This window comes from Strix aluco, chromosome 1 (genome assembly GCF_031877795.1).
Source record: "Strix aluco isolate bStrAlu1 chromosome 1, bStrAlu1.hap1, whole genome shotgun sequence".
In the NCBI taxonomy this organism is placed as follows: domain Eukaryota; kingdom Metazoa; phylum Chordata; class Aves; order Strigiformes; family Strigidae; genus Strix; species Strix aluco.
In genome coordinates, this window is record NC_133931.1 from 1963194 (window position 1) to 2450780 (window position 487587).

General features: G+C 44.1%; 2 protein-coding genes and 1 long non-coding RNA gene across 7 annotated transcripts; 2 read left to right on the top strand and 1 right to left on the bottom strand.

The window, feature by feature from the left end:
- The first annotated feature begins 14218 nt into the window (after positions 1-14218).
- On the top strand, positions 14219-16072 carry ARC (activity regulated cytoskeleton associated protein). The gene has a single exon (XM_074846357.1). The coding sequence runs from the start codon at positions 14797-14799 to the stop codon at positions 16009-16011; it is 1215 nt and encodes a 404-aa protein (XP_074702458.1). The 5' UTR covers positions 14219-14796; the 3' UTR covers positions 16012-16072.
- Positions 16073-17167: 1095 nt separating this feature from the next.
- Positions 17168-20506, top strand: LOC141932586 (uncharacterized). The gene is made up of 3 exons (XR_012625857.1): positions 17168-17581; positions 18159-18327; positions 18713-20506. It is a non-coding gene; the product is annotated as an uncharacterized LOC141932586 (long non-coding RNA).
- A 182182-nt stretch (positions 20507-202688) lies between these two features.
- Positions 202689-486642, bottom strand: ADGRB1 (adhesion G protein-coupled receptor B1). Of its 5 annotated transcripts, none has more exons than XM_074830046.1 (32): positions 485616-486642; positions 407292-408212; positions 364064-364222; positions 354857-354964; positions 348872-349036; positions 347165-347329; positions 343555-343719; positions 341001-341165; positions 337093-337194; positions 335470-335576; positions 334500-334694; positions 333388-333456; positions 329517-329625; positions 328472-328615; positions 325045-325120; positions 321033-321135; positions 319797-319840; positions 290701-290842; positions 270135-270238; positions 262375-262477; positions 258275-258425; positions 254000-254069; positions 246843-246909; positions 242181-242266; positions 236699-236797; positions 228740-228911; positions 227501-227596; positions 224789-224828; positions 220404-221083; positions 219210-219245; positions 217622-217726; positions 202689-205522 (listed from the first exon to the last, which is right to left on the bottom strand). In XM_074830046.1, exons 2-32 carry the CDS (start codon positions 408037-408039, stop codon positions 205325-205327), a joined length of 4773 nt encoding a protein of 1590 aa, XP_074686147.1. In that variant the 5' UTR covers positions 408040-408212; positions 485616-486642; the 3' UTR covers positions 202689-205324. The 5 variants fall into 5 exon arrangements, with proteins under 5 accessions (XP_074686147.1, XP_074686090.1, XP_074686308.1 ...); XM_074829989.1 differs by having other exon boundaries at positions 224774-224828; XM_074830207.1 differs by lacking the exon at positions 236699-236797.
- Positions 486643-487587: the final 945 nt, after the last annotated feature.

Here is a 487587-nt window from a genome sequence, read left to right on the forward strand (position 1 = left end):
CATAAGGTATTATAGATCCCCAAACTGTACAGACTTTCAAAAGATGACTGGACAGATTTATGGAAGAAAAGATCCATGCAGACCATTCAAACATGAAACTACCTGCTTTAGTTCATACAGTGTCTGAGCCACAAATACCTGGAGATTAGGAGAGTATCAGGTGATGTAACACTACTCTTCTACAGGCATTATCTCATGGAAAATGTTGCAGACTGGTATTTGAGCTAGATGTTCTTTTGTACATCTTCTCTGACACCTCCCCATACTCATGCCCTGGTTTCTTGAGACATCTGGAAAGTGTCAGCCTGTTAAACCACATTGGCATAATGGGTAGAGATGTGCTGGAGGTGTTATTTCATGCCTTCAACCAACTGTTTGATCTACCACGCCCACAGAGGTGTTGGAGGCTTTGACCATGTCAAATAGATGACAGGAGATCCCTCTGTCCCTACTTTCCCTCCTCCTATTCTTCCAGTTTTCTTATCACTCAAGGCTGATCTGCCTCTGCTTTTTAAAATATCCATCTGGCATCCGCCAGTTGAAGCTTTCAAAAATTATTGCATTACATCCATGCAGAAAGCTACCACTGAATGCTTATCCCAACAGCTGATGTGCCTGCCCATGTTGAGAGGCGTGAAGCTGGCCTTTGTAGGCCAGCATGGGTCCATCACCCCTTTCTGAGTGCACTCTTTTTTTTAATGGGGGTGAATGTATCAAGAAGATGTAGGTGCAGAGAGCTGACCTTTTCTGCCCAACTCAGCACATCAGATTTGTCATAGATCTTAGTTTTCATTGCAAACTTCCTGACACCAAACTATGCCACTGATGGGATTTTGTCCTATTTCTCCACTCTTAATCCAGTTATCTGCACCAGGGGAGTGACAGACAACTTCAGGGTCGAGATGCTATTGCTTTTCACATACTGACTTGACTCTGATGTGTCAAATAAAACACATTTTCCTCCTTTAGGTTTCTTGAAATTTTTCTGTCTCATTACACTGAGTGGGCTTCTGGTTTACTTGAAAAACATTTTTAGTGATTATCTCTATTTTGCTGTCGCTATTTTCTCTTCTCTCTCTTTTTCCAGACTTTTCTGAAAACGATCTCATTAAGAACATGGAACTCCTGTTTCTGAAAAAGGTTCCTTGAGGTTTGCAAAGGTCTCCCAGCAGGAAGGTTGCTTGTCTCCATTTTCCCTGCAGTTTAACAGACCCCCAAGTGAGCTCATTAGCAAAAATGGACTGCATGAAAAAAGTGCTACAAAATATGCAACAGCAGCAGCAATAGTTTGGAAATGTAAGGCTCCAGTAGGCAACAAACTATGTTTGCAAACCTCATCTTTGATGGCGGTTTAATATGTTAGGGAAAGAATGAGATAATGGCACAAGGGGGACTGTGGGTGCTTGCTACCTACTGCAATAGCTGTGAGGGGACGTACTAAAGGGGATGGAATATGGGGCTTGAGATAACCCAATTGTTATTCTGGAGAGATAAATGCATCTTCGAAAAATAGAGTTAATGAAGCCCAGCTGCCAAACTATGCCTGTTACATAGCCCTTTTCTTCTCCCTCCTTAAGTCTGATGTCAAAAAGATGTTGAGATTGTTAGCCCATCCTTTGCAGGGCGGGGGGGGGGGGGTCACTAGGAGTTCTTTAAAGTTTCCATTTAAGGTTTAGCTCTTAAGAATCCCGGCTATGAATAACAGCACTGTTGTCCTTATGTGCAGTAGCCCCGTGCTTGAAGCATGTGCCTTGGATGGAGTGATGCAGGCTGTAGTCCTGCTGCTGCCTAAGAGAAATTATCTGGATGCGGCTGAATATTTGCAATATCTGCCCTGTAGTGAAATACCCACATACTTACTGGGAGGGAGACACAGCAAATCCCAGACCTGGCATTTAAGTTCTCCCCAAGTCTGAATCACTCTTTTCTGAGAAAACAAAGTTTTAGTGTTTGCTCTAGTTGTATAGAGAGACCTGAGAGGTCTTGGATGTATTTCACTCAGAGTGATGGGACAATTTGGAAAAGCAGACATCTGTGTTCATCAAATTGTTGTTACCAATCAGGCAAAGGAAGGTATTTGAGACAGAACTTTCTGAGCTTTATGGGGGTACCTCAGCTGCTGTGCAGAAAAGAGAGGACAATGGCCATCTCCTTGGCTGTGTCCTGCATGGAACCAGGCTTATCACACATCAGGAGAACGCCCAGCCTGAAGGTTTTTTCTTGGAGCTAAGCACTGAGCTACTCAAGTCTTGACCTAAATTTGTTTTGTGCCTATTACTGAATATAGCAATCCAGCAGTTATGCTCAGCGTATGTCTGGTTGCTTTTCCCAGGCTTAATAACTTTGCAGATCCCTCTCTGCCTCCACAAAATCACAATGCACCGTGCTTTCTCCAGATCTTTCTTTCAAGATGGATCACCCACTGCCATTTCAACCCATCAAAACTTCATTTTCAGGAAGATAAACCAAATGCGTTCAGGAATTACTTTTTTGATAACTGTCAATAGACCCAAGCAATAAAATTGGTAATAAGAAGCAGAAAAACAGCACCAAGAAAACCCTTGTAAAAATAACAGGTGCATTAAAGTGTGTGGGGGTATGTAGGTATATTTGTAAGACAGTAATACACAAACCAGGTGGCATATTGCCTCATTAGCAATCCACTTGTTCTTGCCAAACAGGGTTTGGTGAGATTTCCTGAGAGGTTTCCCAGAAACTCATAAAATTAGTAGTAAACAACTCTTATTGGGGCTTGGGAAATATTTTCTGACTCTGCCTAGCAGCCCAGCCCCCTTCTAAAGTTTTTCTCTGTTTTATAAAACATCCAGAAGTTACTGGGAGGAAAATTAGGGAACAAAAGAGGAGGAATAAGATGAGTATAGGCAGAATTCACAGTAATCGGCTTCACATTGAAAAACATAAGAGTGATTGCTTGGACAGTGATGGTATCTTGATGTATAAATGGGTTTGTTACTTAACTCTGGTGATTCATGCTGTCAGGCACACGGATGAGGCAGCTGCCAAATTTGATGCTGGGAAGGAATTTTCTCTCCCAGAACAGACTGTCAGGGAATTTGCAAAACTGAGGGGTCAATAAAAAGGGCCAGATATTGTTATGATGAACATGTGGACAGGCAAAGGGAACATCCCGGAGCACAACAACACTGTCACGTTCCTGCCTCATGGTACCAAGCATGCCCCAAAGAAAAGTGCACAACCTTTTAACCCATTCTCCCACACCTCCAGTCGACCTGCAATCCACAAAGGGGTGATTTTGGTGGATGAGTAAGATTACTCTCTTGTTCCCTATGGATGAATACTGGAGCAATGGGTTTTCTCATATTTTCAACATCACCTATTTAATCCATGTTCTAAATAAAGCTTAACTGAAGCTACATGAATATTAGCTGTTGGGGTTTGGGGTAGGGTTTTTTTTCCTTTTGTTTTTAAAGAGTGTCTAAAGAATGTGTTCCAACTGCCTGGAAGGAAAAAGCCAGAAAGAAAAAGAGAACAAAGGAAAACACCGGAGATATAGTTAATTGAGATAATTTTAGCTGTTCTAAATGCCACAGGCAATCTGTACAAATATTTGGAGAGAGATGAGGAAGGAAGAAGGAAAATGTTCTGTGCTAGTTGTTCAGCCCCCAAATTAAGAAGAAGAGGTGTCCTTTCAGAGATTGAGCCAGACCACACTGCAAACTCATCCAGACCTAACAGGGCCTGATGGGAAACCCTGTGTTTATGGGGCTGAGCAAAGAACTAAGGCACTCTCAGGGTGGGTAAACAGGGGTGACCAGCCTGGATGATGTGAGTTCAGATCCCATCTTAGTCTGGACCCTCATGTCTTAGGTGAACACCTGCTGAGGCACTTCTGGACGAGACTTTGTCACTCCCTGTGAGATCCCTGTGCTTTGTGTGTGATTGAATACGCACAAGCTGGGCGGTGGTGTTGGCTTTCCTGTGAGATATGGGATGCACAGCCTGGGGTACGTATTCCAAGATTTAAGACGGGCAGGTTCTATACCTTGGTCTGGCCTGATGGATGTTTGATCAGTTATCCAAAATAGTAAAGCTTTTGCAGAAGATGGCTAGTTAGCTGCGTGGAAGTCAGAGCTCTTCAGTTGTCAAGAAATCACGATTCATGTTCTAGTTAAAAGAGATGTGCTCTGAATGTGTTTTTCCACAACTCCTGGGAAGGACACCGTATCCCATGACTATTCTGGACAACAACTTCCTTGTTAATAATGTAAGTAAGTGACAAACATGATTTTAAGACACACACATTCCCCCCAAACTAGAGATGTAGGTAGAGGTTGATGTTCAGTCAGCTTCCTGCACAACTGCTGGCAGAAACATGGGGGTACCCTGATTGCTTTGTCCTCACAAGACTTGACGTAGCAGACAAATGGGGCTTTTCACATACATCACATGTAAAACTTGGGGAGAGAGTTGGAGGGTTTTGGAAAGCAAGAAGTGGATGGGAAGGAGTGGTCTGTATGTGTTCATCGTGGGGGTCATAAAACTAAATTTTAGTGTTTCCCCCTCCTTTAAAACCTCCCTAAGCATCATTTCAGAGAGCCTTCCTGGCTCTGAACAAAGCAGCACTGCAGGGACTCTCTCCCTTTCCCCAATGCAGAGCCTGGGGAGGAGGAAAAATGTCTATAACCCCTCCCTGAGCAGGCATCACATTTGGGGAGCCATGCCCACAGCATCCCTATTTTAGAAATGCCCCGGGGGTGTTACCCTGGCCCATTTTCACCCCCTGCAAAGCTCACCCGGCAGATTGTCTCCCTTCCCTGTTTGCAGGCAGATGGGGGAAAGGCAGGAGCGTGCAGCAGATCCGATCTCCGGCACACACGCTACTCATCCCTTTTGTCTGCCCCTTTCCTTGTTCCCACTCATCCCTTCTCCCCCACACACCCACCCACCTCCGTGTCTCATTTAGGGACGGCTCAAGGCACTTCAGGTAGCCGCAGGGATGGATACGAACCTCTGCCAGGCTTCTCGTTAAGGAACCCATTAATAAGGAGCTGCTGCCTTTCCCTTCCCTTCCTCCCTGCAGCCAGACCCGACTGCTGAAAAACAGCAAATGGGGGTGTGAGGTGGGAAACCCAAGACGCCGTGTCCTCCCCCACAGCGTGGGCTGGGGTTTCTTTGAGAAGGTCGGTGGCGAGGCCACCATCTGTGTCAAGCGGGGAGAAACTGTGGCGATCGGCAAAGAAGCGTTGGCTAGGTTGGCTGGATGCCTCTGCATCTCCCCCCAGATCCTTCCCTCTCTCTGATGCAACATTCCTGCGAGGACCCACGGAGAGCTAAATCCTATTGTGCTGGGAGTGAGCTGCCACCACCTCCCCAGCATCCACTCAGCTGAAATCAGGAGCCCAGCAACAAGGCAGCGCTGCCTATCCCGTCCCTGTAATATTACAGCAGGATCATCTCTCCCCAGGTCGTGTCTGAGGGACATTAAAAAATTATTCTTCAACCCTTAGGGATCTTTCACTAAAATCAGGAATAAACAACCCTAGCTATGGTTGTAGCCACTGATTTTTCTTTTTTCCCTTTTTTCCTTTTTTCCCTTTCTTTTTTCCCTTTTTTCCTTTTTTGTTTTTTCCCTTTCTTTCTTTTTCTTTTTTCCCTTTTAAATTTTTTCATTTTTCCCTTTTTTCCTTTTTCCTTTTTCCCCTTTTTTATTTTTTTTTTTAATTTTTTTTTAAATATTTTTTATTTTTCCCCCAGTGTTGGCCTTGTTAAGTTTGAACAGATCTGTGGGGACAAATGTTCTCTTCTCCGCAGTCTTCTTTTCAGCTGGGATCAGACCTCCTGAGAGATAACCTCTACAAGTAGAAGGGAGATTGAGTAAATTCCCATGATCATGGAGGGAGACACTAGCAAGGAAAAGACTGGTGCAGGATCACTTCTATCCCAAACATATGCTTCTTAACCCTCTGTCCTTAAAGGGTGCCTCCTTCCCTGTCTTGTCCTCCTCATGCTGTCTCAGAGCAGACTGCACCTCACGTGGGACTCGCAGCACCTGTCCCATGGACATTCCAGGTCTTAAGCAGTAAATAGGCCCTCCACATCTACCTAACTGCCCTATTTGCTGCATGCTTCCAAACTCACACCTTTCTCAATGCAGAGATGTGAAGCCTCTTTGCTCCCATGGACCTGGTGATCTCCAGTCTGAGACCACCAAGCGGTTGTGTTCAGTGTGGGGGTAGTGATGTACTGGGGAGCTGTGGCACTGTGCTGAAGTTTTTCTGGGGGAAGTGAAAGCTCCTGGAGAGCTTTACACAGCAACTCACTCCCTAGCTCCTGCTAGCCCTGATCTAATATGTTTTTTAGTGATGTTTAGGGCCTCATACATTTGGAAAGAAGAAATTAGCACAGTCTGCTGCTTGCTTCTCACGTTCCTCTGTTTCCCCTGAGCTTCCCTGCTGTCCCTAATTATCCATCTCTCATTTACAGGGACTTAAATAATGGAAATGGAAAGCTGGTTGAATTAGGCTGGGATGAGGATGCGCTGAATGAAGCTCTCTTCTCTTCAGAAGTGACCTAATATTACCCTTCCTGTTATTAGTGATTCAGGCTCCCCATTACCACGTGAGGCAGCTGCTCTGTTGTTATCTTGCGCCAAGGGGACACAACTACACTGACTCAAGCTGTGGCTCCCCGTGACTAGGAGAGATTAGCAACGAAAAGCAAGGATGCTTAGGGGAAATCCTTTGTTAACAATGATGACTGGGGGAGATGAAAATAAGAAAAATAGCTTAGAAGATGGAGAAGCAAAAGGAAAAGTTGAAAAAAGGTAAATTGAATCACTACTGAGTGATAAAATTACTAAAAACAGGTGAGTGGTGACCTAGTTTATGACTTCATGGTGACGATGGCTGTGAGCCCAGCTAGCTGAGAACTGATAGACGTCAGCATACAGAGCTCTGGAGACACAGGTTTGGCTGGCAACAGCAGACTTGTGTCCCACTGCGACCATGGAAAAGCCCTGTGTCCCTTTGGTGCCCTTTGCAATGCATTAATGGAGCCAGACATTAATTGATACATTAAGGACACACCCGTAAAACAGCCAGACACACATTCCTATTAAGAGACATGTAGAGTATCCTGTACCCCACCATTAAGGGAGGATGTTTGTGGTCCATGGGTGAGGAAATCACTGTCCAAGCACTACAGGAAACAAGCACGTAAACAAACTGTCCACAAAATGAGTTATAATAAAACATTTAGTGTTTCCTTTACCTTTAGGGAAGTCCCATCACTGAGGAGTCCTGGACTGAAACCCTAGTAACAAATTAGGCAGAGAGTGGCCTGGGGTATTGTCCAAAGATGCTTATGAGGCCAAATCCTAGCCAGGCAGGGTTAGGCAGGTTTTAAAATGCTTTGGGATTTCAGTCTGAATGAGGGCAAATAAAGCATTTAGGTGGGATTTATGTTTGCCTGCAGAGGGAAAAACTACTTATCTCTTCAGTGAGGCAATAACTGGTTCATGGTTCAGGCAGAGAAGAGTACTTTTGGATGAACAGATGACTAAACTATAGACATTTGCAAATGAAGGGATCTGGATCTGAAAACTGAAAAAAATCCTGCTTAGCATGTCCCTATTATGAATCTGGAGTTCTCTAACTCAGGTTAAGGTCATCAGCCAGAACTTAATAGGGAATTTGAGAATGAGGTTAGTACAGAGGCGTTCAAACAAACATTGATTTTGTTGCTGTTGCACATCTCGGAGGATACCTACACTACCATGCCCAAAGAGGCTTCTGCATCCCCTCCAAACCTGGACCTTCTTTCTCTGAGCATTCCTTAGCTTCTTCTGACATTTGCCCTCAAGGGAACAGAGCTGTTGCCACTCACAGGAGGGGTAGGACTATGTAATCTGATGAGGAAAAACGGTTGTGGTGGATTCTCCCTGAAACTTGACTGGCTACTAACCACAACAAGGTAGTGATTTCTGTTATGGTTACAGGAATCTTCCACTGCTTCTTTCTCGCCACAGGCATAGCAGGAATTCTGCAGCTCAGGAATCTTCCCATGAGCCAGTCTAGCTTCACAGATGGAAAACCAGGCTCCAACCACCCCTAATGCCCTTCACACATGCCTTAGTCCAGCAGGAAAAATCCATGTACATGCTGAGAAAGTGAAGGAGAGGGAGGCTTAACACAGCCTCATCCATGGGAACAGCATGATGTCTCTGAGGAGAAGGAGCAAGTAAGCTATGGGGCAGTATGAGCCACTCTGTCTTAATTGTGTGAGGAGCTGGTACTTCCAGAGATGTGGCTGCACAGCTTCCTCTGGCTCACCACATGATCTAGGGCATGGTTTGACAGCCCATCAATCTGCCACCAAAAAGGACAGTGTCCCATTTTCCCTGTGTGGTTGTGATCTCCCAGTGCTCCTCTACCATCACCACTGGATGCCACCTCATTCTGCCATGGGGGTGTTAACATAAAACCCATGTAGAAATGGTAAAGCAGAGCCAGGGCTGCAGGGGAGGGTGGGACTGGCTCCATGGATGGCAGATAATCCTTAGATCAGCATGGCCACATCATTCTGGCAGTCGGTGAGGACCACAGCTCTCCTGGACCGGTGAGTCTCTGTCAGCCACACCAGGAGATGAACCAGGGCCATGCGCTTCACAGCCACCCCACCGCTTTTCCTTATTTAGCAGGCATGTGATTTTCAGTGTTTGCTGCTGAGGAGGAGTAAAAAAGCACTAAATTCAGAAACTTTTACTAGAACACTTAGAGGGGCATCCTAAAGGGGGGCAGGTGGGGGAAGAGACAGTGTGCAGCCAAACATGGGCCAGATTCAGCTCTCAGCCATGTGGCGTAAAGGCAGATGAAATTTCATAAACCAGGTATGAATCAGACGCTTCGACATGGGGCTTGTTTGTTTTGCTAGCAAAAAAATAAATATACCAGCTCATCAGTGATGTGCACGGGAGGGAAATGAAGTTTGTTTGGAGATGTCTTTCTATTTGTGTTGACCTCATGAGGGTCATAACAGCCAACACCAGAGTTGAGGTTCTTGCAGTGAAAAATACTGACACCTCCTCTGACTTTCTTGATTTAGCCTCAGGCAGGCTTGAGGAGGCAAATGAAGCACAAGGAGGCACTCATTAACATTTCCTTTGCCCAGTGAGGAAACAAAAATAACAAACATCCCATTAAATAAGGGGAGAAAAAACCTATAAAATACAGAAGATATTTTTAGTCTGGAAACAAAGCCCTCTATCTTCCCCACAAAGTAGGCCTTTTCAGATGAAAATTAAAAAGAGAGAGAACTTGCAGGCTCCTCTGTGCCAGAAGGAGTGGCACTAATAATAATAATAATTATTATGATTATTGTTAATATTGATAGCGGGCTGCCCTCAGTTTCTCACTTGCTTCCCCACCCTCCCAGCAAGTGACGTGTGGGCCCCAGCCGTGGAGGACAACGGGTGGCTAGGAACAATGCAGCCACTGACGCGAACCGTGTTCTGAATGCGAAACTCTGCGTTGTGAGTGCCAGCTTCAATGTAATAAAGTGTTCCGGTGCTGGAGATGGATGAATAGAGGCATATGGAGTAAATTAAATGTGCTATTCTTTTTCTTCTTCTTTTATATATATATATATATATATATTTATAAATTAAAAAGACTAACACCTTGGTTTCCTCTTAATTTCATTCCTTTCTTGAAGGTTTTGCTACCAAATAAATGACTGGCCAGCTTTGGTAACCTATAGGTGAATTGATAGGTATTGAAAGGGCATGGAGGCTGAGGGGAGGGGTTGTGGGGTTTTTTTGTTGTTTTGTTTTTCTTTTCTTTTTTTCTTGTAGAGGGAGGAAGCAATTCTGGAAAGAAAGGGAAAATTCTAGCGCAGCAGATATAGGATAACACAGAAAATTCCTTGTTCACCAGTAGGAAAAAATAGTTCCTGCAAGAGTATGGGATTAATTGCACACTGGCCTTCAGAATTTTAACTTTAGGCACTTTCTAGAGTCCTTGGTGAAAGACAGGGTCCTCCAGACAGTAATTCAGGGAAGGAACACAATGCAGATTGCAATGCATAATTGGGGAGGGACCCTGGCATCACAGTAGGGTAATACAGCATCTAGCAGAGCTCTTCTGAGCATAAGCCACTAAAAGACAGCAGAACTCGGCTGCACCATCAACTTTCCCAAGCCCTGGGATCTCCCCCTTCTCACTCACCCACCAGGTTCATCTGGCTCACAGCTCAGGCTCATCTCCAAGAAGTGGCATGACTTGCCATAAGGTAGATCTGAGAAAAACACTCATCCAGACGAGGTGGCAAAGGGATGTCGACTGGAAAAAAAAACCCTAAACCCCATCAAGTTTGCTCTAAAGAGAGGTGCAGCAAGAACCCACACCCTGAATGGCTGCAAGGGGTGAGTGTCACCAGGATCTGGATCCATCGTGTCCTTGGCAAAGCACTGTTGTGACAGCACTGGGGAAGGTGCCAGTGCTGGCTATGCCTCAGTGTCCCTTTCATCTGGTCCCCCTCCCTGCAGCGGGGTTTTCTGTTGCTGCTCACTGCCACATGCTTCTTTTGCCTGCCTGTAATTAGTCTGTTGGCTTTTCTCTTTCTCTTTCCTCATTTTTTTTTGGGTCTGATCCTAAATCCTGTGGTTTAAAACTGTTCAGGAAGCTCTAGGGAGACAACCCACATTGACACCATCCCTGCTGAGCTGTGAGATGTGGCTTTTACTGTTTTCTCTCCCTTCCTTGCTCCTGCTCAGCTGTTTTGGAGGAAAATACCCCTGCTCACTGATCACCCTTTTTCTTCCTCTTTCATACTGACTTCCCATCTCCCTTTCTGCTCTTCTTGCCTCACTCTTGTCTTGGACCTCCTGTGGCCATCCAGAGGACCACATGTCCTGCAGTCTCCTCCATCCATCCCATTGCCAGCTCCCCTGAGACCAAGCAGCTAATTTAAACAGAAATGTGGCTGTCTCTTTGTGAAGCCCTGGGATAAAGCTGCTGTAGCTAGAAAGCCTTCGCCCCAGCCTGCCCCAGTCCATGGCTCTTGTCCTTCCGTGCCTGTCTGTCTCTCTGTGCCCGGAAATTGTCTGTCTGCCTCAAATTCCCTCTCCCCGTCAGCTCACAGCACTGGAGCTCTCCCTCCTCCCTTTGCTTCCGGCTCCCCTCTCTCCTCCTCCTCTGCCCACGCACCTTACTTTAATTAGAAATAAAATGAAAACGCTTATCACTATGTCTTAATCAGCAAGTCATTCCCCAGCAGGTCCAGAAGGAAAACCCCCGTTCCTCCTCGCCTCTCCTGTCTCCCCCACCACCTCCACAGAAGAAGAGCACACAGATTAGGAGGAGAGCTCTGTGGAAAAGTTGCTGAATGAGGTGAACCTAGACACCTGGACAAGCTGGAGAAAAGGACCAACAGAAACCTTATGATATTCAACAAGGACAAATTTTGTGCCTGGGAACAAAAAGTCCCTGGCAGCAACTGATTGGCAGAAATGGACCTGGGAGGGCTGGGAGACAGCAGGCTGAGTATGATCCAGCAGTGTGTCCTGGCAGCAAAAAAAGTATCCTGGTCTGTGGAAGCATGAGTACAGCCAGGAGATCAATGGAAAGTGATTATCCCCTGCTACTCAGAACGTATTAGACTCTATCTAGCTGCTGAAACCAGGTTTAGTCCCCTTAGTATGAGACTTGATCAACTGGAATGAGTTCAGCACAGGCCATTGAGGTGGTCAGGGCTAGAGCACTTGCCTAGTGCCTGGTGTGGGACAAGGCTTGTTCAGCCTGGAGAAGCAATGGCTTTGGGGGCACCTAGCAGCACTCTCCTGTACCTTTGGGGAGGTTATCAAGGAGGTAGAGCCAGGCTCTTCACAGAGGTGACTGGTGAGAGGACAAGAGATATTGGATATAAATTGAAATGCGACACGCGGTCTGGTATAAGGAAAAAGGTTTTCCCACTGAGGACAGTCATGCAGTGGAGCGGGTTGCCCAAAGAGGGTTGTGCAATCCCCATCCCTGGGGTTTTCAATATCTGAAACCCGAATCACCTCATCTGACCCAGTAGCTGACAACTTAGAGTAGGAAGTTGGGCTAGAAACCTCCTGAGGTCCCTTCCAGCCTTAATAGTCCTGAGATCCGATGACCAGAACTAAGTGCCAAATGAGGCCATTCAGACTGATGAATCCCCACACACTGAAAACTGAGGGAGAAGGAAAGAGAGGTAGCAGAGGTTGGAAAGAGACAGATTCAGTGGAGTAGGTTTTATAGCCAGTTCATCCCAGACTGGCATCTGATGGGACAAGCTGAGGTTGAAACCAGGTCACCTTGCAAAGTTAAGTCCAGTCTGTAACCTGTCCCCATCCACTGGCAGTCTCCTAAGGGCCATTTCTGGGGATCCTGGGTGAAAAGCTTTCTGGAGGATATCTTCGCACTAATCCAGAGATACAGAGATTGCACAGTTTCTCCCAATTCATGTGATCTCTTAGTGGCAATGCAGGTTTAAGGCATGCTCTCTGGGGTATAGACACTACAGCATAAAAGGCTCCAGATCTATCCCAAACCCCCAGATGACTGACATTCGGTCCTTTCTAAACACAAACAGAGATGCAGAAAAATCTCATGCTTACAAAGCTGGGTGAAAGTGGAGAAGTAAGCAAGGCAGAGGGCATAGCTCTCTGCCAGTCATCCCACTATCGTGATATGTGTGTGGGGTAAAGTAGCTTTGGGAGGGTCTGCTGGATTAGGAATCCTGCATTTACACCCCCAGGCTTTTGTCTCCTTCTCCACTCACTGTCACTCCCCACCTTCAACCAAACCATACGGGTCTTCTCTGTCAGTTTGCTATTGCCTTAAATAACCCTCCTGTTTCCTGAGAGCCCTATGGCAGTAGTTTGTCCATGTGCCATCACCTGGTACAGGCACATACCTTCCTGCTGCACATGGATATGGGGGTGTGAAAGGGAGTCCTGACCCCTGTCCCTCACACCCCTCAGCTTAACCACCGCCAGTTTGTTCCAAGGGGACTCTGTTTTAACCAAATTCATGGGGTCACTGAGTTCTTCTTTCAGCAGGACTTCACTGAAAGACCATCCGTCTCCCCTGCATTTCATTCTTACCAGGCTGGCTGCAGTCCCACCAGGAAACACGTGGCCAGGAGCTGTGGGAGCGGGGACCTATCCTCAGCCTCCCTGGCACGCTGCCCACCACCCTGAGTGGAGGCAGGGCACCTCCCCGCTGCCAACAGGCTTGAAACGCTTTTTTAGGTGATATTCATGAATCAGCATCCCACTGCCTCCGGCCACTGTCACTGGCAGGAGACGAGTAGCCCCAGATGTCCTCAGCACCTCTCCGAGGGTGTTCCGGTGGGGAACTCTCTCAGATTAGGGAATCCTTTATCTCTGGCTTATATAAGACCCGGAGATTCCTTTTATGGTTGGCTTTTCCTGCTTTGTCAAGAGGGAAGAACAAATGTAGCTTCATCTGTGCTTGTGGGTTGGCTAACTGATTAAGCATCTGATTCAGGCTAAGTACGGAATAGGCTTTTAATGGGCGGATTTAATTTGGTGTAAGAACCAGGATGCCGTCCCCCTCCCTTACCGGATAATCCCAAGATAGCGGTTGGTCTGGTGCAATTAAGCAGTGGGGATGACTCCCACCTATCAATGCTTTAGAACGTCCAGAGTGCTCCAGTTTGTACTGAAGTGTCTCCTTTGAGTGTTTCCCCCTCTCTTTCCCCCCTCCTCTTTTTCTTTTCTTTTCTCTCTTTTTTTTTTTTTTTATTTTTTTTCCTGCTGATTTACCACCATTTCCAAGCATTTGCATTAGGAGTGAGCTCACACTGTGTGTGTGTGTGCATGCATGTGAGGGTGTGTGGGGGCCCGTGGGTGTCTGTCTTGGTGTGACACACTGCATTCCTCCTCATCTCCCCCTCTGCGAGTCCTGCCAGGGGAAGCATGCTAATGATGACCTTGCTGAGTAAATAGTTGTGGAATGAATAAGTGTTTTTCCTGCAATCTGAAAGGCGGAAGGTGCGATTACTCATCCATCTATCCAACTGTCTCCAGCACCTTTCAAGTGCTTCTCGCGTCGAGTCTGGGGGCGTGTGCGAGGGGGTGGGAAGCGAGGGGAGGCTGCCAAGATCTGGGTTGCCACAGACACCAGCCTCGTTTTTCCTCCAATGAACGCTGTGCTGAGAGTGCGAGAGGAGGCAGGGCACCACCCACATGTTGAGCTGTGTGGGGTATAAGTAGATGGAAGAGCCTGGACTAGTGCAGTTCAGACAGGGAAGAGAAGCAGCTCTTTGCATCTCTAGTGAAAGCGTTTTTGACTCACCAAGTTTACCAGAGGAGAAATCACCGGGATTTTTGCAGCAGCTTCCAGCTTCTCTGTGCATCTCTGTGTGTTTTTCTCCAGCGGGGACTCTCCACCATTCAAGATTCTCAGCTCCGGATGAGCAGGTAGCGGGCACGCGTGTGGGGCTGGACGTCTTAGCCAACTCCTCTCCTTGTTCCTGGAGGATCCTGACTCTCTCTGGGAGACCCTGAGCACGTGAGACCGGCGTTTCCAGCTGGGCACCAGGAGAAATTTGCCTACAACTCTCTCTGGGATCCTCAGGGACCGAACAACTCGCTCTGCGGTGATATCTGATTTGGTTGTGTTTGTGTCCAAAAGTCCTTTGAGGGGGGGTTTAAAAGTGTCTGTGTGTATTTTGGGAAGTGTTGTGGTGGGGTTTTTGAGAGCCAGGTCTAGCGCCAGGGCTTACAGCCCAGTTCTTTCTGTGTTTGACACTCGCACGGTCGGAGCCATGCAGCTGGATAATGTCACCAATGCGGGCATCCACTCCTTCCAGGGGCACCGTGGAGTTGCCAACAAGCCCAATGTGATCCTGCAGATAGGGAAATGCAGGGCAGAAATGTTGGAGCATGTCAGGAGGACCCACCGGCACCTCCTGTCTGAGGTCTCCAAGCAGGTGGAGCGCGAGCTGAAAGGCTTGCAGAAATCAGTGGGGAAGTTAGAGAATAACTTAGAGGACCATGTCCCAACTGATAACCAAAGATGGAAGAAGTCCATCAAGGCCTGCCTGGCCAGATGCCAGGAGACCATTGCCCATCTGGAGAGGTGGGTCAAGAGAGAGATGAATGTTTGGAAGGAGGTCTTCTTCCGTCTGGAGAAATGGGCTGACCGTCTGGAGTCCATGGGAGGCAAATATTGCCCTGGGGACCATGGCAAGCAGACTGTGTCCGTTGGGGTGGGAGGCCCAGAGATAAGGCCAAGCGAGGGGGAGATTTATGACTATGCCCTTGATATGAGCCAGATGTATGCGCTGACCCCTCCTCCTGGGGAGGTGCCCAGCATCCCCCAGGCCCACGATTCCTACCAGTGGGTCTCTGTGTCAGAGGATGCTCCAGCCTCCCCAGTGGAGACCCAGGTCTTTGAGGATCCCCGGGAGTTCTTGAGCCACTTGGAGGAATACTTAAAGCAGGTGGGTGGAACAGAGGAGTACTGGCTGTCTCAGATTCAAAACCACATGAACGGCCCAGCTAAAAAGTGGTGGGAATACAAGCAGGACTCTGTCAAGAACTGGGTCGAGTTCAAGAAGGAGTTCCTGCAGTACAGTGAGGGCACTCTGACTAGGGATGCTATCAAAAGGGAGCTGGATTTGCCCCAGAAAGAGGGGGAGCCCTTGGACCAGTTCCTTTGGCGCAAGAGAGACTTGTACCAGACCCTCTATGTTGATGCAGATGAGGAGGAAATTATCCAGTACGTGGTAGGCACCCTCCAGCCCAAACTGAAGCGCTTCTTGAGTTACCCCTTGCCCAAGACCTTAGAGCAGCTGATCCAAAGAGGGAAGGAAGTCCAAGGCAACATGGACCACTCTGAGGAGCCCAGCCCACAGAGGACCCCTGAGATGCAATCAGGAGATTCTGTGGAGAGCGTGCCTCCTTCAACCACTGCTAGTCCTGTGCCGAGCAATGGGACTCAACCTGAGCCCCCTAGCCCACCAGCTACTGTCATATGAGCTAGTCCAAGGGAGGCAGTAGTCTGGGTTACATGAAAGGGAGAAGGGGGCATATTTAGGAAGCTTCTCCTTGGAGAGAGGTTCTAGCTGAGACGAGACATGAGGTGTGCTCAGTCCAACAGCCCATAGCAGAGGAATTAACTTTGCTTGTGGGGGGAGGGAGGCAATGGGGGAGAGGCACCTTAGGTTGCGGTTGCCCACCTCACCTGAGCCATGCAATATGTGGTGCTGGAGATATTGCTTGCACCACTGTGGGGAACGGACAATTTTATGAGATCCCTGACAAGAAACTAGAGACAATTCCCAACTTCAGAGGCAGCTGCTTAACACTGGCGGCTTTCAAGGACTTCATATGAGTGCAGCAATTGGCTGAGGGTTCCTACCCATCTGGATCTCTCCTCCTTCTCTCCTCCCTCTTCTGAAGAGCTCTCCCTGTCCTGAGGAGACATCTTTCTTTTGACCCTTGCCCGTTTCTGATTTAACACTGGCTTCTGTTCACTTGGCAATCTCATGTATTTACTTGCTCCAAAGGATTAAATAATTTTTTTGATTTTTTTTAGAAAAAATCCTATGACTTCAGGAACTGAAAACTTTTAAGAACCTGGATTATTTTTAGTGTTTTTCATTTCACTGTACCTAATACCTGCTTTAATGTTTTTCCTCTCAAGAGGCTCTTACTGGTTTACTTATTGTGTTAGTTTCTGCTTACTCCAATCAAGGCCACTGCAGTGCAGAGGCAAATTTCACCCTTTCTCTGCACTTTATACTGTGCATTCAGCAGGAAACAGAGTTTCAAATTAAATTCTGAGCTCATTTATTGAAGGGGCAGTCTGCTTCCTTTCAGAGAAGAGAGGGTGTTAAGGTGAAGAGGGGAGGCACTAGAGTTATTTTGAGAGGGTGGGGGGAGGTAGGGGAAATAAATCCTTATATTTTGAATGAAACAAACAAACACATCCTAAATCCAGAGCAAAATATCCCCAGAGCAGCAAATTGAGTCCATGCTGATGTGTGGAGACGACAGGAGCTTTTGCCATGTAAAAGCAAAAAGAAGTGAAGAGAGGAGCTGTGTGTCCCAGCACAGTTTCAGCCTGTGCATCACAACAAAGAGTTTCTGCTCACACAGACAGACTCAAAACGCTCTTGGAAAGCCTGGCACCCCTGTCCTGGAGCACCTGAGGACAGAGTGTTGTCTGTTCACAAAGAACTTTCTACAACATCTTGCTGTGGATGGAGACAGACTTGGACTCTGTGACATTTTCCATGTTGAGACAGTAATGCTCATCATTCACCTTGCTTTGGCTAACATCTGATGATAGTCTCTTGCTTTGAGATGAAACTGCTGCAAGACATATTCAGGAAGTTTGGCTCTTCAAAGTTTCTTGAAGCTGGACACATCTTGAGCATCATCTGCATTCACCACCAGACCAAATAAGCAACACCTCCTCAAGAGATGCAGCGGGGATGCAGCAACAGGAGTGCCCCTGGAATGTTCCTGGCACTACAACAGCAGTGACATGTGGCATTGGTGGCTTGGAAGACCTTTGGTGTGCCTCCTTCCAAGAGACTGAAGGTAAGGCAACTCTCTGACACTGTCTTCTCTGCACTCCTCAGACCTAAATTAGCCATAGCCTATCCAGTAGGAACTTTGCACTGGGATTTAAAAAAATCTGAAATGGTACATGAAGCATTATAAGTGACAGATTAGGGTTGGGAGAAAGGGGAAGGGAGGGCCATCCAAAGGGAAATAAAGGACAGTGAGTGGGAAAAGTTTCTAAACAGGACAGTATCTTGCACTTTCTGATTAATATGGGGAGGAAATGGGAAGCTTCTTCATTAGCACAGCTCAGGGACATGCCCCATGGATCTCTGGACTTGAGTCCCCAACTGTGACAACACATCACATGCCCATTCACAGCTCAAAGGAGATGCATGTCCTCTCTGCACCCTTGCTAAAAGTGAGTTGGTCTCAGGAATGGTGGGGGCGCTCCTCTCACTTGTTCACAGTGAGTTAGTTTGGCAGCAGCTGTGTCTGCAGAGAGAAGGGAGCATTTCTCACTAATGACCTGGGATGAGTGGTGGGGGAGTGGGTGTCACTGCTGAGGATGAGCTGGCCGTGCACTGCAAGCATTATCTTCTCTTGGTTACAGTGACTCACTCAGATCCTCCTCTGAGAAGGAATCACTTCACAGTGCTCAGGATTTGGAAGGAAAGCCAGAGAGAAAAAGCTTCAAACCCAAGGTTTCAACATCAGACCTGCTATCAGGATCCCCAGCCACCGACTGCCAGATTCACTGTCTGAAGGAAAGACTGGCACAGGTAATTACCTCTCATCTTACCCTTGTGGGCCTTTCTTAACCTCCCCAGTACCCTGACCCGAGATATTGAATAGTCCAGGTGCAAATATCTGTCTTGAGACCTCAGCCCCGACGATTGCAAGAGACTGACACCACCAGATAGGTGGGATTTCAGCTGCTTGATGTAAGAACTCAAGTACCAGCCCCAGTGATTATTGCGCTGGGGACAGTGCACATCATACCTTTCTTTCTGCTGAACCACTGGCAAATGCTCAGTCACCAATACCTAGTGGGACCTCCAGGCCAGTGAGCACAGCTGAATTTAACCCCATCTCCTGAGAAATCCCCTGTACTCCACACTGTAGGTATCTAAACGGAGCTGCTACATTTTTTATTTTTTTTTACAGACATACCTGCTGCTGTTGCTGAGCTTCCTTCTCTGTGTCCAAGACTCCTGCTTTCCCAGGGGAGAAGCAAGTGCTGCAGGAAGACAGAGGGCAAATCATGCACCAAAGAACCTACCACGCACTGCAATGCTGTGTTCAAGGTGCTGAGAGCCAGAATGAAAGGGGGAAGCCACTTCCAACAGGACAAAGAAAAGCCTGAGCTGGTCCAGGTACTCCAAGCACAGAAGAAAGTGTTGAGAATGAAAAGAGAAACCAGGAGGCAGAACAGAAGAACCAAGTCTGGGCTTTGGGGACAGCAAGGATGCTAGGCTTGTACTGACTGTCTGTTGAGATGATACCATAACTCTGCAATCTGGGGCCACTGGGACTCACCTAAAGACATCTTCACTAGATTACCAGTTAAAAAAACTTTCCTGATTAACTTTGCCAAATGACTGACCCTACCTAGGCTACGAACCCTCCATGCTTTTAATGCTGTAACTCATTTTTCCTGAGTTGAGGGTAGCTTCATTTCATGCGGGTATCAGTTTCAAACCTCAAAGGGCTCTGGAGGTTCGGAGAAGCATCCTGCGGTCCAGATGCTTGTCTGAACTGCTTGAGCCTGCACAACTGGGCCAGCTGTCTTGCCAGAAAGGAGAGTCTTGTGAGACAGCAGGCGCTTCCTGGATCTGCATGGGCCAGAGTTACTGCAAGAACTGGGGTTCTTGTGCTGGCTTTGGCATGACTGTTTCCATCCAGACCCAGGGAGCGCAAAAGGTGTGCAAAAGACAAGAGCTGGAGTGAGTAGAACAAGACAGTTTTGGTTCACATCTCAGCTGAAGAGGTCCGGTTGGTTCCTCTCTCTTCCAGAGCCAACTGTCCCGGGTATGCGTGTGTGTGTGTGCGTGTCAGTGTGGGTGTATGTATGTTGAGCAATCAAATCCACTTAACTAAATTCTTTGGTGTTTTGTTGCATTTGAACTAAGCCAATGGGACCTAATGTGCATTCCAACAATGTTCAGCAAAAATGTCCAGGACTGGAAAATTATGTAAACCCATGTAAAGGCAGACTTCACAGGCATCATCTCAAGGTCAAAATGATGCTTCATTTTGAGGTGCTTAATTTCCACAGTCCCTTTTAAGGGACTTGACTGCCTCAATAGGCATTTTATTTTTCCATAGACTTTGCTGCCTTTTTAATGAATTAGCCTGTCTGTGTTTCTTGGTCATTTGGTCCTGAGATTTATACATTTTCAGCTGACTTTTTGGAGTGTACAGAACTGAATCTCCTGGACTGATTTTATTTCAATTATTGCTCCTAGCAGACTGGAGCTTTACTTGTAGCACCCTGGTTTATATTACCAGCCTCTCCAGGAAGGACTGGTAGTTTATTTTCCTGGGGCGGAATCATGTGAATGAAGAAGTGTGTATGTGTTGTGTCTGTGAAATTTTAGCAGATTTCAGCCACTGGATATTTTTTTTTCCTTAGGTAATTTTACATTTGACTCTGACAAAACTACTTTAGAGTTTTTATTTTTACTAGAGATATTATTAATTCAAACAACCTTGTACAAAAGGCAAAGACATTGAATCACTACAGGTTATAGGGTTTGAAGCCAAAAGGTCTTTGTAAGCCGACATCACTTGCCCTAGGTCTAACTGTATCAGGCAGTTTATTCTTTATGTGTCGTGTTGGAGCTACAAGATCACACCAAGCCACTAGAACCTGTCATAGAATTGTGCTACACTCTATTTGCTATTGTAGCAAAGCCTTTTGTAGATTTATACAATAAAACTTTGAAATATCTGCTTCAATTCCTTTGTGCCTTGCTTTCTGGTTTTTCTTTCTTGCTTCATGGGAGACTCAAGTATCTATTGCCCTCTGAAGATTTGGTCTCGTCAGCCATTTGGGCTTATTTGAGTCATGAAATCTTCCTTCTCAGCAAAATCAGATGATTGATTGACATAAAAATGAAATGTGTTGGGCCTTTGAAGAAAAGGGTTTGGATATAGAAAATATGGAGGTGTTTTAAGGGAGTTGTTTAGAATCTCAGAGTGAGTCAAATGTAACCCATGAGACTGGAAGAAATAGTTGCTTGTGGGACTGTGGATTGTACAGGGCTCTTGTTGGGTATAGCTAAGAGAAAGGCTATTGAAACGGAGGGCAATCACATTCCCACCCATGCTTGAGAGGTAATATGCATGGAAGAGTTAGGCAAGTCAGGGCAAGCTAAAGAAATGACTAAGCCTGGATCAGCTCTACTTGATATCCAAAGAGACTTCAGCAGTCAGCAGAGTCAGCACTCAGCAGGACAGAGACCCAGGAGCTGCTTTCAGGCTGGTGTTTTGCTACCTGATGCATTCCTCTGCATCAGGGTTATTCTCCATTCCTTGGGTTCATCATTACCTATGAAAGACCCCCGGGTCATCAGGGCTGGAGGAAGGGAACATAGCAGGGGATGTAGCTCAGAGCGTTATAAATGAAATGAGTATTTTTGCAATAGGCTGGGCTCGAAGTTCTGTCCCCAGAGACCTTCAGTCCATGGGGATAGAGGACTCTGCTCTGCCTCTGCAAATCCCTCCTCTTCTGAAAAGATTTTGCACTGAGGTGGATTTAGCCCCCATTCTCTGCTCATCCCTGGTCTTTCTCCAGGGAGGACGGTGTGTGATGCAACTGGTAATGTACACTTAGGTAGGTCAGTTGGAGAAACAAATGGACTCATTCCTTTCACAACAGGCACTAAATGTGCATTGCCAAATGAACCTCCCAGATATTCCTTTTGAGCTCAGGTTGGAAAGGCAGAACACGGTCTGATGGCCAAAGATGCCTAAAGAACCGTTGTTAACCCTTGTGTCTTCAGCTCTTTACAGCTCATTTAACCACAAACTCTTATGAAGAATGAGAAAGAAACTTTGAAGAGGCAATTTGGGTCCACAGCTGAAGTTTGCCTTTGTGTCCTTAACTATTGGCATCAGTGAAGAAGTGAAAAACAAGCATTGAGGGGACAAACCAGCAACAGGAGTGCAGCCAGTGTCAACCCATCCTGGGACAGTGTAGGAGAAACTGGGCAGGAGAACAGAGTTAGGCTTTGCATGGTCTATGGACATTGCCAAAGGGCTGGGTCCCCTGCAAGGACCAACCCGATGCCTTGCAGAGCAAAAAGCGAGCTGCTCAGCTGGAGGTGCTGAGCTCTTCCAGCAGAGGGGGGCAGAACTCCACTGTACACTGTGGGAATTAAAATTAAAAAAGGTTATAAAGAGAAAAATCTGTCCTCATCATCATCCATCCCCACACAGCCCACTCCCACAACTTCAGTGGTACAAGAGCAGTGGTTGCTTCAGCGGAGGAGGTCTGAGGGCAAGGAGAGAAGGAGCAGTGAGAGGTCGGTGTGGAGAGGTGAGGGGGACTGATGGCCAAGTCACGGTGGAGGAAGATGGACAGGATGGGGATGCCCTGCTGAGGGTGTTGGGAAAGGTAGCTGAGCTGGGAAATGCCTGACTGTGACTGATAAACTCGGAGGGTTTCCAATTTTATTCCAGAGCTTTCCAGATTTGAATCTAATAACTGTTATTTACTTTCTTTTGACAGTTCTGGATGAAAATCCCTAGGGAGTCACTGGGTCTGTACCTTCATTTAATGAAGAAATGCCTTATTACTGCTCCTGGCTCTATCAGTAGGGAGTCACCTGGAATAGATATAGCCCAGTGATGGATTAGCTGCCTCAAACTAGTTGAAAGCCCCTCTACAATCAAAATGGGAACCATCCCTGTGTTTTCTGGGGCATGATCCAAAATGTGGAGCTATTCACAAGCATCTTTCCACTGGTGGAGAAAGGCATGTTGGGTCAAACACTTAGATAATTGAGAAAAAAATCATTATTTCACACTTACTTGATATGGTTTTTTTCCTTCTCTCTTTATCATGGCTATACTGATGAGCTCCTTAATTTGCTTATTCAGGACAGTTTAAAGAAAGTGCTAAGATGGACCTTCTCAGAGTATTACATTCATATATGAAATATTTGTTTTCTTTTTTTTTATTTTTTTTTTTTCCCCTTCCTTCCTTCTACGTCCTTTTTTAATCAAAGTGATTGCACCGGTCAGTCATATTAATCATATTTATTGACTTTTCAGGCAGGCATGTGTTTGTGCACAGCTTAACTGCTCCCCTGGAGCCACTTTTTCCAGCAAAGCAATGTGTAATTAGGGAGGCTGTGAAAACTTTCGGTATTGACACAATCGGCTATAATGGGTCCACTTATCACGTCAATAAGATGCTCTGGTGAGCTGTGGGTGCTCATGCTGATCATGGAGTAGGATGTTATCTTAGACCTATTCCCACAGATATTAATTTGTGCTAAGTACAAATTGCAGGCAGGTGACATGTTTTTTACAGCTAATATCTAATCATTAAAAATTGAAAGGAGGATTGCTATGTGCAAAATCAGGCTCAATTCAGCAAACCAGTTTTAGGTGAAAAAAATGTAGGTGATAATTATCAAAGGGTCAACCACTTCCATTACTTCTTAGGCTACGTTTAGGAACTTTTAGGATCCCATTTCTGAAAGTTGAAGTGATCATGTCTGTTTTTCAATCTTACTGCCTTGCATGTTTATTAACTTTCAACCTGTTAATTTGTATCATGCAAAACTAGAGACTCCCAGAGTCACTAAAAGCCTACATATTCCTGATACAGAGTTGCTGAATAGAGTAGTTCCACTGCTCCCACATCAGTACAGACTGAATGTGCTCAGCCAATATTAGATAAAAGAATTGAAACACATGCCCTAAGTCCCTAGAAAATGAGATTTCACTTAGTCTTGAAGCTTACAGACCCACTTCCTGGCATAAAGTGTTTATTTCTTTTCTAAAGGAATAGAATATTGACATTTTCAAAATTAACCTTTTTGACTTTTTTGTTTCTAAAAAACATCACTTAAAACTGACTTCAACTTGAAAAACCACAGAAGAAAGGAGGAATAAAAAAAAAAAAAAAAAAAAGGAGAAAGGTTAGAAAACTCAAAAAAGAAATGGAATTAACTGGTTTGGGACTCAGAGGCATGTGCTGAGTTGGTGCAAGAAGAAATCTCTTTTTCCATCTTTGATTTAGTCTATTGAGATATTAGAAGAGTTTCTCTTCTGCTTTGACCTTGATTTATTTTGCCTTCTTCTGATTTGACTATTCAACTAAAAAAACCCTCCATTTCCCTTGTTGCAAAGCAAACACCCTCTGTGTTTGCTGCACATTTCAGTGATGCAGAATTTTCTGGGTGTCATTGGAATGGTGGGGATCCCTTCCTTAGCCAAAATGAAGTTATTTTTCCAACAGCATCAAGGAACAATCCCTCTTTGTAACAAGGATTATGAAGCCTATGTTACACACTTGAAAAGTTACAGATCCGCTCACCAGAGGGTCCAATTTTGACACCAGCAGAAGCCAAACTTAAGGCTGTTACCTTAAAGCCTGTCCTCAGTTTAGGGAGTGATATCAGGGCAGTACTTGAGGTAGTCTCGAGGATGCTCAGTTATAGCCTGCCCTGGAGTTCAGGGTCCGTTTGTGCTTGCTTCATCTCAAAGTAGAAACAAAGGGAACAAGAACAATGGAAATTGCCAAGAGGTTCAGGATGACAAAGCAGTGCGTGTTGTGCTGTGGAGGCAGATGTAGACTAAAGGTAATTGTGCTTTGTATTGTCATCTCCCACTGGCTCAGGATCTCAGCTCTGCCCTATCCACCCTGTGCACTCATCTAGTCCTCCCTCCAGCTGGCTGTGTTGTGTCCCTGCATCACAGCCATGGTTAAGAGGAAGATGCCAACAGTGTAAAAGAGCTCTCAGTGAAGGCAGGCACAGTAGGCACCAAGCAAAGCACTTCTTCCCTCCCTTGTCTTGCTGATCACCAGCATCTTGCCCATAAATTTTCTTTACAGACTCACAAGCATTATGGGGATTTTTTCATGCCATATGGAGTAATTGATCCTGGAAACCTGGTGAGGAGAGGGCAATACCAGAGCAGACTTTCTAGATAGTACAGGGGTTCCTTTAGCACTGTTCTCGTGAAGGAAGAATGGGAGGGTCTTTATGTACCAACCATATCCAGGGTAGGAGAGGAAGTCCTGTGGTCACTCTACCCCCATTCATGTAGCTAGCTGGATCCTGGGATTGTTACAATCCACAGCGGTCACACTTCTGCCCTGGTCCCCATAGCTTAGCTGACCTCTCAGCAACCTGACGGTACCCAAAACTGTGGAGAAAAACTGTCTCGTTTGCAGTCAGTGCCTCATCTGAAAACACACTTTCCAGACCCAGTCCTAACCTACCATGTTCACTAGGAAACCAGAGACAAATTCAACCCAAGATCTTCCCTGTGCTTAGGCAGCTTCTGGGGCTAGCATGGTTAGAGTACCCCTATAACAGTGGCCAAATGCACCCAAAGGACTTGATGGACACTAATACATCCATCTGACATGATAACTGGCTAAAGTTTCCAAGTAAATAAGCCTCTTCCTGGTTACAGAATAAGATCTGACTTTGATACAAGCCTGGAGCAAGACCTGATCACTGTATACCCGTGACTATTCTTCTTAAACATGCAGACAACATGCTCTTATGGTGATGTGAACAACTGCTGAGTTGCTGTGCATATTCAGGCTGAGCTTAAACACTGAGTGACTTCTCCAGCCAGTGAAAGGCCAACAGCTCTTTGTTACGATTTGCATGCCTTCCAGTCCTAGTGTTGCTGGGGACATCTGGGATGTGCTGTCCTGGTTTTCCCAGAGGAGGCAGGGGTTGGAGAGAGGGATTTACTAAGTGTCTGAGGCTGAAAACAAGAAGGAAAAGTGGCTGCAGACACCTCTGCTGCATGTAGGGCTCTTATTGACATATTGCTTCCACAGCACACGTCCACCTAACGTAGATCATTCTCATTTCATAAGTGTGGAAACTGAGGCACACAGTTGAATTATTTGCCACTGTTGGAAGGAGAGGAGAGTGTGGGGTTTCCCAGGATAGCACCTCCTCCATCACTGCTTGGTGCTTTCACTGCTCAGCTACCAGTTTCCTCTACAATCGTTATTACTTGTTTTTTATGGCCATTTAAGGCTCCTAAATCTTCTTACAATCAAGTAGAAATTAGACCCTAATTTACCCTGTTCCAAAGACCCTCATCTCTGAGGCCTCCTCTACACAGAATCTTTCAGAAAAGCCAATCTAAACTGAGGCAAGGCATGGTTGTAGACAAAATTACTTGGAAGACTTTAAGATCTGTATCTTTAATCTTCTTCAGAATTAAGGTGACCTTAATGCAGTGTAGCTCACTTCCCTTTGGCTTGATCAGATAGGCATGTCGGGAAGTGAATTAAGCTTGGCTGCATTAATGTCTCTTTTGATCCTCATTAGGTTTGTACACACCAAGCATTTAGGCCAGCCTATGCTATCTGCCATAAAAGTCAATGCCATAAGCTTTCCTGCACATCTCCGTATAGGCAAATCCTACAATGGGTCTGTCAGTTCTCTGCCTCTCAGAACCAATAGGTGGTCCTGGTTTCTGAGGCTGTTTGCATCCCATAGTCCTGCTGAGGCTGATAGACACCGTAGCAATTGCAGGCAGCTGCCTCCAACATCTTGGACTGGGCCATGGGTCTCAGTCACAGATAGTGTCATTCAGACCATCACAGAATCACAGAATCACAGAATTGTCTATGTTGGAAAAGACCTTGAAGATCATCCAGCCTAACCATCAACCCAACATTAACAGTTCCCAACTACACCATATCCCTCAGCACTAAGTCGACCCTACTCTTAAACCCCTCCAGGGATGGGGACTCCCCCCCTGCCCTGGGCAGCCCATTCCAACGCCCAACAACCCCTTCTGCAAAGAAATACTTCCTAAGAGCCAGTCTGACCCTGCCCTGGTGCAGCTTGAGGCCATTCCCTCTTGTCCTGACGCTGGTTCCTTGGCTCAAGAGACTCATCCCCCCTCTCTGCACCCTCCTTTCAGGCAGTTGCCGAGGGCCATGAGGTCTCCCCTCAGCCTCCTCTTCTCCACACTAAACCCCCCCAGTTCCCTCAGCCGCTCCCCATCACACCTGTGCTCCAGACACTGCACCAGCTCTGTTGCCCTTCTCTGGACACGCTCGAGTCATTCAATGTCCTTTTTGTAGTGAGGGGCCAAAAACTGAACCCAGTCATCGAGGTGTGGCCTCACCAGTGCCGAGCACAGGGGTAAGATCCCTTCCCTTTCCCTGCTGGTCACGCTATTTCTGATGCAAACCAGGATGCCATTGGCCTTCTTGGGCGTCTGGGCACACTGCTGGCTCATGTTCAGCCAGCTGTCAATCAACACCCCCAGGTCCCTCTCTCAATGACAGTCCATCCAGAAGTGATGGTCCCGTGGTGTGATGCAGACACCCCTAGACTATCCTAACAGGATATAAAATGGAAGCATTTAAACCTCCTTCTGTGGGACAGGACACAATAAAAGTCTCCTTCCTACCTAGATGATTTCTTCTTCCTTCTCTGACAAAGAGATTGCCAAGGGGACTGAAAGGCTGGAAATCTGCACAGAAACTGCTGTAAAAACAGGAACCCAAGCCCAGTCAACAGTTTTGCTAAAACCTACCACCAGAAAATTCTGCTCCCTGTCACAATGGACACTCTCCTGGGAACCACAGTATGGTACTAAGAGAATAGGCACCTTCCCTACCTCTTTTCCCTTGAAGGTCAAACCCATGGGTGCTTCTCCATGACAAGGTCACTCAAATCTTCCCAGGTTCTGCTTTGCACAGGGTATTGACTGCATCACGGTCATTACAAAGGAAATACAGGTTCAACCTTAGATCAGCAAGCACGCACAGATTGATGCAACATTACGTGATGTATGTACAACCCAAGCACTGGAATTGCAGACAAATGCCATGAAAACCCAAGAAACGTTGTTTTCTGTAGGCTTTTTGTACATGAGATCCGAACAGCTGGTAAATGTCATTTTTTTTAGAATATGTGATACAGAATCTATCAAAATCATGCAAAAATCCACATTTTTCCTGACAATTTTCACTATTTTTTGTTTCTTTTACCTTAAATCAGACTAGATAAAGAGACTAGGCCCTTTCAACATCCCTGCTAGACATTCCCACCCTGGACCAAGCTGGATGGCAGAACAGGAGACCATCAAGGGTGTCTGCAAAACAGGAGGACATTGGTACAGCTGATTTCTCCTGGAACCACCCACAAGAAATCTGGGATATTTGTCACCTGTATCAGCAGAAAACACTGTCTGTCAACCCTTCTCATAAGACAGGGGAGCTGTTCTGGCTAAAAACATACAGTGTGAAATAAGACCTAGAAGCAATAAAAAAACCCAGGAAGAGTCTGCCTGGTAATATCATTTTTTTACTCATTTTACCCAGTCAGCTCACCCGGAGATATCTCTTCAGGGACTGTACATATTTAATGCCTAATTTCCAAAACCAACATCACACGGGGCATGAGGCCAGACATCAGGCCCGTTCACCATCCAAGAAAGAAGTGGCTCCACTCAATGGGCCCAATTCACCCCAAACCATGCAATGTATTCAGGACAGAGAAAAAAAATCAAACTGTCTGGCCCTTTATACAGTGTCATGGCTTTAGATGTCCATCTTTTCCTGCTTTTGTGGAAGATCCTTCCAAGACTACCCACAGCTAATTCCCTCACAATTCTGATTATCGGAAGCAATCAAACACTTTTGTTTTTCCTTCCTATTCAGCCTTTTCTCTAGCAATCAGAATGCAAACTAGCCATTTTTCTGCAGTTTTACCTGGTTGCTGAAATCAAGATGTGATCACAGACTCCAGAGCTGTCAAGCCAACATCATTTCCATAGCATGAGAAAAGCTTGGGAAAATAAAAAAAAAAAAAAAATACTTTTTAAAATAAATAGAATAAGGAAACCCTGAAAAGCCCAGCCCCTGCCATGAAGGACTTTATTAAACATTCAGAGCTTGTTTCTATGACGCTGAGGCTCTACCTCTGAGAAGGTACAAAGTGTCAATCAGGATTTTCGCTGCTGGAAGCAGGGACCCAAGTCTCTATGGAAACGAGACGGAGGTGACGGTGCCTATGTAGAGGCTTTCTGCATAGATTCCCATCCTGACAGTTCACATTTGCTGAAGATATTAATACCACTGTGGTTCTGGAAAAGATAAAAAATGTTTTAGCTTCTCTGGACTGCAGACCCCGATGTTGTTGTCTTCACTCCCTCCTCTCCCCTCTAGCCTCAGTCAATGAACTCTACCCTTTGACTGGTTTTACTTATTTATCACCGTATTATAAATGAATAAATTATAGATGTAGGTGAAAAATCAATCTAATGAGTTTCCCTCCATAGAGGATGTCAAGATATAACAAGGATTTGCAGCCTCCCAGGAAGGCTGTGAACAGGGAGGTACAAGCAGAGGGGATGCTTTGGGAGTAGACAGGGTCCCTCAGTGAAGCATATGTAATTGTTGGGGAACATGATAAAGAAGACTCCTCCGTATAAAGAATATCACATCATGACTGCATCCAGCCCTGACTTCTCTGAAACAAAGCCCCAAAATTTTCCTGCCAGGCAAGTGATCTCTGGACCCTCCGGATTCTTATCTTGAGCATCCCCCAGAAGAACATCCCTCTCACGGTTCCTTTGCTGCTGTTTTGCTTTTCTTGCCCTAAGCCAGCCAGGAAGCAAAGCCATCAAAGCTGCTCTGTGGATGTGTGGGTGGTTTCCCTTTCTCTTTTGTTGCTCAATTGCTTGTTCTTGGGACAGAGAAAAAGAGAAATTGGTGAGTTATTCAACATCCTGACTGGATCTGAGGAGCTGAAGGGATGAATTCGCCACTGGAAGAAGCTCATTAGTTGTTCTGTGCCTGCCATTGTGGAGTCTGGGATCTGAAATGGAGTTTGGCCGTGCACAGGGTTGAAAGATTAGAGACAAGTCTTCAAATTAAAAAGCTCCCACGCAGTAAATATGTTGAGGGCAGGACTGTGGAGTGCCAAGGGAACACGAAAGGGAGACAGTGAAGGGCCAAGTGTCAGACTTAACAAGCTTGCTAGGTATAACAAGCAGTGTGACGTGGCTATGACTACCATGCAGTGAAGGTTGAGATGACTTTCCACTAGGACCTTGGCCCTACTCCTCACAGACTCAGTACGTCCCTGTCAAAACTGATTGCAAGTCAAACAGGAGCTGTCACTCCTGGGGTAGTGGTTTAATAAACGTCCCTGCAGGAGATGTTGAGAATGGTGTCGACTATGAATCCTGCTGCTCTTTGGTCCTGAAACACAATGAGTCATAACCTGTCTCCTGCTAAAACCTGGCGAAGGCTTCCCTGTAGCTCATCCCATGCTGTGAGAAGGGAAGTGGCCACCTACCTATTTGCTGTGTTATCTTCTACAAGAGTGCCAGATGTTCTGCGCGAGCATATTCTGTGGCATTGCAGAGGGAATTCTGGGAAACTCTGCTTCACTTGTTGGCGGATCATGCACCACAGAGTGTTGCAAGATCATATTGTCCACCTGCTTCTGGAGAGTTTTATTTGTTGCCATGCTGCAACTCACAGATCATGTGCTAAACCATTTTTAAAGCCCTTCTAGTGGTGAACACCTCACATTTTCTCCAACCAATTTAACAGAGGGCTTTTTTTACCAATGGCTAGAGAGAGCAAGACAGCCTCTTCCTGCTTGCAGAAGCCTTTTCTGTACTGAAAGGGTCTTACATGACACTGAGTGAGCTGGGGTTGTTCAACCTGGAGAAGAGAAGGCTCCAGGGACATCTTCTTGTGGCCTTTCAATACTTAAAGGGAGCTTATAAGAAAGATGGGGACAGACTTTTTAGTAGAGCCTATAGCAGTAAGACAAAGAGTAATGGTTTTAAACTAAAAGAGGGTACATTTAGACTAGAGTGCAGGGGGGTTGGGCTAGATGACCTTTAAAGTTCCCTTCCAACCCAAACCATTCTATGATTCTATGATTCTATGTCATCCCTCTGGGTATAGTTTTGGAATATAGGAAATGGGGTGGCAAAAACTGGTGTAAAAACTTCCCACATTCCCGCCTACAACTAACACTCTCTTTTTCACATCCAGGAGGCTCAGTTTGACTCCTTCCCTGTTCACTCATACAACTGTCCCTTTAACTAGGGTTGCTGCTGTGATCCAATCTGTTTTCTTCATATGGAATTTATTAATTCATCAAACATACTTTCTGCACCAGGGCTTTCTCATTGCACACCCCTTTCATGTCTAGTCTGTTCTCCCACTCATCAGGCTTATTTTACACTCAGTAATGTCCTTCTTTGAATTATATAAATCCCTCAACTCTACCACTGTTGTTCTAGGTCTCCTCCATAAGTCATTAGCCAGAGATAGCAGCTGCCATGGGACTGTAGCTGTCTGCCAGAATATCTGGCAGAATCAGCTATGATTTTGGAGAGTACTTGTCTGTACCCTACAAGTAAATCCCTCTGTTGTAATAGCTAACACCCCTCCTGCGGAAAAATGGACATCAGAGAGTAAGCTTCTCCCTTTCTGAGGCTGAATTTCACTGAGGGAATTATAACACTGCAGAGGACCACCACTGAAGAAAATTTCCCAGCTTCCACCTGTGTCTGTTCACTGCATAATTTAAGAATATACTTCTTTCCATATCTTCGCTGAGACTTTTTCTGAACACTGAAGCTAAGTTTTCAACAGGTGCATTTTCAAATGATGAAGCTGAAAGATTTCTGATGGGGTGAGCTCAAATGTTCATTAGGGAATTATCTATATGCCAGGACAAGTAAAATAATACAGAGGCCAACTTATCCTTCAGGCAGGACACTGCTAGGAGTTCAAGGGACATGAATGGGTTGAAGAGCTAATCAGATGTGAGTGCTTCCATGGCTGCTGTTGCTAAGGAGACTGCTTCAGTGGCATCTGCATGACGAGTACTCCCCTACCATTAACTTCTTTAGAAATTAGGCTCCCGGATACTAAGTGATGAGAAGAAAGAAAGACAGAACCAGAATTTTACAAGGGAAAATACCCTTTAGACTCCAATAAGCAAACAAACCTAAAGCTCTTTTCACATGCTTTTAATTAGGCAGGGGTTTCCAAACTGGTGATGTTGTCATGTGATGGAGTCTGTGAGTCAAAATGAAGAGTGAGAGTGATGAAGAGAGATGCTGAAAACTTTTTTCTGTGTGCAACAAATATATAGGTCAGTAGCTGAGCCCCTCTGCATTCAAGTGGGATTCATGCCTTTTCTACTCTTCCCAATGAGACATCTCAGCCCTGATCTACTCAGGAGGGTTGAAGGGGAGGAAAGGTCTCCACACATTTATCCTCCGCTCCAGAACCTTACCCACATCAATAGAAAGATTTACACTCTGTGAAACAGACTTTGGGTCAAGGCTCTGCTCCTTCATACTTTCAATGAAGAGGTGATTACACGCGTGCTATGGGTGCGGGACTGAATATACCAGCTCAGGACTCAGTAGAGATGTAGGACAGGTGTGGCTGTGTTGATTGTAGGAGGTGAAGTAACATGACAACAGAGAAGTTACTTAGAAATTCAGACCTGAAATTGCACCTCAGGGGGCTTTCAGACCTCAGAGAACCTATTTCTGTAAGAGGTCTTCCCAAAAGGATCCTGGTCCTGGAGTTCATGAGATTGTCTTTTCCTTCTCTATCACTGTTACTAGCCTTTAGGTCAGCTCAAGAGTCTTCTAGAAAAGCAGCTATCATGGTTAACAGTTTGTTCCCCAGATTTCTTCCACTTATCTAGAGTGACATGCTGAGCATTTTAAAATGTCTCTAACAAGTGAGTCCAAAGCCACTCTTGGAAGAGAGCATTTCGAACTCTCTAATGTCTGTATTTATCTTTTCTTTAGTTTTGAATTTTTCAAGGGAAAACAATGCATTGTTCTGCAGCTTCAGACTGCCTGGGTTCCCAGTTTTAATCGAACACATCCATTCTTTCATCCCTAATCATCAGCAATAGTGGCTTAATTTGCATTTTGCCCTTTTTCTGTAATGACACAGTAAAAGCATTTTCTCATTATTTCCCTGACTTTATCCCCTATCATTAATGCTGTCATGATGACTCAGTTCTAGACAAGGATTTTGTCTGAGAACCCCAGGTTTCCCACCAGGCCCTGAACCATTTGTCTGGCTGTTTGGTCTGATGTGAAATGCTGTTTTTTTGACCTGCTAACCACACACTTTTCCCAGTGTCGATCCACTGGATGGTTTTCAAACTGGGAAAATGATGTTGAGAAGACTCCTCACACACTGACCGCTCATGAACTATTCACAGAGATGTTGAAAACATTGTTTGTGTTCAAATCACAGACACCCAGGCTGGCAATCTGGTGTCTCCTTCAAACTCTTCTCACCCTCAACCTTCTCTTTTCTTAGAAAGTCAGGTGCTCTGGGATGGAAAAATACCCTAAAAGTGACTGGTTTATCCTTGGTAATCTTATCACAAGACTGAAATCAGCCTACTTGACTTTCACTGTAGTAGCAGCCAAAAGAAGTAAATAGTAGTCAAACAGGGGTGGCAGGATGGGTTAGGACTTTTCATTTGCTGGTTATGCTGATAATTTGCCTTGGCTGGATTTGCTCTGATTGCCTGTGGTTAATCAGGGCATATCCCTCTGAATGCAATTAACAGTAGCACACCTTTGTCCTGTGCATCACATTAGGATGTTTTTATCTCCTCAGATAAAACCATCTTCAGCAGCATAGGTGGGGTGTAGGTACCAGACAACAACTCCCTGTAGCTGAGATCCTTAATATACAGACCGAAAGCCTCTGGTGGAAGGCAGATATTCATGGATAGGTTATAGGTAGGAGATTGCAACAGTCCCAGCTGTAGGAAAGGAGTAAGGTGGGTAAGCTACTGGGTGCTATGTGGCTCTGCAAAGCTGTGCTCAGAACCTCTGGGTGGTTTGCTTCATCCCAAGGCTACGTGTTTATGTTATTCAGTAAGCCCATGTCAATGCAGCTCTGTTGTTAGTGCGGATACATAAAGCTAATACCTGTAGACTTGCATTGCAGCCCTACTTGAACAATTCATGTAGCCAGAGGACCATTGTTTTCTCCTTCCTCCACCTACATGGGGGGTAATCGAGAACTAGTAAAAAGAAGCTGCAATTTGTCTAGAAGTTAACCACCTGATGAAAATTAGATATCTTGGTGTTCTCTCTGGACAACAGAGGAAGAAAGGCATCTCCCAAGGACTTTTTGTTCCACCTCATGATTTTGCCTAAGAATGCAGTAACTTTTGAAAGTTATGAATTTCTCAGCTTTTCAGCAGCTAAACCTTGATGACAGAAATCCCATTCCTGACGTCAGTTCTTTTTGAAACAAACCCCTCTCTCTTCTTCTCCTATTTGGGTCTATTCAGACTGTGAGCTCATACATATATACATGTAGTCTAACATTTTATTATTTTCCTGTAACAAAAGATACCCTATTTAATATGCTTTCAATGGATACAGGGCCTAATTAGAGGACTGACTCCTCAGCCTTTGTCTGAGGTCAGGTCAACTCATGGCCTGTGGGCACACAGAACAGGAGAGAGTCCATGATGTTGCACCACAAGTACGTAATATCCAGTCCTGGCTATGTGGGACTGTGAAATGAAAGGTGACTACACGCATCTCACTCTTACTCTGTAAGATTGTTTCTCCAGTGTGAATGGAAGTGTTCCTCACCAGACAAAACCAATACATTTGAGTTTGCAACTTGATAAACACCTGGTTTTCGCAGGGGTTTAGAGTTGCCTAAGATAGTCTAAAACTCTCCTCCATGTCCCTTTAAAACAGACCAGCCCAACTCTCCTGCTTGGAATTTTACAGCCCACTAATAAAATCTTCCTGAATAGCATCGCAGGCTGTAGGCTTCCCATTTGTCTCTGAGGCATTCTTTGCTGCAGGGGGCTTTTATTTGTCTGTTCCTCTGAAGCTTACCGTCTGCTGCCTGTTCCCATCTCACTCTGCTCTTTCTGCCTGACATATGTGAAGCTTGAATACTTTCCCTCACAGATACTGCCTGCTTACTGCAGTCTTTAAAAATAAATCAAGCCAGGCAATAGTCATGATTAATGGCCTCATGCAAAGAAAGGGAGCCAGTCAGTAATCTATTACCCAGCTTGTCTGTACCAACACACTGTGACTGAGCCCCCCTTTACAGTTCTCTTTTCTTTTTGTGTGTGTGTGTGTGTGTGTGTTGCCTTTTTCTGGTTTTCTTTCTCAGATGGCTCCAGCAGCCCATCGTTATACTCTGAAACTCCTCCCTCCCTCCCTCCCTTTGGGACAGCTGGAGCTTAGCAAAATGATAAAGGAGAAAACAGGCAACATTAGTTCATCTTTGTTAATGATAAAGGATCTCTAGACATAATTGGGTATGTGCATGTGGAACAGGGCTGCCAGCAGAGAAAAGGGAAAAATAGACCAGGATGCTCTTTCCAGGGGGAGAAGAGGGGTCTTGTCCCCATCCTAGAAACTATAACTGCTGTGTCTGTTCTCTTCATAGATGTTCACCAAAGAGGACAGAGGCCAAAACCAAGCAGGAGAGACTCATGGATGCTCTCAAGTTGGACATCCCCTAGTAAAAACCCTCAGAGCAGCAACAACAGATGATAAATGATGTCATCTGACATCCTTGGACACCACCTGACCAAGGTCCAGACCCAACATTTCTTGTTTGTCTCCAATTTCTCCTTGTCCTCAACTGAGCAGGAAAAAGAGCAGTGTAGGAGCAGAAGAAGCTGCAGAAGGAAGAGGCAAATCTTCCCTGAGCATGAAGACACTCATATGGGTCACTGCAGCAGGAGCTGAATGGAGTGCCTGAAGGGGTTGTCTCCTTTGCTAGCTCTGCTTCCATGTTGCTCTGAAACTTTGGCCAAATTGCTTCATCTCCCAGGTCTCCGTTTCCTCCCTTTGTCTTGCTTACTTGGGTGGCTCTGTAGAGTGAAGAGGGTCTTTTCATTGCACATCACCTGATCCAACAAGCCTTTGTTTTATATTGGGCTATGGGATGGTCCTGCAAAACCAATATCATCAATGCTATCCCTGTCTGTAAGTGGAAGGACAGTCTCAGTCAGCAGAAGTGGTTAAATTGTGTGTTAAGAAAAACTACGTATTAGTTCTGGTGCTTCTCACCAACAAAACATACTGGTACGAAAAGGCAAAATGAAAAAAAAAAAACAACAAACCAAAAACCAACAAAAATAGACTTAGACTTTATTGGACATGTGTACAGATGTTACCTAGAAGCTGTAAAGTGACTTTCCAGTGAGTAGACAGCCTGTGAGCCAGCAGAAACCAAACAGAGCTCAGCGCGTAATACTTACAGAGCTCCTATTGTTTTTAAGGTGATTTTGGTGGGGAAAAGAAGAAAGTGAAGGAAAAGCTCCTATTTTGTCTCCCTGTTCTACTCAGTAGAAAAATAAAATTGCAACACAAATGTATGTCACAGCCTAGCTGTACCTGATTCTGACTGCAGATCTAGATTAAATCAGGAAGCGATATTTTTATATGTATACATGCTTGCATATATTTTTATATATATTTAACCTTGTTCAGCCAAGGTAGCCAGGCTCAGCTGGATATTGGTGTGGTTAGTATAACATCAAAGGAACCCTTTCTTTGCAAAAGGCATTTCAGTCTAATGGGTGGGAAAAAGGAAGGACATGGGAGCTGTGAAATGAAGCAGTGGCCAAGAGATGCCAACTCATCTGTTTGTTAGCCAGAATATTTTTTTTGGCCATATCCTAAATCACAATTGAGTTTAGTTGTTGTTGCTTTCTGAGTTTTTTTCTGAGTTTTACACAATATTATGTATATGATCTTTTCAGCTCCTTTCAGGAAAGTCATTCACAACACAGTGAAAAGGCACTTAACCTTGAATCAAAATGTTTTAAAAACAATTGATATCCATACTTATGAAATTGTTTCAGATTTTTGTAAATTGTGGGAAAATGTACCTAAGGGTAAGGTTTGTATTCAAGGAAAGAAAGAGTGATAATCTGGCCCTGGAATTCACCGTTGCATGTTTTTCTTGAGGAGGAAGGGCAGTCAACAACTTACGTGCACTAATGAGATAAATACGAACAGAAATAGTACACTGTGTTCCAGGCTGGATATAGACATTCTCAAGGAAAGAAAAATACATGTTGTGCTAGTAATTGTATGTCAGTACCAAACACACGCTTCCAGCTGGCATCTTATGCATATGGAGAGATAGGGATTGTTTGGTAGAAGGGAAGTTGGTAAAGCAAATTATTATTGTTGTAGCCTTCTTAAATTTGTCAGATCTCAGAAGAAAAATTAATAAAACAATGATCACTCTATTTCCAATTTGAACTTTAGATTTTCCTCCCTAAAAAATTGTTTATTTTTCTTTGATACATAATACTCCATCATTTTATGCCTGTTTTAACTAGTGAGCTTTCTAGAAAGTAGCTATAAAAATGGATTTGATTTTACATTAGGTGATGGTATGTCATTGTTACTAGCTCTTCACATATTTTTTACTCCAACCTGAGGAATGAATGTGAGCTCAGCTGGCAGTTACACAGAAAAGTCCCTGATTCATGGCTTTCCTTACGAAAAATATTCTGTGCTGACTCCAGACTGTCAATTCAGTTGCCACCCATAACCTGCTTGACTGGTAAATGCAGGGCAACACAATATCCTTGGTATTTTAACAACTGAATCAACTGTTTTTTCTCCACTGACTGTAACAGAACATTTATGAAAATATATAGCTAAAGCTCGCCTCAGCTGTAAAATTCAGTAAAGGTAAATTCCTCCTCTGCAGGCCTGAATCAGGGTGTTCGTGTAATATTATAACAAAAAAACCCCAACAAAACAAAAGCAAAAAGCAAAGAAGGAAAACAAAAGGAAAGGTAGATTTTACTTTCATTTTATGAACAAAGCGGTGGATTTGAATCATCTGCACAAACAGATGTCTTGGTAAAGTGCAGGGTCATTTTGAAGCCATTTATTCTAAGGACCATTATGGGCTTCTTGTATGAACTGTTTATATACAGCCCAAGGAAAGTGCAGAACTAGAAAAGACTTGCTGACTTCATAACAGCCTCTCCTAACTTTTATAAATTCTGGCCTGACCTACTTCATGATACAGGTTATCAAATCCTCACAACAATTCCTATATCTACTCAACAGACAGTGCTTTTGTAATAATTATCTTTTGAAATACTCCCAGCCGTTTCAGAAAGACCTAGCTGATAGAAGAGATACCACATTTTTAGTCTGCTTGTATCTACGCTTGACTTCCAGGCCCTGGATTTGGATCCAACTTCATGTAATAAATGAAAGATCCCCCACCCCACTGAGCTGTACTAGCTCCCTCATGGGACTTGTCTTAATTAAGTTCAGTTTAGCATTAAATTATTGACAGTAGTCCCACCTTCCAACACCTCCTAAGGCAAGTTAGAGTGAAAAGTTGCTGGGAAAACCTTCTGGTTATTTATAGGATTTAAATATCGTTGGAAGTATTTAGCAGGAGCTGTACTTGGTTAGAGTGGCCTTCAGTTTGTTCATCCTGTTTCTAATGGGGCAATGCAGGAGAGGAAAAAAGGGATGTCAGCCCTGAGCTGTATCCCTCTCACAATAAATGGGATGTGAAGGACGCTCTCCTGGATGCTTCACAGACCAAGCACTGCACGGCTTGACACTTCCTGAACTTTGCTTTTTAATTGCATTATGTGATCACTGTCAGCTCCGGGTATCCCAGGTGTGCTCAGCTGAAATGTAGCTCTTCCCCAGAGCTTCTTGCCTCTGTAATAGCCCTGCCACCTCTCATTACCACCTTCCCAAAGGTAATCCAAACAGACACGACCATCCTGGTGCAGCCCAACATGGATCATTTCCGTGGAACAGCAGAATTCATTATGAATGTGCGCTGGAGAAATCTGCAGCAGGCAGAAGATAGAGAAGTAAATGGGGAGAGACTTTAGAGCACACCTCATGCATCTATAATACAATTGCTTGCCAAAGGGAATGACAGTTTTGATGTGTTTTGTTTTTTTTTTTTCTTTTTTTCCCTTAGTACAATAGTCCCAGACTCTAAACACAGCATAGTACCTTCCATAGGCTCTGAAATGAAGATGACAGTAAACTGTAACTCAGTTGTGAGTTTACAAAGAGGTAGGACTCGGCAGCTGAGATGGCACCATGCTTTGACATTCCTCTGGACTTTCCAGATTGAAAACATATTTTCAAAAGGGCAGGAAGAGACACTGAGCCCATAGCTGCTTGTGGAGGAGGTCCTTCTCTTTCCAGTTATAGCCAAGTCTGAGTGCAAATTGCCTGCAATGTTTTTAAGAAGTGATAAGGAAAGACAAAATTATATATGTATATTATCTAAGAGAGTTTCAAGGAAACCTTTCCTGCTCTGGAGAGGCAAGGGTCCAAAACTAACTAGGCTAACCAGGTCAACTCAGTAAACACATGCCAGATTTTAAAGTTCTTCCTCCCTACTTCAGTAGGCTTACATCACATCACAGGGTCCTCAGACAAAGACTTATTCCCAAGCGACGTTCCTTTGCACTCCTGGAGATATATTTGTGATTGTTTTGCTATGTAATTGGCCTCTGTATTGCAATGATGTTAGACGTGGAGAGTGTGCAGCTTTGCTTTAGCATGCAGCTGGGATAGTGGATTTCTTCTTAGGCAGCAAGTGAGTGTCTGGGGATATTTTAAAGTGTCTGTGTGGCCTGAAAATGGACCCATTTACCAGGCAGCTCTGAAAGGGACTTATCAGGAAGGAACATCCCAAGCAATTAACACACCTACTTCTCATTAAAGTGTGTCACTTGATTGCAGTAAATGGGAACCTCAGCCCTTCCAGCAAGACAAGGAGATTGCCCAGATGTTAGCAGTACTTACCACCCACACCAAGCTCTTGCTCAAAGCTCCAGCAGCAGTTTTACAATTCTCCCTCCCAGTCATCCTGCCCAAGTCCAGTGCCTGTTTGTTATTCTTGATTTGCCCATTAGGAAACCAATGCTCAGAGCTGTTTCTCCATCTTTGCCTTCAAGGACACTACACCTACATTCCTGATCTCCAATAAATGACTCTCTCCTTTCAGAACAATATCTAACTGCATTGTTGACCCACCAGCAAGTCAGGATCTTGCAGGTTTTTAGATACCTGAGGTTGCAGAGAGACCCACACTTGCATTGTTGGCTGTTGCTAGTGCTAACACAGAGAAATGGACTCTAGAAAATGATAATTTCTGCCTGCTGTCTCCAAGCATGGACAGAGCCAGAATCTCCTTGTATGTCTGTGCCAAATGCTTACCCCAGAGGAACAGGGCATAATGTTTTCATGCTTGCAGACTGCTTTGAGTTGCCTGAGCGGAAAATATTTCCCGGGAATAAGAAAGGCAGCCTTGGATGAATTTAACACCTTGGGAAAAGGCAGCAAAACAGTCATCTGCCACTTACTCAGCGTATGGCCTATAGCAAATGCTGTTGCAACCAAGTTCAGCACCTGTGAAAAGAGAAAAATATGTGATTCAGCTCTAATACATGTAAAGAAACACGTTGTAGACCTCTACTGCTCAGCTAACCAACCCATGTAATAGAGGGAGAAAACCAGACATTTTAAAATGTGATTAGTCTCTCATTGTTTAGGGCTACTTTAGGACAAGAGGAATTACCCTCTGGAAGTGCCTGTTGATTGCAAAGGGAGTTCAGGGTGACTGTCACAGATGGCTCCATTTGTCTGACGAATCTCTCCTAAACTGCCTCATTACACATGTACGCAGAGCCCAGCACAACAGGGCCCCAGTCGGAGCTAAATGTTACTGTAATATCTATAATAAAGAGAATCTGCTGCTGGGTGCAAGCTGTGTGTTTGGCTTCCCTCTGTGGTAGACTGGTACCTCAGTGCTGTGGCTCTTCCTGTTTGCATTCCTCTTGTTTACCACGGAAGCAGCCTTCACAGAAAGCTTGGGAGAACGTGCAATGTGAGCAGCACACAAAATACGAGCATGGTTTAGAGCCTGCATTGGACAAGTTCATTAAGGCTTTACAGGATTTCTCCAGGGCAGGTGGGCACCTCCACGCTCTCTCTCCAAAGGTTTTTGTCATTGGAGACATCAGCAGACAAGATGTTTCTGCATACAAGGATCTTATCTATGGATAACGATTGTGGTTTAACCCCATATGGCAGCTCAATCCCACACAGCTGCTTGCTCACTCCCCTTCCCCCCTGGCGGGATGGGGGAGAAAATCAAAGAGTAAAAATGAGAAAACTCGTGAGTTGAGATAAAAACAGTTTAATAGGTAAAGCAAAAGCTGCGCATACCAGCAAAGCAAAACAAGGAATTCATTCGCCACTTCCCATTGGCAGGCAGGTGTGCAGCCATCTCCAGGAAAGACAAGCTCTATCACACATAACGGTGACTTGGGAAGACAAACGCCATAACTCTGAACATCCCCCTCTTCCTTCTTCTTCCTCTTCCAGATTTACATGCTGAGCATGACATCATATGGTATGGGATATCCCTTTGGTCAGCTGGGGTCAGCTGTCCCAGCTTTGTCCCCTCCCAACTCCTTGTGCACCGCCAGCCTCCTCACTGGTGGGGTGGGGTGAGAGGCAGAAAAGGCCTTGACTCTGTGTGAGCACTGCTCAGCAGTAACTAAAACATCCCCGGGTTATCAACACTGTTTTCAGCACAAATCCAAAATACAGCCCCATACCATCTACTATGAAGAAAATTAACTCTATCCCAGACAAAACCAGTGCAATAACAAATAGGATTCACTACTCACTGTTGCCAAAGACCCAAGTTTGTCTGAAGTGGGTGACTCTTTTCACCTTGATTTTGAGTGATTAAAGAACTCTTGATGGCTCTGCCTTAAGTTTTTGCATTGTCTCAGCGGAGTGCATCTGTTTGTGTGTCCTCATCTGCAGGATATCAGTGTAGAGAGCAGCCCTGAGCAAGCACTTGTGCCTAGGCTGTACCAACAACAGCTATTGCCAGATACCACTGTGTGAGCACAACTACTTCTCTGTGGGAGGTGAAGACATAGGCATTTGTTGCTGGCTTGTATCGGCTCCTTCCTTCCCGTGTGAGTGCGAGCCAAAACTGAGCCAAAAACCCCTCTCTTCTGTTTTCTCATGCCTTTGAAAGTCCTCCTTGAACTACTGTTTATTTACAAGGAACTGTGCTGTTTAAGTGCAGCACTGCCATTACCTCTCTGCTGTGCTCTGGGATTCGCTTGATGGCATGGACTGAACCATTCTTTTACTCCGTTGTTCTCTGTGCCAAGTTATCTCACTTTAGCTCTCCCTTTACTCCCCCATCATGATTCTTTCACTCGAGATCAGACCCACGCACTTGGGCTGGTGGGTGTGTGGTCTGGACTTTTTTGAATGAATCTCTCTGAACCTCTTATCACCGTTCCCAACACACTGCTTATGAATATGCATATGCTCAGCGACTGCTTACGAACTATAAAGAAAAACTACAGTGCCAGTCAGCAGCTGCTGCTGAGCCGGATTCTAGCCTTCATCTATAATTACACCCAGAGATGGGTTGTGTCAGAACAACCCTCATTCATGTATTATGACATTTCTGGTTTTTCACTCATAAAGAGGCATTTCACTTATCATCACCGGCAACAATATTTCAGGCTTAATATTACTCCCCTTACAAAGGTGATGAAAAGCAAGGTCCCTGTTGCATCCTGTGCATCACAGCAATAATACCCCAAAATATAAACACTGCAGCAAGGGATGGGGCAGCTGTCTGCAATGAAATGAAGTGATAAGCATTGAGCTGCAGTACTGTAGGGCTCAATCAACAATCAGTAGTTGTGCTATCGCCCTTAAACCACAAAAGATAAGATGTGAAAACAAATGAAAGCAATATTGACTCTACCTTTCATCTGTTATGATTAGAGGAGTCAAAACAAGGCCTATATCCCAGAGTACCTCTTCAAGATGTTATTAGTCACTGACTATGGGAAATAGCATGTTAGGAAAGGACACAGATACTGCTCCATCAGCTGCCTTGGATGTCACAGAGTTGCTATCCGAACAGCTATCCAACTGGGAATTAGCTTTGGATCCAAGGACAGGACAGTAGACCTTGCATTTCTAGACTGAGACAAACAGCAAAAGCTTCACTTTTGCTCTGTCATATCAACCAAATCACTTGCTTGTACACCAGCTTCTTTTATTTACTTTCTGTGAGAAAGGAGGAGAAGCTTCCCCTCTTGTGCTTTTTGTTCTGAATTCCAAAGCTCTAAGTCAGGCTTTAAGAAGAAATGGAAGATTTAGAAGACTTAAGTTTAAATAAAAAAGACAGAAAGATGAAACTTGTGGCATATGACACCCCTCTGTCCTGACAGCTCTCTTCTGGTCTCCCGCACAGATGATTGGTTATTACTTCTGGAATCATAATCAGGAGAATTTTGGACATCCAGAAACCTCCTCTATATTCAGAAACTGGAGTGATGAACAGCTGACTTTTGATTCAGGTGTTTCATTATTGAATTAATCAGACAATCTTCTTAAACACCTTCCTATAAAAAAGGATGTATGAGAAGCATTTTGGCTTCAATAAACCAATGTCTTTCAGTGAAACACAGTTTTGACAGCTGCAAAAGCTGATCAGGAGAGTGGCGGCAAACTTGAATCCTCCCTCTCAGTGGGGAACAATAAGAACTGGACTCAGGTAGTTTACGTGGAGTGCCTGCCTGTACTGACTGAATAGTGATCCAAGGTCTGGCCTCTCTCTTTAACAGACTCATTCATCAGTCTCAAACTTTACACACAGTAGTAGGCTCTTGCACACCTATTAGCCATTTGCAGTAAGTGGTCTGAGTATGGTCTTAAATAAATAGTACATTAAATTCTGGTGCGGAACACAAGATCAACATAGATGGATAGTAAAGCTGTGTATCTTGAAGCAGAATTTGCAACATGGATGGAAGAGCCGAGGTCAGACCTATTCTGGTTGGACAGTTTTAGCTCAGTGTCCGTTTCAGGTCCAGTTATGGATAATGATATGATTCATCTACAAGTGATTTACACCCCTTTACAAATGACTGAGCCAAAACCTCTGGCAATAGGCAAGAGCTGGAAATGGCTCACAGTAATGAGTGAAATAGCTCAGGTAATTTCATGCCCAGTTTGACACTGGGTCATCGGGTGTTCCATGCTGATCACTTCGCTACAGCCCAAATTTGACTGAGCCCAGGTACCCAACTCTATTTACTCTCTGAGTCAGACCCAGGTATATACTAAAATATAATAGTTTAAACCATCTTCAAGGTGTTTCAATTAAGATGAACCTCACAAAACCATCCATGCCATCCCATCTGACAAACAGCAATCAGCAATGCATTGGATGACTCACCCCTACTGTTGATTTTAATGGCTGAGAGGCGAAGGGTGCCATGTATTATTCCAAGGCACTTCTCTTGGTGTCCTGTTCTTTTATGGGTCCTTTTTCACTGAAATTCACCTTTGAGTATGCATTTCTGATATCATCATGTCAGTCTGGTACAGAGCTATTTAATTTTTCATTAGCTAGTAAACAAGCAGAGACAAGACTTTCAGACAATGCTGTCTGCCATCATTTCAGTGTTTCAGAACCTCTCTTGATCTCCTTGTCTTTTGCTCCTAAAGCTCTGATCTATGTTCCGTTTAATGTTTAACAAAGATTCACCCAGCTTCATGCTATCTACCGTCAGATGAAAGTCTGCTTGGTCCCACCAAGCACTCCAGCTTTACCTCACCATGATTTGCTGTTTCATCTATCCCTGACTGCTCTGACAGATTTCTTTACACTCAGTGCTGCAGTTCTATGTCTGAGGTGAAGGTCATTCCTTCACCTTAGAGCATGTCTGGGTGGTCCATTGTCCTTTTGAATTTTCCAGAGATTTCAGGTTGCTTACTGTTCATTTTATCTCACACGTTAGCAGCTGAGTTTTGCCAGTCAAATCTTCATCCAGTTTCTGATCAAAGTGTGCTGTTTCCCTGTGCACAGTGGTATTTCACTTTGTGAATGGGAGCGGAGGTGTAGGAGAATTTGAACAATTTTCCCTCTGTCCTTTTCTAGGAGGAAGCTAGAGATCAATATACCATTTAACACCATTTTGGTATTCTTCATAGACGAACAGCTCTGCTGCCAAGGACTTACAAGTCTGTATGTTCCTGGACCTGAACAACAAAAGTGTTTCCAGAGCTAAAACCTCATTTTCTTTTACGCTGAGCTACAAAACCCCATTGTGATTGACTTCTTAAAGCCTAGTATCTTCCAGGTCAGAACTGTAGTGGTCATGAGCAGATTGCACTGAGAGTTCACATATGGATAACGATGCATCACTCACTGTGTAAGGGCCTGTCCCTTGATCCCTGAAGAGTTGTCAGAGAGCCAAAGAGAACCCTTACTGGAGTGCTGCAAATAAGGAGCAGTTTTTCTGCATGTTCTTATGCACTGAAGAACATCTCTTGAAGAAACACGCTTCTCAGCTCATAACATTCACCTCCACAAGGCAGATGCCTGTTGCTGTCACAAGGACCCAGTGCAGAGGATGAAAACAAACCTGGCCATGAGGTCTCTGGGGTGAATCTGCCCCTCCAGGTACCACCAGTGTTAGAACATCCGGTCATCCCAGATGCTATCCCATCTGCTAAGCTCTGCTTTGTGTCCAGGCTGGAGGAGGACAGGTATGGATGAGGCTTATCATCGTGTCCTCCCACCACCACCACCCACGGGATGTACTCAGTGGGTCTATATGGAGATCTGAACCTCTGCTTCTGAGGGTTGTCTTTCCCAGAACAAATTGGATAGGGAAACATGGACAGTTTTGTCAGCTCCCCCACATGGAGCATTACACCAGCTTTAAAATGTTTACATGGCAGTCACAGCCATGAGGGAACACCATCAGGGCAGTGGAAACTTTCCTCCTCTTTCTGGGGCCACCATGATTGAATCAGAAGGAGTGAGGATTGATATTCCTCCCCTTGCAGTTCCCTGACTGTTCCTCAGTCCTTCACTTTTCAAGAAAAGGGACACGATCCCTGCTGGCTCCCTGGACCTGCAGCTAACGTCACCCTCTCTTCCTTGACCCATGCTCCACTTGCTGCTCATCTGCAGTTAGGGTCCTCATCCACCCTCCCACCCTCTGACCCTTGTTAGCCTAAACATTCACATCAGCACATTTCTTTGGGTTTCATCTCTTCTCCCAGCCTGCATCTTCAAAAAAATAAGAGACAGGGAAGAAAAAAATGGTTTTTCAAATGGGGATTGCTCATTATGTGGGCTGAGGTCTATTACTTCAAGCATCCAACATTAGTTTACTGCTTAATGAGGTGCCTAATGAAGAGTAGGTTCCTTTTTAATACTTTAAGTCTCTGATTTTTTTTCCTTTTTTTAATTTTGTTTTTTCTTGAACATAAATTCAGTAATGGATATATGAAATACAGTCAGAAAGGGCATTTGTGTGCAGTGCCTTTAGTTTGAGAAGAGTTAATGTTAGAATAAATACTACAAACTCCCTCTGCCATCCATGCAGAGAGACCACCAGCTCTCTCATCCTAAACTGGATTCCCATGACAGTGAGTTGAACTGCTCTCTCCCAGTACATCCCTCTCACCAAGGATGATGAAAAGACCATGGATGATTTCTGCAGAACAGACACTGAATTTATAAGTTAAAAAAAAAAACTTGTGGTAGTTAATAAGAAATTATAACAACTTGATCACACAAATATGGATGACTAGCTACATATTAAAATAATTTAAAAAAAATAAAACCATGAGACAGCATAGATATTCCTGTTGGTAACACCACATTTATAAATAGGCAATACCATCATACACAACAAGTATATTTTCTAGGCTTTCACACCATAAAGCAATCTGTAGCACCTAAGAAAACTTCCTCCAGCAGGATGTTACCCTTGATGGCTCAGGACAGCATTTCATCTTCCAGTGTACCTGTCACAGCCTCTGAAGAAGACAGATGACACCTCTAGCGTGTCATGGCAGCGCTTTTGGTCCTACATTTCTGACTTAGCCAGGAGCAATAACACAAGTCCTTGGCTGCATCCCACTGCAGCCATTATGCTGAGGGTGTGTGCTGTCCCCACAGCACATGATGACAGGCTCTTCTTGCCTTACGCCCATGCAAAAGCTCTCCGCCTCCTTCCCCTGCACTGGTAGAGGATGCAGCTTATGAAGCATCTCCCAGACCTGGCTTGTTCCCCCAATATTTACAGCCCCTTCCAGTCTTTACAGGGCTCCCCCAGAGCATCTCTCCTTTCTGGTTATAAAATAGCTGCTATGGGCTCTTTTGCCATGAAAACAAATTCAAACCCAGAGGGGTCTCTTGGCACCCAGTAGAAAGCATTGCTGTCAAAACCAACATTTCTAAATGCAAATTTAGACCCATTTATGTCTCTCCCTGCTCGGAAAAGCAGTCAGATCTCAGTTCTCCCCTTTGCTCCATTACAAAGCCCTGGGCATTTGTCACACCTCTTCAGTGGGAGTGAATGAGAGCTGGGAAGAGGGGATAGAGGTAAGATTTTCCCTGTCATGGTTTTATTTATGAACCGGCAATGCTTTCTTATCGGTGGAAAGATATGCAACTGGGAACAATGAGTGTCTTGGAGGGCTGAGTTGGATCATGTCTTTTCCCACCCTCGGTCTGCCCTTGTTGCATCTTTCTTCGCTCAGCTTCTCTCTCATTTGCTTGGGGTTGCACTTGGTCTTTCGCTGCTCCCTGCAGTGACACTGATAGAAAGCAGGAATGAGCTGCATGTTTTGCCTTCAGCTTTTTCTGGAAAGAGTATGAAGCTATGGAGTTTCAGCTCAGCACTAATGTCCAGACTTACCTTTCTTCCCCAGTGCATGTCTGCACCTTTACCCTGAAGGAAGGTTGGAGTCTCTAGACTATGCTCGACAGCAGAAGGTTTTTTCTCTGTGGATGAAGAACTACATAGAACAAAGATCTGAGCTTGGGACAAGCTTTCATGATCACACAAACTCTTAGAGAATGGATGAAATTAGGATTTTCCTCTCTGTGGACCCCAGAGCATTTTGGGAAGATCAAAGGATCCTTTTCCCTCCCTCCTCCTCTGAAGTGATGACCTTATTTATTCTCATTTAACTTGAGAGGAAACTGATGCACTGATTAGTTAAAGAACAAGATAAAAAATAACAGATATCTGTTTAAAGAGTCAAGTAAGCAGAATTTAGACATCCATATTCAATAATCTTTTTTTTATAAAGGCTTGCTTGACTTGCCTACGAGCTTGAAATGTCTTGGTACTTAGGTTTTGGTGTCTACAATTCATTATTCACCTAATCCTGAGCTAATGAGAACTGAAAGCACCAACCACATTAGATGGGACCCAGATGGAATGGTCTTATAGCTCAAATAAGTTTGAGTTTCATGAAGCATTTGAGTCTTCTGGGGGATGGCACTGAGGAACAGCAGTGACTGCACAATCATATCTCATGTGACCAGCTGATAAAAGACAAAAGTTAAATTACTTTCCTTTTTTTCTTTTCCCAAGACCTTTGTTTTCACAGAAATTGAACTGTCTGGTGGAAGAAAAAATCTCTTTCAGGATCATTTCTAGAAGATGGGAGTTCAAAACAACAAACTGAAGTCTCAAATTGGAATGCTTGCTTTATTTATTTTCGTTGCAAAGGACAAAATTAAAAGAAAATGTCACTTTGAGTGAAAGGCTTCTATTTCCTCTTGTGGCATTAAAAAATCATAACCTAACTCAGCCTTATGCTCAAAGCAACCAAAACAGCTTTGTAAAAATGCTTGCTTAATTAAAAAGGAAGGTTTCAAATGAGCTAGAGTCATGGGTTCATCTGTTTGGAGACAGAGTCCCAGTGTCCTGCTGCTGAGCAAGAAATCTTGGGGAGAGGTCTCTGCCTTGCTGCCCTGGGATGTGTTGGGGTGTCCGACACACACCAGTCTCTTGGCAGCTCTTCCCTTTCTCCATGTATTTTCAGTGGCCACTGCATAGTGACCTCCATGAAAAAGAGGTTGGCAGATAGGTGATCGTTAACTGTGGGAATTAGGTTTTATTATGCTGCAAACAAGGAGCCAGGAGGACTTGGAAGCTGGCTGATACACTTAGCGTATGTGGGTAACGTGGGACTTTGTGTCTCAGGTGAGACGATCATGTGACTCCATGTCCTGAGATCATCTCTTCTCACTGAAATAGTGCGTGCTGGCTAGTTGCAGATGTGTTAAAAGTGAAAGGAGTCACTAATGGCTGACAAACTAGTTGAAACAACAAACACCATCCTGAAAACATTCTGCAACTCCCACCAGAGTTTCTTAGTCTTCTTTTAAGTATAGACTTAACAAAGTGTTAAGAGTTTGTTAGTCCAAAACGTGGAGGCATATGCATACACATGTACAAACACAAAAAGGAAATATTTCTATAATGTATAGTTAGAAGTTAAAGTGAGAATGATACCGCACAAGGGGAAGTGTCCCAAAACAGTGCTACAGGAAGGAGTATCTCTTGGGAGAGTTATAGGGATTAATCCTTTCTATTGCTTCTCTGTTTTCAGATCATAATTTTATCATTGTATTGGGCTGGCTTCACAAAAAAAAGCTCTCAGTAAATTATATTGCCATCAACATGGCTCCATCTAACTGTGATCTCTGTGATATCCTAAGTGTGCCACAAATGGGACACAAATATTGTGCAAGTCCCCTGGGACGGGACAAGAAGTCATGAGCTACAACTGCAGTGAGGGAGACATGAGGGGAAACACCCTGCAAGACAGTCAGTCATTGCACAGATGGGGAAGGAGATGAGCTTCCATGAGTGGAGAATTTCAGGAAAAGGTTGGGCTATAAGCTCTCACGCTGGAGTGGGAAGAGATGACCATCTCTGAATTGCAAGGATGACCCTTCAGGTTTTGGTTTGGTTTTAAAACAAAAGACAAGCTTCGTAGTGAAATCAGGAATTGGTCTGTAAGACACTGACTTAATTTACTGTTAAGTAAATTAGTCTTAAGTATGGTGCCCATTTGTTTTTATTTCCCTCCACCTACGTATTTGCCTATTTGTGTGAATGCAGTGCGTGTGTGTGAGTGTGTGTGGCAGGGTGAGAGGACAAAGAGGTTTTTCTCTCCTGCAGTTGTTTTGCAGATCCCCTTCTGAACCTTACAGATCTGTTCAAGAAACAGTAGGTTAAGCCACTCCTCTGGGTTCTTCCTTGCCTTATTTCTGTAACTCGTAAGTTGAAAAGGAGAAGAAAAATAACCTGGATTTACAAAATAATCACAGGGCAGTTATGAAGCATAACCTTGTTGAAGGTGTGAAAAAGGTGAATGTGATGTTCTATTGCTGTATCAGGAGAGAATATTGTAGGGAGAGCAAAGCTTTCATATTTATGTAAGCTGAGAGCTTATTGGGAATGTCACAAACCAGCTCATTCACCTTCACTCAGTCAAGAGGGGTACAACACGAAATGCATGAGGAAAAGTGTGTAAGAACTGTCAGAGTTAAAAAGAGCTTCTTTTAATATAAAAGACTAGGAGAGCCTGGCCTGAACTGAAAGCTGAGTAGGAGTATGCCTGGGCTACAGACTCTTCCTCTAGACAAGCAGCAGGGAGGAGGAAGAATTATTTTAGCTGCAGGATGAAGCTGGCACCAGGACAAAGAGCTAAAAAATCTTAAATGAATGTTGGCTGAAAATGCAAACAGTTCTAAACATCAAAGCCAAAGAAGGTTTTGGAACAGCCTACCAAAGCACCCAGCAGGTTTGGGGTGGTGTGTGATCTGCTTGAGAGCAGGAGTATGAAAAAGCAATGGAGTTCAAGGTGCAGAAGAGTCTGTCTAGTTGTACATCTGTCTGAGACATCTAAGCCAAATTTCTCTGGAAATGCATTGGAGGAATCCTCAAGGATTTGGGAATTGTCTCTTGTATCACTCTGCTCTCTCTCTTTACATTTATCGTGGCTCCTGTCCCACGATGACATGAATCCTTCCCCAGACTTGTCTGCATTTCAGTGCTGGGTGGGTTTATGTGAAGGTTCAGAATTTCTTCGCAAAATGTCCTGGAGATGTGAAAATACAAATAGGGGTTTATTTTCAGTATATATACATTTGGAGTCCACAGTTTTCTCATTCACAAGCTTGCCTATGTTTACAGGAAACAAATATTGCAACAGTGTTTTCACCATTTCTTATTAGGATTTTCATAATGTTGCTTTTTCATCTTTTTTTTTTTTATATATAATGTAATCTAAAGTCCATTTATAAATTCTAAGAATGCTATTATCAATGACAGCAATAAAAACCTCTTATTTGTGCAAGGCCTGGGTAAACATTTTCCTGCTGTTCAGAAGCACAGCGGGTATGTCTCTTTGGGGAGCATTGAAATAAGTCTCAGCACAATCCCTAATCTAACTAGCAAACTTAAACAAATTTTGCAAACTGAACAGTTTTAAAGTTCCTTCAAGAAAGATAACAATAAAAGTGACTCTCATTTAAGGTGACTTATCTGCATGCTGGACCTACATCACCCCAGAGAACAAGAGTCCAATCTGGGGAAGGTGGAGATGGTTAATAGACTGGCCTGTTTCCATAAGGAAATTGGCTTTTCAATCACAGTGCTGTCAGAAGGACAAGAAGTCTTTTGCAATTCATCAGACTGGTCTGATGAACTTAGCTCTGCAAGAGCTAAAAAAGTAAAACCTGGACAGTTAAAAGATAGGGTGGAAGGAGCAAGAGTCACTCACTGTGTGAAAACCCTGAGTAATTTGGTTGTCATTGTTTTCTGTGCGAGGACTACATCCACAACTGTTATTCAAAAATATGTTTGCAGGGAGGGGAAGAAAATTTATATTCCTAAATCTGCTTGCTGTTTACTGAGGGGGGGGAAAAGTTATGGATAGGGTGTTTCATGGCCCAAAGCTTCTCATTCATCATTATGAAATAGGGGAAGGGAAAAGACAAAGAGATGCTTTGACTGTTCTTTCTATTTAGGGCGTAAACTTGAGGGGTGCATGAGTAATTCTAGCAATGTGGTATAAAATATCTAGTGCAATGAGGTCCTTTTATATCATAGATGCTGCAGGAAGTCATATTACATTCCTTGTTTGCAAACAAGAAATCACAACTTGACCAAACTCTCTAGAAAATGTCTTTGCTTTTACACAATACTGAGTAAGAGGGATCCTGCCTCACCTACAACTCCAAAGCACTGCTGCAAGAAATAAGAAACATTCAGGGATGGAAAATACTTTTTTTAATCAAATCAAAGTTTTCATGCAAACAGTTCATATCTGTCAGAACTCTTCAAGTTTTAATTAAAAATAGGAAAACCTGAGACCTGGATTTAAAAGATTTTGGAAACAGAATTTACAAGGTTAAAAGGTGAACAACTTTTTTTTTTTTTTTTTTTTTTTTTAGCAGCTGTATCCAAAAACCTTCTTTGTTTTTCCAACACCTGAAGACATTCTGGGTGAAATATGTAGGGAGTTATGGAATGAGGGGTTTTTGATGGAAAAACAGGAATTCTATGTAAAGAAATACTGAAGTACATTTGAGTTCCTTCCAAATAAAATTCATTCAGCTTTTATCTCTTTATTTTCTTTTAATTCTCAATCCTTTTGAGATGGGAAACCTCCAGAAATATAAGATGGGTTTACATATTCCTTCTTTTGTTTATTTGCAAAAATGAAATCTAGCCGACAAACATTAAAAGCAACAAATAAAGAAAATAAACCAATGTTCTTTCTACTCTCTATATAAATAAATCCCTAGGATATGGAATGGAAATCTGTGAAATCATTCGCTGTAAATATAAGTACAGGGCAGTGAACATAAAGGAAGACTTAGATATAATCCACCATATGTGCAATGACAGGTCTCCCTGGTAAGCCACCCATGCTAAGTAAAACCAGCCTTAACTGTAATTCACCATAAACGTGATGACACCCTAACATATGTTAAAATGCTCTGTAATATAATGCAGCACAAATATAGAGACATACTGAATTGCCATGACACCAGATTTTGCAAAATCCTCTTCTCTTAGCAGATTAATGTATTAATTCTGAAATGAGGAACACAGTAGCAATGAATAATGTTTCTATAAAGACGTTAGCACTGCTATGACATGCCAAATCATGACCTGCTCTGTGTTTCTCAAGTGTACCGATTGCTAATTCAACAGAATTTATGGGAGAAAGTTGAATTCAGAGGTCCCACCAGTTTTTAGAAAGATGTCTATCTTTGACAAGTTTGGAGTGTATAAATCACATGGAAGGTGAGCCTTACTGCATGGAGGCTTTAAATAATTAATGTGCCAACATGCAAACACACACTCAGGCACACAGGAGAGCTCACATGTACAAAACACAAGATTTCTAACCTTCCAAATTTAACTTTGGGGAGATTCCCAGATTCACACAGATTCAGCCACTCATCCCCATGCCCAGACATAAGCATACCTGGAGCCTCATGAAAGCACTGTGATCACAGATGTGCGCAAGCAAGGCCACATGCTTACGTGAAATCACAGGCAGGAGAACACATATGTGTGCCCACACACATACACACATGCTGACAGCTGTGCAGACCCCATGGATAGAGTCCAGTCCATGCTGCTTCAGGACCACCTTGATGTAAAAAATCCAAGGGCTGGCTCTTCTCTCAGTGGTACAAGTAAGGAGCAACACTGGAACAGCTGATGTTGCTACACACAGAACTGTTTTGCAAGCTGGAGTGGGGAACTGGGACCCTGATGGCCATATCATTAAAATTCCCTAGAACCAGCACCAGGAAAGAGTCATGTATTTTATGGTAACAAAGCCTACAGGAAAAAACAAGACTGCATGGAAAATGGTCTCAGTATTTCTTTATTTTTCTCATAGAACATTTCAGGGTTTCCTCAGAACTGGCACCCTTTTCAGATGAAATGTAAAAAATTGAGGGCTTTGGAAGAAGACTGAAAAATGTCAAGTGATGGTTTGGGATTGGAGTGAAGGGGAAGGAGGGCTGTTTGTTTTGTTTATTAAAAAAAACAAATCCCCTGAAAGGAGACATTTCTCACAGAAATATCACTTCTTCAAAAACAGCCAAAGAAGCCATTTTTTTCTGAGATAATTATTGAGATCAGCCTCAAACTGGGTTTGAACAGCAAATGAAAGATCTACCTGAGCCACTGGAGGTTCACCGACTCACCTACCACCCAGGAGAATCCATTTAACACCATAGGCTGATGTTATGCTTTGCTTAATGTGTTGGCTTTTGCACAGCTCACCCTGTCTCAGCGTCAGCTTCTCTGCAGCCCTGCCTGAACCTACCACATCTCTGCAGTCCAGTTGTGCAACCTGTCTCATGCGTCAGCCCCCATGTACCCCATCCAACTTCCCACTGGAAGAGAGGAGGCAGCAGGAATAGCCAGTTTCTGGATGGGCCAGCTATCCCCCTTGCCATATCGTGCCAACCTGATGCACAACGTCTCCTATTTATGGAGCAGGCTGCTCTTATGATTTTAAAAATAAGTATTATGGCTTCATACATGAAGCTTCACCCTGCTCCTGGAAATGGGGAAAAGATCTCTCCCTCCTAGGGATTGTCCCCTTCTCCTTATCTTCTGTGTCTCCATACTTCCTTCATGTTTAACTCCTTGCAGAGGATGGGAGGGCAAAAGTATGTGTCTAACACTGACCTGAAAAATGTCTGGTTTCCACCTCCAATTACTGGATATTGTACAGGCTTTGTGGTTAGACAGGCCACTTGCTAGTCAAACCCTGCTTCCTCCTCTGCATGCACCAATCGAGTCAGTTCTCAACCTTCTCCTCAGAGCAGAAATCAGCCTGAACTACCTCAAGATGTTTATTTGTAACACATGAGGCTGTGGTTAAGAGCACATGCAGCCTACTTATTTCTAATGTGACCAGTGTGGAGTTTACTCAGTTTTGTTGGCCTGGAACACTAAAAATTAACATTATCCCTTTTTCTCTTTTCATCACAGAAAAGATCCATTTTTCCAGATGGTTGCAATATCCTTCCTGAATTTCTCTGAACCTCTGGAAGCTTGCCAGAAGCCATCACAGCAACTGTGGTTGTGATCCCACCTGAACAACAGAAAGAAGTCAGAGCACAAAGCTTTGTCTTCCCATCCTTCCCTGAACCTGTCAGTGAGACAAGTGAGTCCACATTGTGCTTACAAATGAATAACACTTTCTAACACGGGGTTATCGGGACTGTCTGGTTAATCAGTTCAGCCAGGATACAAGGCAGTCTGGTAAGAGGAGATGCGGGTACATTATAATATAAAATATTGCCACAAAATATACTCCAGTCCAGTCCACAACAGTGTCAATCAGTGCACTACAACACAATTGCACACAATGCAGTTTGTTACAGGGCAATATGACATGGCATATTAATGTAAGATACAATACACAATATAATACACATTTCTGTTTAAGCCAGAGGAAAATAGTAGGTTTCCCAGTTCCAGCTCCTACCCTGTGTTGCTGGAGTTTCCACTTCTTGTATAAGAAGAAATAGCCAAGATGAAAAGTGCTTCAAGACCATGGAAAACAGCTCATAGGGACTGTAAAATGATGACATCACAAAATGAGGTCCAGTGTGCAGCTGTGAACATCACTGTCAACCAAGCATCACACCGATTCCTTGAGCTGTTATCAACACCTTTCACTTCTTGATATGGAAGATGATCTACATACCTCTGTGCCTCATAAATTCTGAATATGCAAAGGATTTCCAGAAAAGCTGATATGGTGCACTTATCTGGGATAAAATGGCAGAGGGAAAGGTATTTTAAAAATATAGCAGAAGTTGTGGGGGAAGGGAGGTCTTGAAAGGACTGGAATGGATTCCTCTTCTGGCTCCTAATTAGGATTTGAAAAATCTCAGTGTGCTAATGAAGAGCAGTCATGTTGAAATGTCGCTTATGAACATTGTGATTTAAGAGACTATCTTTCTGGTGAGAGTTATTATGGGATATTAATGTGAAGTGTCTGAAAATCACAATGGAAGAGAAATCCTCTCATTGAAACTGAAGAGCGAAAAGGAGTTTTCTGAATGGTGAAAGTATTAAAAATGTGTTGAATACCTAATTAGGTTATAAAGAGAAAAATTAAGGAAAAAGCAATTGGAAGTGTGTATGATTAACAGGTAGTATGAACCATCATCCCAGGAACCATCAGAGCACCCGGTTCACTAACAACACTGTCCTTTTCTTTAACGCTTTTTCTCCACAACATCTGCCCCTTCTACTTTCAGGTGGAAAAAGGATCAGTTGCTTGAACTTAGACTCTAGTGTTGCTGACTTTGACCCTTTAAGTGCCTCCCTCCATGTCCTGAAATTGTAGCTTCGCTGTCTGCAAGGATCTCCCTTCAAGGTGTTGCATTTAAGGCAGCATGTATATATCAGGCTTAGTGGGTCTGTAATTGGGAAGTGTCATTCTGAAATGCTCTGGGCTAATCAGAATCAGTGTTTTGGACCATGTCTCCAGTTTGACCACAGTTATTTTATCTGCTCCTGAGATAGGTTCCAAGACTCTAACAAGAGTCTGACAGAGATGTGGGGACTGATGGCCTAGACTTCATTTTATGTCACCAAAGGCTACCAAAATTCTGAATTCCTTTGAATGCCTGGCCCACGTTATCAAAAAGTTATCTAGAGGTGAGACAAAAAAACAAACTTCCAGGCTTGTAACAAGTGTACTGCAAGCTATGCTAACTGCTCACCCACCACCGTTTGCAGTTCAAAACCTCACAAAAACCCTAGCCAATAAATATGTAAAGGAAAGCACTCAGATGTGCCATCAGTGGTGAGGCTTAATAAAAGAAGGAGTTGATAAAACAATCTTCAGGCATGTAAAAGGCTTTTGCTGGGATAAAAGGAACAGTCCAGAGTTCAGGTCCATGGGGGATGGCACAGGAAATGAGAGACTTAACATTCAGGCACTGGAGATAAACTTGGAAATTATCAAAATCCTTTCATCAGGAAGGGTAATGAAGCACAGGGATTGATTGCTGGAAAGGATGGGAAGTACTTAGTTTGGGAAGTACTAAGCACACCAAGATCCTACACAAGTGGATCAGGGTGGATCTAGGTGGAACTGACCATGCCTCACAACAAAGCCTGGAATAATTGACCTTGGGAAGTCCTTTCCAGCTCTGTGAATTTTATTATCACATTCTAGGTTTGATTTCACCAGGGCTTTTATTACTCTCAGTCTTCCAAACTACTTTTCCATACTGTGTCCCTCTAAAAGTGGAGAGATTTAATTTTCTCCTTCGCAATGAAGAGCTGATAGGTGCTAAGGTTATACAGACACACTCAGCAAAGCCCATTTTCTTCACCAAAACTAGTGATGTAACTTTTTTTTTTTTTTTTTCTTTTTTTTTTTTAATCCAGAGGCTCTGGATTATGGATTTTTGCCTTGGGCTGTTGTTGTTCAGGCAGAGGAATGCAGTCCCAAGTCACTGTAAGCATGCACAGTGCATGTGAAAGCAGACCGATCACACAGAGCTAAAATGCTGCATATTTTTAGCTCTCCCAGACTAAGAAATCAATAATCCATATCTGGAAAATATTAAGATCATTTCCTTCCATTAACAAATGGTGAGTCTTGCATATATAATATTTTAGATTAGCTCGTCCACCATCAGCAAAATCTCTATTACCTGCTTTCTCTCACTCTCAAGGCTGTCAACATTTCCTAGTATCTGTACATACAGTTTTTGACACCAGGAGTTCACTGCCTTCAGATCACCATGAAATTCTCCTTTGGAAATAACTAAAAAAATTTTGAAGTTTTCAAACAACAATCACTTTGCATTTCTCATTTTCTTGAAATCTGGCAGTGGGTAAACAACACTCCCTCCATATCTCCCTCAAAGATGTTAATAATATTTTTTTTTTTTATGTTTTGGGGTTATTTTTGTATTAACAGTGGAAAAAAATACTTCAGGGAATGTGATTTCTTGTGTGCTGAGTTTATTCCAAAGAACAATTTCACCTGAGTTTCTCAGCTTGTAGGCACATCTATTCATATCCTTCTGTTCCACTTTGAACTCTACTGGGAGAAACCTGTGCCAATATTGATTGCATCACAACAATTTTCTACTTTGGGAATTCATTGAAATGACATATAATAATATAATAGAACGCAATACATTGTTCTTGTCCCACAAAACAAGAGAGACACCTGCAAGCAGGTGGGATTCCCTGTTTACTGTAGCGTTTATTAGCTGGCACATTTCCTAGACTGTCTATGTTTAATTCAAGCTGTTCTGCTTCAATTCACTGCCATAAAACAGACGACCATAAAGCATCAAGCCACTAAGAGGAATATAGAAGTTCATTTTCTGTAAGCAGTCACTGTTGTATGTGCATCTTTGGGTGCACTGCACACTGTGAAACCAACCAAATACATGTAGGGTGGGTAAACCAAGACATCTTGAGGTACAGCAGTTACCATGGTCGTATGTTTTATGCTGCTGTGCAGACAGCCAGAACTACCACTCAGTGATAGCACCCCAGCAGCGTTAATGACACACAAAGAAGAGGAAACAGAGTTAGGATCACTAAAAATAGCAATATCTCCTGTAAACGCCAGTTTTCTTTTCTTTGTAGAAAGGACACAGCAAGTCTCTGAAGGTATCATCCTTCTTAGCCTTTTGTGCAAGCAACCAGTTGGATATTTTTGTTTGTTTTTATAAACCAACAAAGGAGTAAAAAGAAATTGTGTTAAGAATGATGCTGCTTGTTTTGACAGAGGACATTGTTGGAGAGATGCAGCAATAAGAGCATAAGAAATAGATGCTTCTTTGGGCATGTTATATCCTGTCACCTGTTGTGTGAATTACTCTTGGTTGCCTACAGTCTTTGGCTGTCAAAATAAAGTACTGTTAGACTTCAAAAAACATGACCTTTCTTCCTTGTATTTAGAAATGCTACAATAAAGAACTTAGAGAAGGTAGTCCTCTGAACACTATTTGTACCCATTGAGGCCAGTCTAGCCTATGAACAGTTCCACAGATCATTTTGTGTGATTTCAATATAAGGAGGTGCACATAAGCACAAATGCTGGCTTGCGATGGTCCATCCTGTTATTCTGGGATGCTTTGGCATGTGCCAACTAGAGTTTGCCCAGAACAAACCCAAAGTATGGTTTGGGGAATGTCACAGGCTAAGGACTATGTCCAGTAGATGTTTTGGATATAGTCACCTTCTTTTGGGAGGAACAGTGTTTGGGAATACACATATGAGTTGAGCTGAGCAGTGCCCTTAGAGACTGAGAAAGAATCCTGGTAGATACAAGCTTGTGTGCAGAAGTACAGGTCATCTCCCCCTTTCCATATGTTTGTTCTCCCTATGTACAATTCTTCTGCAGGTGATTAATTTAAAACCAGTTAAAAATTTAGTTTTCAGCCATTCTTGTTTGCCTGTCGCAGGGATATCATCACCTGCACATCACAATGCACTAGTTTACAGGGAGAAGTCACCTTTACAGGAATGCAGGTCATGGATTATCTTAACTCTGTTATTAGCACTTCCTAAGACGGTGTAGTCCTTTTCAGTTCCCTTAACCCTGACACAGCTATAGGACTTTTGTTTGTTTTCTTGGGTTTTCTGTAGAGGGGATACTAAGGATTCAGTGGAGTCTTCTCCAAGCCAGCAATCAAGAGGCAGATTCTCAAAATGAAGAGATATAGTTCACTTATCTCCATGCTGTTATACTCAATTGCACTTCTGGATGATTTGATCTTGAAGTCCCATGCTCAGGCAGACGTTACTTTGGAGATTAAAAATGTATAAACACTGAATTGAGGGGTGAGAAGCAAGCTCAATTCCCATGAGTCAGATGGGGTTTACAGCTTACTTGAGTTCTCAAAAATCCCTGAGGGAGAGAGAGGGTGGGGGGAAGGGAAAAGAGGAAGAGGGGAAGAGGAGAGGCAGGAAAGAAAGAGGGAGGGAGGAGGGAAGGAATGAAGGGAGGAAGGAGAGAAGGAGAGAGGAAGGAAGGGGGAGAGAAAGAAGCACAGAAAGAAAGGCCAAGAAAGACAGAAAACCAGAAAAAGACAGAGAGAAAGAGAAAAAGAAAGAGAGAAAGAGAGAAAGAGAGAAAGAGAGAAAGAGAGAAAGAGAGAAAGAGAGAAAGAGAGAAAGAGAGAAAGAGAGAAAGAGAGAAAGAGAGAAAGAGAGAAAGAAAGAGAGAAAGAAAGAAAGAAAGAAAGAAAGAAAGAAAGAAAGAGAAAGAAAGAAAAGAAAGAAAGAATATTTAGAGATTAAATGGAAATGAAAGGCTATCTCTGTAATACTGCAGGCACCAAAACAATTACTCCAGTGAGTCACATTTTTGCATTAGACCAAAGGGCAGATTTCACATGCTGGTGTCTCACAGGGGATGGAGCATGTAACAGATGAGTCTCTACTACAACACAAAAGAAAAACCAAAGCTCACAAAATCTACCAGTTAAGAGTCAACACAAATGTATCAAGCTTTTCAAATTACTGGGGATCCATGGAGATATTTAAATAAATAAACTCAGAAATACATGCCATTTTATACAAACTCTTAGGCACAGTCTATCATCTGTATCAACCCTGTCACTGCAGGCTTTTCCAGCTATCCCTTGATCTTCCCTACTCCATTGCCACTTACTTAAAACCCCTGTACACTTCCTGCTTTGTCCCTGGACTCAAAGTTATAAAGAATAGCCTTGGCACCATTGACTTAAATAGTAATAGACAGATGCCACTCGTCCTGATAACATCTCAGAGCAAGAGAAGCAACCTGCTGACCATCTCCAAAATGTGGTGACAAGATGGCTGGAAGAACTCAGAGAGGCCCTTCAGTGATGATGTGACGGGGACTAGAGTCAGACAGAGTTTTGAAGTGAATCTTCCCAAAACTTGAATTAAAGTGAGAACAAAAAAAAGCATTAAGCTGTCTTTGCATCTCTAAAGGTATGTTTTCCTGAACTCAGGCTAGATAAATGTGTTGTTTAAAGAAAGATCTTTGAATCTGCTGGGGAAAAGGAAAAAAAAAAAAGGTTTGGAAACAAAGATGATCTTTGACCATTGTCTTAGAAAACAAGTCCTTTTTTCCTATTGTTAGTCAAGCAGTTTCCAGTATTTTCTAGATTGCAACAAAACTGCAGTTTTGGGTCCTTAGGGAGAAGCCTCTTTCCTTCCATATTTCATGAGGCCTGGTCACACATTTTCTGTGAGTTTCCTAGCTTCCACTCATTCTTGACTTTCCCACCTGGCCACGTCTCTCCTGTTTTATCTCTGTTTTCAATGCACAGATGGAAGCAGAAGGTTCCTTTGAAAGGGTATTCAGCAGATTAGTCAAACAAACTGGTTTTCTTCCAGCTCCTCTCCCTAAAACTTTCTAAGAAGCATAAGCACTTTGAACAAAGGAACACAAGATTTTTTCTTTCACACCAGGCACCCATAACATTTTTTAATATAATAGCCAGATAGTTTTTCAGAACAAATTTTGCAAAAAAAAGTTTGTTAGACACCTAAAAATGAGTCTCAGTTTTAACTATCCATGTACTGGTTTATATCCCCAGAGTTTTGACTTACTCACTGTCATGCAAAATGGTATATTATACTTTCTCATCATTGATCATAGAATAGAATCATAGAATGATTTGGGTTGGAAGAGACCTTAAAGGTCATCTAGTTTCAACAACCTGCCACAGACCGGGGACACTTTCCACTGGGTCAGGTTGCTCGAAACCCCATCTAAACTGGGCTTGAACCCTTCCAGGGAAGGGACAGCCACAACCTCCCTGGGCAACCTGTTCCAGTCTCTCACCACCCTCACAGTAAAGAATTTCTTCCTTGTATCTAATCTAAATCTGTCCTCTTTCAGTTTAAAACCATTACCCCTCTTCCTATCCCTACACTCCCTGATAAAGAGTCCCTCCCCCTTTTCCTGCAGCCCCTTTAAGTACTGGGAGGCCACTCTAAGGTCTCCCTGGAGCCTTCTCTTCTCCAGGCTGAACATTCCCAGCTCTCTTAGCCTGTCCTCACAGGGGAGGTGCTCCAGCCCCTGATCAGCTTCGTGACCTCCTCTGGACCTGCTCAAGCAGGTCCATGTCTTATGTTGGTGCCCCCAGAGCTGGACACAGCACTGCAGGGGGGATCTCATGAGAGTGGAGCAGAGGGAGACAATCCCCTCCCTCAACCTGCTAGTCACATTTCTCTTGATGCATCCCAGGATATGGTTGGCTCTCTGGGCTATGAGCACACATTGCTCACTCATATTCAGTTTTCTATCCGCCAGTACCCCCAACTCCTTCTCTGTGGGGATGCTCTCAATCCACTCATTGCCCAGCCTGTATTTGTGCTTGGGATTGCCCCAACCCATATGCAGGACCTTGTACTTGTCTTTGTTGAACTTCATGAGTTTTGCACAGGCCCACTTCTCAAGCCTGTCCAGGTCCCTCTTGATGGCACATCCCTTCCCTCCAGCGTGTCAGCTGCACCACACAGCTTGGTGTCGTCAACAAATTTCCTGAAAGTGCACTCGATCCCACTGCCATGGCCATGACAAAGATGTTAAACAGCACCAGTCCCAATACTGACCCCTGAGGAATGCCACTTGTTACTGCTCTCCACTTGGACATCGAGCTATTGACCGCAACTCTTCCAGCCAATTCCTTATCCATCGAGGGGTCCATCTGTCAAATCCATGTCTCTTCAATTTAGAGACAAGGATGTCATGTGGGATAGTGTCAAATGCTTTGCGCAAGTCCAGGTACATGATATCAGTTGCTCTTCCCTTATCCACCAATGCTGAACCCTATCATAGAAGGCCACCGAATTTGTCAGGCATGATTTGCTCTTAACGATGCCATGTTGGCTGTCACCAGTCACCTTCTTATTTTCAATGTGCCCTAGCATAGTTTCCAGAAGGATCCACTCCATGCTCTTTCTGGGTACAGAGGTAAGACTGACTGGCTTGTAGTTCCCTGGGTCTTCCTTTTTTCCCTTTTTAAAAATGGGGGTTATGTTTCCTCTTTTTCAGTTAGCAGGAACTTCACCAGACTGCCACAACTTCTCAGATATGATGGATAGTGGCTTAGCCACTGCATCTGCCAATTCCCTCAGGACCTGCAGATGCATCTCATCAGGTCCCCTGGACTTGTTCACCTTCAGGTTCCTTAGCTGGTCTCAAACCTGATCTTCTACTGTGGGCTGTTCATTCTCCCAGTCCCTGCCTTTTTCTTCTGTGACTTGGGCAGTGTGACTGGAGCACTTACTGGTGAAGACTGAGGCAAAAATTCATTTAGTATCTCATCCTTCTCCATATCCCAGGTAACCAGGTCTCCTGTTTCCTTCTGGAGAGGGCCCATATTTTCCCTAGTCTTCCTTTTATCACCAACATACCTATAAAAGCTTTTCTTGTTGCCCTTGATGTCCCTGGCCAGATTTAATTCTATCAGGGCTTTAACATTCTTAACCTGATCCCTGGCTGCTTGGACAGTTTCTCTGTATTCCTCCCAGACTCTCTGTCCTTGCTCCCACACTCTGTAGGCTTCCTTTTTTCTTTTGTTTGACCTTGTCCAGGAGCTCCCTTTTCATCCATGCAGGCCCCCTGGTGTTTTTGTCTGGCTTTCTCTTTGTTGGGATGCATTGCTCCTGAGCTTGGAGGAGGTGACCCTTGACTATTAACCAGCTTTCTTGGGCTCCTCTTCCCTCCAGGGCTTTATTCCATGTTACTCTGCCAAGCAGATCCTTGAAACGTCAATGCCTGCTCTCCTGAACTCCAGGATAGTGAGCTTGCTGAGTGCCCTCTTAACTTCTCTAAGGATCTTGAACCACCATTTCGTGGTCACTGCAGCCAAGGCTGCCCTTGAGTTTCACACTCCCCATCAGCCCCTCTTTGTTGGTGAGAACAAGGTCCAGCATAGCTCGTTGACTCCTCTATCAGTTGGAGAAGGAAGTTATGATCAACACATTCCAAGAACCTCCTGGACTGCTTGTGCCTTTCTGTGTTTTCCCTCCAACAGATATGGGTGTGGTTGAAGTCCCCCATGAGGACCAGGGCTTGTGAATGTGAGGCTGCTCATATCTGTCTGTAGAGAGCATCATCTGCTCAGTCTTCCTGGTGGGGTGGCTTGTAACAGACCCCTACTATAACACCATCTGTCCCCACCTTTCCTGTAGTCCTGACCCATAAGCTCTCAGTCAGCTCCTCAACCATCCCCTGGCAGAGCTCCGTGCACTCCAGCTGGTCATTTCCATAGAGAGTGACCCCCACTCCTTGTCCCCGCTGCCTGTTCTTCCTAAAGAGCCTGTATCCTTCCATTCCAACACTCCCATCATAGAAGCCATCCCACCACATCTCTGTGATGCCTAAACAAGCTCCTCTTGTTTATTCCCCATGCTACTCTACGTGTGTAGAGGCATTTAAGTTGGATTCCCAATGAAGCTGACTTACTGACTGGAATTCCTTTGTACTGCTCCTCAGGTTCTCTCCTACTGACCTGTGACCCCTCTCCAGGGTCTAGGCATCTGTTGGTATGATGGCATATATCATATGGCTGGCATATACCATATGTCACTGGCATCAAACTGGTAGGAGTGGGATGGATTGAGGTTCCCCTCCCCTTGCAAGATGGTGTTTCTTGCAATAATTTCCCAAGTACCCATTTCATATTTTTGCAGAATACTTAGTAGTTGACACACCACATGTTGGACAACACTGATCTACCAATCATCCAGACCTACAAACTATCTACTGTTACATTCATAAACATGTACTTCACCCTCAATGTGCAGTTATGTTTCTACCAGGAGTTCCAAAAGGAGACTAGAGACTTGTCTTTCATCTTAGGAACATGTGTAATGAAGAAAATATGTTTCTCAGTCCTTCACTGAATAGAACCAAGATTAATAGTCAGAGCTTTTTTCTCCTAGCCTTTGACTGGCAGAGTGTAAAATAGGATTTTGTATCCTTATTTGAAGAGGTAAATGATCTTTCTTACTCACCTTTTTGTGAGTCAGCAAAGAAAGCAAAACAGTGGTATCATGAATTTCAGAGTTAATGAAGCTTATTTCCCTGCAGACTTGTGTCTTGGTGATTTTGAAGCATGTAGAAAAACAACTTCTGAGAACCTTTGAAATCTCTGCTCACTTTCTAGATGGGTTTTAATTTAGACAATGAGTTCAAAAATTACAGAGAAAACACACAGAAAGGGCAACACACACACAGACACAGGACAGCCATGTCAAACCATAGGAAATCCAGATCAAAACCACTTTGGGATGATCAGATCCTTAACAATGGGTTTAAAGATCATCACTGGAGCAGGCTATGAGCAAAGATGACCTCCTGCTCTGCCTGCCTGTCTTCCACCAGGATATCTGAGCTGTGGTTGCAGGCCTTGCCAGAGCGTCCAGGACTGTTGTAATACAAGACTGGAGGGATTTGGATCCGGATCGAAACACCTATAATCTGATGTCAGCCACAGCTGCTGGAGATCTTGTCAGTACAGACAGAGATGTCTTAAGCTTTAGCTGGGGCTGTCCAAGATCCCTCTGTATTCATTATAAAAAGGGCCTTTCAAGTGGGTCATTCATCTTGTCTTAAATTCAGGTCTTCAAACATTTGGAGTCTGTAATCTGCTCAGCTTATTCTGATTTAGAATATATGTCATTATAGTTACAAAAGCATTGAGACTTGGAGCAAAACCCCACTGCAATAAGTACTGAACGAACAGATTGTTCCTGCACAAAGCAGTTTGCAAACAGCATTAAAAGACACAGACAAGCAGACAGCCATGTTAGCACAAAAAGCAGTGAACGCAGCACACCATCAGTTCCCCCTCTGGTACGGTTTTCTACAGGCATTAGCCATGATGACCATTAAGTTCCCTCACTGAAATTCAAATAATGTCAGGTCTTTAGCAAGAAGATGCAAACATTCTTGTGAATGGTAGATGTGGGGCACTACTTCAAATCTAAAATGCTGATATGAATCTGAAATAGATTTGTGACAAAGAAAGAGGTTTAATAGCATTTCCTAAAACCATGTTAGACTTGTTAATTTTAACTTGAGAAACATTGGTTGGTGGTAGCAGCATCTAGCAGGTCAAAGCTTTGGTGAGATCTTGGCCACAGATATCCTGTGGTGGGGAGATTCACAGCCTGGTTACTGAGCATGTGAAAGAGCAATTTTTTTTGTTATAACATTCTAAAATAGTAGGTGATCACCAAGATCATCTAACTCCACTCTTGCATATCCCCTTTACAGTTGAATCTTTTAATAGCTTTAACTGTTCTTGTGTTTATTTGATGGCGGGAGCAGGGGGGGAGACATGCAAAAGCTGCATGCTGCAATCTCCTAAAATGCTTCCACAAAGAGGAAGGTCATGTCTATTCTCCACCTCTATCATGGACATATCCTGAATTTAAATTCCAGCCAGTGAAATTTTGGTTCAATATTACAAAAACACTACTAACACAGAGGACTGTGACGTGCTAGAACTGTTGCTTGAACACTGGGCACAATCTCCATTGTTAGGGAGTTTTAGAAGCATGTTAGTAGAAAGTCTGTCAGGAAAGGAATAAGGAGACTTGACCCTGCTTTGGAGCAGAGCAGGGACTGGAGGAACTCCTGAATTTGCCCCATAGACCTATTCTCCATGGGATCATTGAATAATTCAGGTTCGAAGGGACCTCTGGATGCTACCAGGTCCAACCCCTTCCCACCTCCTGCCCCCCCAAGATACTTTGACATTGAATCAGGTAGCTCAAAGTTGCCCAAGTTCTTAATATCTCCAAGGAAGGAGCTTCAGCAACCTCTTTGGGTGATCTGTTTCAATGTTTGATCTGTACATTTTTTTTCCTTATATCCAGCTGGAGTGTTCCTTGATGTAACGTGTATGTTGCCTCTTGACCTTTTGATGTGCACCTACAGGAAGAGTTTGGCTCCATCTTCTCTATAGCCACCTGGAAGGTATTTATAGACAGAGAAGATCTCTCATTAACCTTTTTTTTTCCAGGATGAACAAAGCCTGTTCTCTCAGACTCTGTTACTAGATCATGTGCTCAGGCCCTCCAGCCATCTCAGTGGATTTGCTCAAATATGTTCATGGTCTTCCTAATAGTGGGGAGTCCAAAACTGGACAGAGAGCTCCAGATATACCCTCACATATGCAAGGCTTTTGACACTGTGTCCCATAACATCCCCATAGAGAAACTGATAAAGTATGAACTAGATACCTGGATAGAGGAAAAGTTCTTGCCCTTCCTTTCCAGGATCAGCTGCTCCATCTTCTTCCCAAGGACTGAGGTGAGAGTCACTGATGTGAGTTACCCTTCTTGTCCTTCCTGAACATAGAAGTGACATTTTCTTTTTTCTGCTCCTAGGAACCTCCCTTGATCACCATGACCCTTCGAAGATAAGTGAGAGTGACCTTGCAAAGGCATCAGTACCCATGGGTGTGTCCTGTCACGTCTCATGCATTTATGTACGTCTAGTTTATCTAAATGATCCTCCTCCACTGAGGGTAAGTCTTCCTTGCTCTGGTCTCAGGAGGTAGGGAATCCTGAAGGCCGATCTTATCAGTAAAGACTTAAGTGAAGAAGCCCTTGAGTACCTGGGCCTTTTTCATGCTCTTTGTCACCAGAGTCCCTGCCCTGTTCAGCAGCAGCCCCACATTTTCCCCAGTTTTCCTTTTGCTGCTGATATGCCTGTAGAAAATTTGTCCTTCATGTCCCTTACCAGATTCAACTCCACATGGGCTTTGATTTTCCCAACTTCATCCCTGTGTGCTCAACCAGTATGTCTATATTCCCCCCCCAGTCTATTACTTTTACTGCTTCTTCAGCCCTTTTTTATTGACTTCTTCCGCAGGCGGAGCTACATGGAGATCTTCAACACAGGAGAACACTGCTCCAGCACCAGAGCTCATATTTGATAGCCCAGTTCACCAGCTTTTTTACAGCTATGCCAGCTTACACCACATATGGAGTCTTCTTCCATGTGAAAACATGGAAATGTTTTGTTCAAATAGAGGCAGGAAACTTCACTGCATGGAGCTGGGAGGCAGACTTGTTTTTGATGTATCCCACCAAGAGGTCACAGACAAAGAAAAAAGACACAGGATAAGGGCTGAAATCGATTTTTTTACCATGGGATGGAATAATAAAAGTGGTTTGTTCTGTGTGAATGTTTATATAAAAGACCTGCTGGGTTTTATGCTATCTCATATATAACAAGAAAGATACCTGTTCCACCCTGCAACCCCAGAAATGGGGATCTCAGACAGAGGAAAAGTTGGGAAATTGAAAGGGCAGGGTATTTCCCTTGGTTTTCTTTTTAAATGTCTTGTTAAGGAGAAACTCCATAATTCACATTTTTTTGTGGGGAAAGATTCTTGTATCAGGACTTAATAATGTTTTGCTATTGTCCCAAATATTTTCCTGGCCAAAAGCCACGCCATAATTTAGCTTTCAGCTTTGTCATCTTGTCCTCTCACCTTCCACCATATTGCAACATTTTCCAGCATGACTCCTCACATCAATGTTCTGAGCCATCAGAATGTCAGCAAAGAGTGCTGGAGTGCAGAGGTCAAAGCTTGCCAGCCAAACCTGGAGCCTCAGGTTTACTTGGGCTTACTGGATCTATCATCTCTATCTCTATGGCCTCCAGGGCATCAGGCTTGTATTGGCAAGGGCACCTACATCTTAGCAAAGTGTTTAGGGTATTTAGGCACTGATTTGACAATACACTGTAATACCCAAGAGAGTCCCTGCAACTCTGCCCTTCTGGGTTTATTAAATAAAGTGTTTTATGCTACAAGATTCAGTCATGTGGAGCTTCTCAGAGTCCACTTGATGGGTTGGCCCTGGAAACCACTTTCCCTTCAGCAATGATCCCACTTGCAGGCTCCTTTCGTATATAATAATCATCAATTTTGAAGCACTGGCCTTTAGTCTTTCCAAGACCCAGTTCCCCAACTCCATGAGGAGGCAAAAGGGTCTTTCCTTTGCTTCTCCCATTTACACAGGTTGTAAATTTTCTGCTTTCTCAGGATATCTTTGCCCAGTAACTATACCTACATGACTTCTAACAAGGACTGTTAACACCTCTGGCTTAGAAAGTCCCTAAACTTAAGATTGCTGAACACTGGTCATATGTTACTCGTTTTTCCCCAGTGCTTATGTTTCTCCCTGGAAATCTGCAGTTGCTCACTGGATCCTGGAGACAGGATACTGTACCCAGATGGACTCTTATGTTCTGTAGTACCCAGACCTTGGACGACATGCTTGAGAGACACGTTAACTACAATAATAACAATGATACAAGGTGCATATATAATATTCACATACACACACAGAGGCACATTCGAGTTCAAGTCTGAGATATTTCCCAATGGACAGTAAAAGAGAACTCGGTTTCTCATGCTCTGATTTATTTTGATGCCTTATTCCTTTTCATCTCCATTCATCAAGGCTTGAATGGGATACCGGCTTTAATAGATGCTAATTAGCAATATAAACCATCCACCATGCAAATCAATAGCAGAATAATATTGAAAAAAGCCCTGTCATAATAACAGTTGGGTCCAATGATTGAAAGAGGGAAAAATGCAGTTGGATTCTTAATACTTGAGTGCAATTAAGAAAGAAAGGAGAAATGATTATTTTCCTCGTGTGAATTATATGCAATTAAGCAGGGTATATAATAAACCTTGGGACTGAAATCATATTGGCTTTCTTGTTTAAGCTCCTCTGCTCCACACTGTGTTTCAGGGGGCTGCATTAGCTGAAACACAGTTGGGTGTGTTTATTGTCAGCTCTTGTTTGATTATGTGCTTGAATGGGAAAACACAGCTCTGACTAGCACAGATTTACTAGAAGGAGAACTGGAAGAAGGAAACGCGTTCTGGATTCCGCTCATGGCCATCATTTCAGTGGGTGCAGATGTTTTGCTTTTGCTTGGAGGATTGATATGTGGTAGTTGGGCAAAGAACGGTAATTAGTCAGTATGTGTGGGAGGTGATTTGTCTGGATACCACCACAGAGAGTTAAAGGAAAATGTCCCATAAGGCAGAGAGGCTTGATCAGACCATAAGAACTCCCCTAATTGTCTGGACAACTGGTTCAAACAGCAATGTCTGCACTGTAAACACCTAAAATTTGTAGTGTTGTCTTCCCCCTGAAGTCCTTCCCGCTTGTGTGAATGGAGGTATTGCCACCCTTTTGAAGGCATTTTCTGGGGAAAAAAAAGGATGACTTCTGAACATACTATGAGATTATAAGTGCATACCAGGCCATATGATGGCATTGCACATATATAGCCTGTCCTGTGGCTGGATATACACACACAACATGAAGAAAACCGCTGCCTTTTGTTATGATGTGTCATATGTACGTTTTCCTGGCTGTGGGATGATGGGGTATGTCAGGTTGCTCTTACCACAGACTGATGAAAAGGGCGCTATAAATCTGGCCCAAATCTAAATCCCATCACATGGCTGGGGGAGACTATTGGGAAAGTGGCAGGTAGCATGCCGTGGCAGAGATTATTTTTTTCCTAGTTAGAATGGACTCACAGGGAAGAGGTTAGCAAAACTTGCCTCAGGACAGAGGACAGAGAAAACAGACATATCTGCTCTCCTGGGATTTAGAGTAGACTCAAGAGGAACAGAACTGAAGAGAGCCCCATTTAGGAGCCAGGTTCACCTTGTTATGTTTTCACAAGAACTGTGCTTGTGGATTGGAGCGATTACCTCCCTTTGGTATTACCTGTAGTTACCTGCTGGATGACCATTATATTGGAAGATTGCTATTAACATCTCCATGGTTCAAGGAGGTTTTCATATCATCAGGGGATCAGAAGTAGGTTCGTTGGCCACTACAGGGATCTGACTACCTGGAAAAGACGTTCTCAAGTATTATCTCCGTGCCCAATGTTTTAAGATGAACATGTTTATGCCATATGCTAAGTACATCATTTTAAATGAGAAAAACAGACCATTAGTTGAACTTCACTTGGACGCAAGGCTGTCCTGATGTCTTTTGGTCAAGGGGGGATACCTCTATCAGTATATTTTGACTTCAGTCGAAGTGTTGGCCATGCTGCAGGTATCAGCTGCTGAGACTATTCTGACTTCACGAAAACCACAAAATTCCTGTGAGTCCAAATGTTAAAGCTAATCAGAAAAGGAACAACTTTTTCTGTGAGTCATTTCAAGGTACTGTCCATTTAAAAGGTGTCGGAACAAGCATAGTCCATGTGTCTATCTCTCTCTCTCTGTCTATCTACCTACCTACCTAGCTAGCTATCTATATATGCAGCTATTTTTCCTCAAGAAATTCAGAAAGCCTTCCGGAACACTTTGAATTAGCTTGTGGGGAGGAACCTCACACCTTATACCATCAGAAAAGAAATATCCCTCCCCATCCAATCTCCTGCAACCCAGATTTGGCAAGTATGATACTAATTTCCTATAAAACTCCCTGTGAAAAGCACCAGTTCCTTATATATGTGTGTGTGCATATAAAAATATATGTATGTGCGTCTGTATATCTATATATACATACAGAGATATATATATAGTTTGCAAGGCATTGAATAAAATCTTTAGGCTTCTCCTGCAGTGAATGTTGCTCTGAGGAATTCAACCAATTTCCTTCTCTGCCATCAACTCCCCAGATTTTGTCCTTCATGGTCCTGTTTCTGAGGTGTCTCTAAAATGGACTCATTGTGTCCAGAGGACCTTTTAGAGTCCTCCTGCCTTTCCAGGAATCCAGGAATCATAGTGGGCTCCAGACAAAAACCTGTTACCATATAATCCTTTTTATTAAAAATAAGACTACAGATGGCGTTGTTTTCCAAGTCAGCAACTGAAAGCCAGAACTATTTTTTTATTGTTTCTATTTAAAAAAAAAAAAAAAGATCATGAATTATGATCAGATATTCTGCAAAAAAAAAATAGATATTTCTGGAAAAGGCCAGAGTTCTCCACAAAAAGATAAAGTGTTTAAAAAGACCATTATATAAGATGAATGTTTACAGCGGAATACATTAAACTCTTAAGTAATTCAGGCTATACTTTCTTTCACTTCCCACTGCTCCTAATAATACTCTTTGTTCCATTCTAAACCAATCTTTCTCATTCTTTGTTGTTTTTACATTCTGCAAGTGCTTGTAGACAGTTCTGGTCCCCTTAGTCATAGATTAGACAAATTGTGCATATTGTTTCCTTTTAATTTCATCTCCGTTCTGACTTTTTAAATACTTCTAGTTGTTCTACACCATCCTCTGCAGTTTACCAATACTTGCTTGATATTTTGATGTGCAGAACTAGCATGATTCCACAGTGGGAGTCAGATGTCACGGGTACATTCAGTATTTTCTGTTCAGCAGCAATTTTGGGAGAAGCATCTCATTGTTGGTTGCACCAGAGCATATGATTTTGAGAAAGTTGTTGCAAATAGATCTCTAATTAGAAAAAAGGCTTGGGGCATAGGTGATTCCTGGCAAAGGGCTGGTGTTAGAGTGAAGACGTCTACAAGGGGGGACCAATGGATTGACCTGGCCTCTCTGTTTGAAACAAGGTGGGTGCAGCATGTCTGGATGTGTCATCAGATAAGAAAGCAGGGACAACAACAGTATTCCATCGTAGCCTGACAATGACTTAAAGACAGCCTTCGCATTTTTGTATTCACAGTTGGACTTGGGCTCTTGCAAGCAGCCAAGAGTCTTTCCTTCCACAAAGTAATGTCTTTGGTTGAAAGAAAGACTTTTTTTTTTTTTTTTTTCCCAAAGCTTGAAATTCACCACTCTCCTGACATCAGCTCTGGACTTTTTTTTTTCTTACCCTCAGCAGAAAAGGTCCTTCAGTAATGCTAATTTATTAAGAAACTAAAGATGGGATGATTCATCTGGTCCAGTTTCTTTGCCTTTCAAAACAAACTGGTTTTCCTGCTCTTTTTATGCAGCAATGAGCACCTTTGTTTGATGGACTTCCTTCTTTGTCTGGGAGGTGCAGGAGTCTCAAGATCTAGCTACTAGTTTTCAAAATGAATGATGACAGAAATCCAGGACTTGGGATTTGATTGCAATGGTGGTAAGCTATGGACAAAAAGGAGTTTGTGACTCTGAGAACTATTTAAAAGTGGTTACTTCTCAGCTGGTTACCACCTTTCACACGAGACACCGTAGCTGGCTGGGTCAACATTGGTTGTCCTTTACATTGGAAAGAAAACCTTCAGTATGGTTTCAATTACCTACTTGTACTTCCCTTTTCAACAGACTGAGCACACATGTGGCCACTTTTGATGTCTCAGCTTATCCAGCTAAATAAGTATAATGTTTTCAACCACTCTAGCGTTACTCTGATTGTACCTAGACAAAGTGAACTGATGCAGCTCACTCACTTGGCAGAAGAACATTCGGTTGTTTTAATAATCTTTTTTTTCCTGGCAGTTGAGTGAGCTAAATCAGATCACCAAGGGGACTGGAGAGCAACACTGCTGGTTCAAAAGAGTCTGTAAGAGCAATGGGAGGAATCAGGGGGATGTGGAAGGTTGTAGGGCCTTTTTTGGAGACTGAGAGCTGATAAGTTGTCTCAGGTCATCTTATCCAGCTGAACCCAAAAGGAAATGAAGCTGTTGCAACTGATAACTACTGCTCTAAGATATGATAACATTTCCACTAACAGCAACACAATAACACTGCAGTGCTGTATAAAAGACTATCAATAAAAGACATAATCTCAAAGAATTTGCAGCATAAAAGTTATAAAGTCACAGATGCATTAGGAAAAAATAATTTAAAAAGATTGTTCTGAGTTTAATTGCTGCAGCTGCTGCATTTTTACCTTGTTGCCTCGTTTAGGTTTGAAGAGGACTTCTGTTCTTCATTCCTCTGCAGGTCACTGGGAACAACATGAGGCTAGCATGTTGTCTCCCACCGAGTGTGTCCTTCAAGTGTGTGGAGCATTTCTTTGGGCAGCCAGGGCTCCCCTCTTCAGTCCACCTGGTTAGCAAGGAACAGTCTGAACAGTTATGTGTTGGTTGTATGAACTCAGTGATAAAGTCAGTGGTGAGAACTTTGCAAGATAGGCATAAGGCTGGCAGTTCTCTGCTTACTCACCCATCAGTAAGTGACACAATAGATTAACAGTTAGGTTAGCATGGGCTTAATTAGTGTAATACCACAAACCAACAGAATGAAGGGGGGAAAAAAAAGAACCACTGCGGTCAGAATAAAGGAAGAGAGACAATAATTTCTGACATTTCCCCTTACCTCTGCCACCTCCTTTCTTTTTCTTTATTCTTTTTCCCCTGCATAAAGTGCTGGAATTTGTCCAACAGTCTTTGGATGAATCGACACTGACATATGCAGGAGCTGATGTCTGTGTGAAGCAACGTGGCTTTCATCTAAAGCTCAGTGCAGGAGGGAGCAACTCCCCAGAGATTTTCTGAGGAAGGTCATCTGTTGGCCTTGGGAGAGGCAGCACAGAACAGCAGGGCTTCGCTGGAACCAGCAAGGGGGCTGAGGAAATTCAGTTTCAGATGAAATGAGAAGAGGTTTTATTCCCATATAAAGTGAAACTGAGGTAAGCAATAAATCTTTGAGAGTAACAAGAGTGACTAACAAAATATATCTGAGAAAGAAAAAGCCATGCAAAATAAATTTTCCCCTTTATGCATTATATTTCAAGAGGATTCAGTGGTAAAAACCTATTGCATAGTCCTTGGCACTGGTGAGGGTCTTCACAGGCTGGTGCAAGGAGAGGTAATGTTTAGAGAAAGGAAATCAAGGCAGAGGGTAAGAGGGCTGATCGGTAAGTACGGCCACCCTGAAGATCTCAGCCCAAAAGAGAGGATATGAGAGACAGAGAAAGAAGACTTGATGTGCTAAGGAGTCGTAGGGGCATGGCTGAAGGTTTGGAGGTAGACCTGGGTCGTCTCTCATCCCTCACCTGATTAGTTTTATATACATGTATATATACACACCATTATAGAGGATTTATAGTTACACTGTTCTAAACATATCATTACAGAGGAAAATTTCAGCATCCTTAATAACTTTATTCTGCTAAAGAATTTCCAGAACTGGTAAGGAAATAGGTTCAGGATGTCTAAAATTATCAGTTGCTTCTGCCTACATTCCTGGCTGAAGAAAAACCCTTATGTGGCTGTGGTTCGTATGGTCCTGAGTCCTGGCTAATGGGCCATGTTGTGAGACAGAGGAGATTTGCTCAAGCTTGGCTCTGCAAGTGCACAGCCTCGTACTTTTGATGGATACAAAGCACTGTTTTGTCACTGTCCAGCCCAGGGAAATGGCCTTAATGACATGACCTGTTGCCATGGGAGACAGCAGTGCCAGAGAAGGGAATCAAACAGCAGGGAACTGAGTACCAATTTACCACCAAACCAATATTTCTCCTGCATTTTATTTGTTTAAAGACAGATATGGAGAAAAAGAGCAGGAGGGCAAGTCAGGGGCCCTAGATGTTGACTTGAAAGCTATGCTGGTCAACCCCTGCTCCTTGAGCTCTTTGAGGACTGGTGGCATCTGGATGTGGGTGGACACTGATGACTAAGAAAGGTGTTTTGCAGAGCTCCAGCTGGTGAGGAATGAGCTGCGTGAGGCTCAGAGTAGCAGGTACAAAGCCAAGGAGTTCCCATTGGGTAACCAGTCTACATTTAGATTGCTTTGTATGAGAATAAACAGCCAGCACAAAACAACCTGCCAACTCCCCATCAACACTGTGTCCTTTTAAAGCATTGCTTTTTTTTTTTTTTTTTTTTTTTTTTTTTTAACAGCCTCACACTCTCCCAGGCAGGATCGTGTAGCAGTTTTGAAATCAATGAGGCATTTGCCATTTCCCTCTCACCTTGCTGCCTTTGGATTGGCACAGCTCCACAGTTCAGGTTTTATGCCTATGGATCTCTCTTGCTTGATGACAAAAGCAAATGCCACTTTGGCTCATCCTGGATCGAGAAAGGAGAGGGGGCAGGGAAGTCTCTGAGGCCCATCCTGGCAGATGAGTCATGAGCTCAGAAAGAGATTTGAGAGGATAGGAGTAGCCACCACCTACTAAGAGCAAGGTCAGAGCCACAGTCCAGAGTCAGGTACCTTGGAAGAGAGCTTCTTCACAAAAGGGCCCTCATTCAGAGGGACATCTCCCGGGTCCTATGTATCACAGCAATTACAAAAATTAGAATATGTGCTAAATACTCATCTTCAGTAAGTGGGGTCTTAAAGGGGGAGAGAGGCCATTGCTCTCATCTCCCATGTGAGATCCATGCTGGCTGGAGCTGATCAGGAGGCAGAAGCTGCCTGGGGTTCTCTTTCAGTGACTGGGACTTTGCAAGTCTGAGGGTGTCAGACTGTTACTCTCAATCAGCTTGGGAAGGTCCAAGCAAGAGACTATCATTTTAGGTGAGGGTCTATTGAATCATATTTTTGTAGGAACCCCGAATGTTGTACTAATATCACACAGGTGCATGCTGATCCTCAAACTAATCTTGTTCAAAAATCTCCTGTTGCTACCAGGAGAGTATTTTCAGGCAAGCTGCTCAACTGCAAGTGGAAAGCCAATGGTGAATGAGCCAAAGGAAGCCAGTTTAGTGACGACAGACCCAAGGACAGTTTGTGAGCTGTGGCTCCTAGGGAAGTTTTTAGTCATATTCATAGAACCATAGAATTATAGAACAGCCCAGTTTGGAAGGGACTTCCAAACATCATCTGGTCCAACCTCTTATGGGGAAGAGAACCTTGATGAGATTGTCTAACACCCTGTCCAATTGCATCTTGATGGGGACTCCACCACATCTCTGGGGAGGTTGTTCCAGTGATTAATAGTTCTCACTGCAAAAAAAAATTCTTGTATCAAGATGAAACCTGTCCTGGTGCAACTTCTACCTGTTGCCCTTTGTTTTCTCCATGTGACTGCTTGTGAAGAGAGACCTTCCATCCTCTTTGTACCTACCTTTTAAGTACTGGCATATGATGATGAGGTCCCTTTGGACCTTCTCCAGGGATGACAGACCTAACTCCTTCAGTCTTTCTTTACAGGACAGGTTCTTCAGCCCTTTGATTACCTTCATGACCTTTCTTTGGACTCTCTCCAGACTGTCTGCAACTTTCTTGAACTGTGGGGACCACAACAGGAGGCAGTACACTAGATGCAGCCTGACAAGTGCTCAATAGAGTGGCGTGATCATATCTCCATCTCTGCTAACAAGGACCCTGAGGTTGTAGCCCAGGATCCAATTTGACTTTCTTGCTTCAGCAGCTCACTGCTCACTACTGGTCAGCTTGTGTCCACCAGGACTAGCGGGTCCTTTTCAGCAAGGCTGCTTAGAGCCACACAGATCCTAGTCCATACTGGGCTCTTTGGTTATGTCATCCCAGATATAGGACCTTGCACTTGTCTGTTAAACTTCATACAGTTCCAGCTTGCCCACTCTTCCTGTCTGTCCAGGTCTCTCTGTAAGATGGCTCTCCCTTCTGACATGTCCACATTCAACTCATCTTCCTACTGCTAGGCAGAGATATATAACTCTAATTAGTTAATATTTATTAAGAGAAAGACTTTATTTCAGAAGGCTCCCTTATTTTTTCATTCATTATTTGGGGGTGTGGGGAGCAGGGGGTTTATTTATTTAATTTTATAAGACATCGAAGGCTTTAATGGTTCATCAAGAGGTGTAATTAAGTCAAAACCACTTGCTTACAGATCTCCAGAGTCTTATCTGCTCCACCTGAGCTAGAAGTGCCAAAGGCATCTGCCTATACTGCTGCCCATCCGAACATGACCAGGGTGCTGGGATGCCGCTGCCAGACACCCAGAGAAGGAGCCTGCGAGAGCATCGGGACTGGCATGTCTGTCTATGAGCATTGCTGCCCTCTTCTGGCTTCAAAGCAGATAAAACCAGAGGAAATCGGCTCGGGAAGGACGAGGACGGCAGCAGGGTGTGCAGGGGTGCAGGGCAGATGGGAGATGCAGAGTTTGCTGCTGCTTGTCAGGGAAATGGACTCATCCACGCTGCCTTCAGATGCTCACCCAAAATCATCGCAGCCACTGGGTTCCTGCCGACCAGCTCTTGCTTCCCAGTCGTTTTGTCACTCTGCAGGGAGAGCAGGAACTCTCTGTAGAGGTCTCCAAGTCTCCTCTTAGATGGGGGAACAGGGGCTGCAGGTAGTTCTTCATGAAGATCAGACTGTCACCTTCCACAGGTGCTTGAGGTTTTGCACAGCTGTCAAGCAGTGCCTTCGTAATGACTTCACAAACATGCAGCAAGGAATTTAGAGGCTTTCTTCTGCCAGCAACGACTCTCTGTCCTAGAACATGTCTCTTCTCTTCTCTGGACTTCTCTTCCTCTGTTGCTGAACTTCTACAACTGCAGGCCAAGGTCTAGAAGACCAAATAAAATGAGCTGGCATCTCTTCTCAATCCCTGAATCAAAGCATCTTAACAGAGATTTGGTTTATATGTACAAACTCTCACCTTCCTTTTCACCCTCAAATCAGGGTATCACATCCCTATCACCTCCTGGGACTTTTCTCTGGCCTAAGCTAACTTAGAAACTAGGCCAGAACATCAACAGAGAGAGGTTGGCAGGGAAAAACCTTTGTAAAACATCCTGAAGTATTTGCTTCCAGTGATGGAAGAGGAAATGTAGAAGTCTTATTTGGGCCTGACAAGCTGTTGGCTCAGAAAAATCATGCATTTTCTGAACTGTTAACACGAGTCTCTGGGAAGATGTGCTTGCTCTCCAACTCACATGGCGTCATCTCTGGAAGAGGATCTTCCCAACCAAGTGGCCTTGCTCAAGGGAGCAAGGTTACCTGGTGTGCTGTGGTGCATCAATGCAGCATGAGGGAAGGGGGGGAAAGTGTCCTGCTGTGGTGACAGGTTATCCCTTGGCAGTCTGTCCCTGATGTTAATATGGTGATGTCCAAATCTTCACAAAGTTGGCTTCCACCTTAAAAAATCTTGCCTCTGTGGAAGGCAACTTGATTAACTCCATCTTGGCAACCCCTCTGATGAAAACCAAAGAGCTGAAATCCTTTCTTTCTCCTTTCCTTTGCCAGGAAAGAAATACCAACATTTGGTAATAAACAACCAGCTAGCCGAACGATCATTTTATCTTAAGTCAAGCAGCTAATGGAAAGTATCCTACACACACTTGAACCCCCAGGAATGAAGGCCAGTCAAAAGACAAGAGAGCTCTTAAAAAAGAAAAGAGGCAAGTGGATAAATGATAGCTAATCACATGAAGAATGAAAGAAAAATGAAAGAGCAGTTCTGAAAAATAAGGAAAGCATCCAAAACCTATTAAGGAATGTTTAAACTCTGAAGACCTTTGTATATGAAGCTGTATAGAGCTTGTGTCTCTTGATCTGAGTATGACTCATGTCCCTAGCCTGCAAACTTCACAGTTTTTCTCTCTGAGTCAGGTGTGCCTTTCCAGGAAGATTTCTTCACCAATCCCAAGTACAACTTCTTTTCTTCCAGCACACTTGTTTCTTCAAGCAGTTTGTAAATGAGGGGAGCAAATTTTTTCCCACATCAGATACAAAGACTTGTAAGGGATGCAGAACTGTCCACGCCTAATGGTGGGTCAGCTGAAACCAAACCTGTCTTTCTCTGAGTTTGCTCCTTTACCCACAGACACACAGAAAATGCCAAGTGCTTCTGTTCCTGGCAGCGCAGCCAACAATCGTGATTCCTCAGAGCTGAAAATAGGCCGATGCTGGCAGCAGCTGATGCTTTTGCTCACAGTTCCCAACTGAGTGGGCTACCTACAGAAAGCAGATGGCCAGGGAGGAACTCCAGCAATTTGCTATGAAACAGATAAAAGTCCGCTTCGCCCACTGCTCTGAGAGCTCATGATTTCATGACACCTAGTGGGCAACAGGCATGGTGACTTGTGCAGAAAGAAATCCTTCAAAACACACCGAATAAACTGAGCCCAGAGAAAGAGAGACATGGAATTAAATGAGAATTACCATATGGATCTCCAGGGGAAAAAAAAAAAAAAAAAAAAAAAAGGCAGCTTTTGCTCCCTTTGAAGGAGTTACAACCTCAGTAATCACTCCAGGCAGACACAGGGAAGGAGAGAAGTGTGGAGAGGGTAGGTGATTTGGGAAAGATCAGGTTAGCTTGAGAGACCCAACAATATTCAGCCTCAGCCCTTTTCAGCAGTTTGTCCTGCCTCCTGGTTGGAAGGAAAACTGAGCTCTCTGAACAGGGACATCACCCACAAGTGCCAAAGAAAGGAGAAAATTTCCTAAGAGACCTATGGACCTATTTTACATAGAAGGAGAAACCAGGAGTGTTACCTTACAGGCAAAGTGTGACACTGGAAAACATCATCAAAGTGTGCAATGTCCCTACATTGGGCATTAGACTGTAAAGATCTAAAATCACTTGCCCGCTCATAGGTTTGTAAACCATTTTAGATTCATCTGCCCTAGTTTAAATGATTTTCTTAGGATGAGGTGTCTCATTTCCTAAAAGTGTCTAATTCTCACCATTTCCTTAAAATAACCTACCTTTAGCCATTTATTTGGATGAATATGTCAACATCTCGACAGATGAAACCCATCTCAGTAAACCAGAGCATCCAGACCGACCTGCTTAAGATCTCTGCAAGCTTTAGCATAGGGTCATGCTGTCTTTTACTGAGCGGTTTACTGAACTCAGTAGATGGAAAAGAAAATGGCTGAATGCAAGGCTGATTTGCAGGTCTGTGGTCCTCCAGTGTTTTGCAGTGGCATGGAGGGGGAGAGCCTAACCCCGATGCTGACAGTTGAGGTTTATTCTTAGCAGAGTAAATCAGCAGTTCTGCAGAATTCTGAAGATGTGAAGGATGAAACCAGTGATAAGGTGAAGCGAGAGAGGTCCAGTTTCATTCTTCAAGGACCCCACTGTGTGGACATCACATCTTGGTCTTTCTTTTTTCTGTCTTATCTCTGTAACTCTAAATACCCTCTCTCCCTTTCCAGTGGCTTTAATATACATCAACCCTCTTTCCTTTCCCACTCCGAGAATTACTTACCCCATTCTTCATCCTCCTGTAAGGACTTAGGAGCAAAGAGAATTTATTCAAGTTGCAAAAGACAATTTCTTACCTCTACCTAAAGATTTTCCCCAAACCACCTAACTGAAAGAATCCCAAGAGCTCCTGTTTGCTTTCAGAGTTCACCTCACTGATTGCTGCTGTGTTGTCTTGCTTTGCTTTCTGAACCTGACTGTTCCTTCCCAGAGCTGCTTCTGTTCCAGGCTTTGTGAGTTGTAGAGGAAGAGAAAAAATTAAACAAAATAACTTTCTTCTTTGAGCCAAGCACAAATTAGGCAACTGAGCAGACAGAAGTGCTCGGTGGTCCAGGGGAGAGTGGATTCGTAATCTAAATGACTGTAGTATAAAAGCATCATCCTCACACTTCTCTAATTTAAACACTCTCTCCTGTTCTTCTTCCCTTTTTGTTTGACTAATTCAGTTGCCTTTGGTCTAAGGGCAAGGAAATCTCATTTGCATATTTTAGAGGACATTAATTACAAGTCCTTTCACTTCAAGCCCTGATACTCCTGCACCGACTGGGAGCTTCAGTCTGACTGCAGTCCTGGTTCCTTAGAGGGTCGTTAATTATTGAGTCTATTGAACTATACCTGAACATAATGAGCTCAGGAATGAGCGATGCCTCCCTGGGGGTACAGCTGGAAGGAGAGGAGGGGTAGTGGGAAAGGGAAGAGCCACACAGGAGCAATCCCAGTTTAGGAGAAGGTGTGACTGTGAGAGGGACAGAACAAGTGTGTTAGTGCATTATTAGGGTTTATGGAAGTGTTCTAATCCTGACCCAGATTACGTGTCCCACAAAGTTCAGAGTCACTAGATTTGGGACTCCAGCCAACATCACTTTTTGGCTTTGTGCACAATTGCTGTGGCAGAGGGCTGAGAAGACCCTAGCATAAAGTACTTTGAGCATCCCTTTTCTCACGCAGGCCTTCTGCTGCACTGGCAGGAGAAATGCAGGATGCTATTTGTCCCATAAATTGGCCCATGGTAAATATTTTGAGTCTTTGTAGTGCAGGCATGAAGTGTTATCAGTTACTGCATCTGTGGAGTTGGTGGCCTCATGCAATCTTTCAGCTGTGGTGTCCCACATTCCAGTGCTGGTGACTATTTCTTAGCTAATCTGTTTTATCATGTTATGTCAACAGTCACCTCTTGCGTGGTGTTATATCTGTCCAAAACTTCTGAAGAATTTGTCCACTGAAGAACAAACTGTCTTGCTTTTTTTACTGTGGAGCAGGTCAATCCTCTTAGGTTTGTAATTTCTGGGACCCACTGTAAGGTGAGGAATTGTCTTGAGAGCAGGTTTAAGCCTCACCATAATGTTTCCATTTTTCTCCCACGTATCTGGGGTTTCACCCTGTAGTTGCTCAGACTCAGAGGTTACATCTGGGCTGGTCTATCAAAAATTGCCATCTCTGTTCAGCAGCTCTAAGGACCACTGACATAGAACTGCCTTATGTTAAACCTCTTTTCCCAAAAAACAGGGTGATTGTGTACAAAGTTCCTTCACCTGTATCATACCCTGAAATTGTCTAGGAGAGTGTTAGCTCATCAAGGCAAAAATAAATAAATAAATAAATAAATTAATGGGCCTTTCCAACAATATAATATGGCAGAAGTTTGACTTCTACACTTTGGGAACATCACCTGACCTCTTCTTAGAAAGCATAACTTGAGATGAACTAGCCTGCAGAATGTTTGGCTCTGCTTTGTTGATCTAGACCATATGAATGAACTTGGGCTCATTTTGTGGTACTAGAAATTGTTCAAGCTCTCCCCTTTCTGGAGTGCTCCCCAGCTCTGGTTATTAAATACTCCAGTTAATGCTGGTGTAGAGTGGATGAGTCTGGACCTCAGTCTGGACCTGGACCCAGGCTGACTTGATATATGGATATAGATTTTGTGCTGTAGGTCATGAGATATTTCAGTTCTTTAGGAAACCACCCCTATCTGAAAAGTTTACTTTCAGAGCCTTGCTCAATGCCATTTGGAAGACAGACCAAGATAGATGGAAGGTGTCTTAAGATGTCATCTGGTGAATCCCCAAGTAAGATAGGATCTACTCTTCCTGTACTCTACTCTCCTCATTATTAGAAAGTTTTTCCTTGAGGTGCAGAGCTGAGTTTTGGTGTCAATGAGTTCTGCCAAGTCTCCTCCAGAAGACGGCAGGAGGCAGGACTTGCTCTGTAATGTATCTGTCCTTTGGCACTGACAGTAAGCTCTGGATGTTATTTACAGAGGTTAGTTGTGGCAGTGCAGGGAAGGTTGAGGAACATTTGTATGGTTGTCTGTGAATAGCAGTTAAATTTAAGGCTCTGCTGTGTTTTATTTATGGCGTGTTTCCAGATGCCATGCATAGAAATCATTTGTTTAATAAATAATACACATAAACAGACATCCAAGTGCCTCGTGCTAGAAGCCTAGACAGACACACACTGAGTGACAGCCTGCTGGCAAGCTGAAGGCTTTTGAGCAGTTTTGTTCTTGAGGTCTTCCTCAAGCCTTTATGTTAATGTGTGAATAAGGGATGGGCAATTCCTTTTTCAGAGGTACACCTGTCTTTTCAGAGACCCTTCAAGTATCACAAGGGACAGTGAATAGCACATTATGCCCAGTGCTAGAAGATACAGTTTCAGTCTCTTTTGGTACTGGAGTTAACCTTGGGAGACTTATTCACAGTATGAAAATCTGAGAGTTTTTAATATACATTTAAACCAACCTCCCAGGGCTCTCTATCATCATCGCAGAAGTGGTCTATTGAGTCAGTTAGTTGGCCTCATCATATGTTCCTGGCACTGTTTTAGGTGTCTCAAAGTGTCCTTCATGGCTCCTCTTGCGTGTCTGTCCTGTTGACCAGCAATATGTAGCTGTATTAGATACCCTTGGTTGCCTAAAGCTTCAGTAAATGCTGGTACCTGGGCAGCTGAGTCACACTCAATATACTGTAGAGGTTTATCTCATCCTAAACTAGACATGCACTTTGTCAGGTCATTCACACCCTAAACTCCATTCAGTTTGTTGATTGGGTTGCCTTTAACTATAATGAGAATGGAGTTAATTAGGCAAATGGAGACCACTAAGTTACAGACACTCAAAGTTGTATAGATGAATCCCACTCTTCATCTGTGCCTCAGTTTCTTAGCAGTAGGAAGACATTAATAGCACTCTTTTATCTTGTAAGGCTATAAAAACGTTGAGGTATTCAGTACTAGTGGAATGAGATCAACATGCGATAGCTTTCCTCTATCATGTCTTCATGGATTGAAACGACAGGTTGGGAGAACACCCCAGGTCTGGCTAAGATTAGGCAGATAGGAAGGTATTTCAGGCATTTCTTCCTCCTCACACACTCACCCTGGATGGAGTTTCAGAGCAGAATTTTTATTCCCTTCTGTTCCCTCAGAGACGATACTGTTTCTCCATCCATATGGATGAAGAAAGAGTCATCATGTCAGGAGCAGAGTGACAATAGTAAATGGACAATAAATGTTTTTACATGAACTGCGTCAGCTATTACTGTAGTGAAATCATTTCAGGAGACAGCAGTAGCAGCACAAACTAATTTGTAATCTTCATGAGTGAGTGCATGTTCTGGACCCCAAAACCAAAACACATGTTAACACTGGGACAGGAAGAGTTTAAACACTTCTGTGGAGTGGGGAAGGAGTGCAGGACAGAATAAGGAGAGAGAGATTGCTGAAAAATTCCTGAAAAAATGAAAGATAACAGAGAGAAGGTAGAGAGAATGGAGAAACAGAAAAATAGAGGATGGGATTTTTTCTTTAACATTTAGTGTCTACTGTGTAGCCTTTCTGTCTCTGAGCTAAACATCTAGTGTCCCAGAAAATGGAGGGAAGTTCAGTGCAACCAGTGGATTTTATGTCCCAAATTCAACATTCACTGGCTCTAAAGGAAGCTTTTGGTGTCTAGTTCAGATGGAGACCTCTACATAAAACCTCAGAACAATTTAGGTTGGATATCACCTTTTGAGGTATCTAGTCCAAAACCCTGTTCCAAACAGGGCCAAGCAGTTCAGTTCATCCAATGACTTTTCCAGTCAAATTTTTAATATCTCCAAAGATGGAGACTCTACAATCTCTCTGAAAAACCTGTTGCAGCGTTTGTCCATCCCCAGTATGAAGCGTTTTTTTCCCCTGCAGTTACCCAATCCCAATCTCCCTTGCCACAGCTTTGGTTGGATGCCTCTTGTTCTCATGTTGTGTGAAGGGGAGTCGGGATTCATCTTCTCTACATCCTCTCCTTAGGTAGTTTCAGACAGTAATAAGATATTCCTTCACCTTTTGTCTGAACAAGCCTCCCTCTCCCAACTTCCCTTTGTATCCTGTGGTTCAGCTCCCCCAACCATCCTGGTTGACCCACTCCAGTATGCTAGTCTTTTTTGAACTGGAGAGCCCCAAATAGGACGCATTAGCTGTCTTCCTCATTCGATCCACATGCAGCAGGTCAGTAGTGTGCCTGAGTCTTTTCAGGATTACTCATATCCACTGAGTAAGGACTGTGACAGTAGAATATATGACCAGTTCCTAGTATCTTCCCTTCCCTTCTGGCCCTTCTCTAATGCTTGGCAATGAATGGCAACTTCTGTTGATAGTGTCATCAGAAAGGCGAAATACCTTTTTAAATGTGTTTATGATAATTAATTTTATGGTCATATTGCTAGTCACTTTAATACACATTCGTTATCACTTGGCCCCTCTGATATAGGTTGAAATCTGAAGGAACTGAAATTAATGGATGGTCTAAGTACCATTCATCACTGATCAGCAGAAGCCACAGGATGTGACAGAAGTGGTTTCCTTCACACCATGAACGAGAGGGAAGAGAAAGTTCACACTGTAAACTTCCACTTCAATATACTTAAAAGCCAGATTAGAACGAAAGAAATAGGTGGTTTCTTTCTCAGCTTGAAACCTGAATGCAGAACAAAATAATTTGATTGCATATTTGAAGGTAGAGCCCACTGAATTATTCAGTAATCAGGAGACATTTGCTGGTTTTCCTTTACTTTCATGGATACATATAAGTAAGTATGTGCATATATATGCTGCCTTTAATATATCTAGTGATTAAAGAAGTTGTCAAAGCTTTGGCCATGCCCTGTTCCTGAACTACCATATCCAGGAGGTGATAGCCCGACTCCACTGACGTCAATCAATGCTTTTGCTGTGGCTTCAAAGAAGCAGGCATCTGCTCTAGCGTGCATTCAGGGAAGAAGAAATGCTTGTCTATTCCCCAGTGGGACAGAAGCAAGCACATTCATATTGCTCTTAACAACTGCTCTGAAGTATCCAGGCTGCTTGTTTACCCCAAGCTTGGCTAGCTCCCATCCGTGACAACTGGTCTGGGAAAACTTCGTGTTTTTCACACAACCCCTCTGCCAAACTCTCCTTTTCTGACCAGTGAAGGGTGAATGTCTTCTTCTCTGGGTGATTAAAAAGACAAAGTGAGACAAGAAGAAAAAAACAGTGACAAGATGAAAGCTCAAGATGATGGTAGAAATTCCTGCTGGTGAAATGTCTCTGTGATTAACTGTTTGCATGCTATAGACTTTTGTCTTGAGGGAAAAAAATAGTCAAGTCAACCCCTGGACTTGTCCTACTTTGATATAGGTATCAGAGCATCTCACCTCCTCCTAATTGCTCTGGCAGTGACCCCAGGGGTAAAGGAAAGATTACTTTCCCCAATTCAGAGCCACGATGTCCATGAGACCAGGGCACTTCAACAACTGCCCTTCTGCTAAGGCAGTAACTGCATGGCCAACGTCCATGCCCGCCTGCATCTACTCCTGACTCTATTTTAGGAAGACTGTAATTTAAGATCAGTATGACACAGGTCACAGATTATCTAGCTAAGCCTAAACAAGCTGATAAAATTACCTGGGGCTCTGAGAAATGTGTCTCGAGTGTGTCAGTGACATCAGGTCTGCTCCACCAACAAGATGTGCCAAGGTGAGAAGTCTGGTCACTTTGAATACAGCCCCAGTCTGACGGGACTGAGCAGCTTCGAGTGCCAGACTAGTAGCAAACATGGAGGTCTCTTCTCAGCACTGCATTGATGCTGTGGATACCCCATGTAGAACAAAACAGTGCATTTCCACTTCTTGGTGATGACCAAAGTATCTTCTGCCAGTGGTTTAAGGAATGCTTTAGGGAAACAGTCTCCAAGAGATGAGTTTTGAGTGAGAAACGCTATCTGAGAAGATGATGAAAGGTCCTGTGCACTGAGGACCTTTGCTCTGATGAAGTGGAAATAACTTTTATTTCTTGCTGCTGTCTGCATTGGCCACCAAGCAGAAAGGCTGGAAATACAGGCTGGAATTATTTGTGCTTATATAATCAAGCCACATCTATGCAAAATTGCTTCTTAATGACTCATCAAACTGCACTGTTTGTCTTCTCCTGCCGACCAGCTGACTGAGAGCAGTTGTTAGACCTCAGATTCCTCCCAGGCAGCCTCTATAAACCTTTTAGTTTTATTAGCTGTTTATAAATTATATCAAAATACATCAGGCACCCATGGTTGCAAAATAACGGCAACTGTTACATGTAATAAATAACAGAGCATGGGATGAAAACATATACATACATTTTAAAGTGCACCTGAGGCATATTATAGTCGTTGCATAATATGTTTTGACTTAATAAGAAGATGCACTTTGCGTAAAGATAGTGCTTAAACTAGCTTTCACTGACTGATTTATTAAATGTAAATGTTTATACATACAGTTTATATCCTGGGGCTAGTATGAATAAAGTCAAAACAACCTTATGGGGGGAATGCATTTCACTGGGTAAGGTAAAAATCCTCCTCTCATTTCCAGTGATATAAAGCTGCCACATTTGTCCTGACCATGCTAGAATTGCAATGAGTTATCTTTGATAACAGAATGGTGCTTGACCCAGGCAAAATAGATGCACGCAAGCTCAAAATGCGTATTTCTTTTCACTTTACAGACAAAATAATTAGATGTTTGAACAGCTTGCACAGGGAGATGACAGTTTCCCTATCATTTCATTTTATCAAGATGCAATGACCTAACCTCCCAAAAAATGAAAGAAAAAGAAATGCTTTGTGGCTGTAAAATCAGACATTATGGGCACGATTATGTACATACATTACACAGATACATATGTATGTGTATATAGAGAGAGAAAGACAGAGAGAGAATTCTCAGAGGATCAAAGGAGAGTAAACTAATCATTCTTGCTAACACTGAAATCTTTGACCATAGGCTGGACCAGGAACCTAACACTTTCCTACTTTCATGGAAAAGACTTGCTCTAGGTTTAGTTCTTCTGCAGACTTCTGAATGAATGGAGCCCAAAGCACTCTGGAGAGATTCCCACTGATTTTGGCAGGTTTTAGATTCAATTCAGTGTCGCAAAGTGGGAACCCAGAATAGGTTCACCTTGTTTTACTACTGTTCTTTCCAAAATTGTGTGCTTGTCTACATATTTTGGACACACTAGTACTTATACACTTATATGATGCCTTCCACTTCTGGATCTCAGATTAATTTACAGTTATGAGACTCCTCCGAGGTGCATACAGTGTCATTAGCCATGCAGCATTCCTCATTATGTGTAATCTTGGTACAAATCTTCTTTTCTCATGTAATTGACAAGATTTGAGGTTAGAGACATTCCGCTGGATGTTAATTAGAATCCATATGACCCAAAATTCATCAGCCCTTATCCCAACATTTTTATTTTTAATGATTTCTTTTAATAATTGGCTCACTCAATAATTATTTTAAATTGCTGAGACATTGTGATTATTAGTTGAACTATTAAAACAGACATCACCACAAAATTTTAAATTTCAAAATTGTTTGGGTTTTTTCTTGTTTTGGGGAGGATGGCAACATAATTCCATCATCCTCATTCTTTCTCTGAATGCTCAATTAATTTAAAATGCCCCACTTTGTTGCTTTTTTTTAAAAAGTTTTTAAGAAAGTTGCACTGTCAGAATTACCAGCTGCCTAAACATCCACTTACATACCCACTTCCCTCTGTGCATGAATAATATTCTTACCCTGCCCAGTGTAACGTATCTCATTGTGTTTTGCTATTATTCTACCTTTTTACTGATTTATAAAAATAAAACTCTGATTCCTCAGAAATGTGAGGGATATTCAGCTGAAACAGAGATAGCTGCTTTTAAGAAATGTCAGAAAAGATTCTAAACAGAATTAATTTCTTGCTGCGTAGGTCTCCACGGTCACAGCCCTGCCCTGAAGAAGAGACAGATGAGCACTGTTTGGAGCAACAGGCAAAATCATAGAATCACAGAATGGTTTGGGTTGGAAGGGACTTTAAAGATCATCTAGTCCCAATCCCCCAGCCACAGGCAGGGACACCTTCCACTAGCCCAGGTTGCTCAAAGCAACATCCAACCTGGCCTTGAACACTGCCAGGGAGGGTCAGACACAACTTCTCTGGGCAACCTGTACCAGTGTCTCACCACCCTCACAGTCAAAAATTTCGTCCTTATATTTAATCTAAATCTACTGTCTTTCAGTTTAAAACCATCACCCCTTGTCCTATCCCTACAGTCCCTGATCAAGACTCCCTCCCCCCTTTCCTGTAGCCCCCTTTAAGTACTGGGAGGCCGCTCTAAGGTCGCCCTGAAGCCTTCTCTTCTCCAGGCTGAACACCCCCAACTCTCTCAGCCCATCCTCATAAGCAAGCTGCTCCAGCTTCCTGATAATCTTTGTGGCCACCTCTGGATCCACTTGAGCAGGTCCATGTCCTTCTGATGTTGGACACCCCAGAGCTGGACACAGCACTGCAGGGGGGGTCTCACAAGAGCGGAGTAGAGGGGGAGAATCCCCTCCCTCGACCTGCTGGTCATGCTTCTCTTGATGCAGCCCAGGATATGGTTGGCTTTCTTGACTGCAAGCGCTTATATTCAGTTTTTCATCCACCAATACCCCCAAGTCCTTCTCCGCAGGGCTGCTTTCAATCCAGTCACCTCCCAACCTGTATTTATGCATGGGATTGCCTCGACCCATGTGCAGGACCTTGCACTTGGCCTTATTGGACTTCATGAGGTCTGCACGGTTCCACCTCTCAAGCCTGTCAAGGGCTCTCTGGATAGCATTCCTTCCCTCCAGCATGTCGACTGCACCACACAGCTCAGTGTCATCAATAAACTTGCTGCAAAACTGTCAGAATGCACAAAGATATCAGAGCTGGCTTAAAGCAGCCATGCAGCACAAAGCTAACGGTATCTGCAAAATCCCACAAGAAGGATAAATTAGCTCATGCTTCGTTCTATCCTGGCTCAGTTAATACTCTGATACTTGAGTTAATGAATTTAAAATAAACTTGAGTACATCTTGAATGCTGTGGGACTTGTAGACCTGGTTCCACTTTTTAGGTCTCTGAAAGACACTCTGTGTAACCAAGCACCTCTCTTTGTTTCAATTTTCCCTTTGTAAATGGGTATACTGGCACTTTATTCAATACAGCACTGTGAGAATAAACTGTACATTTCAGTGTGCTTGGGTACTCAGTAAAGAGCATATAATGACTCAAGATAAAGAGGAAAACAACTTTTTTCATAACTGAATCAGAGACGTTGATCAATCAAGTCATGGTGGAGAACTGGTGTTGTGATCAGAGTTGGCGGCCAGTTCACAAAATGGATATTTAATTGGTGTTCTTATGAGTTTTCTTAAACCTTCAGCAATGTCTAAATATTTTGAAAATATGTACAGACTCTGAAAATATAGTGACACACTGATGTACTCATCTTCTGCCCCTTCAGTGACTAGATGGGAAATAGAGGTCATGAATAGTGCTCCCAAGTACAGGTCATTAGATTGCAAGTATTTAAAAAGTTCAAGGTGAGACTTAATGGGAGAAGAGAGGTGACAAAAAAAACCCCAAAAAACAAGAAGCCCATTTTACTCATTTACACACAAATACATAAGCATCTTGTCTCTATAATGTGTCCAGCATGCAAGGCACAAAGATGTTTGCATCCAACTGCTCTGCCTATGACAACACAGAGGACAAGGCACATAAGTCTTAACACACAACTATCACCTCCTGGGTCCTTCTTAGGTAGATGACCACAAGTTGGGTTTAGATATGTCTTTTTGTCCCCTCCAGGATGTGAAGGGCATCAGGATCCAAGTCATCAGGATTTACTCACTCCTTTATCTTTTGACCTGGGTTTCCAGAGAAGCTACATGTTTAAGGCTAGGATCTAAATGAGCTGGAAGTCTAGGTGTCACCAACACTTCCCATTATTACAATGCTTCTCCTTCTTGCCACTTCTGTTGCCTCCACAATTGATGTTCCCAACCATTCTCTCTTCAGACCAGCCTTGGCATTCTATCACAGTTCTCTATGACAAGTCAGCAAGTCATTTTTCTTTTCCTGTTTTCTGGTTTGTCCTATCAGAGATGCAGGAGAGGAGGAAGAAAGAGGCACATGACTTCTCTTTCTAAGCTCTTTTTGGTCTTTTCTGAGGTGGGACATTAATCAGAAGTGACACAAGGACCCCATCTTCTCTGGGACTCAGAGTACCTTCTCCTTTCTCAAACGAACTCCTCCCTTCTGGGTTGAGAATGGATAACCTTGCTGAAAGATGTGTAACACTCTTTTAACCCCACCCCTTTATCCAAGACTAAATTGAACCTGCCCAACCATTGTTTGAAGATGGGTAAGAAAAGCAAAGGCGCAGCAGCCCAGTCTCTTGCATCACTGTGCTGCTGAAGAAGAGAGAAACCTGTGGCACTAGTAGTGGTTACAGACTCAGAGAATGGTTGAGGTTGTCCAGGACAATGTGCAGATGGCTGTTGAATATCCCCAGCACCAGAGTGCTGTACCCAGTCTTGGCCTGGGCAAGACTGCAAGAGAGAAAAGGAAAGGAAGAAAACACACGTAAAAGTTTTTCTAAATTACCCGTTTAACATCTTTGTCAGCAACATAGACAGCAAGTTTGGGTGGCCACTACTGTCACACATAGACAACCAGCCTTCACTGAGCTGAGGTCTGTGGCTTACTGCTGAAGCTCAGTCATTATCTTGCTCTCTCTCTCTTTCTCTCTCAGGCTTGAATAAGTTGTGACTGATTTGTTTTTCACCCACTTCTACTTGCTTATCTGTAAAGCTGTCTAGTGAAACTGTTCAAAGACAAAAATTTAGAGGTTTTATGCAAAGTGAATTGTGCTTCTTGAAGAAATGGAGCGATAAGGTAGTAGCAGGGAAAAGAAAATTCTTAACAGTTGGGGATTTTATGGTTTATAAGAGAAAAAATGCAAACTCAATTTTCTGTTATGCAGACTGTGTTGGACTATTCACATGCTGCCAGTGAACAATAAAGAGAGGAAACAGAGTGAGGTGGATTGGACCTGAAGACAATAATTTTCTGTAAGCTTCAGGGCTGATCAGGGACTGTGTGAGACCAGAATAGATTCCTGCCTACTGTGCAGAAAGCCACCAAACATTCCCTGATTTCTGCCCTCATGTAATCAACTGCAGACCAAGGTTAAGAAAAAGAGAGATGACCAGAGAATAAGATGGGAGGAGGGAGATGCTGGCAGGTTCAGGTGATGCTTCTGATCTTCTCACAATGGTGAAATGGAAGGAGGACAGCCTGGGGACAATTGTATCTGCCAGCAAAGTCGATTCTTGGCTGCCATTCCCGTTCAGAGACTCCTCCTTCCCTGTTCTCCTGGTAATTACCCCCTGCACAAGTATCCCACTGCCAGTGTGTTATTTGTTCATTTAACACTGCTTGCCTATCTCCTTTTGTTTTTCCTTCCCCAGTTTCCACTGTCTCTCTTCCCCTTGTTTGTCCTCAGCAGCTTTTGTTTGAATTAAATCTCTTTTATTTGCTCTCTGGGGGAGGGAGGCTGTTCAAGCTCCAGTTGCCTTACAACAGAGGCATAACAAGACGGGATGCGTTAGGCCAGTGGTATTTCATCCGTCAGCACTATTAATTTAGAAGCAGAGTCCTTTGATTTTCATTCTTTCCATGTTTCCTTCTCGTCATATATTTAATTCTTTGATTTTCCCTACATCCCTAACTAAATTTTTACATTGCCCCCCCTCCCACCAATATTATGCAGCCTCTATAAAAGATATTTATATTCTAATTATTACTGTGGCCCTAGTAAAACTTCTAAGAAGATTAAACATCAAAACTGTTTTACATAGTGCTGCTCCTGTGAACAACTGCTAACAAAGGTTTATAGGAAACTCACTAGGAGCTTTGTTTAATCCCAAATCATACAGCCTTTCACAGGGACTCAGATGCATGGACACACCTGCCAACACATCCACATGTTGGCATGCACGTGGATCCACAAGACACGTGCAGTCACAAAAGGGAACGTGGGCGTGCAACTCACCAGCACAAAAAGCCAAGACCTCTTTGTGAAGTTTTCTGGTGCAGCTTTGGAGGTGAGAAGTGGGAAGGAGCTGCAACATGCGCTGAAAAAGCTATTCAGGCAAATTCTATAAAATACAGTTTCTACCAGGATGTGAAACCTTTCCTCACACCAGCTGCATTTCCACTAGAGGGCTGGAAAAGCAAAGCTTGTGCAATGTGCAATGATCTACACATAGAAACCTCATTTATTCCTTGTGCTCTCACAGTTATGCAAACAGACTCTTCTAATTGAAAAAAAAGATTATTTTAAGTATTTCCTTACTTCATTTCTTAAAATGTCAGCCAGAAACCTTTGTTATGTGTGTCCAAGATGGCACTGCAGGCAAAATTTATATGACATAAAGCAGAGGCTGTGGTACACTGAAAAAAAAAATTGTGTGAGGTAGTGTCTCATGGACCAGAAACAAGTAACATCTTTCTTATTTTAGACATATTTCTCATTCTTGTCCATCCATGCAGCAATCCATGCATCTATCCATGTCCTCTAATGCTTTTATTCTATGAATTTACCTATTAATATTCCTAATTATTTAAACAAAATTTCTTCCTACCATCTGTTTGCCTGCCTGCTTGTTCCACTGGGATTTGACTCCAAAGCTGGTGTTGCTGTTGTTCTCCTACTGAGCTTTCTGCATAAAGAACAGCTTTCGGGTATACTTGAAGCTTTTTTTTTTTTTTTTTTTTAAGGAATGTTGCAGATAAACAAGTCTTCTTTCTGACTAGTCCTGACTACCTCTTTGAATGTAAATGGATTTGAAGCAATGCTTTGGCTTCAGGCAGGTGCTATGTCTAACGTTAAATTTGAGGACAAAGAAGGCTGTTTATCTCCTAGGGGCTGTGAGGAAGATATCACCAGGAGCTACTCAGAGACTGTATTTCTGAGAGGTCAAAGGGAGATGAGAGCAACAAGTGCTCTCATACCCTATTTCCTCATTTTTAGGGTTAAAGGAGCATCTTTATGATGGCTGCTCTCTGCACCATGAAACTGAGCTGTACAGAGAGAAACCCTGTTTACCAGCAAGAAATAAAGAAGTGTTGCTAATGAATTGCTGCTCTATGATTCCTATTCCCTTAAGCCTTGCAGTTAATGATGATATTAACAGTTACTGTTATATTATGCTGACATTTAGAGTACTCCAAAATTGGCACAGTGTGCAAAATGGGAGAATTAAACACAGAGAAGCTAACAAGTGATGCTTGGGCAAGGAGGGGGAATGACCCTTTGCTGACAAGAGAGACTGACTGAACTTTTTCTCTATTTGCCTGTGATGTACAGCTTGTCAGATCTGGTAGGTTTTAAGCAGAAATGCTACCATAGTGGAAGAAAAGGATAGAGAAGAAGGAGATGGCATTTACATAAAAGAAATAAATTCTAACTGAATAAATCTATGAGCAAGCACTAAATATTCCTGCTTAGGAATCACACAGCTCCAATTGATCTGTAAAAAATGATACTGTATTTTTTTTTCCCTTCAAAGCAATTAATTTGATGAACAGGAACAAAGTGGCAGAGAAAAAATTTAACCACAGCAAATAATAATAAAAAAACCTCCTGAAGCTTTTGAAACATTATGACATAGATTTCAATTTAGCTGCTTGCTTTCAAACTCACTGCTGGTGCAATGTGTCTGCAAATCCTGGAAGAGGTGTTTGGTTCTCACCTGATACTGGCAGATGGCAGGGAAACACGGTCTACCAATTTTGGATGTCAAGGTATTGTAATCACTCCTCTTTATTAGCTATGAGGCATGGTCTGTTGGGGAAAGTGGGTACTGTTCAGGTGATGGGAGTAGGAAGCAGCTGCAAACCCAACATCCATATCCATAATTTGCACAGCAGGTTTCCCTGTAACTGGTACCTTCTGCAATACCAGACAATTTTCTCCTGGCTGTTGGTGAGCAGAGCCATTTCTCCAGCTGGTGGGTAGAGGTTTCTACCATAGCTCAAAAGGTCCTGTGCTCAAATGCATGTTACAGCTTATAAATGGTCTTATGTTTGAGATGTCATAGAAGAATGTCTTTCCAGAGAGATTCACAAAAATAAATTACTTTTCCAAAGGAAGAGTTCAAAACTCCTGTTTCCTGAGACATGTAAAATTGACTTAGCAAAGGTGAGGGTATCATGTAAACAGTGATCAGTCTGGCAAGAGGTGGGTAGGAAATTATATCACTGCAAGAAAGCATGTATGTGTGCGTGTGTGGCTGTACCCTACCCTACCAGAAGGAAGATGGATATCTTTGTTGAAATAGGTGGTATTGGAAGACTAGCTAAGCCAAGGTAATTTATATATTAACTAAAATCATAAACAAATCAGTTAATTAGCTGGTATACAAAAGAAGGCCAATCAGCAGAAGATAGATCACCTGTCTAGCTGCTCTTTGAATTAAGGTTGGAAACTTCTCCACAGCTGCTGGAGGTAGGTTTCTCCAGAGGATTCAAAACCCTCTCCACTGCCAGTGCAGGGAGACCCAGCCTCAGAATGTAGACAGGTTAGCAGGAAGCTTGATGATACAGATGTTTCCCACATGCCATTGTCGCTGTTTCTAAGATAGGGAAATGGGTGAAGAAAGCAACACACAGAGTCTTGGGGGTTGAAAGGTAAAGCTGTACCTCTGCATCTGTCCTGCTTTTCTTGCCTCTTTCCCTCTTGGTTTTGCCCTTCTGTGTTCAGACAGACAGACATGAAGGAAGAAAGAAAGGAAGAAAGAAGTTCCATACATCCTTGCAAACCTCTCTGCCTGTCTCAACCTCCCCTAGGCTGCGAAGCATCAGGCTGACATGGATATCTACTGACATCTCCATCCTTGGTTTCCAGCTGCATTCATTCTGCTTTCAGTTGCTCTGCTTCTCCTGGTTGAGATGTCCCTAGAAGCTTGTGTCTAGTTTCTGTTCCAGAGACCATAATCCATGTTCCCACAGTGTTGCAGACAGGAACATGTCACATCCATGTATAACCTAGTGTCACCACAATAAACACAGATTTTAATTTGTTTCAAAAAGACAAGTTTTCCAGTGACTGTGTGTTCAGGATGATGTGACCTTAATGTGACAACATCTGTTTTGGGAAGGTGTATTGACGGATTTTTTCCTGCCAGCATAATGTCAGATAGGAGAAAGAAAGATCAGCAGGGATTGACTTGTTCATCAAATCCTACCCTCTGAAATTTGCAGTTAGGACCAATTCCAGAAAGTACTGGAAAGAGCTGGTATATAAATCATTTATATACCAGAGCTGGTATATAAATCAGCAAGTACAAAGTTTTAACACTGAGTTTGGACAGCCCTGAGTTCTCTTTACAGTTTTATTCCTAGCTCTGATGTGACCTTAAGTCTACTCATTTCCCTTAACCAGAGTTTCCCCATATGTAAAAAGAAGCCTTTATGTTTCCATCCTTTCCTTGACACTTCCCTCCTTCACATGTTGCAGATGAAAAGTGTGATTCATTCTCATTGCTTCCCAATATGGATGGTCCAAGCCTTGCAAGAGCATATCCTGTAGGGGGAGATACCTGTGAGAAGTCCATCTCATCTTCCATTCAGCTGTCTGGAGTCCAGACAAGGATAGTGCTTTTGTGCAGATGGTGTGAAAGCCTCCACCCACCATGAGATGTTCATCAGCCCTGCATGACTGCGTCCTGAAATGTCCACTGAGGAAATTCAGGTACCCTCAGACAGTGGATGGAGGTGGGTTGGGTCTACTGAAGACAGCCAGGGAAGTATTTAGGTGGGTTTAGTGCAATAATATGTGATACATATCTTTAATAAGTACCAGTAATTTTGTAGTGTTGCTGCCACCAGCTCTATTCCCTGTTGTCCAGTTGCTCCCAGCTTCCTACCTTCTCTGATGCCTTCTCTTCAGACTTTATTTCACTTTTCTTGCCTTCCTGTCCTTGCTTCAGTGGAAATGCAATTCACTGTCCCATTAAATTTAACAAAATTCAATGCAACTTAATTCAGGTCTGTTTTCACTGTTTTTTTTCATTCAACTTGCCCTAATTCAATCTATTTCGACTAACTGCAACACACTTAAATGCAATTCCAGGAATTTCATTAAAAATAATTTGCTGCAGAGGAAACAAATAGTATTCGCTCCCAAACAAGCAACAATCGATGTAATGTGATTTGGTTAAATGCAATTGCATTCAACAGAAGGAAATTAAATCAAAGCTATGCAGTGTATTGCAATTAAAATTCATCCCTGAAAATCAGGTCAAAGTTTAATTAGTGCCAGAGAGGTTTTATTTAGCTTTCTTGAATATATTTCTGTCTGGGAAAAATTAGTAGCCCTCAATATACTTCTCTATAACACCGTCATTGATGCATCATTTTCCTCCACATACTGCTGTTGAAAGAGTCATTTTACACATGTTGACCCACGAGGTTACTTCCAGCCCCACATTTTTATGTTTTATGATGCTTTCTGTCTTGACAGCCTATTGCTTGAAATAGTTTTCCTGAGCCACTGTGAACAGTGCAGGATGAAATCAGATGCAGCTGTGATTAGGGTTTGCCAAATCCAACCTGAATGTTCAGGTCTGTGAAGAGCACAGACACTGCCTGTTTAGTTGACCAAATATTCCGAGCTGCACTCCAACACCTCTCTCAGCTCCCTCCTCTTGAAGAACAGAGGCAAGGATAAAAGGAAAGCTATTTGAGCATTTTGAAAATTAATCTGGGTTGATATTAGTCCCCTGTCAGTAGAGCACCCCGCCTCAGAGATTTTCAGCTCGTTCACTGCTAACACAGAGAAATGTCTTTCCCGCTAGTTGTGCATGTGAATTCATTTTTAGAAAGCAACGCTCATGCCCCTGCTTGCTAGGGAAAATAACAGGTCTGATATGTGCTTGCACCATTTGAGGTCCCAGCTGGTGCAGCTCCAGAGATATTAGCCTGAAGTCTGTTCATCAGCAGATTTAGGAAAAGGACTCACCTCATTTGACTTACATGGAAGTTTCCTTGTGAATGATTTGTCATATCTTAAATCAGATACCGAAAATAACCCAATGTGAACTGTCTAGAAAAGCTTATTTCTCTCCACTGACTCACAGGACTAGTTGAGATATTAAAGTTGCACAAAATGAATTGCATTCTGGATGCCTATTTTTCTTTATGCTCCCATTTACTGTTGGTTGAAAGGTGAAGTTTCTATACTCTCCAAAAGTTATAAATAATATATATTATATATATAATTTTTATATATTTTATATATATTATTTTCTTCTCTAACTGGACCAGACTTTGAAAACTGAATTCAGAAACACATTAGTGGTTGAAAGAAACATTACAGCTCAATAATCTGTATATTATGATGTGATTAATATAATGTGATGTATAGTTAAAATGAAAAGGGAACATCTGAATGCACCAAAAGAAAAATAATTCCATCTGAAATTGTTTCTTTAAAAAATCACTAAAAATCATTGAAAAGAAAATAGTGCTGCAAAACACTTTAATATTAATGAAAAAACAATTTCAGATGGAGATTACTCAAATCAAGTTTTCTTCAAGTACCTCCACTTACAGTACTCTGGTGAAGCAACAGCACAAAAAGCATCTTTTCTAAGCATTGTGAGAAAGACTGTTCTTTTAGGGAAAAGATCTGCTGCACTTCATGCAACAGGGGAGAAAGGAATCAAGTGAGTGCTGATGGTACTCTACAGATGACTGCTCAATTTTCCAGATTTCAAAGGAGCCAAAAAGCAAAGAGCTCTACAGTGTTTGACTTGGACTTTTTCAGGCTCAGACGGAATAAAATAAAGGAGCAAAATATAGCACACAATTAGGAGTGGAATTGATGAGGTTGCCTTGCTCTCTGGTCTCTGTGATTCCTACAAGCCATTCTAACTCCCTCAGAACCACAGAATCGTCTAGGTTAGAAAAGACCTTGAAGATCATCTAGTCCAACCGTTAACCTAGCACTGACAGATCCCAACTACACCAGATCCCTCAGCACTAAGTCTTTTAAACACCTCCAGGGATGGGGACTCCACCACCTCCCTGGGCAGCCCATTCCACACCTAACAACCCGTTCTGTAAAGAAATGCTTCCTAATATCTAGTCTAAACCTTCCCTGGCGCAACTTGAGGCCATTCCCTCTTGTCTTATCGCTCATTACTTGGTTAAAGAGACTCATCCCCAGCTCTCTGCAACCTCCTTTCAGGTAGCTGTAGAGGGCGATGAGCTCTCCTCTCAGCCTCCTCTTCTCCAGACTAAACAACCCCAGTTCCCTCAGCCGCTCCTCCTAGGACATGTGCTCCCTCCCGCTAGCTCAAGAGATTATTAATTTGTGTTGAATAGTAGGAAGGAAAAGGGTGATGAAAGACAGCTACTCTGTGGTGTGAATTTCACAACCTTGCCCTTGAAATGCAAACAATAATTACAAGGGTTGACACTTCTGGGAAGTCAGCAGTGTTTTGCAGTCCTCCTCACTGCTGGGAGGAGGCTGTGCACAGTCAGATGATGCTGGATGTCAGACAAGACAATGATGACCCATAGGAAATATTCCTGCAAGAACAAAGCTGTTGTGATAGGAAGTTTTTTGAGCTGGTCATGAGAAAAGGTTCTGCAGAGGCAAACCAGCTTGACTGCCCCAGCAGCAGTGTGGTGCCCACCATTATGTTATTCTCCTTGAGGCACACATGACCTTGCTCCCTGAACTCCTGATATAAAAATGGGACAACGTTTGGAGTAGATAGCTTTAGGCAAAAACAAAGTGACCACTGGAAGTTGCACAAGGCTGGGCATCCCATACCCGCCCCCTTGCTCCTCAGCATTGCTTTCCAGTCAACTACTCCTATAGTAAGACACTGGGGAGATCAGGTGGGATCACACTGTGGGAAGGTGTGTATCAGCGGGAATAGGGATGGTCATAGAAGAAAGAGCAGAGTTTGAGGAGTATTTCTTCAGGAAGGTGTGGAGGGAGAGTTGTATGCACATGGCAGGGTCTGATTTCTGTAAAATTTGAAAAAGAAAACTAGCCAGGGAAACCCGTAGACAAAAGTGAATTCAACTCTGTTTCTGGTTAGGAAATGTGTTTTGAGATGACTTAGATGGAAAGAAAAATTGCAAGTTACGTCTGTAGTTTGTTTCCTTTAGTTTTATTTCCTTTGTGTGGTATATATAAGTTTTGTTTACTTTCTTCCTCTTTCTTCCCACTCTTGAATTAAAATTTACAAAGCTAGGACTTGGATTAAACTCCATAGTGTGTCTTTCAGAGAAAGGAGGAGTGGGAGAGAAAAAGGATTTCCTGAAGCATTTTTTACAAAGGCTTTGAAAACTTAGTTATGCTTTTGCAGAATTCTGGAATCCTTTTGCTTTACAGGTCTTTAATTGGGGTTTGAGCTCACCATATCCAAATCAAACACTGAAAAAAGAAAAATAAAGAGTCCCAACTTCCTAGACTTACTGGGTAAATTGACACTGTAAAAAACAACTCTGGGTCAGACTGTACTCATTAGTTTTGCAAATTAGTGAGCTCAGCATTACACCGTCCAAAATGAAATAAGGTTAAAATGTGCTGGTGTAATTAGATTCTCATGTGCTAAGAAAGTATTTTTCATACAGAGTATCAAAATGTTAATGACAATTAGATAGACTCGGATTTCCTCCAACCAAATTGGACAAATTAACAGGGTTTTGAAGGTCTCTGTGAAATCTTTTAGCTCTGTACTACATGTATGTTAAGGTGGGAGGAAATTTTCTCTACTGATCAAGACTCATCCACTTTATGGGATCAGATCAAGATTGTAAATCACGTTCATTCCTCCTCATGCCAGAATCTCACATTTCTTTCGGTTTGACACTCATTATCAATGTAACTCATTTTCTGTTAGAAAGCTATTAGCATTTGACTACTTATAATGAACTGTGCTGTACTAAGAGAGATGTGGTAGGTACAGAAATGATTAATATGTTAAAGAGACGGATTGGTAGTAATTATTTCTTACTAAGTGGCCTCAGGGCTACCTTGGACAAGATTCCTGTTGTGCAAAGTTCTGTACAAACATGGCAACAGAAGCGAGGTCCAACCATTCAGCACAAGCATGAGCTGAAAGAAAGATGGTTTCGGAAAACAACACTGAACATAGTCCCACGAATTGGAACCAGCCTGGTTGGGCAAGAGATACCCTTTGATTCAGGGTTTTGTGGGTTTTCCCTACTCATTCAGATCCAGTTCTTGTCCTGGGAGAGGCCAGGGTGGACACTTCTCCCCACTGTAGAGCAAGGTTGAACCCAAGATATTCAGAGCAGATAACTTATTTCCAAGGAGGGCTCCTGCAGGGCTGTGGTGGTGCACATCAGCAAGGCTGTTGTGTAGGACAAAGTCTAGTCCTCACCTTGTGTGTGACTGCATTTCCTCTGGTGTAGGGAGCAGGTCTCACCCTCGGGCAGTGTCCTTCGGAGCACATTTCTGTCCACTGCACGGACACCAGTGGAGAAAGGAGCTGGGTGTATGGGAGGTAGGTGGCTTAAAGCCCATTCTACATCACAGAGAGAAAAACTTTGGCTTTGAACAATCTAATCCCCTTTTCACAGCTGCTTCCACGTCCATCACAGTAGGCAGTCCTAAATCCTGTCACCATGTGCTTAGTGTGTGCGGAGGGGGTAGGCTATGTGCCAAAATGCAGGACTTCATGGATTCCTGATTTTATGAGGTTCCTCCTTTACTTAAGTGCAATGCAGTCCCATGGTGACTTTTCCAGGTAACTTGTCCAAAATCATCTACAAAGACATTGTGATAGTTCAGTATTTTCCTTTTAGCTTAGCCTCTATCATGTAGACTTACACAATAGCAAGTAACATGTGTTTCTTATTTTTTCTCCTCTTAGACTAGAACCAAAAGGCTCAGATCCACAGAATTATTTAATAGACAAAGGATTTCAAAGGGGATTTAGTGCCTTAAATAGGAATTAGGTGTACAAATGCTTTTCTGGATTTCTGAGACTAATGTACCTCAGTGCAAAGTGATTTATGAAGACAACAGAGGCTGGTTAATTGAGGAGACAGCTGGTCTTTTGCATTTTTGTGTATAACTTCCTGGCAGACATTCATCCACTTCCATTCATTCCTCCTCCTGCCCCAATCTTTTTTTCCCTAGCCTTGTTATTAAGATCTTTCCAGTATCCCATATATTGCTTCTTTTAAAAATCTACATGCTCGACTCAGCACATGGAATTCAGAGGGACACAGCTTCCTTTCACAGATCAACTTCACTGCTTGTTCTTTGCTCACCGTTTCAGTTACGAAATATAATTTTTTGGATAATTACTGAACATCCTTAATGCTCTAAGAACAGCATAGGCACTTCTAACACTGTCATGAATGTCAATGAAACATGAGCACCAGAGGAGAATAATGCGTTCATATACTTATTGCGTAGTGTTTCACCACCATTGGTTCTTGGAGATTGCCCAGTTTATTTTGCATGGTCTTCTACGCAAAACCAACCAGAAGTTACTATCTTTTGGGGGCTGAAGTTCACGATGAGTTCTAGGAAGTAAAACATTGAGGAGACCCTTCTGCAGCCAAGCTCCAGGTGCACATCATCCATGGAGCACATGCCTCATCCTTGTTCCAGGGGCTGGTGGTTGGCAGGTCCCAGAACATTTCTCTTTCAGTCCTCTTCTCCACTGGGTGTGTACATGGAGACTACCCTGAATCAGATTCATAACCTGGTGGCTTATGCACTGAATACTACTTGTAAAAGACAGTTGGATTTGGTTAGTCAATTCATCCAAACTACTCATGGTGAAGTATCGGGGCCTTAGGGGGATTGGGATGCAAGAGGGGCAGAGGTTTAGAGGACAGCTGCACAGTTAAAGTTCTCATTCACCCCTCACCATCTTCAACACAAAAAAAGGCTCTGTCAGGGACTTCACATCTCATCGAGAAGCTTGTAGCCTTGGGTGGGTGTAGACAGAGTGGAGAAGGCTGAAGTGTGCATCCTCAGGAGGAGAGGGCAATCACAGCTTTCTCTGTTCGCAACAAATTAAGGGCTACTGCTGAAGGCTGAATGTTGTTAAACAGGAATTTCCTTTCACGCACATGTGAGAGAGCAAACCAACCCAGATTTGGCTTCAAACTTAAAAAAAACCAACCTTCTGAGAAGCTTGTCTGACCTACATAGTTCAGAGTATGTAATTTTGCCTCAGCAATATCCAGAAGCTAGCCCAGTTATTTCTGATTAAATTACATAAAAAACTATTTTCTTTATTCCCTTTTTCTTTTTTCTGTTTTTGTTATTTTTTTTTCTTTTAATAGAGAAATAGATAATCTTGCCTGAAAGAGGGGAGAATTTAGCATGTCCACTGGTTGACTTTTCTGAAGGTTGATTTAACTTAGTGATTAAAGGTGTACAACTTTACTTCAGTTCTGATTTTGCTGACTTAAATTTCTAGCCACTGAAACTTGTTATGTCCCTTTTTTGCTTGACTTGTGAGCAAGTATCTGATAAGTAATTAAAACCTGTAATCTAGTCATCTGCTACGCTCCGTTTCACTTCACTAAAGAAATCATGCCCCTGATTGTCTCTCACTGAAGAACTTATCTTTCAACTTTGGATCAATCTCCCATCATATCTCTGAGCTATGCCCAACAGCTTCACTATTATTTTTGTTACATTTTGAAAAAAAAAAAAAGAAAAAGATAGCTATTTAGATCTTTTCTCTGGTCATGTTGTTTCTTTCACAAGCTGTCCTGAATTTTTTTTTTTTTTTTTTGAAAAGCAGGAAAAATCACACACCTTTGGTGAAGAAAAGGCAGAAGCAGGAAGGTGGAATAGTGCTAACTAATTGCAATCTTTGACCTAGAAAAAAAATACATAAGCACAATGTACTGAGAAATGAGAGGAGCTGGGATATGTCTGCTTAGCGTGAGGACATTTTTTCCCACTTTCCAGCTTTTTTCTGAGGAAAGGTTTATGCTGGTCTTTTTTGCTGACCTGATGAATAGCCCATAGAAAAGTGCCACTGTTCAGGTCCCTGAGAAATCTCTCATGTGGATGTGTAAATCACATGAATTTAACTAAATAATTTTTTCCCCACAGTAATCATATCCTAATCTCATAGTATAATGTCAGAATTCTTCAGCATTTATGCATGCACAAAAAACCAAGTGATTAGAGTTCAGTATTAAATTGCATCTGCATAATTGCTCTTTTCTTCTTTCTGTCTAGTTACGTGATGCACTGTACAATTTTCAATTTTCTTGCCCAAGAAGATATTGTAATAGTGCGTGTGAAACTGTGGATATCATGGAAAGAACTGAGGACAAACTCAGGCCCCTGAGAACACAACTTGCTTCAGGTTTGCAAGGTTCTTCCTCGGCCTGAATTGAGGTTGCCTGAAGATGTCATGGTGGCAGAAGAGTTTGGTGACTCCAGGGAATAGGATCTTGAGTTACATGCTAGGATCAGGATCTTCCTCTCTCATCAGCATCTTTCTGTTTACCAAAGAGATTTAGCCATTTACTGGACCAGGTTCTGACTGCTCAGTGGGGGAGATTCATGGGACCATACGTCCCACTAGATGCTCTAAAAACAGGTCAGCTGAGCCATGAGAATGGTTTTGTCACCACCAAGGGGTACCACGACTAGTGCTGTTACATTGCTCAAAGTAAGCTTTATCACCAGACAAGATTTAATGAAACCATTTTGGGATAATGGAAAATTTAGAGAAAACTAATGCAGTAAAACATCTTTAGGAAAATGTATTAATCTTTTGTGTTCAATTTTTGTGGATTATTTGATACCTCCAGTGTCTCAGCTGTTTCCTGAGGCTGGGTAATTAGCCTGTATAACCTATCAGCATGCCCTGAAGGTTTCTTAGGTCTTCATCTTCCTTTTCCCCTTACAAAAGATGATTCTGACACCAAACTGTGCTACTTTCTTAGGTCAAGGTGGCACGACTCCCTCTCACCTCACTCCTCTATTCACCTGACCCTTTTTCCTATCTGTCTGGTGGATTCAGGGACATCACACACTAACACATGGGGAAAGAGCTCTTTTACCTTCCCTTTACCTCCTTTTAATTAATATTTCTAACACATAATTTAATTTATACATTCTTTCCACTTGGTTGGCTTCTACCGTTACAACTCTCTGAAAACACTTGAAAAAACTTATCATGAGAAATATTAACTGGCACTTATAGTTTTGCAACAGTTCTCTTTCTTTGAGCATCAGATGCAGTCTAAAACTGATTTAAAACCACAGAATCACAGAATCACAGAATCATCTACGTTGGAAAGGACCTTGAAGATCATCTAGTCCAACCGTTAACCTAGCACTGACAGATCCCAACTACACCAGATCCCTAAGTGCTATGTCAACCCGACTCTTGAACACCTCCAGGGATGGGGACTCCACCACCTCCCTGGGCAGCCCATTCCAACACCTAACAACCCGTTCTGTAAAGAAATACTTCCTAATATCTAGTCTAAACCTTCCCTGACTCAACTTGAGGCCATTCCCTCTTGTTTTATCACTCATTACTTGGTTAAAGAGACTCATCCCCAGCTCTCTGCAACCTCCTTTCAGGTGGTTGTAGAGAGCAATGAGTTCTCCCCTCAGCCTCCTCTTCTCCAAACTAAACAACCCCAGTTCCCTCAGCCACAACCAGTTGATGCTTCCACTCCAGAGAGCATAAGACAACTCTATTTCTACAATAGAAAGATTCAGGCTGGCTATTAGGGGGGCAAATCTTTTTTCCCTAGTTGGATAAGGCAGCAGTGCAACAGGCCACCAGATATCTTGTGAAATCTCATTTCTTGGAGATCTTAAGGATTTGGCTAAACAAAGCCATGTCTGACCTGATGTAGCATTGGCAATAGCCCTTCTTCAAGTCGGAGGCTGGATGAGGGACCTCCAGACACCTTGTCTAGCTAGTACATTTGGGATAGGAAGTTCTAAATATCCCTATAAAGATCCTAAGTGACTCAGCATCAGGGTAGAACCTTTGGCTAGATATTCAATTATTGATGTGTCCTGAAGCCCTAGTTTATCAGCACATAGCTCCCACTCTAGGCTTTCCTGTTTTTTTCTGTTTCACTGTCCATCAAGATTCAGATCCAGTTCACACTGCCTCAGAACTTGGCTACACATGAATGCCTTGGCCTATCCTACACCCTGTCAACTCCTGTTTTAAATCCCAGCTGTTATGCTGGCATTTTTACCAGCAATATCTAAAAGTGATTAAGGGAAATGTCTCCTGTCTAGATAGTGTATAGATGTAGAGTGTTCCCCTTGCAGATCTCCACAGATGTCCATAGTTAAGGGCAAGAGGCAGCCAAAGCCAGGGATGATTCAGAGCTGTCAGGAAGAGTGTTTCCATGTATCTTCATCTGAAGGATCACCTTCATCTCCACTGGTGATAGAGTCTGGACTTAGAGTTTGTACATTTATTTCCTCCTTAAAGACATCTGTCTCCAGAACCCAGGCCTAACACGTGAATCCCTTTCACTAAGAAAAGCATCACAAAACCAAGCCTTGCCTTTGCTGCCAGAGGTAGCATTGTAAAAACAAGACACAAGCCCGTGGCAGGCATCTTACAGCAAGTTCCTTGTGTAGTCAGATTGCTCACACAAGCCATTTGGGATGCAGGTAGGTGCTGCTCTCTAGTATCCAGTCAGTGTTATAGAGCATTTTGGTCTTCCAGGGCAGGTCATGCAGCAGAGGCCATGGAAATACCAGTATCCTTTTTAAGTATCTTTTAAATCCTCCTGGGGATCTAGCTATGATCCCTTAAATATATCACTTGCACCTGTTTATTACAGCACTGTGCCCTACCCATGTGTCTTGTCATGCTACAACCAGTTAAGATTTCCTCACGAGGCATGTGCTTCTGTCATAAGAGCATTTGGCAAAATGAAAATATGATCCCTCCACCCTACCCTGTTACCTTGATGTAGGTTTGAAACCTGAATTATCAACACGTAGAGTGCAAAGCGGCAGCTGCACCGTCATTTTCAACCACAGAGCTTCTAACTAGGGCGGCTGTTCTCAATAATAAATAGGAGAGTTTAGGGCTAATTATAACAGGCCTTCTAATTTCCATCTGGAGTCACAAAATCAATAGAAACTCCTTACTTCATTAAATAATTGCAGTTGCCAATAGCTGGAGCTGTTCCATCTGCAGGTGTGCTAAAAACCTGTTGATTTAGTGGTTACCTTGTGCCAAAGCTTTTTTGCAAGGAACGCAGCCATGTAGCTGCCATCTCCTGCACCAAAAAAGGAGAAGACTTGAGGAGGAAGAAGCATCTTGGGCTGCTTTGACAGAAACATGGTATGTGCTTGGGCTGGACTGAACAGGCTGCTGAGACAGATGTTAGGGAAAGTGACAGCTGATCAAATTTTCTTGAATTGCTTTGAAATGAGAATGCACTGTTGGGTAGTCAATCCATCTTGAGGTCTGTGTTACTGTGCTCCTAACTGTCTAAACTACATTGTCCTCCAAAACTCTAGTAACAGATGTGTGGTCAGATTCCTCCTCCCTCTACCTCCATACTTGCAATATTGAAAAAGAAGAGATTCCAATGCTAAATGAAGCAAAATCTATTTGAAAAACATGGTTTGGTTTGTTTGTTTGGTGGTTTTGGTTTTTTTTTTAGGTATCGCTTTTCTACTGGAAACAAAAAAGATGGACTAGTAACATGACTTAAAAACCTTCAGTTACTCTTCTTTACTGATCTTTCTCAGCATTTGTTGTTTTGCTCCTACTGACTTGAGGTGCTCTAAATCCTTTTAACCTTCCCCTAAAATCCAATTGGATTTTCATGTTTTTGCAGATGTTTTTGCAGATGTTGCCCTTCCAGTCTAAGAGAAGTGGAGCTAAGTAGTTATGCTACAGACCGCTGGAACTTGCTCTGACCTGAATGTGGGGAACAAATTTCAAGACTGCAGAGAAACAAAGTATGGATGAATTTGAACTAATTTTGCACTTCTGGTCCTTCTAATTCCTAGGAACCAGGAGTTCTGGAGGTGAGCACCATCAAGGGGAATGGCCTTAAGTGAAAGTGATGGAATGGCCCCAGTAAGATGAAACATATTTGTAACGTTAAAGTAAAAATGGAGATCTCTCAGACTGTGGGATATTCTCCTGGCTAGAGACACTAGTGGTTTGTGCAGTTAGTGATTTTGTTTTTCTCTTGTGAAACCAAATTTCTTCATGAAAGCATTTATGGAGCTTCTTCAAGAGTCTCCCTTTGGTGGTGAACAGACTGGTGCCTCTGCAGACTGATCCAAACTGTAATCTGTTCTCCTTCTGAGCTCCATGCAAGTCATTAGGGTTTCTCAAGAGATTTACATTGAACTATAACAAAAATCTATTAGGATTAAGTGATAAGTGTAAGAAGCTGAACTCCCTTACAAAATGGACAGCAGGGTCTATCACCTTTCTGTCTTCCATCTAAATGTTTATGAATCTGTTTTTTAGCAGGACCAGCTGGCTAGAAGCTGTCTTCCTATGTAAATGTCTAAAAATCTTAGGTTGATTCCTTCAGGTCTGTACCAAGGCAGAACGATCATTTCTATGAGCAGAAGTTTTTATAAGAATAAAATCGGCAAAGCACTCTGTGTAAACAATATGAACACTTCCATCAAATTCTGACTAACACAGCTTCAACAAAGAATGATACCTAATATTTTCAGGGAGTAGTTGTGTGTAAAGGTGTAACCAAGGAAAGTCAAGGGGTATCATGCTGGAACAAAACAGACAAGTGTCACCTTAGCATTGACAGCTTGTAACAGCTAGTAAACATTCCCTAGTTTGCATCTTAAAATTATCTTAAAGGTTGCTCCATTCACAGTGTGCCTTAGGCAGCCTACTAGTGAAGAGTATTAAAGCATCTTTTAAAATATATTTCCCTCAAAATTACTTGCCTTTGATGGGACCTTGAATAAAAAGTGACTTGGAAACAAGGAGAATTATACATCTAAATTCTGATTGAGCTTTTTCAAGTGTGTGAAAATGGAAGAGGAGAGTTCATTCTTCCCCACGGGGAAGGGGACTTGCCAGCAGCACTAGCAGCTGATGTGCTTGGAAGAGTGGTTCATGGCTGACCAATATGCTTTCTTTTTTATTGTGCTCGCTAGCCATCTACCAGCATCTGTCATCTTTTCTGTCATGGACCTGGTTTGAAAGGTTTTTGTACTAGAGGCTTTTGGCTCATTCTGCATGCATTCAACAGAGATCACAATATTCCCTGTTGTATAACTATGGTGTATGACCCATAATCCTGCATTTAGCTCTGTGATTAAAAGAGTTTATTATCAGGAAAAGTTGTTTCCAAGATGTATAGTGTAAAGACAGGGAGATACTGTAAGCCTGGCAATCTCTTAGGTCTTCAGGGATTTTAAGGAAAACAAAGGTTTGTATACCAGAGGGTATAACCAAAGCAGTTATTGGTCCCTGTGGAGATTGGTACAAGGATGTCACTTACAGCATAAGCAGCCATAGGAAATGCAAAAGCCAGTAGGAGCCTGAGCTCAGAATAAAAGACTGATGAAGACAATAAAGGAAATCCATTCCTGGTAACGAAGAGATGAAAGAAAAAGAAATATCTGAAGGAATTAGAAAGACTGCAAAAGTCTTTTAAGATCAGATGAATGTACTGGACATGATGTTAATGGGGTGGATATTGTCCTGGTTTCAGTTGGGATAGAGTTAATTTTCTTCCTAGCAGCTGGTATAGTGCTGTGTTTCAGATTTAGGATGAGAATGATGTTGATAACACACTGATGTTTTAGTTGTTGCTGAGCAGTGCTTACACTAAGACAAGGACTTTTCAGCTTCTCCAGCTGCTGGGGGTGCACAAGAAGCTGGGAGGAGACACAGGACATCTAACCCACACTGCCCAAAGGGATATCCCATAATGTATGACATCATGCTGAACAATAAAACTGGGGGGAGTTGGCTGGGGGATGGTGACCCACTGCTCAGGAACTGGCTGGGCATCGGTCATCAGGTGGTGAGCGATTGTATTGTGCATCACTTATTTTGTATATTTTTTATCATTATTATTATTTTCCCTTTGTTTTCTGTCTTAGTGAACTGTATTTATCTCAACCCATGAGTTTTACCCTTTTTCTGATTGTCTCCCCCATCCCACCGGAGGGGAGTGAGTGAATGTCTGTGTGGTGTTTAGCCACCTGAAGAGTTAAACCACAACAATGAAGGACATACATACATTTAAATCCGGTGAGTGCAGTTAGAAATGAAACTACAAATGCCCATCATGTGGAGTGACACACTTAAGGAGAGAGCAGGTTGTGTAGGACTGGGGATTGATAATTATATCTGAAATATAGAAAAGTTCAGGTGTGCCTCAGACCTTAAGGGGCAGAACTAGGTATACATCAAATTTGGGAGTATCTCGAGCATGATATTGTCCTGCTTTTTTTACATGTATGGGTGACTGTAGCTCCCACGTACTCTGAGGTGTGGGTACAGACATGGTGAAGTTGCATCTCTTCTCCAAGCAGTTCTTTCCATTAAAACAAAGACTTATCTGTCCCCTCACAATGAATAAGAGGCCATAAGAGACTGGGGTATGAATTCTGCAGGGTAAGGGGCATGAGTCTGAAGACAAATACAAGGACACTAATTGGTGATAGTTGTTATGCAATACGAGTGAGGAAAGATAAGGCTTGATTTGTGTACATCTGGACATAGTACTACTGTTTTGTTTCATAGAGTGGGTCAAATTCTATCCCCTTACATCCTCTATAGGGATTAAGGGCAGAAGACACTTTTACAGAGGACGTCAGCTTTGCACAGTCTCAGGGCTGTTGGGGATGGGATGGACTCTCAGAAGCTCTCTGAAGCTGCAGGCCTACACAAGCTATAGGGCTGTTGCCCTGAACATTTTTTTAAGGGAAAGAGGAAAGGTGTAGAAGCAGGAACCCAGCAAAAAAGTTCTTTCCGCCTTGAAAAGGCTGCTGGTTAAATGCCATTTTTTGCTGTTCTCTATGAAATTAATATACAGGGTTGTGAGGGGAAAATGAAATCTCCCTGAGTCAAACAAATGCACTTATACTCTGTTAAGCCTGTGGAGAACATCAAGACAATAAATTGAGCAAGGCCACTTGACCTTTTCACTCACCTTTCTACCCTCTGGATTGACAAGACTGGGATAAGTGTTTGAAATCACATCCCCAAGCTCTTCCTCCATGGGTACATGATAGAAATCCAGGGACCAACCAGTTCAGACGCACAGTCCTCTGTATCTGGTTGTTAACCCCAGGCTGCGCACCCATCCAAGCCATGTGCTTCCAGCCTTGTTAGTCTTACAGGTGTGTCTGGACCAGAACAGCTCCTCAAGTTGTCCAAGCAGAACTCAAAAACTGACCTTGCACGGCGAGCAAGGAACAAACATACTCAGGCTTGCAAGGCACTTGCACAGATGGTGCAATTAGGGAGAGCAGCTATGCTGCAGTGTTCAGTATGGTCACCCTCAGTTCCATATGTGTCCTGTCATCTGAAGTGGGCTGGCGGTCGGCCAGACATCCTCTGTGTTTGTGTTTGTGGTTCCTTGGCACATACCACAAAATTAAGATTAAACTAGATCCTAAGGGCTGGGTGACCTGCAAGACTGGTGATGAGATGAAGACCCTCACCTCCTGAGGACCAGGCAGCCTGAATGCATAGCGACTCTGGGCTTGATTTACCCTGTTTATTGGTTTGTGAGCACTGAGGATCAGTGTGGATGAAGATGGTGTCCTCCTACTTTTTGATAGTTGAGAGGCAAACTCCCTTTGTATCAGTGAAATGACAACACAGTACAAAAATAATATAACAGCCAGTTCAAGGAAAATGATGATGTACAGCTGTGGGCCAAGAGGAGGATTTTGGAAACCTCTTCTGCTTCTCTTATTTTGGCCCAAATGAGAATGAATGAGTGGACACAACCTACAGACACAGGGTCCATGCCAGTTGTTGAACACTCTTACTTTTCTCAGCCAGAAGATAGAGAAAAACTCAGGTATAATTGTTCAGATGTTTTAAAGAATGGGTAATTTGCAAACAAATAGGGAAATCCAATCTGGCAGGTTAAGCAGCAGAAGTGTGGACAAGAGACAAAATTGAGAAGGATTGACAGAATATCCTGTGGGATAGTGACACTTTGGGGGGTCAAACTTTGATTCAAAACCTGTGCTTCAATGCCACAGGAACAACTACCATGGAGACCAACAGCCAGACTGGACACACAGAGGCATCAAAAGTACAATTTTCCATTACATTCTCCCATAAACTGGCTGGTTTGTTCATTTGGCTCTGATATGTTTTGGGAGTGATAAAGGCATTATTTGAGGATTCTGGGAGCTTCTCTGTTGAAAAGTGAAGGTTTCCATTGTGAATAGGGGAAGGACACTGGTGGTTGCTCAAGTGCACGTGAAAGGGCAAGCAGGATGATTCAGGGAACTTAGCTATGAGGAAATATTACCCGGACATGACCTTTTAGTTACCACCTCAGATGAATAAAAGCACGCTTTGTCTCTAGAAGATCATGGAAGCACAGCAATGGGTAGATCTCCAGGACCTTTCATGACACTAACTAATTCAGAAATAAGACCTAATGGGTGAAAGAGGAAAGAGACTGTCTCTACCCTCAGACCAAATCATAGTGAATTATTTTGTAGCAAATGTCCTCCAAGGCTCTCAGATCTCATACCATTCACCTCGTGAAAGCAATCAAGCTGGTTGGCGACCACCTCAGCCCAGGACATAACTGCCTGGGACTTGTGGTGAACCAGAATTGGGCTAGACCAGCACTGCAAGGAGGTGTTTTCCAACAGGAAGAGCTCAAAATGAAGTCCTGCAGGAGGTGAAAGACACTGGCCAGCACTCTGGGTAGCTGATGCCATCATGCCATTAACCCCTGCTAAAGATCTGTTCCACAGAGATATTATCTTAAGCCATTTATGCAACAAATTATTTCTGGAGTCAGGCCAAGAGACAATCAGCTAATAGGATCTTTTACAAGGGGTTGGCTAAAGAATTCCATACCGTGAAGACACACCATGTGTTTAGTTTCCCCCCCCAAAAAAAAGTTTATAACTTCCTCCAAAACCAACAATACATTTTTTTCCTGATTTTTTTTTTTTTTTCCTGAAACACTATTACTGCAAAGTGATGATCCCATCCTATTCCAGAGACCATCACATTTCTTTGTGGGAAAAAAAAAAAAAAACAACACTATGTAAACCTCAGGATTTCATGGAAGTATCTAAACATAAAATATTATTAGGTGAGCAAGGTACCAAAACAGACGTATCAAGGTGAGGACTTATACTGAAACTTAGATGGGAAACTACTGAGAACAAAAGCAGATGTGAAAATGAATGTAAAACACAGCAGTGAGGCATGGAAGAAATAAGGGCTGGGGTTATTTCAGCTAGCAGGGTTGAGCTAGCGAAGGATAATGAGTACACAGCTGGATTGCAAGGAGGAAACATGAACCAAATGGGAGTCATGAACTGGATGGATGTCAGGAGATGGGAGGAACGCCAGGACCATACCACAGCCTAGTGGGCAGGGAGCTGTGTGGTTTTCAGGTAGACAGGAGCCAAGAGAAGGTTATAGAAACAGGAGAGTTTAAACCATTTGCCCTGGCCTGCTGAGTTAGCAGAGGAAAGAGCCAAATTCAGCAGGTAGATTCAAGTCTAGTTTTGAAGACTGAAATCCTCACCCATGTTTTCTCACAGGGAGGAAGAATGAAGTAGGCAACATCGAAAGACCTTGCCAATTGTTTCCCAGGGAGGTCTGCTGGTTTTAAGAAAATTCACCAGGATTTGCTGTAGTTACTTGGAAAGTGTCTCTGGGGATGTCAGAACCAGTGTAGAGCATGAAAGAAAGAACATGGGGTGCAGGAAGACAGTATTTGAGGGGGATAATGCCCATCTGGCTACACATGACACGGATCCTGACTGCTGCGGGGGCTCCTTGGTGAATCTCTCTCCCAGCAAAAAGACTTTTTAACTTTGATGTATAATTGTCTCCCGTTCCCACCACCTTTGAACTCATGTGACTTCAAAACATCATTCGTCTAAATAGCCCCAAGGCATTTTCAAGGCTGAAAACTAATTCTAGAGCTGAATGGAGGCATAAAAGATATATCTGCTGCACATCCTGAAGTTCAAGATGACCCTTGCTCACTGAGGTGCAGTATTAAATATATCCAGAGTCACAGTCTTGACCTAAACCAAATTTTGACCTTTGTTTTTATACAAATCAAACTGGGTTATCTTGTAGAAAAGCAACACTAAAATGAAGAAATGAAATTAATGCAGTCTAGATCACCAGGAACAAACAGATCTATACTTTAAGTGATCAGAATCCAGTTTCATGCTGACATCATTCTTCCTTCACTTGGTCAAATCACAAATTTGGATCAGCTTTCTAACAGGGTTGAAAGACCTGGCTAAGATTCATATGATCCCAGGGAAATGAAATAGATGTGCCTCTTCAGTTATCTTCTTATGAAGCTAAATGAACTAAATACGGGTAGAATCAACCCTTGGATTCTCAGTTTAGTTTTTGTATCTTTTCCTGTATTACCCATTAGTAAAAATTCATTTTAGTGTCCTGAAGCTCAGGCCTTAGTGGAAGAAAAGCTGATACCTTGAGACCAAGTATATTTTTAATTGTAACTGGTTGTTTATATATGAATGGAGCAAGATGCAGATACTCCTCTTTTTCAAGGACTGTTATCCAATATTAAAAAAGCCTTTCCACAGAATGATTCTGCTTTATGAAATTAACAAGTTCCCAATCCAAAGAAATGTTTTCCATTGGTCACAGGTTCCCTTTCTGCAGAACCTTGTCCAACCTAGGAATCACAGAGAAATTTTTTTAAAGATCAAAAAATACTTTCCAAGAAAAAGATCTTAGGGGACAGTACAGACACCAAGTGACACATGCGACACCATTATTCAAAACTAAGAAGTCAATGGTACAGACTTTATCCTACAACACTTTTTCACTCTGTGCTCATAGGTTAGGAACTCTTTTCTCCATCTCTAAGTAGGGAGGAAAAGAAGACACCTAGCCACAGAGAGGCAATGGTCTGAACTTGGAAATGACCTCAGGTCTCCCCTTACTTCTGGTCATGTGTTCTGGCCACGACTCCAGACTCCATCTCCACACTAGTGGAAATGATAGTTCTGGTGAAAATATTTCAAATGCTAATCAATTTCTGTTCTGACAATATTCATGGAAGTATTTTTATGTTTCTCCACAAATCATCGTGGGAGAAAGTGAAGATTTTAGCTGATCAGTTTTTCCTTGAGTTTTATACCCCAGTTGTCTTAATGTTCAGGAGAGATGAGAAAAATTACTGGTAAATAAATACATCTCTCCAAAATCTCAATGCATTGTGTTAAGACTGATGCAGGGATTGAAAACGTTTATTAGTTTCCTTCAAGTTAGGATCCCACAATCCCCCATAACTCTTACCTTGACTGCTTTACAGATGCTTCAAAATTCAGCCTTGAGAGGGCATGTTTTGTTTCTTGAAATACTTAATGATTGCTGATTCCAGATAGCTATGTTTCTATCTGATATAAAGTTGGATTTGAGCAGCCATCAGCAGTATTTGTAATTTAATGCATCGCCAAGGCACTGTTTAATTGACAGTAACTTTCTAAACTCATCACTGGAATATTGAAGAATTAGGTGAGAGAACAATTTGTGGACAATAAGGAAGTGCTGCAGCCTTTCCCTATTCATCTTCTTATCACTCAACTGTCATTCAAAATAGCCTGTCATCTCTCTTCTCCTCCACTGACTTTGTTGTGTTCACCATGGAAGGGCTAATTAGCTCCTTGTCAACTTCTGGCTCCACCTGAGTTTTGAAGAATTTGTCTTTTAAACAACATAAACCAGGAAGGGATAGGGAAACTGGCAACAGAATGAGTGGCAGGGAATACTTAAGACCCTCAAAAAAATTATACTGAGAGCTTGGGCTGGCCTCTTACAAGTTTATGTCAATCTTTGATCAGGACACTCTGGAGACTTAAAACAGAAATAAAGTGAGGTAAAAACAGATTTGCTCATGGCCAACCACTGACAGAAATGGGAGTTCATGTAAGTTGCCATGGGTAGCTTCATTAGCACTGCTGCCTTCGTTAGCTCATGAGGTTGCTCCAAGTTGTAGGTAAGTCCTTCCTGAGCTCAGATAACAGTCCTGAACTGCAAAGCCCACAGAGTAAAGAGTTTCTTGCTACAGAGAGCTGAGCATTCCAGAGATCCACCATGAAAGGCAGGATCCCCAGAGAAGTCAAATGATTTTCCCAAAATAACTATTAGATTATTTTTTTTTCTGGAGGGAGTATTAGAGTTGGCACAGCAATACAAGGCACTGGGTTGTTGTTTCCATCTTGGAGAGTTCTCTGATCCCAGAGAACTGGCCAATTGTTTGGGGAAAAAAACTTTCTAATAGTCTGCAGACAGATTTTTAAAGAAATACAAACAAATGGTCACTACAAGAAAAACAGAAGTTACATTTCATGGAGTGCCATGTATATCAATGAAGGTTCACATTTCTCTGGGTGTTTTGCTTCTGTTTTTTCCTTCATCCTACAAGTCCTTCAGGAAATTCACTTTAAGAAAAGATTGGTTTTGAGCCGATTACAAGTACTGTTTAATACCTGGTTTAACACATCCAGGAAACCTGACTGTGTTATTCTCAGTAAATTTGAAATGAGTATTAAGTTCAATTTTTGAGACTTTCTCCTACTAGAAGTCATTATTCTTTAGAATAAATGTTCTCAAAATAGATGATTTTTGTGAGAGTTAATTACTTGTTCCCCATATTACTCACCATGGGCCCAATTTCCTCAAAGGAAAACAAAAAACCCTCTTTCCTGAAGGCTTCAAAACAGTGCTTATGGAGAAATGGCCTTTCAGTTTGTTGCTGGGTTCAGATATAGCCCAGGGTAACAGAACTATTTCAGCTTTAGAAAGCAAAAGATCCTCACTGTGATCCCTCCCAGGTAATACTTCAAAGCAAAGAGGGAACTTTGAACTGCTGTATACTTTCTGGACCCTAGAGCAAGGTGAAAGGTATCAGCCTGGAGGCAGGATTGCCTTTCCACTCTGGCTTTTCTTGGTCAAAAAGCTGCAGGTGCCCTTCTCCTTCCAGATGGTTTGGTTATAGCACTACAGTTAGTGCAAGAAAAATACATGGGACTATTTAGATCAACCTTTCCCCAGGTGAAACTTTTCCTGTGCCTTATTTAGATTCTTCGGTGCCCTATTTACGTACTTCCACAATACCTTGCAAAGGTAGAAAGAAAGAGACAGAGACATTCGGCTCATGCAAGATGCATGGTTGCATTTGTTAACAGGAATGGTGATTGCCCCACTTGTTTACTCTGGAGAGGTGCAAAGTGCCACATACTCCTTTAATCTTAATTTTAACTTTGAATGAGTGTCTACATCCCTTTGCTTTCAACGGGAAATGAACAAGTGTTTAAGCATTCTGTTTGAATAGGAAGGAGTCAAGCCCCAAATCTGGGGACTTAGATTAAACTGAAACACTTGTAAACAGTGACAAATAAAGGATGAGATTTATCATTTTCTCTTTTGATTGCTCTGCTTGTGCCTCTGATGTCACTCACTGGGTATGATATATGGGACAGGTTTTCATCTTATTTAAAGTCTCAAATGTGAACAAACTCCAAAGGCTGTTTTTGGATGAGACTGTTTCTGCTTTCATTTGTTGGAGAACCTGAGGAGTATCTATAATTTACACAAAATATCTGGTACAAACCCAAATTTAGTGCAGTTTAAGCTCATTTAGTCTCCACCACTCCAGCTTCTATGGGGAGGAGACCCGCTGAGTGTATTCACAGCTCCGCCCTGAATGTAGACTCAGCGTGTGCCCTGGATGCCTCTGCACACCCTCAGTTAACCTTCTCCCTTTTATGTTACACACTTCCTTGAGCAGATGCCACCTCAAGTTGAGGTCTTGAGACTTTTCGGGGTGGGATCACTTAACTTCAGGTGTCTACAACACAGATTTCTTCATCTGAGGCAGCTGATTGGGTTCCCAGCATGGGCAATGGAGATGCAGTCAACAGAGTCAAAGCAATTCACTGTGTGCTTCCTCTGGCAAATGCAGGAGTAGCCACCTGTTTCAGGATAAGATGAATTGTGTCCTCAAATCCATCTTCTCCACTGATTGACTCTCTGTTGGCTGCAAGGAGTGATTTGCTATATGAATGTAACCTCTGCGTGTGATGGGCACCCTGTTAAACTGAATAAATTCCCACCCTTAAAGTCTTGCTCTTCAGCCTAGCATGCCTCCCAACTCCGGCCATAGAGAGGGGCTGCACACAACAGGGTCTGTGTATAACTTACACAACTAACTTGTGTTTCTCAGATAACCTCCTGAAATGAGTAGTTAGGTGGATCTGGTGCTGCCTGCTCAAATGTTGCTGGAAAAATGACCAGGTGAAGTACAAATGTATGTTAGGTGTTTATCCACTGTGAAAAGAAAAAAACATGTATCTCTGTTTGCCTGAGTAAAAGAGACTGTAAATGAGCTGAAGATTGCAGCTTTGGAGAATTAAATGGCAGACCAGGTAGGATTCATCATGCAGTTACTTGCAGAGGAATCTTCAGCTGAAAAGAAGTAATCTTCCTCATGTTCAGGGCCAGAAAGGACTTGAGGACAAACTAGACTCATCTTGTCCCTGCAGGAATCCTGTTGACTGCAGATGGGCTGACCAGGACTAAACCTGATGCAAGATTTGAATTGCTGACTTTCACCACAGCCCTTGTAGGATTCCTCTCCTACTGACTCTGCAGTCACCAAGGTCAGTGAAGAAGGAGGGGGAGAAGGTGCTCCAAGCACCAGAGCAGAGATTTCCCTGCAGCCCGTGGTGTAGTCCATGGTGAGGCAGCTGTGCCCCTGCAGGCCATGGAAGCCACGGTGGAGCAGATCTCCACCTGGAGCCCATGGGGGACCCCATGCAGGGTCAGGTGGATGCCTGAAGGAGGCTGTGACCCCATGGAGAGCCCATGCTGGAGCAGGATCCTGGCAGGACCTCTGGTCCCATGGAGAGAGGAGCCCACGCTGGAGCAGGTTTGCTGGCAGGACTTGTAACCCCGTGGGGGACCCACGCTGGAGCAGGTCATAAAGAGTTGCAGCCCGTGGGAAGGACTGATGTTGGAGAAGTACATGGAGGACTGTCTCCTGTGGGAAGGATCCCACGCTGGAGCAGGGGAAGAGTGTGAGGAGTCCTTCCCCGAGGAGGAAGGAGCACCAGAGTCAACAGGTGATGAGCGGACCACAACCCCCATTCCCCATCCCCCCTTACACTGCTGTGGGGAGGAGGTAGAGAAATCAGGAGTGAAGTTAAGCCCAGGAGGAAGAGAGGGGTGGAGGTAAGGGTTGATTTTTTTTTTTTTCAGATTTGGTTTTATTTCTCATTGTCCTACTCTGATTTGATTGGTAATAAATTAAATTATTTTTTCCCCCAAGTCAAGCCTGTTTTGCCCATGATGGTAATTGATGAGTGATTTCCCTGTCCTTATCTCAACCCATGAGCCTTTTGTCATATTTTCTCTCCCCTGTCCAGCTGAGGAAGGGAGTGATAGAGCAGCTTTGGTGAGCACTTGGCATCCAGCCAGGGTCAACCCACCACCCCCACTCACTTTCATGCACCCACAGTTTCACCCTCTGAGCTCAGTGTTGGGAAAGAACAGGGATCAGGCCCTTCAGTTAGTTCAGAGCTGAATTGGAAGCTGAAAGCATACCCTCTGCCTTCTTGGGCCCAGTGACATGTAAAGGAAAACCTCTTCTTCTGACCTCTGCTCATGACATGCCAGAAGCCCTTGACTTCCTTCCCTGTTTCATTTATGTGAGATTTGTGGATGTTGCCTTTTAAGAAATCCTGCCTACATATCTGTGAAAAGCAGGACAAACGAGGCTTTTCAGACTCCTTCAGGAATTGTGGTGGTTTGTGTAGTTCCTGTTCTTTCAATCTGAGCATGACGGGGCCCACTTCAAGAAGGAACATTATTGTTACTTCTTCTATAGATTTCAATTAGCTTTGGATTATCTAGATGGAGAGAGGCAATTCCTTGTCATTGGGGAGGACCACAGGTGTGAGAGATGAAAAATCAGGCCTGTGAGAAACACGGACTGAGAAAAACAGCCTGAGAAAGAGATAAAAGTTGAGGCCCTCTGAGTTAAGGAATGCCTCAAACACTCGCAAGATGAAACTATAGTCACGGGGTGGACGGTGTGGAGGTCGAAGCTGATAAGGGTGCCTCAATAACACAGGATGCAGCTGGAGGAGGGAGCCCTGTGGAGACAGAACGGTTCTGCTCTGTTGAACCTGGCCAAATTTCAAGGGCCATCTGTCCGGTGAATGACCTTTGCTTCATTATCCACAAAATGCATGTTGACACCCCTTGATATGCTAATGAAAACTAACAAGATCATGCTAATTACATCATCCCACGAAACACCTTACCCCTCCCCATCCATGGAATACGCAGGTATGTGGGTCGACCTAGGGGACGGACCCAAGGAAAGTGGGTTGAAGTTGAGGGGGGAGTGCAGTGAAGTGAAGAAGACAGATGCCTCCTGGAACCCTCGCTGGCGGGATCGACACAGAAACCCAGTCTGGTGATCTCTATTCCCCTATTCCCCCTATCTCCCTCCTTTCCTTTTTCCTCTTTTTCCTTCACTACCATTAAGCAATGAAAGGCATACGGTATTCCTTGCCACAACTCGTTATATACTTAGCCAATTATCATGTGTCCAGTTACTATCCTGTGGGTAGTTAATAAATGTTTGGACTTTTGAGACTTGTCTCACTGTTGTCTGCTCCATTGAGGATTTGCGAATCTGAGTCACTTGTCTCCCTCATCTGAGCAGGATGTGACAACAGGAATCCCAGGAGCTCTAGGAGAGGACACTGGATATCAGAAGCACTTCTCTGGACTACTCATGGCCCTGTTTTTCATACATAACCATGATGGACTGATTGACCCTTGGGTTGTGAGCGAGCAGGCAGAAAACATAAGGGATGAGCCTGGTGGTAACAAACCCATTGCATTCTTCAACCAGCAGCTAGAAAAGTTCCACCAAACAGCCCTCAGGGAGTAATCACATTGATTTGAGGCCTGTGTTGTCACGTTGACTGAATGCTGAAGCTGGTGAGATAACTGATGGGGATGCACCTCATTTTGGTGAGCTGTGTAAGCAGAGGGAGATTAATATTCACAGGAACTGAAGGATATCTATTTTTTAGAAGATTCAAGCAATATGCCCTAATCAGGGGACATGGAAAACTGTGAGACACAGGGACTAGTCCAGATTGGCCATAGCGTGGGGACCCCATAAACCAGCCTCTGACAACAGTGGCCCAGCTCATGTTTCATACCGAGGGCAGCACAGCAGCTGGATGAAGCAGGAGGCTCAGTCCTGTATGACAGTAATTTATGCCTTGACATATGGGGAAATCTGTGCAATTTATGATTCATCTACTGCAGATGTGACCTGCTCAAGCGGGACCACACTTTTGGGAAACTGAATTGTCTGAATGACTTTGTAGATTATTAACTTCCTTTCTCAAAACATTGTGTTCAGTGCCTAAACTATAAAGACTCCTTTTGATTTCTTTTTCCTTTATTTAAGCGATGTTAAAATATGCATTTTACATGGAGCAGAAAAAATAAACTAAGCAGCAGTATCAAGGAATATATCCTGGCAGCAACAACTACTTTGGTGCTGTAACACAGACTTCCCTCCTCTGAATGGTGCTATGTTCTCAAAGTCTCCAGATCGCTCAAGTTCCATTTTATTAGTAAGTGATAAATACTAAAAATATAGTCATTACTGGTTAATGAATGTGTATTTGATACCTATAATATAGCATCATCTCCTACCATAAATACGTGACCACAAACTTGTTCTCAGGTGGGTGCAAAGCAAAGAAACAACAAAACAATACTGGCAAAATGGGTCAGCATCCACTGGTGGTTTTTTATAACCACCTCATTGGAAGATCTCTCTATCCTCAAGCCCTCTGTTTCACATGGTAATCTCAAATTCCAGCTAATACTGCAAGCCATATCCCATCTTACTATATCCAGAAAAACTCCTCCCACTCTTTCCCTTTCACCACTTGATATATCCAAGCAAGCACACTCTGATCTGAGAGATCTTGTCAAAAGAAGCAGATGGAGGGTCACTGAGTGTGCTATGTTTGTAATTTCTTTTTTCCCCTTTCAGTGTTATCTCTCCCCCTTCTAACATTTGACAGAAACCAGGGTGAAGAAAAGGACAGAAAAACATGATGATGTTCAGGCCATTTTGGTGTTGTGAGGATATGAAATTTTATGGTGCTAAAAAGATAGTGCAAAGGGCACCCTCCCTTCCTCTCTCCCACCTCCATCTCTGTACCAAGAAACACATTATAAATCTCTCCCTCATCCATAAATTAAGGACTGTTGTTTACCAGTAAACTCCTTTTCTCAGGGAATTATCAGCTCCCCTGTTTAAAACTGGTTATTCACAAACTATTAGGAGATTTAATCTTATTTTCCAAAGGTGTATGAATAAATTACCACAAACTGAGATGGAGCAGGCAGCAGTCGGGTACTCGTGAGTGGGAGGTAAATGACACATGCACGCTCTCATGCTGTACTCTGATGTTCATGCCCCAGGCTCTCATGGCTCGTATCTCAGGCTCCAATTCAGACAAATGCTAGAGTTTGTTATTATTATTATTTTATTTCCTGGTAATGTTTTGTAAATCATAGTAGCAACATGGTAACAGCAGGCTCAGCCCATTCAAGAATATGTAAATATTTTCCCACGGGAGATGAGATAGAGAATTCATGTCCACAGATTTCAAAAGGTCACTTACGCATCAGTGTGTAGACACCAGCAATCTGCATCCCAACTGCCTTCAGTGATAATTCCTGTTTAGGTGCTCACCAAGCATGGCGACCATGGTAAGTGAGGTGTCCAAATGTAGATAGCAACGAGATGGAGGGCAGACTGAGACGGAGAGCACGGGAGACCAAGACACCAAACAGCAGAGGTGAGAAAGAGCTGAGCTGTAACAAGGGTGGTTCTTCAGACACAGAGTTTGGTAGTCTGAAGTTATGCTAAAGGCACTTCCCAAAATACTCATCACAGTTGTTTTGCTCCAGGGCATTTTCTATCTTTTATCTAAATATTTTCTTTCTGCTTTCTTACTACACCAGATAAGCAATCTGCTCTGGAGGAACAGGTGCAGAAAAGGGATGCAAAACTTCAAGAAAATCTACTCATGCACAATCCCAGTGGGCAGATGTCTTGATTAATAAAGAGGTAACACAGTTTCAGCCAGGCTCAAGGTACTTTTCCCCAGTTGAAGGGATGGTTCCACCACCTCTGTAGCTCTCCTTTTACACCACCCAGCTTCCAGAGGAGAAGGTTACCATGCATAGAAAATGCTTTGTGGGGAGACCTTCATGCCATGGTCCAGATTCATGATAATAGTGTAAATTTTTTCTCTCTCTCTCAAAACACACACATGATATGTGGGCTTTTTCCTGCCACTTGCATGCCAAGGGCTCTTGCAAGAAATACTCGGTGATGTCTTGCATCGAGTACAGCAGAGGTGGTTTACACCAACCATGCTTATTTGCCCTCACTGCCTGGCTTTGTCCTTCTCCACTCCCCAGCCCAAGAGTTTCCCAGTTCACCTCTGATCTCCATTTGGGCTTTGATTACTCACACCCTTATGACTCCAGTCCTTCCCTTGAAGGTACTTGGAATATAGGTCTTCTTTCTCTGTCCACTGTCAGTACACAAATAACTCTGGATGCGTTGTCACCTTGCTTCCTAGAACTCACCATCACAAGTGTTTATGTCTGTCTATTACATTATAGAAAGTTGTTTACTACATGTACACTGTAGACAGATATATCTTTGTTGCAGTGTTTATTTAGGGCTCAGCTTGGGTCCATCAAGCCAAAACACCTGCCTAGTTCATAGAGTCTATACATTGACTTGAGTTAAGAGCAAAACTGTCTCACTGGAAAGAAACGCAGACAGAGGAGACTGCTTAGATTTAGTTCCTGGCTCTGAGGCTATGCAAAACCAACTCATTCAAAATGTGTTCAAGCATACTCAAAGCCAAAATTGGACCTGAGAGTGGGGACATACAGTGAGAGATGATGAGGGAAGGAAGGTGCAGCTGACACTGAGACCTCATCTCTGTGACTCATAAAAAAGCTCCAGAGAAACGGTGGCACTTCTTCATTTGGAATTTCAGAAACACAGCCGTGGAATGTATCAGGGTAACGCAAGAAATGGTCTCAGGACCTTAAGAGCTCAGTAGGTGGGTAGATGGTCCTGAGAGATGGTCTCAGTTATCTTTTTTTTGGTTATGTAGATGGAATCGTTAAAGATGAATCATCTTGATTGGTGTTTCCCATGGAGGCGGAGGTTTTGCACTCTACATTCTCTACCTGATATATTAAAAAAATTCTACTCTGTTTTGCCAGAGTTTCTTCTGGCTGACTTTTTTTTTTTTTTTTTTTTTCTTTCATTGAGTCTGATTTATATTTTCTACTCAGGCAACAACTCATACACTTCTTTATGTTACACGTCCTTTGTCTTTAAGGCTATTTATTTGCAACTCTAGAGTGTGACCTATTGTCATCATTTCTTCTAAAGCAGATTAAAAAGATTAAGAGGATTGATATGACAAAAAAAAAAATTGTCTCTCAGAGAGGAAAACCTTTAGCCTTCTTCAGCTGGATGCAGAATATTGGCTTGCAGGAGGTAAAAGAGTGGTTTTGTGGTTGGCGGTTAGATACCTCTGTGCTTCTGCTGACTGGGGAAGTGGCAATACTTACCCCTGGATTTGCAGGGATCAATGCACAAAGAGGCACAGACCACTGGGTGGTGGTCCTGGGACCATAGGAGTCAAGAAGATGAGTGGAAGGTGCTGATACACAGTCTCAAATATCTCTGTAAGGTTAATCTTAAGGTTTTCTTTAAGCAGGTACTGAAATTGAAGTACCTAAGAGGGTGTGCTTAAACAATGTGGAAATGTCACAGCATTTTGGTGGATACAAATCTTTGTCCTTCCATCAAGCCCTCTGGCAAAGCACAGTGTAAAAGACAACAAACCCCACATCACTCCTGTGAAGCAAGTTGTTATTACAACCATTTCTGGACTGGGAAATGGGAGCTCAGACTTGTTCAAAGTGACTAGCTTTCAAGATCATACCTGTAATCAGTATGAGTTTCACAAAACCTGATAACCCGTTCCTAATGTCCTGACAAAGAACTTTTACCTCCTTCCACATAAGTTTTAAAATAATGCCAATATTGAATTAACATGCAGGCTTTCTTGCCTGATTTTTCCCTCAAGCTTTTTCCCCCTCTGTCTCCTTCTCTGTCTTGAAAAATGTTCATTGGTTTTATAGAAAAAAGAATAAAAATGCAAAGGAACTGCTGGACTTTATAAGAATCAGTGTTTTATTGATGTAAGAGGGGAAAAAAAGGAAAAAAAAATGTTTTTGTGACTTCTGGCACTTCTACCTTTTGAAGGGAAGCACAGAAAATTATAAGTCACCTGCACTGGAGTCAGGACTGCATCTTTTACCATACAGATAAAGAAGTGTCATTGGTTGGTCCCTAATATTTTCCTATCATACATGATTGGTTGTGCCAGATATCAGCCTCTGGTTGTAAATTTTTTTCTTGAGAACCCCTTAGCACTGAATATACTACAAGTCCCTCTAGCACTCCTTCCAAGACTGCCTCTACAAAAAATTATCTTCCTACCCATTATCTTTCTTGACTGTAAGACTGCATTCATGCATGAGCATGTAGAGTGTCTCCAGTGTTCCCATGATCCTTGGCCACTTCAGTATCTTGGGAATGTCATGATGGTAAGAAACTTGATACATAAAATTGTACTGTTCTTCTACTCTGCTACAGCTGGGAGAGATATGAGACAGGGCAGGATCATCTCTGCTCAGCCTGGTCCACAGGGGGCCCAGAACAGGTAGGTCACCACTTCTGACTTGAGATGTCTGCCAGAATCTTTGTCAAATGGTTGCTCAAATCCTGTTGAAATCAGCAAAGTGAGGGAGACACTCACTCATCTCACAAAATTTCCCTTTAATAGTATTGCAGAGGCTTCTGGGAAAATTAGAAATGGCTTTCAGACAAGGAATGAGATACATAGAGACGAGGCTTCAGACTAGATTTGAGACACCTCACAGGATGGGTAATAACTACATTTTTTGACTTCTTGATGAAAACCTTGGCTAATTTCACAGGTACTTATCCACCAGACATACCTCATAGCTCAATATTCAGCTTTCAATCTTCATCTATGCTCCCGTACTTCTATGCTCTTACAGAATGACTCCTAAAAAACCCAAACCAGTGCCCTAGTTTTCAGTTACTAAAGAAAATGACTTCATCATACTAGCTGAAGTCAGCATCAGGCTTTTGTTCTGATTTATTAAGAATTGGCTACAGGAAGATAATCATCAAACTGCATTACAATTTAAAAAACATGCATGATATTAATATTGAGAGGATCCAACATTACCTTGGATTCCCCAGCATTGACTAATGTGTGCCCAGGAACCTGATGCCATGTGCAGTGCTGAAGTGAAAAGATAACTATGACATTCAGGATCATATGCTGCAAATATATTCCTTATGGTTATCAAAAGTCCCTGCAGAACTCATTCCCTGTATTCCCACTCCCCTCACAGAGATAAGCTTTGACCGAAGGAGGCATAAAACTGGATAAATTTATTTTATTATAATTTCTTTATTCTAAGATAGAAGAGATCCTCTTGCAAGATATTTTCCCTTGGGATACATTAATATTTAAGAGAGAGACAGCGAGAGAAACCTGTTTTACATGCCTTCATTTTAACACTAATTTCCTCTATCAGAATAAACAAAGGCACAGAATGGAAGAACTAATTTTTCAGACTTGAATGAGTTTTACACCAATGCAAAAAAGCAAATGACTGGCACAGCTTATCTCTGTGGAATGACCACATTACTGTGCTGGCTGAAACACTTTATTTCTGCTCTGCAATACACAAAAGACATGAGTGAGGAGACACTGAAGGCCACTAGCTTAATCCTTCAGTGGGATTGGTGCAGGTCCAAGGACAGCAGTATTATCACCTGATAAAAAAGTTTTTGGAGAGTTTGCTAACATTTATATTGCTGGGTGAGGGTTTCTCTTTGGGTATAAAGATGCAGCCACCTAATAGAGTTGACTGCTGAGCCTGGCTGAGTGCAGACAACCAGTGTGTGAAGAGGCTGGGAGATGTAACGGAAAGGTGCAGGATCTAAGGGTACAACACAAAATGTAGCATGAAAGAAGGAGAGTTGCACAGCTAGCCCTTACATACCTTGGGTATTAAGAATGAAGGGAAAGGAAGAGCCTATCTAGAGAGATGACTATCTCCAGACAACTGACTGGTGTCAAGCAAGAACATCAAACTTCTACCACTTGTGTAACTTGGCCTTTCTTCATTGGTGTAAAATGCACTTTTTTTTTGGATAGACCTATGCAATACCTCAGTGAAGTGTAATCAGAAACTAACCCTATGGAAAATATCTCAATTCCATGGAGTAAGAGTCACAACAATTTCCAAGATGACATGGTGCCTTTCTGAGATTACCAAGTGTGGCAGGTGCATCCGCCCAGTGAAAACAGAGCTTCCTGGCTGTTGAAACGTGGCAGCTTTTGGCTGTCTTTGTTTTCAGGGTCTCGCGGTAGTTGAGACCTTTGACCAATGGGAGCCGCTATTGACTACAGGTCAGATTCGGTCTGGGTATAAATGCAGTCCCCTGGGGGAGCCATTTTGAGCTCGTCCCCTGGAGCTGTATGCTGCGGTCAGGACTCTCCCCTTGGGTCAGGACGCTGCCCAAGGAAACTCCTCGAGGTACTTTGGGTCGGGACGCTGCCCTGAGCAGGTCCTCGAGGTTGAGAGCCCTCACTTTCTAGGTGAGTGATAGAGCATTTTGGGTTGTCCTTAAACCCTAGGTAGTGAAGTTTTGTTTACATTTGGGGTTGTCGTTAAACCCCTAGGCTGTGAAGCTTTGTTTTACGTTTTGGGTTCTCGTTAAACCCACGAAGTGAAGTTTTTGTTTGGGGTTGTCGTTAAACCCCTGGGGTGTGAGGCTTTGTTTTACGTTTCGGGTTCCCGTTAAACCCCAGGAAGTGAAGTTTTCATTTGGGGTTGTTGTTAAACCCCCGGGGAGTGGGGCTTTGTAAAGTATTTCAGGTTATTGTTAAATCCCAGAAAGTTATTCTGTTCTCCTCTTGTGGACATCCGGATCTGTAATCTACGGAGAGCTGACTGGTGGTTTTATGAAAAAAATAAATCTATTTATTTTTTTAAATTGGTGGTGGGTTGCTTATTTGGAAGCCTCCGTAACACCAAGTTGTGTTGGGTTTGTGTGTGGTGGGGTTTTGGTAGTGGGGGAGGAGCTACAGACGTGACTCCTGTGAGAAGCTGCTAGAAGCTCCCCCAGCTCTGAGTCAGACTCGCCTCTGGCCAAGGCCAAGGCAATTAGTGATGGTGGCTGTGCCTCTGTGATAACTTTTTTAAGAAGGGGAACCTGAGAGGAGTTGGAGTTGTGAAGGAAATACCTGTGCAAACACCGAGGTGGGTTGAAGAAAGGAGGAGGACGGGGAGGTGCGCCAGAGCAGAAACTCCCCTGCAGCCCATGGTGAGAGGGAAGGCTGTCCTCCTGCAGCCCATGGAGGTCCACGGTGGAGCAGATGCTGACCCACAGCCTGTGGAGGACCCCATGCTGGAGCAGGCATCTGCGCCCAAGGAAGAGCAGGACTCTGTGGGAAGAAATCCCCGCTGTCGTAGGTCAGCACTGGGAGGACTGCAGCCCACGGAAGGGACCCACATTGTAGCAGTTCATGAAGAGCTGCAGCCCTGTGGGAAGGACCCATGTAGGATAAGTTTGTGGAGGAGGGCCCCTGTGAGAGGGACCCCACGCTGGAACAGGAAAAGAGTGTGAGGAGTCCTCCCCTTGAGGAGGAAGGAGCAGCAGAGACAACAGGCAATGAACTGACTGCAACCTCTATTTCTCATCCCTCTGTGCCAGGGAGGAGGTACAGAAACTGGGAACAAAGCTGAGCCTGGGAAGAAAGGACAGGTGGGGGAAGGTGTTTTTAAGATGTGGTTGTATTTCATACTGTCCTACTCCGTTTGGCTGGTAAATTAGTGGTGGTGGTGGTGGTGTTCAAATTAAATTGATGTTCCTTTTTCCCAAATCAAGTCTGTCTTTTGCCCATGACCATAATTAGTGAATCATCCCTCCCTGTCCTTATCTTAATCCCTGAGCCTTTTGTTTTATTTTCTCCTCCCCATGCCAATGAGGGGAGGAGTGAGTGAGTGGCTCTGTGGTGCTCAGTTGCCCTCTGGGCTTAAACCACAACACAAGTTTTTACATAAATGGAAGAAATCTAGCCATATTAATTTCTTACTTGCAGGGGTTTGAAGTCTTGTCTTCAGCTCCTATGAGGTTTTTTTGGGAAAAGGTTTGTCTGCTGGGGAACAAAAATGAAGGAATTAGAAAGGAGAAACTAAGATTTCTCTCTTGAAAACTGTGCAACTCTCTCCTTTAATTTTTTATCATTTTTTTTTTGGGGGGGGGGGAGGTGGTGTGGGTTTTTTTGTTTTGTTTGTTTGCATTTTAATTCAAAGGAACACTTTCATTGTTTTTTAATGAGCGTGAAGTTTTTCTGGGGGGGAGGAAGGTGGCATTTTTAATCTGGTTCAGAACAGTGAAATTTTGAATTTTACCAGGCTTGAGCCAGCCCAAATTTAATGAAACTGTGGTCTTTTTTTAACCTAGAGAAATTTTTTTCCACCCTCTCATAGCAATGATGAGAAGAAATTCCTTCAGTTTTTCCAACATCAGGATTGAGGAATATTTTGATTTGCCTCATTTTCCAAGGTAACTGTTTTGTGAGTGCACACAGAGTCACACAATGAAAGGTAATTTTTGCCATGTTGCCTCACTTTGAGAGAAGTAGGAAATAAGAGTCAACATAGACATTCCACTTTCTAACAAGCAAGTTAAGTACTAAATTGTAGTAGATCATCCTGAAATGAAAGAAAAAAACCAAAAAATTAGAAGAGAGGAAAAATACAAAGAAAGAATGGGACAAAGATAAATCCATATTGAAAAGCTGGTTTAACTTTTCTACATGGAAACCCTTCTTTTCCAAGATAGAGAGCTCATCCAGAACTCAGAAGCGTATGAGATCTCTGCAAAATTAATCAAGAGACACTGGAGTTATGAAAGAGTAGAAATCCATGTCATATAGCACAACATAGCTCTGTTTTTGCCTTGATGCCTTTATTATCACCATAGTAGCATCTACAGAAATACACATCATGTTTATGAGCATTTGCTGAGGTGGCAGGAGATATAATCACAGTGAAAGGTGTTTTTCAGAAATTCCAGACTGCATTTCCATGTCACATCACTGTTGCATGGTATCATCCTCATCTTGGGATAATGCTGAATGAGAATTTTCCCAGGGCATTGGCTGTGGTCCAAAGTTTCAGCGATGTTCAGGACAAAAGCAGATGTCCTTTGAATTCTTCTTTCTCTTGGTATGCCAAGCTGTGAAACTGTAAAGAGTCGCATTTAGAAGGATTTTTCAAAGGATTGCAAGCTGATCTCTCTCCATCCCAGGCACTGGAATGACAGAAGCAGTTGTAAGGTTCCTGTCTCAAAATGAAGCAAAATGCTGACATACCAGAGAACACAAACCTTTGAGCACATGGGACATTTGAAACTCTGTAATGTTCATCTCAGAGTGGGAGATTTGGAAGCTTTTTGGCTTAACAAGTAGAAATAGAAGTAGTTCCCTGATCACCATCTGTAAAGATGCCTTTCGGGTGAACATCTCAGAAGACATAGAAAATGCACTTTTGGCTTAGAGAATTTCATTTCTAAGGGGTTCATGCCACATGATCCAGAAGATAAACTTTATATGACATTAAGTGTATAATAGGGAGCTCTGACTGCCCAGTAGGTAAAAAAAAATGGAGTGTGCAAGCTAACAAAGATTAAATACTTTGCATCTAGTGTAGAACACAAAAGGGTTAAAGAGATAGATACTGAAGTTGGATATGTGTGGCCTAGAGATCAGTTTCATATTTCTAACCATGAAGGTAGCTATTCAATAGAAAAACCTATGTAGGGAAAAGATGCTCAGCATTGCTCAGAATTTTTTAGTCTAAACCACTCTGAAAAAACAAGTGTTGTCTCCATCGGAAGCTAGTGACTCCATATAAAAACTCATGGATGACTTCAGTGCTTCATGCTATGTCCCAAAGTCCTTTCAATCTTTAACTCTTCGTTAGAAATGGACACAATAATTAAGATGAGGTTCCTTCTCCAACACCAAAGGTTTTTTATATTAAACATTAATTTTCTGCAGAAAAGGATTATTTGCAGACATGAAAATTTCTGAAATAACTTAGGGATCGCAGGGACATCCCACCATGGATATGCATTACAGGTGTTAGTAGTCCTTCAAAGAGATCTCTCAGGTTTTTCTTTCTTCAGGGGGTCTTGCTGTGTGGTACTCTGTGTTGCTTTTTGTAGCATAATGAAGAAGGTGAATTTGAGGAATGTCTCTCCGTCCCCATTTTCCTGCCCTCCAGAAACACGCTCTTCACCTGTGGGGAAAGTACTCCTGCCTTCAGCAAGCCTGACCTCAGCGTAATGTGCGTCGTTCACTTGTTGCCTCTCATCCTGTTATCATCTTAAGGCGGGTTATGAGTGCAGGTCAACGTGTTGGTGTTCCAAAGGTAAAGAGATCAACAGTCCCATACCCTAAATAAGGTCCTTTGTTCTGGCTTGGGAAGGCCCTGGGTTGCCAAATGATGACCCAGGTACCTGGGGTCTGATTTGCCCTGTTAACAAAGAGAGAATGCAGGGAGAGAGATTAATTTGAATTTGAAAATTTGAGGATCGTTCAATGCTAATCTAGCCTCCCTGATATTAAAATGAGATATTCATTTTGAATTTCAATGTCAGATGTTCATCTTGGCTGGTTGCCTCCTACTGACTCTCTGTGAATGGAAATTCCTCTTTGCTTCAGCCCAGATAGAGGCAGGAAAATATTTTCCAGTTGCAGCTGATCGGGGAAGCCAGGAAACATCTAGGAACTTAAGATTCCTCCACTTTTTATTCCATGGGAAATTTAAATCTGCTTATGAGCCCAGATACAGTCTGTGATGACACTGCAAACCTGCTTAAGAGCATTAGATGGTATGCCAGCATTTATCCACTCAGCAATGACTCTTAATTCCCATTACATTCAAATCCCCATCTTTCGCTGCAGCTTGATTACAACGGTGATTAATTTTAAAGTCAACATATTTACTCAAAATACAACATCATTAAAAAGACTAAACATAAAACCGCATATTTACAAATATCTTAACTTGACGTGATTAAAACAAACAGCCTCCTCTATCCTTGTTTGGATATACGCAGATGAGCCCAGCTTCTTTTTCACCTTTATATTTTCATGCCAATAGATGGCACTAGCATTTTTCTCCATTTTTTATTACAATGTTAGATTTCCATATACCTCCTGCCCTTGCTTGGATTTTCAAAGGGTTGAATTGCTCATTTCTGAGGGGATATTTTATCCTTGGAACACATATAATACCACTCTAGTTTTGCTTTCAGCTAGTAAATTTCTGCATACTTCATAAAGCCTCAATGCCACGAGACTGACTTTTTCCCATTGTGAAAACAAAATGAATTTAAAGTTTTCATTTCCATACTGATGGGAGAGTTCACCATGAAAAAGCCTGTAGGGTCTCGATATAGGGTGCCTTAAAACTTCTATGGCTTTTACTCAATCATCAGTATGAAAATAGAAGTTGTTCCTTTTCAATTATATTTTATTTGAAGAATGATGAGTGTGTTGCATGAAAAGCAGAGATATTAAAAAGTATGAATAAGATTATCAGTTTATTTTACCCATAAACTTGGGAACTGGTCAAGATTCTCTTTTCATACCATGTATGCCAGTTCAGCTTTTCTAATTAAACCCATACTTCAGGAATATGTATTTAAACATTGTAGTAGGTGCTCTTGTTTTTTGCCAGAGTACAGTCTTCTTGGATTAAACTAAAATTCATCTGGTCAGTGTCATCCTAAACAATTTTCTGTTTCATTTGCCTGTGTTTAAGAAAGGATGCTGTTGTGAATGGCTCCTCCAGGGTGAAAGGATCACTGTATTTGTGTTTCAGAGGGTAGTAAGAGTAAACAAGATATAGATTCAGTTCATTGCCTTGCCAGAGAATCTTTGCAGGAACGGTGTCAAAAAAACCCTGAAAAGTTTGCTTTCTCAGCTGCTAACAAAAGTGATATTTCTCCAACTTGTGAGGTTATGGTGAGGATAAAGAGAACTGCAGAAATGCTTTTCCTTTTTTCATATCAGCTACATACTGAAGAGGATTCAATGGGAAATTAGGTGAATCCATCAACGGGGACAGACCTTGGAGTCTAATTAAAAAACAAGCAAATTTTCTTATATACATACATTGGTCATGCTCCCTCCACTCCCATCCAGTCTACATGGATTTCAGAAACAGCCATAAGTTAAATCAATGACAGGTCAGTGTTGGGAAAGTCCCCCTCGTGTTGTTCTGAGATAACGTCAGGTCATGACTAATGAGTTATGACATGAACCCAAAGGAACAAGTGAGTCCTGGACCCCGTGACATTTATTCTCATCAGATCTCTGTATTACTGATAAATCTGCTTAAATATGGCAGGAAATTGTCAGCTGGCCCAGGGCAGCAACATTTTACGTTTGCAATTTTATGCCTTTAACAATCGTGGAGTCTCCGTTTGCTAGCACAGAACTAATTAACATGCCAGTTAAGGCACCTGGGCTTTGACATAGGAGCAAGCAGAAGGTGCAGAAATTAAACCACTACAATTAATTATGTTTGCCTCTCAGAGCAAGGCGCTGGTATCGTGGGATTTTCTGTCTGTCTTCATTCCCTTTGTTCATCTCCCTCCCTGGTAATAACGCAACACTTGTAGAAATTAATTTGGTGGAAATTGATTAAAGGTGGACTTTGTTTGCCCATGAAAGTAATTGTTTATGATGCCTGGTGATGGGAAAGATGTGCACATGTAAATGTGGAAGGGTGCACGTGAATCTTTGCCTCTCAAGCCGGAGGTGTTAGGAGGTGGGTCAAGGAGGTTAGCTCAGCCAGAAAGCATGGAAAAGAAGATAAATAAAATGAAGTTTACACGGAAGGAAAGTGAGTTCATCAGCACCATCTGACAAGACAGAGAATTCAGTAAGTCTAAAGGATTATGCCTGACAGTGCCAACTCAGTAAAAAACCACTCTAATGGGGTTGCAGATTTGGGTTTAATGGTAAGAAACCTTGGTGTTTCTTGTAGTTGGTAGGAGTCTTGACTTTGTCCTTCATTCCTCATCTGGTTTGTGCAGGTAGGACAGTACTGTCCAGGAAATAGGCCAAACACATCTCCTTGAGATTCATCCTGTTATATCCTGAGTGGGAACAGATTTTTTACTTTCTTTTTTCTTCTTATTTTATACACTTAGAGGATCAGTATGGGGGGAATCTCTCCAGTCACATGATTTCCCTATTGAGTGCCCCATCCTTGATACACCCTCAAAGGCAGAAGGAGAGCTCTGTCCTCGCTGTTGAAGAGGTCAAATATGGATGTAAGAGGTGATGTAGTCCAGGATTACAGCTGAAACCAGGGAGTACCCTTTGCAATTTGACATCACACCCATGAGTTGTTGCAAATTATTTTAGCCTGATTGACAGCCAAGTATTATCAGAGGTTGTTATGGGTGACTACTTAAGCCACGTACAAGAAAACAGGCAAGTAAGGAAAGCTGACTGTAAAAAAGCACAGAGGGCAAAAATCATGCAAAAACCTAAGAGCTGAAACTACACAAGAGGAGTAAGCAGACCCTGTTCTGATAGCTGAGATCCCCACTGTCTAATAAAACTTCAGCAATTTTTCCATTATTAGTGGAGTCTGAGATCTTAAATGAAAAGAAAGCAGAACAAAAAGCAGAAAGAAGAAGTTGGGAATGCTGCAGCTCCATGAGGAATTTTAAAAAATTGGTTCATCTTTCTCTAACGTCATGATATCTCTCTATTTCTTTAATATCGGTTCTTTTCATCATCCAGACAAACTAATCTGAATTATTTTTAACACTTTTTCAGAGTACCATCTGTTTGCATAATAATTTCCCCCAAGTCCTTATAAGGACTGTAATAATCCCTTCATGTTAACTTTTATTATTTGATTTCCAACTTCCTCATCTCCAAAGCAATGGCATGGGGGAATTTGTATATTAAAAAATAGCAGCTCCCAGCAATTGCTACTGAAAATAATCATCAAAAAAGAATAAGTTTCAACTACCTCATTAGGGCAACAGTATTCACATAGGTATGTTTCTATCAGCATGGGCTGAAGTTATGAGAATACAAGGGCAGAGGAAATGGTTCAGACCACACACAGGTAACCTGTCTCCAACATCAGTCAAATCTGGATGTCTGGAAAGAGTAAGAACAGAGGAGACAAAGATGATACATACTCAATTTTTCCCTTTCCTCCAACCACACCTGAGGTTGTTGTAGCTTGTCTATTTATTAATCTGTAACAGGAGTCTTTTTTGAGTGTTCAAGCAGCTTCAGAAGATGGCTTGAACACAAACTGTCATCTTGAAAGAAAAAAATCCCTTGAAGAAGTTCTTCAGATCTACAGCTGTACTGGTTTTGGCTGGGATAGAGTTAATTTTCTTCATAGTAGCTTGCATTGTGCTATGTTTTGGATTTATGATGAAAACAGTATCAATAACACAGGGCTGTTTTAGTTACTGCTGAGCAGTGCTTACAGAGTCAAGGCCTTTTCTGCTTCTCACCCCACCCCACCAGCGAGTAGGCTGGGGGTACACAAGAAGTTGGGAGGGGACACAGTTGGGACAGGTGACTCCAACTGACCAAAGGGATATCCCACACAGTATGACGTCATGCTCAGCAATAACAGCTGTGAGAAGGAGGAAGAGGAGTTGTTAAAAGTGATGGTGTTTGTCTTCCCAAGTCACTGTTATGTGGCACGGAGCCCTGCTTTCCTGGAAACAGCTAAACACTTGCCTGCTGATGGGAAGTAGTGAATTAATTTCTTATTTTGCTTTGCTTGCATGTACAGCTTTTGCTTTACCTATTAAACTGTCTTTATCTTAACTCAAGTGTTTTCATTCTTTTACCCTTCCAATTCTCTTTTCCATCCAACTGAAGGGGAGTGAGCAAGCGGCTGTGTGGGGCTGAACTGCTGGCTGGGGTTAAAACCACAACAGCTTCCTTTAAGAATCATGTCCTGTTGTTTATTTTGAATCTGGCTTCCAGTCATTATGTTTATTCACCTAGTTCTAACAGAAGACATGGTGAACAATCAACCCTCATCCAATTTATCTAATGGTTTATCATCTTATAACAATAAAAGAGAGGGACACATCTCTCATGGAAAAGACTAGGAAGATAAGATGTATGTAGCTGAAGAGTATAGTTAAAGGTTGTAATACATAGTACTCAGAATGGTTCAGGCAGGCTATGGCATACATCATGCAGTACCCTGTCTGAATGAGGAGGATGTTTGGAGTTTCTACAGTATTCAAATGGATACTTAGCAGAGTCGGTCTTCTGTTCTTATTCTCTTTCCTATAGCCTTCAAAAAGCCCCACATCACCTTCCAACTATTTCTCCCTCCTGTGTAAAGGAAAGTAACTGTAAATATATGTCAGACCTGTGCTGAGACCAACAAAATGTACCCACGGGAGATTATTACAGTATTTGCCTCTATCATACAAGCAATAAAGAACATGTGCCCTGTGCTCTACTTTTCAGGACACCAAACTCCCTGTAATATAAGTGTTTCCACACTTAAGTAGCAGTATCTTTGATGTTCACTTTCTAATATTGGATAAAAGATTATATGAAGACTTTGTCTTTCAGATTCCTTTTGCTCTATATTATAAATTTGCCTGCTCTGCAGAAGAGCAGAACAAGGACTTTGTTCTTTTATTCTAACTGCAAGACAATGTCAATAGATAAGTGTCTGTTAAAACTTCAAGATCATATTATTTAGACTTAATTCAATTAAACTTTTTTGTGCTTTTGTTGGCAGTTTTCTATTAAGGTCATTCAGTCAAACTTATACTTAAAAAGAAATAGCTGCATAGAGTCTTGCTACTTAATATATAGAAGTGCTTCCATTGCCAAAGTCCAAGGTAAGTCAGAGGAAATGACTACTCAGGTAGATAGGAGGACACGCCAGCAAACAACCAATCTCAGCCAAGTCATTGCTGCCAACCCCAAAGATTCGTCGTCAGTCGATTGTTTTATCTATATCTTCTCTTTATAGGTGCTTGACCAGTTGCAGAGAAGAGTGAAACTACACTGAGTTCAAGAAATCTCAGCAGTCTAACAAGGTCCCCAAAACACTGAGAATTTTCCCAGAGACAAAATTTATCTGGAGTTTTAACAGCAAAAATATTTTTGAATCAATGTAATAAACATTATAAAACACTATAGAAAGAAGGTTGCTTTACATGTCCCAAGAACATAGAATCATTGAACGGTTTGGGTTGGAAGAGACCTTTAAAGAGGTCATCTAGCCCAACCCCACTGCAGTGAGCAGGGACAACTTCAACCAGATCAGGTTGCTCAGAGCCCCGTCCAACCTGACCTTGAATGTTTCCAGGGATGGGGCATCGACCACCTCTCTGGGCAACCTGGTCCAGTGTTTCACCACCCTCATCATAAAAAATTTCTTCCTTATATCTAGTCTGAATCTACCCTCTTTTAGTTTAAAACATTACCCTTTGTCTTATCACTACAGGCCCTGTTAAAATGTTTGTTCCCATCTTTCTTATAGCCCCATTTAAGTACTGAAAGGCTTGTACAACAACACCCAATACTATCCCCGTCAGAGCCTACCTTCACATCAGGTCTGAGCAAGGCTAATGAGCTTTGTATTTTGGATGTGATTTACCTGGAAGACACCACCTGGTGAAGACTGTCTCATCCCACGTGGTGGGTTGCAAGGGGGGTGAATCTTTTGGATTCCCTGAGAGCCTGTGTGCCAGTGGAAGAGCCGTCTGCTCGACAGGGCGAGTCGTGTCATGACAGTGACTCAGAGGAACAATTTTGCTGGTAACTTTATTAACTGACAACTTTAGTGAAGGGATGGAGGCAATTTGGCAATGAACAACTGATAACCTTCGCAAGAAAATAAAGGTACTTTGGTGATGAGACTATTTTCCTAACAACCTGTCACAATTCATACAAAGCACATGTACATTAGTATATGTAAGAAGGAGAAAGAACAGAAAGAGGAAAGAGAAAAAAGAAGAGGAGGGGATAGGAAAAGGGGAATCACCAGCCTTGGATGCCACATTGTCATGGATTAGTGAGCTTAGTCCCTAGGTGATGGGTTGACAAAGACATAGGTGGGGTGCTGTCATTATATAGTCTTTCTTACACCTGCGCAATGGGTTGTTCCAGAAGGTTCTCATTTTCTCTGGTTTGCCCCTGAGCAGTTAGGCAAGTTCTGTCTCTGTGTAGCAACAGGAGGGAGAGGGAGAGAAACAGACCGCTGCCCCACCTCCGCAGAAATCTCTGCAGAACTCTCTCCGCCTCTCCCCCACAGGGCATCCCACTCGAGTTGTTTGAGGCATCCTCTTTATGAACAGTTTCCTTTTTTATGAGCAGTTTGTGACAAAGAGACACAAGCAAGATGAGGGGATCAGGTATGCCTGAGGCCTAAACAGATTTTTAAAGGAACTGCAATCACCTAGGATGCCAGTCTCCCTTTTCTGGGCAGAAGAAAATAAACAGAAGCTATTTGTGCAGCTCTGTTCAAGAATGGAGCTTGCTAACGGAGAATGCCAGCACCTTCTAATAGCTGCATGGGCACTCATCTCCATCTGAACCTACACAGGCATCATGGACGATGATACTGTCATGGACAAACCTCCCAGATCTATTGGTGTAATTTCTACCACATTAAAAGCACAAGAAATTTCATCCTATTCATGTATTTAGTGAAGTCTATGGCATCCAGGTGAACATTTAAATTTAGATGGTGACGTAGAGGAGCATCTGTACATTATTATAGATGGTGGGTCCATGCACTGGGGCTTAGAAAATTACTGAGGCAAGGAATACATTGACTGTAGCAGGGAAAAGGTTTCAATACGACATCAGCAAAAACAGGAATCCTTGGCTGCTAGCCCAGGTATATTAACGCTATTGCCAAGTGCTGACCTGTCTGTAACAAAGACCTCTGAGTCTGCCACAAAGTGTAGTTAATTGGATGGAAAGATCTCCATTGATTCCAGCGTGATCTGCATTAGGATTCTCAATGTGAAGGAGGGGCCACTTCTGAAGTGACCTTTCATGGCCAAAGCAATGTCATACTCAATCTTTGCTTTCATTTGCTTCAGGTCTGAAACTGGAGCAAGCAATAAATATCTTCAACTATTAGTGAAAGTCTTCACTTAAGTGAATTTGGGATGTTTCTGCCAATAGACATTTGCAGTGGCTTGGTTGATGTCTCTGCAGAAGTATTTCCTCTTTACCTCCGCATATTTCTATTTCTGAGAAGATTATCTGTAGTGATGTGAAAAAAAGTGATGTCTAGAATTGTGCCAAAGACCAAACTTTACAGACTTCTAAGTTCAGACACTGAGATGTTTCAGGCATCTCCAGGTCTTATTTTCTTAGACTCAATATGCTACTGCCTTTTTCTGACTTTTTTCTTGAAAAAAAGACATTCTTCTATCTAAATGGAAATATTATCTAACCAGTAACCAACAGTGGATAGACAAAGCTCATAAATAAACAGTCTGGGCTGGGTTTGCTGGCAATAGATGTGATGCAGGTAACACTGAGACCTCGGTGTCAAAGCACTTTCGGTGCTTATATTCACCATGGCGCTGTTGCCCCTTCAAACTCCATTTGAGTCTCACTTAATCTCAATGAGTTTAAAAATGATCAGAGAGGATGTTAGAATTAATGAAGACATGCTGTTGATACTAGAAAGAGATATTTCAATATGGCTAAATATAGACAAACACCATTGCGTGATGAATGCCAACTGTGTGCTGTCATGTACAAGACAGACTCTGAGAAATCTACTTGTCAACGTCTGTGCAGTATGTTTTTTCTCAAAATATGTGTTTCTTTGGAGAATGAATAGTACTAAACAGAGGATTGCTATGCAATCTCCTTCTTTAAAGGAAAGTATGTGGGGAGAAAAATAGAGTAATGCAGAGTGAAAGACTGTCCAGGAAAATTGCCATGAAGAACACTGAATTGTACAGAAACAGATCAGGTAAATATGAAGGAAAACATGCAAGGCAATAAATTCTGCATCCTGGTTTCAGCTGGGACAGAGTTAATTTTCTTCCTAGTAGCTGGTACAGTGCTGTGTTTTGGATTCAGTGTGAGAATAATGCTGATAACACACTGATGTTTTAGTTGTTGCTATGTAGTGCTTACCCTAAATTAAGGATTTTTCAGTTTCCCGTGCTCTGCCAGAGAGGAGGTGTACAAGAAGATCTGAGGGAGCATGGGCAGGACAGCTGACCCAAACCAGCCAAAAGGATATTCCATACCATAGAACATAATGCTCAGTATATTAACTGGGAGGAGTTAGCTGGGAGGAGCAAATTGCTGCCCAGGAACTGCCTGGGCATTGGTCAGCAAGTGGTGAGCAGTTACATTGTGCATCCCTTGTATTTTTTGGGGCTTTATTTCTTTTTGTTATATTCATTTTCATTACTATTATTATTATATTTTATTTTAGTCATTAAGATGTTCTTATCTCAACCCACGAGTTCTACTTTTTTTTTCTAATTATCCTTCCCATCCCACCGGGAGAGGGGAAGAGTGAACAAGCATCTGCTTGGTGTTTAGTTGCTGGCTGGGGTTAAACCATGACAGTCTGTCATAAAATAGGGCTTAAAGAAGGACTTCCTGGAAAAAATAAGACAGACACTTTTATGGTCCTCCTGAATCTGGAATGTGTGAAGTAGAAGCTCTTGCCTCTACCACAGAGTACATTAACATCGTTTTGTAAATCTCTTTAATTTGATTATTTCTCTGTAAAGTGATTAACTGGCACTCTTTTGCACTTACAGCCAGACTAGTATAATCTTAGGATGTATGTATGGTCCATCACCATATTGCTCCTGGAGCTTACATGGATCTTCTGTAGATTGTAGATATCATCAGCCTAATTTCTGTGTGTGTGGTGTAGAGACTGAATGCTATGAGAAATGAGTAGCTTTAATTTTCTGTGCTTTGTGATCAAGATCTATATTGGATTTGTTTACCAACTTAGTATCTTGAACGCCCCTAGCCATCAACGCTAAAAGAATAATTGTTATAGTAGAAGGGCATTCTGTTTTACATTTCCAAGTTCATCTGTGTTATGCTGTTAAACAAAGATTGGAATATAAGGTGCAGTTACATTGGAACCAGGGAAAGATAATAGGATGGCTGTACCTGACCTGACTTTGAAGTGTGGTTAAAACCAGTTAAGAACAAGAAGAAACATGGTTCCCTGATGCTCATTTCAGGGGTAAAAAGTGAATCACAGAGTATAACTGAAGGATATTCTCTTATTAGCAGAAGTTATTCAAGGATTTGATGGAGATATGCAAGAGGTATGTGAACTGCAAGATCAAGTGATAGATCCAGGGCACCACAGTTTAAAATCCCATTGTGAGCTTCTTAAAATGCTGTTTTTTCTTACATACACTGAGCACATTTGAAATGTAAGGATGGAAAAAGCACTCACCACTGTTATAAAAGATTCCTCAATAATTGATTCACTATGCTAATGCTTCTCCAAAATCAGCCCACATTCTTTTTCCAGACTCTGCTGCTCAAATCTAGTCACAGAAATGTGAAAAATGCACTGCTTACAACAATTCTCAACAGAAAAAAACTCCTGAGCTTCTCTTTCTAGTTGCTTTTTTTGTTTGTTTGTTGATTTGTTCTTGGTGTGTGGTTTCAATTATTTTATCATGTCCTTCTTTGATAAGATCCAGTTTATGCTCAATGGGATTGTCTTCTGACATTTTACTAGGTGTCCCTGCTTTTGTGTGACTGGCATTCAGAAATTAAAAGCCAGTCTTTTCATTTCCAAATTTGAAAAAGCAGAAATGACCTGCATGCAGGAAGCAGCTATTTTTGCATCTCAGTGTATTGGCAAGGTCCTTATTCTTGTGGTAGATCTTCCATTACTTTCATATCCATTGACCACACCATAACCATTAGACCTCCAGTGACAGAATTTCTGTAAAATTCCATCTTCCAGGAATTTAGTGAGTGTACCCAGCTCTCCTGCATGGGGAAAACAAACCCAGAAAGTATAATCACTCTTAAACCAAGGTAAGATTTGCTATACTGAATCAGACCTGTCGTCTTCATGTTCCTGGTTTACAATAAGTCCATCACAGAAGGACATAGCATGTATTCTTGCAGAGAAACTCAGAAAGCCATCTCTTTTCAATGTAACGTCTTACCTTCATTTCTGCTGTGCCAAGAAGATGGTGTGACTTGTTGAAGGTCATGCATGCCAGAAACCTAGAGGGAAAATCTACATCCCAGTGTGGTGATCTAGGCACTAGACCATGCCTTCGGGTACCCTTGTTTGCTCTCTGTTTTTTTTTCCAGAAATCTCAAATTTGGAGAAAAGCAAATAGTCCACTTGCTGAGGAAGCCCAGCCATGGAAAAGGGCACATCTTTAGAGTCCATACCCTAGAGGCAGTAGGTATATGAATAACGTCACATTGCTTGTTTGGGGAACAATGACCACTCCCTGGAGAGCATCATGAAGCATAGTTGCTGCTCTATATAGCTGGCAGACACAGCATCTGAACAGATACCTGCAGTAGGTCCTGTGGACCTCCAAACTCAACACAAGCCACTGCTTTGCAGAAAGGTAAACTCTAGCCACCAGTAGACCAGCCATACCTTTATAATTTTGCATTCATTGGCCTCTGCTGCATTTTTCCCAGCACATCTCATATCTCATCTCATCTCATCTCATCTCATCTCATCTCATCTCATCTCATCTCATCTCATCTCATCTCTAATTTATGAAGGAAAAGTAGTCTGGCACGTCACTCAGGGAAGGTTGTTGACCCCTGTGTCAGACCATGCTGCTTTGTACATGCTGTACACACCAGGAACATTTGAATGGCAGCTGAGGGAAGCATATTACTGCCTACAGTAAAGGATGTACATCTAATACAGAAACAGAATCTGAAGACAGTATAAGCAAGCTGAGTCTTCCCAGTCCTGTCTTGTGAGTTTGCAAATCTTTGATAGGGAAAATAAGAAATCTAAGCAGTTTAGTTTAATATTTACCAATTAAAAGCAAGATGAGCTCTTGATGCTTGGTTGGCAGAGCAAGGACTCGGTAATAGAACAGAAAATATCACTGAGGTAAGACTCCTGTCGATTGCACTTGCAAGTCAAGTTATGTATATGAATTTTCACATTGTTATCATGTTTAAAGCCAGTACTGTAGATTCTACATCTTATAGTTGCTTTGCAATAAAGCAAGAGCAAAAGCCCATTTGTCAATTCTTTCCTTTGTCAGCTGAAATATTTCCAACATCTCACACTTCCCTCAATATCTTCAAGCAATCATGTGATGTTAAAGGATATAGTTACAACTCAGAGAGCATTTTTGTAAGACCATTTTGTAAGACCAGAAGCCATAAAGCAAAACTTATTAGCCTTGGTAGATACATTACAAACCTTACTCTATTTTTTTGTGCCTTCAAGGGTAGGCAGACTAGAATGGTTTGATTGGGAAGAAGAGAAGTGAGAGAAAGGAAGATGCAGAAAGCCAGGTAGGACATGATTAATTGATTAATTATAGAATCATTTAGTCTGGAAAAGATCCTTAAAATCATGGAGTCCAATTATTGCACCCTGTAAAGAAGTAGGAAGCTGCTCATCATGAAAATGCAAATGACTCACTCTGTTTGATCTGAAGGGAGAGCAAAAAAAAAAAAAACAGTCAAAGAGTTGCCAGAGTTGACAGAAGAAGTGTTTAAGCAGATGATCATATCACACACAACCAGTTTAAAACAGAGACTGTGATTTTTATATTAACTCAACTTCATGTGAGGAAAAAGATATTTTAATGGGGAAAGGGGAGGAAGATCATAGAAACATAGAATGGTTTGGGTTGAAAGGAACCTTAAAGATCATCTAGTCCAACCCACCCTGCCACAGGCAGGGACATCCTTCACTACATCAGGTTGCTCAAAGCCCCGTCCAACTTGGCCTTGAACCCTTCAAGGGAGGGGGCAGCCACAACTTACCTGGGCAACCTGTGCTAGGGCCTCACCACCCTTACTGTAAAAAATTTCTTCCTCATATCTAATCTAAATCTACCCTTTTTCAGTTTAAAACCATTACCCCTCCTCCTATCCCTGCACTCCCTGACAAAGAGTCCTTCCCCATCTTTCCCATAGGCCTCCTTTAGGTACTGGGAGGCCGCTCTAAGGTCTCCCTGGAGCCTTCTTTTCTCCAGGCTGAACACCCCCATCTCCCTCAGCCTGTCCTCACAGGGGAGGTACTTCAGCCCCCTGATCACCTTAGTGGCCTCCTCTGGACCCACTCAAGCAGGTCTGTGTCCTCTGATGTTGGTGCCCCCAGAGCTGGACACAGAGCTGCAGGTGGGGTCTCACGAGAGTGGAGTAGAGGGGGAGAATCCCCTCTCTCAACCTGCTGGCCACACTTCTCTTGATGCAGCCCAGGACACGGTTGGCTTTCTGGGCTGTGAGTGCACATTGCCAAGTCATGTTGAGCTTCTCATCAGCAAACACTCCCAAGTCCTTCTCCTCAGGGCTGCTCTCAATCCACTCATTTCCCAGCCTGTATTTGTGCTTGGGTTTTTCCCAGCCCATGTGCAGGAACTTGCACTTGGCCTTATTGAACTTCAAGAGTTTGGCTCGGGCCCACCTCTCAAGCCTGTCCAGGTCCCTCTGGATGGTATCCCTTCCCTCTACTGTGTCGACTGTACCTCACAGCTTGGTGTCGTTGACAGATTTCCTGAGTGTACACCCAATCCCACTGTCCATGTCGTTGACAAAGATATTAAGCAGCACCGGTCCCAATAGTGATCCCTGAGGAATGCCACTCATCACTGCTCTCCACTTGGACATTGAGCTGTTGACTTGAACTCTTTGAGTGCAACCATCCAGCTAGTTCCTTATCCGTCAAGTGGTCCATCTGTCAAATCCATGTCTCTCCAATTTAGAGAGAAGGACATTGTGTGGGACAGTGTCAAATGCTTTACACAAGTCCAGGTAGATGACATCTGTTGCTCTTCCGTTAGCCACCAGTGTTGTAACCCCATCACAGAAGGCCGCCAGATTTTTCAGGCATGACTTTGTCAAGCATGAAGCCATACTGGCTGTCACCAATCACCTCCCTATTTTCCATGTGCCATAGCACAGTTTCCAAGAGGATCCGCTCCATCATCTTCCTGGGCATAGAGGTGAGACTGACTGGCCCGTAGTTCCCTGGGTCTTCCTTCTACCCCTTTTTAAAAATGGGGGTTATGTTTCCCCTTTTCCAGTCAGTGGGAACTTCACCAGACTGCCATGACTTCTCAGATATTATGGATAGTGGCTTAGCCCCACTTCATCTGTCAGTTTCCTCAGGACCCATAGGTGCACCTCATCAGGTCCTATGGACTTGTGCACCTTCAGGTTCCTTAGCTGGTCTCAAACCTGATCTTCTCCTATGGTGGGCAGTTCTTCATTCTCCCAGTCCTTGCCTTTTCCTTCTGTGACTTGAGTGGTGTGGCTGGACCACTTGCCAGTGAAGATTGAGGTAAAAAAGTTGTTGAGCACCTCAGCCTTCTCCATGTTCTGGGTAATCAGGTCTCCTGTTCCCTTCTGGAGAGGGACCACATTTTCTCTAGTCTTCACTATATCAGTGATGTACCTACAGAAGCTTTTCTTGCTGCTGTTGATATTCCTGGCCAGATTTAATTCTATCAGTGATTTGGCCTTCCTAACCTGATCCCTGGTTGCTTGGACAATTTCGTTCTATTCCTCCCAGGCTCTCTGTCCTTGCTTTCACCCTCTGTAGACTTCGTTTTTGTGTTTGAATTTTTCCAGGACCTCCTTGTTCATCGCCTTGTTCAAATGCCTCCTGTCATTTTTGCCTGACTTCCTCTTTGTTGGGATGCATTGCTCCTGAGCTCAGAGGAGGTGATCCTTAAATAACAACCAGCTTTCTTATTCCACACTTCCCTCCAGGAATTTATCCCATGGTACCCTGCCAAGCAGATCTCTGAAGAGACCAAAATCTGCTCTCCTGAAGCCCAGGGTAGTGAGCTTGCTGCGCACCCTCATCGTTGCTCTAAGGATCTTGAACTCCACCATTTGAGTCTCCTTAACCAAGTAATAAGCGATAGGACAAGAGGTAATGGCCTCAAATTGCATCAGGAAAGGTTTAGACTAGATATTAGGAAGCATTTCTTTACAAAACAGGTTGTTAGGCATGGGAATGGGCTGCCCAGGGAGGTGGTGGAGTCCCCATCCCTGGAGGTGTTTAAGAGTAGAGTCGACATGGCGCTGAGGTATATGGTGTAGTTGGGAACTGTCAATGTTAGGTTAATGGTTGGACTGGATGATCTTCAAGGTCTTTTCCAACCTAGATGATTCTGTGATTCTGTGATTTCATGGTCCCTGCAGCCAAGGCTGCCCCTGAGCTTCACAATCCCAACCAGCCCCTCCTTGCTGGTGAGAACAAGGTTCAGCATAGCACTTCTCCTCTTTGGCTCCTTTATTACTTGGAGAAGGAAGTTATCATCAGTGCATTCCAAGAACCTCCTGGATTGTTTGTGCCCTGCTGTGTTATCCCTCCAACAGATATCCCCCATGAGGACCAAGGATTATGAATGTGAGGCTGCTCCTATCTGTTTATAGAGGGTCTCATCTGCTCGGTCTTCCTGGTCAGGTGACCTGTAGCAGACCCCCACACTATAATGTCACCTGCCCCTGCCCTCCCTTTAGTCCTGACCCATAAGCTCTCAGTCAGCTTCTCATCCATCCCCTGACAGAGCTCCATGCACTGCAGTTGGTCATTGTCATAGAGGACAATACTCCCTCTTCGTTCCCCCTGCTTGCCCTCCCTAAAGAGCTTTTCTCTTTCTATTCTAACACTCCAGTCATAGGAGCCATCCCAGCATGTCTCGGAGATGCCAGTAAGATCGTAGCCCTGCAGACGTGCACACATCTCCAGCTCTTCTTGTTTATTCCTCATGCTATGTACATTTGAGTAGAGGCTTTTAAGTCGGGCCCCCAATGAAGCTGACTTATTGGCTGGAATCACTTTGTGCTGCTCCTAAGGTTCTCTCCTGCTGACCTGTGACCCCTGCCCAGGCTCTGGTCATCTGTTGCTGACACTGGCATCAAACTGATAGGAGTGGGATGGATTGAAGTTCCCTTCTCCCAGCAGATGTTACTTAAAGAGGGGAAGGGAAGGTAGTGGTAGTCCTATTGCTATAGAAAGGAAGGGATATAGCAACCCTCTTTCTTGACATATGATGTTGAGCATACCTGAGGGACACCCCACAGTCATAACGGTCAAAGACTAAATTTCTCAGAAAAGGTCTGTCAAAACTTATTCATGGTGTGCATATTTCCTTTCAAACATGAACATGCCTGCTGTAGTAAGGATGGGACTTTGGAGGTATCTGTCTGAAAGGTCACTCTCTTGTGCAAATGAGAAAGGGACTCAAGAGGCAGCTCTAGGATTGTAAGACAGGTAAAAGGATTATTGTCCAAATTTCAGATTGAAATTAATCTCTGAATTTCATTGCTGTAACACATTCTTGTGGCTGGAAAATCATTCAGGTGTAGTACACCACTTTGGAGAGAGGTAGCTGCAAAACCTGACCACCATGTAAGTCTCTTTGGGGGTGTTGCTGAGACCTCTGCCTCCAGGTGCCTTTCACCATTAGGGAATATAAATAGGATATGATTTACATATTCATATCAAAGGATAAGAGTCACAAATCTTCACTCTTCACACCCAATTCCTTTCAGCCTTTGGGAATTTGATTGCAATTTTATGGCTGACTGAAATATCTACAAGGATTTTTGCACCTTTCTCTTAATTGAGTCAGAATGACAGTTGTCAAGGAATTATTCAATTACAGTGACACTATTTACCTGTTCCTACTCCAGAATATTAAAAGAAAACAAAGGTGAAGGGAGGGGATGAATGAGAGGAGAAGAAATAAAAGACCTCATTCATAGGAAAGAAAACAAACAACTCACCCCATAATAAAACCCTGATCGTTTTGTTTTGTTTTATTTTGTTTTGGGTTAGACTTTTTTGGGGATAGAGAGACCATTGCTCTTGAGATTGTATTTTGGTGGAATGGACCAATTGTGATCATAAAATCATGTCTTCATCTCATAGAGACTGCAAATCAGCATATAAATCAAGGAGAGTTTGGCACCTAATTTCCTCATGTGTTTCATAAATCTTTCCTGAGTGGGTGGTGGGTTCAGCTGCTGTACCACTGTGATATTTGGCTTCAGGACACCAGGGCATGAAGCCTCATAGTGGAGAGAATCATTAGCCTGGGTGGGATCTGAAGCTCCCAGATACTCCCACAAGCATCTGATTTTAGTCTTATGAGCTATCAATATCCCATCCAACCGAGAAAAGAGGGTTGTGGATGCCCTCTTCATAAGGATGACAAATTCTTTCTCCAGTCCATGGATGGATTGGGTTAGGTTACCCTCCCAGGCTGGGTTCTTCTAGGCAGCTTCACATTCTGTCCCTGGTTTCAGTAGAATTCACATGGTAAATCCAGAGCTACATTTTATTTCTTCTCTGTCAGAAAGATGCATTAGCTATTACAGCAGGCCTGCTCTTTCATTTCCTTCAGAGAAACCCTGCAGGACTATCTTGGGCAGTCTAAGTGGAGCAGACAGCTTCATAAACTCATTCATGATTGACTTGGCACTGAGAGAGCTTGTCAGGAGACACAGTTTACTGGAATCATACTTCCTGGCAGACTGCTGAGCTTGTCTCAAAATGGTTGAAACTCCTCTAATATTGCCCATTTAGTGGCCTGGATGAGATAAGCAGAGTCTTTTGATGCTTTTGTGTATTCCCTGAGTAAAACCACAGACCAAGTGAGCATACTGACCTCTTTTTTTTTTTCCTGGCCATGTTTCAAATAGGGCATCTCCTCCTTGCAGGTTGCTCTTGGGACAAGCATCTGTGCTGTGATTTCACTGCTCTAGGCTCCTGGTATTTCATTCTGTGGGATGAGAGGAGGCAGCAGCAAAATTGGACAACCTCCATATCCATTTTGCTAACTGATTAGCTCAAGATGTAGTCTGTGGTTTGTTTTTTGTTTTTGTTTTGGTTTGGTTTTTTTTTTTTTCCTAAAATGTAGTCTCTTGCAGTGGTTTGTTCCCATACCCTACTGCTGGTTTCCAGCCTCTTGGGACATCTCTCTATGCAAATCTCAGCTCAGGGAGATCAGCATTAATTCTCTTATTCTTCAGTTGTCTTTTGTTTTTTTTTTCTTTTTCTTTCTGTTCTGGCTCCGGGCTCAATATGCATCTTGTTTTTCCGGTCTTCTGTTTTCCAAGAATGGTCCATGGAAGATGCATGCCAAATTGCTCCAATTCACCCTCCACTTTATCCTTGCTCTTAGATGTGGTTACAGATCATCATCTTCAAAGAAGAAGATGAATTTTAAGGATAGGATTGGAAGTTCATATGACCAGTCAAACATATCTTTTCAACGTGTCAAACAGCTGCCAACCCCATCCTAGGATCACACGGTGCATTAATTCCGTAGTCTGTCCCAGCCATACTAACGGAGATGATCAGGTACATCTTTATATCTTAGTGTTCACAGATCCTTTGAGGTTATCTGACCAAGAGCTATCAAGTTATCCCTGAGTGACATTTGATTGCATCCAGAATTTGAAAGTGGGACACAGAACCTGCTTATAATTACTGATGTCATCAAGCTGGGTAAGGCATGGCACTTGGGTGGTCTGTCTGCTGCGGAATGTCCTGCAAAAAATGCCTGCAGAAGACAGACTGAGTCTTTTCTCCTCAGTCCTGCAGGCAGTTGGTTTGGAGTGGGGGAAGATTTGAGTGGGGGCATTTTTCCTCCTGTACTTCTGACTTAATTCTAATCTTTACTTGGTACCATGTGGAGGGTAAGGGCAGAAAGACACACTGACCAAAACCTATGACTTCTAAACTGTGCCTTGCATCCCTTCTGCCTACCATGATTTTCTCAGGCTGTGACTGAATTTACATCCACAAATTTGGTGTTTATAACTATGTATGACAACATGAAGAAATTGTTCTAGAACCAATTTTCTGCCATCTGGTATGTTCTGACAATATCTTTGTAAAGCCCCAAAGAAGGTGTATGGTTATGTACAGCCTTTAAATACTGTTGCATATGTTGATAACATTTTCTGTAGACCTGTCCCTTAGCTTTATTGGTATGAATTACAGACATATTGGGTGACTGACCCACACAGCTAGAGATATGCACAGAGATACACACAGCCAGAGAATCTGCCTGTTTTTCTCAGGACCTCATTACAGGACATTTTATTATGTAGGTAACCGGTAACAGTAAGGAAATATTGCCACAGTACTTGATTTCCCAGATGTTTAGTTCAGCAGACCACAGATTTTAAGGCTAGATGAAGTAACAAACCCATCCTTTTAGACCTTGGTTGAGTCCCATGAAGAAATGGAGTCCTGGAAATCAGTGGGCATCAAATTTCTACCCAAAGACTTCTCAGTCTTGACCAAGGAATTGCTTGAAGGATGTCCTCACTGAACCCAGCTCCACAGGTTTTTGAGCTATGAAAGTACATCATCCACAAGGCTGTGCAATTTCTCAGCCACTGTCAGTTGACTTCCTATTATAATTCACTTCACGTTCCTAATAAGCAAAATGTTCTTGTTGCAAATTAGCAATATTGCGCCCAATTTATGTCAAAGCAAACATCAGGAGCGTGAAAAGTCCAAAGCATCTGGCATGTTTCAGCAGGTTACTGGGCTGCCCAGGCTCTGTCTCTTTTTCTCTTTGTCTTTTTTTTTTTTTTTTTTTTTTTTAATATTTGTCATTGGAAGAGTATAAATAACTGAGTAGAAACAGAACACAGTGTTCCACTGTTCAGTCAATTAAAGAGGTTATGTTCTGAGACAGTTGAAATAAGTGGGATAGGTTTGCTCAAAACCAGAAATTTGAAATCACTGGGTTTTAATCAGCCAAAGAACAAGTTTCAAATAGCTTTGAGTCTCAACCCAGTAAAATGAGTAACTTGTGTCTCTTGTATACTCTTCAAATTCAGGGTGGTAATGGGGATTGTCAGAGACCTCTTTTTTTCCCTCCCAGATAAATGTTTGCCATTTAATAGATTTTGAGAGTCAACAGAGCCACTGGAATCACCTATTTGTGTGGACTCATCTTTCTCCCACCCATGGATAGTAGCAAACTCTTAAACATTGGTGACAAACTCCTGTCACTTTTCCATATGTGACTAAACATCTGTATTTCCTCTATTCACAAGCTGTCTAATGCTCACAAGTTTTATGGGCAATGTTTTACTCAAGAGCCATAACTTGGGAATGACTGCTTTCATCTGACAGCCCGCATCATGTAGGTTCAGTTGTTCCTCTAGCAAATTCACAATGTCATGAAATAAAAGCTTCATAAAAGGCTTTCAAACAACGAGACATAATATCTGACTTGGAAAGAACATAGAAGGTAGTTTGCTGGAGGTTGGGATAGTATAGTGATGAGGCATCGGCTTTTTTATTCTACTCCAAGCATCTGCTACTGCTCACTGCAGGGGACAACACACTGAGTAGACCGAGCTTTTGGTCTTCCCTGGAGCATCTGTTCTCACGTTTGTCTCTAACATCACTCTGAGATACATCAAGTATTTTCATGCTGAAATGCAACTATTTCATAAGTATTTCCTTCTGAGCACAATGAAGTCAAAATTGCCACCTTTTCTTTCAGGCATTTCCAGTAACCCAAAGTTGAAAGTTCAGTCTCTGAATTTGGGATTCATTGAAAACACTTTTCCTGGAGGTGCTAGTGTGAACAAAAAAAAAAAAAAAAAAAGAGGGAAGTTCACAGTAGCCCTTTGCCAATTTTTGTTTCAGTTAAGGAATGGAAAAGTTGCCTCAGAGTTATACATCAAACTTCAGAAAGACTAAAGAAGGCATTTCACTTTCCAAAATATACCAAGGAATAACCAGGAAAGTGGTCCTTTAGAGACAGCTAGAGGCTTCTTAGAAGCACAAATAAAACTCAGTATTTCTTATTCTCAGGAAGAGGAGTTGAGATCAGAACAGGTTTGCTCACATCGTGGGAAAAGGGGATTCAGAAAGAAGGGTCATCTGGAATAGCAAACTGCCACATGATCTCCGGGAAGGAGCCGAAGGAGGGGATGCTACTGGGGAACTGCATTTTCCAGCAAGAGCCAAAGCACCACAGATCTCTGCTCCTCTCTCAGTAGCTGGCCAAGTGCTTCTCCATAGCTCTGCCCTTGGAAAAAATGTTGCAGATCATTGGCTGTTTTGTTCCTTCTGGGATTTGGCATTTGCCTGTGATTAATCCAATACGCAGCCTCTCCTACCTACCCTCCTCTGCCCAGACCTTTGAAGAACCCTTGTTTGCTCTGTGCTGAAGGGGAGAATTGTTGTTTCCATGTGTCCCATGCCTTGATTGATCCACAGGTTTTTACACTTGCCTGGATGGACCACAACATATTTTGGTATGAGGAGTTGTTGGTAGATCAGTTAGCCTAGCAAAACAAGCAAGGAATTCACCTGCCAATATCCAGTTTTCTTCATTCCTCATCCCATCAGATATGTTCCAATAATGCTGTGATCTCAGATTTCATCATTATTTTTTTCTTATGTCTAATTAGTTCTTTTCTTCCTTCCTTATCCTCCCTGATTCAGAAGCAGGTATGCCCAAAATTCTGATAAAGCAATTCAATGTCATCTCACAAATCCTACATCCACTACATGGGAATGTAATTTAAATTATTTTTGTAATCCATGAATATATTACTGCAGCTGAAAAAGCCGGGATGGTCTCGAGAGGATTGCTGGTGACTGTAAGTTCTTTATCTGCTAATTACAATGTAAGTCTTAATTTTTTGTTACAACACCAAACCCTACACAGTCTGGAACATCTGAAAAACATAACCAGGTTTTGGTGAATGTGTGTTGCTTACCTTTTCTATCCACACAGGATATTAATTGTCTCTTCTGGGGATCTCTAGCCCTTCAGCTCAAGTTACAATTTTCATTCTATTTGTTTTACAGATATTTCATTCAATGATGGCCTGTTGGCCCAAAAGACATCCATTACACACCCACAACATAGGTAGAGAAATGGCTGGGGAAGGAATGAAATGTTTTGGTTTCTGAGCTTGGTTTTAAAGTTGTCACTTCTGAGTATAACAAAGTTCCTGGTCGTGGCATTGTTTCACCATATTGAAAAGATATTGTGTGTGTTTGTTGAAGATTTTCCCATTCATCACATTTATTGTTTTTCTTGACCTGCTTTCTACCTGCTTCCAAAGAGATAAATGAGTCTAAAGGGCTGTATTTTTAAAGGAAGGGAAAAAAGAAGGGGAAAAGTAGAGTAACCATCACTGATCTTCAAGCAATATTGAGGTTCCTTCACATGAGGGTAAGACAGGAATAACAGCTTCAGAAACAGAAACCAGAAGGACCCAGAATAAAAGAAAAAACTTTTTTTTTTTCTTGGCTGAAATTACCAATGAATCAGTTAAAAATCTTTCAAAAGAATGACATTCTTGAAACTTTTTGGAACTATCGCTAGAGAGGTGTCATTTTCTAAGAAAATAGACTACTTTTTCAGTTTGATGTTACCCAAATATACAGAGCATGATGCAGCCAAAATGCATATGTTGGAGGAGACAGGCAGAGAAGGCAAGAGTCACCAGTGCTCGTGTTTGCTACCATACAAGTGGCAACATATATAGGTTGAATATCATCCAAGAGGGGAGGATGAAGGACTAGCAACCTCCACTAGTCCCTCTGGTAAATCTACCCTCACTGATCTTGGAAAAATAATAGGGTCATAGAATAATCATTGCAAAATGTAAACATCCATCTTTTTTAATTAAAAAAAAAAAAAAAAAAAAAAAAAGAGAAAGAAATTAATTAAACTAGCTGCTCTGTTCAAGATCTGCTTCACCCACTGGAAATGGTTGCCTGTTCCAGAGTCTGTCTCTAATCGTCTCTCCCAGTCGAAGCTTAGATCTCCTCAAAGCACAGACCTAGACTGAAGGTTGAATTTGTCCTGCACTTTTCTCATTCAGTGCAGTACAGCAGACAGCAAGCCAAATACCATGTGCTAATAACCAGCCATCACGCATCGGGGTCCAGCTGTGCCAGCAGTCCACATCCAGAGGATTAAGTTCGTCTTTTAGTATCACACTTTCTCCTACTGCTGGCAATCTCCTGATGTGTGCATTTCAGCCAGCTAATTGCCTTGTCCATGCACAAAGCATGCACGAAGAATTCAATCACCAGCAGAGCCACATGTTCGCTGGTTATTCTTCACCTTTAAATACCATTTTCAAAGATTTTTCGGTGTGCCTGTCCTCCACACAATCCCATAGATGTCTCACGTAGGTTTTTGTTAGTCTTCGAAGGGCTGTGCACATCATGCCTATTAGACCATTATCTTCTGCTTATCAGTCACACTCGCTAGTCCCTCATTACTACAGTTGCAGTGCTACTATAATTAGACTTCACATTTCTCAGCCCTTCATAGCAGTGTTTTAGTTTACAAATTGAAGAGTTCATTCATGCCAAAATGTTTTCTTTCGTTATCAATTTCTTTCTTTTTTATTTTTAATTTGCCCAGTGAACCAAAATATCAATTATTTGCAGGGCTCTAATTTAGAGAAGAAATTAAGGAATAAATTTGTAACGCTGTGCTATTAACTATTTAATCTGCTTAACTAATTCTGTGATGGATTCTCCATCCCTGTATCTCTTAAATCAAGGAGAACCTTTTTTTTTTTTTTTTTTTTTTCTTTCCTTGTTATAGTGGATTTTTCTTATTTAAAAGTTAAGCTTTAGTATTAGCATGACTAGTAGACTTGAAGCAGAAATTAGAATTGAAAAATCCTATTTCCTGTCTCAGCAGGCAAGAAGCCAGACTAGGTAATCACAGCACTCCCTTCCAAGCAAATAAACTGAAATGTATTTTACATCATTTAAGATGGTGTCATATCTCAACCAGGTGTCCCCACACACTTCAGGCACCATCTGTGTGTGACCACTAGTCCCCAAAACTCAGGTAATTCCTCCAGCTGTCTCTGACACCAGTTGCCTTAAATGGAGGATAGGCAGAAATCAGCATTTCCCTTGAAGTACTACAGGAGACTCACATTGCCAAGGGCAGATCTCGTCTCAGGGTGAGTTTATATGGGAATCCTTTACTCCTGCTTTGTACAGCTTTCCCCTGAATTACAAGTCCTAACGAGCCCTAATATAGCTGCAGTTCAGCTGCTGCAGATGATTTTTCAGATTTGACTCAATTTTCATTCATGGCATCAGGGCTGGCAGGGCTGCAACATTATAAATTGGCAGAACTTGTTCAACGTGAACATCTTATGTGGGTGTATAGAGGTGTACTGGATCTGGAGACTCTCCTATCTTCAGGTAAATATCTAAAGTAGGAAAGATGGAACATATACTTTTAGGGTATGACTGAAGAAAATTGAGGGTGACTAGCCCAGCTGCAGAAGTGAGCAGTCAGAGAGATTCAGACTTCCTCTCTCCTAGTTGTCAGTAGAAGTATGCAGCAGGGCTTTGTGGTTTATTTTTTGCTTTTTATTTTTCCAAAGAATAAAAGATCAGATTGGTCAAACTGAACATATTCATTAGTCAAGAAAACTCAGATCATATAAAGTATATGGTCCAAATTCTTAATGTGTTGAAATGCTGCAGAAATCTGAATGGAGATTCAGAATTGCTGTGGCTCTTTTTATGCAGTCTATATATGCAAAGAATATCTCCAAAGGTTTAAAAAAAGCTTAAAAGTATTTTGTTTATTGTTCCATCATGTTTGTGCACAGACAGATCAAAACTGAAGGAAAACCTAGCTGTGTCTTAGTCATCATTACTCTCTTAATTGTATGCAACTTCAGGCACATCTTGTAGTATTGTAGTTGAGGTATCATAGAAAGCTCTCCCACAGATCAACAAGAATTTGTAAAGAGGTCTCTACTGTTACCTTTTTACCTGTTTAGAGCAATACATAAACAGTTTATCAGGAAAGATTCAGCACTGAGGTCTCTTGCATACTCTCTACAGCCACAATGGGATCTCTTGTACTTGTCCCAGTCCTCACTGTTGGTTCTGACACCTGGAGACACTTGTCCTGCTCTAAACCAAACAAGACAGGATCAGAACCATCTCACGAACAAAATCCCAGAAGCTGAAGGTTTCTGTCACGAAGTTATCACTCATAAGTACAGTCCATCAAGCATGTGTCACAAATCTAGCTGTTAAGCATTTAACATTTGGTAGGAAACAAATCTTTCCTTCAGTCATCCTAAATCTGTGTTTGATCAGGCTCAGTCCCAACTCAAGTTCTAGGTCTGCAGGAGTGAACCACTTAAACAGGAGATTCCCACTTCCACAAACCTCCAGCCTCAAGACATTTTGTTTACCTTAGGTAAGGACCTGGTGGGAGTTAACTGATAAAACACATCTACCATCAGACTGAGCATGATAAGCAATGAAAAACTGAGCTTACGCAGTGACTATGCTGGGGATGGCGCTTGCGACTGTCCAACCCCTGGCATGGGGTTTACAACTTACAGCACAGCACTGTCCAGTCTGCATCACAAAGACGGACACTAAAAAGCTAAGTTTAAGAAAGTCAACCCTTTAAAGTTATCTTTTTTCTTCTTAGGGAGTATGGGACAAGGAGCAACTAAGAGTAGATGAAAATAATATTTCTTTTCGTTGACTCTTTTCCTCTTCTTTGCTGAAAATATGATGGGACAGGGGAACCCATAAGAGAAGCTGTGTTTTATTATATACAGTATGGAGACTAAGGAGGCTTTGACCAAGGCTAGTGCCTCAAGACACTGTTATGATGTGTTTAATAAATGTTACTAATATCACATCCTTAAAAGCCAGAGAGTTGTCCCTTCATTTTGTCCCAAATATAGCTTAAATTTTCATCCTGAGGTTAGTCACAGCTTGACCCAAATTTCTTTGTAGGACTCACAGCTCACACTGGAGTTTCCATTTAGCAACAGCCAAGTTTTATGCTGGTAAGAAAACTTTTAAAATTTCATTAAGAAAATTTCCCATGTCTCCTCTTTTGCTGTAATTTCACTTGCCTCTGAAATACTGGAATTCACTCACTGCTTGAAGCAAGATAGAGGAACAAATGGACCACAATCTAATTGAGTCTAATAAATCCTGTGTTCCTCAATAAAATACCATGCTTTTAGCCCCCTTATTTTTTCTCTGAAACCATGCTGTGCTTTTGAGACTGGAGAACATATTGGAAACCAAACGTCCAAGAGGTTAGCATGCACAATAGAACTGTCATCTTTGCTGAAATACAGACCAGCAATTTTTGCTTATAAGTCTCAATAATTGAGCTTATATCCAATATTAAGTGTAAAATTATTACAAGGAATTCCAGCAAATCATGCAACGAAAAATGACATTGTTTTCGCTGTGCATCAGATCTCTTCTTTTGTTGTGTTTCTGTCCTAGTTGTGGGTTATGTGAAGAAGATTAAATGATATTCTCTCCAGGGGAGTGTTTTAAATGATGTGTTTCATCCATGACACCTTTGTAACAGTAAGTTTCACAGTGTTTCACAATCTTTGATAGGTTTATCCTCATGAAACCTGCATGAGCCCAAGGTTTGGAATCGGCACTCACCTGCTTCATTATCAGGATAATTTATGGTGAGACAATGGCAGCGCCACAATTCACGGTAATTAGTCCAGTGGGAAATTAACCCTGCAAGGCTGCTGGTAAGAAAACCAGCTCAGACCGTGTGTCTCAGTAAAACCTATAGAGGCAGAGTAAAAACCAGTGGTGACACTGAATTATGACCATCTAGGTCTTTCCCAAATCACTGCAAGGTCACTGTCACTGGGCAGGTGAATATTCATCATGTTTATGACTTATGTTTATCGTCACAGTAACATGGTGGTGCGGATGGAGTGACGCACTTCACTTGTAAGATAAAAGTAGCAATACGTTCATTGACACAGAACATCTATTTAACAAGGTTTGATAGTAAATGTGGTTTAACAAGATTCAATGGCAAGATTCACTTGATATTTACTGCATAGAGGACAGGGTCAGACAAAATTGTCAGGGAGATCCTCCCGTTGACACTCTTGCTTTCTAAACTCCCTCTCAGAGAGGAGTCTTAGTGCGGCTGGATCCAAACCTAGTCCCAGACTTGGTCAATGGTTTATGTCTAAAGGATTAGGGGGCTGAGGGGAAACCTCATCGCCCTCTACAACTACCTGAAAGGAGGTTGCAGAGAACTGGGGATGAGTCTCTTTAACCAAGTAATTAGTGATAGGACAAGAGGTAATGGCCTCAAGTTGTGCCAGGGAAGGTTTAGACTAGATATTAGGAAGCATTTATTTACAGAACAGGTTGTTAGGCATTGGAAAGGGCTGCCCAGGGAGGTGGCGAAGTCCCCATCCCTGGAGGTGTTCAAGAGTCAGGTTGACATAGCACTTAGGGATATGGTGTAGTTGGGATCTGTCAGTGCTAGGTTAACGTTTGGACTAGATGATCTTCAAGGCCCTTTCCAACCTAGATGATTCTGTGATTCTGTGATTCTGGATTATAAGTGTGCAATCAATCCTCTATATCACTTAACTAAGATTTCAAAGTTTAACATGCTATTCTTCACTTACCAAGAATCTGTTCCAGCAAGGAATCTCTCAACCTTGAGGAGTAACCTTGAGAAGCATCCCTACTCAAGGGGACATCCTGGCATGCAGCCCGCTGCCATGCAGGAGAGACCAACAGAACCTGGGATGTCCACTGTTTATGGAGTAAGATAATTGACTTATGGTCATATTTACATAATGACTACAGATGTAGTTTCTTCTAAATTTGGCTTGACCCATGGTTGGGTGGGTCCACTGTTCGAATTAGCCCTTGGCTATTGTGTTGTTATCTGTCTTCCCTGAATCCACTTTGAGTTGGATGCAGCCATCAGAGCCAGACACATCCGTTATGATTGCCGGTGGTGGTTATCACTTTAACAAGGTTATGGGAAATACAGGTCATGTTGAGGGGGATGGGGCGTACACTGCCACACATAGCATATCTTTGGTGGATGTTAACAACATTTTTACCTCTGCCAGAACAGACATTAGCAAATGTGATGGAGAGAAGGGAGCTGGCAGATCTAGGTAGATAATCTGAGGAGTTGCTACCCTGCAGTTGTTTCCAGCATCTCTGCTGCCCTGCAATGAAAAAGCATCCCCACCCATTGCAGGGCAAAGCCAGCCAGCTCTACGTGAAACTCCCCTAGCCCTGACAGACTGCCAATAGATGTCATATAAGCTAATGAAGCATCTCACCAAGGGCACAAATATCTAGCAATGAATTTTCCTCTCTGTGAGAGAAGCTGGCATGAGCATTGTAACTCTCTGTTCTCCTTCACTGGGGTGAAGCTCAAGAACAAATACCCTTCCTTGGTGCTAGAAAAATGACACAGAATCTTTGTTCCTAATCATAACCCCTCTGCGAGACATCAGTAGAGCAGACGTTTTTGCTATACTGGTTACAAAAGCAGGTAAAAAAAAAATGCTGCCTAGTGTATAGAAATGGGAGACTAAATATAAAACAAGATATTAATGAGCGATGGAGATGGACATGTAAACACCAGGAAACGATACTGCTAATTCAACCTCTAGTCTGACTTTCTATCTTACCTATCCTCAGAGGAGAAACTGGATGGTGAACAGCAGCATACAACATCCTACCTTGGCATGAATTCCCCTAGGCTGGTTTTTAAGGTGTAGTTATCCATAAAAATCCCACAAAAGTTATGCATTGTTACGTACCTCTTAAGGCACAGACCAAGACATTTCTTTCAGCACAGCCAAGGAAGAAGTCAGGGTTGCTGAGGTTACCAGAGTGGCTCACCGGAAGCACCTCGATCCATCACCTCTGTCAGCAATGACTGTGGGTTGCACTTAGTGTACTTAATGCAACCTGTACTAAAAACTTGCTTAGGAGGTACTTAATCTTCCAGATGCCTCAATTTCTCTGATTCCTTGTAAAATGAAACGACATTTTCATGCTTCAACAAAGTAGAGCAAAATCCCAGCTATCCATGCTAATATAAGCAGGTAAGGGACAGCTTAGGTGATAGGCACAGACCTGGTGTCCAGTGTGAAATAAGCTCTGGTTCACTATAACTTTTACTGGAGATTCAGCACAGGATCAGTGAGGCCAGGCTGCTCTTGTATCCAGCTCTTAGCAAAGCCACAGTGAGCATTTGTGGTGATGGAAGGTCTTATACTACTTCAGGGACAATTGGGTAAGCACGCAGACCTACTGCAGGGCACACCACCAGAGCAAATAGGCTGCTTAACTTGGTGCTCAGTGCAGAGACATCCCAAATGGCTCAGCGGAATCAGCTTGGGTCGGCCATGTTTATCAGTTTCTGTTCAGCCCCAGCCATGTCTCATCCAAAATTCAATTCTGTCAGGAATGTTTTGCAAAAGTAACTTGCATTTATTCTTCTCAAATTCTGCTGCACCCCTTAATAGTCTTTCCTCTTTACTGTCACTGAGGGAAACTTCTGTATTTGCTTTGCAGAGTGGTGCCAAGAGACATAATTTTCACGATGTCAGATTTTACAGAGAGCAGGAAAAAATACCTCGCTCCCCTGCACCATCCTACTTTTTAATTTCAGGCAGACTTTAAATACTAATAATGAATTCTTTGGAATCTGAGCTGCCAAAAAGAGTGTGTTTATACACTGACAAGCGAAAAGATGAAGTTAATGAACCTGAAGTGAAGTTTTGATCCATCACACTAATAACAGCAACATCATTCTTTACATTTGTCAAATGCCTCCAGTACTGTAACATCTCACAGTCATTAGTGCGTTCAGCTCAACTGCCTTAGGAAAAATAGCCTCCATTTTATCTATTAATATTCAAGGGACACAGAAGTTAAAGGACCTGTCAAAAGCCACCCAGGGCATTTGTGCTGTAGCTGGGAGCTAAATCCAGAAATCCTAGTTCTCAGGTGAGTACTTTAAGCATGTGACAAAACCCTGTTCACTTTCAGTCGTTAACATACAAAAAATGCAATCAGAAAATATCAAGATGCTCTGGTGGTGTTCTTTCTACAACAACCTGGATACTAAGAAGACCAGACTGGGAATGCTTGTCCTTGGGAGAGTGCTTTAGTATCCAAGTGCTGAGGGACACGAACAAAGGTGTTGCTTGAATATTTCTGTAACATTTCAAGGATACAAGAGAAGAAACACTGATGGCATTTTGATCCCATGTTCAGTGGGATTCAGCTCTAGGAAACGTCATGGCTATTTAGGTTTCTCTATGTTGTTATCAACACGTGTGTCAGGTATCCAAGCTCCAGTCAATAGAAAACTGACCAACATAGTCAGACGATCCTAGACAACAAGTTCATTTCACCCTGAAATAGACATAGAATTATAGAATCATAGAATCATAAAATAGTTGGGTTTGGAAGGGACCTTAAAGACCATCTAGTTCCAACCCCCCTGCCACGGGCAGGGACACCTTCCACTAGACCAGGTTGCCCAAAGCCCTGTCCAACCTGGCCTTGAACCCTTCCAGGGAGGGGGCAGCCACAGCTTCTCTGGGCAACCTGTGCCAGTGTCTCACCACCCTCACACTTCATTTCATCTAATCTAAGTTTACCGTCTTTCAGTTTAAAGCCGTTACCCCTTGTCTGTCATCATAGATAAGATCCAGTAGCCTAAACATAAATATCTAGTGGCATTTGTGACATCCTTGGGTATCTTTAATGGTGAAATCAAGCCTGATGACTGTACTGATTAGTTCTTCACTCTATTGTGAGCTCAGATACCAATGCACATGTAGAAAGCTACTTGGTGACACCTGCATTTAAGTATTTCTGCCTTGACCTGAATACCACTTTTCTGATGCACTTCATTTCAGTTTATGAACTTCTAAAAATCAGCGACTGAAATAAATTCCTGAGTGACAATCACGGTCTTTCAGGCACATCAGGGTTATCTGCTTGCTTTGCAGGGTTTATTCTATTATGATTGAGCAGGTTTTTAGGCAGTGTATCAAGATTAAGAACCTTCCCCTTTGAAGGGAGCCTTATCCCCTTTCCAGGTCCTATCTGGCAGATGTTTCCATCTACAGTCAGATGCTTTTAATGGTGTAAAGGGCCACCATGATCTGGCCAGGCCAGGGTCCTACACTTAATGAACACTGAGTAAAACATTACATCTGTAGCTACCCAGGGAGGACTGCTACTTAGAACTAAGCTCTCAAGTAGGTGATCTCATTTCTTCTTCTCAAAGATTTCCATTGTGTTGCCTAGAAAAATCTTGACCAGAAATGTGCTGACAAAGTTCATCATGGAACTGCTCTTTCCTCTTTACTGCAAGGAAAGAAAATACTCGCACAGGCTACAGCAAACAGCCCAAAAGTCCATCTGATGTCCAGATGGCTTCTTGCATTTATAGAGGGAAGGTGACCTATTTCAGCCCAATTTGCAATGGCAAATATCTGTCAATTTTTGATTTCCCATTCAGAGGTGATTATCTAATGGTTACCTTCAGAGCAAATCTGCAATGAACCTTGAATTCATACAGCTGGATCAACAGTAAGAAACAAAAGATCATGCTGCCATCAAGGCAGATGAATCATGCATCTATTGTCTTTCACACTTCCAAGCTCCTCAGAAAATTGTAGACATAACTTCTAGCCATTTCCCGCCTCCCCTAAGTCATGATTCTCTGTAATGGAATCAAAATAATTGCCCGAAGTTATCTTTTTTGCTGAAATTTCAGTGGTATCCTGGCAGGGTCACCAATTACCTGTTAGTCAAGACACTGACTGACACATAAGCACTTGCACAGCCTGGCCACCTCAGTCCTCCCACAGCACTTCTGTACCCTCATCTTCCCATGTCTTTTCCACTGGCCAGCTGTCACTGAAGATGATAGAGCTTCATTCTCCTGTGGAGAAGACTGAATATGAGGTGGGTACTTGGAAACTTTTGAGAAACAGATTTTCAAAAAGTTCAGGAGTTTTCAAAATGTTCAGGAGAGTAGAGGAGATTCATTTTTATGTGTTCTTTTTTTAACACTTGTTTTTCTGCTACTCAGAAATGTTGGCAGCTGCTTGAACTCCGCTCATGAGGGCTAAAATGCTTACTTATTCTGACTGCAGTTTTATTTTCCCAAAATATATTTTAATATTGCTCAAATATAACTTCAAGGAAAAGACACTTCTTCCTGTTCTCCATCCTGACAGGATAAACTTAAAGGAGTAGGACTGAAGCCAAAGAGATCTATTTCCCCTTCAGCATAATTTGGAATAATAAATGATAATGAGTGATATTTGTAGCTTGTCTTTCAGCCTTTTGATTGCAAAATAAGGGAGAGCACTTAGCCTCTGCCACACAGGTTTGGAATCCAGCTGTTCACACAAGTAATTGCTTCAAAAGGCCTTTGCCTGAAGCATGAGTACAAAGCCAACTTCCTATTTAGACGCTTTGAGCACAGGCGAGAGATCTGTGCATGGAGATCATTAGCTTCACTCCACATTAAACCATTTGATGTATGAGTGCATGGGTAGAGAGGAAGAGGGAAGACAGACCACTGAGACCCAAGAGACTTTGTACTTTGTACATCATTTTTTCACTCTGGAGACTTTTGCTGGAGGCACCATATAAAATGGGGTGTTAAAAGGGACATAGGACATGAAATCCTATGTCCCCTTTTCCTACCAGTATCCACAATCCTCTAAGAAAAGGTTAATCTCACTGAAAGTGATTTCTCTTTCTTTGCAGGAGCAAAGAAACCTAACTTTGTTAGTCATTTCCCCATCCATGGAGATGATGGTCACTGAAGGATGGTCACTGAACTGTTTGGAAAGCAGATTTCCTGATCATGTATTTTTTAAATTAGTCTTCCTGGTGTAACAGCCATGTTTCCTCTATATTGCTTCTTCCAAACTCTCCTGCGTCAAGCAACACGCAGGCATAGATGACAAAATTCTCTGTGCTGCATTTCCCAAAGTCTCCTAATAAAGTTAAATAATGTGTTTAATAATTACAGCTACAACTGTAGCAGCCTCAGAAATGAATCCAGTGACAGTGTACTTCAGGAAATCCACAGTATTGAACATAGGTGTCCTGACACAGCTGTTGGGAACCCCAAACTCTTCAGCTATGCAACTAGGGACATCAACACAAGTTAGACACCCAAAGGTTGGACAACACAGGACCTTCCAAATGCACACCCACAGAGCTGGGTGTGTCCAAGTCCTACTAGCAGAAGTCTTTGTTAAACAGGGGACCTTCTATGGGCAAATGGATTAAGTTTAGCTGAAATTGTCTAAGAACAAAAATCAATAGCCTAAACATACCGAGCCAGGGACCAAGCAGAGTCAGCCAATTATATCTAAATATCAGCTCAATAGCTGCCCTTTCCAGATGAAAGATTACTTGGAAGGGCACATGTTCTTGTTGCTTTCCTGTTTTTTTGACACCTAAGCTTGTAAATCTGCATTATAAGATTATTCTGCTTAGCTAGGGAGAGTTAGCCATCTCCTTCATTTGCTGAGCAAGGACTGATTTCCTTGTAGATCTGAATAGAAATTGCTGGCATTCCCCCATCTCAGTGGGATTCCCGAAGCTCCTTGGTGATCCAAGTGGCTTGTGCAGCAAGAAGGCACTGGATCCCACCCCAGAGGTGCTTGGCAAAACACATAGTAAAATGTCCCTAGCCTGACATAAAAGGGGTATTCTGAATAGAGGTAAAACACATACTCACTGACAGAAATAATAGGAACCTCTAACCAGTCCATAGCCCCTGGCTGTGTATGGGAGATCCCGGCTAAGTAGGGTCTGAGGGATGATATCATCTCCTAAGGTAGCTTGTGTAAAAAGGAGATGAAGTAAAAGATGTACCACGCTTGAAATTTTGCCATATTAGATCAAAACCAACACTTCCGCAGGGTGTAAATCACTGGACCAATGGCCTCTATTTCTGCAGTTCACAATGATGGGCTATATTAAGGTTTGTTTTGGAGAACGGAAAGGGTCATCTCTCCATGACACTTTAGCTTCATGGTGGGCCCGATACTGTCTGTCTTCTCAAAGTCAGCCTAAAGCCGTCATAATTTCCATGCTATCATATGCTGATCCAAATCAGATATGTCCTGGAATGTGATCCAAGAAGACATCAATCCAGAATTAACAATCACAGCTTGATACAGCACTACTAAGTCCAGTTTTGCTGTTTACATCTTTAAACAAGTTGCTGAAAAAAAACCCAGAGTGTGTACAGAAAGAGCTGCAAAAGAGATTTGAGGTCTGGAAAAATGCTGTATTGTGGGGAAAAAAGAAAAAAGTCAAATAACTCAACCTGTTTAGCTTAGTAAAAAGAACATTCACTTGAGTGCATAAATACCTTCATGGGGAGAAAATACCATGTAATAAAAGGTTGTTTAATCTGGCAGAGAAAAGCAGAACCGGAACTGATTGCTTGAAGCTGAATTCACTCAGACTCCAAGCAGAAATAAATAAAGCAGAGGCTTTTAACGGAATGAAGAAGGCACATCACTGCTGAATCTGACAGTGAAGTGCATGAGGTGAATCTTTGAATTGATCTAGACTTGATATAGAAAACGAGGTTAAGGGGTATGCACGAGCAGTGCTGCTTGGTCTGCTGACTGCTTGGTCTCAGGTTTAATCCAATGCCAGACTCAACAGTGCCAGGCACTGACAAGGGAACTAAATGATGGTTCTTGTCTTCAGGATAGTTACAGTCCAGTTATAGGACAAGGAGGAGTCCACAAGGAATAAAACAAAAAGTGGGCATTATGATGATCTGTATCTTGGCAATTCCAACGATCTGTTTTCATAGTTAAAGCCATGGTACATATTTATTATGCACTCACTAATTACTGTGTGCCTTTCCAATTCCCCTGTCTCTAACAGAACAGAATAAAATTGGAAACGGTATAGAAAAAGGTGATGGGGATTATCACAGAAGTGGAGCAATTTCCTTGCAAAGAATGACTAAGTACTTTAGGCTTCATCATCCCAGAAAACAAGACTGTTGGGAACTGACAGAGGTCTGCAAAGTTTTGAGTGGTCTCAGAAAGGGAGCAACTGTTTATTCATCATCTTCTTTTTAAACCAAACCAAACCAAACCAAACCAAACCAAACCAAACCAAACCAAACCAAACCAAACCAAACCAAACCAAACACCAAACCAAACCAAGCCAAAAACCAAACCAAACCAAAATGTGTTATTGGGAGTTGTGAAATGGAAATAGCAAGTAGAAGGATCAAAATGAACAAAAGAAAATACTTCATACAGCAAAAAATTAAGCTATAGGAAAGGAAAGGACATAATAGTTGCTAAATATTTACACATCTTCAAAAAATGATTAAACAAATTAATGGGAAAAAAAGACAATCAAACGATGACTGCTAAATAAAATAGCATCCCCTCCAACTCCAGGGACCTCTATAGGGTGCAGTAGCATGTTGCAGCGTACCTCTCTGTCCTTAAACTCTCCCCTTGGCATCTGCTATTGAACATTGTTTTCAATACCACCACGCCACATTCCTCAGGCAATGTGAAATCACACTGCCTGTGCTTCATGGTTAATGGCAACTATGTGGGTGTGCTTGAGGTCACTGCAGGGCTTCAGATACCAGCTTAGAGGGGCTTCTGGTTTTATCCAGTAATAGTGCTTTTATGTTCCAAGTCACTGCCAAAAAACTGAATTTGGAGATTGTTGAGTGCAGGAAACCTACACGTTTAGCTGCTTCTTACTCAAGACAGTGGTGTAATTTTGTATCTGCGTGAACGCAGGTCATTACGAAATTAATACAGCTTAGGTTTGTTAATGCAGTTCTGTCCAGAAACAGCTGTAAAAGATGCATGGACTCCATGGTGATACTTACCACAGCAATGCCTACCAATTCATGAGTGATTAAACATGTCAGAAAAAGGGGAGAGAATCTTCCCAGACAAAGGTACGTGAGTTCCTTTATGTCTAAACAATAAGGCATTATAAAAAATCTCCCCATCAGAAAAAAACATAAAAAATACTCTTTAAGTAAATGAAAGACATAAAGAAGTGAAAGGGAGGATAAAATGTAAGTATCCATTTATAAAATATAGGCATATTGTCATAAACAGAAGTGAATCAAAATATAAAACCTTTTCAATAAAAAGCTTAAAAATCACAAGGCATCATCCCCCTCTGATTATAATCACATCCTTTTGTCTTGTCAACCAACAATTATGATCTATCCATTAAGCTTTTAGATTACAGGCTGCCTCACTTTGCTAAAGGGTGGCAGGCTGTATAACATGTTGAAAATGAGCATATAAATAAGGGTTCCTATTATTTTTAAAAACAAAAGTGTGTATTGAAACCTTGTAATTCTGTTTTTTTAAATTAAACTGAACTGCAGCTGACAGCTCTTAGAAATTAATATATTTATGAGGATGTGCTCCAAAGACCTGCAAGATATACTACTACCCTCAAATAACCCTAAATCACAACTCTTTCTTCCCTACTAATACATTTTGCTTCCCATTATCAACGACTTATTAAAGAGTTGTTTGTGTCGTTTGTATTTTCACAGAGTGTATTCTAGATGGTTTGTTGAATAGTTATATAAGTCATCAATGTCAGGGTACAGCTATGGTTTATCTTCTTTACTCAGTTGGTTAAAACTGAGCAGCTTCTCTTAAGGAAGTTATTTATACTGTAAAAGTGGAACCCCAGGTCTGAAAGACTGCATCAGTTAAAGATCCTCAGATGCTACATAATGTGCAGTGGTTTCAACCCCTCTATAATCTATTATTTCAGTAATTCTGACCTAATAGCAGTAAGAACCCCTGTGATAATGCAGAGTGATTCTTCCCCATCTTTAACACCCAGCTGAGATGGATTTGGGGTTTGTTACACGATACAGCAGATGTGTATCATGAGAGGAAGAGAGAATGAGATGCTCATATGTCTCTACTGGTGTCTGGATAATTTTTTTCAGGGTGATTTGCTAGCCCTTGAAAGCATAAAACACCTCCTGGAAATGCCTTGGTACATAATGCTGTAGAATGAATCCAGCCTGCTTCTTTATCTAGATATTAATAGAAGAAGATTAAAGCAATCGGATATCTACCTATTTTACCTCTGTAAAATGCCTTCTGGAGGTGAAGTCAGAGTTAAGCTCTTATCCCTGAGGACATCAGTCAGACATGCTGACAGCTCTGGGTCTCTGGTGGCTGTCAGTAGATAATGCTGGGAACTTTCTGAGGGACTGTTTTAGCAGAAAAGATCCATTTGTAAGACTCCCAACTTCTTACAAGACTCGGCTGATCCATTAAGGATTGTCTGCTCTGGCTCCTGACTCCAGGCACTCAGCAAAGTGGTCACAGCCAGATGGGTACCTCTAAAAGTCCCATGACTGAGTCATTACCAACGTGGTGATGGTCATGTAGCAATGTTCTCTTTTCTGCAAAGCATCTGTGTAACACCAGCTTCTACTCCTCTCCCATGCAGAGAAAAGCCATGAGGTATTGCCCTTGTGGGCATTGGTAAATTACCTCATCTGTAAAGAACATGAAATTTTTTCCTGCAACTTGCCGGTTATCACTTCATTTATAGCTTGAAGCCTGTGGAGTTATTTCCTTTCTAAATAGTGAGTTTTAATTAACCTCACTTATTTCTGACCCTGTATTAAAGGATCCTGAAGGCTCTTTGCACCCTGCTGTAATACATATTTAAATTACTAGGGAAAAAAATGTATTGTGAATTGCAGCAATGCAGCTAAATGACTTTGTTCATCACAGCATATTTAAGCACAAATGCACAATGCCCTGGCTTCCTGCTGGGACCCCTGTACCCTGTGTCCTTTTCCAACTGCCCAGTAGCAGATTTCTGCTGATTCTTTAAAGCCAGGTTTATTTCCAAGAGAGGAAACTGTGACAAGAACTTTCTTCAGTAATGAGACCTGCATGAAGAGGATGTTTTTTTTTCTGTTTAAACACAAATTACCCATAACTACTAACTATCAAATTAAGTGGCACGTGTGGTGGAGTCAGCAGAAAAAAAACAGTTTCATACCCTCTGTCCATGGTTTTTATGTTCTGCTTCTCTTGGGGGCCACAAAGTTCCTTCCTGTCACTGGGAGAAAAGAGAAAGAAAAGCCATAAATCGACCGTTCACATTCTTGCTTTGGTCAGCCGGGTACAGAGAAAACGTACAGAGAGGCAAAGAAAAGCAGATGCACGCAGCACCTAGAGGGCTGACTCGGCATTTCCCAAAGTCTTGTGTTAAAATATGTTTCTCTCCTGGGCTGTTGCTTCTCCTACTGCCATCTGAACTGCAGCTCAGGAGTGTTAGGTTTTGGAAAGGACCCCCTGGGTCACAATCTCCAGTCTCCTGGGGCATCTGGTACCATGTCATATCAGGCCAGCTTTTTAAACTCATCAAGTTTTGCCTTCCAAGTATTCAAGATTTTGGTTCTACTGGGAGCATGTTCCACTATTTGTCCCCTCTGATAGCCAGGAATCACCCTTTAATTTCCAGACAAAGTTTATTTCTGGCCTACTCAGACCTTTTTCTTCTGCCAGTACTGACTTTTCCATCATGTAGGTCTTCTCCATGTTCAGTGCTCCTGGTGTTCTTACATGTGATAACCATAAACCTCATTTTAGTGACATAAGAAGGGTCAGATCGCTCTTTTTCTTCTGCCAGTACTGACTTTTCCATCCCCTGAAAGACATTGATTCCCATTTTGCATGTCCTCAAGTCTATATGATATCATGTTCTTGGGTGATGAGACATATACAGAGCATTTCTCGTACGTAGTCACCAAGAACATGTACCACAGCTCTAAGAATTATCTCCTCTAAAGAAACCTCTCCTAATACATTCTCATCCTTGCTGGGCTACTTTAATTGGGATCTTGCATGCAATTTGAACTGCTGTCACTGTATGGTTTGGCTATAAAAATGCAACTGATAGGGCTGGACTAGGGTCTTCCTGGCAACAACATTTAGGAGTAAGTAAACCAGCATTTAGAAACTGGACTGTCTCTAGTTTTGAACCATCTAATCAAAGACAAATTTCTCCTTGTCTGCTACATGTAAAACCACAGACAGAGATGGAGCCTGGACCAAAGTTTTAGAAATCAGAGAGGGACAAGACCCACAGAGGTATTTTAATTTCTACTGAAGTAAATAGGAATTAGGAATCTCAATGACTTTGTGATTCTGGATTTGCTCTCTACACTTGGAGACATTATTTTAAAAGACAGTATTTTAAAAGACATTGTTTCAAAAGATATTATTTTAAAAGACATTTGCTCACATTTTTGAAAGATTTTTTTTGAAAGTCTATAAAGCTGAGCATTGCCACAAGAAAGATCCTCCAAATCATTAGCCCTTTTTTTGAAATATTAGTCATCTTTAGGATGGCCATGCTAACACTACTCACTGGGCATCATTGATGTGAGAAAGAAATACAAATCTAATATATCTAATTAAGGTGAGGATAGTTGTTTACAAAGTCTTGAGGAGGAAAAGTTGTTTAAAAGTATTCATCATTTTGATGTAAAAAATTAACAGCAGTGTATGGAGCCCTTGAATCCCACTAATCCCTTAGAATTCGGAGACAGGATGTAAAACATTAAAAGTACTGCTTTGCAGTGAAGTATTGCAGGAGATTTGATGACACTGGCTCAGTCTTTTTCACAGCTAATGAGCAATAATCGATGCCACCATTTTCAGTGGCGAGATGCTCTCTGCTCTCTCCCTACTTGACATCCACGGATAGACTATTTCCTCAATGCTTTATTGTTTTGCATATTTACAAAAAAATTAGGCTCCATCTGCAGCTTGTGAGGCTGCGAAAGGCAAACAATTCCCCCCAGATTGAGAGCAATAATAGGTTGTTCTTCATGTAAATTGGGCAAAGCAAATGCTGGGTAATTGGCTAAAAATGAGACTCTGATGATCTCTGTTCCAAACTGTCATTTAAGACAAACAAATGTATTTGCATGTGAGGAATACTGGCAGTGTACAGCTGGAGGAGTCTTAATAGTTGGGCTATCATGTATTGATTCAGGCTAGACTCCACCTTGCAGATGTGGGGTGGCTGGTGTGTTTGTGATCAAATTGAATTTGCTCCATACTTGTAGGGGAATCAGGGAATAATGGGAGAACACAGACCCTGGGCAGCCCTTGGGAACCAGGAAGCTTTTGTGCTCATAGATATTTTCAGCAGAAGAGCAACGGCTATCCTGGGTCAGACTACAGGTATGTCTAGTGATATAAACAGCCCCTGATGACAGTCAGAGCAAACACTTAAGAAGGTTATAGAGATGTATTCGCCTAGATATTCCCTCTTAGAGACTGACTTAGGGACTTTCTTTGTTATTAAGGGACACGTGGTCCAGTCAGACTGATCAAAGCCACGTGCTGAGGCCAAGGTAATAAACCGGTTAAGTAGTAAAGTTCACATTTTCTGTCTTTTTTTTTTTTTTTTTTTTTAATGCATTCACATGTTCTTTTGGATTAGACCTTGGTTGCAGATCACAGACAAAGAGACCTTACATCTGCCCTCAGTGTACCCTGTAGGTACGCCCTGAGAATAATACAATGCTCCTTCCAGTTCCCTGACTGCTGTTTGATCACAAATAGGGATGCAAAAGGCTATCATTGCAGAGCACTTTGGAGAGGTGGAGCTGTTGCTATCCCCAAACACAAGGAAAAAGCCTCAGATGGAGCACTAAGAGGCTGGTCTTCAGTAGAAGCCCTTGCCACCTTCTGACCTGAAGAACCATCAGGTGAGCTGATGGTTCTCTGATAAAGACAGAGACCAAACCAGTTTGACAATCCAGTCTACTAAAGCACCCTCTCTCCATTGCAATTCAAACCTTCTCAGCTTCTTCTCATGAAGGCAGGCCCAGAAAAAGAGTCATCAGGGGACAAAGCCTAGTGACAAGCAAATGAGCATCAGATGCAAACCAAGCCCACTCAGGAATGTATATCCTGACAATCTTCTGGGAGATGGTACTATAAGCCCAGAAGGACATTTATCATGCAATGGGTAATCAGACTGACCCCAATCTTAATTGGATCTGGGCTGACTAACCCTCTGGCAGCTCCTTTGAAACAATAGTATAATAACTTGGGAACGTGCACTGAATGTGCTGCTTTGTTATCACCAGGCAGCTGTTCAGATGTGATTCATAAATCCTCCTCAGATGAGGAGGAGGCACAGCACGGACTAGTTTGGTCAGTGCAGTTATAAAACACCTGCTTGTGGCCAGGGACTGGGCAAGCTGCAATCACAGAAGTATAGCACTGCAGATAGGGTGAGTTCGATGTTGTATTACAAAGGGTTTGTTTTTCAGGGTATTGCAACTTTGTTGTTTTCATTCTACTATGGATTGCCTAGAAAGACTGTTTAAGCAGAATGAAAGCTTTCAGTTAATGCATTCGTTTTTTTTTTTCTGTGAGAGACCCAGGTTCAAAGGTTAAAACTCTGCATGATCTTATCCAAACAGACAAAGTACCTTGGGTTTGCATGGCACGAGCAGAGCTAAAATATCCAGGGAAACTTTGTTAGTAGAGCAGTGTAAAGGCAAGAGATTTCTGCTAGTCCTAGAACTGAAAAGTACAGGGTGTTTCAAATTAAGAACGAGGAATAAAGCTCCACTGAGTGCAGTTAGAGTTTACTTTCCTAAGCCGTACAGTGAAGATGATCTCAGCAAAGAGTTCATGGAGATGCATTGTACAGAAGCACATAGATGACAACAAATACAGACTTACCTAGCAGGCTGTTTGATTCTCTGTTCTGCTAATAGCTTTTTTTATCCACATTCTTCCCACACTCGTCTGTCATCTTACCCTTCTCAATACCTTCTCCCAGTGCTGTTTACTGACAGCACTGACCTTTGTAGCAACTCAAGCACACAAGGGTGAACCTTACAACATGCAAAGATAGAAGCAGAGTTAGATATAAGTGTAAGGACTGATCCCTGAAATACAGACATATTCTGTTTTTTGCATAATCATATGCAGTAAAAAGATAAAGATAATGGAGTAAATAAATAAGTGAACAAGAAGTTAAATAAAATGAAGTATGCGTGTGCATGTGTATATGTGAGTGTACACAAAGACTCAAATAAATAACAAGCATTCACAAAAATAAATATTTAACCAACAGAAAATAAAAAATGCAAGGAGCAGTGTCATAGTCCTGCAGTTTTCTCTGGAGACTCTGATCACATTCTCCAGTCTCTTCCGTAGTCTTACTTTAGTGATTTACTCATAGGAAAGTGGACTTTAAGAGGTTGAGGTACTTGTCCAAATACAGTCAGACTGTGCCAATACAAACAAGAAGTGTGTCAGAAAAACACTTTGCACTGACCACTTGCCCAGACCAGCTCCAGAATTTTGAGCCTGTTCAGGTGATACAAGGATAACAGAAGATTTTTGATCTTAAAAGTTCAGAAATTGTATTTGCAGTTTCTATTCCTCTGTATTCCCCCTAATTCTGTCATCTCAGCTCCACAATAAAGCTATGGAACTCATGTTACAGCAGTATCTATCACCTGTCCATCCAACATATAAAAAAAAGAAAAAGAAAAAGACATAATTGTGTTTTGTATAATCACACCTAATGTAACTAATCAAATAAATGGACTACTCACATTGACCTCTCTTTTTGTCCCCACTTAGCTAATACCTGTGAAACCCTTAGCCTTTTATTCTTTAAAGACACAAGCAGTAATAAAACTTCATGCCCAGAGAGAATATTCTGTCTCAGCCTTTTGGCTGTTGGAAAGTCTCCAGGACAAGAGATGTCTTTTGGTTTTTAGGGTACCTAAAACAACAACAAGTCTGTGATAATTGATGAACCTTGGCACCATAAGGTGCACAGAAGTAATAATGGAGGACAATAATATTATGCGTATGAAAAGAGCTATAATGAGGAAAGTCTTGAAGATGTGGGAACAACTCACTTTAGGGCTGAGTGCCAAAGCTTCACAGAAGCTTCATCCAAAAAGCACCAGGAGTGTTACAGAGAAGATGCATATTAAAGTTTTGTCTGAATCTACTCCAAAATCCAGACCTGTGTACCATCCAAACTGTAATCATTTAAATTATTTCTACGAGAGCCAGGAATTGGGATCTTGAGATTGGATCTATTGGATATACTGAGCATGATCCCTTTCAGGACTCAAGATCTTGTACACGCAGCAGGCACCTTAGGATCAGCCTTACGTTCAACAGTCTGTTCCAACAGCAGTAATTGCTGATTTAGCCTCATCTACAGCCTAACCCAAAAGTGTGTGGTCATGCCTTGCATCAGGCTTAGTCCAGCTTTCAAATACAGCCCTTGCAATGAACAAATAATTTGACATTTCTCATTACTGGTGGTAAGAGGAAGAGCTAACGCATCATAGAAATGTCCCTATCCCCCACTGAAAGCTGTTGACTACAGCAAGCCTGGAAACTGAAATGACATTCCTGAAGGTCTCAGCCATTCCCCTGACCCAGGAGCCTGTCTAAAATGTATCTTATCACCAAAGACAAAGCTACACTAAGAGAATCATGGAGGTTTGGGACAAACTCCTTTGGCTGCACTCTGCTGCCTCCTGAAAAGCCTGATGGAAAAATTGGTGGAGAAATATGGCCATGGAGAAACACTTGTTTTACAGGCAATCAGATACCAGGAAAAACATCGGCATAAAGCTATTTGTTATGCCTGGTTAAAATGAGTAATTAGTCACAACAGTGGGACACACTATCAGACAAGAGGCCTAAGAATAACACAAGAGTTGTGTCACTTCTCATGCCGAGAAAACAAGCTGAACCTAACCTCTTGTTGTGTTTAAATCACAGCGTTTCCATGCAGAGGCAAGAATTAACTGTTCCCTTGCAGATCTTCAGTACAGCAATCACGTAATCCCTCCACCGCCTCATATTAAACATCTTTTCTTTTCTATAGCTAAGGGTCAAAAGTTTAGTGAAATTAACTTGCCAGAATATTGTTCTTTTATTTATGGGAGAAGCTGTAGTACTTAACCTCCAGATGTAAGTGCTGGAGCACAGAGCTGCAGTCACATCCAACAGGCCTATAGCTCTCTTCTCCTTTGTTGCCCTGTCTGCAAGAGTGGTGAAGAAATGCAAGGAGGGAGAGCAGAACCCCTGTCCTGGATACTGCAATGTTACAGTCATAAATCAAGCCTATGCTTGAAGATGGATCTACCATTCACATTATAAACATTGAAGCCAGTTCTACAGGCACAAAACCTGGAGCTCTTTAAATGAGGAACTGCTGAGCATATTAAGCCCATTGCAGCAGCTCAAATTCATGAATAAGTGAGCAGATCCAGGAGTAGAGGGTTCAGTATCATAAATATCCCCATGATTCCAAAGGCTTTCTTCAACAAATTTATTTGATGATGTCTACAGAGGTGAGTGTTCATGGGTACTGCAATGACTGGCTCTGGTACACCAATGCCCAAAATCTGCACTGCAAATGTAGGTAGAGGAGGATATCTCAAGAGAGAAGTTCTCCAGACAGCACCTTTGTCTTCTAAATGCATCACAATGATGTTGTTTGTCTTCTGCTTTGCCCGATCCTCCTACAGACCCTACACTTGCTGAGGCAGTAAAAATGCTGGGGGAAGGCAGAGGAAGTATTATTATTTCATTTACTTTTGTGACAAAAAATTACAGAGTTGGGGTGCACGTTTGCAAGGTTGCTCTATGGTCTTTCATCAGTCCTGCCAATTTCTTCAGCTAAACTTTGAGCTATCATGGGGAAAATGGGCACCATCACTGAAGATGTTTCAAAACTAAAGGACAAAATGCACCATGTCTGTCTGGTTCAGAATAAGAGGGGAAAATGAATGATTTAAGGTGTTTCCTCATAGCGTGAGGCTCTGTGGAGGCAGACAAAAATATCTGCAGATGCAGAGTATTTTCTGTTAGGATGGATATGGATAGACTAACTTCCTCTATGAACATCAGCTTATTAACCAGGCTGTGGATTTGGTATCTGTGAGCTGCGAACTGAGAGACCTATAATATCCACGTCTCAAGAATCATGACATTGTTGCATGCTGCATAGCTGTAGGGATAATGTGAATTATCCTCGCCTGTGTGATGGGATTTAATATATTAAGAAATTTGTCATGTCTTAAATTCCATGTAAAAGCTAAAAGGGCACCAAAGACTATGATAGATCCACCTTGTAGGGATAAACACTTTCCATAAAGTACCTGTGTACTTGTTTTTAAAATTGTGTAGACTTTTTAAATCAAAGGGAGACACTGAGAAGTGGAGGTGCTTCTTTTCTTTCTTGAAGAATAATTTTCAGTGCTTTCTGCAGATGGTCAGATTCTGGTTTTACCAGCTTGCCTTGGGGTTTTGCATCAGTGGGATCCCCCCAGACAGAGTTACCAGAGGTCATGGTCATCATTTCAATGATGAATGGGGTTTCTGATCAAAAGCCTTCCTCTAAACGTCTACCTCTCTTACTGGTGACAGGGTACACTGAAGGAGGTGGACTCATGAAACACTGTTCCCAGCCTAATCTGAATGAAGTAGCTCAACGGAGGGAGAGGATCACCCTGCTGCACTTCATCTTATAGGTTAGCACAGACCAAACCCATGGAGGTGTTTTGTCTGAAGGGATGCTTTCTGAACCAGAACTTCTCAAATTGACCCCACTTTTGAGCTCCAAACAAAATTGTCCTCTCCACTTTCACAGCTGCCTCAGAGTTTTTTTCACTTTTTTTTCCCATATGATGTGCCATTGCTTGGAACTAGTGTCTCTTGTTTTAGCTCTATGAGGACCATTAATTTAGAGGCCAGTTGTATCTCTGAGATTCCCCCTGCTTTTAACAGCTGCTCATTCAAATGACACGGTCCTGTGGGTAAAAAAGCAACTGAAAGTTTTCTCTTCTCACCTTGTTTCAGCAGCTAGCAAAATAATGGAGACACAGGAACAGAAATCCATAAATACTAGGAATTAGAGCCAAGTATTGTCGCATCAAAGGCCATTGCTTTTAATTCACCAGTTCCCAGAGGATTATTCCGACTGCTTCTTGTATGACCCAGCCTCTCTTTGTGCAAATGACTCAGCCCAAGAGGACGTTTTAGATTACATTTATTATTTACATTTTTATATCCCTTTGGAGATTCCTTCCCTTTCCACTGTGCCCTCACATAATTCTTTTAATTTCTGTCCTAGTTTTCTCACTGTGCTGTATCATCATGACTACAAGAGTTAGAGCTGTGTAATACACACAAAAGTAGTGGTTTGAGTACTGCAGGAGAAAAAAATTACATGGAAGAGCTCATCTGTTGAAATTTTAGCTATAACTGGGTGTACTGAAGTCTGCTCAGTGTTTGTCAGTGAAGCAGCTTGTATTTTCATGTAGAATTTCTTCCCAAAGGTCTTTGTAGTAAAGATGATTTAGCAGGCAGCACTCTTCCCTTACTCAGTCACAGTGAAATAACATTTTGCTGGACATAGTGTTTTCATGATAACAAAAGACTGTGCAATTCCTAGTATGTAGCCACGGTTTGCCTTTTTTGTCATACATCTCACTATTCCTGTTGCTTTCCCACAGGAATGGATAACAGTGTTAATTTTAGCTCAGAGGTGGCTGTTGTGAGGGGTAAGAGCATGTGGATGAGGAAGAGCATATAGCTATCTAAGAGTAACTCCCCATTACAACTGAATGCAAAACGATTTTCCTACGCTATGAAGCATGTTAATAGCTTATCTCTAAATCTTCCTGTCCTTTCCAGGAGTAACCCATGCATTTCAATGATCTTGAGTGAGAAAAAAATAACTCCTTTTCTTTGCCTGAGGAGTGGAGAAGTCACTGGAGAGGTGGGAGAAGGAGCTTGAAGTCTTTGTCTGACCCAAAGAAGGGATTTTGACCAAGGCAAACAGAATTCCCTACGTCATTCTGGAGGACCAAGCTGACTTTTCTTCCTTTCTTTTCTTATTTACTGTTACATAGTGATGCCATCTGCTCCTGCAGAGCACAACTGGCCATCCAAAGAGACATTCAGGCTCTTACATCTTCCATGTGAATCTTCCTTAACATTCCTTAAGAGTAGCTGCCGAGATACCTTAACTCATACTAGCAAAGGTGAGTTTAACCTAAATACAGGTCTCACTCTCACTGATGGATGAGGCGACTCCACATATTCCATATTTCAATAGGAAGTCCTCAGGATATTACTCATTTAAGTATGTTCCTCATCCACTAAAGAACAAGAGATATTATTTATAAAATAGTCTGCTTGTCATGTGTTGATATCTGAACTGATCATCTGTTCCAGTCACTCTCATTTCAGCAGTGCTGTGTATCTGGGTATGATATGTAAAGACCAGACATTTTTAATGATAATTTGCAAATCTGCAGCACCTTCTAGCCAAAGACAAAAGACACTTTGCTAATCTACACTCCTAGTTAGTTCTTTTTGTTCACTCCTTAGTGGCAGACGTGAAGATATTCAGGGACAGGTTGTCACTCATGCACTTTGTTACCCCTTCAGTGCATGTTAGGACAACTAGAGAGAAAAGTTACCATTTCCAGTTGCAAAAGAAAAGGGAAAAGAAAGAAGTGGGAAATTTATGGCAGATAGATTTGACATTTCACCCCAGACCATTCCAGAGGGGTTTTCCAGAGCCAAGGACAGGCGCCAGTTGGGAAAGCCTGACTCCTTCACTTCAGTAGGGATTGTGCTACTGATTTTCATCTAACTGAGCGTGCACAGACTACTTCAGGTTGTGAGCAAAACTGCTCTTCTTCCCACTCAAATGAGTCCCCTGTCTTTGCACTTCCCAAACCTGTGCTCAGCTGTGCATCTCTGCTCCCTGCTAAGATCAGGGCAGGACTGGCACAGAGGCTACAGAAGGTGCCGTTTGATGTCTTGGGTTTGAAGGTGGTTAATCACCACCAATCTTTTTGAGGGATAGCCTTTGCTCAAGGAGTGGGGCAGCAACCTAGGGATGAAACATCTGTGCTCTGAGAAAGGGACTGACTTAATGCACTTCTCCCCTTTGCTAATGCATGAATGGACATTGCAGCATGCAAGACCTCTCAAGTTCAGACATTTGATGTTCTTTGCAACTTCAGGCAAGTACAACATCTTCCCCTAAGTAATAGTTAACTCCTGGAGGGAGCACATGCTGTTTGGAGAGACCTGAAGGGTGACAGAGGTGTCTCTTTGGCATTGAGATGCATTTTAAGTCTGTAGGTCTGAACTGCCAGTGAGCACGGACTTTCCCAGCAGCGAAGCATCTGGAGAGGCAGCATGTGCATGTATCTGCTAGACCACAGCACGAAAAATTGTTTGTGGCTTCATTGGCACTTTCTTAAAAAGAATAGTTTTGTTGCTGGTTGGAATGAAACCAAAAAAAATGTCAAATCCAAAGGAAATGTTTCAAGTCACTCAGTGCTTTGAACCGTGGAAATGTTTCAATGAAGATTTTTTTCTTTTTATAAAATGAAGAAAATATAGAAATGAGAATCTGTTTCAAACATTAAATATCTGTTTCATATAGGGGGAAATTAGAAAACGATTATCCTGCCTTTTCAGTTGCCTCCGCTCTTTCTTTCCATTGAAAATTCAAATACCCTTCAGGCTCTTTACTCATTCAGAAACCCAGGAAACTGTCACTAATTTAAGAAGCAGACTTATCAAGGAAATGTAAGAGAAACATTTGCACACTTGATAGCCCTACATCTCAGAGTCTATTTTCATCTACCAAGGGACTATTCTCATATACCAGTGTCATTGAGGGAACCCCAATCCAACACAGAAGATTTGGTAAATATGATTTAGAAGCTATCAAGCCTGGCATGGGATGGAAACACGCATCCCCTCACAATCAGGGCTGTCTACTGCAAAGTACCACTGCCATTTTTATACTGCAGCCTTGCATGAAGACACTGATAGAAATGCAATAATAGCACTTTGAAAACGATAAGTGGCACATTAAACTCTGCTCCAGTTCCTTAGCTCCCAGTGATAACAAGCATTCACCAACAAATATTAGTTATAAAGATGCAGCACAACATGTGCCAGGAAATTATAGACAGAAAAATCAATCACCTCAAATGATGTAAATGCAGCACTAACCCAAGCTCTAAAAGCCAGAAGTTCTGGTTTTGTGCCTGAAATATCCTGGCAGAAGATAAAGATCTTATCACTTGCTGAAATGAAAAGTGTAACTTTCGAAGAACATATTTCTGAACCCACGGAAGAAATGCCAGCGTTCATTTTTGGATTAAGGAATTCAGTATTCCCTCTTCTGCATCTGAAAACTTGTGGAAGGTGGAGATACTGTGTTAAAGGAGATGCAATAATTCCCTGATCTGTGACTGGTAAATTCAGACTATTGCCCCTATTGGTAGTGTTTGTAGAGCCTATACTTAATGCAAGATGAATAAAAGACACTTTTCAAGCCTTCGTGGACTCTACTGAATGGCTCAGTAACCTTCATGTGAATTTATAATTTACTGTTGCTTTTCAAAATGCCGTACACAAGAGAGAGGGAGAGAGACTCAGAGGGATAGTTAGCAAGTGGAATGGGTTATTGGGGAAGATGATTGAAGAATCTCATTGTGCTGAAGTTTTACTGACATTTCCTTTCTACGGAAGGCAGCCTGCCATCTCAGCATTTCTCCTCTTCTTGAAGTGTCTTATCTTCTCAGCCATGTGTTCATATGCTGTGTTAATGAGCATGATATATAATACATTTCACATAGAGCCAATGAAAGGCTGATTTACAAAGGATGGGGTGAAAACCTGCCTTTGCAATGGGATGTGAATCCTAATGTACCAGAATTTTCTGCAAATGCTATATAGTTGTAAATAACGGAAAAAGGATAAGAATAGACAAGTCAAACCAATACCTGAGATGCATCTTAATTGCCTCTCTCGGTACAAACAAGTAGCAACACATATTATTTCTAGTGAGCTCAGCTGGGCAGATATTTTAATATTTTATTTGTATGACCTACAGTAGTTATGGCTTATTGTTTTATCAATCAACCTGCCCCAACTAGCACAGGAGGAAAGGCTAGTCCTGTCTCACTGGCATCTGTTTAGATATATCTGAAACATTGTGAAGGCTTCTGAGCTGGTTGTGTTGTGAGGTCTACAGACAAGTTTGATGATACCAAGCTGAGTGGGGAAGCGGGCACTTCGTGAGGGAGAGCCACCCTACAGGAAGACCTGGATAGGCTGGAGGAGAGGGTTAACAAGAACCTTATGAAGTTCAACAAAAACAAATGGAAGATCTTACACCTAGGAAAACGTAATCCAGGAGTGTAGCACAGGCTGGGATCTACCCAGCTGGGAAGCAGCTCTGTTAGAAGGGACCTGAGGGTCCTGGTGGACAACAAGCTCAACAGGAGTGACCAGTGTGCTGCTGCGGCAAAGAAAGGCAACAGGATGCTGGGCTGCATCAAAAAGGGCATCTCCAGCAGAGATAAAGGAAGTCATTATCCCACTCTGTTCAGCGCTTGCCAGGCCACACCTGGAATACTGTGCTCATTTTTGGTCCCTGCTATACAGAAAAGATGTAACCAGGCTGAAGAGGATCCAGAGAAGGGCCACAAAGATGATCAAGGGACTGGGCAGCCTGTCATGTGAGGAGAGGCTGAGAGAACTGGGTTTGTTCAGCCTTGAGAAGAGAAGGCTTAGGGGAGACCTTGTCACCATGTTCCAGCGTTTTAAAAGTTGGCTACAAAGAATATGGAGACTCCCTTTTTACAAGGAGTCACATGAAAAGACAAGAGGTAATTGGTACAAGTTACTGCTGGGGACATTCCAGTTGGACACAAGAGGACAATTTTCCACAATGAGAACAATCAGCCACGGGAATAACCTCCCCAGGGAAGTGGTGGGTTCCCCACCATTGGACACTTTTAAGATTCAGCTGGAGAGGGTGCTGGGCCATCTTGTCTAGACCATGCTTTTGCCAAAAAAAGGTGGACCAGATGATCCTTGAGGTCTCTTCCAACCTGGTATTCTATGATTCTATGATGAAAAATAGGCTTCCCTGAGCAGATCAAAGAAAGAGTCTTTCAGCTATATTCAGACCCAGTACAGGTTTACAGATCCTGATGGAGGCAGGATCTTTCCTCCTATTTCTCCATTTTGCTCGTGCCTTTATTTTTCCTTCCTTTCAAACCTGTTTCTCAAGCGTATTGTAATCACTCTTGAATTCACTGTTTCAAATGTAGGACAACCCTCAATACTAAAATCCTAAAAGATGTCTTTGACCCTTGATTTTTTAGATATATGTGTTTTCCTAAGAGCTCAAAATGAAGTTTTAGCAAGACAGAGCAACTTGAGATATTAGGCTACTCTTTCCCCTTCAATTACGAAAGATGTTGTCTACCACTGCAAAAAATGTTCTCCTTTCCACTAAGAGAATGAGATATTGACTTTTGACACCAAAAGATGTTTTCAGCTTTTTGCTTATTGACAGCAACATATGCACTTCTTTTAACTACAAGTCAGTGATTTAATTTCATTGACTTACTATAGCACAAGACCCTGATGAACATCTGCTGGGGTGACTATGAGGGGAAAGGGCAGGGGAGATCTCATCACCTTTCCACCTTGCCATGGCCCTTTCTTCCAATGTCAAGTATTTCTCAGTGCATTGACTAGACTTTTGTACAAATTAGGGCATAATGTCTCCTGTTTGATTTGGTTTTGATTCTTCAGGAATCAGAACAGGAAATGTTCTGCAGCTCACTGCTTGTTACTCCTCCCATGTCTACGTTTGATTGGTTAGTGATGGAGTCCAGCATGGACCCCAGCCCATCATGAAGGTGGCAGAGACTTCTGCAACCTGTGAAACAGTAAAGAATGCTGTGTTCAGCCACCTATTTAAACAATAAATATTTGTCCAAGAAATGCTATGTGAGCAGCTTAGACTCTTTGGAATTGGCCATTGCAGAGGGCCCCACTGATGAGTTTTTCCAATTAGTCACAGGATTGCTCTAGTCACAGCATCCAAGCAGGCCCTGCATGGGACAACTTGACCTGAAAATTCTCTTTAGCCAATGTAGTGGGCCTGGCTAAGATAGAGCTAATTTTCTTTGTAGCAGCTCATATTGTTCCATATTTTAAATCTGGGACCAAAATAGTGCTGATAACATTGTGTTCTAGCCTTTGCCGAGCAGTTTTTGCACAGCATCAAACCTTCTCTACTACTCATTCTGCCCCTCCAGCGAACAGACTGAGGGGTGCACAGTAGTCTGGGAGGGGACACAACTGAGCAGGTGACCAAAGCTATCCAAAGAAATGATCCATATCATATAACATCACCAATAAAAGCTGGGAGAAGAAGAAGGGACATTCAGAGTTAGGACATTTGTCTTCCCAAGTAGCCATTATGCATGATGAAGCCCTACGTTCCTGGAAAACGTTAAACACATGCCTGCCAATAGGAAGTAGTGAATGAATGTTTTATTTTGCTTTGCTTGCACATGCAGCTTTTTCATTGCCTTTTAAACTGTCTTTATCTTAATCCACAAATTTTCTAATTTTTGCCCTTCAGGTTCCTTTCACCATCCTACTGTGGGGTGACTGAGTAAGCAGCTCTGTAGGTCTTAGCTGTCTACTGGGGTAAACCACAACAGCCAATTAAAAAAGGTATCAGTAGTTTCCAGTTAAAGAATATGACTTAGGGAAATCGGCTTTATTAAAAAGAAAACACAATACAGAAAAGACCTTCATAAACTGTGGTGAATTCAGTGGAGGAAAACAGAGATGGTTGGGACTGGGGCACTTACCCTCTGCAGAGAGGCTGCAGGACTGGGACTTGTTCAGCCTGGAGAATCATAGAATCACAGAATCATCTGGGTTGGAAGGGACCTTAAAGATCATCTAGTTCCAACCCCCCTGCCATGGGCAGGGACACCTTCCACTAGCCCAGGTTGCCTAAAGCCCCGTTCAATCTGGCCTTGAACCCTTCCAGGGAGGGGACAGCCACAGCTTCTTTGGGCAACCTGTGCCAGGGCCTCACCACCCTCACTGTGAAAACCTTCTTCCTTATATCTAACCTAAATTGACCCTCTTTCAGTTTAAAGTCATTAACCCTTGTCCTATCCCTACACTTCCTGATCAAGAGTCCCTCTCCATCTTTCCTGTGGCCCCTTTAAGTACTGGAAGGCCTCTCTAAGGTCTCCCCAGAGCCTTCTCTTCTCCAGCTGAACCCCCCCAACTCTCTCAGCCTGTCCTCACAGGGGAGGTGCTCCAGTCCCTGATCACCTTTGTGGCCTCCTCTGGACCCTCTTGAGGAGGTCCGTGTCCTTCTGATGTTGGTGCCCCCAGAGCTGGACACAGCACTGCAGGGGGGGGTCTCACGAGAGTAGAGTAGAGGGGGAGAATAATCTCCCTCTACTTTGGGGCACACCTAACAGCAGTCTCCTAAACCTACAGGGAGATTATCAAGGAGAAAACCAGAATCTTCACAGGAGGGCATGGAGTGAGGACAAGGCATTAGTCACAAGTGGAAACAAGGGAGATTCAAAGTGGATATAAGGATAAGGTTGAGCAAAGAGGGCTGTGCAGCCTGCATCCTTGGAGGTTTTCACGACCTGACTAGATAAAGAACTGGACATCCTGGTGTGATCTTGTAGATGACCCTGTTTTGAGCAGGAGGTTGGACTAGGTACCTCCTGGATCCCTTCGGGCCTGAATTAACTTGTGATCCTACTATCATGTATAGACACTACGGTCTCCCAGCTAGCTGTCATAGTGCAGGAAAGGTTATTTTCTCTGAGGAATAATGGGTTTGAAATCTAACACTAAACACTGCACTAAAGCAAGTTTTCAGGACTCCAGATCTTTGCTGCTACAGTGGGCAGTCCTTGTTCAGGAACTAAGCTCTCAATGTTATTAGGGTTTACTGAAATAGAGATGAAAACAAATGATAGTCATTAAAAACTGAAATGCTCCTGCTTGCTATGATTCAGTCAACTGCTGCTATGACAAAGTACTGTAGATACTCAGTCAACAACCAGGACTTCATTTTTCTGAGAATTATCCTTAGAAGCACTTAGGGCAAGTGTTTCATCAACATAAGCCTAAGCTCTTCATGTAAGACTCATCTCTGCTGCAGGATGGGATGGCACTTTGAGAGACATAGGGCACTTCTTTCATTGTTGTTGCAATACAACATCCCTAAATGTAGAGCATGAATAGATGTGCCTCGATACTGAAGTTTACTAAGCATCCACTGTCTCCCAGTGGTAGCTTTTCTAGGAAGCAGAAACTTAGAATTAGTTTCTGAACAGAGTTCAGTGTCTGAATCAAAAAAAGAAGTAGGCGTGTTCCAGCTGGATTGGTACAAAACTGAAAGTTAAGTTGGTTCAATCTGGGATTTACTTTCATATTTTCTTCATTTGTAATTGACTGTTTTGTTTCACTTTCAGGTTGTTAAAGTATTTTAGAAAAGCCTTTTCAGCTAGAGGTCAGCTGAAAAAAACACTGCTTTTAGAAAAGAAGAGTCAAAGTATTCTTCTTCCACAGGAATTAGGTAGATATTTCCAATTCAAATTTCAAATTTATACCACATAGTACATAACTTATTTATTTATTGGTTGAAAGGCATGACCTAATTCAACATAATTTAGATAACAATTTTATTCTCTTTAATCTCCCTTTAGAGATCCATTTTATCTTGATTTTTTTTTCTAATTTAAAAAAAAAAAAACAAACTCAAAACCCAACAAAAAAACCCCACATCCTCCATTTAGGTATACCCAGGAAGAGTTTAAGGAGATGCTGAAAGCTCTGTTGTAAAGACCTTACCCAGTCATCTTGTCTCACTAACCAAAAAACCCTAAATAAAAATAAGTCAGACTCCCCAGAGCACCTTCAAAACATCGCCTTTGTAGACAAACAAAGGCTGATCCATTGCAACATCTTATGGATCTCTTACATAAGACCAATTTGTGTCTTAGTTTAATGAGGCAGAAGATTTGAAAAAAAGAAAAAACTCTTTTGATCTCCTACCAAGGTCTATGAACTTCCTTCCTACTCTTACCAGGAAGGGAATTACCATCTTCTGTATGAAAGATGTTTTCAACAGAAAAAGACGTAATAAAAATCAGTTTCTCCAACTTAGGAAAGCCACTAGAGCTTGCTGTATTATATACTGTCCCCCTCACTCTATATAAGGTTTTTAATGCAACTTTTTTATTATTTACATGCACATTAAAATTTTCTTAGGATTTAGGTAAGTTTCTTTTAATGCTTTTTCTTGCCACATCATCTACAGGGCTTCTTTACTAGTAAGCACTTGTTAAAGCAATCTTCTCCCACATGCAACCCAGCAATAAACTGCTAGAGAATGAGATGGTAAATCTTAATGCATTCTGAAAGAAACAGTGCCCTTGTAGGACAAAGGGAATTAAAGACAAAAAAAAAAAGAAAAAAGAAAAAAAAATTGTCAGGTTTAATTTTTATTAACACCTATGCTGGAATTCAGAAACTGAGGATGATTCCTTCTGAATATTGATGTGCTACTGTAATTTCTTTCGGGGATGTTGGGCAGCTGGAAGGAGGGGACAGGCAAGGGAGTGCTAAATTACAGGGAAGCCATAGGAGCATTTTGCTAAAGTGACAATTGATAAGGAACAACATGACCTGATGTTTAACCACACTTTGTATTGGTAACTGGAGTATACCTAGGTCTCTCTTCATCCAGAAGCCTCCCTATAATTCCACATGGGGCTCAACAAGATTTCAAAGTGCAGCTTAGAAAGAAATTGTACCCTGATGCACTGGAGTGGGACATGCGGGATGAATAAACAACTTTTTCCATTTGCCTGATCTAACATTAACCTCCAGTGCTGAAAACACACATCTTTATACCTTGAAATAAGGATCAATGGACTATGGGCAAGAGCTGGCAGAAGAAATTTCTCCTGATTTAGGGGTCCAGTTATCTCAGAATCCAGTGTAAAATGCAACTCTTCTGTGTAGATGGAACACAGTGTATGTGACATGAAATACAAGATTCCCAGTTAGGTTTCCAAGTGCATCATGGGAAAGATATGGAGCAACGCATCTGCTACAGAAACACGAACTACACAGCTAAGGATCCTGAGCTTGGGTTTACCAAAGAGGAAATAAACCAAGCACAGATCATCTTTTTCACTACAGAAATGTCATGACCTCCTCAGTTAATTCCTTGCTGGCACCTGTTTGAAGCATGGAAGTATGGTCCTGGCAGATCCCTCTGTAAGTATTAGAGCCAGCTGAAGAGCCTTCATTTTGCTGGAAAGCATCCCGGGAAACCATGTATTTGATAAGAAGCACAAGGAGAGAGATCAGCTTTAGCCAACTGACTGGTGTCTCTTCCTCAGTCTTCAAGAAGTTGTGCTGAATATTTCTGCTTTTGCAATTTTAATTCAGAAAACCAGAGGAATGGGTAAAATCTATAATGTGATTAGATTCTTCTCCATTGTCTCTCCTTCTGGACACATCATTTTCAAGTACCTACTGACTAAAACTTCAAGACATAGAGCCAGTCTGTGTTGCAGCAGAAAATCATACTGTGTAAACTGCTACAAGAAGACTGTTTCTTTCCTTCCTCTGCTTTGAAGAACCTATCCAGGTGACATTACTCTACACCTAGAGCATTGGCAAGAATCAGTACCACTGTGCAATATCTTGTAAATCTGTTTCTTAATAAGAAAGTAAATATTGACTCCTTGAGGGAAAAGTCTTTGATCATTTCTAATGAGACCATTTTTTCTAGAAGAGTAGGAAGGCAAAAACTCTTTTTTCTCCAGCATCCTCTTTCTTCTTCAATCATTTGCACTCTTCCGAACCAACCTGGTCAATACATAGTTACTGAAAAGCACAAATAGAGCTGATCATGGAGAAACTAGAAGGCAGGGTTGGACTAATTGCATCTATATTTAAGGGATAGCAGTTTCTCTCCCTACAACTTGCTCACCTCCTTTAGAGTGCACAAAGAGAAAAAGGTGCATGTGGTAAGTGATTCAAGTGACATATTTTGAGTGTCTCAGTTAGGACGTTCCAAACTTCGTTGTTAAGGTTGACTACCTCTCCATGGACTACCAAGGGAGTTTGGAGTCATCAGCTTAGTGTCTGTGCTGAATCCCATAACAAGTGATCTTCCCAAAGCCTTGGGGCTGAGTTTACAGAACCAAGGGCAAGTTGTCCAAAAGTCCTGCTCCAACGACCTCTGTGCTAGCCCAGAACCCTGTCCCACTGCCTGGGATCTGATCTCTAAATTTAAACAAGAGGTTTTCCATTGCTCTGGAAAATGCCATCTGTTTGTATTTCTATTTACAACTCACTTGCCTTTGAACACTCAGAGGAAACATTTCTGCTGGTTTTTCTTTCACATCAATATTTACAACTCAGTTGATCGGGGCTGAGGTGCTTTATTTCAGGGTGAATAATTATATCAGGGACTTTGTACATGTAAAATTAATGAAGGGAGAAACTGATTCATTTGTTTGATCTTCAAGTGGAGGTAGAAGAAAATCCCACCTGCTCCGATAGGGAAAAAAGTTCGGTTTAAAACTTGTACTCATGTTGTGAAGGTAATGCCTTAATCAAGGGCAGCTGTAATTCAGCATTGTATGGGCAGATTCATTCTTTGTTTTTCTGCAACACCTTCCCATTCATAGAATCACAGAATAACAGAATGGTTTGGGCTGGAAGACCATCTACTTCCAACCCCCTGTCATGAGCAGGGACACCTTCCACTAGCACAGGTTGCCCAAAGCCCCGTCCAACCTGGCCTTGAACCCTTCCAGGGAGGGGGCAGCCACAACTTCTCTGGGCAACCTGTGCCAGGGCCTCCCCACCCTCACAAGGAAGAATTTCTTCCTTACATCTAATCTAAATCTACCCTTTTTAGTTTAATAACCCTTACCCCTCATCCTATCCCTACACTCCCTGATCAAGTCTCTCCCTACCTTTCCTGTAGTCTCCCTTTAAGTACTGGGAGGACAATCTAAGGTCTCCCTGGAGCCTTCTCTTCTCCAGGCTGAACACCCCCAACTCTCTCAGCTCTTCTTCATAAGTAAGATGTCTCAGCCCTCTAATCTCTTCATGGCCTCCTCTGGATCCACTCCAACAGGGCCATGTCTTTCCTGTGTTGTGGACCCCAGAGCTCAACACAGTACTCCAGGTGAGATCTCACAAGAGTAGAGTAGAGGGGCAGAATCACCTCCCTCAATTTGCTGTCCACACTTCTCTTGATGCAGCCCAGGATATGGTTGGCTCTCTGGGCTGAAAACGCACATTGCTCTCATATTCAGTTTTTCACCTGCCAATACCCCCAGGTCTTTCTCTGCAGGGCTGCTCTCAATCCTCTCATCACCCAGCCTGTATTTGTGCTTGGGATTACCCCAGCCCATGTACAGCACCTTGCACTTGGCCTTGTTGAACTTTATGAGGTTGGCACAGGCCCACCTCTCAAGCCTGTCAAGCTCCCTCTGAATGCCATCCTTTCCCTCCAGCATGTTGACCACACCTCACAGCTTGGTGTTGTTGGCAAACTTGCTGAGGGTACACTCAATCCCACTGTCCATTTCACCAACAAAGATGTTAATCAACGCTGGTCCCAACACCGACCCCTGAGGAATGCTACTTGTCACTGCTTTCTGCTTGGACATCGAGCCGTTGACCGAGCTCTTTCAGTGCAACCATCCAGCCAATTCCTTACTGAGTGGTCCATTCGTCAAATCCACGTTTCTCCAATTTAGAGACAAGGATGTTGTGATGTACAGTGTCAAATGCTTTGCACAAATCTAGGTAGATGACAGTTGCTCTCCACTTATCTACCAAAGCTGTAACCCCATCAGCCCTCTCTAGTGGATTCACCCAATCTCACATAACATATAGGTGTTGTCCTCTCCATCTTATGTATATGCACATCACAGCAAAGAGGAACCACTCAGGGAGTTGACAGAGAGCTCCCGTCACGCTCCCATCTGATAGAGTCCAGGAGTTCTGTTCATCTCCCTGGTTCCAGCTACTCTACTGAACTCCATTTCTTTGATGAGAAGTTATTTAATAAGATTTTTTTAATTGGTTTTCTCTAGGTTTTGCGTGGACCAAATTAAACCCATAATGTGTGCAGATAAATGTACTGCTACCTCAGGGCTGGTATATCACACAGTGAGATGCTCTTTATTAAACCAATTTTTCTTTTTAAATCACCTTTCTCAGAAGAGAGCTAGGAGAGAAAGAAGATGCTCTCGTGGCCCATAAGCCAGCCTGGAGACACGGTCCCTGGTCTATGCTACTGCCCACAGTGACTAAATATGAATGTACATGAATGCAATGGGAGATGTTTGTTTCTTTGCCTAAGTTCATCTTTGGCCAGTGCATATAAAAATAAAACTCCTGGAGCAAGACACATCTTCTAAGGTAGTGTATGGAGCCCAACAGCCAAACTCCTCATGCAAAACCCAAGAATGGCTTGGGGCTTAAGTGCATTAACCACTACATCTGTACTTTTTAAGGGACAGCCTAAATTACATAATTTTGATGGAGCCAGAACAGAGATTTGAACCAGCCCTGGGACATTTGCATTGTCTGTACCCTTTAGTGAGCTAGAAAGCCAGTTGCTTTGGTAGCTTCTTGGGGCCACTGCAGTCAGCAGCTTCTTTGTGTTTTCCCCAATAGGCTGGTTCCTAAAAAAAGGGCCTGATCTTTTTGCTCATAAATCCCAAGCAGGCCCCATTTGGGTGCAAGTTCCCTCTTTCAGGAACCAGGACCATAAATATGAGGTGGGACCCATTTATCAAAGCAAGGTAAAAGCATCTTTGCCAATATTCTTGCCAATGTGAAAAGGACGGTTTTAAACTAGATATTTCAGAGGATGGTGGTGACAGCTGAGAGTTAATTGACGGAATTGGAGATCAGGGTAGTTAGTAGCTAGGGTAAGGTGATGGGTGAGAGAAAGGCTTCAGGAAGGATGAAAACAAGTCAGAAACTTATCTTCTTCCCATTCTTGTGCACAAATGCCTGGCAACAAAAGGAGTCAGAGATGTGCTGCACGGTCCCCTCTGCAGCACAATAACAGCATCCCTGAAATAGCAGAGACACGGTAGGACGGCGTGCAGGACTGAGTGCTGCAATGGACACTATGGGCTCCTCAAGAAAGGCAGATAGGTTAGACCAGAGACCTCCAGAGGTCCTCTCCAACCTGCATGTTTAGGGATCTGCAATTCTACTTAGAAAATAGCTGGTAGCCAATATCATTCAAAGCAGGTGATCTGTGGAAGATTGCACTCTTGCTGCACTGAATACACAAAAGCTGTTTTGAGCTGTGACTGAGCAAGATGAGAGAGGACACTGTGCACAGCCAGTTTTGAATGTGATGTGGCTGGTATCCCTCACAAATGTGCTTGATAATGTAGAAATGTGCTTACCTCCCTGATGGTCACTTGGGCAGAGGGATAGATCCCTGCAGAAAGCAGCTAGAAATACGAACCAGAGCCAAGGCCAGGATAAAGGGTTTTCCCTTCCTGCCCAGACTAGCTGCTAGGGAGGATTTTTCTCATCCTCCTTTGCTGAATCAAAGAAAGGTGCTGTTAGAAGAAGAGCTTGTTTCAAGGGAGAGTTAGTAGAGAATGAGAAATGAAGGAAAAGGTGAAAATGGAGAAAACCTGGAGGAGAACAGGACCAAGAGAAAGTGATTCCCTGGTTACACCAGTTTTGTGTCCTGGTGGGTTGGCTTACAGCATGCATGCGAAGGGCTAGTGGAGGCAGCTGGACAATAGGAAAAGCAATGTCCCACCACCGCTGTATCCTGCAATTTGGGATAGCTACCATGTCTGTCTTTCTGTCCAAGGGACACATTGCCCCAGCACCAGACTAGCTAAGCACCTAACTTCTATGGCAGTTATCCGCTCAAAAAGAAAGAGATTAAGAGGTCAGAGCCATTTCCAAGCACAGAGAAAGGAATGTCACCGGAATAGTGCAGGGAAAACATCCGCCTCAGCTGTTACTGTCATTTTACACCTGGAGTTTTTCTTGTTTTTCTCATGAGAAAAAGGAAGAGGAAGAGGAAGTGAGAGGTGCAACAGGAAAATAAATAAAAGCCACAATAAGAAAAGATGAGAGGTCGAGAAAAAAGGATAAAGGGGGATGGGACACGAAGGCAAAACATCCAGGAAAAAGAAGAAGGAAGACACATGCACTGGCTTTGCTAGTCAATGTTACATGAGAAATAACCAGGATCTGCAGTGCTAGACAGATGTGTAGGACCCTATCAGAGAGCAAGGGATTAAGAGAGTGAAAAGAGACACAAGAAGAGAGAAGAAGGGAGAAATTAAAGCAGCAGCAAGTGAAAAATAATCAAAGATAAATAAAGTCGACACAAAAAACGACTTTCATTTTCTCTTGCAGGCACTCTAAAGTGAGCTGTACGAGCAGAGACTTTAATTTGCCTCCTTCCCACAGTCTCAGCCTTGTTGATTCATTCAACTCGGCAAGGCTACACTGCTCACTAACCTATAGTACCAATTTATATGCTAATCGCTTTCGTTTGTAAATCAAGGCAGTCTTCTCCAATGCTTCCCCCCACCCTAAATTCACTGGTGCGGAATGCTGTCCATCTCTGTACACAGGGCTGGGAATTGCTGACTCTGAGACACAAAAGACATCAAATCCTAAATAATTGGATCATTGATGGAGTTCATCCCCATGGATTAAGTTGCTGTTGCATCTCACCTGCTCAGCAGGAGCCTTTCGAAAGAGTTTTATAATTAGTCAAGCCTGGGAAACAAAAAAAAATAATCCCTCCTTTTCCTCTCTATCCTCCAGTGTTCCCTGATTTTCTTCTTCATAGCTCTTCTTGGAAGGACAAGCTGGGACAAGGAAATGGCGGTGCTTGTTTCTTAGATCCCTTTTTCACTTTTGAAAGAGTCTTCGAGTACCTGAATAGGGCAAGTCTGGGAGGAACCTGCCTGTATCCAGAGGACAGGTTGGAAATGAGATGGAACTATTAAGGTCCTGGGTTATTTCCAGTCTCCTGTTGGAGGACTCCCAAATAAAAAAAAAATTCCTGATCTCCCAAAGGAAAGATGCCTTTGGAAATCTCTGGAAAAACAAGAAGTCTATTTCTTTAACAGAGGTTAGGATTGTGCTTAGTTCATCACCAGGTTAAAATGCTATTTTTGATCCCTCCTGTTCCCTCAGAGAGAATCCCCTCACTCCAAGCACCCACTAGGATTATGAATTAAGCTAGGCAGAAAGGGACATGAGTCTGGGTCTCCTACTACACCACTAGATATTCAGCAGTTACTTTGAACAGAAAGGCTGTCCTCTTATTGACAAACAGTCTTGCACAATCGCTGGATTTCCACAGGCCAGTGAAAACAGCATGGTTTGGTATGCAAAGGTTGTTACTTGGGGTAATTAATACCAGTCCTGAACACTCCAAGACTCCTAGCCAAGTTTTAGCAATTAATACCAAAAAAAGGAAGAAAGCTACAGAGCAGTCATGCACTTTTACCTCCAAAGGCAGCCCCATCTCTTTTTGGAAGCCCTTCCTTCAATATATTTTTGCTCAGGGTGTTTTATTGCTGTCAGCTTTTGTGTTTTATGGCACCCAAAGGGATCTCCAGTATGAGTTACTCCTGTATGGACAGGAGAAACACACTGCTGAGTCTCTAGACTAGACCCATGGGTTTTGAAGAAGTCTTTTGGGTGAATTTTGACGACTTTCCTCTTTTGAACACAGTAACTTTAAGAAATCCTGCATTCACGCAATGCTTAATTAATAGTAAATGCTTAATGAAGGGCAAAGGTGTCAGTGTGACATTTACAACTGCCAAGCTGCAGGTCAGGGTGCTGTGGTCCAACCTTGCATCTCATCACCATAGTGTCCTGTCTTCTTATTAGATGTAATTCCTAATGATTTTCTATGCTGATTTGCTCTATTATTTCTATCTTGAGCCTGTGTGTGAACGCAGTGAACTGCAAGCTGGGCTCTGAGCAGGGTAGGAGATCTGGGGCCAGCTGCTAGAATGGGACCACCAGCCTCAGAAGCCCAAGGGTCCTGGTGCCAGACACTGGGAAGGACTGGGACCTGAAGGCCAGCTGCTGAAAAGACTAAGCCCAGCTGCTGGAGAGACCCATGCTGAGTGTGAATATCCCTGCAGCTTCAATCCTTGTTGGCTGGGGAGGAGGAATCGGATGGGGCCATCCATGCTGAGGTTGTTTATGTTGAGTGTTATGTGTGTTTATGGGGTGCTCTCTGTGCTGAGCTGTGTGTCTGGCTGTGTCTGTATTCTGTGTGTGTGTGCATCTGCTTGGAAGACATGCTCACCCCCACCGACATCTGGACTTGGGGACACAGAGCTGCACAGCTTTTGTGCTGGGGCAGGAGGAAAGCCCTGCCTTATTAGCTCACTGATGCAGCCGTCTCTAACACCCTTCTCTTCTGTAGTGTCTCCTTCTTGAACCAACTCCATATTACTACCTCCCCAGGCTTTCCCCAGCTTGCAATTACCACACTGACAGTTAAGAACCACATCTTACCTTCCACCCTTAATTTTTCCATTTCTATCTTTATAATCAGGGAGACTTACACCATCCCTGTCCTTTATGTTAAATAATTCCTGTTCTCTTTTGCTGTTCCCTCGCACCCTTCAACAATCATCAGCAAGAGTCATAAACCTCTTGACATGGTTTCAACAGACTAAAGGAGGCAGTCTCTCTCAGCCTGACCATGTGGTCTCGGTTCCTCTGAGCTTTTGAATAGCTTTTTTCAGTTTGAATCCCTCTTCTCTGGCTGTGTGTGACTGGTTGCGCTGGTGTCACCACCAAGGAGGCATCAGGAGCTGGGACAGCCCCAGGACCCCTCGGTACCTGGACACATACAGTGCTCCAGAGGAATCTCACTAGATTCTTGCAAAATATCATCTCCTCTTCTTTACTGCTACTGGAAAGATCTTTCCTGGTGCTCCCTGAGCTTGGCATTTTATTTTCTTCTGATTGATGATTGTCCTGAATGCATCTAAGCCTCTCTCCCTTGTCGGTCCCATCTGCTGAGCCTCCCAGGCTGCAGCATGAGTTCCGCACTTAGCTTGACCATGCGTTTTGTACTATGAAATGTTATTCTGTTCCTCTCCCTGGTTTCACCAGGCATCTAGTTCTCCTTGGATGATGTCTCAATCCTTCTCTGTATTGACAATGTCCTTCAAAGTTTTGACTCGAAATCCTTTACTGGAAAACACTTTGCTTTTTTGTTCCAAGGCTTCAAATAAATATATTAAATAAGACAAAATATTCAACTTAATTGAGGAACATGATTATTAACTCGTGCCCTACTCCCATCATAGTCTTTCATCCCTCAGCACCTTCCTTATCCACCACTCGGATGAATTCTCATTTTCTCCACCAATACCACAGTGCAATAGTCTATGAAACGCTTTGCTGAGAATAGACAAATTATTCTGATCGCAGATTTAAGCTCAGGGAAATCAGCTGTTTTATTTAAAGAAGATAATTAATTACTATAGAAAAATACTCTTTGTTTTACTATCTATTTTCTTTAGTCTTTATTGATTCTTATAATGGATTCAAAGTTCTGCCTGACACTGAATGGGGGTTTTACAAACCAAGCTGATTTGTACTGGCCCAGCTGGACTGAGAGCATCACTGAGGCCAAGCTTTTAAATCACTTCCTTTCATTAACAAACAATAGGTGTCAGCCCTGAAACGCCAACCCTTCCCCATCTCAAGTTAGATAAGAGCTTATTTCATGGGCATCAACTGGGATCCAGCAATTCCTTCTAGGCTTTTGATCTCTTCCAGAAAATTAATCAAAATTGGGAGGATTTTGTACCTTGAATAGTACCATGGCTTGACCTAAAGGGTATCTGTGGAGGAACCAGATGGTCAGCATTTAGCCCTTCCCTCTGCTACTGGTTTTTCTGTGCTCAAGTCAAACATCTCTGCCTTTCCCTCGAGCTCCTGTACTTCAAATAGGTTGCCAGCCCTTTGAAGAGAACATGGCCTCTTATTTCCTATGTAAATGCAAAACACCCATGAGTGATGCAAGCCTATGTTGGCTGAGGCCTCAAAGCTTGAGTTACGTTATTAATAATAGGTCCAAACATGAGCTAATACAAAGAAGCTGCCAGTTATTTCAGACAACAATTGATCAAAGCCAAAAAACTCCTGATAGACATTAAGCGACCCTTTGATTGTCCATTCCCTGAAAAACCTCAGCCCACACAGACCAGGAGATGACAATTTGCCTTTTCATTTAATTATTTCCCCTGAACAGAAACTCCCCTGCACTTCTCTTGCTTCCTGCAGAATTTGCCTCCTTCTTTCTCTCCTGCTTTTAAATCACTTTAACATTTGCATAACTTCCTTTGGTCATTGCTCCACCTCTGGAGAGGTCACTTGTCAAAGTGCTACCGTGAAATGTTGTATTTTAATTTTGAATTTCCATGGCTTTGAAGCTGACATTTTCCATTACAGAAAAAAAAAAAAAAAAAAAAGGCTCCATCCTGCTGTGCACCGCATAAAGCACAGCTATGTGCTAGCAACAGCAGCAGGTCGCTTTGCAAAACCTGCCAGACGTGTCAGGAAATGTGGTCACCGTGAGTACCACCACCAGTGCCCAACAAACTGAGGAAAACAAAACATGAGAAGATTAATAAATTTATGCAAGAATGATGCAGGGAAGACTGTGACAAAACTAGAAACTGAGTCTCCGGCTCAAGGGTCCTGCTCACTATCTGCTCCATACCAAAATTCATGTTGTCTCCTGCACTGCTACGCCTAAAGAGGAACCCAAGACGGTTTTTCACCCACATGCTCTGAGCTCTGCTGTTTTCATGCCTACCCTGATTTTTGCAGGAGGGCAGCAACTTGCTGAGTTTATAATTAAAAATCGTTCACGGCTGGTCACCCACGGAAGGCAAAAATGAGCCAGTCTCGTAGGATCAGGTGAGAAACATACTTCTGCTTTGCTTTTCCTTTGCTGGAGCTGGACTTTATTACCAGTCTGTTTGGTTGAAAAATTCAGTTTCATCACCATAAATAGAAAAAAGAAAAAAAAAAAACAAAAAACAAAAAATAACCCCAACCAAAGAAAACCCAACAAAAAGCCATTGCAGATGTGCAGATCAGACAAATGCTACTGCAGCTAATTAATCGCTGCATCTTGCTTAATTGACATTCTCCTCCTGGAGTCCACTGAGCACACTTCTCACATACATCTTCGCTGCTGTCTGAGTGCCTTTTTCAAATCAGTTTGACATCAGAAATGTGCTATATTTAACCTGTCCCAATGCATTTGAATGATATTTGTACATTTGTTTACATGTGTGTTTATTGAGTAGTGGGTGTGTGCATGGGTGTGTGCGTGAATATATATATACAGTTCTCTGTGTGTATGCATGTGCATATGTCAGAGATTTAGGGTCAGAGTGCTGCTTTGCATCTCCTATGATATTTTGTCCCATAAGAACTGAGTAGGGCATGGTAGTGGCTCTCAGCTTAGGGTTATATATACACATGAAGCACTCCCTGGGCATGTGAAAATACTAAAGCACTCCTAGCCCCACCAGAAAAATGCCTGTCACTACTGACTCTGCTTGGGACATGTTGATTTTGATGATCAGGCAGGTACTTCCTTTCCTTTAGAAATCTGGATTAAGCAATACCTTGGTGATATCCTGTTTTCTGCATGATGCTCTAAGCCTTTAAATTTTAACGTCCTCTAATGAACAAGTAAGTGTTTAACACCTGCCCAGCTGCTGCTGCTAACAGAGCTGCAGGCATTTACATGGCAGAACATTTCATAGTACCGACTTATCTTTTCTCAAATTTGGCCTTTTACCTAAAGGACTTTAAAGTCAATGGGAAGTGGTGGTGGTGAGGACTCAGCCCTGGTGTGTCTCTGTAGATGTGGAGTCATCTAGCACAAGCCACGGTGCAGCAGCTGAGAGCAGCACACTTGCACTTGGTTATTTCTTAAATGAAATCTGCAAGGGGAAAAAGCAAACAAACCCACCCAAACTACATACGATTCCTCCCCACAGGCTAAGAGTGATTCTTGTCCTCTGTTTCCCCAAGATATAATATCTGCCCTTTCTTTCCCAGTTTAGAAGTTAAAGGGACTCTTACAAACCCCACAGGAGCCAAGAGATGTTGCTTTTCAAAGAAGCAAACAGCTGTGAAGCAACGAGCTGGTGGAGAACTGATCCAGGGCTGTGATCTTGGGACTTCCTCTCTCAAGATGCCACTGTTGTAGTGGCTTCATGCTCTCTTCAGAAGCCACATTGATCCTCACTAACATGCCAAAGCCACAGTGTCTCTGGGACACAGGAGATGAACACCACCCACCTCACTGTGGTTGGGGCTCCATAAGGAATTGTTAGGGTGAAGGAAGGCAGTTCAGGTTGTGTGGCTGACTTCTCTTGAGATGACCAGTGAAGAAACTGAAGAGTGACTGAAACCTGACTACCTCATTCCCCCGGGCCTCTTTTTTTTTGGTGTTACTGCCATAACATCTACTCAACTTGTTAATGAGCCAGTGTAATGAGAGATGCTCATTACTCAGACATAATGTGCATATGATCAGCAGTGAGTTTCTTTGTTGGCACTATTCAGCATCATGTCCTAAAAGGATTCTCAGGTTTTTAAGGCCAGGAAGGAATGATTTTGACCATCCAACATGGACCCAGCTTAGGAACTGAGCTTGTTTCCATGCTGTCATCCTGAAGGCTTGGTAGGAAATTGGCCTACCCAAGGGTCTTGCCAGCATAAGGGAGCTTTCAGACCCAGATACATAAAAGGTGTTTTGGAAAATCATGAATGAAAATAGGTGTGAACAAGCAAGCACCTGGAAAGGTCCTCCACATGGATCCCCTGAGGACTCCTTACTCAGAAGACTGTTGAAAGATGCTTTGGAGGTGTTTTCTATTTGCCTGAAAGCTGCAAAGCAGACACATCCCTGGGGAGGCACTGACCTCTTCCTAGGAGGACTGGGTTGGGAAAAATAAGAAGAAAAATACCCAACAGTCATCTTCTTTCTTTTTGTCTCTGTTTAGATCTTGCCACAACAGGAGCTCCGGAACAGATAATCACCTCAGGCCCACATTCATCCTACCTCATCTTGGACACCTCAGATAATAGCGTAGTGAGCCCAAGCGCTCTCTTCAGCCACAAAACAGATAGACCACAGAAAGCAACCTCCTGCCCTGGTCCTGAATCTTCCAGGAACAGTGTCTTGCTCCATATAGGCCTTTTCCTATATGGGCAGCTGTCACAAATGGGTGACTTAGATTGCTGAAAAAACCACTATCAAAGATATTAGCAAATGCGGGTTTAATATGATGTTGTAAAAGTGTGACTTAAGGAAGTTCGATGGCAAGGTTCACTCTATGGAATTTTATGGAACTCGATACTATGTGGAAGAAACATACAAAGAAAAATCGAGTTAGAATCAAGCTAGAAAGATTTACACAGACCAGAGATGGAACAGGGTAAGGGAAACCCTTCTGTTGAATCATGAGGTTCAGAATGGACCCCCTTGCTTTCTAAACCACTTACGGAGCCTAGGTGCGGCAAGGTCTAATCTTGGACTTAGACTTGGACAACATTTTATGTCTAATGGAATTATCTATACAGACTTTATAATAATTACTATTGAGTAACTACATGTATTAGTAATTTTGCATTAGTATTAATTCAGCATGCTATTGGTCACTTACCGAGGATCTGTCGCGAGTAAGGGATCTCTCCGCCTTGGGCAAAGAAGGATCTCTAAGTCTTTGGTCTCTAAATCTCAAACCTTGAGTGGTGTCCCTGCTCAAGGGGAGAGTTACCTGGCATACAGTCCAGTGCAATTCAGAAACAACTCATCCAAAGATCCACTGTTGATAAAAGGTCTCTCTGCCTTGAGGAGCAACCTGGTGAGGTGGCCCAGCTCAAGGGGAGATCACCACCATGCAGCCATGTTGCTGTTAAGGAAGAGCTCAAAGAAGGCTCACTTAGGCTGTCATATTTATAGGATTAAGTGATTGGCTCGTAGTCAAACTGAATACAGTGGGAAAGGCATGCACAAGAGTCCTTGTACCCTCAACTTTCTTTGTTCCTTGATAAATGAGTCTTGGAAAAGCCACTCACTATTCATCTATTACTTGCATGATCAGCGTTCCAAGCTCATATGCATCGATGCCCACTGTGTCACTCTGTTCCTTTGTGGATTTCCTAGGGGAGTTCTTGGCCTGGCTATGGCTCAGACCTTTACCTCCTTTGGAGCCTGAAGCAAACTACTGCTGGTTTGGTTACGGGATTGGGTGCATCCATCACAGCAGCCAAGGGGAAATGCTTTTCATTTTCTTCAATTTTCAGACTCTTCTCAATTTTCCAGCCCAGACATGTTTTCCCAGCATAGCAACCAGGAAGTGTGATTCCTTACATGTGCAACATACCATTTATTCGCTACCACAGCGTGGCTTGTGCTTCCTCCCTGCGAGATCATGGTGTATGTACAGGTGTTCTCTCTTCGCCCCATGCCTACAGCTTGGGATGACTACAAGGCAGGATCATGGGGTCGTAGGACAGTTCAGGGGGACCTCAGGAGGCTTCTTCCAAGTTGAGCTATCCTGTGACTCTCCCTTGCAGCCACATCACATTATCACCACAGCGCAAACCGAAATCACCTGTACATACACTGACCTGCATCCACTGCCTCTGACAGTGCTGTCATTTACAGCCTCATAAGAACAGTGTGGGCATGTGCTCCCTCCTTCCATCTCCCCTTGGTGAGAAGCAGCAGGACCTCCTGACCCATCTCTAGGGCTGTGATCTAGGGTTTGGTCTCTCCTGCCCTCCCAGCCCATCACCTCATGTGGTGCTTGGCGGTTAGCATTTCCCTTCTTTCTGATAACGTTATAGGATCATGGTATGGGACATGTAGGGTGAGAGAGAAACATCCATGTAGGAAGGATGGAGAGGCCCTGCGACTCACCATCAGGTGCTGCTAATTGAAGAAGTTGGATCATGGCTCAGGGACAGCGGGACTGGGCTAAGAGATTCCAGGCAGCCCCATACCTCTGTAATAGTTTCAGATGTTTCAGGATATCCAATTCATTTCAGTCAGGCCAAGAGAAGTCATTGCATCTGAGGACCTACTGGGTCATGATGGCTTTGGATCAAGTCTCTGGAGAGCAGCAGCCCTGGATCCGATTTGCCAGACCCCTAAGCCTCCTGCAGTCCTGCCCATAAACCTAAGAACTGTCAATCAGGTGATGGGGCAGAGTTGGGGAGATAAGGATACATTTTCTTGCTGGAGGATTTCAGCCATTCAAGGGTAAGTGCCAAGGAAGTGACTAATCCCTAGCTCATTTCTTGTCATCTTTCATGAGTGATATCCTTAACTGCCTCATGCACTGAGCCATGCTCCTGCTCAACAGTCTCCCCAGTAATGCAGGAGGTGGCAGGGAAATCCAGGAAAGGTTGAGATTGGCTTTGCAGGCATGCAGGCAGGGTAGGATCAGCGTTGCCCTGCCTCCATTGGAAACTATAACCCAGCATCACTGCACTCTGCCAGTAATGCTGCCAGATCTCTGTTAAATATTGGCCTCTCACAGCACATGATATTGGGAAAGGGGCATCAAGGTTTGGGTTAGAGATACTTGCGGAAAAACGGGCTGCGCTGCACAGAAAAGGGAATTCCTAAGGGAAGGTATTTTTTGGGGTGTCAAGAAGCTACAAAGCTAAAAGCAAAAGATGCACTCGTGGGACAAGTTTGGCCACGGGCTATGGCTCTTCCAGAGTAGAGAGCCAAGGTGGCAGCTTGCAGATCCAGGAGAGGTGTTTCCCAGCACCCGGGCGCGATGCAAACCACACGTGGGGCGCGGGCAGGGGCGCTTTTAAAAAGCAGACATCGCTAGAGTTTACACCTCTTTTATTAGAAATAAGACACATTCATTTGTGCTCTGAAAACTGTACAGAAAAAAAACTGACGAACACAGAGAGGAGGGAGGGGAAGGCATGGCATGGGGCAGGGCAGGGCATGGGAAAACAGAATTAACCGGAGGAGCTGAGCAGAGAAAGTCGAATATCAACAGTTATTAAACAAACATTTATCTCTGTAATTACATAACACCGTTAATGTCCTGCAAGTCGGCTGGAGTGAATGGGTGAATGAGGAAGGTTGGAGAGAAGAGGGCAGGCTCGGTCGGGCAGGAGAAAGGGAAAAAAAAAAAAGAGAAAAGAATTAAAACACAGTAGAAAGATATCTGTATGCTAAAATTCATAATGTGTAATTATAATAATTACAATATCATACAACCCGGCATCTGAGGGAGGCCTTTGTGCTTTCCTGTTTCATAGAATAATCTAAAATTGAACAATAATATCACAGTTTTTATAAGTAATGAGTTTCCCTATTTTTAAACTATTTGGATTTTCTTTTTTAAGTTTTTGTTTCCATCCTTCATATTATACAGTTAATGGCAAGGTAAATGCCACTGTCCTTAAAGATTACCCAGGTGGCCCAAAGGAAAGTTGAAGCAGAGATGTTTGCAAGTCAAGCAACATCTCTCAGTGGGGGAAGCACAACTGGGGTCAGTGATTGTTTTGCATCTTGTATCCATTCCTAGCTTTTTCCTAAAAATGTGTTGTTGTTTAAAAAAAAAGAGATCGAAACACACAGTAATAACTCAGACCCTGATCAAGCTTTACTGCTGTCTGCCACAATCTGGCCACTCACAACCTGAGGTTTATCACCGCACATCTCCAAAGCTGGGAGAGTTGTTCCAAACATCAGACAGACAGTGTTGGGAATGATTAAAAAAAAAAAAAAAGTCTGTGTGTAATGTCAGTGGTATATTTTTTAATGATAAAATTATTGCACAACGCTTTTTTGGGGTGAAATGTAGATACCTTATTTTTTGTAAATATCCCTGGGAGATGTTTAATGAAAAAAATTAAAATCATTATTATTTTTTTCATGGTGAAACAAAAAGACAGTATTTTATGATGAGGAATGTCCTGCTCTCCCGATCAGCTCCACCTCTTCTTTCTTGTAGGATCACAAACCTGCTTGCTGGCTCTGGGCAGTGGGGAGGGAGGAGAAGAGCCAGTGAGGGGAAAATAACCAAAGCCCAAATGGAATAAAACAAAGCAAAACATTGCAAGCCAGCGGCGAAGGGGCTGTGTGTTCCCACCATCCCAAACTTTCCGTGAAGCAACTTGCCTTCCACCTTCAGCAGGTGGCATCCTCACCCCATGCCTGCGCAGTCCTACGGCACAGAAAGGCATTCGAAATGACAAGAGCCAAAGAAAAGAAAGGTCTCGGGTTTCAAGTTCTCTTTTTATTGAAGAAAAGAAAAGAAGAAGGAAAAAAATAGATTATTTTGTTTGTTTGTTTGTTTGTTTCCAAGTGGACGTTATTCATGTTGTCAGTTTGTCTCAATGTCCTAAGGCAACATCTCTATATACCAAATATCTCCAGGTACATCGGCAGATCTGTCTTTCCCTCGTTCTCTCTCTGCCTTCCAGGGAGGGGCAGCTTGGAATAAATCTGAGTCCGAAAGCAAGGAAAAATAACAGAAAAAAAAAAAGGATGAGGCCAAGAGGACCTTCGCAAGGCCCGTGCTGAGTTTATCTATTTAACAGTCAATGAAACGACCCACATTCTTCTTGTTGGTCTGTTTTTCTAACACCTTCGACCCTCTCCCTGGAGATGGGGCGAGCAGGTTTTGGAGGTGGTCCTTTCCTCCTGCGCCTGTCCCACTGTTTAGGGCACACAGAAGCCCCACTGCGGAGGGATGAGAGAAGGAAGCCCCACCTTACCTCTCCACCTAAGCCACGGGTGACGCCACCACTTCTCCCTTTGGGCTCTGTGGGGACCCGCTGCGGGGGTGCCACGATGCCAGGTCATGGTGTGGCACATAGGAGTGGGAATTGTCTTCTCGGCCACTGCTTGGCGCATCCCGTCTCCTTCGTTCTTGGATGAGCTGCTGAGGGAGAGGTGGGGGCAAGGATTGGCAAGGGATGCCACAGACCCTCATGGCTGAGTCTCTCCCGGGGATCTACGGCCGGACCGCATCCCAGCGAGGCTCCCGCAGGTGTCCCCTCCTGTGGTCCGCAAACAACCTCGATCTTCTTGGCCCTTCGCGGTGGCTGCTGGGCGTCCTTCCACACCTCCCCGTGGCAGAGCAGGAAGGCTCCCAGCATGTGGCAACAGCCCAAAAGCATCTGGGCAGGGCTCGTCCCCTGCAGCCCCTCCCCACCCTCTGCCTCCTCCTCGCTCTCTTCCAGGCTCACTTCTTCTCCAGTCCTACCTGGGAAAGCTCGTGTTGTCCTGAACCTACAGCTACTATACTCTATAAAGTAATATTCCCCCTCTCTGCTGAGAACAATACAAAAGTTACTCCGTCTTACCAAAGGTTTCAAAAGAAACCAAACACTTCTCTCGCTCGGTTCCGATTTAATTTAATCATTTCTTTAAAACGTGGTTTTGTTTTGTTTGTTTTGTTTGTTTTTCAGAAAAAAAAAAGTCCCTTTCTTCCCTTTCTGCTCAGACCTCTGTCTGAAGGTCAATAATGTCTTGTCCCACCAGGGGGATGGTGGCTCCTGTTTTCTCCCACTCTACAGTTTTTAGTTCTAGGGGAGACTGAGCCACAGGTTCGATGTCCTTTTTAACCCATGATGGTGGGGACTGGACTTTCCTGATTCCTTCCCAGGGTCTCTTGTTTGGTGTCTGCTGCTTTTCTTGCTGCAAGAGGAGGAAAGTGTAAGAAAGGAGAGAGAGAAAGAAAGAAAGAGAGGTTAGTACCCATGTAACAAATATAATTTTTTCACCTCCTTCTTTTCTATCACAGGCAAATTTGTCTGTGAAACTCCTGATCCCCCCAAAAAAGTGGGTTTTCAATGAAAAGTGCACTTGGTGTGTAAACTGTCTATTTTCAGGAAACCTTTTTTTTTCCCACTGCTACCTCTATCACTTAATGCCTAGATATTTCAACTTTCAGCGGCGGTTTTTGCCACTTGCATTTCCACTGAAAAACTGAACAGGGCTTTGAGAATTTAAGATCTTTTTCTACTTCTACAGAAAATCCCCACATAGAAACCCAGATTACAATGAGGTCTTTCTGAATGTACATTGACTGCATTTCATATACATACAAATATGAATATCTGATTCTGTGAATACATTCTTTACATAGTACAGCTATTTATCGGCTATTTAACTACAGCAAAACATGCTAACGATTTTGCCAGTGAACCCATGCTGTTTGATGGGCTGGATGATCAGCTCTGAAACTGAAAGCGTTTCCATCAACTCCACACCAAGCCTTCGAGACTTTATCAGCTACTGTTAGTCCACGCTCCCACCAGCATCCCACCATGGATATCAATCCAGAGAACATCTTTCAATGTTTCTGTCGATACGCACCAAGACAACACTGTGGAGAGCTGAGGTTCTGTAAAATGGATGTATTCTTCAGTGTGTATATGAAGTGGAGACCATGCAAAAATTTTAAATTAGTTGTTCCACTAAGCTTCTCCCCCTAGCCAAGAGGGATGCTTTTCACAGTTAATTATCCCCAAAAAACACTCCAGCACTGGGCAAGAAAAGGCTTCCCTGCATGTGACAGGAGCACAGAGCCCTTTTGAGCCATCTGCCAAAAGGAAAGTTGTGGCCAGTGGAAAGGGTGGCAGGAAGGTCAGCTGCATGGAGGATGACAACAAGGAGAGAAGTCGTGGGGGAAGGAGGTGATGAGAGAGACATGAAGGTGACATGCGGCCCAGGACGTGTCACAGCTCGATGCTGTCACCAAAATGTATTGATAGAGGGGAGTTGAAGCCACATGTGGACTGTGGTGTCATGACTGTACTCCAGGATGCTGCAGAGATTGATGCAGCCCCATAGCAAACCTAAATACCCATCTGCTACATACCAATCCACCTGCCTTAGCTTCTGATTTTGCCCTTCTGTGAGACGGTTTTGTAAATCTGTTTTTTACCCCACCTCCATACTGCAACACCAATGGAAAAGGTGTTGCAGCATTATCCCTGCAGGTCATCACATCAACCAGACCATGAATTTTGCTTTTCCAAGCTTTCACCATTAATATAAAAAGAAGATATTCTTGAAGTTGCTCCTGCATCCCCGCAGCTGATGACAGGGAAAAGGCTCTGGGTGAGGTCATTTGGTGGCTGAGAGTGGCAGATGTATGAACCAGGTAAACCTGGTCTTCTCAATGTGAGGTAAAAACATTCTGAAATTACCTTTATTTTCATTCAAAGGGAGAAAAAATAACTTTTTATAAGTCCTTTGAAAGAGAATTTTTTTTTTTTAAATTAAGTTTTGGAAAAGTATTGTTCAGAACAATGTAAACCACTTTGGGTCTTGAAACCTGCAGCTGCAATTTTCATTAAAATCTATGATACAGAGCTTTACTTATGCTGTTAGTGTTATTCTTACTTTATTCCATGATGTAACACAATGGTGATTAATACTAGTATGTCAGAAAATGTGATAAAACTGTTGACTTATTCTATTATCTATTTTGGAACTTATTTAAGAACCACTGCAACTAAAATCTGAAACCTTTTTATCTCTGTGTGTGTCTTAATGAGACAAGTTTGAGACTTTCTGAAGTGAAACTTCTACTTACAGTTGTTTTGCAGCCCTTTAGTCTGTCATGAACAGATGCAGCAAGAAGGTATACATAAAGACAAAAGCACATATAGAGCAAAAAATGGAATGAAATCATGTTTTCCAAAAGGTGAAGAAAAAAAAGCTTGGTCAGAAAGCTCTTTTCAATGAAAAACATTTTGTTTTCTCCCACAATTGCTGTCATGCCACAAGTTTTTAAAGTTACCAATGTCCACAGCTGTATTATTTAACAAAATGATCATATGTATGAAGTTTATAAATAATTCCATCTTTTCCCTCAAACGAAAGCCCTTCTTTGATGGCATTACTTACGGCCCCCTTCAGCATCAGGTTCTTCTATTCTCAACCAATCTCTGTTTTAACAGTCCCTCTGTCTGCCACGCTCCTGACCTTCAGCCTCTCCTTCGTGCTGTGAGGATGCACCCAGATCTGATCATGTACACTGAACGTGATCAGCAAACCTCAAAGCCATTCTTGTCATGGGCTGTTTTTGAGCTATGGAGCGAGAGCAGCTGCAAATCCATGTAGGGAACAGAAATTGGGGAAAAAAATACCCCAAACAATTATGAGCTCACATCTACAGCGACAGCCTCTGATCAGACCTGTCACTGGGGAACTAAACCTATGGGTTACAATAATTATTCAGTGGCAATAAAAACCAGACATTAAATGTTGTGAATTATTAAGAATGGATAAATTAAGAAAGAAAGAGAGAATGAAACAGAAAACATTATTATGCCAGTGCATAACTCCACTCTGCACCTGCATCTTGAATATTATGTGCACTTTGTGGGCTTCCAGATAGAAGGATATAGGGAAAGTGATAAAGGTGGCCAGTTTACAGCCATGAACAAGTTTATGGATCATGTTCTGTAGGAGGAAAGATTATACAGACTACAACCTTTCAGCCTTGTAAGGAGATTATGGAAGGATGTGAAAGAGGTCTATGAAACTCGTAGTGGCTTGTTGACAGTAGGAACAGACTACTGATGGTAGGGATCATTTTTTCCAACACAAGAACTACAGAGCATGACGAGGCACCAAGCAGTGCCTGGCCCAGAGTGAACCCCAGGAGCTGGTCCTGCACACGATGCCAAGCCGAACGGCAGACCACCTTTCCACAGCTCTCTGTTGATGCTGAAAACCTCCAAAGTTATAAAAAGTATGTGGAAACATTCACAAAAACAACATCCATTCAGTCCTATAAAGTAAGTGACCGTATTCTGTGTCAGGGGGTCTCTGAGCAAAAATTACTAGTGTCTTGGGGATCTTTTTGAAGATGCACTACCACATGGTTGCCCTGCTCTTTTATTAAACTGCTTTTTACTTTGTCATGGAGGCAGGGCCAGACTGACCTTGGGTCTGACCCCATAGGGTTGTTTCTATTTAGCTTAGTGTGATGTGTTATCTAGCTATGACTGTCGTGGGCTCACTGACTCCAAAGATCTCTACTTACAGTTAGAAGATGAAAAGGAGCCTCAGGAGATGAGCAAATGGAGAGGGGAGGCTTGCTTTTAGTTTCCCATTTCTCAGAAAAGAATTAGACTTCTCTAGTGATGCTGTGAGTGGACGTGCTGTCTTGGGGGGGGATGCACTGGCTGTCCACCACGATGCACCAGCACCTCACAGAGTAGCGTGTATGGTCGTGATCTGAGCATGGGTGCAGAAGGACTCCGTGCCCAGTTGGATCTCTGAGCAGGTTAAATGCAGTCAGCCAGGCTCAGCTCTGTCAAGGATGCTGGGAGACAAAAGAAAATCTCCTCTTGGCAAAAGGCACCCTGCGAATTGGTAGTAGGCTCCTGGGAACAGCTGCCCTTTCCTTTCCCTCCATATGGAAAAGGTTTTTTTCAGGTCTTGGCCACTTGAGCAGCATATAGAAGCAGCCACTGGGCTCATGCTTCAACTCTAGCATTTTCCTCCAGTCCCACTGTGGGGTCTTAGCAATCCTTGCAGACAGGAGGGAAAATGTAGCTATGCACCAAAAAGAAGAAAAAACCTGGAGAGAGGGTTGTGTAATCCGGCTGTAAAAGGCGCCGGTGCTGGCCCAGGGCCTGGCGCCTTGGAGACAGCCAGGAATGGCCCGAGACAGGAGCTGAAAGCAGCAGAGGCTGCTCTGCCAGTAACTCACAGAGACAGAGCCATTACTCTGGCCTGACACAGCCTGTGAGCTTCTGGCCATTGGGGAAGGGAGAAAATGTTTATCAGTTCCTGACTGGTGCCAGGATGGCGGAGCAGACTGCTCTGTCAGAGGGGTGGGAAGGGAGGGAATGCCCAGACCCAGGGCTGGGGTAAAACCTGTGCAGAGCGAACTGGAGATCTTCATCACCCTGGTGGCATCTGGAGTCTCCTGCATCCGTCTGTGGCTTCTATTTTGGCTGCACATCTTTAAGGCAGAGGACGAGGATTTGGGACAAAAGGCATTTAAGACGCAGCGCCAGCAAAACCCCCCCATATCCCTATCAAAGACAGAGGCAAAGTGCATTGAGATAATCCACACAGCCCTCTCTTTCTAGGGCTAGTCCTGGCAGGCTGCAACAAGTCACCTGTGCTGGGCTCATGGTGGCTATGGAAAGGTGATGGTGGTGGAGCAAGGCATCTCCCTACCAGGGGCTTTTCTGCACATTGGCTCTGTGCTGCCTTCAAAGGTCCAGACTGGCTGCATCCAGAGTACCTGGACCCTAGTGCAACTCTTTTGCTTAGGAGAGATGTCAGTGTATTGTACAAATACGGCTCAGGAGACTGACTGGCTGCTCTAAGACACAGCTTTCATTTCACACTTCAGTCAAAAACAATGAAATGTGCAAGCTGCTAAGCTGCATCTCCTTGTATTTGCTTTGTGGTTGTTTGTTTTTTTTGGGGTTTTTTTCTTTTTTTTTTTTTTTTTGTATCGGTTGGTTGGTTGTTTTTCTGTGGGTTTTTTATTTTTTAATACCCAGTTTTTATAGTTACCCTGAATAACCTGAAGAGGAATTCAGTGCTGTCTACAGAGCACTCTGGGATAACTCCCCTAGAACCAGCTACTCCCATGCTGTTTTCATTGCCTCTAGTGTCAACTTGAAGGATATTTCATGACCCAAATGGTCTCTCCCCATGACATTGATGACTCTAGGACCAGAATGAAGTTATTCAGAGCGTATAGCAGGGAATCTGAAAGATAAATGTGGCTCACGCTGTCTAATCCATCTTTGGATCAATGTCGACGAAAAGTGATTAGAAAATGGAAAAGATGTCTTTTTTTACAGAATGATAAATTTTCCTTTCCTTCTTTGAAACAAGTAGCTTCAGGTTCTTCATTTTATGCTACTGAACCACAAAGACCATATTTATTTTTTTTTTCATTTAGGAGAAAAGCAAAATAAAAGGAAGTGGCTGACTTTGTCTAGAATTTCATTAAAAAAAAAAAAAAGAATAAATAAACTGTGGTTTTAACTTGCACTGATGGAAATCAGTTAGGCAACTTGAAATACCTAGCATTTGCTGAGTTATAAAAATATGTCTTCTGCTTCTGTAATTTCTGAAGTTGAGGTGGTCTAACCTGTAGGGGTTGCTGTGAGCCAAAGTCTAGTGAGGCCATGCCTAGCTGAAGATGAACAAGCACTGAATCAAGGCCTTTCACAGACCCTCAGGGGGTCTTTGCTTTGACTTATAAACAGTCCCTTGCCTGAAGGTTTCAGAGAAAGCCATCAGCATGAAGAACAGGCTATTCTCCAGGCTATTCTTACCATTAATCCAAATGGTTAACATACCATCCTTTGTTTTTGAACAATGCTTATGTTCTCCTAAAGAGTCCACTCCACTCGGTAACATGGAAGACTGGGTGTTCCCCAAAATGCTGAAATCATTCAAGGCTGCCCCGTGCCTCACAAGGGCACCTAGAGACTTCAGGAGGGGACCAACAGCACCCAAAGCACGATTCTTATAGAGTCCTTTTTTAACCAGGCTAAAGAACCAGGAGGTTCAATCTGCCAGTGGCCACTGCATGGTTTTGGAGCAGCTGATAGCTGGATATCTTCAAACGACATGGTAGGAACTGACTGTTTAGAGAGGATACCGGGGTAAGATGTTCCTCTGAGCAATCCAGAGTAACTGATGCCTGATACTTGGGACACAGCGTATGAGATGATTTACAGGAGGAGGTGAACTTCTGATTGATGGTATATTTGGACATCCGGTAGCTGACAGATGTTTTATGGCTGAATGAATTAAGGTTTGACGTCATTTGCATAACTGAATTTATTGCAATAATTATTGTACTTTATGTAGCATTCCTCCCTGTAAAAGTTACCCTAATTGGTCTTTTAAAGTTTGCCAGTTACTAAAGCCTTTAAGAAATGCAGAGAGGATTAAACATGTGGTACAGAGGAGTCACCCTACCCGTAAGTGGAGCATCCCTTGCAGAGAGACACACAGCTGACAGCAGGAGGAGCACAGCCTCCTAATTTTCTAATTCCTCAGTGAGGAATGAGCGTGATTTTAACACAACCACCACCATCTAAGCTCCTCCAGCCTCAGCCCATGCAAAGAGGTTCCCATGGTCCAGTTTTCCCACCTGAGAGCAGGGCTGCTGGCTCCCCAGTCAGCTAGCGAAAGGACAGGTAGTCAGCAAGCAAGGGAATTAATTCTGTCATGCAGCAGAGCATGCCAGGGAGACACACAGCCCCGACTAGGAATGAGCTGCAATATTGATTAATATTCCGTTTTCTCACTACTCTGTTAGATGCCAAAGCAAATGCTGGTGGAATGGGTATATCCTCCAGGTGTCTGAAGAGGAACATTAAGAAAAATCTCACCCTGAGAAAAGAGAGCAATCAAGACAGAAACACTGACTAGAAGGGAATAAGAAAAAGTCATAGAAAGGCAGAAAAAACTTTGTATCTTTTTCTATTGGGTTTTGGAGTAAGTGCTTTCTCAGGATGGGTAAAGAGACGGGACTGGATTTGAGACCTGAGTTACAGACTGAGACCACTCACTGTATGTGAGCTTCAGAACAGGGCTCCAGCCAAAGTAAAAAGCCATTCGAGCTGCAGAGGGCTGAGTGTAGCAAGTAGCTAATAAGCAAGAATGAGCAAATCAGAGAAATTTGTAGAGCTCTGTTCAGCACGGCTTTTGCTGACCTTGGCACAAGTAAAGAGCTGCTGTTTAAAATGAATGCAAAGCCAGATGCTGGCAAAAAGAGAGGAATATGTATGATTCAAACTTCTCTAATGGAGCTGAATCAAAGGACTCCCACCGAGGGGGAAGGCAGGAGTGTCACTTCCATGGCTTTCAAAGCTGAAGCTAAGCATAGAAGAAACAAAGCCTTCGCTTCCTTTAAAGGCTGCAAAGCCTCCACTTTCATACCATGCTGTTGCAGAGCATGTGAACCCCTCCTGATATCCAGCCCAAGCACTGGAATTTCTTCAGCAATTAACTCACAGGGAGGAGCAGTGTTGGAGATGCTTTACACTGACAATACAGATCCACACTGAAAAATCTTTCCAGTGTGGTACAAAGTAGCTTGGAAATAGCCACTACCCTGCTTTAATGTGAAGACCTCTCAGCTGCAAGAATTCAGACCTTGAGAAGTGCGTGTATTTAGGAGGAAGCAGGGAGAAAAATTGCATGTTGGAGCCTACAGTCTGCTGGGCAAAGGGCAGGCTTTTAAATGGAGAAAGAAAATTGCTGCAAGGTTTCCAAAAAACAACTCAAAGTGATGGGAGTGATTAGGAAGGAAGAACTCAGCTGTCTGAGTCAGTTCCAATCTCATGTTTCAATATGCATCCATCTGGGCAGCAAAATGTGCCTTAAAGCTGCTATGAAGGGATATCTACAATCCTGGTGGAAGCCACTCACTACTTATTGTAACCTTAAAAATGAAGGCTTGGTGGTTCCCAGGCACAAGAGAGTTTTTAATTTTCATCACCTGAGATGCATGGTGTGGATGGCTGGGTTTTCTGATGCAAATCCTGCTGTGGTTGTCTCCAAGCCTTTTCCTTTCATGTTCCCTGGCTGCAAATAAGCGGTCTAGGAGATAAATATTCAACAAATACAGCTCATTCAGTTTTCTGCTCAGGGTCTACACCAGCTTCCAGTTTGGTCTGGGATAAAATGGAAAGGCAACAGTGTGCAACCTCCACACACAGGCTGGCTGCAAGTCATTTGGGAGGAGAATAAGCAAAGTAAACCCAGCTGTTCCTGAGATACTCTCTTTAGATTCAAAGTCCCTTCAGGTGGATAGAGATGATCTGTCCCAAATTCCAGCATAACAAGAGCAAAGAAATCTTGCCTACAACCCTGTAACTTCCTTTTGAGTAAGGGCTGATTTTTCAAAAATCATCCCCATCTTCCTGGACTCATCCGAACTTGAAGACTGCAAGAGAGAAAATTTGCCAAAGCCCACAGTAAGGTCACACAGAGATCTATCAGTGCATTAAAAATCTGACTTTTCAACTTGCAGTCATCAGATCTTTCTGTATGTCAGTCTGATAATATCTTAATTCCTTAGCACTGAAAAATTAGCTTTGGATAATAGTGTCTACACCCCTGATTAGTTCATAAAGCCACAGATGAGTGAGACCCCTTTACTCTGCTGCAGCGGTGAGGTGGCCTAGGCTTGAATGCAGGTGGATGTGTAGTCCTGTTTGCTTTGAACATGGATCCTGCTGGACAATGTGATTTTAATCAGGAATATCTGAGTGTGCTTCCAATGGGAGCATTTTACAGTTGAGGTATATATGTATATAAGAAAGTCCATGTCACATAGAAGGAATAGATTTCATGTAATAAACTGAAAAAAACCCATACAGAAACCCAGGTTTGTTGCCCAAGGAAAGACAATTCTGTATTATTTTACTCTGAGGCTCAAGTTAGTTTAGCATTAGCAGTGTGCTTTGGTTTGTAGCAAAATAACTGCAGCAAACACCAGTTCCACAGTGGTTCCTGGGAATGCACTGAATATGGTCAAGATTCAGACTTGGTTGGCATTTCAGGCAGCATTCTGATTCTCCTAATTGCCTACCTCTGACATACCATCCTTGGCAACATTGCTCATTTGTAAACTGATGACAGGTCAGCTGATGGCAGTGGGGACACCCTAATCTCAGCAGGATGTGGATTAGGCTCCAGATCTCTGCTGTAGCCATTCTGACTTGAAGATTGATGTGCAATAGCTAGCAGCAGTGTCACACGCTGCCTTGCATCACATGGATGCTTCCACCCTGTATCCTCCAGTCCAAGGGAGGAAAGAGATCCCAGGGAAAGACTCCTTGGCCACTGGGTGAGGGGAAAGCAGAATTCATCCCCAAACCTGTCTCCACATCTGTGGGATAAGAAACAAGCCCAGAGGCATTTGTCAAGGCTGCCTTTGAAAGGGATTGGGTCATTCCCACATCAGCAATGACTTTCAGAAATGGACCTTCTAAAGGAAGAAAGCTGAACAGTTCAAACACGCAGGAGTCCCTGATTATGTTTCCAGCTCTGCCAGTAACTACTCCAGGACAGCGGGCAAAGGGCAGTCTTCTTTATCTTTCAAGTGTACACTGCAGTAATTCTTATCCAAAGTTTAAATGTGTCAGGATACTTAGAGAGGAGGAATACATGTGCTGGTACAAACCTTGAGGTCTTTGCTGAAGACCCCTTAAAAGTCATGTTTTACCACTGAAGCTCAAGAAATTCTCAATAGTAAACACATGTGACAGTTGAATCTTCAACTCTTGTTCCTAAAAAGACAGATGATCTGCTTCTTCCTCCCATTCTTCTGTTGGTGCTTCCTTCAAATCTGACCATGTAGTAGTTCTGAGAGGAACTATGTGATTAGTGTGACAGGGTAATCCATTTTGGCTGGTGCACTAAGTACAGCAAGTATTAGCATTTACATCAAAACCAAAGCCCAAACCAATCCTAGGAATTCCCGAAGCAGGTCTGTCCTATGCAGACATTTAGTTCAAGTCTCCTCTTCAGGAAGAGAGAGGAAGTGCAAGAAGATTAGAAAAAGCATCATAACTTGGAAGGGGCTAAGGACAACGGGACATGCTGTCAGGAGAGGCTGGGAAACTGTCAGGGCTGGAGAGAGACTTGGTAGTTTGATTTTGTGGTTGAGGGAAATCAAAGATACAGCAGTGCAGGCAGATGGACTACACCCAGCAAACATCCCTTCTGCTCTATGATGCTAGGTGTGAAAGGGTTCAAGGGTATTCCAGGATCCTCATGTCCTTGTTCATGCCCACAAGGCAAGGAGATTCCGACTGGTGAAGGTATGTGTTTGGATTCATATGTCATGGAAGGGTTTGGGACAGGTCTACAATGCTCTTCAATGCAAAATGAAAGCCAGACTTACGCTAACGTTAGATTTATCACTTCCACCAGAAGAAATACTCCATCGTTTTATAACCTAAACATACATAAAAAAGAAAAATTTCTTTTGTTGTTACTTTATTTCCTGGTATCTGCAGTTTGCCTTCTCAGGGCAAGCTGAAGATGAGGCATGATTTCCAGTGGGGTCCTCAGCAGCAAATGGTAGAAAAGGGGAGAAGAAAGCTATTTATCTTTCTTTGTACTGCTTTGGATGTTTTTAAACCAATACCCACTACTGACTTGCCAATACTGATCTTTGCAAGGTCCCCCTCTTGGGTCACATCCAAGGGAAAATCACAACTTGAAAAAGATTCAGTCAATATGCAAAGGCCACCTTCACAGCTTCTTTCCAGCAGTTCAAAGCTCTTTGATGCTGACACTGGCAACTTTAATTCTACATAGATGCACCTCTGAAATGCTCAAAACATCTCAATCTATAAAACTCTCCTGCAACATACCACAGATTAGCTTTTACATGGTATTTAAGCATTTTTGATTTTACAGCCATGTCATACCTAAATAATAGAAAAAAAGCAGAGAGATGACATTCAATGAAATGCATTGGGATTCTGGGTCAACACAGGCTTCTTTGATCTGAACCTGCCTGCTAGATTCACTATCCCTCTCTTTCTGAAACACTGGACAGCCCAAAATGACACCTTGACACACACAGTAAAAGTAGGATTTGCTGGGACCACATCTCCAGAGCTCAGCGCAGCGATGCTGTGAGATCTGAATGCAGACCAAAGGCTCTGTAGTGCTCTGCTTACACAAAGAACCGAACTAAACCTCTTGTTGTATCACCCTCCGAGCTCTGGTCTTACCTCTAAGGGAGTCCCATCAAAATAAGCCCCACTAGTGCTACCTGGGCCATGCTGCAGGTGACTGTGCATTCTGCTTCTGACTTTTCTTGCAAATGACAGAGAATGTTATAAATGGCTCACCTTGTCCCTCTTCTGAGTGCAGGCATAACCCGAATTTCATTTCTTACTGCCAACCTGGCTCTGCCACTTGTTTTGCCCTTCTGCTGGAGCAGATATACTTCCCTGAAACTTTCTGGCTCTTGCCCAGTATGACCAGTGGGCTGAGACATGGAGGAGGTGCCATCAGCCTGCCCTTCCTTATTCGTGTTATCCACATCACTTACTACACAGGCTCCTGATATCTGTTTCTAGTACCAAATCTCTGCCCCTCTGAAAATAAGCTGCCAGGTCTTTCCCTCAACCTGTCTTCCTCGAAGTCTCTTCTTGCCCTGGAATTTTGCTCCTGTCAAGGAAAGCCATGTATATGGTGATCAGCTGTACCCTTATGCTACATTGAATTAGCATGCAGTCCCCAAGAAGTGCTGCCACCATCACAGCTTAAATCCCATCGCTGTGGCTTTCCTAAATAGCTATGCCCATCATCTGCCACCTTGGCTGCCAATTCAGCCCCTGAAGGTGGGGTAGATGCTGTCCCCACCTTCTGCCCTCTCCCCTTTCCACCTAGATATCCCCACAGCTGTTCTAGTTTCCAGCTCCTAGCTATGAGTGGATGTATGGGGCACTCCGAGATGACCTGAAAGAACAGACACAGACATGGGGAACAAACACAAAGAAGACAACACACACTATTCGCCATGAACAGATACAAGGACAGACATTCTCCTTCTGGACTGCTAACCACTCTGTAGGTAAGCTAGTGGTACCTCTGTGACTCTCCGTGTCCTTTGTGATGCGCATGTGCTTGTTGCAAAATGCATGGACAGAAAACCAAGATAAAGTATTTAGTGAGAGCTCCTAAACTTCCCTGCTTCTTCCTGTGCTCCTGCTGGCACTAGAGGGCTCTAGGAGATGATGGTTCTGGAAGTGTTTGACTAACCTTGCTCTCCGTTGTTGAAGACTCTTTCTCCTTCTCTGCGTGCTGGAGTTTTCTGTTCAGGTCTTGGAACATGTCTTGGTGACGTTTTCTTGTGTGCATGATTTTCTGAAGCAAACACAAGGGCCACAGGTCAACAAACCCTATTCAGCTGTGCAGAAAGAACACGTCTTCCCCCCAAAGTTACATATATTATTAAAACCTAACTCTGTCTCTCTGCATGTGCAATCTAGCGTGCCTAAACTACCTTCAAAGTTCACTGAGGACCCAGTGTAGCACTGCCTTTATTTTCAGGATGAGATGGTGGGAGAAAGCGGAAAAGACTAATTTTTGACCTTATGGTTACCCTAAACCTGCAACTACCAGCTGTTTATGCTGAAGAATTTGTGTTTGACTGTCAGTGTTCTACTAGCTAGACCTAGGGAGCTTTGCTGACCTTATTTAACTGACACCTGACCCCATGCCCACTCTGGTTTCAGTGTGTCTCCTTTGCAAATGAGCTTACCCAGACACGTAGAATTTGGGTACAAGAACTTCCATCAGAAATTATTCCACAATTTCCCTTTTTTTTTTTTTTTTTTTTTTTTTTTTGTATTTTGGCCCTTCTACATTTCACTTCTACCTTCTACTGCCCAGGAGAGATGGGATCAATTTCTATAAGGACTTCCCTTAGCATGCAAGAGCATGCTGAATATGGCTTCTTGTGCTCTGCCACATGCTATATAATTGGAGTAGGTGGCTCAAATACTTTGGGACCAACTTGAAGTATAAGCTCTAGATGTACCCATTGTACCTCAATTTCAAACCAAGCTCATAACCTGGAGCTCTGAAGTGATTCTAGTGTTAAGGCAACTCCTCGTGGGCCCTTAAAAGTGGCTGTTTTGGAATAAGCTAGTAGCTTTGCAGGGAAAGGATAGCTCTGCTGGAAAGGATGCCATGATTGGACTCAAGATAGCTGCACTAGCTCTCAGTAGCCCCACAGACCCTCTGTGGAGTACTGGGTCTTTCAAAGCGTTCCACTCTGTGCCTCAGGTGTGATGACAGACATTTCCCTATGTACAGTATAGACTTTTTCCACCCAGGCTGATTCTGTGAGGTTCATTAATAGGTGTGAAAGGCCAGGGTTGACGATGGGTTGTGTCAGTGGGGACATATTAGCTTCCTTTCTGTTAAGCAACAGATCTTGTGCACAAAACTCAAGGCATTTCAGGCCACCAACCTACATGTGCTTCCCAAACAGGAACGTGGTGCAGTCACCTACAGCTCCATCAGCTTTTCGTAAGCATTCTGCTCACAGAGGAGAAGTTAGAGGCCTTGGGTAAGCCAATGTAGGATCTTGATTTACAAATGTTTACACGGAAGCTACTGCTCCAAAAATTAAGCATGTACCAATATAAATCACCCATTTGTTTAGCTGCACAGGGTAAGCCTTACTAGGTACCCAGCACAACTCTTTCAACCCACTGTTTTTAAACCCTTGAAGAAGCTCTTTGGCAAAGGCAGCACTCCTGCAATGGTGCCAGCAGGAAAGCAAAATTTCTTTTTCTCATCCTATCCTTAGAAAAGCACATTCAGAAAGGGATGTACTCACCTCAAAATCTAGCTCTGCGTACCGGGATTTCCGCCTCTGGATATTCAAAAGACAAAAGAGATGGGTGAAGGTTAGTAAGGGGTTGATGTTGGTGAGTGGGCACAAACTCAACCACACAGTAGATAATATAGGGAGAGTCACAGAATCACAGAATGATTCAGGTTGGAAAAGACCCTTGGGATCATCGAGTCCAACCATCAGCCTGACTCTACAAAGTTCTCCCCTACACCATAACCCCCAACATCTCATCTAAATGACCCTTAAACACATCCAGGGATGGTGACTCCACCACCTCCCTGGGCAGCCTGTTCCACTGCCTGACCACTCTTTCTGTGAAAGATTTTTTCCTAAAGTCCTTCTTTTCCTTCTTCCTACATTTTTAATGTGTTTCTCTGGCTCTTCATGGTGGAAAATGCCAGCCATTTAGAGGCATCTCTACCAAAAAACACTGAACCTTGAGGCGGGCTGAGCATAGGCTGAGCATGGGAGTTTGACCAATTCAAGCTCTTGTCCTAGTTATGAGCTTGCAGGTCATTCACAGAATGGGAAGCAGAGAGGGAGGAGTAGATCAGCCAGCTGATCTGCTGGAGCTTTTAAGCACCAGTCAGCTGAGACTGAAGTTTGGACAGCAATGGCTAGACCTGCTCTCTGACAATAGTCAAGAAAAGGACCAGATGCCCTAGGACAGACCTCAGCATAAGATCTAAGGTCTAAGGAGAACTGCTAATATATATAATGAGTTAACGCCGGTCAGAAGGAGAGGGCTGCACAACCTCTGACATCCCTCTGATACTCAGAGCATTGTGGGGCATGCCTTAGGGACATTTTACACCTGCGATGACTATGGTTTTCTCATCTGTATCATGACTGAAGTCATTGAAATGGGAAACAGAGGCAGAGGATAGAAGGAGAAAAGGTAACGCAAGCCATGTGCTTTGCATTAAAATGAACTGTCTTTGACAAGCTAACATTTTTATAGGACTTTGCATTGCCTGCAGGGCTAAAGACAGTTCATCCAGCAATGGAATATATCTGTGGAAGTTGTGGAAGCTTTTGAACGTTACATTACAAAACAGTATCACATGCCAGTGATCTCTCATGATAATTTAATACTCTTGAAACACCTGGTGTGGCCAGCATTGAGGTCAGGGCATCTTTCTGGGCTCAGAACAATACATTAATTCACATGCTCACCTCCAAGGAGCTCATGGAGAGGGTGGAGACGGTCTCACTCTTGGACACCACACCCGAGTTCCCTGAGTCGCCTGTGTCACACAGGCTGTTGGGAATCTGTGATTCATTGGAAATATTTTGTGGAGCCAGCTGCTGCTGTTGTTGTATCATGGGGGAACCTTGAACCTCGCTGCATGTCATGGTTACAGGTTCCCGTGGAGGACTCTTGACAACAAAGCCTGGGTCAGTAGCCATACTGAGGTGGATGAGCCGTGTCTGGGGCATCTGGTCAATATTGATGCTGTATTTGCTCTCGTCCTTGGGCGGTTTGGCCCGTAAGGTAGACGTGTTGGTAGGCAGAATGACGTAGCTGGTGTCCAGCGTTTGCTCTTGTGCCCGGGAGAGTTCTGAGTCCAACTTCTTGAAGATGTCCCCATCACAGATGTAGATGGACTTAGGTGGCTGGTTCTTGTCTTTCTTCAGAGTGAGAGTGTGATTGCTGAATTCATTCAGGTTGATGGCCCCCAGGTAGTGTGGTGAGCCCTGAAGATGCATCTTGGAGACATTGGCTGGAAGACTGTTAAAGTTTGATGACCCCTTCTGGTGATTAAGTTTCAATTTCTCTTCATCTGGCAGTGATGGACGCTTCAGTGTTCCTGTGATGGTTGAGGTCCTGCAGGCAGTGATGTCTTTATTCAGCACTAGGGAGACAGATAAGTATCCTTAGCACCTCACCTAGGTTTTTGTTAACACTTCAATACACCTACCACAGTGACACCGTGCTAGCACGCTCCCTTGGACCTCTCAGCAAGAGGCTATGGTGGCAGAACAGTGTTTATACTGTGGGTTTTTTTTTTTAAACCCAGGATGCTGAAAGCAAAGCTAAAACTAGGGAGGAAAAAATCTTTCTTGTTTGGAGACAGTTCTCTGTGATGCAAATTTTCCAACATAGTCATGGCTAAAACTCCCAACTAGGTCAACACATATTGTCACATTGATAACAATATCTTGAAAAGCAAATACATGTATATATATTTAATACATGTACTATGTGTATATATATGAAATATATATATTACTAGCTTATGGAGGAGTAGAATTCTCTAAAATAAAAAGTTGCTTTCGTGTCAAAAATTATTTTGATTCAGAAAATAGCTGAAATGCAGCATTATAAATTATTTCAAATATGAATTATTTCATATATAAATTCTCTTTTTAAAAAATTTTTAATTCACCGAACTGCTTCAGGGTGCTCTTTTCCACTGAACAGTTTCAGTGTCAATTATTTGGTATTTTAAGATAGACAACATTTTGTTATAAATTTCTAACTGTTCTCCAAGAAGCTGATGTTCTAGTAATCATGGCAAGCTTTTGTGAGAGCTAATTATATAGTGTTTTTCAATTTCCCTTGAGGAAAGAAAGGAGTGCCATGAATATTCCTTAATAGGAGAGGAAAACCTTAAACTGGGAAGGTGAACATGACAATTAGGAGGTAAATAAAGGACACACAGACACTCATTCTCACACAACACTGTCCACAACAAAACATCTGTTCCTTTTCTATACATAAGGATCTATTGCTCAGTTGATTTCAGGCTGCAGCTAAGACCTTAGGAAGATAATGACGTCAGCCTTGATGTCTCCAGGGGATGGAAATCATGGACTGGGGAGCAGGGGCAAAGTGGTGTGGGACTGAAGGCTACTTACCCAGTATTTCAGCACAGGAAAGGAGAAATAAATGCATGTTCCCCTTTCACCCATCTCAGAAAGAGAAAAAAAAAAAAAAAGTTTCTTTTACCTATTTTTTTCTCAATGGACCAGAGACAAGGATCTTTAGGGTAACCTGATATTATTCAGCTGCTCCACCTGGGATGGAGGCAGCGAATGACATAGGCATCTCATGGGACTGACGACACAGTAATTTTTCCTACCAACTCATACTGGGAGTGATGGGAGCTGGAAGAGCAAAGCTTCCCTCAAAGACTACAGAGCAGACAAGGCAGGATGACAAGGAATCAAGTAGAATAAAAGAACTTTTAAAAAGCATTTGAAGCTAAATACATGGAGTGTAACTATGTCAGCTGTGGTCATCCTGACATTACTAGAGGACTCAGCATTACAGCACATTCATAGCATACACTGGGGGAAGACATTACTGAACTCAAACCCTTCACTTGGGAGTGTCAGTAAGGTTTATTGATTCAGGCTCTTCTCCATCCTCATGTCAGCTGTGGAAAGTAGGTTTGGAGAGGTTTGCACTTGGCAATCTCTAAGCACGGAGCAGCGTGAGCTTTCATCACTGAGCCATGGACCCAGTCCTACCAGTGAATCTAAGTGAGGAGGTTACGAGCAGTATCTGTCATATCTCCAACACGTCATAACACAAGAGCTGCTGCCTCCAGGAGAAATGATGGCCAGAAACCAATGGACAGATTTCTATTTATCATTATTCAATAAGCAGAATGCATAGGACAATGGACCATATAGAAAGGTCTCTGAAAAGGGGACTACAATTAACTACTTAGCTTGGCACAGACGAACAGCACTTTATCACAGGAGGACATCTTTATCATCAGGCAGACATCAACAAACAAATTGTATAGCTGTATGCTGGCAAAGGAAGGGAAGTCTAGGCTGTTAGCAAGCTGCTGATCCAGGGTCTTCTGCCCTGAAGCCATGTGAAACCAATCAACTCCTTCCTTTCCTCTGGGAAGCTTGAGTTGGGAGCAAGAAACTTGGTAGCAGATCCAGAAAGACTCCTTTATTCCAGGAGTCCAGGGTCTGCCTTGGTTTCCAGCACAAGATGGGCTGCTGGCTATGCAGGTGGTTGTGTGTGCCAACACCCAACCAGGATGCATGTTGGTTGAGCATGTGTTCAATTCAGACCTCGTCTCACATGCACGTTTTTTGCACGTGATTTTTTGGAACCAAGATCTTTCATGTCAAAAAGGAAGGAGGAAGACAAACGAGAAAAGGGAGACAGCTAGAAATTAGATTAGAAAGTGTGAGACAGAGAAACAGAAAAAAAAATGGACAGACCCTGAAAAGAGATAAATGGACAGAAAGAGACCATGAAATAAGATATCACAGGGATAAGTGAGATAAATATACTGTGACTGGGATAAGCATAGGGAGAGGGAGTGAGGCAGAGAGAAGGACAGAAAAAGATAAATAAGATATAGATAGATATTAGATAGATAAATGCTAGTGACAGTGATAGACAATACACAGAAACACAGTGACAGAGATAAATGTTGACAGAGATAGAAATACATAAATAACAGGTACAGCAAGACAGACAGCTGAGGACAGAGATAAATAAGTGATTGCAAGATAGAGAGAAAGAGATGAATTATAGATAAATACATTAGAAGCAGATAAATAAATGATAGATTAGATAAAGAAAAAGATAAATGAAAGAGACAGGTAGATGTCGGGAAAGAGGGAGAAGGAGAGAGAAAGAAAAGAGAGAGAGGAAGGAAGAAGGAAAGAAAGAGTAATAAAGAGACAGAAGGAATGAAAGAAATAAATATTAATAAAGAGACAGAAAGAAAGAGTAATAAAAAGAGAGAGAGAGAAGCTTTCCCATGATGGTATCTGAACACACAGCATGTACTGTCCTTGGCTAGGGGAGATCCTGGTTTGGAAGATATGAATTATATGCAAGTGCCAAGCAAGCTGGTATTTCTCTTGCTTGGGAGAGGGGAGAAGTCTGGGAGGGTAAACGAAAGCCTAAATATCTACAAAGGGTAAGAAAAAAAACCCAACAGCCAAATGGTCATACATGCCAGGACCAGGAGAGGACAAAACCTGCAGAGATGAACAGGTAGCAAAGGAGAATCCAGACAGCACAAACACCCCCAGGGGAATGAGAGAAAAGGGAGTTATTGGAGAAAGGCACTGTCAACTCATGCAGATCTTCAGGATCAGAATCAGTGTGTGTGATTGAACACACAGCAGAAAGGTGCAGGCAAAGAAGGAGAGACCTGACCCACCTCCATATGCACAGGCAGCTTACAGCTGCACTAGAAGTGTGCGTGGAGCCAGGTGGAGTGGTGGGAAGGCACCCCAGATTCCAGACCTTCTCAGAGACACCTCTGCTGAGCGCAGAGCTGTCTGAGGTTGGTGTGACCAGTGTGACCCCCTTGGACGGGTAAGAAAAAATACCTCGGAGTCAAGGCTTAATCTTAATTAAAAGGCTAAGAGAGCTATGGGGAAATGGATAAGCAAAGTATAGGGGAAAATTAGGGGTGTTGCTTTCTTTTGGTCAGGGTTGAGAGTAAGGGCAGCCCACGCAAGTACATGCAAGCAACTAAGACACACAAATAAAACAGAAAGGAAAATAAATGGCCTAGTTCAATCCCCAAACCAGGTCACTTGTTGATTCTCACCTGTGATGTGCTCACCTGATCTACAAGCCATATCCACGTCCTTCTCAAAATCGGTCTGAAAGACAGAGAAAACAGAGGACATGGTCAAAAGGAGGTGGTGGGGGAAAGCAAGCCATTTGGAAAATACAAAAACCCACTTTAATTAGTGAGGCAGACACAACCATTGTGAGAAGAGTGGATGAGAGACGTTTTGCTTGGGCATTGAAACATGGCAAACAGACCACTTTTTTCCACCTGTGGCTTTTGAACCTCAGGCAGTGGTAAAGGTGTAACATTTTTTTTCAACTGGATTCATCTGCTCATCCATAAATTAATTCCTGGGCTGCCAGATTAAACTACCTCTCTGGAACATGTTTATGCACACTACTAAAAAACAGGGGAGAAGTTCCTGGCCCAATCTGCCTTGGATATATCACCCCACACTTAGTCAAAGTGGATTCACCTTCACCCATTGAAAAGATCTGGGGATGCCACTGAGAACACTCCATACCCACTGGGCTTTCTTGTGATCTATCCCCAAGCCACATGAAGTGGAAACAAGTCTCTTCTTCTGAAACACTTAGCATATAAAATCAATGGTCCCTGCAGGCACAAAGGCTGAATAACTTTTTCAAGTGGTCTGTACAGCCAAATGAAACTCCTTTCTTCTCCCAGTATGAGTTAATCCCTTTTTCTAAAGCCTTTAGCAGATAACATTTCAAAGAACTGGATACACTGAGTCACAGTGGGCCATGAGTTTTCATGGAGTAACGGAAAGGCCGCACACTAGCAAAAGGTAGAAGAGTTCACTGATTATTTCTAGCATCCTTTCAGAAAGAAGACACTTAATGTAATTGTAGTAATGTGATTAAATGCATTCCAATTTAATACTAAGAAAAATGTGAAAAAAAGGCTCCATCCCCCTCGGATAAACACTTTAATATCAGCAGGTTAAGACCCAAGAGTTTTTGAAGAGCTGGTTGAAGAATTATCTCAACCTTCTTGATGTTAATTTCTTAGTAAATTATTTAAATATAAAATCATTTTGAAAAGAGTAGAAAAGAAATAAGACTGAACTAATGTTTAAATGGGCAAGGGGGGTGACACAGAAAAATATAATCTCTTTTTCATGATAGGAATCCCAGAAAAATGTAACCAAACAGCCTGTACTAGTTCTACTGATAAATAAATAAAAGATAGGTTTATATTTAATAACAGTCAACAAGATTTTGTTGAAAACAGTTCTACTCAGCTAAGCTTCTTTTCGCTCATTGGGCAGATTTGGAGATTACTGGAAAAGGTAACGGCAAAAATGCCATCCTGCAAAGCTTTTGATTTCTTTGGTTATTTTACAACTCAGTCACTATAAAATAACATTGTACCTCTCTAAAAATATCAGTGAGGAGTCATCATTCATGTTTAGATTCTGGAGCTTTTTGTGCCTGAATGTGAAGAAACTGATTGTAAGTTCTCTACTTCTCAACACATCCATCAACAGTGCAGAAGTAAATGTAATCTCATTGCTAAAAAACTTGTAGCTGACACAGAATTTTCAAGGTCGTTGATAATGAATGAAAACAGACAGTTATACAGAGACAAAAATCTGAAACTTCAGAATATAGCGCTCGGGATGGTGACAATAGAATAACAAATATAGCATCCACATTTTTAAAGGATGGTGAGAGTCTGAAGGGCATGTGGAAAAGGGTTATATAAATAATTTGAAAGCAAATGTCTTACAGAGGGAGAATAAAAAAGCTCCGTGTGTTAACTTATTGAAGGGAAGATTGAGACTGGATATGATTATGGTGTCTATTATTGAAGGAGCGAAAGTACTAGGCACGCAAGGGGCTTTCTAATTGCACATAAATAGGCATAGCAAGAACCGGTCTGAATATGAGAAGACTACGGATTTAAATTAGAAATGAGGCACCTGCTTTTAACAAACACCTATGAGGTGTGGTAGAATTATACATTTCTTGATGTCTTGACTTAAAGGTTGTGCTGTTTGAAAGGAGGCCTTGTACCCAAGCACAAGACTGGAAAAAAAGCACCGTTGGTTTATGATATAGGTCTAATATTAACTAGACGTTTTTTGGAACTTGTTCAGATCTTGTGATTGTCCTGATGTCCTTACCCCAACCTCAGAAATCAAATGCCTCATATATCATCTACATCATAACACTGAAGCAGATGCAAAACAATTCCCCATAGCTTATTCTTCTACAGCCTTATCTAGACTTTTTGAAAAGGACTTACACAATGGGACCAAGGTTTACAGTGCTTAAACTATATTTCCAGTGAAGCAATATGAACAAGTGTGCTTTTGTGAGAAACTAATCCTTTTGAGACAGCATCTTTATAATAATGACCTAACACACTGTGATTAAAACAGTATTAAACTACTGCCTCCTAGCTTCGGCTAGGACAAGGCAGCATGATGGGGATGAAAAGGTCTGGAAGTCCTGGGAGGTATGTTTTGGCTTTGTATTTTCTGGGAAAGAAAGGATTTCACCAAGATGTCTGCAAAACCTGGTGTGTAAGTTTGAGCCCCTTAATATTACAATGAAAAGAAACCATATTTTCGTGAAAGAGCCTATGCTAAGTGCTACGTTTGTTCAAGCGCAGGTTCAAAGGAAAAAAGAATGATTGCAAAATCTGTGATGGACAAAGACCTTCGTTTATAAGTTATGAGTTAAAAATGCCCATAGCTCCCTTAATAATAGACTAGGTGGTTGTTTTCCCTACCATTAGCTGAGCATGTCCGTTCTGAAATGACCCCCCTGAGTCTCCATTGCCCTCTTCCTGACGATCTACTACTCGGCACTTCACAGCATCCTGGACCTGCAGGAACAAATGTATTTTCAAAAGTCAGGGTCAGAGAGGAATACCGAACCATATTAAATTCTGCTGAAGGAAAAAAAAAAGTCCTTGGTAGATCAAAAGAAAGATGGATCCTACTTTAGTAGCATTCAGGCATTCATTTCAAATAGTTTGTATGATACATATCTCACTAGCAGAGAAACTCAAAGGTTTTACAGGTATCCTGGGTCACTGTGTTGGTCACTTCTAGTTGCTTGATTTATACAGGCAAGAATAAAAATGTCTTTTATTTTGCAGCTTGCAATACATTACAATGGAAGCTATTGCATAAATCATTATTTTGGGGTCTACGATGTCTGATTATGATCTTATATCAACTGTAATATATATCTGATCCAAAACCCACTGAAATCAATGGAAAAAAAATGCCAGTGACTGCAATGGGCGTTAAATGCAGGCTCATATTCATAATGCAATTAGTTGAAGGAGTCTCAGCCACGCCAGTAGTGTAATTCCATTGATTTCATTGGCCCAACATGAGAAATTAATCTATTTTACTTAATTTAAAGGAGCTGTAAGACGATAAAATGAATGTTGAAAAAAAACCCCAAACCTTCCTGTCTGTTATTAACAGTCTATCCACTCAGTAGGATGAAAAGAATAAAAGAAACATAAAAGATTCGTCCTTCTCTTCCGTGATATAATTTACCATCTTAAATCTCCACAGGGAGGCTGGAAAGAATTTACTCAATTTCCTTGCTTGATTATTGCTAGCTTTCCTTTCTAGCTTGAATATCTAGATACTAATGTCAACATACAATCATTCTGTAAATCTCAGTGCAAGTTGCCCCTCTTGAAATCAAACAAATAAATTGTTTTTCTTAATATTCCATTTTTGGAGGTGGGGTGTAAACATTCTGGAAATATTTATTATTCTGGAATAATCCTCCAAATTCCACTCTGCAGTACACTCAGCATGACAACCATTGATTCATCCCTCCTTCCCTCTGACCGATACTGTCACGGTCATTTTTGTGGTCACTGTCTACACAAAGGCAAAAGTTCATAGGATTAGAGGAGCTACCAGCCTGGCTACATATTTTTCAGATGTCTTCTATGGGAAGTATGTTGGTTAGATAAAAGAGAATGGTTCATTCATCTCACCTCCCGCCGTAGGATGCAATGGACCATAACGATGACAAAGCCCTCCAACGAGTCAAAGACAGCAAAAAGGATCTGGAAGAGCGCTGACCGCCGATCTGTGATTGCCAGAACTGCGGACATCCAGGTGAGAGCCAGAAGAGGTAGGACCACGCAGGAGCTCCAAAGGGATGCCCTGTCAAGGGAGAGGAAAAGAGAATTCAGGTCCACTTCAGCCTCACCCACTTCCACGTGGGATGCTAATTCAGCCTCCTGATCCCATGGGGCTTCAGAAGACTTCTTCAGCAAACGTATACTTGTGCTAGACGTCTTCTGAGCCCCTGTCACAGGGAAGCAGGAAGGTGCTTTGCACACTCACACTACCAGAACAGGTGACACACATTTCTACGAGAGGGACTACTTTTCAATGGTGCAGTCATGCATAAAACTTGAGGTGGGGAGGAAGGATGCAGATACCTCACTCCCCCTTTCACACCCTTCCCACTCTATGTTACTAGTCCACAGCGATGGCGGTTCCCAAGGAGGGGAGACAAAATACAATCACTGTAGGTTGCCAAAGGGAAGGGGAACAGTTGCAGCAGAGACTGGTTTGTCACGATGGCTGTCGGTACTTGGGTTACAGACACTTGGACTTCCACAGCACATGGAAGACACCAACACTGGGGACATGTGTCACGGTTTCAAGTGACTAAAACAGAGAAGCATAGAGCTGATGTGGAGACTGATATTTTGCTGTTGCTCCCTTACTCTACAGCTGATGGTCCCTACAACACTACATCAATGAACATCAGGAGAATCGATACCTGACCCAGTTTTTCTGTGAATGGAAAATTTTCTGCTTTCTTGTCTGATCTCCCCAGCTGAATGCTTTGAAAAAAAATACAATTGTTTCTATATTTAGCAATTATTGTAAACAAGTTTAATCTTGGGTGGACATTCTGGGTTAAAATAACTTAAGATTCAAGCCTCTTCTTAATTCACAAGACAGAAAGCTGGACAAAACAGTTTTCTGTAATGCAAGTACTGCCCCATGAACCTCCACTTTATCTATGAATGATGGCTCTAGAAATGGGAAAGCAGCTCTGTTCTCATGGACTATTTAGTCATTCAGCTCTCTGACCAAAAGGGGTCCCAAGCAATTTTAACAGCTTACTAGGGAGATTTTAAGATGTCAGTTATCCTATATATTTGGCAGCACTGGCGCACCAAGAGTACCAGGAGAATTTCTCTGTGGGCTTTTATCTAACAAATAAGAGTAGACCAATGCACAGGCTGAACAACAAGTTGAGCTTCAAGATTTTTCTGCGTAGAAAACCTCAACCTATATACTAACAAACAAATACAGGCAACACAATAAATTACAGGACAGATATCATGACACATGTTTTACAGTACTTACATGGGACTTGCTTACCATTTTCTGATATATGATCAAGATTTTAATAAAGTTTACTTGCTGATTATCCAGGTACCTCTCTCACAGATCTCAGTGAGAGTTTCACCTGAACAAAGCTGGAGCTTGGACACAGGTATGGACATCAGGATGTAACGCCCTGGCTTCAGTTAAGAGTTTTTCAAGGATTGTTACATCAGTTCTGCTGCAATGATCACATACTGAAGTGACAGGTTACTTTTATAGTCATAATGATACTCTGATTGCAAATATTTCTACAACCTGTCCAGACTGAGATGTGTTCCTTAGTGGTATTATTAAGCAATGTAATTTACCTAAGGGAGCATGTAAATGGAATATACTTTTTTTTTTTTTTTAACTCCCCAGTTAAAACAAGCATTATGAGACTTCCATGTAAGGTAAAGGTCATGACATAATCTGATACCTTGTAATTTTATACAAGATGACAAACTGAATGCTATTTAATGTCCAATATGAACTATAATTTCAAAGTATTATTTAAAAAAAAAAAAAAAAAAAAAAAGCAGTAGCCAGACAGCCCTCAGCCAAACAACTCCTAAACAGAAGTTTTGATTCCACTTCTCCCTCGGACCTCTGAAATATGCCTCATTAAACTGAAACCTCTCTTTTCTATCATTTGCAGTGGCGCATTAATAAAACTGGCTAAGCAATAAGTGCAGCGAGAAAAGACAAATGAAAAGATAAGGCTTGCTCCATAACATGCCACTCTAGATGTGTCTTCCATGCAGGTATCAGAAAACACAACACGCCTGATGCATGACTTGATAGATGAAGTCATTTCAGTAGCACCAGCGAAGTCAACAGAGGCTGCTAGAAAAGGTCTGTGCCAGACAACTCAGCTTCCTGGAATTATCTGGTCTATGAGCAAACTCTTAATAAACACATATGTGACATTACCACTACCAATGTGCAAACAAGAAACCTGGCAACCACATCTGAGAATGGATCTGACCTGTAAGTATCGGTCTGAACCAGCTATCTAGATTTTATATCCACTCTTGAAAAGAAATGCAACATTAGACTTTGCATCCAAGATTTAAATGTAGATTTGGGGTTGTAAGGAATGCTGCTGAGGAGGTAAATTGTTTCTCCTTAGCAAATGGTTAGATTTCAATCCACTGGCTTCAAAACCTGCTTAAAAAAATATGTAGACACCCTGCTTTAACAAGGCACTGCTTGAGTCTATTTGCTATCCAGGGCACAGATGCAATGAACCGTAACTACAGTGGGCTCCCTTCAGAGCTCCTGCTGTTGTCACTGGACTCAGTGAGCCCTTCCCAGCCCCTTGCTCTGTGTGTCTCCATATGTGCAAACTATTCAACTTTCTTCTGAGTCGAGACATCCTGAGGGGCTTCACCATTGCTCCCAACAAAAGCAACCTTAAACCATCACTTAAATCTCTGCCCTTCCAACCAGATGATGAAAGCATCACCTGCATTTCCAACTCAGATGATGAAAAGAGTATTATGCCATGTAATTAGCTGAAGTAAATCAGGATTTTCCCAACTGAGTTGTGCTGACTGACACCAGCTAAGAGTATGGCCTTTCTGCTCTCTTTGTGATTCACCTTGCAGGTGCCTTCTCAACAATATTCATGCCTTACAAACGTTATGGAAATGTTGCTTGACACTTAATGCATAATCTTTATTCTCAAGCAGCAGATGGCAACAGGTCATAGGAATGTAACTTACTTTAATTTCACTTTCAGAGTTCTGCTTCGGTTTTGAAATATTAAATTCAAAAAAAGCTCCATTTAAAAAAAAAATCATATCAAGACTGAAATTTTAGAAGAAAACTCAGGGGAAGATAAGTGGGTTTCCTGTAACATTGCCCTTAATTCTACCTGCTGTGAGCTGAATTCTTAGCAGAACTCATATTTCTGCCATCTTTTCATCTGTCCCTTTTTTAGGAGGTACTGAACATTCTTGAAAGGTTCCAGAATAACTTACAGGACCTAAGAAGCTTCATGTTATGGTGCCATGTGATGTGAAATGAAATGATTTGTTATATAATGACATTGTGATTACCTAATGACTCTTCATTATGGATTATCTGCGATCAATGAATCCAGGATTATTTTTTTTTTTTTTTGCTTGAGACAAAGGAATTAGCTGGCAGATCCTCTTATTTGTCCCATACATGACAGCACTCATGATGAGTGACAGCAATATCAAGGGGATATCATTACACTGCATCGTGGAAGCATGATGCTGGTTTATTGTGTGACAACCATGACATGACAACGTTACTCAGCAGTACAGTTGTAGTGTCATGCTGTTCCTCCACACACCACGCTACTGCTACATTGCAGAGGAAGGGCGTTACGTTGGGATATGGCAATGCCACAGCACGGTGCAAACAAATATGGTTACAATGGTGTGCGACAACACGGCCACACGATAACATTGTCCACAGCTTTATCTAGCATGGGAAAGACTTAGCTTTATGAAAGCACATAGCAACCCAGCTCTGGTAACTAGCAGATGATGTCTTTAGGTCAAAATGTCAAAAACTAGCTGTGGTTTTGTTCTGTAGCTAGCTGGCCGCCTTGAGAGTCTTCATCTTTGCAAAAGAAGCAGGATAAACTGATGGAACTTAGAAGATAGCAATGGAAAGAGCAAAAAATGTTTTTGGATACAAAGATCTACATGAAGAAAGATTGAGGCCTGCACCCTGACAACAGGCAAGTTCAGGGGGACACACCACACATGCCTACAAAGACGTAAAGGGCCATTATAAAGAGGTGATCAATTCTTCTCATTACTTAACACTGACAGGGCCGCCAGTACCATAAGCTAAAGAAGCAGCAGAAGGAAAAATGACTTTATAATTCAGAAAGCAGGTCCTGGAGAGGAGCTCTGAAAAGGGAGATGGCAAGGGAGGGCTCCTTACATGCTGCACAGAGTGGTATGAGCTGCTCCACTATTCCTGCATCACAGGAGTTCTGCTACAGGAAAACCACAGTACAAGGATTTACTTTATTCATTCTCTCATGCTTTATTCCTCCTCTAACTTGTATTCCTCCTAAAAGCAAGAGTGCTGCTCCAATTTTAGGGACAGATTCAGAGAAACTCCCTTAACTCAACGCCCATGTAACCAAGATAGGAAATTTGTAATTAGAAAAGGGGGGACACTGTGCGTGCTCTTCCCATGCACAGGCAACACAGAAACGCAAGGTATTATTTCTGTTTTCTCCAAAAGGTGATTCATCTCTCAACTGCTGCAATGTGAACCACAGAACTAGGGGAACAGGAAATCAAATGCCTTTGAATAACACAGGCAGGTCATGAAGTAGCTATGGGCAGACTTCTTGATTATTCACCCCTAACAAGGGAAGCTGTTCTTTGACAGTCCGAGCAAGGACCTGCAGGGTCCAAGTATTATCCCCAGGTAAGGATACAATTTCAAATTCCTTGAACTATGAGAACAACGCTCTCCTGAGGAACAGTCTCCTTCATAAAACCAGCCATGCATGGAAATACTGATTCATATTAGTCCTGGCACTACAATACAGGCAGAAAATTGGACATCTAAGACTTCCTGAAATGACTTTGAGCCAAAAGAAAGAGCAAATCCCTTAGACGGGAGATTTGACTCCAAGCTTCTGACGATGCATGAGAAGGGTCATGAGGACTCCCTGACATTGACTCTTGGGTGGGTTGCTTGCAAGAAGAATACACTGTGCCAGGGCCTTAGACTCGGGCCAGTCTCTTCCCTATGGTCAGAACTTGAGAGTTTGTATTTGTAATGAACTGCCTGGCAGGAATTCCTCCCTTCCTTCCTTCCTTCCTTCCTTCCTTCCTTCCTTCCTTCCTTCCTTCCTTCCTTCCTTCCATCCATCCAATAGCAGTCCCTGGTATCTGCAGTGGATATCCCTGTTCACAGCAAGTACAAAGAAACGGCATGTTCCCAAGATATTTTTTGCCTATCTCAGATAAAAAAATTTCACAGGTAGCAAAGACAAATTAATTATAAGGCAGTATTTCACAGATAGCAATAAAAGAAAGGAAATGTGGGAACAGAGGTCTTCCACTGGCAAAATATGCCCAGCATCTTCTCCAGAACAACCTAGAGGGAAAGGTTTTTTAACCCACACCTGTCAAGTCTAGCTAACCCTTAACATGTCATAGACATCCAAAGCTTTCCTTTTTAGCATTTCCTAGGTCAAGAAATTGCACAATTTCCAGTGTATATTTTTTTTTCATTTCTGTCATGATTACTACCTGCTCTCCCATGAGTGGTTTACCATGTTCTCCCTCAGTTACACATCCCCTTCTCTGACCCTTTCTCTCTTAGTCACAGATATTACCACAAAGAGTTGCTCAAAACTTATAGGATTTCCAAAAGACAAGAAAAATGGACAAAAGGATCTATCCTTTCATTCCATGTTATCCCAGAAACAAGCCTCTGAAGCTGAAGAGGGCAGGAGCAACCCCAGCAGGAACAAGGCAGGAACATCCTTGATGTGCTCTCTACCAAACAACTATGGTTAATTCCAGGTTGGAGAGGAGCCAGGAATTCTCACAGCATCTGATTTATGTTACAAGACTTCAAAACTGAATGGCAAAGCTGGTCCAACATCTGGGATGAAGGCCAGCAGAATGGTGGCAGTGGCATGAAGCATAATCAGGGCTTTGCCTTACTGACCACCTCATTTACAATTGGTTTGGAGGAAGAAAAGCAGAAACAGTTCAGCTGCAGAATGAGTGGACGACAAGGGTAGATGAGGGCTGAGTGAACAAACTCGTGTGTTACTCAGTGGTCCATTTGCAAGGACAAAAGCCTAGGACACTTCAGGACAAACAACAAAACCAGTACTGGAATTTATCATCTAAGGTATTCTATCTGCTGGGAAACAAAAGATATATCCTCTTACATGAGCCCTCCATTCCTATCAAACTATTTAAATTAGAAAAGCAGGATAAGTAGGAGACCTGGATTTCATATCCCTTTTTTTTCTGATTTGAAGATGAATCAGAATACGTGATTTATGACAGAACAATGTAAGACAATATGGGAGAAGGATTTGAGATAGCTTTATTTTTTAAATGAATCTACTGTGAAGAGAAAGCCTCTCCTATTTAACAGTCTAATTTATTAATAGTAAAGCTTCTGCTGGTTTAGCATTCCTCTGCAGTCGCAGGAAACTGAAATGCAGTGACCTGCTAATTCCAGGCTTGTGGTACACGTGTCTGGACCAATGCCATCTCACCATCTCAGCTGGGCGCTGTTGCAAAAGGTAAGTAAACTTCAACAGCGAAAAATAAATGAGATTTTGTTTAGTTTTTTGCATCTCATAGAGACTGACAGCTCTTAATAGAGGTGATTGCATGTTCTCTTTTTCTAACAACAATTGGTTGCTTTTCAGAAATGTACATTTTTCCCTAAACTCTTTTGGATTTTATACAAGTGCCTCAGTTTTCAGAAAAAAAAAAAAAAAAAAAAAAAAGGAAAAAACCTTGTGTTTTGATTTTATTTTCTATTTCTACATTTTGAGATTTGGCACTCAGCTGTTTATTTTTGTTTGGATTAATTAAAGGTAGGAGTTTTCAAATTGCAGATATCTAGATCTGAGACTGTTTCTTTCACACATTTTACATATATTACTTTAGACATCAAAACCAAAATACAGCATCACTTGGAAATGATGTAGGTAATAAAATTTCAAAAAGGGAAGGAAGGAAGAAAGGCAAGCCTTCCCTCATTGCTCTTCCTCCTACCTTAACCTTTGGGAAAAAAAGCCAACTATATAAATAGCAACAATTGCTCTAGCAGAACAAAGCAATGGCATTTTAATAATTTTTTTATTTCTTACTAATTCCAGCGGCATCTAAGAAGAGATTTAACAGCATTTGACTTTTGTAACAGAGCTATGAAATGCTTTAAGATTTTGAGAACTAATTCCAAGTGCTTTTAGGGGTCCAAAAGAGGTAGTCGACACTTATCAAATCAGAACTGCAGCCCCATGAGGTATTAAACTTAACTCTAGCTTTTTACAAGAGAAAAAAAACACTTAGAAGTGATTCACCAACTCACTTAAATCATACTCAATGCTCTGCAGCTTCTGGAGTAAAAAACTCAAGGACATGCTTAAGTGTTTGACAAAGCTGGAGTTTGAGGCCCCTGTCTGCCATCAAAATTAATGGGAACCACATCTTTAAGTCTCTAACTCCAAGAACTAAATTAAATGGGGGCATTAACATATACCCAGCTTCCAACAAATGAACAGTCCCTTTGTCTTCCATGGGCTGCTCACATGCTTAAATCTAGGCATGTCATAAAGTGCTTTTCAGGATCCAGCCATTCAGCTTTTGCTCAGGGGATGTTGCAGGAGCCCTACACTACTCATGGCCCACAGAATGAGGTCAGGGAAAGTTGGGGATGTGGGGAGGTGGGCAGGGACATGGGGAGAGAAAACAAACAAGGGCTGGTGAGTGCAGGGAAATGAGAGAGGGAAATAAAATAAATTAAAAATAAAAGAAAGTGGAAAGAAAGAAAGAAAAGAAGTTGAAATTAGAGGAACTAACATGGCGTTACTGGTGGCTGTGGCCGAAACTTCAGCAGAAGAAACTACTCCACACTTGGAACATTTGAGCGTCATGCCGTAAAGGGGCACTGCCATCTGACTGCAATTAAAACCAAAAGACTGAAACAAAACAAAACACTTTGCTTATGAACACAAACGTAGAAAGGAAAGGGAAAGAGAAGCCAAAAGAAAGAAAGAACGAAAGAAAGGAAGAAAGGAGAAAGGGAACCAACCAACCATACCCAGTTTGAAAAGAGAAATGAAAGACAGGCAGGAATAAAACTCTCTCATCTGTACCACTCCAGATGCAGGAAATGGGAAAAATGTACAATTCAGAGACATGTTGGTGCTGCTGGAGAGGGTGGAACTGTGTTGGTGAATGCTTTTCCAGATTCAGGGTATCTCTCTCTGGCACCCACGGAAGAGAAACCAGTACTGCTCTCCCAGTCTCCACCTCCTTCTTTTGGTTTGTTTTTGAGAAATTGCTCTTTTCCCTCCTGGCCTTTTTGCTCCAAAACAAAAAAGGTGGCAGGGTTGTACAGTAGAAGGCAAGAAGTAGGGCTGTGGGGACTGTTTCTGTTTATCTTCTTTCCTAAAGCAGTGCAAGATATAAGTCATATGTTTTCTCCACTGGCCCCTGTGTGCTAATCCTCGCCTCGGTGGGGATTCCCACACGGCAGCTGACGCTACCAGGGGAAAGGCAACTCTGGTTGCTTAATCTGTGATGGAGGACATGCAGATGGGACTGTTTATGTCCTGAAAGTTAACCATGAGCTTGGGTGTTTTGTAAGACCATCAACTTGCCCTGAAGGGAGCTGGACTGGCTGACTACTTTTGAGACATTTCTTCCCACAGATCTTGTTTTGGAGCTGAAAACATCTTTGGGATGAACCCTGAGACTTATTCACATCAGTTGCTCCCACTTTTTCTGGATGGGATCAACCACAGAACCAGGCCATTGTGGGCTGCTGGTATAAGGGGCTGCAGGGATGTGCTAAAGGGCATGTCCTCATGATTTTTAGAAGATGACGTGTGTGAACCCACCTAGCTGACAAGCCAGCTCTTACTCAGGAGCCCAGAAGCCACATTAGCTTGGCATTGGCCCTGTTTCTTCCCAGAATTCACTAGTTTGTGTGCACTCTCTGATTTGCACAGACATCCACATCAAATCTGGCTTAAGAAATGGGCAAGAGTCTGCAAAACATCCTACAGACCTACATGCAATGCCTGATATTAGAGAAGGCATGAACATCACTGCCAAAGGAGAGTAGGTCTGTCATTCTTGGGTGATGGAAGTGCAGCTGGTGGGGGGTGATGTTTGCAGGTATGAAAGGTTGGGGCTTTTACAGCCCTACACTGCCTGGGAGAGAGATTAGGAAACTTGACAGATTGTTTCTTAGCTTTTATAGCTTTGTGTTCAGTCTCACTGCAAAAAGGACATCCCCATGAACACCAACACAGCAATATCAGTAGGCCTAGTGGCCCACTTTCAAGTGGCTATTGATTAGCTCTTTAATTAGCTACAGTGACATAAGCCATTACTCCCTTCCAGAATAATGGCTAAGGTATCCCACAGAAACTTTCAGCCTTCAGACACAGAGAAAATTAACTCCTGTGTCAATAGGTACGTATCTTCCAGGAAGGATGGTGTAAATCCAGTGAGGACAATGGCTGAACCAAAGATAAAGTGGGTCTTGAGAGGCATTAAGTGCACGACCCTTAAAAAAGGACAGCTTATCCCCAGATCTATAAGCCACAAAGAACAGATAAGCAGAGAGACAGAGAGAGGCAGAGATAGGCAGCAAAAAGAAAGTAGACTGATTTGAGGAATTTGATGGAAAACTATACCAGAAAAAACATGAATGACACTGAATCACAAAGAACTGGCCAAAAGACCACTATAACACACAACTGTAACTGTTGTTGGATGTATTTATGCAGAAAGTTTTAAGCAGTAGGCACAGATGTGGATACATTTATATTCTAATTTGTTCTTGTTGGGGGCATGAGGTTGTTAATATATTGAATTTCCGTAGCAAGTTTATATTGGTGCCTGTATGTTTGAAAGGGTAGCTAATGAAATAATCACAGTGAATAATGCATTAATTTAATTTAGCTTTTTCTGCTTCCTAAATATCCACAAACAGCTCACAGACTCATCTGGTGTGTTCACTGGAGCCTGGACTTTGCTACCTTTTATTGAACAGTGCTTTACACCACACACGGCCCAAAGAGCAGGAGCACTGCTTCCAACATGAAACATTCCCAGATGAAGGGCAATCCAGATCTGTTCCTATTTTAATGTAGTTATTATCTTTCCAATTACTTTCTTCTCTATGCACTGACAATCCAGCTCTGTTACACCCCGCCAGGACAGTCGCGCAGAGAATATTTCACGCAAGGTATCGGGGCAAACTTTCTCAAGTCCTCTCTATAATCAACGGAGAGATAAAAGACGTAAAGGTCCTCTAAGGGGCAAGTTGGAACAACTAAACAAGTCTCCTGTCTCTCTCCAGTAGTTACAGAGGAAGCCTAGGGAGATTAAACTCAGCAGGCTAAATTAAGCCTTTGCGAATATACCCTATAGTCTCATTCTTCTTCCCTGGATGCGTGAGCACACAAATGCTTCTGAAATAAACGCTGGCTGAATAAATTTAAAATTCATTTTAAAGGCTCCTGCGACTGACATTAAAACATTTGGTTTTAGTAGCACTCCTGTCAACAGAGCTCAAACACTGTCAGCGTAGCTGACCGCGAACAGAGACCATTCTGCTGGGAGACACTTGTGTGGTTTTCTCCCGTGCCCGGACAGGAGTTGGGGCAGTTGTGTGTGTTTCTCCAGCTCTCCAGGTAATCACACCCAACTCTCAACAGCCTGGTTTTGTGATATATCTATAAAGTCATTGCCATTAGAAACGTTTTCTGACAGATGTGACAACAGTAATCATAGCAATTTCCTCTGCTAAAGTACAGGGCAAAACCTATTGTGTCTCATGTATTATTTCATGGGAACTGTTAGCACTGATTTATTTGTGCCAACCGACCTGCAGTATGTGTGCTGGGCTCCTCTTAGTGTTCAGCAGGTCTTTTTTTTTTCCCTCTCTTTGTTTTTCTTCCCTTTGTTTTTGCTTTTGCAACACTGAACCATACTTCTTGCCTCTGCTAAAGGAAACACGTTTCTTTATACCATCTCCTCAGATCCAAACATCTCCAAGGCCGTTACTCAGTCTGATTATCTTCAGATCTACCTTCCAACACGGTTCCCAAGCCCAGGCCAGAAGCGGCTAGCTAAAGGGAAGGGGCACCAGAGCTCTCAAAAGTGCTTCCGCACTCTCAGCGGGTGCACTTCGAAAGGAGAACAAAATCATTGAGCACAGAGAAGGCTTAAAAGTGCTGCACACACACACACGGACACGAAAGAGGGGGGAAAAAAGAGAAAAGAAAGAAAAAACAAAGAACATCAGAAAAATGACTTTTTTTTTTTTTTGCTTTGTAGGTTTTGTTTTCAGAGTACAGCTATGCATGTGATCAATAACCAGCTGCTATGTATTAAATAAGGTCATTTTTTATGCAATTTAGATTAGAGAGGGAGACACTGAGGGACAGTAACTGCTCTGCTAATCCAGTAAGCCATTTATTGCAGTGCTGACTTTCAAGTGAAATCATCTTGCTACAGACTCTGCCTGCAGTTCAGGTATTTTCTTGAGTTCTCTCTTTGTAAAGAAGGCATCACCCAGAATAAGGCGCCAAGCAATGTTACTTCTTCACAAGTACCTGTCCACTTCTTTAAGGTCACTTCTTTGTGTACCTGTTCAACCCAGCAGCAACCAATACCTCTGATCATCCAAACGCACTTAAGTCCCCTCTTATTATCATGACCATGGCACTGCTCAGGCATCGAGATGCCCCTCTTTGCTGCACCAGGGGACCACACCGCTCAGCCATGACAACCCTGCTGATAAAACGTGAACCTTAACAGGTTCCTGTGTTTCTCCTCTGGCTGGATAAGAGCTTGCTTCTCCCCTCAGTTTTGCTGCCATCGCTCAGTTAAAAACCACTTCCACCAGAACTACTGAATAGTGCAATGACAGGAATATTGAACTTCATTTGTACTTTCTGCCTCTACCCTCTGAGACCCAATTTTAGGGCCCAAGGCTTTTGCAGCACCACAGTGGATAAAGCAGCTTATCCTCTCTGTGAAGCCTAGAGGTGCAGCAAACAAGGCAACAGGTACCCATGCTCTCTCCACTTTTAGAGATAGGGCATATCCTATATCCTCTCCACTAGCCTCCTAAGGCTTTAGGTTCTGCCTGGAGCCATGGTGCAGAGGCACCAGAACACCTCTTGCCCTCCTTGTCTCTTTGCAAACAACTTCTTCCTTCAAGAATACAATCGTTACCCACAGTGATAAATCAAATGTCATTAACGGACAAGTGAGAGCACACAACCCTGTTTTTCCTAGCAGCAGGTAAGGAGATAGTTTCTCTGAGTGCAACAGCAAGCCAAGTAAGGCAGAGGAAAATAACATACTAATATCAGCAGCCAGGCTGACCTGTGCATTTGATTTGACTCAGTGTCAGCATGGCATTTCTGTCCTTTGCTTGGAGCATGGCATAGCTCAGGGACAAAGTCTGAGCTAAGAGGCTAAAGACTCGTTTCTAGAAATGAAGATGAAGGGGGTTTCATCCTGCTTGAGCCAACGACATTGTCAACAGAGTTTGGAAGTAACCCCACAGAGAGCCCTGCATGGTAGCTGCTGCCCCACCAACCCCTAGTGAGACCAGAGTGATAAAAACTGTGGAGTCAGCTCTTCAATTTATACTACAAAGAGAACCATGTAATGCAAGCCCCAGACTTCGGGGATGGAGGTTGGGGTGGTGGTTGTGGAGAAGATAAAGAACCTCAGGTGTCATCTGAAACTTTTCTTGTAGAAGAGGTATCTTTGCTTACCAATCCTCCTCTTTATACATCCATCCATCTACTAATATGTTCACTGCTAGACCTCCAAAGACCTTTTCCTTAAAAGTACCACATACCTTTGCTGTCCCTCGGCCACCTGCCACCCATTAGACATGACTTCTCTGTTACACAGCCCTTGCCATGTGTCACACTCAGCAATGATGAGTCCTCTGATCCAGCTGCTGTCTCTAGATATTAGTGAGAAGAGTCACTTTGCTCTCCCTAGTCTTTGGGAGGATACATCAGCCTGGGTTGAGGCCATTTTAACAAAGAGATGAACTTCTAACCTTCCTCCATAGTAACACAGTGCTGCTTCTTGGATCTTTTGTCTGCTGCACTGAATGACAAGGCAGAGATATTAAACCAACTGGGTTTTGTTCTTTCATTTTGTTTAAATCTGCTTTTGTTTTTCCTTTGCATTGCCAATCTCTCTTTGCCCTCTTTGCCTGGTTATTGATCACAACCCTTGGGTGTTTTTGTTTTTTTTTTTTTATTCTTTACTTAGATGTATTGATAAGGCATACCCTGCCCGTTCCTTCAGTTTCTTATCTGTTATTCCATCTTTGGATACAAGTTTGTTAAAAACCAGAATGCCAATAACCATGTTCACCTGTCGAAAGAGAAACAACACACAATTTTGTTCTCAAGTGGGTCAGGTTAAACTTGGTAGCACAGAAGGAAAAAACCCAACATTTGACAAGCTAAGTCCTTCCCATTTCTCCTGAAGCCACTGAAGCCCATTTCTCCCCTCTCCACCCTGTCCCACCTCCCCAGGCCATGCATCAGTGAGTTCAGGAGAGCAGAATGCAGCTGGCAGCAGATCAGAGAGGTCTCCATGAACCAGGACAGGACTATAAAGTGATCAGATTACTGCACGGCTGTTTGAAGCCCAATGCATGCTTGAGGTCTAGCAAGGCAAACTCCATGCACGAGAACACTTTTTCAGGGTAATACAAATAGAAAGTGGCCAATACAGGGGAAATCAGGGGGTTGACACTGGCTACTTTCAAAAGTGTGTTCTGGAGTCTGTGCTACCAAAGCAGCAGCATTAAGAGGATGGGGTGCTGAGCTGCAGACAGCTTGTCATAGTTCTTGCTCCGTGCTGCTCTCAAAATAAGAGGTGGAGGGGCACTGGAGCAAGTAGAAACATCAGCTACTATGGTGGAATGTCTTGGGAGATACTGCAGATGGCACAACACATAGATTAGCCATCTAGTCATTTCCAAAAGAATCAGTGAGCAGGACAACTGCATGCAGTCCTTGGATCTGCTTTGCTAGGGTGAGAGCATGGATGTCTGCATCAATCGGGTATAAATATTCACACTGAAATACAGGCTGTACAGAGCTGAGGCCTTGCAAAGTGATCCTAAATTCCTCACTGTGCCTTTCTGACTGCATTCACTGCTGCCAGCTGCATCTGTTTTACAAACCTCACCCAAACCTCAGCAACCTCTGAATGTGAACACATTAGTGACACATGAGCACCACCCCTCTTCATGGAGGCACAGCACTGATGGTGGAAAAAAGTGACACTCTCCCGGTTTTGCTGTTAGTGAAACATCTGTTGTTGGTAGAACGATGTGCTAGATGCTGCTTTTGCATGTCGGGCTTGCAAGGAAATATTTAAGGCCGGCCAAATTCAGAGACGTGAAACATCACATGTTAGCTGAGAGCCTTGGTAAGTTTAATAGACCCTTGAGAGATGGTCCTAAGAGACACCTAGTACAACACCTAGTCCAAAGGAAGGGAGATGTCTGCTCACACCCAGCCTCCATCTAATTGCCCAAATCATCCTCAAGAATGAGCAATCTTTCCGACTTTGGATTGCTGGTTTCAACAGGACACGACCCAGCTCACTGATGTGGAGTCCACAGCTGGGAATAAATGGAAGATCTCACAAATAGCAGTTATTTTCTTGTGCATCAGCTGCTGGGTCAGTGGAGTACTTTCCACAGCTGCGAGTCCATTTCTAGAGCTCACCATGGTATTGTTTTAGAGAAACAACACTGGCAAGTCAGACGCAGTAACTCAGCCAAGGATCAGCAGGAAATCAAACCCTAGTTATGTGCTTGGAGAGAGAGAGTCCTTTCAATTCACTGATCCTTCTTCACTGTGCTGGAGGCTGATAAGTGCAAGAGAGACTTTTCTTTAAGGTGCAGCAAGGCAGTAGGAAGGATGAGGTAAAGGTGCGGCAGGCTGGATCGCCACAACACAGTGTGTATCCTCATGCATATATAGCAGGGGAGATGACAAAGTGTAGCTCTCAAGATTGTTTTAATAAATAAAAGCTATTTCATCCAGTACATTGATCATCATGATCAATGTCCTGCTCTGATCCTGGCTCCGTTTCTTTACAAAGTCAGGGATATAACATGAGCGTGCTTCTAAACACAGCCACTCTTAATAACACACAGTGTAGCTTTACTTCCTTATCTCTGGAATGTGCTCCAGAAGCAAAGACACAGGTCTGAGATTCAGCCTTTGAGATAACCAGTACCTGCTGACTGATGACTCTGTCCTGACTTGACCATGCCATGAGCCTCTCCCTGCAGTAACCCACTGCCTTCAACCTGAACACAATTATCACCAGGCTGCTTCACCTGAGCTAGGTGAGTAAAACTGCTTGCAACAGCTCTGCATTTCAGGTTGCAAGGATTTTTAAGACTGTTAGTGGACTGATTGCAAGTTGCAAATATTGCTGACACTTCAGGTCAACCACCTTGAGAATATTATTTTCAGTAAAGATATTCTCCAATCCAAAGGCCTTTTTCCAATGTGGAGAGTGTAGAGGAAGAAGGGTACTACAGGTAACAGAAAAATCATGTTGACAGGAGAACTGCAGTACAGAGATGCTCGAACGGCTTAGGAGGAGTGACCACAAGTCTAGTTTGGCCAGGGCTAAGACAGAGGTTACAAGCGCAGCTGCAGCCAAGTCAACTATGTGCAAAGTCACTTGGGTATCTATATATCATGGTCATCAGAGGTTTGGATGAGAAGAGCTCAGGCACAGAGCCAAGTTCCACGTTGCTCTGTGCACCTCTGCACAACAGCAGCTGTATTGTGTCTGGAGCAAATCTGTCCTGAGAGCATCACAGCTGCATATCCCCTGTAGAGCCCTGCAAGAGCCTGACTGTCCTCATGCTGAGCCAGGTGGACTGTCCCTCCACTGCTGACGTGGTCAACCTGAAATCAGGACAATGTACCAGTCCTGTGGACAGGGCAGGCTTGAGAACTGTGTGTTCAACTTCTGGGTCTGCTAAAAGTCACAGTGTGACTTATTGAATTTATCTGTTTCCCAGGTTCCCATTTATAAAAAGGCTTTCAATTCTGCTTCTTCTCCTTTCCCAAGCTCCTCAGTATACGTACCAACAACTCGGGCAGCATTCACTTCTCACTTTAGCCAGAAATGAGTCAGGTAGTCTAAACTAGGTGTGCAGGCTCTCTCTCTAGGTACTGAATAGAGACAGACACCCCCAGAAATGATTCAGTACTTCCTAAGATCAGCTGTATGAACTGTTTTGCAGGTGTTGACCTCTCCGTAAGGATATCTCCATTTCCAGCTTCGATGGTGAGTGAAAACTGAGATGCCAAATGGAAGCAGGCTCATGTGTTTTCCTCACACTTTAAAAATGCTATGGAAAGCTGAAGGATTACTTCCCTTGTTGTTGGCACAACAAAAGCAAGATGGCTTGAGGCAGCAGATTGACTCCCCACCGAAGCTCCCTCCCTCCTAATCACTGCTGTCTATTGAGCATTCAAGCCACTGAGCCAGAGCTATTGGCTGTCGTGTTGTTGGGGCAAAGACCTAGTTTATCTGAAATCACTACGCCACTTAATGCTCCTGTCAATTATCCTGGCTATAAAGAAGACCCTGACCCCCATCAGCTACATTACTGAGAGGGAAATCCAACTATCACGTGCCTACAGAGATCTAATGACTGGCTGGCATGAACATCTGCTTATCCCCACTCTTTGATGACTGCTATCTGAAGGCTCAACTATGTGCTGCAGCCCTACACTAAAGAAAGACCCTAACTGATACAAGCTTTACTTTATTATAGAGGAGGGGCAACTGCTGGCTTGTCTCTGTCATCGTGATGAAACGATGGCACCAAGGTGGTTTGATGTGCAATGACAGCAGTGAGAATAGAGGCAGCAAGAGCTTTTGTGTAGTTATTCTTCTGTAAGTGTGTTCCTGCTGTGGGGCAGTTAACCCTCCAGGCACTGCATGAAACATAAGCTTGATCTGAAAAAGAAATTGTGAGTGTCAACCCCACATTCCTGTGGGACCCTCCAGGGCACTTGAGCCTTAGAGCACATACAGCTCCTCCACTGGATAAAACACTGGGCTGGAGAGAAACTGCAGACTGTCGCTTACATGTGGGGGCTCAAATGTGGCATTAAACCCATCTGAAATTGCTGCAGGAGGGATTTCCTAGAGGACCAGCAGTTCTCAAATTCTTTGAATCCTGACAGTCAAGATTTCTCACGGCCAGTGAGGTTTCAACAGCAGGGAAGCTTGATGAAAGGTATGTAATCTCTTGAGTGACACCTTCAACTCAAGAAATAACTGGCCAGAACTGGCTTTGGTGCTGGGTTGGAGCCACGGGTGAGGGGACAGTAGAACAGACTCCCGGGATGCATGAGCTGGTGAGACAGAATTTAGGATTGTTCACTTTAACCATGCCATCTCTTTGATCTAGAAGCAAACATGACATTTTTAGGGTCAGAAAGGACCCTCTTGGCACTGATTTGAGGACCTCCATTTCACCTGCAAACGAGGAAGCTGCTCACATGCACTATTTGGGACAGGCCAGACAAATGCTGGCTAGTGGAGGCACAGCCTGGTCTGAAAGCAACCAGTAGCAGCAGTTTCTGAAGGAGTTAATGTCAGAGTTTTCCACCATCATCCTGCACTTCCATCCAAACAGGGAAAAAGCAAGGTACAGTATCAATCACATGTCTAGGGGACTCCAGAGAGGACAGAGGTAGAAGGCTGAGAGCTGAGGTGTATTATATTTCAGAATCAAACCCATCCCAGATTCCTGGATTCTAACACTTTGCTCTTTATTCCTGAAGGACAAAGCTATTCAAAACATGAGTGGAAATAAAGAGGGGCATTCTTGGGTTGAAAGATCAAGAAAAGTGCTATAAGATAGAAAAAGCTTTCAGCCAAGCTTAAATACCAAAACGACGGCAGCCGCTGGTCCCACGAAGGCATACAGAAGACCTCCTTCTAACGACAGCCAGCAGCTGGAAAATGAAGAGAGAAAAGAGTTACCCAGTGGCTACCATCACTGACAGGCGCATGTTTGCTTCTTCTCTTGCCTGCAAAGTTCCTCTTGGGAGGTGATATCCGGTGGCAAAAAAAGTCTCAGACTTTACAGCAAGCAAATTTTGCTTCCTATTTCTCCTGAACTTGCTTAAAGGCTCATTTGCCTGGGGGTCTGCCTGCAGAATGGCATTTGATTTTTGACAGAGGAATACATGCAAAATGAATGATAGTGCTCTGCTTCGGACCAGGTTGCTGAAGCAGTTGCATCAGTTTGCTGGCAAGATGATGCTCTTGTCCTACTCACTTACGCAAAAGAGTAGAAACAGTGGAAATTTGCCTCACTCTTTTGCTAACCACTATGCCTGCCGGGGGCTCAGGCCCAGGAGTTCAGCACATTTCTTTTCCTGGATGCTCCCTTTGAGCTTGCTGCCATGGGGAAATTTTACAACACAGCAACGAGGTGGGAATTCAGGAAACTCTTTAACTGGATCCCCTTAAGGAATGAGATGAACACTGTTCCTTCTCTCTCACACCACTTAACCTGAGAAGAACTTCTCCTTCTCCACTGACCACATGTGGAATTTAGGCTCCTAAACTGCCTGATGCCTACACAAACTGAGGGGGCTCTTCTGACCAAGGGCTGATGTCTGTCCTGTTGGTGCCTACCACAGAGCCAGTCATTCCTGGTTCCAGTAAAAAGAGTCCAGGATGAGGCAACTACATTCAGTCAGATGAATCTCATCCTGAACTCTACTGACTGCCTCAACCAGATCTTCGTCATCCAAGTAAGCAGTTCACCTAACCTGGATGGAGACATCACTGGGGAGATGAATCCCATCTCTCATGTAAACAGTATGAATATGCTCCAGGTGTCCCCACATAGCTCCTAGTTCACTGTACATTCACATAAAGATCCCACAGAGCACTGACATCCCCATATTGACAAACTTGGTGTAAAAAAGCAAACAAAGAGAGGCAGGAGAAATCTTACCCTGTTCCCACCCTCAGAGCTGGTGTCTGGATAGCCAACAGGGATTTTTAGGTTTGACTGTAAAGTCAGGAAGGAAACACTTTTTCACTGTGAGAGTGATCAAGCACTGGCAAAGGATGAGCAGAGGGGTTGTGAAGTCTCCATCCTTGGAAACATTCAAAAGCATGATTCTGGGCAGCCACTTCTAGGTGACCCTGCTTGAGCAGCTGGGGGGTTGAACCACACGGCCTCCAGAGATCCCACCTCAACCAGTCTGTGACTCTGTGACAGTCGTGAACAGTCACAGCAGCAGAGGAGCTGAAATTTCCATTTTGTGGGGGATCCAGCAATTCAGAGCATGGACACATAAACTAGGTACTTCAGGGCAAGAGAGGATGCAAATTTACACTGTGTCAGCAATCCCACAGAAAGTTTGCATGCTTTGACATGGCAGTACCCTGGAGAAAATGTGTGATGAAGTAATCCTGTTTCAGCAGGAAACTACCGTGCCTTTACCACAGGATAAGAGCAGGCAACCACAATGGAGCGAGGACTTTCTCAAAGCTCTTAACCCAGCTAACCCTGCAGAAATTCCGTTACGTGCCTGTACTCTCAGCAATATGGTTTCATTCTGCATCAGAAGCAAACTGATGCTGCCTTTCAGAGTCTCCCAGGAAACAAAGCCTTCTTGGAAATATTTCAATTTTGTTGATCAGCCTCATATGCTTTTGTATCAATTCTGACCCGCAAAAAATGTTATTTTTTTCACCTCAGAACATTTGGGAAAAGAAAAAAAATTTACTTCAAATTGAAAGCAGGACATTCTATGTTTCTCGGAAGCCTGCATCTTGTTTATTTCTAATTTAAACCTGTAATGTGTTAATTTAATCAGTTCTGATTTCTTCCTGATAACAAGTTGCTCTGTCACAAACCGTCTGAGCAGCTGTAATAATAAAATGAATAATCATCTGGGGAGGGAGGGAATAAGAATTAAGCTTTGGAAGGCTCTAATAACTGCAAGGAGAGGGCAGGGGGAGCCAGGAGGACTTCCAAATCCCAGTCCTTGTCCAGATATTTTTCTCCAATGCTTCATCCTAATTTTGAGACCATTTTTCCCAGGGTCTCTTCCAACCAACAGCTGAGCCAAAGAAAGGAGCTGACAGTCCTGCACTCCAATTAGTGATGAGAACTTGGTGCAACAAAGGCTCTCGTTCATGTCAGGTCCCTGGCAGCCCCTCTTCCCCTCTGAGCATCAGGCTTTCTGAAGGCAAGTTCACACATCACCAAGCACTGGTCCTTATCCCTTCTGACTGCCTGACCTCCCTGCCACAGAGCTTAATCGAAGCATTTCCAAGGCTGTCAGAGGTGGTGGCTGACAGCAAGGGAAGGGAAAGGGTGAAGTGATATCCAAGAAGGTGAACCAACAGCAAACTCCAGCAATACATTAGTGGAGATGCTTTTAGCCTTGTGCCTACAAGGCACAGAAATATTTGCATTTTGCTGAGAGGTTCCCCAGTACTTGCCAAGGGATCTCTTCACAGATCTCTTAAATAAAATTACCACTGGAAGGGAGTAAGTGAATGGTTTAACAATGCTCAGCAGCTCCAGACTACTATTTCTAAGCAGTGCTTCCCTGACTGACAGCAGCCCTTGTGTTCAACGCGGAAGACCTCTTTGCAAAACATCTGATCCTTTTGTGAATCTGCCACAGCAAAGACGTGAGATGGATGGCTTTTCTCTTGGTCCTGTGAAGAGCTGACTTCCAGCAAGACCTTCTTGACTACACCGTACAGCCCTGCCAGCAACAGGTCTCACCTCGATCGTGTGCAAAATTAAGCAGCTACAATGCAACAGCCAACATATTTGTATAGCTAAGGCTACAGCTGGGAATCGGGACTGTTCCAACAGTGTTAATTTATAGATTAATATAGAAGCCGCTGAGATATCTGTGGGTGACAGAAGCCCTGATGCAGTGACACACAAGGACCCCTGGAAATTTGCTGTGTCCTGGCACTGCTCTCAGAAAACTTTGTAGGGTCTCTTATGGGGAAGGATATGAGTTCCCAGCTACAAGTAGCACAACCTCAATTACTTAGTTCAAGCTTTAGGAGGCAGTTTGTCAAGCTTTAGAGGTCCGGAGTCAGTCCCTGGAGTACCAGCTAAAAGGAGAGTTATTACACAGGCATTCAGACTAAGACAAGGAGGTGAGCAGTGGTGGGTCCTCTAGACCTCCATTATCTCTTTGAGACTGGAAGTACAGCCTCTATCCTACCCCTGCAACTCTTCAAACAACAGCAAAATCTCCTTTCAAATGCTGTTCAGATAAGAAAAAGGGAAAATCCCCTTGTGTCCTTCTCCCCTCATTGTAGATGGAGAGTTCATAGAAGAAGCATCTTGATCAATAAAGGCCTCGGAGTGAATGGCTGCTGGGGAATCGCCACTCAGAAAACAACAGAGACACAGTCCAAATCCTGCAGTACGTATTCAATATTTAATTTGAACCTCTCTCTCCCTTCTCATCTTACCATTCGGTGGTCCAGTCTGGCCAGCTCAAGGGTAAATATTAAATATTATCTACAACCTTCCCACACTTAGCACTGCCTCTGATCAATGTGCATTACAGCTTGGAGACATGGCCAACCCTTCAACTGCTACCACGTCTTGACGGGACAAGCCTCCATACTGCTGCTCAGTTGTGTTTTTATAATTTCAGAATAGCTTCATCCCACATACAAAAAAAAAGACAGGACAAAGCTGGGTGAAATCTTCCTCAGGGCCCAGGTAGACCACTCTGTTGGAGGTTCCACCCTTGATGTGCTCCACTGCAGTTGGCCACCTTGGCATACTCTGCAGATGAACAGTTTCAGTCATTGTGACACAGATTGTCCCTTCGACCACCTTTGCCCTGGGAGTCTGTAACACCAAGATTACTGCTGCAATGCCTTCAACAGCTGCAGCTGTCCCAAAAATGCTCTCATGACCAGGCCCCGTAGATGGATGTCAGGGGTTTTTTTACCACTGTGAGTGGGATGAGAAAAAAACCTGATGTTGAGTGTCAAATCCTGTGCTCAGCTAAGTATCAGAGCTCTGCTTTGCTTTGTCTTAATGCCCATCTCCACAAGAAAACCAACGGGTGCTAATGCACTGCTCTTAGGTTCTAGAAATTGCAGAGTTGGAAGAAGCTTTGAAAGACACTGTGAAGTCCCTTGTGGTTTATCATGCCAGCTCTTGTCCCCTGCTTCACAGGCAGGGATGTGTTGTGGCTAATGTCTTTTCTTCCTTCTGCAAGATGGAAACATCGTGCCTTGAAAGTCTGCCACTGCCCATTTGAAATGCCCTGTGCATGCCCTGTACTAGCTAGAGACAAAGCTAAAATACCTCCTGAGCTCTAGCTCCAAGGTTTGCAACTACCTCATATTTCTGCAATGGTCAGAAACCAACAAACATTCTGGGACAAGCTTTGATCCAGGCCTGTATTCTGTTTATAAGCCTTTAGCATTGGAAAGTGTTAAATCTAGGTCTGAACAACCTCAAGTTTTGGAGTTCAGCTCTGAAATTACTGCTATGTAAGGTTGACTTTGCTCTAGAGCAGAGGTGAAACCAAGAGCCTACACACACATAAATGTAAGAGAGCTTTTATGCCTTTCGAGCAGGATAACAGAAATAAGTGTGAATGCACTGCAGTCTGTTGGTGCACCCTGCCTAGCTTGGTCCACATGAATATTTGTTTCCTGTTTTGAAATGCACCAATGTGCAAATATGACTCTCGTTACAGCGATGCTCAGCACCATTTTACGCTCAGCACCATGGCTCATGGACCCACCATGCCATCCACTTGGCAGCAATGTGCACCACACTTCCCCTCCTTGCATGGAGACAGGACAGGGAGTGCTTAACCAGCACCCATGGGACATCCACACTGCTTGGGGCAGAGATGTTGGAGTGAGTGTGTGACCGCAAGTCAGCTCTGTTTAGCTCTGGCTTTTGGTAAAGCCAACATCAGGAATTACAACGAGATGGCAGTGCTGGGAATGTCTGATGGGCTCTCCATGGTTGAGAGGAACTGTTGCTCCTCTCATGACTTTGCTGGGACATACCAGCTTTACCATATGCTGGGCTGCAGCATGGAAGGGAGATGAAAGGAGGACCAAACTGGACTTCCTCCTGACAGAGGAGCTAGGAAACGGTGTCACTTGGGCTGCAGCTCCTTCTGGGATCACAGGATCCTCTGCCATCTCCCAGGCAGGCAGCCAGCCTGACAGGCAGGGAGTCAGGCAGCATCCAGCCCTTGGATGCAGGGAGCAACAGTCTTCAGGGCTGAAAGGAGTCAGAGGATTAGCAGCAAAAGGAAGAGAGTTAGTGTGGTTACACATCCCCTGGGAATGATGGAAAGTCAACACGGCCTGTTGGCCGCCTCGTTGGTGTGCCAATCTGACAGCAAAGCAGGAGTTCAGCAGGTTTTGTCAGGCATTGACACCCTCTTGGCTGCAGTCTGGGAGGGCTTTGCTCTGGGGCGGGGAGATGTTGGCACGCAGTGGTCCAGGGCAGTGAAATAGGGTGTGCTTCCCTGCACGTTCCTCCCTTCCCCACCCAGGTTCTTTTGTGTGGTCAACACTGACCACAACACTCTGCAGTGGCCCTTCAGCATTAATGGGGAAGGAGCTACTGAGCTTTTTGCACCAATTCCCACCATTCTATAAACAGGAAAGCAGAAATATTTAGGACCTCCCTCCCTGCTGTTTGTTCATTATGAATTGTTCTCATGGACTTGCATGGAGCGAAGTGCCAGAAACAGCAGACCCACAGAAAAGCTAAAGGGCATTTGGGATCTCAGTGGCACTTGTGAAAGCCAGGACGTGTGTTGTCCTCCTCTGAGTCACAACAAGCACTGCATCCCTCTCCACCAGGACACACTGAAGCCAAGTCTCCTGAGCTCGGTCAGGCAAATCAGGACAGGTACAGCCAATGCACCCTGATGCCAGCACAGGTTTCAGGAATTGTATCTATGGATTTGCATTTGACAAACCCACCTTTCCTGAGCCCTCTGTATTGTACAGTAATTTAGACTGCAGTAATTTAGACTGCAAAGCAAACTGAGAATGTTGCTGCGCTGTTTTAATGCTCTCCTGCAATCAAAACACAAACCCTGAACCATTTGGTTGTGGATGTGCAGAATATGGTGGGAATTGAGAAAGAGCAGGTGTTCCACATGACATTTTCTCGGTGGACCTATCGAACCCTCATCTGGCCACATCTCCAGCTTTTGTCTTAAACATTGTTCACGTAGGATGCAAAAACACTGGCCAGGAAGACACTGGATAATGATGAGCTGCAGAAGGGAAGAGCCTGATTTATTGTAACATAAAATATTAGCCTTTGGCTGCCACTGTGCATAAAATTTCTAAGCTATCATTTTCACCACACATTGAAAAAAAATAATACTTTCCTTTTTTTTTTCTTTTTTAGCTGCACTAATCCTCAGCTCTGAGCAACACTAGCCTTGCCTTAAAGTATTTTTTACCTCTGCACAGTCTTATTCCATTATTTATACCCTGTCTTCCTTCCCCCATTACATGCAAATAAAAGTTTCCTAAAGGCAGATACTTTGGAATTTGGAAAACAGGCAAATTCAGATTGCTTTCAATACCTTGAGGTGCCTAAAACTGAGCCAAGCTATTTTGAAAACCTGAGACTAATCAAGTGAACCATTAAATAGATAAACACAAAAGCTATTTTTAATTTTTAAACATCCTAAACTTTAAATATTCTACATTTCCCCTTAAAATAAAATTTTTTTAAATCTCTAAGTAGGAGGTACTTAGATCAAAGTGATGTCATATATGAAACAGTTAAATTTAACTAGTCTTTATGAAATTGTTTTTAAAGAAATACACAATCCTTCTCGGCCAGCTGATGGCTTGAGGAGGCAGGGAGGCAGGATGGCTCCTTCCTCTCCCATCATCCCTGCTTGCCTCTGACATGGGCAGCACACCAGGATTTAGCTTCTACCCTGGCTTCTGTGGGTCAGTGACTGGATTTTGACCAAAAGGATGGAGGGTGAGACAGGAAGAAAAAGGAAAAAGAGCTCCTTTACTCACTAGTTCACGGTGCCGTACCCCTTGGCTTTAGTAAATCCCACGGAAATGGCAACCACCAAGGCGGGGAGCCCTATGGAAATGAAACAAGAGAAAATTGGTCATTTAAGCATATGTGCAGCTCTTCTCCCACTCGAGCGCGTAATATACCCCATTCTTTCCAGTGTTATTCTAGCACCATCTGTCCCAGCCTGGGTCTTTGGCAGAGACTGAATTCAGGACCTTCGGAGCCAAACTCATGAACCCTTGTTACCTCTGCTAATGAAGTAAATGCCATCAGCTGTAATCAGTTCATATCCTGCTGTGGTCTCAGCAGTTGTGTGGGGACTGACAGTACATACAGATGCATAAAATATATTTATCTTGTTCTTAGGTACATGGGTTGGCCAAGAATATATAAGGGTGTCTCCTGAAGATGGAATATTCAGCCACAACCCAACTCAAAGAAGATAGCAAGGAGATTAAGGGACATGTTTGCTCTTAACATAACGTATGATAACAACCCAGGTTCAAATGGAAACTGAGTTCCCCTTATCCCAAACAAGTACCCTGAGTGCTGGGCCATGATCTATAATAGAACAGATCCCTCTGAACAACAATGGAAAAGAGTCTCAGAACATCAGGTCTTTCTGCAAAACAGGGTACTTCTCTTGCCAGAGTCCCGCTCCCTTTTTGTGTCCAAAAGGGAAATAAACTAAGAGAAACCAGCTGCACTCGAGAAGACACGCTTCATTACAAGCATTGCAAAGGATGAACAAGTTAGTCTGTGGCTGGGATGCCATAATGTACAAAGTACAATTTATCTTCAGAGCATCATGAGCTAACGGTGCCAGCATGGGATGCCGTTTCTTAGGTGCGTAAGAGGGTGAAGCTACAACCTTGATCCTACTGCTAGAAGTTCCCATAGAGTGAGGAGTATAAAGAAAACCTGCTGATTATTGTGCAACCTGCTGGATATTGGCCTAAAACTCATAAAAAGTTCTGAAATTGATGGGTCCTTGAACATCTAGGCACAATCAGAACTAGCAAAAGACACTACATCTTGCTAATAGTCTTTTGATCCTTCTTACCCCTGTCACGATAAACTGCTCAAGGTTCTACAGAGGAGATTGGGTACTTTTCTGGTTCACCCCAGCCCAGCTCTCCCCTTTCCCTGTAGAAATGTCTGTATATTGGCTAGTAACATCTGGTTCTTCAGCTACAGAGGTCTCCATGTGGCTTTTTATCACCCTTCTCCTTGTGACATGGTGAATTAAGCTGTCTCAATGCTAAAGATGGGCAAATCCCTTTAAGAATTAGCAGGATCAGTAGCTAGGTAAGATTAGTGCTTCTTGACAAGACCCTAATTCGTATGCTGTAGAGGTCATGGCAGGTGACTGCAGAAGACACTGTAGATGGAAGGGATGTGCAGGCACAGCATCCAAACAATAACCGAGCTGGTGAGGTGGTCATTCAGCAATACAAATCATCACAAGATTGATTAATAGTGAGGGTTTGCAGTCAGATGGGAGGTATAAGGCCAAGTTGGCTGGAATATACAGCATTTGAGAGTTATCATAAAGTGAAGTGTTTCTCTTCTCATGTGAGATTTCCAAGCACAGCTCACATTTGATCAGTCCAAACCCAACAGGCAGTGGGTTTAAAAGATGTCTCTTATCTTTTTTTTTTCCCTTTTCTTTTTTTTTCCTTAACTGACTATTGCTCCTCTTGCTGAGCCTCCTTCATACCTCATTTGGATATATCCTGGGTGCTGTATTCACTACAATGCCATCAATATGGCATCCCATGGCAAGCACACCAAGAAACCACACATGAAAGGACTTTTCTGGAGTATAGGTTGATGCAAGAGGCCCTGTGAAAGAGGAAAGTTGGCTAAGACTCTGCCAAAAATAGTAACTTGTTCTTTGCAGAGTGCTTCTCTTAGACGTGGTAATTATGCAGAAATACAGACTCAGGCTGTGAACTCATCAGCTTACAGGGACTGGCTCGTACCAAGCCTGGGTAGGAGCCCCAGCTTTTGCTAAAAATGGATCTGTACAAGCAGCATTTACTGAGGTGGTAGCTATACCATGGTGGCTAAGCCAAAGGGCATCGTAATGGGTGCTGTACTCCTCCGCCTTGGGAGAGTTGTTAATAGTCTAATTGCAGTTAGATGTGATTAGATTGGGGAAAAAAAATTTCAAAACTTTTAATCTATTTTTTGATTATTTGAAAGAAAGTTATTCCTAACTGGTCTGTTCCATCTATTGTGTGTGGATTGTATCAGACTTCCAGGCAGTCACTAATGCCACATAGTCACTGGCAAGGTTTTGGGGGCTTTCTGCCGAAAGTGAATTTTACATTCACAATTCCAAATAAATGTGTTAGAAACTCTGAAGAATTTTGTACTGCCATGTCAGAGGAGAATCACGTCATGTGTTCCTCATGTCCCACTAGTAAAGGTTGTTTGCTAATAACTACCAAGAGCCATAACTGCTATGAACAACTGAAGACCAACTCAGAGCCTGAGCTATAGAAGCATTAAAAATCCAGTTGTGGAAACTATGGCATGGTTGTAAAAAGACTGACAAAATTATTTCCTCTTTACTGGGGCTAAATATGATGACCGTATTGTTTCTAGGGAACAGTTTGTCTGTCTGTTCTAAATAATAATAATACTACTAAAAATTCTAATTGCTAAAAACTTTTCTGGAAAGGCAGAGTTGCATACTCAATAGGAGAACAAAAAAAAAAAGGAATAAACCTCACGGCTGATGAAAACCACTGTAGCTTCAATGAGCTACAGCTGACAGCAGCTGAGAACTTGGCAAAGATGTCTCGAGCAAGGGCTTAGAGAAATGCTAATACAGAAAGGGGGAAAAGGGGGAGAATCAGCCCATGACAAAGCGAATTGTGCTAATTATTTCAGATTATTCTCTTTAAAACGTATTTTCAGCCTCTTTCCTCCTAGAAGTGCCATTAATCTCAGCACTACAGCTGACATCTAGAAGGATGCTAGATATCAGAAATTCTCTTACTGTCTTAATAGGCAAGTGTTCTTCATTTCTTATCCTAACCTATTCCAAATGGTTATTCTGCATCATTTATCAACCAGTGCGTCCTAGCTTAGAGATGACTACATTTTACTAGCAGTGCAAATTATGCTTCTACACATGTAAGGTGGTTTGGTTTTTTTTTTCAATCTGTACAGACTACAGATGTGAATGTTGCCCATCCAAAATTCCCTTGGCGAACACGCCCATCTGTCCCAGCTTCTACAAATCAGAAAAATCCCTTTTTATTACCTATTTGTCTGTTGCATTTGATAAACCTGATGTTCCTTGAGTCACAGAGTGTTTGTCTATAAACATATGCATGAACACACACGGGCGCATGCAGCCTGTGCTTTGCACGTATGTGGCTATGCTCTTGCCACACACAAACACTATGTTTCAATAACACAATTTATTTTCTGTTGTAAGCAAAAGCTAGGAGTGAAAACTGAAAGGGCTGCAGGTGCTGGAACGAGGACAGCTCTTGATGTGCCAGAATAAATCACATCAGGGCGCTTCGTAAGCATCAGAAATATCTTGCCTGGGGTGAAATGCTAGACTTTAGTAGTAAAACAAGACACTACTACAGCTCAGACACACAACGCTTTCTCTCTCCTTTTCTCTTTTTTGCCTGCTCGCTTTTGAGCCACTTTTTGTTTAGCTGCTCCTTTCAAACACACGCTTGTTATTGCTTTGAAAGTCCAGGTTATGGGTTTGTGTTTGTTTTCTACTACAGAATGCATCATTTAAGGCTAATAAATTAAACATACGGAAGAGGCAGAGGGAGAAAAATTAGTTACAAGCAGCTGCACCAGTCTCATAGTTTATTTGTCTACGAAAAGCCCTGCTGCCATGGAGACGGGATTTCAGAGCTTGCTTCACTCTGGGTTGCACATGGAAGGAGACAGCGAGACAGAGAGAAGGAGAAAGCAAGGAAGAGACCCAAACCCAGGAGAAATCACCCCCAGCACACCCTTTGAAAACTCAACCCCTCTCAACTCATCTATTTTGTGTGACCCTTGGGTGCACTGGGCAGCAGGCAGGGCTTATGGCTCTTGCTCATGTTATTTTTAACCATCTCAGCTCTTCTCGGCACCACCAAAAGGGTTGCAGGCACCCTCTGCCAAGCTTTCTGCAGAACATCAGTCTCTCTTGTAGCCCGGACCCTCTCTGCTCCACATCCCAAGGAGGGGACAGCACTTCCCCCCCGCCCCAGGCAGCTGCTCCACAGACCCAGGATCCTCACCCCATCCAAGACACAAGAAGCGCTTGCGGATGATGCGGTTCCGTAACCGGCCCGTCACGGCCATGTAGGACTGCCAAGCCTCGGTCAGCACCCAGCAGAAAGAGGAGAGGAAGAAGAAGTGCAAGAAAGCCGCCACCAGCGTGCATATCACCTGGAGAGAGGAGGAAAGGAGGACACGTGAGAGGAGCGGCAGGCGGAGAGAGCAGCGCGTAGGAGAGCAGAAGGCACAGGGGCATGCTTCCAAACCAGGCTGTAGAAGGCAAGGTCATGGAGATCAGGACACGAAAAGACATTTTAGGAGGAGGCAGTCTCCCCCACAGGCTTCGACCTAGCAAAGGACCAAAGTGTTTGCTTCAAATTTAAGTACTGCATGAAAATCAGCTACTCTTAAGCATGAGCTCTAAGATAAGCCCGTGGTTAACACTTTTGCTGAAGTCTGAGCCCACATCCCATCCTGGTGCTCTCCTGGCTTCAGCAAGATATATTTATTTTCCAAATGATCAAAACCATTGCCACGATCCTTTAAGGGAGGACTAATCTCAGCTCAAAAGGTTTGTAAAGCACCGTGTCGCCAGCAGTCAAGTCATAGAAATGAAATCAGAGGAAGGCAATTTAGATGGTGTCCCTGCCAGGGAGGGATCGCTGAGTGAAAGAGTTAAGCTGTGAGAGCTGGGTGAAACCATGGCTGCCAGGGGCTGGTGAGGACTGCAAACATGAGTGGTGCGTAGCTGTCTAAGAGCATATAACTACTACCAAACAGGGAAAAAAAAGGAAGAAAGAAAAAAAAAGAAACTACATTAGAAGGAATTTCATAATGTTGAGCTCTACTACTCGGTGGGGAAATCTCTCAAGGGAAATGCAGGGAGCTTAAGCCATTTAAAATTAAACTGGGGAAAGTAATAGCAAATGCATTATGAAGAACAATCCTGTAGTGCCAGGGAGATGGACTGGAAAGCTGACAAGCTCGTCTTTGTTTTTAACTCAGCAAGGCCAAATCTTTCACTGGTGTAAATTGGTGCTGCTCTGTTTAACTCTGCCAGAGCTGTGTTTAATTTCCACCATCTGCACGTTGGAAACCATGAATCAATGTACTCAAGAAGAAAATTATGGAAAGAAACTCCAGTGGGTCCTGAGGAGAAGGGAGAGCAAATAGACTTTAAAAGTGACTCTGGATGAAAAAAATGGCTTAAGGCATTCAGGGCAGGGGGAGGAGGAGGTTTGTAATGAAGAATTTCTCTACTATGAGTTACATCAGGAAACATGGACTTTGGGTTTATGGTCAATGAACCTTCCTCTTTTTTTCATCCACCACCATCTTTTAACAGAGCTCTCATGCATGGACCATCTTTCATCATGATTTTATTTGATTGCTCCCGATTCATACAGTAGCACAAACCAACGTTATCAGATGTTGTGAATAAAAGTAAGACTCTGTGTTCTTTGAGACTGTCTTTTTGTTCCATATTTGTATTTGACACCAAAACCCTTGGTATTCTGCCTATAAATGGATTCTGGATGACAGTTTAGTATATATAACACAGCTCAATAGATAATTTCAAGTAATTTTCACATTTTAAAAGAATCCTAAAAAGGTAGCTTCTATTCATCAGCTTACAGACCTATATAAAACAGTTTCAAACACAGGATGCTTTCTGGAACGTATTTTAGGTGACTGTTATTTTAGAACTTTCTTTTTGGCTAACATCAGATATGACACTATTCATTTTACCGTTTTGATTTTGTTCTGCACCAACACGGTTTTTCCCAATTTGCCAGCAGCTTGTAAAGAGGAGATAAAAACTTTGTTTTCCAATTTTACACCAGAGAGATACATTTTGAGGGCATTTTTTTCTCAATCTGGCAGCTTTGATAGAAACAGGAGGAAAAGAGAGGAGGGGAGTACAGCAGAAATATGCACATCTCAGATGGGCCAGTATAAACCCATTGCCTCAACTGAAACCAGATGGGCAGGCACATATTTGCTTCTGCTGCCTCTGCTGCAGGTATTTCCTTACTTGTAAGGGGAAAAAAATTTCCATGAAGGCCTAAGCTCAGGGATATATGTCCCAAGTTGCTGCAGAAAGATCTAGCAGAGCTTGTCAGTCTGTCAAGGCCATTAGCCCCTGTTTTCCTTTAAGAGGAGAAATCTGTTCCCTTGCAGCACGTAGCCATGCCTTTGAGATATGGCCAGTTCATAGTGCATTCATTTCTTTTGTATCATGTTATGCTGACTGCAATTTTTTTAGCCTTTTCCCAGGCCTTTCATCTTCAAAAAGCTTAGCAAATCCAGGCGTGGAATCTTGCCTTTGAGGTTATATGGTTGGAAATCAAGGAAGAATTTGGCATTTCCAGGGAAACTAATACTGTAGAAAATCTCCCAGAGTAACTGCAATTATAAATCAATCACCAACATTTTAAGATGCTCCATTATCAATAATTGAATGTGAATAAATTCCTAATTTACACTCCTCCGTCTCTTCTCTGTATAGTTTTCTTTCTCTGTTCCCTGCCAGAGACTGTTTACTAGATGGCTGAGCGGAAATCCAAGAATAACCTTTCTATTTATGGTGTTTCATGCATATGGATGTGGAAAGAGCTAATCTGCCTCACGCAGTTGCAGCCGGGAGCTTTGAATCCCCACTAACAGCTCTGACAGTGAACATCCAGGGTAATGTGAGAAAAAGCTCAAAGGACAACCTGGGCTCACAACTGTGCTCTGAAGCGAGTGGGAGAGGGTGAAGAATCCACCTCCTATCCTGGGGTGAAGAAGACTAACCAAAGAGCAGGTCCAGCCATGGTTTGCCATGCTGAGCATCCCTCAGTGTTTCTTTCTATGGAAAGAAGCTCCTAGCACACACTTGGGGTTGCAGACAATGCACCCAGGGAAAGTGAGAGCTTAGCTCGCCCTTTCTCCACCTCTTGCCCTGACAAAACCGTGTTGGCTATGAAACAAAAAAGCTCTGCTTTGTGAAGTCAATTCCTGAAGGGCACTTGTTTAACAGGAGCAGAGCTGGCTGGCTGCATCTCTCTACAGTTCTTGACACACATCTGACTCAAGCAGCTGTAAAGCTTTCCCTAAAACATAACCTAGCCCTAACCCGAAGGGCCCTCCATAGAAATGAGTCTCTGTGATTCATTAAACCCTGAGGCTTCTCTGCAGAAATGCTTCCAAAAGTGACAGCATGCTCTGGCTGCCAAAGTAGATACTCAAAAAACCTGGCCAGTCACTGATTACTGTTAATTAAAAACTGAATTTTGACTTCTGATTGCGACTTTGGCAGCAGGAGTACTGGAGGACGCTTCTTGCCTTACTTTTCTGCTTAGCGGGGTTAGAATGGTTGGAGCACTTGGGGAGACGGGAAAATGTACAACGGGAAAATACTAATGATCAGCAGTGATTTGTTGTGTCAGACACCAACAGGGAAACTGAAAGTACTTTAGCTGGAGAGAAGTCATAGAGGCAACACACGCCTCTCCAGCTGGGCCTGGAACGTGGGAAGGCATGTATGTGCAACCAGTGCACATGGCTTGAAAATCCACGCTACGTCTTGCCGATACTGCTCGAGTCACACCGGGATCTGCAGTGAGTCCCTCGCGGCCCCCAGCTCTGCAGTGTGCACAGCACGTCTGGCAACATTTCCTACCCCAAAAAGAGGTGGTTTATGTGGCTGTGTTCGTTAACATCTGCCAAGCGCTTCAAGCTCAGAGTATAAAAGTTGCTGGAGAAATAAACCTAAAGCTGAGATGCTGTTTGGGTTTTTTTTAAAGCCTTTTCTCAATCTGTCTTTCTTTGTAATTTTTGGAAAATAAAATGGTTAAAGCCTTGCAAATAACCATGTTTCTTCACTGTGCCATGTGCCAGCTACTCTAGGCAGATATTCAAAAATACCACATTGGTTTTAATCAAAGCCCCGAGGATGCTGACAAATTATCAAAGAGAGAGCGAGAGAGAAAATTGAAATCTGCCATTTAGTTGCGCCTTTGACATCTCGCTAATTAACAGATGGAGGAAAAATGAGGAAGCGCTGCCTGAATGGATCATTTCAGTGCTAAATCAGGGGAAAAGCAAACAAACAAACAAAGCCCGAGTGATCTCCTACCTTATTCCGGGTTTGGGTCTGTCCGATCAGGATGAGAGCGTTGGAGGAGATGATGGATAGGCAGAAGTTGATAAGGATGACAGAGCGCTCTGAGCGAATATACCTGCAGCAAGAGAAGAGGGGAAGGGAGATCCACCCTGTAACAACTTGCATTAAGTTACCTCTGAAAAGCATCAACCAGGTGCAGGTTGCACTGGGCCAGACTCTAGAGAAGGCCATGGTAAGAGATTGCCCATTTCTTGCAGACCTTGTATGTTAAACAGACAAGAGCAACGGGAAAAGGGAGGGGGAGAGCTTGGGTGTAGTGCTTAGCCCACAGATCTCTCCATCCTCCCCCATCAGTGCTGGAGCTATGAGCATGAGTCAACAAACTAGGGGCCAGCCTGGTCCCTAGTCTGAGCCGCTCCTAAAACAGTAGAGTGCTGCAAGTCTTCTTCAGCTCTGCTTATTTGAAAGGGGACTTGAAAAGGAGCTTAAAAGAAAACATACAGGCAACACATGGAAAGATTCCCAAATAAGAAGAGCCACAGGCATGCTGGCATGAAAGCAGATTACGAGTGCATGCACCTTCACAACAAAGTGTTTGTGATTCAGCATTCCCCTCTGTTTAACCTAACAACCCATCCTGAAGTGAGAAGTATTTGTGGCTTTTTCAGATGGAGAGGTTTAACACTTCTCAAAAGGAGGCCAAATACCTAACTGCAGCTGTGGGTCTGGGACGTTAGGAATCCAAGTTAGGAAGCTGTTGCCTTCAGCACCTTGCAGGAGCAAGCTATTTGTCATTTCTGATTTGCAATGTGCAGCACAGCTCCAGCTTGCTGCCTAGGTATGTGCATGACAATTCAAACCGCTGGCTACAGAGGAAAACTTCTTTGAAGGCACTTTTATGAACCTAATAAAATTAAAAGGGAACTGCTAAAGTGCAAGTCCTCAAGGACTGATTCAGGACCTGACCATACCAACACTCACACACGTGAATAATCTCAGTGATTCGACAAGTGCCCTGCTTGAATACCAGATGAGTGAAGAGTAGACACTGATGCTTATAGAAATTAGAAACAGATCTATTAATCAAACAGCTCATCCCTGGAGGCTAATGCAGGATTATTTCCTGTATTCCAGTACATCAACTATTTATATTGGGAATTTAATTTAATTAACTAATTTTAGCAAGAGTGAGTTGGTCGTGCTTTGGCTGCAGAGTTTTGAGTTTCTGACTATGTGGTCAGGACGAGTTTACTGCACATGTGTGTTCTGCCAAGGGTAAACCTACTGGAGGTTGCAAAACTTTGGTTTTAACTTCCCTCTGAGTTTTACCTTCAGACAAACATGAATATTGAGGATATGCTTTCCTGGATACAAAAAAGTCACCAATGTAAAGTAGCCTGAATTTATACTTAGTCTGTTGGAAATTTGGTTTATAGGTAGTTCTCCCTGAAACTCACCCAACCCCAGATCAGACTACAAACTTTAGGCTTCCAGCTCAGCTAGAAACTGAGTTGACTGCCTGAAAAACAAGCCTCTAGTTCCTTTCATGGCCAATCTAATACCAAATTTCCCCATTTCATTGGGCTCAATACAATGTTGTGCATCACGTGGATCCTATTCCATTTGTGGCTGGAGGGTATCGAGCCATCAATCTATGCTTTGATTGTGTGAAATAAAACATCAAGTGTCCAGTCAGCAGCTTCTAGGGGGATAGAAAGGGAGATTTGGACTCTGTCCTGGTGGGAATGAGATGTAATAAATCTGTGTAGCAACACTATGATCCAACTGGCATTAGCGTGCACTTCGAAAGTCTGCTTCGGTCAAAAAAAGGTAAGAAATTAGTTGCCCATGAGTATAGTCTGTATGTGAATGTAGGGGAAGATAATCCAGCTGTCTTCAGACTTTTCCCCCCCTTAAACAAGCTTCTCCTTTCTCCTGATTCCCTTCACGCACTGAGAATCCTTCCTGTTCCCCAGATCCCTGAACCTCCAAAGAACGAAACATGGGTTGACAACATGTAGAATCACAGAAGCAGAATAATTTAGGTTGGGGAAAAACCTCTTGAGTTCCCAGTCCAACCCTCTGCCCAAAAGTGGGCTAATTTCAAAGCCAGATCAGTTTTTTCAGGGTCTTGTTCATTCGAGTTTCGAAAATCACCAAGAACAGAAATGCCACCACCTCTCTTGGAAGACTCGTTACAGTGCTTAACTCGTCTCATGGTGAAGGATTTTTTTTCTTTATAACCAGCTGGATTTTTTCCTGATGCAGCTGGTGCCTCTAGACATTTCACTGTACACCTCTACAAGTTGTCTGACTTCTCCATGACTCTTCCTTAATAGCCTCCTCTTCTCCAAGCTAATGAAGTCTTGTTCCCTTTGTCTCCTTTTACACCATGTTCTCCAGCTCCCTAAACATCCACTGGACTTGCTCCAATGTGCTGACATCTCTTGTATTGTGGGAGCCCAATATTGGGCACACTTTTCCAGATGTGGCTTCAAAAGTGTCAAGCAGAGGGAAATAATCAATTCTCTTGACCTGTTGGCTATATTCTTGCCTATATAGCCCAGTATAATGTTGGCCTTCATTGTTGCACAGGTGCACTGTTGATTCATTTCTGAATTGTTGCCCACTAGCACCTGCAAAGCCTCCCCTGTGGAGGTGTTACCAAGCCAGTCAGTCCCCGGCCCATCCTGCTCCACACGGTTATTCTGTCCCAGGTGCAGGACTGTGTATTTCTCCAGCCTGTATCTCCAGTTTGCTGAGGTCCTTCTGAACAGCAGTGCTGTTCTCCAGCGTATCAGTCACTCCTCCCAGTCTGGCATCATCCACAAACCTGCTGAAGGTGCATTGTGCCCCATTGTCCAGGTTGTTAAAGAAGACATTAAACAATATTGGCCATAGTATCAATGCCTGTCAGATGCAACTAGTAACCAGCTCCTGATTAAGCTTCAAATTTTTGACCATTAACCTTTAAGCCTGTATGAACTCCACCCAGCTATTAAGCCACCTTAGAAGCCACCAATCCAGTGCACAGTTCCCTGGTCTGGATACAAAGATGGCATGGGAGACTGTGTTAACGGCTTTGGTAATATCAAAATATACAACCCTACTTCTCTCCACTGTCCATGAGACCTGTCATCCCATCACAAAAGGGAAACAGGTCAGTCAGGCACAATCTGTACTCAATAAATCAGCGCTGTCTGTTCCCAATTGCTTTCTCGTCCATCATTTTGCCTGGAAATAACCTTTATAACTACTTGCGACTTAACCTTCCCAGGGGCTAAATAGGCTGACCAACCAGTTGTTCTCTGGATCCTCCTCCTTGCCCTTTTCAAAGATAGGTGTAATATTTGCCTTCTTTCACCCATCAGGACCCTCCCCAGATGATGGAGGGTGGCTCCACAGTAACACCAGCCAGATCCCTCAACACCCTCGATGCATCCCCTTCGGACCCATTGACTTGCAGATGTCCAGCTTACTGAAATGGGCCTCAGCTCTCTCTTCCTTGGCAGTGGGTAGTAGTTTCTTCCCCAGATTCTGCCATTAGGTACAGGAACTTGGGTGCCTGTGAGCAAACGCTGCTAGTAGAAAAAGGTGACAAAGGCACTTAGTACCTTCACTTTTTCTCCTCCCTTCTCCATTAGGCTACTTGCCCCATTCAACACCGGGCCAACACTTTCCTGGGTAATCCTTTGGTGCTGACACACCTGCAGAACCCCTTCTTGATGCCTTTCACATCGCTCACCAGTTTCAAATGCAGCTGAGATCTGACCTTCCTAATTCAATCCTGCATTCCTGGTCAATGGTTCCGCAGGTCTCCTTGGTAGCCTGACCTGTCTACCAAACATTTCCTTGTTATGTTTCAGCTCAGTCAGAATTTCCCCGTTATGCTAAGACAGCCTCCTGTCACGCTCGCTTTTTTCCTTCCATTTCCTCTTCTCCAGCGCAGGATGCTCCACAGAAAGAAATCACCATTACTATCCAGACCCTCTGGCCAAATAAGTCACGAACTCATATCAGAGAGGAAAAAAACCACAGAACATGATGGTTTTTGCCAGAGGAGATATCTCTAGCAAAGGCAGAGCTACTCCAGGGTGCTGTCTCGCTACTCCTTGGCTGATACATGGACTCTGCCTACTTATCAAAATACGCTGTACTCAGCCACCAAAGCAGGGGAAAACTCACTGCAAATTTAGGGAACGTCTGCTCTGGCCTGGGTCCTGCAGGATGTGGGGAAGCCCTATGCAAACCAAGACAGATGGAGAAGGTGGGAAAACCTTGCAGTCTGTGTCTCTCTGTCCCCATTACACTCCATTCCTCTCTGCAAACACTGAGTCACTCTTGCTTTCTCTCTGTGCGTACACACATCCTTCTCCGTGCAGTCACTTACTCATTCCTGCTACCTCCCACCAGGGCCACTGAGTGCCTCAGCATCTCTGCCAAAGGCAGAGCTCCTGGGTTTAAAGCAAGTGTTAAAAGCCCCTTGAGAGCTCACTGACAACCACTAAATCAATCCTCAGGCTTCGATGGGCAGGGAGTGAGAAAAGCTCGCACTGATATCTATACAGCATTCACCCAGCCGCCGCCAGTGAAAAAGGTCTGCCGTGCCCCACATGCTGATGGGCTGGTGGAAGAGCTATTCGATAGCAAGAATTGATCTCCATGCTATGGAAAGGTCACTGATTTCAGAGGCTGCTGAACCGCAATGAGTTCAGGGATGGAAAACACACCGGGGCACTCCTGAAACACCAGCATGTCAAGGAGCTGCTTGAAAGGAGTGGTGCAAACCAAAGCTTAGAGAAACACAGTATTAAGTCATTTCACCTGTTCTGACCCTTCAATAGTTCCTTTTCTCCCCAGTTTTTCATTTTCATGTCAGTTTTCAAGAGGGATGACCTTTTTCTTTCAATTCCCTGTCTTCTTCCATGTGGGTGGTGAGCACGTGGCCCACACACAGATCGTGTCTCCAGCTGTGACCCAGGACAGCCACCGCCGAGATGTAACAAGGTCAATCCACTTCCATGGCCCACTGTGTCACTGACCTCTCTGTCGAGACTGCTAATAAGGCCAGCGATGCACCATCTGCAGGAGAGTTTTTGCAGCCATCTGTCTACTGGGAACTGGAGTGAGTCCACCAACAGGCCACCAACAGCCGTCAAACAGAAACAACGTCCAGTTTTCAGTGAGACTGTGCCAAGTTGGCTGTGTCTGAAGTGATTGCCTGCACGAAAAAGCTCATGCCGTTCATGCCGATGGCTGAGTAGGTGCCACTAAGAAGCAACCATTATTTGGGGATTTTGAATGAGAAGCGGAGGGTAAATTCATTTCCTCTCTGATATGCAGCCCAAAACTGGGATCACCTCCTTTTATTCTGCCCCCTTTTCTTTATCATGTTCCTTTCTCTCTTTCTTCCCTGCCCTTTCTTTCTGCTTCCCATGTATAAACAAACCCAAGCTGGGCAAAATTCTGGGAAAGTTTCCAGATTGTCAGCCTCAGTGAGCTTATTCATCAGAAGTGTTTCATACTCAAGCAGAGTCTATGTATGCATGCTCCAGATGCCTTTGTCCAGAGGTCTGAATGGGAAATTTCCCGGCCAAAGCTCCCCGAAACAGCTGAGTTCTGGTGAGTGCACTCCACAGAAGACCGGGCATGAGGAGTTTCTCCCCTGAGTGGTAAAAAAGAACCACTTTGATACCACTCCTGTATTTTAACAACAGCTGGAATAATACTGCTGATCCCACTTCTAAGGATTCCTCCAGCTCTTCTCTATCAGACTATATAACATCTAGGACAAAACGAAATGGGAGCCAGGAGATAATGTTGACTTGAATATGATGTTCCTGAGACCATTAATAGGACAGCACATTCATGTCCAGCAGCTATGCCTAAAATAAAAAGGACACACAGAGTGCTCAGGGCTCAGCCACAGGAATGATGCAAAGTTTAGAAAACATGAAAACATGATCTACAGAGAAGAAATGAAACAAACTCAGCGCACCAAAGAGAAGTTCTAGAGATCACTTGATCATGCTTTACAAATATTTACACAAAGAGACTTAGGATAGAGAGCCCTTTAATCAAGATATAGCTGGTCTCAGGATCACTTGGAAATGCATGTCCATCCTTGGCTAGCTCAGAAATACCCATTCAAGCCTCCCATAAACATGTCTCCCCATTCATGCTGATCATTTTGGGCATAGGCATAACGCAAAGGCTGGAATGAGAAATTAAAAAGAGCATATTTTAAACAGGGCAGGCAATTAACTTTACTGTCCTCAATAACAGTAAATATTGAGGGGCACACTCCTGGAAGAAAATACATCATGTTATTCCAAATGACTCTGGCATGCTCCAAACTGATTCAACCTCATGTCTGAACTTGGGTTTCAGATCCTGAACTTGTTTCTGATAGGCAAGAGAGGGTGAGGCTCGAACACTTGCTCTTTACTCTTCTATCCTAACTTTCCACTTGATCCTGACACCAGTGACACCAGTAAGTCACCTACCAGCGCTGCCCAGTGCTGCCCAGCCTGAGGAAAAGCAGGAGAGGACAAGGACTTGAGCAGGTCCAATGATACCCCAGGCACGGAAAAACCTGAGTTCTAGATAAACGTTATTATGATCAGTCTTCAGCTCGTAGCACTTGCCATAATTAACTAGCCACTATGCACTGTCACAGTATCAACAAAAAAAGATGCATTTTTTCTCATTTTTTACTCTCTTGTTTCTTTCCTCTAGCAAAGGGTAGAAAAAATTATCTCAATTCACAACTCTGAACTGAATTTACCCTTTCCTTCCTACTAAGAAGAATCACTTGACAAAGTAAGAGCCTCAGACTGACCCCTTCTCCCAAAAGGGTCACCAATAATATCCAAACAGTATATGCTCTGTAACCACTCCATTTCAATTTCACAGTCATTCACCTGGTTCTGATTTTCTTTGTTTTATTTATCTCAGAATCATGAAGTTCTCAGCATGTTTGCCATGGGTTTAGGAAAGGCATGGGTCTTGGAGTATGAACTCAGACCTTGTTCAGTGCAGTATAGGGGGAGAATCCCTTGCACGCCTCAGGTCCTCCAGCTTATACAGTCCACCAAAATGTATCTAGCCACAGGGGCATGGGCCAATGTGGGCCTTTGTTCAATAAAACTTTGCCACAAAATCACTTCAGCTTCTATAAATGATAAAATTTAAGGTTACACCTGACCTGCTTATAAGTGTACAGGAGCTCTCTGCAATAGGATGTACTGAGGGATCCCATATGCATCTGAAGCTAAAGGCAAAACATAGCTAAGAGGTTGGAGAGTTATTTAGACCATGTGGTTTCTCATCCTTAAGCTCCTGAAAAGTGCTGTCTTCAGGCCAGATGTTTTCATAATGGGTGGTGGATGTTTTGATGTTATCAAAGACCCAACTGGGAACACCTTGAAGCAATCAGGCTGCCGGGAGGCAGTGCACATCCACCTCTCCGCGAACAAGGTTTCCTGGGGTATGTGAAGGCATCTAAAAGAGCGCAAGGCTTTTGAAAAGGGAACAATGCGACTACATGGGGTCATGGCACTAATTTCACTGTACTAATTTCTCTGGCTCTGAAAGGAAAGAATAATGCCAACTAAGCCACCACGATGACTTTTTGCAGGACCCACTCATTACCAAATGGTTCTTCCTCAGGCACCAGACACCCAAAACAGGAGAGCAAAACCTCCAGGATCCATGTAGATCAAGAGACAGTTACTTTCCCCAACAAGAAGAGAAGAGAATGAAAGCCATACCTCCAAACAGAGACATAAATGATAATCAACAGCAAAAGTGTCAGCGAAGATACTCCACAGCCTACAATTAACGTGACAGAAGGGACCAGCACCTTTTCCATGTTCTGAAAGAGAGAAAGTAAGACATTAAAAAAAAAAAAAAGGGAAAAAAAAAAAAAAAAGAGAGAGAAGATGCTTAGCAAACGCTACCAGCTCAATTTCATGGCAAGAACTTTCTTCCTAATTGTGTCAACTCACCTGACCTTCACATCGCACTGCACATACAAATAAAGATGAAAGAAGACCAGGATCTATTTCTGGTTGACCCAGCCTTTTTTTGGACCTGAGTCTGCTCACACACACACCAGTGTTAAGTCTGGGTAACAACTCCATTATCCACGGCAAAGCAGGTGTGTAAAAGGCATGGGTTGCAAGAGGAGGATCAGGCCCTTGATCCAGTGTGAAACTTTGAAGGTAATTAATGAGGCAATAGCAGAAGGCAGTGCCTATACTAGAACAATTACAAATGAGATCTTCTGGGAATGGCAGCGATGAAGGTTGGAGGATGAAAAGAAGGTGAAAATCTTTCACCAACTACAAACACCCATCTGGAAAAGGAAGAGATGAAGCAAGCAAAGAAAAAACAAGATGTATATCCTCCCCAAAGACCCAGCATCCAGTCACATCATCCATCACTTCACTACTCTTACACTACTACACAAGGTATTTCTTCGTATGCAGGGGTCCTTACGGGAACATCTGGTGTGGAATCGTTCTCCTTTCCTGTCTGAACACAAAAGATCTGCTGGTCATCAACTCTTGTAATGTCAGGAACAAACACACATGCTATAACCTCTCCTAATCTAGTTCTCTGCATCACTGGGACTGACTGTGTAACCAGCCAACATCTGCCAGTCTAATATCACTAAACTCGCCCTGTTCTCAGCTTGGAGTGAGGATCTGGATCCCACATGGATTTCTCTGCTGCGGCTTTTTTTCTGGCACGTTTCTCGTTTCCACATCAGTGATCTCTGCTGTCGTGAAGGCAGAGAAGCAGAGACCCACCGTGCAGCAGACACACGAGAACCCTCTATTTAGAGTGATTAGGCAATATGCAGAGGTGTGGGAGCACAGTTAAGGTTGTCAGTAGGTTGGCGTAGTACCAACACATATCGCCACAGCCATGGAGATGAGATGGTTTCTGACATAGCGAGGGCTTAGCATAGGAAAAAACAAGCCCCATGCAATTATGCATGAATTTGGGAATGGAACAGGCAGTCCTCTAAGGACTTGTCTACACCATTTTGTTGGCAGGCACAAGGCTGCTCAACCTGAACTTCCAATCAGTGGGATGCCACAAAGCTGAGGCTACTGCAGCTCTGTTCCAGGCTACTGAGCCTTCTGCAAAGCAAAATATATTAGGCAAGGCTCAGTGCTATACTTATGTGGAGACTGGCCAGCTCAACACATGGGCAAAGCAAGCATGTGTCCATTGACTCAAGGCCCACAGTCACTACATGTTTACTCCACAGACCCCACCATGAAGAAGAGACAAACAACCCCGATACATAGGGAGCTGAGATTAATTGTCCCTGAATTTTGAAGGGCTTGGGAAGATCCTCCTTACCTGCATATTATGACCAAGGGCACCTCTCCCATTTTAAATCCCATTGGGGGGAATTAATGTGGATCAAGACTTTCGCCATACTGCTGCAGTGAACCCCACAGGAGCTATTGGGAAGGCTGGCACAAGAGCTTAAGGGATCCAAGACAAAATTTAGTGACACATTCAGTGGCTTGAATGCCCAACTGGCATTTATACCCGAAGGAGCACAGGTTGATTAAGGGATCTTTACTGGATGCAGACCAGCTACAGACTGGAAGCCAAACTGCACTGCAGTGTGGTGCTACCTCTCTGCAATGTCCCCTCCCTTCTGACCACATTAGCTCTGACACGTCACTACCCCAGCATGCCTGTACAGCTTCCTTGAGTTTGCTCTGTGAAACAGGAGGCTTAGGACTCTTCAAAACTACACCATAGATACATACAAAGGGTTTGGATGCCGATTCTAATTCAACTTGCCGAAATTATGGAACTGGATTTCCAGCAATATCTTAGCCCTTTATACTACCAGCCATTGTGCAGAAACTGCAAGAATAACATGGCACTGAGCCTCACCAATCCATCCACTGGGACCTTTCCTGCATTTCCCTCCACCTAGAACTTCCCAAAATGCTCGTGGAAAATATTTCAGCTCACATGTGGATTCTTCCTCTAAGCTCCAACGGAGACTTGGATCGCGGTGATTTTTAACATCAACTCATATGACTTCATTCCCACCCTGAGAATTTACACCTGCCAAATATTTGAGGAAGGTTAGAAGCAATTTTTTGGGAACTAGGTAAACATAAAGAAATTTCAATGAAAATATCAACATTTTGATTCATCTTCCATCCAACACAATTGAATTTGGACATATTCCAGGCACCATGAGTGCTGAAATATCATATCCTTATAAATTGAAATGTGGAAGGGACTTTATTCTGTGAACAGAAGGCTCTGACTTAGTCAGGCACTGGGGTAAGGTATGGGAGAGAGAAATGCAGTCTCCAGTGTGAAGCCACAGCTTCTCCCTTAGTCACGTTTGTTTCCCCCACTGCAGAACCCAGGTGGGCAACAGCCCTGTCCCACCCCAGAGATGCATGTTTGTGAGAAACGCACTGTGAAGCACAAGCTACTCAGCCATGGATTGTTCCTTGCTCGCTTGCTCCACACTCACTCCCAACCCTTTTTCTCTCCCTGCTCCCCCCTTTCGACAATATGAGTTCACATCACACAAATGGTGGCCTGGGATGAGCATCAGTTGTGACATTTGATTTAAGTAGGTCTCATTTCACTGACTTTTCATGGATAACTGGATAAAAGTGGGGGAGGAGCTCCATTAAAGCAAAAAAGCCCAACATATAACTCATTCCTAAACCATCTGAGAGTAACTGAAGAAATGGAGTTTGGATTTTAAGAGATGAGTGGACTACATCTCTGTTTCTCCAACACAATAACTGTAACTCCCCTCCCTTCCACATCCTCTCTGACATCCCTCCACCCCCAACAACCTCAGGTTCTTTCACTCCCTTCCCTATCCCCTTTCCCATATCACACATAACACTCTCCTAAATAAGAGGTTGCATGTACTGGACCGTTCCTAGGTCAGATGTTTGCTCACTGGCAAGGTATTACACAAATGACAACCAGCCAAGTGGAAGGCAGACTTGTGGGCAATAGCTGGTGTCTATCTGCAGCCCTTCCCACAGAAAAGACCCTGATCCGCACCTCCTTTATCCTTCAGCCAAACTTTCACAAAACCCATGCCCAACAGAAGGACTTTTGCTGAAGAGATGCTATGAAGCCCATTCTTTCTCCCTACAGAGGAGGGATGGTTGCTCCAGCCCTGATGGGATTTCTGTTGGCATCATGAGGGTAGATAGCCATAAAAAACACTGGCTGCAATAAGAACTGGAGCTCGGTCCTTTGGGAATAGGAAGTCCTAAAGGCTTAGTCCCATGTAGTTTAGGATTCTGTTTTCTTTCTTCATTATTAAGGTTTCTTTGTCCTCCCTATATTCCTTTCCCCCTCCCCCACTTCTTCCCTTTGGCAAACAAAGCATCGTTTGTTTTATTTCTTCTGACTAATTAAACCCCCTGACAGAAGGTGGTTGGATGCTGTAGGATCTGAGCCTTGCAAGGGAAATTTCCTTGGAGGAGAACAAGGGGGGAAAGCAAGGTTGGTTTAAAAGCTGCTACCAACAGAAAAAGAGCAAAGCATTCTCAAGGTAGGAGAGAAAACAGTCCTATGGGAGTTTCTCAGCACCACAGCTGATGAGCAAACTGGTTGTCTGCGAAAGACAGTCCTGGAACAGAGTTTCCACCTGTTTGGACTGGAGATGGTCCCAGATGGCACAGACTCTGCCCCACCCCTCCCCATGTCTGCTGATGGGTGCCATCCAGAAGCACCCTGAAACACAGATGAATCAGTGCCCGGTAGGAGCTGGAACGAAAATCGTTGCTTGGGCCAAGCAGGAACAGAGCAGGTTGTTACAAGTCACAAGTCCTGCAATTCTGTCACCAAGCATGAAAAGGGAGAAGAGAAGCAATCAATGACATCAGCTGGGATGGAAATAACGAGTGCCACTGCCTGGGGCTGCTTGCTGTCCTACTACCTCATCACTCTGCCTGGCAGGGCAGAAGGACAGTCCTCCTTTTCTTTATAATTTCACTTTGCTTCCTTCTTCTCTTCTATTTCCTTCTTTTCCTTTCTCCCTCATTTTTTTTTCTCTCCTTTGTCTTCTTTCCTCCTTTCCTTTGGCCATTTTCCATGACATATTCTGTCTTTTCTTCTTGCTCTTAATGCATCTCTCTGGCTTTCCCCCCTATACACTCTCTGCATTTCTCTTTCCTTCTCTTGTTTTCTGCATAACACTGTGAAAAGCAACTTCATTTGAGTTGTGCTTGTTCCATTACCCTGCTCTGGCTCCAGGGTCAAACAGGCTCCAATTAGAACAAAGTCAAAAATGGCATTTCTTAAGGCCATGCAGTTTGCCTGAGACGTTACAAGCAAGCTGTTCTTTCTGTTTTGTCCATCCTTGATACAGAGAAAGGCTGAAAAAAGTCTTTATAGGTACAACATTATACTAATAAAGTCACCAAAAAATTAAAAACCTTTTTTGCTCCTAAATTAAACACAGGCATACGAGTTTGGAATTTGGGGCACTGGGCTTTGTCTGTTTTTAGAAATCTGTTTACTATTCAGAATGGTTGCCTTGAGCCTGATTTCCTGCACATTTGAAACTAAAAACTCACATAGAATTACAGAAGTACTGGTTGCAAGGGACATCTAGAGCTTTCTAATCCAATTTACTGCTTGGAGTAAGACTACCACTAACATCAAGTGAGGCTGACCATGGTTTTGTCTGGATGAGTCTTGGAAATTCTCAAAGATGGAGAGCTCCCATCCCTCTGGTGTCCATGCCAGGGACACACCACTCTCCTGGTGATAGGGTTTTTCCTAAGGTCGCACATGAACCTCCCTACAGTTTGTGGCTTTTCCACTTGTTAAATAATCAGGCACAAGTGAGAGGGGTTTGGTTTTATAATTTTTGTAATTGTCCCTCTGATACCCGTAGGTTGTGATTAGATCGCCCCTTACATTTGTCTTTGCAAGACCAAGCAAGTTCAGATCCCTCTACCTCTCCTCACAGGCCATGACTTCAAAGCAATGAGACTCACTGCACTCTTTTGACAAAGAACTGGATGAAGAGGGTGTGATTTACTCCAAGAATTGCTCAGCAGCCATTTTACTGGGTACCACTGGCCTAAAGGCTTTTCATGATTCTTGAGAAGGTTCTTAAGCCACATGGTATTGATTTTGTTGCTGGTTGGACAACTCTTGTCAAAGCAGGGAGCTTGTAAAAATTGCTGCAAAATCATGCTTTTAGCAGTACTCACAAAAGTGAATGGCTTTCTAAACAAAGGGGTGTATGTCAGTGCTGTAAGAAAACAACTGAGAAGGGTTGAATGATGAAGAGGTGAACATGATCTTGTCATCTGTCAAAAAAAAATCCTGAATTTCTTTGTAAATTCCCATTCGGTTAGATTCTGGGTTTCTCATTCAGGCTCAGGCCCTTTGTATATTCATGGTATATACAGGCCCTATGTATATGTATGTTAAAGCACCAGCTGTATACTCTACCCCAGTACAACCACTGGACAAAAGGAGAGCAGCCACCCCAAAGGGCAGCAGTTCACAGCAATATACGGTGTCTTTCAGGGACTTTGGTAATGAGTGATGACACCTTCATCTGGGTGAGAACCAGGCTCTTGACACAACTCAGCTGACAAAGGTAGAGCTGATGTATGTGTTCACCTCCAGGGACTCTGCAGAGCCAAGAGGAGCAAAGCTTTGTCCTTACCCACAGAAGGAGCAAATGTGAGGCAGGCACACACAGGGAGAACACCCACTGAATAAGCAGGTGCTCTTCATACCCCACCACTCTCCTAAAAGGTAGCACTGATGTCCAGATGCAGGGGCCAAAGGTAAACTTACAGATACAGATGGAGTTGTTCAAGGGAAGGCTTAGTTTTCACCTCCCAGAAGACACATTTCTTGCGCTAACTGCAAGACAGGGAGAAAGGAAGAGCAGGGCACAAGCTCTTTTTGATAGACCTCAAAATATGGACAGTGGCAGGGAATTAGTGAAGGTAGAATTGGGCCACAGATGAAAGGATCTCTTTTGTTGGGTCAGCATTATCAGAGGGACTACAGGGTTCACTCAACTCAAAGCAGAGGAGCAGTGAGGAGGCACCAAAACATTTTTTCATAGAATCATAAAATGGTTTGGGTTGGAAGGGACCTTCAAAGATCATCTAGTCCAACCCCCCTTGCCCTGGGCAAGGACATCTTCCACTAGATCTGGTTGATTAAAGCCCTGTTCCACCTGACTTTGAACACCTACAGGGAGGGGGCATCAACAACTTCTCTGGGCAACCTGTTCCAGTGTCTGTTGCTACAGGTCCTGCTGTCATGGTTTAACCTCGTGGGGCAGCTAAGCACCACACAGCTGCTCGTGGGATGGGGGAAGAATCAGAAGGGTAATGGTGCAAAAACTCATGGGATGAAATAAAGACAGTTTAATAATTTGAAAAAAGGAGGGGGAAAGCTAACAAAGAGACAGAGAAAAAAACCAAAACCGAAGCAAAGCAAGTGATGCAAAAGAAAGCAATTGTTCACTACCAACCAACCGATGCCCAGCTGTAGGAGTCTGGGCCGCACTGGAGGGAAGTTAGTGCAGGCAGAAGAATGCAAGGACGAAGACAAGGCCAGCAAAATAAGGCTGACAAAAACACACAAAATAGCAGGTAAGTGAGAAACATCTGTGGTCAGCAAAAGCACACAAGTCTGAGCAAAACAGGGTATGAGATAAGGGAGTTTTTGGCAAGTTTTGGGCTTTACATACTAATTGCAATTAACCAATGCAAATGCTTGTAGAGGCGCATGAACAGCACGTGCAGATGACCTGTAGCCTATTAGAAGATAGATGAGCGCGTGTACGGAACTTAGTAGAATATAAATGCAACCAGGATTGGGAAATAAAGGAGGACGATCTGATCATCATATTGGTGTTGTGTCGTTCCTGTTCCCGCACAGAGAAGTAAGGACCCCGGCTAATGGTGACCCCAACACCCAGCCAGTCCCCGAGCAACAGCAGTCCCTGCCAACTGCCACTCCCCAGTTTTATTGTGGATAATGATGTCATATGGAATATCCCTTTGGCCAGTTGGGGTCAGCTGTCCCAGCTGTGTCCCCTCCCAGCTTCTTCTGTGCTCCCAGCCTCCTTGCTGGTGGAGCAATGTGAGAAGCAGAAAGGTCTTGACTCTGTGTTAGCACTGCTCAGCAATAACTAAAACATCCCTCTGTTATCAACACTGTTTTCAGCACAAATCCAAATCATAGCAGCATACAAGCCACTACAGAAAAATTTAACTCCATCCCGAACAAAATCTGGTATAAAGTCTTTCTCCATCTTTCTTATAAGACTTTACATACTGAAAGGCCACCATAAGGTCTCCCCAGAGCCTTCTCTTCTCCGTCTTCTAACCTCTGAGGAGGGCTTTGCGATCCCTGAACGATGATCACTTAGTGGCATCATTAATAAATAATCTTTTCACAACTTCTTTCTGGAACAACTCGACAACCTCCTCAGCTCAGCACATGCCACTGCAAGACAGATCCAGAGAATTACTACCTTGTTTTGCTTCCTTTGTATCATAACTACAGGCTTCTCATGTCAAAGCTAATAGTCACCCATTATCGGGAATGCATTTGTGGAGCTGAGGGCCCCTTTTATGTAATTTGGCCAGTCTAACAGGCAATTCCATGTAATTACAGTACACAAAAATCACCCAGAGAGACATGTTAACGTGCTACTATTTATTAACAACCGCTAACTCTTCACTCAGTATTGAGTCTGCTCTCAAGATACAACATGGCAATCTATGTTTAGTAAACAGCCTTGATGAAGCTCTCAGGGCAGAGGAGTGGTCATGCAGTTGCTCGTTAATAGGAACTGTCAAGATAATTTCCTTCAGGCTGGCGGGGAATTACAGGAGTTAACAGTACGCATTATCTACCTGCCAGTCATCAACGCCGCGGTCAGCTTGCTGCCACTCTTTGAACTACCAGACTGCACTCTCGGTGCCTCAATTTCCAGTCCTGATATCAAAGGAGGGCTGGATCAGGCTCATATTAACTCTAAGGACCACTCTCCTCCTGCCCAGACACCTGTTTCCAAATATTTGTTGATGTTCCCAAACAGTTGTGGGTGCCTCCTCCCTGGAAGGGTTCAAGGCCAGGTTGGACAGGGATTTGAGCAACCTGGGCTAGTGGAAGGTGTCCCTGCCCATGGCAGGGGGGTTGGAATTAGATGATCTTTAAGGTCCCTTCCAACACAAATCATTCTATGATTCTACGCTTTTTACTATCATTATTTAAAAGACTACATGTTATTCCCTCCCTGCTCCTTTCCCACTGCACTTCACTTGGCCAGGCTACTGAAATCACTGTTTAACGGGGCTCTGATGAGTAGCCATGAGCCACTTTTCATCCCTCTGTGAGCCGCAGTTTGGGAACCAGTGTGCCAAGAAAGGGGACCGCAAGTGAGAAGAGCGGAGGTCTATTCCCCTCTTGCCCACAGGTCAACTGTGTACATGTGACTCCATCATTTAAGCCAATCTTTTCAAAGTCCTCTCAACTGATCTGCTTTAGATTGCAGACACTGGCCTTAACTTCTTAGGGGCCTATTTTGACCCCCTGGAAATGGAAGAGAATAATACTGCCCTCCATCTCTCTTCCAAAGCTTAATTCAGCTTAGATTTTTGATATGTGTAAATGCCTTAGGAGGTTCCTACGGCTACGTCAGAACAATCAAGTACCAGCATTTCATTCTCTGTTGTGCAATATTAACATGAGGAGGTATAGAGGAGAGAGAGGAGAGAGCTTTTGGCTTAACTGTTTGTGGGCTGGACAGATGGAGTGTCTGGTTTTTAAATCTTTGCTCTTCATGTATATGGTAAGACTTGCTCTGTTCCAGCCTTTCCCTTTAAAGCATGTTGAAGGGAAAATAAAACCATTTTTCACAATAAAACTGGTAATAACCAAAAATGGCCTATTCCTCTACGGGTACGCACTCTTTCCTTCTGATACAACAGAGGCGGAAGTAAACTTTAATCAGATTGTGCGGTATCACTGTCACAGGTACTGCAGTAAGCAGCAAAACTCTATCTTGCTATGTCAGTCCTAGAAAATAAAATGGTCCAGGACCCACTACATTGCCCCTTAGATAAAGTGGTATGGTATAGATAATATTCATAAAAACTCCCCGTTCAAAACAGAGGAGTCTTGTCCATACTGCCTAGTGGAACATTCATGGACCATGTCAACCCCTGGACCACAGCTGGACATTGCTGGTTGACACAAGCCAAGACACAGCCAGGGAGCATTATAACAATTAAACAGGAGGGACAATTACAGGACCTTGCTAGAGCTGCTTTTCCCATGGAATTATTATTATTACTATTACTATTTATTACTATTACCATTACCATTACCATTACCATTACTATTATCATTTCCACTCTCATGAGACCCCACCTGCAGTGCTGGGTCCAGCTCTAGGGCCCACAACATCAGAAGGACATGGACCTGCTCAAGAGGGTCCAGAGGAGGCCATGAAGATGATCAGAGGGCTGAAGCACCTCCCCTGTGAGGACAGGCTGAGAGAGTTGGGGGTGTTCAGCCTGGAGAAGAGAAGGCTCCAGGGAGACGTTATAGCGGCCTTCCAGTACTTAAAGGGGCTACAGGAAAGGTGGGGAGGGACTCTTGATCAGGGAGTGTAAGGATAGGATGAGGGGTAACAGTTTTAAACTGAAAGAGTGTAGATTTAGATTAGAAATAAGGAAGAAATTCCTTACTGTGAGGGTGGTGAGACACTGGCACAGGTTGCCCAGAGAAGCTGTGGCTGCCCCCTCCCTGGAAGGGTTCAAGGCCAGGTTGGACGGGGCTTTGAGCAACCTGGGCTAGTGGAAGGTGTCCCTGCCCATGGCAGGGGGTGGGACTGGATGATCTTTAAGGTCCCTTCCAACACAAACCATTCTGTGATTCTATTATTTAATTGTTATTACTATTACTAGCATTATTTTGTAGTATGGACATATGCTCTAACTACATTAAAAATGAACCTTCTTTACCGCTCCTTCCTGCTTGGGATTGCTCCTTCTGTGTATTACACAAAGGATAACCAATTTAAAGTCCGTAACTGATTTGCAAGGTTCTTGCATTACCCATCTTGCCTCGGTTTCACAACTGTGCCCTCATCTCTAGTAACTTCGCAGCAGCAGTGCTGAACACCTTGCAGGGAAATGTGGTAAGATTTACACACAGCTAAAATAAAATAACTCCATGGCAGACTGGGAATGGAAAATGAGGGTGGAATCCAGACTGTGTTTATCCTGATTTAAGCAGTGTTTTGGTTCCATGCCAGGTGACAGCATTTCACCAAATTATTCCAAAACAGCCCGCTGTTTGTTTTACTCTATCAATGTCGTGCTGGTGAGTGATGCCAGACCGGCAGCTCTCCCCACAGCATGGGCAACGCATGCTTCCTCCATGCCCATGCATCCTGCCCTTTGGAGAGACCTGACTGAGGAGTGGGGGGAACGCCTGAGGCCATGGTGTCTGGAGGAAGGCTTCTGCCCAAGCTGCTCACCCTGCTGCCTACCACCATGGAGAACAAGTGCCTGCCTTCTCTTTGCCTTTCTAGCACCCTTGCCCACTGAAGACCAGCCCTTAAGAAGAAGCTTCATCCAAAGCACGAGCTGTGAACACTTGTGCAAAGACTGCACAAGCCATCCCTAAAACACCTCCTAAACACTGCCGTTGTTCAGTTCCTTTGCAGCTGTGATTCCTTTCCTGGAGGACCCAGGGAGACCATCCCAGCTTTCACTGTTTGGTCACTGAAGGTCCTTGCACTGGCAATGGCTCCTGACCCAAACTAGGGTTGAACCAACAACCTTGAAACAAAAGATGTCTCAAGCTCATTGTCAGTTCTCAGAGGCTTTCAGCGGCTCAGTAGCTAGAGCTCGCCTTTGAAAAGGAGACAATGGGATTTCAGCCATTTAGCAGACGATCTGTACACTGTTATGATGATAATGACAGCTTTATTCCCGTTGCAATCTGTAGAACCATGGGATCCAGCACGTTTCTGCCCACCCACTGCAATACACACATGGTTACTGAGGAGGCACTAGTGCTAATTCCCTCTATATGGGACACTGATCTCAAAGCAGCACTCAAGGAATCAGCTTCTGGCCCCAATGTCCATCTGATCCATAGCTGGGTGATTGGGAAGTAAAACTGTAACAGCCCTTGGATTTACAACAGAATCACAGAATGGTTCCAAGCTGATATAAACACGATCAAAACTGGCCCCAGTAGCAGGATTGGGGGAGCAACCATCTGGGGAGTGGTTGACATGATCGCCATACTTAAAAGAGCAAAAAGAACAATTTGTCATGAAAAATGAAAGCATTGTCTTGCTTGTGGGAAAAGAGCAGAGTCATTTTGCTTTCACAGATTTATTGAATATATGCTGTATATACTTCTGGTTAGTAGGGCAGGTGGCTAGTGAGCACTCGAGCTGTAGACTTAGTTTTGACTGACCATTATCATGCACAGCATAATCCCAGTTTCCTGATTAGACAGTTCTAACATTCAGAGAGAAGTTTCAAGCTCAAATATTCATAATTACAAGTCAGACATTTGTTTTCCACGCATATTGCCCATTTTTGCTTAAAGATTGCCATTACTGTCAAAATCTTGCCAGTAGATTTGTCCACTCAGCTATTCATAGATAGCAACAGTATGAAGGGCACAAGCCTTTCAGAAACTGATTCAATTTTGGTTTAAATGAGTAGACATTTGTTGTAAAAAAATAATAGTGACTTAATTTCCATGTCTCACTGCATGGCAATTCAAGGGCAACCTAAGCCTTTAGGCAGGGCACAACAGGGCTCAGTAGTGAAGCAGCTTGCCAAAATTACCTGAAAATGGGCTTTTCAGAGCCAAAGTACTACGGAGAGGGGCACAGAATGTTATAAGAAAGACAAGCAACACTTAACAGTTCGACTGACTCTTCAAACACAATGTGCTTAGTCCTTGAAGTGCTTTGAAAAGGAACATAATCTCATTTAGCACTAATGCGCTGACTCCCACCCCGATGAGCCCGTGAAACCCAACCTCCATCACCCACTTGTTACCATTTTCAAACGAGCACCTTTGTGATGTCTCCCACGCCGTCCTCTACCTTGGGAGAAGCTCCCCAAAAAAACACCTAGAAAGCTATCCAGTACTTTTGCTTTAAACCTCCTCTGTAAAACCCTGCTTGGTGCAATGCCTACAAAACAATCCTGACAACGGCAGATGTGCCACGACTTACTGCGGATCGCGATGACTAATGCCCTCGCGCTGTTTACATGTGCCCCCGCACCCGCCTGTATCCAAGCATCCTTGTATTTCAGCTGGAAATTTCAGCTGTATTTCGCCTATTTTGGGTCGGGGTGGCTTTGTGGCTGGTTCAGCATTAAGCAGGTTGCTGAAGTCGTGCTCCACAGCTAAGCCTCACAGGTGATGCGGTGGTCCAAATAACACATGATAAATATAAAATAGCAATGGATCAACAGCTACAGCTGGATATGGAAAGCAGGTAAGGTGGTCTCCCCAGCTGTGGACAGACTCTGTGATTTTTTTCAAATACGTGTCCTAACCCACCAGGGCTTTCCCATCTGCCTTCATCCCGCTCCTCCACCTCCCAGCAATGGGCCACACCTCTGCCACATTTCTCTTTTAATAGCAAGAAGAAGACACAAAGGGGATCTTGCTCACAGAATTACAGGCAAGAGGGTGGGAAAAGACCTGACAAGCTCAGCTCACCATTCGCCTGCCTCAAAGCCATCTAAATCATCCCAAGCCTGTTGAAGAAAACCTTTGCTGACAGAGGCTAGGCTCTCAGTGCTTGACTATCCCTGCACCTGGGAGGTTTTCCCTTGTGCCTAAATTAAATCTCTCACACTGCAATTTGAGTCCAATCCCCAGCAGACATAGAAATCAGATTGCTCTCTTTCCACAGCTACCTTCTACTCATTTGAAGACTATTATCCTCTTTTCCCTCAGTCTTTTTTCTTTCAGAAAAGATTCAAACCATCTCAGAGCGCTCACCTCCTCTCACCATCAGCGTGGAGGTACCACACCAAACATCTCTGACACATCGTCCTCTCCCATGCACATACTCACACACTCCCATACTCACATACCGTACCAGTCATCCTGCTTAAACACAGAGCAGAGCATCCCGGAGAGGTACCGCTCACCCGCTTCGTTCACATTTCTAGCCCTCAGTGTCTCAAATCTGCACGCACTGAGTTTCAGAGCTGCTTTCCAAGCTCTCAGGAAAGAGGAAAGTGGGAAAGGGGAAGACCCTGGTGTCCTGGCTTAAATCCACACCTCCTTTAACAGAGCGGTAAGCTGTGGCTGGGTAACAGGGCAGCTGTCACGCTTGCTAAGCTGCCTTCATGGCAACAAGCCATTAAGCACTGCAGCTCAAAATAAGCAGCAAACCCCTCAGGAACGCCTGGACACGCAGTATCCCAGACGCGCATGGTGAGTCTTTAATTTCAGCTGAAGACAAGGGACTAACCTCAGCCCTGGTCTGCTCCTGAGGTCACTTGGTTAATGCCAGTGCTGCTCTTGCCTTTACACCGAAGGGTGAATTTGGCTTGGTATTACTCACGCTGAAGCACTGAATCCCACAACGGTTTTAAGCTCCCAGCCACTTGATCATGTTCCTCTCCCACGTCCCCTTCAGATGAAGAGATACAGGGTGATGCAGCATTCGCCTGCAGAAGAGTCAGTGCCAGGGCTGTGCGGAGCTCGCTGGCTCTGGCTCGCGGGGGAAGAGCTGCAGACCCACGCTGCTGCAATCCCACCGCCTGGAGTTTTGTCATGAGTTAAAGACCTGAGCGAATCCACAAGCGCGGAGCAGAAACTCAGCGGAGGAAAGCTGTCAGCTGTGAATATCTACCGAACTGCCCGCTGGATCGACAGACAGCTGAATCCGCAGACAGCCGTGAAGGAGGTGGGATGCTGGATGACTGCTTATTATGCTGAGCCAAATCCTCCTATTATTACCTTGTGTGCTACCTGTCTTCTTTTAATATATTCAAGTGTTGTCTCTCCTAGAAGCACTGAACTGAGAGGGATTTCCTAACCGTCTCATCTCTGATTCCTTACCTACATATGTTCAAACACCAATTGCTTATTTGCTGATGGGATCCCTTCTTAGATATCTGTGCACAGCATATAGCAATGGCAATCTCCATTCACACCCCCCACCAAAAGAGCAAACTCAGGGTTCCTCTGCTCCCTGGCACCTGGAGCACAGCACAAGCTCTATCAGTAGTCCCCTTCCTCTAAAAATCCAACATAAATCATCTGTGCATTGACTCCGGGTCCTCTCCAAACTCAAATGAGATTTAGCCCAAATTCTCTCTGTAATTCACACTCGAGTCAGTGATGACAAAGCAAACATTTAAAAGCAGGTGACCTCCAGCAAAGAGGCGATGTAGGGTCACAATTCAGCCCCCATGCTAAGAGGTCACGTTTGAAAAATAATGCAACTTTTTAAGAGCGAGCTAGACTGTGGGTTGGCCCATTTGGCCATCTAAGGTCATCACACATCCTCTCTACTTCCTAATTGTATTATGAGAGAGAGTGGGAGGGGAAAACTGTCTGCCCAGGTGGTTCGTACCCTATCTTCTCCATGCTATCAGTGCCTGCTGAAACTCAGCGGGGCTACACCAGGTTTAGTGAAAAGAGTATCCCTGCTGAGCAAAGGAAAGACAAGCTTTGCAAAGATTTGCAGAATCGCAGCCTGCTGCTACGGGCTGCCACAGACCCTGGGGAAAGGCACCCCTGAGAAAACACAGCAGCTGCTCCTGCTGTGGAGCAGGAGATGGGCGAACCTCAGAAATCCCCAGCAGCACTCACACCATAACCTTCCCCAACCTCAGCACAAAGCTCTCCTGAGACGAGCAGGACTCCGGCTGGAGCATCCCTTCATCACTCCCACTTTGGCCTCTCCATACCTGGGGAGAGTCCAGCAGTACCAGCACAAATCCCCAGAAAATCTTAGGAAACATTTCCAGTTCAAGGGCTCCGCAGCAAGAGGCACAATCACCTCCTGAGAGACACTTTACATGCAGCAGCATCCCAGAGAGGACGGCTGATTGCAGGAAGAGGTGCCAACGGCACAAGCACGGGAGGCTTGCAGAGGATTTGGACCTCAAAAGCCCAAATGTTCACAGCTCAGCAATGTTCACCCTGGCACGGCTCTTGCTAACCGAGCAAGCGGAGGTTCCTAATGCTCTGTCAGGGAAATGACAGCACTTGGTGCTTTCTGTAGCACCCTTCAGGCTTGGGGCACTGTGCAAATATGGATGCACACAGCCTGGGATGTCACCTGCAAGGGTGATGCAGCTGGAGAAACGGAAGCAGAAAACAATGAAGTGATTAGCCCAAGGTCACCATTTCACTTACAGGCACAGAAACAGCTCTGGCTGTAGCCTAGCCAATACACCCAGATACACCAGTCTAATAAACTCTTCCCTAGACTCCTGTACAAACTGGCCGTAGTTTGATGCCTTAAGACTTCGAGTTGGGTAAAACTGAGAACGTCCCTTCAGCAGAAAAAGTCCAACTTTTGAATTAAAGAGTTAATATTGCAGGAGAAACAGCATCATTGTCAACAAAACCTGAAAACTACTCTAAATGTGAGAACTGGCTGTTCTCAAGGTATGCAAAAGGTTTTGTTCTTATCCAGACTCCAAATCTCACGTGATAAACGATGGTAGAATATAAATGTTAAAGTGTTCATCTCCAAATAAAGTGCTCCAGTCTTATCTAAGTGAAACACTGCTATAATTTTCCATCAAAATGTTGTCAGAACTGCTACACCCTTACAAAATATTTTAATTCATTAACATCAATATTTTTACGGGGGAAAAGTGTGCTGCTGGAAAACCTGGATTTATTCCCTGTGCAAGCAAGGCCCCAGAGAGTGTTAGGACCCTAAAATAACCCACCTTATATCTGCATACTCTCCGTGAAGTACACAGACCTCACACAGCACAGGGCAATCTTTTCAGAGGGAAGATCTTGAAGATACAGCAAGATCACACCAGATCTGCATGTTGATTCCCTTCCCACAGCCTGCTCAGCCAAGACATACACTGAAAGTCTACTCTCCATGCTTTGTTATTTCCCCAGGGTAAAAGGATTTCTTCCCCTCTGCTGCACACACAACTTTGGGATGTTTTCAGGAAAAAAGGTAAATGTTGTGAGTTGAGAGAGGAGCTCAGAAGCCGTTGTCCCTTTAGGTAGGAAGCACACCACAAAAGGTGCCTTGCATTCATGCAGACTGGAGATAACAATGAACAAAGCCTCTTGCAACATTCTGGGATATCATAGGGTCAGGGCTGCTCGCTGCTCGTACACTCACCTGCCTTGCCAGCACGCTTCCAAGTCAGCTCTGCAGTTTGGTCTGCTACAATACCCCTCCCAAAAAATATACAGGTGCTGTACAACCCTTCCAGCTAATGGTTCACCTGTCAGTAAACACCACCGTGGAGATGAGATGTTCCAAAAATTCAGCACGGACATAACAAACTCAGCGTCCCTACAACTTCTTGCCACCAACACCCTTCAACCTTTGCTAACACTAGAAATGAGAGCTGAGCTCAGATGCCTAATTCTGATCAGTGCTGTCTCTGCAGATGAGGCTAGGAGCGCGAGAGAGAGAAGAGATATATTTGTACGGTCTTACTACGTTCCTAAGTTCTGGGAGAACCAAGCTTTAAAGCTTGATTGACTTTATAAAAGGCAATCATGAGCTGGTAGGCAGAAGAGACAACATGAGCCAAACTCAAAGAAGACAACGAAAGAGTGAAAGGCTCTCCTGCGCATCCTCAGGCTCCCACTCTCCTTCCCACCTCCAAAAAATTGCCAAGACTGCCAAGAAATATTGAAAAAACACCACCACAAGACTCTTAATCAGCCTGGCCATGGTTTGCAAAGGCATAGTTCAAACACGTGGCTCTGCAGTTTCCTTTTGCCCTTGTTCTCTGTTAGCACTGATATTATGCAGGTGTAGCGTCAGAGCATGTCAATACCATTGCCGTATCAATCTAGGCATGATATAAAACCGAAATGAAAATACAGCCCTCAAAATCCTGTCGATGTTCCTTAATTTAAGAGTTTTTAATCTTTTGTGATGGTCAAACAGCAATCGTACCAAACCAGTGCAAGATGCTGCCTCAGTCTAGTCAAAATAGCAGGGTCCAAGCGGTATCGGACACAGAGGAAGTCAAATTTGAACTCCAGTTTTTGAGCTGGACCTGAACAGTTCCATCATGGTTTAGGGATGTCTGTCTCCAAAACCGGTTCAAAACACAGCACTTTCGGCCCCTAGCTTCATTGAAATCAAGGAAAACTGCTTCCTTTCCCCACCACATGAGCAACTCTCAGAGCCCAGCCCAGGAAAACTGTCCTTGGCAAGTCCGAATCGGCTGCCTGGGCAGCAACACTCATCCCCCACAAGCCTTTCCTGGTCCTTTTTCACTGCAAAGAAGCTGTGCCCATACCAGGGTTACAAATATTTCAAACTGCCAGGGCCAAAGACTCCAGAAGGGAGATTTATAGCAATAAATAATATTAATGACACAGGCAGACAGAGCTTCTTGTCCTGAGAGCTCCAAAGGCACATGAAAAACTGCACTATAAATGTCACCACCGCAGACACCAACGATGACGAGATGCCACCTCTGGGGAAGGGAGGCAGCGTGGGCTTGCTCAGAATGACACTCGGTCAAGAAACCGAGGGTGGTACCACGAGGACCTGGATGAACAACGCTCCACAGCATCAACAAACCCAGGGATTTGCTTAGTGGGGGGACTCTGAAGGTAGCCAGGCCCTAGCTTTCCTCCCAGGATGGCCAAAGGACTCATCCCGACGCTCATGAGTTGACTCCAGGCTGGGAAAAAATGAGTTGTGAAAATGTAACCCAACCGGCAGCCAGCGGAGTTGGAAAGAGGACGAAAGAAGCAATTTTAGGCCTAAACCCCAAAGGACTATCTGAGAGGTTAGTTGCAGATATAATAAAACATGCCTGGGGGAAGGAAGCTGCATCCTCCTGCAGCCAAGCCCACTCTCAGATGCGAAAATACTTGCACGGATGATAAAGGGCTTACACCAACCCTGCGTTATCCAGATAACACTCCAGACACCTAGAGCTCAGGGAACAGCAGTATCTGGCCACGTCAAATTAACCATTTTTTTCCTAGCTGTTTAGTTAAACAATATCAAGCACTGTGTGAACATGAAGTCTCTGTTAGAGAAACTCCTGCTTTAGCCAAACCAAAGACTCCTTTCTCTCTTCCCACACTGCCTGGTCCTCTGCCCACTTCCAGAAGAAGGATCAGCAGAGGACCTTCACCAGCAGCTCAACTGCACACTTGGGCTGGCTTCATTTCAGGCTTTGCCTTAGAAGTATTCCTGCAGCAGAAATCACAATGTATTTTCTCCAACCATGCAACCTCCCTAAACTTTGTCAGGACTGCGTTCCTTGCGATGACAGCACAGAGTCCTTCCCGCGCGGGACAAGACTCGCCCATCAGTCATCATAGTGGTCATCGCAACCTCTGGAGCCAGACACTTAAGCTGCTGTAGCTTGGACTGAAGGGTGAAGGCTTGCTGCTGGCAGGACACAGCCCTGCAGGCTCACAGGGCAGGTACAGAGCAGCCGGAGATGGGTCCTAGCTGGCTCACCTGAGCTCAGCTTGCCCACCTCGAGAAGGCTGGGTACCACTGCCGGAGAGCACTAGCCCAGCAGGCTACCTCCCTGCCCACTTGGTTTCACACAGACCCCAACCTGCCCGGCAGGAAGACAAAGAAACAGCAACCCATGGGAGAGGATGGGTGCAGGGACACCAGCATCAATCCAGCTGGTTCCTTCCAGGCCCCTTCCAAGAGGGAACCCAGTCCTGGCCCTACCTTCGAGCATCCTTCAACCAGCGCATCTCTACCGAGACCAGCTTGGTGCCTCTCTCAAGAGGACCCCGAGAGTGGCTCTACGCAACACCCCAGAGCCCATTTCCCAACGCTGTAGTGGCTGGGCCTGCACGGGGCCCGGGCAAACACAACCAACGCTGTGTCTTTAAAACCACTTCAGTGCAGATGTTGTTTCCATGGTAACTAGTGGACCAAATACATTAGTGTTTCTAATAATAAACCAAACCTTCATCTTGGAAAATGTGATCCCCCCCCTCCCCTTACCACCATCACCCTTCCTTTCTTCCTTTCCCCTCCCCTTTCACTGAATTAAGCCAGCATTTAACAAGCAAGGCATAATTAGTAAATAATTGCAAGGGCCCAGTAACTCCCAGCGCCCAGGCAGATGGAGAAGAGCTAGGTGGAGGGGAGGCGGCGGGCTTTGCTCTATGAACCTGGGAACTGTCCAAAAAGGGATGAACTACTTAAAAAAAAAAAAAAAATTATAAAGCACAAGGTAGAAGAGAGGAGCCTGCGAAGCCCCTTTTGACCACCCTGGTGTTCTCTTTGGCTCCCCGGCACCTGCCCCGCTGTCTGCCTCAGGGTGCAGCCGCCCGGTGATAATTTCTAGGAATCTTGCACTTTTTTTCCAGAGGCTCCGTCTGAGACGCGGCACCGGCTTCGTGTCACCGACAGCGGCTAAAAACTTCGCAACTCCTCCCCTCCACGGTCCCCTATTCCTGAGTGGGGGACACACACCCCCCCGCACAAAAAAAAAAAAAAAAAAAAAAGAGCCTGGGGTAGCGAGAAGGACCCCGAGGCAGAGAGGGGGGACACGAGGGAGACGCGGAGGGATGAGGGGCGGCGCGGGGCGATTTCACCCCCCCGCAAGAATAAGACACGTGTGAAGATTTCGCGCGTGGGGAGCCCACGGGAGTGAACACACCCGGCGGGGTTGGTCACCCCCCACGTTTAGCGGTTTTCACACTGGAAGGCACCGCGCGGGGATGGAGGGATGGGAGGAAGGGGGGAGGCAGCGCAGCAGCATCCCCGAGGTGTGTGTGTCCCCCAAAGCCGCGCTCAGGGTCGGGGTGGGGGGGGGGTGGGGGGAAGGGGAGAGGAAGGGCGGCGGGGAAGGAGGGGGGAGGGCGATGCAAAGCCTCACGGTGTGTCACCACGGTCCCGGCGACACCGGACTGCAGCGGGGGTTTGTCCCCGGCTCCCCCTCCGCGCCGGTCCCCGAAAGCCGCCCGCCGAAGATGCTGCGCTCCGTCCCGGTCGCGTCCCCTTCCCCTCCGGCTTTATTTCCCCCTGTCCCCCGTGTCTCCCCGTCCTCCCCCCTCCGCTCCTCCCTCCGCGGCGCCGCCGGCGGGACTCACCATGTCGGGGCTGAGCTGGGCTAAGATGGCGAAGGCGGAGAGCCGGTCACACAGGCACTTGGTCCGGGAGGCGTCGAGCGGGACCGTTCGGCAGCCGCGCCAGGACCAGGCGCCGGGCGGAGAGGCGGAGGCGGAGGCTTTGCTGGAGGGAGGGAGGGAGGGACGGGGCGGCGGAGCGGGGAGAGAGGGAGAGCGGCCGTCAGGGCGGGCGGGGAGCGGGCACCGCGCCGCAGGGGGGTACCGCGCCCTTCCCCCCCCCGCCAGCCACCCCCAGCAACCCCCCCATCCCAGCCATCCCCCTCACCCCACCTGGATCTTCAAGTCGTAGTCCTGGTGCTGCTCCGTGCCCCGGTCCCCCGCCCCGCTTTGACCTCTCCATCCCCCCGGGCTGCCCTGTCTCACTCTCCCCATATACATCTCCCTAAGCCTATAGCCCACGTATCCCATGGGTGCTCGCACAACCGAACAGCCCTGTCCCACACACCCGCTATGTGGAGGCATAACCCTATAGCCCTGTGACATACTCCCCATATAGGGACCCATAACCCTATAGCCCTGTGACATACCTCCCATATAGGGACCCATAACCCTATAGCCCTGTGACATACCCCCCATATAGGGACCCATAACCCTATAGCCCTGTGACATACTCCCCATATAGGGACCCATAACCCTATAGCCCTGTGACATACCTCCCATATAGGGACCCATAACCCTATAGCCCTGTGACATACCCCCCATATAGGGACCCATAACCCTATAGCCCTGTGACATACCCCCCATATAGGGACCCATAACCCTATAGCCCTGTGACATACCTCCCATATAGGGACCCATAACCCTATAGCCCTGTGACATACCCCCCATATAGGGACCCATAACCCTATAGCCCTGTGACATACCCCCCATATAGGGACCCATAACCCTATAGCCCTGTGACATACTCCCCATATAGGGACCCATAACCCTATAGCCCTGTGACATACCTCCCATATAGGGACCCATAACCCTATAGCCCTGTGACATACCCCCCATATAGGGACCCATAACCCTATAGCCCTGTGACATACCCCCCATATAGGGACCCATAACCCTATAGCCCTGTGACATACCTCCCATATAGGGACCCATAACCCTATAGCCCTGTGACATACCCCCCATATAGGGACCCATAACCCTATAGCCCTGTGACATACCCCCCATATAGGGACCCATAACCCTATAGCCCTGTGACATACCTCCCATATAGGGACCCATAACCCTATAGCCCTGTGACATACCTCCCATATAGGGACCCATAACCCTATAGCCCTGTGACATACCCCCCATATAGGGACCCATAACCCTATAGCCCTGTGACATACCCCCCATATAGGGACCCATAACCCTATAGCCCTGTGACATACCTCCCATATAGGGACCCATAACCCTATAGCCCTGTGACATACTCCCCATATAGGGACCCATAACCCTATAGCCCTGTGACATACCTCCCATATAGGGACCCATAACCCTATAGCCCTGTGACATACCCCCCATATAGGGACTCATAACCCTATAGCCCTGTCCCACTTATCCCATATATCAGGGAGTGTAGGGATAGGATGAGGGGTAAAGGTTTTAAACTAAAAAGAGTGTAGATTTAGATCAGATCTAAGGCAGAAATTCTTCCCTGTGAGGGCAGTGAGACACTGGCACAGGTTGCCCAGAGAAGCTGTGGCTGCCCCCCCCCCGGAAGGGTTCAAGGCCGGGTTGGACGGGGCTTTGGGCAACCTGGGCTAGTGGAAGGTGGCCCTGCCCATGGCAGGGGGGTTGGACTAGATGATCTTTAAGGTTCCTTCCAAACCATTCTATGATTCCATATGGATGTAAAACCTTCTGGCCTTGTCCCACACACCCGCTATGTGATATATGACCCTATAGCCCTGTGACACACCCCCCATCTATGGATAAATAATCCTAGAGCCCTGTCCTAAACAGCCCTAATACACCTCTCTATCCCTATAGCCCTGTCTCACATCCCATATGTGAATGAATACCCTATAGACCTGTCCCACAGACCTGATATAAACCTCACTCCCCCCCATAGCCCCATCCCTTACCCCATGCAGACATGTCTCCCCTATCTCACCCCCCCATATAGACCTCTCCCAGCCACATGATCCCCACAGGGGAGTGCACCCCTCCCCTCCCCACACCAATATGGGACTCCAGCCCTCCCACACCCCTTCCCCATCCCCTCACAACCCCCCCCAATTACTCCATAAAGCACCAGCCGCTCCTCCTGCCTACCCCCTCCAGTTGTCCCTCTTCCCCTCTCCTGTTCCCTCCCCCCCAGCTCTCTGGGGCCATGGTGTCCATTGGCCATGATAGGACCCCCCTCAGACCTCCCTCGCACCCCCAGAGCTCTGGGCATGGCAGGGATGTCCCTGCCTCATGGCCAGAGAGACCTCAAGAGATCAAAGGGACAGAGTCCCTGCTTTCTCATGACATCCTTTCAGGCTGGGGAAGAGCAACAGAGCAGGGAAGGGGTCACAGGTGGGAAAGACTTCATGTGAAGTTGGCCTTCATCCCGCAAGTGGGATGGTTTCATCGGAAAGAGTTATGGCAGCCCCACCTCCATGTGAGCACTAAGGGCTAAGGCAGGGAAAAGGGGAATCTCCTGCTCTGCCTCGCGTGCCATGGTACTGTTGTCACCCAAAAAAGTACAGTCATTTTCCACCCATTGACTCTGCATCTTCTCCAGACCACTCTCCTGAAACGTGGTCACACATGGGGTGAAAATGCGAAGAGTAAGTGCAGAGATACAATGGATGGGGAGAAGGTCAGGATCCATGCGGATAACCTGGGCTTCACTGGAGCCTGGGCCAGGAAGTGGAGGGAGAGCAAAAGGGCCATGTGCCTTCACTGAAGGAACAGGGGTGAAGATGTCCCCTCTCCACATCTGACCATCCTCAGAGCAGGGGACCTAGGCAAGAATGCCAGCAGCATGCTCAGGGCAGCTCCAGATGGAGCCAAGCTGCTCAGCAGCCTTAGGTGTATCACAGATGGCCTGGACTTCTCCGTACTGCTAACTCCAGCAGACCTGCCTTGAGTTGCAGAGAAGTTTTTTTGCAGGTTTTGACTCCACATACACACACACCAACCCGTTCCTCACGCAACAAGACAGAGCCTCCCTCCACCTCCCTGACCACTGTGCAAGAAAGCGGAGAGACGGGCTGGGTACCAACAGGGTAACAGAGCATTGACACATGGTGTTGATTCGATTGTGATTATCTACTTCTATCCAGTTTAACACATGACACTGAGCCTTCCTGAATTATCTCCGTTTCGGATTAAAGCACTTTTCATGATTAAAAAAAAAAAAAAAAGCCAAATTAATTATACTGTAGAAGTCAGCAACACATAGAACAGTTTTTTTCTGGCACTCATCCACGGCTTTCTAAATGTCTGGACCCTACTGCGTGTCCATCCAGCTGATGGGACATAAATCTGTCTTCCCTGGATAGTCAGCTCTTCACATGCTCTTCACCGAGCTAAGTCACATCACCTCTTGGAAACTCTCAGGTTCAGGCACTGTCCTCTGGTCTCCTCCATGAACCTTCTGCAATTCACCAACACCCTTCTTGGAGGGAGCTGAGAAATCCAAGGCCAACCTCAGAGGGAATCCGACTTCTGTATTCTCCCCTATATGTACCTCCAATATTTCCAAGAACTGCATTAGCCAGTCGTTCTGTTTATTCACCGTCACCAAGACAAATGCCTTATTTTTGATGTGTACAAATAATGACAAATGCTCAGACTCTACCAACCAGTTATGTATTCTTATAGAAAGTATTAATTTAGCTTGACAAGATCTATTTTCCATAAGTTGATTGCTATTAATTTCTCTGTTTTAACGAGTATGCTATTATTCAATTATAATCATAATATTACCCACAATCCCCTAATTTTTGGATCCCGTATCAGATGGTGTGTTATTGTGCCTAAGACAGATGTGAGGCGGATGGCTCTGGAGTGAGGCTGTTGTGCTTACAGATGCGTGCTCCTCTCTCCAGATTTTGGGAACACTTCCACCCTTCTTTTACTAAAGAGCAATGATCCCCAATTAGCCTTAGCCTGCTCTTTTAAAACTCTTGCATGCCAAATTACTCCGTCTTGTTTCTCTTAAAAACATCTTGCTTTATTAGATGATGTATAGCATGTTTTCTAGCTGCTGGTGTAATGAAAAGTATTTAATTAGCTTGGGATGTGGATTAAGTAACCAGGCTCTTTTCCAATTACAGAATACAGGCATTCATTGAAATTTCTGCATTATTATAAATAAATCTGTCATTTCTATCTAGTAACAAACCAATACCATTAAGATTTATTTTGGTTTTATTATACTCTAAACTTTCCTTTTTATTCATTTTAACCATCTCGAACAATAAAATTCTTACATCTTTTTTTCCTCTTATCTTTTTCAAGCTTTTAATTTGTAATACTTGCTATCAATTTATCCTTTGTCCATATCTCCACAACAGCTTTTACTTTCCTTTTAAAACAGACTGTTGTGGTTTTTGTAGATATTGGTTTATTTGTCTTTGCTTGTTTTTTTGTTTTTTGTTTTTTTTTTTTTTTTGTGGTTTTGTTTTTTTGTTTGTTTGTTTAGTTGGGGTTTTTTAGTGCTCTGGTAATCTTTTTCATTTATGGGTTTGCAGATATCTAGAAAAGTGCTCTTAAAAGGGATCCTAATTATCCTTAACTTTTTTTGTTTAAGCAGGCTTTCACAACAAATAGACATGCTTAAAGCTATCATTCTTAAAGAATCAAATATGTGTACATGCACACCCCCTGCCCCCAAGCAATTTGAACTCTCTCGAAATGTGTGAATACAACTGCCTTAACATCACTTTCCATTCCGAAACCCAGCTTTACTCATTTACCAGCTTTCAGAGTAGGCTAGGACAGATCTGGGCCATGCATCAACAGAAGTAACCTCATCCAAAAGAAAAAAAGAAAAAAAAAAAAAAAGCAAAAGGAATCAGGAAGCCTACCAAAACAGGAAACCCCAGGGAATGTATCAGAAAACAAGTAACACTGCCTAGATGCTGCGCTGGTCTCACCCTCTCATGGCAGAAAAGCTGACAGTGTAACGGTGAATGCAATATCAGAATAAAGTCTATCCAGGGCCAAAGCCACACTAGGCACTGTCTGATATCCATTTCTAGATGCACATACAGAAAGAGCACATAACGGTATCTAAGCAAACCAAAAAATAATTGTAATAACAGCCCTTTGCTCTTATAAGATCTGGTTTGATACTTGATTATTTATCCAGTTGGATTCAAAGAAATCAATTGGATCAAAGCCATCCAGTTTTTTACTTTAAAAGCTGCTATAAATCACATAAAGAATGGGCACTGTGGGACATGCTGAGTCAGAAACTTGGTGTAAATCACCTCAGAATAAGTCCAACTGTGTCATTTAATAGAAAATGAAAATTTGGCCCTCGTTACTACCAATGATTTGTAATTACTAGCAGTTATTAAACTATTGAGAATATTCAAATGCTGGGTGCTTCAAAGAACATGCCCATTCCTCTGGTTTGAAGCTCCTCAGAAGAATAACCCTTCTTTCCTCTTTGTAAACCTTCTTACTTTCCTATTGTCATTGCCCTGCCACTCTTTTGATAGAAACACTGCTGCACCCTTCTGGGATGTGTCTTGGAGCTGATTTGGGGGAACATATTTGCAGGTAGGAGGGAGTCACCAGCCTTTTTTCACTGTCCACGTGCTACCATGTGGCAAGAGGCAGGCTAAGCTCAGTCTTCACAGAGCTGAGTGAAAGTTTTCTTGGGCACTGCACCATCCCAAGGGCCAACTGATACATCATCTAAAGGTTTGCTCATCGCTTCACTCATGGCTCTCAGGCGAGGTGCCAGCATTGCCTTATTCCCAGTGTGGACGTGATGGTACGAACCTTCATTCAAGCCTAGCTTCTGGATTCAGCATGTGTTTCTTTATTTTAAAATTAATTTCTCTTTCATGTGGTTGCTGAGAAACTCCGAAAAATGCATGGTTCGGTTGCGACTGGGAGGGTTCAAAATCACAGCCGTATTGATATGAAATTTTGTGAATAATGCCTGTCTTGTGATTTTGGGTGAATGTTTGAGCCTGGCCAGCAACATCTGCTGCAGATACCACCAAGATACCACCAAGAGAGATCTAGTGGGATCTCTCCATGATCCAGGGAATCATATCTGAGGGAGTTTCAATCTTGTTGGATGCAAATAGTGTTCTCCCCAGAGAAAGGTTCAGCCAGCAAGCATTACCCAAAGCCTCATAGTCCAGGGCAGACTCCAAATCCTAAATGATTTGATCTCTGAATTTTGTAATACAAAGATTGTTTCACTGGAATCTGTTCGAATTACAAAAAAAGGATATTGCAAAAAGGGGATGTTGCATATTTGTATGCAAAATACTTTCATCGTGGACCTGATTAAAAGCTGCAGAATAAAATGGGATTTTAATGAACAGGTCCTTAAACAGAAGTATGTGTGTATGTTTGCGTGTGCATGCCTGTGCATACAGGTTTTGTCTGTAGATCAGTATTGAGCCTTTATTTTCTCAGCAAAACCTTTGACTGAAGAAAAATACACTGGGTTTGTAATGGAAAACCCATGCTTACAGCTCGGTGGCAAAGAAAAAGAGCAGAATTTGAGTTATTCACAAATATTGGATCCAGGTACACTAATAAGGAAGCAGAATTATTTCCAGGCTGTCTCAAGAGGGGAGGGAAGAAAGAGGAACTGTACTAAAGGGAAAACGTGGGCAGAATATTAGAGAACAGTGTAGTCAGAATGATTACAAGCGAGTCAAAGAGGAATTGTAGAAATCCCCAAACCAGACTGGCGTAAAAAACATTGTACTGGAAGCGTTAGCAGGAAACCTGACAAGTTGGTTCTGTCTCTAGTGTCTATGGTCAGATTTATCTCCAGTGTAATTCCAATGATGTTCCACAAGAAAATGTTTCACCATATGTTACAACATGACTATGAACATTATCTGAGCACTTGATGGGAAAAAGCAATTAAGCACTGTCTTGTAGATTTAAATAGGAGCTAAGCACATGCTTAAGGACTTTCTTAAATAGAAATGCTGTTCTGAATAGGAATTTGCACAAATGGAGAGCCGTTGTTGTGGGAAGAGGCACGGATCAGAAAGAGTTTTTAAAAATGGGGTACATATTTGAGACTTAAATAATACGAATGATCTCCAGAGGTTTCTTCCAACCTCAACAATTCTGTGGTTCTCTGATCCTTCTTGCCATTCCCCCCTCACTAACCAGGCAGGTCATGCAAGTTCTTGGCACAGGTCCAGCTGGCAGATTGATTATTAATTTGGAGAACGAAACAGAGATGAAGTCAAAGTTAATCCTTTTTGTGGGATTCCCAAAAGCAATTTTCATTTCCAGCCAAAGGCTGCCCCAGAGCGTCTTTCAAACACTTTGGCTCTGCACAATAGCTCGGGACAAAAAAATGTACAATCATTTTTCTGCAGCAAGTGTGTCAGAGTCACCATTTCTGCAGGACCTCAGGGTTGGATTAAAAAGTGGATGGTTCCCAGGAAAAGTGGACATGAAAAAGTCTGCACCTTTTGAAAAAAAAAAGGCTGATTAAAAAAAATTAAAAATCTTTGATTGGCTGCTAAAACAGTCACAAAGGATCTCACGCCAGATAGGTAGATACCGAAATAAATTAAATGCTAAGATTAATATGGGCTAAAATCAATCTTTAACACTCCAGCTGCTCGGGAAGTTTTCGATGCTGTCAGTCCCAAAGCAGTAATCATGTTTTCGTTAGTTTAGACCTTCCTAAGCACTGACTAAGAGCTGCAAAATTGTTTCGCAAGGGTCATCCTATTAACCAAGAGATAACTTTGCCTTTCTATGATCAACGCACTGGTTGAAAGCCAGGCTGAGCTCTCAGTTATGCTACTGAAAATCCTGCGAGACATCTCATACATCCAGCAAGTCAGTCTAAGCTTACTGGAGCAAGTCCTATCCTCCTAGAAAAATCATGCACTTCTGCATCTCTGAAATTGAAGTGTAGCACCAGTTTGGTGACATCCATGTAACCCAGTCCGAAAACTGAAACTCCAGTGAAATAACTGACTGTCCAGCACTTTTCCTACATCCATTTCAAAGAAATCAAGTGTCATCAACCTCATTTAGCTGATGAGGAAACTGAGGCACACAAAGGAGATGCGAATGGATACAGTCATGGAAGAGGGCACTAACAGAGCTCTGGGCTTTGGAGGAAGCCGTCACTCCTGGAACTACTGAGCAACATCACCTCCCAGTCAATAAACGCATCCATACATCCTTTGGCTGGGTTCCCTGGTTTATTCACAGAAAGGAGAAAAAAAAAAAAGCAACAACCAGGTCTCTGGAGCCCCTCTAAAACTTTATGCTCAAGTGTTAAGATTGCTCTGTCTCCTTCTAAGTTTTGTTTGACACTGATGCCCTTTTTCTCACCTCTACCCCAACACAACAGACCTGGCACTGAACAAAACAATTTTCGGCCGGTAGGAAAGAATCAATAATCAGATTAGCAACTATTATTAAATTAGCTCTTTAGAAAAAACAATGAAAATGGAAAAAAAGGGGGAAAAAAAAGCGCCCACTATTGATCCAGTTGCTTGGTGCAAGGAAAGTGAAACCTGAGCAGGAATTCTAATTGTATTTTCTTCTCAGAGGCCCCTAATTCCAGGTGTATTCTGCTGATTTACTTCAGAATTGACACAAGCAAAATTAAGACAAAGGTGATTTTTTTTTTTTTTTTTTTAAATCATGATCTATGGGAAATGAGGGATATTTGGGATTTTCTCTAGGTCCTCTTCTTTTTTTGTGTGAGGGAGGGAGGGACAGGAAGAGAAAGTTATAAGGAGGTTAAAAGCAAGGCCTTTTCCCAGCTGTGAATTCATAACCACGGCTAACTGAATTGGAGCATTTTGCAGGGGACAAGGTTACTTACTATCTGCAAATTAGCCCAGAAAAAAATGAAACAGCTCATATGTAGCATCCAGTCTGAAGCCTTAATTAACATCAACAATGTTAAAACGCACAAAGAAATACGTATTACCATTGAAATAAAGCATATGGCTGGCTAAATACCCGTAAGATTATCTGGAGATAATCTTTTCAGACACCATAAATACAGCTGACGCTGAGCCGTAATGACTCTCATCAGAAGGCCACGCCATCCCACCAGAGAGGAAGCTCAGCACTTCCCAACATCGTCAGTCTCCTGGGCTTTGGACTCTGCCGTTTAAAATCCAGAGCATGTGGTTGATAATTAATGAGCACTCTCCCCCTTTACGTCCCTGCTCCACAGCTCCAGAAGGCGGCCTGAAATGCAGACATCACCTCTTGCAGATGAAACTTGCACCACGCCTTGGTCTCCAAAGACCTGCCTCAGTGCACAAGGAAGGGTGGGACGGGAGAGGAGAACTTGGCCGCTGGGTCCATGCCCTGCGGTTGCAATTTTCTTGTACTTCCCTGCCAAATTTCCTTTCCAAAGGCAGTCACAGGACAGATGTTTCATTGGGTTGGACCCCCAGAGCGACATTTCTGCCCCATGTATCCTACCCAGGAAGCCACTGAACAATCCTTAACATGTGCCACAAATGTCAAAGTTTTGATACAGAAGATCTGATACCATGGACTACATAGAGAAGAAATAGAGAAACCAAAGACACTGGTAGTGTCCTTGGTCTCTAAAACAGAAACAAATGTGAAAATCCCTGTGAGGTGTCCCAGTATTAATGTTGCAGAGGAAACCAGTTCAACAGCTCCTGCTCATCAATCCTGGGGAGATATCCCTTCCTGACCCCAGTTCTAGTGGTTGCTTAATAACTACAGATCAGATCTCTTCCACAGTATCACAGCTCAACTTACACACAACATCAGGAATGTGGCTTGATGTATCATGAGGGTTTCTTTTTTTTTTTTTTTTTTTGTATAACATATTTGAAGTCTTTTGTCTTGTGGATTTTTTTCCTGTAAATGGATGACATTTTCAAGCTCCTCTACAGAACCCTGTGAAATAGAAACAGAAAAGCCTACAGCTCCCTATAATCCCATGACTTTGTGGCTTTAAGAAAAAAGAAAAATCATTCTTTGATTTCACTACACTGCAAACACTGGTATCATCAGGTCGGCTCACCTGTCAGTGACTGCAGAAGGTGACCTTGGACTACTTTCTAGATCAACTTCCTACCCATCCAAGACTTTAGCCTCTGCTCTTAAACTTGTTATTGCTATCTGGAGCACCGTTACAGCATTTCTGGGATCCCTCCAATGTAAAAAGTCCAGGCCATACCTCCTATTTTTGGGCAAAGCTGCCCCATTGGAGCTTTCCTGCTACACCCAAATATCAGAGCAATAGACAGTTCATTAGATATCATTATCATCTTTGGAAAAAGGTGAAGTGGGAGCTACTGTGAGAGTATTGTAAACAGAGGTTGGGACTTTCTGAAGTTGGCTTTCCCAAGTGGAGGGAAGTGCACCACTGGGACAAGAGGGGAAAGGAAAGATGAGCAGTAAGATGGCTGGTCTCATTATCATATAGGGCTCCTTTCCAACAAAGGACAAGGTGAAATCAGTGAGTGATATATCTGCCTCGCTCCCACCCCTACATGACATTCACAGCTGCTTATCCAGGCTTTGCAGGACCGTTCCCTTCAGGAGCAGCTCCTCAGGTGTCCTTGACTAGAGAACTTGTATGGAATGTTTTGGCAGGTCTTGCAAAGCACTGGTACCACCCTGCACGACCCTCCTGAAATCACCTGCTTTAGCAAACATGCAGTAAGAGTGTATGTTCCATCTGGCCATGAAAATGTTCAGCTTACCCTCTCAGCTTCCACATCAGCTTTCCGGCTGTAGTTTCTCAACTATCATGAGATGCCTGACACATTGTAGGCTTGAGGCTGGTTATGCAGTTAGTCCCTCTCATGCTAGGAAGACTCAAACTGGATCATGGTCCAAAAGATGGGACTCTGCTTTTCTGTTTAGAAAAAGATGCGGCTCCACATCAGGTATTAAACCATAGGTGGCCCAGGCAATCCTCTTTCTCTGCCTTGTACAACAGCCAGTCATCCTATGATCATTTCTGAGAAACTGGGAAAGTTTCCTGGTTACACAGAAAACAGTACTCAGTGCACCGAAGTGATAAGCAGCAGCCTTGTCATATGTACTGAAAACATTTCAGGGAAAATCCTCAGAGGAACTGAGAGCATTAGCAGAGTACACTGTTATCTACTCCTGGACATCATGGTCCCATGCTCTAGTCTCATGGGAAAGGAGACTTGGGAAGAATTGGGAAACAAGGTAGTAATTGCTTTTTCTGAGCATACCAGATGCCAAAATAAATGTAAGACATTGCAGCCAGCAGTTAACAAGCTGGAAACGCTCCCTTTGGCTAGTCAAGGATGTACAAATGCACTCGGTTTAAAGGCAGGGAGAACAAGACAAACACCTGGTAAGAGATATCTCACATCCTCTTTAGGGTATGGTCAGGCTGCCTCAGACACAGCAGCATCTATGTCCTGTTCAGCACTTCCACCTTCTTAGCTGACCCCAGCAGAGCCTGAAAGGACTCAGAGCTCCCCGCCAAGCCCTCAGCCAGAGCTCAGGGGAGCAGAAGGATGGTTAGCTGGCATGGGGAGATGACCACAACCCCATGGCTGCTCACACCAAACCCTGACAATGACAGGGCAGCAGGCTGGTCCAGCTGGGGATTTGGAACATTGCTCTGGTACATGTGACTGAAAGAAAGGAGGAAGATGAAACTGTGTGATTACCTTTGAAAAAAAAACCTACAAATCCCAGTGCTGGTCCAGATCCCCTGTCACTTGTGCTCTCCACCCTTCCCTTCTCTGAAATGGCCCTAGCAATCCTGATTCTCTTCCCAACTTTTCATGGCAAAATCAGGGACACAGACTGCCTCTTGTCTACCTACAAGCAGCACTTCACAAAACAGCAAACAAACACTGCTGCCGATGTCCCAGCCCTGTCTCAAAGAGTACAGGAGGCCCCAGGGCCAGCTTGGGAAGAAGGATGGCTCTCTTGCCACCAAAACACTAGCTCCGGGGTATGTTGCTTCTCAGAAACTTAAATCAGAAAATTTTAATGGCTGAGCGCAGGGCTAGCGGATAAAGAGACAAAGAAAAATAAATCAGGCAGATGACAGAGGGGCTGGGAATAGGAGGAGGTAGCAGACGGTAAAAGAAATTAAATCAAGAAGCCAAATTAAGGTGCTGCAGGCAAAGATGAAGATGCTGGATTAAAGATTAACCGTAACCAAGAGGGAGATGCAGTCCTTTAAAGGTACAAATTACTTCAATGCACTTAGCAAAACCCACACAAATGTCCTAAGAATAAAGTCCTCACAGATGTGACTGGATCACAGTAACAGATAGATCTGGACCTGGGAACTCTTGATAGCTTCACGCTCCAGCTGAGAAAGGGTATTAAAAACAGAGCAAAGGCAATCACCCTAAAAAATGGGAAGTCCTGTGTTGGGTGAGGCAGAGGGGAGGGGATGCAAGAAGTCCTTTGAGAAGGGCTTGGCACTGTACAAACAAATTCTGGGCATTTTTAGAAATTATTTTGAATACAGGGGAGCTGCTGAGCCCTTTGGAGTTGTCTGTTCACTGAGCATTTTCTCATTCATCTCTTGCCAAATAACTCTAAAGGAACGGTGGGCGAGCTCGAAGTGGAAGTGCACCTTTCACACCTGCTTCTTTGCAGCCAAAAGTGAGAGGGCTCAGCAAACATCCCCATCAAATATCAAATAGGTGAAGCAGGTCATCCTTCAGCCCAGCTGCTGGGCACAGAAGATACTTGTCCCATTATGGCATATTATGTGTTTGCACCATTTGACATCGCCGCTCTGGGATTGCCAGGAGAACGGCTGCTTATGTGGTGCCACCTCCTTTTAGCACAAGCAGCTCACATTTTGCAGTGGAGCATCTAAGACCCTGTTTTTGTGAGAGTAAGGAGAGAGGTGGAAGAACTAGATGGGGGTCATGGGGTCAACTTTTTTAAAACCCTGAGGCATTTTTATCATGCCTTTCAAACATACTGATAAGGTTCTCCTGGGCAATACAGACTTGTTAAGGACTGTACAGACCTCAATAACAGCAAGTTACTTCTGGCTGTGTTAGCCTGTCTGTTATAGTCCAACCCGGCTCCTCAGAGAAGCTTTGAGCCTTGCTGCTGCTGACACAATTGTCGCATGATCAGAACTTCAGGGAAACACCAAAAAAACCCCACTTTAAGCCTGCAGTTGGACATCAGTGAGCTCTGAATCAGGCCCGAGGAGCAATTAGAAGTTCAGAGAGCCAGGTGATAGCAGCAAGAGGCAGGCACACACACACATGTGTATGCAGGGATGCTGGTAGATGAGGTTTAGTCAGTGTGACTTCAGCGAGCTGCACTTTTTTCCCTGCCAGTGCTTTCCTTTCCTCCTTCCTTTCCCTCCGGCCTCCTTTTCCTCCTCACTCTGCAAAAATGAGCATTTCATGGAAGCGGAGCAGCCAAGAGAAGCAGAGCTGACAGCCCCCTGAATGTGTGGAATGTCTCCCTCGTTCCCAGTTCAAATTTCAGAAAGCAACATCTGCCCGTTCCTGAAGGTCATTTGGATCCTGGTTCAGGGATGCTGCATCGCCGCTCACTGCCTCCTCATTGTTATTCTGTGTCTACAGCTGCTATAGATGTCCTGTCACATTATATGCCAGTTTGTTACAGGTTCTGGGTGGGAGGGGGTAAATAAAATGTAAAGCAAACCACAGAAGCCCACCCTGGTGAGACCAGTGTGATTTCTGACTTAAGTGGGTGTGTAAAGGAATCTGCTAGAGGGTTTGCTTTGGATTTACATTAGCAGAAGAGGAGGAAACCTCTGGGAAATAAAGATGATGCTAATGTAGTGAGGGGGCTGGTGCAGTAGTGGCTAAATAAATGCTAATAAATAAATGCTGATGTTTAAGATCATGCTGCCCCCTCTCCTTGAACAACCTGTTCCCAGCCCTCCTGGGTGCTGATCAGATGGTTTCTCACCGGGGGTCGATGTAAACAGCTCCCTGGTGGGCAGGACCCGATCAATCAGAGGGAAAGGGGAGATCCCTCAGCGGCTGCTTGGCTGGGAAGAGAGCAGCAAGCAGAGAGGCGGCTGGATTCATCGATTCCCCTTCAGCCCCGAGCCACGCTGCTGGGAACGGTACCTTGTCACAATTTGACACGCATGACAGCAGTGAGGGTGCAGGGATGCAGAAAGCCACTGACAGCAAAGCTCAGGATCAGAGTGAAAGTAGAGAGTGGTGGAGCAAACTTCCCTTTGCCAGCTTGCTAAAAGCCTGGCTGGGCTGGCAGGAGGTTGAAACACAAATCAAGCTCCAGACCTGCAAAGCTGGCAGAGATTTTCCTGCTGGAAGATTTACCCGCCATGCAAGCCCTATGGTTTTATGTGGACAGGGTGTTGTCGGGCCGCTCTAATTCCTGCTTTTCTCTGCCGCTGGATCCGGCTGGGAGAAAAGACATGCCTGACCCATAGACAGAGCACCCCAGCATTTTGCAAAGAGCAGGAATAAGGAGCAGGTGCTGAGCAGAGCGACACGGATCTGCTTCTGCTTTTCTTAGGAAAGCAGGTCACGGGGGAGGAGGGGGAGTCATTTCCCAGCTTTGCCGATGAAAATGTATTTAACCAAAGCTACGCTGGTATCCAAACACTCCGCTAGCCCCTGGAACTCATACAAAGAGGGATTGCTATCAAAACCTTTTAAACCCACTTTCTGCTAATGAAAATGGCTTTCAGAGATACAGGCTGGTGCAAACCTCTCTCCTCCCAGCAACATTTCTTCATTAAGCTTTCTCCTCCCTCCTCCCCATCCTGCCTTATCTCTGTACATCTGGGCAACACAAAGGACAGAGTGCTCCCTGAGAAACCCAGGCAGTGGACCTTATCTCACACTTCCAGCAACACCCCTACCCTCAGCCAAACCACTTGTCCAAATTGGACAGATGTTGCCGTATCTGTGCAAACTTGCACTAAACTGTCTGATGTATTTTGTGTGCTGCCGTTAAGCCGAGTTGCAGTGACAGGCTTTGGAGGGACTCAAAGAGGATTCACTTAACAGGGAGTTTCTAACTTCCCACTTAATAGGAAGATGCTTAAATACTCCTCAGCTAATTAAATACCTGCCAATTATAATGCAGCACAAGCGATGACTGTGCTGGCTAAAGCAATTTATACTGAAAAATATCTGTGCTGCCCTGTCTGTGGTTTGCAGCATTGGGAATGGCCTTTATTGCAGAAAACAGGTGAAGTGTCTTTTTTTTCCTGCCGATCTATCCACCCCAATCTGCCCAACAATAATACGCACACACGCCAGTGCCAAACACATCTATCACTGCCTTCTCCCTTGGCAGACTGATCACTTTAGCCTGGCTTCTGCAGCTCCTGCAGACCTGTGCAGATACCTTGAGCTCCAGTTCCATGCCACGACGTCCTTGCAGAATGTGAACCAGCTCCTGCTAGTCAAAGGCACTGACTTGTGGGACTCACCCTTCCACAGAGCCCGGAGGGAGCAGGATGAGGTCTATAGCTCCCAAGCTAGGAAACTCAGAAGTCCCACTGAGACTCGCTGAGATCTCAGGTATTAAGCAAATAATAACCAAATGCACTCAATCTTCCTGATACTCTCTTTCCCATGGCTCAGGGGAGGAAAGGATCATGGGAGTAAGCCAGCTGGTATCACCACTGCAGATGAAATTCAGAATCCCAGCAGGAAGCTTTTATCCTCTGGCTCAGCAAAGCTGCACATTGCCAGGCTGTTGTCTCCAAAAGCCAAGCTGGCACCTGAAGCCAAGAGTCTCAACAGGAGGAGATCAGCCTGGGCATGCAGAGGGTGAATGAGGGGGATTCCTGCTTGTTGCAGCTCTCTCCACCCCAGCTGGTAAGGTGGGGAGAGGGGAATGTCCAGAGCAGAAAAGCAAATGAGCATTGGCAACAGAAATAGGAGTTGCTCAGCTTTTCTTTAAGGAATAAGCAGCGGAGATTTTTCAGAGAAGGGAGTTTCTGGAGCCATCAGGGAAAGAGAACGGTTTGGAGAGAGAGGGTCTGGAGAACAAAGGGAGTCCAAGTGTGTGCATGTGTGTGTAGAGGTGATGAAGTTGATCAGAACATCTAGGGACTCAGGGGTCCTGAAAGGAAAAAGGTTTGGAAACCACAGCACTAAGGTGTGTGCTGGTACAGGCTTGCTGTATTCTCCCCAGCCCATCCAAATGCCCTTGCTGACATTGCTGGCTTGTGAATCAAGGTCTTCCACACACACTGAACAGCGAGTAGACAGGTGCGTTAGGACCAAAGTGATGAAGCTGCTGGTTCCAGCCTTCACCTGCCCAGGGGTAACAGAATTGAGCAGGAAATGTACAGTGGATGTGACAGCTCCCACTCCATCCTCCTGTTTGATCTTTCTTTCTTTCCTGAGATGACAAGCGATGTCAGAGTGATGAAGGAGTACTGCTCACAAGCTGAGGGCTCCCTGGCCACCTCTTCTGATAGCTTTCCTGGGAGGGAGGCCAGGCGAACAAAAGTGCTCCTTGAAAGTCCCATGTTCAGGGGACCTGAGACCAGGTCCCCCCCGTGACTCCAGCTTCAGGGCAGCAGAAATGTTCTGAGAGCTACTGTCAGTTTTGTTGCATTTTGAAACCATCTTAACCGTGAAAGCCTCAAAAGCAAAGTGACACTTGTCATTTGACTGACAGTGCTTTCTCCTGGCTTTTCTGTTCACCAAAACTCTCCTAAAACATTAATCTGGGTAAAGAAAAATGTTAAAGAAACTTCAGAACTGCAAGTGACCTAGAAAAGGAGTTTTTTGTTCAGCTCTAGTTGCAATAACAACACATTGAAGGCTGTGAAATACTCAGGCACGACAGTAATAGGAGTCATGTAAGTCCTGTTTCACAGACTGCGGCAACAGCTTTTTACTGCTGCTGAAGATGTAACAGGCAGGACAATCTCAGCTGCTTTCCAGATCCCAGGAGGAGCCAGCAGAGCTGGCAATTAGCAAAAGCATCTTTTGCACTTGTAAACTGAATGAATTGGGTGGAAATGAACTGACAAGCAGGGAAATGCCCTGCGCTGTATGCCATTTCTAACAATACTTCTGAGATGCCTGAGTGGAAAGAAATGCAGCAGCCTCCAAGAAGCGGGGGTGGAGGTGGGGATTTCTTTTTATAGCTACATGAAAAAAATCAAAACGATTTTTGTCCCACAAACATAATACTCCTGAGAACACTGTGATGGGATGCACCTCCCCATCATTTCAGACTTGACATTAGGAAGCTTTTCTTTACCAAGAGATGGTCAAACACTGGAACAGGCTTTCTAGAGAAGTTGTCAGTGACCCAAGCCTGTCAGTGTTTAAGAGGCATTTGGACAATGCCCTTAATAACTTTTGGACAGCTCTGAAGTGGTCAGGCAGTTGGACTAGATGATCGTTACAGGTCCCTTCCAACTGAAAATATTATAGTCTAGTCTAGTCTAGTCTACTCATCATCTCCACACTATTCCTTGTGTGGGCACGGAGGTCTCCGAGCGTGTCTGCCCAATCATGCTGAGCCAAAGCCAGTTCTGAGCTGCAGGTTCATTCCTCCCCTGCCCTGTTACAGGAGTCTCAGTCAAATCATGTCCAATATCCCCCCTCACCCTAAGCAGATTCTTTGCTGGGACTAATCAGTGCAACTTTAATGACTGCAAAGATGTGACGGCTGCAATACAGCTGCAGCCGTGTGTGCGCTACAGCCTTTCCTATCACTGCACTCATGCTGGCTCCCCACGTGCTGGCATGTGCAAATTACACCTTAGGCATCAAAAATCCCTTCCCTCCAGGTAACCTTGCATCTGAAGGATGATTTTCTCAGCCAGGACCCGGATCCTGCAGTAATATTAGACACAGGGAGCTCCCTCTGCTCTCCTTGTGTTGCCACATGTGCATCAGCCCCAGAGACACTTTTTTGTTGAAGCTGCCTGGACTTCAGGTGCTTTGCCCTGCTCATCACTACCAGTAATTAAACAGGCCCTTGGCACGTGTAGCTAAATGTCAGCAAACTCTCCAGCACAGTTTTGACCGATTCATCGGACACAAGGACTGGAAAGGCTCTGCCTGAACACAACAAACTTCCCAACAGCAGTGATACACTCCTGCAGCTTTCATTTGTGCCCATATGGAAGATCAAAGACAAAGATACCCCAGCTGACAACCAAAAGACCTGCAAACAGCCCTTTGCAGCACTTGTGCCTCAGCCTCAGATTAAGGTTGAAATCAGAAAAAAAAGTATCACATGCATATTGATAATCCCTAGGCCAAATTCTGCGGAGTGACCTTGAAGTTGTCAGGAGCCTTGCTGAGGTTTGAAGGATATTCAGCATTCCTTAAGATTTGACATATGAGCTAAACCCACCATTAAATAAATAATATCCACAGCTAAAAAAAGAGTAGCATTCTCCTAGATCATCTCCTCTGGGCTCCTGTTCTCCCAGTATAGGACATAGCTAACTTTTATTCAGAGCCACCAGCACAGCCGTAAGAGAGGACAGGAGATCTGAGTTGTGGCTCAGCTCTGCTCCTCCTTGGTGACAGTGGATAAATCACTTCCTCGGTTTCTCCTTCCCCACCTGCAAATGACAGCAGTTAGGTTTTTGAGGACAGCCCATAACTCATCAATGCAATTATGACCATTTTTGTCCCCTTGGCTAGCTGGTGGTAGACTGGATATGTGACCAAAAACTGAGAGGAACTGATGTACTTCCCACTGACTTTGCTGCCTGCTCTTCCATCCATACCACAAAGACTATCCTCAAACCTTTAGAATTCACCCCAAGATCTAGGCTCTTGCTGGGTCAGGCTTAGGGCCACCCTGCCAGGCATCAGGCTCTGGCAGAGGGTAAATTTGTTCCCATCAGAGAGAGGTAGCATCTCCCCCACCTGACTTACCATCCCACCAACGTTACACATGTGCGTTAAACCACCTTGGGAGGCAGCTCTGGCTCAAAGCAGAGGGCAGCTCTGGGAGATTAATACTCATCTTCCAAAGGGTCATTACTGAGATTGAATCAAAGTATTTGCAAAGCCCTGGAAAGGGCCTTGACAAGTCTGAAAATGATTATATGCCATGTAATGGGGCTTTCTGACCTTGCTGCATCAGTTATTTTTCTTTCTGCAGTTCCTGACTGTTAAAGTGGATCCCAATAAATCCAATGGTCAGGACAAAGAGGATTTGTCCTCTCCAGGAGAAGATCTTTGCCCACTGCCTTCCAGGAGGGCTCAGCACTGCCTGCCCTATGGGGCTGCCTGCCCCTGCTCTTCCCACTCGTGCAGCAGGTCAGCTGTAAGACATCGGTTCGCCCTGCAGTGGGGGAACCTGCCGTGCTCCGCATCGAGCCGGCTGTCAGAGCGGGCTGGATGCTGCATGCATTTGCTAATCTGCTCTGCCACATGGCTGAGAGGTCACCATTAGCTCAGGCAGCTGGTGGGATGCACAGGTTGGTGTCCCGTGCCATTACGTGCTTGGTCTGGTAGAGATTGCCCTGAGCCTCCCTGGTCCCATTCCGCTTCATGAAGACTGAAAATTCACATTGCGGTTCTCGCTGCTGCTCACACGATCGAGGCGTGATGGGCAAAGTTGACACAATGTGAGCTCATCTTGCATGGATGACCAGTTCAATCTTAAAGCTCATGTTTAGTTAATCAGTTCTCAGTGATAAATAATAATACTTATTTTTGCTACTTACTAGCACTTAATGGAGCTCCTCACTCCTAAATTTCATGACATTTAGAAGAGCTGTCTGATGATATTAGCATAGTAGACCCAGGGAAAACTGAGGCACAAAGCTTACACTGATTTGTCCAGACACACAGAAAGTTCATCATTAGATGAAGGCTGCATCCTAGGCACTGTGTCCTCTTTTTGCTGCTATGTTTTAGCAGAACACTTCATCTCCTAGTGCAGTGCACAAGCAGTCAGGTGAAAATGAAAACAAATCCTTTTCTCTTCTTTAAAAATAGGGGCAAACTTTCCTGTCCTTATTCACAATATTCCAGTTCTCATCACTTTTCCTCCACATCCATCAGTCCTACCCACCCTTGAGCAATGACATGGACTCATAAACCCGTCTCTGCACCTTGACCATTTTCCATGGGCTCCCATCATGAAAATCAGAGCTCTGCAAGGTATCTGGGACTGGAAGGACCAATATTACCACCCCAGTTAGGACCCCCACTGTGGGGCAATCCATTGCCATGGAGTATGTGCTGGTGGCTTTTTGTGGCTGATTCACAAAACGGACAAGAGACTCGTTAAGAATACCAACTCAAGAAGGTTTGCTTTAGCCCAGTCAGTAAAGATAAAGAACAAACTCTTACATGGTTGTCAAGAGATTTTAAGAAATACTGAGCTCCCCAAATTTTAGCAATCTAAAATTATTGTGATTATGGTGGGTACTGCTGTGTTTCTGGCTTGCATGCTGGTGTAGTCCATGGATTCATTAAAAAATGAGGCATTTTAAGAAGTTCATCTGGACTTGCCTCAGTCTTGCAAGGAAATTGAGCAAAGAAGCCTGATGGGAAAACTTTTTACTATGTTCTTAACAGAAATACATAGGACGTAACCTGCTTGAGCATCTACCTAGTGCTGATGGTCTGTCCTTTGGACACCCTTGGCCCTGAGATGCTTGTGGTCATAACACACCTTCCTCACATCATGCACAGGCTGCTCTGCAGCCTTCAGCTTCCAGCAAAACCAAATGATGCTCCTGAGGATACAGACCTGATATCCTCAGGATGTTGATAGGATCTGCAGGCTTAGAGCCAGAACCATTTGGGAAGTCCTGCTCTAGACTGAGACAGGCTTTCTTGTGCTCGTAAAGGGAGAATAAAATCAATCCAGCAAAGAAGTACATGGAGGTACAGTGACTCTGAATTTTACACACGGAGGGTGCTGAGCATCTTGTAGTGCAGGTGTTTGTCTCTTCTCCATGTGCCTGAGCCTGCCTTGAAGTTGCTTCAAAGCTGCACCCTGCTGGCTATTGAGCCATTGGAGTTAGAGCACACTAAGGGCAGGCTTCAGATTTCCCCAGCCTCCTTTTTTTCCCCACACTTAAAAGCCTGGAGCTGTGAATCAGAGCTCTCCACCAGCACATACACTTGCCTGTACTCCGTTATTACATTCTCAGCACATACAAGGTACCACACAGACAAGAACCAAGTGAAATGCAGCAGAAATGCACCAGGGAGTGGGCCTGGAGACACTTCATGCAATCTGGGAAGTCACGTTGGACTTCCACCACATGTCACCAAAAGCCCTCAGCAGCCTGGCACTTCCGTGGTAGATGGCCACAGAAAGGCAGGTGGCTGCTAAACTTATACCCTCCCATCTGCAAAGGCAACGTGAGTAAAGAGCATCGTGGCTTCAGAGCAAATATCTGTACATAAAAAGAGCAGGCAGGGATGCAGGCAAACCATGCAACCCCAGTCTGGCACACACAGCACACTGTGCTGAGGTTTGTGAGTGCACATCCCCCGGCACACACATATACACTCACTCTATAGCTCCTGCATGCATTTAAACATAGGCTGTGCTTGTGTAGCTGGAGACTCACTGCACAGATGAAGGATGACTCGGGTTACCAGCCTCATCTGGGCACTTGTGTACATTTGTGCACACGCACAAGTAGTTTTGTGTGGTCCAAACATGAACACATAGACACGCAAACATATATGTACACAAATACTCCCTTGTACTTGCAGATACCTGCACACCTCGTGTGTGCTTACATTCACACTGACACACCACCAACACCCTGCAGCCCTGATTGTGCACAGAAACACACTCGTGTCTGTCCATATGCACACTCGGGCACCAGCACTCACCTGTTCCCACACATTGACCCTTTTATATCCTTGCACATATTTTGCACATGTGCCTTTATACGAATACACAACACCCACACGTGTGGACGTACAAGCCACTCTGAACCCCACAGTGCCCTGGCTCACAGTGCACGCTCAGCACTGAGTTGAGGTTGGGAATGGCACCACTGAATCCAAAGCCCCTTCCCAGTGGGAGCATCCTCCAGGCCTCAGTGTCTGGCTTCTGCCAGTTCTGTAAAGGGAATTAATTTATTCCATCCATGTTCCTGACCCCTTTACTAGGGAAGCAAGGGAAAAGCTGGAAGAATCTGATTCAGAGCCTCTGAATCCTCTCTCCTCTCCCCCTTTCCCTTCTGTCGAAAGCCATTAAACCATGCTTTGTTGGCAGGCAGCAGAAGCCCTGTATCACGCTGCTTAGCTTCTCCTGCATCCTGTGCTATGAAAGGCACTGAAGAATAAGCCAGCTCCTGCTTTTCCAGTCCCACAGATAATGCTGACTGCTGGGCAGCAGCTCAGCAAAGGCCAAAGTGTGACCCTTCTCCTGAATGGGGATGGGCACAGCCCTGGGATCTGCTGCTACATCGTGCCACCTCCTTTGTGCTAACTGGGAACTGGACCACCTCTTTCCTGCAACACCTGGAAGTCCAGGTGACAAAGTGTTTCCAGGAAAAGGTGACCTCGGAGTAAGACTGGGAAAACAGTCCTGTGGAAGCAGTTCTGCTTGGTGCTTCCAGCAGCCCCAGAGGTCCAGTTGAGGAGAGGAGATAAACCCTCAGGCTCTAGAGGTGTGACTGGGATTCACTGCATTAGCCCTGCATTAGTTTGGTTTACTCTCATCCAGGGCTAAAAAGGGGCTTCTGGGAACATAATACAACCTGCCTGGTTACACACTGCAAGTGCAGTCAGTCAGGCTGAATCAGGGGGTACTTTTAATTGAGTTTAACACAGAGAAACTAACGGGAATATTCAGATTAACATCCCTGCATGCCCCTCTGTAGACAGGCTTTACAAAGCACAATGCTGCCTTCTTTCACAGACATCCCCTCCATACCTCCACAGGAGCACTCAGGAAACACAGCATTTGCAACTGGAGCTAAAACTGCAGATGTTAGTTAAGGGAGAAGGAACAGGGGTACTGGCAAACCTCAGCACAGACACCCTGCATGGGATCACGTGAAAGGCGTGTCACTGGCAGTGTTGCTCCCCTACAAACAGCTGGGGTGTTGCGGTAGAAAATATATAATATATAATATGTCATGCATAGGTCCAAAGAGGAGAGAAGTGCGCTGATTCCTCATGGGGCTTTGGGGCTGTGACAGATTTCCCTTCTTATCTGTATCTGGGGGGACTCATCTATTTTTGTCACCATAGACAAGCTGTGTTACTGCTTGATCTACAGTGCTGGCAAGACCGGTAATGCGCTAGGTGATGGACAGAAGAAAAAGGAAGCTGTTTCCTGGCTTTAGAAAGCTTTTCTTCTAAAGACAGGTGCTGGGAGATGGATCAACTGATGTGATGAGCAGGAAGTGTCCGTGGGATGCTATAGATACAACCCCTCCTCTGTGACACTTCTGGTGGTGAGGAGTACTAGAAGAAATGGACCTATTTTACATGCTCCAAAGAAAACCAGTGAGTAACCACCAAGACTGAGATCACATTAAAGTCCCAGAAAGCACAGAAAATAAAACTTCACGCCTTTCTCTTTATCCAATGCATCAGGGGCTTTCAAAAAGTAAGGTGAAGCCCATAGAGCCTACACCGTGTCCTGCTCCTCACGCTGCCTTACACCACGCATCAGTGCACAATTCTCCTGTAATCATGTAGGACGTGCACTCAGGAATTCGGACAGCTTGGGTCTCTGTAGATTAGACACTGGGCATCCCACACTGAAAACAGGAATTTCAGGCAAAGCAGCTGCACTGAAAGGCTCATGGGATGGCTGGACCATAAACACGCTAAAGAGCCCAATTACCCTACAGAAAAATAGTGGTGCCTGACAGGAAATACCTCCTTCCACAACATTTTTGGGGTTCCTCTGAGTTGTTCCAGACAAAACCAAAACAAACAAAAACACCCCCACAAATGTACTATGACACCGCAGAGCTCTCCCTGTGGACTGTGATTCTGTGTGATCAGCTTCGGTTCTACCAGCCTGTGGTCCATACAGCTCTATCAACCATCCCCTTGAAGGACCACTATACACCCTACACCTCAAGTGTTTAAAGAGCCCATGAGCAGGACTGTCCTCAGCATCTGTGAGCTATATTTTAGGATCCTGTAAGTTTTGAAACAGTGATAGATTGATAGTCTACTTTGGCAGCATCATAAAACACCGCTCCGTGCAGTTGCGAATCTTCGGGGGAGATTTCTGCTTGACCTCGGCTGGGGCATGAGATCCAGCCCAGAGCCAAGAGGATGTGATTTAACTTTGTTCCGCTAGCTGGGGCACTGTTCGTTTCGTTCTCTATGCCTAACCTTGCTGCGCACGGGTCACCTTCCTAAACAGTGAGGTCTGCATTTCCTAAGTTAGATAGGTTAAAGGCTTTAATTACTGGAACAGATGATCTTTCCCAAGGGGAGGTAAGAGTGTCCTTGAATCAAAACCACAGACTCCCAAGGCACTTTTTCTTCCAAGCACAAAAAGCTTTTATGCAAATATTTTTGAAGGTTTGGAAGGCGTCTTAAGATCAGTTATTATAATGCCTAGCTCTTATTATGCTCCTTTTGGAGACAGAGAAGCAGAGAGTAGTTGGTGGCTGAAGCCAGGCATATCCCCTATGAGCAAGCATTCCCTGTGGGATGAGAGGTCCCTTGGCAATGCTGACGTGCTGGATCCCACCCTCTGCACGTACAGGATTGGATTTCACACCTGCGTGGCACGATGTTCTCTCCTGCCCCATGAGCTAAAATACAAGTCCCAGCTGGCTGGCTTGGTCCCTGCTGTCACCGAGGCAGGGCATGCTGAAGGGGAGAATGATCCTTCACCTGTGGCTGTGGGTCCATCAGTCAGTCAGTCAGTCAGCCTGATCTCATGTTGTGTCTCCAGACACATGATGGCTCGTGACTGTTCCTTTTTATCTCACGACAGTCCCCATTGTTTGACCTGATCTCATGCTCAACACCAAAACCCAGCTTTGGAGGTCTGAGGACACAGCCTCATCCACCCCACGGGGCAGTGGGACTATTCGGTAACACTAACTAGCCCCGCATCTTCCGCTGCAGCCATGAAGCAATGCTGCCACCACCAACAAACTTTGGTGACTGTTTCCCCGTTCCCCTTGCCACATGGCATCCCTCTTGTGCACCGGAGCAAGGTAGGTGAGAAATACAAATCTGGAGATGGACAAGAACATGAAAGCACGTAAGATGACTACATCTATCAACTCCCTCCATCCTGTCCCAGCAGGAGAAAGAGGGAGTAGAGACCAGATCCTGCCTGGGTTTTAACTTCAATAGGGTTAAGCAGCTAATAATTACTCCAAATGAACACCCTTGGAGGACAGCCAGAGAATCCCAAATCATTCTCTGATTTCAACTTTCAATTTACCCAGCCAGTGTTAAGCTCATTAATCATACTTGCAGCACCCAACACAACAGAAATTAGTCCCTGATCTTCTCCCCTCTTACTTCATGACATGAGGAGTTGGGGGCAAGAGGAAGAGACAAGAGATGGAGAGGTGCCACCCACGAATCTAACAGTCACTCAAAGGGGCTGGGATTAATAAATCAAAAATCCATTATTAATATTACAAGCTTAAATATCTATCTAAATGCAAATGAATGAACACTCAGGGGCTCTTCCTATTTTTTTTTTTTTTTTTTAAGTGCTCTGTTCAACAGCTTTGTCTTGGAGGAAGCACATGGCCACATGATAATTGTCTGTTCTAATTGCAATTTTACAGTTCAACCCTTCACGGCCCATGGATTTTAAGTGGCCTTTAAAGGGCTGTGGCATGGTTTGAATGGGATTGAAAGCTCAGGTGGCTGCAGTAACAGGCAGGAGCTCTCATGTGAATATTGCTTCGAGTTTCCTGCCTCTGTACCTGTTCAGTCACATCGGCTGCAAGGGGTTAAATCCAGAGGCTGGTTCACTGGAATCGGGTGGAGTTTGGATCCCCAAGATCCGCAGCCTCAGATGGATGACTGTGAACATAGGGAAGGTCCCCCTGGCCAGCCAGCCTTGGAGCAGGAGCATGGAGAGCCTGCAAAAGAGCAAGCTTAAGAGACAGCAGTGTCTTCTGAGCAAACAACACCATGGCAGGCTGGCTTGGGCTGTACAGGGAATATGGCAGGGTGAATAACAGGCAGAGAAATGAAGCTGTAAAGCCGTTAAATTGGTCAGAGCTGGGAAAAGGGCTTTCCTGAGATTCACCCACTTCCACAACTGTCTTATGAGACTGATCAGTGGGAAAACCTCTAACTTAAAGAGGGGGGTGTCAGGTAGGAGAAGATGGGAGCAGAAAGGGGAACCACATAAATGTGTCTGGACCTCAGGGTTTCCTGGCTCAGAGTCACCAGTCATGATCTCTACCACATACCAGGCAACAGGTCCAGGGTGTAACCTAAAAATCCTTGCTCCAAACAGGAAACAATTATCCAAAACTGTGATGCAAAGCCCTTGACAACTCCAGAGTGCCATTCAAGTTTGAGGTGAGTATTCAGGCCTGGAGAGTAGGGTTTGCATCGTTTCCCTTTCATTAGACTTTCCCAAGAGGTGGCAGTGGTAGCAAATCAGCTTTAAAAATATTGCACAAACAGCTTGGCAGCTCCTGTTGCCAGAGCTCACCGGATCAGATCTAGCTTTAGAACATCCCCTAGCAAAATCTGCTGACATCAGCATTTTGGACTTTTTAACTGCTAGAGATTGCAAACGTTGGTTGAAAACACTTGCAGACGTGCACACACACACCCCAACACACACAGAAAGCAGGGACTTAGCAGCAACATTTGTGCAACCAATCTGCTGGGGTTTTGGAAACCATCCTTGACAAAGGAACCACAGCATCGGTGCCAAGAAATTGCCTGCTCAATTCTTAGCTATGAGCCCATCCTTTGATGCTGTGAAGATGCAAGGATTAAAGACTGAAAGCATTCCTAACACCCCGCGCTCCCAGAGAGATAACAGGCAGCCAAACAAGTATCAAGCCTTGGGAGCAAGTCCAGCCAGACCTCCCAGGACAAGGCAGAGGTGACTACGCTGAACTGGGCACTGCTTTGCCTCCAGATCAGCAACGGCATTCAAGCCTCTCAAGCAACATTCAGCACTGGCCAACCCTTCATCTTTCTCATACCAGGCACTTTTCAGTGCCAGCTCTGTCAGATATGTACCCAGCCTGAATGCCATCGCTCTCTCTCAGGTCCAGCCATGTGTAGACAGGATTTTGCTTTTTTCTTGCTCAGACTACAGCTAATTAAATCCAGCTCTGACCATAGCAGGGAAACACCTTCATCCTTCTGGACATAACCCTCTCTCTAGGACACAGAAAGCCAAGACCAATGAGATACTGTGCAGAGCAAAAGGGACATTGGTTCCAACTTCTGCCTTTACCTGCCAAGAAATGGATTTGTATACAAGTGCTTTAATCCCCTTCCAGCATGGACAGACAACAGATTTAGCAAAGCAGGTCAGCTCCTATCCAAGCCTCCTCCTGAGTCTGCTCACCTATACACAACCCTCTGGGCTGACCTACACCTCAGTCTGCTCTCTGGCACATAGGTAATATAATAAAAACCCATTTTACTAATGTCATGAAGGTTCACCTGCATGCTGTCGTGTGAGGTCAGCATAGCACATGCAAGACTCCTGCATCCCAATCATTTTCTAATGCTGGAGTAATTTTCACTATGACCCAGAGGGACCAGTTCTGCTCTGGGCTACAACATCTGTGTGATTTCACAAGCAGCGAGTCCCTCTGCATTCTTCAGCTTTGCTTTGGATCCACTCATACATGTGGGATTAATCACAGACCAACAAGAACAGTAAGATGACTGCAAATATGTTGCCCGCCTATGTGTGTATATGCTGCTTAATGGAGCATATAAGGGGAAGAATAGAATCATTTTTCAGATGCTGCAGATAATAATAATAAATAATAATAATAAATGCAGAGGTGTGTGCCAAATACATGAGATCTCAAGAAGAGAAACCGGCTGTAAGCAGAAAAGAAGTCATGTTGGTCCTCAAAATGAGATACAAAAGTCAATGAAGTAAAAACACCATTAAATCAGACACTTTGTATCCTTGTCAGGCTCACTCAGGATTTAAGACCACACTTTCAGAGTGTATTTTTTTTTTTTTTCTAAGATGCACACTCTCCAACAACTACTTCCCATATCGGATTTATGCTCCTGACTCTTTGTGGTGACTTGGGATTTCTTTTTGACCTGCTGACCACCATCACACCTCTCAACACCTCCTGAACAACACCAGTCACTGCAGGAATCCTGGCAGAAATCATTTTACTGCATAGCAGCCGCACAACACACACTTCACCACTGCAGACCATATTTGCAACAGCGGGCTCTGATTTTGCATTACTCTCCTTATGATGCACAATTTGGGATGAGCGCTGAAGAGAGCCAAGCACTGCTATATCGAGCTCAATTTAGGGCAATCTGTGAATGACTCCACAGTCCTTGGTCTCAGTTCATGTATTCCTCATGTGGGAAAATCCAAAATAAGAGGCCACTTCTGCAAAATGTAATCTGGGGTCCAAAACATCAAAGGAAAATGCAAACACTCCTCCCTGTGAGCAGAAGAACACATGAACATCTCTGCTTGGACACTGACAGAGGTTTCCCTGGTACAGGCATACGATGCTCCCAGCATACAGGGCCCTTCATGAACTGCACTGACAACACCTGATTGCAGATCTTTAAATATAAGACCCGATTCAACTGGCACTAAAAGACAACGGAGTAAGAAGGGCTGCATCTGTGTGAAGAAAGAAGCACTCCCCACCAGGGCAAAGGACTTCTCCAGCCATGAAGGTGGACGCAAGAAAAAACTGAGTAGAGAGAGCAAGGGCTGACACAGACTGACACATCACTGCTAAAATTGTGATTATTTCAACCAAAAAACAAATGGACCCATGAGAGTAAAGAGAAACCCACAGAACTCACCCATCATTTTCATCCCACAGGATGCAGGTCTGGTTGGTGGTTCCCTGCCAGGAGAGAAGAAAGGGAAAAATGAAGCAAATCAATGCCGTGCTGTTTATTGGGTATTAGGAGCAACTAGAATGAAATAGGCAGGTCCTGTGGAACAGCTTCTGCTACTCTAGACATGGTGTGTCTTTGATATACCACATGGGCAGTCGCAGAGCTCAGTCCTCGGAATAGCTTCTTTCACCCTTGGCTTAAAAAACAAGAATAAAATGGGCCTCAGTTTGTTCTGCATCAACACCACTGTAGAAGGATTTGACTCGGCATCTTTCCTGACTCAACCTACTGATGTTCTTCCTTTTTCCTCTTCTCACACAGAATCCTTTTGCTGCTCTCTTCTGGAAAGTGGATCAAATACAGCATGTGCTTCTGTGGGACATGGTGCTCAGAAGAGCCACAGCCTTGCAGGAGATGGTCAGGTGTGTTTAAAGCCCCCTGGAAGAGGTTTACCACTGACTCCAACTGCAGCTGTCTTAGACTACTTTGGAAAATCCTTCCAGGAAAGTCCAAAGCAAAGACATAACAGATCTCATAGTCATGTTGCAGAGCCTCAGGAGGACATCTGAAACCCACAACAAGAACAGGCGTTGGGGTATGTAAATGTCCATCACATATATCTGTTTAGATTTGAACAGGGGAACCTGGAGGGAATCTTTGATCACCTTTTAAAGCACTGATCACAACAGCAATAATCATGTCTCCAGTTGTATCTGAGGACTGCAAAGAACATTGCAAATATTAATGGAAACAACATTTCCCCTCCCTCTTTCCCTCCTCAGGGAAGATGGTTGTTATAGCCCATTTTTTAGTGAGTGCACATCATCTCCCATGATCATGCCCGCAATGAAATGGTGTGAATTTGGGACAAGTAGGCCCACGTTCCCTGCGAAAGCAGTGCTGTCACCCTCCTCCTGCACTGGCAATGCCTGAGCAAGGAGCACAGAGCAGGCAAGATTTGCAGGACTGACCCATAGAATGCATCCTTGGCAGTGAGCAACAACAGGACATCAACACCAAACTCAGGGTGGTAGTCAAGTGCCTCGGCAGCCTGTGTTAAAGGAGATTGAAGGGTCCTGCATTGGCAAAAAATCTCAGGAGCCCAGCAAAACCACCTCCTTCCTTGCACCAACACGTTCCTGCTATGCAGAAGCAAACTCAGCTGCGGAGTGGTGCAGGTTCCCAGGAAAGACTTACGTTGTACAGGTGGGAGAATTCAATTTCCAAAGGGGTGAGGAGAGACCGGGGAAATGGCTTCACAGTCACGGAGATGATTTTGGAGTTCAGAACAGTGCTGTTCCTGGGAAGAAGAGGGGAAAGAGACATTTTAAAGAGGACTGAGGGACTTCTGCAGAGCAGTGAATCCCAATGCATTTGTCATTGGTGGTACAAGGTTCAGTGTGCACAGTGCAGAAGGAGTTGGCCCTGTTAAAATACCAGCAAAGACACTTGCTGCTGATGGAGCCCATCCACAGCCCTTTGAGCTCCCCTCACAGCCACTTTATATTTATGCCTCCAAGAATCAGACCATTTTTTGAACCACATAGACACCTAAAGCCATTGGACTTAAAGGCTGTATCTTTCCCAGGAATAAAATGGTCCTGGACACATATTCTGTCCCTGACATGAGGAAACAGAGCTCATTTCATGTGCTTTGAAAAAAGGCTGACTTAATCTGCACCGCAGTGTTAGATGGGGGCATGGTTGCCTTTAACATCATATCCATGGGGCAGCACTTGATCCTCTCTGGTTCACTGCTAGAGGCACTGGCATGTATCTCCATTCTCTGAGGATCAAAAGCAAATGGAAGGAGGCCAGACCTTTCATGTGGGTGTCTAAATATCTGTGCCCAGACAAATACTCTAATAAATCTGGCAGCCCTAGGAGATTTGGCTGTTGGGAGAGACAGTAAGGGAGGAGATATCTCCCATACCTGTGCTCCTGCCCCCTGGAAAGCCAAACCCTTTGCAGACACTTCCTTGAACACTGAACATCTAAATACACAGGGGTCCCTGGTGTTTCTGTAGCAGAGAAAGACTTGGTTAAATAAGCAAAAGGTCCCCAAAACCAGCGGTTGAAAATGCTGCTTCTCTTAAGTTTACCATGAAGGAATCAGTACTACACTGGTAGCCCAGCATCAGGCTGCTCCCAGCCCTTCTGGCACCCACGGACAAGGGAAATCTTTCCCTATCCAAATCTCTACCAAATCTCTAGGCACTGGCAAAATCTTTCACCTTTCTTTCTGGGTCTTATCTTCCTTTTACAGAAGAATTACACAGAAAAGATTTGCACTTGCTTAACAGCAACTGGGTTAAAAAGAAAAAAAATGACAAAAAACAAACTTGGAATTGTCCACAGATGTGTAAGTGGATGCTCAGAAAGTCACTATTCCACCAACAACAAAGGGAAAACCAACATTGTTTTAGCAGGGTAAAGAAAAAAATAAAACGCATTTTCCTTAAAAAAATAAAAAAAAGAAAAAAGAAAGAATAAATAAAGCACAAATATCAGTCTACAAAGGAGAGTAAAGAGTGAAGTCAATGGGAGTAAATACCAGGTCTAAGCTTGGAAATGTAGGCAGTTGTAGATAAGCTAAAAAGAGAAGCTGTCAAAAGGTAAACACCAGCGCATGTCTTCATTAGTAGCTGTGTCTGTAAGGGTCAGTTCTTAGTTCAGTGCTGTTGAATATTTGCATGAACAACCTCGATGACACAGAAACATCCTTTTGAAGGCTGCGGACCAGGTGAGAATTGATGCGATAAACAAAAGCAGAAGAAACATTTGATTGTTCAGCGTGGCAAGTCGTTAGCACACAGGAGTTACTCATGTGCAGACTGTGAAGGTTGCTTAATGGCCAAATAGCCACAGCCCGACCAGAAGTTATCCCAGTGCATCCAAGAGCTGGGAAGTACATCTGAGCTCGGAGAGTGCAAGGTCTGCATGCAGAGCTACAGGTTCTGCGACCCAAAATGTACCTGGGGAGATTGACTTCAGGGCAAAGAGCTGTGACAGAAAGGACAGAAGTGACCTTGTGCAGGAACAAGGAGATAAAGTAAATATCTTCTCTCTGCACCCTTCCTTGTCAGGGTCAGGATGCCACTGTACTGTTGCGTTCAGTTCCACTTTGAGATGGGGAGACGGTGGTGAGATTTTCAAATGAAAGACACAAAATTGATCCAGGTGCTAGAAAACCAGACAAAAGCTTTCTGTTGAAAGTCATGTCTGACAGTTTGTTGCATGTGGGGGATTTTTCAGTCGCCCACCAGAAGGCCCAGTGCCTGGAAGTGAAAGTCAGATAAATTCAGCCTTAAAATAAGAGACAGGCTCCTAGCAGAGAAGGTAATTAAGCATCTGAGCAGCTTGTCGGGGGAGGCGAGGGACTCAGCATCATGGGGAATCTTTCAGGAAGAAGATGAGTAGTCTTTCCTAAAAACATGCTGCAACCCAGCTTCTGGGAAGAAAACAAAGCACATGAAGATCTGGCTTGGACAGGAGGTCAGACGAGCTCAGAGGGCTCCTGTATGGCCATAAAGAGTGTGCAAACAGCTGTAAACATGCTGTTTGGTACATGGGGCTGTCAGGTGCCAGGCTGTTGATTCTCCAACTGCTGACCGTGTTCTCTGCAGCAGTCCCCAGCTGGGACCAAGCGCTGCTCACCTCCCTGGCTTGAAAAATCCAGTAACATGTGTATCCCATCTCAATTGTCACAGCTGCCCAGAACAGCAGGGCTCTCTGGATCTGAGGGGATGGAGCAGCGTGTGGCTCAGATAAGGAATTGCTGCTTGGGGGAGGTAAATTGGGACAATTAGGAACAGCTCAGCTGGTGCCGTTTGCTGGGTTAAATCCACATTTTTTTCTTTCAGGAAAAATCCCTCTGCATTGAAGCAATGTGGTCAAACCCAGGATCTGCGTCCTTATTGTTCATGTGTACCCAGGAATAACTGCTCTCCTTTGTGATCAGAAATATTTTTACCCCATAAGTAGGTGATATACAGCTACGTGGTTATTTAAAGACATTCTTCTTTTAAAGGCTGTGTCCATTTGCACAGTGGTGAAGTAAGAGGTACTTCTTTGTTGCTGCTTCTTTTATTTTTATTTTATTTCCTTTGCCTCTCCACAGGTGATTCAGGACGCTGATTTTTTTTTTTTTTTTAAAGAAGGACTGTCCTTTAATTAAAGAATGTCTTAAATCAGATCTCCTGCGGGAATGCTGTTCAGAGGCTGTGGCTGCTGCAGCTGCTGGTTATCAGAGCTCATTCATTGCTTGGCCAGAGAAAGCTGAAATACCGCTGGATCATTTGAGCCAATGATGTTTATTGCCCTTCTGATCTAATTCCCAGTGCTGTAATGGAAGATATTACAGAATACAGTTGGCTGGCTTGCTAATTCCTCTCTGCACTCACTTGGAGCTCTTTTGCCATTGCCAGTGCTAAATCTGTAGGTATTTAAATGATTATCGGTGAGGAGAGATGCCCTGGTGTTTATGGTAAATGTGCTCACGCTAATCAGTGCAGAACAGATTTAGAAGGTGCCTTAGGATGCTTAATTTACTGCCTCAGTACCAGCCTTGGAAAAAAAAAAGAGCAAGATAGCGAGAAAGGCAGAGGAGAGAAGAAAAGGAAAGGAAGTGCTGAACACAAAAGCTTCGGTGCCCGAGGCAGTTTGCAGTGGCCAGGAACATGGTAGACATGTGCAGCCAGGCGTGCTGCTACTCTCCTCTCTTCTACTGGAGCCTGTCTTCTGCTGTGATGCTCTCAGAGGGCTCAGTGTGGCTGGCAGCTTCCCGGTAGCTTGGGAGGATCAAGGCAGCTGAGCATCCCCCATCTGTCAAGCCCCCCAGTATCCCTTGAGACGAGGAGGGCAGGGTGAGAATCCATTCCTGGATGGCAAAGGGTGGCAGGCAGGGATGTGGTAGTGGCAACAGCACTGTGCCTCCCCTCGTATCTGGGGTACGCGGTGCTGCACATGGATGGAGAAAACCTTCCTGCCCCTCCAGCAAGCGATGTCTGCGATGCATCAGCCTGTCCCCACCTGAACATGCAGCACCAGTTGATGGGGGTCAAAACATTTGCACTGCTGAGTCAAAGTCTCATTGCACCCAATGGCCTTTGTTATTTCCCTGGAGGACCAGGGCTCTGCAGGCAGAAGGATCAGCAGGAAAGTCTGATGATTTCCCAGCTGCTCACCCTCCCCAGGCAGCCCCTCTTACCTCTGGAGGGAGAGGATGTTGCCCACGTTCCGGTACAGCACGGTCCCCACCACGAAGACGGAGGAGTCGTCTGTCTCTGCAGGACACCAAAGGAAAGGGAAGAAGACAACAGCACTGAGACAATCGGGATGTCAGCTGTCCCCATGAGACCCAAGTGCAGGATTAGGCCTCGCATGGAGGGGTTTCAATGTCGGCATCACTATGGTGGGATGCAGTCCTTGCTGTCACTTCACCAGGTCTCCATTGGTCCCAAGGAAGGGCTCAGTGCCTTTGGGGTGACCCAGCACCCCAGGCGTCTGCCCTCACGTAAGGCTCACTCATTCCAAATGACCAGCCTGGTGCTCCCCCACTCAGGAATCCCACTAATCTCTCTGACAGCACCACAGTGGACAAATCTGCAGGGCAGAAGGGTCTCTTGCAGCCACCCAGAGGCATTCAGACCTGTCTGTAGCTATCAAGACATCAAGCCATCAGAGACAAGAGCTGCAGTCAGACCAACAAGGGCAGAAGAGAAGGGGAGATATCCCACTGTGCCTGGACTGATCCCACAACTCATGCACTGCCCTGGGAGACCGTGGGGGTCGTGGTCCCAGATGAGCCTCTGAATCATTTGTGTCACCTCTGGGCACATCATTTGACCTCTTCTTCTGCCTCGCGATGCCCAGCTGGAAAAAAAGCAAGAAGTTCCCTGGAAAAAGCACAAGAGGCAGAGGCATCCCTGTGGGTTAATTTTCAGAGGAAGAAAAAGCGAGTGGCTGGGTGAAAACCAATGTCGAGGAAGCCTGGGGAAACACCCTGAGGTGGGGCTTCTCTGATGTCTTGTACTGAGGTTGAACTTATGTCACGCCTGTCCCATCAGTGCAGGGCAGACACAACTCTGCATGTCTATCTTCCTCTTTGTCAAATAAGGCTCAAGTGGGATAGCTGGTGAAAACATAACTAGGAGAGACTGACAGACAGGCTTGCAGAGCAATTGCATAAGCCTTGCTTCTTTAGGAAATCCGGCACAGCCTTTTGGCCTATCCCATGAATCCCTATGCAAACAAGGATCCTGCTGCCTTCAAAGAGAGTTTTCCCTCTTTGTCCTCAGAGGAGGCAGTGCGGCATTTACAGAAGCAATTTGTGCTCCTCTGAGACTGTGAGCAAGCAAAACCCTAAGCCCCACAGGCTGCGTTATCACAGCACCCTCCCAAGAAGGCAAAGGATCCTGGATGTATTAGAGGTGGAACTTGTCTCTTTTGGTCTGGGACAGATCTTTAATAATGCAGCTGCCCATCAATCCTGGTATACAAAAATTAAATCCTCTGGTGTGCTACCCATCTGGAACAGCACTGTGTTTTGGTCATGTAACATCTCCCCAGCAACAGTGTCTCACCAGCAGCATTGACACAGCCTGCAGCCCAAGAGGCACGTCACCCAACTAAACAAATTAGTGTTGACCCACTGAAATCAACTGTGTAAGGTCAGTTCCCAGCAGTGAAGGAGTCTGGGTTTGGTCTCACTAAGCTGCCTATCTCCATCACTTTGCTCAGGATAGTTGCCCCTATTTTCTGCAACCAAAGAAAGTGGAGGATCAAAACTAACAGAGGTGCATCTCCACCCTTAATCACTGAGTAAACCCTCAAAAAGATACCAGCGGCACAGGATGCTAAAAAAGCAGAGGCAGAAAAGCAGTGCATTATACTCAGGAAACCACAGAGAAGTGAAGACTGATGGGAAGTTGGTTCTTTCATTTCCACAGTGACTACTGCTTGAGAGCCCTACATCAGCTTTGTGTGAGGATGCTTCTAATAGAAATCTGGAAAACACCACCATGGGGAAGTGGATGAGGCCTCTAGGACAGCCCTCAGCCCCAAAGCAAGATCAGCTCTGCCTATGACTGGTGACAGCAGTCTGTCCAACAAATGATCAAAGATTTCCAAAACTGAAGGCTCCACAACCTCCTCAAACAAGCTGTAATAACCCTCCCAACATACTCCAACTTCTCTCAGGAAGATAATGATGTCTTCAAAGTGCAACAAAACACAAGGAGTGCTAGACATGATCCTTGCTCTGCCAGTGACTCACTGTTTACCCTTGGGGGTGTCACTTAACGTTTCTTGGCCTCAGATTCCCCAAGTAGAAAGAAATGATGGCTGCATTCTTTCCATCCCCCGTAGGGAAGTCCATGACAAGAGGTCCTGGTATGACAAGAAGAGGCCAAAGGTTTTCTGACAACAGCTCACAGTCTCCGGCCTCTGTCTCAAGGAGGGCAGCACAGCTTGATGCGGCAGCCAGCAGCTTGCTCTCTCAAAGCCAGTAGTGCTACACACAGCACCAGGGCATCTAGAAGGAAAACCCAACTTTTCCTAGCAATAGGCCTAACTTAAGCTACTGCTTTTGAAAACTCAGGGATCAATCCTGCCAAACGCTAAGGCTCTCTGCCAGAAGATGACAACCTTAAGTGCGTTGGTTCCTGGGATTCACATCCCGGTAAAGGCTGGATGCTCCAGCAGAGCATTCCAGAACCCTTCAGGTTTCCTTTCAGATCTGGCAGTGAGGCCAGCTTGGCTGATGCACCCAGCGCTGCCACCTCCCCACTGTGGCTCATATCCATGCCCTGCTGTAGATCCAGTGACCTCAGTGATAAATGCCTATGGATCTCATTTCTGAGGCCAGGAAATTTCACACAACTGCCATAAAACCATGATCTAGCAAAGCTTGTCCATGCAAGAGACCCACACCCATCAGCTGATCAGCCTGACGTGCTGAGCTCCAGCTGCTTACCCTTAGATGGTTTTATCAGGGCTGGATTCAGGCCTGGAGGGCATCTACAACATTATTTGCCTACATGGTCGTGGTGATAGGTGGCAGAACCATGTTCCTCTTGGACTTGCCTTTCTTGAGCTGATTAACCACTCTTATATGGGACCCACAGAGGCAACTACCATTCACTAGCCTTAATGTCAACCCAGCTTGTTCAGGGAGGCATGAGAGACTCATTTCAGCACCCAACATGGCCTGCAGAGGATTGCAGACTCAGCTCAGCACCCACATGCATCAGTGACAAAGTGACCCAGAAAACACAGGGATTTTTCCATTCCTTCCCAGAAGAAGCCTTGGAGGAAACAATCGTCAATGCAGTGGTGCCCTGAGTTTTTGTGTCAACTCCTGCTCTTCTCTAAATATGCTGCTTATTTAGAAGATATACATCCAAATCCAGACACTAAGCCTGCCCCTGAACTTTGCAAAGAGTTTAGGTTTGACACTTAGTCAAGCCATATCTGAACGCCTTATTTGCACTCAACAATGCTTTTGGTGACCAAGATTTTGTGAGCAAGTCCACATGAGCTGGAAGAAGAATTTGAAGAGCTGCCAAATGGAATGAACCTCTTTTAGAAAATGAAGAAGAAATTTTCTTTTGGAGTGCCCTGGCTGTGCTGCTTACCTGCCAGTCCTGAAGACAGGATGCTCTTGGAGACAGTGACCTTGTCCTCCGAGTTCTTGGCCCAGTCCACCATGCCCCTCCAGCCTTTCATGGGGAAGGTGATGTCAGTGGCTGCATTAGCAGGCAGTTTGTGAATGCCGAGGACTAGAGGGAAGCAAGAAATAAAACCAGTAAGCAAAACCAGCCTCGATAAATTCATATGTGCTGAAAAACCCATTGGAGGCAATAGTGGGAAATCAGATAGCAGAACAATTGAGGTTGGTTCTTGAAAGTTATAAGAGTGATGCTATCTTCAGGTAATGTCTATGCATGAAAGAAGATGACACTAAGTGTTGGGGATCATGCTTCTGTTCACTGAAAAAGACCTGCCCACACTAAACCTGGCAAAAGAAAGGTCTGTCTACTTCAGTGTCCTGTCTCCAGGAGTGGCCAGTAGCAGCTGCTAAGAAGTGTGAGAAAGAACAGACCAAGACATCTCTTGGTCTGTCCTCCCAGCTTCCAGCAATCAGCAGGACTTCCTCAGTTAGTGGCTGTATCCAGATCATCAACTTTAACAGCCACCAATGGACCTCTCCTTTGTGCATTTTCCTAATCCCATCATGAACCCATCTGTACTTTTTGGCTTCTGCAACATCCTCTGGCAACAAGTTCCATGCCGTGATTGTGCATACAGCATAAATCAAATACTGCCTGCTGTTTGCTTGCTGCCTGATCACTTCATTGGCTGCTGTGCCGCTCTTGTGTTAAAAAAAATAAAAGGAAGCAACTAATTCTGCCCAGTTCGTCATCTGTTCTCCATTCATGGTTCTATCGATATCTCTCAGATCTCTCCGTGGACATCTCTTCTTCACACTGAAGTCCTAACTTATTTGGAGAAAAGCGACCCCATATTTATGGTTATCCATGTCTTTTCCCCAGACCTTTTAATGTTCCACCACCTGATACCTTCCCTCCTTCTCTCCCCACAGCCCAGGTTATACGTATTGCACAGTAATTACAGCTTCCTGGGGTTTCTACCCAACATGGGGAGTGCAAATCAACTCACCCAGATTGTCCGTCACTTGGTAGGAATCCCGGAAATCTTTCATGCGAAAGCCAATGACATCAATGAAATCCTCCACAAGCCTGAACAACTCCTTGGCATTTGGCCCTATCTGCAGAGAGAGGGAGAATATTTAGTAGCACAGATACTAACGAGCACAGCATGAGTTTCTCTGAGGTGAAAGGTTTCTGTCCTCACACATGTACTGGAAGCATACGCTGGATATAATGGAGTATTATGGAGCTGTGAAGAATGAGGACTGAGAAATCCTAAAAGGAAGACTAGAAAAATAAAAAGAAAGGGGAAAGAAATAATAATATGACATTCAGATTGATAAAACTTAAGGTGGAGGGCAACATCTCAAAGAAAAACAAATGGAAATATCTGAGACTCTCTGGAGCAGAAGATAACGTACCCATTTCCTTTCTTTCCCTAGGATTACCTCTACTACCAACAGCCCCATCTGTGAGAGATAAATTAGTTCTGCTGTTCATTATGGTCCTGTTCCTGCAGTTAAGGGAAGAAGAGAAACACTCTAGGACAGACTCTTAGTGCCCAAGATTTAATGTAGCTCCACTTGCTTTCCAAGCCCATTGACTGGAGTGTTTGGCCCAGCCTAGCTGTCAACAAGCCAGAGGCATTTGCAACTGCACATCCAGACACATCATGCCAGAGAGTGAAGATGTGTTCATGTTGATGTATTGAAGCTTTGCCCTTTGTCAACTTCTGAAAGCCTTTCCCAAGCTTTAGACTTCCCTGACACTCAGCTGTTGTGATACTTGGCCTGAGAAACGTATCTGGGCTACTTCTGATAGTATATATATGTTACCTACTGAGAGGAAGCCCACCAAACATTACCTCCACCAGAATAGTTAATTTTGCTATCACTCCACTGAGATCAGCCGCACTAAAGGACCTCCATGGTCTCATGTTGGATCCCAGGCACCAGATCACATAATCATATCCAGAAAAACATCATGGTCTGGTTTTGTGCTTTCGTGTTTTGCTGACAGGATCTCACTCTCCAAATAACCAAGTTGATTCTTCCTGGGCCTGGGCTGTCTTGGAGCTGTCTCTTTTTTTTTTTCCTTCCTGTTGTTTCCCTGATGATAAAGATATTGTCAATAACTCATCTTTGCCTGTTTTTTGCTAGGCTAACACAAGGCTGTTCAACAACAGCTAGTTTTCGCGTGACAGATTTCATAAAAGGTAATCCACTTGAAATGGGCTGTGCTGTCTACCTGTCTTTTCCTCAAAGTACATTTGCCTACAGAGGCTTAGCAAATACCACGAGAGGCTGAAAAAAAAAGCAATTCAGCTTTTTACATCTCTTCTCCTTTTCTACTACTTTCACAGCATTTTCATTTCTCGCCATAATCCAGACGTCCTGAGGTGGCTGAGCAGAGCCGAAGGGACAGCTGGGGACAAGCAGGACAGCAGGATGGGATGGAGGCAGGAGGAAGGCTGAGCTGTCACGTGTACGGGCAAGGAGCACAGGGGTGGCCATGCGTGTCTCTCTCTCTGTCTATCCAAAGGAAGCTTGGTAAGACTAAAACTGTACCAGGATCAGATCAAAAAGTCCTGCCAGTACAGCAGGTGCACACATAAGGAGAAGTGAGTGAGGAAGCTATTTTTAGCAGTATACTTTTATATTCTATTACAGATATAAATCACAAGGTCAAACTAACTTCTGGCTTCACTGGCCGTTGTCTCTCAAGCTTTTGCCATATAATGGCCAACATTATCTCCTCAAAAAACATTTCTAAATACTTTTCTGGGTTTTATTTTTTATTTTCCTTGAACTGCATCTCTGCCTGGGGGGGCACAGGGCACTGGAATATGAGACTACGATGAAGTTGAGTTTACTTTTAATGAACAAATTGTGAGCCAAAGAACTAGTTTTAAAAGAACGGGTTAATCTTGCGAAACACGGGGTGTGAGTTTGGTCCAGCAGCTTTGAGGGAGAAGGACAGAGACTGCTGAAAGCTTTGTTGTCATCCAGTTCATGAAGATTTCTGTGTCCTAAAGTCATGGTGTTGGGTTGTCATCTCGATTTCCACTAAAATATACACCAGACTAACATTGTCCCCATGATAGTCCCACTCCTCATGTAGGTTACGGTGATGCTGGCAGCAGGCTGGGCTGTATCTATAGATGCAAAGGGCAGAATGTGCAGGGAAAGCCACTGAGAACGAATTGCCACAGAGAGTAAGCTGCAGCTGTTTTTAAGGGGATCAACAGGGTTTCCCTGTCATCATGACAACTTGACAGTCTCCTCTGCTCTGCGCTGAAAAATGCACATGCACCTGTAGGCTTGAAACTGAGTATTTGGTCACACAGTCACAGAACGGTTGAGTTTGGAAGGGACCTCAGAGGTCATCTGGTCCAACCTGCCTGCTCAACAGGGCCACCTAGAGCCAATTGCACAGGACCATGTCCAGATGGTCCTCTATCCTACCTGGAGCCAGACCATGTCATCCTCTTCCAAATGCAATGGGAAAACATGAGATCTCAGGGAGAAAAGAGAAGGACAGGTTCACAAAGCTGCCTAGCTCCTGGTGGAGTTCCTGTTGCATGAAGGAAGTGAATTCAGGTCCCTGTCTCACATTCTGGATGGCCAAAAATTGTGCCAGCACCTGCTATTAAGAGTTTTACCCAGAGGACTTTGCTGGTTGGTGTAAATATAACTGGACTCTGGGGTTTCTTTTTTGTGCTGGGTGACTTTTTCTTAACTGTTTGGTATTTCCAGACCTCTATGAAGAATTCTGCAGCAGCATCAGGTGGATAAAAAAGAGCTGCCATGTTCTGACCCATACCTGTGGGTAATCTCCCACAGGACTGATCTCTCACAAAGGCTGAGTTACATTCCGTGTAGAGGTTATTTTGCAAGCTGAGCTAGCATTTGTGTTCCAACATGCAATACTAAGGAATGAAAGTGGAAGGAACGAGCTTTATCATGGGCCCATCTACCAGACCGGCTGGTCTGAGGCAGAGCTATTCCACAGCTGTAGTGAGATGACAGCATCGAGCAGCCCAAGGGCTCACCAAGGGAATGGCAAAGGGACAAGGAATAGGTCTGAAACAAGTCCAAGCAGAAAGTTCAACTGAGGCAGAAAAGACAAGAGCTAAATAAGGCACAGATAGAAAAGCAAACATCTTCCCCCAATACATGAGAGTTTAGTTATAGTATTATTCAGCAGGATCCCCAAACTTGAGAGGACACAAATAAAATAAAATATAACTGCACCCTTGCCCAGCTCATGCTGAGCAGAACCAGAAGCTCAGCTGGGCAAAGCCCAGCTCTGAACTATGAAAATCCTGCTTGTCCTTCATCTTTTCAGCCAGGAACTCAAACCCATGTAATCCTGCTTCTTTATCTTGACGTGAGGAAAGAGTGGAATTAGAGCAAGCCAGTAAGGTTATCAATTCCAAAGCAAGCCTGACCTCTGAGAGCTAGCCAAAATTTGGTATTCACCACCAGTCTTTCACTGTTCTTCATGCAGAGACTCTGGCTTAGAGATGAGATCCTGTGGCTTACTGAGTTACTCCATAAATATGACTCAGCCTGGCACTAAGCTCACCCGCACGACCAGTTGCATGAATCAGCTGATTAGCAGTCAACTCTGAAGCTGACCAAAACTGACTGTGTCTGAGTTGTCTGTCTCTTTGATCATAAGGATTTATCTAAGGAGAACAGCACTGGTGGATGAAGATATTTTGTGGTCTGTGGCTAAAACAGTTATATGTAGCACACAGCACATCGTAGGCAAGAAGAGCTAGGAGGTCATGTAGACACTTGGAAATTCCCTTTGGCATGGTTTAAGCCTATGCTGAAAGCCTGTTTTGTTTCAGGAAAGGTGCTGAAGGTTCATACCAGCTGAGCTTCCTCCCATTTGTCCCGGTTTTCCTCTGATAAAAGATTGCTGATGATCTGGACGAAGTTCTGGACAAGGGAGACAAAAGAGAAAAAAAGAGGTGGTTAGCTAAACATAGCCCAGGCTAGGAAGGACACAGTGGAGTGCGAGAAGCATGTGAGAAGCAGCCACGTTCTAAGAGGGTTCTCACAGTCCCATCCCTAAAGGGTCCCACAGCATTTCACAGGCCTTGGCTCCCAAGGGTGTTAATGGCAAAACAGGTTGTAATAAGGCCTTTTTCCCAAGGCCTTCACTTTGACTACTGTATCTGCTAAGGCATTGTACTGGGAATTTGTCTTGTGTCCATTACTGAAGGTTTTTAAGAACAGATTAGGTAGATGTCTGACAGAAACTGTTTAAAACTAGATGATTTTGCCTTAAATAAAAACCTTCCTATCCTATTATCTATTTCTGTTATTTCCAGCATAGGGAAACCTTATGAACCTCTTTAGCCTGCAACCAGGCAAGAGAAGCAGTGATTGATCAAGAGGGTGCTATGCATGGTAGTATCTTTGCAGCACACTATGAGAAGGAAGGAGATAAGATATTTCAAAATCATTGATTTTTTTTCTCTAGTTTTACTACCCGTTGCAGATCCTGGAGGATCAGTTTAATGTTTCAAGTCATGGGGTAATGACCTGTCCCAAGGGTATATCTTGTAGCCATTTTGCATGCAACTGCTGAAAGTAAAACCCCGAGATGAGAAGCCATCAGGACATTCTCCCATGTCAACATCCAGGTACCAAATACTACAGAATCATCTTACCTCTAGTCATTAGACTGAAATCCCTTCCAGATAATGTTCTCATATCAATTAGACACCACAGGAAAGTGCTATCAGGTTGAAAGAGTTCAAAGTGACTTTGGTTTTCAAGTTCTTACTTTATGAACCAGGGGAAACCTTGAAAGCAGAGTTTATTAACACACAAAGACACTTCACTTGGGCAGATAATATTCTAGGTTTTCATCAGCATTGTATCTGCTACAAAGGAGGTAATCAAACCTTGAGCCCTGTGCATGCACACGTACTGGTAACCTAGCCTTGGCCTCCAGGATATGCATCTCAACTCACCTGCACATCCCCAGAAGTTGGGCTATGATAAGCCCTACGGAAGATCTCTGTCATGTTCCTGAGTACATCGATGGTGGACAGCAAGTCCCCACTGTAGCTGGTCCCATCCTGGGAGATTTCCACAAGGTTTTGGAGCACTTCTGACAGCCCATCTCCCATCAACCCACGCTGAGCTTTGGCAAGATGTTCCCTGGTCTGAGAAACGGAAAGAAACATGACAAACACTTGACACTGGACAGTCAAAGTCAAGTTAATGAGCTCAGTGAGGGAATTGCTGGGGGAAGGTTTTTGACCTTCCTTGTAACTTGGAGTGCAGATTATGTGACAATCTTCGCTGGCCTGAGAGCCTGTGATATTTTAAAAATGGTAGGAGAGCAGAAGTGAAAATTTCTGTATGCCTACAAAGGAAATGTTCCGTGTAGGTTCAGAAGAGATTATTCTGCTGCAAAAACTATTCTGTTTGTAACCCAAGGCCAGCTAAAAGAAGAATTTTGCCCCAAAACCTTGTTTTCTTATAACCAATTTGGAACTATTTTAGGACAGACTGTACCTTGTCCTGAACAGGAGAGGGCAGTTCTCATAAAGGCAATGCCATTTTAAGGCAAGCCACAGGAGACAGCAGAAACTCATCACAACAATGAACTTAAGACTAACTAAAAGTAAGTGGTTTATTTAGAAGTGATATAATCACAAGGATTCTTACTGATAATGTGTCATGAAAGATCTGGTAGGACCTAGATTCTGCCAAGCTAGATATTAAAATATGCAGTGAGGAACCATTCCTTGTTCATGGAGTGCCCATGTATCACAAGTTAAGCAGACAAAAAGAATAAGAGAAAAGCAGGGCAGAGCTGGCATCTCCCTTTCACATGGAAATGATGCTTTCCTTCTTTTTTTTGTAGCTATAGCAGTGTAACAAGCATTTGGGGGGATCCCAAACCTGCTGAGTTGAGAAGTCATTCTGCCTTACCATCATCTGTATGTTCCTGTAATCAATAGAAACACACTTGATGTATGTTGGAGGCTCCCAATAAGCTATGCCTTCTTCATCTAAAATGCATCTTCGAAGGATCAATCCTGGAAGAGGAAAGAAAAAAATATGGGTGTGAGGACAGGTAGATGAAAAACAAAACACCTTCATGGATGTCACCCAGACTGGTCAATGTATCCATTTAGGCACATCTACCAGCACAAAGGGCAGCAGGGACATCTGCAGATGCCTGAACAACATATGCAAGCACGTGGGAGAGATTATTTTTATTTCCTCCTCCTGCATTTTCTTATTGAGGGACAGGACAGCAAAGAGAAGTGGGAATGAAAACAAAACCTAACAAATTGGACATACCTAGTCAAGGTGAAAGAAGGTTTCTTCTTCCCTAGGGGGCAGCTTTCTTCCTGTCTCAGGAAGTCCCACAAACCTGCCTGGGTGACATGGTCTGGTACTGGCAACTAAACCAGCCACAGTGGCTTGTACTGCTCACACAATCTCAAGAAGAATAAATAACCAACAGCACCATCTTTGCATCAGCTGAAAAACTCTGAAAGCTGTTTGCAGTCCTCCCCCAGGCCTTTCCTTAGATTCAGTCTACAGTGAGTTTTACAGTGGTAATCACACGTCTTTACGATGCAGAGGAACAGACATATCAGTGAGGAGGAAGGGGATAGGAATCACCTTGCCCAAGACATTGGGCATTTGGAGTCTCTGAGGAGCAGGCTTTGCTGGGTCCACAATCCCATCGCTACTGCTAAATGGTTCAGCAACCTTTCTATGGATACAGCCTTTCTTCTAGGCTAGCATTTGGGTTGACACTGACTGTTCCAGGCTGTGTGAGTCAAAGAGCGCTGCAGGGTTTGTCTGTATCCGACATCCTCACTCAAAATAAAACCTTTACATTCATTATTGACACTGCTGCCCTCATTTCTGTTCCTGCCTGGGAGTGAGGAATATCCAGCTGAGGACAAGCTCCACCACCAGCATGTCTCCTGGAGCCTTCTCTGCACTGCTTTCCACTCCTTGAGGAACAAGTGGCCACAGTCACAACAGATAACACCTGGATCCCCAGATCCTACCACTTCATGCCACCATGATCAGACTGTCAACTTGAGCACCTGAAAATACATTTAGAGACCTGCTATGGCTTCTCAGAAGGAGAGAAAGGCACGTAAGTGTGAGTGGGCAATGCAGCTCAGATTTCCTACTTTCAATTACTAGCTTCTTTTACGAGCAATGAAGAGAAGTATAACACCCAAGTCTAGAGGACTCTAATAAAGCTCTACCTGCTTCTGCAGAGCTATTTGTAGATAATAGGGAAAACATGTCACATTAACCCTTAATTGCAAAGCTGACCCAGGACTAAGCAGTAGGTGGATGAGAGACCACTTCAGATTCTCCAGTATGGACCAAGGCTTTGTTGTTAAAGAATGAAGGACCACAGAAACCCAGAAAGAGTTAATCTAGCTCTGAAAGAAGGGAGGGAAACCCATTTGCTTGTCCTGTCCTCCCACAACCAGGCTCTCCTCATCTAGGAGGAAAAGATGAAAGACACCTTGATGGTGGGCCAGCTCCCTGACCAAGGTATGCAGTCATCCTTACCAGTGGCATTGCGAGGACACCGGACAGCTGCAGCATCCCCAGCGGGCGTCTCTTTCCAAACCACAGAGGCAAGACTTTCCTCGTCACAGATTTCGTGGGGCTCTGCAAGGAAGGAAAATCTCCATTGGTAAAGCCTCCTCCTCAGGAGGGACATGGAAAAGGGAATGGAAAGAGGAAACAAGGGAGCATGGTCTGGAAGCAACAGCAGCGTGGCGTGAGCCAGGAGGCCTGTAGGTGAACTCTCAACTCTGCAGCTGCTTGGCGTATGACCCCTGACAAAGCCACTTAACCTCTCTGGAATTTTCCCTGCCTGTCTGAAAACTGGGCGTCCATCCATCCTGAGGATTAGCTTGCTAATATGCATGTAACAACCTGGGAAATTCCACTAACATGCTTGCCTTGCCTTGTGGCAGCTCTTTGCAAGAAAGTTGTTGTTGCTACACTCTACTAAAGTCTTTTCTTGTTTAATGGGCAGATATCCACCTTTTGTAGGTGAACTCCATGGCTCCAGACTACTCCTTTCATCCTTCAGGGTCACCACCTGCAGGGCTGGATGTGTCTAAAATGAGGCTCAGCATAAATAAGTTGGAGTAAGAATGAAGGAAAGAACAAGGAGATGAAAAAACAAGATGGACATTTCCCCTTGGTGGACTTCATTCAGGCCCTCTGTCTGCTGCCATCATATGCGAGGACACAGGGAGATCTGAGAACCATCAGGCTGGATTTGCATCATCAGCTCATTTCCAAACACTGCTGCAGAGTCCAGGAGGCTGCAGAAAAATATTTTGAGACATCAAAGAAAAAGCTCTTCGGAAAGAAGTTTTTGGATGCTCCTGTCTGTGGGTGGAGCTGAGTTGGCCCCAGAGTCAGTGGGACCTGGGAAAAAACACTCACCGCAGGAGAGCTTTGTGCTGAGAAACTCATTACTTACAGCACATAAAGTGGAGGGAGCCATGAGGATAGTGTGAAAGCTAGTTATCACTCCTGAGGTTGTGGAGGAGAAAAAACTTGATTTAATGTTTTTTATTACAGCTTTTATTTATTGTGCATGTAAAACTACCAATAAAAAGTAAGCTGAGTGCATGCCTGCAACTGGTCGGGAAAGGCAGCCATAAAGCCAAAGCCAACCAGCTGGGGAGCCTGGCGGCTGCCTGCTGAGCTTCCTTCATGTGCAGAAAAGTGCTGCCTCTACCAGGGTCCAGTGGTGCCAGTAGAGACATGCTAAGGTTATAGGGAAAATGTTCATCTGCCATAAAAAGAGAGGGAGGCCTTGAGTTTTCACATTGCTCCCAAAGGAGTTGTGGGGCAGCGATGACCCTGGAGGCCTCCTTCTAGAAGGGACTGCGCAATGGATGTGCTTACATAGACCATTTCAGGACCTTCACCATGGTGCAAATGCCTGGTGATAGACATACCCCACTGTTGCTCTGGAACTACCCAGAGCACCAATCTGCCTATGGGGAAGGCTCAAACCTAAGATTATGGGCATGGCAAGACATGCTTCTTTGAAGGACTCAATCAAGACCCAACATGCTGCCTACACATGACTGCTCCTAGAACCAAGCTCCAAGGCTGTGTGGCTCCAGCCCAAGCTGAAGTTTAGAGGCAGATTCCTCCCCAGGAGACACTGGTAATGAACAAGTTACTCACTCTGCTTGGAAACAGATGCTCTTTCCTCTGTTTTAAAATTCCCTTTTGAGTAATTGCTATTCTAATGAAATCCCAGAGGGCAAGCGGGACCCCTGCTGTGCTCTGCACATATGGAGAACTAGTCCCTACGCCAACAGCTTATGACTTCTGTGGATAAGCCAGAACATGGGTGGAAAAGCAGTTTCATTTCCAACCTGTTAACAAGGAGCTGTAGGACAGCAAGATTAAGTAACCCAGTTGTGACTGGCACCCAGAGACCCTGTGGCACAGCAGGGAGGTGAATCCAAAACTTCTATCTCCTGGGCCAGTGTTTTGGCCACAGTCACAGATTCTCCACATCAAACTGTGGTTCAAAGGAGGGTTTGGGGTGTGGGGTGATAAGCTTTTATCACCCTTGGCTACAGAACAACAAAACACATCAAAAAGCAGAGAGAGCGTGTGTTCACATCTGACCTCCCCTTTCTCCTCCTCTGACCTGTCAAACCTTCCTGGTCTCATCACCCCTGCAGTCTCTCTGGGGACCGCTGAGGGATGCTGTGGATCAGAGATGCTCCTTAGAAATACACTGATTGGCATTGTCTTGCCAGTGAGTGCAGAAGGTATTCCCAGGCCAGGAGAGAATAATTTCATCCTTTTTTTTTAAATTCTTTTTTTCTTTTTGATGTTGCTCCGTAACAAAATCCTTTTTACCAGAGTAACCTATTTGCACTGGGAGATTTTAATAACTAACCCAATTAAGTTCAATTCTTCTGTTCAAATCAAATCATGCTAGCATTTGATACTTTCTCGAGAACAAATTGAGCGGGTTTATTTTTAGCCTCTGATGATTCCCCACCTTTTCTTTCCCTTGCAAATTAACAACTGCAGTGAGACCCTTCTGGTTTTGAACCCTAGCAAGGCTCAGTCCCTGAGACATGCCTTTTCCTTTGAGCACTGCTCAGGCATCAGCCCCTGCAGAAAAAGAAGAAAAGATTGGGCTTGTTCTGCCAGGGCCCCAGCTGGCACACACTGAAGCTGAACTAAATCTGCATCACTCTGTAGACACCACCAGACAACCCGGTGTTAAGATTTTCTATGGCGAGGGAAAGCTTTGTGGCTGAGTTAGAAGAGATTTTCACACGCCACTGCTAATTGAGAGGCACAGCTTGTAAGGAGAGGTGATGTCTTTTATTAGAGTGTAGCTGGAAAGAGTGAATACGTTGTCACACAGCCTCTTTCTCTGTTATCTCTGAGCTAAACGCACTGAAACTTCCATGCTGAAGTGCTCTGACTTTCATCTTTGTCTTCAGCAGTTTGCAAGGGAGTCTGAGGGTCAGCTGCCCTCAACATGGCAGATCCGCCCCCAGAAACATCTGCACCAAAACTGCTCCCTCTGTGCCGAGCTCCAGCCTGTCTTTTAGGGAGACATCCCTTTTCACTAGGACCGCCAGGATACTGCCGTGAGAATCTCTTCTGCCTCTCACTGAGCTGCTCTGACAATTAATTACCCCTTCAGTCAAAAATCAAGGCCTGTTACAATCGATGCAATCTGACTGCCAACATCACATAGGCCATTGATTCCCCACCAGCAATTTCAGCAGGCTCTTCAACTGAGACTGAGAAAGAAAATAAAAATGGTGCACAGACCATTCTTCTGGCCTCTGTATACTGTGTGAGAGGCAGACAGAAATATCCCACTTGCAAGTATTTGCTCCTGCTTTTCACATTAAATCACAGTTTTTCCCCTGTTCTACAGCTCACTTGCCCTCCATTCAGGCTTTTCTATCCTTTTTCACAAATGGATGCTTCTCCCATGACTATAGCTGGAGGAAGGTGAGATTGAGTAAGGCTCTGACAGATGTAGACACATCTGCCTTTTTGAAAATTGCCAGTGGTGAGAAGGTCTCCCAGAGGCTAGGTAAAGAATGGGGAACTACTACAGCATCCTCAGTACTCAACTACATCATGGACTTGAGACTCTGATACCAGTTTTTGCTATCAAACAGTGTGTCTTTTCCTCTTATGGCTTGATGACAATGAAAGATGAAAAACATCAAGGCTAGACTGGTGGGACTTACCAAATATTCACTGAAATCAGCATGGTTCTGTAACAATCAAATCAAGTCCCTGACATATCTTGTGCCTGGGTTATGCGCAGGGTCCAACCAGATCACAACTCCTTGTTTCATTCAGCTCTCTGACACAGGACGTAGAAGACCTTTCCAAATTCCAAAGTCCCCCTCATGCAAAGGAAAGCGTGAGGGATTTGGGGTACATACCAGGACACTTTCTGTCATTGCACTGCTTATATTCTTCCTTTGGGCCCTGGCAAGTCTCTCCACCGAAGAAGGGCCCATAGCACACACGGTCACGTTTCTGAGTCCCACCTCCACACGTGGCGGTGCAGCTGCCCCACACTCCCCAAGCCTGCCACTTCCCATCCACTGGAGACAAAAAAGAGGAGAGAAACAGCCTGTCATGTCCCAGACATAATCTACAACAGAGGGAGTCAAGGTCCCAAGGTAAGCACTGGAACATAGGGTGAGTAGAGCATGGCTCAGTGGGAAAGGAGGTCTCCTGCCTCGGATCTTTGTCTGATCCTCAACAGACATGAAATCAGTGCGTGGTCTTTCCCATTGCAGCAGCCCTTTAATGGTTGAAGGGTGTTCTTGTGTTTCTCCTCAATATCCTCAACTCCCTGCAAAACCAGCCCTATCTCTTCCCTTGGGCTCAGCTTTGGGGCTGTGCTCATGAACACTCTTCAGGTGGGCAGGGATTCAACCTGACTGGCAGTCACATCTGCCAGCCAAAGTCCATAGCTTCAGGTTGGTTGGGATATACAATGTATGTGTGAAAACAGAGAAGCCAGAGGAGGTCTGGCTCAGGGATTTAAAGAGACCAGCAGAGTCCTTGGGCAAGAAACTGTGAAGAAACATCAAATAAACCTCTCTCCAGATGTTTCTATTGCACTGTTGTTTCATGCGTCTTGGAAAGAGGTTTGGGATGATGTCTCGTTCCATTGTATTTTCTCCCAACTTCTTTACAGATTCAGTGGAAATGTTACTTCCTTTACGCTAACAATGGCATTTATCAAAATGTTACTTCTTGTACATTAAAAATGGCATTTATCAAAGCACTATAAAAATGTTAATTGGTCCTCACAACAAGCCTGCAAGGTAGGGGAACATTCTCCTCTGCTGTATCACAGATGAGAAACAACAACTCAGTGACAGAACTAGAGCAAGGACCTAGGTCTGCTGATTACTATTTGGGTTTTAATTAAGATTTAACACATCATCTGGGGTTGAATAATTCCTTTTGGGAGGGTGGTGGATCCCTCTCTTCTTCTCCAAGGAGTAGAAGAAAATTATTAAAGAAGAGGGATAGCACCAATCTCTGGTGCTTTCTTTGAAGACACTGTATACAGAGGAATACATGACCAACATTGCTTTGACAGCTAACTCTGAAATCACTGGGACAAGGCTGTCTAAAAAAGCATGAGGTCCTCTTTGTCTTTCAGGATCTCCATAAGTTACAAAGAAGTGAGATACCTAAACAGTAAACCCTACTAGAGACCATGTAGGAAAGTCCAATACCTGTATTAAATACTGCTTATGTTCTGCTGCAGATGGTGATGTTACCAGAGAGGATAGGGATTCCCTGAGGAAACAAGCTTCCCTGAGGAAGAGCTACTGGCTTTTGTGCTTGTGGACTGGATAGAAAAATACTTGCTCAGCTGAACAAAGTATGAGAAGTGCCTCAAAGAACTGAACTGTTTCTGGTTGTCCCTGTTCTCTTGGAAAGGGGAGAAAGACCCTCTCTATCTCAGGGGTCCACTCCCTCTCAGCCCTATGGTCTAACAGGAATGAAGCACCCAGGGAGAGGCAGGGAATAGGCCAAGAGAAGCATGGCAAGAAAAATTAGTTGCTGATCAGTCTTGAAGGCTTCTAGTTGTTCAAACCTTCTTTCCCAGTCAGAATATTTTCCACACCAGCTGACCCAGTTAGACTCTTTGCAATGGCCTCCTCCAAGACTTCTGCAAAAAACAGAGCAAACTGCACCTGCAACTCTATAGTGTTGGTGTCAGTCTGAAAAATCAGGTTTCTGGTGTTAGATGTGCTCTGGTATCTGCTTCAATTTTCATTGCTTCTCCTGCATGAAATGGCTCTCCTGGAGCCCGTGGTCCATAGTGTGAAGACAAGGTGATTATTCTGAATGTAAGGTACTGGCTACAACAGCTGGGGCAGCAGAAATTATTACTATTATTATTATTTATTATTACTATTATTATTGTTGTTTTTATTATAATTATTTTAAGACACAGCTAAACGAGTACAGTAAGTGACAAGTCTTAGACAGGCATGAAACAAGACTTCATTGTGCCAGACCTTGTCATAGATAAGGTTCAAAGCTCTGATACAATGGAGGTTGCTTCCCTGTTTGCTTCAGCTAGGAGTGGTGAATTGGCAGGAGAAGAAGAACAAAACAAAACAAAACAAAAAAAAAAAGATGAATTTGAAGCATTGTGGAGGCAAGGAAAGCATTTAATTGATAATTTGTTTGTTTTTTTTAAGCACATACTGAAAACTGGTATCTAAAGTCAGAAAGACATGTTCCCTGTGGGTCATTACTCACCTCTCTGGGGTCTCCTGGAGTATTTGCCAGCTATGGATTTTGGCTGTCACGGTCCATTGGTATGATCCACAACCTCCTTATTACTGCATTACTGATGAAAACTGTGCAACTCTTCTCCAAAGAAAAACTTTACAAAAGCCTACCTGGGACTGCAGAGAAAGATGACCCAAGAGAAAGAAAAAGTCATTGGTCACTGACCTGGGCATTGGCGTAGGAAGCAGTCCCTGGTCTCCACCCAGTGTCCCTGGCATTCAGCTCCCCCGTAGGAGGGTCCATTGCACTCCCTCGTCCGCTGCTGGGTACCGTTGGAGCAGGAGGCAGAGCAGGAGCTCCAGCTCGACCATTCATTCCAGTTGCCATCCACTGAGTGGCCCAAAGAGAGATAACAAAACTGAATGTGAAAATCGCTCCCACTGGAAAGAGGCATGTGCAAGAGTCTCTGGCCTTTGCCTACAAGGGACCCAGGCAAGGGAAAACAAACTGGAGTCACAGAATGTGAGAGAGGTCAAAGATCATCAATAAAAAGTTCAGACAACTGTGGCAATGGCAATTTGTTGGGACCCTCTGCAACCTCCGACTGGCATGTTATGGCCCCCTCAGGATGCAAGTGTCATAACATTTCAATTTTTATGTCCATACTCTACATAACACCATAAAAGTTGAAATTATTCATATTACACATTTCAACATAAAAGTCAAAACTAATAATATTGTCGATCACAATGCAACATCAAAGTAGAGAGCGTGGATCATGGTTTCACTGAAAATTCTGAAGGAATCGATATATTAGCATGACGTTCCCCATTTTGGGTAATCAGAATTTTTTGAGGGAACCCATTTTTCACCAAAGCAATGCATGACTCTTCAGGAAGGGAACATTCTCAAGCATCCAAATGCTCTGTTTTTCATTAAAGTGCACGCAGAAACTCAAATTACAATGTTATTCACAGGAATTCACTCTGCTAGCTGGGAAATGCTCAGAGCAAAGGTGTGCTTTAAGAGGAGACCGTGAGCAGAATGTGCTTGTGTGGTCAATGTACTTCTCTCATGGCTGAATTAACACTGACAGGCTTGATCTGTCTCTACACAGCAATGTCTTTGATAATTAAATAGAGGAGAGAGGGACAAGAGAGGTTATGATAGGGACGGGGTTGGAGAGAAACATGAATACATCTTATTAGCATGGTACGGTGTGAGGCATTCCCAAGTGTGGCAGTCATACCCTAATTGGTCCCTGATCAACAGATCCATCACCCAGTCTGCTATTCCTGGACCACTTTTTTCTCGTTAACAGTGGTCATCATGCTCTGTTTAGCTCTCATTAGCTGATAGCTCTCACTCAGAAAAACAACCTGAATCCTTGAAAAGTCTGAATTCTGGCTCAAATCACATTGCTGTAGATTGCAGCTCATTTTCTTTAGTTTTGTTTGTCAGTCCAAGAAAAATACGTACAACTTAGTCCCCTGTGTAATCTGCAAGGACTTGAATGGCCCTGAATAATCCCCATTGCGGTTGAGCAGCTTTATGTTTGCAAGCACGTAAAAAAGTGTCAAAAACATCCAAATGAGGAACTGTTAACTCAGATAGCTCACATGAGTTCAGAAGGTGTGAAAAATCAGGGAGGCATAAAGGTACTTCCAAAAGGTGCTTGTTTTTAGCAATTCAAGCTTAATGTTTTCATTGTGCATAAATTCAAGGCATCATGTCAGTGTCTATCAATCCCAAAGAGGGAAAATGCAAGAAATGGTGACTGGCAGGTGGTTCCTCTGTCGAAATGGTTCAAAACCCCACAAAGGAGATCCTACCAGGTATAAATTAGCATGGCTTTTCTGACTGAAGGAATGCTGTTTGTTTCCATGAACTGATGATGTCTGCCCTTCATTAACATTCCCCTATGTTGGAAAAGTGAGATTGCATTTATCAATGTAAATGGTACATTTACCAAAAAATTAAATTTACCAAAAATGTTGAATTTACCAAAGCCCTACCAGCTGCTGTGGCAGTGGTGATTGGCAGCTTACCAGAAGTGCAAGCATTTGGAGGTGGGAAAACAAGAGAACCACATCCATAAATTGTTCATTCAGTGGGGGATAGGGAACAGGTAATTGCTTTTGAGATGAGCGATTATTTATTTATAGACTGTAATTTCAACGATGTTTAAAAAAATGAAGAAACAGAGTTGGCCATGTTGTACCTCCAGACGCTTACGCTCATGTAAAGATGTCTCTTGGGCAAGATGCTGAGGGCTCTGCATCACAGCCACAGCAAAGACCTCTTGGTGCCATTGTCACACCACAGCGTGAGTCTATCAAAAACATTCACTGGAGTCGGGCTGGTGTAGTCTGTGCAGAGACTGGCATTGTCTTCCCCCTTCCCTCTCTCTCTCCAAAGGACTTGGGGCTCAGCCTGCGATATCTACTGCTACAGAGGAACAAAAGCTCTGTTGTCCCTGCAGCGGAGCATTTTTATCAGTTGTAGTACTAAATCCTCAGAGCAGGGCGGTAATAAGTGATATGACTGTCTGGTGTGTCGAGCGCTGAGCAGCGCCCATTGTTGTGCTTCAATGATTCCCCCAATGCCGCACTCATTTGGCACTGCAAAGCCACTGATTGCCTTTGTGGCATTAATTAGAGCTGAAGTCTTGCAGTTGGGCTGCTTGTCTTTTCCACCACTGTTTCATTCGCTGCAGTGTATCCACATATTTTTTTGTATTTAAATTAATTACGGATCAGTGTTAACTCAGGGTATGCTTTATTGCCCAAGCAATGCCAGGTCTGACTTCTTCAATTTGTCTTTTTATGACAGAGTCAATTTGGTGTCTGGGATGTTCTTATTCCGAGCAGAGTCTTCTGGACCTCAGCCAGAAATCCAAGGATAGTTACTTGGGGTGAAAACTGGGTGGGAAATTTCAGGAGGCTTCTTACAAATGTTTTCACAAAGTTCTTATCACTCCCACAATCCCTCTACTCCTCTGGGGACATAATAATGTCTCATAATGAGTCTCATTAAACTGGAAAAATGTCAGTTGATATTACCCTGGAAGAGGGGGGGAGTGTTGGGGAGCTCCCTCATGTTCAGATCATGTTCACCAGGACACCTTGAGTTAAATTAATGGGGGCTCTGTGGTAAACCCAGAGCCTGTCTGCTTCAAGGGAAAGAAGCCACAGGCTCTCAGGTGGATTCCTGGTGTTAAAAGCCATTTAATCTTGAGGATTCTTTCTAGTGTTCCAAAGCAAAACTTGAGGAGAGACATTTGGAAGTGAAAACTAGGGGTAGGGAAAAGGTACTTATAAGTATTAAAATATGGAAGGCTCTCAAAAGTCTCTTAGTCCATCTCTGCATCCAAAACAGCATCAGGTACAGAGAAATCTTGCACATATAGTGAATTAATGCACATATATTGCTAGCAATTAAAACTACTAATTAATTCCAGCACAATAACAAGCCCAGTCAGGCAAAATAACTTTAAAGGATTCACTGGGGATAACTGGTGAGAAGCTTAAGATGCTCTTGGAAACAGTAGTGATAGCTGAGCCAGTCCAGATCCATCCCATATAATGTGTCCTCTGAAAGTTATTACACAGAGCAAATCTGAACCTAAGACAATGCTTAGCTGAATAACCCAGAAAGCACCTCTAAGCTGCTTCTCCAATGTGTCCTTTCCTTATAGAGGATCCTCTCTGGGGTGGTGCAGACTGTGTGCTGATTCAGTTGAGGCAGCTACAGGCCCACTCGATGAGCCATGTTTGGGCATCTTCAGATGGGGAGACCTGCCGGAGGGAAGGCTTTGAATCTCTAACTGCCTTACCTGGGCAAAGTGCAATGTTGCAGAACTTTGTTTGCTTCTCTGGGCCCTCGCAGGGGTTCCCACCAAATTGCGGGGGCTTGCATGTGCGAGTCCGATCCCTGTACCCTCTCCCACACGTGGAGGAGCACAAGCTCCATGGAGACCACTCATCCCAGGTGCCGTGCACTGCAATCAAAGCAGAAGAAGTAAGTTTCTTTCCCAAAGGAGGTCTGAAGAAGTGAGTGAGTCCACAGAGCACAGCATCTTCCCACCCAGAGTGAGCAGCATGTGAGATGTGAGTGTGGGAAGGCCAAGAGGAAGCCAACCCAAAATGTGCAAGAGGAACATTGTGTAATTTTTTATGTTTTGGTATCAACACTAAGTGTCTGTTACTTTCCAGAGTATTTGAAATAAATCGCAATACACTTTTAATTGACCATAATTTTTCAGATTTTTGAGCGAAGAGAAAAGGACATTTTTTGAGCAAAAGATGCAATTAGCTAGAGAGCAACAAAAACCCCACCACCCTTTGGGAAGCAGCTTTACCATCATTTTTTCATTTCTTACCCTTATTTCCCTCCTTCAACATGTTTTCTCATTGAATCATCAAAGGCTACAGCATTTTCAAGTTCTCAGAAAAACTGTAGTCTGGCTACTAATTACTGTCAGTGACACCACAGGGGCAAAGCTAGGGAGACTTGGAAGAACAAAATGGGATGGGCAACATGCTCTAGTAGTGCTCAGGCCATCACTGGTAACTCCTGGAATTAGACATCTAAAGCCTTCTAATCTATATTAATCTAATCTTCTCCTATCTAATCTAATCTAATCTGGCCAGGTTAATTATGGAAGGTTAGTCACTGTAATCTCTAGAGGCCAAATGTTACAAGAATATATTGATCTCTCTTAAGGGACTTCATCCCTTCCAGCTTTACCAGAGAAGCTAACACAAAATCAATAATGCTTCAGAAAAAAAATTAAAAATACAGGTATTTTTCCAGTCCTTCATTGGTTGCTAACAGTGACTGATCCACCAGCATCAGGAAAGAATGTTCAAACCTGATGTTTTGCAATTGTTACCGGGCATCTTGCATGATAAGAGATAACTAGAGGAGGAAATGCAGGAAGGAGCACGGAAAAAAAGCTTGGTGGTTTCACCATTGTAAGATTGGTTCTGAACAATGATATTGCTGGTCAAGAGTCATGAATAATACACCTGGTTTAATAGCATAATTCTTCAAAATAGTGTCCAGGCTCCCCAGACTGTACTTTTTTTTTTCATCAAAATTGTAGCAGGAATATGAAAACAGAGATGATGGCTGGCTCAATTCATAAACATACCAGCAGCCTGAGTATTTCATGTTGATTTTCAATGGTATGCCCAGTGTTGGCATCTGAGCAAGTGAAAGTGTCATCTGATGCTTCTCTTTCCCAGTCTGCCCAGGCTTGGAAACACCCCAAGGGGCACGTGCCTTTCAGATGTACTGTGTTCATTGCCTTTAGATAGCATGGAATTGTCCATGTTGTGCAAAACAAGTGCCCATCTAATGGTGCTTGATCTAGCAAGGGTCTCTGTATGTGGATTTAGGGTAAAAAGAGAAGGAAGAGGAAACAAAAAAATCTCCCTCGAGGTAGGTATCATGGTGGAGATATCACAGGCAGTCAATCCTCTGTGCAGTGCATCTCCCTTCCCCTCCTGCCCATGCATACATGGAATGTTCAGCCCACCTGGGCACACGGCAGAGTTGTTGCACTGTCTCTGCTCCCGGAGAGGGCCGCTGCACTGAGTGCTGTAGGAAGACGACACGCAAAACCTCGTCCTGGTCTGCCAGCCCTCTCCGCAGGTGGTGGAACACACACTCCATGGGGACCACTCCTCCGCTGCGGGGTCACCTGTTGGGGTTGGAGCAGAAGGTGAGGATGTGGCATCCGTGGTACCTGGATCTCCTGGGCAGTGCTTTCCAGGTTGCACTTCATCATTTGCTGGCGATCTGTGAAGCTGTGCAATGTGTCCCACACGTGGTGTGACCAGAAGGGTGAAAAGGCATTGGTGAGAAAACGTGAGGGTTGACAATGGGCTAAAAGTTGTTTTGGGAGGTACTGCATAGAGCTGTAACACACACACACAAAAATAGGGAAGGACACTGTGGAAGTATCAGGGCACTGGGCAGAGCAGGCTCCACCACTGATGATGAGGTCGTGGGTGTAGCCCCTGCAGAACCTTGTGAGCTGGGATATGTAACTTCTACTCAGAGATAGTACTAATTAATAACAGTGATTAGACAGATATAGTAAATGTGTCTATAAATTGAACAGTCGTAAGAATTCAACTCCCCTCCTTGCCTTCTCACAGCCCCTACCAATGCAATTGGCAGAGGAGAAGCAGACAAAATAGAAGATGACAGTGCCTGAGAAGAACATTGTCTGAAGTAATCACAGTAATCACAGAGTTTTCTCTTGTCATCTCCTTCCCCTGTGGAGAAGATCTGCTTTGAGTATGTGACACAGAACAAGGCTGACTGTTCCGGGGTATCATAGAGTCCCTATCAACTGCTTACCTGATGGAACAGTATTGGAAAGGCAACTAGAAGTATCCCATTGAACAAGAGACGGGAGTGGAAAACAATAAGACGTACTCCCTTTGTCATTAATATCCCCGCAGACAGATGGTCATACCAGGGTCTTTCAGCCAGGGCACAGCCTCCAGATAAGTCACCAGAAGTGTGACATGGGCAGGGAAAGGACAGTTTTCCATTAGTTTCGTAGGCATTAGTCTACCCTTGAGAAAACGCTTTTCTCCCCCAGATGAAAACAAAAGCTTATTCTGTTTGTTTTGATTAAGCTTTGCATTGTTTGGGTTTTCAATGGATTACTAATAATTACACATGATAAACCTAAAACGTAACATTTGGTATGTATAGTACACAGGCACAAATATATATGGAACAAATAAACACCAGGACATCTTTGAGAATGCATAATAGAGGGGCAAACCCTTTTAACAGCAAGATCTTCAGAGCATCAGGCTGCACCATGTCATATCCTAACCAGATGTACCTGGCAGACTACCAATGATATAAGAAAGATCACGGCACTGGGTGCAGCAGGTAAGCATGACTTCAGGGGTCATACAACATGGCACAGCCTGAGCTGCACCCAACACTTGGATGTTTTCCCACACCACCATCCCATTCCCAAAGAAAGGTGGACAGCAGATGCTGTATTAGACTGATCAGCTGCAACATGGGGCATGAAAGAGACTCTAGCAGTGAGGTGCTACAGTTTGAGAGCTCAGCCTGCTTGTAGGGCAGTGAAGGTTATAAACCAGCTGCATAAAAGTCAATGTCAGTACAGGAACTGCGATGGGGACTATAAAGGTTGGAGACCATCAAACTGCCCAATACTGCCTAAAGCTGTGCATATCTGACTTTTTCCTCAAGGAGATATATTTATTTACTAGTGTCTTAAGGGGAGTTTTCTGTGTGCAATGAAATTTTATGCAGGATTTCAAGTGTTTGTGACTGTCACCAATCTGCTCATTGGAATTTTTGGTAGTTATCTAAGTTATTTGTTATATGTCATGTTTTTCAGCACATGTACTTTGAATGTCTCCAGTTATTCAGGCAGTTGGTAGTTAAAAATATGTCCACTAATTGGAGGCTGGTGAATCAATATGCACAGGCCTGTTGAAGGGGGAAAGTGTAGAGAAAGACCTGTCCTTGATATAACATGGACAGGCTTTCATTCCTTCATTTACTGGCTGGACTTAGAGGTGGAGGTAAGGATGAGTCTCTCTACCTCATCTATGCCATTGTAATGATTATCATGAGACGTAACTGCTTTTGTTCATTAAGCCAAAGTTGCTCAATACTGTTTCCCTTTGCTTTTACGCTTTGTTTCATTAATCTACCCAACCAGTTCCAGTTAGATAAATGTTATGGACCATTGGTTTTTCTCTGGGATGTGTAGGAGACAGTGTGTGTTTTGAGGGCTTGGGGTTTCAAGAAAACATCATTCCCATATCCTGTTTCTCAAGTATTAGATCTGCCGGTATACAGAGGTCTGCATTTCCATGGTAATTTTGCTGCCTCTCCAATAAGGAAATTGACTGGCTCTGTCAGACAAACAATCCTGTGATTCTGTGAGTTTACCACCAGTAAGTTACCTTTTTGGTACCATCATTTCAGCATTTTCCATCCAGAGTGGCCCAGACCCCAGGAGATTCCCCCTTGGCCCACAAATCCCAACCATACCTGCTGCCTAACCTGCTCGGATGCTGCACGAACAGACGATGGCTTTGCATTGCTCAGAGAACACCTTCCATTGACTTTGAGCAACATCCCCAGTACTATACCCAACAGCATTGAGTTCTTCAGTGGCAGGAAGCTGGCATTTTTTGGTAGTTAAATGCTGCCAGTTCATGCCCAAAAGTCTTTCTGAGAGACTTGCAGAGACACAGTGCCCTCTTCCACCAGCAACTCATGACTTGGAGATTCTGCCATCCCACCACCTCCCCATTCAGAGCTGACTGTGGTTTTACAATCTCCATATTCACAAGAGGTACTATGTCACTAGATGAAAGAATGTCATCTTTGAACCAGATTCCACCTCTTCTGCCTCTTTTATCTTCTTTGTTGATTTTGGCCTTTGCTTTTTCACAGTAGAAATATCTACGGTTAGAGGTAAATCTCCTCAATTATCATCTTTCACAGTGCACCAAGCCTTGGCTTTTAAATCCATAATATAGTTTATTTTCCAAGTTGGTTATTCCTTTGGGTTTGGCGTCATTTTGAGTTAAGCAATTTATCTCAGTCTACTGTGGCACTATGTCCAGTCTAGTCTCAAATCTAGCAGAAATTCAACTGATTTTCAAACCACACAAGACTCAGTTCTGAGATGCTCTCAGGCATCAGAACAAGCTCTCTCATTCTCCATTCAAGAGAAGCAGAATATTGCCTATTGTCAAAACTATGTGTGAGAAGAATTTCTGCACCCTTGTGGGTCGGACTGTAGCAAATACTAATTACTGGATGCAGTATCTTCCAATTATTTATCCCAGAAGTGGATCCTGGCTCTGGTTTTTGATATAAGGACAAGAAGTCTATCATGCTCACTGGGTTTGAAAGCCCCCTAGTGCAATTCAGTGTTGTCTTATAATTAGACCTGCCAGAGATACACTCCACCTAATTGGTCTTCACTCCCCAGAGGACAAGGGGCCATGCACTGCCCTCCATCATGACTGGAGCCTGTAGAGGGATACCTCCGTCAGATTGATCTTTGATTACTCCTGTGATGCTCCAGGTTTCCTTGGGGATTAACAGGAGTGTCCTAAAGGAGTTCGCAAGGGCAAGAACCCCACTTCAGGTGGGAAGATAGCCCTTTGCAGGGCTTGCAGCTCCCACAGAGCCAGCTGCAGCACCTCTCCTGCAGCTGGAGAGGGCCCAGCAGGTGCTGCAGAAGTAGACACTTTGGGTGTCACTCCACGGGGATGTAGCACTGCAATTCAGGATCCTTTCCAGTGCCTGGCTAGCCCTGAGAGTAATTCAACTGGCCTTACAGAGAGCTCAGCTGGCTGTGGGGTCCCCATCAGTGCCTGCAGCTTCTCCGTGACACTTCCTCCCTCAGCACTAATGGAGCAGCATATCGCTGTCATCCCTCTGCCAGGATCCCTTTATTTTTTGGCATCGTCTGTCAATCTGACATCTCACCACGTGCAGCCGCTTCTTCACTCACATCCTGCTGCTGGCAAAGACCTCCTGGAAGCAGGCTGTGGGCTGAGCCTGGAAGGCCTGTGCCAGGGACCTGCTGGGCTGGATTTCACTCTTGTGCTACTTCTGGGAGAGACACATGGGCAGCCAGTGGCACTGCAGCTGAGAGCACAACTGTGCCAAGCCTATAGGCCAACAGAACCTGGACACCAGGGCTGCAGAGGGCTGTCAGGAGAAAATACTAGCCTTTAACTGGGTAGGGCCATCTCCTCATCCTTAGTCCTTATAGCTGGCATCAGCTATTTTTTGTATTTCACATTTTTCCAGGTCTTGAGTGGATGGGAAATGGCTCATCCCCTATGAACTGTGTTAATTGTTAGAGAAGATGTGAGCTTGACTTTGCTTTGGCAACTCCAGCTAAAGACTCCCTCTAAATTCCTTCCTGGGCTGTACCCTCTGCCTGGTCTTTACATCTCCATCCTGATTTCTTTGAGCAACTTGGCTGCAGTTACTGCTCCTGGGACACTGGCATGAATGTGGCAAGCTTGCCACAGGACAATGTGCATCTCCCAGCCCATGCTGCACTGAGGGATACCACAGCCCGAGTCAGCCACACTACAGCAGTGGCTAGGACGGCAGGGAGTTAATAGAGATGTCCCTGAGCCCAGATGCAGTATCCAGACCCACGGTGGGAAGAAATGCCAAGCTATAAACCTGATGGCTAAGCTACAGCCTGGAACAAAGCACTGGGCAAGCACCTGGGACCAGGCAGAGTAGGAAAAAAAGAGGACATCACAGGACCTGCCTTGGAGTGCTTTCTCTTCCTCCCTATTTGGACACGTGTGACTGAGAGATTGAGCTCAGCTTCACCAAGTTATAGTGGTGCAAGTGCCCTCCCTCTCCTGCAGCCTTTTGCCAGCTGCCACTGATCCAGTAGGCAATGGAGCTGCTCCCACTGGAGAGACCAGATTCAGTGTACGGTAGCAAGGACATTCAGACTGTCCCCTACTTTGTGTTGAAAGCCACAACCCCAGCCATTTCCCAATCATCACCAGAGCCTCCACGCAACACAACTTCCTGATGCTGCACACTGGCAAAGTGCTGCTGGGTTGGATGGAGCATAACTAATTTACACCTGAATATGACCTGCTCTCCCTTATAATCTATTTCACAGCTCTGGCTCTACAAGTCACCTGTCTGAAGCCTTTCTAGAGCACAAAATATTTGTAAAGTCATTGGGAAATTATTTTAACCTGTAGTCAGGTTCAGCACATCTTGCTTTGCCAAAGACCCATGGTGTGTTGAGCTCCTGCCACGAAAGACAGACATGAAGGGAGAGTACAAAACCTCTCTGGATTCAACCTAGCATAGATCTAGGTCCAGTTCATTCCCTCTTCCCGGATCACACTCTCTGATATTAATACATATTAGTCCCCTTCTGTTGCAGAAAGGTGGAACGTCCTGCTGCAGAACCCACCAGATACAAGTCCTTGCACAGCACTAAAGACCCAGTGACAGAGGAAAGCAGTCTTGCTTTCTCCCCATCATGCCCTGGACACCTCCTCCTACAGTCAGTGGGAAGACATGACATGGACATCAGGAAAGAGGCTGTATTGCAGTAAGGTCAGCTTTGGCTTAATGAACCATGGCTGTTTAGATAGTTTAGACAAAGCAGTGACTAAGAAGTAGAAAGGGTGATGAGAAGCGGTCCATGAGATGCATGGTCTTGTTAAAGGTTTGCATCTAACCCTTTTTGCCTTCTCTGGCTAACGTCAACAACACAAAACCCTGTAAAGTAATGGGATGGGAACAAACTGGGTGATGACCATTTGCTCAGTGTGTGACTTGTTGGATAAGCCCACACTAACCTGGGGGGAAAAGAGTTGGTTAGCTGGGTCATTGAAACAGCAAAGCGAGTCAATGGAGTCAGCCCAGCCCAGCCGGGAAGTGCAGTGACCAGGCAGTGTGTCAGCTCCAGAGGCTGTTGTGGTAGGTCAGAGCTTACCTATTTGAGGTGCAGGGTACCCGTAGTGCTGCAGTTCGTCAGTGTCCTCTCGCTTTCTGTTATCTGTGGACCTCAGCGATTGGCTTCTGGAATTATAGCGTCCATTGGCTATGGCAAGGTAATGGGTCATGTAAATACACCTTGGTTCACTCTGCAAGATCTTTCACTACAAAGGTTACATGTATAAACAACAGCGACCTGCAACGTTCGGTTGACACAACCACCTGCTTTCCAACCCCAACACCCCTAGCCACCAGCAGTCCCCAAGGCTTTAGCACCGAGCCAGCCTGCAAGATTTGGACTGGCTGGCAGTTCAACCCCTTGTTTCTCAGTGAAACTTGGGACCATGCAGAATATGATCCCTTATGTCTGGTCTTTAATCAATTTCAACGATTTTCTAGGGTGTCTGTACTCTTTGCTGTACTTGTGGAGGATTTAACCTTTTCAGATGTGCTGACAATGGATCCCACCATCCCTAGCAGTGTTTTGAGATCTATGGTTGTGACTGGCAGTATTTTCTGGTGGAAAACCCTGCCTTGTAATCAACATCTACCAAGCAATGCTCTGTAGAGTAACCAGAAAATGCTGATTGGAGCAGGCAGGTGAGGGCAGGTGAAAAGGAAAGGGATAGCTCAAAAGGATGTCTCCGTCACAGACTCTACCCTACCACAGCAACAAGGAGGGATGAAGGTCTGGTATTAACAAAGTGAGTTATGTATCAACAGAGTTATGGCTGGGCACCTTTCCAATCAGGTGAAAGAACGAAGCTCCTGACCCTAGTGTCCTAACTGAAAATCTCCCACTGAAGACCATGGTGTTGAGATCAGAAGGTAAATAATACATCCACTATAAAGTAAAGGCATTTAACTCCTGACTGACAGATAACACCCCTGTTCGTTCCAAATGCATCTGCATCCCATGTGGATCAGCCCTGAATTTTCTACAGGGGAAACTAAAATTTCTGTTCTCCATCTTACTGGGCATGTTGCAATCCCAACACATACCCTCCCTAGTAAACAGAGAAACAACCGAGCAATAGCAACCAAATCCTGCCCACCAGTACTGCCTGCTGTAAATCAGGAGAGCTCAGCTGACTCCACCGGAGTGATGCAGAATAACAGAGAGCAGAGCTGAGCCCAAGTAATCTGTGATCTGGCAACCAATTTGTTTCCAAACAGCAAGTACCAGACAGAAGATCTTTTTCCCCAAGGAGGTGAAACAGTCAGACATCTTTTCAAGAAGTACAAACTGCCAAGAGATGAAATGGTGACAAATTTGATCCCGGAACACTGAGAAAATTAATAAAGGTTAATGAAGCTTCAGTGTGGTGGCAGGAGTCTTTATTGACATCCAAAAAGGGAAAGCAGAGGAGGGAGAGGAGTGATTCAGAGATTTCCTACCAGGAGCCAGACTTTATATTCAGCAGCTTGGTTCATGGAAGAGGCTCATCTAGTTTATGAAAATATATTATTTCCCATTGCTGCTGCCTGAAAGCAGGACTTAAGAAACTTAGGAACTGGTCACGCCAACTTCTCTAAACCTTCCCAGCACTGACTGGTTGCAGGCTGCTGGCTGAGGGGATGGGATGGGGCAGTCACCTGACTGCCATCATCAAAGGAAAGGCACTGATAGCTGGACATCAGGGCTACAAACATCCTGCTACTTGCACACATCTTGTTTTTGTCTGGCTCTTTGCTGGAATGGAAAGGACCCAAATCATATGTTTTTAATAGCTACAAAGTCATGGGACTTGCCTGTGTGAGATTCATTTTTTTAAAAATGCCAACCTCTAACTAGGTTTCCAATATCCAGTGTCTTCAGTTTGCTTAGGAGACAAGTTAAATTAGTCCCATATTTAGGACACATCACAAACTCCCTCCATTCCCACCACCCATTGCTGGCTATACCCATGCACTTTCATCTGCTCTGATTTAAGTCCTCTTCATGAAAGCATACAAATCACAAGAACACAAAAATTCTCCATCTCAATAGGCCTCCCAGAGACTTATTTAGGCTGGGAGGAGAAACAGAGGGTAGATGTGGAGCTTGGATGGCTTTGTCAGCTGCCCAGAGAAAGGAAGGTGACAAGGAAAACCTGAGAGAGAATATCACAGAAGTAGCCGCTGAGCATGGATGGATGGATGGACACAGAGATAGGAGGCAAGACAGAGGGAAGGAGAGAAGACCCCCTTGTTTTGATGAGGTACAGTTCTTTTTGATCACCTGTCTACTAGCTTCCAGAGATCATGAAATGAGGGAGGATAGTATTTCCATCTTGATCTTAGTGTGAGCACATAAATATAAATTAATCTAAGTGATTAGATGGGTCCAGTTCCTCATCTGTTACATTGGATGAAAAGGTCCTGGGTGCCACAGGAGCTGATTGTAGTATGTTGCCTCCAGCTGGGTACTTCAGTCACTCGTGCAACAGTTAAAACGATAGAAGAGAGTGGATTTCTAGGGCTTCCATGGTAATAATTTATAGCTCTGTAATCTCATAGTCCCAGGATGCTTATAACCTAAGAATACAAAACTCTGAATGTTCTGCTAAGAATGCAGAATAACATCTTGCTTGCCTGAATGTTGGTCTTTGCCAAGTACTTGGTATCTTAGAGCATCAGGCCTGAAGTAGCTGTGGGATTCAAGAGTTCTCACATACTTCTACATGTTTGGTTTTTTTTCTTTTTTCATCCTTCTTAGTTCTAGTGACACACTCATTTTATGGAGGGGGGAGATGATTTTTGTCAGATTCTTGTCTTTTCCTGTAATATGCTCTCTGCTTACCCAGGGAAGTGGTTGAGTCACCATCCCTGGAGGTATTTAAAAGACATGTAGATGTGGTGCTTAGGGACATGGTTTAGTGGTGGACTTGGCATTGTTACGTTTATGGTTGGACTCGATGATCTTAAAGGTCTTTTCCAACCTAAATGATTCTATGATTCTATTCTATGATTCTAAAGATAAAAGAGAAATATAAAAGTTTTAAATGCAACCCTGGCACCCTGGATCTCATCTCACTAGTCTGACATCTCCTAATGCCTGATCCTAGTCTTGAAGGACTTGCATTATTTTCTTTGTTCCCTGATGGATATGACAAGCCTGTGCTGTTATTGCTCCTCCTATTTAAAGGCAATCAGGTCTAGAGGCTGAATGTGTGACCCTTTCAGCTTGCCCCAAGCTTCCCCCAACAAAGACTGCCTCTAAACCCATGCTGGGGTCACTCCACTACACAGGCAAGCTGCGTCCCCTTTGGAAAAGGTGTTGCAGAGAAACACGTCTGTCTCCATTTAACACGGAGCATGGCTTAGATTTAACCTGGACAGTTGCCTTAAATATATGGAAAAATCAACCGTGGTTCTGGACAAAGAAGGGAGAAGCCGGGTCCTTTATGCACAAGGCAAAGTTGGTGCAAGAGATGCTTTGATGTGGGTTTAATGTACCTGAACTTGATGGCGTGGAGGTCACAAAATAAATATAGTGGGGAATTGGTTGGATTTCAGCAGCCTGCTTCCCACAATGGAGTCAGTGGAGAGGAGTAATGCCAGGATTAAAGGAAAACCTAGACTTGATTTACATCCCAGCTGTGTAAATGCCATGAGGATGGCACATTGTGGAAATACTCAGCACCTTGGAGAAGCTAGCATGAGGGCTAGAGGAATAATGCCCTTCAAGGGAACACAGAGATGTTTGAATTGCAAGCAAAGACAAGCACATGAGATTTTGGAAGAACAGAGCTCAAATGTGGATGCGGAGGATGATCTTGCAATGCTGGCGGTAGTGGGAAGAGGAAGCAGGTGACCAACACTTCTAATGAGAACATGTAATGTGTCAGACAGCACCTTGCAACACAACCAAGGGAAAAAAAATTAAATGCAGAGACTTTGCAGTGTTGTGGGCCAAGGTTTTAATGTCTAAGCATGTCTCATCAGAGCTACGCACTCTTCCCGCTATACTCGTCTCCTAAACAGGAGAGGCAAAGAAAATAACAGGATCATGAAAATTAGTCAGGCAAGCTGGGGTGGTGGGAATGAAAGGATGGACCCAAGCAAAGAGCGGGAAGGGATGATTAAAAAACTCCATTGGAATGGACTGAATGTATCTCAGTGCAGTAAAACTAAAGGAGAAGGTGTTGGCTGTGGAGTTTCTGGGGCATCTAGCAGCTGCTAAAGGAGTAAAACCGAGAAGGGCAGAATCAGTAACAATCCCTAAATCCCTAAAAAGATCTCAGTGGATGTAGAACAGGGCAATTTTGGAGGCCACTGGATATATGGCAGTTGCACCAGGTAAGGAAATGGCCCAAAACATCTCGGTTTGAACATCTAAGACTCGAGAAAATGTCATTGGGTGAGATGTGTGACTCCCAGATGTGAAATGTCTGAACCACCATTAAAAGGGGGGACAGGGTGAAGTCTCTGCAAGCAGCAGCAGGTACCGATAGGTCAAGATGTTTTTTCATCTTGCAATGAATTCTAGCCTGTCCTATGGGGAATGAAGATGCTCTTACACGTGCATAGGATATTTCAGCTTGGTGGTTGCAGCAAAAAGGTTATTTTTAATGAAAATCAGGGGTGGCAGAGACTGAGGCGCAGTATTTTGAATGACATGTGGAACACGCGTTTCTTCACACCACGAACAGTTGCACAGCTGAAGGACTAGATCCTGAACCCTCTTGATGTTGAAAATCCAGCATGGATCAGCAGGACTGCACCGGTGTCACACTTCTGCACCTGATGGCAGGATGCGGCCACCTCTTTCCCAGCTTAGGGGAGACGTATCTGCCCAATGTGCATATTCATAAATGTCAGAGATGGTTTTGCATCGCCTCTGCCAGATGGGATGGCAGGATTTCAGCTGGCTCCTCTGCCGATTTTCATTCCCCAGGAATAAATGCAGGCCACCTACATCTCTGATTGTTCTTGCATTTCTCCGGCACTGCCAAATTCCAGCGTCAGGGTCAGGCCCATGACATCCCCCCTTTGGTTTGGATGTTGTCCTGCCGCGTTGCCCATCCAACCTCTCTGCGAAGACCCTCTGCATGCCAGGTTGTGAGCAACCACGGCTTTTAGCACTGTGCAGCCAAGAGGGGCCACCGGAGCACAGCGGGTGTCCCTTTCCATCCAAAGGGGGTGGACCTGGAAAGCTCCTCTGCAAGCACTTGCCACCACACTCGGGTTGGCTTTTTTTCCTCCCTCTATAAAACAGCAGCTCCTGGCCAAATCCAACAGATGGAGGAAATCTCCCCTGTCTGTGCTGGAGAGGAGGATATCACCAGGTCCTTTGCCTCTAGCAAGGAAAAATCAGAGTTACAACAAAAACTGAATGTTGTCCTTCAGATTATGTCTCTTGAACTGAACAGCTGCCATGAAAAAAGGCTCTGCCTAAGCCAAGCTGTTGTTACTAGACAAAGTTTCCTTTCCAGTCTGGGATGAGCCTTCATTAAAGTTTTTCTTCAGTGTTTTACACCTTCGGGTTTTGCCCGTGTAGATAACTTACCTGGCTTAGTTGCTGTTGACCTTGGGTATGTATCCCTGGGGAAATTTAGCCAAATTAAGATCATCAAGAAAGAGATCCCATTACATGAAACAGCAGAGATGGTAGCCCAGGTGAGTGGAAAAACATAAAGACCACATACAAGTGGCACCTGTGGAGTCATTGAGCTGTCCCTGTGCAGTGATTCAAACAACACTATGGCCTCCAGACAATGTTTTCAGACTCAGCTCTGGGAACCATGTGGCTATACCTATGTTTCAATGACCAATCTGCCAGAAGTCACACCTCTTGGAAAAATTGAGAACCACCATTCCCACTGCTGCATACTGAGACCCTCTGAAGGTCCACCTGGGGCAGTTCTGCAAGAGGAAGGATGGCAGGACCTGGAGAAGATCCGCCTGAGGTAAGAGCTGTGTGACAAGAAAGGTTAGATCCCTCTAGTGCATTTGCCATGGCCAGGTAAAATAAAACAACTAACGAAACCCTCACAGATCCTCTGCAAAAGTTCGTCTCAGCAGCTCCAGGGAGCTGAGTGGCAGCATCCAAACTGCTCCAGATGCTGTATAAGACTAAGACCTCTCCCTGCTTCTGGAGATCCAAATAAACAGCTGAAACACTCTTGTTAATCAATCACCCATCAGCTTATGAGCCACTTTGGTAGGAGTAACGAAGGAGAGGCTAAAGAAAAGAGATGGGCTTACCCTTGTTTTGAAGGTGGTGGTGATTTCTATGTTATTCTAACCTAACTTTCTTGGCCAGCAACTGATTTTATTTTTCAGTGGTGGTATTAGTTTCCTTGGACAAGTTTCGATTTACCCCCACAGCAAAGAGTGAAATATCAGGGTGCTCATCCCTGTTTTGTTTAGCTGTTTTATCAGGATTATAGATGGCCCTTTGGTCAAGGAAAATAGTATTTTTCCTGTTTGTTTTCTACTAGAAAATTAAGGTGTCAGCTACTCCACAATACCTGGAGAGCTAGTCAGGTATTATTACAAGCTACTGAAATGCTTCACAATTCAGGATAAAGATGTTCTTCTGTCCAGTCCTTCTTTTCTCCTTTTTTTTTTTTTTTTTTTTTTAAATTAAAAAAAGTGAATTAGAATCTATTTAACTGCAATGTATAATGAACACTTAGGAAAATAACAGTTCAAGTGGAAGAATGAACAGCCTACTCATCCCTAACAAATCTATGAGCAAAAGTCAATATGAGAATAACAGTGACACATTTAAAAAAGGATTTTTATTCTACTTTTAAATACTCTCAGGTTTTGGTACAGATCACAGTAAAGAGAAGGAAAGGATATGTGTAAAAAAAATTAAAAGCCTTTCCTGGGTCAAAAGTGCACCTCTTTTGGGCATGGCTGCAAAGGCAACAAGGGACAGATTCACTGAGGAGAGAGTTCAGAGCCAAATGCACAGCTTTTTGGTAGGTATGAAGAGATACAGGTTTATCTTGAGGTAGGACACAGACCTCAAGGTGTGCAGGGACAAGTCTTCTTGAAAGATTAATTCTTCACATCTTCCCTCAAATGCTTTCCAGCTTGCCAGCCTGAAAGCATCACAATGGGGCTCAACAGTTTGTCTGCAAAGAGGCCCTTGGGAAAATTAATCAGAATTGACTTATTTATTTTAAAGGGATAAATCAATTTGTGCTGCTCCACTCTGTGGGCATCCTCTTTTTCCAAACTAGGGCCTTCCACTTAACTCAAGATCCTTTCTTCCCAAATAAACTCAACGGAACTAACCTCACTGCAATGTGGAGTAAGAGTTGACTGGGTATGTAATGGAAAGAGGACAAGTAGACAAGTGAAATCATTTATTGAATCATAGCCCCTTGGGTCACAACCAGGTTTTTCTGCACTTAAGAGTAGCTTTGCTGAATGTTGTGTTCTGGAAAAGACAAGTGAATAAATAGAGAGTAAATAGTGATTCATCCTTCACTGCTGTGCTCTGTGCAGTGAGTAGAGCTGAAAACCCTACCCAGACTTCCAGGCTCCGTGGTTGCCCACCATCTAACTTCATCCCTCCTTGCCACAGCAACCTCAGGAGATCTATCATGAAGAAGAACAAAGTTTTGTCCCTGGGGTAGATCAAGGGAAGATGTTATGCCCCTTATTCAGTGCTGGTGAGGCTTGACCTAGAAAACAGTGTCTAGTCCACCCCCTGCGTCCAGTTCAAGAGGGTTGTGAAGGAAGCAAACAGGTCCCATGGAAGGCTTTGAAGATGGTTTGAGATGGGGATGGATGCCCTGCAAAGAGAGTCTGGGGAGCTGGGTCCCCGCCTTATTTGTCCAGCACAGGAGGGGCACTCTAAGGATGTTTTTTCGCCTGTTGTCCCATGTGCCCTAAGTTCAAAGAATGGCCACACCTGCAGAGCCCCCTCTACACACCTACAATGCCATCTTGACCTTCTTCTCCTTCATGGCATTGTCCACTAAGACCAGCATGGTCCTTCCTCCAACAACATTCAGGCATGCTCAGATCCCACAGCTGGACCTCCTTTCAGGTCCAGCTTCCAGGTCTTTGCAGTTTTACTCTCACTGCCCCAAGCTACAGTTACATTATGACTACAGAGTCACCTGCAAGTGTGGGGGATGTAGATTAAATATCCCTAGTGTGGGCGAACCTCAGAGGGAAATTAACAACTGTGAGTCAAGGAGATGAAATTTCATATACTAGGTTTCATTAAAAAAAAAAAATAAAAGAAAAAAAAACTAATTGCAACATGATTTAAATTTATGGAAGTGGTAAAAAATGCATGAAATCATTTTAGCCCTTATTAGAGAAATATATTTATGTCCCTCTATTTGAACTTCTCCTTTATCAGGAGATACTTCCCTGCCTTTGAAGACAGTTGAACTTTCCCTAGTTATTTGACTAGTTGGAGAAGTTATTCAAACATTCTCTACTATGAATTTGAAATAAAAAGAAGGGAATAATTATAATCAGCCATTCATTTGCATTTGTTAGGCTGAGTTTCTTCTGCAGTTGTTTTTTCCTCTTTACCCCCCTCTCAACTCAGCTAACGTAAAAGAAGAACTGGGGATTGATGTGCTGGAGGTTCACCAGCTCAACCCATCGATATCTGACTGCTGACTGGTGTTGACAATCTGTCCCTTGCTCTCTGGAGAAGAGGACCTGGAAAGATGCTGCATTACAGGAGGAGAGTGAAGCCCTGCATTGTGTCTGTCTAATGACCAGATCTTTCTCCATATCTTAGCACTGTAGGTTTCATTTTGTAAAAGAAAGGAACAGCAACCCTGATCTTGACTGGGAAGGTGAATTAAGCCAAAAAGAAGTAAGATTAGCATCTCTCTTAGCTGCATGATTTATTTATTTATGAGAGAGGCTCCAGCAGTCAAAGAAAAGCCTTTAAAGGTGTATATTGTGCCATCAGTGGCAGATTTATCACCAGCATATGGATACCTGATGTAAGCCTGTTTATAAATTCCTATAGATTAACCCCTACTCTTTGGGGTAAAGGTGTGTGTATTGGAAGACATGTGTCAGCACGTGCGCGTGTGCATGCGAGACCGCGAGACAGGCAGGGAAGGGCAGGGCCATGCACAGCCGAAGTCGCATGCGAAGGTCGACACGACCCTTCGGCAGTTTCGCCGTGCCTCTAGAGCATCCTTCATCATTTATGGCGATGAGGCCAAGCTCATCCTGGGAAGAGCCTCCCGCTCGCGCGCGTGCAAGGGAACATGCCTCCACTTACTATTGCATGCCTTCCTATTGCACAGCCGTCCTTCCTCCAGGACTCCCTCGCAGACAAGACCTTCGTTGGGAAGGGGTTTGCAGGTGCGCATGCGGGTCTGCAGGCCTCCCCCGCAGTCCTTGGTGCAGTCGCCCCAAGCTGACCATGGGTTCCAACCACCTGGGCAAAATCCAGAAAAGCCCTGTCAGCTTCGGTGAGAGCCCAACACCCAGGAAGCTGAGGCAACGCTGGCCTGGCAGACCCTACAACATACCCACTGCCAAGCCCTGAAACTGGGATGTCTTTGAATGTGGTAGGACTAGACACCATGGGGTATCCAGAAAGTCAAGAGATAGAAGGGGAAGGGAGAAGCATTCCCTTTTCATTGACTTCTCTTCAACAATTCCTTATCTTTAAACAGGGACTTTGCCTCCCTGGAAACCCTGTCCCATTTCTAACTAGTCCAGCTCTTTTGGTGCTTGCTGCAGCAAAGTGGTCCCCTCCTCTGAGAAGGCCCTCTGCCCATTTTGTGGCCTGTTGGCTCCTAATCCCAGAAGGCACTTGCAAAAAACACTTCCAGATACACATCCAGCATCGGTGAGGTTGTCTCTCCTCCCTCTTCCCCCACTCAAACACACATGTCTATGTGCAAACAGTACAAGGGAACTGGGAAGGGGCGGGAGTCCTACCACCCATTCCACCCCGAAAAGGACACTCCTTTTCCCCACCTGCAGATACCAGCAGCCACAGAGAGGCACTGGCTGTTCTTAAGGACAGCTTTGGTGTGGGAATGATATTCCTCTGTAGCACCCTTGCAACACCCAAGGGGAGCAAGCTGTGAGCATCATAAGATGAAGGTGCTGTTTTGACTTTCCTTCCCAGTCATCCTCAGTGCTGGTGTCAGCAACACGCAGCTTTCCCCCTTGTACCACCAGCTACAGCCCTGCAAGCTGATGGAGCCAGCAAGCCCCTTTCTGCAGGCATGACCCTATCACTTGCAGAAGGGAAATGCTGAACCTCTGCAGCCTTCTCCACCATTCATCTTTCCAGCTTGCTACCAAGAACAACTGGCCCTGGTGGGATGTCCATAAACATTGATGGCAGGGTGGACCATGAAGGCCATCTGAATCTGTCTTACCTCCCACAGTCCAAAGCCTTACAGCAGGACTCCTGCAGGGAGCCCAGGAAAACTGGGTTTCATGTTGTAAAAAGACAGCAGGGGATCATCCAGGCCCTTTGAGTGATGGATAAGCTGTCATATCCCTCAGTGGTCGATTCACTTCTTGTCGGCTATACACAGCAAGCTAAAATCTGCTCTGTAATAGGCCTCTGCTTCTAACAGCTGGTGATGGCTTCTGCTCCATTGTTTGCCCACCTCATGAGGAGGAGCAGAGGTGGCCCTTCATCCCAGAGGTGGCCACTCTCAGGTGGCTGCTTTTCCTGCTGTGTGTTCTTTCATCACCCACAGCTACCCTTGGAGATGCTTCAGGTCCAAGAAATTCAGCTGTGATGTGCCACACTCAGGCAGAGATAAAGATAATGAACTAAAGATGTAGTTTTTTGAAGAGAGGAAACATTGGGAGAAAGATGAATGCTGCTTTTTAAAATAAAAATGAAATAAAGCCCCTTTTCTTTTTCTCACCAACAGTCAGAGATTTCAGAGATGCAAATGATCCATTTCAGCTGACTCAGCCTCCCTGTATTGCTATTTATGAGTCAATGGAGATCACGGCTGTCCTCTGAGCTGTGGGCTTCTCTGTCCCTACACACTCTAGGCAGGAAACCAACCCTGTCTGTAAAAAAAGATCGTCCTCAACAGCCCAGCTAGGTGCCAGATCAGAATACAGGGACATTACCAACACCCCCTTGCACAGGGGTGGGCAGATACTCATCCACCTCCACAGCATAGAGCTGTGAGTTCATACTCTACTACCACCAGCGTAGCTGCACTCTAACTTTTGCTCCCAAGACAGAGTGAAAATAAACACATGCTCAGCAACATTCACACTGCTGGATGCAGTGGAATCTGCTTAGATACTTAATAATGAGAATAACATGGGAAAATAGAAAAGGATGGAAATGCAGGCTAGTGAACCTGCCAGCAAGGTGCTCAGAGATCCTGGCAGCAGTGCGGAAGATGCTATTGGCACACAATAAATATTTGACCTTGAAGGAGACTGTCTTTCCCTTGAAAGTCACTTTCTCTGCTGATTCCTTTTCTAAAGAGCACAGGGAAACAGGCTTGTCTCTCCAATTTCCTGATGGGAGACAGATTGTGTTTCAGTTGCAAGAGAGGCCATTGGCATAATGGCAGGTAGCCTGATGCCTTGTGTGAGCTGATCAATAGGATATCTGTAACCAGAGACATTTGGGAGCTAATCAACTCTTTGCTTGCCCTTTTAAGGATGTCTTTCTTTACTTCACTCCCTTGCAGATTAGGAGTGGGGCTAGGGAAAGGAGAAAGTAGCTCCACACAAACCTTGGCTAAGTTAATGATTTATTTGCTTGGGATGTTTTTTGAGTCAAAATGCATAATTGCTCCAGTGTCTTAAAAGGGTTTTTTTGTATTGTGTTTGTAAGTAAAATACAGACTGATTACCCAGACTGACTGCCTGTCACGGTGTCCCCAGTTTGATGATGGGTTATTCAAACAGGTCTGCATTTCAGGATATAACCTATTATGATGACATTAACTCCTAAAAATATGTAGAAACAAATACTGCCTGGTCTCGCTACAGGAAAGAGCAGGGGATAGTGTAGGTTCCAGTCTTTGACTTCTTCTCACGCTGCTTATCCTCAGCAATGGGAGAACCAGTCAACATAAGACAAAAACCATAATGATTTCAAACTCTTAGCTGGAATGAGATCTCTTTATGAGGTTGAGGACAGATAATTTCCTCCCTCTCCTTATTCCTCAGTTTCCATCCCATTTCTGAGTACTAAAGAGAAGCTAAAGAAGTACCAGAGCACTTATTAAATCAACAGAGGCATTTATAGCCAAGACAAAGGTATTCCCCACTTTATGGAGTAGTCCTTTTTTATCATCAGGTTGTCCCATGGTCCTGACAAATGAAATACTGCATGTTATTTATCCTGTTTATTGGCTGTCAGATAAACCTTTTGAAATCTCCCTTCTTTTCCTGGGTCTAGTCATTCACTGTTTCAAGTGATCTGTCTTTTTTAGTGGTGCTGTAAACAAGCGGTTAAGGGCCTATTATATGAAGTTATACCCATCCCATCTTTGAGGGGGAAAAAATGCTGTGCCATGAGTAAAACACTTGGGTTTTCTGTCCACTGCTTGAAAGTATCTGGCTGGTGGAAAGAGGTGGCTGGGTAACAAGAAATGAATGAGCTACCATGGCTGTGAAGCAGCTGAGCTGTGGTAACACACGGATGCTTTTAGCCCAGTGCAGATGCTGCAGAAGAGACACGAGCAGGATTTTGTCACTGCAGTGGCTGCACACATGCCCCATCACTCAGTTCATCAGGAGTGATTTGCTGAGTTGCCACAACCCTCATGGACTCTCCATCTTCTACAAAACTTTCATTCCCACCTCTCTGTCACACAATTCCCTGCGTTGCCCCTTCTTGCATTTCAAGCATGGGGTTGAAGGAAACCTTCCTGATGTTGGGAAGAGAGCAACCCATGTGAAATACAATGCAGAATCCCACTGAAGTTAATGGGACCTTTTGCAGATAGTCCCTTTTGCCCCTGGAGTCCCATTTCATCAGCTCTCAACAAACTGCTGCACCCTGCTGATCGATGCGGGTTGAGTTGCCATCTGTCCTTAATCCAGAAATAATGAGTCTGCTGCAACTGCGTTATGAAGGATTTTGCTTTTCAAAGGCACTGACTCCTGTGAAGGTCACACACCCAACCTGGTCCCTCTTAGCAAAGTTTTGCTCAGCTACAGCCTTGCAGAACTGCAGATCTTTCTCACTTTGCTCTTTATTCCCTTTTACTGGAGCAGCTGTGTCTCATACTTCCATCTCCAGAGATTCCTATCACAATCAGCAGCTATCACCGGAATCACATAGCAAGGTTTAGCTTGTATTTTTTTATATTTTGAGAATCGTCCTAGCTCCTAGTATGAGTTTTGCAAAGGCGGCTCTTGCACATAAGACTGTTGCTCATGGGACTATTTTGAGTGCTATGGAGACTGTCATTCAGGGAGGCCTTTAATCCAGTTTCTAAAGGGGTTTTTGATCCTCCTCAGTCGGTTCTTATCATGATCACATACTAAAACAAATTACTTTTCATGCTAGACTGACCCAATGCATTCTAATTCTCCACAGTTAAATGAAGAAAATTTCAAGATGGTCAGAATCAACTGGCAAGCTCATATTTGGCATTTCTTGCTCTGAATCTTAAGCAGAGATGCCAAAACAATAGGTCTTTCCTACTACAAATTAACTGAGAGAGCTCCGCTTAGATGCCTCGTCCAAACACCCTTGATCTTTGGGAAGATTTGCATCCCGATCCGGAGTTTATCTTTGCAGCTGACAGCTGCGATGTGTCTCAGATACCAGTCAGTCAATCATGCCTTTTAATTTAACAGCAATGCCTTAAATTAGATGACAGTGACAACAGCAAAAACTAAGGAATCAACACAAAACAATCAATAGAGCACAGCAAAAGGGTCTTTGCTGACACACTACATCCATCTCCGATTTTGTTTTTTTGCATTTAGCCTCCCACTGACCCCAGCTGCAGACACTTCTTGTTGGCAGCTCTCTCAAACTCGGCAGGCCAGGACATCTTGTGTCTGAAAAACATGCCGAGACTACATAAAGCCACCACAGTTCTGTGTGCTAGCACTGGAAATATTTGTAGTGGACCTTATATTACAGTATCTGAGGGCCTGAGAATCATCAGCAGTTCACAAATGAGTGAAAAAATGTTATTTCTTATGCATACAGAGGGAAGGATGCTGAAAGGAAATTAAGAGTGAGACTGTCTTATACCATCTGAAAGTTAAATTTGTTATATAATGGGGAAAGCGAAAGAGCTGCTCCACAGGGTTTTATCACTTTCATTTCTTACTATACTGGGAAAGAGCAAGTCCAGAAGGGACTATTCTGAAGACAGCCTTCTATTACACAAAACAGTGATCTTTCCCTGGAGAGCCATACATTCAGTTTGTTAATTCTGTGGAAGAAAGGAAAAAAATCTTTCAGGAAGATGTCCCCTCCTCATGCCCCATATGATGACCTATGGCAGCACAACTGAGTTGCTCCAGTGGTTCATCCTCTGCCCTTTCAAAATTAATCCCATGTAACACTTACCTGTTCTGCAGACTGTGCACACTAATATCAAAACTAACCCCTCCAAGTTCCCTAAAAAGCAAAATAATTCATTCCAACTCTTCTCTACAGCCTTCCTTTTTCAGATGTCAAAGCTTTTGATGAATGATGTATGAACATGACACCTCCATTATTGATCTAGTGAGAAAAAAAATGAAAAGGCTGGGGGTAAGTGTTCTCTTCTGCCCGCTGTCCATACTGTGTGTCATGAGGTCTCTTAGGTTATCTGGCTAATGACAAATTTATTAAACACAAAGACCCAGAGATGATCAAAGAAACATGACAAGCAGAGATATCTTGGTAACCTACTGAGTGGAAATGGACTACACACAAAGAGCACCCTCTAAGGAGATGGATCAGTCCCTTGTGTGAAACCCACTGTTGTGAGCCATTGTGAAAGACACTCTTGGGTGCCATGAAAACCAAGAGGGTCCCTTGCCTAAAAGGCTATAGGACTTATTGTCCTATAGAGAAAAGAGAATTTGAGATGAGAGTTTGGGGCTTGCACAAAACTTTTTATGGGAATCTCAGGGGTGGGGTGAAGGGAAGGCTGATCTGTGTACAAACCACTAGCAAACTTCAAGCTAGACTAGCCAGCAAGTAGGATAAGGGAGACCCGAGAGAGGGGCATTGATCTGCACAGCCAGGTTCATCCTTTCTGTGTTGTGTGTGTGTTTACCTCTGACAAACTCTATATTAACAACAGCCATAATCGTATATTAGAAGATAGGTGGGGGTGGGAAAATTATGAAGGTGCTATAAAAGTTCATGAGTGACCAGGGCAACATAACCAGGGAATGACTGTTCATTGTCTTTTCCAATATTGGAACTGAGGGGTGTCAAATGAAACTAGAGGGAGCCAGATGAAAAAATGAGTGAAGGACACAATTCACAGACAGAGAGCACTGTCAAACTTCAATGCTTGTCACATGAAAAGGTACCAGAGTTTTTATGAATAGAAAAAGTAACTAGGGAAATGCATGAAAGAGAACCCCACCAAATGCTATTAGATACAAAACCAGCAGCTCTTGCTCAGAAGGTCTCTGGGTTGCAAGTTGCTGAAGACTAGAAGGATGCTGTCTGCTTGTCTTGTTCTGCTATTCTTCCTTGGGAGCCACTGCTAATGAGAGTGTATTGGGCCAAAAGACCCTGGATCTGGCCAACAAGATGGTTTCTGGTGCTTTCCCAGTTGCTTGGCCTCTTCCTACTTTAACTTTATTACAATGAATCTCTTTCACAGAGGTGTGCTCAGAGAACAGACAGCTGAAGGTCAAGCCAGTATTCCCCACCACCATTAAAAAAGCTGCTCAGATCACTCACTTCTGGGTACCCAAATAATTGATGTGATTTTTCAAAGCTGCTGAGTGGTTGAAGCTGTCATTGATTTCCGTAACATGCACAAGTCCCTGCAAATGAAGGTAACAAGGCCCAATTTAGAAGAACATTTAGGACCAGCTTCAGCATCTCCCTGCTTTGCAAATCACTTAAGGAGGATGGAAATGTGGCCACAGTGCTCAGCTTTCAAGGAAACCCAGCATAAAGCGGCGCTTATTACATGAATCCCCACAAATGAAACACTAGGGATAAAGAGAGATTATTTATGTGGAAATAGTGGGGGAGGTGGGCAGGGAAATGAGAAAAGGAATGTTTAGTCAGGAGCAGGAGATCAAATAAGACTGTGGAATAGTCTTCCCCTAAGAAAGCCGTAGAGGCCTAATCATTTAACTTATTTCAAAGCGGAGCAGGCAAAATATCAGAGAACAGACTTGTGAAGAAAAATCCAGCATGCACCACCGGGGAGGAATGAAATACTTTCCCGCCCTGAACCTCTCTGATACTGCATAAATCATATCAGAGTTGAGTTCACACACTATTTGCTTCTTCAGGTTATTGCAGACCTCGGTGCAAAGCACAGAGGGGATGTATTAGCATAGACACATGCATGACTCTGTATGGTGATTAATATGTGAACACATTAAAATCTAACTGTGTAGTCCAAGTTGATTGAAACCTTTCCTGATAGGAGTGTCACTATCTATTTCCATAAAAGCTTGTTCAAAAAGGAAATCAAAGAAAAGCTTTTGTGACGTTTCCTTTCATGTTCCATCTGTCCTGACTTGAAGGACCTCAGTTTTGCCAAAGATGTTTTCACCTTTGAAAATGTATAAAGCACCTGCAGAACACTGCATAAACCCATAAATGCAGTGACATGTTGCAATGCCCAGAGCTTTGCAAGCCCCGTGCAATTTCAGCTTGTTTCCTGAACAGCATTTCCAGCTGAAGGATTTCTATGGTCCCCAAGACTGCAGTTTCTCAATCCTCCACAAGTTACAACATATTTCTTTTCACAAGAGCCCTGCAAGGCAGGTCTGTGCTATTATTGCCTCTGCAAGATGAACTGGGGAGGAGCTGAAAAGCCAAAAAGACTTGCCTGCAGTTTCACAGGACACTTGTTGTACAGCACAGACAGAAGTTAATTTTTTCTTAAGGTAAGCATCTTCCAGGAGGACATAGAGTAAATCACCCAGGAGGACAACCCAGGAGTCAGGTGTCCCCCGCTCAGAGCAGTTTTGCCAAGGAGACGCTGCTCTGCAGACACTATTCATGACTCACAGCACTCCTGGCTCCACTAACTGCTCCCAAGACAGAGCCAGAAATACGAACTCCAGCGCAATGCTGAGGCAGCCGCCTTGGCAGTTATTAAACCAAATATTTAATGACGTTTTGATACACACAGCCAAACCCTCCTCACACAGAGATGTCAGTAGTAAGGATTTTGCCTGGAAGGGGAACGGAAGCAGTTGAAAACCACATGAAAGTGCTCGGTGTGTGTGCACCTCTGAGGAAGGCTGGCGAACAAGCAAGTTGTCAGCAGGCATTTCTCCCTTCGGTGTCCTCTCCTTTGCAGAGCTGTCGGTTACACTCATCCTGCAGTGGGAAGATGCTAATCCTGGCTGCCTTGCTGGGCAGAGACTGCCTTTACCAGCTCTTCCTTTGACACATTGTTAGTGTTTTTCACTGCAGAAAGGAGCAGGCTTTAGGCTTGTTTCTGTGTGTAGTTTCCATCTCTGTCTTTTATGAAGTCCCCTTGTTAAGAGAGGGGCAGACAGAATGGTCAAGTCACATACCACTTGGGCAAGGTGAGAGAAATAATCTGGGGGAGTTAAATGCTGATGTGTGTCTAAGGGGTTAGGATATAGAGCAGAGAGGAGCTTATCTGCAAGCTAAAGTTGGGGGTCAATAAGGACTACATGCCCAGGGAGCTCAGGAGCTCACTTTGCTGAGAAAAGATACCCAGCAGTGTCCAAAGACAATTAAAGCATCCCTTGGGAGATATGCTGTCTGAACTGGATTGCTTGGGATCAGAAATTACATTGTACTGGTGAGCATCTGGGACCTTTTATTGGGTTGACCACACCCACTGGGATCAGGAATGACGTTATGGTTTAATGCCGAGACCAAACTGAGAGTGGTAGAATCCACTCCCAGACTTGACAATGATGGGAGGAAATAACATAGAGCTATGGCTGCACTTGAGGTGTCCAGAGTTAGTGATGGGGTCACTGTACAGGTCATGAAAATGAGAAATGAGTCTGTCTGCCTTCTACCCTCCTCTACCAGACCCTATGCTTCAAAGGGAGCCAAATAGAACTACAAAATAGTCAGTGAGATGCAACATCTTCCTCTTCTTACAGGGATTTGGGGTCTTTGATTGGACCATGGTGGGAAGGGGAGGAAGGTTTCCATGCCAAATCCCACTGTGTTGGGAAGGGATTTCCCTGCTGGACATGCTGTTCCCAAAGGTGCTTTTTTTTAAAAAAAAAAAAAGGAAATCTTTAAAGGCATTAATTATCTGCAGGATAGAAAAGATCAGATTAAGTTGTAACCTTGAAATTTCTAGTGGATGCAGACTTGGCCTGGGCAGAGTTTACCCTGAGTTTGTACATGACTGGTAAATACCAACAGTAATAAAGGATGTGCACACAATTTAAAGGCACTGAGTAGCATACCTGGCCAGATCTTTCCCTGTATGTAGTCATGAGCTGCAGAGAAATGCAAGATTTCACCTCTCTGGTCTCTGAAGGCCATATGAGTTATGCTGTGAGCCTCTGAAACACCTCATATCCTATTGCTAGTCATTTTCCACAAAACATATCTGTTTCTTCTCTGGGACACCAATTACAGTGGGCTATCTGGTAGGAGATCCGTTCCTTGGCATCACAAATCTTGAAGTTAGCCATGAAGTCTTTCATCCCTTGGTCTTTGCAGGGTCTCTTTCTTTTATCTGATGTTGAACAGTCAGTATTACCATTCTGCTTGCTCTCAGTCTGTATTTTTCTGACCATTAATTGAGCATTATTCAATGCTCTGATTAATTAGAGTATTTTGGAAATGGAGGAACATGTTTCTTTGAATCTGCCAGTGTTTAAGGTAAGAAACAGGATTTTGAGGGATGAGCAGATCCACCTTGGGAATCCTATCTGCAGAAGAATGAAGGGCATTTTTTATATAGCAAACACCTGCAGTCAGTGACAACGGTTTCCTCAGTGCATCCCATGGGCAACTGGGACCACCATGTACTGTCCATGAGAAGGCAAAGATATGTTCCAACTGTTGGAGGTACCCAAATGAAAAGCTGCCACTAGATTGCTTCATGAGAGTTTAAGGAGTCAGCAGTAGCAGTTCTGCATCTGGGATAATGACCACATGATATCCAGCATGCTTTAGCATCAAGGGCAAGGAATCAATATCATCAACCTTGATCAACATTGTAATTAAGAGGTTAGTATTGATCTTTTGACATTGATGCTAAGGTGTGGTAGGTGTGTGAGTCATTAACATTGTTGCTGGCAATCTGAAGATGGGGCACTGTAAAACAGACTGCAGGCACAGCAATTCCCTCACAGATCCCTTAGAGACACTGGGTTATAATGATTAAAGCTATTCTCAGCCTGATTCATAAACAACTGTTCCCAAAGTCATCACCTTTTCTATCAATGGTGAGAGAGGATTACTCACACATGCCTGTTATGTCCCTTCAAAGTTCCAGAGTGACACAAGGAAATGCAACTCCATCTGGTCCTGCAGGCAGCAGACTTGTGGTCTCATCCTGTGTTTATATCCTGAAAACTAAATAGGAGTTGTTTTTCATAATGGCTTGATGCAGAATTGCCTGTGTGACCATGTTACCTTGCTATCAGTGAGGTGTCCCTCTGATTTCTCTTGTTACGACCACTAAAAGAAAGCCTTTTCCCTAATGAACATCTGAAGCATTTTCACGAATGTTTTCTAACCCTGAGTCTGCTGAGCCAGACCCTGATGCCCTAATCTTCAGCCAACAGAGATCAAGGTCTGTCCTTCTTAAAACCATTCTTTTCTACAGACAAACCTGACATGAAATTCCCTTGGTCTGAGGTCCTGTTTAAGAAAAGAAAGGCACAGTATTGAGAGATTATATTAGCACAGATGATGAGGAGATACCTTGAAGGCTCAGCATTTACCCAGGCATTTATAAATGATTTTTTCTCTTATTCATATCTGTCATTGATATTCCAGCAGTGTTAAGAGGGCTTGAGAAAGATGAGAGCTGTCCTGGGATTGGCACTCTGTGGGCATAACAGTCACAGACTAGTCCTTGATCCTAAGAGCTTGCATTAGGCAATGCCTAAATACTGCTGTGATTGGTACTACACAGTGAGAGAGTGTGCATGGAGAGGGACGAGAAGAGTGGGTATATTAACAGATATACAGAGATTCAGACTACTTCACAAATTGTTGACCGTACTTAAAAGTTAATTATCGTGTTTGTTAGCTATTTTTTCTATGAGAAAAGACAGACAAACATCCCTGAGCTATAAGATTGTCTGCACAAATGGGTGGATTCTGAACAGACCAAGGATGTTATTTTCCTCCCAGCACATTCCCCAAAATTGAGTGGAAATTAATCCGTACAAGAATAGAGAATAGAGACTGATGGTGGATTTCTCTGCATCCTTTTTTCCTTTTGTCACCATTGGTGCTCAGAGGAGTCAGGAGTGGTTGGGTTATCACCGATTGCCAGGACTATTCAGGATGGAGACCCAATACACCAGGCGATTCATTTTCCTCCAACACTCCATGAAACTAGAATAATGTCTAAATCCTGTCTGCATAACCACATGAATACAACCCCTGGAGTTCAACCCTGCTCTCCATTCCTCTCTCCATGACTCATATCTGAAGCCATCAGACACACATGGCACATGGTGCCTGTTCCACATGGCATAGAAGGATCACAGTGCTCAAGTCCGGGTGAGAGCTGCAGTCCCCTCAATGCCCAGACTGATACCTGTTTGACTCTGGCCTCTCTTAACATAGTTTAGTCCCATCATTTCTCTCCCTGCAGGTGTCCACACAGTCTTTCTGATAAGTACAATCCAACACCTCCCCTAGAAATACTGGCTGCTTGTCCAGCAATTCTCACTTCACGCAAAGCAAACGACAGCTAATAATTATATCTACTAATTACAAGTGACTGCTGCTGAGGAGTTGTGTCGTATTTTATCTTTCTCTGTGGTCATCTGGGATGGTCTGTGATGACCAAAAACCAGAAAGCTGGGTGAAGGACAGATCTGCACTGCGTGAATTCAGAGGGTTCCCAAATGTCTCAGGTTGGATATATCTTTTTTGAGCACATCAGTATGAGCCAAGAGCAACACCTACTGGCCAAGCTGTTTAGTAAGACCAAGCGCAGATCTGGCACAACCTATGGATTTTACAGACAACACATCTGTGAGATATTTTTAGTTAGCACCCAAACACAAAGGTTAGCACCAGCACTTCCCAGCTGTGGGAGCTGTCATCAAAGCAAATATCTCAGCCCTGCACACCTGGACCTAGCTCATATCCATGCTTAATCTGAAATTTGCTGCTCAAGCCCACTGTGTCCTGGGTAGTGTATCTTGGTAGACAATATGTGTGTATCTCCGTTTCTTCATAACACAGCGCTCCTTGCACTTCCCTTAAAGTGTTTCTGGGCTGAAGCAGTCTGAAGGTGAGTAGCAGTCCATCTATTGCCACCAAAGCTGCAAGAAACTTACAGAGGGGGTTATTCAAGCAGTCTAATTTTAGACTTCAAAAATAAAGGGTCCAAATTTGGAGGTTAGGCCTGTTGGTGTGTCTTCTGGTGTGGGCAGTAAGAGCTAACAAGATGAATGTGTATACTTCAAGGTGGGGGCTCAGCATAAAAAATGATGCCAGTAAAGCTGGATTATGAGGAAAGATGAGAGGAAGAAGCTTCACCCTCCAAAAAAGTCTGTTCATGTATGTTAAATTCAGTGTTGTTATCAGTCCTTGTTCTCCCTCACCCTCAGCCTCTCCCTTCACAATCCTCAGAAGGGAGTGTGGGAATGTGTGTCAATGAGAGAGAGAAATCAGTGAAGCTACACCCAAAAAATGGAAGCAAAATAAGAGTGTGAGTTCATCTTACTAGGATGACTGAATCTAACACTCATTAATAACAGGCATAACTCATGCCTCCATCTCTACAGCCTGGAGGACAGGGCTATTTGGGCATTGATGGGTGAGCAGAGCTCTAAGGAACTCCAAATCAATTACACATAAAATACAATTTCCTACCCTCAAGAGAGCCACTTCTCCCTGCAGAGCAAGATTTAAAGGGACATAAGAGTGAAGCAACTTGTTCTATATTTTGAGCTCACTGTAAGATCACATACAATCCTCCAAAGCATTGTCAGAGTGGTCAACATCTCAGCTATTTTTAGAGGTCTATGGTACAGATGTGTCTATCTGAGCCCTTCATAATTAAAGAAGGTAAATAAGCACTTTTAGGGTGTAGGCTATCTATTTCACCATCTTGCTTTAGAGTGAGGTGAATCTCACCCCAGAAATGCCTGTTTCTTTCTGTTGATTGTAGAAGGAGACCAGATAATCTCCTTAGACATCGAGGATATCATTTGGTCAGAGGAATCCTTCTCACACAGCATGGGGAACTGAGAGATGGCAGAGAACCGCGAGTGGTTAAAATGAGCAGGAATCACAATCCAAAACTGAATAAAATGAGAAGAAACAAGCCTGCCTGCTGCAGGCAGGTGGTGAACTTGCTCTATATAGGTGTCTTGCCTGCTGACTCACAGCCACATCCAACTGTCCATTTAGCAGTCTCCTTTCAGGACAAGGTGTCCAGGTGTTCCTTGCAGACAAGGTTGAAACTGGGACACCTGGGGTCACTAGGGCGACATGGTCTTCAGAGGGGTAGGGACCAGCAGCATCACAGGACCATAAGCCTAGTAACTCAGGATTTCTGGCCAGGCTTGATGTAAGTCTGGTGGATGATCTCTGAAGAGTCAGAGATCAGAGACAGCTCTGTTCCCTAAGCTAGTGAAGGTCTCTGATCATGATGGGGAATATGATGACATAGGAAGGTGCTGAAACTGGGGAGGAAAGGCAATTTTTTTTCTTTTTGACCATGATCTATAGACACAGATACCAGCCAGAAGCAGTCCTGTGTATATTTTGCTGAGCCTGGTGCAACCCAAACCCCATCAGACCCCTAATTTCCAAGCATCAGCCAGAAAGGGACCATAACCAAAGCCACCTCCTTGCACACACATTGGTATCTGTCAATGTAAGCAGGTAAGGCAGAGAGACAGATTCATCTTCTGCTAGATTCTAGTCCATAGATGATAGCACAGCGAAGTCCTTGTTAGGCCCTTTTAGGCTCCTAGCACCTCATGGGGAGGACAGGAAGGTTCTCACAAGGAAATGCATCACCCAACTCCTCCAAACTGCCTCCAGGACTAGCACGGAGAAATGGTGGTGAGTACCCAAGGACAACGAGAGTGGAATAGGACCAGGAAGATCAGGATTAAGGTTCATTTTACTTATTCTTGACGATGCCTGGCCTTATCAGCTGCTTTGTGGTTGTCAAAGTGATGTCCACCTGGTTTCACACTCAAGTTTATAGACATGGCTTCAGCTCAGCACTCTTGGAAAAACAGGGAAAGGCCACAGACAGTTTGAGTCTTTCTTCTCCCTCTGCCAGACTATAATCTCCTGTTTACAACAAATAACACATGGAAGGCTTTAAAGAAAATTGTCTCCTTGTGCATGGAAAGGAGGAGTCCCCCTTATGTCTAACAAAAAAGATTACTCGTCTACAGAAGCACTGGAGTCTGGTTTCAGCATCGTGCTTCCCAGCTGGCCCTTATTTCTAGATAATAGGTTGAATCAAAATGCTGCATCTAAGCAGATGGGATGGTTGAGGTTTTCTGATCCCTGGCTGAGCAGGCACAAGAGGATGCATGCAGGTAATGCGTGAGCTGAGGCCAAATAAAGAACAGAACATAAACCCAAGACAGGAGGAGCACTAACCTAAAGGGAAAGGTTGAGCTCTTGTGTCTCCTTGAATAATGCAAGGAGCAAAATATTCTGTTACCAGCCTAGGGAGCAGACAATTAAAACACTACTTGAAGCAAATGTCTCCTGACTCTGGCTCAGAATTTCAATTAGTCTGCAAAGTCTTATTGCACTTAAGTGCAGGTTAGTGACATTTCAGGAAGGAGAGATTGATTGGGAGCTGGGTTACAGCTCAGCCAGCGGGGATCACGTCTAGGGGCTTGTCCTTAAAAACAATGTGTGATCTCTGCATGGCATTTTCTTTGTTTAGCTCTTTTATGTTTCCTATGAGAATGAATAATCCCAATAGCCAGAGTTGTGTCCCCTCCTTTCAAACTGCTTTATTTTCCTTCTTGCTTTCCTCTAATCTTGTCTTCCCATTACTTTTTTCAATGTTCTTTAAGCATCCTTAGGTGTCCAAACAGTATTTCCTGTGACTCTTCTCTTCCTCCTAAAGTTGTTAACCTTTTCTTGTCTCAAGAATTAAGTTCTGACTTCCAGGAAACTATTGTCATGCTGGTTTATCAGCTTTGCAGAGTCAGAGAAATCAGAGAAGTGTCTGCTACTTTTTGTCCCTGATGGGCAGTGACTTCTGGATTACTGAATTTGGCAAAGCTGGCAAAGAGGAGAGGGGACATACTACAGCTGTATCGCAGCATTACCTGACAAATTATGCCTGCAGGTACAAACAGCCTCTCTCCATCTATACTGGCTGCAAATTGAAGTGGGAAAATATCTTCAACCAACTCAAAAGGAAAAAAAAAAAAAAAAGAATTATTGGAAGACACCAAGTGTGCACCTGGACAAGCGCAGTAGCTGGTAAGCACAGGCAGGACCAACTGCCACATCCTTTTGTGTAGAAGATCCCTGCTGTGGTTAGATGTGCATAAGATAATTATACTTTTTGGGAGATCTGCATGAGATAGGAGCCAAACAGGGCAATGGTTAACAACCACACAGATAAAATAGATTTTCCCACCATAAGTGAGTCAGTGTGGGAGATGGAATTTTTTCCATAAAGCATCCCAAAATTCATCTCTGTGCCCCAACCAGGCCTCTTTTGTCACCATTTCTCATGCATCTATACACAACTGCACATATTAATAAAAAAATCACCCAAAATGAAACCCTCCCAGAACAAAACACTCTGATCTAGCACTTAAACTGCAGCATAACCAAAAACTCTACCAGGGACACACACTGGAAGAGATGAGAAACAATACAAATAATTGGATAAGATTAAGTTTTCTACTATGAGGTAAATGAGCCTCATTTGGACCTGTGATGGACACATTGATGGACAAGCCGAATGTGTACTGTGCTGTTAGATGTATCTACTGCTCAGAGCTGATGACTTTATTTTTTAATCACCGTCAATAGATTTTTTTTCTCCATAAATCTGCTGAATTGGTTTCTGGACCCATGGACTCTTCAGTGCTGACAGTGTCCTGCAATGAGTGGTTCCACAGATTCATGATGCACTGCCTTGGCATGCTGGGCTCACCTACTAGTCAAAAAGCCCGACTGAAAGCCAGGATGTATTAACTCAGTAGGACTCTAAGTTGTGCATATGAATTCTGGCTGGCCTGGAGACAGAATGCAAAGACAAAGTTTTTACAAAGACTGTTTTAAATCCATCCCTTCCTTCAGCCACTGTAAGGACTGTACTGGTCTGTGATGGATCTGCTGGGGCAGAAAGGCTGCAGCTCCAGAGGCTCTGCATGTCTCTGGGTGGGCAGAGGTAACCACTGTCTGTGAACAACTCCTGTAACAAAAGCACAGGATCAATACTGACTCTGTTAGCTTTCTATGACCTTAACTAACTCTACAGCTTCCAAAGATGTTTTTGCACATAAATATCTGTATATAGGCATGTGTGCATCAGGAAAATACAACCAACTGTGAAGACAACTTTTTTCCTTCAATTTTTTTCCTCCTACATGGCCAAACCTTCCTACATAAAAGTACCTTAGTCCAGTCTCTCAGCATGGTCTTTGAGGTATGGACTTTCATCAGAAGAGAGGTGATAGTGTTAGGCAGCACCTTTTCTCTCAAGAAGCCAAACTGGATACAGCAAGGTCAGCTCTTGACCTGCCTTTCCCATCATGGTCCCAAACATTGCTCATGCAGGGTTTGCAGGTCCTTCCCACCCCTTGTCCATGCAGGAGGGAGCCACACCAGCACCTCTAACCTCAGGCACAGCCAGCCTGTAGACAGCAGACTTAGCAAAAACCTTTCCAAAAAGCCAGCCTTTGCCTTTGGGAATGGACTTGATTGTGCTGAAAGGCAAATATTTGCCAAAGAAGGTCTTGCTGGGTGCTTCGGGGATCTCTGCACATACAGGTTAAATTACTGGTGCACTCTGCTTGAGAGCACAGGAGTAAAACATTAGGTTTTTTTCACCAAATGGTCTTTTCTTCTCCCTTGGTCAGCTATGAGAAAGGTTTCATTATCAGAGGAAACTCCATTTTGTGACATCACTCATCCTTTCCCACGGAGCCATTCATGGCCCACGTGAACCACAGCCACTCGGAAACCACCCCGGACCCTTGAAAGCATCCTGGAGGTTTTCAAACACTCCTTCAACAGATTGTTCCTCTTCGCATCTGTGGAGTAAGATGGATCAATGGAGGACCCAGGAGGGTTATTTTGCCCATGAATTATTTACACCCACTGGGTAATATTTCATTTTAGACTGGCCTTGTTTTACGCTTGTAATTTTTAATTCTTATAATTCCACCTCCAGCAAGCAGAGGCTCCTGAGAGCACTAGATTATATCTCAGCGGGCACACTCTCGAATGCATAAATAACCTCTCCTCTGCTGACAGCACATGATGGGAGATGGGCTGGGCTTTCAGTGAGGTTAGGTTTTTTTCTCCCCTTTCTCTCTTAAAGGAATCTTTATCTCTGTGCAGCTATTCTGTAACATGTCTCTGTTTGGTAGCAAAAGGACTATTTAAATGCAAATGTTGACTTTTTGCCAGGGACTGGAGGGAAAATACTTGTCTAATGATGTCCTTCCAAAAGTACAACTGGTTCTGTTTTTAAAGGAACTGCATCAGAAGTGGTTGGGTCTTTGGTTCCTTACACTCCTAACCACTTCTGCCAATGTTATCTTCCACCCCTTGAAGTCATGCCTATCTTTGCAAGGAAAAAAAAAATTATATATATATATAGGCTAAACCAAAAGCAAAGCAGATTTGATCAGATTCCCCCTTCCTCTGCCCAGCCTGTCCAAAGATGGAGGAGACGGGGCCACAGCACACTCACTCCAATTCAAGGTTTTTTGTTTTTATTTTCTCCTCTGTCTTTGGACAGATGTTCCAGATGATAAATGTCTGGGTGACAGGGACAGTAAGGTGACTGTTGGGCTGGGCCTGCTTCAAAGGGAAAGGAGTCTGCTGCCAGGAGGGGAAAAGGAAAGAGGAGATTCAGACTCAGGAGGTAGGTGAGAAGGAAAGGAGACCTGGGGTGAGCAGGAAAAGGAAAAGATGCCTGTAGCAGGTTGATTAATTTTATCTGAGGAAACCCACTGTTTACCATTTTGTACCACTTTCCTCTGTTGAAATACTGATTCTGGTTTAAAGCCAAAATTAGACAGACCTTCCAGACATGCTTGTAAAGGTAAATAGCCCAGTGATGCTGAAATAAGACCAAAGATAGGCCAAACAGGGAGAGAGGAAGAAAACCCACATACCCAACCAATATCCCCACAGAAATGCCTTCACCGACAGCCATAGGGCTAGTAGCAAACACATACCCTGCGTTTAATTTTGGGCCATGTCCTCTGTTCCCCATAATAAAGTTGTGTGTAGGAGCAGGAAGGGCTCAAAGCAATTGGATATAAGGCTTGTCCTCTTCCCATATGTGTGAGCTTCATCAGGAATAGATGGGACAGAGAAAGTGCATGGGGACACCACAGTTTTCCTCAAACAGATAGTGTCGGGAAGGGATGGATGTGCTACAAGACCTGTCATACATAGGATCTGTAGCACAGGCCAGAAGCTGGGACAAAACACTTGGCAGTGGAGGCAGAAGGTCTGTCTGCATGATACACCTCACCTCAGACCAAGCCTTTCCACATCCTTCCCCTTTCTTCCCATTTCATTGCTTGGGCTTTACAGGCTGATATCCATTTTTTTCTGATGTGGTTGAGTTACCAAGGAGACAATGACCTGCAAGGGGGAACCTTTGTGGCATCCAGGGGAGGAAAATTGATGCAGATCACTCAGAGGTTGAGGATGGTCCCAGTACCAGAGCTCAGGAGCAGGGAAACATTTGTCTTGGCCCATGTGAGATGTTCCAGGCAGGCTGCTGTCTAGTGGACCTCCAAAGTACCATTTCAAATGAAATCAGTCTATCTGTGGGATGAGGAAGGGTCAGTCTGTCCTTAACACCAGCTGGAGATTCACATCCTCTGGGAAATGTAACTTGATAAAGTTAAAAATCTTTTGTTTGCCTGCTCCAGTGACCTATGAAGTGTTAGAGGTCAGGTCCAATGGTTTAAGCAAAGCAGTCTCAGATAACAGACCCATTGCTGTGGTAGAACAACAACGACACCAGTACCCACGTTGTCTCTGTTGTTCATCTGCTGTCTGCCCCATCCCTCTCCCTTCAAAGACCCCCACACAATAATGAGACCCTCAGTAACCTCGGCTCAACACCACTTAGACCATCCAGCCGGGACACTGGAGATGAGAAATGATTGCCTTGTCGAACATCACCTTATGTCCTGATGAACCTGTTGGAGAAATAAAGTTTGTGGTGCCTGCACTCTCACTAAAGCTTCTTCAACTGAGAAGAACTAGACAATCAAGGTTTCAAAGTAATAATTCTCCTTAAATCAGACCTAATTTTTTAGCATGGGGTAGAAAGGTTTTGCAACCTACTGTGAGTCTCCTGGCCTTCCTTTTCCCTTACCCTCCATAGACCAAATGACTATCACCCTGCCCAGACATTTGTCCAAACTTGGATGGAGTTGAGAGGTACAGCAGGAAGGGGAGGCTGCATTGCATTGAAGGTCGGATGAGACGCATCTCCAAACACACATCTTGTGAATGATAAAAAACCCCTTGGCTGGAGCACTGCAGCTCTTGTTATTCCTGACTTGTCTTTAGCGATCACTTGCTGGGAAGCATGGGAAAGCACTGAGACAGCACAATCCCTCTCCCTCCTTTGCTGACATAACACTGCAGCTCAGAAAGGCTCCCTCCCAACAGGCAGAGCCTTTCAGATTTCTCCCCAATCTCCACCTGATGATCAAATCATGACCGTGAAAGATGAGTGCCAAGGGACCTTGCTAACTAGCAGGAGAAACTGTTTAGCAAGTGTCTGCAGAAGTAGGTTAAAAAACAGCAACTCAGGGGAAGGCCCTTCGTCCAGCGGCCAAGGAAGAGGGAAAACATATTTCGGTTCTGTATATTCTCCTTGCCTGGGGAAGGCTCCATAGCTGAGATGTCAGATTTAATCTCTTCCCAATGTGTATTTTGTAAATAAACTTTTTGTTCTTTTTTTAAGTTTGGAGGCTAATATGGTAGTGAAGTGACAGTCTCCAGCAATGATTTAATGGAAAAGAAGGTAGGCTCCTCCTGTGTCACCTTTCAGAAGCTCTCAGCATGAAGCAGGCTATGAAAAATGATGCACTTGAGTTGTGGTGACCCCACAGCAGGTACCCAGGGTTGCCCAAGCCATTGCTGTACCCTCTTCAGGCTCCTCTACCGACAGGCGTAAGCAGAAAACAAGGCAGGGGTAGGGCTGTTGTGGGTTCACATAGTTATTAGCTAGCTAGGAGAAACCAACATCCTTTTAAACCTGAATCCTTGTTTTAACAAATTTCAAAAGGAGAAGTGAGTTTTCAGAGTGCTGGTAGTATAAAACTGAGCCAGCACAGGAATACATGTTAGATGCGTGGATTTTTTACCCTCTTTTGATAGTCCCAAACACCCACAAGATATGTGAATAAATCTTCTGGAGAGGGTGTGGCGGCTCCCTCATTGAAGAACAGATTATTAGGGATGGACTGGGTAGGGATTAGGGGTGGGTTGAGTAGCTTCTGCCCTAGGGATAGAGTAGTCAACCTCAAGTGGCTCTGATTTTTGAGTCTTGATATATCAAATTAAAAAGGCTGGTCCCAGTGCTACAACACATTTCAGGTTGGTCTGCAATAGACTTGTTCAGTTAGATTTTTGCATCCCCACCCTGTCTGGGGGATCACAGGAGCTGCTTTTAGAGGGGGAAAAGAGAACGTGGAAATCAGAGGTGTGTTGTCATGACGGGAGTTTTTAGCAATGGTGCACATTTTCAGCCATTATCAGTGATATTTGTATGTGCATCAGTTTACAGGAGCATCACACAATTTGGGGACAAGTGGGAAGAATAAGTCATTCCCTGTCTAGCTTGCTAGTCATTCTCTCCAACTCATGCAGCCTGGAACACCCACAGTCCTTATCCAGGGTACCCCAGACCCCATCTGGACTGTGCTTTTCAGATAGAAGTTGTAAACCATTTCCCAAATCCCCAGCTATCCTGAAACAACGCCGTAGGTGAGAAAGATCTGCACATTCAAGAGCTACCAAGATCTTACAAGACAAATGGGAGTTTCATAAGTAATGAATAATTTTTTTTTTTTTTTCCTAAACTGGCCATGGCTCACAGAGCAGCCACGCAACACAGCTGTGTTGAATGAAGAACTATAAAGCTTATTCTACCCAACACCAAAATGCAGCTGATTCTGATGTGGAACGCACCAGCTGCCACAGCTGCATAGTGGTGTGGCAAAAGCCACGGTCCAGCCACCATTGCTCCATAACTTTGATACACCACACACTCAGAATCTCCAGTTTGAAGATGGTTTTCCAGCACCTCTGTTCTAGAAGCCTGCTCAGAAGTAGCAAAAAAAAAAAAAAAAAAACGCCAACAAAAAACAAACCTAAAGAACTCCTAGTGTCATCTAATGACCAGCAAAACCAAGACTTCAGCACAGACCAGAGCATTTGATGGTAAGGGTCCCACACAATGTTTGTTTTATTAGGATAAGTAAATTGCTTTCTGACCCAAAGGCAAGATTTCCATGAAAACATCTGGATTTTGTTATATTTTTGAGTGAAAGAGGGAAATGTTAGAATTCAACTCTCTGTGTGGGACATTCCCACTAGACCCATTCTGAGAGGGGTGCTTGAAGACAAGAACTGGGAGTGTGTCACTGCTGGGGAAGTTCAGAGGTTTTTAGTGTTTAGAAAAATAAAAAGGGAACTTTAGATGAAACTTTTCAAGTGCATGAAAACATATCCCCATGCCTAATTAGGAACTAGTAGAAGGTTCAAAATAGAGTGAGAGATCCCTGTGTGACTCATCTGAGACTCCGAAAAGAAATATATACTTGCACTTAGAGTCCTGGTGCCCTGGGAATGTCTCAGTAGAAAGACCAGCTCATGGCACCCCCCAAGGCTGTAGGACAGCAGATCCCTTCTCTGTTCCTCTTGTCCTCTGCAGCTTTAGAGGACACCTCCACTAACCCTGGATGGGAGTAGGCATGTCTGGATAGATGGGTATTGCAAAGGAAAAAGGAAAAAAGGGAGGAAATAGAAAAAGGCACAAAAGGCAACAAGAAAGAAAGAGATAAAAAGAAAAAAAATTGCTTTTTCCTACTAACATCCATCTGAAAATCTTAAGGATGTTGAAATGTTTTATTCAAGTGGGGAAACTGAGGCACAGAGAGGTTACATTTCTTGTCCAGAGAGACAGGGGCATCCATGAGCGGAGACCTGAAGTGCCTTTCTCCTGTTGTGATTCCAGTGGGGCCAAGGAGAGGGGTATGAAACCCAGGCAGTCCTCTGCAGAGAGACGAATGTCAGGTTCCATCAGTGCTGGCCTTGGAGCATCTGCATTTGCAGAGCCCTGGCTTGAGAGCTCAGGTCCCTTTTGCTGTGTCTCCCAGAGCGAGATCAGCATCTGCTTGGAGGAGCATAGCACAGCCAAGCAGAAAAAAGGGTCAACAGCTTCCCCCTGTTACCCTCCAGGTTGGAAGAGGGGAGAGCTCTCCCTGGCACCACACAGAACTACAGATCTTCCCTGGGCTCATCAATCCCCTTGATAATTATTCCACCAGGCCATACGAGGACACAAAGGCAAAGACCCCTTAGGGACAGCATGTAGCAGAAGAAAGCAAAAGGGGAGGACAAGCCGCATGCTCCTGTTCACCCTATCTCCCAGCAAAAAAGAAATCCAACCAGCCAGTCCCTTCCCCATGGCCTGAGCTCACTCTTGGGTCCAGGAGACCTTATGGGCTGTGACACAGGACCAGGCTTGCAGAAGGGGGGTTGTGGTTTCTCAGGATGCTGAGAACTGAAGGGGACACTGCATAGGTTCAATGCCATTTCAGGGATCTGGGATTTTTTCCTGTTGTGTTAATTCAATATGACAAACTCATTCCTTTTGCAATGAGGCTGCATTTAACCAAATGGCAACCTCGGTCCTTGTCTGAAATGTGGCATTTGGGAGGCCAGACCTGTCTCAGTGTGACCTTACAACCCCATTGACCTCAGCTGGTCACAGTAGAGGTTTGGACCCTTCCTGTTGTCCCCAGGCTTTCCAGCATGACCCCAAAGATGAACATACAGCTTTAGTCCTGGATTTCACCCTCTGGCCCAGCTTCCCAGCCTGTTTTTACCTCCCTGGCTCCATGCACCCACTGCAAACCACCCCGCTCTGCCCACCATGGGCTGCCTCTGCAGCGCTGTCATAGGCATCACTTGCCCTTTACCAGTGTCTCTGTGCTTTGGGGAGCTGCACTCATCCTCTGGAACCCTCACAATGATAGAAAGTCAGGGCTCCATCTCTAAATGACCTTCAGCTACTCCCAGGTAACCAGAAAGTGGAGACCTTCTGGCTGGTCACAGACGAAGTGGTCGGCTGTCAAGTTCAAGTCCTTGAGGTCCAAGGAGGTTTGGGGCCAGGTCACTCGTGCTCATGCAGAATATCTGCTAGGCCCCAGAAGAGCATCCTAGACAAACTCCTCCATGCTATCCACCCCACACAACCCCTGCTTCACAGCACTGGTCAGCACAGAGGAGCAAAACCTTCCCTTTAAGTACCTAAGGTGGCCAAAAGTGGTACGCCAGGGACAGATTTGAGGCCTGCAGGAAAGAAAACGTCGCTTTACACCCTGAGTGAAGGGACAGCTTTGCTTTCAGCAGAGCATATGCCATCTGTTCCCGTCGCCCACAGATCCGGCCATGCTGCGCGGCCGCGTCACCACACTGCCAAGCACAAGTCATTAGTGACAGGCTCCAGCAAGGCAACGCTTAACCCCCCTCCAACCTGAATAAGATGGTGCTGCCAAGGCAAAACCAGAAGAAAAAAACGCCTGACTGGACGTGCAGGGCTGGCAGCTCCAAGAGGGTGCCCAATGAAGTTGTTTGCAGTCTCCCCAGGGATTTTGCATCCTAGCAGGGCGATCTGCAAAATTCAGACAGAAGGACTAGGGCACATGCAAACTTGCAAAGCAAAGGAAAGATAGCCAGGTTTGGCTCACTGCTTCTGTCCTTGACCCATGCCGCTGTCACCAGGAAATCTCTTGCACACCCACAGGAAGAGGTCTCAACAGCAGAAAAGCAGAGAAGCTCCTCTGGGACTGAAACCATCTCCACCAGAGAGAGGAGAGACCTGGAATAAAAAGGATGGGGCAGAGGAGGGGGGGTGGGGGGGTGGGCGGAAAACCTGTTTCCTATGCTTCCTCCTCCAGCTGAAACTTGCTTTGTTCAGAGAGGGCTCCTGTATCCTTGTTTAATGATCCACTCTTCATTTACATTTAATTAGAGGAATGAAAAAGCCAATTAACAAGATCTACACTAAATGCAAACAAAAGGGATCAGTGGTGACTCAGACACAGGGGTAGAGCCAAGAGGTGGGGCTTTTCAGGCAGCTTAACTAGACCTTAAGGCAGACTGTGGTCAGAAGGCACCATGCCCTGTGTCCCCTTCTCTGAAAGCTGGGTAGTTGCACCATGATTCAGGCCATCTCATGGGTCCAAATTAAAACTCATCCCTGTTTTTCTTTCCTGGACTTGGCTTTCAGCTGGATCGGCAAGCAGAGTGACTCGCCACCTGTTGCAGTATCACTGGTGCTGACATCAGGGGGACAGCAAAAATGTGCTCAGGGAGAGGAGGGGAGGCCAAAGCACCCCTCTCGGGGCCAGTCCAGGATAAGTCTGGCTCCCTTGGATCTCAGAAATGTACTAAATTATAGAGCTCCACAAGCATAGCTGCTGTGGGGGTTTTAACTTGCATCCCTGGCCATTCATCCCACATCACCCCTCCTGTGACAGCATGGCTGCCTGTGGGTCCATACAGAGAATCAGCCTATTAGATTGACTAAAACCACTTATTTTTTCTTTCTTTTTAAGCTGGGATAGCTCCCCATCCAATTTTTCAGGTGGTCACACCTGCAGCTGTGCCAGAGCTGCTGAGGAAGGAAGGGGGGGCTTGAGGACAGAGGAGGGAACACTCAAAAACCAGTGGGAGGCTCCAACCTGACCTGTGATTCTTGTAAACTTATTTAAGTGATAACCACCAGTAGCAATAGTTAATGGATGTGTCTGGTTGTGATGTCTACATCCAACTCAAAGTGGATTTGGTGAACACAAATAACAACACAACAGCCGAGGGATAACTTGAACAATGTGCCCACCCAACCACAGTGCTTGTCAAGGTCTGACTCAAGCCAAATTTGGAAGAACTAACACCTGTAGTTGTTATGTAAATATGACTATGAGTCAATTAACTTACTCCATAAATAGTGGACAGCCCAGGGCCTGTTAAGCTCTCCTGCACAGCAGCAGGCTGCACGCCAGGATCTCCCCTTGAGTAGGGACGACTCTCGAGGCAATTCCTCAAGGTTGAGAGAGTCCTTACTGCGACAGATTCTTGGTAAGTGATTAATAGCATGCTAAACTTTGAAATTTTAGCTAAGTGATATTAAGGATTGATTGCACGCATATAATCCTTTAGACATAAACTGTTGACCAAGTCTGGGACTAGGACTGGATCCAGCTGCACCAAGACTCCTCTCTGACAAGGAGTTTAGAAATCAAGGGTGTCCTTTTTGAACCTCATGACTCAACAGGAGGATCTCTCTGACAGTTTTGTCTGACCCTGTCCTCTATGCAGTAAATATCAAGTGAGCCCTGCCACTGAATCTTGTTAAACCACTGTCACATTTACTATCAACCTTGTTAAATTGCTGTTTTATGGCAATAAACATATTGCTGCTTCTCTCTTCCGAGTGAAGTGTATCACTCCATCCACAAAAGGCACCACCTAAGAGGATCAAAGCACATGGACTGCCACCAGGCCACCTTCAGCCTTGGTCTCAGGGCAATCTCTCTGCAAGGATGCAGGCCACATGACATTAGGAACAAGTGCCTGCACCACGCTCAGCTCCAGACTTCTGCAAAACACAAGCACTGCATGGTTATTTCTTCTCTTCCCAGCGCAGAGTGGTTGAAGGGGTAGAAGACCATGATGTCTCACAATCCAGACTTTCCCCCTGCATGACTGGATGAGAGAGGCAGGCTCATAATACAGCTGGTTGACAGGGCTGCGCGAGTTGGTCCAGCCATTCCTGCAGTGTGCAAATCATGTGCAGTGGGGCTGAACCAGGGGCTTCCAACATTGGTCCAAACCAAGCGTGAACAGACCCAGGTGTGTCAGCACAAGCTTCACCGTGGTCTTGGGGTTGGATTTCGTTAACCCCAGATGAAGAGACACCTCATCTGTTCTCCTGAATCAGAGCTCATTGCCAAGCTCAGCTTCAAATTAAGATCGGCGTGTGAGGAGGTGGGCAAGGACAACTTCTCATGGCATCCTTTTAATAAGGGCTCATGCTCGAAAGGAAAGGAGTAATCAGAGGTTGGGGAAGGCAACCTCCAGGCAGTGACTAGGAATGATCATGAAGATGAAACAGGCAGAAGGATAATCTGAAGACTTGTTGAGGATGGTGTAACAGCAGATCTTAGCAACCATAAAATGGGAAACCTCCCAAGGGTTTAGGTTTACTGAGAGCCTCTTGTTAATTTTAATTCCTATGAGTGATTTCTTTGTTTCCTTTAAGGCTGGGGAAAGAGACAGCTTCAGCAGGAGGAATATTCTGGGATGCACAGGCTTTACTAACATCCTTCCTGCAAGTGCTCCAGCCTTTAGAGATAGATTCTGCAGAAAAACCTTTCCTGGAAAGGGGATGGAGAGGAGCCGGCAAGGTCAGGTGGCTCATATCAGGGCTAACCTTGGTGCCACATTTTAACCCAAAGAAAATCTCTTCAGTTACAGCCAGTGACAAGGCTGCACTTGAGCTGAGATGCCACCCATAACCATTACTCGCCCTCCAAATCATCTATCCACTCCCTTTGCTAAAGATCCTGACTCCTTCCTTCTGGTGTCTAATCTGGGATAGGATGAAGCCTGCCCTCATACCCACCACACACCTTGAGCAGCTCTTTGTTGACTAGGAGAGGAGCTCTGGGGGACTTGCTGAGATGTGAATGTCTGCACTGGTCACAGCTGGAGTTAATCACTGCAGCACACGGAACACCAAGAGCTGAGATCCTCTGTTGCTCACAGTCAGACGGACAACTCAAAATATTCCTGAGAACCAGTACTTGTGGCTTAAAGAATCAGTAAACCATTTACTGAGGTGGGAGTCCCAGATGTAATAATGAGGGGTATGATCAAACCGGAGATCTGTGATACAACGGCACATCCTAAGACATACATGCTGGTAAAATAATTCATGTCATTACATGATCTGCCCAAATCTGGTCTTTTCTTCCTCTCACAGTTCTGTCAGTAAAGTTTTGCAAGTATTGAGCAATAATTTTCACTTTGGACTCAATCCTCTTACTGTGCTCCCCAGCTGCTTGGTTGACTTTAGACTTTGTTAAACCACCTCCAGCTCTGCTGATGCACAAGAGAGGAGCATGGATCCTTTATCAGATAATAACCTTGACTTGCTCACCCATAGCTCACACCAAGAGACACAGCAGATGCCCCAGCCATTACCAGGCAGCATATAAACAAGAACAATCCAGCATTTTCACCTCCACAAATGGAGCATCACAGATGTGGCAGCACCTTCAGAAGATAGAATGAAGTCTTCTCCACCAGACAATCTATTATTAAGACCAGCCTACCTGTGCGCTTGTTCATCGCGGTGTAAATCCAGAGCCTCTCAACTCAACTCAGCAGAGTGACCCCACCTTTGCACCTTGGCAGCTAATGGTGAACTCTGTCTCTTTCTTGATTTAGGATTAAAAAACTCAGTACTAGGCACATAGCAAATGGAGTAATCAATGTGATAGATAGACACATCCTCAGGGCATGATATAGTTTATCACTTGTCATGGTTTAACCCCAGCCAGCAACTAAGCACCACACGGCCATTTGCTCACTCCTCCCCACCCCAGTGGGGATGGAAAGGAGAACCGAAAACAAGTAAAACTGGTGGGTTGAAATAAGACAATTTAATTATTCAAATAAAAATTAACTAATAGTAATAATATAATAATATTAATAATTTTAATGAAAAGGAAGACAACAAAAAGAGAGTGAAATAAAACCCAAGAAAGACAAGCGATGCTCAATGCAATTGCGCACCACCCATTGACCGATGCTCAGCCAGTCCCTAAGCAGCGATCCCCCCACTCCTGGCCAAGTATCCCCAGTTTATATACTGGGCATGATGTCATATGGTATGGAATATTCCTTTGGTCAGTTTGGGTCAGCTGCTTGGGCTGTTTGGTCCCCCTCCCAACTTCTTATGCCTCCGCAGCCTTCTTGCTGGTAGGGCATGAGAAGCTGAAAAACCATTGCTTAGTATAAACCTTACTTAGCAATAACTAAAAATATCAGTGTGTTATCAACATTATTCTCATACTAAATGCAAAACACAACACTATACCAGCTACTAGAAAGAAAATTAACTCTATCCCAGCCAAAACCAGGGCATCACTGAAACACTGAAAACCTACACTGGGCAACTAAAGAAATTTTCTCTGCACCACCCACCTGCCTCCTTTAATGATGGACAATCCCTCTCTTTCTGCCAAGCAGTCTCAATGCAAGGGTGTCACCCTGTAAGAGATGGTCTTTTTCTGAAAAGAGAAGTAACTCCACAATGAAATTCAACCATAGCGACCACTGGAATATTTATTAACTATTATGATTATTTATATCCCATCTTACTAGGAGCTATCATCACAGCTCAGGGAGTGCTGGTGCTAGGCACTGTACATCTGTTTTCTAAGAAAGTGCCAATTGCTCTCAAGATCTGAGTCAGAATACAGAAGGAAAAGAATAGGATGATAAAAACAAGATTAAGTGCACCATGTGCACAAATGCCTTGACTTCTTCAAGGTCACGAGCAGATGCAGGAACAGAGCATAATCTCTGTGAGGTTCTGGTCCAGTATCCTTAGGACCCCCCCCAGCACAAGACCACAGCTAAACTGAGTGAAGAGGCCCATGTCACGCAGCACAGATGACACACTCAGAATATAAAATTAATTTCAGCATGCTGCACCATAAGAAAACACCCACATAGAATGAAGTTTCATCTAACATTATTTTTCTTCTTTTTTTTGGCAAAAATACATGACTGGTAATACCAGATGTTTCACAAATTCATGAATTCTATCAACTTGTTTGTCTTCAATAAAAGAAAATGCACTGCAGAAATGTACAGTCAATATTTGGGTTTTTCAACCCAGAAATATTGGGGAAGGGGACTGGTCCAAACCTTCCCTCTATTTTATTTTTTCAAAAACGTCATCCAAACTAAAACCAACTCATTTATTTTCCAGGTTCAGCAAAAGATTGCATTCAGCCCCAAACACTCACAGTCCTGAAGCATCCTTGATTGCTGCAGCTCTGCTTCTATCACCACCCACGCATCCTCTATATGCAAACCACTGCCCTCCTCTGCCCACTGCAGAGCCTGGTGCTCATCCAGAACCAGCTCCTGCAAGAGGCCCATGGATTTACACCATATTCCACAGTTATAGCGACATATTTCAAAGTGATACTCAGGAGCACATGAGTTACGGAGGGCCCACCAGCTAAATGACCCATGGCTAACATTTCTGTGTATCTTTCAAATATTTGTTGAGGAAACGTATTAGGCTTTTTACTTCTTAGTCCCCTTTGAAGAACAAACAAAAAAAATGTGTTGTGCCTCAGGCAGTCTTTTTATCATTTTACATAGAGTTCATGCAATAAAGTCCATTAATTAAAACATAAATATTTAAAATGATTTTCTAGAATGACAGCCTTATCTCACCAGAGGTAAGAAGAAAGAAGAGGGGAAAAGAAGGGGAGAAAAAGTAGTAAAACACAAGAAAGGAAGGAGATGCTAGTTCATTTTGCCAGAGAGGCATTCAGTTATCTAGTTGCTGAATGAATGCATTTTCCCCAGCTGACATTAGATGTTCATTTGCAGCGAGAGGGTCAGGGCGGAGAACGGTATGGAGGGAAGGAGTGGGGCCAAAGGCGAATAGATAGAGTTTTAATTAAAATGTGAGGTAGACAAAGATGTCATTTTTGTCAGTGTTACCTTCTGAAGTGGGGACATCCTCAATGCAAGGGTCCTGTGAAAGCAGAACAGTCACAATTGTCCACTGAACTGAGGCTGCTCTGACACCATAAAAGGATCAGACAGTGAGAAGGAGCTCAGCATCCCAACACCTGCCTTAGAGTGACTTTGCTCCTCAAAATCATATCAAAGGGTCTTGGTGTAATGAGAAACAGCCCCCAGGTGGAAAAACAGAGAGGCCAGTGAGGCATATGGGAGTCAGAGCTACATATCTGCATGTACAAGCCAGCACGCAGCAGAAGACACGTGAATGAGTCTGCAGGTGCGGCATGCGGCTTGTGCATAGTTGCCCACACCTGAGCTGGGATGTGGGGAAGGCAGGAGTGAGATGTTGAGGAGCAGAAAACAGTCTCCAAAGCTACAACCCTCCAGTAAAACTCCCCACAAAAACAGTGTGCCTGCTGTAGGGATAGATGCCGCAAGCTCTCCTGTTGGTAAGCTAGACATCAGGCAGTGGAGAAAGAGCTTTGAGGAAGAGCTGGTGGTCCCTAGGAGTGCCCTGGTTCAACCCATCACTCAAGCCCATACTGAACTTGAGCAGAGCAGGAGCGTTTTACGAATCAGGAGAAGACTGCCGCATGTGCTGCACTGTTTTGCTGTGGGAGGGCAGGGCAGAGAGAAACATGTTCCACCAGCAATGGGCTTGGGGACAGCTTTGGTTGACTGCAGTCTCAAAACAAGTCCTTGCTTTGTCCCCTCTGACTGCCAAGCCATGCCCACCAAGTTATGAAGCCACACTGGGGAATCCATCAGCTTGCTTTGGCTCTTGGGGGATTAACAGCAGTTGTACTTTGCAGGGGAAGGATCCCACAAGTATAAACAAAACCAGCTTCTTCTGAAATGCACCATGAGGCACTCACTTTCCAGATAGGCCTCATGGTGCATTTTGGAAGAAACATGGAAAGGCTGAAGCATGAGTCAGCCTCCTGTTCCTGCAGTGAGTTTGCATGCTGTGGGTCTCGACGGACACGCAGCCTCTCTTGAGTGGAAGCGTCTTGCCCCATGTCTCTCTGTGTGTCTGGTTATGGGGTTCCCCATGGGGGTCTCAGCTCCTGGGTATGTTCATAGGTGTCTACTGGCGCTCACATGTGGGGGAGTGCAGCCATGGGGATGTGCAGTAGCTGTACATGTGCACACGTTGGCAGACTCATTTATATGAGTGTGTAGCCCCCTCAAAGCACGTACATCTGTCTGCTCAGCTCTGTGTGTGTGTGTACACCTGTTTATTGTCACGTTTGCATATTCATGCAGGTACATTCATTCCCATTTGCATATCTGCCTACTCTCTGCGATTTTACACCGTTGTGTGCAGGCATATGTCTGTATACATGCACACTTGGGCATCGGTGTGTACACTCATGAGCCTGTACCTGTATATATATCCTTTTATGAGTACACCCACGTGCCAAATCAAGCCTGTGTATATGTGCATCTGACTCTCTGGACACCTATGAACGGAAATGCGTGCCAGTGCAGCTGTGTGCCTATCCAAGCATCTCTGGACAGGACCTGTCTGTGCATGGACAGATGTGTGCATTTCAGTTTGCTGAGGGACAAGGTAGAGCAGGAGATGGGGGGAGGTTTTGCATTTCTGGTGACAAAGAGTGTGGCTGCAACCCTCACACAGGGGCACACAGTGGGACACAGCCAGGTGACAGCAAGGACAGGCTGTCAGGTCTGGGCATGTTGCAGGCTCGTGGTTGCGCCCTTGAAGAGGGATAGAGGTTTTCTGTCTGCTGCCTCTTCCTCTCCCTCCTCTCCCTGTGTTGATTCATGCTCTCAGTCAAGCAAGGGAAACCCAGCTACACCATTCCTATTTTATAACTGCTGCTTCTGGCTCTCCCTCATCACCTTTCATTTCTTTTCTTTTCCTACTGAAGTATTAAAAAATGTTTCTTTGAGTGCATGCCCTTCCCCAGCCATTGCTCACTGAAAGGAGCTCTCTTCTGAACCAGAGAGAAAAGGTGCAAGACAAATCCTCCTCCACAAACCTTTGAAGCCTCCAGCACTATGTATTATATTTCTCCCAAGGCCTCCTGCTCACCCCTACTTACCCAGCCCTGCTCCAGAGAGCAAGACCCACTCCTGCAGTGTGACCCAGATGTTTCCCCAGGGCTGTGACCTACACACCAGCTGCTTCTGGCATTGCATAGTGAGGAAGATGCTGAAGAGCAGCCCTGCAGTTACGGGAAAGGATAGGGCATGGTGGGCTTGTACTCAAAGGGCTTCCACTCAGAGAGATGCTCCTGTCCCATAGCCACCCACCATCAAGTGTCCCATCACACCATCTGACATGAGGCCCCTGCCACAGGAGGAAAAGCAGTTGGTGAGCCTGGATAAGAGGTTGTTGGCTTTTTCTACCTGTCCCAGTTTAGACCTGCAGCATATTCATGTAGAAGTAAAAGCTAAATGAAAGATGAGTTTCATACTGGAGCAGGTAAGGGAGTGATATCTAGAGACAGAAGTAAATAGACATTTCACATATTCAAGCATATTTGCAACATGCAGAGTCAGGGGCTACTTGGTCTCCTAAAAATTACATTGTCACACTGATGTGTGTCTCTGAGAACCCACTGCTGTTTTCTGGAGAGACTCAAGCCCCATCAATCAGCGTTGTTTTTTTTACCCAACACATAATGCAAACTCTGGCTCTCCCCTTGCTCTGCTCTTGGGATAGCGCTTGCTCTTTGCCTCCAGCACCGAGCACAAGAACATCATCAACCCCAGGAGAAAAAGTTCAACCCCAAAGCCAGGCTAACCCAACAGCTGTAGTGGGACCATGTGGGAGAGGTCCCAGAGCATCCACTGAAACACTGGCCCAGGCTTCCTTTCCAGGCAACTCCCCAAGGGAAGGAGATCATCACTTTTGTCTTCCTGATTTATATTCCTTCAACCACTGATGTCTGAGGCCAGTCTCACCTCAAAGATGCTCAGTCCATGAAGGTTTCTGGTGAACATCAGGTCAGCTGAAGTGATCCCACCCACCAAAAAAATAGCTAGTACAGCAGTTATCTGGTTTATTTGGTCCATCATCCAGGCCAGTAATGTTTCAGGTGTGTTACCTCCTGTCCAGAAAACAACTAGGGGACCCAAGAGGGGTGCTGGTAACAGGACAAGCCCAGAGGCATTGGTGGAAGATAAGGGCCATGAAGGATTGTCACGGTAGGGGAATACAGGACTTCACATGGTAGGAAATCAGGCTCCATCCTTTCCACTATTCACAAAACCTTATTTTTAAGAGTAGAAGGGACAACATGCCACCTTGGCCTCACAACTTGCAAGTTTGAGGCCAATACATCAGGTTCAGGAGTGAAGAAGAAGGTGGGTCGTTGTGTTTTAAAGGCTTGGAAAAGCTTTTAACTGCTCTCTTCCTCCACTTTGCAGCAAGTAAAAGGCACCAAATGATGCCATGACAAAACTCCTACAGAACTTGTCACTGGCTCCAATGACAATAGGCTCAAACATGGCACTCTTGAGCTGCCCATGGGACGGGGATACCTGCGTTGGTAGGAGGGAAGGGACTGTGCAGAGGGGCACGTTGCATGCAGGAGGTCCTGAGTAAAAAAAGCCACCTCTGCCCTGACAGCTGGTGGGATCCACTGCAGCTCTCCCCCAAGGTCTGTCATTCTCCTTGACGGTTCCTCAGCTGCGGTGGGTCTGTGGGTGTGAGTGGCTGAACTCTCCAAAGGGGCCTCCTGAGTTCCTCCGGGGCCAAAAGCACAGAAGCATCAAAAGCAATCTCTTTAAATACCTCCCTATAGTTATCTGGGGACTGTTCTGGTCCCCGCATCTTTTCTCCTTCAGTAAGTACCCCCCTGGCTAGACAGTCATATTTCTGAGCAGCTGTCTGCCTTCCTGTTATAAACGTTATCGATCTCAAGTCTCACCACAATCCGTTGATCTTGGCTGACTGTAATACATGGTAGCTAGCAAAATTTCAGGTCAATTAAAGAAAGTACCCCCAGAATTTAAAATCTAAACATGGGAGAGGTGAGTCTGGGGAGGGTAACAAGGTTGAGCATCTCATTTCTGTGAGGAAGGTGGTCAGCCAAGTTTAGACTCTATATTGTTGGGTCATGATGAAAACATTACAAACACCTCCAGGCTGAATCACCCTGGAAGGGTGATGCTGGTGCTGGACTTGGCTCCACAATTTGGTTGCAGGATCCACAGATTGAGTACATGGTTACCCATGGGGCTGCTCCCAAGTTAGTCACTCCAAACGCAGTAGAGCTCCCTGAAACATGTATAGAACACCTTTGTAATTCAGAACATTAAAATAAATAAATAAATAAAACCCAAAACAAAACCAAAACAAACGAGGAGGAAGGGGTATGAGGGTATGAGGAAGAGAGGGTTTTGTGAGTAGATTAATTGTCATCAGTCAGCTTTATTGGTGTTTCTTTGACTGATCCCATGCAAACAGGACAGAAGACAAATGCTGAATGAGCCCAGCTGTAAACAGAAGCCCTGTCCCTCCTGCCTGGGTGCTTTGCTGCTGGGCATGGCAGGGATATCTTTTCAAGCACATGTCCAGAAATAGGATTCTGTTCATGGTCTTGGTCACACTAGCAAGTCTAGTTGAAAATGGCTAACAGAGTCAAGTTATGGGAAGGGGACACCAAAACTAGACCTTGACTTCATCCAGCAGGCACATGGAACAGCATATAGGCCTGCATATGAAGTGCACACAGATCGTTGAATAATGCTTTTTGTGTGTCTGGCTTTAATGTAGTGGAGCAGGAGACACAGGGACACATGCTGAAGTCATTGTACCCCATGTCCTATCCCAGCCTCCAATAGATCCTGAAGTAGAAACTCTGTGTAGGTCCTCTTCTGAATCAGTTCCAGGTCTCAACAAGAGCCGAGGGGCCAATAGCCTGCATCTTTTTCCTTCAGTCTTCAGATTCAGGAGCAGGACCAGAGAAACCAAGTAGAGAAAGCACCCATGCTCCTAGCTGTTTCTTCTGCTTTCAGTAACATATGCTGAACTTCACTGCCTTCCTCTGGTTTGGGCACCTTCAACACAAAGATACCCAAATCCCTGTCCCCAAAACTAACAAACAGGGAAATGTCAACTTCCATCCAGAAAAAAACCCAGACATTCAGAGTGGCAGAAACCAGGGCATCCACCTCTTCATCCAGGCAAGGTGACAAAGCACCTACACTAGTAATTTTGTTCCTGCTGTAGGACATGGGGAGGGACCAGCCTCCCCTCTATTTGATGATAATTTCACTCCTATTCTTTAGGACCCTACCAAACTTCTTGCACGAACATATCAGCTGTCATATCATCTCCATGCACACAAACTGTTACAGTAGTTACAGGAATCAACACCAGTCTCTTTCTCTGCCTCTTCCCCATTGTTACTGGTGTTAGTGCAGATCAAAGCCTGTGTATTGCAAGGAGAATGCAGCTCAAACTGCCCCAGAAATGATGGGACAAAGCAGCCACCCTGCCAGGGCAGCCCAGTTGCTTCAGGAGGCTGGAGCTGCAGCTTTCACCCCCTCCAGGTCCCTTCCCTTCCTTACTGCTTCTAAACACTGGGAATGTCCCAAGTCAGTAACTGCTTAATGGCATGGACCACTCAAGATCTATTGAGAGGATTCAGTTTAATGAGGTGTGTGGCAATTATTGCTCTATCAAAACTAGAGCCAGGGAACAAAAAGAAATATATTTAAACGCAACAGATCTGCAATTCTGATGATGTGCTAAAGGACGTCCTTTCCTAGCCTGGTTGTCTCAAACTGCTGGAAGGCTGAAATGCAGGATATCAGTATCAGATTGCTGTCTGCAGCAAGTGCAATAAGAGAGTGTACTACACCGAGAGTCAAAAACTGGAGGTGACATTGGCAGAGCCACCCCAGGGACACATAGTTGCTGAATCCTCCCCATGTTAAAGTCAAAGATCCACATTAAATGATACCTGCTGAAAATCCAGAATCAGTTTTCTAACCTGTTTAGCTCAAGCTTGCTTTAGTACTGCCTTGGGGGATGATGGACTCAGAGGAGGCAGTATCAGCACCCATATACGTTGCAAAGTTTCACTGATTATCAGAAAAGGAAAAGAAAAATATGGGAGAAGAGATGAGTTGCAGAGATGATAGTGATATGTGAAATCTACTGCTCTGTCCAACATGGAAAGAGATTACTGCAGCTTAGAACACACATGTCCACTCTCAGACTACTCATGGATAAGCTCTCAACCCTGCTAAGCCTCTCTTGCCACCCTGTTAGGCAAAGATCAGAGCCCTTCGCCCCTCCTGGGTCTGTTGTCGGATAAATGTCTAAGGCAGCTGGGCTAAGCGCCATCTCGGCTAAGTCCCGGCTTCATGCAAACTCTTTGGGAGCTGCATGTGGATAAAGGAAACCAGCACTGAAAAAGGGAAAACTCTCTTCCAAGGAAACCTGGGAGAAACCCAGAGCTATATCCATTATGAGAGACAGGATCCACCTGGTCAGAGAGCTCACTGCCAAGGAAACCCATGGAGGTCAGGCATCTCAAAGGCTAACCAGGCACCTGAAAAACTCGGTGGATCCAATTCCTCTTGGAAAGACAATGTTTTTCATTTTTCAGCCTGATCCCATCACCTAAATATGTCAGATATTCAGGGTGGGTGGTGAAAGGGGCCAGGAGTGTCTCTGTGCACCTTCTCTTCTGAGGCATTAGCATCCTCATTCTCCTATTCAGCAGTTACAGTTGTAAAACTACACTGCAGATGTGATGATTTTGAATGTGGTGTCTGTGTTTGCCTGCATCTAAATTTCACCCTTTATTCTCATACAAAACATTTTGGGGCAGCTGCTATGGGTCCTGAATACAAGAGGATGTTAAACAATGGGAATTTTTTTTTTTTTTAAAAAAAGAAACATAACTAAAAGCTGAGCCTTTCACCAGGCTGCCACTCATTAAATTACCCGTAAAAGTCCCCTCATAGCAATAATAGCTGTCTGTGAAACTCCCTCGGCAACTGGATGTAAATTCCACCTTTAGTCTCCCTGCTACAACAATAGCACATTCAGACGGTAATTGCTGATGTTTCTGCATTGTGATCATGTCCACAAGCTGTTGGGTTCACAATGGAACTGATCACTTTATCTTTCTCATTTGTCTCCCCTCCTATCTCCCAAATAGGACCTCTCCATACAGACACATGCATGAGTGAACTTAGTGCTAAAACAGAGGCACAGGCACAGGAAATCTCTGCTCTGCCCCTGGGAGGACCCCAGTACTCTTATGCTCATTCTTAATTTTCCCTGGTATCCAGTGATAGGATGCATGGGAATGGTTCAAAGCTGCACTAGGGGAGATTTAGACTGGACATTAGGAAGCATTTCTTTACTGAGAGGGTAGTCAAACACTGGAACAGGCTTCGTAGAGAGATGGTCAATACCCCAAGACTGTCAGTGTTTAAGAGGCATTTGGACAATGCCCTTAATAGCATGCTTTAACATTGGGTCAGCCCTGGATTGGTCAGGCAGTCAGACTAGATGATCATTGTAGGACCCTTCCAACAGAAAATATTCTAATTCTATTCTATTCTATTCTATTCTATTCTATTCTATTCTATTCTATTCTATTCTATTCTATTCTATTCTATTCTATTCTAATTGTAAGGACTTTAAAGACCCCAGAGGAAAGCAGTGGGGCAGTCAGGGCTTGTATAGATCACAGATATTGAGTGTTTAAACTGAATCAGAAACCGCTTTTCCAGCACCCAGGAAGGTGTTACCCACACTTGCCTCATCCATAGAACACCCCACTGACTGCATGCAAAAGGGACAGCCCTATCAGGAGCTGCCCATATGCGTCCAGTGGGGATTCACTGCAGGTGACAAGGTGACCTGTTTTCAAGGTGCCAGGCTCTATTCAACCTCCTCTTCCAGGAGCTGTGAAGCAGTATCAGCTCTTGCTCACAGCTGCTGAGGTTTGGACTTAAGCTGGGGAGATGTTGGGTAAAATCCCTGATGTTTTTAGCAGGGTACACAGGAAAATTTTACATGTGAGCAGAAACCAGCCCTTCCTTGCCCCATGTTTTGCTGATGATCTCTCACCATATCCTAGCTCGGCTCTCAAGGATGTACAGACTAGACACTGGGGACAAACACAGATGGAGAAGCAAGGAGTTGGAAAGCAACACACCTACCCCAAGCACACACAGCAAGTGCATGCCAGGAGGAAGGAGAGAGAATGAAAATGCACCCATCCAAATCCCTTTGCCATTTGGTTGGCAAATCCAAAACCAAGGTAAATCCAAAGCCAAACACCTTTCTCTGCAAGTCCAGCTGTTGTTTGGGCCTAGGGGACTCTTGCTGGAGGAATAGAGCCTGTGTCATAAGGAGCTGAAGAGGTCAAGGAGGTTTGAGAGCCCGCCCCTGGGCAATTACTCACAGTTTTTTATCAGCCTCTGAGCTTTCATGATCACTAAAGCTCACCACAAACATAGAAAATGACTTAACAAGTTAGTTCTGCCCTGAGAGAGATTCAAGGGGAGGAGAGCTGTGCCACACAACATGATTCTTGCAGTAGGGACAATGGCAGTTGATCCATTTGTCCCTATGCCTCTGGCACCTCTTCCACACCATAGACCCCCTTCATCAGTCACTCAGCCATTAGTCCAGGAAGAAGCTCAGCCCTGCAGAGAAGACATCACATTTTGGCCTGCAGAACTGGCCAAGCATGAAACAAAGCTTCTCAACAACAACCAAGGTTTGGAGGATGTGTCCTGCAGTGAGAGATTTATGGAGTTCAGCCTACTTAATGCAGCAGAGGTTAAGAAGTAACTTATTCATGGGTCTATAAATGCCTCTCTAAACAGTAGAGAATGGACGTTAGATGACTTCTTAATCTAGCAGACAGAGACAAAAAAAAAACATCTGAGGACTGGAATGTGAAACACCACTAACAAAACAGAAGTGATGAGTATGTGTGAGGAAGGAGGATCTGCATTTGTTCAGAGAAATGGGGAGAGCAAACCAATGGAAAACTTTATCAGGAAAGGTGGGAAAATCCCTAGCACTTCAGACTAGCAATATCTAGATTCAGTTTTTTGAGAACTAAGAGGTTCCATTTAATTCCAGTTTTAAGATTTTTACTGAAATGAATTTGTGAAATTCTCTGACCAAGACATGAAACCAATCAGACTCATTCATCATAAAAATCCCTCCAGCCCTGGAGCCATCTACTTTACCAGGGAGCAAATAATATATTTCAGGGACACACCTTGTTTTGCACTCAACATCTTGGATGCCTCCAAGATGGGGATATGAAGAGCAGAAGGACCAGAGCATGCTGGTTATCTCTGCAGGTCATCAAAATGTGACAAAACTGTATTGGCCTTCCAGGAACAGATTACATGAACACAAGACTAATTAGACATTCATTAAGTGCCTAACTCAGCACAGCACTTAAGCACACATTTAACCTTCTCTCATTACAGTATCACATCAGTATCCCTTTTAAAGCTCCAGCTCCAATTACAGTGAAGCCAGCTCACATTTGGGAGGGTCATCATGAAGTCTCAACATCCTGTGTTTCAGGAAGCTTTCCCATCTTCAAGCCCCCTGTTCCCCTACCCCAAACTGGTGTGGGGGCTTATTCCAGGAACGCTAACTTGCATTCTTAAAAGCAAGTTCATCTCTAAACATCAGGATCTACAACTGGTCTCTGCCTTCTTCTCATGTTGCCTGAGTCAGCCAAGGGAGATCTGATGTTGGCCATAAATAGTTCTCCTGTTGAATTGTCTTCTTCTAGAAAAAACTGCCTGTTCAAGCCTTCCTGGAGTAGCAGTTGGAGGTAGCTGCAGCAAGGAGGGGAGATGTGGGAGGTGGGCTGCTGTTGTCAATACATTTCCACATGTGTCTTTCTGATCACCAGGACAAGCTCCATGTACAGCAAGACACAGAAATATCTCCTGCCACCTCTGCACCCTGACAGATTCTTCCCCCCCACCCCGTAACCTCTGCAACATCTGCGTGGGACAGCAAGTGCAAAGAGGGTGTCTCACTAAACCTGGGAAGTAAATTTGTAGTGGTCTCGCCTACCTCCAGACATTGAAAAACAGATGCTGTGGACAAGACAGGGTCACTTCGGTACAGTCACTTTGTGAAATCCCATCATAAATGTCCACAAACATCCTTGTGTACCTGAACCAAGTGCAAACCCATTGACCATGAGCAAAATCAGGCTGCCATCTAGGTTTCTTGAGTGTCCCAGTAGCTCTGGGGCAACAGGGTCAGTGTACCTACTTCTCAGTCATGGACAGATCTGTGGTCTGGGTCAGTAGCAGAAGTTCATCCCCCCAGGTCTGCTCTTTGGCCTTGAAAACCAACATCCAGCCCAACAGATCTATTCTTAGTCTACTCTTGAGTGTCTTCTGACACCATCTAATCCAGCACACAGACACATACATGTATTCTCCATCCTTCAGCATACCAGTGTCCAGGGTTGGGAAGTGAACCTTTTCAAAGGGATCTCAGCCAGTCTCTGTGAGCCAAAGCATGGCTGCCTCCAACGCAGCATCTCATTGTAGTCTCTGGGGATTTGCACCCATCCATTTGCTTTGGAAATATCCAAGGTATAGAAGAGGCACATCAGGAAAAGTCAGGCTCCACATTTTGGGATGGCATCTGGGTATCTGGCAGTTCCTTATGTGCCTTGCAAGTCATCAGACTAGATTAGTACAACACACACATATACCCTTGTTCAAAGATGAAAGTGTCAAAACAGGCCCAGAAACAACAAAATGACTCAGGAAGCAGCAGGAGAAAAAAAAAAAAAAAAGAAAAAAAAGAAAAAAAAGGGGGAAAAAAAGCTTGTAGGGAATAAAATTGCTACAACCAGGACAACAATGACAGCAACAACCAGCATCAGTGCTTGGAAATCAGGAACCCTATCAAAATATTCCACCCACAAAATTCTGTTAAGGGATCGCTGGCTCTCTGTCCAAATCGGATCTCGCCTCCATCTTCCTGATCAAGCCTTTGCAAAAATCAAAACAGACACAGTGACAGACAGAGCAGCACACGGAGAGGCCGGGCCATCTATGTAGATGGCATCCCACCAGTGAAGATGATAATTCTGTTTCTTCACTATGGAGCAGATGTGAGAAGCCAGCAAAAAATTATCTACGCTCTCTACAAATATTTGACACCCAAAAAGGATTTTGATCCAGCCACCTTTGAGCCTCTTTCATATTTATTTTCTGGGAACATTGAAGCACTCAAGCTCTACTAGGAGAGATCTTTACAAAAGCCAATATTAAGCTTGAATGCTTCAGGATTTGCTGAAAATCTTATTTCAAATTTCACCTTTGGTTGCAATGAAAAAGGTCACGCTGCTTGGGTTGAATGCATAAATCATCCAATCAGCGAGTGCAAGGCATGACACATGACTTAACGAAGCTCACATCACTCCGAGGAGGCAGCCAACATGGTACTCCTCGCAAGCTGTTCACACAGGAGAAAAGGGCATTACAAAGAAATCCGAAATCTGGAGAGCGAATATCGCCGTGTGCTCATAGCCGGGGAGGGAGGCACGGCTGAAGAACTAATTTACAGGATTTATGTCTCGGCTGTGTGCCTTCATGTATTGATTCACAGATCAGTGAGAAACAAAATCTCCCCCAAAATGCACTGACGAAAGCACTAGTACCTGATCATATACTAATCTCTCAGCTAACACCAGGCTGCAGTCTGCAAGAAAATCGCACTGCACAGCTTGGACCTGTGCCTGGTAACCTCCTTCCTACCGCAAGCAAATTTAATCGCCTTTCCCCCACCTTGAGAAATTCCCCTCTGATTGGGGGGTGGCTGCAAAAGCCAGGCAGGAGTCCCAAAGTCCAGACCCAGATGGATGCCAACTTCCTCCCGGTGGCAGAGGATATTTGAGTCCAACACATGAAGAAGGTGAGACTCTAGGGTGGGGGTCAGACACAGGCCTGAACCTTGCCAAACTGGAGGCTCCCCTCCCCACCACCCAGATCCTCATTTAGCATCACACCTCTGCTTTACATAACCTGCCTGCTGGCAGGTGGGACGGGAGCTGAGAATAAATACATCAGAGAGGATCTGACACAGGCACTGAAATAAAGGATTCACTTTTGGACACACCCTCCCCCACCCCGCGATTCCCTTCTGCTTTACATGGCACCGTAGCACTGGCAGAGACTGTGTGGGATCTCTGGAATGAGCATTTCCCTCCCCAGACCAGCACCCAGATCAGACCTCAGGAGCATCTCACTTTTATTCATAGCCCTTCTTTTCATGCCTCTTCCACCTCTCTAGTCCCTTTCCAGCCCATACCATACTCAAGATCATCATCAAACCACTGATGAAATATCTGAGGAATGAGTCCCAGCAAAGGCACCAAATAATCCCACAGAAGCAGCATTGTGAGTTTTCTTTCTGAAAGCCTCCAGAAGGAAAGGGAGTCTGAGAACAATATGAGCATGCCTTCTGTTGCCATTCCCTTGAACTGGACCCAAAAATTAAGTTTTTCCCATCAATTAAAATGGTTGATAGAGCTGCTGAGTGCAGCCCACCTTGGGAGGTAACTTGGATCCTGCCTTTTCTAGGACATCTGTAAATATGTTGGAAAACTGCTCACCCTCAGGTAAGACTCTCCCCTCAGCAGCTCTGAGGCTGCAGAAGTAAAACAAGTAAGGCAAAAGTGCTGGGAATGAATAAACTATTTGGGGTATATTTAGGGGAAGGTGCTTTGCAACTCTAGTCACAGGCTCATAAAGAGCCACTGAGGGTTACCAGACCTGCCTATCAATTAGGAAATAAGGTTTTTATACCAGGCATCCGCAGACTCAGACACAGAGGTGATGGGGACAGTGTGAGACCTGGGAGAGGACAGCCCAACCAGTCCTCCCTCCCAAACACCCCCAGCCGCCCTCCACTCACCCAGGAACTCCACTCCGCTGCTGTCCTTGGGGCTGCTCATGCAGTTCTCCAAGTAAATTCCATCCTTATAGCAATCTTCTTTCTTCCTTGTGAGCCCCAGGATCTCACTGGCTTGATCTAGGACCTCCCCTCCTGAACAAGAGCATGGGGTCTGCATAATGCCGCATGGGTGGGAGCTGCTACTGATGGCCAAGCACGTGTCCAGCCACTTGCAGAGCATCTGGCAAGCGGCTTTGCTAGGGTTCCTGTTGCCCACCACGAGGTACTCCACCGAGAAGTCCCTCTCCTGAGCCTTTGTGGGCTTCCACCGCACGGGCCAGCTTTCCACTCCTGGAGGCGCGGTCTGCTTCATCTGGAGGAACTGCTTGTTGGACTGGAGGAAGGCATAGCGGGTGGATCCGTCACAGAGCTTCAACACATCATCGAAGCTCTCCATGCCCAGGTAGGTGCGGGTGGACTCCAGGAAGGAGTCGAACTGGTAAGTGCGGATGTGCTGGTGGTCACATACGCCAGTAGGTTTTAGGATCTTCATGTACAAAGTGTACCTCCGAGGGTCAGGGTTCTGAATAATCCAAGAGCAGAGAGAGGAGTTCAACGGGAAGACGGCAAAGGAGGAGAAATACCCAAAGAATTTCCCCTGGACCAAAGTGGTGCAGGGAGTTTGTGCCAGGTCCAGAGCGACCACAGTCCACACAAAGTAGAGTGGCGATACCAAAAGCAGGTTCAGGGCAGATCCAATGCTCCTCATCCTAGGTCTCTGGTCCTCTGGAACTCAAAGTAAATGTCAAGCAGGCGCCAGATCCTGGACATAACAGGGACCAGCTTAGAGGAAAAGTGAGAGTTTAAGAGGCTCTGGATCCGAAATCAAGCCAATCCTCCCATGTCTGGATTTGAGCTCCCTCCTGTGGCCATAAACAACACCTGGAAAAAAAGGGAAGGGAAGGAGGAGGGGAGAGAAAAAGAAGAGATTTGGGATTTGGGTTTTTTGGTGGTGGTTAGGGTTTTTTTTTTAATTAACCCTTTGCAAGGCTGAGACTCCACACAACATCCCCAGTCCCAGCACATCTCATTAGGGGAAGATGCAACCCCATATCACTATCCCAATGCTAGGTTTGGGGTTCTACCCATCCTTGGGATGTCCTAACATCCAGGAGGGGCCCAGCTGTGACTCACAGTGGGGGACAACATAGCTGTGATCCCGCTTTCCCAGTGTCTTCTGCCCACGCAGTGCCTCTCTGCTGAGCTGAGCAGAACCTTTGCAGTGATTTCTAATCACCTCCCTAAAGCAAACACTGATCTCTGTTTTAGGGAGTTTCCACTCCTCTCCATCCCAACGGAGCCAGGATGCTGGCTCAACACAGACTTCAGGCTGCACCTGGGGAGGGTGGGCTGGAGATCGGCATGGGCAGCTGGGCTCTGCCTCCTCTTTTCCTCCTGCCAGCCGTTGGTTTTCTGTTTCTTTCTGTCTCTCTTTTTCTCTCTCTTCCCTTCTCTTTAACTAAATCAGTGCAGGGGAAGGGAGTTGTTGTTCAGTACTCCAGTCCTGGTCTAATCCTGAGCCCAGACAGGAAGCCAGGGCTGAAAGGAGTTGTGCACTCAGTATAGGAGGAAAAAAGGGTGATTGAGGCAGATTTTAGATCTTCCTACATCAGGCGGCCACCTCGCCTTTCCTCCCTGTGTGCAGGACACCCCAAAGCCTGTGGTACTGTAGTTGAGCATAGAGCATCTCCAGAGAGTGAGAGACCTCCCTGCCAGCCCCAGGACCTCCTTCAGCCCCAAAACCTCCTTCAGCAAAAGTAACAACCATCCTGCATTGCCCTATGGGACCCATTCCCTGAAACCTTTCATAGCCCAGATCCCCTCTTCAGCCCAACTGCCCAGACCCTTGTGTCCCCTTCTGTGTTGAAGAGAATCCTCTGCACTCTTGTAAGTCTCCCTCTTTCTTACCCCACCAAGAAGACCCTCCTGTGCTCCCTCCCTCCATCTCCTCTCCTTCTACTGGAGGAGAAAGGGGGGTGATCACTGTCAGTGGTAGGGCTCTCTTTGTCTTGTACCCCTGCCCCATGCAGTGTGCACTCCCATGTTTGGGGAGGGGGGGCCTATTAGCAGATGCAGGGGTTGGAAGGCAGGAGGGGCAGACCCCCTCCTCCCACTGCTGGACATACAGCCACAGCTCCTTTCCTTCTCACGTTTCCAGCCATCTCTTTTCCTACCCTCTTGACTCACCCCAGCCAGAGAAAATCAGCATTTTCCCCTTGGGTGAGGTTTGCCTTGTCCCTGCAGCACTTGCTGCCTCCAAAACAGGGCTGCTACTCAACTTCAGAAGGACAGATTGGACCCCTGGGAGGGAGGTTTCCCCTACCAAGTCAGACTACTGCCTTGATTTCAGGAGCCTCCGTGGTCCACAAGTTAGTAAAAAGCAAGTGCTCAGGGCCTCTGCAATGAAGCCTGAGTGCAAGCAGGCTAGCTCCTGAGGTGCTAATATCGTCCTGGGCTGCAACCTCAAAATAATTCAGATCACCTGGGATGTGTTTCTCCATGATCAGGGACCACAGTGGCACTGCCAAGAAGGAATTGGGGCGAGAGTCTATGGAGAGGGGCACCTGCTGTAAGGGAGAAGGGGAAGGTACCTTCTCCATTGCAGACATTGACCCTCATCCCAGCCCCATGCTGTCCACACCACTGACCCCAAGTCCTGCCCCCTCCCACTCCACTGACAGGGTCTGCCTTCCCCGACTGCAAAGAGAGGAAGCTTTCACAGCAGCCAAATTCCCAGCAAATCTACAATTCACAGAGCTAAATTCAATCCTGCCTTCCAGGAGAGACTGAAAAACAAGAGATGAAGCCCATAGACCATCCTGTGCATCTTGGAGGAGACAAGAAGCCAAATGCATCTCCACATTCACCCCTTGGTTTCTCTCCTCACTCTATATCAAAGTTTTATCTTTTCTGCAAAAAACCTTTTTTTTCCAGGGAGGAAAGAGTTAGATAACTTGAAAGTCAGATCCGCTATTTGCAAACTGTGTTTCATCCAAGCTTCAAATCACTGCAGCCTCTGCCAGCAGATTCCTGAGTGTCTGTTAGACCTGACACTAATCAGCGTAGAGTCCAAATGCATTTGCACTTAAATTTTTCAGTAGTCGGGTCCCCACTCTTGACAGTGGTTTTCAGCCTGCAAAGCTCTGCAGTGCAAATTTACCCATGCCAGACTCCTACCTGCCTCAGGAGCCAGAATTCAGGAATGCAGCCTGCTTAGAGGATGCAAAGCAGCACTTGCTTGCAAGGAAAACCACAGGCATCAACCAAACATCCTATAAATTTCCAGAGATGTCATCCTGATTAGCAGGAGGGGTTGTCTGCAAATGACTATGAATGCCTTAAATATCAGCTTTGGTAAGTGAAAGGTGCTTGCTTAGCTGAGGCTCTGGAAGGGACCGTTGGTTCACCTCTCCCTCACTGCAGGGCACTGCCTGAGCAGTTCATGCTGATTGCAAGCAGGCACAGCTTTGCAAAACCAAAGTCTACCTGACCTTCACGCCAATGAGCCAGCCAGGGAGCATCTTAACCTCTGGTCCAGACCGTGAAGAAACCTGCCTCTCCCAGTTGGAAGCAGGAGCCAGCGGTGCCTCCATAGCAACAAGATGATTAGGAGACAGGGTTTGCGCCGAGATCCGGTCCCTAATGGTGACTTCAGCATGTGGGATTCAGCCCAAGCCTCCTGCCCTCCACAAACCCGATATTTCTCACGCTGTCCACAGACCTGTTACTGAATGAGGATGCAGCAAGCACAAAATGCATCCCCCCTCACTGCCCCTCCCTGGAAAAAGCACCGTAAAAGCCAACAAACTTTAACTAAACAGACCCGTTAATGGGACGCTGTGTTACGGCTGTTAGGTCTCAGAATTGATTTCCCCTGAATGTAGTCCCATCTGGAAGGTTTCACCATAAGGAACATAAACATATTTTTTCTCCTTCAACTAATCCTTGCTGAAGTGGGAATCTTTACATAGAGTGGAAGAAGTTAATAAACGAAACCCCCTCCACATCTGGATCTTTGGTTCAACACGTGTTGGACCTGGCAGGGAGGGAAAATGCGATGGGTAGTTGACTGGCTGCTGCATTTCAGCAGCGAGATCCATCTTCTACACTTTAATCCAGAAAAAACCCAAGGGATCATATGCCAGAGGCTGCAGCCTGCAGCTGGGGAAATGATATTAAATGCATGAAAAAACAGATTATTCCAGTGTTGGAGACAACATTCCTATGGCACACAAGCAATTTTCCCCATATTCCCATGGTTGTTGCCACAGCTAGTGCTTAGGTACCCTGGTTATTTCTGTAATTTTGTGTGATGGGGGACATCCATCCCTGGTTCTATTCGCCAGCTCCAATTTGGAGTACATGCAACCTGTCCTGTTCTTTCCTTCCAGTCCTGTGCCTGGGAGATGGTTCTGGCAGAGAAGCCCTTTCTGGAGTAAAGCTTGGGGACAGCAGGTGACCGTGGAGTACCTTGGGCTGTCCCTTGTCTGCATTTCTCAAGGACAAAACAAAGGGCAAAAATATTGTCTTCTTTGTGTGTATGCCCCTGACAGAAGGCGATTCACCCCAAGCAACTCATGGAAAGAGGCCAACAAATTTGATCCAAATGGCCCTTCTGCTTTGGTTACCTTGTGCAGGTGTTAGAGATGATGAAGCAGAGGGTTATGAAGAGATGTGAACCACCAGCATGGCTCCTGTGCCCTTGCACCATTGCACAGAGCCCTGGTAATTTTTTCTGCCTCCTTGCTGAGTATTTACCATCCCACCCTGGCACCCACTGGAGCAGGCATGGTTCAGAAACACAGCCCGACAGACCTTCACAACTTAAACAAAACCAGTCAGGGACTGAATCACATGTTACACCTAGCACCTGGGCTGCCCAAGGGGTTTAGGCACCCGGTTTGCACTGGTCCCAGTGAATTTTGGAGCCTGCAAGCTGTTTGGTGGTGCACCCCATCTTCCCACAATAATGGTAAATCAAGATGATTCACATCTGAGGCTGGAGTTTTCCACCACTCTCATGTCCCTGCTTGTTTTCTGCACATGTTTATATGCCCCAAGCACACCCCATGCCCATCCTGGGGATAAAGGCAGCATGAGACATGTGTGAGCAGGGAGGGATCAGGGCATCTGCCTACAACTGCCTTCACCCCCTGCCTGAATAGCCTCACATGCAGATTCACCCTATCCCACTAAGATCTTCCAGATGGACATCTCCAAATTTCCATGTCAGACTTTGCAGCTGTGCCCCAGCATATGGATTTCATCTCTGCACGAGCAGGAGGAGCCCATGAAATGCAGGCAGTGCTGCAATAGGCCCTGATTTGCAGAGTCTAAGCATTGCACAGAGTCCTCCCACGCAGGAAGGGCAACCTCCCTGGTTGAGTATCCATCACATTCCTCAGTTGTGCTGGTGACACAAGACTCTTGGTGCAGCAGCCTGGATTTGGCCAATGGAGGGCACTCTTAGATATACACACAAACACACACACACACACACTATCCATGGAAAAAAAGGGGAAAAAAATCAAAGCGATGACTGCAGAAAGGACATCCTTCCCCACTGCTGCATGTAGGACCTCTCCCAGCACCCTCACCCTGATCTGCCCCCGCTAACTCAGCCGTGTCCCAACTCCCCTCTCTCTGCCTACCAGCTCAGATGTGCTGTCGTCCAAGATTTACCTCCCTCTGCTCTTCCTTCTCCTGACCTTGGTACATGGCTGACATCCCAGCAGGGTAAAAACCACTCTCATCAAGCTAATCCTCCTTTCCTGGGGCTTCCCATTTCCCTGTAAGAAGTTCCCAGATATCAAACAAAATATCCCTTTTGCTGGAGGCAGAAAACTGCCTGGCCTCAAAAAGCTCAGTCCCTTGACACTCTGAGAAAACACGGAAAATCACTATGCTCTGTCCTTATTCACAAGGAACTGCTAGCAGGAAAAAAAAAAAAAAAAAAAGGCTGCAACCGCTTGGAAATTTTATTTTTGCTACTGAGGTGAGTGAGCAAAACACGGTGGAAATGCCTGGAAAAACACGGTGGCATCTGTGAACCGACAACACATCGAGGAGTCAGGAAGGGCTCAGACCTGGCTGTTGTTTGGCTGCAGTGGCTCTGCTGGGCTGCAAGGAGAGGAGTTAGCCCTGGGCAGCACCTAGAGAGGGATGGAGCTTGCACAGGTCCTGGAGCAGCATCTCTTCCATAAAATCAATGCTCAAAATCAGGTTTTTCCTTAGTATTATTTTTAATGATACATTTTTCTTCTCTTTTCTATGAGTATTTACTTGATTCTGGCCCTTTCCAGCAAGAGTTTATCTATAGAGATTCATGTTTATTTTCTGGCAAAGCAGAATCTAGTGAAAACTACAACCTGAAAGAGCAAAAGGATGACTTGGTGGGTATTGCAGGACTGGGAAATGCTTTAGGTCTCGCCCTGCCTTCAGCACACATCCACTCTCTGGAGAAGCATTTCAGACGTGGACCGTATCCTGGAAAGGCTGCTAAACCAGCTCCAGCTGGAACTCCCCAGGTCAGGATCTGGCCTGGCCAGATCTACCTATGGACCAAATGCTGAAAGCTGAACTCAGACAAAGCCCCTTTGGGAAGCAAAGGAAAGCAGACAAGGCTCAGATAAACAAGAGTCCAGCTCAGCTCAGATAAACAAGAGTCCAGCTCTGCTCCCCTCCTGCTGTTTCACCTGCCAAAAATATATTTCTGCATGGACCCCTCACAACCCTGCATATTTTCTTCACCACTATAGATACTGATGTACTGCCCACTGCCTCTACCCATCTCAGTCTCCTGAGTGCAGAGAAAACCTGATTCTCACCTTTCTGCTGTGTTAATAAATTACATTTACAGACACTAACATCCTTCATCCTAAATTTCTCGCAGCTCTAACCTGGAAAGGCACCCACTGTAGGCATGGACTCCAGCAGACATGTAAGAGACTGCAGAAACAGCACGAATAGGGTGCAAAATATTTGATGCTGTGATGGGGATTGGCTTGTGGGGATAGAATCCTGGTTCCGTTTCAATTTTCAAAGGCTAGAAGAAGAGGGCCAAGAGGTGATATATAGAAACAGATCGTACTAGGATGTCCCAAGAGGCTTTCAGCTACAATGAGGAAACTCCAAAACCCCTGAGCCTTAGCTGAACCATCACATCTCTGATCACCTTCAGCACTGGCCAGATGGGGAGACACTGTCAGTGAGAGCCAGAGGCCAGATTTTAATCTTGGCTCCAGAACCTGTGCATACTCTCAGTTAAGCATATCTGCCAATCCATGCTTCAGTTTTCCCACCTGAAAAGATGGATGTTAAGCATCCTCTGCTTTTCTCTAGTGCTCTGTGATCTGAAAAGCTCCAGCAAAGTAGTGAAGATGGTGATTCATTTCCAACCCACTAAGATTTCATCCTGAGATGAGATTAACAACCTTAAACATTAAGGTCTCTGCTCCAGATCACGTTAATTGAAGTTAAAACTGTCAGGCAGGGGTGTAGGCAGGTCAAGCTCAGTTCCTGGCTCTGCATTTTTTTTTTCAGTGAGTGGGATCAGGAGGCAGCTGAGCAGAAAGACTGGACTCTAAGATCTAGGACCCAGTGAAACTTCTGTAGAGAAAAGCCCGGCAGACAAGGGCCAGATGTACTCCATCTAGTCCTAAATGTGGCTGCTCAAGAGAAGCGGGCCCAGGGCTCTGCAACACCTTCTGTTGGGTCCAACAAAGCCTCAGACAGATGTCATGTGTGTACTTGTCATTTGAACATCACTTCAGCCTGAGCTCTAGCTTTCCTCTACACAGGTACAATGCTATTGGCATGGCCTGTTAGGAGTACTACCAGGACTGGTAGTTTCTCAAAGACTGCATGACATAAAGATGGATTAGATGCCATTATATAGCAAAGTCAAGGAGACAATGGGGTTCTTGGAAGAAGACAGATGATAGAGGTTTCTTTCTCTGCCTCAGTTTCCCATTAGCAGATCAGACTTAAACCTCAGTTTAAGTAAGGTAAAGCCTGCTGTGAGTTTAGGCTGGTCATTGCTCCACACTGTTCCCAGGCATTTCCTCACCCCCTGGAGAATACACGACTCTTCTGATCCCTGTAAGATCAGCCTTTCCTCCATACCAGTATTACCCATACCCTCTGACTGTCCTAGCTCCCATCCATCCCTATCAGTAGTACCACCCGAGGAGCAATGCACATTGCCAGAAATACCCTGAATTTTACACCAGCAAATCTTAGAAAACTTCTGTTTCCCCTGTTGTCTTATTTCTCTCTCTTAGTGTTCCATGGCAGACTCTTTGGAGTCTTTTCTCCTATGTTCCCACCCTGCTCCTGGGTGTGAGGGTTACACAAGAGGGTCTCTGAGGGCAAGGTCATCCTAATGAGCGGCAGAAAGCAGGTGGGGGCCAGACTGCTTCCATCGATGCTCATTCATGCTGGGGACCAGGATGCAATTGATTGGAAATTCAGCTGGAGGTTAAAAGCACTGACATTAGCTGGGGAGTTAAGTGGGAGCCCTCAGGGAGAGGGGATGTTTGGGGGGGGCTGTGTGCGCGTGCTGAGGCTCAGACTTGCACGGGTGTGTGGGCAAAGCAATCATTGGCAAACCCAAAACCAGGCTTTGCGATTCATGAGGTTGCACAGGCACAAGCCAGAGATCAGTAGACATCCTGATGCTGCTGGCTTATGCATCCTGCGTAAGTCATATGCTCTAGGGCCCATTTTCTGGCCCCTGAGGCCAAGAGCCTTGGCATAATGCATGTCCATGGGGCTAAGTTGCCTTTCCCCCAAAGCAGAACAACCTTGCCACAGTTAGTAATGCTCTCTCCTGAGGTGTGCCCAGGTATGGTCTGCAGTGATGCTTGTTGACTGGGGCCAAAACCTTGCCAGGAAGTGTCCTGAGATGTGTAGGTAGTGATGGGACAGTGTTTCAGGACATATCTTGGCCCTTTGGTGTCACTGCTGTAGAGATGGCTACAGAGGATAAAAGAAAAGCTGGTGCCTTGCCCAAGACACCTGGACCTCTGCTCTTGCCTGGTCTGTCCAGACTCGCTGGGACTGAATATCAACTGAATTTGGCCCTTTGCCTGCCCCATGGAAGCCTGGAGCTTGGCTGGCCAAAGGAAAGGAGAGAAAGGGGATCAACACCCAAGTAGCTGTTTTGCAACCAGCTCCAGACTAGGATTTGCACTCAGGGGATGACCACAGCCTTTGACCAGCCCTGGATGTACAGAAGTTTTACTGTGTGCTCTTGTGACTCCTTCCATGGCTTTGTGCTCTCTCTCAATGACTGTGCCTCAGTTTCCCCCATCTGACAAACAATGCTGACACTACCCTAGTGATGTTGCTAGATTTCCTAGGCAGCAGCTGGGAAAAGAAGGAAAGACTACATCAGGGTCTAATTTTACAGCAACCCTGAAGGTGCACCGTGCTCAGTTTTTGAATGCTGCAGTCTCAGCACAGTTAAAACTGGATTGGGAACATTACCCCTTCTGACAACAGGAATTCAGCTCATAATTTTAGACATTCAGTTTCCAATGCCCAATGAGGATGTCTCTAAATTGCACACAGACGGACCATAAGATGGTATTGCTCAGATTTGCAATTTTCCTATACCTCTCAGCAGAAGGAAGATAGAGATACAGGCTGTGGCTACAAGACACACCTGAAACACATGTCCTTTTAGTAAAAACAGAACTGTGATCATCCCTTGCCTTGCTGTCAGAGTGAACAGCACAAAAGGACTTGAACTACAGGACTGCACTAGCTATGGGAGTGATTCCAGCTGCTTCTACACAGCCTGAAATGAGGGGCTTTGAAGTCGTCTGATGCCACACTAACATGGGCAAACAGGAACTTCCCAGTGCCATGGAGAGGGTAGAAATATCTGAGCTTAAGCAAAGTGTGGGACCTTTCTACCAAGTTGAGCACAGACCCTGAAGGTGGAGAGAATCAGGAACATATCTGATCCCATTTAAAGACCCAAGTTTCAGCGGTTTTGGATCCAGCCATGACCTTGAAGCAGCAGAAGTCTATAACTTGAACTTACAAAACAAAAGAATGATAAATATGTGCATTTCTACAGCACCTTCTCTCCAAGGTCCTCGAGGGACACAGGGAGCAGAAGTGAATTAAGCCTCATGACGCAGAAAACCATCCTTTACTGACCCCAAAGGCTGAACACAAACAAAAGGAAGTACTTTTTCACATAGCTCGTAATTCAATTGGGGACCTCATTGCCACAGGATGCTGTGGAGTCTAAAGGTATAAAAGAGTGCCAAAATGGATTAGAGAATTTGTAGAGGACAAGTCCATCAGTTCCTGTTGAACACAATGGTCTAGATGCAACTACCAGTCTCAGAAGTGTCTACTCTTCTTTGCCTTTCCTTCAGTCTTTCATTGTGCATCCAGATGGACTTGGATGGCTCTGGGTCAGGGCAATCCCCAATATCAGTATAGACTGGTGGGTGAATGGATTGAGAGCAGCCCTGTGAAAAAGGGCCTGGTGATACTGACTGTGAGCCAGCAATGTGCGCTCACAGCCCAGAAAGCCAACCGTATTCTGGGTTGCATCAAGAGAAGTGTGGCCAGCAGGTCAGGGGAGAGGGTTCTCGCCCTCTACTCTGCTCTGGTGAGACCCCTTGCAGTGCTGTGTCCAGATCTGGAGTTTCCAGCACAAGACAGACATGTGAACTCATTGGATCGGGTCCAGAGGAGGACCAGGAAAATTGTCAGAGGGCTGGAACATCTCTCCTATGAAGAAAGGTTGCAAGAGTTGGGGTTGTCCAGCCTGGAGAAGAGAGGACCCTGTGGAGACCTAATTTCAGTCTTTCAATATATAAAGGGGGCTTATAAGAAAGATGGAGAGAAGCTTTTTACCAAGGCCTGTAGTGACAGAACAAGGGGTAACAGTTTTAAACTGAAGGAAGGTAGGTTTAGATTGCATATGAGGAAGAAATTTTTTATGATGAGCGTGGTGAAACACGGTTGCCCAGAGAAGTTGTGGATGCCCCATCCCTGAAGATGTTCAAGGTCAGGTTGGATGGGGCTTTGAGCAACCTGATCTAATGAGACATGTCCCTGACCATGGCAGGAAGTGGGTGGAATAGATGATCTTTAAAGGTGCTTTCCAAACCAAAACACCCTATGATTCTGCAATTCTATGATTTTAGGATTCTATGACCTTTGTTCCTTACCTAAATAACCATTCTTTCATTTATTATAGACGTGCAGGATATTAGTAATCACCCCTAAGCCACAGGACATATGTCCATGCCAGGAAACAAACCATGGCCAGAGCCTGAAACTAAATCTAAGACACATTCATGTTGCTAAACTCCCCTACCAAAATGGGTTGGCCTGATCTGTGTCTTCCTGTCCAATCTACCACATCCCACATGATGCCATTGCACTGCTCGGGAAAGCAGTTGTTGGGATAATTGTCTGCCCAGACTTAAATCTTTCCGGGGTGTCATGCCCATAACAATGCAGTGCCATGCCTGAGCTGATCATGCTGAACAGCAAAGGGTTCCTGCTTCCTCTGCTCCCTGGAGAACCCCCCTTTTCCTTGCAGACTCCTCAAGGCAGAGACTGTCTTCTAGGCTCCCCTATAACAAATCCTAAAATGCTCGAATATAGACAGGCTGGCAGAGGAATGCAATCATAGCACAGGCACTAACCAGCAGGATTATTCCTTGCATCTCATCTATCAGCCTCACGACAAGCAATTCAGGATTTGCATAAATGAGACAGATGTACGCTTTTCCCCATTTCAGTCTCCTCTCCAGGAACCCTTGAGCAGTGTGACATGGGATGGAGGATGGTTTATTGGTGAGGGGCAAGCATGGGGGTTATTGTGAAGCAAAAGACTCCTCTCTTCTCTCTTTCTTGGGCTGTGTTTAATCACAGGAGATGATGGAGGACATTATGGAGTGATTTGTGCAGCATTGAGAATGTGCTGGCTTGGTGCTGGGGTTAGTTAGCTGTCTGTGTGCAGCCTTGATGAAGATGAAGGATTGAAGGAGGTTGGTTTATATTTATTCTGAGAAGGGCTTGGGTGATGCTTTATCACAGAGATGACAGCAGAGTCTGTGATTTTCACATGCTCCTTCATTTGTATGGGTTTTCACTTCTGGCTCGGAGGACAAGCAGACAGGACTGGAGTGAAGAGCTGGAGGGGAGCTGGAGATCTGCAGACAGCAAGCAGGTCTTAGATTTAGGTTTCTACCCAAGACCAAGACCTAGGAGGGGACCTCAGCTGCAAAGACACATACAGACAATTCTGCTTCCCATTTCCTCCAGAGAAAGGTTTTGAGACTGTTCCTCCTGCTTCCAGCCCAGCACTGTTTAGAGAAACTTCACCATAAGGTAGCAGCATGTACAGACCCAGGTGTTCCTGAGCAGCCCTTCAATGACAAACCCAACTGTGCAGCCCAGGACCTAGCCTCGGTAAACCAGGAAATGCAGGAGAGAGGAGCATTCCTTCTTGGAAGGTGCCAGGAGATTAGGATCATTGCTTTTTTTGCCCAGAGGGTAGGTTGACCCTGCACAGTGGGGCACAGTGGATGTCTTCGGTCTCCCAGGACAATACCTGGAGGGTCTGTGGCATCTCCACATTGAATAGCAGGCTGAAATCCAGCACAGGTTGGTTGCAAATGAAAGCCCCCACCTCCTGCGAGACACAATGAGCAGATGGCCCTCCTTTTGTTCCTAAAGAACAGAAATTCACATGCCAACTAAATGCTAATTTGCCCTTTTGCTGTCTGTCTCCACAGGCTATGTCTATACTAGTGAAGGAAGCAGAGCAGGGGCTGTTCTTTGGCTCTGGGGCCAAGCATGGCACAGCTTGCAGCCACATACCTCAGCTCTCCTCCCCTTCGAAATGGGCTGGCCTCATCCCACAGACCTGTGGGGGAGAGTCCCTTGGCTCAGCCATCTACCAGACTGTGTTCTGCCACCTTCTTGGGCCAAAACTACACCAGGGAACACACAAGTAATTAAATAATCTGGATGACCATGGGACCACACTCATGCCTGCATTTAGTCCCTCATTTATTTATGAGGATAGACATAGGCTCGGAGGGAGTTTGTCCTCTTGGGTTTCACTGAAAGAACTGAGCGGTGATAGAGATCTCCCCACTGGGAGTAAATCCGGGTACCACCTTTGTTGGTTTAGATGGACCACTGCATTGGAGCTACATCAGTGAGGGAGCTTGTCTCTCTTACCCAGCTCTACACATAAATCAGAGCTCTGGCCTTGAAAGAAAAGGAACCCTGCCAGCCCCACCACAGCTGATTAGAGCACTCCCCTCATCACTCAGCACACCTGACCCCAGCAACCAGATGAGGAAAGGTATCAATCCACCTCTTTTTGTCAGGGCTGTCCATTGGAGTCTCATAAAGGGCCAGTAAACACGAATACGGTGGGTTGATCCTGCTTAGGTGAGCAGAAGCATAATATTTGCTGCTGATGCTTTTCATGAGAACTGGATTGTTGCTTTTTCTCTCTCCTTCCTTCCCTTCTTCTCCTTTGCCTTTGCAAAGTGCGACAGTGTGGGGATGAATCGCCTGATTGTGTGCTCCTCTTTCCCCTACCACGCCGCACCAACAGCAGGGTTGGGGGATGGAAAAGGAGCCCAGCTGCTTCTTGTGGGCTGTTCTCTCTCCACCCACCAGGCACTTTAAATCAGACACAAATTAACACCAATTCCTGGCATCCTTTATTAATCGGATTGGCTCAGTGTTAGTTTGCTTTGCTTCTATCTTCTATTTTAGTATTTCTTTTTTTTTTTTTTTTTTTCTTCCCAAGCCCACCTTCCTGAATAGCATACCTAACAATAACAGCAATGCACTGGAGAGCGGGGACGGCTCTTGAGCTGTTACAGGTAGTGATCATCTCTGGTTTCTCAAGCTTTAAAACATTCACCATGTCCCAGTAGGGGACAGCAATCCCTTGAATGGCTCATGTTTCAGCAATCTTTTACACCCATACTGCTCTCTAAGTATCATTCAAGGAGAAACCCCATGCACACAGTCACGAACATTACGAAATGTAGCCACCTTTAGGGTACAGTGCATCTGTCATTTATCATCTGATAAAAAAGTTATGTAAGATCTCTTCTAGCATAGGAAATTGAGGTAGCTAAAATTTGACTGCCTCACGTGGGACATAGCAGAGGTAAAAACCTGACTCCTGTGTAACCACATGTGACTACTGTCTCCAGAGGCTCCACAGTGACTTAAATATAGGGAGGTGTTCCCACACCCTGGGAAAGTTGGTACCAACAAGGTCACTGACCCTCATCATGATGGGGCACCATGACCAGAATCTAAAGAACAGCCATCACTGGTAGAGGCACACACACACAACTTCATGACTTGTCCTTGGAGATCCAAGAAACAAAGTACTAAGAAAGAGCTGCCATGACTGGACCTTCAGAAGCAAAGATGAGAAGGGTTGTAACCACTCACTATCCTCCTTTGCTGCTCCCAGCTTTGAGAGACAAGAATGGTGAGGCATATGTCCTTCAAAGCCTGCTATCCCCTAAGTCTTCTCAGCTTTGCAAATCCTCTGGTGTTCGTGTGCCCTGCCCCTCTTATACCCCTGGCTTGTCAGTCCCATCAGCACTATGCACAATGGAGGCAAGACATAAGGAGCAGCAAAGGTTTCCTGCAGGAAGGACCATGCTTAGATAGAGAATCGGGTGGCTCCTCTCTGCTATTTTTATGGCCATGTTTGCCAAGCCACTCCATCCAGCATGCACCGTTCGGCAACTGTCAAACCTTTTGTGGATTTCCGTCTCTGCAATATTCGTTTCTTAGCAACTCTGTTTGCTTTTAGCAAAAACAAAATGTCTCTGCCTGTGGCATGCTATTTTGAGAAGAAACGGTGCTGTTTCAGGTCCATGCTAGTCAGAGGGACCCTGGTGAAAATGGTCCTGTCCGCCCACTCACTCCTAAGAGCACTGAGTGAAATTCTTATTTGTTTCCGTGCCGTTTCACCTGCCGCAGGGAAAGCATAGCAATCCTGGACACGGATTGTGGCAAGCAGCTAATACTGCTACATTGCTCTTCTACAGTCCTTGCCATTCTGGGGATCTTGAAGCATATTGTATAACTCAGGTAATAAAGATACAAGTCAGCAACAAATTTTACAGCAGAAAAAGTTTCAGCAAGAAAATACCATTACATGAACCCCATATACTTTCTTGGAAATATCTCTGGTCTTGCAAACTTTGATTGAATCCAGCTCTACAAGAAGCTTTCCCAGCACATCCAGCTTAAGAGAAAGACCGCTGAACTTGGAGGGCCAACAACAGACCCTGGCAACCTTGTAAAAACATTCAGCAACAGCAATTCTATCATTGACCAAAAATGTATAGCAGGAACATGAAGATCATTACTGTGTCATTACAGGATCCATATTTTTCATTTTTTTTTTTCTTTTCAGTGATAGCAGTGTTGGTTTCATTCCCACCAAAATGATACAAAGCCAGTGTCTGTCTAGTGGAAACTGGCATGACTGGTCAACTCTACTCACAGCTCCTCTTGTAAGGTAAATCTTATCCTCCTTCTTGAGTTACCAGTGAGGGTAAGGACACACAAACTCATATAAAACAACATCAGCACCTCTTAAGATTATGATTTAAGACTTCCAATTGATTGGAAACTAATACCAATTAAGACCCAACCAGTCGGAAGTGGTGCCTCACTTTAAAGGCTCAGGAAGGAGCTGGATGAAATGAGACCCCAGAAAAACAAATGGGAAAAGTGCCCTGACCCTCTGGCTAAAGGCATTTAGCATCATGGTACGGGAGACGGATGAATGGAAAGTGGGGCTTTTACAAGGAGAAGATCAGCTGTGCTTGAAACGTACCTTAAAACAGGCATCAGTTCTCCCACCCATCACATCATATCTCTACATTGCATTCACAGTTTGAGTGTAGCCATGCACATCATCCTGAACATACCCTACACCTCTGAACTGCTCAGAATATTTAAGACAGGAGAGAGATCTCAGCTCACCAACTCAGCCTACCCCTGGCAGAAGGCTCCCTTACTTATCTTCTCCATGTCTCCATGCCCATGGGAACAGCTGATCCCCTGGAGTATACTTTGCTGCATTTTATCCACTTTGCAAGTGACTCAAATAATGATGATTTTCTGTATGAATCCAAAAGACTCAAAAAGCTGGTTGGAAACCAGGTAAGATAAAGAAGAAAAAAAGTACTTGAATTTTAAAGATCTGTAACTGGAAAAACTATAGATGCAGGATGTGAAAAGAGGAAAGGGGATGACATGAAGATGCCCAGCAGCTCCAGAGTTAATATCTTGAGACCCTCATGTGTCCAGAGGCCTCTGGTAATTAGTGGAGTTAGAGACTGAACTCAAGTGTTGTGGGAACCTACTTGTATAGTTTGTAGCCATTTTCTTTGGAAATAAGTTCCATCCGTCTTTGAGTATAGATCCAAAGTTATTCACTGAATCCAAGAACCCTCACTGACGTCAGTGGGGCCAGGAATCCATCTCTTTATTCCCGAGTTCAATGCCTACATATTGTTTTCACGCAGCTGTAAAGACCTCTTTTGTGTATCTTCTTGATTTTTCTCTCGCTCATTCATCCTGATTCATCCTCCTCTGCTTGGAGCTCCTTGAATATCCTGTAAGAAGCCCACACACTCAGACACATTCTTGCCCAAGCCTACATCACAGTATATTTGTCCAACTAATTTTTACTGAAATAAAGTTGCTGCTTTGCAAAATTGCCAAGACCAATTGTTTTGGTGAATCATAAATACTGCAGAAAATAAATGGCAGTTCAGGTTGTTTGTTTCTGCCTTCGGCAGACCAAGCTTTAAGAGTAGATACGTTCCTCAAGAAATGGAGATTTTAATTCAGTAAATAAACTATAATGGCAATGGCTATTCATTAGGAGACCCCTATATTTTGACCTAAGAAAAGTCCACGTATCTGCAAAACTGTCTGCTAACGTGATCAGGAAAAACTGCTTCAATCTCAGTCTCTTTGGCATTGGTTTGGTCAGGCAGCTTAAGAGTCGCATAGATAAAAAGTCTTGACTCACAAAGAGTGACCAGATCTTGGAAGAACAAAATTGTTTGGGACAGCAGGATCTCCAGCTCAGTCTCCTCTGCCTGAGATGAAGGACTAATGGATGCATCTGAAATGAGGTGGAGTGCTTTGGCATGCACTCTGGGAGGTGAATCTGAAGCGCATCATGATCATCTCCCTACCAGGGATCACCGTAACAGCAGCAGGAGTCATGAAGTAGATGTATACTTGCATCCCTACCTTTCTGCTCAGCATTCTCACCTCACCTGCAAACCTGCTTCTCCAGGCTAAGGAATGACCCAGGGAAGGATGCAGAAAGATCCCAGAGCCAGAAAGAGAAGGTAAGGTAGATTGTGCCACTATAACTTGTGGGTTGAACTACAATATAAAAAGATACTGTGTATTTTATCTGAAGCCTTTTTAGGGAAAAGTGCACAAATTGCCCAAGACTTGAGAAAATGGGGATTTTCAGTCTGGTGATGGAATGCTCCAACCACTAGGTTTTGATGTTTAAGATGTAGGTGGGACCACCTGGAAGATACTCAGAAAAGGTTACCGTGAGCTATGCTTAGATGACTAAAAGACAGAGATGCAAATCTGAGCTGGCTACTAGAGGCTCCTTGATCTGTCCACAGAGGGAAATAGGCATCTGCAGCATGCATGATTTTGGACAAGCCACTGTGGTCCGAAATCTTAGCATCTTGGTTAGTCCTATACCAGCAGACAAGCTTTCATGGGCACATTTGTGGACCACTCCTGTCCCCATGTCTTTGGGAGAAGGCATAAGCTTCCATGGACAAATTCATCAACAGCACTTCTCAGTGAGGACAATTCATGGGAAGACATAAATTGGACCCCAAAATAGGGATCTGGGCCCCATGTCAGGACTATGTGTCAAAAATCTTGTTGAACCAGAGTCCTTTACTAGAGCTCACTCTAGGTCTGTTCCCTAGTACCAGTGGAAGATCACTATCTTCTTAAGCAGATACCAATTAAAAGGCCCTCTAAGTTGTACTTTAATACAAATAATGTATAAAGATAACACTGTCATATTTCATAATATGGTGACTGTAATTCCACTCTTGTTAAAGAGCAATTGCAGTGTAATTATGATAAGTATGTTCTCTGACACACTTTAATACCACAAATACAAATGTAATATAATTATACTCCATTACTATATACATTAGTATTGCAATATAATTTTACGATAATTTAATAATATAATTGGTAATTATAAGATGTATTACATGCATTAGTATTTTACATATGTGCACACACACATGCACACACCCCCTCATGTCTTGCAAAATAAGTGACTGAATGGTTCACAGTGTGGCTGAGAATAAATACTGTAAATGTCACTGCAATGTTGTATATTCAATTCAGGTAACATAGGGGCACCGGAGAGCTAACACAAACCATTCACTCATGCAGTTAATGTTTTTATTATATCAACAGAAATAATTATTGATTGAGCAAAAAAACCCACAGTGTAATTACAGTTTAATTGCAATATAATTCTACTGTAATTACACTTTTTCTATTATTTGGCTTGGCCAATAACAATCATATTAGTGAGACATTGTTCTCATAATTTTAAAAGATTGTATTATTGTGTAAGACTGCACGGCCTCCCAAGAGAAGAGGATTCATCATTGATCAATTATTTCAACCTAAACCTGGATTAGTGTTGGAAAATTATAACTATATAACTATCAAGAGCAACATTGTTGTGTAGCCCTCCTGAACTCTTCATGTTCTGTATCTCCAAATCGCTGGCACTCAATAAATCTGAAAAAAATACTGAATGGAAAGATATGGTGACAAAAGACGGGTCCTTAATCTCAGTTTAGCATCTTCTGTGGGCTTTTAAAGAGGCCTCTTTCCTCTCTTTAAAAATGCTATGGTGTTTAGAGTGGAAAAATAATAATATTCTGTATAATTCTGCATTGCCTCCCCAAAATCTCACTCAATTCAAGACTGCAGCCTACCCAGAGAGCATGAGAAAGGTTATTCATGCTGATCCCACCTTACTTAAGAGGCAATGCTATAAGTACCCCTGGGTCACTCTGAAGTCAGTGATAATGGAAGATGTTGCTTCGTAGGAACTCTGAAGAGACTTATGTTATTTGTATGAGAAACAAGAAAGGGTTGGGAGACCTCAGAAATGACAACAGACAATTAGTTCATCATCAGCCTCAAAGCATTTTTGAGTTTAAAGCACTGGGATGAACAATTAGTATCTTCCCTTCTACCATTTCCCCTCTTATTTCCTTATCACAGAAAAAGTAATAATAAATTCTAACTCAATGAAAAAGTTGAGAAGGGAATGAAATCCTGTGTGCCTCCCGGATACTCTAGATGATATGGTAGCCATGGCAACAAGCAGTTCAAGAGAAGTCCTTTACCTTTGATTTTTCCATTTTCGTCTTAATGTTTACATGAAATAATGGAATTTTTGTTCCCAGTCCATCTCCTGTATAGGCCAATGATTACCGGTGATTGTACAATTTCTCATGAACTGTTCTCCCTCTTGTTCATTACTTGCATGAGGGCAAGAATCCAGTCTCAGCTGAAATCAGATTGACCGTGAAGTTTTCGTGGACCTTTATTACAACCCAAAAAAAACCCAAGAGGAGAGGATGTTGGAAGGTGGGTTGGAGAAACATCCAGAACTGACCGAGCAGCACGTAACAGTTAAACACAGGAAATCATTGCAATGGTGTGCCCTAGAGGCCAAAAGTCTGGTGGGCTTCAGGAGGGATTACAGAGATTCACAGGGGCACAATCCATCCATGGTTACAGACCATGTTTGTTCAGACACAGTTTCCAGCTCAGAAAAAAATAATAATCCTTAACTCAGTGACTTCTGGAAAGAAAGTGTGCGCCAAAGATGGGATTACTTTACACTTACTCTTTTTTGCTTTATTCTTCTCATGGGCATCTGCTGTTGACACTAGCTCTGTAGACCATCGTTCTCACCCAGCATGGGTGTTAAGGAGCTTTTGTGCTCAAAATCACACTCATCCTTCAAACTTTCCACCTGTCCTGGTGAACGGTGGTGTTGCAAGGTGAGGGGTGATACCAAGAGAGAGTCTGAGCCAGGAAGCCTGTATCAGCATTCAGCAAAGACTCCAGTCTGGTCCCCAAGTTCAGGAAGGATCTCTGGTGAGATCCTGTGTCTGCTAAATACAAGGTAGGCTCTGGCCAAATTGTGTAGTAAACCATAATGCTGTGCAGATCATGGCCTGCTCATCTGACAGTCTCTCTCAGTCTAGAGCCACTGAGCTGTGTCTCCAGAGCTGGAAATGATTTGGGAATTTTCATGACATTCCAGGGAAACCTGAAGCAAGCACAGTGGCATAGGCAATGAGCTCGGAGTCATGACCCAATGCCTGCCACTGCAGAGGTATTCAAGCCTGGTCTCTTGCTTGGATTTCTTTTTGAAAAATGTGTTCATTTCAGGCCAAGGCTCAAAGCAAAATTTCAGTGTGGTGAGGCCGTACTCCACAAGCACCAGATTCACCCAGATCCTCCAGGAAAACAGCATTCTTCTCGACTACAAGGAATAAGTCCAGGGAAAGAATTGGAGTTTTTTTGTTTTGTGCGTTGTTTTATGGGGGGATTGTTTTGCCCACAGGAGACACTGACAGGGAGCCTGGCTTCTGCTGCTTTGACCTTTGCTCTTTCTCACCTTGCCCAACAGAAGCACTATGGACACGTGAAGCAAAAGAGCCCTTAACCTGCCTCGCGGAGCATGCAGGCAGACTGCAGCAGCTACAAGAGAGGGGCCAAGTGTTTTCATGCTTCTCCCCAGAGCCAGGAGACTGTGTCAGAGTCTGTGCTAGGGCTTGGGCTTGCAACCAACGCTGACACTGCATTGCAGCACTAGGAAAAGTGGGGAGGGAGAAAAGCTAAAGTGCACCCTGCAGGGAAAACAGCACAGGCAGGATCGTCCTGCCCATCTCTGGTGGGAATCCTTGTCAGAGAGGGCTACACTCCCATGGCACCTCATCACAAAAAGGCACAGAGAGAAGCCTAGCACTGGCACATAAAAAACCCCAAACAAAACAAGACAAAAAATCAAAACTCCCAAATGTGTAAAGCATAAGCCTAGCTGAGCTGGCAATTCTGTCTCCTTCCACAGTCGCTGTGCTGCCAGTCTAACTCACAACTTATACTGAGTGCTCTGGGATACTCAGAGTGTGAGACCTTGCCCTTAGAAAATACAACGCTGCCCTACAGTCAATTCCATTGTTGCTCAATAGAAAGCAGATCAGGCTATTACAAAGAAAACCCTGCCAGAACCAATAACCATACAAGGCATGGTATTATGCTAAGATGCTGCTTCAATAAATAATGTGCTAAGAGTCTGGATCCTTTAATACTCCCAGTTTCATGGCTGCTCAAACCTATGTGTGTATACAGATATATGCAGTTAAACAGATATACTGTATGCTATTGTCCGAGAATTCTCTGAATAACAAGAAATGGCATATTTAAAATTTTAGGTTAAAACTGGTACTTACTGACCCATCTTCAGAGAGGAAAAAAGGCACATTTTAGGGACACGGCAGCTAAAGAAGTGGGGGGAATCCTATGTCAACACCCCTAAAACTACGTATATGTAAATGAAGCTCTGTAAAGGATGATCTTTGCTGTGGATCCTTGGGACTAATTTATGGTGTCAGGTCATGATATATGCTGAAAGCAATCTTCAGAAGAGGAAATCAAAAACTGGCTGGTGGGAGGAAGGAGATTTGGCAGGCAGAAGGCAACTTTCATCTTTGAGAGGGAAAAGTAATTTAGTTGAATCCACTTGAAGAAGGACTGGTATCAGTGAGACCTCTTTCCTCTCAGCTCATGGTTAATGTTAAGGACTCAATGTCATGAGCCTTCCTGAAGGCCTTGAGAAGTCCCTCTACTGGGAGTGAGTTTTTTTCAAGTGGTCCAGTGGGGATCTGTGGGATAAATTCCTCCTTATTTAAAGGCATTCAACTTTCATCTCAGAACTGGGGCAAGAAATCAGCTAAAAACTTCCTTTAAGACCTCAAGGGTACTGCAACTGTCTATAACAGCCATCATCATGTTTGTCTATCACTCACCCTATCCTTAGCCTTCTGAAATATCCAGCATATCTTTAGTGAACTAATCTGTCAGGATCATGTATTTTACCATTAGATATCTTCAAATATTCAAGCAAGGCATGCTAGGCAGTAAGGAAAAGGGAGGGGAGTTATGAGCAACTGATTCAATATTAAGTTGAAGAAAAGGAACATCACCTGCCCAGACGTTACCCTCACTTTTCTTCCTTCTTCAGTGGACTCCCAGCTGAACTACCGATCAACCTCAACTCATTGCTTAGCTGATGAACTCTGGAAGATCGCAGCCCCAAGCAGTTATCTTCTAGGCAGTTTCCTTGCATTTCTCTGAACAGCCTATAATCGGATATGAAGCTTTTTTGGGATGCAGTAGCACAACTGACGCTCTGCAGAAAGGAATTGTATTGCAGTGTCTGCTGCATGCAGACATAAGTCCTCCTTCCCTTCCTAGTTGTTGTTACTATTATTATTACGGATTTCATAATAGCATGACTTGGAGGGTCACAATTTGTCTGGGAAACACAGACTCTAAAAATGATGTATTCTTCATTTCCATGTTTCCCTTGCCAGCAGTAGGATATTGACATGATTGAATTCCTGGGGAGGAAAGAAAGAGAGGAGAGAGGGGCAGGCAGCGGGTCCAATTTGACAGTGGAGTTGAATTCCCAGATCTTCAGCTGGAACAGAATTTGCCATCAATAGTGTTTGTAAAATGGAACAGTGCTGGCATTTTTATTTAATTCTGGAGCTTGCATGAATTCTGTTTATTTTTGCTTGTTGGCTAGCTTCTTCCCAAGAACCCAGCTTTATCAAAAATGAAGGGAGTTGGTTTTGCAGTGCTGGAAAGATGCAGGTTTTTCTTCTGGGACAACCTATTTACAGCAAGATATGCTTTCCTGGGAAAGCCGAGATAGAATAGCGCAACTTCTTTGTGTCCTGGAGAAGTGCCATGGTGGGAAGTTGGCTCAGGGGAATTTGGAATGAAAAATGGGGAGTTTCATTTCTAGAGGACTGGCTTGATTCCTGTTTGGATCAATGAGGGGGAAAAAAAAAAAAAAAAAAAAAAAAAAAAGGAAGTTACTGCTTGGATCAGTCACGAGAAAAGGAAATCTCCTTTTCATGGCTCCCTGATGGATTTTGTGGTTCTTCCTCAATTTCTGACCAAATTGGTGCTTGCATCTCAGAAACTCCAAAGCAAACAAGTACTATCAACCCTATTGATGATATTCTTCAATGAAGCTGAGAGACTTCTCTGCCATCTGAGATCTGGTCTGAGAGACACTACTGAGGAAGGATGGATGGGGTCCAGCTTCTTTTTCTTGTACTGCATATTTTAATCTCCACAGCTTTCAGTCCCACACCTTTTGCAGGCATGAAAATAAGCTTCCAAGCAAAGATCTGCTAGCATAAACCAGGAAAACTCTAACGTATCAAGGAAGAAACATCATTTCAAACTAACTCACTATTTTTTAACAAGGGACCAGAGAGAAAGTTTCCTTTCTTACAGTAAGACAATACCACTCTTTGGAATTTCAAAGAAGGAAGAGAAAAACATGCTCCAGCATCCTAGATAGCCCTTGATCCCTGCAAAAGAAACAGCCTGGCTTGACGTTCATACAACACCAATGAACCAAGCAAACAGTGCTCTGGAGAGCCCTGCCTCACACCCTCTGGGATTTAACAGCAGTGATTGCTCAGTGCAATAATCCTAAAAAAGAGCTGGTCATTTTCCAACAGCTAATGACAAGTTTGTTAGTTAATGGCCCAGATCAAAGCCAAGGGCGATTAATGATCTAACAAACCAGTCGATAAACTGGTGATGAAGACCAATTATAATCTGTATCAACAGCCCACACTAAAGAATCTCTTTTATTTGTCTCTTCTTCCCTCTGTAGGGTCCAGAACAAGCAAGGGGCTATTTCAGGAAATTGTTTGCTCCCTGGAAATCAATAACCAATCAACACCAGGAGTTTATTCTGAAAAAAATGCATATGCCAGAAAACAAACCTACTAAGAAACATTTTACCTGGAAAATAAATGAACCCAACATGTAATGTGATTTGCCTTAGACTCAGCTTTTCAACAGCTTGTTCAAGGTGACTCTTCTTTTTCTTTGTTTAAAACTCTTGCCAAAAAGTGACTGGGGAAAAGAATATGTAGGTGGAAACCCATTTCCTGAGGTGTGGTACTGACTGAATGACCAAAGTGAGCTCCTTTGCTGTGACAGTGTAAAGGCGTGTCTGAAAGAAACATGTATAACAAAGGGATGCTATTTTAGGAACCACAGAGTTCACAGCAAACTTCCCGGGTCCTTAAACAAACCAGGGTTGGAAGAACAACATTGAATCATAGACAACATAGGGAGAGACTGACTCTATCTTCTTGCCTTTACAGGTGTTTCACCTTGCAGAAAACATCCCTGAACAATGACCTTCCAATATGCTTTTAGAAGCCTCCCAACCCTAACAGCCCAGTGTGTCATCGTCCAACTATTTTGGAAAAGCTCTGCCATGTCTAATTTGGATATCCAGCACTTGCAACCTAAGCCAAAGGTTTTTTGTCCTGTAGATTCAAAAATTGTTTTATTTCCTTTCTTTGTCATATCTCCTCCTGTACCTCCACATGAGGCATATCTCCCTTTACTGTACTTTTCTGTAGACTGAAAAAAATTATTTATTTATTTATTTATTCCTCAACATCAGTAGTGTCTTAATCTGGACTTTGAACTCACCAGCTCGTAACAGAGCTCATAAGAAAAATGCCCTACCAGAAAATTTTAATATTTTGTTTCCAACAATGTCAATAGGAGACACTATTTAGGAAGAACACATACTTTTGACCCCTCTCTTCTATAGAACTGCTGATTCAGAGGCATTAGAGGAGACTCTGCCAGGTATCCCTTTCGGTATCCACCTGGTTTCATCACCAGCCAGCTTCATTAGAGGACACCAGTGGACATCATATTGCTGTAGTCAGCACTGATGGACTCAGTTCAAAAGAGAGTGTCAAAATACCACTTGGGAGCTTTATGAACTGTTGGAGCCAAGGAGCAGAACTCCTCTATCCCCTTTATAGTTAAATGTCACTTACTTAAAGTATCTTTTTCTTACTGCTCCTTTTTTCCAGAAATAAATACTACAGGGGATGCTAAACACTTCCCAGTATGAAAGAAGTTAAGATGGGACCATGAACAAAGGGAACTGTGTGGGAGAAAGAGGTGACAGGTGTAGGTGATGGTTTAGAAGTCAGTAGGCAAAGTTAAAAGGCTGTTAAAATGTGTGTGTGTGTGTGTGTGTGTGTGTGCAGTAAGAGTGGGGAAAAATAAACTCTTCTGCCATAGGAAAACAGCTGCAGCTGGTGACCACCCGTCCTAGGATGAGACATCTGTATTCTGATAAAGCTTATATGTGTGTGCCCCCCTGCTAAAAGTATGAAGGACTTTAACTCCAACAGCCAGCACATACACAAGATTTACTCTTGGTTTTAATAGCAACTGTACTGAAGGCACATAGACAGAAAGAATGGTACAAGAACGTAAGCCTTCAGTCAAAAAAACAATGATAGCAATCTCCTAAACGTGATTTAGCTCACCAAAGAGCTGAATCTCTTTGGTGTTATGAACAGACGATGACGGTGATTTCAAGGTCTGGATTTGATTTCATGCCTGGTTTTGCCACCAGCCTCCATCTTTGGGAGCAATGGTGGATACAGTGCATTGGTGCAGTCTGCATTGATGGCACCAGCCCAACCTAGCTCTGACTGCTTGAACTGCACTGGTGTAAATCATCTCTCATCCCCCCATGACAATGTGAGTCACTGATCCTGGCACTTGGCTGTCTTGGCAGGTCTCCCAGAATTCGTTGCATGGCTCTCAGCAGTCAGGGATGCTTTCAATGGGATTTGTGGGTAGAGGTATATTGACTTCTCTGTGCCTTGGTTTCCTCATCAGTGGAACAAAGCTAATAAGCCTTACCCACTCTTTAAAATAAGAAAGGCAAACCTTCATCAAAAAACTTAGCCAACTGTGGTTTATGTAATGCTTAGTGATACTGTGGCAGAGAGGATTCTGGGAGAGAAAAGTCAATTTATTATGAATAGTCTGAAAAGCGTCTCCTCTACATACTATCTATTGGTTCACGCTGACTTAATCTCTCAACTCAGCTGATCATCTGCTTGCCCAGAATTAGCCCTGGGGATGGGAAGCCCAATTCACATTTCACTTACAACCTGCAAGGTGAGGCAGTGATCTTATTCACCACCTGGAGCTGCTAAGAGGGTATTGTCTTGTTTCCTTTTTTAAACACTGAGCTGTCCTAAGACTGTCCCTACCTGTCTTACTCCTTTGTTCCCAGGCAATCAATGTTACTTCATTTCCTATTCTTCTTCTGCTGATTTACAAAACTTTGTAATATAGCAGCTACTACTGCTGTCAAACTTTTTTTAATGTCAAGTTCCCCTTCCCCACCACTCCATCTAATTTTTATTAATTAACTAGTTAATAACTACCAATTATTCTGTAAATAAATGAATGGCTGAGCTGCCTCTGTGTAGTGCTTTCCTTCTACCAGGCAGCATGGTATTAAATTCACCAGTTCATAGTCTTTGAACAGATATTTTGACAGAACAAAATTTGTACCCTGGGACTGTTGCCCAAGAACAACCCATTTGTTAGGCCACTAAGCCCCAGGACACCTTGAGTATAAGGGAGCAGTATTAGCATTGATGTTAGTCTTCTGAGCTTCAAGAGGTTCAAGACATCACAACAGAACTCCCCACTTCCACAGGCACCACCTCCCCACATCACAGCCTTTGGAGTAGGACTGCAGAAGTGCTCTGATCCATGCTGTGCCACCAAATTTGGGGTGGGTAGCCATCAGCTTTTCTGCTTTGGACACATGCATACCCAGTGGGCCAAAGTCTAGTCTCATGCCTACCGCCAGAAACAGGGTGGCCAAAGAAATGTGAATGGGATTAATATTTCTCTTCAAAACAAGGTAAGGGATTGGAAACCATGTTGAAAAGTAGAAGACCAGAGCCCATTCTTGATTCCTACATTTGTGACTTCCTGGGTGCTCTCGGGTAAGTCACTTAGTTCTGCATCCCAGTTGCTCTGTCTATTAAAAAAAAAAGCACTGTGGGGTAACAAATCTTCCTTCAAATGTCTCAAGCAATGCTTTAAAGTGTCACATGAAAGGCTCTGCGGGAGGGAGTAGCTGTTACTAGCAGAATCACACCAGCTTCACACGAATGTGAGTGCTGAGTGGGTCTGTAAAGTCCCAACTTTCTGTTATCTGCCCTCGCAATAGCAATGTTACAGTGCCCTCCTGCTCTGTCACATAAGTCACTTGTCAGAAGGTCCCCAATGCTGACAAGATCAGTCTCATAACGTTCAGCGCAGGCAGGGAGAAGCACAACTGTACAGATGTGAGCATTGATATAGAGAAGAGTTGAGGTGGGTACATTGTTGACATGGGCTCCAGATGAGCCAATGTTTGACCCTGTTCACTGAGACATGGGTCATCCTCTTGTACATGTGGTTGAGGCTCTGCCTCTTCTGAAGAGATGGGAGATACTCCCCAATCTCAGTTTTAGATACTGTTCCTTGTGACTCATCAACAAAATGACTATTGCTTTCAGTGACAGATCAATCCTGTTCTGTCCAGGACTCAGTCATCCCCCACCAGACCCCTGAAATTAATAGCAAAATTCTCACTGGTTTTAGGAAAGAACATGTCAGGACATTTATTCCTTGCTCTCCCTCTCCAGAAGGAACCATTTACTCCTCTCTCTCTGGAACAGTTGGAGAAATTTTTCACCACTGCACTGATGGAAGAAACGACTCTGCTTAATAGAAGCAGATGGAAAAAATATGAGGTCATTTGGTCACAAATGAAAAACTTGCCTACTCTAGTAGTTTAATGCTGAGTTTGCCTGGCCCCCTCTATGATTAGATTATTACTTATTCACTTATTCGTCTATTTAATCATATCAAGGGAGGGTGCCCTACATGACCCTTCTGGGTACTTGCTGATTCCTTTGTTCTTTTATTCTGCTTTTAACTGAGATTATTTCCATACAGGTTCCTTTCATAATGAGCCTTGAATTATTTTACTTTATCATCCATAAGGTGCTCTACGGTTTGCTGGTGTGTCCCTATCTATCTGAGCTATTCCTGCAGGACACATTACTCTTAAGTGACTCACTAGAATCAGCCATTCGCAGACTCCTGGATTTTAAGGCTAGTTGGTCCCTTCTCTTTCTTACCTCCTGAATGGTGATGGCCTTAGACATTACACTGTTCCTGAAATATTGGATGTTATAGTGTGTCTTTTAGAACTAATGCAAATTAAATCAAGAGGTGCAAAGCTTGTTACAGCATTAAGACCCAGGATACCTGGGTTCTCCTCATAGGTCTGACAGTTTTTTGCATGGAGTCTAATTTCAGATCTCCTTTTTTTTTTTTTTTTACTTTACTTTACTTCAGCTTCCTTACCCATAAATTGGGGATTTCTCTGTTTCTGTGTGGTTTTTTTATCTAAAAATGAAACTAGTTGTATAAGAGAGAAGTATCACGGCAATATGAAAGCCTGCATAGGACACACTGTTTATTGATTTCTTGTGAAGTTGTTCCTGTGAACAATTATTATTTGTTTAAAATTGGCACCATGTTTCCTGGTTGCATCTACCTGGTTTAACTAAGGGTCATTACATACAGGAAGGTTTCTTCCATCACAACATAGCTGCACAACACATCCAAGAGATAATAATATTGATCTTATATTAAAAAATACATAGAGAACAAGGTGACTTGCTTTTGGCTGTATTGCTTAGTTATTAGCAGAGGTAGAAGGAAAATCACAGGGCCCCAATGACCAGTTTTATTGATGAATCATTAGATCACATCCCATCCCCCAAAAACATGAATTATGGTTTATTTGCATTGTTGCTTAACTTTCCTCAGTGATGGGACCACACTGGATAACTTCTGGGTTCTTTCTTAGCCTCACATCCCATGTATCAAGATGGACACTTAACTGTGCTTATAAAGTCAGAGAATCCTTTCAAAACAGCAAACAAATGTTAGAGATGAATATTAAATCTGCAATATCACTGCTGCATCTCTTGCTAATAAAAGATACAGTAATCAAAACTCCATCCTGACTTCAACTAACTAACCAGTCATAAACACTCAGTTTATTCCAAGCCCAAAAAAGAATGAAGCTCAGAAAGGTAACTCAGATCTTGTGCCAAGGAAAATGTAAAAAGTTGCATATTCAACTTCAGTCCAGAACACGGAAGTTTGGACTGATACTCTTTTACACAATTGGCGGCTGAAAGCTGTGCTCTCAGAGGAGAGCCTGGGAAGAAAATGCGCTCAAAGAAATTCCAGGAAAGCAATGAAGCACTTGAAATGCAGTTATCCTGCTTCATCTCCCAGGCCAAAGGTTACTACCATTAAGATTTCATCCAACACAGGAGCTGTGATCTGCAGCAACCCTCATGGCCTTGGAAGGGAGAATACTGACTATAGGAGGAAAGAGTTGGAAAATGTGCTGGGCACATAATCGGCATTCATGACACTAAACTGCAACAGCACTGGCCCTGGGAAAAGTCGATTAATAAATGTTAGAGCACTTTCTCATAAATCTGTTGCTTTCATGGCATTGCATGAGCCATGTGAGTCCCAAAACACCAAAACATTCTGGTGTAAGAACACCAAAGGCATGGAGTGGTGTTAGCATCCCATATTGGCACATGGTGAGTCAAAACATTTAAGTGTGCATGTAGCCACGTTTTCAATTTCTCCATCCACAGTGATCACACCAACCTACTCCAAGAAGATTCTTGAGCCCAATCTCCAGACGTATTTGGAAGAGGGTTTGAGGCCTTTCTTGGTTGTCTAAGTAAATTGAACCAGAATGAACCAAGCTTCACCAATAGATATTCACTTGCTTAGTTCCTTCCAAATATGGTGTATGTACTAAAGCTCAGTCTAAAGTTTGGTTAACAGCCAGAAATCTTATCTCTGCTCTTCATCTCACAGCTAATGATACTGCACAATGGTGTGTACGCTCATATCTTGGAAAAGTGCTGATTTAGAGTCTGATTATATCAAAAGTTGATCATGTATGAGAGCTACAGAGCTTTCTCAGTATCAGGGTCTGAAACTAATGGATATAGGCAGTAGGCACCCTATTTCCTTCCTAACTTTATCTGTTTTCAAGGTAGATACCTCCATAAAAGCAAGTCTGTAGGCTTCCCAGATAGTAGTAATCTAGAAAAAAAGAGTCAATGACAAGTCGTACATGATTCACCAAATGAAGGGTAGATACTCCTCCACTGACTCTCCAGATGGGTCACAGCAATGACTGCCCTGGCAAAACTGAATGATTTCTGGATATTTGAGATGTACCAGAACCCCCGAAATAAATAATAGTGCAATTTCAACTAGAATTTTACTGGAAAACAACCATTGTATACTCACTGGGTATTTCACCAATGCAGAAGGTGACTGGCCGGCATGTTAGACAGAAATGTGCATCAGAGTTTGTTCTGCAGTGACCGAAAACTACCAAACTAGTGATGAGGTGGGGGAGCTGACTTAAACAGATTACAGAAAGGGTCTTCAAATATGGATAGATGGACATTGAATTATTCAAGCGTGTCCAAAGAAGGGCAACGAAGCTGGTGAAGGGTCTGGAGCACATGTCGTACAAGGAACAGCTGAGGGAACTGGGTGGGTTTAGTGTGGAGAACAGGAGGCTGGGGGGAGACCTCATCGCCCTCTACAACTACCTGAAAGGAGGGTGCAGAGAGGGGGGATGAGTCTCTTTAACCAAGTAATAAGCGATAGGACAAGAAGTAATGGCCTCAAGTTGCGCCAGAGAAGGTTTAGACTAGATATTAGGAAGCATTTCTTTACAGAATGGGTTGTTAGGTGTTGGAATGGGCTGCCCAGGGCAGGGGTGGAGTCCCCATCCCTGGAGGTGTTTAAGAGTCGGGTCGACCCAGCGCTGAGGGATCTGGTGTAGTTGGGAACTGTTAATGTTGGGTTGATGGTTGGACTGGATGATCTTCAAGGTCTTTTCCAACTGAGATGATTCTGTTATTCTGTGATAGATGGAAAAAATCCCTAAGACTGACATCCTTCACAGTGGTGAGGTCCACTGTTTTATGGGCCAGACGGACTGTGTGCTGGAAGATGTGATCATGAACAGTGTTTCTCCAGAACAATTGCAATTTTAATTCCTTCAGCAGGATGGGGAATGAACATGCATCTTTGCATTATGTTTATAACAAAGGATCAGAAACAGCATTACAAATAATATTCACGTCATGCTGTGTTGCTATTAAAGCCTGTGGGTTTCACATGGACTGGGAGCCAAGCAGTGGTTCGGCAAAAGCTGATCAGAAGTCTGAGCAGCGATTAAAGAGCAAGTTTATAAAAGAGATTGGCAGATGATGAAAGGAAATTGTCAGGTGATGCAGTCACGAAAGGCAGACAAATAAAAACAAATTCAGGGAACAGCAATTTCTTTCTGAAGGCAGAAGAATCAACATGTCTAAAAGGAAAGTGAAGGGAGTGCAGAGATGACGGAGAGGGGACAAGATTGTGTGCTTCCATTCTGAGGAGAGAAAAACAAGTTGCAGATCAGACAGTCCAATGAGATACTTTATTACTTCAGCTTTCTGGTCATTTATTGCTGTCTATTTTTCTTCTTATTTTACAAAAGTACTGAATCCATCTCCTGTGTAGAGTGTTCATTATATAGAGTCAAAAATAGCTTTCCAAGCCCAATATGATTTGGATTGCAGCAGGAGCAATGAGTCAAATAGGGAAATATTTCTCATCTGCTACTTCTGTTTCCAAAAAACCAATCATGTGAATGTGTTAATCTGGATTTAACAGCATTAGAGAATTCAGTGATTGGGATCCTAGAAGAAAATGGGGTCAGCAACTCAGCCTTTCCAAAGATTGAAGCCTAATATTATGCCTCGTACCAAGATGGGTAAATGGTTATGTTATCACAGTCAACATGTGAAGGTGGGAACAGCTTTCTGATAATACCCTTAAACACTGACATCATCACAGCTAGTGTAGTCAGCCTCTTCACTTTGTCTTCAAACACAGGAGAAGAAAACAGCAGAAAAAATCAGAACATCGCATAGCCACTGGGGTTCTAAACCTTTTAATTGTGGGAGATACCAAAGATCTCATGTCAGGTTTGACTTACTGGGAAGCAGGAGGTGCAAAAAGAAAAACCCAATATACAGGAATATATTGATGATGTGGTTTAGAAAATGATGGGGAATTGCTCAGGGAATTAACTCATATTTTCACACTTCAGGCTGTAGTCACACTAACCTTGTCTAATCTTCATTGCACTGGACTATTCTCATTGCATGCTAACCCCGATGAGATGGAGTCGAGATGATCAGGCAGGACCTGCCTTTCTCTGGTCTGTAAGATTCGTTGGCTGCTGTTCTTCAGGAGAAGAGTTACTACCTCTTACCTGACAACTTTAGCTCTGAATGACCTCTTGCAGGGCAAAAAATGAATGTTGACTACCTCTTCATGAAAGAAGATAGAGCTATTTTGTCCATGTTCCAGACTAAGGCTTCGGGCACAGAGACATGGAACAAGTTTTTCAGGGTCACACAGGGATCCTGAAAGTGCTGCTGTCTAAGCCAACCATTTTCCTAGGAGACCTCTCCAGCACCTCTTTGGAGGATGAGTCTCTTTTTGCAAGCTCAAGGAGTGAAACAGTCTCAATGGAAATGGCTGGGAATACAGACACAGAGCTCCAGGCTCTTTTTGCACTGAAAATACTCAACTGACTCTCATCTGTGGATACCTAACCAATTACTGAAACAACCAAAGAAATTAAATATATTATCTTGGTTTAAGAAAAAAAAAAAAAAAAGCCAACAGCTGTCACCTCAACAGGGAAAAAAATAGTAATCCTGGAACAAATTTCTTAGACTCCTGTAGGGCCTTCTTTTACAGCAACTATCCTAGGCATAAAAACCTAAAATTTTCCTGCCCTGGGTAGAAGGGCATATCAGCCCTCTAGCTTCACTATTACATCATTTAATGCCTATTGCCTGGATTAATAGGCATCTCAATCGAAAGTACTTTTTGGAGCAGAACTTGGCTGCAGCTGCTTTCCTTTCTGGGGATCCCCTACGGTGCTCTATAAAGCAGCAGATTAAATACTGATGGAGCAGCGCTGGGAAATAGCAATTGTAGCCGTGGCGATTGTTCACACTTATGCCTGGACATTAGATCTTGGCATCTGAGTGAGAGAATATTAGTTGAGACGCTGGGGTCATACACTGGTATACCAGGATTCGTATTTAGAAGGTATATATATACAGCAGCAAACACCTTTGCAGTGCTAAAGGTACATTAATTATTCTTTCTATGACAGTCTATAGTCTTGGTGGAGATACATACACTAGTGATACATCCTAGCCTTAAAAATCCAGGTATTCATTGGATTTATTAATGGCAGAATGGTTTATCTTTAAACATAACCATTTTAGGAGGCTTAATTTATAATAAGGGTGTTGGATCAGCACTGCTTCTCTTCAGTCCCCTGCAGATACCTAGCAAACTCTTGTTTGTAAAGACAGAAAAGGGTGAGAAGGTTTTAGAGAAAAAAATGCCAATCTGTCTTTCTTCCCTTGTTCCCCATCCAAAGCCACTGGGGATAGGAGCTTTTCAAGTATGGGCAGCATTGGTTAATCACTGATTTTTGTGAAGCATGAAAAACCCAGCTGACAGTAACTTGAGCACAGGCAAACTGCTTGCTGTGTGTACCCATGCCCTCCCATCCAAGGAACAGAATCCAATGCTGTGTGACCCACAGGTTGATGGGAAGCAGCATAGCTCTCCCGTTATGCCAAAGACAAAGTCAGCAAGAGCCTTCTGCGTTGTGGGATGCTGCCTAGCATGAGTTATGCTGCTGGACCTCCTCTGAGGTGCTGCACTGATGGATGCTGTGGTCTGCCTTGCAGAGAGGCCAGGATCGCTATGCCTAAGATGGCTCTGCAGCTTCTCTGTGCTCTCCTCTGCTGTATCTAAGCTTGACCAGGCCTGTTCAATTCTTCACTCATTACTTGCAGCATGGTTATTAGCTATCAGCACCATCAGCCTGAAGTAGCACAAGGTAGTCTTACTGTGATCAACACGTGGTGGATTAACAGGAATTTCCAGCCATACTCACATTCCTGGTCAAGCAAGTCCTTCCTACTGCCAGCTCTGTGTGAAATCAGAGCCTAGAATAGTGTTCCAAAAGGCACTCCAGTAAAGATACTGAGATAAAATTGCCTGACACAGGTCACCCCTATTTTCTTGCAAATAGTACCATAGAGTGATTCTTAAAACTAGCTATAGCATCCTGGGCTTGTACAGTAACCTTAAACGCCCTGGGGACAGAAATGTACTAAGAAGACACAACACCATGTGTTTTCCCTCAAGCTGAGAGGGGCCAGAAGATGTTCTCTGCCTCTTCCAAATCACCACAACCTCTTGCATGGGAAGGCCACCAATCCCTACCTGCTGCCATCCCAGAAACAAGCAGTCTGAGATCAAGTAGCTGTCGAGGAGAGGAATATGCTAGCTTACGTGAATCTGAGAGCAGATCTAATGCTAAATCCAAGTTTGCTAATGCCTTATAAATGTCAGACTTCTCTGCTTTCAAGTAGTTAGGGGGTATAAAGCAAAGATTACTTGCACTCTGTGCGCAAGAAGGAGTTTAAGCTGACTAACACTGCCAGAGCCAGTTCTGGTGGACCGCTGATAAAAATGTATCTAACTCAACAGGTCTCTGACATCTTTAAACACCTGTCCCTCTTTCCCTAGAGGAAACCGGCATCTGGGGCCCACCAGGATGATGTGAAATGGCAGCGGAGGCATCCCAGAGGGATGTGCAGCCAGAGGCTCATACGTGAAAGAAGCAAAGTTGTGATGCTGGCTGGAAACGTAATTCTCAGGGGTGAAGCAAACTTCATGAAAGAGCTTTTCACCCTGCCTCTGTTCACTCAACTGAGGTCACCCCCCTGCACCCCCACAAAAACCAGCAGCTCCTCCTGGTCATCCTGCTTCAGTAGTGTCAGTCTGCTTCTCCCTGGAGCAGCTGGCAGCAGATGTCAGGTTTTAAAGTGCATCCTCAGGATAATAGCATGATTGTTGTTTTCCTTCTAAATTATGTATCACCCCCACCAAGCACATGCTCCCAACAAATGCCTGTCTTAGAGGTGTACAAGGGTACTGTCAGCTCCATGCTTGTCAGCAACCTGGAGTAGTTTAAGAGGAGATGGTCTCACCTCTCTTGGTGCTTCCAGTCGTTTTAAAAATGAAGTCAGCTAAGCCAGCAAATTCAGAGTCATCAGTCTGATAGCTTTCAAGCAAAGGGGAAGTAGGGACCAGGACTGATAACCCCTCCAGCTGAGGGGAGGTGACCTTAAGGTGGTGTGGGCAGGGGAAGATTGTCAGAGGCAGGGAGGAGGATTTTTTTAAACCATTCAAAACACTCTTACCTATTGTATCTCAAGCCATGTCCATCTGGCTTTTGAAACAAAAATGGGGGTTTTTTTGCACAAATATCTTTACTGAGTCTCTGTTGGGCTGTGGTCTAGCTTTGCCAGGGTTAAACTGGCTTTTCTGTGGCACAATCAATACAACTCTTTCCAGTTTAATTTATATTTTTCAGTCAGGTGAGAAAGTGAGGAGGTCTGAAAATAAGCTGAGCAGTGAAGTAGGAGAGTCACACTGCTTTTATGCTACCTCACTGATGTTCATTTTTCATGTGGATTATGACTTATGGTCCTCTTACACAGCAAGATTGTGCTGGTTCAAAGCATGGCGTGACTTACCATGTGCCTCACTAGAAAAAAGGTCTTCCCTTCTTGTGGTGCATTCACAGTGCTGGCATGAACCGAGTGCCATAAGTGGTATAGAGAGGGCTGAAGTTGAACTTATCTCCAGGGAGGGATGCAGAACTGCAGAAGGGAATTTAACGAAGCTCCTCTAATGTGCATGATGAATGCCTGACCTGAGGGGAAGGACTGCAGCAAATGACCTTTCCAACATCAGACCTCCTTCACCATAGCTTGAATTATTCTGTGATCCTTGCAGAAAGGACCCTGGGATCTGTCATTATAGATTCAAAATGGCTATTAAAGCCATCTGTCCTGGGCTTGACCTGGTTTGCTTTCTGATGCCAAATAGGTATCATGATCATTTATGGAAGATAGGGAGCACTGCCCTTAAATACACAGACACACGCAAAACCTCTTCCCAAACATCTAATCCACATTCATTTTCTCCTTGGACTCTCCTTTGAGTTGATCTTTCCAAAACACTGACCCAGTGACCCCATTCCCTCCCCCACCCCCCCAGCCCTGCCCCCAGTAGGCCTCCAATTAAATCCAAAATTGCCTCTGTACAAAAGCAGCTCTGTCAGCTCCATTCAGAGAGGAACAAGTGGCCTGAATAGCTTTGGGCGCATTGGAAACCGAGAAACAGTGTGGTCTTGTGTTAAAGTTGAATGGTGGCGAGGGGGGCGGTTGGAGGTTGAGAGGGAGCCTTGAATCAGTTAAAGTAATTATTGAGTCATTCAGGAGGCTGGGGAGGGAGGAGGATTCTTCCTAAACAAAGCCCTGCAATAGACACATAAGACATTTCACCCCTTAAGGAGGTCTTGGGCAGAAGAGGAAAGTATCAGGTATAAAGCAGCAATTTGTAGAAGTCAGAGCTATTATGATGCTCTGGCCTCTTGTTCCTCTTTTGAGATGGTTGATCTTGGACCTAGCTCTTCTTCACTTCTCTATTCAATTCAGAGAGTCCAAAGGTCTGATTCACTTCTTCTGGTACAGGGGGTACAGCTGCATGTGTTTATATATATATCATGTAGACAAAGGATTTGATTGCTTTTTATGTTCTGGAGTCATCTAGATGGTGAACTCAGAGAAATTCTGCCAGGATCATTATAGAAAGACCTATATAATTTTTCTGACAGTTAATACTAATCTGACAGCCTCCTAAGCAAAGTACTTTGGGTGTAACCCAGACCCTAAAAAATTTTGCCCATCAACTCAGCAGGAAGACCACATCCATGTACATGTCAGTGCTACCCATCAGAAGCTAACCCACAGCGAGAGGAACAGAGAAGACAACAATTTAAAAGGCCAGGAGAGAATCTCTCCAGCAGGAAAATGAGGCAGCAGTCCAAAAACAGCAGTGGTTTTCAACAGAGGTTCCGCTGCTGTTGCAAGGAACAAACATCTCTCTCAGAGCAAGCTGTGACTCAGGAGCAGGAAAACAGGCTCTGTTACTCTGTCACAGAGTGGTATCTGGGTAGCATTACATCCCCTGCAGCATGCCTCCCTCTCCTATCAGGAGGGAGATCTCAAGACATTTTTGGACAAACCTTTAGTGAAGTGTCTCCTGTTGATACTTTACATATAAGACCAAGGCAGGCACATGAAACAGGTGAGGCCAAAAGGATAAGATCTGTAGCAACAGCGTATTTTCTTTACTCATTCCAGGCCAGGAAAGACTGCCCAAGTGTTCATTTCCAGTGTTTTGCCTGTCCGCACTGAAATGTGAGTCCCAAGGTAGAAGTTAGTGAATAGTCAACTTCAGGTAATGATCCGATACAATTTGTATTTTTCCCTACTGAGAGATTAGGATTTCAGCACATTTATTAGTTATTTTCACTTATTCAATTATTTGTTCCTTAGTGAATGTAACTTTTTTTTTCTTTTTTTTTTTAATGTCACTACATTCATTACAAACAGGGAGAAGAGCTGTTTGGGATACCATGATGGTTAGAGCTATTGGTCAGAGCAGTCACAGATTACTTCTTCTGCTCCTTGTTGGGCAGCGTACAACAGTTCTGCTGTCAGAAACACTCTTGTGTGAGGGTAAAGATCAGTACACGTTAATTCTCTTCCCTTACAGAATCTCTTCTTCCTGCCAGGGAAATAATCATTGTGTTTATTACTAGCTATTTGTATTGCAGTATTTTCCTGAAGCCTGGGTCACTCAACAGAATCTGTGAATCTCCCATACACTGTGCATGTTTAATGCAAGAGGTTAATAACAGAGCCTAAAACTCCAAGAAAAAAACGAGATCCGCTGTATTTATTTTTTTAAAATATGAGTAAATATTCATAAAAGACCTTACATTTTTAGGGTTTGGATGAGATTATGTCTTCTCCTCCTTTGGGGTACAAAGTTACAACCTTGAAGAGCTCTTCACTAGAAAATAGGCTAAATATAAGATATGTAGCTTTCCCCCTAATTACCAAAGCTAATAATAACCCCACTAAATTTCAGTGGAAGGAACATCAAACGTGTCCGTGCACACGGTGCATATCAGGGAACTGGCTAAGCCCAGAAATAGTTTAGCCTTATAGTCAGTCTTTATCTGCTTGGGTAAGCCATGCTAACATGTCCAAGATGCTCCCAAAGTGAGTAGATTTGTAGAGGACTTAATGGGGTATCCTTATGCCTCTGTGCTCTGCCAATGCAGAAACGCTCTTAGGATCTTCTGAAATTGTCAGTTTTAACTCTTAAAAATTCCCTCTTGTTCCTCAGCGTGACCTCAGGGCCCTTCTCCTGCTTGACCTTTTCTTCCTCACATGGCATTCGTTCTGCTCCTCAGATTCATCTCCACAGCTCGGAGTTGATGCCTTCTCTCTTGCTACAACAAAACATGCTACTACAACCTGCTGAGTCACGGTTTGGCGCAGTGGAAGACAATGTCATCTCCTAGCAACGGTGAGACGATGCTAATGGGATTCTTGCACGGGCAGAGCTGCAATGGCAAGCATGTGCAAAGGTTGCCGGGGCAGGTTTCACTTCTGGATCTCATGCTATACCTTGCTCACCAGGGACAGAGGTCGTGGCAAGATGAAGTTTTTAAGCAGAACTTTTCTTGGTACATCCTGTGTCCAGAATTGCCATGAATGACAACTCCAAGACAGCAAATAAATCCTAGCTAAATGCACCACCATGAGAAACCAGCCACAAGGCTCAAGCTGAGGTCTGTCTCAAAGGGAAGTTGCTTTATGCCCATCTTACAACAAGCAATTAGTCATAGACTGTTAATGACTTGGCTGGCCTTTGTGGGAACTACTCCCAGGTGGAATCAGAATCGCTGGAGCCTGACTCATAGAAGCTGTCCTGACAGAAATATTTTGTATCTCAAGGCCTGAAAAGGCCCATTACCTTGAAGCTGAGTTTGCATTCACTGCAGCTTTCAAAGCACATGCTTGCTGCTATAGTGAAATCTTGCAGGTGCTTAAGTAGCTGTGAAAGAAATGTCACCTCCTGGTTATGCTACCAAGCTGGAATGGGAAAGCTCTGAACGTTTTCTGCCCTACAAAAACTGTGGCCACATTGTTCATTGCTTGTCTTTGCAAAGCAGAGACAAGATAAGGTTCATGTCTCATTAGCACTATGATTTCAGTAAGAGCTTGGCTCTCTAAATAAGTCATGGAGATGGCCTTATGTATTTGTAAAGTACCTGATGAAATGGGGTACAGTTTTGGTCACAGCTTTTAAGCCCTTCCATGATACTTTTTAAAATCCTTCCTTTTAAAGCTCTTTCCAACTTCCCCTACAAAAAGGTTTACAACATCCGTTGCAGTAAACCGGGTGCAGTAAGGCAGAGGAGTAGATACTTATAATGATGCAGGAGCTGATTAAAGAGTGAGGTTTTTCAGCAGATCATTCAAGTCATAACTAAAGACACAAGTCACCCTTTCTGAACCCATCCTGGAGCAGTTACCTTATCATTTTCCCTGCTTCACCTCAATTCCTGCTTGGCTCCACCTGCATTTCCCTCTAGGGTGTTCCTCCCCTCCTATAAGCTTACTCTTAATTTCCAATATCATGTTCAAGATTTGGAGAATGATAAAGAACGGCTTTAGTCTAACAGGATGGAAAAAATAAAAACACTTTTTTTTTTTTTTTCTTTTCTCTCCATCTCTAGCCTTATTTCATGATTCTCTTGAAGAGTCATATATGAGGCACAGAGGAAGTATGCAAAATGGGCAGGCCTTGTCAAGGTAAATGACATGCATTATGCCTCTACAAGGTACCAGCTGACAGTATCATTATCAGCAATGGTAATAAAAAATGCAGCTCTCTCACCTTAAGGGGATTTGAGTCACTGACATTTTCATTAACAAGGTTGCCATCTCCCAGCATCATGTCTGCATTCCATACAAACTTCTCCTTGTTGTAACAGATGAAGATCAGATATCCTTTGCCCTTCATGACAACAATGCCATGTGGAGATGATGTGTCCTATGGTGTATTGCACTGGGGACTGGTCCCAAAGCAAAATGAGCAGGAGGCACAGCCAGTAGATGATGGTCTTTTCCTTTTTTAGGGGCAAAAAACCCAGAGGAAGCAGTTGACAGAAAGCAGCCCACACCAGTCACAAAGAATGGTCACAAAAACATTGAGAAGTTTATCAAAATACAGAAACCTGGAAATAAGTGAGTGGACAGACTGTTTTAAAGAGGGAAAATCAGGGGCAGAGCCTGGCACGAAAGTTTGGTAATCATCTAAACCATTTAATCTCTTCTTCAGGGATTGTAAATGACTATGCAACACATTTAGAAAGCTCTCTGAAGTCTTTTTTTCACAGCCTCACAGGCTATGAAACAGGCTGACCAACACATATGTCCTGGCTATCACACAGGTGAGGCAGGTAGTATCTCTCTTTTTTCTTCCCTGGCATTCATTTGTTGAGGTAAAAAAAGGCACCAAAAATGAATGAAACTCACTTTTTTGCTGCCCAAGACAAAGAATAGTGGATCTATGGTACAGGGAGGAATTGGAGATGGCTGGAAGGAGCCCAAGGAGAGAAGGGATGAAGGTGGCTTTGTCTCTAATAGAAAAGCCTATAGACAAAGAAAAGAGAGAACATGGGTATTTCCAGCACCCCTGCAGGTAGAGCAGAAAGGTATATAAGGGGTTTGTCCTGATAATACCAGAATCCAGGTTATATCCAGCCCTGATACCAACCTGGCTGGTGCAACATCTACCAGATAAGATCTTCAACTCCCTTTTCCATCAATGCTTCATAGACAAAACCAGCATTAGCTCATGATGAGTACAAATAGGAATTTAGAATGGAAATTCAATGTCTTTGTGTGTGTGTGTGTATGTATGTCACCTAAACTATGGTAACTAATCACAGAAGGGGCAGCAGTTTCTCTGTCACTGGGAAATATTGAACTGAGACTGGCTCTAATTCTTCAGCTCTGCCTGAGTTAGGGGACTGTTTCAGAAACTGCTGAGTGAAGCTCTCTGGTCTGTTCCACACAGATGGCAGATCATCATGTTCCCTTCTGGCTTTAAAATGGTTTTGTGTAGTGATGCCTAGGGGGTCCTCTCTTCTCTGTACTGCCCAGAAGCAAAGATCTCCCTCCATTTAGATGTTATGGAAAATCAACAAGTACTTGAAATAAAGAAATATGATTTCAGTTTTTCAAAACATGGGGGTTATATGCATAAAAATATCTATCTTCTATTCAGGTGTCCAAGAGGTACCTGAACCCCTAGAGCCATGTATATATCTGTCACCACATAACAAGAAAATTAGTTTTTAAATTGAGAAATTATCTTTTGTTGTTGGAAGTACTAGAAGAATGCAGCTGAGCACAAAACATCTCTAAAACACCTTTGTTTGGTATATGTTAGGAAATTGCTTCAGCCCCAAATTACCCCAGTCTAAAACTAGCCCAATTTCTTGAACGCTAAACACCCTAAAAGTTGCCTGAACATAATGGAAATAAGGACATGAGGGACCATCCTCCAAGCTCTTGTATTCTTGAAAGTTAGTCCATGTAGCCATAAGACAGAAGATGACTTCTGCAAACTCAAACTAAGTGTGTTGGCGAGATCTAAGATTGCCCTTTGTCTTCTTCCTGACAGTCACAAAGCCCTTTTGTGACTTTAATATAAACCTGTACAGCTCTTTCCTAACAGCACATTTGCCTCGAGGTATTACCTTGTCTTGACACAATCCATTTTTAAACACCAAAGCTGCCAGTTAGCGCAGTGTTGAATTGTGTGCCTAGAAACCGAATCGTTCTTTAAAATAGAGAAAATTGTATTTACAGTAGCAGTTACTGTATCATCACTATCAAATGAATTTTTCAGATGTGATCTTTCTGATGAAATGTTTTTCTTTCTCCACCTTCTAGCACAAAGGTCACCTCTCAACTCTGTTTCATCATAGTTCATGTTATAATCCCCTCTAAAATAGCAATAAGAATAACCTATCTGTTGTTTACATAATGCCTTCTTTCCTCTCCTAAAACTTAACTTCATGCATCATATTAGAAGACACTAACCACCAGTTAGTTATTTGAATGCTTCTCTTGAATACAGAGTTTTGTAGGAGAAACTTGTCTTTGCAAATTTAACAGAAGCGGCAAATCATGGTTGATCTTTGAGGACCATTTGGATTGTTTTATAAAAAAAAGCATTATTTGGTTTTGGGGCACAGCAAGGCAGTCTAAGCCCTTTAACAGAGAAGAAAAGAGAGTCCAATGTGGATTTTGGCAGTAAATGTGGCAAATGTGACTTATGGGACCAACGCGCTTTTGTCACCAGGTCCATTGCCTTCCTCCACATGATTACAGTTAGACATGCCCAAAGTACCTGGCCATGTTCAGGCACAGTTGATGGTTGGATACTATTCATTGCCAAAACCATTCTTCCCAAATCTAGATCTAGCCCACTGGCCACAAATAACAACCCTGAAGTAAAAGTCTATCCAAGAACCCACACAGATATCACAGGGAGGCTGAGAATTTGTTGAAGGTGGAAGCAAAAGAGTTTTGACTATGTCCTTCCTAACTTCATAAACACGTGAAGGACAATGCACCCAGGAAAAGATCAGAGAGAGGTGGAGAGCCTCATTTCCCAAAACACTCTTTTATCTAGTGTCTATGGGGTCTATGTATAAATAGAAAACATAATTATGCTCTGTTAGCATAACAGCATACAGGATAAGGGAAAACAGAGTGAAGGTAAATACAGTGATAAAACACCTTCACAGGTACTTCAGATACTTGGGCTCTGCTTGTATTTCTAGCACTGACCATGCTAGACCATGGGGACACCTGGCTGGTCTTTGACATGAGACAGAATTTTTTGAACACACAGTCCCTACTAAACCAGAGATAGAAGAAAGAAACTAAGAGTGAAAGCTGTCATCTAAAAAAGTGTCAGAAGTGACACCACACTGGCATGTCAGAAGTGACAGCACACTGGCACCCAGAGTAACCCTTGTGCCCCCAAACAAGATGACAGTACTTAAGAGCTGATGTCACAAGGTGAATGGAAATTTAGTTGAAGAAACAAGGGCCATGCAGAGGACATGGTGAACATGTCACTAGCAGAAAAATCTGCTGGGGATTACCTCCTTCCCAGATAAAAACACCCAGAGAGGGGGGGGATACTTTTGTAACTCCACAAGATCATCATATCTATCACCTGCATCATCTGGTGATTTCTGCACTGAACCAAATAACTTATAGTTAAGCTATAGCCTGCCTTTCAAGAGACAGGCAGCTTTGACTTACAAATTTTGAGCAATGGAAAATCTACCACTTCCCTTGGGAAGGTGCTGTAGCAGTTAATTAATTTTGCTGTTAAAAAATGTTTGCCATAGTTCCAGCTTCAATTTGTCTACGTTGCTCGAAGGAAGGATCTTTCTCAAGACTGTTAAAGATTTCTGGTACTTATACTCTACCTTCATAAGATCTTCTTCAAACACTTGATAAATGTTAGAGAAACCTCACAACATCCCTGTGAGACATAAAAATGTAATTATCTTAGTACGTTACACGGATGAGAACAAAGGGAGAGAAGAATTAAAATTCTACTCAGTCAAAGCTAAGATGTGAATCAAGTGGGATTCCCAGGTAGGTAACCTGGCGCCTTGATTCCCTGCTCTGTAACACTCTCCTGCATCTGTGCTTCAGAAAGAGTCAAGGTTATGCGTCCTTCACAACTCAGAGACAACCCCAAAGGGGATGATCTCTGCAGTGCTGAGCATCCTCAGCTCCAGGAGGAACTGAAGTCACCGAAGAGCAGGTAGGATACATCCTTTTCTCTGTGCCTAGCAGCTTGCACTGATCCACGTAGGAACACATTTCCCCTGTGTTGTGAAGTTTGATAAGTAATGAGCGATAAGACAAGAGGGAATGGCTTCAAGTTGCGCCAGGGAAGGTTTAGACTAGATATTAGGAAGCATTTCTTTACAGAACGGGTTGTTAGGTGTTGGAATGGGCTGCCCAGGGAGGTGGTGGAGTCCCCATCCCTGGAGGTGTTTAAGAGTAGGGTCGACATAGCGCTGAGGGATCTGGTGTAGTTGGGATCTGTCAGTGCTAGGTTATTGGTTGGACTAGATGATCTTCAAGGTCCTTTCCAACCTAGATGATTCTGTGATTCTGTGATAACACAAGATGCTTAGTGAAAAGTCAGGCCTCTCCTCCCCAGACACAGCAAGGAATACAGATATTACTTTAGAAATATTGGAAATTTCCAAAATATCTCAGTCAGGTATATAATTCCCTCAAGACAAAACCCTTGCCCCTACTCTTTGTTAACCACTCGGTCAGTGACCAGTACTTTATGTCTCCACAAGCATTTTCTCCACTACTTAGCCTCCAATGTCACTCGCCCTTCTCAAATGGGATTATATGACATGGTTGGCTTGATGACCTAGAAGGTCCCTTCCAGCTTTATGTTGTAGTAGAATATTAATGACTCTGCTAATTCAGAGCTGTCCGACCTCCACTCTGTACAGCCACAAGCAAGATGATCTCTCTCTCATTATAGCTGTCTTGTTCCCAAATAACCTGTTCATGTAAAATGCATGTAGTTTTCTTCTTCTCCTTACAATACCGTGATTTCTCTCTACCCAAAAAAGCCAGAGACTGTTCAGATTATCTTTGCTGTCATTGTCTGGAAAAAATTTTGGAGGTTATTTCCTTTTTATTCCCAGCAACCAAACTAGGTATATAACTATGAAATAAACAGAGTTCTTAGTCTGAAATAATTTGACTTAAAATCTAGAAGGAATGTAATGTGCTACATTTATCTCATATATTCCCCCATCCCAACTGATGCAAGTAAGGACTTGATGCATTGAGTCAGGGAAGGCAAAGAGGCCAGTTCTGTTCCCCCAAATAAGGATGGCTCCTACTTGCCCTCAAGACTACACCTGCCCATCTCCATCTTGGAAGCTCATAAACTCAGCCAAATACACCTTTTAGGTAATGCCAGGTACCTGTGTGCCCACGTGCAGCAGAAACATCAGCAAATCACCTGGGAGTCTCCTGCCAGCACTCAAATGAGTGCCCAGGAGGTGGAAGGTGGTGAGATGTGGATCACACCATATTAATGCTGGTCCACTGCCACCCCTTCAGAGCTATGCTGATACACCAAGGTTTTTTCATTCACTCAGAGGAGTTTAGAGCAGACCCACAAGGTCTCTGCCCCTTTGCAGACCTCAGGAGGTTATCTGAGTCTAAGTGATGGAGCAAGTCCATATTATGCACTGTACAGTCATGTAAAAGGTCTTCATTTTACCTAAAGATTTTATAGGAAATACATATTCAGAATGATGTTATATGGAAGGTAGTAATGATAATAATAATAATAGATTTTTTACAGACTTCTCAGTAGATTTTAGGAATATAGATTCAGGCCTTTAGCCAAAGTTAGGCCAAAAAGAGATGTCAGGGGAAAAGGAATCACAGACAGGTGAGTGTAGAAGAAAAAAAAAAACCTATCATCACTTCTACCATGCAGCAATGTCAGATTGATTCATATTTCAAAACAAGCTGAAAGTTACATTTAGTCTGACCAAGGACAACAACTATTTGCAATGATACAACATCCTGTAAATCTTATGTCAGAAACTGGACAATAGGCAATTTCTTCCCCGGAGCAGTGTTTTGCTGGCACTGGGCTCATGTTCATGCTGAGGTTCCCACTTGCAGGTAAAATAACACCCTCACTTCTTTGCAACTTAATATCTGAAGCTTGGGAAAGATTTACCCCTACCAGGCTGGCCATCTGTTAGCCTTCCTCAGCCTCTTCAAACTTCTAAAGATATCAGTAATTTTCCTCCCTGTCTGTCAATGTTATAGAAATAAAACTGCCTTTGCATTTCTCTCATGAAACATTTCTATTACATTATTTACTTTATTTGTTGCATTTCATGATTAATATTGTCATTAAAACTTCTTTTACAGTCAGTTCTTTGGCATATTCTGATTTTCTGGAGCTCATTCCTTAGTCTCCAGTTCCAAGCTCATGTCTAGTCAACATCTGCCGCTTGCCAATAGTCTACAACTCGTAAAGTCTTATATAAACCCAACAATCTTGCAGCTTACGGGGAAATCTGAAAGGAAACCCAACAGGGAAGCCACATGTCCTGATAGACAGTACTGTACAATGTTCATAAATCCTCCTCCCATCCCAGGATGCAAGTCTTTTCTAAAGAGGAGACGGACAGATTAAAAAAAAAAATCAGAATAGCAAAAAAAAAGAAAAGGAAAAATCTTAGAACAATATTCCCTGTTTTGTTGGAACTGTGGAAGCCTGAGCCCTTTCTGTGCCAGTCAGACCAAGGTTGGTCAGGGGAGAATGATCTGCAGGGACCAATTGGACTAATAAAGATGAACAAGTCAGTTAAGTGAAAGGTCTTCTCCATTTCTTCCCAACCATGATCGAAGGATCAGAAACCACTGAAGAACAGGGATCCCTCTTAGGGAAAAACCTGCTTATCAGCAGGGAAGTATCAAGCACAACATTTTGTTTTAGTGAAATATTTGGCATGTCCTGCAGTGATCAATGCCAGAGCTTTAGAGAGAACGATAGCAATAGACTATAATTAGCTGCGATAACTCCTTACAATAACAAGTATATTCTGGTTTGAATTATTCATGATCTGCTGTGTTATTTATGGCAATTCCAGCCTTTCTTTTCCTCTGGTAATGTGGGGTATTTAGGTTTTGGGTATTTCTTTTTTTTTTTTTATTTGGCCAGACACAATGTTTTAATTACCAGGCACAGGAATAAATAAATAAATAAGCTTCAGGAAAAGGGAAAAAAAGAAAAGGATGTTTTCAACAAGAATCAAGTTTTCACTCACAGTAGGGAATGAGGAAGGAACATCAGGATGTGAATTTCTATGTTGTCCATCAATTACATGTCTTTCTGACAATGCAGTATATGGACCACCTAATTGGAAGTAAGAAGGGACTGTTTCTTTGAGAAGGACAAGGATCCTCAGCTTTCTGAGCACGATTTCTTTCCAAGCAGATGGAGGGTTTCAGCTTTCCCCCCCAGTCCCCCCATTGAAGTACCCAAGGAAGTGCTTGGCCAATGTTCTGCATTTGGCTGATGTCTACTCCCAGCAAATTGATGCTATGGCTGGGTTTTTGCCTGTTTATCTCATGAGATGCATTTTTTAGTTAAATTCCAACTAGCAAACATGATGGGGGAGATATTATGCATTATAAATTAATTTACATTGGCAGTCCAAGATAATGAAGTCCTCTATTCACAGAACAAGTACAGACAGGCATTTACAGGGCTGCTGCTGCAGGCTACTGCTGCTCCACCTTCCATCCTTGCATTTAGGAGACTATTTACCCAGAGATGTGGTCTCTGCCTTACTGCAAGGAGTACTACTTGTCTTTTGGCTATAAAAGTAACAGTCCTCCAGGAACAGAGGCTCTGATCCATCAGGTCAGAGAAATAACTTCACTCTCCTTCAAAATCAGTGGGTTACGCTTGTAATCAAACCAAAGCAACTTGCACACCTGATTGATCTGGAGCGGATCGATGTTCATAGCAAAGCCTCCTTCCTCCTACCCGAAGACCATCATTATTTTGAGGAATCTAAGACCAAGAATCACCCAAATTTATTTCTCCAGATAACCCTCTAGCAATAAAAGTCTTCCTATCAACAGAAGGCCATTTTCATGCAAGATCTTGAACCTCTATTTCAAAGGTTTTCTGTACCCAGATTTTACAAAACTCTTGCCCTTTGCAGTAGCTTCCACACAGAGCTGTGCTGAACCAAAATGCTTGCTTTCCAAGAGGTGAAGCAATCCCCACTTTGCATAATAGGTTGGAAATATTACTTTTCACTCCAGCCTCCCTGAAGGAAGACTGACTGCCATATATGTCCCAAAGGGAATGAAAGTAATCTAACATTCATATACAGTATTAATAGATAAGTTGTTAAGAGACTGCTGAAGTACCTGTTATCAGCTACTGGTACATGGCATAGAACTGTACGCTGTACAAAAGCCAACAGACACACAAATATACATGCACACACACTCTTTATGCATTACCTTTTACCCAGAGGAAAGGCGGTGATGCTGACACTGATACCCCAGAAGTGTTATTGGATATTGGATTTTTGGACACTTCAGAGTCAAGTAACACCAAAAGATACTTGGTACCAAAAGAGCTTTTACAAACTTGGCTTTGAGGTCTGCCAGCTTCATAGGTGATCTCTGTGTGACTGGACATCATGTTCTGCTAACAAAGACTGTAACTTGGGTTTAGGATTCATTCAAAAATCATCTTTCTGGTTGCATAATACTATCCTGGAACTTGCCAACTCCAGTGGAAAAAAAAAAACAAAACACCCCTCAAGGGATCATTCCAGGTTTTCCTAACATTTAAAAGCAGTTGTTTGACTCCTAAAATGAGACAGAAAGGTGAAATTCTGGGGGAGCAAGAGGAGGAGTAAAACACAAGACTGGGTATTTAGGAGAGATCCATGTTCTCACCCATGCAGAGGATGTGTGAATCACTGCTGAATGGTCTGCTGAGCTGACTGTGCATCTTTTACCCCAAGTGCTGCATTTCTCCATCAGCAGCAACTGGGGCAGAGGACACGTTCAATAGCTACCGAATATAATTAAGTCTAATTGCAAAGTTAATTGTTGAGGAGAAGGGGAGGGGGAAATAAGCAGCGTGAAACTAAGTGAGGATATCAGAGCTCAGCAATCTGATATCCTGGAGATGAAGCTGAAGTTCAGCTTCTGTACCCCATATTAACTTCATCCTCCTGTGTATGCATGTGCCTATCACTCCTTGCTTCTCTGACTGGACACCAATGACTGCCAAAACCCTCTCTCCCAAGCAAAGGACTCAGCCCTATTAACAGCTAAAGCAGGAAATTGAAAATATTTTGGCAGTATTCACCTGAAAACTTGTTCAGGTTGGGACCGAAGGAGCATGAGGGCATTTTGGTACGAGGAGGAAATTTTTTGACTGCATCACAAGTCTGACTGTTTCTAGGTTATATTCCCAGCTGATGTTCATTGCTGTAGGTTCATTGACTAAGACAGAGTTATTCTGCTCCTACAGCTGCTAAGACATTTCTCGGATGCTGCTTCATTCAGAAATCAAGCTTGAAGTCTTCCAAAACCTGACCTACTATGACATTTCAAGGCCTCCAGTCTGAAGGAAAGTCCCTGGGGATATATGTTAAAAGTAGCTTGGAGTGGGCTTGGAGACATATAAAGGAATGAAAAAATTCAAGTTTACCTTCACTGCTGATAGGCACAGGGAAGGGATCTTTGTGCTTCAGTGCTTAAATTCAGCATACAACTTTTAGAGATTGAGGTGGAATCCATTGCCTGTCCATGAAGGGAGTGATTGTGGCCACTGTCAGAATTAGAATGCAGTCCACCTGGACCTTTGCAGGGGCCCAAGTTGGGCTTTGAGAGCTGGAGGACTACGGTGCACTCAGCTCACTGTCTTTGGCAGTGAACAGACCCTGGAAGCACTGCACAACACTAGAAGGAGCTCTGCCAGGCAGGGGATGCTGGGAATAGAAGGGTCTGTGATATGGCAGCACAAACTAAAAGATTGTGGTGCACAAACATCCCCAGACAGTCACTCTTCTTTGTTGCAACATTAAATATCAATTTACAATTGGAGTGAATTTCCTGTTTATTGAGGGCAATTCCTTCTCCACTCGATGTTCCGTGCAGTTTTGGTGTTTCCCAATGCAAACTGCCACAAAGGGAGGAGAGAGGAAAAAACCACATCAGCCATATCTTTTTTAAAAAAAAACCACAGTAGGAGAGATGAAGGACCAGGCCCCTGGAAGATGCACATCAGTCAGGCTTTTCCTGCATTTGAAGCATACAGTCAGTTACCATCTCACCTGTGTTGCCTGATGCCAAGTAGACTTGCATGTGCCTGCGTGTACATGTAGGATGCTAACGCCTGATGTAATGACCTTGTGACAAACTACTTGCCTATCCTCTGGGTTGTCGCAGGAGAAGCAACACCACTCCGATCTCCTGGAGACATCCCTACACACATGCACACTCCAAACCCCAGATCTTACCAAGTGCCTTTCTTGGTATGGAACAACTGCAACAGACACCCAAAAGGCATAGCCATCTCCAAATATATTCTTTGATCACAGGTCTGTCACTCAGCTCAAAGATCACAGAACAAGAAGTACAGAGCAAGGTCTTCCCCACCAAGGGGAAGCAAACCAACCCCCTTTTCTGCTTACCATGTACAAGCAACAATCACAAGATTGTTTTACTAGCAACAGGGTTGGAAGTGATTTGCATTGGGAAATAAATAAAAAGGCCAGGTCATTTTGTTAGGGAAGAACGTTCTATTGTTCCCCCTTAGCTGTTATTTTTTTCTGTCATTTTAATATAATCTCGGGGGAAGCAGGGGGGGATGAAGGCAATACAGCTGTTGCCATGGCAGCCTCTAGCTGGCCATCTCCCACATCACTCGAGTTGCACACTGCTGTTTCCCTCCAGTGCCAGCTCCTGGTTTCAGAGCAGAGGAGTTTTCCTACTGGGTATGGCAGGGAGGGAGTGCGTGTGCAAAGCAGTGAAGAGGAGGAACCAGCATTCAGCACAGGATGGGAAGAGGTGGCCTGGGAGAAGGAAGGATTGCATGAGAGCGGGTGAGGACACACCATCAGGCGTGAAGGTGAATGGACAGATGGAAACCAAACATTTAAGGCAGAAACAGAATTAGCTTGGTGGAGACCCCAGGCAGACAGAGGTGTTCTCATCACCTAGAAACTAGTCTAATTTATACTGACACTTGCCCAAAACTGATGGAGCTTCCTCCAACACAAGATAGCTTTAAAAAATACTCAGCTATTTTTCCCCTAAACCCATCTCTGCCTTCTGCCACAAATAGCAGGACCGTTCTCTGAGTTCAGGCTCTAAGTTTAGTCTCCATCACGTTTAGATCTTAATGCCGCCCAGGCATTAAAAATTCATATTCTGGCAGTTCCCATTTTCACAAGGGCTTGTTTGAATTAATGACGTTACCTCTGTGAGCACTTCATAAGTTAATTATATGCTATCGCTTCTCACTTTCCTGAAGATGGAAGCGGAGAAGTCTTGCTCACAGTTTCAACTTTCATGGTTCTCCTTGAAGACGATTTTCCATGCCTGCACAGTATTTAACCAGTTACTTTTTGAACTCTTCAGGCAGTAAATGTGAGGAACTCATAGGAGTGTTCTTGGGGACCAAGTGACAAAGTCTAGCAAGGAATCTTCCACTATCCTTAGTACTAAAAGGAAAAACACACCCAAAGAGCTCCCCTTCATGGGCCTTCATGGCCTCCCCTATAGCTGGCATTATGTAGCTATGGGAAGTCTAAAACCAATTTGCTCTATCTACCAGAGGAATCCTTCAAAAACTGCGGTTTTCTCTGAAGAAACACCCTACAAGATACAAAACCACGATGCACCACATTAAGAGAGCAGGAGAAATGATGGGATGTTTAAAAACCTTAAGGCTGGACTGAAAATGCTTTGATTGTCCTACATGGACCACATTTAACAGTACTAAGGAAAACATGACTTGATGGACAGTGTTTGTCTATACAAGGCCAAGACTGACCAAGCAGGCACCTGGAAAGCTTCTGATATCACTTTGAGAACCAGCAACCCAGACTATAGCCAATCTCCAAAGCTCCAGTTCATTAATTTTTAATCACAGCAGAGACTTTTGAATGTAGTGATGGAGGGAGTGACTTAGAGACCAGATGGATGTGAACCCAGTGGAAAGACAAGCAAGTGGCAAAGAGCTTCCTTTTGTGCAGGGTCATCTTTGAACATAACAGGAGGGGAAAGCATTAGCCCAGGAGTCAGGAACACTGAAGTGGGAAAGGACTTGCAGGTCCCATTTAAGATGTGCTTCTAATCCAGGGAAAGTTTTACTTCATCCTGTCTAAATTCAGGTCATGGGCCATCCTTAAAAAGTCCATTGCATTCTCCCTTATTTTTCACTGTCAGCAACATAATGCCTTCAATCTCCTAACGAAGTTTACAGATCCATCCTGTCCTTGGACATTAGAAACTCTTTCCCTCAATTATTTCATCCTTACTCTTGCTTCCCAGTCCCAGCATGTTTTCTCTTAACAGTCCCAGATTTGTTCAAGCTCTGATGTCTGGTGGCCCCAGTATAGAGATAGGCAGGTACTTGCGTATCCTGTTCTCAGGCTATGGCTGAGATCAAGGTGCACACAGGATATCAGATAGTCTGAGCAAAGTACACAGCTTCCTCACAGACAGGACAAGGCAGAGGTTTTTTCCCCAGGTATCAAGAAAATGCAATGGTACCTCCTCTTCCCCTCTCCAATCCAAGTTCCAAATAAAGTCTTCAGTCTTTTGCTCTTCCCTCCTCCACCACCCTGGGTTGCCACTTTCCATCAAACTTTATGCATGGTATTTTCTAGGGTATTTTTTTCACCTAATACCAAAACTACCAATCCTGCTGCACTGGGATACTTTTATATTGCCACTTTAACTTCTGCATCTCTTTATTTCTTCTAAGCATCATCCAGCTATGTCTCTTTTTTTCTAAAGTACATCTCTCTCTGCAGAGACCAACATCTTGCAGTATCTTCACTCAGCTGGAAGTCTCCAGCATAGGAAATTAGCACCACCAATTATTCTAATACCTCTAAACCCTTCTAATCCCATTGATGCTCTGTTTCAGCCTCCTCAAGCTGAAGGCAATCCACTGATTGTTTCTTCAGCTCAGCAATGAGCATGGGGCTTAGGAGGAATAGAGCAGCTTACTTCTGTCTTCCCAGGCTTGTTATTGCATATCTTTTGTCTTCACAGTCACAAAAGGCCACTGAGGAGTGCAATCACAGGAAAAAGCACAGATCAGAGAAGAGCCCACAAAGTGCGAAGGAGTGGGCCAGGTTCATTTAACTCAATGGCCACATGCAGTAATTGCATAAATGTAAAGCTATACCAACATAAGGATGTGTGGTGAGATTTTAGAGGCAAAAATAAATATTATTAGTGATAAAAGTGGATAGAGATGCTATGCAATGAAAGTTGTTTCTGCATGGCAATTCAGGAATGAGACACTCTCCTAAATGCAGTAAGAAAGTTTTTCTCTTCACACCGATTGTTTAAAGCATTGGAAAAGCCCTACCACCTGCATTAGGACAGAAGAGACAGTCAGTTTTGATTCTCCACTTCTCTGAGCATGAAGTAGAGCCAGGTTAAACACCAAACTCATTCTAAAGTGACTGGGGAGGACTAAAAAAATAAATGAGAGAAGATAAATAGCATTTAACATGCACGTGCTGGGCAGGAAGGTCCACAACAGACAGTCATCACAAAAAAGGATTTACCGCTGAAGGGACAAACTATTCAGGCTATAGTGCAGAACATCCCAGTGACCCCCAGATGAGGACAAAGGGACACTGTTTGGCCTGGCAGCGTTAGGAATTCCAGCCCTCTGTGACGTTTGTCCTCTCCTTGCCCTTTGGAGGCAGGTGCAGTCACAACTCTTCTCCCTCAGGATGGTTACGTGCTGGTACGTCCTCTGCTGTGTCAGAGGAGGTCAAGATCTGTAATTTTCCATTACTGCTGCTTATCAAATGTCAGCATTCTGGCAACCTTCAAGAGCATCTCTTCCCCTTGTCACCACTGGGACCTAAAAAAGCTCTCTTCTTCATTCCCTGTCCAGAATTTACATGAGGGACTCAAACCTTCAAAGAGTCATACGCAAAAAAAGAAGTATTAGATCTTTTATCTGTGTCACCCCTTGTTCTCCATCCAGTCTGGCACCTTTTTATATTCTTCATCCAGGACACCTATTTCTTGCAAGTGGTCAATACTGAATAAATTGCTTTTAACTTTTTGAAGGATCCTCAGCATCCTTGGAGGCCTTAAAGCATGGAAATTACTGTGACAGCAGACACAAGAGTTTTGGAGCTGCTTTTGGAGATCAAGACATATGTCAGCATAAAAGGGATCCCCTCTCTGTGCAGAAAATGAGAAGACCTGGTACGTCCTAAAGAAAAGATCAAGGACTTCCTACTGGTAGACAAACTCAGTGACACTAACTTGCTGGTTTCTATATTGGACAAGTCCTTGGTGGCTTTGGTATTTAAGCTGCAAGGTTTCCAAGGCATCCACATGTTTATGAGACTTTTGGGGAGGACCTGTGACTAAGTGCTTACCAGTGCTTTACTCAGATATCTGTTGAGCTATGTTCAAGCCTAGATAACAGGCCATCAGTCTGTAACTCCATGGAGAGGCTGTATTAGTCCACTTTCACATAACAGGTGGAGAAAGTGTGGCCTATACTTCTTCTCCAGAATTACCTGGGTGCTTAAAACAACTGAGACCACCAACATTAACAGCAGCTCAGGGATATTGGAACTCCAGCTGTGGCTTTTAGCTCATTTTGGCCACCTGTAGGGAAATGATTATGTGAAAGCAGAAGTGCAGACAGATGTGCAAATGGACAATAATAAGTTGTTATAAATTCCCATCATCAGCTCTTCTCATCAGGCTTTCAGCCAGAGGTCAACACTGTTCATAAAGAGAGACAAACAGATAAAATTAGAGTTGGCCAGTGACAACCTTGAGTTATCCTTCCATACAGCTTGGGTTCATGGAGAGCCTTGCCTTAGAAAGAATTTACTGATCAAAATTTGGTTCTTGAATTCCCTGGCTCAGCTTTGATGTTAGCTATAAAACACCTTTCACGAGTGTGGGAGTTGGAAGCCTTGGAGCAAGAGAACATTATCATCTGATGAAAGATGAGGTAACTAATCTTCTCCATTTGGATTTTTTTCCTGACCACAGATGCTTTAAATGGAATTCTTGTTATTCTGCGTATGTGGAGTGTGGAAACCTCTATTTATGTGAGCAGGGAAGAAATGGTGCCTCACCATCCAAGTGAACAAGATCAAAGTCTAACAAGATTTTTTATGTTTATCTGGTTTTCCTAACCCATCAGATACATGCTAAGTATCACAAATGCACATCAAGAAGAAAAGGAATGCACAGAACTTCAACCTCTCTGGCTGATACTCCAGGAAATTAGAAGGGTAGTTATTTAAGATGAATAGAAGGAAAATCCTTCATAAGAGTAAGAAGCCAGTGGGACTCACTAGTACAGGTCATGGGAGGAAAAGATACAAAGTCATTCTTCACACTCTGATTGGCCATTAATGACAAATAGTGATTAGTAATGTAAGTAACCTTTAAGCAGTGCTTTTAATCATCACTCATTCAGCTTTAGCAGGAAAGCTGTTTAGGGCAGCAATAGGGCTATTTAGGATAAAAGCATCTAGTTTTTAATCTTCGAGCTTTAAGCAATGGAAAAGTCACTATAGTGAAAGAGAATCTCCTTTTTCAGGTAAAGGAAAAATCACAAGAGCAGTGATTTGCATGGTAAATGTTGTCGCCATTCCAGCATCTCTGCAGCTTGTGCCTTGTTACACCTTTATTTTTATCTTTTTTTTTTTATATCCAAGAAGTTTTTTTCATTACCCATTTTCAGAAATTGATTCTCATGCAGCCTTTCAAAAACATGTTTTGTAAATCTTCCAAACTCCTTATTATCCCAGGCATTCACATCTGACCACCATCTGATATTTTTTCTTATCAATCTCTTTCTACAGATGGAGAATCTCCAGATTTCATAAATCTGGTGAGCCTTGGTTGGGGATAGGAGGAGCTGGCAACAAATTTGCAGCTATAAGAGTAATATTCTGTCTCTTGTTTTCCTTCTTTGCTGTTGGTAGCTTATATTGTTGATTACTCATTAATAATTTGATGATTAGTGAAACATTAGGAAAAATGTTCATCATCAAAAGAGCTGTAGGTCAAGTATTTCATTTCACAAGGTGTCCATTTGCCTCCTCCAGGGACAAGGACTTGGATAAAGGCTGAGGGATCTTAACCTCTCGGGAGCTCAGGAGGTCATGATGGAGGAGCAAGACCCCCAAAGACAGCAGTCAAAGATTTAGTTCTCCATAGAGAACTTCTCCCAGACCATTGGGCCTGCGACATTGTGAAAAAATGCCTTGTTATCAGCTCTTCAGCACTTGTCATCTTTCTGTTCTAATCAGCTACTCACAAAAGGAACAGAATTAAATTTATATATATGTGTATAGCACATAGTGGAGACACATACAGACACATGCACCCAAGGCTGAAGTAAGATTTCAGAAATCCCAACATCTGTATCTGGAAGTGTTAGTATATGATCAACTCACTTCTTTTTTTTAAAAAAAAAGCTTGGAAAACTGCCCGTACATGTTATATATGGACTCACTTAAACCACTCTATGGGGGAAAGGACCATGAGTCATTATTTATATTTTATCAAATAAAATCTAATATAGAATTCAACTGAAAGGATTGTAAATATATATCAGTCAAAGAGAGTTTGACAAAAATCACTGGTTAAAAATTAGTTTTGAGATAAGTCGTTATGAACAAACAAATTTGTTCACAAAAATTCAAAATCTTTTCCCAAGGGACTTAGGAGAAATTATTATTATTATTATTAATAATAATAATAATAATAATAGCAGCAACAACAGTTAGGTTAGTCTCCTTTAATTATTATTATTATTACCACCATTATTATTGTTAATAATAATAATAATAATAATAATGAAGAAGAATAAGTAATTCTGACTACTCCTATCTGTTATTTTTCCCCAATCAGATTGGAAAACATCCACACTGAAAAGATTTGAACTTGTTTCTGGAACAAGTTAGATTCACCTTCATTTCTAAATGTTTCTTGTTTCCCAGATTCAGCAGAAGAGCTCAGGGGTTAAGAGAGCTGTCATACACTGAGTAACAATTTTCACTCTTGGATTTGAAGTGGTTGCCTAGCAGTAAAAGACTCCTTACATACCACTCCCAGTTGGAGGTGTTCCCTATTTCATATATATAGTTAGCTATAAAGATCATATGTAAGAATATATAAGAGGATATATTAATAGGAGCACTCTCTCAAAATCAGAGTATTGAGTGTAACTGGAAAAAGCCAAACCCTTTCAAAAGCTGTGGAGCATCACAGTTAGAGACAGCAGCTCAGCCCAGCAAATCAGTGTTGGATACATAGCAACAGATGCAAAAATCAACTGGTATGAAGCACTGTTCTCAAGGAGATTTTCAGGATCACTTCTTCAGCTTGAGGGAAACACTGGGATGGTACTAAGTTTAGGTCACTCTTCATTAAACATCTTGAGGTTTTTTTCATATATATATATATATGTGTGCATGTCTGTGTGTGCATATATTATATTTTTATATATATATATAGACATATATATATATAATGCCAGAAGAGACATTTATGTTCATGTAGTTTGTCCTCAGGCAGAATGAGGCCATTGAATTTCTCCCCAGAATTCCTGTGCTTAGCCCAGAAACCTGGGTTTAGCACAAACCCCATAATTACACCTTACTTTTTTGTATTTTCTGACAACCCCATGAGCCATCCAGCAGTGGTGACTAGCAACAACAGTACCTTGGATGTTGTTTTCCCCATAGAAAAACAGTGGTGATGAGCCTTGCAGAAGGAAGACTTGTATTTATCCACAAGACAGAGTCACCTTCCTTTGTCCTGGCCCATCCCATGAGTTTGCAAAGGCATCAGTTATCACTTAAACTCTTCTACGTGGACAATCAGGAAGGTTATTAATGATTTTCTCTTTCTGGTCAATAGATCACAAGCAGAAGCTGCCTGGCTTTTATTCAGACCAGTGGAACAGGTTTTCCATAAACTTTGGGTCTTTTTTGCCCTATGTAGGTCAGGAGTTAATATCCCTTATCACAAGGGAGGGGTCATGTCCTGCCATTTAAAGTCAGCACATGTCAAGCAGGTTGCCAGAATGAGCAGCCCCTCTCATCCAGTTAAATCTGGGCTGAATTGAGACCTGTGCCTGAGCACAGCAGAGTCAACAACACCGCAATATGCTGCCAAATACTCACAGTGCATCTTGAGTGAGTTTTGCACAGAGGGCTTTTCTGGTCTAAGACACAAGATAAAGAAATGATGCTAAATCCCTTTTTTTTTTTTTTTTTTTTCCCAGAAAACAGGCTACATTGTCCCAGTCTATCAGGCTTGGCTTACTGAAAATTAATAGGTCGTAAGGAACCTCCCCAGTCTGCAATAGCTTTGACCCCACCATGCTGTCTGGAGAGATCTTTCTCCCTGCAGGTCAAAGGAGTTCGTGTCCTGTCTTGCATCATGAATGGAGTGTGTTTAGGGGTCCTGAGACCTTCTGCTCAAAACACGTGAATTAGCCCGGCCTTCTCCCCATGCCTGCCACGCCTCGGACCACCTTGGAGAGCAGTGGTGCAGACATGATAGAGGAGCTGTGTGTTCTCCTTCTCTCCTCCCATCTTCTCCTCAGTCCACCATGCACACCAGTGCCAGGAGAATGGTGTGTGCCCCAGGCATCTCAAGATGAGCTCTCTAGCCAAACTGTGGCTCCTGGCTGGGTTTGTCCTGCTGTTCCCTTTCACCTCTAGCTGTATTTAGGACAAATGCTGATCTAGATGCATTGACCACTTTCTGCAGTTGGGACACCCCAACTAGCTGGTGAATCACCCCAGGATGCAAGGAAGACACTCTCCCTGGACATCAGACAATAACTTCGCCTTGCCCTCCATCTCTGAGCAGCCAACACCTTCCCATCACCATCTGAGAGAAGACCAGACACCACCAGCACAAGGGAGTTGGGAGACAAGGATGGGTGCTGGTAGCTGCTCTTCTAAGAATACCAACCTTCACCTTGTTGTTGACCAAAAACCCTGCCAAGGGGTCTTACACCATCCTTTCTCCTCCTCTAGCCCATCCTCGCTCTTGCCCCAGCAAAGCAAACAAGGCAAAGGGCTCTGTTGTTTCGGACACCCGAGGGAAAAGAATGAAAAAGCAGCCCATCCTCCCCGCCTAGCATGTGACAAGCCACAGAAGAGCAGCAGTGCTGCCAAGCCTGGTGACTAAGGCCAAAGAGAGAGGAGATAGAAGAACACAAGGGCCTGCTTGTTTGGGTTTTGTTTGGGGAGTTATTTGAAATTCAGCAGCAACTGGCATTGGAGAACAGAGTCCACTCAGAGCCTCTCTCTTCCCATTCATCCCTGGCTCGGCGAAGAAGGGAGGGGGGGATGTAGGCTGAGGAGCAGGAAAAACAACCAGTGTCCTTATAAAAATGCCCGCCTGGTAGAGGCAGCCTCTGACCACGGGGAGGCATTTGAACCCAGACTTCATCAGCTTCGGAGGGAAGTCACAGCAGGACAAAGCCTTGATGCCCACAGCAGCCTGGCATTGGAGGATCCTCTCTCATTAGTAATGTTTTTGGCAAGGTTTACAACCTTCTTCATGAAGACCAAGTAACTTTTTTTGCCTCTGCCTCTGTTTCCCCAGGTGTAACATCATACTGTCACATTTAGATAATGGGGACATTCCTAAGCTAAAAGCTATAAAAGAGTAAACTGATTCCTATAGAGCAGAAAAAAGCAGAAGATTAAGATACAGGTTGGGTACAAACAAACAACACAGCTGTGAAAAAGGCAATATGTCAATCTCGGATGCATTGTGGGAGATATTTCCAGATTTCCAAACATAGCAAAGACACTATCTTCAGCCATATCTAAATATTGTATCCATTTTTTTGTGCTCAGGTTCAAGAAAGATGAATTCACAATGAGACAGAGTTACACAGAAAGAGCATTATGATGACTAGGAGAACATAAGACTTATCAGAAGATACAGGTATATTTGGCCTTGAAAAAGAAAGGTGAACAGAAAATTAAAATGCAATAGTTAAATGATGAAAAGGAAGCACCAGGGGAAGAAAGACTCTTTAAACTAAAGAGCAGTGATGGCATGAGAATAAACAGGCTTGATCTGGCAAAAAAAATATACCCAGGTTGAGGCTTCTAGCCACCAGAAAAACTATTGTCCTGGACAGTCAATCATGTATGAGTAACAAGGCCATCTCCTTCCTACCACTGAGCTGGAGATCACTAGGAAGGCAGCTGGCTTCGGGAAGTGGCCTTCTAGTTCTGTCCTCCTATATTTAATGCAGAGAGATGGAAACATCTTCACACCTCTATAGCTTCCACCCATAGAGCTGAGCACAACAGGGAGCCTTTGCCTCAATGTATTTATCCCGTGAGATGCCTCTTTTTCTGTTTTCTCTCAGGCATTGGGTGAGTCATCAGCAACAAGGTGAAACCTTACACTAAAGTCCCCAATAGCTCAAGGATTCATGTGACAGCCTACAGACCTGACATCTAGCTTCTGCAGGCAGGAGAGACTCCTTTCACTTGTGTACCCATTTTTACTTCAAGGTCCTCCCATCTCTAAGGCCTTATCCTCAAGCTTACAGATATTTTAGGGGTCCAGGGCAAATTACAGAGAGTAACATCATCCCGATAAGATATAACATGATGTTAACAAGCCAGGTCACAAGCCAGGAACCAGCGGATCCAAGCACAGCAGCTCTACTCTATCCTTACCAAGCTATCTTGGAGTCCCCTTCCTCCTTCTCTGAGACTCAGACTCCTGGTAATCGTCTGGGGGTTGCTGAACACCATTGTACAGGAGGCAGAAACATTTTGTTCATGCACTTACTTCCCTCCTGCCTTAATTTCTGCTTGATGTCAAGGTGAAGGTAGTCGGGAGAGATGGAAGAAACCTGTTGAACTATCTCCTGCCCTCGTTTAACATGGCAGGAATGTCTGCACATGAGCAAATCTGCATCCAGAGAAATAGTCACTCTGAATGCAGTGACCCTTAATCCTCTCTCATCTGCATTATCCCATGATGCCTCTTCCCCTCAATCACACCTTCACATGCCTCCTGCAGTCATTACCCTCTGCAGCACAGGTACCACACGAATATTTGCAGCAGATGGGCAAGGTTCTTTTATCTTTCTCCACGTAGATGTGACTCTCAGCCTCTATCCCATGTTTAAATCTCACCTTCAAGCCCAAAGTTCCTGTTGGTGCATTTCAGTTGTCTAATTTTAGGCAAATTTATGTTTAGGCTTCTAAAAATAAGATTCTCAATCTCCACATACACAATGAACTTAAAGGACATGCCCTTTCCAGCCAGGATGCTGATAAATGTGGCTACATTGCCAAAGAGACCTTCATTCCCCGTGAACTGCTCCTTTCAGTTTCTAAGATGCTGCTGTTAGAGAGACAGAGCTCCTTGGAGACCGAAAGAAAAGATGCAGAGGCAAATACTTCACTCCCCATGGAGACTGTATTCTGTCCTTATTATGGTTTAGTAATCTCTTGGTCCTTTCAGACATACCTCTGTCCTCAGATTCTGATACCTTTGTGGCAGCTCTCGTAATACCTGGTATTCTTCTGTGAAATCAGAATTCCTCAAGTTATGCAATTATAAAAGACAGATAACGTTAAGAAAATAAGTGCAAGTAGCAATTTAAAAAAAAAAAAAAAAAATCCCAGCTGTCATTTCTGAAACAAGCTGGAAAGGCTGACCACAGTTCAAATTCTAGATTTAAAAAAAAAAAAAATTCTAAACAATTCAAGATTTGAAGGGTTTCACAGTTTCCTTTTTTTTTTTTTTTTTTTTTTTTTATTTTGGCTATGTTTCATAACTAGGTGAGCAAAGATGAACAGCACAGGCCACAGATCTCTCCATTCAGGCCCATGCAATGCTCAAACAAGATTGTGCAATTCACAGTTAAACCTAGCCTGGACTCTGAAACCCAGCTTTCGGAGAAGAGTATCTCCAGCCCAGGGGAGGAACAGCCACTACTGTCCCAGTGTGACCCTGTTCAAGGACCGTGCAGTCCCTACTCACCCCTGCCTGGCACCACGTTTGTTCCTCACCACTGCCTGTTATTTAGGTCCAAGTGTTCCTTCACACCTTGTTCATGTTGCTATTTTAGACTGGATGTCCTGTACTACCTTGTTCTCATTGCACTAAAGTAAAAACCAAACCACCCCAAACAAAAAGCAACACCAAAAAAACCTCAATCAAAAAAACCCTAATTAATATAAATGGAGGCTGAAAATATGGATATTTCACTGAAGTCCTGAAGCAAATGATACCTTCTCAGGAGATTACCACAGTGGGCACGGGCACATGTGTCTTATTTATAGCTCTAGTTTTACTGCAGTCGCTCAGTCAAGCATGGCCAGGACTGTATATATAGGCAAATGCAGTTCACTTCTCCCCTTCTCAACATTAAAGGGCACCTAACAGCTTGTCCAGAGTGCTTGCCATGAATTTTATGAGCACAACTTAATCACAGAGATAGAAAACAGTTGCTTAAGAAACACAGCTGCAAGAGAGGGAGGCAGATTCCCTCCTCACTGCCCTCCTGTGGGGTGGACTATGATATAGAGATGCTCCAAGGAGAAGCCAGGCTCCCTATTCCTTTCAGACCCCTGTCCCAAGTCTTCCTCACATGTGTAACATGCTCCATTCATCACTGCTTGGAAACCTCTAAATCAAGGCATCTCTCTAACAAGTTCTCTTGATTCTTACCACAAGTCACAGCATCCGTGCAGTCATCGTGGGATGAACCTATCATCCCTGTCCACTGGAGCTCAGACACAAGATTATAATGATCCTTCTGGCCTTGTAAGTACTGACTTTCCTTGTCTCCTGCTCTCTGATGTTCAGTGTTCTGCAAAGAGACCACTTAATAAATAAGGCCAAGGTGTGGCTACAGCACCAGCTCTTGAGATGCTGGGAGTGATGATCAGGTAACAAATTTGGTCTACTTCCTCTTGCTGTCACACCATTCCCTCTCTTCCCATCAATGGGCTCTCTCTAATCCTCATTCTCACCACTGTTAAGACCCTTGGAAATATTTAAAAGCTTTCCTGGAAAAAAAAAAAAAAATATTCTTCTCGCCGACCTCCTCTGGACTTTATTTCTCTTGCCTGAAATTTGCTGTTGGATTTAGAGGCTGTGTCTACATCACATTACCATGAAAGGACCCACACAGACAGTAACATCAGCTAATCCATTGACCCCTTGCACCTTGCAATAACTTTAACTTGCACTTTCCCCTGCAGACCACAGCCCTGTCGTCTTATCCTGTATTGTGGTAGGTTGGTAGAAATCATGTTCATTCCCACCCACCCAGGAATAGATCTGGGCCAGTTTCATTGCCTATAAACATGCACTTTGCAGTCACAGATGTCATCCCCGATGTTTAGATCTACCTCAGTCTATCTGTTGGCTTGAAGCAAACAGGAGGGTAATCAGAATCTGCCTGACACAGCAAATCTAGGGAGGAGAAAGGGGGAATCAATTTTTATAATACGTGTTTGGCACTACATAATAGATATAACTCTAAATGCAAGCTATAAAGTTGGAGAGGCTTATAAATTAAATCCATTCTGTCCCTTTTAACTAAAAAGTGACCTTACCATAGAATTAAATGTGTTTTTTATCCAGTGATCTATGGAGCTGTAAAAGTGGCTGATTGTTGCAGTGAGATGTTACAGTACAGAGAGGAGCCCCCAGATAGGCATCTCCACACAGCTCAGCCCATGTGCTGCTGCTTGGTTTACAGATAACGCAGGGCAACTGCACAACTGGGGATTTTACCCCTCTCCCTGACAGAAGAGGGTGACCCATGTCCCTGCTGGGAACATTCCCTGGCCAAACTGCCCTCCAAACTGTGGCCAGCCTCAGGATGGGAGAGTGCTGCCTGAGCAGGGCTGAAAACACATCAGGGTGTCTTCTAGAAATTGAACTGTCTGCACAAATGCAGGGCAGTTTTTGGATCTCTGTCCTATCCATGTTTAGTTTACTGAGCCCTAACTACAGCACAAGAGGGGGAGAGGATTAGAAAGTACCCTGGGGTTCAGCAAAATGCCATGGTGGTGACAAAAGCGGGGTGGAAGGTCCTTGATTGCTCATACAGTGACTCCATTCCCCTGCTCCTACAGGAGGGTCTGAAATACAAAGACTTGACATTGGAATCCAGCCCAGAGGACACAATTTAGGATGTTCCTGAATGCTTTTGAATGGCCAGAAATTACCAGGCTTTGTCTCACAAGAAAATATGGTTTTGAAGACTGCTGGGTTACAGGTTGGCATTCATGCGTATAGGCTCTCAGAGCCTGCAGGAGACTCAATGCTCCAAGGAACATAATCAACACAGGATTGAAGGCTGTTCGACTTCCAATCAGTACAGCAGTGAAGAAAATCAATTCCCCCATGCCACGGATGAAACAGATGCTCAGGGAAGTCGGTGGTGTGTTTCCTCATTACTACTGCGAAGTGGTGCAAAGGAGGAGCCAAGATCCTTCCCAGCTATTGAAAGTCACTGAAGCTCAGACAAAAAAGTGCTGCCAGGTCTGTCTGTCTCTTCTACACATGAACTGGACTGGTGATGTCCTGTGAGCCGCGAGTCTCCATCAAATGGCTATAGTGGATTCAGGAGTGCAGCCCAGACGGGCCAGCGTTATGTTGGGGGCTCATCTGAGATGTCACACTCCAGTGTTCAACACGTTGACCTCAACTAGTTGTGGGCCAAGCTCTTTGGTTACTCTTTGGCACATCCCAGGCTATATACAAAGTGCCCTGAGACGTGATTTGTGAGAACCACCTCCCTGTAAGCCTGGACACTGGTGCCAATGGCTCCCTTCTCATTTTGGTCTTTCTTTTTCTCCTGGTCACCCATTATTTATTATCATTTGCCTTGATAGTGGCATTTTTGTTTGCAACCACACTGTTGAACCTCACAAGACAGAGACCGGGCTCAAGAACTGTCTGACAACCATCCACACTAAATAATCTTTACCAAGGTAATGCTGAGCACTGTCCAGGGGACAGCATGGGCCAGGAACTAATACTAATAAACCACATTGATCAAGACTAAGCCACAGGTGGGGAGATAACTTAGTCCTGTGGCAACAAGTTGCACCATGCTACTTAGTCAAAGAAGAAGCCCTGGCGTGTATTGTTCATTAACTTTTGATGTGATATTTTATTGATTGCATATCTGCAGGGATTCAGACCCCTGCACTAGAGATGCTGACACAGCAAAGTACTTGCAAGGATTAACTAGAAGGAAAAGAAAGTCTGATGGTGCCCAGGTGACACACAACTCAATTCCTGGAATAAAAAGGAAAGAGATCTTACAAAAGTTGATTTTACAGAGCACAACAATGCTCAGCCGCAGTCAGAGCCTTTACTAGTCACCATGGTGCTAACACCACCATCATATTTACCCTGGCTTCCTCACTATTTTCTCACCCTGAATATTGGATGGAAAACTGACTATGAGCCAGCAACGTGCACTCGCAGCCCAGAAAGTCGACTGTATCCTGGGCTGCATCAAGAGCAGTGTGGCCAGCAGGTTGAGGGAGGGGATTCTTTCCCTCTGCTCCTCTCTCATGAGACCCCCCCTGCAGTCTACCTCTGGGGTCCCCAACATCAGAAGGACACAGACCTGCTCAAAGAGGTCCAGAGAGGCCACAAAGATGCTCAGGGGGCTGGAGCACCTCCCTTATGAGGACAGGCTGAGAGAGTTGGGGGTGTTCAGCCTGGAGAGGAGAAGGCTCCAGGGACATCTTAGAGCAGCCTTCTAGTACTTAAAGGGGCTACATAAAAGATGAGGAGTGTAGTGAGAGGACAAGGGGTAATGGTTGTAAACTGAAAGAAGGTAGATTTAGATTAGATGTAAGGAAAGAATTCTTCCCTGTGAGGGTGGAACAGGTTGCCCAGAGAAGCTGTGGCTGCCCCCTCCCTGGAAGGGTTCAAGGCCAGGTTGGACGGGGCTTTGGGCAACCTGGTCTAGTGGAAGGTGTCCCTGCCTGTGGCAGGGGGGGTGAAACTAAGTGATCTTTAAAGGTCCCTTCCAACCCAAACAATTCTATGATACTACGATTTACCAATGTTAGAACTTTTCTTCTTCAAGGGGAAGAACAGTTAATGTTTTATTGAGTCTCAACCACTTTTGGAGTCTCTGCTATGGATTCTATGACATAAAGGGAAACAACCATTAATCAGCAGCTGCTGCACTGGGCTGGTCTGGGCTGATGTCCTCCACCTCCCAGTTCTGCCTACTTATCACACCAGTGCAAAAATGCAGGCTTTGTGCTGTTACCATTTCAAAGTTATGGTTAATGTTTGGCAAAACTCAAATACTTCATCCATCCAGGACCTGCAAAGGATCAAGTCAAGAACATCTTGAACACAAGACTCACCTACAAGTGTCCTTGTCTCCAAAGAAAACAAAAAATAAATTCCAAACAATTTCAAGCTTTGAAACTGCAGTTGAATTTCCACAGAGAAAATTCAGTTGCTTACTACCAGCTTTTTGTCAGCCTAGACCTCTCCCACCCTCACTGTTTCTGCCACAGTAATACCAGGAGGCACCAACTAAGAGTTGGACCCCATTGTAGCAAAGAGGACCAACTTTCATAAATTCATCAACCCCCAATCCAAATTTTCCTCAGGCTGAAGGTACCTAGGAAAGGGTGTGAAGAAACTCAGTAGTCTAGAGATATCAACAGCTCTCCAGGAGCTTCACAGAGGGACAGGGCTGAGGTGGAGGTGAAGCAAAATCCCAAGACCACCTGACATTGATCTCATCTCTGCCAGTGGTTCACTTTCCACATAATTCAAGCCACAGACCAAGCAGTAGTCTCTGTGTTCAGGAGCTCTACACTGGCCATGCTCATATTCAATGCTGTACAACCCATGGTGATCAAGTGATGTAAGCCTAAAAGAGCTCATCAAGAAAAGCTCAGAGACAGCAGTATTGGTCAAAAATTTGGGAAGGAATAAAGCACAATGACTTTAAACGTTTCATCTTGTTGATGACCCAGGAAACAGCCAGACTAGTTTCCACAAGAACAGAGAAAATAGGGGTATAGGCAGAGCCCCAGCTGCCAGTATTTGATGAGGGCTTGGCAGTTGGACAGAACAATTACACCACCGAAGTCACCTTCTAGACTAGAAGCCAATTTGCACAGCTAAACCCCCCTTCCAATTACTCCTTCTCTGACTGTCTAAGGAGTTGTAGCAATCAGACCGACCCTTTCAGAAAAGGACATCTGAATGGCAGGATGGACCACTGAGTGGAAAGTATGGCTGAGCAGCATCATTAATTCTCCACCCCATTTCTGGCATTTACACTAGGGTGATTGATTTCTTTTTTCCCCCTCCTCCTCCCCAGCTACAAATAACTTCCACAGGGAGATTATGCTGTCTGCTCTGTAATCAACGGCAACTTCAAAAGGGCTTAGCGCTAAAAGAAAACCTCAGAGGGCCAGCGTTAAGTGGGAAACAAACACAGCATTTGGGTTGTAATTTGAGGTGGGAGGCTGGGGTTTTAATAACCGTATCGCTACGGCATGCTGTGCACCTTGTGGTTCATCAACTGCATTTACAAGTACAGGAAGTAACAGGAAGAATTTTCACGTGAAAGGCAGCCATGTCCGTTGTGGAGCATCCAACGTGTTTAGTTGTGCACGGTAATTGTATTTAGCACCAGCGTTCCTATCACTCCCCAGCACTGTCACATGCACACAAGCAAAGCCTGGTGACCCAGCTCCAGGACTGGGAAGATTTGTGTCCTATTTAAATTCAATCACCCTTTTGGGCAAGGGGAGGGAGGTGAGAAAAATCACTGCTTTGTCCCACATTCCTCTCACCACACAAAATGGAAACCATTGTGGTGAGTTCCTCTGTAAACACACTTGAGACCTATTCAAGAAAGGGAGAAGAAAGGTGTTTCGGTTCCCTAAACCTTTTAGGATGAGCTCCAGCTGAAGAAATAATACTCATACATGCTGGGAGCTGGTAGGAATCACACCCAGCTTTACCAGCCATATTCCTCCTTGTCCCCAGCACTAGATCCCACATTGTATGTGATGCTGCTTGTACTCTTGTGCTATCCTCACGGGCATTCTAGGATGGTCTTTTGTGAAGATATTTGCTACTAATTAGAAGTCAAAAGCCAGACCAAACAAGGGAGGGACCCACCACCCATCTGTCCCACAGAACCAGGAAGAAGGAGCTGTTGCAGCTTGTGGTGGAGGATCTCCCCTTTGCACATCTCAGAAAACTCCCCTCAGCTGCAGAGCAAGCCTGAATGCTTGGCTTTTCCCAGAGCAATAGAGGAAGCTGTTCACAACAAGGCTTCAGTGGCAAAAGTAAGAGAAGCTAAGTACCACATCTTAGGGCAAGGTGTATGCACATTTCTGACCAAAGATGCTGTAGCATTGCCACTGGACACAGCCCAGCCAAAAAAATGGTGTAAGACTCAAGAGAGGTGAAGGGGTATGGATTTACCAAGAGGGTCCTTGGTCTAGAAAAATGGGATTAAGTCACTAGACATCAGACCAGGGCTTTGTCCCAGTACAGGGCAAGAACAGTCTCCACTTCTTGAGACTGTCTCACACAGTAAAAAAAGGTTTTGCTCTCACTTAAAACACCTCAGCACCTTTAGATTTCAGCCCCTAGACCTCAGTCTCCAACAGATTTCCTTCCTTCTGAGATGCTAAGCCCAAAGGGTGCTGTCATACAGTCCCACCCTGGAGTTTGTCCTGCAAGACAGCCTTCAGTGCTTTTCCCAAGACACCTTAAATACCCTACAAGACTTCTGCTCACCATATACAGGACAAAGAACAGCTCCTGAGGGCAGCTGTGTCTAGTGGGAGCACCAAAGTCTGCAGCACTCATGTCCCATCTTCACAGAATCACAGATGCTTGAGGTTAGAAGGGACGTCTGGAAATCACCTGCTCAAACCCACACCACCGTCTTCCTCAGTCTTGGTAGAGGGTCAGGCTCTGGACTGAGATTACCCCATCTGGGGGCTTGCTACCAGAACTTCCACTTTCAGTAGCATTTCCATGCCTGCAGGCACTGCCCACAGACAGGCAGTCACCTAGTCCCTGAGGGATGCCCTGGGTACATCTACAAACATGTTAACTCTCACAGCAAAGGATGCCTTCCTGATATTTCCATGCATCCTACTTAACTGGGTCCCGCAGCTAACTGGCATTTTGCTGGGATGTCTCCTGGCTTCCCCTTTGCCCTCCCAGACTGGCTGCTCTTCTAACTGTCACCATCCCTCCTGCTGGTAGCAGAATCGTCTCCATCTGGAGAATCTGGAAGTCCTGACAGCATTGCTATCCCTATTAACATATCTAAAAACCCCAAGCTGGCAGAAGCCAACAAGTCACACAGGACAGACAATATTTAACATTGCTCATGTTATTTTTCTAAGCATTCAGAATAAGCAGCAAATGTACATTCACTATTTATTTATTCCTTCACTTGCCCTCATGGCTGATCTGCAACTGCTAAGATGGGTGATTGGAAATGCAGTGCTGTGTTACATCTGCTGCCTCTGCTGAGATGTGGGCATCTCAGAGACCCCCTCTCCCATCAGGACCCATGTGTTTGTCTACCCACATGCTCTATGGACATAATCCACATGGTCCTTTTCACAAAGTCACACACATTCTGGCTGGCTGCACTCACCAGAGCAGACCAGGCACTAAATGTCCTTTGTCATGCACTCTTCCTAAATCAAAATCCACCCCTAGAGCCATCAGAGTTTCCCTAGAAAGATGCTCTGCCTCGGGGAACACTTGAAAGGCAGGCAGCATGTCAGACCATTGACTAACCATATCACTGCCAAACTCCATCCCAAGCGTAAGTGCCAAGAGAGTTCAGCCCTGCTCGCAGGGAAGAGGTTCACTGCCGTTAACACATTTAACATCACTGACGACCTAACAGGCAGCAGCTGTACAGGCTGCTAGGTTACAGAGATTTTTCTCTCCTCCCATCCCTGATTTCTGCCATAGAAATCATAGGCTCTGCTGTAATTTTACTTTCACAGAGAGATATTCTTGGGGTGCATAGGAGAATCAAATTCCCTTACCATTGCCTGCCTGTGGCAAGCTTGCCCTAAGCTCCAAAAAGCAAGGTGCTCACCCTTGCCCCTTTCTTTGTGTACACAAAGGTGAAGAGCTTTTTGTCAGCAATTAACCCTTGTTTCAGCTCAATAGGGCTGATCAGATTGTAGAACAACATTTGAGAAGTGGAGATTAGCAGGCCAAGCTCTTTAGTACTTAAGGCATCAGCGCAGCTACTCAAAATCAGATTTCCCTTTCTTCACTGGCATTTGATTAAAGCCTTTTCAAGCAGTTCTTTCCAACATCCAGATGCTTAAGTCAGGTCATATAGAAAAACTCCTTTTTTTTTTTTTTTTTTTTTTCCTGCCTGGGAAATGGCACCAGCATATATCTCAAGCATGGTCAGAACAAAAATCATGCCCAGAAAGCATGCATAAGTGTATACATATGTCTGTGCATGTGCAATGATGCATAGCTTTGGTAGAACTGACCAGGACACAAACATGCAAAAGCTTTAGTATTATGGCTCAAGAAGGGGGAAAATACTCTTAAAGCAGGAGCTGAGTCCAGAAATAGATTGTGAGAGGATCAATTTTTGCTGCATACTGATTTATTCAAACCTTCCAAAGTGGCAAAGCCCTCTATAACAAAATATCTGATTACAGGACTATGACCATAAATTCCACAAACCCTCAAGCAATGGCCAATGAATAACTGACTTGTTAAGGGAAGGAACCCGCACAATGAATAAATCTACCAACAGGGCTTTCAATACAAAAGACCCCATCGGGACAAATTTCCTTCTGAAGGTGTATCGACTTTCATTTGCAGGAACCAGCAGATATTTGTTTCGAGAAGATAGCCATTGTTAGATTGCTGCTAAACAACATACAGTACAAACCAGACTCCTACCCCAGTCTTAATCTACTTGCATATAGAAGTGGGTTGCACTATACAAAGTACCATTTTGCAGGACAAAGTGTTATACAAGGCCTCCTGAAAAAACATGTCTTTAATCCAGAGGAAACCCAAGGTGGATACAGGACATATGCATACTTCCAGAAACTCAGCTGTAGAGAGACATCAAGAAAATAAGGATTGAGAAAGGGCAAGAAAACACGACTCAGGAGGAAAGTTTAAGGGTGGACAAGAATTCACAGTCAAAACACAAGAATAAAAATTCATGCCTGGTGCTTGGCTGGTGCCCTTCATCTCAGAAACCCAAAGGAGGTGTTGTTGACCAAGTCCATTTGACACAGAGCACCATTGAGGAGGAAGCCAATCATCCCCATTTTACAGATGAAAACACGAAAGTGCAGAAATACAAATGTCTAAATTAACTGTGACCTGAACCCCTGCCCTGAGACACATGGTTTGGCAGTGGATGAAATCAACCCTGCAACACCCTTAGCCTTAGTGAGGATGGCACTACAGCATCTTTTAAAATCAAGTCATGGGGTTTGGTGTTGGGTAGACCAACCTTTCAGTGGTTTGTGGAACTGTAGGCTTAAATGGTCAGCTGAGAGGTCCACAAGAAGACAGGAGTACAGATGGGACAGAGACAAAGCATTTCAGCTCCAGATCTTTTCTAGCATGGAAATCATGATGACCCCTGTCCTGAAAGCATTTAGAGAGAACTATGCTAACTCTCAATGAATATGGAATAGGTAGGTCTGCCAGGAATGGGATAGTTCTAATATCTGGCAGAGGGAAGAAAGAAAAGAGCCATTTTTCAAACAGCAAGGGCTTTATTATAGGCCAGCTGAGCTCCAAAACTGAGGAAATATCTCCATCTAGCAAAGCCAGCCTGATAACAGGCAGGAGACAAGGTGAGCATGCAGGTGGAGGTGCTGAAATCATAGAATGGGGTATCACAAGGCCTGTCTCTGACCAAAAGTAGACGTTCAGAAAAAGAGCGTGGCAATAGTATATACTGGTGCATACATATAGCATGCACAAAATGGTGTCCTAAATATATGCGGATTCCTCTGTCCCTCTCTCAGGCCAAATCAAGTCAGTAAGCAGCAGTTCTACCTGGGGTAAACCACCTCCCAAAAAACTGTGATGCTCACTGGAAGGAGGATTTTTCATACTTTATGTACTTCATACATGCACTTCAATCTAACAGAGTGCACCACATAAGATTAAAGCCATCTCTTTCCATTTTTACCCCAAAATATTCAAAACTGGTAGAAAGTCTAGATTATCTTACAAGGTCTCTGTTCGTTCTTCCTCCAGATACCGTTTGCTTTCACCAATCCCCCTTGTCCCAGGGATAAGGCACAACACCAAACAACGGCAGAGCTCACAGTTTCAACAACTCATTTATCATCAGCTGGTCACTCCTTGATCAATGTTTTATGAAGGGATGTTTCAGAAAAAAATGCAGAGGGAGTAGGAGAAGGAAAGTAGAAAACCATCCCTAGTTCAATTTTGATAACATTGGCAGGAGGTGATTCGCTCTAACAAATTAAAATCAGCAAATCTTCTCTCATTTTCTCTGACAGAGGTAACCAATTTAAATTTTCATAAAGGGGGCAGTGATGTGTGTCTTTGCGAGACAGAGTCACCAATCTAGCAGCCCTCTGATTTAAAATATTATCTTTCTTTTCCTTTTTTTTTTTTTTTTTCTTTCCCCTTCCCTGACAGCTTCCTGGAGCAACATGACACATTATTTCAGCATAACCAGACTAATACAAAACCCTCGCTCCAAGAGGCACCGCGAGGAATTTCTAAACCCAAGATGTGAAGACGAACGGATGTTCTTTAGGGACTTCATTTACTTCTTATTTTCTTTTTTTTTTTTTAACGTGTGTTGTGTTTGGTAGCCTCAGCATACTGCAAACTGTATTACAGAGCCAGCTACCACATGGAATGCATATAAGAGAAAGGGATGCACACTCTGCACATGGGCTGGCCTGCCAGATTGCTCTCCAAGAGAGAAGTTTGTCTTCCAGGTGGCGGTTTCATACGTTATAATAAAATGATACCAGTATTGGGTTGGGGGTGGTGTGGTGCTGTGGAAGAATTGTCTTTTGGGCAGCAGGAGCTTTAAGAGGGGTTACAAGGCAGGTGGCACCTTTTATACCGGGATGCTGGAGGTTGCCAAAGACTGGGATGACATCTGAGATGGCCCTGACTTGGAGAAATGAGGGTTGCCACAGGTCCCCGTCATGGTGATTTGGGACTTAGAGGGCTGGTCCCCTGTGGATTTGGGACCTCAGGAGGCCACACATGAATCTAAAGGAAAAGAGTGCATTTCAAGCCAAAAGAGGCTTCTGCATTTTCAAGGCAGATGGGACACTGAAATACAGTTTTCCCTGGCAGAGATATGGTTCAAAGCAACTGAGATGCAAAGAAGGAGCTTCCTATCCCCAGCTGGGATAAGAAAACTGTGTCCCAGCCCCTTTCTTCCCATGCTTCAGAGCCCCAAATCCCCACCCAAATATACAGATGTGCATCAACCCCCCATCAGCAAGTTACCTACGCCTCAGCCCAGTTTCACCCAAGCACACGCATCCCCCTCCTGCCCTCTTTCACTCCAGCCCCTTCTGCAAACCCCAGACAAGTGGAGAGCCCAGGGAATTTGGGGAAGGAGCCACGAGAAGAAGGGAGCGTCCTGCACACGGTGAGCGCTGGGATGTGCCAGGGACCCCTGCGCTTTGTCTGCAGCCACATCGAGCTGTTCCAATATGTGCTGCGACACCGAGAATGACAGTCTTCTGCAAACCTCCAGGCCAGGTGCCAGCTCCCTTCCCTTTGAAGGCTCGCCTGGGGATGTGAATTTTCTCCAAGGGGAGGAGGCGAGCTAGTTACAGAAACAGCCTGTCATCCATCTTGAAGAAAATACTCCTCTCTCTTTGCACCTATCCTAGAAAGGTGGCAATCACTGTGCTGCAAACCCAGGATCAGGCCCAGAGAAAGGCTTTGACTCATTTGTTTACCAGCGAAGGTTTCCTGGAGCTGATTAATGAGCCAAGCTGATACCCTGCAACAGGTATCGATGACGGGGGATTTCCTGCATGCTACTTGAGCTACAGGAGAAGGCGAATTTGGATCTATGATCACTCTTCTTCCCCCTCTCTCTCCCAGAAAAAAAGGGGACCAAAAAAAAAAGCCACCTGCAACCTCACAAACACCAAGGGAAGCCCCTCCATCATCTTCCTCCCCTCGAGGAGCAATGAAGGGGCACGATCCCTGCTTGGACGATACTCTGGGCTGACTCGCAGGAGCAGGGCACTTGGGCAACCCGTGTCCCACTTGTAGGGAGCAAGGGCTTGTACACAGCCCCCCCAGCGAGCCCTTGGGGCTGGGGGCTGTTTCTCCCCCCCCTCCTTCCTGGGCATGGGGGCCAGCAGAGCTGCCCATGCCGCTTGCCAGGGAGAGCCCGTGGTAGCCCGGATAACCTCTGGTTTCACAAGGATCCTGAGAGCGGGGAGAAGTGGGGTGCATAAACCATGCGGGGGAGTTCGGTAAAAAAACATGGAAGGGGGGTGTTGGCAAAAAGCCCGTGGGAAAGTGATGCTCGCAGAGTGGGGAATAAACCCCGTGGGGCGGCATGTTTTGGGTGCGGGGTGCGAGGCAGCCCTTATTGCGAGCCCCAGCCGTAGGGAGTGGGTTTTTTTGGTGGTTTGTTTTGGTTTTTTTTTTTTTTTTTTTTTTTTTTTAATAGCGGGGGGGAAGAATAAAAGGGGGGGCACCGCTCCAGCTGGCTGTGCCGAGCAGCCGCACGCTCCGGGGGCGGCGGGCGGCGATAGCCGGGCTGCGAGCGCCACCTCCCCGCCACTCGCCGCAAGCCCTGGTCGCCCCTGGCTTCCCCCCCCCCCCGCCAGCTACCGAGAGCTGCCGGGGCTAGGAGGGATAGGGGGGTACCTTGACATGAGGTTGAGATGTCCCCCCCAGCCTTCTCCAGCCTCTCCCGCCCGGGGTTACAGCGGGGACAGCCCCGATGCCATGGGAAGGAAGGAGTGTGTGCGTGGGGGGGTGTTGCTAAGTTTGGGGTGCTTGCAAAAGGGGGCTGCGGGGTGTTGCAAGGGAGGGGAGGGCTGTGTGTGTGTCCCAGAGCACCTCTGAGTGCCCGCGGGGGCAGAGGACGATGCAGGTCTCCCCAGGGCGGCGGAGCAGTGAGATGGGAGCGATGCTCCCCCTCCCCACCATGGAGGCTGCCTTCGGCTGCTCCTTGGGGGTGCGACTGGGGTTCAGGAGTCTCCACGCACACACAGACACACTTCTCAGCAAGGTTGTGGGGTCTGGCACACCCCTCCTGCCTCAGTTTACCCCATGTAAGGGGAATAGTGGCACAGACCCTTCATTAACGGAAAACCACCCCACTTTGCAGCCAGTCTTTCGCTGAGCCTGCCCACATTTGCTGGTCAGTTATGGGGGGGCTCCAAGACTCTATTCCTGCACCCAGGGCTCTGTAACACCCTCCCCAGTGCTATGGAAAGGGCCAGGACCCCTGCTCCTGTCCTTGCCCCTGTCCAGTTTCTGCCTGGCCTTCCCCTTCACCCTCCACAGCAGAAGTGATGCTGCACCCTGACCCCACTATAACACATGGAGGGGACCATGGAGGGTCCCCTGATTCCCCCCAGCCAGCACCCCCGTGCTCGCCATGCCCCTCTGCTACAGCTGAGACCCAGCAGGCAGGATGTCCTGCCTGCTCAACCCTCTGCCTGTCCCCTGCCTGGCTCAGACCCATGGCCACCCTGTCCCCTGGCAGTGCGGCTTGCCTGAGAGCTGGTGCAATTCCTCAGCACCCTCCGAGGGTAAAAAACTCTCCCGCTCTGCCCTGCGACCTCCTTCCTCTTCCTCAGCGAGGTCTTGGGCACAGTAAGGACTGCAGGACCCAGGTTAATGAGTCATTAATTAATTAGGGACCCACTTAATATGCACGGGGAGTTGTTTGTTTCCTTTAGCAGCCCAGGCTTTGGATGAGATCCCAGCTCTGCGAAGCCTCCAGCCTCGTCTCCCAGCTGATAATAGATAATACAGATATTTCAGCACCAGCCAAAGCAGAGTCATCATCATTAATACACAGTCCTCCCTGCTACGCGGCGGAGGTCGCCAGTCAACTCCGCGGAGTGCCTGGGGCTCATCTCTCCTGGCTTTCCTTAGGCTTTGCGTGGCCAGGCAAGAGCAGACCTATAGCTAATCAACAGGTAAAGGGGCCGGGGAGGTGCACCCTGCACCCTGAGCACCCCCTGGCACCCTCCCAGGAAGCACTGGCTTTCGAGGCGCTGCAATTTTTGCTCTGCCGCGCAGGCAGGTTTTGGCATCTGTCAAAGTAGCTTCGTTCTTCCTCACCCCCCCCCCCCCCCCTTCCCCAGTTCCCTTCCTCCTCCTCCCTCAGCCATCAGCTGTCAGCTGGCCCTGGCGCTCGCCAGACCCACTGCTGGAGCCGGATTGATCCTGAGCCCTGGAAAACCCCAGCTCCAAAGGGATGGGGTGGTCAGGGTTGGAGGGGGGGTGTCTTTTTGCTCTCCATCCCTTTGACCTTGCCCTGATACTCCCCTCCCCACCACCTCCTCTCTGTGTAACTGATTCACAGGGGTTGTTTCCTTGGCCAGGGCATGATCAGGGACATGAGTGTGAGTCACAACTGAAGGTACCTTGCAGAGTTGATCTGCAATCCGTGCCTTCAATTGTCAGAGACCGATGCCTTCTCTCGGCCAGACCAGGGCACAACCAGGCTGAAAAGTCCCTTTGAAACCTCTACCTGCTCCCCTCCACCCTGCTTTTCCTTCCAGCCTTGGCAGAGCCATGGCTGAAACACCTCTCTGCGAAAGTCTGAAGATGCATCAACAGCCACCCTCCATCAGCGAATGTCAGGCCGTGAAAGGGAAGGGGGCGGTGGGGGAAGAGGGAGAGACAAATTCTGCGATTCATTCCCACACAGGGTGATTCAGAACAAGATGCTTTGTAATTACGCATCCCTGATGGAGACTCCTTCTCTCTCCACCCCCCCAGAGAAAGGCTAAGCCATGCCTGGGTGCCAGCAACCCCCAGGAGCCCAGCTCCAGGAGCAGCGTGTGTGTGTGTGTGTGTGTGTGTGTGTGTGTGTGTGTCTGTGCCATACTCTGATTTCTATATTGGCTAAAGGCTAATTTTCTCCTACAGTGTGAAGCAAAGTGCTGATAAATGGCATTTGGGGGAGCACATTAGGAGCTTATTGCCTCCCCAGCCATTGACTCCAGCCCTGGGAAGGTGCCACATGAGCTGCAAAGCAAGCAAGGACCCCCCCGCCCCAAGCACTCCAAGGAAAAGGAGGAAGGCAAGGAGCTGGGATGGAGGCAGATTCATGCCCGGAGCAGGCAGCTGCCTATCCCTCTGAGACTTTGTTTGCCAACATTGCAGCTGAGGAGTCCCGGACCCCAGGGCTGCCCGCGAAGGCACCGCGGCTTCGCAGCACTTTGCAGTTCAGCCCCAGCTGGCTCTGCAGCTCTCCCATCACGATCCCCCGCTCCTCTTCCCTTGCCTGGCTGCCTTCTCCCCCAGGAACAACCCAGTCCCCAGCTCTTTTCCCCAGGACACAAATGCATTTCCCCCTCCGCATCCTGCAGACATCAATATTTTCCACCGCCGCTTGATGTTTGCCCACAGGACCCGCATGCACGAAAGTTAAAACTTCCCATGGCAGGGAGTGATTATGCTCTATCAGTCCAAATTGCAGAGCGGAGGGGTCGAAAACATCCTCCGGGTGCTGTTTCCAGGGGCAAAAAGCAGAGGAGCGGGTGCCCACCTCTGCCCCCATCCCTGCCTCCCCTGGGGATGGAGAGAGACCCCCCCTACACTCAAGGCAAAACGCAGCCCCAAGAAGTCGTGTGCCCCCTCTCCCTCCCCTCCAAGGAAGAAGGAAGGGTGGCCAGGAGCCCCTTACCTTGCAGAGCTCCCCAGGTTTTATATCCTCCTTCTTCCTTTTGTCAAATTCCAAATGGAAACCAGCAACATATCCAGGGGTAACCAGCCCAACATTGGGCAGCGCGTGAAGTCCAAAAGGATGGCAGAGCTCTCCCTCCCTCCGCTCCCTCCACTCCTGCCTCTACATATATATATACATACACACTTATATATATATATATGTATATATTAAACAGAAAAGGGGAAAAAAATTCCTAAAAGAAATGGGGGTGGGGAGGGAGAGGAAGGGAGAACCTTTGGTGTCTCTGCAGACAGGCAGGTGGAAGAGAAAAGCTGAAAATAATTAAGCCGTTTTTTGAGGAATCCTTAGGAGAGGGGAAAAACGCAGTTAAAAGCCAGTAAATCATTAGATCCAAGCAGACAATCAAGTCTTCTCCTTTAAAAAAAATATACAGCAGGGTTCAGAGTAGCTTTCCCAGCAGCGAGGAGCAAGAATGGTCTTCTTCAGAAAGATATGTTTGTTTAAAATCCACTCGTCTGCTTTTCTTTCTTTCTCTCTCTTCTCCCCCCACTTTTTTTTTTTTTTTTTTTTTTTTTTTTTTTTAATTCTGCTTCTGAATCTCTCTCTGTGAAACTAGATCCAGTCTTTGTAGCCAGGGGCTGCATTAAGGATTACATCAGGCTTTTATAAGCTTTCCAGATCACACATTAGAGTGAGAGAGAGAGAGAGAGAGGGAGGGAGGGATAGGAGGGAGGGATAAAATGCACACACACATACACACGCACACGCACGGATCGGAGCTTTGTAAAACAGGCAGCTATAGGGAAGGACCCTAACTGCCACCGTATCGCATCGGGCATGCTCCGCTAGCCTATAGGAGGAGAGGATGGATGGATGGATGGATGGATGGATGGATGGATGGATGGATGGAGCAGAGGAGCCAGCGAGAGCCGGAGTGCGTTGGCGGCCGGGCAACGCAGCCTCCCCGGGACAGCTTAGCCCTAAGCGGGGAGCCAGGAGGTGAAGAGGGAGCTGGGATGGTGGTGGTGGGGATGACAGGGGCTTTGCTCTCCCCCCCCTCCCCCCCCCCCCCAAAAAAAAAAAAAACCCAAACCTGCGGGCGTTCAGCGCGGGAGAGATGCGGGTCGCCCGCAGAGGGATGCGCAGGGACACGGCTCGCCTCTCCCTGGGTGCCGGGAGGGAGAAGGGGCTGCTGGGGCTCCCTCACCACCACCCCCCCACCCCCACCCGCTGCTGACAACCTGGGGAGGGGGACGGGAGACGGGACAGGATGGTGGGGAGCCCCGGGACAGGCAGGCGGAGGGTGGGCAGGAGCTCCCCGGGCACCCCTGTTTGCCAGTGGCTTTGCACCAGGGCACACGGTTTGCCCAGGCGGGAGACAGCAACAGCGATTAACCCTTTCGTATTTTATTTTTTTTAAACCTCTTTCCTAGCATTCTGCCCAACTCCTTGCTCCATCAACCCATACATGGGGGGGGGTGGTGGTGTGGTGTGGTGTGTGTGTGTGTGTGTGTGTGTGTCTCACACCAGTGCAACACCCCAGGGTGGCTGGGGGACGGGGGGGAAGGGAGAATTTGAGCAGATGGAAGAGGAGGACATGGGCTGGGGTAAAAGGGACATGCTGCAGCCCAGCAGCTTTGGGGTAAAGGTGCTGCCTCTGGATTTAGAGCCCGGGGAAGGTCCCCTGGTAAACGAGGAGCCTGCTGAGCAGAGACGGGGGGTGTGGGAAAGGGATGGAGGGGAGAGCGAAAAGGCTGGAGAAGGCAGCAGAGAGCAGGGGGACTTCAGCATCTTGCCAGACTTCAGGACCTGGCCCTTGTCTTTAACACTTTCTACTCCATAAGGAGGAAACGAGCCCCTTTCCCTGACAAAACCATCTCCCTCCCTGCTCAGGGCTGCTGCCCACCCATCAGTGGAAGGGCACAGACCTGCCCCAAGGAGTAGAGGTCAAAATTTCAGCTACCTTCAG

Bases quoted from the DNA above. Each gene is read 5' to 3' on its own strand.
- ARC (XM_074846357.1), top strand. From the start codon at position 14,797: ATGCAGCTGGATAATGTCACCAATGCGGGCATCCACTCCTTCCAGGGG.
- ADGRB1 (XM_074829989.1), bottom strand. From the start codon at position 408,039: ATGAGGAGCATTGGATCTGCCCTGAACCTGCTTTTGGTATCGCCACTC. The intron at 347,330-348,871 runs GTGGGCTGAACA...CTTTGATTGCAG, and splicing joins CAACTCTGCCGTGTGCCCAG to TGCACGGCACCTGGGATGAG. The intron at 321,136-325,044 runs GTAAGAGGGGCT...TCTTCTTCCCAG, and splicing joins AACATCCTCTCCCTCCAGAG to GAACAGCACTGTTCTGAACT.